Here is a 554,643-nt window from a genome sequence, read left to right on the forward strand (position 1 = left end):
GACCGTTTCCGAGAAAATGACTGTCAGAGTTATCAACGCGCTGTTGCTATCGTGTAGATACCTTTTGCGCCCGAGAATGCAATTGAAGCGGTGGCTCAGTGGCTACTGACGTTCCTTATTAACCTTGATTCTCGAGTTCGACACCATATTGTTCTTTTTTTTCTCCCTTTCTATCACAATTATCAACCAATGTTTCTTCCAATTTATGTTGAAATAATTTGTCGTTATTCGTCAGTTAACTTTCTGTGTAATTAATGAATTAAAAAATAATAAAGGAATGAGAAAATAATGTGAAATTCTTTGAACCTCCTTACAACCTGTAAGGTTACAAGGACATTCACAAATATTTCACATCATTTTCTCATTCGTTTATTTTTTAACTTCTTTCATTAGACAGTAACTTAATTGACAACATTGTTTCAACATAGGTTGGAATAAACACTAGTAGATAATTCACAGAGTGAGGGGGGGGGGGGGGGGGGGGGCGGGTTTCGAACTCGCAGCGCAAAGTTCTGAAGTCGCGACGATTGCCGCTGAGCTACCGCTTCACTTGAATCCTTACGTGCTAAAAGGTATCTACACAATAGCAACAGCGCATTGAAAACTTTGACCGTCGTTTTCTCAGAAGCGGCCGAGTGTATGCAGATAAGCCGAGACACGTGTTCGCTTATTTTGTCCCCTCTTTCACTGAGCGAAGTTTCAGCAAGATCGGAGTATGACACCTGTCGGGTCCACTCGTAAGTCGCGCGCGTTGCGATTCAGTAGACAGAATGCGTCCACTTTCCTCGACTACTCATTGAGATGTTTGGAAACTTTCGTTCTTGTAGTGGCAGTTTGCATTATGAGGGTTGGTTTTCCTGATAACGATCTACTAATCGACGTTGCTCCTAATTTACGTTACTGTATAGTGGACCTACTGCAACGATTTGAGCTGGACATGTTTGTTTATTTGGATAGTCTGCTTCTTAGTTGCCACATTTCGCTATAGTATTTTCCTTTGTTTCAAAACGGCAAGTTTAGATGACCACAGCAACTTGGTAAGATCAGTAACAATTTAATACTTTGAAACAGTTACGTGTGGCTTACGAGGAGTGTACTCTGTTGAATGGGGAATACATTAAACACGAAAGCTGCGTTCAGTAACAATAATTAACTTTCGGTTGCATGACAAAACACAAGTCGAAATACTGTCAGTTCATCTCAGTACCCAGTAAAACTTAAACTGGAACGATCGCAAATATACTTTTGTGGGGAAGGCAAACTAAAGACTGCGTTTTATTGGCCGCACACTAAGAATACGCAACAGGTGTACTGAAAACACTACCTATACTACGTTTGTCCATCCACTGCTACAGTATCACTGCGCGGTATGTGATCCTTCACAGACGTGATTGACGGTGCACGTCAAAAACGTCCAAGGAACGGTAGCGCGATTTGAAATGTCACGAAATAGGGGAGAGAGAGTCCCAGATTTGATAAGCGAGTTGGGATGACATTCATGAAAACAAAAGCTTTTTTCGTTGCCGCGAAATCTTTTCGCGAAATTTTAATCACCAACATCTGTTCTGAATGCCAAAACATCATTTCCTCGGGAACCGACACAGGAAGAAATGACCATAGTAATAATGTAATACAGTGCTTGTAAGAAAAGATTTTGAGTGGTCCTTTTTCCCGCACGCTGTTAAAGAGTGGGACGGTAGGGGAATAGTCCGAAGGTGGTCCGATGAACCCTCCGCCAGGCACGTAAGTCTGGATTGCAAAGAAATCCTGTATATGTAGTCATGTAGATGTAACAACGAAATTATGCTGTAATTGCGACATATGAGTTACATTTGATTTGAACATCGAAGTTGTTTGCTGTTTATTTATTTTTTGTTCATTATTTTCAGCCATAGACAAACACTTAGGTGCGTTAAATTGATACTGAAATAAAGTGTCATGCATGGACCAATAACAATAAATTCTTAACTACTTGTTATGGTATTGCAGTATGTGCCTGCGTCTTCAGAAGTGGATATCGCATACGACGTTCCTAGAGTGTTTATAAATGGATATTGCAGACGACTTCGAACAAAATTTGAAAGTACCTTCGTAAAAGTTTCGTGATCAAACTATCTGAGTTGTTGGCAAATACAGTTTATCCTCACTAGACAGCGTATATTATCATTATACAGGGCTATTACAAATGATTGAAGCGATTTCATAAATTCACTGTAGCTCCATTCATTGACATATGGTCACGACACACTACAGATACGTAGAAAAAGTCATAAAGTTTTGTTCGGCTGAAGCCGCACTTCAGGTTTCTGCCACCAGAGCGCTCGAGAGCGCAGTGAGACAAAATGGCGACAGGAGCTGAGAAAGCGTATGTCGTGCTTGAAATGCACTCACATCAGTCAGTCATAACAGTGCAACGACACTTCAGGACGAAGTTCAACAAAGATCCACCAACTGCTAACTCCATTCGGCGATGGTATGCGTAGTTTAAAGCTTCTGGATGCCTCTGTAAGGGGAAATCAACGGGTCGTCCTGCAGTGAGGGAAGAAATGGTTGAACGCGTGCGGGCAAGTTTCACGCCTAGCCCGCGGAAGTCGACGAATAAAGCAAGCAGGGAGCTAAACGTACCACAGCCGACGGTTTTGAAAATCTTATGGAAAAGGCTAAAGCAGAAGCCTTACTGTTTACAATTGCTACAAGTCCTGACACCCGATGACAAAGTCAAACGCTTTGAATTTTCGGCGCGGTTGCAACAGCTCATGGAAGAGGATGCGTTCAGTGCGAAACTTGTTTTCAGTGATGAAGCAACATTTTTTCTTAATGGTGAAGTGAACAGACACAATGTGCGAATCTGGGTGGTAGAGAATCCTCACACATTCGTGCAACAAATTCGCAATTCACCAAAAGTTAACGTGTTTTGTGCAATCTCACGGTTTAAAGTTTACGGCCCCTTTTTCTTCTGCGAAAAAAACGTTACAGGACACGTGTATCTGGACATGCTGGAAAATTGGCTCATGCCACAACTGGAGACCGACAGCGCCGACTCCATCTTTCAACAGGATGGTGCTCCACCGCACTTCCATCATGATGTTCGGCATTTCTTAAACAGGAGATTGGAAAACCGATGGATCGGTCGTGGTGGAGATCATGATCAGCAATTCATGTCATGGCCTCCACGCTCTCCCAACTTAACCCCATGCGATTCCTTTCTGTGTGGTTATGTGAAAGATTCGGTGTTTAAACCTCCTCTACCAAGAAACGTGCCAGAACTGCGAGCTCGCATCAACGATGCTTTCGAACTCATTGATGGGGACATGCTGCGCCGAGTGTGGGAGGAACTTGATTATCGGCTTGATGTCTGCCGAATCACTAAAGGGGCACATATCGAACATTTGTGAATGCCTAAAAAAACTTTTTGAGTTTTTGTATGTGTGTGCAAAGCATTGTGAAAATATCTCAAATAATAAAGTTATTGTAAAGATGTGAAATCGCTTCAACCATTTGTAATAACCCTGTACATGAGGTGAAAAGAGTATCGCCGGGTGCGGTGGCCAAGCGGTTCTAGGCGCTTCAGTCACGAACCGCGTGGCTGCTTCAGTCGCAGGTTGGAATCCTACATCGGGCATGGATGTGTGTTAGGTTAGGTAGGTTTAAGTACTTCTAGGTCTAGGGGACGGATGGCCTAAGCAGTTTGGTCGCATAGTTCTTACAGCCATTTTTTGACCTTTCGCGCAAATTTTCTTTACATAAACGGCCGTATCTTTAGATAGCGTTGACATAGAAGCTCACTTTTTTACACCACCAAGGGAGCGCATACCGCAGGAAGTGCGATACATTTCCGCTTATTACGTCTACCCGTACTCGAGGTAAACGGGTTTAAAGGGTTGGGTAGACAGATAGACGGTCAAGAAAGTGGGGCTAGCAGGGTTCCATTTTTACCGATTTAGGTGACGAAATTCTAACAACGAAAATAGCTACGACAGTTACTGAAGATGAGGGCCGCATAAGTAATTCCCCCTACTCTTCATTCGAAACGTTCTAGGTGCAGTCGATACATCAGCATATTAATCGTAGCTACGTTTTCGATCCAGTACACATTTACAGGAATGGGAATAAAATCTATTTGCCTATACACGTGGCAATTCTGATCCCAGTATTAATGCCACCGCGTTTTAGAAGTGCGAGCATTCACATTACTAGGTAGCTTAAGAGACACTTCGGCTAATGAACGTTTTCTGGCTGTGGCGAGTCTAATGGAGAATTCGAAACATTGTAGAATACGTTTGGCAGCTACTTCGCCGTTTATTTCCTGGGGTGGTGTAGAAGTATCCTACTAAATTACTCGCTAATAACAGTATTTTGTTATTTCGATTAACATCCCAAATGATTGTCACATAAGCGGTGTCATATAGGTAGAAAATTCATGTTTTTGAGTGCAGAAAGCTCTATGCAACAGAAACTGCAGATCATTTTGCCATTTTCATTGCGAAATTGCCGGCTTATTCATGTCTGGGGTAATAATAGAGGGCTGTTTGCCTGGGTTGTCTGCTAGTGTAGTGAAAGGTGTTTGCTACTGCAAGGGAGGTCTGGTTTGTTTTCGGTTCTAAACTCGATGGAGGCAGATAGACTATCAGTAAAGCAATTTTAAGAAATTCTCCTGCCATTACGTTTTATTGCTACCTTTATTCTGTACCGGCGCACCGTGGATGTCATTATGAAACTCTTGTAGAATTTCGTACAAGTTACTGCCTACTTTTTCCGTTTCTGACAATAACTGAATTGACTTAAGTGTGGCACTGAATGATTTTTAACTGAATTTCGTTATGGATCTTCATGTATTGCTAATTTGCACTCTTTCATGGTAGGTCAGCAACGGCAATCCAGTATGACTGGTCTGAACGTTGACACAGGCCGTTTCGCGGCCCAATGCGCATAATATTTTGCTAATTCGTAACGATCTGGGATACTTTTGTCTTACTAAAAGTTATGTTATCCCGTTAAGCTGAATTTCATTTTTATTAGTGCAGTTCATACTAATTAACGTTTCTTCTTTCATTTGTATCTTATATTACGTGTTGTGTTTAACACACTAATCAGCATTAATATAATCTTACACATGACTGAAAACAGTCTGAGAAAGTTCGGATATTTTTTCAATTTCACGCCTGTGCATGGTATGTCGGTAGTACTTCATCGCCTTACCTGTTATGCTATGTAGCAGACTTTAAAGCTGTGCGGATCAGCATAACGAAAAGGCGAGGGGTCTCGCTCGTTTTGTCCACGACTGTACATGGATGACTGGAGAGCCTTGGTACCAAATCGCAGACACTATTTCTACCAGAATGTGTAAACCTATAGACCTGAAAAGCCAGTGTATTGGTCATTGAATTTTGTACATTTCTTATGACTTCAATCTAGCGTTGCATTTTCTAACTGATTCATCACATAGCACACCATGTACTGTGTGTGATCATTCTCAATCAACCATCATCCTCCCTCGCCTCTAACCCCGTTGGTATATCGCAGGACCTCTCCATCGAGTAAATATCTCTGGAGTGAGCATTGTGTTCTGCGCATGTTGTCAGCATTGAACGAGGACAGTCACGTGTTTTCGGGACTTCGCTGTGCGTGTGTGCTTTCTGCAGCGTTTGAAGTTTGTAATATCAAGAGTTTTTGTTGTGTTTCACCGTTTGTTGGTAGTGTAATAGCGATGGTGAATTACTGTTGTTGCTACGGATGCAAAGAAAAATATGTGAATGGAGGGATAATGGTTCAAATGGCTCGGAGTACTATGGGACTTAATTTCTGAGGTCATCAGTCGCCTAGAACTTAGAACTAATTAAATCTAACTAACCTAAGGACATCACACACATCCATGCCCGAGGCAGGATTCGAACCTGCGACCGTAGCGGTCGCTCGGCTCCAGACTGTAGCGCCTAGAAATGCACGGCCACTCCGGCCGGCAATGGAGGGATAGTAACTTTTCATGGATACATACCATGTAGCGCTAATTATAGTTATCATATTAGTAAGAGACACTGTATATGCTTAAAAATTTCGAGACGCGTTATAATTAAGGCTTGATTCTGTAGACCTATTTTTCTACGGTTTTATTACTATATAATAGATATTACGGCTCGTACAAAAGCTTACAAACAATCGCTTCCTCACGTAAATTTGCTAGTGGAACAAGAATTGGAATGGCTAGTTGTTTCAGCAAATACTATCCTCCATGCATTTATCAGTGACTTTTCGATTATGTATATAGATTACTCAGTCTACTCTTTATTTAATAAACTGGGAGCAAGTACGAAAAATGTGATAAATAAATACTTCAAAGTGTCAGCAGTAAGAAAAATTGTGCTTTAGGTCGCAAAAACGACAAAATAAATACGCAGAAATAGCAGAAAAAAGGACGAATTAGCAGGGATATAATCGCTAATGTGTGGCAAATTCGGTGTTTTTCGGACACTTGCAAAAGTACTAGCGTAATGTCAAATCGTTTTGCAAGACTATCATTGCAAAAATGTACGTCAGGCTTTGTAATACTATAAAGTGCCCTATCATACCGAAAACTACCAAAAATCGAGTGCATCTGAACCGTGACACCTATCGCAAAGAACCAGGATGTAATACCACTTGCCCTTAAAAGTTATGTAGCTGGTTTATTTCCGGTATCAAATGGATACTGTTAAAATGTCTGCGCAACATTCTAAATAATCCACGACACGTACGAAAAGAATCCGTCTGTACTAGGGATGTAGTGACATCCTAATATACAGGGCGCTATACGGACAAACACACGACGTCCCGAGATTACGTGACCAGGCTGGCAATGTATGTTGACAACACAAAATCTGTTCTGCGCATGTGAATGCTGACTCCAGGGATATTTACTCTATGGACCCCTCTTACACTGTGTTCATGGTATCAAGACAGAATGCGTTACAAATACTGTATCTTAGCGTGGGAAATGTCTAGCGGCGGCACGAGGGAGATGCAAATGTTAGTATAATATCATGTTTTTAGTCGAATTACTTTCTAAGTAAGATGATAAGTGTAATTATATTATGAGCTTATACCGCTGGCGAAATGCACTTGTACCTTCGGTCTGTTAACACACACTCCGGGTCTATATTCAATGTCACGGTATTTCTGTGGAAGACCTCTTCACTCAGAAGCAATACTACACCTAGATTTATAAGGCATGTACAGATTTTAAGATAGATATTGCTAACGATACTTGTGTGTCCCTGTAGAACCAAGACTAATTTTTAGTTTCGGCATGTGTAAAGCAAATGACTAGGCCTACGTCTGATTGGGGGGGGGGGGAGGAGTATGGATTTTACGTGGGAAACTGTAATTTTAGCTCACCGCTAGCCTTGACGGGGATGAAGGATTTTACATTGAAAATTGTATCCAGTCATAAGAAGGATATAGATATTGATATCTCCAGAGCCACAGCCATCAGGAGGAGGTATTTCTGATATTTCGCTCATTGTCAAATGTCACCAGATTGAGGCTACAATCGTAATATTTAACTGTAATTACAGTGATAAATATGTGGCTCGTCTTCTAGGACAACACCCTTTGGCATACTGGACATGTGGTGGAGGTAGCCTGTGGCCAGAACGAATAGGTATTTCCAGCTGAAGGCTCTCTTGAGTGGTGGGTTGTTGTTGTGGTCTTCAGTCCTGAGACTGGTTTGATGCAGCTCCCCATGCTACTCTATCCTGTGCAAGCTTTTTCATCTCCCAGTACCTACTGCAACCTACATCCTTCTGAATCTGCTTAGTGTATTCATCTCTTGGTCTCCCTCTAAGATTTTTACCCTCCACGCTGCCCTCCAATACTAAATTGGTGATCCCTTGATGCCTCAGAACATGTCCTACCAACCGATCCCTTCTTCTGGTCAAGTTGTGCCACAAACTTCTCTTCTCCCCAATCCTATTCAATACTTCCTCATTAGTTATGTGATCTACCCATCTAATCTTCAGCATTCTTCTGTAGCACCACATTTCGAAAGCTTCTATTCTCTTCTTGTTCAAACTATTTATCGTCCATGTTTCACTTCCATACATGGCTACACTCCATACGAATACTTTCAGAAATGACTTCCTGACACTTAAATCAATACTGGATGTTAACAAATTTCTCTTCTTGAGAAACGCTTTCCTTGCCATTGCCAGCCTGCATTTTATATCCTCTCTACTTCGACCATCATCAGTTATTTTGCTCCCCAAATAGCAAAACTCCTTTACTACTTTAAGTGCCTCATTTCCTAATCTAATTCCCTCAGCATCACCCGACTTAATTAGACTACATTCCATTATCCTCGTTTTGCTTTTGTTGATGTTCATCTGTCAAACTCTTCACGCAGTATCATATCTCTCGTTTCATCTTCATCTACATCCTCTTCCATTTCTATACATTGTCCTCAAGTACATCGCCCTTGTATAGACCCTCTATATACTCCTTCCACCTTTCTGCTTTCCCTTCTTTGCTTAGAACTGGGTTTCCATCTGAGCTCTTGATATTCATACAAGTCGTTCTCTTATCTCCAAAGGTCTCTTTAATTTTCCTGTAGGCAGTATCTATCTTACCCCTAGTGAGATAGGCCTCTACATCCTTACATTTGTCCTCTAGCCATCCCTGCTTAGCCATTTTGCACTTCCTGTCGATCTCATTTTTGAGACGTTTGTATTCCTTTTTGCGTGCTTCATTTACTGCATTTTTATATTTTCTCCTTTTATCAATTAAATTCAATATTTCTTCTGTTACCCAAGGATTTCTACTAGCCCTCGTCTTTTTACCTACTTGATCCTCTGCTGCCTTCGCTACTTCATCCCTCAAAGTTACCCATTCTTCTTCTACTCTATATCTTTCCCCCATTCCTGTCAATTGTTCCCTAATGCTCTTTCTGAAACTCTGTACAACCTCTGGTTCTTTCAGTTTATCCAGGTCCCATCTCCTTAAATTCCCACCTTTTTGCAGTTTCTTCAGTTTTAATCTACAGGTCATAACCAATAGATTGTGGTCAGAGTCCACATCTGCCCCTGGAAATATCTTACAATTTAAAACCTGGTTCCTAAATCTCTGTCTTACCATTATATAATCTATCTGATACCTTTTAGTATCTCCAGGGTTCTTCCATGTATACAACCTTCTTTCATGATTCTTAAACCAAGTGTTAGTTATGATTATGTTGTGCTCTGTGCAAAACTCTACCAGGCGGCTTCGTCTTTCATTTCTTAGCCCCAATCCATATTCACCTACTATGTTTCCTGTAGTGACGTAACAAAACTGTTACGCCACTTGAAGTAGCCGAAAGAAAGGCACGCGTACACACACGCCGACGGGCGTCAAGTCTGGAACAGGATAACTATTGAATGGTAGCAAGAAAAGTACGTAGCTGCTTTATACTTAACTTTATTGATCCTTGTGATACATCTCTCTTGACTATACAAATGCGACTCGCAAGATACATGCACTGTTACAATTGGCGCCTTGCTAGGTCGTAGCCATGGACTTAGCAGAAGGCTATTATAACTGTCTCTCGGCAAATGAGAGGAAGGCTTCGTCCGTATTGTCGCTAGCAATGTCGTCGTACAACCGGGGCGAATGCTCGTTCGTATATCAAGACCTGCCTTGTGGTGGCGCTAGGTCTGCAATCACACAGTGGCGACACGCGGGTCCGACATGTACTAAATGGACCGCGGCCGATTTAAACTACCACCTAGCAAGTGTGGTGTCTGGCGGTGACACCACATTCCTCCCCCGCAAATCGGCGAACGGTCGTGAGATAAGGCTTCCGCCCACCGTGGGGAGGACCCCATGTTGACGTATGCGATGAGGTGGGCAGCCTAACAACAGGCGAAGCTGTACCACCCGCACCCGGCCATTCGGTCCGAGGGGAGCTAGGAAACGCCTGAAAACCTAGTCCAGGGTGCACGTCAACATGCGGTGTATGCGCCCGTAAAGAGACAGGAGGGGCCGAAGGATCGACCTCCATGGCGTCGGGGTAGCCGACGCGCGATGACGTCCTGTGGTCCGGAGCGGGCGGGAATTCCATGGCGGAGGGCAGCTGGTCACGGGAAGCGATCGGCGGCGCGTGACCCTGGGAGGCGCTTGGCGGCCGCAGCGAAGCGTCGAATGCGGGCGGCGCCGGCGGGAGAACAGGCGGCGGCGGCGGCGGCGGCTGCTGCGGCGACTGCTGCGGCGGCGCGTCGCCATGGGGCAAAATGGAAGGCATCGTCGGCAACACCTGGGGATGAGGCGAGCCAGTAGATGGGTCCCCAGGGCGCTGACCGGACGGCACCGTCGCTGAAAGCAGACGGGGAGCGGCAGAACCCGTGCGACGACAGAGGCGCAGCTGATTGAGATGCATATCCCATCCTCGTCGCCAATCTGTAGTGACGTAACAAGACTGTTACACCACTTGAAGTAGCCGAAAGAAAGGCACGCGTACACACACGCCGATGGGCGTCAAGTCTGGAACAGGATAACTATTGAATGGTAGCAAGAAAAGTACGTAGCTGCTTTATACTTAACTTTAATGATCCTTGTGATACATCTCTCTTGACTATACAAATGTGACTCGTAAGATACATGCACTGTTACAATTGGCGCCTTGCTAGGTAGTAGCCATGGACTTAGCAGAAGGCTATTATAACTGTCTCTCGGCAAATGAGAGGAAGGCTTCGTCCGTATTGTCGCTAGCAATGTCGTCGTACAACCGGGGCGAGTGCTCGTTCGTATATCAAGACCTGCCTTGTGGTGGCGCTAGGTCTGCGATCACACAGTGGCGACACGCGAGTCCGACATGTACTAAATGGACCGCGGCCGATTTAAACTACCACCTAGCAAGTGTGGTGTCTGGCGGTGACACCACATTTCCCTCTCTCCCTTTTCCTACACTCGAATTCCAGTCACCCATGACTATTAAATTTTCGTCTCCCTTTACAATCTGAATAATTTCTTTTATTTCATCATACAAAGAAAAATATACATACAAAGAAAGATTCCAGCCAGCCGGCTATTCAGTTCTTGCCCACAACTGCAGGGGCAACACCCAGTGATGGCGCCCTCTGGGTAGCTGAACACTGCACTAATACTGAATATGAGTTGCACCACTCTCACGTTTGCCTGTGTTTTGTGGATATTTGAGAATATTCAATACCGATAACTCACATTGAGGCTGGAGGTATTGATAACATCCGAATTACTACCACTCCAATCATCCCTGGACGCCCTCCACGGGCTGGCGGTCCTCTCCGGCGTGTCGAGTGCGATTGCTGACCTGGCGTGATCCCTGAGACAAGCATGCAGTGTGGCAAGTAGTGCTGTCTGAGTTTGTGGCCTGGGAAACTGTGTGTGGACATCAGGGAATGAGTGCATGGGATGTATGAGTGTTTCAGCCATCTCCAACATCAAGCCATGCCATCAATTATTACAGATTGGAACGACGTTTAGGAGTGTGGTGGTTACTGCTTCTCAATACAGTTTAGTGGATTCTATCTTGCAGTGGAAAGGTGGCAGTGGTATTCGTTGTTGTTATAGTCCAATCATGATAGACCCTTCCTCCTGCTCCTCCTTTTCATTCCTCCTCCAGGTCTAGCCAAGAGATTCAACTTAGGAGTTACATAGTACTTCAATAAACTCAATCGAAACATCAAATTCCTGATTGATCAATTTATCGTTTCTAATAGTCGTATATCGAGCACACACACCAGTCCAAACCCTTTGCAGATGTTTTAATGACATAGTATACAACGGAGCTGAAATTTGAAATTTTCAACTACTTCCAGTTTAATGGACTTCCTTCCAAATGACCTAACTGTGTCAGTATCCACCGATAGGAGGCAAGGGAAAAAAAGAATCGAGTGGGGTTTGGAAACTGGGCTGTTTGCGGGGTCGAATCCCACCAAATATTTCAATCCTAGTATCCACCAATAGGAAGCAAGGGAAAACTGTCCCACACAGAGGGTATCAATTCAATTAATTAGTTAAAGAATCTGATAGAGTGAGGGAATATTTCTAAGATATCCATAGCTGGGGGTTCGCCAGTTAAACACTTTTTTGTTTGCAGTTCGTTCAGGCCCAGCAGCGGAATGTGACTGGATGTAGAATCTTGAAAGAGAGAGAGAGAGAGAGAGAGAGAGAGAGAGAGAGGGAGGGAGGGAGAGAGAGAGAGAGAGAGAGAGAGAGAGAAAGAGAGCATGTGTTTTGACAGAAACTTCGCAATATCAAAGTGTTGCCACCACTTGGTGCTTTACTCAGGGAATAGTGCAACTTCAACCGACAGCCATTGTGGGGCCTGAATGGGCATAGTATGGTCTTTCAGACACCAGCACATGGTGTGTCCTGGTGAAGCAATCAGGGAGTGAACGCAATGCCCTTGCGATTAGTGTGAATGGTTTTTAACAGTGTAATTATGTGTGGTGATTTACATAGACAGTATTTCTTGTATGACTGGAATAAAAAAAAACAATTGAATTGTATAGATAAACAATATACCCTCTGCAATATAATTCAATTTTCTATCATGAGATCCTTCCTCTACAGCACAGACCTGTCAATTTCCAGACAGGGGAGGGGAGGGAGGGGAGAGCTGTGTCATTTACCAGAGAGGGAGAGGTTAATTAATTGATCAATTTGATTAATTAGTCAATCATTTTGGTATTGTGGGAGGGGGCTAGTCGAATAAATCAGGCCTGAAAGTGTACTTGTATCGGCGAGGTGGTGGGGTGTGAGGTGTGGGAGCTTTCTCTGAAGTATGGATTATCTCCAGGGGGTCATAAATCAATTAGCAGAGCAATAGGAAGGGGTATTGGGTCATAAATCAGTCAAGTTTGCCCTTGAATGTGTGCAACCTGCACCAACAAAGTGTGGTGATACTGGCTTTAGCCTGCTACTAACGATTGTAGACCACGTTTCGTGTTATGTTGTGATGATTGTCATTCCAAATCGGCAAGTAACTATAGTAGTAGAAGCAATGGCGAATAATTATGTAAACACCAGAGTGACTCCGACATTTGTCTTCTTGTGTTTGGATGCATATTATTCAAAAGTGCATGGCAGTGTTGAGTGTTCACCACATGTAGTGATGTATGGTAGGAAGATGCCATCAGCCTTTGAAGATATTAAACCTCAAATTTGGAGAAATGGAGAGCCAGTACGAAGTTTTGTGAAAACATTAACAGATGTGTGGAAGTCACTTGGGCGATGAAAGGAAATGGGATGATAAGAGAACCACCGTTGTTATTGTGGGATGCAGCAGTCCTTTTAACCCTTTGTTGCCTGACGGTACTTAAAAGTACCAGTAAGTTTTGACTCTAATTATTTTCTCGTGGCGCAGTTTCGTGATCTGAGAGCCCGTCGGTACGTAACAGTAACTCTGCTCTACTGTTTCATAGATGTTATTGTGCAATACATAGACCTCTCTGGCGGTCAGAGCTTGAAATTGTTTTTCGCGCGCTGCTGTGAAAACAGAAGATCGTATGTGCTTGTTTCCATGGTGTTGCCTGAATTTGTGCGCAATTTATTGAAACTTCTGTTGAGTTTTCCATTGTACGTACTTACCTTCTTTGTTTTTTTATAATAGTTTGAAGCATTACGTTACAAGTGAATGAGATAAAGTGGAAAATATAAAGCGGACTTATTAGTACCGTCAGGTTGTGCGAACACTTTATTGTAGCAACAGTGCGTCACCTCTCACTAGTTGTTCTGTCCACTTTTTCTCACACAGAAATCGGTAAATACATTTGCCTGTGGAACAATTAGAACAAACAGGAAAGGTTTGCCAGGGAATTTACCTAAAGAAAAATGTCTAAATCAAATCACAGAGAGTCATCTTTAGACCTAACAGTATTTCAATGGAAGGAAAATAAAGTAGTGTATTTTGCATCAAACTTCCATGGCATTGAACAGAGGGTAGTGACAAGAAAACAGAAAGATGGAACTAGTATGACTATACCATGTCCAGATATTGTGATTACAATAAAAACATGGGTGGTGTGGATCATGCAGACAGATTACATTCAACTTATGGTCTTGACAAGCGATCAAAGAAATGGTGGTACCGTCTCTTCTGGGGAGCAATAGAAATTGCTTCTGTCAATGCTTACGTCATTTTCAGTTATCTACATGGGGCACTGCCACTGCTGGAATTCAGGTGTGCTGTGGCACTAGGGCTAATGAATGAACAGCAAGTGCCAAATCTCAAAAAGAGAAACTCTGGTAAAGATGAAATAACTCTCCCAAAGAGAAGGAAGGATAACTTTTCTGTTCCGAAGGATGTACGTCTTGGCAACCGAGGAAACCATTTTGTAGTGTTCAGTTGTAAAAGAGGACGATGCGAAATGTGTGCGAAAAATAAAATTCAGTCGAGACCACATTCACAATGTAGTACATGTAAAGTGTATTTGTGCTGCAATGAGAAAAAGAACTGTTTCCTACAATTTCATGAGGTATCAGTAAATATGTGATATGTATATACTGTCAAAAATGTATAGCTAAGTTACTATGTATTGTGAAGTTGCTCTAGAATAAATTTATGCGAAATTAAAAAAAAAAAATTCAGAAATATCATATTTCGATTAATTAATTTTCTAATGTAAAAATATTTAATATTTATGTGGAATAAGGTACAAGTTATAAAAATTGGAGCATTTTTCTGCACATGTTGTGATTCTGTACATGGAGTCTGACGGTACTTCTAAGTACCAGGAGAGAAAAAAGTTGTGAAAAATAAAATAAAATTTTACAAAAAATCCTACCGTCCTTTGAGGCCACAATAGCATAAATTCTGCAAAGAAAATGTTAAAAAGTAAATTTTTTCTTATGTCAGGAAACAAAGGGTTAAGGGTGCCCCAGATACTTTACCACACGTACCAGTACTGCTACATGCGAAAGAGGTAAAGGGCGAGAAGGAAAGGATGAAAATAGAAATGTGTAAGATTCACGTGAGGTGTCTTATGAGCTCATGTCGTACCAATAAAGGATGAGACTTTCGGAAAGTCTATAGAAGTTTTTTTTAAAAATTGTTTCATGTTTATATTATCGTCTTTTATTTGTGAGGTTATTGCAAAGTGTAATTTATCGAGTTTCGTGTTTTTATTTGGTAATATGTTTTGGTAATGCTCATGGTAGACAATGTAATGTTAGTGGACAATGTGAATGCAGGCTTTCGAGAGTGACACTGATTCCTCTGCTTGAGCTGGCGTTACTCCTGAGGTAAAGGAGGGTAGCTCTGGACAGTTACTTGCAAGTAAGGGTGCAAGAGGTAATGTTGGTCTATAAGGAGGGGGGACGGGGTATGTGATAATATCGATGGATGTGTCTCGTCAATGCCAGAGGGAGAGTATACTTAATGAGGATAGTCTAGACAAAGCATGTGAGATACAGTGTAGGCGAAATAGCTGCAGAAGAATGTCAAAGAGATATTTTCGTGCTGCACTCTTACTTCCAGAGGGTCCGTATGCGTTGAATTTTCGCTGTGTTCACATCAGAAGTAGTGATTCTAAATCGTTATGTACAGAGGCAACCCAAGGAAATGACAAGGATGGATTAGCAAGGTAGTGGCCTATTGATTAATGTTGCCACCTGTGATACAGCAGGAGCCACCTTTTGTCTCACAACTACTATCACTGTGACCACTACAATGAATTTAAAACAGACCTCGTAGTATTGGATGGAAAAACAAATGGATGTTTTGCCAACATAAAACCTGACCTACCTAAATACTAGCTAAAATCTAGTTTTCTCCATTTGATGATTGAACTTACAGCCACGGGACATTGTCGTATCACTGCTGAACATGTGCTTTAGTATGTATTGTAGTACCACAATCAACAAAACTATAAGATCATGGCCATGGGTGTATTGGTTTCGGGTACCGTTCTGGTTCTGACTCTTCTTTGTGTAACAGATATCTACTTTAAACAGGAAACTGCTCGACCTGTTGAGTTTTCACTGCACAGTTCCCTAAAGATTGAAATTATTTTCAGGAATTAGCCTTAGGATGTATATATGCAGACTGAAGTGACAAATGAAAATCTGTAAAAGGCCTGGGATTTAAACCCAGCTCTCCTGGTCACTAAGAAAATGCGGTAACTACTACACCACCATTACACAACTGCACAGACAACCCTAGCATGCCTCCCACTCAATCCAAATTCCTACTCATGACCCAACCCACCTGCTATTCCCCCTCAACTTGACCGCCATTGCAGAGGCTCACTAAATCGCTTCATGCAAATGCTGGGATGGTTCCTCTGAAAGGGCGTGGCTGACTTCCTTCCCCACCCTTCACTAATCCAATGGGACCGATGACCTTGCTGTTTGGACCCCTCCCTAACTCAATTAACCAACTAGCAGAGGATCTCCAATTATCTGGAATAGCACCTCAGTATCGAATTAAACGGGAGTTCCTGTCTGAAACCGAAGCGTAGGAGTTTAGGGGGAATACCAAGTGGACTGAGGCTTGAATGAGAATTTTCATTAATTTCAACAGTCTGCATAATACACATAATACACATTTAAGACTTGAAAGGTCTCTGAAACCATATGGTTTCATTTCATTAGAAGCATTTAGATTAAAATACAGGCAATGAATTTAGAATAAGGAAAAATGGAGAACATTTTATTTTTATGTGAACCTGTTAAAAGTGTCAAGATTCTTTTGTTCAAGAATGTAAACAGGTCACAATTTGCGGACCAGATTTTCAAATGAGGGAGGAATGTTGCACTTCGTGTCCAGTGGCGTGATGAACTGACCTTGTCAATCAGCAGAATGATGTCATAGAGAGGGAAGTGGTCGCCAATCTGAAATCAAGGCACCACTACGCAAGGAGGTATATTCAGAGTGTAAATTACTCATTTAGGTCACTGATGAACACATTAGCTAAGGGACAGAGACCACGTACAGCACAGAATGATGCAACCATCCACAGACTCTGCTGCCAGTAGCTAACCTGATCAGAGGTCTGCATACGGTCAACCTGTTAACTACATTACACTGAGTTACCTGTTGGATGATTACTTTCCATTGCCAGGCACTTCCCTTGTGGGCCATGAGTTCGAGCCTGGACCCGCTTGCTGCCCAGTTACACTATCACTGTCACTTGGCCTGTATGTGCCTACATAGTTGATGACCATCGTAAAGTGTAGGCAAGTGCCATCACCTTCAGGTATGCAAGGCTTCATGGTTTGAACGCAATCTAGCTCATGATGTTAACGCTGCAGCCACGAGGCAGACGACCAATGAGCGACGACCACTGTCATCCAGCACTGATGATGTGGTACTAGCATCAGGCTTCTGACCACCTGCATCACCAGGTGGGTGAAATGCTGACACCAGCGTGCCATTCACTCACGACCATCTATATCAATGAGTCACCGACGCCAATAATCTCTCCAGCTATGACTCTAGCTTTTTAACTAACATGAATAAAGAACTGTTACAAGCAGTGATATTTTACTGATGATTCGTTACAGGACTCCAGTCACCACTATACCAGCAGCCCAGCGCACCATCCTCGTATTTCATCTGCCGATCGTGCAGGTCATGTCCCGATCTCGACAGCAGTTTATTATATCCTACTGACATTCTCATCAAACTACATTTACCTCTCCATATTCTTAATACATGTTCCAAATAAATTTTAAACAATGGATAATCCGCTATATTCCATAGTGTTGTTGTTATGTTCTTCAGTGGGAAAACTGATTCGATGCAGCTCTCCACGCAACACTAGTCTGTGCACATCTGTTCTTCTCTTCGTAATTACCATTACCTACATGCATTTGAGGCTGCTTACTGTATTCATGCCTTATGTCCGCCCCTGGTAGCTGAGTAGTCAGTACGACGAAATGTCGTACCTAACGGCCTGGGTTCGATTCCCGGCTGGGTGTTGTGTTGCCCTTATCGTCATCATTTCATCCCAATCGCCACACAAGCCGCAGAAGTGGCGTCAACTCGAAAGACTTGCACCAGCCGAACGGTCTACCCGACGGGAGGCCCTAGCCGTATGGAATTTCCATCCTCCCTATCCCTCACACTTCCTTTCATTATCAAATTGACAGTTCCTTGTTGCTTCAGGACGTGTCCAATCAACCTATATCGTCTTTTACTGACGTTGTGCCATTAATGTCTACTTTCCTCAGTTCGATTGAGTATCTCCGCATTTGTTGCTCGACCCACACAAGAATTTACAGCGATGTTCTGTAGCACCACATTTCAAAGCTTCTGTTCTTTTCTTATCTGTGCTGTTGTTATTGCCAGTCTCCTTTTTATATCCTTTCTACTTTGGCTGATATTTCGGTAGCATTCATACCTGTCAGCACCTGCCTTTTTTTGGGGTTGGCATATCACATTCACTCACTATTTACTAATATTTATTAATAGTGCACATTTCGATAGCTTGCTGCCATCTTCAGGTGCATTAAGTTATAAGGAGCAGTCAAAGTAAAACGAGACAGCTGCAAAGAAAGTTAAGTAAATTGTTTATTATTTCAAAAGTAATCGCCATAACTGTTAATAGTTTTATCCCACTGTGAGACAAGAGAGTCAGTGCCTTCATGGGAAAATGAGTGAGATTACTTACGGTACCATGATTGTACCCAGGTGCGCAGCTCTTCATCCAAAGTAAATCGATGGGCACGAATGTCTTTCTTCAAGACTTCAAAAGTACCCAGTTCTCGTCTGGAGAGATCAGGACTGTATGGAGTATGTGTAAAGACGTCACAGTCACACTTCTACAGCGTAGTTGAAACAACCTTGGCAACATATGGGGCCGCTCCATACATGCTCTCCTTATTATAGGTGTGAAATGATGGACCCAGTCTCATCGTCCCTAACTATGCGGCTTACGAAATGATTGCCTTCCACAGAGTAATGCTCAAGGACGCCCAGAGACGTCATAAACCTTGTTTCATTGTGTACAACTAACAGTGGCCGCGTAACCCAGCCTGAGCACAATGTTCGATACTACGAGGTATGTTTTTTTAAGTAATTACCATTTTGAAACTAAAAAAAGAAGTGCTAAGATATCTCAATAATTTCAATTTTACTTGAAAGCCGTGTACCTTAATCTACTTTTCTACATAATTTCCATCAATATTGAGGCAATTGTCATAACGTTGTACCAGTTTTTGAATACCCTCCTCATGGAAGTCTGCTGCCTGACTTGTTAACCACTGCATCACCACTGTTTTGACTTCGTCAACGTCTTGAAGATGCTGACCGCTCATGTGTTTCTTCAAGTGCAGGAACAGATGGTAGTCACTGGGCGCAAGATTGGGGCTGTACGGAGGATGATCTAGAGTTTCCCATCCAAAAGATGTGACGAGATCTTTCGTCACGTGCGGACGGGCATTGTCTTGCAGCAAAACGATGCCCTTGCTCAACTTCCTACGTCTTTTGTTCTGAATTGAACAGCGCAGATTGTGCAATGTCTTACAGTAAGCTGCTGTATTGATTGTCTCATTATGAGGCAGAAATTCCACAAGCAATACTCCTTTTCTGTCCCAAAAAACTGTGCACATGATTTTCCGGGCAGAAATTATTTGTTTCAACTTCACTTTTCTGGGTGAATCTGAGTGTCGCCATTCCATGGACTGTTGCTTTTATTCTGGTGTGACATAGGCCACCCATGTTTCATCGTCCGTAACAATTTGGCTTAAGAAATCATCACCGTCGTTGTGGTACCGCTCAAGAAAAGTCAATGCACTGTCTAAACATTCGGTTTTGTGCACATCCGTCAACATTTTCGGTACCCAACGTGCGCACAATTTTCGGTAATTCAAGTGCTCGGTCACAATGCCATACAAAACACTACGAGAAACATTAGGAAAGTCATCCAGCAATGAGGAAATCGTAAAGCGTCCGCTTTCTCTCGCCTTATTTGTCCACTTCCTGCACCAAACTTTCATTAACGACAGAAGGACGCCCACTCCATTGTTCATCATGCACATTTGTGCGGCCATTTTTAAATGCTCTCACCCACTTTCTTACCATCCCATCACTCGTAATGTTTTCTCCGTAAACTGCACAGATCTCACGACGAATATCGATCGCTTTTAGGCCTTTAGCACTAAGAAATCTTATAACGGCCCGTACTTCACAGTCGGCGGGACTCACGATTATCGGAGGCATCTTAAACACTCAGTACACAACGTAAACAAGAAAGAATCATATTCTAATGGCATCAGTGCATAGACAACAGATGTAGGTACCCAGTGAGCATGTGCAGAACGCCGACCTCAGCGATGCGGCCGCTGTGTGGCAAAACGGTACTAACTTAAAAAACACGCCTCGTACATACGATCTCGGACGATGGAATGAGCATCCCTGGAGATGTGCATCTGCTGAACAATGTCTGCGACGATCGCTCAGTGATTGCTGTGAATCAGTTTCTCGACTGTCATTTATGATCGAAGTCGGTGGATTTCCTTCCCGGTAACCATCCACCACGTCTTTGCAGCCTTGGTCAAGTTGTTGGCAAACATTTCACTGTGGTTGCACATTGCATTTGATCCATATACCGCCAGAATTTCATTGTGAATATGTGTGCAGTTTGGACGTTTTGTCCACATGAGTCGTACCGTCCCGCGTACTTCAACTTTTGAGTACGTTTTCAATTTCCGCGCGGTTTCATTAGGTACGGAACGGAAACCGGTTAAAACCGGTATCGGAATTTTAATTCTGAATAACCGTAATTTTTAGGTATGTGTTTGGTATCGGTTATAACAAGTGTCTTTTTATTTTGAGTAATAAGCAAGTAAAAGACCGAAATATCAATTAGTTACAGCAGCAGAGCCGAAAATTTTCTGTTTTTAAATAAACCTTTTTTTGAAAAAGGTCTGCGGCTCGGGGTCTTGCGGTAGCGTTCTCGCTTCCCGCGCACGGGATCCGGATTCGATTCCCGGTGGGGTCAGGGATTTTCTCTGCCTCGTGATGACTGGGTGTTGTGTGTCCTTCATCATCATTTCATCATCACTGAGTCGCAACTCACCGAAGTAGCGTCAAGGACTTGCAATACGGCGGCCGAACTTCCCCGCATGGGGCCTCCCGGCCAGCAATGCCATACGATCATTTCATTTTTCTTTAAAAAAATAATTGTTTTTATTCGTAAACTCTGCATTGCTTTGAAACATCGCGTTATTATAGAATATGGAAAAAGTGATCAGTGCTATTGTAACGAAATTGCCGACGGAAACTTGCAACAAACACATGGCGTAAGAATTGATGCAGCACTGCTGAGGCAATTGTGTCCCTGTTGCCGGTGTCGTGGCTTAAGGTACGCGTGCATTTGCAATGTGTGACTTATTCCACCTGATCTATGCGGTAGTTTCTAGCTGTCTTCGCCGGACATCCGTTGCACTGCAGAATGGCACCAATCCACTTTTACAAAGTGACATAACAATAAAGTGTAATGCTTTATTGGCTGTAAACAATTGAAGATTTGTCTGCCATTTATATGAAATAATAAAAGAGAATGGAAACTATGGTAACAGTAATTAGTTATTAATAATTCATGCATAGTATACAAGAAAAACAGAAAGTAGCTGATCTGGGGTCTGTGTCTATACAATATGCCTTTATCTGCTTATAGGCCTTGAAAACAGACACATTAACACGAAACTCAGTGTTCTTCAAGCTCAGTTTTCACCCTTCAGCACTGAATATTCGTAATGCCCAAAAGTGGAATCATCCCCGCTTACAACAAAATTTTTGAGCACAATTAAAAAAAAAATTAGAGTCAGTAGGAGAATACTGCTTATTTTGCGTGGTATTCAATCACTTATCACTTTTCGAGAAAAGCAGCGAGCGGTGCAAGGACTAAATTTTCTTTTATTTGCCTATTTAATTTAATATTTTGGTTCTATGTATCTTGAAACAGAGAGAGTAAAAATTTTTCAATCTTTGTTCGAGTTCTGCGTTTATATAAGAAATAATAGGAGTACAAAACCGAAACTTGGTTATTTCAGAATCCGATTATTCTGAGTGGTTTTGACAATCGGGTTAAATTGGTGTGGTAAAAAATCGATATAACCGAAAAAACGATTGTTTCAGCGGTAACCACCATCCCTACATTTCACTCGCACGCTCTGGTGCACGTCTTTCCCGTACCGCAGTAGAATCGCGGGTGCAGAAAACCTGGAACGTGTTCTTTCTTCTGATAACGCGCTACCCTTGTTGGGCAATGACTTAGCGTGGGACGACATATGTAACTTAGTTTCCAAAGTTTCTGTGTTTCTTGGCTACGATAATTCTTTCGAGGATGCAGGGTTAATTTTACTTTGGACGTCGCTACCGCAAATTCTGGTAGTGGTTAGTTTACACTGGCCATTGTCCGTCGTGAAAATGCATCACTTCCTGGACTGGAATCATTCGCCGATAGAGATGTCATCGCCTACAAAACCTGGCATTGTGGTATCGACCCAAAGACCCAGAGTCTAGTTATGTGTATAGCAATATGCCTTTTACATTGTATAAACGCTCTTGTAGAAAAGTTAGTAATGATGAAAAAGTACATGTATGGATGAAAGGACTTGGCATACTTGCAGAAAATGTAACTGTAGCTGGAGATGTTACTTTGTACAATAATTATTAATAAAGTGTGATCCTAGACTTCTGTAACCTTACGCGCATTCGCCCCCCCCCCCCTCTCTCTCAAACACACACACACACACACACACACACACACACACACACAAACACACACACACACACACACACACACACACACACACACATTCTCTCTCCTTTTTTAAAAACAATTCAGTATTAAGCCTACTCCTGCTTGACCCTAGTTGATTTTGTGTTGATAACACCGTACTGACCTGACCAGAAATCCTGTTCCTCCTGCCACCGCTCTTTCGCTAATTCCCAGTATATCAATCTTCAGTCTGTCCATTTCCCTACAATGTGTTTTGTTTTCCCTGAGGAAATTCTCATGATTAGTCCCCTTTATCAGATCCGAATGGGATAGAGCGAGACCAATACTACAGTCACTACGTCAGCGGTTTGACTGCGCAGGCGCTCTGTCTGTCCCTGGATTAATGTGCTCAACACCCTTAGATGTGTCGCCGCGCCTCGCCGAATGTAGCGCAGAGCGTGGTCGATATTTTTAAGCGTGGTAATTCAGCCCACTGCGGTTCGCAACGTCTGCCAGGGAGATAAGCATCACCTGTCGCAGATAGCCTATTACCCGTGTCCAACAAACCAGCGATAAAAGTAATTGCCTACTCGCTTTCATGTAGGATCTTTCCCGAATACACATACATAGAAAAACCCCTGTTGTAAACGGTATCACCTTTACTATGAATAAATGGCATCCCATGTCGGGCAAGAGCATGTAGTCAAATTGGACATCATTCCAAGTTGTTGCAAAACTATTCAAGCCATACAACTCCATGTGTTGTGTAGTTATGAGAAAAACTGTTATACAGGGTGCTCCAAACCTTTAATTACGTGTTATATCAACAACTTACGCTCGCTGCCCGTCCAAATGTACGCGTTACAATGTAGTTCACTGAGAGAACTGAAATCTTTGTTCAAAATCTTTTGGCCTGCACATGTTTTAACACAAACCGCTGATCCATCAGTACTTTGTGTGCATGTTCGAAGTGTGCATGTCACGAGCGAATTAATGGGTGCACTGTTGACGCGGGGGTCCGTAGAAATACGAGTATATTCACCCGAGGTCACAACATTCTACAACTACCATTTCTTTATATAACTGATTCGGTGAGTTTGAGAATTTTACATGTCCGAAGGACTAAGTCTGACAGGAGATACCCAAATCTTGTTGTACCTCTAACGTTTTATAATTATAGACTCAATGTTTTTTTAAGGTAAATTACATTGATACCTAAAAGGTAACAATATTTCATTAGTAAATACAAATTTTATATTCGATGCTATTAATCTAAATATGGATGCCACTTTTTTTATTTAACGATCTAAAATCACATCATCCTATTGTTAAATCTAGTGTATCGAACGTGTTAGCAAATAAAACAAGTAAATATTCAATAAGGATATAAATATTAATACATGAATAATATTAGGTTGATAATGAAAGTTAAAAACCTGAAATAGAAGAAAAAAATCAGGTCTATTGAAGACATTCTGTTATATGTGAAAAAAAAAAAAAAAAAATCCGCCGACTGATCCTGCTCAAAGGGGAGAACAGGAAATAACCTATAATTAACAATTGCCTACTCAACATTTAATCCATATATAACAATTTTTTGTCATTTGTAACACTTCACATTAGATCATCTTCATGGATTTACTGCACTATTTACTGTTTCATACCTTCTGCTTTTTATTATTGAATGACACAATAAACGTTGAACAAAATACGCTTTGTTAACTACATTTTTTATATTGATTGGTTAACGAGTAAACCAGAACCAGAATTTGACCATCTGAAAGTAGGAAACCTTCCGAAGCAATACTCAAATATAGCGGTAGAACCTAATTTTTGATAGCCTACGAGTGAACCAAACAATCCTCGTCTCAAAGGTATGGTGCATTTTAGTGCACCATTCCAACCCCACTATAAAATTCGTCACTCAGTGACTACGTGTTGCACTGTGTTGCACCCCAAACAATTGGAGAACGTGTCAACTCCTAGAAATCACATCTTTTCGACCTTGGAATTTACCACTTTTTTACTCTTTTCTGGTGCGGTAAATGTTGTTTTCTTACTTTCGGCTGATGTAGTTCGGTCCATTGATAAATGCAGTTTCAGCAGACGTTGACAGGTCTTCTTTGTCTGCAGATAAGTAGTAAACTATTGTTGTGATTGAGTTGTGCTGCAAGGGAAGGGGCTGTCTGTTTTGGAATGACGGACAGATGTCGAACAGATATGCTGCTGCCACGTTTACTTTGCGCTCGGCATTGGAACTGTTCCTTTCTGCAGCTTGGTAAGGGCTAGACGAGAAAGCGACCGAGGAAATATTGGGGACTTTACCTTAATATTCTGCAAATGTTCGGGTCCGCCGTGACTACATAACCATGAAGAAACAGCAGCCGCTTTGAGGAACCAGTTCAGTTCACCGTGGACAGCACGCCAACGAAAAATGACTCAGATACAGGAGGTGGACAGAAATACTGAAACACTAAAAACACAACGCATTACCGTGACTAATACGGTGTGGTAAACCCGCTGATATTCAAAACAGTTTCCAGTCGTCTCAGAGCAGATAAATACAGATCCTATACGGTTTTGAAGGGAAATTTGTACGATTATTCCTGCAAAATAATGGCTAGTTTTTGTGAGGAGGTGGATTTGAGATCAGGTAACTATAGTGGCCAAGGGAGATGCACCAATCCATCCTCGTGCTCACAAAACCAGAAGTGGGCGATGCGAGCTGTATGAATTGAGGCCCTGTCGTCTTGGAACACAGCAATACCATTGGAGAACAAAACTGTACAATGGGATCGACCAGATCAGCTAAAATGATAACATAATCCTTGACAGTAATGCGACCTTGCTGAGTAACCATGGCGTCCATGGAAAACCACGATATGGCTAAAACTTCCTGGCAGATTAAAACTGTGTGCAGGACCGAGACTCGAACTCCGGACTTTGCCCGCCAAAGGCAGAGGTCCCAAGTTCGAGTCTCGGTCCAACACACAGTTTTAATCTGCCAGGAAGTTTCATAACAGCGCACACTCCGTTGCATAGTGAAAATCTCATTCACGATATGGCTGCTCAAATGATCACCGAACCCTCGCCATGTTTCACTCTTGGACGTAAACTCGGCCAGAAGTTGGAAACAGGTGATAACAAGAGTTGCTGTCACATCTTCGAATGAAGCAATTGTATAACGATTAAATTCACGACATTCAGTGAATTACGGCGCTATACGACAAGTTCGTTTATTTAGATAGAAGCGTATGGGGCCTGAAGATGGCATAATGAAATGCCGAAACTCGTTGTCTTCAGGATAAAATAAAATAATATCTTATAAGTACACGACTGTTGGTGAATTTATTGACATTGACAATAAAAAAGTAATCAGACAAGGCACAAAAATCTATGTAATGGAAAAGGTAGACAATAAAATTATAACCAAACGAATATAATAAGAATTGGATTTAAATCAAGCAAAGTAACATGGTGGCATTGGAAGAGTATGTAGCGCTATGGAGTATTTGTATGCGGTAAGCAAGGAATATGATTTGTGCCTAGGCTATAGAGAAATTATTTGGTAGACCATATTTCCAGACAACCGAGAAACTGCTGTACTACTAAATTTTTCCGAAGGACTAATTGTGATGTCCCAGGAGGGAAACAGCACTACTTACGCAATGTCAGGTGATGTAGTCATTACTTGCTATCGTAACTGGACGAATGTCAGAGAAGGCAATAGAACATAGTAAGATGCTGAATGTCCACACCATTTTTGAGAACGTGGACGTTAAAGGCTTCGACTCTTTGCAAAGCTAAATAAATTACTAACTGCGGTGCGATTTCAACGGAGTGCATTATCGAGAAAGGAGCCAGTGTTCCGGAACATTTTATTTATCACATGTTGATGCTACCTAGCATGATCCATAAAAGAAATCATTGTTGACACAATGACAACGTCAGTTACGATTGCGGCGGCAACATTTCTATATTTGTACTGTGAACAGTTGCAAACCGATAGAAACAAAGTGCGTGGCCAGTTTTATTCGTGTTCCCAGTTACATCGCATCCATGGCCGAGAAACCCTTCTTGCAGAAGAACTTACAACAATTGCAACATTCGTAGGCGAATAATGGAATATTATGATGTAAGGGATATTCAGATTGACAACACTGACGTCACCGAGAAGGCTGTCCTCCGAGTTATTTTACGAATATTACTGAGCATTCGTATCCTTTTACAATTTTCCTCATGACGTTTAACGCTAGCACAATTATTCCTGTTACAAAACCAGAGTTATAGGGAGCATAGTGGATAAATGAGATTCATGTTTCTGTACCCCCTTTCCTTGGTAGAAATTCCATGGAACACATCAGGGATATCGCCAAGCTGCCGCTTAGTGTTCAGAAACCACTTCCTCGTAATCTACACGAATTGTATGATCAGTGAGTGGACTCCAGGTGGTAACGACACCTGACCGTGTGACACAATTCACGACGAACTGGTGGGTCAAAGTGAAACGTCCCCTTAGAAAAATTAATGAATTACTGTGCTGATAAACCTCTTACATTATTTGATTTTCAAACAGCTGAGCAGAACTGAACGTACTCAAAAAAATGGTTCAAATGGCTCTGAGCACTATGGGACTCAACTGCTGAAGTCATTAGTCTCCTAGAACTTAGAACTAGTTAAACCTATCTAACCTAAGGACATCACAAACATCCATGCCCGAGGCAGGATTCGAACCTGCGACCGTAGCGGTCTTGCGTTTCCAGACTGCAGCGCCTTTAACCGAACGGCCACTTCGGCCGGCGTGAACGTACTCAGGCATTTCGCTCTTTACCTATTCTGATCAACACTAAACTGACAGCCAATATTTTTAGCGCAACGCAATCTGACTTTCAATAATCCCTACAAGAGAATGGCCCTGACTAACATTAACCTATACGTTTCACAAATCACTTACCTCACAAAAATCTTCGTTACTCGAACTACTGCAATACAGCGAGCGTCCCTACTGCCAGCTAAATAAAAGATTCAAACTACTGAAGGCACTAACTACTGCCGGCCGCGGTGGTCTCGCGGTTCTAGGCGCGCAGTCCGGAACCGTGCGACTGCTACGGTCGCAGGTTCGAATCCTGCCTCGGGCATGGATGTGTGTGATGTCCTTAGGTTAGTTAGGTTTAAGTAGTTCTAAGTTCTAGGGGACTAATGACCACAGCAGTTGAGTCCCATAGTGCTCAGAGCCATTTGAACCATTTGAGAGCACTAACTACTGATGGGCATAGTTAGCAAATGAAAGATTTTGATAGAGAACAAACAATGTATTTACCTTAATACTGTTCAAAAGTCAATATATATATATATGAGTCCATGATATTCAATATTACAAATTTACTCTTTCTGATGGACACACGACCAGATCGTCCGCTCTCAAAATTCCGCTATCTCTCTCCCCACATCCACCACTGCTGGCGGTTCACCTCCAACTGCGAACGCTACGCGCTGTTAACAGCCAACTGCCCAACACTACAACAGCGAATATTACAATGCAAACCAACCACAGCCTTCACACAGCACAGTCAGTGATTTTCATATAGAGCGCTACGTGGCGTTACCAACATAAAAACCTAAACAGCCGACTTACAAAACTACTGTTACTTTTATAAAGGTGGTCATAATGTTATTGCAGATCAGTACATGGGCAGCGAACCGTTATAATATTGTCTTGTGGTCCATAACGGCTCATTCAGGTTTGCAGTTTTGTGAACTGAAACCTGAATTTTGACTCAAATTCCCGACTTAGCTTGAGAAGTGAGTCTGTGAACATTTTGGAAAATAAGTCAAATTCATGATAACATGAAAAAATTTTCTGAAGTTTTGATCCCTGCAATGAACATAGGAATATATAAATACATTCACTGAAAATTTACGCTGTTGTTTGAATAAAAGTCATGTCAATAAAGCGCAAATTTTAAATAAAGTTGCTAATATTGGCAAGATAGCCGGAAAAGTAAGGTAAGAAGTTAGGTTTAACTGTCCCGTCGATAATGAGGTTATTAGACCATACCTTCATATTGGGCATTGGAGGGGAATAAAACTAGCCTTGATCTTCACAAAGCAATCATACTGGAATTTGCCCTAATCAGTTTTAGAGAAACCACAGCAAATTTAAATTTGGACGGGAATTGGATTGCAATCGTCTAATACGCGAATCCAGTGTTTTCACTAAAGATAAGTTGTTAAAAGCTGTACCAAAGGCTGCATTAGTATGCAGGGTGTTTCAGAAGTGATGGTCAATACGCAGGGATATGACAGGAATGATTATTCGAAACAAAAAAGTCAAGCAATCATGGGTTCTAAAACGCATACCTTAGGAGCTATGAGCAATTCTTGACCTTCGATACCGTGAAACAAATCGCTTCAACTGCAAGCTCTTTGCTTTCCATATTTTGGGAAGTTGTAGTATGGGCCAAAACGAGAAAAAAAGTCCAGTAAACATGTGCTCTAAAATTCTCAACTTAAGAGCTTCACTACTTTGAAACACAGCTCTTCTAATGAACAAGTGCTCATAACTTTTAAGGTATGCATTTCAGAGCACATGTTTACTGGACTTTTTTCCTTAGTTTGGTCCTTTCTACCACTTCCCAAAATACGGAAAACAAAGAGCTTGCAGTAGAAGAGATTTGTTTCACAGTATCGAAGATCAAAAATTGCTCATAACTCTTAAGGTATGCTTTTTAGAGTTCATGTTTACTTGGCTTTTTTTTCGAATGATCATTCCTGTCTTATCCCTGAATATTGAGCATCACTTCTGAAACATCCTGTACATTACAGAGCATTAAACTGTTATGTTGATAATAAATAACTGAAATGATATAAAAAAGTAAAGAGATGCTCAAACTATAGATGATAATACGTAGGTTATTGAAATTCGTCAGGTTAACACACTTAACCTCGCTATATCAGCAAGTGATGGATGTAGACGGATCGTCGGTTATTAGTGCCGAGTGAATAAAAGCCACAAAAGAACATCAATTGCAACTGTCATGTAGATTATGATACTCAGTTGCCTTTTCGGGAGAAAAAGAGAAACAAACCGACCTGTAACCCATCAGGCTAAGCAGGGATGGCTAGAGGACAAATGTAAGGATGTAGAGGCTTATCTCACTAGGGGTAAGATAGATACTGCCTACAGGAAAATTAAAGAGACCTTTGGAGAAAAGAGAACCACTTGTATGAATATCAAGAGCTCAGATGGAAACCCAGTTCTAAGCAAAGAAGGGAAAGTAGAAAGATGGAAGGAGTATATAGAGGGTCTATACAAGGGCGATGTACTTGAGGACAGTATTATGGAAATGGAAGAGGATGTAGATAAAGATGAAATGGGAGATGCGATACTGCGTGAAGAGTTTGACAGAGCACTGAAAGACCTGAGTCGAAACAAGGCCCCGGGAGTAGACAACATTCCATTGGAACTACTGACGGCCTTGGGAGAGCCAGTCCGCACAAAACTCTACCATCTGGTGAGCAAGATGTATGAAACAGGCGAAATACCCTCAGACTTCAAGAAGAATATAATAATTCCAATCCCAAAGAAAGCAGGTGTTGACAGATGTGAAAATTACCGAACTATCAGTTTAATAAGTCACAGCTGCAAAATACTAACGCGAATTCTTTACAGACGAATTGAAAAACTGGTAGAAGCAGACCTCGGCGAAGATCAGTTTGGATTCCGCAGAAATGTTGGAACACGTGAGGCAATACTGACCCTACGACTTATCTTATAAAATAGATTAAGGAAAGGCAAACCTACATTTCTAGCATTTGTAGACTTAGAGAAAGCTTTTGATAATGTTGACTGGAATACTCTCTTTCAAATTCTAAAGGTGGCAGGGGTGAAATACAGGGAGCGAAAGGCTATTTACAATTTGTACAGAAACCAGATGGCAGTTGTAAGAGTCGAGGGACATGAAAGGGAAGCAGTGGTTGGGAAGGGAGTAAGACAGGGTTGTAGCCTCTCCCCGATGTTGTTCAATCTGTATATTGAGCAAGCAGTAAAGGAAACAAAAGAAAAATTCGGAGTAGGTATTAAAGTCCATGGAGAAGAAATAAAAACATTGAGGTTCGCTGATGACATTGTAATTCTGTCAGAGACAGCAAAGGACTTGGAAGAGCTGTTGAACGGAATGGACAGTGTCTTGAAAGGAGGATATAAGATGAACTTCAACAAAAGCAAAACGAGGATAATGGAATGTAGTCGAATTAAGTCGGGTGATGCTGAGGGGATTAGATTAGGAAATGAGGCGCTTAAAGTGGTAAAGGAGTGTTGCTAATTGGGGAGCAAAATAATTGATGATGGTCGAAGTAGAGAGGGTATAAAATTTAGACTGGCAATGGCAAGGAAATCGTTTCTGAAGAAGAGAAATTTGTTTACATCGAGTATTAATTTAAGTGTCAGGAAGTCATTTCCGAAAGTATTTGTATGGAGTGTAGCTATGTATGGAAGTGAAACATGGACGATAAATAGTTTGGACAAGAAGAGAATAGAATCTTTCGAAATGTGGTGCTACAGAAGGATGCTGAAGATTAGTTGGGTAGATCACATAACTAATGAGAAGGTATTGAATATAATTGGGGAGAAGAGGAGTTTGTGGCACAACTTGACAAGAAGAAGGGACCGGTTGGTAGGACATGTTCTGAGGCATCAAGGGATCACAAATTTAGCATTGGAGGGCAGCGTGGGGGGTAAAAATCGTAGAGGGAGACCAAGAGATAAATACACTAAACAGATTCAGAAGCATGTAGGTTGCAGTAAGTACTGGGAGATGAAGAAGCCTGCACAGGATAGAGTAGCATGGAGAGCTGCATCAAACCAGTCTCAGGACTGAGGACAACAACAACAACAACAACCCATCAGTCTGACGTTTTTCTATGGGGCCTTTGCACTGGTTCACGAAGATACACACAAATGGTTCAAATGGCTCTGAGCACTATGGGACTTAACTTCTGAGGTCATCAGTCCCCTAGAACGTAGAACTACTTAAATCTAACTAACCTAAGAACATCACACACATCTTTGCTCGAGGCAGGATTCGAACCTGCGACCGTAGCGGTTGCACGTTCCAGATCATAGCGCCTAGAACCGGTCGGCCACACCGGCCAGCTGGATACAGACAGATCATCATTATGCCAGTAATCTGGCCATACAATCATCTTTGGCTGTCTATTTTGTCGTGATTAATTAATTCCCAAATACAATGAAGTGATCGTGACAAAAGTTTTAAGGAACTGGAGACGCAGTGTGTCCTGTGAAGGAATCCCGATTTCAAAATTAAGTATCTTGAAAACTAATATCGACAGATGAGTACAACTAAAGATATGTTTATTGTGAAAGGTGTAACAATTTTATGCGAAGTTTCGAAATAATTCGAAAAGGTGTTAACGTATGGCACTGTACGCTGTGCAGCTCGAACAGTATCAGCGTTGCATAATCAAACTCTTACTCTGCAAATAGTCTTTGCAGTCACATCACAGTCTTTTCGAAACATACACCACTCACAGTATGGAGGTGGCGCAAACGAACAATGAAATTTGTCATCACATCCTTTAGTGTCTCAACGTAAATGGATTCAGATGCCACACAGATCGCTGATTCAAGGTCGTCCTATTTAGTGGGACGCGTAGACAGTGTCTTTCTATGTATTGCACAGAAATTAGTCACAAGGAATCGGACCAGGCGAATATGGAAATCAATCCATACCTGCCCATGGAAATTTGTAATAATCCAACAAAATGATTTTATTCCCGATGCAGTCTTCAAAAAAGCGAAACACCTGGAAGTGTTAGTAGTACTGGAAGTACGAGCCATGGCGCACAGTAAGGTGACTCGCGGATTATAGGTGTAGATGTAGATGTTAATGTTAAGTGTAGTGATGGACAATAGGTCAGAGGATCCTGTACCAATACTGTATAATTTTCAAATTCCCTTGATAGCTATGAGAGACATACACTATCTATACATGATGCTCACCCAAAGCAGGACTGACTTACATCACTGCTGAATATATGTGAATGCGCATTTGATGCACAAGTGATATATAGCTGTGAGGGTAATGGTGCAGTTTGCCTTGTTGCCACATTTCTGCCCTCCCCCTCCCTCGCCCTTATGACGACATCGACGATGCCATGTTTGTTGCCATATTTCCTCTGTCCCCACTACTATAAGCTTGTAAGCCAATTACCCCTTGTATAAAATTGTAGGACATGAAGAAAGTGGCTGGAAATTGAAAATAGCAAAATTGTAGTAACTGTAAACTGAGGGAAACAGAAAAGTGAAAGTTGGGAAATTGCCTAAGTGTAAAATCAAAATGGCTAAACTGAGACCAGCCACTATGACATCAGAATCCAAGACAGGCATTGCAAAAAATCCAAGACGGTGATCCAAGATGGTGGATTTGGACATACAGTGCAGCCCTATGACATCACTATCCAAGACGGCGATCCTAGATGGAGAACCTTACAATGTGCCTGCAGCCTGCATGGCTGTCAGATTTCCTGGTTTTTCCCTAGCCCTATGATATCAGAGTCGAATATGGTGCCGGCCCGTTGACCGTGCGGTTCTAGGCGCTTCAGTCTGGAACCGTGTGACCGCTACGGTCGCAGGTTCGAATCCTGCCTCGGGCATGGATGTGTGTGATGTCCTTAGGTTAGTTAGGTTTAAGTAATTCTAAGTTCTAGGGGACTGATGACCATAGATGTTAAGTCCCATAGTGCTCAGAGCCATTTGAACCATCCAATATGGTGGACAAGATGTAATACATAGATGCATGCTCCATGGTTTCAGCTTGTTGCGTTTTACCTTTAGAAATCTGTCCTAAGTGTAAAATGGTGGGAATGTAAGTAATGACAACTTACGCAATCCATTCTTTGGACATATCGATACCTTCAGTAGCAGCAGCAGTGCATCCATTGCCAACATACTTGGGGCTGATATGTCGAAGTCGACATCTCAAGATGCAATACAGTGTGTATATTTAATAAAATAAGATTCAGTTTCTATGTTTTTAAAATTCACCACAAAAAATTGTTGTGTTGGATGAGTGGCAGCTAAACAAGCTGAGATCGTCAATAACTGGCGGCCAGCTCTGTCAAAACAAACACCAAAAAAATGCATGGAGCTATATACACCATATTTGATAACGAAACATGTTATACTTATTTACAATTCATTTCGTCACTGTTAACATAATGGCAAATGTGGATGACAAAACAAGGCTTGTTATGTAAGAAGTTTGCAAGAGCATTCTTGTATCCAGCATTCTGAAGCAACGACTACAGCACCTCAAGGCTCCACGCCTGCCTCATGCATACAGGTCCAGCGACCATTAAATATCGCCAGCATCACATACTGGCCGAGGCTGGTGGTTCAGTGTGGCAGCCGATGTATTGTTATAGGTAAGGTAAGTGGCGCACTGAAACTATGACTGCTACGTCAAGCTGTACTGCGTGAGGGTCGTTGTGGTATACCTACGTAAGAACCTGTTTGAGTCTATAGTACGAACCAACTACTACTACTACTTTTACTCCTGCATCTAGTTGGGAATCTATTTTTAATCTATGGTATGAATCAAGTGCTATTCCATAACCCAGTTCGTTATGGGACCTTGTTGTTGTTATTGTGGTCTTCAGTCCAGAGACTGGTTTGATGCAGCTCTCCATGCTACTCTATCCTGTGCAAGGTTCTTCGTCTCCCAGTACCTACTGCAACCTACATCCTTCTGAATCTGTTTAGTGTATTCATCTCTTGGTCTCTCTATACGATTTTATCTCTCCATGCTGCCTTCCAATACTAAATTGGTGATCCCTTGATTCCTCAGAATATTTCCTACCAACCGATCCCTTCTTCTAGTCAAGTTGTGCCACAAATTTCTCTTCTCTCCAATTCTATTCAGTACCTCCTCATTGGTTACCTAATGGTTGAATTTATTGAATGGGTGTACTACTACAACAACAACCACTTATATTCTACGAACAGCACAGCACCAACCCCATGCCTTCATGAACTTTCATAACATGTTTTCTCGAACTAGCATCCTTATAATTGTCTGCGGTTGTTTGGGAGCACTCACGTTGATGTCTTAGCCAATAAATTAGTTTGATCTGAATACATTTGGGATGGTACTGGGTGTCAGTACGGTACCCGTAATGTACGGGCATTGTGCGAAAATGTGTGGAAACCTGGAAGAATCTGCTGTAGCACTGTTTCGCTAGAATGTTTGATCTACCGACTATCCTCAAGCCATGATGAAGAGCTGCATCCCTCCCCTCTCCCGCCGTGTTAAAAGAGATAATAATAGTCTTAACTAGTTGCCTACCTATATCTCTGCCCAAAGAACCAAGCTGATCACATTGTTTACAATGGAATTAATAAACGCTAATTATTGGCCAGCAATTAATCAATAGGTGGAGGGGAATTACAAACTTTCATTAAATATGCAAAGGGCTGACTAACTATAAAATGAAATGTCGAAATAAAATAAATACTGGAGTTTATTAACAATAACTGATTTTCTTTAAATATCGTAAAATAATTCAATGAAAAACTTACTCCAGATGTAACAAGCACTAAAAAAAAAAAAAAAAAATCTTAAACTGGAATGACCCGTTGCCGACAAAGTTTAAGAAACGGAAGCACGTGAAGATAAGTTCAGCTCTCTAACATATTAAAAGTTAACTGACCAAAATCCACGACTCGACAACAATGATTGCTTATCATGCCCGGAGTAGAAGTGAAGTTTTTGTGCAGCTGTGTCTGCCCGAATGAACAAGTTGAACCTAACCATGAAATTATGGAGGGTTCTTAAATTCATTGTGACCGTATACTGCCGGTGCTGCCCGTAAATCTGTCATTGAAGCGTGACTCTAAGGCGCTGCAGTCATGCACTGTGCGGCTGGTCCCGGCGAAGGTTCGAGTCCTCCCCTAGCCATGGGTGTGTGTGTTTGTCCTTAGGATACTTGAGGTTAAGTAGTGTGTAAGCTTAGGGACTCATTACCTTAGCAGTTAAGTTCCATAAGATTTCATACAAATTGATGCGTGAATGTGGTGGTTGCTGGTTGCTGGTGGTATCGATGGCCAGCTAAGTGCGCCTGTATGCGCATAGCTGCTGCATCGTCCTCAGACGAAGCATGTACCAGAGGTCTGCTGGGCAAAGGTTCCACCTGAGGCGAGTTATAAGCACTTAAACCAAACCAGAAATGTCTGACCTCGTTGATTTTTGAATAATTTGCAATTCATATCGACAGCTAAAGTGTTGCAAATTAATTCTTACAGAAGTCACTAGCAAAGGAAAGAAAATCAAGGCCGCGTACGCATTACGTTACCGACAACTTTCATCAATCGGAACTTTAATTTTTTGACATTAAAAATTTTATAACAACAGCAATAACACAGCTCTTATGATAATTTTTGAATAGTGTGTATTTTGCTAACAATGTAACAGTTCCTTGTTTATTCTACATGTAGATGAATGTAACAGTTCCATATTTATTCCCTGTAGTTGTCACAAAAATGCAAAGTGTCTGTTGGTTGTAGAACACAAATATTTTCCTCACACCATGCGCGTTTGATAAAACAAAAATTAATGCATTGAGGCACTTCACAGTAATAATTAGTTTTATTTAGAAAGAACTGGAATGGAGTAAGAAATGGTCGTGCCCGTTTTTCTGCATATTGTGTTGTGCACTAGGCACACTTGATCAAATTTGTAAAATGTGGTAACTCAAACTGTCAATGCAGAAATGATTGAAGTTTAACTATGTCTGATCTGCTGATAAACCTAAGATGACATAGAGCTAACGAAAATAATATTGCCAAACAATTTTCTGAAAAATGATTTAGACTGTTGAAAAATATTTTTATCGAGAGGCTGAATCACACTGTTAGTTCTTAAAGAGGAAAGGTGAGAGGTTAGGGAACTAGGTGGGTTTTTGGGTTAGAGGGTCTCAGGAAACTACAGAAAGGGCGTCAGTCCAAAAGGATGCAGGGCAAACACAGGACGAGGGCAGGCCTAGTAACAATCGATATTGTAATTGTGAATTGTTGTAGCTGTATTAGGAAAGAACCAGCGCTCCAAGCCCTAATAGAAAGCGTTGAAGCTCGAATCATTTTAATGTATTTAATCTACGTTTTCTGAACATGGTTAAGTTCTTCGTAAAAATTTTGGCTGAACTTATCTCCGGCTTTAGCCAGCTTCCAGTATCCATTTAAATCCCAGTACTCCTTTTTTGGATCTTTTACACAAGTTAATTTTCACACTTCATTAATGATGTCGATGCAACATAGATTGAGATACTGTATGTATGCATTGTAAACTAAGGCGACAAATGTTCTTGGATACCTCCTAGTTAGGGTGACCATACGTCCCGACTAATCGGGATTGTCCAGTTTTTTGAGGCTCAAAAATTTGTCCCGACTTTTTTTAAAAAACAAGCAATTTGACCCGATTTTAAAGGATTATTTTCAGACACTTACAAAGTGGTTAAAATATTTTATGAGTGTCGATTTTATAAACTATCAATTGAAACTGACATTCCGTACGTTGGTACCCCCTGATAATGTACAGCTTGTTGTTGTTGTTGTTGTTGTGGTCTTCAGTCCTGAGACTGGTTTGATGCAGCTCTCCATGCTACTCTATCCTGTGCAACCTTCATCATCTCCCAGTACCTACTGCAACCTACATCCTTCTGAATCTGCTTAGTGTATTCATCTCTTGGTCTCCCTCTACGATTTTTACCCTCCACGCTGCCCTCCAATGCTAAATTTGTGATCCCTTGATGCCTCAAAACATGTCCTACCAACCGATCCCTTCTTCTGGTCAAGTTGTGCCACAAACTTCTCCTCTCCCCAATCCTACTCAATACCTCCTCATTAGTTACGTGATCTACCCACCTTATCTTCAGCATTCTTCTCTAACACCACATTTCGAAAGCTTCTATTCTCTTCTTGTCCAAACTAGTTATCGTCCATGTTTCACTTCCACACATGGCTACACTCCATACAAATACTTTCAGAAACGACTTCCTGACACTTAAATCTATACTCGATGTTAACAAATTTCTCTTCTTGAGAAATGCTTTCCTTGCCATTGCCAGTCTACATTTTATATCCTCTCTACTTCGATCATCATCAGTTATTTTACTCCCTAAATAGCAGAACTCCTTTACTACTTTAAGTGCCTCATTTCCTAATCTAATTCCCTCAGCATCACCCGACTTAATTAGACTACATTCCATTATCCTCGTTTTGCTTTTGTTGATGTTCATCTTATATCCTCCTTTCAAGACACTGTCCATTCCTTTCAACTGCTCTTCCAAGTCCTTTGCTGTCTCTGACAGAATTACAATGTCATCGGCGAACTTCAAAGTTTTTACTTCTTCTCCATGAATTTTAATACCTACTCCGAATTTTTCTTTTGTTTCCTTTACTGCTTGCTCAATATACAGATTGAATAACATCGGGGAGAGGCTACAACCCTGTCTCACTCCTTTCCCAACCACTGCTTCCCTTTCATGCCCCTCGACTCTTATAACTGCCATCTCGTTTCTGTACAAATTGTAAATAGCCTTTCGCTCCCTGTATTTTCCCATGCCACCTTCAGAATTTGAAAGAGAGTATTCCAGATAACATTGTCAAAAGCTTTCTCTAAGTCTACAAATGCTAGAAACGTAGGTTTGCCTTTTCTTAATCTTACTTCTAAGAAAGCTCTAACAAGCTTAAGCACTATAATTGTTGCGTACTCTTATTTTCTTTGCTTTTGCTTGCTATTGTTGTCAGCACTCATCATCAGTTTCGTGAAGTGCTAGCACGTCGTGGCGATGCCGAAACGAAAATCAAAGTTTTCGGAAGAGCTTCAGAGAAAAATTTCCTTGCCTCGCTGCTACAGACAATGACTGTTCAGCAAAATGCAACGTATGTAACTGTGCTGTATCCGTGTCTCATAGTGGTGCTGCAGATCTCAAGCATCATATGGAATCAGAGAAACACAGGAAAAATCTTCGATCGGCAGGTTCCTCGCAAAAAATGACGAGATATTTTGTAACTTCAAATGCACAGGAACAGAAAGAAGTAGCAGCAGCAGAAGGAACCCTGTCATTCCATGTTGTTAAACACCACCAAAGCTATCGTCCTAATGACTGCAGTGTTCAACTAAACAAAAAAAAATTTCCTGGTTCTAAGATTGCAGAAAATGTTTCGTGTGGAAGAACAAAGTGCGATGCAATTATCAACAATGTTATAGCTCCGCATTCCCAGAAACAGGTAATAGCTGCTGTAAACAATGCAAAATACTTTTCAATATCTACTGATGCTAGCAACCATGGGCATCAGAAAATTTTTCCTGTGATAGTTCAGTATTTTTCTGTAAGTGAGGTTGGACTGCAGACGAAATTGCTTGATCTTGATGAATTGCGGAACGAAAAGTCCGAAACAATTTCCAATTATATTTCTCATGTTATACAGTCATTCAGTATCATCTCAAAGTGTGTTGCATTTGGTGCAGATGATACTAACTGTAATTTTTTGGGGGGGGGGGGTGTTAATGAAGAAAGAGGGTAATGATGTTTTCACACATCTGAAAGAAAAATTAAAAAGCTCTAACATTGTTGGCATAGGTTGCCCAGCACATGTTGTTCATAACACACTTCAAAGTGCTTGTGATGTTTTACCTGTTGACATTGACTGCATTGTCATGAAGTTGTAAAACCATTTTCATATTTTTCTATTCGTGTTGCAGAACTCACTGAATTCTGTGAATTTGTTGGTGTCACTTACAAAAATTTACTTTCCTTTTCCAAAACAAGGTGGCTTTCATTGTTGCCAGCCATAGAAAGGATCTTGAAAACGTATGAACCTTTGAAATCTTACTTTTTGTCACAGTCTAACTTAAAGTGCGCTGCAATCTTAAAGAGTTTTTTCAGTGATCCTATAAATGAATGTTATTTACTTTTTGTACATTCACAAATGAGTGTTTTCCAACAATCCATTCTGAGCATTGAGAAACAGAATAATTCCATATGTGAAGTATTAGCAGTCTTAAATAAAGCTTTAACAAGTCTAAATTCAAGGAAACATGAACATTTTGTACCACTAAGTGTAAAAAAAAAACTGCTGAATGATTGTGATGACCAGTCTGTTAAGAAAATTGACATAGCAGTATCAACGTTTTATGATGCTTCAGTAGACTATTTATCCTCATGGTTACAAGTAATAGCTGAGTTTTCTGTATTCTCATGGATGATGCTCACAGAACCACCAGAATGGTCAGTAGTTGAAAATACTTTAATGTGGCTAAATGAAAAGGGCATTCTAGTAAATGACAGCCTCTTATTTGATGAAATAGTTCATATACAGTCATTTGTAAAACAAGAAGTGGAAACAGACAGTGAACAATGGAATCAGTTGATGGCACATGAAAAATGATGTAGGTTTTTCAGATCTTGCCAGTGTAATGAACAGTTCAGAGAATCGCTTAATATAGCGCAGTACTTCTTTTCACTCCCTGTCCACAATGCAAATGTAGAAAGAGTTTTCAGCTTACTATCGTCACACTGCACAGATGAGCGATTTACGGTGAGGGGCGTTAAGTGTATTTTACTGGCCTGTTTAAATTTCAGCAAATACAGTTGCACTGACTTCTATTCATACCTATCAGGCAAACCTGAGTTGCTGAATGAAATTTCATCTTCGAAGAAATATGATTGCAGTGTGGAATCCACAAAACCATAAATTCCTTATGTTCACTAAGAACTTTTTTTGTAGTAATTGTTACTGTATGTCTTTCTACATTCTGTGTTATAAATGTTACATTTCTTAATAAGTAAATTTCTGAAAACTTGCCATGTACTTCTTTCCAGTCTTTCCATTCTTTGTTTGGTTTTGTACACACGCGCACGCACACACACAAACACACACACACACACACACACACACACACACACACAAATATCAGTGAAGGCTATATTTGCAGAGGAAGAAGAAATGTTAGCATTAAAAGTTATATTTAACGAGAAATAAAAATTGTCCCACTTTTTGGCCAAGAAAATGTATGAATGTCTCACTTTTGTCCGAAGGAAATATGGTCACCCTACTCCTAATATCGTGTCGGACCTCCTTTTGCCCGACGTGGTGCAGCAACTCGACGTGATGTGGACTCAACAAGCCGCCAGAAATCCCCTGGACTGAGTCACGCTGTCTCTATAGCCATCCATAATTGCGAAAGCGTTACTGGTGCACGAACTGATCTCTCAGGTATGTCCTATAAATGTTCGATGGGACTCATATCGGCCTATCTGGGTGGCCAAATCCTTCGCTCGAATTCTCCAGAATGTTCTTCAAACCAATCGAGATCAGTTGCGGCCGGTGTCATGGAACATGAAGTCCATAAATGACTGCAAATGCTCTACAAGTATCCGAACATAACAACTTACTGTCAATGATCGGTTCAGCTAGACCAGAAGACCCAGCCCATTCCATGTAAACACAACCTATACCGTTATGGAGCCTCCACCAGTATCCGCAGTGCCTTGTTGACAAATTGGGTCAACGGCTTCGTGGGGTCTGCACCGCTCTCAAACTCTAGCATCAGCTTTTACCCACTGAAATCGAGGCTCATGTGACAAGGCAACCGTTTTCCAGTCGTCTAGGGTTTTGTCTGTACCCTCCCCCAATGCCCCCATCGGTTAATATCAACTATTATCCTTGCAATATTCAGGTCCATTACAGTCCGTTAGGGCCTTGCGTCACCAGCAGGGCTAGCAACGCGCTTTACAAATAATTTAGATGGGGCCATTGGGGGAGGGTACACAGAAAACAGGTTCGGAATCTAGTAGTTGCAGTAGAACGAAACAATTCGCGTCCACAATGTACAAATGGCTTCTTTAAAAGCTGACAATGAAAACGATTATACTTTCATTTTCGTATTCGTAGTACGTGACTGCAAAAGATTTGTAGAAGACCCACTGTAATCGCTGTATGACGATTAAGACCCCATATACCGTACCATGCAGCCTGCTTTTAGCAAATAAAAACGAATATGCCTCGACCCAGAATCGTATCATCGCCTTTCTGCATGCCAACCCAAAACACTATCCACTACACCAACTGCACAACACTACCAGACCGGCTGACAGGGGTAGCTACCGTATATGTGATCACAGTGCTCCCAGATTGCCAATATGTAACGTCCATTTACTGCCCGAAATACGAGCAGGGCGAAATTTTGTGACAGACATTTTTGTATTGCTAGTATGTGAAGAATCGCGCTGCGAAGTCCGAGTGCGCGAATTTTTCTTCGACCTCTAAGTGCATATCTCTATCCCATGACTGTCGTTTCCTCAGTGTAGAGTGTATGTCCATTTTCTCTTCTTTTGTTTTGGATAGTTGTTTTTCTTCGTTTCGGTTGATCCCAGCCTGATGTTTGCATACCTTCATTCCAAATCTTTCTGCCTCGCTTTTCATTTTGCTAACCAAATGTTTTCCGAACACTGTGTGGTCATTGTTTGCACGGAGATGGTTTTAGAGGAACACGTCTCAGCGTCAGAAGCAGTTTCTTTTTCATCTCAGTACAAACGATAAAATGCCCTGACCTGTGGTCTTAGTTCTCCTCCTTCCTAGCACAGTCGTTGTCTGGCGTTGTTGCGTCGTTAGAGCCTGTGTAAAACATATCAAACCATCGAGTAACGATACCTTAGTGAAAGGAAAAATAGTACATGCTTCTGTAAGAACTCCGATTTCTCTTGTTTTTGAGGTCTTTACGTGAGAAACTCGTATATGTTCATGGCTGAAAATCGTTCTGTAGTCACAAATGTAAGTTCTCTATGTTTTTCAATATTTTTTTACGAAAAGAACTCCTGCAAGCCTCTTAATTGTCTTGGTGTCTTCCTTTTGTCAGAGTGACTCGCTCAGAATCCATTGCTTTATATTTACATTACAGTAACTGTAGAAGATGCTGCCTTGGGCGTTACGTTGCGTCATTTTACACCTTTTCTTTTTCTTTCTTTTTTTTTGTTAACATTTGAAGCCATATACCTAAAGATACCTACCAAGGGCTTGTGTCACGAAGATTCAACGATGTATTGTGTGTAAAAGGTAAGTATGGCAAAAATTTGTGTCATCAGCCGGCCAAGAGGGCTACTAGACGTTAGTTACACCATGTGTGTGTGGTTTGAGGTTTTCGGGCGCTAAACAACATGGTCATCAGCGCCCAAACGCATAGAAACAGGAACACATGCGATGAAGGGACGAAGTCGAACAGCGAACAAGGAGAACGGCTAAAAGACACAGGCCTGACGCGCAGGCAGCACAGAGAAGCGTGTGGCCCTATGGCAGTACAGCTTGAGGTGACGTGGCGCTCGCTGTCTCAGCGCCTCAGCCGGCCGCTGTGACCGAGCGGTTCTAGGCGCTTCAGTCCGGAACCGTGCTGCTGCTACGGTCGTAGCTTCGAATCCTGCCTGGGCCATGCATGTGTTTGATGTCATTAAGTTATTTAGGTTTAAGTAGTTCTAGGTCTAGGGGACTGATGACCTCAGATGTTGTCCCTTAGTGCTTAGAGCCATTTGAACCATTTGTCTCAGCGCACCGGATGCCTACAACAGCACATTGACTGACGCACTGGGCCACTAGCCTCAATCAATCTGCAATGCTGGTGGTATCTAGCGGTCGCTGGACCTGTAGGCATGAGGCAGGCGTGGAGCCTTGAGCTGCCATAGTATTCGTCGCAAAATGCTAGATACAAGAACCCTCTTGCAAACTTCTTTCATAATATGCATTGTTTTCAAATGTTCAAATGTCTCTAAGCACTATTGGACTTAACATCTGAGGTAATCAGTCCCTTGACTTAGAACTACTTAAACCTAACGACATCACACACATCCATGCCCGAGGCAGGATTCGAACCTGCGACCGTAGCAGCAGCGCGATTCCAGACTGAAGCGCCTAGAACCTCTCGGCCACAGCCGCCGGCATGCATTGTTTTCCCGTCATCCTCATTTACCAGTACTTTGTTGACGGTCGTGACTTGATTGTAAATAGGTATAAGCGTGTTTTGCTCTCAAACGTGGTGTATATATAACTTTAAGCATTTTTGATGGCGGGGGCCAGCGGTTATCACTGAGCTCAGCTTGTTTAGCTGTCACTAATCCCACATAACAACTTCTTTGTGATGAATTTTAAAGACATGGACTCAGATCTTTTTTTCTTGCCTCATAAGTCATCGCACATGTTTCAGCATACTAACTGTGCAGCATCTCAGTTATTGGATTCCTTAAATACATACACTGCGTTGGGCTTTGGGATGTTAGGTTCAACATATCACCCCAAAATAAGTTGACAATGTATCCATTGCTACTGCACTGCTGAAGGTGTCGATGTGTTGCGGCACAGTTCAAAATGGTTCAAATGGCTCTGAGCACTATGGGACTTAACATCTGAGGTCATCAGTCCCCTAGAAATTAGAACTACTTAAACCTAACTAACCTAAAGACATCACACACATCCATGCCCGAGGCAGGATTCGAACCTGCGACCGTAGCAGCAGCACGGTTCCAGACTGTAGGGCCTAGTACCGCTCTGCCACTCCGGCCGGCACGGGAGGGATTGAGTCAGTTACCATAACTAATGTTGAATTTCCCGCTATTTTGCCGTTAGGTTAGGTTTCTAAAATTATGAGAAGAACACAAGAAACTGACAACCATGAAGCATGCATTATATACATCCAGCCCACCATATTGGATTCTGAATCCGAGTTGGCTATTTGTTAATAAATCCTTTTCTTCGACGTATTTCATACTGCTCGAAAACAGTATATGTTCCGAAATCCTACTGCAAATCGAAGTTTGTGATATGGGTACGTAATTCATGTGTTGCTCCTGTTTCCTCTCTTGAGTATTGGTGTGATCCAAGCAACTTTCCAGTCTTGAGGTACGGATCTTTCGACGAACGAGTGGTTGTGTTTATTGCTTAGTATGGAGCAACTATGTTACATACTCTGAACAGAACTTAACTGGTGTACGATCTAGATCGGAGACCTTGCCTTGATTAAGTCATATAAGCTGCTTCGTTATATCGAGAATATCTACATCTGAGGTAGTTGATCTTGGTTCCAATTATGGAATATTTACTTCATCTTCTTTCGTGATGGAATTGCGGAAAACTGTGTTTAGTAACTCTGCCTTCGTGGCACTGTCATCAGTAACATTACCATTGCTATCGTGCAGTGAAGGTATTGATTGCGCCTTGCCACTGGTGTAGTTTACATACAACCAGAATCTCTTTGAACTTTCTGCCGGATTTCAGAACAGAGTTTCGTTGTGGAAACTATTAGGAGCAACTCGCATTGAAGTTCATGCTAAGTTTCGAGCTTCTGTGAAACTTCGCCAATCTTGGGGTTTTTTCTTTCTTTTAAATCTGGCTTGCTTTTTTCGTTGCTTCTGAAATAGTGTTCCGACCTGTACTGTATACTGTGGAGATCAATGCCATCTCTTATTAATATATTTGGTATACAGCTCTCACTTTCCGTCGATACTATTTCTCTGAATTTAAACCGCTTCTGGTGGACGCTTACGCAGTCACACTGGAAGGAGTGCAGACTCTCTTAGGAAAGCGCCAAGCAAACATTTATCCACTTTTTAAAATAGATATATTTTGCGTTTATATTTGGTGGATTTAGATGTTCCGGTATTTAGTCTTGTTACCACGACCTTGGGGTCACTAACCCCCGTATCCGTCATGATGCTCCCTACCTGCTTAGGATTATTTGTTGCTAAGAGGTCAAATATGTTTTCGCAACAATTTACAAATCGAGTAAGGATGTGAACTAAATATTCTAAATAATTTCTGTATGATTTCGGACAACGTTTTATGTCTAGCACCGATTTTAAACTATTTTCCTCAACATATAGATAGAAGTCGTGTTTTGTGTGAGTGGTGTATTTATTTGAAATGAGACTAAAGTTCTCTTTGAGCTGTTCAGCAACTGCATCATCTGAGTCAGGGGTCGGTAAACGGAAGCACTTAATAATTTACTCCGGTTGCTAAGTATAACCTCTACCCATACTAACTCACAGGAACTATCTATTTCAGTTTCACTACAAGGTAAACTACTTCTGACAGCAATAAACGCTCCAACACCAGCTGTATTTAATCTGTCCTTTCTGAACACGGTTAGGGTCTATGTAAAAATTTCGGCTGAACTTATCTCCGATGTTAACCAGCTTTCAGTACCTGTAACGATTTGAGCTTAGGCGCTTTCTATTAGCATTTCGAGATCTGGTTCTTTCCGAACACAGCTATGACAGTTTACAGTTACAATATCGGCTGTTGCAAGGTCTATCCTCGTCCTGTCTATATTCTGCACCCTTTTAGACACCTTTCCTCTTTAAGAGTCGTCTGTTAATGACACTACTTAGGACAAATTCCTCTATCTTACGCTAACTATCTATCATATTCACGTGGTATATTCGATACTAAGTATTTAAAATGTGTTTCTTGATCTACAGTGCCTGACAAAAGAAGTGAAGCATTCAGAAGAAATGGTCGATGTCAGTTTAACTTTGTGATCTTACACTCCATAGATGGGTTGTTAGTGTTCAGAGCTGCAATTTTCTATGACAGGTAAAACAGCCACCAGAATGCATGAGAGTTGTTCGTGTATAGCGTTTTTGCCAGGCCTGGTAGGGCATATAAGGGGCGTGAATGCAGTGTTGAGTGCTCACTGTCAAGGGCACTGGGATTCCGCGTACGCGTTGAGACAGCGTTTCCATCGACTAACAGTGTTTCAAAGGGGCCTGCTTGTGCCTCTCCATTTGACCGAGTGGTCGAATCTTGCAATATCGAGATCTATGGTGTGACAATGTCCCAGTGCTGGACTACCCGCCAGGTTAGCCGAGAGCGCTAACGCGCTGCTTCCTGGACTCGGGTAGGCGCGCCGGCCCTGGATCGAATCTGCCCGGCGGCTTAACGACAGAGGCCGGTGTGCCGGCCAGCCTGGATGTGGTTTTTAGGCGGTTTTCCACATCCCACTAGGTGAATACCGGGCTGGTCCCCACGTCCCGCCTCAGTTACACGGATCACAGACATCTGAACACATTCACACTATTCAATGGATTACACTAGAGGCTAATTGGGGTACACTAATTCCGTCCCGGGGTGGCAGCAGGAAGGGCATCCGGCCACCCCTTAAGTTAACCCTGCGAAATCCGATTAACCATGCCAACCCTGCGTCATTGCGGGAAAAAGGCACAAGCAACAGAAGCGTCCCAGTGCTGGACTGCATGGGAACGTGAGGGCATGAAAACTCGTCGTCAAGGTTCTGGTCGACCACGTCTGACCAACACAGGAGAAGGTCGCCATGTTGTGCACCAAGTGCATCGCAGCCCTTTCACATTCGAGAAAAAGTAATAGACTTCCTACAACGTTCTGTGTGATTCTGCACCTTTGGTCATAGACTAATAACAACCCACACGTAGGCTGCCATTAATACCACAACACAGACGGCTGCATTATGAGTGTGCTATGACCAGGAAGCAGGGCTGCTGATGAATGGCGTCGAATTGTGTTCGGCGTTGGATCGCGGGTTTACACTACACAGGTTGGATATGATTTTATGTCATGGCTGTTAGTGATGGAGGCAAGTAACGGCGCAACGATATGTCACGAGCATCTTGCGACCTCACACGTCATATCTTAGGCAACAGCACTGTGGTGCCATATTTCAACAGGAGAATCCTCGACCACACATGGTAGTTATCTCTATGAACTGTCTGCGTGATGTTGAGGTAGTGCCGTGGATAGCGGAGGAGCAGTTACGAGCAATAGTTGTGTGCCAATTTGGCTCAGGAGAGGAAACAACGACCTTTGACACACTTGCCAACCAAATCAGTCCATGCATGCAGGCTAGACGGATGCAACTTCATACTGAAGTGAGCGCATCCTGCCAACTTCCTTACAAATTTGATTCGATTTTGTAATCACTGAAATAACATTATATACCTTCTCAACTCGTGAGGTTTCATCTCGTCTGCCCCTCCCCTTGTGGGTGATTCACTTTTTTGTCAGACAGTGGATTACGAGCAGCCGCGTGTAACGGAAAGAAGATGGTAGTTCGTCCATCAAGCTTTTAAGTGGTTATACCGTGCGGAAACGTATTGACAGAAACGAGGTAAAGTAGCCATTTTACTGTGAAGTGCACATTATGATTAAACTTCCTGCCAGATGAGAGCTCTATGGCGGACAAAACCTCAAAATCACTTCCTTGCCTCTCGAGGACAATGCTCTCACTGACTGTACTTTCCAAGGAAGAAACAGGAATCACCTCATAGCCTGCCAATACCGGCCATTGTTGGGGGGAAGGTTTAGAGAAACCGGCATTTGCGGCTGACTGCCCAGCGATTGTGCTGCCGCCAAAATACAATTCGCGTAAGGACTATTGAAGAACAGATGAGAGGAATTAGGGCTCGTACGGAAGCATATAGACAGTCGTTCTTCCATCGCCATGCAGCGTATGGTGGCTTGCGCAGTATTGATGTAGATGTAAGAATATATATTTCGTTTAGTCCATGGCTAAGCAATTCTTCGTCGGATGATTTTTTTCAGGAATGCTAGTCTAACAACATATAATGGAGAAAGTATGAAAAAACTTGGAAAGTAGCAGAAACACTGAGAGATTAATCTGTAACGGTATAGGCAGCGGAAACCAGGATCTGTGTTTGGGATCTACTTCGGCCCACAGTTTTAAACTGTCACGTACACTAATATCACCTAACAATGAAACTTCTTGCAGTTCGCGTATGCCAAAGCTGAATACTTATCCAATTATTTTAAATCTTCTTGATGAGTAAAAAAATTGAAGTTTGTAGCATAGACACAGATGTAGAGTTTTTACAGCTCTCGTGGAAGTATGACTGCGGAAATAGGTTTCTGGAAATTAGAAAAGATACCCCTTTTGTCGCACTAGCCCTTCGCTTATTTGTGCTAATGGGGACGGATTTTCGTCCGTTATTATTTTTCACTGCTCAAGCCATGCCATGAATATTGAGTGTTGTGACCTTGAAAACTGTTTGCTCTCGAGCCACTTAGCACACTGGCAATTTTTATTGTGCTTACTCCTCAAATCTTCCCTAACAGAAAGCCAGAGATGTTTCCTATTTCGCATCACATGCTTCTGGCCAATTGAATGAACGAATATTTTAAACCTCAAGCAGTGTGTTGAACACAAATTTCCATCTCTCCAGTAATAAATAATAGTTTCAGAATGTGAATGAATAGGATCCTCACTCTATAATGATATGTTGAAATTTGTTTTCACAGACTTGATTAACCAACGCAGTTCTCTTGGCTCGATGACATACTAATTAAAGAACTAGGAATTCATGGGTTACAGTTGCTATCCCAAACTTCGTTTGCATAAGGTTCGACTGTTGTAGCAAATTGATCAAAACGGTAACGACAGGAAAAAACATACAAATATACCTTTGGATACGTGTACCATTATCTGTTCACATATCTTTTAAGACTGGACAATTTTTATTCAAAGTTTTTGTTGTGTACTGTTTCGTCAGTATAGTGTTTCCAAAGGAACAGCTCAGCTTACTGTCGACGTCGCATTACTGAACAGTTTATAAAATTCACAGAATGAATTCTTTGAATATTTGACAGTCAACATCTCTTCGCAAAAATGGGACGCTGTCACCATTGCAAATAAAACGAGAGAGCTGTTCACTGTTTTCTGTGTGATAACAGCTCAGATATGTCCTCAGACGGTATTGCGAAATATTGTTCTCGATTAGTTTTGTATGAAGCAACTGCAGCATCAGTGACCTTCTCACTCTGAAATTAACAGGACACTCAGAACTTTTTGTGGCTTTAGAACAGGTTTATTCACGAATGACGAATATATTAAATAACATATAATTTTACAATGATAATTTTTTTGATGTTTAAGTGCTATATGTATTATGAATCATGATAAATGGCATAAATGAATGTCATGATGTATAGGCTCATCAACAAATGAAAGATGATTGGAAGAACAAAGAAAATGACGGAGAAAAGTACAGGGAAGATGAGGATGTAGAAAGTGACTAAAGGAAAAAATATGGTCATTAGTTCAACAAATCAAAATATCGAGCACCTGAAACGTTTGTAATGTCTCTATAAACCTTTAAAGCCATTCTGCTTTAACAGTGTCTTTGTTCTCATGTCGACTGGCAGTGACAATTTTACACAGAGTTCTATCGTTCTTATAATCCGTGCAAGATATAAATTTAGGAAACAAAGTAAGCTCAATACAATATGTATCTTCCTACAAAATAACAAGATAGTTATTTTCACAGATTTTTTTATTAAATTTGTTCCTTTAAAATCACCCGAATACAAAGATGTTGATTGGACAAGGTTTTCAGTAGTCGAGTGTTGACAGGTACATTTTCCATGAAGTCCTCATCTGAGGGGAAAAAGGAAATGTTTGCACCTGCTGGAAATACATTTAGTTTATGCTCATATTTAATATGGAACATTTCTTACGATGCAGAGGCTGCATCTAGCTTGAACTGAGGAGAATGAGCGCGAATAGTGGTCTGTGCTCCTTCGATGAGTTTCTGCGTGAGTGATGTATTTAAGCGGCTTCTCCCTCCTCTTCCTCCTCAGCGCTGGCGGTAAGCATGGTGATCAGCTTCTGGGTGTTGATGAAGCCCTTCTCGTCGATCTCCATCTGCTCGTAGGCGTCGTCTACCTCATCCGCGCTAAACTTGTCTCCGAAGGTCATCAGGAGTTGTCTCAGTCTGTGGAGCAACCAAGAGTAATCATGCGTGTGTCTCGGTAAACAAATTCGGCTTGTAAGAGCGTCAATCAATGGGAAAGAATAGCTGCTTGGAACATGTTAGCAGCTACAAGAAATAATAGCTTTCTAACGTGTTAACTGCACAATATCGGTCCTTATTAGTTAGCAACAGAAGCTGATACTCGAAAAATGGAAATGAAGGAACAGCATGTTGAATGGAAAGATAATTGTTGTACACTGCTGGCCATTAAAATTGCTACACCACGAAGATGACGTGCTACAGACGCGAAATTTAACCGACAGGATGAAGATGCTGTGATATGCAACTTTTCAGAGCATTCATACAAGGTTGGCGCCGGTGGCGACACCTACAACGTGCTGACATGATGAAAGTTTCCAACCGAATTCTCATACACAAACAGCAGTTGATCGGCGTTGCCTGGTGAAACGTTGTTGTGATGCCTCGTGTAAGGAGGAGAAATGCGTACCATCACTTTGATAAAGGTCGGATTGTAGCCTATCGCGATTGCGGTTTATCGTATCGCGACATTGCTGCTCGCGTTGGTCGAGATCCAATGACTGTTAGCAGAATATGGAATCGGTGGGTTCAGGAGGGTAATACGGAACGCCGTGCTGGATCCCAACGGCCTCGTATCACTAGCAGTCGAAATGACAGGCATCTTATCCGCATGGCTGTAACGGATCGTGCAGCCACGTCTCGATCCCTGAGTCAACAGATGGGAACGTTTCAACACAACAACCATCTGCACGAACAGTTCGACGACGTTTGCAACAGCATGGACTATCAGCTCGGAGACCATGGCTGCGGTTACCCTTGACGCTGCATCGTAGACAGGAGCGCCTGCGATGGTGTACTCAACGACGAACCTGGATGCACGAATTGCAAAACGTCATTTTTTCGGATGAATCCAGGTTCTGTTTACAGCATCATGATGGTCGCATCCGTTTTTGGCGAAATCGCGGTGAATGCACATTGGAAGCGTGTATTCGTCATCGCCATACTGACGTATCACCCAGCGTGATGGTATGGGGTGCCATTGTTACACGTCTCGGACGCATCTTTTTCGCATTGACGGCACTTTGAACAGTGGACGTTACATTTCAGATCTGTTACGACCCGTGGCTCTATCCTTCATTCGATCCCTGCAAAATCCTACATTTGAGCAGGATAATGCCCGACCGCATATTGCAGGTCCTGTACGGGCCTTTGTGGATACAGAAAATGTTCGACTGCTGCCCTGGCCAGCACATTCTCCAGATCTCTCACCAATTGAAAACGTCTGGTCAATGGTGGCCGAGCAACTGGCTCGTCACAATACGCCAGTCACTCCTCTTGATGAACTGTGGTATCGTGTTGAAGCTGCATGGGCATCTGTACCTGTACACGTCATCCAAACTCTGTTTGACTCAATGCCCAGGCGTATCAAGACAGTTATTACGGCCAGAGGTGGTTGTTCTGGGTACTGATTTCTTAGGATCTATGCACCCAAATTGCGTGAAAATGTAATCACATGTCAGTTCTAGTATAATATATTTGTCCAATGAATACCCTTTTATCATCTGCATTTCTTCTTGGTGTAGCAATTTTAGTGGCCAGTAGTGTATTTAGACGACATTAAATGCCCATTGCTAAAGATTTTGTTCCTTTGTCAAAGACAAGAAAAGTTTGGAGCAAGTTCTTATTTAGTGACATAACTGAAGATACGAAGTCTGTTTGAACACCACTTTCAGAAAAGCGTTGTAAGGCCCTCGTTTTTTGGTGACAGTTAACTTTTTTATGAGGAAGAATGGTTGTTTCACTTTTATCAGATGTTAAGGAAATGCAAGTAGCCGGCTATTCGTGAAAGTATTAAATAATAAAGAAATAATAGTGTACAAATCCTTAAGATCACTGTGATTTACGTATGCGAAAGAAAATGGAAATACTGTAGGTCTACAGAAACTATACGACTCTACGTGCATTTCATTAATTATTTCAGAACACAGAAAGAACTTTTTAATACAAACTTGACTTCGTAAGTCAGTTAAAAAAACTAGTTATAATGGCACACAATTTGTTTGACCTCGGCTGGAAAGTACTGGAATAGGCCTATAGATAAGGAAATGGAAGAAACAGAAAGCACTAGAGCCTCCGTTAAAAGATAAAATATTTTAAAAGTGGTATTAATTTTTTTCATTTTTAAGTTATTAATTATTAGTTCTTCTCTCGTGCGTGAAAATGAACCTCCAGTTTATTTAACAGAAAAAAGTGCTAATTTTACGTGGATCTCAAAAGTACATTCACTGACAAAAACGTTAAGTCTCTGGAGGGAATGTTCCAAGGTATACGCAGCTTCGTACATGTGCGTACCCCCAGCGTGCATGCAGGTCTCTAGAGTTGTACCACTCTTAAGGCTAGAACGCCCACTAGAGTGCCTTAGTCCCTCCACCATGTGGTCGTGTTATCAGACCTTAAAGAGTACGCCAGATAGTTAGTTATCATTGTGCAGAGCCACGAAGAATATTGCGCATTTGGGTGAGATAACGTCACTAGCACAGTGTTAGAAAGGGTCGACTCTGTGGGACTGAATCTGGCCTGCCGATCGAAGGATACGATGCACCGGCATGTGGAGAGTCTGGACGTGACACTGGTTGGTCCACTATTGAACTGAATGGTTTTATACGAAAACCAAATGCCTCGTCACAGTTTTGGTCGGCCATGACTGACGACACCAGGAGGGAGGAAGGGGGGGGGGGGGGGGATCGTCGTATCGTGTGCCAAGCGCATCGTAATTCCTTCACATCTGCGCCTGCTGTCCGGGTAGAAGCAAAGGACTTACAACACCCCGTCTTACCCCGCAACATTGCTTGGAGACCAGCAGAAGCTGGGCTACTGAATCGCCGTCTCATTGGTAGACTGCAGTTAACACCATCAGTTGGACTGCCGTCGGGTGGCTACACATTATTTTCATCGATGGATCTGAAACCTCGTCTCTTCATTGTCTGTGCCTATGGTGACACTGAGCCGAGACGATACATTCTGCTGATGTTGTGGACAGACTACCTGTGTTATTCCCAGTGTTGTGATGTGAGGAATAAAAAAAATGGTTCAAATGGCTCTGAGCACTATGGGACTTAACAGCTGTGGCCATCAGTCCCCTAGAACTTAGAACTACTTAAACCTAACTAACCTAAGGACATCACACACATCCATGTCCGAGGCAGGATTCGAACCTGTGAGGAATCATCGGGTATGATTCCAGGTGTCCTCTGATAGTGATTCAGGCAAAACTGACGGCATAGCGAAACGTTACCGAAGTCTTGCATCCTCATATGTAGACACCATCCTTGTGCCATCTTTAAAACAGGACAACTTTCGTTCCACATGATGTTGAATGCTGACGTGCTCCTTTGGCCAGGAAAATCCCTCGACATGTACCGCGCTCGCCCCCTGCCCTCCGACCTCACTTCAAACCATGATGTCAACTCCGTCCCGGTGCCAATATCCAGAACGCAGAGGGCTCATTACAACTGCGAGTCTAATTACCACAGGAGAGGATACAATAACAGTATGACACCTGTCCCAAGAGGATCAGTGCACGTATTCATGACAGATTGCAACATTCTACTGACAAGAGGCCAGTAGTGTACTCGTATTTCCGATTTCGTTGTTCATTGAACTTTATTCTGTAATCAATGAAATAAAATCACGTAGCTTCTCAACGTGAGAAGTTTATTTTAATTTCCTTCTAGGTGTTTACCGTTTTTTGTCAGTGAGACTATGAGCTCCAATTTTTGTCGGTGATACATTTTTCAGAATAAAATTAATCCTCCGCTTTTAAGTAAGGAAAACAGGAGGCTCTCCTTGGTTGTGAGAAATTATGGAACTGGAAGTGCTCTCCCAAATATTCCCAGCTCGGAACACCTTCACTCCACTTCAAGGTGGCTGGGTTTTCGATGAAAGTAACCGAGCTCTACTATCCGCACGCCAATAAATCCGGGAATAAAATGTTTCAAAACATGTGAGGCATCAGTACAAATGTATAAACGAAACCTTACGTTTACATCCGTCTACAGATAAAACATAATCAGGAACCATACGTTAAGAACAATGCTGTGTGTATAGGGGTAAAGTCGTGCAACACGAGATACACAACATGTAAAACTTTACCTAATAAGTGAAAATTAACTATTCACTTAAAATAATTATTTGTTCCAGTTGAATATCAGGTTATGGTTCCATGAGTTCAGCATCTTATTATCAGACTTAGATCGTACAATAGTCATCATATTTCGCACTATTCTCTCCCACTACGCTACGAGTGTTAAATGTAAGAGTGAAACTTACTTTTCACTGTCAATCTTGCCGTCGATGTCAAAGGTCTTGAAGGCGGCGATAACAACTTCATCATCATCAGAGCCTGGAATAAAGAAAGACAAATATTAACAAACAGTTGAGCTAACCGTTCTTGATAAATTTCTAATTCCACGAATATTTTTCCAGTCTGAGATTGATCATTTTCTGTTTGAAGCCCTGCAAGCCCCTGTGCCTCAAAAGATTCAACATCTACGAGACTTATACCAGCCTTCATGCTGAACGGAGAGCTATTTTGTTATCCTAAAGGTGCCAATTTGGTCTGTGAGTGTTTTGTGCTGTGACACCACACACTATCAAAGGTTGTTAGTCTGTACGGAGAATTGCACGCACACAGCAGAACATCTAAAAGTATCAGTCTACACTAGCAACGACTTTAGTCAAGATTACTCCCGTTGAAGAAACCAAAGCTAGTATTTTGTAGCTGTTCAGTGGTGCAGAATGCACGCCGTATTTCCTTTCCTTTATTTAATTAAATAAGTTGTCTAACTGCTGTACAATGGAGTTATTTATCTGAAGTAAGTAGCTTCAAGTGGATTGTCAAAGCTTTTTAGGAACATCTTGAAATTGGTTGACCACCTGTTATACAGAAAACAAGTTTTCATAGAAACTATTTAGTGCAGGCCTCCAGAGAGAGGTGGGTGGATTAAAAACAAGTCTGCAAGTAAACCGTGTGCTAGAACTAAACATTATGCAGCTCACAATACGAAAATTGTTTGGAAACAGTTGAAACATGACTCTTAAGTTGCAGATATGTCACACCGTGGAATGCTAACAAAGAGCTAACAGGTATCTTTCTTTTTTGTCTTTTCTAAACTAAAATAATACATTTAGAAGTAAATGTTTGTTCTGAAATCAGAAAACAGCTCACGCTGTTCACTATGTACCAAAAGTGGAATAGTAACACCAGAATAGCTGAGAATCACAAAACCTCCCGCCGTGGGTGAGTCTGACTTATACTCTAAACTCCGCAGAGGTGAATAAAAATTACTTCTACTCTCTTGTTAACGATTTAACGTCTCAGTCAGATGAGATGGAACGAATTTTACTCGCCAACAAACAGGCTGTCTCCCGCTTTACCCTTTCCTGGAGACCATGTGATAGCGTTTCGCATTCACATGTTATTTGCGTATCTCCAACGGACAAAGATGGCCGGGAAATAGCCATATTCAAATAATCACTCAAAGATTCGTATTAAGAGATTTCGGAAACATCGGTAAACTTATACCTATACCGTGGGGCAGAGATCTGAATCCCTCTCCTCCGCGAGACGTGTACCTTAACCACTGTGCCATCTCGTTCGGCTTTACTTAAATAATAGAAAAAGAAAGATACACTGAATATTTACAACTAATTACTCCATGGAAGCGCATAATTCAAACTTTGATTAAGTAGAATCCCTTAAAAGGCTTGCATCTACAGCTGATTTTCTAGGTATTTGAATTTGTTGTGTCAGATAACGACTTCACGGGAGTTTAATGTGGCATGTTGGGAAGTTTTGCAGCATCGTGACACTGTATCAAAGCCAAATCCAATGGGTGAAAATGATGGGTTGTTATTGGCTCCTTATCTGAAAATAATCCTGGAGAATGCTGCGTTTCAGAACAAATGTGTCACTATTGGGCTAACATAACGAGCCTCAGAGAAGGTTGTCAGGGGAGTTGTTTCTGGCGCCGTGCTTGAAAATAATCCTGGAGAATGCTGCGTTTCAGAAATGCCGTGTCACTATTAGGCTAGCGTAAGGAGTCTCAGAATAGGTTGTCAGCGGGAAAAGCCGCGTACCTCCCGACATCCTTGCGGCGAAGAGGGACAGGAGCTGGGTGAAGTTGATGGGGCCGGGCGCCTCGTTCACCATCTCGTCGAGCTCCTTGTCGGAGGCGAGACGGCCCAAGCTGTCAAACGTGGCCCGCAGGTCGTTCTTGCTGATGATGCCGTCCTTGTCTTGGTCCATCAGCTGGAATGCCTGCGAAATAGAGTGAAAGCGTCCCATTAGTAGTGAAGCTGATAGTCTAACAGATAACTGCTGCAGTCTGGAAACATGTGCTGATTTAAAAGACACACTGCATTTTCTGTACAGAACCCATTTCCCCTCACTAGTTTTCCTGATTTGTTTTTCGTACACTAGAAGTTTCAGGATAAGACAGGCATAGGAGCCGATATTATGAACTTTTAGGCGTAGAAAACAACATGCAAATATACAGTACACATGTTTTGTCCTCAGTGGTTTCCTACACATAGCTATTTGAAACTATCAAGAAAGGAGGGAATGCTGCACGTTGTAGAATACTGATATGTCGTTATCTGACGTGATTTTTATTGACAATTTTTCTTTACTACGCATGCTGCTATATGCGCGTAAGCACTAAAAACACGACGGAGGAATATCTGCCTTGTTCAAATACCTTGTTGTGTACTTCGTCATTTCACAAACCGTACAAACAATTATCTACTGCGAAAGGATTCAGTGAGGATCGGATCCAAACAACCAAAATAGCAAATGTCATGTATTTCAAATATAAATACCTGCGAAGCCGCTGGGAACAAAGCGTATGTTTATTTGATTTTTTTTATATGCAGAACAGTCGATACTGTTCCACATAGCGTACTTGCGTTTCCTTTAGATTGATAGGTAAAAGGGGTTTCCACAAACATGGATATGTAGGCTATGAAGCCGTTTGTATTGTTTATGGTACTGTGAACTGGGCGACGAGGGGCTGTCGCGAGTATTTTCTGTAACAGTGATAGATGTAGGACCATACGACGCAGACAGATTCTCCGGGGTTATTACTGGAAACATTCAGTTTGGATTACTTTTCAATGTGGTTGTGTCAATCTGCTGGGATGGCTCATACCCCTAGTGACCATCTCTGGTTTTGTTTGAACACCTAGATCCATACGATGACCAAGCATAGCTGTAAATAGCGGTAGCAAAAATATTAGTGCTGTGGGTATCAGAAATTATTTCTTGTAACAAGAGCCTCGTTCGATTGAAGAAGAAATATTTTTATTATTTGATCCGTGGTCTCTTGAGAACTCTGGGACTGTACTGAAACGTAACAACGAGGAAAAGACTGCAACTTGTTCAACTTTCGTTGAATGAAAGCATTCCTTTTTATCCAATTTTACATCTCTTCCCATTTTAAAAAATGAAGAAATATCACAGAATACATAGCCATACCTGTATTCAAATCTTGACCTCCGTTAAACCCGATCGGAAGTCTTAGTTAACAAAGTTTCAAAAGTTTACGTACCTGCAACGTTGTACTCTGTCTATATTATGGAGTAAAAATAGCGTTCATAAAGCCATTTGGTATGATGTTTTAGAGAAAGAATGTTTATTCTTCCTATTAATATTATAGCCCTCCGCTCAATTTAAATAATGTTTATGGATGCTACAAAGCAATTTTATCTACTAGTTATAAGAAATGTGCAGAACAGTGTAAGAAATGGATGCCGCCATCTGAAGATCGGCCCGAAGCAATTTACGGATTACGTCCACCCGAGAAAATTGTGAATGATCGGATTATTTTTTACAGTGCTATTAAATTATGTAAAACTGAAAACAGAAAACGTGTGGCTAACCTGTAATTATGAGTAAAAGACTGTGACGAGTTCTTCATCAATAAGAAAAAGTCTGTAGGTGTGTATTACTTAATGTGTAGTGGACGGCTTTGACAAGTCTGTCGTAATGACTAAGTGACGAGTACAGGGTAAAGTACTTCATATGAAAGAAGGTAAGCTACTGGCGTATACTTCCACGAAGCACAGAGATGCATTTTGAATCTACTTGGAGAACAGTAAGCTGAAGGCACATTTTTTCTTCCTTGTTTCAGATTCCTCATTCTGGGCGGCAACGAAATGTAAAAGTGTATACTTAGTGATCAGTTTTTCGTCGAATGAGCGATACATTTCGCCGCACATAGTATCGGGCATAAGTCTATCCTTAGATGGCGATATGTACTTGTTTGCCATTCAGCATATTTCTGCTGTACTGCGTATGGACAAAGGTGCTTCATAATATCTATAAACCTGATTTAAAAGAATTGGAGGGCTATAATATCGGCGGGAAGGAAAGGTGTTCTTTTTTCTAAAATATCAGAGTAAATTACTTCTGTAAGTCATGTTGATTCCATGACACAGACAAGGCAAAATATTGCAGACGGTTGAACGTATTCTGCCTGCCGTTATAGTCATATTAGCTAAAGCTTGAATTGGTGGTGATGATGGATTAAAAATATAAGTTCAAAGAAAAATTATCAAAACAGTAGGTAACGATACGCTGATATTCAGTCGCAATTACCATTTCATTTCTTGATAGTTTCAAAAAGCCATTAAGAAGAAAGTTTATATTTACATGTTGTTTTCTATTCCAAATAGTCCTGAACCACCTTGTGTACAAAAATATCCTGCGAGCTAGTGACAAATGTTTCCTTACATAAGTCGGTACTGTGTCTTTTAAATTGGCATATATCACTCTGTAAAGTGCTAACCTCAATCTAAGGCGCACAATTTGCTCGTTCTAGCTACGTATAAGGGGAAAAGTGCGAAGGTGTGCTGACCTCCTTGAACTCGGCGACCTGCTTCTGGGAGAACATGGAGAAGACATTGCTGCCGGTCCTCTTGGCCTTCTTGGAGCCGCGCGAGCTGCGGTCGGGGGCGGCGGCGGCGGGGGCGGCGGCGGGGGCGGGGGCTTCTGCTGGCGCCTCCTCCTTGACAGACTTCTTCTTCTTCTTCTTTTCCTTGTCCGCCTGTAACACGACACCAACGTCAACAAAAATGACTCTGAGCACTATGGGACTTAACTTCTGAGGTCATCAGTCCCCTAGAACTTAGAACTACTTAAACCTAACTAACCTAAGGACATCACACACATCCACGCCCGAGGCAGGATTCGAACCTGCGACTGTAGCGGTCGCGCGGTTCCAGACTGTAGCGCCTAGAACCGATCGGCCACTCCGGCCGGTCCAACGTCAAAAACTTCCTACTTTTATCAGTCACTTGGCTCTAAAAAAAGCCGCAATCTGTGTCAGAGCAATGAAAGGGAAATTCCACATCAGGCCCTATGCAAAACAGCCTAGAGGCACAAGATGAGGTCTTATCTACGATCACGGTACATCCTGGTTCGCGAAACTAGACTTGCAAAGGTAAAGGAAGAAGGGACGAAGGCAGGTTGGAAGTAAACCTTTTATCGAGAATGAGGTCATCAGACAAAATTCACGAGGTCGACTAGGAGATGGAAGCGACACCGGTCGTCCTGAAGCGACTATTTCCACAGTTAATTCACGAAATTCACGGCAACCACGGAAAATCTAAACCGGGACGATTGAGACAAGATGTGAAACCTGCTGCCCCTACAAAGAAACGAGTTCGTTTCTTAGTCCCAGCGCTGCCTCATTCGAAGATAACTTCCCTAGCGCCCTCCATCGAAAGATTTACACAGAAAACTGGTCTCCCTATAATTTCGTACCCATAACAAACCGATATGAAAGAGAGGCGCGACACTACGACTCGTCAATAGGAACCGTGCTATAAATCCGAATAATTCCTGGAACCATTTCGCAAGAACATTTGAACTGCAAATTTGTATGTGCATCTCGCATAAACGCATGCATCACAATGTCTGTTGTTGTACCGGAGGATGAAAACTGAATATTCAATGTTTTTTAGGTAAAGGGCACAGAAAATTTATTTATATTTGCCTGTTGACGGGTCTAGTACTATTAGCAAATTTGAACTGGCTGCAGGGTTCATCATAACTTTTTCTGCAGCCATGCATATTTTACTCCTCAAACCAGAAGGACAAATATGAAAAACTACCAACGCACTAAGTCTATGGATACAACAAAAGGTCACGTACTGACGTGGACAGACTTCGACTCACTTGAGAGCTACTGTTAGTCTTCAGTATAAATTAAATGAGGAGGAGATTCCAAGCAACTATAGTCTTGTAAAAGCACTTTGGGTAATGAAGTCTATTGATGGAGTAGAGTTAAATATATTTTGATTTGAGTAAATAACTCGAGGTTCTTTCCGAATGAAATTTAGTACGAGAACTCAACTGTTATTTCGAAAGAAGTCCTCGTGGGTGTGGCTTTACCGGCAGTCGAATCCAGAACTCTAGTATGAAAGGCATGCAACATAGCACCAAATTTTAGCTTCATCAATTAAGCCAACTTGCTTCGTTACTTGGACTGGATGGTCATCTTGTTTCCTGCCTTTTGCGAGATAAGAAAAGTATAGAGGACTCTTCATAGGCACTAGCCTACCGCCAACGCACATGTTCTGATCAGAGATGTGACACGGGACGAACTAATTTTATTTATTCCTGTCCTGTACCAGTCAAAAATTACCATAAAACCAAGTGAAAAGAACAATAGAATACCAGACAGCAGTTCTTACCCAGACATTTCGTCATAAATCAATGGAAACACACAATGCGAAGTCTGCGATGGTGAGCGGGTGTGAAGCATAAAATCGGTTACCACTGTCTTTACCATTCACTCAGCATCGAATTACTCTATTACACACACAACCCATGTAAACAAAGAGCTTAGAACGAACGCCATTGTTAATAATGCACATAACGCAAGAACTGGTGAATTAGACCAAGAACCTGCCCGATCTCCACTGTATATCTCTACGTAGAGACAGGGACGTCATCTAATTTACCGGTGTCACCCCTTGTTGTGACCACTCCTGAAATGATTAAGTCCGCAGCATGTTCCGACTGGGACTTCGCTCTCCTCGTAGAGGGTTGTTCCGACCAGAATTCCAACACTTGGGAACTGTTAGAACCAGCTGATGGAAGCCTTCAGGACTCCCTCACGTGCCTGCACGAAGCGGTTAATGACATTCCCTTCTCAAACGGAGTTTTTTTTTCATGTCATACATAACTACTGAAGCCCTTAGGCTATGATTTCGATACTGTGTTCCGTGAAACCTCAATGTCCTTTAAAACAGCTTCAGATGTACCAAACACAAGATGTTATTTAAAAATTATTTCAATGAATATAAATGAAGCAATAAACATCGACCTTTCTGGTACCGTGCACTGAGATGTTCGCAAGTTCGCAACGGAGGTACTACGACATTAAACAAATATGATGCACGTTGGCAACGATAATTAGAAGAGTAGGATATTGCGACTGTGCTCCAAAGCATAACTGATTATTTCACTGGTCTGTTACCAAAAGTTCGGAGGACGGCTGCGCTAGACTACGGAGACTATTAACGTAGATATGCTTATTGTAAGTGACATTCGTATCAGTTTCTGCACAAAGGGTTCTGCCAATTTTCGTCCTACTTATTGTTGTCAGTTGCTGTCCACGTAACTACCAACACTAGTGGAATGCGGACCACAGGTTTGCTGAAAATAGCAGCAAAGCCACGAGTTTACACAGTTTCCAGGACAGCGGGGTCGGGCCACTAGCCAAGTGTCTAAGAATACTGGAACGGTAGCTGTCCAATGGAGTCAATACTTGTATACCACTCTTTCAATGGGGCGCCGAAGTGGTTACGTGCCACCTGATGGACGTGTACAGTTTATCCCGTTCGCATACGTGTCAAAATCTGCGCCAGCAGTGCATATTTTTACGGCCGCTTATTTTCAGACCCTCTCCCGAGTTCCTCCTCTCCTTCCCTCCTCCTTCACTCCCCACCGATCCTCCCCCCCCTCCCCCCCCCCCCCCAATTCCCCGTCATCGCCCCACCCACCCGACTTTGGACTCCAGCCGCCCTCTACCCGGTCAGGAAACGCGAGAGGGCGTCGTTAAAAATAGACAGCGCCCGCGGACGCAGTGACGCGAACTCTCTTAAAATTACGCACTCAGCCCGGCGGCGGTGGCTTCCAGTTACGAAGCCGTGGATACCTCCAGGAATGGCTATGGCCGCATCAGGATGTAGTATCGTGCTCTGAATATGAAATGACATCAGGGGAAACGATCCAAAAGAAGCGAAAGCACGAAAATAATCTGTGGCCACTAGCCTGTTAAACAGTCGTGAAAACCGCTACGAATGGAGCCAGCGGCGACCTTTAATGTTGCAGCATGTCTGGGATACGAAGCAAACGCTCGGGTAGCGTTTCAAAGGCGAGTGTTGAGACGAAAAGTAGCTGCGATCACTAACCCCAGCGTTGGTGATCAGTTTCTGGTCTCTGTGACAATTGAAACCGGATTCGGTATAGACGTAGCTTGGTTTTTCGCAGTTAACGGGAAATAACACGTGGTGACACGAAAGAAACGCGTGACACCAATATTTCTCTCGTTCGTAGGCAACAGTCCGAGGATTTTTAGATGTCACTTAGCATTTCTTTTACCTCTGGCAACGTTAGGGTGAAAAGTGATGAGTTGCACCATAGTTCGGAATCCCCCTGTAATAAATTGGGTAATTCAGTCAAAAGTCGGACGAAGGCAACGGCGTACCACCTCCACAACAACCATGCATAGTAACGCACTGCGGTGTTCAAAGCAACCTTCGGGTTGATGACTGATTTACTTTAAGTAAGCTAATGATCTTCGACAGTGTATGTAGGCTGATTGATTGTACTTACTGTCGTAAAGAAACTAATTTTCATGAGGTTTATCGCCCGGATTTGCTGGCGGAAACGAACGAAACAATATTTATGAAATTTGGAAAGAAAGGTTTCAGCCCCACCGTAGTACAAGGGTTCTGAGGTGTCATATCCACGTTTTGTGTGGTAAGTGGCATAGGGCCTCACACTGGTTTCTGAGACGTCATATTCACGTTCTGTGTGGTGTGTGGCTATGGCAGCCGTTCAAGGTTTTGTACTTTTACTCACATTCTTATCTGCAAAACAATAAGAATAGAAGCTCGTTACACTGCACTGTTGTCGACTGTCAGAGGGCACAAGATGGATGCAATGCTTAATGTATTCTGGTTTCTCACTCTTAGGGTAAATAAAACAGCAATATTTTAGAACCTGACATTTATAAATAAGGCAATCTTCTAGCCATGTGGCTGTTACTGACATTTATTCGGGAGATCACAAACATATACTTTAAGTATAGAGCTGAACCTATGCTTGGACTTGCGTCTTATACTATGACGTGAAGTTACTAGCCCCAATGTGTTTTTGAAATTACCTAACGACCTACTCGCAGTATGTCAACCATCTCAGTTATCTACATTAGCTTTCGTATATATTTTCTCTGCCTCGTGATGACTGGGTGTTGTATGCTGTCCTTAGGTTAGTTAGGTTTAAGTAGTTCTAAGTTCTAGGGGACTGATGACCTTTGATGTTAAGTCCCATAGTGCTCAGAGCCAGAGCCTTTCGTATATATGCGTAAACAGTAACTTTCTCTTTAGGTTGGCACATTTATTTTTTATTTTGGTGAAGTGCATCTGGCTTTTTATTCGTCGTTCAGGGTACTGCAGGATTTAGAGAAGCTGGCGTCCACATCGATATGAGTGAGGATTCAGATCGTCGTCTGATCATCCTGCGTAAAGCGTTCGAAAGTCGCTGGAGGCGAATAACGCTGTGATTCCGTTTCCTACCAATCTCCATCAAAGATAAGTGTTCCTACTCTTGAGGTATCAAAGTCAGGGAGACGTTATGCCTTAATCCTTTTTCCTACTACAAGTCGGTGAATAACTGTGGGAAATATTTTACTCCTTTCTAAGAATTCAAGGAATACTTACCAGTTCTTGTGGAAAGTCGTTAATTTCGTATTTTGCCGAAAACTATGATTTGTAAAAGCAGGATAACTTCAACAATATAATAAACATTGTTGTGTTTCTATCGGAAGGCACCATTGATCCAGCCTGTCTGAATATTTATTCATTGTGGTATTTTTGAACAAATAATCAAACGCGCTAAGATGACGGCTTACAGTAAGCACGAGACATGTTTTGGGAAAACTGAGAAGTGGATAGAATCAGACGTTCAGGTTGCAATGTTCCGATGGCAGCGAACGATTGACTCCCTCTCTCCTTCAGCAACAAAACCGGAGTAGACGTTGTGTAGAAATGAAATGAAAGATTTTCATTTGGTGGAAGATGATTAGTTGCGAGTCAACCAACATACATCCCAAGTATGCTCAAAACTTTCGCTTTTTATAGGCGATAAAAACTAGTATGATTTCATTAACAACCGTAGATGCAACAAATCTGCGATTCATCTCTTCGCAACAACCGAGCCACATTGCGTGTTTGTCTAGCTTCATACGTACACAACACTAATGGCATTTTAATCAAATGTCTTGGGCGTGCATTATGTGATAACCACGTCGTATGCACCCACATTGTTACCTTAACCCTCACTGGTGACTGGTTCCCAGTCGCGATCACACCTATAAAAGACGCTCCGCCACGTCACTACTCCACAGAAAAATGTTCACATTTGGCATCAAGCTTTATTAAAAATTCAGCGAAATATAACTGATACGGAGAGATCAAAGAACGTATCGTATGGTCAAAAGGGATAACAGTACACTGCATCTGCAGACACATGTTGCAGAGACGAGCTCAGAAGAGCTAGCCATTCAATGTCCTGGATCATTCAGATGTCATCTTCCGTTAAGCTCCACTATATAGCTTTGCTAGAGGCGCATCTAATAAACATAACAATATATGAACATTACGTTACGGGAAATCCAGCGGAAGAAAGCGGAACAATATAAGGGCGTCTATGTCTTCATTGCCGAGTTGTTTCTCAAGTGGCATTACAGAATTACACGTCTGAAATCATTGGCTTGCACTTTTCAACCACGTATCCTATATTAGTCGTACTTCATTCTGTGTAACGTTGATATTCTCAATAAGGAAGATAATACACATTTAAACTCAGTCATTTTGTACTGTCGTCAAAACAGCAATAAATGATTTGTTGTGATCCTGTGTTCTTATACACAGTAGTTTCTTCGTGGCACATGCCTTTGCCACGCGGGGTAGCCGAACAGTCTGATGCGTCTTGGCACGCACGGTCCGCGCGGCTAACCCCGTCGGAGATTCGAGTCCTTCCTCGGGCATGGGTGTGCGTGTCGTCCTTAGGGTAAATTAGTTTAAGTTAGATTAAGTAGTGTGTAAGCTTAGGGACCGATGACCTCTGCAGTTTGGTCCCATAAGACCTTACCACAAATTTCCAAATTTCCAATTGCATATGCCTTGCAGTATGCTCTCGGCGTCATCACACAGTCATACAATCAGATAATGACAGTTTATTCGCTGACATTGCGACTCAAAGTGACAAACTTGCTGAGTAAATGCGAGTAAAGAGGGTGGATCTTTCTTTCGGAACAGCATTCTTTCGTCGCCCCATTCTATCTTTATTTACAACTCACCGTCAGTCATAATGAGTAGACGTGGCCACTGAGGTTTCCCTTCATAGATGCGAATGTCAAGCTCAGTGTCGGTCCCTTCTCACACTGTTGAAAAAATTCAAGTAAGTTGTAGCATCGTTAAGAGCTTCCTTTCGCAGAAGGAGGTACACTTCTGAACACACTGTATTCGTAAACGTGAGAATCGGAGTTCGAATCCCCGTGCAGCCGTCTGGATTCAGTCTTATTTTGATTTCACGAAATCAGTTTAGGTGCATTCTGATACTATTCGTTTAAGAAGACCTCCGTCAGTCTCCTCCACAATCCGTCTCACACTAAGAGAGTGCATCGTTCGCAGTGCCCTGTATGCAGCAGTGTAGTTATTTTGAAAACTTTCCTTTCTGCTGCAAGTTCGCAGCCAACTAAACAGTAAACGTAACGAAAAGAATCACTATGTTAAGCCATGTACACTACATTTATTCTACGAGCACCTATTCGAGACAGGGTTCCTCAGATTTTGACCAGTACTCCTCTCTGATAAATAAATGTAAGCCCTGCGTGGTTTTCTGAATTACTTCACATTGACCGTACTCAAAAATGGTTGTGATTTATTCGTGCCGTTTGATTTCTGCAGCTACCAGTAAAATAGTGCTATGTTGCCTAACCAAAACATTAAAATCGCGAACTCTTCTAGCGGTCGTAGAGAAATTGGTCTTTTGAACACCCACTGCTAATATACACGTAATCGCCTTTGGAAGTTTGGTGATCTAAGCAGAAGCACATCTGCAATGAAACATAGTAGAAGCAAGTGCCACTCTGCTGGACACAGATCAAAAAGAAAGAAAGAAAAAAAAAAAATAAACTGTCACACGCTGTCAGCTGTAACTAAGTGCGGAGAACGGAAATAAAAGCAAAGTCCTAAATGTGCCGGGCACTTGTCGTAGCTGCACACGAGTCCGTTTCGCGAGTTCCACCTGCCACACATTAGCTTAGCTGACGCCGAGAGGACTCGGCCGGCCGACGCGCACACTTACCATTGTGTATTGAGCCGAAGAAGAAAGGCCTTCCTAGAGGTGTTGTCTGCCGGAGAAGGCTCAGGCCACTGTCTTCCGAAAGTCTTTTCACTTGTCTCGGCACCTCGCCCCCCACCCCGCGCGCTACCCGTCGGCCCGTGCGCGCGCCTGGGGGCGTACCTCTCCTTATTTAGAGCTGGCGTCGGAAATAGTCAGCGCCGGAGCCCCCAGCGTCCGATCGCGATCGGGCCGGCTCCTCGGGCGCTCGAAGGCGCCCCACCCTGGCGCCCCTCATTGTTCTCCGTCGCCTTCCTTGTCCTTATCTGCAATGCCGGGGGTGACACGGCTGCCCGGTCAGTCTCTGTGACAACTCCGCCCCGTTGACCTGTCCCGGCAGTGTGCTATTGTAAACGCGGCTCCCTCCGCGCGACCTACTTTTCACCGCGTGTCGCATTGTCGCTCTGTGAACGGTGCTGCGAAAAGTACACTCTGGGACATTCCACCAGCGGCACTGTCAACGATCTTCCGGGAATCGTATAGAGTGGCTACGAAACAAGACGGCTGAAATTTACACATTGATACAATTACACTACTGGCCATTAAAATTGCTTACCCAAGACGAAATGCAGATGATAAACGGACAAATACATTATACTAGAACTGACATGTGATTACATTTTCACGCAATTTGGGTTCATAGATACTGAGAAATCAGTACCCAGAACAACCACCTCTGGCCGTAATAACGGCCTTGATACACCTGGGCATTGAGTCAAACAGAGCTTGGATGGCGTGTACACGTACAGCTGCCCATGCAGCTTCAACACGGTACCACAGTTCATTAAGAGTAGTGACTGGCATATTGTGAACAGCCAGTTGCTCGGCCACCATTGACCAGACGTTTTCAATGGGTGAGAGATCTGGAGAATGTGCTGGCCAGAGCAGCAGTCGAACATTTTCTGTATCCAGAAAGGCCCGTACAGGACCTGCAACACGCAGTCGTGCATTATCTTGCTGAAATGTAGGGTTTCGCAGGGATCGATTGAAGGGCAGAGCCACGGGTCGTAACACGTCTGAAATGTAACGTCCACTGTTCTAAGTCCCGTTAATGCGAACAAGAGGTGACCGAGACGTGTAACCAATGGCACCCCATACCATCACGCCGGGTGATATGCCAGTTTGGCGATGGCGAATACGCGCTTCCAATGTGCGTTCACCGCGATGTCGCCAAACACGGATGCGACCATCATGATGCTGTAAACAGAACCTGGATTCATCCGAAAAAATGACGTTTTGCCATTCGTGCACCCAGGTTCTTCGTCGAGTACACCATCACAGGCGCTCCTGTCTACGATGAAGCGTCAAGGGTAACCGCAGCCATGGTCTCCGAGATCACAGTCCATGCTGCTGCAAATGTCGTCGAACTGTTCGTGCAGATGGTTGTTGTCTTGCAAACGTCCCCATCTGTTGACTCAGGGATCGAGACGTGGCTGCACGATCCGTTACAGCCATGCGGATAAGATGCCTGTCATCTCGACTGCTAGTGATACGCGGCCGTTGGGATCCAGCACGGCGTTCCGTGTTACACTCCTGATCCACCGATTCCATATTCTGCTAACAGCCATTGGATCTCGACCGACGCTAGCAGCAATGTCGCGATACGATAAACCGCAATCGCGATAGGCTACAATCCGACCTTTATTAAAGTCGGAAACGTGATGGTACGCATTTCTCCTCCTTACACGAGGCATCATAACAACGTTTCACCAGGCAACGCCGGTCAACTGCTGTTTGTGTATGAGAAATCGGTTCTAAACTTGCCACAAATCAGCACGTTGTAGGTGCCACCACCGGCGCCAACCTTGTGTGAATGCTCCGCAAAGCTAATCATTTGCATATCACAGCATCTTCATCCTGTCGGTTAAATTTCGCGTCTGTAGCACGTCATCTTCGTGGTGTAGCAATTTTAATGGCCACTAGTGTAAACTATTGTCGAAAGCTCGTGTTTTACAACACTACACAGACCTGCCTGTAAGGCCCTCTTAATGTTAAGGCATCAAAGGAGAATAGTTGATGATAAATGAATGTGAGGTAAAGCTGTCACTAGTGTGAAGGTTGTTTTGAAAACCGTGGTGCTCTACTAGGCGCTATCTTACTAGAGACAGGCCCTTGCCCTCTGTCGACGCTTGACCTTACTTACACAGCAGTTATAGAGGGACCTACAAATTAATGTGTAACTCGGCAATTTCATGGTGACAAACGTTGCCAGACTCGGAAGAAATGATAAGTGGTAAAAGTCCCGAGGCTTTTGGATTTTTACCGCTAAGCCACCGACGCAGGAAGATGTCTTCTAATGTGGTTTCACTGTAAAAGATCGCACTTCGCCAGCCTTCGTGGCCGTGGGACAGCATTGCTGTCAAATAAAACAGAGGTCGTCAGATGGAGTAACTGCTCGGTCATGAAAGTGGGTTTTAAAATTTCCATTACAACGTATGACCTCGATATCCAATCATAAATTAATATTTATTTTGGGGGTGAACTTAATGCAACATGTAGAATACAATAATATTTTTGGCCTTACTGTGGAGCCACAGCGATCGTATATATAAATTTAATAAAAAAAAAACAGACCAAATCCCAATAACTTATTTATTTTTGATTCTGGTAACTGCTTCCAGTCTACAGGGTGTCCTGGAAATGTTACGACAAACTTCGAGGAGTTGTAGAGGGTGTCTTGAGGAACAAATCGAGGATAGGAACTCTTGTCTGGAAACGTCATCTAACGACGCTACAGACTGTCGAAGTTGTAGGCGTTGGTGCTTGCCATTAAGCCACCTCTTCCGCAGAAAAAACTGCGGTTTATTTTTCTCCTGTATACCGATAAACACTGCGAATTTTAGAGGGTTTCAGAAGAAAAAGAAACTGCGGATGGAAACCGTCATCAACCAAGGCAACAGAACATCACATTCATAGGGAACAAGGCCTATCTACTCAGCAACAAGCTCCATATTCTCCACTGGTGCTGGCCGGTGTGGCCGAGCGGTTCTAGGCGCTTCAACCTGGAACCGCGCGACCGCTACGGTCGCAGGTTCGAATCCTGCCTCGGGCATGGATATGTGTGATGTCCTTAGGTTAGTTAGGTTTAAGTAGTTCTAAGTTCTAGGGGACTGATGACCTCAGATGTTAAGTCGCATAGTGCTCAGAGCCATTTCTCCACTGGCGATCGTGGCAATCACTCGTCATCACACTCATCACTGAATAACAAACAACATCGCAAGACGTTCCACTTACGTTCCGTCAGCGCGCATTTGCTGCCGAATGGGGCCTCCCGGTTAACAGTGCCATACGATCATTTCCATTTTTTGCTGCCGAAGAGTTGGCTAGTAGCAGGTGCTGGCGTCTGTAACTTCAACGCTCTGTAGCGTCGTTGGATGACGTTATCGGACACTGGTTCCTATCTTCGATTTGTTCCTTAAGACATCCTCTACAAGCCCTCGAAGTTTATCTCAACATTTCTGGGACACCCTGTATAACACCATCTTCAGACAAGAGAGTCCAGATGATTTATTTTTTTTGCTGCAGTTAGTATTCCCACAAGCATCCTTACACTGACGTAACAAAAGTCATGGGATGGCGATATGCACATGTACAGATGGCGGTAGTACCGCGTACACAAGGTATAAAAGGATGGTGCGTCGGCTTTCCGACATGGTTATGGCCACACGATTTTGAATGTGAAATGATAGTTGGAGCTAGCCGTATGGGAAATTCCATTTCAGGAATCGTTAGGGAATTCAGTATTCCGAGATCCAGAGTGTCAACAGTGCCGAGAATACCAAATTTCAGGCATTACCTCTCACCGCGGTCAACACAGTGGCCGACGGCCTTCACTTAACGATCGAAGAGGAGGGGGAAATTAGTGTTTAGCGTCCATCGACAGCGAAATCATTACCGTCAACGATCGTGAGCAGCGCCGTTTCCGTAAAGTTGTCAGTACTAATAGACAGGTAACACTGCGTTAAAAAACCGCAGAAATCAATGTGGGACGTACGACGACCGTATCCAATAGGACAGCGCGGCGAATTTTGGCATTAATGGGCTATGGCAGTAGACGATCGATGCGAGTGCCTTTGCTAACAGCACGACATCGCCTGCAGGCCTCCCAGGGAGTCATGACTATATCGGTTGGACACTGGACGACTGAAAAACCGTCACCTTGTCAGATGGGTCCCGATTTCAGTTGGTGAGAGCTGATGGTAGGGTTCGAATGTCGCGCAAACCCCACGAAGCCATGGATCAAGTTGTCGACAAGGCACTGTGCAAGCTGATAGTGGTTCCATAATGGTGTGGACTGGTTCTTCTGGTCCAACTGAAACGATTATTGACCGTAAATGGTTACGTTCTGCTTCTTGGAGACCATCTGAAGCCATTCAAGGACTTCATGTTCCGAAATAACGATGGACTTTTGTGGATGGCAATGCGCCATGTCACTGGGTTAAAACTGCTCGCTGTCCGCCTCTGGTAGCTGAGTGGTCAGCGTGACAGAACGTCGGTCCTAAGGGTTCGGGTTCGATTCCAGGCTGGGTCGGAGATTTTCTCCGCTCAGGGACTGGGTGTTGTGTTGCCCTAATCATCATCATTTCATGCCCATCAACGCGCAAGTCGCCGAAGTGGCGTCAAATCGAAAGACTTGCACCCGGCGAACAGTCTACCCGACGGGAGGCCCTAGTCACACGACAATTGCTCGCTGTTGGTTTGAAGAACATTTTGGACAATTCGAGTGAATGATGTGGCCACTCAAATCACCAGACATGAATGCCATCGAACATTTGTGGGGACGTAATCGAAAGGCCAGTTCGTGCGCAAAATCCTGCACCGGTAACACTTTCACAATAATGGACGGCTGCAGAGGCAGCATGACTCAATATTTCCGCAGGAGACTGCAACGACTTGTTGAATCCATGCCACGTTGAGTTGCTTCGCTATACCGTGCAAAGGGAGGTCCGACACGGTGTCACAACAAGGTATCCCATGACTTTTGTCACCACAGTGTACATAGGAATGCAGATGAGTTGACGCGGCCCGTCCCGTCGGAGGTTCGAGTCCTCCCTCGGGCATGGGTGTGTGTGGTGTTCTGAGAATAAGTTAGTGTAAGTAGTGTGTAAGTCTAGGGACCGATGACATCAGCAGTTTGATCTCTTAGAAATTCATTTAAAATTTTTTTTTTTGCAGATGAGTCGGCGTGGGTCTCGCGGAAGAGTAGTGTGGAAAGCTATCACGGATGGTATCATTTGAGCAAAATTGCTTACTAGGTGTTTACTTGGCGGCGGCGACAGATTGAGCCAATTAGTTCTTACAGTGAGCTCAACTAATATGGACCTTGCTTTCTCATTGCCCTGTACTCTTGGTTCCGGTCATTTGCGCTGGTCGCGTTTTGTGCTTTTCTCCATGCCAGTCTGTATTCTGTGTTCAGGCTCTCTGCTCCCTCGTAGACTGAACCGCACATCGAGGTTTTCCTCTTACAGGGTCCAGCTCCCTGGCTTCCTGTTAGGACATGACCGTAGATTACAGTAGTGACATTTGTGCCGACAGGATGATTTCACAGCCTCTTCACGCCTGTGAAGATACGAAAGTGATCAATATACAGGTAGACCGTCCAGTGTGACTGGTGTATCACTCGCAGCTACGTATTATAGCGTAATAATAGTGGTCCTAACCGACAGGGACCGGAGACAAGTGTACGCCTTGTCATTGACAAGTGGTTTCAAATCCGACAGGAGTTGCTGCTGTTAATGAATGCAGACAGGTTATCGAGGGAGCACTGCGAAGAAAGTAGCGTGCAATGGACATGTGGGGTAGGGAACCTTGCAAGGCACAATAGCTCACAGCGATATAAAAGGCTACACGTCTTCAAAATGGTTCAAATGGCACTGAGCACTATTGGACTTAACTTCTGTGATCATCAGTCCCCTAGAACTTAGAACTACTTAAACCTAACTATCCTAAGGACATCACACACATCCATGCCCGAGGCAGGATTCGAACCTGCGACCGTAGCGGTCGCGCAGCTCCAGACTGTAGCGCCTAGAACCGCTCGGCCACCACGGCCGGTCTGCACGTCTTCAGTTGGAGAAACGAAACAAAAACTAGGTAACGAGTGATCGAGTAAAACAGAAGTGACATCCAGCGTACCCCAAGGAAGCGTTATAGGTCCTCTGCCGCTTCTGATCTACATGTGGCTCTGAGCACTAAGGGACTTAACATCTGTGGTCATCAGTCCCCTAGAACTTAGAACTACTTAAACCAAACTAACCTAAGGACATCACACACACCCATGCCCGAGGCAGGATTCGAACCTGCGACCGTAGCAGTCGCGCGGTTCCGGACTGAGCGCCTAGAAGCGCTAGACCTCCGCGTCCGGCTCTGATCTACATAAACGATTTAGGAGACAATCTGAGCAGCCCTCTTAGATTGTTTGCAGATGATGCTGTCATTTAGCGTCTTGTAAAGTCATCAGAAGATCAAAACAAATTACGAAATTACTTATACCCGATATCTGTGTGGTGCGAAAAGTAGCAGTCGTCTCTCATTAAGAAAACGTGTCAGATCATCCACGTGAGTACAAAAAGAAATCCCTTAAATTTCGTTTCACGATAAATCACACAATTTTAAAGGCTGCCAAATCGATTAAATGCTTAGTAATTAGGAAAAAGTTTGCTGGAAACATCACGTAGACAATGTTGTGGCGAATGAAAGCCAAAGAGTACGTTTTTTTGGCAGAACGCAAAGGAGATGCAGCAGGTCTACTGAAAAACCTGCCTACAACACTCTTGTTCGTTCTGTGCTTAAGTACTGCTGTGCTGTATGGGATCCTTACTACATAGGATCGGCGTAGGACATCGAAAAAGTTCAGAGAAGGGCAACTCGTTTTGTATTATCACGAAATAGGGCCGAGAGTGTCACGGATATGATAAGCGAGTTGGGATGGCATTCATTAAAACGAAGCCATTTTTCGCTGCGGCGAGATCTTTTCACGAAATCTCAATCACCAACTTTCTCCTCTCAATGAAAAAATATTATATTGTTTCCAACCTACATATGAAGAAATGATCATCATAATAAAATAAGAGAAACTAGAGCTCGGAGGGAAATATCTAAGTGTTCATTTTTCGCACGCGCTGTTGGAGAGTGGAACGGTGGAGAAATACTCTGAAGGTGGTTCCAAAAACCCTCTGCCAGGCACGTAAGTGTGAACTGTACTGTAGATGTAGTTCGTAGGCGCTTAGCCTGGCTGAACTGTGTTGCTAGGTTAGTCATTTGGCTATAGAGGTGTAATACACACTATGCATTGTACACAGTGATCGGATTGGAGAACTACGTAATTCATGAGCAGCAAGACTCTCTGCTCAAAAGAATGATTGTCGTCATTGTAGGTGCCGGAATGGTTCATTGCAGATTGATTGGACCACACATTCATCCTATTCGTCATAACGGAGAGAAATGACACGTATTTGTCAAAGGTGTGTTACCAGAATGCCGTCCGCCCCCGGTAGCTGACGGATTGTCAGTCCTCTGGGCCCGTTTTCGATTCCCGGCTGGGTCGGGGAATTTTCTCCGCCCAGAGACTGGGTGTTGTGCCGTACTCATCATCATCCTGTCATCCTCATCGACTGCAGGTCGCCCATGTGGCGTCAAATTGAAAGACCAGCACCCGGCGAACGGTCTGCCCGACGGGGGGACCTAGCCATACGATTATGTAAATACCGGAATGCCTTTGGATATTTAACGAACACGATCAGTCACTAACACATTTCAATATTGTTGTAAGGGGTCATTTATCGGCAACGTACGGAAGTTAATGGATAGGCGTCGATGAATCCGTGGCGTAAAACATGAGATCACCTAACCTAACATGAATAGATTTCTTCCTCTGAAGACATATCACACAGCTCATGTATAGAACGGTCACGCGGTTCCAGACTGTAGCGCCTAGAACCGCTCGGCCACTACGGTCGGCTATAGAACAGTACTTGATTCAAAAGAGTATCCTGTCGCAACAATTATCACCGAAAGTGGGGTATTAAAGGCATTCAAAGATTATAAAGAAATGAATTCGCATTTTGCGAACCTGGATTGACGTCAGTTATTTGCGACACATGAAGATTCGTGCCGGACAGGGAATCGAAACCGGATTTCCCGCTTATCGCGAGCGGTCGCCTCAACCACTTTTTTTTTTCTTCATTATGTTCGTCACGGTTTTCGTCATTCGGTCTGGGCGGACGACACATGGCACCCCTCGAAGTTCATCGTAGAATACTTCACTCAGTTTCTTTTCTTTTTTTTTTATTGCAGACGGCAGCCAGTCCTCTGACCGAAAACCACTTCGGCTATCCGAGCACGCCTCCCGGTTCGACACAAACTTCCGTATGCCATGGAGTCCACATCCCTGACGTTCGCATATTTCTTGACCACTGCACAGTGAGAGACAAATATTTTATCGACACTTTAGCCCGTCGAGGCATGGATACATTATTGATGGTTACAATTTCTGTATTTATTCCCTGTCTGTACCTTACATTACGATGTCATTGAGACATACATGCATGTCTGATGGACATTGTAATGATAAGAGACAGACACTGTGTAAACACAGACATTGTAACTATCAAAACTGAATTCAAAAATTAGTCGAACTCCTATGACGTTCAGTGCTCCGGCAATATGTTCTAGACGTTGAACCTGATAGTCGCATTTGTGCACCTGTAAATTTTACAGTTTTCGATTATTCTTACACAATCTTCTCCAATATCTTGGTACACGATTCCTTTCATCACAAGCTGACATTATTTAATATACACTGAAGCGCCAAAGAAACTGGTATAGGCATGCGTATTCAAATACCGAGATATGTAAACAGGTAGAATACGGCACTGCAGTTGGCAACGCCTGTATAAGACAACAAGTGTTCGGTGCAGTTGTTGGATCGGTTACTGCTGCTACAATGGCAGATTATCAAGGTTTAAGTTAGTTTGGACGTGGTGTGCTAGTTGGCGCACGAACGATGGGACACAACATAACCGAGGTAGCGACGAAGTGGGGATTTTCCCGTACGACCATTTCACGAGTGTACTGTGAATATCAGGAATCCGGTAAAAGATCAAATCTCCGACATCGCTGCGGCCGGAAAAAATACTGCAAGAACAGAACCACCGACGTTTGAAGAGAATCGTTCAACGTGACAGAATGCAACTCTCCCGCAAATTGCTGCAGATTTCAATGCTGGGCCACCAACAAGTGTCAGAGTGCGAACCATTCAACGAAACATCATCGATATGGGCTTTCGGAGCCGAAGGTCCACTCGTGTACCCTTGATAACTGCACGACACAAAGCTTTACGTCTCGCCTCGGCCTGTCAACACTGATTGTTGATGACTTGAAACATATTGCCTGGTCAGACGAGTCTCGTTTCAAATTGTATCGAGCGAATGGACGAGTACGGGTATGGAGACAACCCCATGAATCCATGGACCCTGCACATCAACAGGGAAATGTTCAGGCTGGTGGAGGCTCTGTACTGGTATGGGGCGTGTGCAGCTGGAGTGATATTGGACCACTGATACTTCTAGATACGACTCTGACAGGTGCCACGTACGTAAGCATCGTGTCTGATCACCTGCATCCATTCATATCCATTGCGCATTCCGACGGACTTGGGCAGTTACAGCAGAACAATACGACACCCCACACGTTCAGAATTGCTACAGAGTGACTCCAGGAACACTCTCCTGAGTTTAAACACTTCCACTGGCCACCAAACTTCCCAGACATGAACATTTTGAGCGTATCTGGGATGCCTTGCAACGAGCTGTCCAGAAGAGCCCATGCCAGTTCGTGTTGCGGCACTTCTGCATGCTAGCGAAGCTCTACACGATATTAGGCGAGTGTATGAGTTTCTTTGGCTCTTTAATGTATATTGCTAATCCTAACATGTTTTCTAACTCATGTTCCACCTGGTGTTGTAAGCAGTACCAGACATTTTCTGTCTCATTATTAACCTAAACGTCTCTCGGTAGAGACCATTAGACCTGACTGGGTGCGCGCATCTCGTGGTCGTGCGGTAGCGTTCTCGCTTCCCACGCCCGGGTTCCCGGGTTCGATTCCCGGCGGGGTCAGGGATTTTCTCTGCCTCGTGATGGCTGGGTGTTGTGTGATGTCCTTAGGTTAGTTAGGTTTAAGTAGTTCTAAGTTCTAGGGGGCTGTTGACCATAGATGTTAAGTCCCATAGTGCTCAGAGCCATTTGAACCATTTTTGAATCTGACTGGGTACGTTATAGATTACACACAAATGATACGAATGGAGTGGGCTCTCTTATAACAGCAGTTAGTATAAATAAGCACAAGTTACTTCAGGTTTCAAGAAGAGATGGGAGGAAGAGCCCAGGACTAAACCTCAATATCACTGACGTCAGCTTGTTGTACAATTTTGGAATATGTTTTGTACATGCGTCCATCCATTTCGATGGCTTGTTTCGTGAGTTTCGGAAATCCGTTCATATAGATTCGTACTATCATCTAGTAAACTAAATTCATACGTAAGAGATATCGAACCCGGTTTACGGATGGACTGAAGACTTCTTTACAACCAGAACGCAGTGCGTCTTCCTCAATGATGGAACGTCGTGAGAAGCGAGAGCATTGTCAGGCGTGCCTCAGGGTAGCTATTTACGGTTGGTGCGGCTATATAAGTGGAGATGACAGAGCAGAAAAAATGTTGCAAAGAGCAAGAAGAAGTACAACGATCAGCTAGTGGCTCACTCTCAACCCCATTAAACACATTGTAACGTAACTGTCCAAAATACCTTTTACAGGCAGTGCTCCACAACCCTCGAATGATTTAGAAATATCGTCTTCATACCATCAAAAGGCGCTGTATTTATATATTTTTATTTACCGTTGGTTTCGATCGTAGATCATCATCAGGTTGACCTGTGCTTTCATATCTATCGTTGCGTAGCGCGATCTGTTGATGACATACTGTAGAAAATAATCGAGAATAAAAATTTATTGATGTCGCATTTTTTGGTGCCATGCCTGTACTGTAAGTGACTACTCTATAGGTGATCAATCAGTTAATCAATGGCAACAGTCAAATATCCAAGAGTATCCATTCGGTAAGAGTTAAGATTGCGTGATTACGTAAATCTATTGGTGCGAAAAGTAGATGTCAAATTGAGAGTCTGATTCATAAAAGAAGGATGGCGCTTCGTAAACCCTCGTTCGGCCTAACTTATTGCTCGTCATCTTGATAACCTTAACAAATGGTATTAACAAAGGTCTGGAGAAGATTCAGATAGATGCACGAATTTCCATATGTTTGTTTAATCAACGCGGGATGACCATGAAAGGCACAACAAACGAGGGATGTGCTGTACATCTTAGGAAGGTTTACTCTGAAATCTTCAAAAAAGAGTCCAAGATGGACAAAGAAACACGTTACCTTCTCACATACTCAAGTTATACAAATACTATAACAGTAAAATTAGCGTAATTATATGTGATAGCGCATTAATCATATTACTTTGAGGCACTCATCATTTACTTCTATCACTGTTAGTAATTTGTGGTACGATACTTACTTCTTTGGCATTGTGACTACGTTGCTTTGTTTAGTCCAAATAGTACAGTGAATATTCCGATAGAAAAAGTGCCGCAGTGAAGATCCAATGGGATTTAGCTCTGTCTCTCCTGCTCCCGGAAAAAAGTGGAACAGTGGCTGTTATATACCTTTTTCTGCCGATGAAAGAAAGACTAAATTAAGAACTGTAAATTCAGATATCCAGTCCAAAGTGGGACTTCAAAATCTTCTGCGTAGTGTGGCCCTGCATATATTTCTCGTGCTTCTGTGTTTGCGAGAACCTTAAATACATTCTAACACAAATAACTTAGCTGAAGTTTCAGACCGCTACAGCCATATCACTTAATGTTAGATCAAAACTTCGCGAAGTTGGTACGAAGATTCTATAGGTAGTGGACATCACGTCAGGAAGACAATAGATGTGTTGTCTAGAATCCACTTCACATCTCGTCGTCACGAGTGCTTGATCCAGTGCCCAATTTGTAACATCGACGATAAATGACGACATCAAGGTCTCCGCTTATCAAGAAGTCTTCTGTTCGCCTAGCATTACATTCCTTATGCACTGCTGAACTTGAGATTAACCACTGTATATTGTTAACTTTTACAGGGTCGTAGTAACGGTGAAAGTCTAAGCGGAAAGTGTACAAAGGCCCGAACCTTCTGCCAATGAACTGAGTACTCATGCGAGCGTCATAGCATTGAATGGTACTGAAGTAAGAGTCCTCTTCTCCGACTTTGTTTGCTTTTCAGCACCGTATAACAAACGAGCGCACACCAGCGACGGATGTCTTGGAGCAGCAAGTACTTTAAATGCCACGAATTATTCTCTAAATGAAGTGCAAGCCAGTGGAAGTGACCACAGTGCTGAATGGCCCCCTATTTCGTCCTCATATCTGTAATGGGCCAAACTACTTCGGCGACAATGTTAACTCGCTGCTGGATCACTGTAACGAGTGTGCACCTGGGGGCTGGACTGGTGGTTCGTATTCCATTGGGTCGCTTTCTGTTGTCCAGAAATCATAAGCGCCTTAAAACTATAGTGGCGCGTAAACAACATCCTAGCCTTGACTAGAGGAAAACGGATGTGCTTTCACTCTGACTGTGATCACCTTGTCCTACGTTGATGGATGTATACGTGAATAGTGATAGCAACTGAAATAGCGTACATTGCTGAGAAGCGTATTTGGGAAACACCACATGGGATTTTTGGATATAATAGTAGATAAGAACGAAGGATTCCACAGTTTCCAAGGGTGCATTTTCGCCATTCGATCCTGTGGAGAAAAGTTTTATCGATAATATGTTTGTCACCATAGAGATACACAACATACTAAATTCTCAAATGCAGAGGTCATACACAGTTCCGTAATCCTAATCGTTTATATATTGTCATGTACCAAATCTATAGTTCACGTTTCACTTCAGCTCCACGTGTTCCGCCTTGGTTTTGAAGTTTTCGCAAACGTTAGTATATTATAATTCTTAACATGTAATCTTCTAGATGTTTCATTAATCGTAGTAGCTCACTTGTAAAAGATTGAGGAAGCAAATGGGTCATGGCCTATTTGAAACACGTATTCTGGCATCTGGTTGGTGTGATTTACGGGAACCACAGATAGGAAGAGAGAAGCTAATTAAATTCGTTTTGCTTTCAGAATGACAATATATGAAGCCTTCAACGGTTACCGTAGCAGAATCTTATCGAAAGACTTCTCAAAAAACCCAAACAAATTCTGGTCATACGTTAGGGCTGATAGTGGCACCAAAATTAATACCTAGACACTCGTGATTGTCACATGGGAACCGACTGTGAGGGTAGCAAAGCGAAAGTATAAATGCTGAACTTATTTTTTGAAAGATTCTTTTACAATTAAAGCTATAAAATCTCTGCCACAGGTTAAATTTTCACGCCACTCTAAAGTTGAGCGGTATCGATATTAGCGATAGTGGCGATGAGAGAAAGCTGAAATCACTAAATTTAACGAGGCCAGATTGGCCCGATGGAACTCCTGCATGATCACATATAGAATTTGTGACTAAGAGAACCCCTCTGTTAATTGTGACACATCGCAGTTCCCTCGGACAAAGAGTTGTGGTCTTTTGGTGGAAAAAAGCACAGATCACATTCGTCTGCATGAGAAGGCTGTCAGACTATATTAGTAGTAATTTCAGAATTTGCAGTTAATGCAAAAAGCTGCACAAATATCCTGTCAGATATTGGTAAAATAAATAAATATTGACAAGTTTTCTAAATGTCCATAAATGTACACCGAGGAGCCAAAACATTATGACCACCTGTTTAATAACGTGTTGGTCCACTTTTCAAACACAGTACAACAGCGATTCTGCTTGGCATTGATTTAACAAGTCCTTGATAGGTTTCCAGAAGTTGTGGCACCAGATGTCTACTGACAGGTCATTAAATTCCTGCAAATTACGGGACGGTGGTTTGTGGGCACAAAACTGACGTGAGATATATGTTCCAACGGGTGCAGGTCAGGGGCATTCGGTGGCTAAGAAATCAATGTAAGTTCACTATCACGCTCCTCAAACCACTGCAGCACGATTCTGGCCTTGCGTCTCATAGTGTTATGCTACTGGTAAAGCTCATCGCCATCACAGAAGACTTCAAACATGAAGGCAGGCAGGTGCTGCGCAATAATGTTCTCGTAGTTCACTGACGTTATGGTGTCTTCCCGTACCACCATAGGTCCCATAGAAGCCCAATTCAATGTATTCCATACCATAATTCTGTTCTCATCGGCCTGCATCTGTGGCGCGTTGCATGTGTCAAGCAGCAATTCGCTTGCATGACGGCGTGTAAGCACACAACCCTCGACCTGGTGTAACAAGAAAAGCGATTCATTTGACAGGCGACACGTTTCTATTGATCCACACTGAAAACTCAGTGATGCTGAGCCCAGTGCGATCGTAGCTGACGATGTCGTTGGTCAACACAGTGGGTCGTGTGATGTGGATCTCCATGTTCAACAATGGCCTTTGAACAATGTGCTCCAAAACACTTGAACCTGCACCAGCATTGTACTCTGCCGTCAGATCTGCCACAGATCGCTGCCTATCCCGGATTACAGGGTGGGGGATCCTCCGACGTCTACGTTATGTGATGAGACGAAAACGTCCAGTACCACACGACCTGTGCGTTATTCCACCATTCTTCAGCCACTTACCACGACAGCAGTACGGAAACACTCGAGCAGCTTTCCCGTTTCAGAGGTTCTCGTTTCCAGCCGCAGCACCACGACAATATGCCCTTTGTCAAAATTGCTTTCATCAGTGGGTTTCCGGATTTGCGGCCCGTGTCTTCGCTATAATGTCTTCCCATTCGTCTCTCTTCCGTCTTCCCATTCGTCTCTCTTCCGCTTACATTCTTTCCTTACTGCGACATCTGCCCGCAATATCACCAGGAGGCATTCAATCTCCATATCAAGAAGGCGAGACCCGCAGTCACATTTTATGTTCTTCAATGTAGAGAATGCAGACTTCCACAAGTAGGTCGCTGAGTAAAGAAAATATTGCTTTACTCGCGATATCCGGATATTCACTTTTGATTGAAATCCGAAAAACATCAGGAACATTTTTTTTAAAATTTCGAACTCAGGACTGCATTCGATGATATTTCGATAAGTCGTTCTTTTTCGGAGCTGTTTAATCCTGCTCTGGATACGTTTCCTCGTTACGTGCATTCAGCCTCTCCCAGCCAGTAGCCGAGATAGTGGGAAACTATTTGGTCAGTCCTTCTTGCGTGTCAGATAAGTGGCCTTTTATGCACTCCTTTATCTGATTATTTTATTCTGTATTCAACTAACTTGATACGGTAGCCGTAACTGCAAAGCAGTTACAGCGTTCTTTCCTGTGGCCGACATCCAGACGACGAGTTTCCTCGAAAAGCTTGATTTTATCACTTCGTGATATGTCCATTTCATACTGTCCCTGCGTATTTGAATTGAAAGCGTTAAGTTTGCTGAAAATATTGGTAACGTACGCCAGCTCAGCACACCAAACGAGATTTTAAGACGTCCACAGTAAACAAACTTATTATTATTACTAGCTTCAAAAAAAGCAAGTAGGTCGTCTTTAAGTTCTGGAGCTCTTGTAAGTATTTTTCCTCCGGAAATCCAACGGATGATCTGCATCCATTTCTTTACACACCTTCTCTAATACTCGCAATTTGATAGGAAGAGGTTTTACATAGCTCATCATTGAAACAAAAGTTTGGATGCCGTCCCCCAAACGATTTCCGTCCGTAATCTTCACCACTACAGCAAGTCTATGTGAAATGCAATGAGTAGTTATTTGTGATAGGTTCTTATTCCACACAAAAATTAGGATCCCTTTTATATTTCTTTAAACTGCAGCAGCGCCATCAGTACATATAACAAACAATGCAATCCGTCCGTTTGGAGTCCGTTATCTTGATGCAAACTCTCAACGGCAGCAAATAGATTAGCTCCAGTGGTGGTTGTTTCCAGTTCTCCATGAAACAAATGTTCCTCGGTAATTTCTGATCTGCAAACAAATCTCACAAAAATTAATAATAGAGCGTTTCCAGAAATGTCACTGCTTTTGTCTAACTGTACTGCAACTTGTGTTTATGTTAAGTTTTCTGTAACATTATTTTGAATCCTATCTGACATGTCCACAATACACCGGTGACCTGCGTACTTTTGACAGAGTCATTTTTGAAATCTGTTCGACTGCTTCCGGTCCCAACATAGTAGCAATAATTTGTGTACGTGCCAGTAAAATAAGCTGTTCGCCGATGTTATGGGATTTCTGTTTCTAGTAAATCATTTCATAAATTCTGAATGATGCCAAAAGGGCTTTTTCTGCCAAGGAACACCTTGAGTGCAAGGTCGCAAGTTCCATCTTTAGTAAGGCTCGTTTGAAAACGTTATGGTAACAATTATTACAGGAAAAATATTAGCTACTAATGACTCACGATGTCTATCAGGAGGGTGAACCTTCTGTGGGATGTATGTATTACACATCACAAATGGTTCAAATGGCTCTGAGCACTATGGGACTTAACAGCTGTGGTCATCAGTCCCCTAGAACTTAGAACTACTTAAACCTACCTAACCTAAGGACATCACACACATCCATGCCCGAGGCAGGATTCGAACCTGCGACCGTAGCAGTCGCGCGGTTCCGGACTGCGCGCCTAGAACCGCGAGACCACCGCGGCCGGCTACACAACACAAAATGGACATCGTCGACATTCAAGAAATGATCAGAACAGACCATTGACATTCACCATGAGTACCGAATGAAAAATGGCGTGCCACAGTGATCACAAAAGTTCGCACCATCAAGATCCAAGACGAACTCCTAGGGAGTTACAAACCGTGCAGGACGTTCAGCTAGGTATTCACTTTTAGAGAATGCATATAGATCATGTTGGTGTAACAGAGTGATGAGAACTGATGGTATGTGATGGCGTGCAACCGAATGCGAAACTGTCTGTCGTGGTGCCTATCGTGAAAGTGGTTATCCTTTAATGTGTAGCTGCAGGCAGAACGATAATATGTTTTACAGGTACAGAGAAAATAAACATCCAGAGGATGAATTTGTGAAGTAATTTCAGGTGGTATAAATTGCAATGCCACATACTTTTCAGGGGTAATAGTTTGCTCTGAAGTAGTGTGATTTTTACACGCAGACCAGGCATCAAGCAAAAGCAAGTTACTTTGACAGCAAAAGCAGTGCTCATACCATTACATCCATTTTCCCACTCTTGCTTGGTGTGACGTAAATATTCTCTACCACCCTTGCAAGATCACGCACATGAGAAAGAATCGTAGGGGGCAGAGCAACCCCAACTTCTCGCAGCACAATAAATAACTTTCCAGCCAATTTAGCATCTAGATTAACAGTTGGCGTAATTGTATACGAATGCATTAAGGCATTGATGTTAGCTGATCCTGACACAACTCTCTCAGTACCTCCAATTTCCAGGGTTCCTTTCCCATGCATTTCCTCTTCTAATCACGATTGGCGGGATTCGAAAACAAATTCCTTTCTGAACGATGGAATAAGTTTGTTTATCTCATCTACAAATTTTCGGGCTGATTTTGCAGTTTGCTGTGCATCGTCAAGTCGACGATTTGTAGGAAATTTCGCTATCTTATACGTCTTCCAATTCTGTAACACTGTTTGAATTTATGCAGTCATTCACTGCTTCCCTTGAAATCATTGTAATCTATGTCTCACGCAGTTTGATGTACATAACGTAGTAGGTCACTGTCGTACACACCCTCTAAATTGTAGAGAGAATCATCTAAACGCGCAAACACCGGTTTTTGTAACAAGTGCACCTCGTCCTCCCATGATATCCGTTGTGTTTCTTATGCACTATACGGTCATATTGCTGCACACTTATTTGACACCTGTTCATAATTGTTTCTGTGCTATGCATCGGATGATCCTCCATGTACGTAATTGTGTTCATTACCTGCTCGTTGGAGAACGATCCTTTAGAATGCGGCCCTCTGTCCGACAATGATGATTACCTACACGGCCCGACACCTGTTTGAGTATTACTTTCGCTTGTTACGCACGTATTGTCACCATTGTTCTCCTCATGTATATCGTCTACGCAGTCGAGCGTTTACAACACCACATATTTCACTGACTCGTCTTGCAGAAATGCTGATATTTCTTCTGCCACTTCTTTCTCACTCTGCGAAATTCCTTGCGTTCCTTTCTGACGAAATGTCACCTTCGGCCATTGTTGCAGATACAATCCGCCGGCCGGAGTAGCCGCGCGGTTCTGGGCGCTACAGCCTGGAGCCGAGCGACCGTAACGGTCGCAGGTTCGAATCCTGCCTCGGGCATGGATGTGTGTGATGTCCTTAGGTTAGTTAGGTTTAATTAGTTCTAAGTTCTAGGCGACTGATGACCTTGGAAGTTAAGTCGCATAGTGCTCAGAGCCATTTGAACCATTTAGATACAATCCAATGTTTGCTTTTTTTACCGTTGCCATTGCTGTGCTTTGTATCAACACCATTAGCATTGTAGCATTTTTGTGAGTCGACTAAGCCGTTCAACGACGCTCCGTAGCTTCAGGCTGTGCTCACCATTGGATACCTCCAGTCCAACCAATATTGTGGTTGCGTGGTAGACAGTATGTGGGGCGCCGAATGTCGCAAACATCATTGGCCTTTTGCGAACTCCACTCAAGGGGTTCCTTATGAGACCTTCATTCGTTTTTCCATCATGGCAGAGAATGCTTAAATCGAAGTGTACAGACGAAACAGCTCTCACGCTTAGAGATGATGATGATTTCGTTCCAAGTGCTTATTCAGCTTTTTAGATTCCACACACTCGCATGACAACACTGTGCCGCTCACCAAACATTTCGGTGCGGGATTGCCCCCCTCGCCTGTCCACGTGAATCAGAAATTCATATATTCTTCACTATGGTGGCGGTTATGTTGGACCTTGCTTGATCCTGGTTTTATGTTTTTCTGGTTAGTAGAGGACGCAGACGATGCTATTTTTGTTCTATTTCGAATATTGCTATATCCATCTCTACTCTTCTCAGATGTAGAAGAGCTGTGAGCATTAAGTCTTTCTTTTCTCTTATTAAAAATCTGTCGCATCAGCGAACTAGTAAACGCACGAAACTATTGAAATGAGTATAAAATTGTACCGAGCAGCGAAACATTTATTTATTTCATCCTATGATTCCAAAGAACAATATTAAATATAATACAAACAATAACACATGTAATTTACAAACAGGCATCTAAATTTGTAGTATAATCAACTGCGTCGTTCGTTGCCATCAGGAAATCGACGAAAGTATCACCATAGGTCATGTTGGGACATTTTGTAACCATACAACGAACGACTTGCCTGGCTGCTTCACAGCGTCATCTTAGAGATGGAGCCTTACTCCATCCATGAAGTGAGTCCACGCGCCTGTCTTTTTTTTTTTGCGTATTCTGTTAAACGTGGACAGCGTTTTGTGCGATTGCTCAAAAAAAAAAATGGTTCAAATGGCTCTAAGCACTATGGGACTTAACATCTAAGGTCATCAGTCCCGTAGAACTTAGAACTACTTAAACCTAACTAACCTAAGGACATCACACACATCCATGCCCGAGGCAGGATTCGAACCTGCGACCGTAGCTGTTGCGCGGTTCCAGACTGAAGCGCCTAGAACCGCTCGGCCACACCGGCCGGCGTGATTGGTCAAAGACATGATATTTCTTCTCAGGACACGTTATGGCATGTAGAGGACAAGCCTCTGTCCACTATCATTCCTATGAGTCTGTTGAATTGAACTGAGACGGTTGCTCTTCCATGGCTCTTTTCGTGGATGGTTTTCTTTATCGCAGCCGGTTTCTTTCTAGCGTAGTAACATCTTGATGCATAGGGAGTTGCGGGTTGTCTTGTATACGTTTACATTCAAGGAGTGGAGCTACTTTTCATCTAAGTGCAGGAGGTGGAATGAGGTTCAGTATGGACAGCCTTTCGACGGGGGGTGATCTCAGTGTACCACTGGTAATTCTCATTGTGTTGTACAGATGTGCATCGAGAGATTGTGCGTGTGCATTATTGAGCCGTTTAGGAACACCAAATTCTGCAGCAGAGTAGACAAGCCCAAATGTTTAAATGCACAGAATGTCAGCGGCAGATGCCAATGGCTCTAAGCACTATGGGACTTACCATCTGAGGTCAGCAGTCCCCTAGACTTAGAACTACTTAAACCTAACTAAGCTAAGGACATCACACACATCCATGCCCGAGTCAGGATTCGAACCTGCGACCGTAGCAGGTGCGCGGTTCCGGAATGAAGCGCCTAGAACCGCTCGCCACAGCGGCCGGCTTCAGCGGCAGAGTTGCAAGTTGTTCCGCACCGCCTATGTAGGATGGTGTTTCTACCTTGTATCTTAGCAGCGGTGTTTTCCAGGTGTTTCGTGTAGGGTAGTGTTCTGTCCAGTGAAACCGGTCCAGTGTGGGGGCCCCTAGGCAAAGCACGTCTCAGGGTCCCTTTACCCTTTTCTAACTTCCTAAAATATATTTTTTCTACCAGAATTTTATTGATAATTATTTGTTTTTCTCTTCGTTACGAAGGTATGTCATCACCATATCCAATAAAAAATTGAAATAAATGAATGGAAAATATATGAATTTTTATTAAATTGTATGGTAAAGTACAATATGTTTAAGTATTAACATTTCGAAGTTTTTTACGAGCAAAATTGTTGAAATTATCTTGAAAGTTGATCCTTACCGATACATCATATTCAATCGCCATTATCGCCAATGAATCTAAACGGTTCTGAGTTTACTTTTGATTAGTTTTAATTTTGAAACGCTATGTTTACCCGTGGCGTTTGTAATCATCAGACTTCTATAAATCGGCAATATTGTCATTACACTCGGGAAAGTTGAGTGTGCCACATTTCCAAAAATAATTTTATACAATTTCATGTCTTGCCTATAAATTCAGGCTGAATGTCTTCGGAATAATGTTCCGTAAACTTTTTACAAGCCGCTCCAGTTTCATCGTTGGACTTTGTTAAGAAATCTGATAGAAGTCCAAACAGAGAAATAATTTCCCGGTAAGCTTCTAGCGGCCTCGACAGACCTGTACAGAGCATGTCTAGCACAGGCACATAAGTTTCGATTTCTAACTTCCCTTTTCCTCTGTGCACAACGTCTTCTGCAGATCCGTCGTCGTAATGCCTTTTCTTTATTCGCACACCCTCATTCTCATCACTGTACTGGGGATCACTTCCCTCATTTTCCTTTATCTTGTAATTGTCAAATAATTTTCGCTGTGAAAGTAAAAAATGTAATAGAGATTTTAAAAGACTGACTGCCGTTCGAAGTTCAGTAGTTGTTTTCTGTACACATGAACTGATACCATTGATTCGATCTAGTATGGCAGCACAGAATACTGTCATTACAGGATTTTTTGCCATGTCCTTCAATAGCCATCTGGCCTCGTGAATCACTTGTGATATCTGAGTCTCATCGTCAGCAATAGACAGCAAAGCTTTCTAAAACTGTTGTAACCTTTTGACAAAGCCTTAGTCTCATCGTAACTTGCACGCCACCTTGTCTCGGATACTCTTTTCAGAACTATTGACGGGTATGGCTTACGTTCATACCCTTTTTCAAGATGTTTGAGCATAATTGCGCAGCGATGACCTGATGCCGAAAAAAGTTGTATAGTGCCTGTACAAATTCGGGAATGAAACTGCTCCAACGCAGCTCTCCATGGCACTACTCCAACCGAATACAGTGAGAGCGCTGCACATGGAACGTAATGTGAGATGCGATTTACTTTCTTAACATGCGCCTGTAGGTCATTGTAAAAACCAGAAATATTTGACGCATTGTTGTAAGACGGGTTTTCAGTTTTTTTATGTCAATGTTATATTGGTTAAAAAATTTCAAATTTTGGTTGTTTGTTCTTCCCCTTTGTGACTTTTTCAGCAATAAATGTAAGAAAACGTTGTGCTACTTTTTCATTTGACGTAACATATCTCAGCAGTACAATCAACTGATCTGTATGAGATATGTCTGGTGTCGAATCGATGCTTATTGAGAAATATTTGGCTTCAATGATTTCATTAAGAATGAATTTTAGTATCTTCTTTTCCAACATATCAATAAGTCCCTCACAAATCGCTGAAGACAAATATGATTGTTTTCCTTTGCCTACATTACCATACTTGGCTAAATGTGGACTAAAGAACGGGTCGCGATTAACTCTAAAATTCCCAAATAGTTGCCATTGCGTTAGGAACCAAGAACTGCGTCATCACCACGTAATACCAATACACGGAATAATAAAAAATTGATCATTGAGACCACTCTTAGTAAAACTTACAACCAATATCCTTTCTCTTTGCTGAAAGCAATTTCCAATGAGGTATCGATTCGTTCATGAATAAGTCGTCTACTAATAAGTATCTATTCACATACTCGGTGCATTGCATTATTCCCGTGCGATGGAATTCGGCGCGACGCATTTTTCCAATCAGGAAATCCAGTTAGAAATTGTGAGTGGCTTTGGACCTCACCCAAAAGAACACGTGGAAGACAATATACTTTTCTTGTAAGCGGGGTATGCATGAGCCACTCTCGTTTAATTTCACCATCTCTTAAATGTTTCCGAAAAAACATAGATCGAGAAAAAAATCTTTCGCTATCGTCGTATTGTCGGCTTGAAGCAAAATAATTACACTCAGAGTGTTGACATTCGTTAAGATCTCTAGAGCACAAAAAAATCTTGTATTTAGTTGGTAATATTTTGGCATAAGCTAATGTCATTCTGGTACTATAATCGTAGATGGACTACGTTATGATGTAGTAATTGGACCTCGCGTCGGCCTCAGTTTCCTATGCACCCACTAAAGCAGCTGTTTCTTGATCCTCGCCAGTCTGTTCAGAACACTCGCGGGGAATCTTCTACTGGGTCCACCAGCATTGTGTGGCAGGCAGACGTATTTGGAGATGCGTAAGGTTGATTTTCTGTTGATTGGCGGACAAAGTCCTAGTTGAATAAGGTTTTACGTCTTTTTTAATATTTCATCACGCTTCTTTCTTTGTTCTAGCCGATTTTTACGTTTTTCCGAAACGGTATGGTGATTTTCCGTTACTGGAACCTCCGACATTTTGTTCGCGGGAGAAAAGGTAATTAATCTTGTGATTAGACTGTGGATTTGAAGTGTACTAATAATATTTGACAAGTAAGCACTTGCTTATCTATTTAATACAATTAACTGAAACTAAATGCTTACCTATCCTCTATCTTTTGGTCATTCCACCATTTAGTATTTTTCTACCTCCGGCACTTCACACTCGTCAAATTTTATAATATTAGACGAAATAAGTATGTGAAACAGAAATGAAATCATTCTTACGTGGTGTGGTAAATATAACTCGTAGTCTCGCCGATTTTCTCGATGCACATGCAGTCCCCAACTCCGAAAGTATGTTCCTATTACCGTGAGATCAGATGTTAAGATGGCTTCTGTTTCTTCAAAATTTCAATGTCCCGCTGCCAGCACCCAGTCATTGGCGTATCCACATTTACGAGATCTAGTTTCAGACACATCGGAGATGTGCAGATTAAACGGGAGTGGGGAGCAGACAGATCCCTACAGGTAGTCCATCAGTCCAGAAGTGCCTGCTGTACGGGCTACCAGCGAGACCTGCTGCCCGCCTGACAGCGTGTTTATGTGAATGGTCGCTGCCGGGGCAACATCTTCCGAAGATTGCTGAGACAGTGTCAGCACGTTCTGAGGCTGGGCACTTCACCTGCTCTGGTTGGGCGCTGCCACATAGAAGAATACACGATTGTAAACTTTAATGTAATAAATCCTTGTTCCACTAATGTCCGCTAATGATACCAGCGGACTGATTAGCCTGCTCCATTGCGCTCCACTCTCAGTATCCCGACAATGGTAGGGGTCTCAACACAGGCCCCTACAGTATGTCGAAAACAAATGAAGTGTGTGTGACATCTGTGTGCTTTTTTCCTATGAAAAACCAAATATACTACTGCAGCCGTGAACAGTAGTCAGACACAGTGAGCAGAATGGATCGCTACTGCTGGGCAGCATAAGATCGATAGTTGTCGGGCCGTCTGACTGTGGGAAGACGGACTTCTCATGCCTCGGTAATTATGCATCCAGGCAGTGTTTGCTTCGAGAATATATATATATATATTAAGTAACACTACTCTCGATCAAATATCAACTACTTGAGGAAATATTTTCAGGCATTTATGGTATTACATATAAGGGTTTCGCCCAAAATGTCATGTTCCACCACTTGAAGGTTTCGAGAACGTCACGGTGGAAAATCGTGATAAACGTAGAAAAATTCAGTTTTGGGGGCCATAAATGTGTTTGTATCTTCTATCTAAGTCAGACGTGTTCTAGGATCCTGAAGCCACTGACAATATGAAGCTGTTATCTGTACAGATATCAATGGTGATCTTGCAGCTCTAGAAGAATTAATGGATAATGCAAATTTTATTATTACCTACAGACAGGATAATATTAATTTCAGACATATTTACCAGGTACATGTAGCAACTGACATGACATTCGACGAATTTATAATTTTATGGAGGAACTGCTTGGAATCATTCACACTAAAGTTTGTTGGTTATCGATGAAACAAGGCAGTTGAATGATGGTCGATACCGACAGAACTTCCAGGACTTTTTTAAAAGATATAGTGAAACAAAAGTGTAATAACATCATTATACTGTACACTGTGGAGAAGTCCATGTGCACATCCATGCACAGTACATTTTTCTCTACGTTGACGCGAGAATCCAGGTCCTTGATGGTGGTATTAACTGTCATAATATTAGGTTCAAAGCACTCAAGAAAAGTATCAAGGAATTGTACATTTTTTCTCAGACTACTTTGAGGTTAATCAGTGAGTTAACTGCAAGGGCTTATATAACAGAAAAGAAGGCAAACAGGTTAACTTGAGGGTTGATGCAATTTAAAAGAAGGCAAACGAGAGTTAATGTAAGTTGAATACTGTTCCAAAGTCTTTCATTGAAGTGCGTAAGGCTGTTCAAGAAAGACTATGACTGCTGAGGTTAGGGCATTGGAAAGAGACCAGTTACTCAGAGACACGTTTAAGTCTGTCAGAGTATGTCTCTAACAGCTCTTGAAGGCTTAAGATGATGATGAAGAAGACGCTATTGGCGATATCATTAAAAATTGCAGCTGTAGTTTGATAGATATAACAAACAGAGTAAGCAGGGAAAACCATATTGCTAGGTACTCAACCTATAATTAATCAAGATTCCAATACAGGTCAGTGATAGAGAATTTGAAAGAACACTTGGCTTACCGAATCTAATATTCTTAGAAACTACAAAAATCAACGGCTGTTTACCGAAAGATACAGACATTTATGGTCAGATATTGTAGAGTGTATGACACAAATATATAAGAAAGCCAAAGGAGCAGAAGCAAAAAGTCGCAACAGTTGCAAATACAAAAGCATTGCTAAACCAGACTATGAAAATTAACACACCGATCACCCCAATAAATCTACTACGACTAACCCAACAAAACAGTTGAATGATTAACACTGCTCACAACGTACAAGACATTCAAATAAAGGCAGGTTGTAATTCAAGGTTTAGGCGATTTATGCCAGGCTGGTCTGTGCCAATATTTGTGGGAGAGTAAAGATTTCAAATATATTTTGATGGCTATTGATACGCAATCGAAATTTGCCTGGACCTTACCTGTAAAAACAAAGATGGCGAAGGCAGCTGCACTGGTATTTCATCAGCTGCTGCAGACGGGAACTAATCACGTCCCAGGAAATCTACAAACAGAACACGGTGGCGAGTTCTATGATAGATATTTCAAAATGGTAATGGGATGGAATATTCCTCTACCAGAAGATCTCTCAGATCAAAGCAGATATCGTGGACGGTTTGAACTGAACAATAAAAGTGTGAAAGTGGATACATGTTAACCTTTGCTGTTAGAAAAGGACTGATATCCTCCAGCAAATCATTGAGATGTATAAATGGACTGTCCACTGGACAATAAAAATGAAACGAATTGACGTTTGTGATAATGATCTCCTAAGTACAGCTTACAGTTGTATTAGAATGGTAGATCTTCACAAACAGCAATTTAATATAGGTGATTTAGTATGTATTTCAAAGTACAAGATAGCATTTGAGAAATTGTGCCTACCAAACTGTTCGACAGATATATTTACAGTTTCCAAAGGGCGACAAACTAGATGTCTTTCTCCTAGATTCTAGAACGTGTCGTAAGGAGACAGTGGAAGATGGCTCTTGTTAAGTGGTTCACCTCCCCTTCAACACATAACAGTTGGGGGGGATGATAATGATTTGATATGATATGTGCAATGTGTGCAAATGTGTGTAAAGCTTCAGTTACTTATGAGGCTACATTTCTGTCGAGTTAAGAACAACACCCATTGGCCGCAGAAGAATAAGAAGGGGGCGGTCCCTTCGGGATGTTTAAAAATGCAATCAGGTATCTGTGATAGCAGCTGAAACGTCATCAAAAGAAATGTTGATCAAAATGTCTAGAGTCTTACCAATGATTAGCACATTTCAATTATAAATCCAGCCTTGCCCGAACTTTCAGTGATGGTTCCTTAGACAACAACACGGCAGTTATCATCAGAAGAGTAAAAAATGCAGAAAACGCACAGCAGCCGCTTCACGAAACGAAGAGACACAACAGATTTATGACATCTGTCGCTGTTGCGAAAGAACTGCATTTAAAATCGCATAGTAAAGTGTTAGATTACCAAAAAAGAAAAGGCTTCTAGCTATGCGGCCCGACAGACTGTTTACAAATACTGACCTGTTTAAATTCACCAAAAAGTTCGAAATTCCAAGATTTTATGAGAATTAATTTGTAATACTCGATCCAAGACTACGTGGGAATCTAGTTAATGTGGAATTGTAAATTTAGACGTTGCAGGAAAATCTGAAAGTCCCTGGGTGTCATACACTGTGTGATCACAAATATCCGGAGACCCCAAAAACATACGTTTTTCATATTAGGTGTTGTGCGTTGCCACTTACTGCCACGTACTCTATATCAGCAACCTCAGTAGTCGTTAGACATCGTGAGAGAACAGAATGGGGCACTCCGCGGAACTCACGGACTTCGAACGTGGGCAGGTGATTGGGTGTCACTTGTGTCATACGTCTGCACGCGAGGTTTACACACTCCTAAACATCCCTAGGTTCACTGTTCCCGATGTGATAGTGAAGTGGAAACGTGAAGGGACACGTACAGCACAAAAGCGTACAGGCCGACCTCGTCTGTTGATTGACACAGGCCGCCGACATTTGAAGAGGGTCGTAATGTGTAACAGGCAGACATCTATCCAGACTATCACACAGGAATTCGAAACTGCATCAGGATCCATTGCAAGTATTATGACAGTTATGCGGGATGCGATAAATCTTGAATTTCATGGTCGGGCGGCAGCTCGTAAGCCACACGTCACGCCGGTAAATACCAAACGACGCCTCGCTTGGTGTAAGGAGCATAAACATTGGACGACTGAACAGTGGAAAAACGTTGCGTGGAGAGACGAATCACGGTACACAATGTGGGTATGCCGAATGCCCGGTGAACGCCATCTGCCAGTGTGTGTAATGCCAACGGTAAAATTCTGAGGCGGTGGTGTTATTGTGTGGTCGTGTTTTTCATGGAGGTGGCTTGCACCCCTTAATGTTTTGCGTGGCACTGTCACAGCACAGCCCTACATTGATGTTTTAAGCACCCTCTTGCCTCCCACTGTTGGAGAGTAGTTCGGGGATGGCGATAGCATCTTTCAACACGATGGAGCACCTATTCATAATGCACGGCCTGTGGCGGGGTGGTTACATGACAATAACATCCCTGTGATGGACTGGCTGCACAGAGTCCTGACCTGAAACCAATAGTACACCTTTGGGATGTTTTGAAACGGCGGCTTTGTGCCAGGCCTCACCGCCGACATTGATACCTCTCCTCAGTGCAACACTCCGTGAAGACTGAGCTGCCATTCTCCAAGAAACCTTCCAGCACCTAACTGAACGTATGTCTGCCAGAGTGGAAAACAAAATATATGTAATGATTGCATGGGATTTTGCCTATCGTGCTGCACTGTGTAGGTTTTTGGGAACAGGCAGCGCGTGATCGTGTCCGGTTGCAAAGACATATATAGCAAACGTGGCTCAAGTTATATCTCCTGTGCTTGAACAAAGCCACAGACATAGGATCTGGGCAAAGCTACATACTATATAAGTAGGAGCTAGGTAGAGAGAAAGAGAAACACAGAATGTGAGGTAAGAAATTCATTTATTTTCATTAATCCAACTTACAAACAATTTTACATTTTCGTAAGCAGACACAACAATATTTTCACACATCTTCTTCTTGTTGAGCTTATGGATAACAGGACACCCGCAGAATTCCAGGTATTGAACAGACGCAAACTTGAAGATTCACTGCATCCATGTGATGTTCTCCTCACCTTTGACGTGGATGATGGTCTCAGGATGATCGAATATTCGAAGTGACGTCATCATTTCTTTATCAAGTATACCAGGATAGCCCCACTGGGGTCCATGAAAGAAACGTGTTAGCCACTTTGCACTCGTCTGTGTTTTAGCACGGTTCACATCCTTGAAAGGCCTCCATGACGCAGTCCTTGCTGAGAATGTCTCTATTATACCAGCATGTTCTGTGTATGCTATGAGTGCAAAGTCTTTAAATATGAATTGTCTACACTCATCATCACAGAAACCTTGAATGTCGCCAACGACGTTCACACTGCAAGTTGTCATTGTGAAATACTCTCGGTTTGCCACAACACTTGGCCATTTATACGGCACGCTGCACAACACCAGTAAGTGGGCAATAGTTAATCACAAGGTCATGTAGTACTAGAGCATACGCTGCAGTGTGTCCTGGGAAATTTCATGAGGATTCAAAACCGATTCGTACATCTATGGGTCCTGATTTAATTATCTCATTCTGCTTAGAACGACAGTCTATCACGATGACTGGTGCCAGGCTCTTTGAATTTCCGTGGACTGAATAGTCATCCTTCCTCTTCAACACCTTCATAATAAGAAGCACGGAACCTTGCACACATGTCAAATGCTAGACTGTATACGTTCTTGTCCGACTGTAGCAGTAAATTGTCATACGGGTAGAATTCGGAATTCTTCGATGTTTCCAGCCGCACTGAGGTTTTAATAGTCCATGTTTGTCTGCTGTCAGTAGCATCGGGTACTGAAAATCCTCCCATGAGCGGAAAGTTAATGGTGGATATGTACCGGTATTCAGAATTTTTAAAAGCTTCATACCTCCTCGTCTTCCACAGTCATGTGTGGCATTTTCCATAAAATTTTATTGATGATGATCTGATTCTCCTCTTGAGCTCCTTGAATGTATGAGTTGCTATCCGTTGCACTCCGTACCGGAATAAGCTCCTGTTTAGCATTCATAATAATTCGCTGCATGTCCTCAGAGTACCCCATAAGCATTGTTAGAGGTATGCACGCAGGAAGGGCATCCGGCCACCCCTTTCCACTGACCTTGCCAAATCCATTCCTAACAATGCCGACCCTGCGTCAGCGCGCGACATTGCACCAGTGGAAGAAAGAAAGAACGAAAGAGGTATGCATGCAGTAAATCGGCGGTACTCTTCTGCTGTTCTGCCCTCAGCCTCGTCTATGAAGCATCCTACATTTGCTAAACCATTCAAATCCGAGCGTGATAATGACACGTTTTAAGGGTCGATGCTGTGCCAACATTAGGTGTACGATCAATCTCTACCCCGATAAGTTCGTATCGCATTTCCTGGTACAGGAATGCCAAAGCATGACGTGTAAGGTTTGATCCCACTGTATGACTACAATCCTTTTTCTTAAATGATTCATCCAAATATATGAAACTCTTGCATGGAAGAGTGAAAGCGTCTTGGTGCTGGATGACAATCCTAATTTCATCATTCTTGTTAAATGTTGTTGAAGCACAAGGTTTATGCGAGAAATATTCCTGGCGTATGATTCGCTATCATAGTTCAGTTCAAGAGAAGCCTAAAGGATTTATTGGTGGCCAACTCCCTATACTCCATTGATGAATTTCTCAGTAGAACCAACTTATATATATATATATATATATATATATAACTTCTGCACCCTTTCAGTACAGTAATGTGTTCATTGTAAATAAATATGTGTGTGTGTGTGTGTGTGTGTGTGTGTGTGTGTGTGTGTAAGTACAATCTAACTTCTGCACCGTTTCAGTGCAGTAATGTGTTCATTGTAAATAAGTATTGTAGTAGTTTTCTGTTATATGCTTATTACCTTATAAATAATAAAAGAAATTTTTTATTTTAAATTCAGTGCATTAATGCGACTTAGTAAATGAGTGTTTGTAAAATGATTCTTTCATATAGTGTTCATTAGAAAAATGACGATCATTCCATTTGGGACCTGTGGAAGGTACATTAGCTTATTTGTTTCAGTTGTAAATATTTGTCATGTATTATTGTTTATCTGACATGTTCTACATCCTGGAGGACCTCCTCACTATTGGAATGAAAGTAAAACTAATCTAATGTAATCATATTTCTGTGGGTGAGATATATTGAGCGACGACGTCATTGCGAGGTTTCAAGCCTACTGATTAAACAAATCCGCTGCGAATTGCAGTGCTGTGCGCTGGTTTTATGCGTCTTGTCTTAGATGTAGTCGTACAATGATTTCCTCATCACGAAAGTCAACAAGTTGGTTATTCTGATCCACAATATGCACCCCCAGATAGACCAATGTCTGAACTCTCACTGGAAGCTATACAGCGTTGGTTGCAGTCTCAAAATCTTATACCCTGTTCCAACTGATGGAAAGAATCCGTAAATTCAACGAATCAATCTACCGTTGAGATAAGAGTTCGTTGTAATGTTACACTCAACACGGATTGTACTGACAGGGAGAATATTCACTGTCTGATCATATTTGTAAAATTTACTGGAAACCATCTTCAAAACCTGACCCTTTGTGAAACCCAGTAGTTGGCATATTGAACCTTCCCGCTTAAAGTCAATCGATGCAGTCATCGTCCGTATTTCAAATGTAGTGTGCTGATGTGAGCACAGAGCTCAATCCCTTTTCCACACTGTTTTAAAACTTCAATTAAATAGTCAGTATCGTATGCATCAGGTTCAACTTGCATAATTTCGTTTTTACCATTAATTTCCAGATGCAGTTTATTGTTAGCCTCTGTGATATTTGGGATAGTTTTATATACCTCTAGTCCAATCAGCACTACGCTCCAATCTCCAATGCTTAAATCAATTAATGGGAAGCAATTCGCACGTAGTACAGACGATCGTTCCTTTAAAGTCAGGGTGTACGACATTGCATATAAACACCGACTGGTGAATGGATGCTTGGTACCCGTCCTTATATTTCAGTCGTAAACGTCAGGAGGAACATGATGCATAGATGATCACACGGAAATGTATTAATGTCTTGGTAGCGTCGGCAACTGTAGAACACATGTTTTCTGCCTGTGAAGTATCGTTGCAGCTCGCCGAATGAGTCGAAATAGTAGACGTCTTTTTTATTTCTTTTTTTAACATATGCTACCCAGATCCTCCTACATCCAGATTCACAGTTCCGCATTCTCCTGATTTCCACATAGTCTTCGCTAATGTAGTCCGCATAAACACAACCCGGAATTTCGGAATTTTGAATTTCTTCGTAACAAACTTAAGCAGATCTGTATTTGTAAGCACCCTGACTGATAGGACTGCTGGGGGGCTTTTTTTTTGTTTATAGAGAGACCTAGTCCTTTCTTGTATGGTTTCAAGTATAGCCCTTTTCCGATGGCTGCTGCCTCCATCACGCAGCTATGTCATAATGCCTCCTGCAGATGCTCCTGAGACTTTCGTGCATTCTTTTCTGTCCTGGCAAGAGCCGCAGCACCTCCAGCCAGTGAACCCACCGCTGAGAGACTGGCTATGGCAAGAATGAGGAAGGGAATAATTCCACTCGACGTCTTGAGTATTGGTTGAACCGTGGGTGGTTTAGTCGATTTTTTTTCTCGCTCCTTTTCTGCTTCAGAGCGCTTTTAGCTGCATACAACGCTGTCAGGATAGTTTTTCATGCACCCTTTGGTTTTCAACTTCTTCCTTAGCGCCCTACGTGCAGCGCTCATAACTTAGCTGAACTTCTTCACACCCAAGTCCACCTTAACTTTACCACGCATAGTTTTTTCAGCTGAAAAATGCGGCAGTGCGTTGACCTATATCCCTTCTCGCACGTATTGCCTTAGCTTTAACAGCTAAAATTTGATCGGATGTCTGACGATCTTTTTTTGCTGCGTAAGAGATGTCGTGTTCCATACACGCTTCGTCGAGTAGATTTATCCCCTTATCACCGCGTGCCAATAGATTTTGGAGTTTTGTTCCAGGTCCGCAGTCCAGGAACGCGTCTCCAATCACTCATGTTATGCTACTGAGGTGGTTGTGACATGTGCACCCTGTTATGTAACAGTCAGCGTCGATCCAGCTTTATGGGGAAAACCAAGCCATTTAACTAGCGCTCTGTTCCCTTGACCCGTAAGACCCTCTCTACGAGATGCACATCTGGTTCCGAGTTGTTCTGTAATTCTTGTGTGTAAAAGCATCCTGCAATATCAGTACCACTGCTGTCCTTTAAGAGGTAGGTTCTAGGATTCGTTCTCTGCGCTTTGGAGACTAAATATCTTGGTTGACCAGCTTGGCATGTATGACTTCTCCAATGCTGTCTTGTGTTATGAAATACGTACTAAATCATCTACATTAAATACCGGTTTGAGCGGATTTAACATTGTAATAGGATTGTATACTGCATCGAGAAGTCTATTGCCACGAATATCGATTGATCTAATTTTTATTGTGCGATGTTTGGTTCAATTATACTGTGCAATTATTTGTGGAGGATATAAATCAATTTGTGTGAATGAATTGAATTGCATCCACATTTGGGTTTTCACTGTTCTGTTCGGACGTTCCACGATATTCGCCTTCGGGTGGGTGAACGTCGAGTAGCAATGCATTCCACACCGCCCCATCACAATCGTGAAATATCTATTGTAAAACTCACCACCGTAATCTGTTTAGAGGTTGTCTGGGCTTCGATTCGTCCCAGTCTGCAGCAATCCATCAAACATATGGGCGATGTCCTCCCCTGCTTTCGCTTTCACGTGTAAGTCCAGGCATATTTAGAATAAGTATCGATGACCATTAAAATACAGGGTGATTCAAAAAGAATACCACAACTTTAAAAATGTGTATTTAATGAAAGAAACATAATATAACCTTCTGTTATACATCATTACAAAGAGTATTTAAAAAAGTTTTTTTTCACTCAAAAACAAGTTCAGAGATGTTCAATATGGTCCCGTCCAGACACACGAGCAATATCAACCCGATACTCCAACTCGTTCCACACTCTCTGTAGCATATCAGGCGTAACAGTTTGGATAGCTGCTGTTATTTCTCGTTTCAAATCATCAATGGTGGCTGGGAGAGGTGGCCGAAACACTATATCCTTAACATACCCCCATAAGAAAAAATCGCAGGGGGTAAGATCAGGGCTTCTTGGAGGCCGGTGATGAAGTGCTCTGTCACGGGCTGCCTGGCGGCCGATTCATCGCCTCGGGTAGTTGACGTTCAAGTAGTTACGGACAGATAAGTGCCAATGTGGTGGCGCTCCATATTGCTGAAATATGAATTGTTGTGCTTCTTGTTCGAGCTGAGGGAACAGCCAATTCTCTAACATCTCCAGATACTGTAGTCCAGTTACAGTAGCACCTTCGAAGAAAAAGGGACCAAATACTTTATTGGCTGAAATGGCGAACAAATGTACAACTAAATGAAACTTTATAGCTCCCTTAATTCGCCGACAGATAGTGCTTAGCTCTGCCGTTTGTCGTTGCAGAGTTTTAAATTCCTAAAGTTGTGGTATTCTTTTTGAATCACCCTGTACATTTGAATCCGTTATTCACACGTGAATATTCCCTCATGTCGTCAAGATCCGCCTGCCACACGTCGTACAAACCTTCTTTAATCCTAACATATCTTCGAGGGTATGTTTTCGGGCTGATCTGTGCCGTTCTCGAACTACATACTTATTCGATGATACTTCTCTCTCTAAGCTAAGAAATTACTGAAACAACTTCATTCCAAAGAGCTGTATTACCAGCGGCAGCTAATGCCATGAGCAGTAGTAGCCGGTTTATTAGCTAATTGGTGTCATCGTAATGTATGTAATGTGGCAGTCGATTGCTCATTCTTTTATGCTGAATGTCAGCACCATCACGGTTGCTATTTTTTTCACCATCCAATATAGGTTTTACAATGGATTTGTATTTCACACTGCTTCGGCGTTTTGCATCCTTATGCAGATCAGTCAAAAGCAATATTTCACGATACATTTCCAGATTTTTAGGCCAATCATTTACAGTTTTTATTGGTCTTAGGAAAATAAGGTTCAGTAGACCGGGTATTCTTTGAAACTGTTTATCGCCGGTCTGTATCGTTTTTTCATTTAAGGTTATAGGCTGTGTGCCCAACATGTATGGTTTCTCACCACTAACACCGAATGTTTTGTCTATCCTAGCGTCGCTGTGCCGGTTAATGAAATCCGCAATAGCGTCTTCGTCGTCATCGTGGAATTTCGCTGAAAGTTCATCGACAGATTCAGCAACTGGTTTAAAGATTTCTCGCAGTGTCTACTCCCGCTCCAAATGCCCTAACCTCAGCAACTGTAACTTCTCGCGAACAGCCTTCCGTGCCTCGATGTGTTTATGCTTAGTTGACATCTTGTTGCATACTAATCAGACTTCTGTGCAGCGTAAGGTTTTATATACCCCTCTTCTTCTTCTTATACTGCTCCCCTTCTCGGCAACAGCTATTTTCCCTTCAATTAAGTCGCCTACTTTCTTTTCAATTCCATTAACCCGTTCATACAATGTCCCCTTCTCAATAACAGCTGTTTCCCCTTCAGTCAAGTGGTTTACTTTCTTCTCTATTGCACTAACCCAATCATTCAGTGTATTCTTCAGTCTCAGAAGGGCATGGCATCTCTAGCTCCTTGCGTACGTCTCCAACGTTATGTTCGAAAGTACCGTACAAGCGAATGTTTTGTCTATGCACACCCGTTCTTTCAAACTGAGCTCCCGGCATGCGTGCGAACTTATCCATGGTGATGCGTATGCTGATGTATTCATCTCTTTGCATGACTATATATGTAGGAACTCGTGAAAGTTACGTCTATACCTGCCATCATTCAGTTTTCTTGTTTTATCAATAACGAGGAACCTGTACTGCATGTGATTCCAGCAATCTGCACGTATCTTTACAAAAGCATTGAAAGACATATCGGTTCTGCATAAGCCTGTTAAATGTGTTTTAAAAGATTGTCCTGTTTGAATGCTATAATTAGGTTTGCATTATCCCTCACCAGCTGTTTTGGGAGTCTGGAATTTGTCTGACTCAGATAAAACACACCAACAACCATATGGCGACCGAACCAGAAATATTGCCGAATTTGATCTTGGTTTTCCACAACAACATCGTCAAATATGAACACTGTGTTTGTCTGTACTTTTTCCGGTGGAGGGATATCAATGCTCTCACTGAATGTCGTTTATGTCACACCATCTACACTCTGCAGTATTTCCTCTAATAGTTGGTACTTGGGCTGAAACAGTGTTTTTGAAAATACACATACATGCTCCAAGCGGCCTCCATCCGAATGCGTTAGCAGCGACATGAGAACATTTGTCTTGCCGTAATGGTATGGACCTACGATTATTGCTCGTATGTTGTCGGGAAGAAGTACACCATTCTTCTGCTTCCGGTCTGCTTGCACACCGTCACAGCTCCAGTGGCTTACAACAAAGTCTTTGTGCTTCACCCACCCCGCCGTGATACCTATTACGTCAGGTCTGGCGTGCAATGGGTTTTTATAGAAAATAATGAAAACTATGCCCTTTCCATGATACCGACCATTTCAGGCACTGGCGTTTAATGGGCTTTTAAGGTGAATTTAGTTAAAAAATATAACTTTCTACTGTTGCCAGTTTCCAGCGAAAATACTGGGGCAATAGCTTTAGTACCTGCAGTATAATAAAAGGTAAGAAATAAGAAACACATATATGGTTATATACATTTTTTAAAATTCAGTAATCATACACAGGATGTACTACAGCAACTGGTTCTTTCTTTATGTTAACGCCAGTACACAATATAGAACATAAAGCCTTCTTGTAAGCACTGAATTCAGCATGTAATTCTCTCAGACTTATTGGCAGTCCATTAGTTTTCACCAGCACCATACTGACCCACTGTTCAAAGTCGTCTACATACACACTGTTCACACTGCAAAAATGGTAATCTTACTGAGCAATTCTGGTCCTAAGATCCTGTCCAAAACTGATATAAATACGCCTGCGCCAATGTTTAAGCCAAAGGGTAGAACTTGAAATTCTTTACTCCTGCCATTGCAGACAAATGCTATGTATTTTCTACTCTCCACATGTATTTTGCGAGTAAGATTTTTTAAGGTCATGGGTGCTGAAATATTTGGTGTTATGAAATTTTAGCAATTGCTCATGTAAATTATCTGGTTTTGTTCTTACTGGTACTAGGATTTGTTTATGCCTCTAGCGTCTAAAAGTAGTCGTACTGATCCATCAGATTTGCTAACTGGTAATACTGGGCTGCAAGATGAAGAAAATGATGGCTGTATGATTCCCCATTCGCACATTCTATTGATTTCCTGCTTAACTGCTTCACGCTTTGCCCACGCTATAGGGTAAGACATAACACAAAATGTTTGGTGAGGACAGACATTAAGTTTATGTTCATAATCTTTGACTACTCCTGGATTCTTATTAAAAACACTTGCATATTTAAAAAGTAAGTCAGAAAGCTCTTGTCGTTGTGTAGCATATAGAATATTTCATTCGTTCAATTTTTGTTGTACTAATTCCTGGTTAACTTCAGTGTCGGTCTCGTGTTCGTTATCACATTTGTTCACAAAATACAGGATGGGATACGAATACTGAACAGTGACATGGGGTTCTGGGTTTACTTTGTCATACCTCTCCGGTGTGGTAATCAGGCTGACAGAAAATCTTTGGCCCTTCACAAAGAAATTGCACTCACCATTACCTATGTGTATTTGAGTTTTGTAGGTTCTAAATGTGTCCATACCTATCAAGCAGTTGACTATAAGTTTCTCTACTATTAAAAAATACACTGCACAGAAAATTGTTCAATGTTCACGGTGATAAGAGTTTGGTGTTTTACTAATTTGGTTTTGCCGCCTGTAGCAGTTTGTATTTGCTGTTTTGCACTGGCAGAACAGGAAATTTATTCCATCTTTTTAATTCAGTGAAGAATGCTTCAGACATTAAATTAGTCGTGGACCCTGTATCAAGTATTAACTGTGTGTCTATACCAAAAACTTTCACTCTGATTACTGCTTGCACCTTTTCCTCTACTGTATTTTTCGCCGATTTTAGTTCCTGTTGGTATCATTGTCTTTTATGTCTCCTTGCTCATCGAATCGTACTAAACATGTTTGCAAATCTGGTTTGCCTCCATCGCTTATAAGGTCTGTAGTATGGGCCTCAACTACGACCGATTCGGGTTTTCCTGCGGTGAAGTCTGATCTACTTCGGTAACGGGACAACTTCTGTCAGTTGCACTGTGTGATTGTTTCTCCAGTGTGTATCATTTCCAGTTCGCAACATGCTTTCTCGTATGTTCATATGGCTGTTGTGACATGTTGCCGTATTTTGATTTTGCTGCGCAAATGTTGGCTGCGGTACGGTGTGTTGTATGTTATTGTTGTTGCCGCGCGCTGGCCACCGATGCGGCTGACTGTTTTCAGGCGGTGCATAATTTTGAGAGGAGGGACTGAAATTAGCTTGTGGATGGTAATCGTTCCTGTTATACGCAAAGTTTTGTTTAAATCTCTTGTTCCTACCATTTCCATTCCCTTATCCATTACCACGGTTAATGTATCCTTGCGGTTGCGCCTACCAGCTTTGCTGTGTGTTCGTGTTTGGCTTTTTGTATTGACCATTCAAGTTACGTTGTTGTGATGTTTGGCTGTCTGACGCCCTATTTGTTACTACTTTCTCTTCATATATTAGGTCGATTGAATCTAAAATGGATAGAAAATATTCTGTGTCGTGCTCAGGTGTAATAATTAATTTTTCACGAATGTGTGATGGCAAAGGACTTTTTAAAGTTTTTAAAACATCCACATGAGAAATAGGATTCGTCCAATAACGTGGTTTGTTGAGATACTTCTCAAAATATCTTCGCAAGCTACCATATTTACTAGTAAAAGGGGCGGGGTTAAAAAACTCTCGCCTAAGTCTCTCCTGAACGGCTTCTGACCAGTATTTGTCAAGAAATGCCCGTTCAAATTGTAAATATGAAGTACAACGTTCAGCTACCTCGGTCGCCCACAAAAGTACATCGCCATGTGTGTACCCAACAACAAACCCGATCTTTTGTGCTTCCATCCAATTTCTAGGAAAAACATGTCGAAAAGCACTAATAAACACAACAGGATTCATCTTCTTACCTTCACTCGTAAATGTTGGAAATTGACGGTGTCTTAATAGACCTTCGTCAGCAAATATAGTGGACAAGCTGTTTGCATTTTGTGCTGTGTTTACATAGCTGTCATAATTATTTACACTTCTCGTAGGTACTGGTTCTGGTGTTATGCCATGTAAACTTACACTCTGCGTTCTGTCATTACTGCTGGCATTGTTTGTAGGTTTTGCAATGACCTGTGTGCATACAATACTTTGTTTTTCTGTGGCTGGCACTTTATGTGCGCAGCTTGTCTCTGTATCAGTTTCACACAAGTAGTTGCGTATCCTACGTGCCCTGTAGCTTGCAAATTGGTGTTTACTTTGTTGATAATGTCATTTTCCTTTTGTTGAATAACCCTTTCAACTACATCATTGACTAATTTACATTCCTTCACAACCTTTTCCGCTGCAGTACTGGTTCTGTCTAAAGTACCTGCTTCAGCTTGTGAAATTACGTCATATAAATTTTCATTAATTTTGTATCTCTCCTTTTTGGCACAGACTGATTCGATTTCAAGCGATGCTACTTTTAAAGTGAGTTCATCTGTTGCTGTTGGTATATTTTCGTAATCCTTGTGCAGTTTGTTTACTACGGTAGAGATGTTCTTTACTGTGGAAGTTAATTGTGTTTGCGTAGCTTCCAGGTTCGTATGTGTGTCTTTCATCGCTTTTATTTGCTGCTCTACTGTATCATTCTGCTCGTTAAGAGTGTCTAATTTCTGTTTTATACCCGTAATATCATTATTTACTTCGGAAAGCACATCTTGTTTTAGCTGTTTTTCCATGTCTTTAAATTTTACATTCATCTCCTCGCGAAAATTCTTTGTCAAATCACTGATCTGCTGTGTGACTGTTTCCTGAAAATCTCTTAAAACTTGTTTTTGCTCTTGTTTTATGTGGTTTATGTCTTGTGTGACTATGTATGGTAAGGTTTTGCGACAAACTATCAAATTTTATATTTATGTCCGTTCGCAAATTGGTGTTTATATTTTTTATTTCTGCACGCAAACTGGTGTTTGTATTTTGTATGTGTGCACACAAATTGGTGTAATTGGTGTTCATACTATCCAGTTTTTGCAGTATTGCGGCAAGTGCGCTATTTAATGTACTTTGGTTGTTGAAAACTGTACTCTGCAAATCAACATTTGAATTTCGTGTGATGGGTGACGGTAAAGTGTCGTCAAAAATCATGTTATCTGCGCTTTCTATGTTTTCCTGTGCGAACAGAATGTTGCTCGCGGAGATACGTGATGTAGTTTCATCTATTGTCATCAACGTATCATCAAAGTTAGAGCTCTGTCAAAGCTACTAGCACTTGCCATTTCGGCCATGTTAATCTCTGAAGTATTTAATACTTAATACGTCTAATTGTGGAAGACATGGTGCTGGTACTTCAGATGTTCTGTCCTGCAATTGTACGCCATTTTGGCTCATTGCGTTTTCGCCATTGTCAACAATAATTAAAACTGATTTTTGTGCCATTTTGCATGAATATTAAAATTAAAATATTGAAATATATTATTTTTGTGAATTTAAACTTACGATTTACGTGTCGTCAAGCGTTATATAGCTACTTTTACGACGCACAAAATGTTATGACACAGAAACTTTAAACTTTTCTCTCGCTACTCATTACGTAAAACTTCTGAAAAATTCACTACAATACATTTAGGAAAGGAAATTAAGGAAAGGTACTTCTAATGCGCAGAAGATAACTGAATAGCTTCTTGGTTTTGTTCCAATAATAATTATTATTCAGACAACACAAATGGCTATCACACACATCTTACAAAAAATACCTCTTCTCCACTCGAGAACTAAAGACAGAATCTCTCTACTGATTGACAAAAAAATTTAAAGGAGTTTTTTTTTATCATTTGTTATTCGCCTTCCGGCGTAGCAAAATATAACTTCATCGACGCTTACAGCGGCCGTGCTAATAATTATTATCATTGGTTTTAAATTTTTGTCATAGCTTGTTGGGGCTTTTCCTTATGTACCTATACACATCCCCATTCGTAGAATCGCTCACTCCTGTGCGATGAGAATTGCCGAGCAGGTACAGTGTCGAGGCAGGCTGTGTTTTGAAAGGAAGCTACCCTGGCACCAACCGTGCGAAGTCAAAAATGCAGATTATATCTCCAGATAGTGCGGGATGACAGAAAAGCTGTGTCGTCACTAGAGGCATACAGCTAAATGACAGGGTCCCAGAAGAACTACCATTGAGGACAGAAACTGTGTGCAATCAAAATTCGCCGAAAAACACGACCTGTTGAAACTGGGACGGGGACAGACAGCGTAGGGTTCCTTTGAAGATCGTGGGATGCTGACATCTTGTACGTGTGTTACCTTTGGTTCACGTGAATAATTTAGAAGTGGGAGTAAGGAACGTGACCGTATTTACAGAGGTCCTTCAGAAATGGCCAGCGTTCAAAAGTAGGCATGAAGAGGGAGAAATCGGAAACATTTGCCAAGTCTAACATGATTTTTAACTGGCTAGTTACCTGAAACGCTTGTAAGAAAGGGAGACCAGAGTCTTGTTAGATAATTTCTTACTAGTCAGCACTCACAAGAACTATTATTCAGCCAATCAAAATTACATGACGCTGAAACACGCGGAGCACAGAGTTTTTCTTGTGAGAACTGCTCTGCAGTTAGCTACTTGACGGGCGGGCATCTTCTGTGGCAGACTTCCCTTCTAGACTATGTCTCCAGGCACGTCTGGGACGATAGGTTCTCATTCACCTGAGCCGAATTTAAATGCAGACAGAGAGGAGCTGTTGGTATCTGGTCGATGACTGATTTTTGCAGACACGTCAGCCGCCATTTGCAGATTATGGGTATGATGAGATTCAGCCGCAACAAAAAGGAACGGGGAGGGAAAGACGAAGTACTTGAAACAATGTTCAGTAATTTCAGTCTTCATTCTGAAGACTTGTTTGCAGTTGGTGCTTTAACATGCTTTCATCTTCGTCAATAGGTGCACATGCATACCCTTCTGTGCGTGATCTATCTTTGTGCACGAACATTTCGACAATCGCTGTGCGACTCCTGCGAATGTAAATGTTTTGTCCAGATATGCGTTCACTTAAACCACATTTCAGATCCCATAGTCAAATTTCTAAGGCCTTAGTCTATTCATTCCATTATTTTATCGTGAATTTAAGTATGTACATCTGTAATAAACCGGGTTCACTAAGATCTTTGTCGAATTTCGTAGTTAGATGAATTCCTTTATCACTAGTTTGGTGGGTGAAGATTTCCTTATGACAGATAGAGAGGGTGAAATCAAGATATTTAATTAAAGATTTCAAATGAGACACACCACCTACAAGTCACACAATTGAGTGTAAGCTTGCACCAGTACTGGAGGCAGAATGCTGTTTGTGGTATTCGATGACGAGACAACGGTTTGTGTTCGTGGAGGCTTGCGGTGATGGAATCCAACAGCATGAAGCTCTCTACGGAAAGCTATCACACTCAGTGGCAGATCGAAGTTAAATGATTCGATCTTCGTCCCTAACAGTTGCTTTAGAACTTCCACTTTTTTGGTGAGTACGAAACTCTTCGGCTTCCTTTTTATATCTTCTTATCCACTTTTTCTCTGAGACGCCTGGGACGTCTATTGCTTACGGAATGCGAGCTACCGTGTGACAGCGTTCGCACAAATTGACAAGTAGCTTCTAGTTACCTCAGATAAGCATAATTCGACAAAAATTCCTATTGGTATTCACTTCCTCGTCTTTATATAACTTTTGACGAGGCAGATACGTTATACCTCAGGAGATCTTCGTTACAATACCGGATACTGAGATCGCGTTTAATGACAAATCTGAGTTGGAAGAAAGTCTGATCACAGTTAAGATCCCAATCCTTTGCTGCGGAAAGATGCTCTTGATAGTCACTGTACAAAGATTTCTTGGTTTTCTGGAACTGGCTGGCGATCATTCGATACTCAGTTTTAGAAATTGAGAGGGATAATACTGATTACATAAAGTGCTCAAAAAGTTTTACATTACCCTCATAGCTTGTGCAGCATGTGGTTTTTTGATCGAAACCGTCTTCCTGAGTAATCGACAGGAAAACGCTACGTACAACCATCTATGGCATAGAAGTAGCAATAAATCTACGCTCTACGTGCAGTTCAGTAATGTGCTGTGTCTCTAGTCGTGAACGGAATGATGAAGCTTGTGTGCAGCGTTCAGTCTGTCAGATTAGGGGTGACTTTACGGGAAGTTGTCAGCCGAATTGACGAGCACCACAGTGACGTCATTCGAACATTACGTCGGTAGCATAAGACTCAAAACATTGAATACCTGTCTCACAGTGATCACCCGTGGTCAACAGCACCTGCTGATGACCGCTACCTATCTATTATGACTCGCAGGAAGTAGGATCAAAATGCAAATTGTTAATGTTTCAAGTTTAACTTCACCTCTCCATTGACGAAATGGATGGAATGCTAAACCGGTCGACAAAAGGGGGGGGGGGGGGGGGAGGCGGAAACGAATCGATACTTGACTGGATGAGAAAGTATGTGACGATAGTTCAATGCAGTATGAGCTCACTTATCAGTACGACGTTGCACCCTTCTGGCCTGGGTGCGTGCGCTGATGCGGTTAGGAGGGCTGTCATAAAGCCATTGTAGCCTGTCCTAAGCAAAGTGAACAACAACTGTTGTAACTGGTCCTTGATATACTGGTGACTGACACTGGGACGGTGTGCTAACTGGTCCCCCATGTGTACTATCGGGGACAGACTTGGCCGCGGGAGTATCTCAGCATCACGCAGACAGCTCATAGCGATATCAGCCGTGCGTCGACGAACATCGTCTTGCTGTAAAATGACACCCCGACAGTAACACGTGAGAAGTAACGTAAGGAAGCAGGATGTCGGTGACGTTCCGTAGTGTTGTCAGAATTCCCTAAGTCACTACCAGTCCTGACATGAAGTCATAGCCGAGAGCCAGACGTACCGTGACGGCGGGAGTAACACTCTTGTGCCTCTGCAAAAGCAGTGCATGCTTCACGGTGACGGCACCACTCAAAAGGGAGCCTGTTGTGTTGTGTTGTTAACGGCAGCCTACGCATGTGACGGTAATTACCTTGTCTGGCTGCTGCTGGTCTCTGACCATCGGTGCAGGGAGTCAGTTACTTGTTCTCGGATGGCAGGCGTGATGCCGTTACACTGTGTGTGGTGCACAGTAGGACGATCCTCCCTTGTAGCGGTCAGACGTTGTCGATCGGAAACCTAACGACGAGTATGACTGGCCCTCACGTTTTCGTGTAGTCCATCATGGATCACTGTCACATCTGAATGTCCCAAAATCGGATACTGCACGAATCGACCAGCCGGCCAAATGGACAGCCACAAAGAGATTCCTTTCAAATTCGCTCAGGTGTTTATAACGCTATCTCACACGAGTATTCGACATATCCTCGCCCCTCGCAGTGATCACTGTCTGGCGCTATTCATGCCCCTTATGTGCCCCAACAGGCCTGGCAATGGAACAAAATACGAACAACACTAATGTAGTCTCATCGCTGTACTGCGTGTCAAGGAGAATTGAAATTCTAAGCATTAATATACCCGCCGATGTGTGTTCGTTTACGAAGTTACATTGACATCTGACCACGTATTCCGCGTGCTTTACTTTTTTTTGTCAGGCATTGTAATTGTTACCACTGCATCACAAACCATGTTAAGGTGTCATTGTTTTTTTTATTTTTTGTTTCTGTGGGAAGTGGATTAGGATGTAAAGTGCCCTTTATAGTGACATGATACGGCGTTACGGGTTTTATCCATAACAGGGTCCATTTTAAAATTCTCACGATTTCCACAGCAACATCCCTGCACTGAAATGAAATGTGCGTTTGGTTAGGATCTTCTGTCGGGCAGATCGGTTGCCAGGTGCAAGTCTTTTTAGTTCACGCCACTCTGGCGACTTGCGCGTCCATGAGGATGAGAAGATGACGAGGACAGCACTCCACCCAGCCCCCAAGCGGAAAAAATCTCCGATCGAACCAGGAATCCAATCCGGGCCCGTGGCATGCCGTTCTGGCGCACTGACCACTATGGAGAGTAAACAACTTTCTATCCACAACCAAACGTGCTAATGAGAGCAAATGTTCTTCACCTGACAGTTCAAGGATATGCTGAAGTCTATTTTGTTGAAAGAAATTTATGAGGTGCACTCAAATGAAAAGTGAATATGCACTACAATGGGGTCATGGAATGGTTGCATTGAAAAGTAATCAACAAACGCATTGAGACATTTATCCCACTGGGAGACGAGACGATCAATTCCTGATTGGTAAAACGTGGTCGGCCACTGACGTATCCACAGCTGCACCCAATCCTGCACGCCCTCGTCCAACTGAAACCGAGGCTCACACGAGTCTTTCTTCCGATCGCTAAGATATGAAAATCATGAGAATCACGCGGTGTAAGTTGCGCGCTGTGCGGTGGATGTTCTAGTGTTTCCCAACCAAATCACTGAAGCGTAGCCTTCGTCCGATTGGCAGTGTGGGGGGCGGGCGTTATCGTACTAGAGGATGTTTGCGTCCGACAACATTCCTGTGCGTTTTGACTTTATAGTGCGTCGCAGTTTCTGCAAAATGTCTTCATAGCGCTGCGCATGGATTGTGGTTCCACGCTCGAGGAAGTCGACGAGCAGAGGAAGCATCCTGTCGCACGACAACGCCTGCTCCCACACTACCAATAGGACGAACGCCAGGCTCTGGCGATTTGCTCGGGGAAGACTGCAGCAACCTCTGTACAGCCCGGATCTTGCATCTTGTGATTTTCACGTCATAGGCGGCCTGAAGAATTCCTTATTATATTTACATCAGCACATGAACAAACACAAATTATAAAAATAAAACTTGACAGAAATATCAAAGAGTGAACCAACTATCAACAATTATTTAGCACAAACAAGGAGGGATGGAACAATAGTTATAAATAAATACACCACTGGCCATTAAAATTGCTACACCACGAAGATGAAGTGCTACAGACGCGAAATTTAACCGACAGGAAGAAGATGCGATGATATGCAAATGATTAGCTTTTCAGAGCATTCACACGGGGTTGGCGCCGGTGGCGACATCTACAACGTGCTGACATGAAGAAAGTTTCCAACCGATTTCTCATACACAAACAGCAGTCGACCGGCGTTACCTGGTGAAACGTTGTTGTGATGCCTCGTGTAAGGAGGAGAAATGCGTACCATCACGTTTCCGACTTTGATAAAGGTCGGATTGTAGCCTATCACGATTGCGGTTTATCGTATCGTGACATTGCTGCTCACGTTGGTCGAGATCCAATTACTGTTAGCAGAATATGAAATCGGTGGATCAGGAGGGAAATACGGAACGCCGTGCTGGATCCCAACGACATCGTATCACTAGCAGTCGAAATGACAGGCATCTCATCCGCGCGGCTGTAACGGATCGTGCAGCCACGTCTCGATCCCTGAGTCAACAGATGGGGACGTTTGCAAGACAACAACCATCTGCACGAACAGTTCGACGACGTTTGCAGCAGCATGGACTATCAGCTTGGAGACCATGGCTGTGGTTACCCTTGACGCTGCATCACAGGCAGGGAGCGCCTGCGATGGTGTAATCAACGACGAAACTTGGTGCACGAATGGCAAAACGTCATTTTTTCGGATGAATCCAGGTTCCGTTTACAGCAACATGATGGTCGCATCCGTGTTTGGTGACATCGCGGTGAACGCACATTGGAAGCGTGTATTCGTCATCGCCATACTGGTGTATCACTCGGCGTGATAGTATGGGGTGCCATTGGTTACACGTCTCGGTCACCTCTTGTTCGCACTGACGGCACTTTGAACAGTGGACGTTACGTTTCAGATGTGTTACGACCCGTGGCTCTACCCTTCATTCGATGCCTGCGAAACCATACATTTCAGCAAGATAATGCACGACCGCATGTTGCAGGTCCTGTACGGGCCTTTCTGAATACAGAAAATGTTCGACTGCTGCACTGGCCAGCACATTCTCCAGATCTCTCAGCAATTGAAAACGTTTGTTCAATGGCGGCCGAGCAACTGGCTCGTCACAATACGCCAGTCACTACTCCTGATGAACTGTGGTATCGTGTTGAAGCTGCATGGGCAGCTGTACCTGTACACGCCATCCAAGCTCTGTTTGACTCAATGCCCAGGCGTATCAAGGCGGTTATTACGGCCAGAGGTGGTTGTTCTGGGTACTGATTTCTCAGGATCTATGCACCCAAATTGCGTGAAAATGTAATCACATGTCAGTTCTAGTATAATACATTTGTCCAATGAATATCCGTTTGTCATCTGCTTTTCTTCTTGGTGTAGCAATTTTAATCGCCAGTAGTGTATTTTAGCATAAAGATAATCCAAGAGAATTAAAGAAATCTTTGTCATGAGAACGAATTATTGAAACTAAAGTAGAAAAACCTAAAGCATCTTCACAAACAGAAAAATCTAAACAAATAACAGGAAAAATAATTATAATCAAATTCAGTAAATAAAATAACAATTAATGTAAACAAAGAAAGAACAGTATATTCTAATCTCGCGTGGACGTCGGTTTCAGCTACACGAGGAAGTCCAAGAATGGATGCGGTTGTGGATGCGTCAGTGGCCGACCGCGTTCTACGTATCAGCAACTGATTGTCTCGTCTCGCAGAGGAATAAGTGTCTTAACGTGTGTGGTGATTACTTTTGAATGGAACCATTCCGTGGTCCCGTTGTGGCGGGTGTTCGGTTTTCATTTTACAGCTTCTTATATTTCGTGTGAAATGATTTTCTCTACCAACTGGTATGGGACTTCACAGCTGAAGACTGTTAGTCACGCTGTGTGAAACAGAAGCTTAAGCCATACGCCTATTCACATGTGGGGTAATAATACGAAAATCCAGCGTTCACCCCCATAACCGAAAGTGTGCGCCGACGGAATCCGCAGCTGGGCAGGCACGCGGTGAGCTGGGCCGCCGCACGTGGCCTCGATACTAATACCAGCGGCGCGGCTAATACGGCCCGGCTGCCAGGCCCTCCCTGGACGCCCGCCAGCTCCTCGCCGCAGAGTTCACCGAATTTGCTCTCAAAGTCAACTTCTTGTTCTCACTGCAAACGTTGCAGTTATTACCATTTCCTAACACAAAAGTGTTCAAACATCACATAATATTTTCTTTTTTTTTCAATTTTATAAGCATGAAAAGAAAATTTGTTGCCAAGATTAAAATATTCCAGAATTTTCAGCGACATTCAGTGGACGTACCGTTTACCAGAATGAAACCTCCCAGCAGAAAGCCATCATCTACAGATAGTTATTAAAAAAAAAGTCAAAGAGGGAGATGGATTCAGAATGAGATTTTCACTCTGCAGCGGAGTGTGCGCTGATATGAAACTTCCTGGAAAATTAAAATTGTGTGCCGAACCGAGACTCGAACTCGGGACCTTTGCCTTTCGCGGGTAGGTGCTTTACCATCTTTTTTTTTTCCTTTGCATCTGCTCGGCGCGGATGTCGCAAGACACCCGTTTCAGTTCGACGTTGATCCAGAAACTCAGTTTTTTTTATTACAGAGGGCAGCTACCCATCTGACCGAACACGCTGAGCTACCGTGCCGGCTATCATCTCAGCTACCCAAGCACGACTGACGAGCGGTCCTCACAGCCTCAATTCTGGCTGTACCTCGTCTCCTACCTTCGAAACTTCACAGAAGCTCTTCTGCATACCTTCCAGTTCTGCAAGGTATGCTGAAGAGCTTCTGTGAAGTTTCGAAGATAGGAGACGAGGTACTGCCAGAACTGAAGCTGTGAGGACGGGTCGTGAGTCGTGCTTGGGTAGCTCAGATCGTAGAGCACTTGCCGCTAAAGGTAAAGGTCCCGAGTTCGAGTCTCGGTTCGGCGCACAGTTTTAATCTGCCAGGAAGCTTCAGGGAGATGGATTGTCACCAGTTTCTTCGACACAGCACTGAACGAACAATGAACAAGAAAATGGGAATACCGAAGACATTGGTGGGAGACAAAAAGGACAAAAGATCCCAAGTGGTTCAAATGATTCAAATAGCTCTAAGCAGTATGGGACTTAACATCTGAGGTCATCAGTCCTATAGACTTAGAACTACTTGAAACTAACTAACCTAAGGACATCACACACATCCATGCCCGAGGCAGGATTCGAACTTGCGACCGTAGCGTTCGCGCGGTTCCAGACTGAAGCGCCTAGAACTGCTCGTCCACAGCCGCCGGCCGGTCCCAAGTGGACTGGCTAGTATTTGCGGACGTCGTATTGATAGGAAGTAAGAAAGAAGAAAATTTAAAGAAACAACCCAACAGCCTAAAGCAAGATAGAGAAAAGCATGCGAGTGAGAATCGGCTGCAACAGTACAAAGTCACTGAATACTACCAGAGACTGGAAAATACCAGAAGGCGCCTTGCAAAAGGTGGACAAATTTAAATACCTGGGGCAATATAAAACAGGAAGAAAAGGGAGCTGTGAGGAAATAATAAAGAGGGTGAAAAGAATGAGCTCATCTTTCTGCATAAGCAGAGATATATACGACAGAAGGAATATGTCTACAAACTCAAAGTTCAGACACTACAAGGCAACGGTGGCAAATGCGTTACTACGTATGGCTGAGACGATATTTCCGAACCAGTTATTGGTAGGCCAGTTTCCTGGATAATGTTGGCTAAATTTTTTGAACTGCATAACTCTTGATGTTCTCGTATTGAGTTTTTACGGTTTTGGTTGCTAAGTTGTTGCTAGACATGTAATTTCAAATGAGTTTTAGAACCCTACTATTTCATGCTCATTCATTTACAATTTTTATTTGTTTTTGTGCTGTTTGTATGCCCCCGACATAGAATCACCGGGTCGTCTGTACAATCTAAGCATGAAGTCTTAATATTGGTTCTTCCTAATTTGATTGCTTCATCAGTTACTCTTGAAAAGCTTTTTCTAAGACGCTGCTGAAAAGAAATGGAGAGAGTCTCACTCTTGTTTTGACTTCAAAATATTCCGAAATTTCTCCCCTCAATTTTACTCCCTATTTACTACCACTTTTATTTTGCTACTAATCCCAGTGATTTTGAAGCTCAGACGGTGTTCTTCCCGAATTTGGAAGACATATATACGATCCACTGCGTCATAAGCTTTTTTGAAATCTGTAAATGTACAAAGTACTTTCTTATTATAAATTTTTTGATTCTGAGAATTAATCTCAGAACTAAAATTTGTTTTCAGCCTGAATCCTGTTTGTTATTGCCAGTTTTGCATTGCTGCAATTGCTGTGCCAGGCCCAGAAGACACTGAGATTGAAATTTTATTGTTATCATTGCTAAAAAAGTAGGCTTGTGTTGTACGATAGAACTGAGCTTGACCATTATTTATAGTTGTTGGGAGGAAATAACGAACGATACCCCCCCCCCCCCTACCGAATCCTCGATCAACAGCTAATTTCATACAAATTGGATTAATGTATCGTCAAATAGTCGTTATACGCACATAAAAAAAAGTTTTGCATCACCCCAGTTCCCAGAACTCCTGAAGATAGCCGTTGACTGTGGATATTGTAACGCAGACACAGTCCCTTTCACTGTTCAGAGACGTCACTAAACTAGCCCAGAGATGAAAACAACTATGCATGAGCAGTGCCTATAAGACGGAGGGGGTCCGACAGCCGAAGAGTTCCAGTCATTCCACCAGGAAGGAGGAACACGGCTCTTGTTGTCTGTAATTCAACCATGCCTAGAAGGTCAATATCGCGGTTCTATCGCGTCCGCGTTGTTACTTTGTGCCAGGAAGGGCTCTCAACAAGCGAAGTGTTCAGGCGTTTCGGAGTGAACCAAAACGATGTTGTTCGGACATGGAGGAGATACAGAGAGACAGAAATTGTCGATGACACGCCTCGCTCAGGTCGCCCAAGGGCTACTAATGCAGTGGATGACGGCTACCTACGGATTATGGCTCGGAGGAACCCTGACAGCAGCGCCACCATGTTGAATAATGCTTTTCATGCAGCCACAGGACGTCGTGTTACGACTCAAACTGTGCCCAGTAAGCTGCATGATGCGCAACTTCACTCCCGACATCCATGGCGAGGTCTATCTTTGCAACCACGACACCATGCAGCGCGGTACAGATGGGTCGAGCAACTTGCCGAATGGACCGCTCAGGACTGGCGTCACGTTCTCTTCACCGCTGAGTGTCGCAGATGCCTTCAACCAGACCATCGTCAGAGACGTGTTTGGAGGCAATCCGGTCCGGCTGAACGCCTTAGACACACTGTCTAGCGAGTGCAGCAAGGTGGAGGTTCCCAGCTGTTTTGGGGTGGCATTATGTGAGGCCAACGTACGCCGCTGGTGGTCTTGGAAGGCACCGTAACGGCTGTACGATACATGAATACCATGCTCCGACCTACATTGCAACATATCAACAGCATATTGGTGAGGCATTCGTCTTCGTGGGCGACAATTCGCGCCCCCATCGTGCACATCTTGTGAATGACTTCCTTCAGAACAACGACATCGCTCGACTAGAGTGGCCAGCATGTTCTCTAGACATGAACCCTATCGAACATGCCTGGGATGGATTGAAAAGGGCTGTTTATGGACGAAGTGGCCCACCAACCATTCTGAAGGATCTACGCCGAATCGCCGTTGAGGAGTTGGACCATCTGGACCAACAGCGCCTTGATGAACTTGTGGGAAGTATGCCACGACCAATATAGGCATGCATCAATGCAAGAGGACGTGCTACTGGGTATTAGAGGTACCAGTGTGTACAGCAATCTGGACCACCACCTCTGAAGGTCTCGCTGTATGGTGGTACAACATGCAATGTGTGGTTTTCATGAGCAATAAAGAGGGCGGAAATGACGTTTTTGTTGATCTCTATTCCAATTTTCTGTACAGGTTCTGGAACTCTCGGAACCGAGGTGATGCAAATCTTTTTTTGATGTGTATATAAGATGGACATCAACAAAAAAAAGTAATGGAATGTGGTCGAATTAAATCAGGCGATGCTGAGGGAATTAGATTAGGAAACGAGATATTGAAAATGGTAGATGAATTTTACTATTCGGGCAGTAGAATAGCTGATATGGCCGAACTAGAGAGAATTTGAAATGTACAGTTGGAATAGCACTAAAAGCGTTTCTGAAGAAGAGAAATTTGCTAACATCGAGTATACATTTAAGAGTTAGGATACCTTTTGTGAAGGTATTTGTCTGGAGTGTAGCCTTGTATAGAAGTGAAAAGTGGACAACAAGAAGAGAACAGAAGGTTTTAAAATGCGGTGCTGCAGAAAAATAACGAAGATAAGATGGTTAGATCACGTAACTAATAAGGAAGTACAGAACAGAGTTGGCGGGACAAGAAATTTGTGGAATAATTTGACAAAACAGAGGGATCGGTTGCTAGGCCACATTCTGAGATATCAATCAGTCATCAGTTTGGTATTGGAGGGAAGTGATGGATGGTAAGATTTGTAGAGGGAGACAAGAAACGAACACAGGAAGTGGGTTAAAAGGATGAGTGTTGCAATGGTTATTTGGATATGAAGATGCTTGCACGAGATAGAGTAGTATGGAGAGCTAGTCAAACCAGTCTTCAGACTGTAGACAACAACAACAATTATCGTTGCATTTCATATCGTTTCGTAGTATTACTGTTAAATACTTGAAGGAAGTGATAAGCGTAAGATGTTCGCTACTAATCTCGTATTCGGATACTATCGGGTTCTTTCTCCTTTTTATGGGAATTACCTTACTTTTATAAATATTTAAAGAGAGTTGTCATTCATTACACTGAATGGTAATTTTGTCTAAGTCTTTCTGTTTCTTCCTGTGATCGTTCAACACTCTTTCCTGTAGACTGCAGGATCGTTAGCAAACCGTCTGATAGTACGTCTGATCCTATTTGATAAACAGTTAATATACACTGATCACCCAGAACATTATGACCAGCTACCTAATAGGCAACTGCATAAGTCACCTAATTCCCGCAAATTCCGGGGAGAGGGGCCATGAGCTCTGACGCCACGTTCAATCACACTTCAGATGTGTTCGAACAGATTAAGATCTGGTGACCTGGGGGGCCAGCACATCAATTGGAACTCAACACTGTGTTCCTCGAACCACTCCATCTCACTTCTCTCCTCGTGACATGGCGCATTGTCTTTTTGAAAACTGCCACTGCCATTGGGAAACACGATCGTCATGATGGGGTGTATGTAGTCTGCAACCAGTGTACGATACTCCTTGGCCATCATGGTGCCTTGTACGAGCTCCACTGGACCCACGGATTCCCACATGAATATTTCCCAGAGTATAATGCAACTGTCGCTAGCTTGTCTCTGTCCCACAGTACAGGTGTCAAGGAGCTATTCCCCTGGAGGACGACGGATTCGCGCCCTCCCATCGGCATGATGAAGAAGGTATCGGAATTCATCAGACAATGCAACGCTCTGCCACTGCCTCAACGTCCACGATCATGTGGCCATTTCAGTCGTAGTTGCCGATGTCGTGGCGTTAAAACTGGTACATGTACGCGTCGTCAGCTGTGGAGTCTCATTATTAAGAATGCTCGGTGCACTAAGTGTTCAAACATACTCCGCCCAACATTAAAGTCTGTTGTTAGTTCGGTCAGAGTTCGTTAGTTCCGTCAGAGTTCGTTAGTTACGTCAGAGTTCTTCGCTGTCTGCGCTATTTTACCAGTCTGCTCAGCCTACGACGTCTGACATCTGTAATGAGGGATGGCTACCGCCCCCCCCCCCCCCCCAAATTACTTCTGGCCGTGATTTCACCCTGGTTTTTTCATATTTTAAGACACTCACCACAGAACTCCTCGAACACCCGACGAGTTGTGCCTCTTACCCATTCACGTAGGCCTGTTCTCAGCACAAGAGATTTTCTAGGAAAATGGCGAATTCCTCAGCTTATTCTATGTAAAATCAAACAGGATTTCCGTAAAAACCCACCACCTTTTTCGCTTTGAGTATTTTTTACTGTTTTTCAGTTACAGTGGTGCTTATATCAATATCTCTCATTTGTGAATCTGTGCTGCAGTCGTACATCGGAGTATGCAATCGCTTAAATACAGACACAACAAAAGTTTTGTATCACCCCTCCATTTCGAAATTAATGGCACAGAAGACTAAAATTGGCTCTCAGGCATGCGTTTGTATTCATCTGCAACATGTCCAGATCACCAAATAAAAAAAATTGTACGACCACAAAATCCTCTGATATTACAGCACTCGTGTGCAACGTCATTGAGTAATGGGATGTCATCTTGCTCGATGCAGGCTTGAATACGTTGCGGCATCCCATCTATGAAATCATAAAGCCAGCCCTGGTTGAAATTGTTCCACTCTTCAATAGCGTCTCTGTGTATGTTCCGCAGAGTACGTTGTCAATGTCGATGTCCAAAAACAGCTTGTTTCAGACGATAGCACACATTTTCGATTGGGTTCAAGTCCGGAGAACAGGCAGTCCACTCCGTCCATGTGATTCCAACATGTTGAATGAGCGTGTTCACGAGAACAGCACGATGAGCACACGGAGTTATCGTCCATCAAGATGAAATTGCCACAAAAATTTTGGCGATACGATCCCACTGTTGGTTGCAGAACTCGCCTCTTTATTGTAAAGCACTGACGTTGCCCTCAACAGCCACAAGAGTTACACGGTGGCCCCATGTAAAGCCACCCTAGAACATCAGTCCACACCCACCTTCTTGCACATGTGGGGCACGGTACTGGAGGCGTTCGATAATACTATTTTCTAGATTGTCTCCAGACAAATAGTCTGCTGTTATCACGGTGCAAACAGATCCGAGTTTCGTTCGTAAACAATATCCGACGCCCATCCTGCATGATTTCTTGCCCATTTGTAACAGAGTCCATGGTGTTATGGTGTACGACGTGGTGTTCGCCATGGCTTTCGCGAATGGAGATTCACAACGTGCAATCGTCTCTTAAGAGTTTGGTGTGGTACAAGACGATCTGTAGCCTCTTCAAACGCCGAATTCAGTTTTGGAGCACTCAATCCACGGTTCTTTTGACTTAAATGTCAAAGATATCTATCATCTTGTGCATCTGTCGAACGTAGACGGCCTGTGCGGTGTCAGTCCTTAACACTACCTGTCTACTGGGACCAATTACATGTCTGCATCACATCACTTCAGTTCTAGAGCATACGTCAAGCAGTTTCTCTGGTTGACAAGCCTTCTACGAGTAACGTGATCATGGGTACCCGGTCATTGGTCGAACTGTCCTTCGCGGCATGATGGATGTTCACTAGTGTTCCACAGACGTCTCTAATGTTAGGGCTTTACCGTCAGCCGAAATGCTGCAGTCCATTCGAGTGCGGTGTTTTGCCAGTAGGTAGTGATCACGGTAAAATAGTGTGTATGTCAACAGACAACGTCAGGAATGACCTACCGGCCTGTACAGGAACATTCAGGATAGCAACACACCTGCAGGACACATTGATGTGATGTAACACTTTTGTTGGTGTGTGTATATCTTTATATGCGAAACGTAACAATTACGCTTTTTGTATGTTTTGAATTCCAGTTCCAGACTAAAACAAGAGAGACTAGGTCGAAGGTTTGGATCCGTCTATTGGCCTTACCTGAGATTTACCTGTTTTCTAATAGACTTTTGCCAGATCTGACTGTGGATATTATTGCAAAGCTCAGCGCGCAACCTTTCTTTCGAATGCACGAGTTGCTCTTAAATTTTCTATGGAGTTGAGTCTTTCGTAACGAGTGTGTTGGAGTGCGGTCTTCGCAACATTCTCTGAATGGTATCATTAAACCAAGGTTTGTCAGTGCCGTCTTTTATTGCCTTACTTGATAGGCATTTATGTAGGCTGTAGTTTCTAATGTCTTCCACCTTTAACCACCAGTGTTTTGTGTTCACCAGATCCAGTCCAAATGCTTTCAGTTCGTCTTATACGTGGGTTGTTAGTGACTGTGTATCAGTAGATTAAACGCAAATACTCTTCTAGTTTTCTTAATGTCTTTCTTCCTTTGGTGACCATACTTTCTGTAACGTCCGCCTCTCATTGGTGTCACTCTCGAAAAGATTGATTCTGTTTGTAGCCAGGAAGTCCAACATTTTTCTTTCGCGTGTTTGTTGTCTGACTAGTTGTTCATGGCAACTGGCTGATAATATTTTCAGCATTAAGTTTCAAGACTGTTTGTCCTTACGGCGGGTAACGTAGCCGCAGTTTTTCTCCGTTTAAGGTAACCACCGACTCCAGTGTAAGCTCGGGGTGTTTCCGTGCTATCATTTGGGTTACCTTCGAATAATTCTAAGACGATATGCTTGAATCTCAGAGTCGGCAGAAACGTCCGATTTTTAATCTAAGTCGTCCTACCCCTCCTGCCCTCTGTTAGTTCGCAATCGGATTCATTTTAGAACTCGTCGCATCAAATACTAGTATTTCTGCTTGTCGCTATACACACTCTTCCTCCTGGGGAGTCTAATCGATTTTTCCGATATGCATTCCACGTGTTGTCGAAAATGTCTTTATTTTGCAATGCGTGAAATAAAAAAACCTAATATCAGTGATACAGAAACATCTCACGTAAACAATACCAAGCAGATTACCATTTCAGATACAAATAAACAAGACGATTCAGATTGGAGAACAGTTTTGAAATGTGGTAGTGGAAAAGCTGTGGCCCAGAAAAACAAAACGGAGACTTGGTCAATAAACAATTCTTTTGAGCCAATGTCAGATTTATAAGAAGCAGAATAATCTGACATGGTGTGCCCATTGTTTAACAGCCAACCTAGGCCTGACCCGTGCAATAACAAGAAAGTGCGTATAATATATATGCAGACAGCCATGGAAGAAATATTTCTCGAGTGATGAGAGAAAAGTACCTACAAGACATCACTAGTACAATTAAGCCAAATGCTTGTTTCCAGGATGTGGGAGCAAGAAACGCTGAAATGGATGATCTGGATTCTGAATGTGTTGCAGTGTTCCTGGCTGGCACAAACGATGTGGCTAGGAATGAAACAAGAAGACTTCAGCTTTCCTTTAACGAAACAATACATCTTTTAAGAAACACTAATGTCCTAGTTTTCTCAGTGCCTCACCGCCATGATCTACCCATGTGGTCCTGCGTCAATTTAGAAGTAAGAAAAGCAAATGAAATTGTGTTTAATATTTGTAATAAATATACAAATGTATTATTTGTGGACATCAGTAGGATTTCATACATTACATGGACTTCATCTGAACAGTCTTGGTAAAAAATATGTAAGTGAAAGAATTCTCGAATTTTCCAAAAAAGTAGTATTAGACTTTGGCACTAAATTAAGTGAGAGTAGTTCTACATCAATCCAATATAGTAAAATGAAAGCAGGTTTAAAGAACCAGGGAAACGTGAGTCACTGACCAAGCCTAGTTGAGACCAGGCTTGGTCACTTCCTGTTGAGCAGGGCCTAACCCATACTAAAAAACAGCAAATAAATAGTTCAGCAGGCAGTATCTCCAAATCTAATAACATTGTACCTAACTATACTGCCAAGATTATGTTTCTTAACATACAGGGCTTATTAGATAAAACAGATGCATTGCATGTTCTGATCGAGGAAAAGCAAATAGAAGTCCTTGGTTTAGCTGAACATTGGATGAACCGTGATGGCATCAAAAGACAGACATTCCAGATTTTAAAGTAGCGTCTTATTTTTGCCGTAAAGATAAGAAACGAGGTGGATCTGCCATTTAAATTAAGAACCACCTTGTTTTTGAGCCACTACCTAGTGTAACAAATTTATCTGTGGAGGAAACTTTTGAAATATCTGCCTGTTACATTGTGACTTATGGAACAGCCTTTATCTGTATTTACAGAAACCCAGTGTTGGAAAATAAGAGAGAATTTTTTGAAAGGTTGGACATCTTATTAAACACATTGTTTTTAATGAAAGTTAATGAAATTCTAATGGCCGATTTTAATATTAATTTCAACTCCAGTACTTCTGACAACTTGGAAATAAATAGCTTAGTTAAAAGCTATGGGATGAAGATCATGCTGAAGAATGTAATCACCAGACCTGGTAATGTAAACATGGGTGCTTGTATAGACAATATTGTTACAACTTTTCATTCTTCAAAATACGATACAAATGTGATTGACACTCTTATTTCTGATCATCATGAAATTATTATTCATGTAAACATGGGTGCAATGATTTTTAATGTCACCAAGCCTTCTGTGATTTGTAAGACACAATGTACAATTAGTGCCTGTAATGTATCTGTTTTTCTAAAATGTCTCAGAGAAATTAATTGGTTGTGTGTGTATGGTAATATTGGAGCAGAAAACCAGTTCAACAACTTTCTTGAATTGAGTGGGCAGTTAACATTGGCCTGCCACTAAAGAACAAATGTGTTAAAATGAGCAGGGTATCGACTATCAATAAAAATAAGTGGTACACACAGGAACTACGAAAACTTAAAGATCAATGCAACAATTTTTACTACCTAGCAAAGAATTCATCTTGCCTGCATACCAAAGTAAGATATAAAGAATGCAAATATCAGTCAGAATGGGTATTAAAAAAGCTAAATTAGAATATTATTGCAAATTGGTTGCTCAAGCTATTAATAAACCAAAAGAAATGTGGAAAATCATTAATGAGAATCTAGCATTGGGTAGCAAAGAATTTGTATCTAGGTCCAAAATTAGTGCTGATAGTTTTAATAATTATTTTGTAAACAGTGCAGGTAGTGTAGTTACTAAGATACCTGATAGTAAACATGGATCTAGCTACTATTTGGATGTTGCCTATAAAAACCAAAATGCTATGGAAAATTTGTTTAATTTGAACACATTTGTATAGAAGATGTACACTCTGTCATTCTTTCTCTTAGCAAAAGTGATTCACTGGATATTTACAATATCAGCTCTAAAATATTGAAACCTAGTAGTCACAATATAGCAGAGGTTCTCTGTCACATCATAAACTACTGCTTTCATGAAAGTTGTTTCCCTGAAAAATTAAAAGTAGCTAAAGAAATCCCAGTCCACAAAAAAGGTGACAATAATTTGCCTAGCAATTATAGGCCAGTTTCTCTTGTAGCACTTTTATCCAAGGTCATTGAGAAACTAATGAGTATTCAAATAGTCAATTTTCTAGATTCTCATCAGTTACTTTCAAATAGCCAGTTTGGGTTTAGGAAAAATCTATCAACATCTGATGCTGTTATGAGCTACATATGTAACTGTCTTGAAGCAAAAGAAGAAAAATTTATTGTAAGTACAAAGTTTTTGATTTATCAAAAGCATTTGACACTGTGTGCCACAACACTCTGCTGTTAGGTTTCTCAGTCTCTGCTGTTTAAATTATTCAGTCATACTTATCTAATAGATCTCAAACTGTTTACTTCAATAACCAATATTCTAGTTTCTGACCAGTTAACCATGGTGTTCCTCAAAGGTCAATCTTGGGCCCTCTCTTGTTCATATTATATATGAATGACCTACTTAGCAATGTAATAGATGATACTACAAACTGTTACTTCTATGCAGATGATATCAGTTTAAGTGTTACAGTGCCTACAAACAATAACATAAGTAACTCTACCTCACTCAAGGTAAATATACTTTCTGACTGGTGCAATGCCAATAGCCTGTCTATAAACATAAATAAAACACAGGAATTAAACATTTCTTATAACCTTAGAGACAGTTCCTGTACAGTTTCTTGGCATTGTTTTGCAAAATAATTTAGGCTGGTGGCACATGATTTCTAAAGGAATATTTATGCTCAGAAAATTTCAAGCAACAGTAGATGAGAAAATTTTGCTTTCTGTCTATGATAGTTATATTCACTCTCATTTGACATATGGGACAATCTTGTGGGGAAATAATTGCTACTCAAAATGCTTATTTACAGCCCAGAAAAAAGCTGTCAGATTGATATGTAAAGTACCACCTAGAACTCACTGTAGAGAATTATTTATTAAACTTAGTATTATGACCTTGCCATGTATATACATATTTCAATGTCTCTTGTACATTAAAAAGAACTTGTCTAGTTTTGATCTGAATTCTGATGTACATAGTTGTAACACACGACACTGTAATGATGTAAGAAAAGACTACTGCTCATATACCAAAACTCTAAACAGCTTCAAACACACGTCTGTAAAGGTATTTAATAAACTACCAGAGTCAGTTAAGAGTCTGGAGCTGATAAAATTTAAGATATTTGCAAGAACTTTATTAATTCAAAATTGTTTTTATACAATGGAAGATTTCTGTGAACATAATTTCTAACATAGGTTAATTATTTGTATATTTATTGTCATTGTTGTTTGTACATTTATTGACGTTGCTTATACAAGCTTTACATCCCTGTAAATGTTTTGTTTTTGGGCAACAAAAATAAATCAATCAATCAGTCAATCATTCTACTTTGGATTTTAACCAGTTCTCACTTCCTAGTACAGTGCGAGTGATTGTTATCTATAACAGAGTTAGGTTCATGGAATATCTGTCGAATAGTCTATTAGTTAACAATTAACAATTGCCCGCAAAAGGCAAAGGTCTCGAGTTCGAGTCTCGGTCGGGCACACAGTTTTAATCTGCCAGGAAGTTTCATATCAGCGCACACTCCGCTGCAGAGTGAAAATCTCATTCTGGAATTAACAATTTATCACTCCCTGTATATGTTTATTGTTTAACTGATGTTGATTTTTCCAATTCGAGTCTCGAGTTTCGCCTAACTTAAAGAAACCATGTGTATTCGGCATGTACTTTGCCCTTCGGCATGTACTCCAGTGCACAGTGGAGTCCTGACCTAGTCAGGGCGACTTTTACAAGTTTTCACTGTGCAGCGACAGTCGAGGAATCTTCAGGTGATCTCGTGAGAGAGCAGACCAAGCCCCTAATCAGTATTCGGAACGATACTGCAAACTGACAGCTTTGCTGAGACCTCACGACAGAGGCTACCTATCTTCACCACTCCCTCCCGTCTACGGAAAGAAGTGAGAACGATCTCAGAACAGAGGTGACAGACATTGTCGGTGCCGATGTAAGCGACGATCTGCTAACTGCAACTTGTGCTCACAATTGCTCTCCAGAATAATCTCTTTTACAAACCACTCACCTACTCCTGGGATACACACTGAGTGCACAGTTGGTTCATTTCTCTTCCGTGATGCTATTTGCCTAAGACATTGTAACTCCCTATTACCAACAGTCCCCTGTTACCCGACTCTGGATACTCGAATAAGTGTGTTTATATGCTAATTTACACATTTAATTAAATATTTATCGGCGCATACGGCTCATTTGTAGATGAATGTGTACAAAACTGAAAAATCTTTAATTTGTTTCAAAAAGTATATTTTTCTTTTCATTGTTATGTGTTCCCGTAAAAAACTTGGCTAATAAATATATTAAAAGTTATTAGATTCCACTGAGTAGAGCAAAACAAAAATATATGTATCAGTTGACTTAATCACTTGTACAGCCATGACATGGGAATGGGCTTTGATGTTTATGCATTTGTAATTACAGATGTGCAGAAAGGAGACCTGTAAAAGGGAATACTTCAGTTTAACCCTCCTACTGCCACTGGGGTCATATGGCCCCATAAGCACTCTGGAAACATATGTGTCCCTTGTTTCCAAAACTGATGTTTTCAAAATATATGACTTTCTCCCTGTTCATCAATTGTATCAAATGATGCTTCATCCGTTTTTTATATTTACAACACATTAAAATTTATTAGCTATTTTTTTGCAGGGACTGCCACTGGGGTCAATATGACCTCAACTTTGTTTCCTGAGTATAACATTCATGAAAATGAAATTATTACTGTTACATTGAACAGCTGTTATACGAAACTCCTGCTATAATGAAAGTATTATTTCCTGATTACCTTTGTACCCATTGTTTAGGTTCCTTGCCTCTGCTGTTTTTGTACCCTTCCTAGTACCACCAGGGTCATCTACATCTATATTTATACTCCGCAAGCCACCCAACGGTGTGTGGCGGAGGGCACTTTACGTGCCACTGTCATTACTTCCCTTTCCTGTTCCAGTTGCGTATGGTTCGCGGGAAGAACGACTGTCTGAAAGCCTCCGTGCGCGCTCGAATCTCTCTAATTTTACATTCGTGATCTCCTCGGGAGGTATAAGTAGGGGGAAGCAATATATTCGATACCTCATCCAGAAACGCACCCTCTCGAAACCTGGACAGCAAGCTACACCGCGATGCAGAGCGCCTCTCTTGCAGAGTCTGCCACTTGAGTTTGTTAAACATCTCCGTAACGCTATCACGGTTACCAAATAACCCTGTGACGAAACGCGCCGCTCTTCTTTGGATCTTCTCTACCTCCTCCGTCAACCCGATCTGGTACGGATCCCACACTGATGAGCAATACTCAAGTATAGGTCGAACGAGTGTTTTGTAAGCCACCTCCTTTGTTGATGGACTACATTTTCTAAGGACTCTCCCAATGAATCTCAACCTGGTACCCGCCTTACCAATAATTAATTTTATATGATCATTCCACTTCCAATCGTTCCGCACGCATACTCAGATATATTTTACAGAAGTAACTGCTACCAGTGTTTGTTCCGCTATCATATAATCATACAATAAAGGATCCTTCTTTCTATGTATTCGCAATACATTGTCTATGTTAAGGGTCAGTTGCCACTCCCTGCAGCAAGTGCCTATCCGCTGCAGATCTTCCTGCATTTCGCTACAATTTTCTAATGCTGCAACTTCTCTGTATACTACAGCATCATCCGCGAAAAGTCGCATGGGACTTCCGACACTATCTGCTAGGTCATTTATATATATTGTGAAAAGCAATGGTCCCATAACACTCCCCTGTGGCACGCCAGAGGTTACTTTAAAGTCTGTAGACGTCTCTCCATTGATAACAACATGCTGTGTTCTGTTTGCTAAAAACTCTTCAATCCAGCCACACAGCTGGTCTGATATTCCGTAGGCTCTTACTTTGTTTATCAGGCGACAGTAAGGAACTATATCGAACGCCTTCCGGAAGTCAAGAAAAATAGCATCTACCTGGGAGCCTGTATCTAATATTTTCTGGGTCTCATGAACAAATAAACCGAGTTGGGTCTTACACGATCGCTGTTTCCGGAATCCATGTTGATTCCTACACAGTAGATTCTGGGTTTCCAAAAACGACATGATACTCGAGCAAAAAACATGTTCTAAAATTCTACAACAGATCGACGTCAGAGATATAGGTCTATAGTTTTGCGCATCTGCTCGACGACCCTTCTTGGAGACTGGGACTATCTGTGCTCTTTTCCAATCATTTGGAACCTTCCGTTCCTCTAGGGACTTGCGGTACACGGCTGTTAGAAGGGGGGCAAGTTCTTTCGCGTACTCTGTGTAGAATCGAATTGGTATCCCATCAGGTCCAGTGGACTTTCCTCTGTTGAGTGGTTCCAGTTGCTTTTCTATTCCTTGGACACTTATTTCGATGTCAGCCATTTTTTCGTTTGTGCGAGGATTTAGAGAAGGAACTGCAGTGCGTTCTTCCTCTGTGAAACAGCTTTGGAAAAAGGTGTTTAGTATTTCAGCTTTACGCATGTCATCCTCTGTTTCAATGCCATCATCATCCCGGAGTGTCTGGATATGCTGTTTCGAGCCACTTACTGATTTAACGTAAGACAAGAACTTCCTAGGATTTTCTGTCAAGTCGGTACATAGATTTTTACTTTCGAATTCACTGAACGCTTCACGCATAGCCCTCCTTACGCTAACTTTAACATCGTTTAGCTTCTGTTTGTCTGAGAGGTTTTGGCTGCGTTTAAACTTGGAGTGAAGCTCTCTTTCCTTTCGCAGTAGTTTCCTAACTTTGTTGTTGTACCACGGTGGGTTTTTCCCGTCCCTCACAGTTTTACTCGGCACGTACCTGTCTAAAACGCATTTTACGATTGCCTTGAACTTTTTCCATAAACACTCAACATTGTCAGTGTCGGAACAGAACTTTTCGTTTTGATCTGTTAGGTAGTCTGAAATCTGCCTTCTATTACTCTTGCTAAACAGATAAACCTTCCTCCCTTGTTTTATATTCCTATTAACTTCCATATTCAGGGATGCTGCAACGGCCTTATGATCACTGATTCCCTGTTCTGTACATACAGAGTCGAAAAGTTCGGGTCTGTTTGTTATCAGTAGGTCCAAGATGTTATCTCCACGAGTCGGTTCTCTGTTTAATTGCTCGAGGTAATTTTCGGATAGTGCACTCAGTATAATGTCACTCGATGCTCTGTCCCTACCACCCGTCCTAAACATCTGAGTGTCCCAGTATATATCTGGTAAATTGAAATCTTCACCTAAGACTATAACATGCTGAGAAAATTTATGTGAAATGTATTCCAAATTTTCTCTCAGTTGTTCTGCCACTAATGCTGCTGAGTCGGGAGGTCGGTAAAAGGAGCCAATTATTAACCTAGCTCGGTTGTTGAGTGTAACCTCCACCCATAATAATTCACAGGAACTATCCACTTGTACTTCACTACAGGATAAGCTACTACTAACAGCGACGAACACTCTACCACCGGTTGCACGCAATCTATCCTTTCTAAACACCGTCTGTACCTTTGTAAAAATTTTGGCAGAATTTATCTCTGGCATCAGCCAGCTTTCTGTACCTATAACGATTTCAGCTTAGGTGCTTTCTATCAGCGCTTGAAGTTCCGGTACTTTACTAACGCAGCTTCGACAGTTTACAATTACAATACCGATTGCTGCTTGGTCCCCGCATGTCCTGACTTTGCCCTGCACCCGTTGAGGCTGTTGCCCTTTCTGTACTTGCCCAAGGCCATCTAACCTAAAAAACCGCCCAGCCCACACCACTCAACCCCTGCTACCCGTGTAGCCGCTTGTTGCGTGTAGTGGACTCCTGACCTATCCAGCGGAACCTGAAACCCCACCACCCTATGGCGCAAGTCGAGGAATCTGCAGCCCACACGGTCGCAGAACCGTCTCAGCCTCTGATTCAGACCCTCCACTCGGCTCTGTACCAAAGGTCCGCAGTCAGTCCTGTCGACGATGCTGCAGATGGAGAGCTCTGCTTTCATCCCGCTAGCGAGACTGGCAGTCTTCACCAAATCAGATAGCCGCCGGAAGCCAGAGAGGATTTCCTCGGATCCATAGCGACACACATCATTGGTGCCGACATGAGCGACCACCTGCACATGGGTGCACCCTGTACCCTTCATGGCATCCGGAAGGACCCTTTCCACATCTGGAATGCCTCCCCCCGGTATGCACATGGAGTGCACATTGGTTTTCTTCCCCTCTCTTGCTGCCATATCCCTAAGGGGCCCCATTACGCGCCTGACGTTGGAGCACCCAACTACCAGTAAGCCCACCCTCTGCGACCGCCCGGATCTTGCAGACTGAGGGGCAACCTCTGGAACAGGACAAGCAGCCATGTCAGGCCGAAGATCAGTATCAGCCTGAGACAGAGCCTGAAACCGGTTCGTCAGACAAACTGGAGAGGCCTTCCGTTCAGCCCTCCGGAATGTCTTTCGCCCCCTGCCACACCTTGAGACGACCTCCCACTCTACCACAGGTGAGGGATCAGCCTCAATGCGGGCAGTATCCCGGGCAACCACAGTCGTAGTCCGATCGGGGGATGCGTGGGACGAGCTGGCCGTCCCCGACAAACCCCCATCCGGAACCCCACAGTGATGCCCATTGGCAACAGCCTCGAGCTGTGTGACTGAAGCCAACACTGCCTGAAGCTGGGAGCGAAGGGATGCCAACTCAGCCTGCATCCGAACACAGCAGTTGCAGTCCCTATCCATGCTAAAAACTGTTGTGCAAAGAACGTCTGAACTAATCTACAGAGAGCGCAAACAAATCGACACAAAATTTAAACGGTTATTAAAATACAAGATTGCCTAGTAAATGCAGTAATGCTGCTACTTGCGCACTGCTGACACACTGCTCGGCGGCGGAAGGAGACTACGCGATTTTACACTATTCAGGTACTAAAACGCGATGCTACAACTCTCAAATACTATAATACGCCCGAAATTTATGAATTAGGCAATGCAAGTACCAAAAACACGCAAAGAAATTAAGAATTAAACTATGTAACAAATGAGTGACCTAGGAGTATACGACTTGCTGCTGCAGCTGCTTATCCAACGGCGGCAGGGAGCACACTGACTGTGACCAACCGACTCTGGCCGTTCAAAACAAAAACAGAAGACAAACGACTACGCGAATTTACACTATTCAGGTACTAAAACGCGATGCTACAACTCTCAAATACTATAATACGCCCGAAATTTATGAATTAGATAATGCAAGTACCAAAAACACGCAAAGAAATTAAGAATTAAACTATGTAACAAATGAGTGAGCTAGGATATACGACTTGCTGCTGCAGCTGCTTATCCAACGGTGGCAGGGAGCATACTCAATGTGACCCCATAAGAACGCTGGAAATTTATATCTCGCTTGTTTTCAAAGCTGCTATTTTCAAAATAGCTGACTTCCTCTGAGTCAATAGTATCCAGTGCGGTTTTGCTCAGTTTCATATTTACAACACATTGAAAATTATTCGTGGTTTTCTTTCCACTGACAATCACTCGGGTCAATATGACCCCATTATAAATTTCTTTTTACCCATGAATGTAACTCTTATGAAATTAGGGTGACGACTGTTACACTGCGTAACTGCATTACATGTTTTTACGTTACCTTATTAAAATACTGCCAGTTTATCCCGTGTACTTGGTGATCTATATGACCCCACTGGCATTCACTGGTAGTAGGAGGATTACATATGCCTAGTTATGGTTTAGATTAGCTATGTCCAAAATCTGTGAAGACTTGTCTTGTTAGCGTTTTACCAGTGGACTTTCAACACAAAATGAAGAGTAGATTAAATGAGAAGTTTTCTACGAGGGTCACTCCAAAATAAATGCACACTATTTTTTTTTAAATCCATCTTTTATTCTACATGTTTTAAAGTTTTACAGTGTGTAGATACATCCTTTAGGAACAATATTTTCATTTCTCCACATAATTCCCATCCCTCTCAACTGCCTTACGCCATCTTGGAACCAGCGCCTGTATACCCGCACGGTAAAATTCTGAACCAACCTGTTGGAGCCACTGTTTGGCAGCGTGCACAAGGGAGTCATCATCTTCGAACCTTGTTCCATGAAGAAAGTCTTTCAGTATCCTAAAGAGATGATAGTCACATAGAGCCAGGTCAGGACTGTAAGGCAGGTGTTTCAGTTTGTCCATCCGAGTTTTGTGATTGTTTCCATGGTTTTTTGACTGACATGTGGCCTTGCATTGTCATGCAACAGCAAAACATGATCGAACACGAATCAGTCGAGCTTGAAGTTTCGTCAGTGCCGTCACATATGCATCAGAATTTATGGTGTACTTGGTGATCTATATGACCCCACTGGCATTCACTGGTAGTAGGAGGATTACATATGCATAATTATGGTATAGATTAGCTATGTCCAAAATCTGTGAAGACTTGTCTTGTTAGCGTTTTACCAGTGGACTTTCAACACAAAATGAAGAGTAGATTAAATGAGAAGTTTTCTACGAGGGTCACTCCAAATTAAATGCACACTATTTTTTTTAAATCCATCTTTTATTCTACGTGTTTTAAAGTTTTACAGTTCCTTTAGGAACAATATTTTCATTTCTCCACATAATTCCCATCCCTCTCAACTGCCTTACGCCATCTTGGAACCAGCGCCTGTATACCCGCACGGTAAAATTCTGGACCAACCTGTTGGAGCCACTGTTTGGCAGCATGCACAAGGGAGTCATCATCTTCGAACCTGTTCCATGAAGAGAGTCTTTCAGTATCCCAAAGAGATGATAGTCACATAAAGCCAGGTCAGGACTGTAAGGCAGGTGTTTCAGTGTTGTCCATCCGAGTTTTGTGATTGTTTCCATGGTTTTTTGACTGACATGTGGCCAAGAGTCCTTCGGAATCGAAGAACACCGTAGCTATAACTTTTCCAGCAGAAGGTTTCGTTTTGAATTTTTTTTCTTGGGTGAATTTGCATGATGCCACTCAATTGACTGCCTCTTCGTCTCTGGTGAAAAATGATGGAGCCATGTTTTATCACCTGTCACAATTCTTCCAAGAAATTCATCTCCACCATTCTCGTACTGTTCCAAAAGTTCGCTGCATACCGTTTTTCTTGTTTCTTTGTGAGCCACTGTCAACATCCTGGGAATACACCTGGCACAAACCTTTTTTAACGCCAACACTTTCAGTATTCTGCAAACACTTCCTTCCCCTATCCCAACGTAGCGTGACAATTCGTTCACTGTCATGTGTCTGTCAGCAGTCACCAATTCGTTAACTCTCTGCACATTGTCTGGAGTGTGTGCAGTATGAGGCCTGCCGCTGTGAGGACAGTCCTCAATATTGCCGTGCCCGCTTTCATCGCGTAACCCGCTTGCCCACCGACTAACTGTACTGTGATCGACAGCAGCATCTCCACACTTTTTCAACCTCTTGTGGATGTTTCCCACTGTCTCGTTTTCACAGCACAGGAATTCTATGACAGCACGTTGCTTCTGACGAACGTAATTGTAGCAGCCATCTTGAAGACATGCTGTGACGGCGCCACTCACAGGAACAGGTTGAACTAAGTTTCAAAACAAGCGGGAAGGATGTACCTACACACTGTAACACTTTCACACGTGCAGAATGAAAACTGCATTTTTTACAAAAATTGTGTGCATTTCTTTTGGAGTGATCCTCGTATAACACTTGGGGGCGGGGAGGGGGGGGGGGGGGGTACTTTATGGAGGAAGAGTCGAGGCATAGATATAGCTCTACCTAAAGTTACACAAGGAAAAGAAAATCTACCGAATGTGTAATTTAAAAATTCTGCCATTGGTGTTGCAGAAATCAGTGACTCTCTCATTATGAAAGACCAATCGCTATCTTCGTAAAAAAAGAAAACTACAATAAAATTAACCTGACAATTTGAGCACAGATAGAGTACAAAAGTAATTGCTTTTCTGGCCTTGAAAACACGAAGAAGGATACAGACTAGTGAAAAGTCTAGGTAACTAGCTCCTCATAGTAAGACCACGATACAACTACAAATTATTGTACAGATCTAGAAAAATCAGGTCAGACAATAAAACTAATTTCAGCAAGTACTAAGGGACTGAACATCACTATATATACGAAAGGCAGACATGCAAGAAACCCAATTAAGAGAGCTATTAGCACTCCTTTCCTTCATTTTACAAATAAAGTCACACAATAACGGTATCTTGACTGCTGGTGACCACAAGACAACACAGTAAAAATACTTTCCTTCGTCATCAAGGTGATGCACAGAGACATCGGCGTGTGTCGGGTATGATTTACCGCAGACTACCAAGATTATTTCACTGAAGAGGCCGTGTGACTGGACTGCAAATCCAATACTGGAAAAATGTCAAGACGGTGCTACCCGTTCCTGAGCGGCGTGCGTTACACCCGAGCTATTTTTCACAGGCGTCTGCGCTGGCTGCCAGCCGCCGCTGCTACTGACTCACTCGTTCGTCTGTCGCTTCCAAGGCCTCGCGATTAAGAGATTCCGAAAAGTTTCAGTTTAAGTGAAACGAGGGATTCCTCACGTGTCAAAAGTACGTAGCGTTTACGTTCGAAGACTCACTTACTCAGCGCTTTCTTGAAGTGGGAACATTGTGTCGTAACAATGCTGTTTGCAGGTGTAGGATTCCAGAGCGAACTTAAGGTGTTTTGGTAACGGCATTCCAGCAACAGAGTTACACCCCAGGCTTGCGTCCCAAGCTAAGCGCAGAGACTCTTCTACTAGACAAGCAAGACCAGCACAAATGGTAGAAAAAATATACCATATACTATGTGACTGCTCTGAAATCTACTCTGAGAGGACTGGAAAGCGTTGCACCATGAAGACCGTGATCGAATGCTACCAATCTTTCCATGCCGTGGGATCTATTTCACCCTTACGTGAGCTGGGCAACGGCCTTGCCGCAGTAGATACACCGGTTCCCGTGAGATCACGGAAGTTAAGCGCTGGCGGGTGACCATCCAGGCCGCTATGCGCTGTTGCCATTTTTCGGGGTGCACTCAGCCTCGTGATGCCAATTGAGGAGCTACTCGACCGAATAGTAGCGGCTCCAGTCAAAGAAAACCATCGTAACGACCGGGAGAACGGTGTGCTGATCACACGCCCCTCCTATCCGCATCCTCAACTCCTGATGGGCCACTTGCGTCCTGAAGACGGAGTGCTTACGTGAGCTGTTTTCCATATTTTCAACAGATGAAGAATAGTTTGAGTACATGATGGCTATTAGGTGTGTAATCTATCGTTATTGCAACTTTTAACGTGGAGGTCGCAGCTTAGCATACCCAGAGAATACGTCCTGCCCGCACAGCTTGTCGCTATCTTTCGGATTTTGAGAAAGATTGAATCACTGGATGAAGGGTCATGACAGCGGAAGACTCATAACGAGATGTATCCAGGACAACAGTGTAATGACAAGTGTGGACACGGATCCTTCCAGAAAAACTAGAGCACGAGATGATCATCCGATTCTCCTACTGGCTCTCGCGAATAAATGCACGAAAACAGCTGAAATTCGCGCAGAGGTTACAGGCAGTGTGCCACCACGAACCGTGTGGAACAGAGTACTTGAAGCTGGATTGAGATCTGAATTGTCTTGCGCCATTTATTGCTGGCACCTCACCACAACCATGAGAGACTTGCATGGTGTATAGCCAAAATCAACTCAGACACTTAGTGATATTCTGTGGCGTTGAACAATGAGTCTCGTTCTTTGGCAATAGACTTTGAAAAAACACAATATATGCATTGTAGAAACCGTAAGAGTATGTGCCTAAATATTGTGACAAAAAGTAGGTAGTGTCGAATCCTTGGGACTGCAGCTTGATAATGAATTCTGCTGGAAGGAACATTCCATAGAACTGCTGAAGCGCCTAAACAAATCTCTGTTTGCAATCCGGATGTTGTCAGATGTAGGCGATATAAAAGCAAAAAAGCTAGCTTACTTTCATTACTTGATGTCAGACGTTATTAGTTTTTTCGTAACTCACGAAGCAAGCTGAAGTGTTACGAGTCCAAAAACGAGTTATAATATTCAGGGAGACCATTTTACATAACTTTTCAGGACACATATAAAGCTTAACTACTAATAAAATTCAGCTGAAGATGAGCGTACAGGATTTGTTGGTGGCCAACACCTTCCACTCTACTGACAAATTTCTAGTAGTTTCAACTGACGTGTATGTGCTCCTAATAATATCAAATAATCTATTACTTTTTTGCTACTAACAATATCAAATAATTTATTACTTTTTGGGGGGAGCGGAGGGAGGAGGGATTGCTAAGAGGAGGGGGGAGGGGGTGGAGGGGGGAAGTGGGCAGGGGTGACAACCCGAGATCTGGCCACGACGTTCCGTTCTACCCGTCAGAACTAAGAAGGATGGAGGGCATCCGATACACGAGGTCCAAAATGCATCAAAAAAAGTCACTGACAATACCGGGAACCGAACCCAGGTCCTCCTCCACAAATTCGGTGCAGTAATGCGATCATTGTAAATAAACGTTGAAAAATTATTTTTGTATTTGGTGATGTATGACTAAACAGCCTAAGAATTATCATATGCACCTTAGTGTATTGAAGATTTATATGTTTTGTGACCAGGTTGCTATTACCTTGTAAATCAAAATATGTTAAAATTTTTTTGATTTATTCCACATCCATGAGGACCACTTAACATGGAATCTATGGCAGGTACAAATTGGTTCAAATGGTGTGAGCACTATGGGACTTAACATCTATGGCCATCAGTCCCCTAGAACTTAGAACTACTTAAACCTAACTAACCTAAGGACATCACACAACACCCAGTCATCACGAGGCAGAGAAAATCCCTGACCCCGCCGGGAATCGAACCCGGGAACCCGGGCGCGGGAAGCGAGAACGCTACCGCACGACCACGAGCTGCGGACTATGGCAGGTACATTGCCATATAAGTTTTATTTGTACATATTTATTGTTTATTCTAATTTTCTAACATGTTCTACATCTTGGAGGTATCTACTGGGACGAAAAGTACATCACATCACATCCTTTTGTGGCGGTCAGATAGCCTATGGTACGTAATCACGCTAGTGAAAGGTCACAGAAAGCAGCGATTCTCAAGTTACACATTTCCAACTCCTGGGATCATGGTGTGGAACGCTATTGGATATGATAACAGGATTCATTTAGTAATCGTTGAAGATAGGCTGAAGGCTCGACAGTCTATAGAAAGGCTGGTAAATCATGTTGTCACTCGCTCTATGAGCAGTGTACGATACGGCATATTCCACCAGAATAATGCAATTCTCCACATTGATGTTCACAAACGCCTAGAAGTGTGCGGATCCTTGACTGGTCTGCCGGTACTCTGATTTGTCATCCGTACGATGGGACGACGTGTACATTCATTCCAATCCGTAGCCAACAACCTTCATGAACTGACACATTCGTGCCAGCAACCTTCATGCCTTCATGACCTGACACAGCACGTACTTCAGGAAGGGCAATAAATTCCTCAAGATGACATTCGCAGGTAGTTTGCTTCCATGCTAACAGAAGAGTGTACTCGCTCCTCTGGGGGTCATATCTCATACTGACGTTATTATGGACCTCTGTTACTAGTTCAATCAAAGTTTAACCAATGAAAACCTTTTATATCATGAACATCTCCACAAATATTGACAAATACGTAACTGGTGCTTCCGGAAAACTTTACAGTTATTGTATGTCAATGTAACAGTTGAATTCAGGATTATATTCTCACTTGTGGTGCGCTTACTGAAGTAGGAAGAGACGAAGGAAGGTTGGAGGAAAATTGTACTTGGTTGTCGTGGACGGATTGTTCAGATGACTGGTCAATACTGGCGCATGAATTGGTTGGAGCGATACTCCTGATAGTACTTTTCACCTGCCACAAAGATTAACTTCAGTGCACGCTCAGCCACTGAGTGGGAATTTCATCCGTGTCGATACTGGTTCCCCTTCCCCTACAGTTCGTAGAGTACTGGTAAAGACTGCGAACAAGATAGTGACACTTTAGGACGATGTAAGATGTTCAGAGAATGAATTTCTTTGGCACAAAGCCACGAAAATAATACTGTATATTGGACAGAAGCATTACATTGCTTTTTAGTAAATTTAGAAACTGAACACGCAACCGATTGTCTTTTAATATATCACTACAGACATAACAGCAGAGTACGTTAAAACGGGAAGCTGCAGTACTAGCCGAAACTGAATGGTCTTGTAACCTACCTATCTCATGACTGATGTGAGTGGTACACAATAACTGTTCAGATCTGATAGAAATATCGTTCCGCTGCTAGTGTCCATCCAAATGTTTTCAATGACGCAAGGATGTGCCTGCTAGGTGGATATTCTAAAGCTGTAAACACAACCAAAACACTATTACTAATATTCCGGGACAAGAGTCGTCGACAAAAGCAAGTACATTGCTTTTGTTTTTCCTACCACACGGTCAACGTACTCATAAAATACGTTAGCCTTTTGTGTTCGTCTTTAATTGATATGAAATATTAAATACTTTTTTCTTGTTTCGATGATCACTGATTTTAACTGAGCTTTTCCTTCCTTGAACTATTATTATGCCAACCGGTTTTGATCTGGCCACCTCTGACTGTTGTCTCGGTGTCAGTTCCCAACAACTGAATTTCTTGCTCGTCCTAGGAACACATTGAGATCAGTCTATCGCGTAATGGCGTTAGTTACTGCATCTGGCCACATTTTAGTCTACACATGCTGCGGAAATAAACTCTTGTTAACAACAGTTGCGTCACACTTCTTGCACACATCATTTGCAAACTAGTTCTTGTGGTCTGGATCACGTACTGCTCTGGAGCTTCGAGACCTCAAAGAAACGTTTCGGAAGAAGGAAGGAAGAAACTTTAACGCTCGTCGACTACGGACTGGTTACAGACGGCACTCATTTTCGGATTGTACAAGAATCCCGAAGGGAACTGGTCTGTCCTTTAGCCGGCCGTTGTGGCCGAGCGGTTCTAGGCGCTTCAGTCTGGAACCGTGCTGCCGCTACTGTCGCAGGTTCGAATCCTGCCTCGGGCATGGATGTATGTGATGTCCTTATGTTAGTTAGGTTTAAGTAGTTCTAAGTTCTAGGGGACTGATGACCTCAGATGTTAAGTCCCATAGTGCACAGAGCCATTTGAACCATTTTTCCTTGTCCTTAGCAAAGGAAAATCCTAGCTTTCCCCTTAATCTATCTAGTGAATGCAAGGAAAACCTCAGTCAGTGCGGCCACTTGGGGATATGAATCCCTCCACTGCAAGTCCAGTGCTCTAACCACTGCAGCACCTCGCTTGGTACAGAAATAAGATGAAGAAGAAGAAGAAGAAATAGTTTCTGTTGACCTAGAGATTAATATGCCAGTGAATGATAATTTCAACTCACAACACTCGTCCTCTACACTATTCTTGGATTTCCATTCGGTATGCCCTTATCACAACATTCATTAGTGTGTTTGGCAGTAAAGCCTCGGATGGCTTAGCGAACATGTAGTACGAACCACTGCTCATAGAAGTCATCTCCACAGAAAACTAGGATCGTTACATTGGTTGTCAGTGTCCCTTTCGTATTTGCACTAATCACAGCAGATGAGTCGCTTACTGTGGCATGCTACGACGTTCTGTGAGCAACAGGTAAAAGACTTTTTCTACCTCAAGCTCAACCGATCGGTTTCTTCCTGCCAATCACTCCTCACCATAAATAATAGTACGACTAAGGCACTGCCGAGTCGTTGCACCATCTTCATTCGTTTTGAACTCTACTAGCGAACACTTACAATTCGTGGAGACTTAAAACCCCACCAACAAATATTGTCGTCTGAGGCGAGAAAAATACTCTTTTTGTTTTCTTCAACTATTCTCTAAGCTGTCATAGGCCCAGCTTTCCCCCACGATTGTATCAGCATCTCTACGATTCATGCTGTGGACCACTGTATATACAGCAAATTTCGCACTTTCGTCGTGAGACTTTTTCATTACTTCAATATCTTTCATTTTTCAAGTGCCATTCATTGTACCCAAAAACTACGAATGTCTAGCATACGTTGTGTCCCACAGTATGTGACATGATGTGCAACCGATTTTGCAACTTAAACATAAACCGCTGAAGTGTCATGCTATGATGGGTGCATGAAGACAGACTATTCAATCGCGCTGGCAGCAAGTTGCGTTTCTGGAAAACCTATGATTACATGAAATTACAATGGGGGTAGCACAAGAATGTTCTCACAAACAGCCTCCACGTGTAGAAAGGTGTAAGAAAAACGAGCGCTCTGATGCCACTGAGTTCCAGTAAACAATGATTCCGAGACACCAAGAAATCTACATATCCTTAGCACTGCTTGTGTCGGTCCTCTTTGACCTGTTCGTTCCCCAGACATTGTCGCAGAGAAATGCGTGATAAAGTTACTTAAGAACTGGCGCAATAATCGGCATCATCGCCTTCACAATATAAGCTGTCAGACGAACTGATGGAAGACAGAAGAAGGAAGTCCTTTTGTTGTATTTTGTATAACAAACGCATAGGCAACGATCTAAGAGAAGATGAGAAGACAACTTCAGGAAACAAGACATGTATACAACTGTAGAACGTTAATGTGGAGGAATTTGGAAACAGCCTGTAACCAGGGTGGCGATGATGATTGATTAAAAACCTGATCTTTTATTTTTGGCACTATCGGGTACGGAATATAGTTGATACATGTGCCGCGCAATAATAATTAAGTCTGCGTGACATGGCAATATTTGTGTCTCACACTGCGCTTTTGGACAGACTTTGAGCATTCTAAGGACTTCGCAACGAACGTATTTTCGTAAAACTTGAAGATCGTCTTAGGCTTTAATTCCGGATTAGCATACTAGCCGATCCTTCAGGGCGCGCAGCTTTAAATGGCAATTAGAAAGGTCGCTAGCAAGTTTGCTATTTGCAGACTGTTAGGCACACACTGTCGCTCGTTCTTGCTGTGATCCGGGGCGGGATGGGAGTTAAGGAGGGGAAGCGGAGCTGACGCGAAGGTGGAGGGCGCGTGGCCCGCCGCGATATATTTAGAGCGAGGAGCTGGCCGTTCGCAGGTCCGGCCTCCTGCAAGAAATCCAATCCCAGCGGACCAGTCACGGCTACGTACCTAGGAGACCCGCGCAAGCTCACCGGACCGATGTTCGGTGCAGTGTATTTCAGGGCACGCGGCAGCGAAATTACGTGCAGCGCGAAGCCACATCTGCCCACATACTCCTCATGTAACACACCGGTGGCAGATGTTTTTTTCAATACCGGCATCTTTTCCACCCCATAAAGCCTGCAGAGAAGGACTGAGGGAATATGAGAACAGAAGCTCATGCAAGGAGTCTTATCTGGCGATTACGATCACTGAGTAGAAAAGGTGAAGCAAGATTGCTTCGAATCTACGTTGGATCTAGGAAGAAATATTTGCATTTTACGTCCCCTTGACAACGAGTTTATTTAAGACACAGCACAAGCTAGTAATGGGGAAAGACTGGAGGGGAAATCGACCTTGATTTTTTCAGAGGAGCCACACTGGCATTTGCCTTAAGGGGGGACTCCACACAGAAATTTAACTTTTATTCTACTTTGACGATTTCAATCGAATTTTAAGATCATGTCTACCACGTAAAGATGTAGTAATACCTAAGCTTTAAAGTCAAGAACTTCATTGATTTTCGAGATCTGAATTTTTAATATGATTTAAACAGTGCTTTTCAAAACCAACTTTTGGTACACAAACCTTAGTTTTCACATTCCAGATTTCTAGGTACATTCACAAGACGTTGTTCAATAGTTCAATGCATTCATATTATGAGAAATGTTATTAACTTAATTTTAGTTTTTTTTTCAAGTTTCAAACTTAAATTTTCTTTGATTATCAATACATAAACGTGGCAATAAAATAAACAAACTGCAGTCTCGATAACATTAGTGCATACGAGTATGTAAGTACCTCAGTACCACATTCTGCAAAAATTTCATTGAGAATGGTTAATATTTAGGATAAAAAAGTTGGCATCTTAAAACTTTCGTAAAAAATGAATGTCGGAATTACTGCTTTAAGTAGCCACATTCTACTTCTCCAGAGTCTGTCTTGAAGAATCAAAAGGAAGTTAAAGAAAATGCAGGTTGAAAGTAATGCCTTTGCGACCTCCAGGCTGTTAAATACGAAGTGCAAGCTCAAAACGAACAGGCGTAGTAGAAAGATGTTACTTGTTCAAAATAACATCGCTACATTCATTAACTTACACTGAAAAACTGAACAGTTTCGTCTGTTGTTAGTTAAAGACAAATTGAAAATCATGTAATAGTAGACTCCAAATACGTAGTGCCATTCAACATCAAGTAAAAATAGCAAGTAATGCAGCACCCATATTTATTAATAATTGAAGATTACAGTCAGCTACCACTTCAGTATCCACTGAACGACTGAGAAACCCACCGCCTGACAAGTATGTGAAGTACTTAGTAGCCCTCGACTAATCACAGTCTAACTTCGTAAAGGTACGCGCCAGACGCAACCTCTCCGTTTGCTATTAAAGAGAGTGAGACATGATGCTAGTTAGGTATCTATCTAGATCTCTCCCTCAAGGAACCATGTCAATTAAACTGAGCACAACGGAGTTGATAAACGCTAATATTTTACCCAGCAATGGATCGATGAGGGGGCAATCACATAGTTATGCACAGGGATGAGTAGCTATGAAATGAAATTCGAAGGTACGATCAATTTCTGAGTTTATTGGCACTAGTTGATTTCGTTGTCAAGTAATACAGCGAAAGTTACTCCAGATGTAACGAAAATAATAACAAAAACGAAAAAGATAAAGTTGGAATGGCTTAACGGTGGCAAAGTTCAGGAAGAGAAGCACGTATTACTAAGTTCAGCTCTCTGACATATGAAGTTTTAACTGACTCATATCCGCAACTCGACAATATTCAAAATCGTTGCTCAACTGTGACCAGGTGGAACCTAACCGAAAAATTATTGGGGGTAATTAAATTCATCATACGTATACTGTTGGTGCTGCCTGTAAATCTCACCATCGTTGGAGTATCCATGTTCTGGCTGTAGGAGGTGGCGGACCTGTGCGAGCGCCACTGCTGCGTCGCCCTGGGACGATGCTGGGCGAAGACTCCGCCTGGAGCGTACTGGCAGAAGATTTTCCTGGCTGTGTGCGGAACCCGAAGTGTCTCTGCTTAGTGTAAAGCGCAAAGTGTTTCTGCTGCAAACAGAGGCCAGAGCCTGAAGTCCGCTACTCAGAGCGGGATCCGAAGTGTCAAATGAGCGCAGTGTGCGTCAGATCTGCGGACGTTTCGCGTGTCTCACGCAGCAATTCCCAAAAAGAAAGTAATATTTTTGTCCCACCAATAAAAAAAAATTAAGCAGACGTCACTGTACTCCCACCACCATAGGAAAAAATGACCCTTCCAATCAAGTGCACAGAAAACCACTCTTCCAGAGATCTGTGTCTAAAAATTTTACGTCACGACTCTCCAGCCAATCCACATGTGTTATTTTTTTGGAGCCTTTCGAGCACTGTTTTCTAGGAACATGAAAAAGAAGAAAGAGAAAAACGTTGGGCTAGATGCCGAGCAGGCGCCCGAAGTGAGTGACTGTGATTTCCATGGACTGTCGCAATCTTTTAGAAAGCTTTCGAAGTCGGCATCTCTCCTAGAAAGTTTTCTCTTCAGAATGGCTCAAAAAACTGGTTGTGTTATTTACATAACCCTCCTTCCACCATGGAAACGTTTCTCAAATGTCCTTGGCAGAAAAATGTGCGTTTCCAGTAATATCTCTCCAGAAAGTGGGTAGAGCAGAATGACCAGCTATCTCCAACATCCGCCCTCCCCTTCCTGAGTCGAGAACCAGAGGCCGGCCCCTACGCTGCCTGCTAAACCAGCGAGGGTTTGGGACCTTTCTTTGTACTGCAAGGTTGCTCTGCAGCTGGCATAGCAGGCAAAAATCGTCTTATCCTGTACCCAGTACACGCAAAGAAATATCTAGAAGTGTCGAGATGGTAGAAAAGAAGAAAATCACCTGCGCAGTCGCTGTTATTGTACTGCTGTTGGAAATAAACACACATTTCTGCAGTCTCCCCGATTTCGGCTGGCTTTAATCTGAATGTAATTAATTTGCACATAAAACGGATTCTAATTTGCTTATAAAAAGTGGCATGTTCACATAAAGAAGTATTGCGGGACGAAAAAAAGACGAGGCCTGCTGCTTCTACACTTTTCATCACCTTCCGCTTCTATTCAAGAAATTTGTACATTCGACGATACACATTGTGAAACCTAAGGTGTCCCCGACATGTATATTTATTTCCAGTTGGTAGTTACCATGGTTGATGGAATCATTCTCCTTACAAACGAGCTGAAAAATTATGACAGCAAAGGAAGGTGCATCTTGCCGACTTATAGAGTACAAAACATTAAACAACGTGTGTCTTAATACATACATACCAGTGAGAACCACTACCTTACTCACACAGGATGGCACACGAATAAAAAATGGCTCTGAGCACTATGGGACTTAACTGCTGAGATCATCAGTCCCTTAGAACTTAGAACTACTTAAACCTAACTAACCTAAGGACATCACACACGTCCATGCCCAAGGCAGGATTCGAACCTGCGACCGTAGTGGTCGCGCGGTTCCAGACTGTAGCGCCTAGAACCGCTCGGCCACCCCGGAATAGTTGACACATTTTAACAGTGAATAAAAATTGTACCTCTAGTTATATTTCATTCACATTCGGCTCCAAGGTATTTTGTTTCATGGAAATGTCGGTAGAGGTCGTGTTGCTGCAATATCGCCAGTCCTTTCTTTCGCAATTAGTGTTTCGCCATGACCGAGCATGGATGTTTTTCTGTTCAGCAGAGTATTAAGGCAGCTCTCCTTTACGCTGTACTGAAAAGTGTGATAGCAACGCGAAGAAAATTTAGGACACTATTTCACACGCGATTCGCTCCATCAAGGAATATAATTCTCCAATTAACGAGAAAATCTGAAGAAGAAGGCAGTTTCTCGTAAGGAAACGACGTCGGACACCGACCGTTTGTTCTTCGGAAAACATAGCAGCACTATGGGTCACCATTCAACGAGTCTAAACAAGTCATTCTGCTAGACAGAAAGAGAAATTAGAATATCTCGGCGTTCTGTACAAAGAATTTTACAGGGTGATCACAAGTTTTTCTCTGACAAAACGACTCTGTTGCAGAAGCTGACTGAGCCGAATAAACAGAGAAGACTGGAGTGTTCATTATGGACAGAAAGAAAATATGAAATAATGTTCAACGTATTCTCGGAAGAAACTGATTTCCACCTCAGGGGAACAGTAAACAAACAAAATGTTCGATTTTGGTGTAGAGAAAAACCGCAAAATGTTCATGTTCCTGAAACAACGACGCATGGGGAAAATGTGACAGTGTGGGTAGATCTATCCAGTCATGGCCTAACTGGACCAGTGTTTTTCAAACCATCAGTGCCGACCGATACCGTACAATGTCGGGAAATGACTTAGTGCCACATCTTCTTGCCTACAATCTTCCAATCAATATACAATGGTTTTTTGCAAGATGGCACAACACCTAGATTTTCTACAGGAAGTATCTGGCAAAAGTGTGGTGTTCCATCGTTACCCACAACGTCACCATGTGGGATTCTTTTGGCTTCCTTAAAGCCCAAATTTAAACCCACATGATTTTTTTTTTTTTCGTTGGGATATTTGAAAGTGAAACTGTTTCCTTTGAGAGTACAGAATATTGTGTAAATACTTTTCCGGATGTGCAATTGTGCAGCGAGATAAATGAAGACTTGTGCCGCAAAGTTGTAAGGATATGTGTACACGCCTTCGCGAAGTTGTCTGTCGCAATGGAGCCCATAATGAACATATGATGAAGTAAAATGCATTTCCAGAGACCATACTGCATGTGTGTAAAATTTGAAAATTGTCATCTCTGAAATAAGACTGTTGAGCAATATTAAATGTGTCAACTATTTATGTGCCTCCTGTACTAAAGCTGATCATTTCGCAAAAGGTGTTTAATTATATGTTGCATTCAATGTACAGAATTATTAATTTGTGGCAAACAACTTCGAACATGAAAATAATTACAATAAAAATTTAGGTCGGCTCAGGAAACACGAAAGCTTGGGAAAGAGTGCACCTTTACAAATAATTACTAGGTAACCACTCTTCCTGGAAATCATGTGTGGTTCCCTTAATAAAAGTCTGCATGAAAGAAAAAACAAAACAAAAAAATAATCATTGATGTGAGGTCCACACATACGTATGCCACCCATATCAGAGCTCAATTTATGAGAGGAAAGGAAAATATGAGAAACTCATGAGTTATCGGCAAATGAAGCTGGAATATGAAACACTGCCAATGCATTTATAAACGCACAGGTGCGTATCAGTACAAGAAGAAGATCACATTACAGAAAATATCATTTGCACAGGAGGGAAAAATCCAACATTTACATTACATGAAGACAGACAAAATATTTAAACTAAAGAGAAAATAAAAACCTAAACTCTGTCTGAACAGGCCTCGAAGGCCCAACGGTACTGACCAACCGCCGTGTCATCCTTAGTCCACAGGCAGCAGCCGCTGTCAGTTTTCGGGACCGGAGCCGCTGCTTCCCAATCAAACAGCTTCTCAATTGGCGTCAGTACTGAGTGCACCACATTTGCTCAGCACTCGGCAGACTGAACAGTCACCCATCGAAGTGCCAGCCAAGCCCTACAATGCTTAACTTTGGTAATCTGATGGGAAACGGTGTTACCAATGTGGCAAGACCGTTGGTAAAGGAGAAAATAAACAGTCAGAAATAAGTTCTTATTTATCAGACCTAAGGTAATAATAATAAAAATAAAAAATAAGAATTTAGCAAATTGCAAGTCCAGATCACAACTGCAAGTAATTTAAGTGTCTGATTTGCGTGTATTTGTTTGCATTGTACACAGTGTAGATGTACGATAAAAAAAAGTCAACTCACTTAGTTAAAAAGGTGTACTCGTTAAATTTAAATGCCTTTAGATGCTGCTTCAGCTCAAGGAAGATACAAGTAACAATCAGAGCACACGAACAGAATAATAAACACTGACCAAAGTAATATCTTGCTCTAAATAAAATGTTGTAGGGATCACCATAATAGGCGTTTTCCTGATAGCAACAAAACCAATTTTGCTTCACACACTAAACATGTTGTTCACAGATGGCACAGTCACACTAAACAGGTATGCACTGTTTTTTGTCACCGTATTGCCGAGACAGGCAAGTGGTTCAGAACATGTACACTGTAACTCATTGGGTGCAGGAGTCGACAGGTTAGCATATTGGCATGCCGAGTGTTATGTTGGTGTCCCTCCATCTTGGGGTCCGCAGCTCGTGGTCTAGTGGCTAACGTTGCTGCCTCTCGATCACGGTGTCCCTGGTTCGATTGCCGGCTGGATCGGGAATTTTCTCTGCCCGGGGACTGGGTGTTTGTGTTGCCCTCACCATTTCTTCATCATCATCATCATAATTCGTGACAGTGGCTAGACTGGGCCGAGTGAAAAAACTGGATTGTGTAAAGATTGGGACTTTGTACGGGTGCTGATGACCGCGCAGTTGAGCGCCCCACAAACCAACCATCATCATCATCCAACTTGGTGGCTTCAACTGGAACGGGATGTCGTGGGCGTGCTCTGGGTCGTTGTCGAGAGGCGTGAACGTATTGGCATGACTCACACTGTTGTTCTTGCATCTGAGGTACGCTCCCTGTTGTCCTCAGACAGGTTAAGTCCTTCCCTACTGGTCCAGCCAAATGAGGTGGCTTGCAAAGCGACATAAAGCCCCGTCGTATTGCTGCTCAGTCTGCTGAAGTTATTGATGCAGAGAGGGTTTTTTCCAAGTTTCCTCTTCGCCACGTGTTGGGGAGTCTCAATAGGCGTATTGGTGCTAAGGATAGGTAAATGAGGACATGGCGTTTGATGCCGCTTACAAGGTACAGCAAGTAAGGCGTGAAAAAGACGAATGAGATTGGTATTCTGGATTGAACTTTTTATTTGCAGCTCTGCTTGCAATGCAGCCTCCCCCTGTTGCCACTTTCAAACCAGATACTGTATCAGCTCTCGTTGTTATTGGCTCTTTCTGCCGTTGTGTGCAGAGTCTAAAAAAGAAAATGTCCTTTCTCTGCCGTGGCGCAAGTCTCAAGCACCACTGTGACGTGCCATCTGCTTGGTAATACGTGGCACTTCTCGTCGTCAAGCTGTCGGGAATCTCCCGTTGGTTTGGCTGCACCCAGGTCTCACAGATGGTCCGCTTAGCCACGATCTCTGCTCGCCACTGTTGACTTCTGGTTCTGCGCCGCTGTGACACCCCCCCTGTCGCTGGTAAAAGTGGGTCAGGTCAGCTAGCCCATCGCTTAGACTTCCTTGCCCTCTGTGATGCTAGCGCTCCCCGCTGTTCACTCCTCCGTTCCTCCGCATGCCAATTTGCACAGAGCTCATAAATTCTATAATAACTTATATTAATAACATCTAATACTACTAATAAAATCTGTACCTGGAATTTATTTGCCTGCCGAGGTGGCCGAGCGGTTCTAGGCGCTACAGTCTGAACCACGCGACCGCTACGGTCACAGGTTCGAATCCTGCCTCGGACATGGACGTGTGTGATGTCCTTAGGTTAGTCAGGTTTAAGTAGTTCTAAGTTCTAGGGGACTAATGACCTCAGAAGTTAAGTCCCATAGTGCTCAGAGCCATTTGGTCCATTTTTTGGAATTTATTTCGTACATTACACGATTAGTTTTTCATGTACAGCAGCACAGCAGAAGAGCTCAGGACTATTTGCACTGATGAATTACAAAGTTTCGCAATGAGAGTACATTTCTTATAGTAAAAATCCATTCTGATAATTTTTGATGAAAATCATTGTTCAAATACTGAAGGTAACTTGTTATAATTCGTATCGGACTTGTTGTTGTTGTGGTCTTCAGTCCAGAGACTGGTTTGATGCAGCTCTCCATGCTACTCTATCCTGTGCAAGCTTCTTTATCTCCCAGTACCTACTACAACCTACATCCTTCTGAATCTGTTTAGTGTCTTCATTTCTTGGCCTCCCTCTACGATTTTTACCATCCACGCTGCCCTCCAATACTAAATTGGTGATCCCTTGATGCCTCAGAACACGTCCTACCAACCGATCCCTTCTTCTAGTCAAGTTGTTGTGCCACAAACTACCCTTCTCCCCAGTTCTATTCAATACCTCCTCATTAGTTATGTGATCTACCCACCTAATCTTCAGCATTATTCTGTAGCACCACATCTCGAAAGCTTCTATTCTCTTCTTGTTCAAACGTATCGGACTAACATAATATTAAATTAACAGACAAGTGACTTGGATTATTAGTAGTTAGTCTTATTTAGTTTGTTAGTAATCAACCATGTCATTTTTTTGTCATGTGATGTTTTAAGTTTATGTACTTACTTCACATCATACAACTCATGTCTTACACTTGTAATAAAACAGCCCCTTGCTCATCCTTTGCCACCCCCCTCCCTCCCCCTCCAAGAGACCACATATATTTCATAGTTCATTAACTGTTTAATGTGGAATGTTGAAAATGCACCTATACCAGTAATTAGTTTGTTTGAGGCCACTTATGTAAAATCTGGGTTTGCTATCATATTCTGCTCTCAATAACGAGTTTGTAAACATGCTAAGAATATTTTGTTTTCAATAATTACTAAGTAACTGATCTAAACTTCCTACGCTGATGAGTCCGCTGTTTATATTTATCAAAAGCCGTAATGACCAACGGAAAAAAATGCATTTTACAGATTAAAATGGCAGGGATACTTTCCGTTCTTTCTGTCTATTGTAATTAACTAAAATGTAATATGTATTGTCATTTTATGGAAATTTGTTGATTACTTCGGTATTCTTAACGAAATTATGTCCGTGTCCACACATAATTGTAAAGCTTGATTTCAGTTTATTTCTATAATATGTATGCGTATAACTGTCATTTCTTGAAATTTGTAAATTCCCTGATTGTCAATTATTGTTGTAAATCACATAAATACCAGCGGTTTGCGTACAGCAAGGAGGCAGTTTGTTACCACCATCAACAACACAGCATGTAGATCTTTGTTTACATATTTTTCGCCACCGAACACCTTGCGTGCGAGTAAAGCAATTTTGTGGAAAATCTGTACCTGGAGATTATTTCGTAGATTACACGTACAACAGCGCAGCAGAAGAGCTCATGAGTATTTGCAGCGAAGCTACAGCTCAAGAACGAAGATCTACAAGTTATCTAAATTTCACGAACATTTCTAGTTACAACATTTCATCTCTAAATTAATGAACAGTTCTGCATTTTTTCAGTTCAATCAATTTCCTGAGATACACTATTGGCCGTTAAATTGCTACACCACGAAGATGGCGTGATACAGACGCGACATTTAACCGACAGGAAGAAGATGCTGTGATATGCAAATGATCAGCTTTTCAGAGCATTCAAACAAGGTTGGCGCCGGTGGCGACACCTAAAACGTGCTGACACGAGGAAAGTTTCCAACCGATTTCTCATACACAGACAGCAGTTGACCGGCGTTGCCCGGTGACACGTTGTTGTGATGCCTCGTGTAAGGAGGAGAAATGCGTACCATCACGTTTCCGACTTTGATAAAGGTCGGATTGTAGCCTATCGCGATTGCGCTTTATAGTGTCGCGACATTGCTGCTCCCGTTGGTCGAGATCCAATGACTGTTAGCAGAATATGGTATCGGTGGGTTCAGGAGGGTAATACGGACCACCGTGCTGGATCCCAACGGGCTCGTATCACTAGCAGTCGAGATGACAGGCATCTTATACGCATGGCTGTAACGGATTATGCAGCCACGTCTCGATCCCTGAGTCAACAGATGGGGACATTTGCAAGACAACAACCATCTGCACGAACAGTTCGACGACGTTTGCAGCAGCATGGACTATCAGCTTGGAGACCATGGCTGCGATTATCCTTGACGCTGCATCACAGACAGGAGCGCCTGCGATGGTGTACCTCAACGACGAACCTTGGTGCACGAATGGCAAAACGTCATTTTTTCTGATGAATCCAGGTTCTGTTTACAGCATCATGATGGTCGCATCCGTGTTTGGCGAAATCGCGGTCACCGCACATTGGAAGCGTGTATTCGTCATCGCCATACTGGCGTATCACTCGACGTGATGGTATGGGGTCTCGGTCACCTCTTGTTCGCATTGACGGCGCTTTGAACAGTGGACGTTACATTTCAGAGTGTTAAGACCCGTGGCTCTACTCTTCATTCGATCCCTACGAAACCCAACATTTCAGGAGGATAATGCACGACCGCATGTTGCGGGTCCTGTACGGGCCTTTCTGGATACAGAAAATGTTCGACTGCTGCCCTCGCCAGCACATTCTTCAGATTTCTCACCAACTGATAACGACTGGTCACTGGTGACCGAGCAACTGGCTCGTCACAATACGCCAGTCACTATTCTTGATGAACTGTGGTATCGTGTTGAAGCTGTATGGGCAGCTGTACCTGTACATGCCATCCAAGCTCTGTTTGACTCAATGCCCAGGCGTATCAAGGCCGAGAGGTGGTTGTTCTGGGTACCGATTTCTCAGGATCTATGCCTCCAAATTGCGTGAAAATTTAATTACATGTCAGTTCCAGTATAATATATTTTTTCCAATGTATATCAGTTTATCATCTGCATTTCTTCTTGGTGTAGCAATTTTAATGGCCAGTAGTGTAAATGCAACTCAACTGGCGGAGGCACATTTTTTTAAAATTCTTGTGGTTCCCGCTGTTATTGTGGCCGCTAAACTCCGTGTAACTTTTGGCATAAGCTTTCAACTTTTATAGTAAGTCTGCAAATTTTTTTTCAGAAATCCATATTATACACATCCAACATCATGCTGACTTTTTAGATATCAGTAGTTTCATTTTATACTATAGTAATTATTGTTAATCTAATCAGTAGTACAAAAACAGGAAACCTTCTCTGTCACGTATGGACCATTTACTATGTATCTGTCCTTTTTTTCTCCTCTCATCTTATGTATAATCCTATTCTCATCAGTTGTACAACTGTAGTCCTGTAAATCATTCTTCTATCTTTTTCGGCTTTCTGATACATCTGAACATAGATCTCACCTGTGGACAGCCTTATAAAAAATAAATTAGTCAATTAATCAAAAAGCGAGAAAAGACATACATACTTTACTGGTGTAGTCATTGTTCCGTACCTATCTAACAAAATATATACTATCCTCAGATTGATACAAATTTTCATATCTTGTCCGTGCTCCTACATGATCATGTTTCATGCTTCGTTAGAATGATTTTGAATCCCTTCTTATAGTTTCCTTCTTGCTGTATCCTCTTTGTTGTGCTCATAGTATCCTTGAATTAGTTCTTTCTGTCTCATGCTACCATCATAACACCATATAAACAAACATTTAGTAAGGTAAGCTGCCCCTTGTATGTATTTTGTATGTTAACCGGGCACCTAGAAACGACGCAGAGGCTCCGTCCCCGTTCAGCCACAGTGGTCCACAACCCCACGACGACTACCAAAGTCCACTTCACCCCTCTGCCACCCCACAACGAACCCAGGTTGTGTGCGGTTCGGCCCACGGTGGAAACCCCTCCCCCCCTTCAGGGTACGTCTCACACCAGACGCGTGTAGCCCCTATGTTTGTGAGGTAGAGTAATGGTGGTGTACGCGTATGTGGAGAACTTGTTAGCACAGCAATCGCCGCCATAGTGTAGCTGAGGCGGAATAAGGGGAACCAGCCCACATTCGCCAACGCAGATGGAAAACCGCCTAAAAACCATCCACAGACTGGCCGGCTGACCGGACCTCGACACAAGTCCACCGGGCGGATTTCTGCCGGGGACCAACCAGTCCCTCCCGCTCCGGAAAGCAGTGTGTTAGAACGCTTGGCTAACCGGGCGGGCAGCTGCCCCTTACTTACATTAACTTTCCATGTATCTGAATTGTGGGGAGCTGTCAACAGGTGAACAACGAACTCTCAAATGTGCACCTTCCATCTCCTTAACCAAAAATACACATAAAATGTTGATGATGAGAGATCCCTGCCTTGAAATCCAGACTTATTTACATGTCTCCAGTGCCTACTGGTTTCACTAAAATCCAGTCCTAGTCACGTTGCTAAAATAACAAAATAAGAAACTTGGCCTGCCCTGCAGACAATTGCTCTACCAAACATTTTTTGTTGTTGATCTCATTTTGTTATTGTTTGTTGCATTTGTTCGGGATGGACGTTTCATGACAACCGTTCAAGTTCATCCTTGATCCGATCCGTTCACCCGGTTTTCTTTATTACAGAGGGCAGTTTACCCCCTGACCAAACACGCTGAGCTACCATGCCAGATAGATCTGGATGGCCGGACGCAGGTTTGAACCATGGTCCTCTCGAATGCGACTCTCTACCGACTGAGCTTTCCATAAGTTGCCTATCAGATGTCAAAAAGGGCAAGACATGAAAGGATTTTATTCACGTCTTATATATTTTATTTGTGACTATTATGTAATGTTCGCACAAATGTTATGTTATTGAAACTTCCTGGAAGAGTAAAACTGTGTGCCGGACCGAGACTCTGACTCAGGATTTTTACCTTTCACGAGGAAGTGCTCTACAGACTAAGCATCCAAGCACAAGATGAGGTATAGGCGGAAGTAAAGCTGTGAGAAGTGGTCGTCAATCGTGCTTGGATAGCTCAGTCGGTAGAATACTTGTCCACTAAAGCCAAGGGTCCAGTGTTCGAATCTCGCTCCAGCGTACAGTTTAAATCTGCCAGGAAGTTTCAATGAGAGAATAGCTGTGCGAACAGTGCATAATAGTCATCAATAAAACGCATAAGGCGTGTATAAAATTCTTTCATGTTCTGTCCTTTTTGACATCTGATAGAAAACTTATGAGGCAATCAACGGAATACTTTGCGTTTTGAGGTGCCACCAGAAGGCAGCAGTCTTTTACAACTTACGATTATATCTTCGAAATACAGTGTAAACAATTTTATATTTTTATAATCTTCATACCTATAAAAATATTATATACCAGCTTTTCCAAACGTATACATAAAAAAATTACTGTGTCTTATATTACTGTATCTTGTATTGGTGTTATGGTCATTTTTACCAGATACATAAAGGGGTGAACTATTAACGTCACAGTAATATACAGAGATTAAAAATATGAAAATGGTGTTGTGTGACTTTACCACATGTGAGTGTAGTCTCGTATAATAATGTGTCTTCAAAGATCAGTTGATGTGAGCTGAGTAATTCGATGTCTAGGTTATGCTCCAATTTATTAAGTTTGTTGCCTGAGCCATGGTCTACATTACGATACGTGTCACATATTGACTCACTATACAAGAAACATTAAACACAAAATGGGAGAGAGGGGCTGCAAGCTGGAACCATAAAAATACAAAAGGTGGCATATCTTTATTATTTAGAAACCACGATGGTGAGCTCTATTTTAATCTCTTGCAGCATCTTCCAGTGTAATATCACTTACAATTATGTAACACATAAGAAAATACTGTGCACTGTTCGCACAGCTATTCTCTTGTTGTGAGACAGTACTATGGAATATTGCCTTTATAATGTATGTTTACTGTGAATTTGTGTGCATTTGATGTTGGTTTGACGTTAGAATTTTCCATAAGTGTTCCTTTACATGCTTTACAGTTGTGTCTAATAGTTGTGAACAGTAGAAGAAATGGATTCGCCTTGTAAACAAAAAAAAAAAAAAACTGATCTGAAGATGGCAATTTAATTTTGCTGAACTTAGTAATCACTGTGTATATTTATGCTATCTGGGCGAATAAACTTCTATAATAAGAAGAAAAATCGTGTTTACATTCTGAGATCACCTCCAAAACAGCTGACAATATCAGGTAATCGTAGTAAAGTAACTCCCGTCATAGTAGCTGGCAAATGAAATGTGAGTTCCAAAATTTTCACATAGTCCTGTTGATCAACAAGCCATTGCCTAGTAATTCCAAACCTCTCGCCCCCATTAGTTTTCCCTGCTCATAACAATAGGAACCACCTCTACGTCATTGTACACCAAGTATATCCAATGTAGACCAGTCTTACGGCTCAGTCATATCTTTTTGGAAAAGACGGCCCTCTGTTTTATTCTTCGAGATTTTTATGATGCATGTACTACTACTGGTCACAGTTTAGATAGTCGGACATAAGGTGACTAGCTGCTCTGACAATGCTGGAGCTCATCCTCAGTCATTATGAAGTGTTGATCATCATCTTCCGCTGATAGCAGCACCCTTCTCCTTTCTTAAATGCACAAAGTTTCCAACTTCCGCCAAAACTAGCATTCTTCTTCTTCGGCCGTCCTCCCGTACGACAACCTAAGGACAGGGACCAATATCATTTCCCCTCCCCCGCGAAACTTGCTGTCTCCAAACAGCACGTCTCAATACACTTACGATAACACCTACCACAATAAACCATAAAGCTCTATCTAAAACGAAGTTAACACCCTGTACTATACACAGAAGAAAAATATTCCTGATTGAAAAACTCACACGACATACGAGTATTGATTAATTTCTTCGCCTTAATGCATAACGAGCCTGAGGTTTCTAGAGCACTCTCTCCTGTCGCTCATCCTTGCGTTTCTTCTTCTTTTCCTTTCTCCCCAATTTTCCCAATACCTCTCGTGGGGGTTGCCTCCAGCGTACCTTTAAATGGTCATAGATGCCCAACGTGATTGTTGTCCTCATCGGTAGCTGTAGTGTAACATTTGCTGGTGATATAGTTTCAATTACTTGGTACGTGCCCTGGTGCCATGTTACATATTTCTTCGCCTTTCCCTTCGGGGTATGTGGGCTGGACAACACCACCCATTGGCCCACTTTATGTTGAGGTAATACTCCTACTCGTTTCACCGCCTCTTTTTTCTTCTTCAACTCCTTAGAATTTGCTCACTGGACCATTCTCCATATTACCCTTGCCATTCTAGAAAACTCCCGCACTGCCTCTCTTTTCTGCCACCTTTCTGGTTAATTAGTTAATACAACTAGGCCTGGAAGATGGTGGATGGTAGCCTGTTGCAGTTTGATTTCTCCGACTGATCTTATACGGCAATATGGGATGACAAAACTCGTAACAAACATGGATATTCTCGAGAACAACATAGTTCTATGTGCCCACAAGACATGTCATCCCAAGTAACAGTTAGAGGTACGACCTGTCACACTTATTTCTTCAGAATCATTGCGAATCTATATTTACCGTCTGCAGGGAATATTGGCTTATCTTTGAAGAATAGGCCTGTCAGACTGCTCATGATTCCTGCAGCACCCTGTCGATGACCAAAAAGCCATCGGCAGTAGATATCAACACTGGAGTGTGTGATGAAGCAAGCTGGGATATTTTTACTTCCCATCTTGTTTTGCCATTTGCCTCCTTAAAATTCATTTTTCAATTTGTAATTAAGTACCATTAACATACTTGAATATAATCTGTATTTCTATAATAGAGAAAGGTTGACCCTCAGTTTTAAAGAATATAACACGAGATCTAATTTTGTGCTTAGTTTTATGTATGTAATTGATTTTCTAATTTGTTTTGACTGTTCCTAGTTAGTTTCTTTTGTTATCAGGTGAAATCAGTAAGTGAATCAGTGGTTTTGAAAAGGGCATGGCTCCACAAGAAGCAATTTTTGGGAAATCGATTAAAACTGCCTTTTTAAAATAAGTTTTTGATTTATATTTTTTTGAGAATTTTTCATTAATGTATATATTTAACATCTATTGTGTACCTAAATTACAAGTGATTATCTTTTTCTGTTTTTGCAAAATAATGTTTAAAGTAAGTGGACTTATGCCCTTTTCAAAAAAAAAAAAAAAAAAAAGAAAAGAAAAGAAAGAAAATTTGAATAGTAGTACTTTCTAAGAAAGTGTGTTTTCATTTAATATTGAATTTGAATATGTTAACATTGTATCAAAAAATCATTGCTTATTTGGATTATCAATAAAAAATGACAAAATATGTGCATTTTAAGGTTATATTTTATATTCAGTCATCATTGAGTTCTTTGTCTTGTGTCAGCCATTCACATATTTCTTCAAAAAAATGGAGATGCTCCTGTGGAATGTACTTTACCAACTTTTTAATTTGTTGAACTTTCTTATGGTTTATTGGGCACTTGTTATGGTAATCCTCCTCTGTTTGCAGCGAAATGTATCCTGCCTTAGTCAGAGTAAAGTGGTGTTCTTTTAACCCATCAATATGTTCATAAGCTTTTAACACACCGGAATTATATTTTGCACACTGCAACGTGAAATACTTCGATATATTAAAATCAGTTTTGTCCTTTTTTGGCACCTTATTTCCCAAACATTCAGCCGACTTGGTTGTCCTTTAGTAAAATTTGGCCAGCAACCCTTATAATCAATACCGAACGATTTTTCATGCAGTACTCTAGTAAATTTACATTTTGAACTTGATTCAGCTACTTTCATTGCACACTCTTTAGGTGAGTACACACGTTCACTCCACTTTGTACAGGGTGAAAAATATTTAAACCGACAAACTCTGGGAGGTTGTAGGGGACGTCAAAAAAAATATTTTTTCCTGATCTCATTTTTTCCTATGAGGAGTATGTAAACCTTTAGAGGAAGATTTCTCTGGCGGCTAATTTATTGAACCAACAAACACTTTTCCATTTTTTATGACCAAGAGACAACACATTAACACAACCCAATTTCAATTACAGTAGATTTTCAAAATGTCTCCATTGACATGTAAACAAAGGTTACACTGCCGGATCATGTTCTGTCTGACACGGGCAAAAACCCCAGGAGTAACCTGAATTGTTCCTGCTGCTGCTACTATCCAGGCAACCAGATCCTCTTCTGATGCAACAGGAGTTGCGTAAACAATGTTGCGCATCTCTCCCCACACAAAAAAGTCAGAGGGGACATGTCTGGGGATCGAGCAGGCCATGGTACAGGACCACCTCTGCCAATCCACGTTTCTGGAAACCGTCGGTCCAGTTAACGACGCACACGACGACTGAAATGTGCCGGCGCCCCGACATGTTGGAACCACATACGTTGTCTTGTAGAGAGCCGGATGTCTTCCAGCAATTCTGGCAATGCTCTGGCGAGATAATTGCAATAGTGCCTGCCATTTAATAGCCTAGGTAGCAGATACGGCCCATTTCAACAGTCCCCAACAACACCGACCCACACATTAACGAAGAACGGCACTTGATGAGCGCTAGTAACTGTGGCATGTGGGTTATCCTCACTCTAAACATGCGAGTTGTGCATGTTGAAGACTCCATCACGCCAGAACGTTGCTTCATCGGTAAACAACACAGAGGATATAAATGTAGGATGCATTTCGCACTGTTCCAGGTACCTCTGCGAAAACTGTGCTCTGGGTGGATAATCAACTGGTTCCAGATTGTGGACACGCTGTAAGTGAAATGGACGTAACAATTGCACTCGAAGGACTGTTCTTACATTCGTCTGATTCGTTCCCATGTTACGTGCACTTGCACGAGTGCTGATTGAAGGATCCCGCTCCACATGCTGCAAGACAGCTTCTCAAATTGCAGCGTTCTTACCGTGCGACGGTGTCCCTGTCCAGGTAATCTGCTAAATGACCGGGTCTCACGCAGACGTTGGTACACAGCAGCAAAGGTCGTATGATGCGGGATACGGCGATTAGGATATTGTTGTTGATAAACCGGCTGTGCAGCTCGTCCGCTGTGGTGCGCTACATACTTCGCACCAACCATATCAGTGTACTCATTCCAGGTGTATCGCTCCATTAGTAAACAGAGACAATGCACTACTACACTGGTGGACAGCAGTTGCTTACAACTGAATATCGTAATACGGCCTCTAACAACTGAAGAGCGTAATATGGCCTCCACCGGTTTAAATAATCCTCATAGGAAAAGATGACATTAGGGAAAAATATTTGTTTTGATGTCCCCTACAACCTCCCAGAGTTTGTCAGTTTAAATACTTTTCACCCTGCATATCTTTTAATTACCCCAAACTCATGGTCACAGGGGAGGAAAGAGTGCCCCCGTGTAGGATAATATTGTACAATTTTGTTGAATGTTCATGTTGCAACCAGACTCATGATAAAGTGTGTGACTGTGTGGTTTCGGTTTTGACTACCACAGGAATCTGAAAATAAATTAAGTTCCTTGGTGCTGCCAGGTATGTTATTACATATGTAATGATTAAGAAGTGAGTGCACCTCATTGGGTCCCTTTCTGCCCAAGCCCTCATGATATAAATGATATGCTGAGGTTTCCTGTTTCATATCAATGCAAAACAAGTACACCCATAGTTGTCTTATGTAAAATATCTCTTGCACTGGAGTGTGCGGCAAGGGTAAATTCGACATGTAATGAAAACAAATACATGCAATGTTACCTCGTTCAACACAATTTGCTGTTACTTCCTTCATTTTGTTGTAGAACTTTTGTGATCTACGCTTATGTACCAATAGCTCTGCGGCTGCAACACGCTTCGCGTTATCATTTAGTAAATTACTTATAAGTTTTTGAGCGAGCTGCTCACAAGTAGCACACACATCTTTTTGTGGCCTTCCACATGCATAGCCCAAGTTCTCCTTGTAATACTTCAAATAAAATGAATAAGTAACTTTAATGTCTGGACACTTAATGCAAAAAAGTGCATGCATGATTCTTACTTTTATCTCAGAATTCAAATACTTGATATTTTGATTTGTATAATATGTTTCCTTTACTGGGAAAGAGGAAATATGATCATTTATTTTTTCACAAACTGCTCCTACTGCAGCTTTGTTTCTAGAGTTTTCTGATTTTCCTCGATTTTCTTTTGGATATTCCCTTGCAGCCAGCAAGTCAACAAGTCTTCTCACTCTCTTTACGGATATCCATACAAACAGATGAACGCTTTTTTGCAAATAGAATGACTGTTACCTGCAAGAGTAATGCTGTACAAAACATTGTGGAGTCTTGCCTTTGGAGCATCGTTCTGTGCTCTATGGCGATGAACATCAGATAATAGTCAGCTGGCCTTGTAGGAAACTATCTTGCTCCATTTTAGTTTCAATTCATGGAAATTTTTCAAAATTTTTATCTTGTCTAGGTCACTGAATTTTGTAAAACACTCATACTGCATCTGAAATCAAGCAAAAGCTACTAATTTTGGCATTAATGTTTGTAATGGGTATTTAGACAAACTGTGTTACCTGCATAAATCCATAGAAATACAAATTTAATACTGTAGTACTGAGAATGTATTTATGCTATGTCACTGAAGATTAATAATTCAGTGAAATTCATTGCTTGATCCCAGTAAACAGAATAAGCCTACATTAAAATTTTGATATATTTATTTTATAAGTTTTAATTTGTGAAGATGAAGGGAATGCAAAAGTGATTTTTGATTGCTCTCCTGACCATTGTGTTGACAGCTTATTTTGTATTACGTTATATTTTTAATAAGATGTAACCTACATAAAAGTTAGGTTAGAAACTCACCTGCAATCGGGTACTGTAGATCTGGCTGCAATAACTTTCCCTGAATACCTGATCTATTCATTTCCCTTTACCTTACACTCCTTAATCTTATTCTGTTTATATTCTCCTGGGTTTCATTGGACATTTTTGCGTTTTCGAGGTGTTTCATTAGTAACACTGTCTATGTTTGCATGTGTATCAACTATAAAATAACACTCAACCAGCTGCTTGAAGAGTTTATTGAAATGGTCTCAAGACAGCAGCAGCACAGTTGTTTTGAAAGGAGCATGAGTCAAGGACTAATGCCCTTTTCAAAACATTCAACAAACTCATTGCCTTCCCCTGCCTATGTTATGCATTAGACTGATGCCGTTTTCATACAGAATGATGTATCTATCTCTATAGATACCGAATCCAAACATAACTCAATATGGCAAAAAATGTGACTCGTGCCCTTTTCAAAATAACTGATTAAATTCTACTATTGATGTATAAACAAATATAAATTCTGTGGTAATTATAAACATCTGGAAGACGAAATACTAATAATCTTAAAGTATCTATTTGGCTATATTCTGAAACATGTTAACAAAGCCAGCCCTTAATTAAGTCCAAAGTAATTAACAGTTTTGTCAAAAGTATTGTTGGCATAACTATATACGTTACTTTCATGATTTAAACAAATAATTCGGCCTAACTCTTGCAGTGTATTCAGTTAACTGAATGAAGTAAGTTTTAATTGTAATTTCTGTAAATTTAACTTTAAACAATGTACTGCTAACTATTAATGAGGCTTATGGGAAGTTACAACAATAGTGCACTGGTCAAATATCTGTGTATTATTGGGGGGTTGTGAAAAGTGATAGTAAAAGACTGTGAAACGCTACTGTGCATCTGTCGGCTACATCATTTATAGTAAACAGTAATTGCCCATCCAACTCCTATTTTTTCAGCCAGTACGTCGACACTGAGGACAACAAACGATCAACGAAGAAAGAAATAAGCCAGACACAACCGCTACAAGTGGCAACAGCATCACGCCTATATTGACACGCTGAGCGCGTCCTCAGCCACGGAGGCTGGTTCATTACATTTAATAATTCAGAAATAATCATGGAGAAACTAAACCGTTATTTGTATTCAAAAGCAGTTGGTATCACATAAGCTATATGTGACGTGGTGATTTTGAAAAAGAATCATTTAAAAACCGATAGTTATAAAAGCAACCAGCTTTAACAGGAAATCTGTAAATGGCCACGCCATGTATTTTGTCTTCTTCCGACATCTACCGATCAGAACTAGGATGGCAGTGCATTTGAAACATTCTTTTCTTATACAATCATGAATTTACGGATTTCACAATGAATGCCTGCTGACACTGATCTCAGGCAAAAGATCAGCTATTACTGCAAGATTCTAGTACTGATCTACTCGTTGGGTGTCTTTTCACCTCATTATTTGCAAGTGATGCATAAGAGAAATAATATACGGAAATAAAACGCACTGCTGATCACCAACATAAATTATCAGTTACGTGAGCGATACCTAGAGGATAGTAACCTATTCGTTTATTTCAATTTCTTGCTAAAGCTACTGCTCGTCATATGGTTGTTCAGTATCGCGAACAAAACCTACGATTATATTATGCACATCATTAGATAAATATTAAAAACAAAATACTGCAGCTGCAAATCATTTCACGTTATCCCGCTGTTTCAAGTAACCCCATTTTTAGCCACTGGCTTTTACATTGTATTCAAAAGAAGGCAAACACCTATCATAATATTTGATCCTTTTGCAAAATCTCAAGTCATCTGTGAATTACCTGCGCATTTACACACGTAACTCCATTGGCTATCTTTGTATACAGACGCAACTTTCACAAGTAAATACGCAAAGCACTCACGTGACTTTTTTTTTTTTTTTTTTTTTACAGAACGAGCCAAAGTTCAAGCAGTTAATGCACATGATATGCTGTAATGTACTAATTCACGCATACATTCACCCAACAGGGCAATTCGACTTTGCTGGGGTTTTCACATCTTTTCTCATTACACCATTGGAACTCTGTGGACTTTTTGCGACAAAAAAAGCGATACAGATGCTTCGAGTAACGCTAAAATACCGCTGATTATACCACAATTCATAAAATGGAGCAAAATACACTTTTGTGCAAAAAGTTTCGTCACCTCATGACCCTATCTTATCAACAAATCATTTTCGATTCGATCTCTTGTCTCATGAGTGCACTTGGATATGGTCGTTCATGTGCAAACATGAACACGAGTTAGATTTGAACACGTCAACACTCATTAGCATGAACAAAAATTTCTTTCGTTAGGATGTCGATCGGTTCTGACAGACGATGGGGCGATGCGTTACCGCATCTTGGACCAAAGATGAATCATTTGATCGAAAAATCGCTAAAAAATCCCTTGGCAAACGTTGGCGCCCATTATTCTGGATTGACACGGAGGCAACCCCCTATAAATCCCTCGCTCACTCTTACTGCAAAACTGAGTCAAATATTTCATTCGGCATGAGTCGAATGTTGATATCTAAGGTTATCAGTGTTATATGGGCAATAACAATCAGATATAAGCTGTTTGCAGGAGAGGTCTGGCGACAAGAACGTTGCCCTACTCGCCGATATGACGCTTTCTTACGACAGAACCAGTAGGCACTCGCTTTTAAACAAAAAGAGTCATCTGTACTTAAAAGAGCAGTTTCACAGAAGTTGTTTTGAATGTTCACGCTGTGACTCTGTGGGAAAGATTAGAGTTCTGACAGATACTGATGATTATCAAAATTCTATTTCCAGCCTGAAGGTGCCTGCCCCCCCCCCCCCTTTCATGAGCAGTTTTGTTTAGGCCTATAACTATTCTGGCGCTCGATCGGTCTTCTATCAAAATTTGTGAAACCGTGAACCATTTTCATATGCTAAAAAAAGGATACCTACATTTATGAGGATGTATAACATAATTTGTGTTAGCCGTTTAATTTCAGACGACCTAATTTTACAATGATTCACAAACGTTAAAGAAAATAAAAGTATTACAAACTCGATATGACAACTGTTCTATAAGCACTTTTAGCTAGTTTAAATTTCGTCAATACGAGTGCAGACGGGCTGTATCAAATAAAACAGTAAAAGTTTGTAAATGAAAAGCAGGTTTATCAAAGCAAAAAACATTTTAAGTTAAGAAATTCAAACTAAAAAAAGACCTACCACAATTGATAAATCAAGAGGTATATGTGTATGCATATACAGGGTGAGTCACTGACTATTGCCACCAAGAATAACTCAGAAAGTATGATAGGAGCTGAAAAGTTTATGGGACAAAAGTTGTATGGGACAACGGAGGCCATAATATGACGTTGGTTTTTTGATGCTAGGTGGGGTAGCGTCAGAGATATGAAGATCAATTTTTTTTTAATGGGATGCTATAGTTTGGAACCTATTTTCTAATAGTGGCTATCGAGACGAATCCGATGATGTGTTACACTAAGGTCTTTGCAGGTCAATGAAGGCACAAAGCTGGCATGAATGTCCATTTACAGAAAGTGTTCGAAGCGATGACCATTGGTACCAATGCAGGGCTGCAATCTTCTTATCATGGATTGAGTGGTATTCCTTATCACATTGGCAATTATCGAAGCACATGCTCTTACAATTCTCTTTTGTATATATTCAGGTGTAGTTGGAACATCTTTAAAAACAAAGTCTTTCACGAATCCACAAGAAAATGTCCAGAGACATAAAGAATGACAAACTAGCTGGCCATGCCATATCTCCTCCGCATCCAATCCAACGATTTGGGAATTGTCTCTGCAACTCATTTCTAGCCATTAGCGAAAAATGTGCCAGACACCCATCGTGTTGATACCACATTCGGTTCCTTGTTCCTAAAGGTATTTCTTCCAATAACAGACCCAGTGTTTCTTGAAGGAATGTGGCGTACTTCCTACCCTTAAGATTTCCTTCGATGAAATGGGGGCCTATAATTCTGTCCTGCAGAATCCCACACCATACATTCACCGAACACGCTTTTTGATATGCAACTTGTTGCAGCCAACATGGATTTTCAGTTGCCTAACAATGCATGTTATGCAAAATGACATTTCCACGGTTCGTGAATGTAGCCTCATCAGAAAATAAAATCATATTAATTAATGTGTCATCCCTCTGAATCTGAAGTTGGGGCCATCGGCAGAATTCAACGTGATGCATACAATCGGTACCAGTTAATTCTTGGTGCAGACTGATATGGCAAGGCTGATTTTTATGGTGATGCAGAACACACAACTAACACAAGGATCTCGAACTACAGTGGCAAGAGTACCACTTTCCGTTTCCTCGTTAGTAAATTTCCTTTGCCGAATATGTTTCCAGTGCGCTAAAAATCCAGTTGTTCTCAATTTATCATACACATATTTAAAAGTACGACATGTAAGGTGAGTACATTGAGGATATCTTTCAGCATATAAGCCTCTAGCTCTCACTGAATTTCGTTGGCATTCTCCATAAATGAGAAGCATATCGACTTGTTCTTCGAATTTGCTTGATTCTACGATACTACTCTTACCATTCCTATTAGTGCTGTATTGCGAAACCGTCGAATGGTGTTTACAAGTCAATGGCACGTTAGATGGATACTCCGAATTCGGCGAATATTTACTATTTGCATGATATACGAGAGAGAGTTGTCAGAGCATGTGCTTCGATAAATGCCGAAGCGATAAGGAATACTATTCAATCCATGATAAGAAGATTGTAGCACTGCGTTGGTACCAATGGACATCACTTCGAACATCTTCTGTAAATGGACGTTCATGCTACCTTTTTGACCTTCGTCGGCCTTCAAAGACCTTACTGTTACACGTCAATGGATTCGTCTCAATAGCCGCTATCAGAAAATAAGTACCAAAGTATAGTGTCCCATTTAAAAAAACAAAGTTGATCTTCATATCTCTGACGCGACCCCACCTAGCAAGAAAAAACCAACAACATATTATGGACCCCATTGTCCCATGCAACATTAGTCCCACAAACTTTTCAGCTCCCATCATACTTTCAGAGTTATTCTTGGTAGCAATAGTTAGTGACTCACCCTGTATAACATTCAGTACTTGCATAGCTTTGTATGTAAAACAAAGCACGCCGTCTTCAGGCCATGACTGGCCTACCGGGACCATCCGACCGCCATGCCATCCTCAGTGGAGGATGCGGATAGGAGGGGCGAGGGGTCAGCACACCGCTCTCTCGGTTGTTATGGTGGTATTCTTGACCGAAGCCGCTACTATTCGGTCGAGTAGCTCCTCAATTGGCATCACGAGGCTGAGTGCACCCCGAAAAATGGCAACAGCGCATGGCGGTCTGGATGGTCACCCATCCAAGTGCTGACCACGCCCGACAGCGCTTAACTTCGGTGATCTCACGGGAACCGTTGTATCCACTGCGGCAAGGCCGTTGCCCTGTATTTAAAGCAAAGAGATTACTAATGAAATAATCGTAAGGTATGTATGTTTACAGCATATGTACATACAATCTGTAAATACAAAGGCCTTTTATGTGAATGTTCGTTTTCCAAAAGAACCATTTTGTCCAGCCCATGATTGTGATAACAATTTACATTTATTTGAAGTATCTTTCAGTTTTAATCGATTTTGACCCAAAAAACATGAGTTGAACCTTGTGTGAACAGCTGAATCCCCGAGAATCTGCCTTTTGTGCGTCAATCGTCTAGAGACCAGAACTCAATAACCCTGACAAAAAATAGAAAATAAATCAACTCAGAAATTAGTTTTTTCTTTTCATTCCATCGAGAGCTCAAATTTCCACGCTAGTCCTCTTATGGCATCCATGCTGCCTTTATAAATGGCAGTTCAATGTAATATTGCATCTTACATGAAACAACACCGTTTTGGAATAACTTGGACCCCATAATAACTTGATCATAAATTCATGGGCAGCAGCATTGACGAATACAGCGGTTTGAAGTGCCGGCTCAGACCTGCATAAATACTGGCTCAGAAGGTACAGGCTCTATCTCATCTACAAGTACAGAAATGATGATCGAATAGGATGCACATGTCATCAGATAGTGGCGGCATAGGGAGGGGGGGGGGGGGAGGACAAGTGATCGCCCTCATTAAAATCCATAGACCCTAAATTAAATCATCCAAGCCAAGTAGAACCCAACAACAAAAATAACACCAGAATTATAAAAGGCAGAATGAGAAGATGAAAAAGAGGTTAGGCCTCCATAAACAAATGTCAGGGTCCAAATATAAAGTAACAGACGCCTGCTCCTTCCAAGATTTCTGAAATATTTTATTTGCTAAATTGTTACAATATCACCTTAAACCTTGGAAGACAAACAAGCCAACAAAGTGCCCAGGCCAGTAGTGAACAGTTCCAACAAACGTAAATGCCTTGTCAAACAAGGTAACACGTTCTGGAAAATTATCCCCTAACACAGGAACGTCAGAAAAGAAGAATAATCCCCAAAAGTTCTCAATGCATACATGCTCTAACGCCATCACAAGAACAGGCTAGATTTGTGACTGGCTCTGTTTTATTTGAGGAAAGAAATTGTCGCATACATCTACATCAGGTTCCAGCCAATTTTTTTCAATGTTGCGTCCAAGTTGTGATCAAACCAACCACTTATCTGCTTATTGAATGATGTGGCCCCTCAGGAGCAGTATAGGTAGTACATACTTTTGCAACGAAAGTTTCCTCAAAATGGGAGAAAAAATTCGCATGCAGGTCTCCCCTTGCATCCCATAGACCATTAACAGGAACTTTCTTAGTGTAGCACGACCAGTAGTATTTAGTCTCAGCAAGCTGTCTCTGTCCAGCTAATAATAGTAGGTGCCCTAAAGCCCTAACTGGCAACTTGCCCTGAGTTTCGTAATGGCATTCTAGGCTAACACTGAATTCTAGATTCACAGCACGGGATGTTATTAAGTAATTTGGAAGCATATGTGTTTTTGGCAACTTTCCACCATTTAGAAAAGAGGAAACGGGAGTCAGATCTTGTTATCTCTGTCCGTAACTATGCGAGATGCAGACAACTGCCTTTTCTGTCGCGTTGCTCACATGTCCATGGGTGGTCTAGTATTGCCAAGTTGGATGGGACATTGGAAAATCGACATATTCAGAATGAAACCAGCCTTTACACAAGTCACAGTGACTCAACTGATGACACCCAATGTTTGGTTGTTTACACAGACAGTTCAGCCGTATGTCTACTGAAGCTACTGGTCGCACAGTACTAAAAATACTTGGAGCGCGTGGAAAATTAAGCATAATATCCAAATGTCTAAAACTACAGATAGTAAAGCACGCAGTTTTTTTACCAAACGCATATACCTTAGGGCTGGGATTCACTCCTCTCATCAAATCAACAGCATAGGCTAAAGTAGTCAGACCTTGCTCAGGAAGACTAGAAGACTGGCAGACCATTCAAGAAATTGCGTATCAGACGCAGCAGTCACACGCAACAACAACACGTCCTATCCAAATTATATAATCTGCACAACAGAAGCGTGAATTCGGAGAAACAATTCTACTTGGTGTGCTTTGCCAGGGTCTTGAGGATAAGCCCACCCAGAATTCAATCTGATCCACTCTACTGGTTTTTCCTTAATAGAGGGTAGCAAATAATCAACATTTCTTCTATTCTTTTCATCCTTATCAGAAAGCCTGAGATGAAACAGATCATTTTTTTTCGGCAATAAGACCTTTGCGAACTCCTTTTTCTCGTTCCGTGAGTTTCCAGTGCTTCTGAAAGACGTGCGGGTACACAGAGGGTTCACCCAAACACTCATGTAACTGGGAATCATTTCCAGAGGAAACGTCTACAGCTATAATCGATTTAACTTACCGACTTTATTTCCACTACATTTCGCACCGTTTAACGCTGCCGATTGAATTACACAACCTAAATCAGCCATCTTACCGTCGCGATTAACAACCAAGGAATTAAAAACTGCTGTGAAGCAGTACCGTCTTTCCAGACTCGCGTTCTCAAGTTGACCTAACTCCTGCCATTCACAAAACATGGGCTTCACTGACGCCATTTTTTAAATTGAAATCCGTGTAACTTAATTTGCTTTCCCAGTCATTCATGCTGTTACAATTTTTAGCATTTTAGAGTATTTTTCCGAACATGTCAGCGATGCTTCAGGCTTAGTAGTCCAAGCATTATCCAGAAGTGATTGCAAAAAGTATTACCTGAACGGAAAAAATATGAGAAATTACAAAATTAAATTTTAAATTGAGTTTCTTTTTAATGAAACTTGATCCAAGATGACAAACATGACCAAAAACATCCGCAAAGTTGTAAAAAGCGGTTTTTCTTAAAGAAGTAAAAAACGAACAAATCCGCAAATTTATAAGAAACTGTTTTCCTTAAGTAAGTAAAAAACTTAACATTTTTCGAGATATAGGCCTACCTGATTTTTTTCAGAAAAAAAGGGGCTCCCGATAATAAACTATATCTTCTCAGCAGAGGCCCCGACAGTAACAGTTATGGGCTTATGTTCCTTACAAAGAGTTGTGCTGCCATGTATTACATAACTTTTACGATTTTATTTTAACGATCGAAGAACGACTACGAGAAACATACATTTTTGTTTGCGTGTTTTTTAACTGTGTCAATTTTTATTTTATGAGAATAACTTTTAAAGAAAGATACTGCTGAATTTTTGCAGACTTTAAAAAAAAATGTTTCTGCGGCATTCTAGATCCTGGATAACTTCTTTTTTTGTAATATAGTGGATGCAGTTAACACATTACAATAACACGCTTGATGGAGGTTAATACTGAATACTTGCATTTTCAAGATAAAAATACTGGGATATGTTTTATTGATGTTTAGTGTTGTAAACTGGGTAAAAAAGTGAAGCGTGCAACAGCGGAGTGCATCAGCTGCAGCGGGGGGAGGAGAGGCGGAAATCGACATGGGTTCGCTCTGACACTGACCCTAAACGGCTCACGACTGCAAAATCATTGATGTCTCAGCTTCTGGACCACATACAAACATCCTATTGGATCTACTCTGGAGTAGCTTAACAACATAAACAAGAACGTTATAGTCAGTTTTGCATTAGAAGCAAAATAGTCATAGACATATTTAATTTTTATTTAATTTACACTTTGCTTATGTTAACACTGTTTTAGTAATTTTTGTATTATTACAACCGTATTTTTCGGGTAATACCTTAAATCTATCTATATCTATCTACATCCGAATCCCACTCCAGCAACTGCCGGGTCTGGGTGCTGATGAGTCCTCTCCATTTGGCTCGGTCCTCCCACCACTTTTCTTCCACCACTTGCTGCCAGGTCACATCTCTCCTTTCTACTGATATTCTCACTCCCATTTTCCACCGTGTTCTTGGGCGCCCTCTAGGTCTTTTCCCATCCATCTTTAGTTATTCCATAATTTTGGGGAGTCTCTGCCCATGCATCCTCTTAACATGCCCATACCATCTTAATCTCTTTCTTTCAATTTCTTCTCTCATATTTTCTTGTTTAAGGTCCTTTCTAATCTCTACATTCCTTACTCTGTCCATTCTTGTTTTTCCCTTAACTGCTCTGAGAAATTTCATTTCCCCTGCTTGCAGTCTGCTCCAGTCCCTTTCTGTCATTGTCCATGTTTCTCCACCATAGGTGACAATAGGGATGTAATAACTCTTATACAAAAGGAGTTTTGCTCTTTCTGAAACTTCATTATTCCAAATCAGGTGTTTTATTGTTTGGTAAAAATTGCCTCCCTTCTGTAACCTCCTATTAATTTCGTTAGTTATTCCTCCACCCCTAGATATTTCACTCCCTAAATAAGTGAAACTTTCTACCACTTTGAGGGGTTCTTCATTCAAGGTAATATTTCCGTTGATCCCTTTCTCTCTTCCAAATACCATTACTTCACTCTTATCTTTATTTATTTTTAATCCATACCTTTTCATTATTTCCTTCCACGCATCAAGCTGTAACTGTACATCTACCTCTTTATCACCCCATATTACCATATCATCCGCAAAAATCATCTTTTTGTCTTTTTCTTTTACTATATCTTTAACTACCTTTTTCATTCCCTCCATCACAACATTAAAAAGTGCAGGATATAGAATACTTCCTTGCTTAAGTTCTTGTCTTATTTCGAAGTATTCAGAGTTCCCCAATGGTGTTCTAATTCTACAATTGTGTCATCTGTACATTGTCTTTATAACATTAATGTATCCATCTCCTATATCTATCTTCTTCATTTCTTTCCAGAGTCTTTCTCTGTCAACTGAGTCATATGCCTTTCCTATGTCTATAAAAACTATTATCATCCTTTTGTTATACTCCTAACTTTTTTCCATCAGTTGATGGATAGAAAATATCAGGTCGATCGTGCTTCTTCCTTTCCTAAACCCGTGCTGTTCTTCACTCAGCTCCTTTTCTATCTTTTCATGTATTCGATTTAGTAAAATTCTTTCAAAAATCTTGGCTGTATGGCTCATAAGGGTTATTCCTCTGTAGTTTTTAAAAAGTCTTTTATTGCCTTTCTTGAAGATGGGAACAATGTCTCCTGTTCTCCAGTCATCAGGTATTGTACCATTTCTCCACACGCTTGATAGTACTCTATATAGCCACTGCATTCCCACTGGATCTGCTGCTCTTATCATGTCCACTGATACTTCATCAGGTCCTGGGGGCTTTCCCCCCATTCATCTTCTTCACAGCTTTTTCCATTACTTCCCGTGTAATTTGTTCTAATTCTGCTTCCCAGCTTCTCTCAATTTCTCCATTATTTGTTGTTTCCTCGTGTATCTGCTCCTCAGCGCTTAACAGCTTCTTAAAATGTTCTTTCCAGAGATCTTTTATATTCCCTGGATCTTCAATAATGGTACCGTCCTCTGTTTCCATCTTTACTGGTGTTTCAGAAGCCTTCCTTTTATTTTTCATCATTTTATAGAACATTTTCTTATTGCTCTTCACATCTTCTTCAAGTTTTTTTGTAAACTCTTCCCATGCCTTTTTCTTTGCTGTTTCCACTATTTCTTTGCACGTCTTCTTTTCCTCTACATATCTTTTATGGTCTTCATCATTTTTAGTTTTCCACCACTTTCTCCATGCTCCATGTTTTCTTCTAACTGCTTGGATTGTGGTGTCATCCTACCAACTCGTCTGTCTTACTTTTTCCCTTCCAGATGTTCTGACACATACTTTTTGTACTGCTTCGACTAAAGTGTCTTTGAATAAACTCCATTCTTTTTCTACATCGCAGAAAACTTCTTTTGGACATTTTTGTGTGATTAATTCTCTGTACTTCTCAGCACATCCACTCTCCTTCAGTTTCAAATACCGTATCCTCATCACTTTCTTCTGTTTTCTATTTTTCACACACTGATTCATTTTCCATAGTTCCGCCAGTAATCTATGGTCTCCATCTGCACTCACACTTGAAATTACCTTCACATTTGTTACTTTCTCTCCCCATTCCCTATCTACTAGAATATAATCAATTCCACTCTTGGTTCTTCCATCCCAACTGTATCTGGTGATAACATGACTTTCTCTCTTCATAAACCAGCTGTTTGCTATTTTCATTCCATTCCTCTGGCACAAATCCTTAATACCTTAAATATTTTGCTTAATTAATAATACTTACGTTATCCTGATGCTGGTTTAACACTTATTTCATTATCTGATTATTTTTAGTATAAAATTACATAAATGCAACGCATCAGTTACTAATACCAGAAACCAATAAAACACATCCTGTTAGTTGTTACTTGAAAATATAAGTATTCAATTTAACCTCCATCAAACACATGGCTGTAAATGTTAACTGCATCCACTAGAGTTTCTAAAAAGTTTCTCGATTACACAAGGTTGTTGCGACATTTTTTTGTAAATTCGTGAAAAAGTCACCAACTTATTACTTTAAAAGTTATTTTAGCAACTACAAAAATTGAGATAGCTAAATAAACTGGCCTCAAAATTGCAATTTTTTCGAAGTCGTTTTTTAATCCTCACATCTAGCAATATCGTAAAAATTATTTAATAACGTGATAGAGCAAATCTTTGTGAAGAAAAAAAGCCTAAAACTGTTACTGCAGGGCCATCTGCTGACAAGATGTAGGGAACGCCTTTTTTTTTTCAAACAACAGATACACCTCGAGGATAATACTTTTTAATTCTTCAAACAAGTACTTTTTGAACTTACAACAGGCTATATTTACAGTTATATAGTAAGTATGGGAAAGTGAATGTTAACGTTTTAAAGAGAATCCAGTTTTCAACGGTTTTTTCCGTTGTACCACTAAGTGTGATAAAGCAATCGATACTTACAAAAAGCAAGCCCTACAACTTTCCCTTTTTACGTTTTTCAATCATAGCTATAGTTTTTTACTCATTTAAGAAAAACTGTTTTTGTAGCTTTGCGGATTTTTTGTCATGTTCGCCATATTGGATCGAATTTCATGAAAAAGAAACTCTACTTAAAATTTAATGTCCTAATCACTCATATTCTTTGTTTTCAGGTAATAAATTTAGCAAATTTAGCATGTGCCTGTCACTGAGTATTTGGACTACAGGCACTGGGACAGTCATAACAACAGCATGATCATTGTCCAAAGTACAATTTTTTTGCCGTAACACTGCTTTGCCTATTAAACCACTCAGTTATCACATGCCAATCTACTAAAGGTAAGTCTGAAGACTGATTTGCAGCGGATATGAGTAGTGAGGCAAGGCTGTTTCAGGGCGTCTTGTTAGCCTGGGTTGCCTACATTCAGGGGCACGTATAGATTCAGAGGCAAATCTATAGTTCTCTTTTGATTGAAATGTCCTTAACCTATTGTTCTGCTGAGAGGATTATGACCCTGTGGGGATAATCCGTCCTGAGAAACCTCCCCCCTCCTCATTTTGCTCCCCCCCCCCCAAACCCCTTAGGAAACCTCCAACCCTCCCCCTCTTGATACAGATACACCTTCATGCCTTAGGTATTCGAATAGCCCCCTCTCACTTTATCAATTTGATTGATTGCGTAATTAAATTGATCAATTAATTAACCTCACTCTCTCTGGTAAACCCGCAACCTGCCTCACCTACCTGGAAACTGGAGGCTCTGTGCTGGAGAGTGTAATATTAGTAATTTTCGCCTCACAAACATTAATATACGCTCAATAGCAAACGCCTGATGCCCTAAAGGAATCGAACAATTGTAAAGTAAAAGAAATGAACCATCGCATAACAGCGACAGAATCTATTATTCTTTATCTTTGCTGTTCTTGCGCGGTGCCTGTAAATCTCTATGTACATGTATCGATTAATGGTATAAAAAAGAATTCTGTTGTTTCATGACAAATGAGACTTTTGGCGCCTCACCTTTTACTGTTTGTATTCTATGAAAGGCGGACACGGACTTGCTGCATTCCGCAACTGTATTTTATATTCTATGTGAAAATATTGAGTGAATATGCTAAATGTTATTTTTTCCAATCAGAAAACATGTAGTTTCTTGTAACTGATTACGAACAGACAGCATCAAGAGGACATTTTGACTGTTATGTATAAAGTATTTAATTTGAAATTTAATATTGTAATATTATAATTTAATATGAAAAGGTACGTAGCATAAAAAAGGTGTGTTACAGATAAGTGTGCTTATTTTAGTAAATTAACCTTGATGAAGTCCATCTCCTTATTTACCTGAATAATAATTATTTTGTGTTACTTCATCACCAGAAATTACGATCATGCTGATGGGCCGAACGCAGCATGAGGCAGAAGGAACATATCGTTTTCCTATTATTTCTGAACCAACTTTTTGGTGTAGTGTTGCATTTCTTTTAAAGTCTATAAATCTTCTGGTCCCTTAGTGTTGATCCGGGTATGACTACATCGCGACTATAAAAACGCACAGAAATGATAATGTTTTTTTCCGAACGATCTCAGATATATATATCAATATGCTGCTCTTATTCAGGTATTTAATGCTCAACGTATGTTATTATAATAGTGTAATCAATCCCTGATTCTGTTGCCAAGTGGCCCCCCCCCCCCAAAATATTCACTTTTTCGACATTTAAAAAAAGATAAATAAAATAACAATTCTTTTTCTTTTCGTCCCCCAAGAGCAACGCTACACTTGGCGCCCGAACAGGGACTTGATCAAAAAATCATTTCATGTATGTGTTTAAAAATTTTTCAGTGCTTGTTCTAATAATTGTTTCATTTTTTCATGTGGATGCAATGCAACCGTGAAAGAGAAGTGGGAAAACCTCTTAAATAATTCAGAAGAACGATTGATGAAATTACCAAAAAACGCGAGTATCCAGCCGTATCACCATCAAGACAGCCATAGTAAGTCAAATTCTTATACGCCACAGCCAAGCTTTCGTAGTGACGTAGCATCTTTCGAGTTGATCAGAACGTAAACCTATCTTTCCTTGCCTTGAAACAGCTTTATTTCAATTTTTCCATAGTCCATTCTTATGTAGTTAATTCAGTGAAAGTGTACCATCGGTGTCAGTGCATAAAAAAAATTACGATATGGCGGATAACTACGCTCAAAACAGGTAAAACGTGTGATACTTCATTTGTTTGTAATTAGTAGGAACTATCTTGTCTTCTTGGCGTACATGAACGTCAGTTGTTACTCAGAGTTAAAATTTCATCTTAGGTCTTCGACCATAGATACTTGTTCGAAGTCTTAGGTCCCAGTAAGCCATAGCACTACGTCACAGACAAACGACTGACGGCAGTGACAAACAATATCTGTAGCATTTTGACGTAAACAGCGGACACAAACAAAACCAGACGACAGCAGTGATGCGAGTGGACCTCACTATCCATTACGATCACGCGCGATAGGTACACCAGCGGAGGCAGAAGCAGCCTCGACCGAAGTTTTAGAAGCTGGTCCTAGTGTGCAAACTATTCCCGCTTTTGAAAAAAATGACTTGGCTGCAATGATCGAAGCAATCATGGAACATAAGTTCGAAAGCCAAAAACAGGAAAGATTAGATGAAAAGGCCCGCGAAGAAAAAGAGAAGGTCGAAAGACGGCATAATAAAAATCAGGTCCTTACAAATCTGCGCAATTCAGTAAAAACAGAAATTAATTCAGTAAAAGCAGACATAAATTCAATAAAAACAGATCTGCAAACGGAGATAAATGACCTAAATACGTGGTTAAATTCGATAAAGGCCGAACTAAAGGCAGACATAACAGCTGATTTAAATACCCTGTGGGTAATGTGCAAAGCCAAATCAGTAGTCAGATCACGACCATGAGGCTAGAAATTGACACACAAGTAGAGTCAAAAGTAGAGGATATTTCAAAACGGTTAGATGAAAAAATCGAAGCAGCCAAGGGAGAGAGAAATTCAAAAGTGATGGAATATCAAAAACAAGCTGCGACCTTAAAAGAAGATTATACTGCAATCTCTGAAGAGGTCAAGGGAGTTAAAACCGCAGTAGACACGATCGAGAATGTAGTTGATGATCTTTCCAAACAGATTGAGACTCTTAATGTAGAGGATCAAATAAAGAATACTGTTAAGGCACATGCTGAAGCATTGTCCGACCACTACCAAGAGTGGATTAAAAACAAAGACGGATTCATAGAAAACAAGGTCAAGAACGAACTCAGGGAAACTGTCAAAAACGTGACCTTTGAAATATTGGCAGCCCCTGGAAAAACAGGAGACACGGTCATGACAGAATTAGGCCAGATAAGACGAACGTTAGCTCAAGATTTACCTGAATGGCGTCAACAGATAGTTGATGAAGTTCGTACACTAAAATATCAAGTTGAAAATTCCCCACCTCCCGTGTCAGGAGAGTGGAATAATTCACCACGATGTAATGAACAACAGCAGGTACATTACTGTTCACCATTTGATAACGTTCAAACTCATAGTTCTATAGAAGCACAATTTAACCAGAGTACCAGCCCACCCACTTTTGTCAGTTCGATGCAGGAGGAAAGCGTGATCAAACATCGTGTTTTTCCGAATTTATCGTAGGCGATGCTGCCTTATGGGGAAACGAAATGGTCGACTCTTGTAAAAGTTACAAAGAGTTTGAACAGATATTTTTAGCTAAATGCTGGAGTTCTGGTGTGCAGCAGCGCCTGAGAAAGAGGTTTACAACGCCGAAGTGTTTAACAGTAAGCGCGGTAGTTTGAGAAGATATTTTGAAAAGTATTTAGCGAAAATCAAGTTCTGGGATTCGCCGATCACCGCCAAAGACGTTATTATGATTCTAAAAACTAAGCTACCGATTGCGATCAGAGAAAAGTTAGTAAACGTGTCTGAGGACGATACGGACACTTTCCTATCTGTGTTAAGACTCGTTAGATCTGATTTACGAGGACGCTAGAGTTGACGTTGGCAACGCCCACTTCAGTGCAGGCGGCCAGCACAATACAGCAAAATACGCAGGCAACAATGGTGGCCGAGCGAAAGCGCGTCACAGCGACGGCCAGTACCAACCCCACAACGGTTTCAAAAATAAACACACTACGTACTCCAACAGTAAATACAAAAATAAGTACAATAGCGGCCAGAGATAAAATCCAATATATAATTCGTCACCACCTCAGTACGGAAATGCACTTTATAATACACAGCCCCAGCAATATGGAAACACGCAAACGATCAACGGTAATTATCAAAACGATCAGTCTTACGATTAAAATCGTCAGTGGAAAGGAAATAAATGGCATAATCAAGGTGGAGACCAACGTACACCTTTTAGTAACGGTTACAGTCAACACAAGAAACAGCAAAATACCTTTCAGCCACAAAATATACACTTCACGCAACAAGCGAACGGACCTTCGGGATGTCTGAGGCCTAAACGCCCGCATAATACGCAAATTTATTATGCGCAAGCGAATACGCCAGGACAACAAGATCCATTTCCAACCGAGTTCGTACCACAAAACCAACACCAGTTCCAGACGGAAGAAACTTTAAGAAATATAAATCAGCAGGAAAGTAAGCGTCGAGCGGAAAATTAAAAGCAGCACCTTTGAGCCTCCTAGAGGATGCTGCAGGTTTGAATGGGGCACCCTGTCCCTTAGTCCACACAAAATTAAAGCAATTAGGTATGACAAAGAGACAAACTTACGGGATGATCTAGTAGCAGACACTGAGACGAAAGACAGTGATGACGTATGGGACGAACAAGTTCAAGCTTCCATAAGAGTATCAATTGCCTACATACCAGTAACAGCCATTGTAGATACAGGAGCTAATATAAATGTCTTTATCTTTATGTTTATTTAAGCAAATATCCTCTGTATGCAAAGTTTTATCACTTCCAATTCAAGGTTGCACCGTATCGGGAGCAATTGGTCCACTAACACAACGTGTAAATCTTCAGACTCATCTTCAAATCCAGATAGAGTCTATTTCAGTAACGTGCATTTTTCTTATTGTTAAAAACCTATCAGTGCCATATATCCTGAGTATGGAATTCTTGAGGCAGACGAAAGCTAAAATTGACATCGAGTGTGGAATCTGTACTCTAGTAGCGAGCCAGCAACAAGTAACTGTAAATTTGTTAAGAAGTAAGGTGAAGACAAACTTTGGGGTGCTTCAAATAGCAGTACGGCCATGGACTTAAAGACAACAGTACAGTCAGACAGAAGACGTGACAGATCCTGAAAGTGTTAATGACGATGAGTATAAATACCTAATTCCCGGTCAGAATGAATTATACGGTAAAGCTAGTGAGTCCACTGAATTACCCAAACAACAGAAGAATGAGCTTTATAATTTGTTAACAGATTACGTTCAAGTATTTTCTAAGAAGCCTGGACTAATAAAAGGCTTTGAATATCGAATGGATGTCCTGCCCCATTCAACCTACTGTAGAACAAGCTATTCCATTCCATATGCGAGACGCGAAGCTGTCAAGTGCGAGATCAGGAAAATGTTACGCTGGAATCTGATAGAAGTATCTCATTCACCTTATTCGAGTCCTTTATTGTCTGTACTAAAATCAGATGGTAGCGTATGGCTAGTCTTAGATGCAAGATTATTTCATATCATTGACAACGTATGCTAACCTCCGAAAAAAGGCATTTGACAAGAAGGTAAACAGAGTTATAGATTTCAAAGAAGGAGAAAAGGTATTAGTCAGGACTCACTTTAAACCATTCCTGTTGTTAAAGAAGAATCGTAAGTGGTAACACATTTATGAAGGTCCCTTTGTGATAATGAGGAAACCACACATTGGTAGCTATTTGTTATCTGACCCTGCCACGAATAAAATCAAAGGATTGTTCCACCATCATGATTTAAGAAAATTTTATAACGCCAGGAATTAAGTTAATTTAAGCTGTAAGAAAATTCTAAGGTATTGGAGATCAGGATTAACCAATGAGTAACAAGAACTGAACTGAACTGACTACAGACGTTAACCGGTGCTAAAAGGAAACCTCATGTATTAAAAGAACGTGTCTGGAAAATAAAATACAGAATAAGTTGTAGACAAATATTACATGAATAGTCTTTATGTAAACAGGAGGACATGTCCTAGAGGCGATTTTCAATTTTAGTTATAAGTTAGTATGTAAGAAAAATGATGTACTCGAGAGGTATTAATTAGCCCCGAGGTACTAAAATGAGGAAAGATGAAGGAGCGAATAATGCACTACTCTCGCTAAATAGTAATTTGAGAATGATCAGGAAGGAGAGAATAATGCACTTCTCTCGCTAAATAGTAATATGAAAATGATAATTATATGTGCTTAGTATTAGTAAGTGAAATTTAATCGAAGACAAATTAATGACCTGTTTTAAAAGGAAATACTTAAACGTCCAGACAAAAGAGGAAAGTTGTGTGAAAAGATTCGATTCCATGAGGTTATTCCCTATTTTCAAACGTGACGTAAATAAGGCACCACCTGTTAGCGCAAAACAGTCGGTAGATTTAACTTGTAAGTTCCAGCACAGTGCTGTGCCAGCGATGAAATAACATCTCTTTGAAGTAAACAGATACCTAGGATTAAGCATGAACAGATTGATAACGCAGTGCAATTGTTCTAAAAAGGCCTGACGTTAACCTTAAGTAAAAGCGTGATGGAATAAAAAGGAAGTTTATTATATAACGCAAAGTAAGATGAGTCCAGACTATAAACAAGCTGAGTAAAAGAACATATGAGTAACATGGTTTATTATGCCAACTTCACGGTACTATTGAGCATTAGCGATACTGCAAATTCACAAGCTAGCAGCAAATAGAATAAGAATCTCGCCCAAGCTTCACAGGTCGCGACAGCAGCAAACAACAACACTCTAGTTAGAGGCTTATATATACAAATGATAATTAATACCCAAATGCGTAATGCATAAACTTGACTTACTCTAAGTAACGAGCAAAGAGTAGTAAGCAAGCTGCAGCAAGACACATATTAGATATACATGCTTGAAGTGATAGATTTTATTTGAAGTGCACACTGCAATATTTATTGTTTTCTCTGTGATTATGTGATTATTGAAACCCTTTCCTAAGTGCAAATCCTTTAAGATCCTTGATCCTATCCACTCCTCAGGATCAACTTGTAAAGATGCACGTGTGCTTAGGAAGTGAGGCACTACACATAGAAATGAGTAGGTTCGCGACGCGCAAATTGCTTTTGTAATGCGTAATGTAAATCAAATTTTCGACCTGGTTGAGGAGTAATTTAAATTCTGTCGACGATCTGTGAGTAGGCCCGCTTTGCCCACTTTTCTTTTTGGACTGTTTGTATTTCTACACGAAATCCCGAGGCGGAATTGCTATTTTCAAATCTGTCCTCGAACTTTTTTTTAGAGACAAGCACATATGAGAAAAACTTTGACATAAATGAAGCTCCCCTCACTAGTCACTAAATAAGATGAGCACTAAAAAAAATGTATTGGGCCTACAAAATGAATAAGCAAGCGTGATAAAGATTACTATGAATGAAATTAATTTGTAAAGGAGATTGGAATGAATTTGGTCAAAGAAAAATGACTTATAATAGCTTACCTGTGACCGTAGGCATAAATAAAAAAGAGACTAATTAAGAAACAATTGTTCTGATTCAAAGTGGTCAATTAGATTATTTCTCGATTTAAATGAACTCTTGTAAATATTAGTATGTAAATCAACTTGTAAACACCGTGTGATGTTATGAAGCGAGAATTTCTTTTAATACACCGTTCACGCAGACACTCACCACAGTACAAGTGAAGTTTTAAAGTTCGACGATTTTCAGTGGCAGTATTCTACTGCACCATATGTGTGAAAAATTCATTGATGTGTGCAGTGTGTAATAATCAGTGTCATTCCACACATGCAGTTGCAGCGGTAGCTACCACTTACCTGTGAATCCGTAATTGGATAGTGGACAGGAAGTGATGTGAGGCAGTTTCGGTGGCAGAAGCTCCCTCCAGCAATCTAAAAAGCACAAAGCCACGATCCGCCGAACAAAAGCGACGCACGGCACCTCAAGCGCGAAATCAACGCTCTGCAAGAAAGCTCTGGTCACGTGCGCACGCACAGACTGAATTCCAAGATTGCTCGCAACAGTGGAGGCGGACAGCCACCACGTGACGAAATAATGTAAACGTTCAACCGCCAACACAGTTGCTGTGCGCTACATTCTGTAGCAAAAACATTCACACCCAGTACTGAAAACATTTTTGTGTGTATCATAAACCTTCCGAGAGACTCTAAGATAGAGAAGTTAGCGTAATTATTATAATGACTGATTGTACACAGAGACAAGTCACAAGGTCACCTCTGAACACTGTTTAAATGTAAACTTTAACGAGAGGTCACTATACGAATGAAAATAAGCACACGAAAATACGTCAAAGGATCCCATCCTCCTATATCCCATCCCACATGTATATAAAATTAGTTTTGTAAGCTATTCTAATATAAGATATTTTATGTGTTTCATATTTGAAATAATTCGGAGAGCCACACTCGAGCCCTGAAAGTTTAAGATATGGACTTCCTTGTCGAAGCCATCACCAGTGGCCGCTCTACAATCCAAGTCCATCATAAATAGTGTATGTGCGACGAAAATAAATGTATAATTAAGTGCGACAACGGACAAGGCAATCAATCGACAAGACGATGACAATATAATGAATACAGTCAAAACAGAAAGTTGTGTACCAGTTGTGATAGTCAAATTACTTTTGCAACGATGAAAAATGAAGTGTGACTCTATTTCCTTATAAATTTTGTAAATATGTGTGCTTATAGCCTTAATTTTAAGAATCATCAAGAAAGACTGAATCCATGCAAACACTGATAGAAAAACAGAGCAAATTCACAATGATCCACCGTCAGTAATTACAAATTGAAACGTTAATTCTTTTATTATGGAATGAATGTGAAATGAAACTTTTAATAACCTGTATGTTACACCCGAAAATTACAAATATTCCAATGGGCATTAGGATGAAAGTAATAACTTCGGTATTCCTTCCCTCCTCATGGGAGGCAGTGTAATATTAGTAATTTTCGCCTCACAAACATTAATATACGCTCAATAGTAAACGCCTGATGGCCTAAAGTTATCGAACAATTGTAAAGTAAAAGAAATGAACCATCGCATAGCAGCGACAGAATCTATTATTCTTTATCTTTGCCGTTCTTGCGCGGTGCCTGTAAACCTCTATGTACATGTATCGATTAATGGTATAAAAAAGAATTCTGTTGTTTCAAGACAAATGAGGCTTTTGGCGCCTCACCTTTTACTATTTGTATTCTATGAAAGGCGGACGCGGACTTGCTGCGTTCCGCAACTGTATTTTATATTCTAAGTGAAAATATTGAGTGAATATGCTAAATGTTATTTTTTCCAATCAGAAAACATGTAGTTTCTTGTAACTGATTACGAACAGACAGCATCAAGAGGACATTTTGACTGTTATGTATAAAGTATTTAACCACAATGGTCATCTATTGTAATTTAATATGAAAAGGTCCGTAGCATAAAAAAAGGTGTGTTACAGATAAGTGTGCTTATTTTAGTAAATTAACCTTGATGAATTCCATCTCCTTATTTACCTGAATGATAATTATTTTGTGTTACTTCATCACCAGAAATTACGATCACGCTGATGGGCCGAACGCAGCATGGGGCAGAAGGAACATTATCGTTTTCCTATTATTTCTGAACCAGCTTTTTGGTGTAGTGTTGCATTTCTTTTAAAGTCTATAAATCTTCTGATCCCTTAGTGTTGCTCCGGGTATGACTACATCGCGACTATAAAAATGCACAGAAATGATAATGTTTCTTCCGAACGATCTCAAATATATATATATCAATATGCTGCTCTTATTCAGGTATTTAATGCTCAACGTATGTTATTATAATAGTGTAATCAATCCCTGATTCTGTTGCCAAGTGGCCCACCAAAATATTCACTTTTTCGACATTTTTCAAAAAAAATAAAATAACATAACAATTCTTTTTCTTTTCGTCCCCCAAGAGCAACGCTACAAGAGGAAGGGTCTCATCACAGGAAATTCAATTACATAGCGGAGGGTACGTTGTTTATATATAAAAAATTCATTTGGCAGAGATTACATCTCTTTTACTCATCATTCTGTGCTGTTTGGGAAGGTGTAGGTCTTGTAAAATACATCGAAATGAAGTAATTGAATCGATCGCTTTTTTTTATTCCAGTCACAAAGAAATACCATCATGAAACCCCCATCACGCTTAATTACAGTGTTAAAAATCATTTGATCACTAAGCATGCACAGTCCACTGGTCTGCAACCAGTGCCAGCTAGTGCCACCCGTGCAGGCTGCCTGGAGTTAGGGTGCTGGGGGAGCCCCGTGAATCAATGTGTCCCTTAGCGGCCATACCACACGCCTGTGTCCAAGAACTGTCCACTTGGGCCCCGTGACTGATAGACTGAATGTTATGCTAATCCCCAAGCAAAAGCGTCAGGTGGTGGTAACCCTTTGATACTTGATATCTGAGAAATTCCTGTCAAAACACGAACTCTCTCACTTTCTCCTCCTGTAGCATGCAAACACTGGGCCTGCATGCGCCACTGGTCATGGTTAGACTGAACCGCAAACAAAACAGCGTTTGCCTGGAAAACTACTGCAGAATACTGACACACACGAGAACTGCTTCGAAGCAAATGCCTGACTGAAAATGGATTCTGTCTTGGGGTCTAAGCTACTGTCTGTGCTGGATCTTACTTTTATTTGGTGGGAAAAACTCACATCCAGCAGCTACATATCCTAATTACGCAATTACACTGCAGCAGGTTCAAGCTGTAGTCTTATTGGAAAATTTTCATGTATGCACTCAGCTTGATATGCAGGGTTCGACTGAGCTAGTGCACAGTGACATCACTAGAGGATGTCCCATCCCTCTACCCCTCACTCCCTCCCTCCTGACCCTTCCCAAAAAAATAGGTTGGAAAAAACTCACTCTGTGCTTCACAGGAAGGCTCTCACGACACGAAATTCAAATCAAAGTAAATAATATATTGATACACATTCTTTATTTAATCAGTTTGCAGGAGACAGGTTCCCCCCACTTCGATAAACATCATGACTGTACCCTCCATCCTTGCTCTCTATAACATAATAACTGTAATCACCAGAGAATGTAATGAAGTGCAGTATAGCAGTCACCATTTGGGGTCTCCCATGCTTGTATCCATCGTCAGGACGCCTCCACGAAGATGAAAACAGTCCATTGTCCCGATTACAGATCACGTTACTAAACACCATCAACCATGGACCTGATATCGGCCTCCTTTGATCTCACAGTTCGCAAACGAAGCATCAAGTGGTGGTATTCTGTTGATCAGCAAATTAGAGACTCAATTCCTGTCTCTATCTCTCTCAGGAGGCCACTCCCTGATTGTCTGTGTGAACCAACGTCTCCAAACACGAAGACGGGGTTATCATCTCTCCTCAGAATCCCGTATTCCTATTGGTTAATGCTGGAGACAAATGGAAAGCTCACGCAATTTCGATATCAAACAATAGAGTGAATTAATCCATTTGCACTGCCCCATGAAATTAATTGTTTAACAATTTACAAGAGTCAAATAAGTCACTTAAAACATACACTTCCAACTTACGATGACCCTTCTTCATAACGAAACATATTACTGATGTGATGTATTGAGAAGTACTAAACATCCCCGGCCATGGAGGCCATCTGGAGATGACTGGAGTGGTAGGAATTCAGATGTTATCAATAAGTCCAGCGCAAACATCCATCATTATGAATCTTATCTCACACAACACACTCACGTCCGCCTCTGTCACGCTCACCCAACACATTGGTCGCTTCGCCAGCCCTTGCTGCTAAGGACAATATCAGACAGGTGGGCGCAATTTTTGTACTCAGCCCTGGCTGAGCTAATCTGTTACTTCCGGTCCCCAACTCCTCGTGACTGCCACTGCAGCTAACCGCAGTGTGCTGTGAAACAAGCAGCTGCAGCTTGGACGTATACAGCAGTTATAAACAATTCCACCCCAACGTAACCCACCAGTTTAAAAATCTTCTTCGCCCAATCCGAGGCAGTGATGTTATGAACCATACACCTCGAATGTCTCATGAGAAATGTAGATGTATCACTTTTAGACGAGTTATTTTCGAAGATTGAAGAAATGGGACAATACAAGCGTTTTCATATCACTGAAGCATCGTTACTTATTGTGAAAATCCTGTACAGGACTATAGCATAGGCTATATTCCGGCTAAGTATCCTCTCATCATGTAGAAAAACGTCTTTTCTTATTTGTCATGTCCTGCATCACAGGACTAGAATATTAAGCTCATTTTTGGCTCATGATGGACTGCCAAGATCTGCCACTGTTGCAGGACACCTCCTCACTTTCCGACTCTCTTTTCTTTTTTCAGTAGTCGGATTACACTCATCACGTAGTTGACATTGGAATCCCTGGAGGGAAGACAATGTTCTTTTCGAGGAACAGTATTGAGAACTGACATTTGAAACTGGCCATAGAACGATTCCACCGCCGGCAACATACATCTCATACAAGAACCACGCTATTAAAAACACTATCACAACGACTATGTTACTGTCACCGTGCAAAAAAAGCGATCTTGGTTCTACAGGCACACACAAGAGTCGCTGATAGCGTTACGCTTTCTGTTAGAAATGCTTTCTGCGATTTGGAATCAAGTCTCTCCATTCAACCACATACCTGTGTTGGATCCTGTGGAGATGTCTTTTAATGATAACAACCACTGGTGAATCATATTCATGTCACTCTCATATCCCAAAACAAGTCACCTTTTTCGAACCTCTCTACTACAGCAAAACTCCAATATGGTATTTTAGTCAGTCCTTCTCCATCTTGCAACTGTTCCTCAGTCTCTGCCCTATCCTCCCTACAGCTTAGTCAGTGTAATTGTCCCAATGTATGTTGGAACTGAGCAGAAGTTGGAGAGCACTATATCTGCCACCTTCTACAACCTGTGTAGAAAGAGTTTGAGCTGAGCTAATGCGACAGGACTGTCTTTTTTGGCTACTCAGTGGAAATGGTGCCGTGTTGTTATAGCTCTGCCAATGGTGTACAGTGCGTAAGGTCAGCACTAAACGAAACTTTCTTCTGCAACACGAGTTAGTAGTAGAAATAGACAGTACAGGAACTATAAGTAGGATGAGGATTTTGCTACTGCATTGTGGTGCATCTGCAAACTATATACAGGTACTGCAGTCCAAAGGAGTTCTGTGTCCCTCACGGGTGGATTCACGTCTTTCACCAAAACATTCTCTGTACCATCCAACAGAGAAAAACTACGAACTACAAATGCTCCACTAACATCATCCGACAGAGAACTCGATAAGATTTTGCTGTGTCTCTGTCTTCTGATATATACATATATATCTAAAATAAATACTGTCTGCATGCTGGCATCGAGAATATTTGGCGATCCTATTAAGTATGCAGGTATTGATCCATTGGAGCACATGGGCAGTGATCAAAGTCACTTACATAGTCCAGTGTAAAGTTCCATTGCCAGTACTGTAGAAGGGCCATATCTCATAGACTACCAGTCGCAAAAGAGGGTCCTTTCTTGTTGTTTGATACACTGTTTTTTTCTGCTGTAATGCATCCAAGAATTGCACTACTACAGCTTTGCAAACAGCCATACATGTTGTTTCTTCCACCACGACTTTAAGGTACAGAATGTGTCAGGTTCTAAACTGATATTAACATGTTTTGATCAGTTGGCTCTCACATAAAACTGGACATCGCACACTGAAAATTACTTTGCTGTGCTCCAACAACACATACACACTAGATGACTGAAATAAAAAACAGCCATAACATAAGGAAACTGGAAGAGTTTTCTGGCATTGTGGAGCATTCCAAACAGCTGTCCGAAGGTGACTGATGACCACTACATTTAGATTAGATTAGATTAGATTAGATTAATACTAGTTCCATGGATCATGAATACGATATTTCGTAATGATGTGGAACGAGTCGAATTTTCTAATACAGGACATAATTAGGTTAATTTAACAACATACTTAAGTTAATATAACAACTTTATTTTTTGTGTTTTTTGTTTTTCTTTATTTTTTATTTTTATTTTTTTTATTTTTTAAATATTTTTTCTTTTTTTTCTTAATTTATATCTAAAAATTCCTCTATGGAGTAGAAGGAGTTGTCATTCAGAAATTCTTTTAATTTCTTCTTAAATACTTTCACAGTGATGGGGTAGCAGATGGCTCAGTGTCCTGTTTCGATCGATTTTTCCTATTTTGGTCACGTATGAGATCACTGTTTCAGATCTAGCCATCCCCAGAAGGTGTTGTCCCTCTACCAAAGCTCTTTTCCCATCTCCAACAAGTGATGTCGTTCAATCACTAGGTGGTAATCAGCAGCATACCAGTGAGCAGATGGAATGGAAAAGACACCATCAATGTACTGTAATGAGCATCACAGTTTAGTGTGATCAATTTTAGCAGTTTTACCATTTTTTAATGCCAACCAGTGACACAGCAACATGCTTCCCAGATTCTGTATCGTCACTAAATCACCCCCACCACTACCTTGCAATTACCATACATATATATATAAACCAGAGAATGATCTACGTGTTTCTAGCACCTCGATCATAGGGCGTAATTTTTGATCATGATTGCCAATCTTTCCCTATGGGCAGTCACAGAGCATTCTCGCATTCTTAGGACAATCGCAGATTTAATTTGCAGCTGACCAGAAGTAGACTGCTACATTCCATGTATCGTGAAGGAGCAGAGTGAGCCGAGTCCATAACTGCTGTTCTGCACCAATCTTACTCATGGTACAAGATCTCTCCAGATGCATGCATATCAAGGAGGTTGGCACACCCTATTCGGTGTGTAGTAGATATGAAAGTGTTGTGATGATAGAACAGATGGTTATGAAGAAGAAACGTGTGGTTTATGCATGATGAAGCACCAAACAGATGTAGTCTGAAGCATTTTACATAAATCTACTGTGCTATCAATTCAGAAATATTATTCTAGTGTCAGAGGTCAGTACAAAGGTGATATTGGTGAGAGAGAATATAAACACATGCATTCCTAAGATTACACAGTTCTGCGCTTAAAACACACAATAACACTAGAGTGATGTGGCTTCCGACTGATTAATCGTATGGAATGCAATACTGTTAATACTACAATGTAAGAAATATATCCCCAGCGCATGACATATATTATCCATGCAAGTTTCTCTACGATAAACTATGGCAACAATCCGTATAATGATAAAACTACTACCTTGCACACCAAAGAAAATTTCGATTCCTTACAACACAGACACTAGATAGGTTTCCAGATGTTCATGACTTGCCCCCTCCCCAATGATCCACTTGCATGCATTTAGGATAGGACGAACATATCTTTGAAAGATATTTGAATCTCTCGCTACACAGGGAGAGACGAGCATAGTAGTAAAATCAGATGTATTGCCGAGTTTACAAAGTGATATGCAGTACAAACCTTATGTTTACAACTTCTCTATGCTGTTACCTTAAGAGAGAGTCTGAAAGTGAGGAGGTGTCCTGTGACAGTGGTAGGTCTTGGCATTCCATCATGAGCCAAAAATGAGTTTAATATTCTAGTCCTATGATGCGGGACTTGACAGATAAGAGAAGACGCTTTTCTACCTGATGAGAGGACACTTAGCCGGAATATAGCCTATGCTATAGTCATGTACAGGATTTTCACAACAAGTAACGATACTTTAGTGATGTGAAAACGCTTGTATTGTCCCATTTCATCAATCTACGAAAATAACTCGTGTAGAAGGGGTAAATATACATTTCTCGTGAGAAATTAGGTGTATGGTCATCACTGCCTCAGATTGGATGAAGAAAATTTTTAAACTGGTGGGTCTATGTTGGGATGGAATTGCTTAGAACTGCTGTATGTGTCCAAGCTGCAGCTGCTTGTTTTGGAGCACACTGTGGGTGGCTGCAGCAGCGGTCATAAGGAGTCGGGGACTGGAAGTAACGGATTAGCTCAGCCTGGGCTGGGTTCAAAGATTGTGCTGACCTGTCTGATCTTGTCCATGGCAGCAAGGGCTGGCAAAGCGACCAGTGTGCTGGGTGAGCGCGACAGAGATGGACGTGAGTGTTTTGTGAGAGAGAAGATTTAAAATGATGGATGTTTGCGCTGGACTTATTGATAAAAACTGAATTCCTACCACTCCAATCATCCCTGGATGCCCTCCATGGCCAGGGGCAGTGCACTCTGACATACACGCCAACCACAGCTGGGGCTGTGGCCATGGTTGTAGTTTCCTCTGGTCCCTGAATGTTGGCGGTGTACGAGTGCACAGGCACACTGTGTGTAGACGTCTGGGAGGTGAGTGCATGGATAGTGCAAGTCTTTCAGCATTCTCCGACATCTACCCATAGCATCTACTGTTAGGGTAGTGAGAGTATCACGTTTAGTGCTTCTCAATACATCGCAGTGGATTCTGTCTTGCAGTGGTATTGTAACGCCGGAAATGCATATCATTCTATTTCCATCTATTGTACTATAATTTTTTTTCTTATTTTGTCACATGAAGATATAACATTTCTGTGTCTTTGTATATTGTAATTGGTTTACTATTTGTGTATATTTATGCATTTATGTCGATTTATAATTTGTTTGTTTTGTGAATGTTATTTGTATTTATACGCTGGGTCTGGCCTAGGGAAAACTATGCTATCGAACGAATACATCGATAGGTCGTGTGGAGAACCCAAGTGTTTAGGATCTTTGGTAGTGTTAACTCTACCGCGTGGAGCGCGGGCAGAGCAGAGAGAGTTTGGCAGTGGAGCAGGTGTGTTGTGTGACGCTCCCGCGAGTTGCCGCGCTCTCGGGGTTGAGCAGCATGTAATTGTGCTCGACTTGCTATGATAGTTTCTGACACGGTGTCGCGGACGGGAAACATTAGCTGGCGCACATCAAGAGCCCGTTTCGCCTGGTGACCGTGTCGAGAAGAAGGAGCGCCAACATCCAGCTTCTGCAACAGCGACGGCGGACAATGAGTGACTGTCGCCACCTCCTCGATCGACGGCTTCAAACCTTCAATCAACCAACAAGGAAGACTGGAAGCACGTAAAGTTTTAGAACTGTATGGCAGACCTCAGCTTTTCAAACTGATCCATTTTCATAACTAAACCAACAGGAACGTAGCATGAACCTTTATTGCTCATTGTCCCAATTGCATTACCAAGCAGGGTACCTTCCTTTTCCGTAATGAACACGAGTGTCGTTGAAATTCTAACGCCAGCATCATTCGATTTCACTGCTTTAATTTCAAAGTTCAGCTAAGGTATTCATAGCTGGCCACAATATTTAGATTACACAAGCACAAATTAAGAATGCGAGTTTTGTTACCGTATTTTAGCTTTCCTGTGACTGCAGCTCAGCTTGGTACATACTAAATTTTACTATTGTTAATTGTTCAGAATCATTTAATTCAAGTTCAAAGTTAAATCTCTTATTTCTAAATTGTGTAGATTTGAGTAGCTTTTGAAATTATTGTTGAGGTAATCCAAGACTAACCGTATTTTACTGAATTTCGATGTGCTTCAGAAAGAAAGCTCACTATTAACTTCAGTCACTAAATTAACTTTCGATTTTCCGGTTTTATTAATTCTTTTGCTAAATTAAGTCAGAGTGTAGCGAAATTTATTACTTCTGACAAACTTTCAGTTTTCACACTACACGCGTCAACCTTCAGTTGCCACGCTTCTAGTGCTAATTATATGTGTAATAACCTTTCTTTTTCAGTTACTATAGTAATTGTCCTTAGGACTGGCGACCGTAATTTCCCCCAAATCTCAAATATCTAATTACCACTAGTTAATTGTAACATAACGGCCGCACATTTACTTTCTTTATTAACTTTACCCCTTTTCAAAATTAATTTCCACCCGTTTCATTTGCATTTTTCCTTTCATTTAGATGTAACCCTTTCCTCCCTCTTTACCGACAGATAAACTTAAGTGACGATTGCTTTTCCCAAATTTCCATTAGGTACACGCGGTTCAATTTTTCACTGTCATTAAGGTCGATAAGTGAGGGGGAGGTTACAGTATTTGCTGTTGTCTCTATCCTATCACGCAGCAGAGCCTTCCTTCTTCCGAATGTGGTGGAGAGAACCAATTAGGGATTCTGTAGTGCTTAAAAAACCCAATTGCGACATCAAATTCCCAACTGATGGCGATCTCTGACATCTAGCTATGACAACTTATTGCTATGGACTGGATCATTGTTTAAGTGTTTTGTGTTTAGTGCTTCTCAATACATTGCAGTGGACTCTATGTTGTAGTGCTATTTGCTGTTGTCTCTATACTATCATGCAGTAGAACCATGCTCCCTCCTTCCGAATGTAGCGGAGAGAACCAATTTAGGAAGTCTATAGTACTTTTGAAAACCCAATCGTGACATCAAATTCCTGATTGATCAATTTGCTGCTTCCAATATTCATACTGCACGCAGGCATACTTTTGGTATGGGTTGGCATGGTCAGCATGGGTGTGGGTCCATGCCATCTCTCCCAGTTGGCATGGACGGGGAAACCCTGCAGTCGACGGATGGCATGCTTCATGATCGCGAGTTTATGTGATAGTCAGGATCCTTTTTTCCACCAGATATGCTTAGTGGAAACGTTGTGGTGGAGGATAGTGTTTATGCTCTCAAACGTTGATGCATACAAGACATCAGATGTACAGGGTGTACATACGTAAAGTCTGGGAACACTTTCAATTATTTATTGCACAAGGACCAAATATTGTACAGGTATCATACATATGTCATTTTGAAAAGAAACCCGGAAAGTTTTTTTTTCATGTATACCGCCACAGCGTAGTTTGGTAATTTGCCGATAGTCAGCACTGGTCGCAAACATGGCGAGTTCAGGTGCGGAGCGAGCTTTCTGTGTGTTGGAGTTCGACAAAAACAAGTGTGCTACAGCTGATCAACGGATGTTTAGAACCAAGTACAGTAAGAAGCCACCAAAAAGAAAGGCATTTATCACTGGCACAACAAATTCATTACAACGGGTTGCTTGTGCCCGGAAAAGAGAAGAGGATGTCCCAGTGTGAGTGAAGTGAATGTGGAGCGCATATGAGAGATATTCATAAGGAGTCCAAAAAAATCGGTGTGTCGTGCATCCCGTGTACTTGAAATTACTCCAATAACAGTCTGGAAAGTCCTGTGACAGAAGCTGTCTATGAAACCATTCAAATTGGAGCTAGTGCAGGAGCTCAATGACGATGACAAAGACAAGCGTTTTGAATTTTGTTCGCAGTTGCAACAATTGAATGAGGGTGGGGATGGCATTGTTGATCGCTTAATTTTTAGTGACGACGCTACGTTTCACATTGATGGGAAAGTGAACAGGCATAATTGTCGAATTTGGAGTACAGAGCATCCACACAAATGAATTGAATTTGAGTGTGATTCCCCAAAGGTAAAAGTTTTTTGTGCCTTGTCACATCGAAAACTGTAAGGGGCATTCTTCTTTGCTGAGAGCACTGTCACTGGATATTCCTCCTTGGACATGTTGCAGCAATTGCTGATGCCTCAAATGCAATTGGACTCTCCATTCATCTTTCAGCAGGATGGGGCTCCACCCCATTTTCATCATGAAGTTCGTGGGTACCTAAACATGGAGCTGCCGCTACAGAAAGGGACAGCTGTTTCATGAAATGGCCTCCCCGATCACCAGATCTCACTCCATGTGATTTTTTTTCTGTGGGGACACATTAAAGATCTGGTGTGTGTACTGCCTCTACCACGTGATGTAGCTGAGCTCCGGGAGGGAATACGGGAAGCGACTGCCACAGTCGACAATGACGTGCTGGGATGGGTATGGCAGTAATTCAGTCACCATATTGACAACTGCCAGGTCACTCATGGTTCACATATCGAATTTAAAAAAAAAAAAAAACTTTCAGGTTTTCTCTTCAAATTTCTATATGTATTAGATCTGTACAATGTTTAGTTCTTCAATAAATAATTGAAAATGTTCCCAGACTTTATGTATACCCTGTATGTAGTACTACATCCTATTTGTGACGGAAATTTCATTACTTGATTTGCAGAATGTTTGCAAGTAATACTCAAATGTTGGAAACATGTTTAGTTATGAAGAAGGGTCATCATAAGTTGGAAGTGAATCTTTTAAGTTAGTTATTTGACTCTTGTAAATTGTTAAACAATTAATTTCATAGTGTAGTGCACATGGATTATTTCACTCTATTTTTTGTTATCGAATTTGCATCAGCTCTACCTTTGTCTCCAGCATTAGCCAATAGGAATATAGTATTCTGAGGAAAAATGATCATCCCCATCTTCATGTTTGGAGACATTTGTTCACAGTCAAGAAGAGAGTGGCCTCTTGAGAGAGACAGAGACAGGAATAGGAATTGGGATAAGCAGTTGCTGGATGTGAGCTTTTCTGACCAAATGAACATGAGATCCAGCACTTGCGAATTGAATTTTATAGATAAACAGTATATCCTATGCTAAATAAATGAATTTCCTGTCATGAAATCCTTCCTCTCCATCACAGACAGTAGCTTAGAGCCCACGATAGAATTCATTCTCAGTCAGGCATTTGCCTTGGAAGCAGTTCTCATGAGTGTCGGTATTCCACAGTGATTTACCGGGTAAATGCTGTTTTGTTTGCAGATTGGTCTGACCACGACTGAAGCTGCATGCAAGCCCAGCAGTGGCATCCTACAGGAGGGGAAAGGGAGACAGAGAGCACATGTTTAGACAGGAATTTGTCGGATATCAAGCATCAGTGGGTTATTGCCACTTGATGCTTTTGTTCAGGGATTAGCTTGTCATCCAGTCTGTCAGTTGTGGGGCCTGAGTGGACATCTCTTGAACGTAGGCACATAGTGTGGCCACTAACAGACACATTGGTTCATGCAGCTGCCATGGCACCCCAACTCAGGGCAGCCTATGTGGGTGGCTCTAGGTGGTACAGGGTGTGGTCCAGCAGATGGTGCGTGCTTTGCAATTGAATGATTTATAACAGTGTAATTATGTGTGATTGGTGTTTCTGGATGGTATTCTTTGCACAATTGGAATGCTGAGCAAGAGAGATCCCACCTCTGTGAAATGAATTTTTTATAAGTAAACAATATACCCGCTGCTACTTAATTGAATTTTCTGTCATGAGATCCCTCCTCTCCAGGTAGAGGCGAGAGGGCAGGGGAGCTAGGGGTTTACTAGAGAGGGATGGATTAACTAGTGATCAATTTAATTAAGTAGTCAGTCAATTTGATAGAGTGAGAGGGGCTCCTTGAATAACTCAGGCCTGAAAGTGTACCTGTATGAGTTAGGGGGAGGGTGTAGGGTGGGAGGTTTCCTGAGAGGTTGGGGAGGAGGGGTAGGGGTATGGGAGGTTTCTCAGGTGGACAGATTATCCACAGCGGGTCATAATACTCTTAGCAGAACAATAGGTTAAGGGCTTGTCAGTCAAAACAGAACAATAGATTTGCCCCTGAACATATACTTGCCCTGAATGTAGACAGGCTGCACTAACAAAACACCCTGAAAGCAGCCTTTCCCCACATCTGATATGTACTTTCATGGCAGATCAAGGTGACAGATAAAATCGCAAGTGCAGGTACAATATGGTTCATCGGCCACAGTGTGGTCTATACTAGTGAAATGCACTATTTGAGCCTTTTCCTCAAGGTTTATCTTCAATTTTGATTCATTTGCCAGAGAAAGTCCATATTGTTGTAAAACTTTTTCTGTGCTGTAGTCAGATAGCTGTTTTTTCGCCTCGTTTAGGAAAGGCTCAGGATTAACATCTAAAGGAGTTTTACTGTTTACGATAGTCAGCTTTAAATTTATGAACATTGCAAAAAAAAAAAAAAAAAAAAAAAAAAAAAAAAAAAAAGAAAAAGAAAAAACACAAGACCTTCATACATTCCAGCATATATGAATATCTGTTTCTTGCTTTTATAGTGTTTGTTCTGAGTTTCTACGTCTGAAAGACAATGAGTCAACCAAGCTTGTCGCAAAATCACTGACAAAATGAACGCAAGCGTGTCGTGAATGTTAATGCCTTCCAATTTGCTCTACATCGCTTAATGGCGACACTTTCAGTTTTTTACAAGCAAAATTGACAACATTACACGAAGTCGCTTTCAACCCAAATACTGTCCTGACGTGATTGGCAACAAGTTTCTGATTAGCACGCAGCTCAGTCGTGCTGTTACAAATTCAGCTGCTTCTTCAGTTAACATTCTCTGCATAGGATAAAGCTTAAACAATACTGCTACTATTACTACGTGATCAGGCCCAGTGGACCGCACGCACCTACAAGTTTCCTCCTCCACTGTATTCTGTCCATTTCTGCTATCCGCCATCTGTTCACATCTATTGACACTTGGTTTAAATCTTCATGGAATCCATCCCTCCAACGCTTCTTGGGTCTCCCTGGCGGTCTCTTTCCTGTAGGTATGAAGTCCAGGAGCTTCCGAGGCCCTCTGTGATCCTCCATCCGGGCCACATGGCTGGCCCACTGCATTCGTTTGGCTTTGACAGTTCCTGCTATGTTGGGCTGCTGGTATAGTTCCTCAAGCTCTTGGTTGTATCTGATCCTCCATTCCCCTGTATCTGCATCCAGAACCGGACCGAAGATCTTCCGAAGCACTTTTCTCTCAAAAACAAGGAGCTTATGGAAGTCCTGTTTCCGGATACTCCATGTCTCACAGCCATATAGAACAACAGGCTGGATCAGGGTTTTGCACAGTCGAATCTTGAACTGACTGGAAAGATATCTGGACCGAAGCAGTTGTGCTAGGCTGTGGTAAGATCGGTTTCCTGCTTGTATTCTGGCATTGATCTCTGCTTCACATGACGAGTTCTCAGTGAAAAGTGCCCCTAGGTATTTGAATTCTTGCACTCTCTTGTAGGAATGGTCCCCAACGTGCAGTGATTGTAGATGATCAGCAGTCTGACAATGACCACTGACCACGCGTCATAACGAGGTACTCTGTCTTGGCTTCGTTTATGTTTAGCCCAAATTTGCTGGCAGCCTCCTTTAGTGCTTTGGTCATTTGCTTCAGCTCCTCTTCCGACCCAGAGAGTAAACAGATGTCGTCTGCATAAGCTAAGTATGCCACTCTCTTTCCTTCGATTTCAATCCCTTCGTTCTCTTGGAAGGTCTCGCGTACGATCTTCTCGAGGACAAAGTTGAACAGGATAGGGGACAACCCATCTCCTTGCCTGAGTCCTGTCACAATTTCAAACTCCTCAGTTACGCGATCTCCCATCTTCACCTTTGCACGTGTTTCGTTCAGACAGATCTTTATCAGATTGATGAGTTTCTCTGCTATGCCAAACTCCCTTAAACAGTTGAGCAGGCTCTTGCGATGTATGCAATCATAGGCCTTCTTAAAATCAACGAATAAAATATGCAAATCTTTACCATATTCACCCAGTTTCTCAGTGAGCTGCTGGAGACTAAAGATGTGATCTACTGTTGACCGTCCTGGCCGGAAACCTCCCTGGTACTCCCCAATCACCGATTCTGCCACTGGCTGAATTCTATGTATGAGGCAATTGGATAGGATCTTATAGCAGACGTTAAGTAGGGCGATTCCTCGATAGTTGTCACATTTCAGTTCGTCGCCCTTCTTATGTATTGGACAAATCAGAGTTGTTTTCCATTCTCCTGGTAGTTCTTCTTTAGTCCATATTGCCCGTATCAGTCGGTGTATTTTTTGTGCAAGTTTCTCTCCTCCTGCCAGGATCATTTCAGCCTGTATTCCATCTTCACCTGAACTCTTATCCTGTTTAAGGTGTCTGATTCTGGTTTTTATCTCATCCAGGGTAGGTGGGGGATAGTCTGCATCGGCTGTAACTGGCTACTGGAAATCAAACTGCAGTTCGGGTTCATCACAATTTAGCAGCTGTCGAAATTACTCTTTCCATCTCTCAGCTATGTTCCTATAGTTCGTCAGGATCTTATCACGGGAATCTTTGACAAATTTCTGCTTGGCCTGGTGACCTTTGCAGAAACATTTCCCGTCTTCTGTCCTATGAAGTCTGTTTCTGCTTGAATGATGATATTCCTTATGTATTTCCTCTTTGCTCTTCTCAGAATTGCTTGTGTAGTCTTTCGGACCTCCTCAAATTGTGCTTCGGCCTGTGCCAGATTTGTCACCTTCAGCCACTTGTTCCTGGCTTCCTTTCTCCTTTCCAGGGCATCTGCACATTCCTTTCCAAACCAGATCTTCTTGCCCACTGGGTTTCCCATGAGTGTTTCCTTTGCTGTATCCCTAACTGAGCTCTGGATGTTTCCCCACATTAGTTCAAGGTCTGATTCGCGTCCATTTCACTGAGTGCTTCAAAGCGGTTACTTAGTTGCAACTGGTATCCGGTCTTCGTTGCCTCATCTTTCAGCTTCTCCACATGGTACCTTTCCACTCTTTTTAACTTAGGCCCCGTTCTTCCTTTACACTGTATGTTTAAATGGCCTCTGATCAGGAAATGATCACTCCCACCTTCGGTACCTCGTGCTGTCTTAACGTCAGACACCCATCTCTTGGCTCTGAGATCAATGGGAACTTGGTCTATTTGATTTACAGTTCTCCCATCTGGTGACACCCAGGTTCCTTTATGTATGTTTTTCCGCTGGAAGTTTGTGCTGGAGATGAACAACCCTAATGATGTAGCGAAGCTGATGAACCTAACCCCATTGTCATTGCTTAGGTTGTGTAGACTGTGCCTTCCTGTTGTGTCTTGGAATATTTGTTCTTTCCCAACCTTGGCATTCATATCACCAAGGAGGAGCGTCAGGTGTCCATTTGGTATAGCGTCCATCACTGCCTCTAGTTGTGCACAGAACTCGTCTTTCACTTCACACTCGCTCTCCTCCGTGGGAGCATGACAGTTCACAAAAGTCGCCTTAATATGCTTTACGTCCAATGTTAGAACAGATATTCTTGGGTTGACTGAAAAGAATTCTGAAACATTAGTGGCCAACGTCTTACTGACGCAGTAACCAGTGCCTAACAGATGACCTCGTTCACAGGCTCTATACAGAATTGTACGGTTTTCAACATCATGCTCCCAGCATCGTCCCACCGGATTTCTTGCAGTGGAACTAGGTCTAGTTTGTACCTCTGAATTTCCTTGACCACACTGATTGCAGCTCCTGTCTTGTACAGACTCCTTACATTCCACATTCCAAATCGTATACCGTTTCTTTGCCATTGACGTCGTCTATTTTTGTCAGTAATGTTCCAAGGCTTACTTGTAGTCTTGAAAGCATGTTTAATTTTTTACGAAGAGAGGGTGCTGGCCTCCCGTCCAACCTGCGGTGTTACCCTCACAGCTCACAGGACTACTGGCTTTTCTTAAGGGGTGGGCTCCCCTCAGGAGTTGGGTTATAAGTAGGAATAAGAAAATTGGAAAGACGCCCTCGGGCCTCGAAACCTAATACCGTTGGGGTCGAAAAAGCAAGAGTTGGCCAAGGGAGGCCGACAGGGAAGGAGAAAGAAGGATTCTGACACAAGTAAGTGGAAGCAATGTCAGACTCAGCTCGGGTCGCCACCCACGTACTTCTAGCGGAAGTCCCCTGGGGGACTTAAACAGTGCATTAGAAATTTCATGATGATTCTCAAAACACGGTTTTATAGCCAAGAGCATATCTATGTGCTGGTCGTATGCAATCACAATCTGATTTTCACAACCGAGTCTAAAATTCTGCTGGTTAGGTCTTAATACTAGAAGAACCGAGGGGCCCTTTTCGACCCTTTCATTTGTTTTCTGTGAAAATCGTAAACTGGACTGGCTTGGTATTTTGTGCTTTTTCATCAGTTACATGAAACATTTACCAACATTTTTTCGAGTTTCCTACTTTTTTTTTGAGGTTATAAAATGTGAAGCTTGCTACCTAGAAGGAGGGCAGGGCCAATATCGCCGCTCTCACAACATTTCTCTGTGTTTTTAGGCTATGTCTTTGCAATCATGCATATGAAAACACACCAACTGTTGTCCCTTTTTTGTTAAAATCTGCAACAACAATGTCATTCAATCCAGCGCTGGTTGTTGGTTAGTTGAAGCAAGGTTTTCAGTTATTGTGTGTTATGACTGAACGTAATACTCGTCCTCGCAATCACGAGTTATGAATACAGGAAGCGTCCAACAGACGCTGAAATACTACAAGAACTGAGGAAAGGTAAGAATTTGAATTTTCTGACAGCGAGCGGGACAATGAAGAAAGTGTCATAGGAGCGGAGTCTGCAGATGAAGAAAGTGATTCGTGCAACGAAAGAGTTGATATAAACACGGTCCAAGATACTTTTCCGCCAAGTTTATGGAAAAATTAAGCTTCTCCATCCAGTATGACTTCTGATGTTTCAAGTTCTAGCTCTGTAAAATTAACAACCCGGACAAAGTTGCTTCCGGGCGAAGTCAGTCAAAATCTGATAGTGGGCACTGTGTGGGAAATTATACCAGTGGGTTCTAATGCAGGTCAGAAATATTTTTTCCCTTCGTGTACAGTTTTGATTTGTAAAATTACAACAAAAGCTAATGCAATTAAAAGCTTTTATAGTAAATAGTAGTCATAATAACTTAGTGTGCTGTTGTGTAACGAAATAGGATATCATACAATATAAGAACTGATGTACTCATCTAATATCAGTACATTATACATTATAAAAATACAGTCATTTTTTTCAATTCGCCTGCAAAGTCATAACATTTTGCGGGACAGCCTAGGACCAATCTCATATTCTAAAAGGAAAATTCAAAGTGGGAAATTTCTTAATGTTTAGTGGCTAGTTTTCAGTGCTTCCATGATGCGCTACATTAGCGCTGCACTGAAGCTGAGGCTCGTCGTTGACTACAAGACGATTTCTGGACAGTAGATATTGAAGAATTGTATGCTTTTGTCTCCATAATAACACATACGGAATGGATTGCCATACACTGGTGCTGATCCTCCTCGACCACATGACCAAGAAGGTGCCTCCTACTGCAAAGACAGTACAAACGATCATTCCACTCGACTATTATGTATACAAATGATGATGTGACAATCCTAATAGTTTATCAAAGGAAAACAAATAAGAATGTTTTGTTAGTGAGTTCACGTCACTCTCATGTATCTATGTCCGAAAGTCAGAGGAAGACTCCTGAAACAGTTCGATTTTACAATGAAACAAAATTTACGGTCGACGTCGTGGATAAAATGGCAAGGATGTACTCCATAAAAGTCGGTACAAGACGTTGGCCAGTTCACGTGTTTTAAAACGTTCTTGATTTGGCTGCCATAAATTCCTAGGAATTGTATAAGGAAGTGACTGGTGAGCAACTTGGCAGATGGAAGTATAATTTTGATTTGTGCGAAGAGCTTCGTGCACAGTATGTATCAGCAAGAAATAGAGAGCCGGCCACGGTGGCCGAGCGGTTCTAGGCGCTTCAGTCCGGAACCGCGCGACTGCTACGGTCGCAGGTTCGAATCCTGCCTTGGGCATGGATGTGTGTGATGTCCTTAGGTTATTTAGGTTTAAGTAGTTCTCAGTCTAGGGGACTGATGACCTCAGAAGTTAAGTCCCATAGTGCTCAGAGCCATTTGAGAGCCGGACCAGGCTCGTGCACACACTAAAGACGCGCCACAGCGGACAACAAAGGTGAGAGAAGTGTAAAATTCTTACCTCATGCACAGGAAATTACGCTACTGTTGTTCAGGGTATGAGCAAGCATTATGTGGCAAATGTGAGACTACAGTGGAGTGAATATATATCTCAACAAAAACTATATGTGTGTGTTACATTTCATTATCTGTCACAATCTGATATTTCACACATCCTTGTGAGTTGAAGTCGACTCTTCTGAGTATCGTCCTATTGGATGTGTGCCAGAAATCTGGCATTGTTGTTGCAATTTGTTCCTTATTTTTAGTCCTTGAGAGGTCTCACAGACGTACCATAGTGCTTGCGTGTCGTTTTTTTGTTGAACGTTACCATTTTTCCGTGGTGAGGAATGGTAGACCTTCCACGCAACGTTTTCTATGCGAGACACCTTAGTGATTTCTCAGATGAAACTTTGGTGACAGTGATAATGACCCTGATTTCGAGAATTTAGTGATTACGATACTAATATTCGGAGAAGAAGACTGAAAGTGACCAAGATGTGACAGATGATGATGGAGAAGCGTACTTCTTTGGTAAGAGCAGAAAGATGTTTTCGATGGAGAAAACAGAAGCCGATAAGTAACGTAAGAACAAAGCAACTCAACGTTGCATCGCAGCTGCCTGGACTGCAACAGATTCGAAAAAGCCTCGTCGTAAACTTGCTGTTTTGGAGATTACGAGCCTCAAATACAGAAATAATTTTTTGAAAAACGAATAACACCAATCTTTTGTTGTCCTTGTTTGAAGTGGGAAACAAGCTGTCTGTTCAACAGGGTGCTGTTCCGATTTGTTTGGAAAATTGTAGGAGGGTCTGCGTGAAATGCATGCTGACTATAATCAAAATTTTATTCAGGGCCTCAGGAGAATACATAGGCTGTCTTCTTGATTTTTAAAATAAAAATTTGGCGAAATTTCTCGCTTGATAGAATTATAGGGTGGAATAATCGCTTTAAGGCTGAAACGATGAATAGTAAACTCAAAGCTGATTCCAAACACAATTTGTCATAGATGAAATGTTTTTCAGTACAGTTAAGTTCCGAATCTGTAATATTATCTCCCTGATGATAATCTTTGAGTGACTAGAGAGGTAACTACGTGCTGTTATTTTAGTAATACTTAAAATAATTTTTTTATGTTTTAGTTTTCAAAGTGTTTTAAATTCTACATTGTTTAAAAAATGCAAATTTCCAAAAAGTGTAACGAGTAACTGGAAGTCATAAAAATATATATTCACCAAAACAATGGTTTTATTGACATAAAATAAAAAGGCGATCTGGGAGACCCCACCATAGTAATGGTGTTCCTGCCAACATCTGTGGTAGCTAAGTCTCCAGCGCAGATTGCCAGATAAAGATTTTACTAAGGTTACGTACAATAAAAAATTGAAAACCCAAAATCGTTTTTGTATGGGAGTACCGAAGGCAAAGCCTAACAACCAAAATCAAAGAAAAAGCTTAACATCAACCAATATCTTATCAAAGCGAAGCATAAAGCGCTAAACGTGAACACCTTATCGAGACCGGAGGGCAATTGCTCCCGCTCCTTCACCTTCAACAGAAGTAAAAATAACAATGAGGCGTTAATGGAAATGCCGTGTGGTTACGGCCTCCGTCTGGTGCAAGTCTTTCTAGTTGACGTCACTTTGGCGACTTGCGTGTCGATGGGGCAGAAATGATGCTGATAAGGACAATACAACACCCAGTCCCTGCGCGGAGAAAATTTCCGAACCCACTGGGAATCGAACCCGGCTCGTTAGGTATGACATTGCGTCGCGCTGACAACTTGTTTTTTCGTTATGGTTCGTTGTATTTCGTCGTAGCGGACGTCACATGACATCCTTTGAAGTTCGTTGTTGATCTTGTCACTCTGTTATTTTTATTGCAAAGGCCAGCCAGCTCTCTGACCTTACACGCTGAGCTACCGTGCCGGCGTCCACTCAGCTATGAGGGGCGGACACAATGTGGCTGTAGTAACCGTTTTAACAATGTAGCGGTATTGCTACTTGAGTTTCAATAACCAGTGCCAAAGCCGTCTGCAGGTTTATCGAATCATGATTTTAATTTTCATCATAGCAGCATACAAGTAAATCACCTTGATCTCGGTGCAAGTTTAAATCTCTTGCGTCTCGTACCGCTGACGGAATCCACATAAATCACAGTTCCTTTGTACTGGTAATAAGTCACTTTAAGTCCCTCAACACTTTATTTTGTTCGGGAGTCAAAATCCATAGAGCTTTTATGAATGACAACATATTTTCCAAAAGAAAAAAAAGGTCTCTTCAAAATATAGGACTACACTGTCGTCAAGCTTCATAAAAAAATCAGTTACATTAAGGAGAACAGAAAGTAAATTGCTTATTGGTACATAAAAACTGCAAAGGAGCGCTCCTCCAGTAATTTTAAATATATTTTATACAAGTAACAACTGATTTCCAAGCATTCTTTAACTAACTTGAATGGGTAGCGTCTTAATCACAGTCCAGTTTCGCGACTGTAATGTTCGTTCGGTTATGATTTCCATTTGATTTAGAATATGTCGAGTAACTTTGATGATTTGAGACGTGCCCTGATCATACTACAAAACTACTTCCTTCCTGAGCACGTGTTTCACAACCTGCTGGTAGGAGAGCTGCCGGAAATAAAACTCTTAGCTTAGGCTATACGAACAATAGGAAAACATTCAGGGCGCGATGTACCGCAGCAAAATAATGTACAACAGTCCGCATTCGAATACAAACTGTTCGGAAAATGAGAGGGAGTGAAAGAAGGTGTGCTCTCCGTTGGTCTGCGAGTTTAACTTTCACTTCATTTCGCTCTAGAGATGACAATAACACACTTGGGTTAAGCACAAACTGTTTATTCGTACACTGCGCGTAGTTGAAATTCATATAAAGTATAAACTAGACTTTCGGAACTGTGCACCACAACATGGCCTAGATACTGTACGTCTGCTGCGACCTTGCTGTGACGTTAGAAAGTTCCGTTGCAACAGCTGATCGAGAATGTCGTAGGTTTTTGGCTGCGTTTAATAACAGGACAGCGTGTTGTAATGGTGGAGTGGGGTATCTATTGTTTTACTTTTTCCACAAGTAAGTAATATTTATTGAAAAAATCCTTAACGACTTGCGTCGCTGTGTAAGCTGCTCGTCATGTATGTGTGTCTGTACTACTCACGTATTGAAATCTCCAACAAAGCGTAGGTAGCAGCACTTGGCGAGCGTAGAAACAATAACCAGCACGTCTTGCTTCAAAGAATGTAACTGCTAAGCTGTTTATTTGTAGAAAAGAAAAACAGATTTGACTTTTATACGCTTTGTGTCCGGTTCACTTATTTTAAGTACTATCGTAAAGACCAGAGCAACATGTACCCATGTGACGGCACATACTTGAGCTGTACCTTAAATTTCTGTGCCTGCTGCAGTATATTCTGTCGGCACGAACGCTTTAGCAAAGTAGACCCACCCAAATCAACAACCCTGATATTCGAGGAAAAATTGCCTAATTACACTTGTAACACGAATAAATAAATAGACTAAGCACATTGATAAGAGGAATAAATAATTTTTTACTGATGGACTCATAGAGAGGACGTTCGCCCATATTTAAACTTATTTGTGTTTGACATTAAAAGAAACCAGATACCCTAATCATTCCACTGATGTGTAGCGAGGAAATAATTCCTAAGGAAGTGAAACACACACACACACACACACCAAAAAACTGATGTACTAATTTTCCTTTCACGGACCCTAATTTAGATAGTGCTCAAATATGTGGAAAAAGTCCAAAATTATATGTATTAGTTTACATAATCAAAAAGTTTAGGCTAAAAACAAACATGTGAGTGCCTGTTTACAGGAGAGATAATGTGTACATATGCTATTGCAGCCAAGCTATGCCAAAATAAGAATAGTTTACAGGGATGGCTTAAGCAGATCACATTATTACACTGCTTCTGTCCCAAAGTCAGGTATTCATTAATTTATCATTTCTGTAGGTTCCACCAACCTTAAGGGATGTTAATGAGTTAAGGTATACATTGGAAAAACGCAAATTGAGGAAAGTTAATCAGTATACCACACCATTAGTAAAATACGCATGTTCTAATGCTATTCATATGAGTCAAGTGGAAAATTCGATACTAGTTGTCGGCTTTGACATGTGACATAATGTTAATGGCTGTTCTGACATGACCTTTCAGTTTTTTTTTCCACAGTTTGGTTGTTAGTCCATGAAATCAATGAATGTGAAAGCAAAAGAACCTGGTTGTGGTTGTAGACTGATCTGTGGCTTAGCCCAAGGCCTAGGTTAGGTTGGAATGTGACATTATGGATGTGTTTTGGTGGAGCCAACAAATGTAAAAGCAAAAAACCTAGTTGTGACAGACGTTATCATGCTGCTTTACACCTACTGCCTTGAAGCCAACATAATTGTTAAATCCCTAAGTCTAGATATACACATAATTTGTAGAAGAAGTAGCTAATAAGGTATGTTTTAATTTTGTTTTGAACTGGTTGAGATTCCCAGTTCCTTATTTTGCTAGGTAGGGGTTTATTTATAACTATCCACCAGTGCATAATTTCACTATGAACTCTTGAGAAGGAGACAAAGTCGAAATGGAAATTGTTTTTTGTGATTGTAAACATCACAGTTCAGCTTAAACCATTTTTTGTCATTAACAAAAATCATTAAGATGCAAACGCATAAGCAAGTGAGTGTAAGTGTTCCAATACCCTTAAAAAGGATTAGGCCTATGCAAAATGTAATACTGCCTATACAATATTCCTATTGGCTGCTTCTGCTGAATAAACATTTTATGTGCACTGCCCAAGAAGATAATTTCAAAGGGCAACAGGGAATGATAAGCCATCACAATGGGAGGTGCTTCTAAGGACAAAACATGGTCTACTGAGTTTCTTGATTAACCTGTTATCCAGCTGGAGCCCAAGTAATTTTACACAGGGTATTTCATTTAGATTTTTGGTATAGGGATCTGGCGACCCCATCTGGCGACCACTGACTGCAGTCAGCCACATGAGAATTTGTGGGAAAACCATACGTAAATGGTTAAGAGGAAATGTCTTGCCTAAACCATGACTACTGGGCATATACTGTTCAATTGAACAATGGGGAAGGTGCCCCATCAAAACACTCTCCATTGGCCTAATAACCAAATGTATAGGTAAAAGTGATTCGGAGAAGGAAGAGAAGCTCTGGCTGCACTGATGCTTCCAAGCACATGAGAGTTGAAGACAAAGAAGAAAAAGTTTTTCATTTAGTGTATGGTCAGTAATCTTAGCTTCTGGTGCTAGAAAGACATTTTTTAATGTTTAAGATAGCATAAAATGGATCATTGTGAGATTACCAGTAAGACTTAAACTTTTAACTGAGAACCAGTTTTAAGCCTTTTCAGCTATCATCTAAGTTTTATCTGCTGAAGTTGTATGCGGATTCTTGTGTAAACTGCAAAGGGCAGTGAATTATTATGTATGTAAGCTAAGAACAACAGCGGTCCCAGCACTGAACCATATCAGATGCCTCATTTTGAGCTTATTGGACAAAATTCTAACTAGACATCTTTGTAAAAGGGTACACAGGTTGCTTTGGAGTACTACAGATAATGTAGAAACTGTACCAGGTAATTGTGTGACACTCCACATCTGACACAAGCCATGACAGTGAAGTTTTATGTATGTGCCAGTCTGGAATCAATGCAGTAAGATCGGTTGACCTGGAAACATAACAGAATGCCAAAAATGGAGCTATCTTGTTTGGACTTGCTCGTGACCACACAATGAGTGAAGCTGCCTGATTTGTTGTTGTCTCAACACAAACTGTAAATTGTTCAACATGACTACAAGGAATGGTGTATGACTGACAGCCATATAACATGGAGTAAGCACAGTGGTCATTAAAAGCTCCTAACGAACAAGTACTAGAGAAGAGTGTTACTGCTTGTCAATGAAAATTAGTTTCAAAATTATAGGAACTGCTGCTTTCAGTGAATGCAGTGCAACCTCAACTATTGCCAAGTGAACAGTATGGAGGCAACTGTAAGCAGTTGACATTTGGAGGTGGATACCTTACAGAAGGCCATTGCTTGCAGTGGCACATAAAGCTACATGCCTTCAATGTGCTATACAACACACAAACTTGACAGTAGCGAAATTGAGGCATGTAGTGTAGTGTAACAAGTTGTGATTTTGCCTCTGTTTCTGAAGATGCAAGAAGTCAAGTTTGACAATGGGCCAGTGAGTTGTTTTAACTAGCTGTTTGTAAAGAGTGTAGTACAGGCAGAGAGTAGTTCTGTAATGTTAGGGGGATTTGTTTTGTACCCTGACCTGGGCCCACTCATTCAAGTTACCAAGAATGTGCACCCAGATGTTTATTTCAACATTCTGTCTGTGACCAAATGCTGCCCTTTCTTCGACGTTTTCATGGTGAGTATGCTGTGGACACTCCCATCTTCCAAGGTGACAACAGTGGTGTTCACAAGGCTGCGTACATTCTGGGTTTAACAAACTTCAGGCACCCAAATACACTTCAACTAGCCTGTGAAATTGCATAGAAAATGTCTAGAATTATTTGGAATTGTGTCCAATGTGGCAATCAGATGCTCTACAGTTTGATAACTCTGCCAGATTTAATCACCAATGAGTGGCTTCAATTGGATATGTCATACCTGAACAAACTAGTGAACCCTCTTCCTTGCCAAAATGACACCATTATCAAGTCTAGAAGTGGTGTTATGTGGTTTTAGCATGGTGTTTGCTAGGGCGATCAATAAGATTCCTTTGTTTTCTATAATGAAGGTAAGGCTTCACCCATGCAAGAGGAATGCTATTAATGTTGTAGCAGTTTAGTTGGCCAAGTTGAATTTCATGACCCACGCGATCAAAGACCTGACCAAGTACTAGAGTGTATCTACATCTACATCTACATGACTACTCTGCAATTCACATTTAAGTGCTTGGCAGAGGGTTCATCGAACCACAATCATACTATCTCTCTACCATTCCACTCCCGAACAGCACGTGGGAAAAACGAACACCTAAACCTTTCTGTTCGAGCTCTGATTTCACTTATTTTATTTTGATGATCATTCCTACATATGTAGGTTGGGCTCAACAAAATATTTTCGCATTCGGAAGAGAAAGTTGGTGACTGACATTTCGTAAATAGATCTCGCCGCGACGAAAAACGTCTTTGCTTTAATGACTTCTATCCAAACACGCGTATAATATTTGCCACACTCTCTCCCCTATTACGTGATAATACAAAACGAGCTGCCCTTTTTTGCACCCTTTCAATGTCCTCCGTCAATCCCACCTGGTAAGGATCCCACACCGCGCAGCAATATTCTAACAGAGGACAAACGAGTGTAGTGTAAGCTGTCTCTTTAGTGGACTTGTTGCCTCTTCTAAGTGTCCTGCCACTGAAACGCAACCTTTGGCACGCCTTCCCCATAATATTATCTATGTGGTCTTTCCAACTGAAGTTGTTCATAATTTTAACACCCAGGTACTTAGTTGAATTGACAGCCTTGAGAACTGTACTATTTATTGAGTAATCGAATTCTAACAGATTTCTTTTGGAACTCATATGGTTCACCTCACACTTTTTGTTATTTAGCGTCAACTGCCACCTGCCACACCATATAGCAATCTTTTCTAAATCGCTTTGCAACTGATACTGATCTTCGGATGACCTTACTAGATGGTAAATTACAGCTTCATCTGCGAACAACCTAAGAGAACTGCTCAGATTGCCACCCAGGTCATTTATATAGATCAGGAACAGCAGAGGTCCCAGGACACTTCCCTGGGGAACACCTGATATCACTTCAGTTTTACTCGATGATTTGCCGTCTATTACTATGAACTGCGACCTTCCTGACAGGAAATCACGAATCCAGTCGCAAAACTGAGACGATACCCCATATGCCCGCAGCTTGATTAGAAGTCGCTTGTGAGGAACGGTGTCAAAAGCTTTCCGGAAATCCAGAAATACGGAATCAACCTGAGATATGTTACAGGATATAGTTAATGATACATTACTGGTCATTAAAATTGCAAGACCAGAGATAATAACAAAATTTTACTTATTTCACATATAAAGTGTAGTAGGAAGAAGACATAATTAAATTTGCGGGTGATCTGCTGGAAGACAGGGTGTGAATTTTGTATAGAACTGTCTAGCTGCAGCAGTGACAATAATTCGGTCAGGTATTAACTCGAACTGAGGTTGGGTTAGAAATACGGATATGTCATTCCGTGCTGCTTCAACCAGAATTGATCAGTTGTAGTGGCTGGCACCAGCACACTAGTCTCTGCTGCAGCATCAGGGGAAACTGCAATAATGATGACAGTACATGATTCTACAAATATTGTTTCACTGATGTATGGACATTTGTCTTGCGGCAAAGAAGCCAATTTCCTGACTCGCTGTATGTTCTTGTACAGCTGAGCGAACAATATGTCCATCTTCTTAGGCACTAGTCGCACAGGGCCACTCCAATCCCCTGTGGTTTGAGTATTGTTCTCCTGAACCATCAATTCAAAATAACATGACAGTTAGGTGGTGGTGAACTACACGTGCAGCAGTGTCCAGAACAATAAACCACAACCTTTAAAGACACTGATCGAGCAGCCTTCAAATTCTGTCATATGCTGTTAGATGTTTCTTTTTCTTACATAAGACAAAACACTATACTGTCACAAACAACTGTATATTCAAATGTGATTTCTGAATGAGAAAACCACCCTATAGACTTCCCTTATATACAGAATGTACAGGGCATCACTTCTGTCTACTATGTGTGGTGGCACTGAAATGCTAATCATTTATGTGTTCAAGCATGTAGTACACTTCTAGGCTCCTCCATATTACTTTATAAGTAACTAAACATTTCGTAGTTGTTGGCAGATTATTGAAAACAGGCAGACATCTGTGTGGACCAAAATAAATGACTAAATCGATGGGAATAGCATTGTTCTTATTCTAAGTATTGATTCTGTAAACAAAGCTGATGATTTGAAAGAGACAAAATTGTGAAATAGAAGAAGTATTAATTCAAGACACTTGAATTGTTGTCACAGTTTCTTTCTATCACTAGTTGATACTGTTGATTACGGTAAGCTAAGGTGCTGATACTTAAGATAAACATGAGTTTGAGTACCTATTTATGTACACTCCTGGAAATTGAAATAAGAACACCGTGAATTCATTGTCCCAGGAAGGGGAAACTTTATTGACACATTCCTGGGGTCAGATACATCACATGATCACACTGACAGAACCACAGGCACATAGACACAGGCAACAGAGCATGCACAATGTCGGCACTAGTACAGTGTATATCCACCTTTCGCAGCAATGCAGGCTGCTATTCTCCCATGGAGACGATCGTAGAGATGCTGGATGTAGTCCTGTGGAACGGCTTGCCATGCCATTTCCACCTGGCGCTTCAGTTGGACCAGCGTTCGTGCTGGACGTGCAGACCGCGTGAGACGACGCTTCATCCAGTCCCAAACATGCTCAATGGGGGACAGATCCGGAGATCTTGCTGGCCAGGGTAGTTGACTTACACCTTCTAGAGCACGTTGGGTGGCACGGGATACATGCGGACGTGCATTGTCCTGTTGGAACAGCAAGTTCCCTTGCCGGTCTAGGAATGGTAGAACGATGGGTTCGATGACGGTTTGGATGTACCGTGCACTATTCAGTGTCCCCTCGACGATCACCAGTGGTGTACGGCCAGTGGAGGAGATCGCTCCCCACACCATGATGCCGGGTGTTGGCCCTGTGTGCCTCGGTCGTATGCAGTCCTGATTGTGGCGCTCATCTGCACGGCGCCAAACACGCATACGACCATCATTAGCACCAAGGCAGAAGCGACTCTCATCGCTGAAGACGACACGTCTCCATTCGTCCCTCCATTCACGCCTGTCGCGACACCACTGGAGGCGGGCTGCACGATATTGGGGCGTGAGCGGAAGACGGCCTAACGGTGTGCGGGACCGTAGCCCAGCTTCATGGAGACGGTTGCGAATGGTCCTCGCCGATACCCCAGGAGCAACAGTGTCCCTAATTTGCTGGGAAGTGGTGGTGCGGTCCCCTACGGCACTGCGTAGGATCCTATGGTCTTGGCGTGCATCCGTGCGTCGCTGCGGTCCGGTCCCAGGTCGACGGGCACGTGCACCTTCCGCCGACCACTGGCGACAACATCGATGTACTGTGGAGACCTCACGCCCCACATGTTGAGCAATTCGGCGGTACGTCCACCCGACCTCCCGCATGCCCACTATACGCCCTCGCTCAAAGTCTGTCAACTGCACATACGGTTCATGTCCACGCTGTCGCGGCATGCTACCAGTGTTAAAGACTGCGATGGAGCTCCGTATGCCACGGCAAACTGGCTGACACTGACGGCGGCGGTGCACAAATGCTGCGCAGCTAGCGCCATTCGACGGCCAGCACTGCGGTTCCTGGTGTGTCCGCTGTGCCGTGCGTGTGATCATTGCTTGTACAGCCCTCTCGCAGTGTCCGGAGCAAGTATGGTGGGTCTGACACACCGGTGTCAATGTGTTCTTTTTTCCGTTTCCAGGAGTGTATAAATTTAAAAATATCGATATTGTCAAGCACTCATACAAAGTGTTTTGATTTTTAGGTAACTGGATCTGCAGATGTCCAGCAGTGCCTTCATGTAAAACTCGCTATTAAATACAGGCTAGAAAAATGTATAGAACAAACCTTTAAATAATAATAATAAGAAGAAGAAGAAAGTTGATGAGTGGGTGCCAAGTTGAACTTAATTTTGAATTTCTCGTTGCAATACAGGTCCTCTTGTAATTGGCTAGATAAGTCGGTTATCAAGTTGGAGGAGAGCCAGGTTGTACTACATCCATTGGGATCATCCCTCTGTGGAGTTATAATCTTCAGGTTGCAGACAGCTTTGCATCAGCACTACTTTGATATTGCCATATGATCATGGACATGCTTTTACATGAAGGAGGAAGATAAAAAAAAGAAACCTCATGTTCAGACCTCACAGACCATGCTATTGCATGCGCTGCCTCATAAGTCATTGGGTACTGGTATGAAGAGATATGTTCTTAGCATCCCACTCTTCTGGCCATTAATATCAACTTACCCAAACTGGAACCACTACTTTTCCAAGTACAATAGTTCCATTGTTGGCCTCATGATGCTGAGTGTACCACATTCCAGTCTTCTCTCCAACACCAAATCCTTTACATTACCAGAAATTGAATAAAGTCCTCCAAATAGCAATAATAATTAAATACCCTGGATGATAGTAATAATGTAGCAATGAAAATGTTAATTTTGAGTTGATAAAAATACAATACTATGAATGGGTCACCAATTTCTCCTTCTGAAATTAAGATTCCTGTCTGTTCGGAAAATTTAGAAAGCTCTGAAAAGATAGACATCCTGTGCCTATCTGACCACCACAGCGTTAGTTAACTTACATATAAAAGATTACACTTCAGGAGCTTACTCATGCAGAACTAATAGGGGAAAGAGGGGTTGTTACATATATCAAGATGGAATACAAGTTCAAAAACATTGATACAAGTAGATATTGTAGTGATCAGCATATAGAAGTGTATACTTGTGAATTTATACTGAAAAAAAGTTCACTTTTAATTGTAAATGTGTATAGATCCCCACTGGGAATCTGAACTATTTGTGAGATATCTGGATTTCTTACCGTGCTATCCATCAGACAGCAGCTAGCGGTTAATAGCGTGCAGTGAATTCAGTATAGATTTTGTAAAGGATTCTGATGGGAAAAATTATCTGGAAATCTTGTTTTGATCCTCCAGTTTGATCTCAGTAATTAACTTTCCAACACAGATGGAGAAAGACACAAGGACCCTAATTTGTAATGTTTTCTTTGTTGAAACTCAAACCAAGAAAATAACTATTTACCCTGTAGAAAATGCTCTCTGATCATGATGCACTGTTTGTGCCTTACAGCATGGATACTTCTCACTGCAAATCAATTAGAATAATTAAAGACTCCTGGACAAATGTTTTTAAGAACAGAGTACAAGTGAATATCCGACATGAAATTTATAATGAACCAAATGTGAACACAAAATTGAATGTGTTCCATGATAAATTTTTGTCATTATTTCAAAACACCATTTCCACATAAATTAATTAGAAAGGACGTTAAACAGCCATGAAAAAAAGCATGGATCAAGCGATGGATTACAGTACTGTAGAAGCCCGATGTACTGCGATCCAGTATACTGTGGATTCAGATATGACACTGTATAAAATGTTACCCAAAATAAACCATCATTTATGAATGATTTTTACACTCTCAGTGTAATTTTTTAAAAAAGGAAAAAACTTTTGTACAATCTGCATGTAGGCTTTCTACAGTATAATTTATTACTGTAACCTCCAAGCTCTTTAAAAAAATAACCAAAATAGATGGGTGTAATTAAACTCAACCTTTATTTTGTCATATCGACATATGGTTGTTGCTGGACAGAAACTTGAATACACATCTCACAGTTAACATTGTGACACAGTCAACAAAGTAACTCTGCAACAGCACTTGGCAATAAACGAAATGAGCACAACCATCATGTGGGTCATGTATTATTCATTCATTCATTGTCTAGATTTCTGTGTACTTGTTATGACATCAAAAAACAGAAAGCTTATTCTGTGGGTGATAAACTAAAAATTATTGATTGGTACAAAATTGTGAAACTAAAGTAATTTTATCACATGAATGTGGTGTACCTGAAGAAACAACTGGGATGGGTAAAAGAAGAGAAAAGACTTACAAGCTTTGTAAACACAGTTGAAAGTGATCTAGAAATGGAGAAAAGGGGATTAAATTAGAAAAAAAAAACAATGATCTTAACAAATGTGTTTATTGTGAAACTTCCTGGCAGATTAAAACTGTGTGCCCGACCGAGACTCGAACTCGGGACCTTTGCCTTTTGCGGGCAAGTGCTCTACCAACTGAGCTACCGAAGCACGACTCACGCCCAGTACTCACAGCTCTACTTCTGCCAGTATCTCGTCTCCTACCTTCCAAACTTTACAGAAGCTCTCCTGCGAACCTTGCAGAACTAGCACTCCTGAAAGAAAGGATATAGCAGAGACATGGCTTAGCCATATCAGCGCACACTCCGCTGCAGAGTGAAAATCTCATTCTGTGTTTATTGTGGTTAGGTGGTGAAGTGAAGGTGTGCCACTTCTGAGACCAGTTATTAAAACCTAAGCTGAAAAATTTCACTTTGATTTACATGCCAGGAAAGATTTTATAGCTTCCGACAGATGGTTTTCAAAATGGAGATGTCACAATGAAATTCACGAAATGACCATTGAAGCAGAAATGAGATCCAGTGACAGTGAATCAGATTCACAGTTTCTTGAAATTCTACACAAAGAAATGGTAGATAAAAATTTAAATCATCATCAAGTGTATGATTGTGATGAAATGGCACTTTATTATCAATTGCTTCCAACCAGAACTCTTGATACAAAAAGATCGAGAAGTAAGATGGGCTTAAAAATGAATAAAGACAGAATAACCTTCCTCTTTGTCACAAATAAATCAGGTAGCCATAAGCTGAAAACTATTTGTGGAAGTAAAAGTAAAAGCCTGTTTCAAGCATGTAAATGGTCATCATTACAAATCATTTACAGGGATTCAAAGAATGCTTGGATGACATGACATTTTCACCAGTTGGTTTCAGGAAGAGTTGTTCTGTCAATGAGAGAGCACCTAAGGTCACTTAAGCTGAGAGAAGAAGCTCTACTAATCCATGCAACCAGAAGATAGTAAAATAAAAGGTTTGTTTTTGCCAAAACACATGACTGCATTAATTCACCTGATGGATCAGGGCATCATACACACATTTAAGGCTCATTATCACTGTAAACTGCTCACTTCAATAGTAAATTCAGTGTAGCAAAAGATATGTTCTTGAATCTTAACTGTGTTGCATGTTCAGTAGGCCTGGCATGGCAAAGCATCAGTCCGACCACTATTAGAAAATGCTGGAACAAGTGTTCCATTGAAGAAAATGCAACAGATGAACAGTGTAGTGACACAGATTTCAGCAGCAGTGACATTCAGTCTGCATGTGATGTTCTGCAGTGCAACATTGATCTTGAAAAATTGAACTGCTGGGTAGTCGTCAGCAATGAAGTACCAATTTCTGAAGTCATAGATGACAAGGACATTACTGTCGCTGTTTGAAATGGGACTAGTAAAGCAGTCAAGGATGAAGATGATGAAGCTGAGGAAAAAAATATAGATGATGCATGAAATATTGGATAATATAAACAAAGCAATTACATGGATGGAGCAACAAAGAGAACCAAATTGAGTTTTTGCACCTGATGAGCATAAAACAAAAAATGCACTAAAGAAACAGTATGAAATGATCCACCATAGAAAGCTAACTGACTCCTTTAAAACAGTAGAATACTGACATACTGTAGCTCACAGGCAGTGTTGTAAATTATCATACTTTATTTGATTGAATACTTTATATACCATTTTGAAGCTCATGTTATTGTTGTACATTGTGAAAGGAAAAGAACAATACCTGCAGAAAACAAATTACTGAGAAAAGTTATTAAAAATCAAAGAACATGCACATAATGTCAGAAATCAGTAATTCTGTCACCAGACTAAAGGCTATATAAAATGTAGTGCAATGAGAGATAGGACAACAAGGCACAGAGCATGATGTGACTGCTGAACTAAACGGAAGGGCTATGAATTGTTAGTTACAAGTAGCAAATATATTTAATAAACATATCTTAAATATAGTAGAAAGTATAGGAATAAACAGTTCAAGAGAAAAGTCACAGCAGTGTGTTGAAAAAGTAACTCTTATAAAATTTAATCATATGAATGTATCACTACAACTTCTTCTTCTGAAATTAATAAAATTGTACATTCTCTCAAACATAAAAACTCACCTGGTTTAATGGTATTTCCAATAGAGCACTAAAGATTTGTTCCCATATAATAAGCTCTTTCTTATCTGAAATATGCAATGCATCACTAACTCAAGGCATGTTTCCAGAGAGAGTGAAATATGCCATTGTGTAACCAGTTTAAGAAATGTGATAGGAGAAATGTCAATAATTACTGACCTTTTCACTGCTGCCATCATTTCCCAAATTTTTTGGGGAGCTGATGTATTCCAGAATATTATCTGACCTGAGCAGCAGTAATATTTTCAGAAAATCACAGTTTGGATTTCAGAGGAGATGCTGAACTGAGAATGCCATTTACATGTTCACTCACCAAATTTTACAAATATTAAATAATAAAATAGCATGGATTGGTATCATCCATGACCTGTCTAAGGCATTTGACTGTGTGAATCACATTATTCTCATAGATAAATTGAAATTGTATGTGATTGGTGCTATAGGCATCCAATGGACAATGCCATATATAATCAAGAAGTTGTATTTGGTACACTGTTGTTCTTCATGTATGTAAACGATCTCCCATCTAATATATAACAAGCAGAATTAGTTCTTTATGCAGATGACACTAGTTTTGTAATCAGTCCAAGCTAGACATACAGAAACAGAAGAAATGGTAAACAATGTGTCCTTAATAGTATCTTTGACTAGTTTTCTGTGAATGGTCTCGCCCTCAACTTTAAAAAGACTCAGCGTATTCAGTTCTGCACATCTAGGGGTACTACTCCACTGATAAATGTAACACATGATGGGAAAAAATACATAGGGTAGAAACTCCAAAATACTTAGGTGTCTGTATTCATGAGAATTTAAATTGGAAAAAGAACATTTTTGAACTCCTAAAACAACTTAATTCAGCCACATTTGGACTTAGAATCATTACAGATCTTGGAGAGAGACAAACCAGTAACATGATATATTTTCCATCTTTTGATGCAGTAATGTCATATGGAATAATGTTCTGGGGTCACTCATATTTAAGAAAGAAAGTGTTCAGTACTTTTCTCAAAAATGTGGTGTAAGAATAATATGTGGTACTCACCCATGATCATCTTGTAGACATCTCTTTAAGGAGATGGGTATACTGATTAGTGATTTACAGTATATATGTTCCTTCAAGATATTTGTTGTAAACAATCCATTGCAGTTCAAAATAACAATGATGCATTTAACTACACTATTAGAAGGAAATATGACATTCATTACTCCACATTACGGTTTATTTAGCAAAAAAAAGAGGTGCACAGTGCCGCAACTAAAAGCTTTGATCACTTACGCAGTGGTATAAAGTGTCTGACAGATAGAAAAGTAAAATATGGAAAGAAACTGAAAAAGTACTCCTTACAATGCCTTCAATTACATAGAAGAATTTCTATTATTGTAATCTGTAAAAGGTGATGGTAGGAATTACTAACTCATTTCTGTACAGTTAAGAAAATCTTATAAATGTTCAGCATGTACCCATACCTACAAATTAATTTGTGATGTGAATATAAAATGACTCGTTCCACATTATTATTGTGTATTACGCAAATGATCTGTGGAACATGAAACTAACTAACTAACTATATGTTCTCTCATGAATAAAAGCTCATCTGGATTTGTTGGTGTTTCCAACAGAGTAATAAAAATCTGTTACCATATAATATGCCTTGCATTATCAGAAATATGTAACACATCAGTAAGTTAAGGCATTATTCCAGAAATATATGCCATTTTTAAATCTCTCTATAAGAAAGATGATAGGAGAGATGACAATAAGTACACACCTTTTCCATTAATTACATAATTTTCCAAAATTTTTGAGAAGGTCATGTGTTCTAGAATAGTATTCCAACTGAACAATAATAACACCCTCAGTAAATCGCAGTTTGAATTTCAGAAGAGATGGTCAACTAAGAATACCATGTACACGTCCACTCATCAATTTTTAAAATGTCTGAATAACAATATTCTCCTAGGTAAATAGAGGTATTATGGAATTTATGTTACAGCCAAACAGTGGATGATGTCATATCTAACCAAATGAATGCAGAAGGTTGTACTTGTAATTAAACCCATGTAGGAAGATTCTGCTGACAGAGGAGAAACCACATATGGTGTTCTCCAAGTTAGGTCTGCTATTGTTCTTCAAATATGTAAATAATCTTCCATTTAATATACAACAAGAAGAATTAGTTCTTTTTATGAATGATGCTATTATTGCAATCAATCCAAAAATAAATACAGTAATAGGAGAAATGGTAAATGATGTTCTTAAAACTACCTTTGACTGGTTTTTTGCAAATGGTCTCACTCTCAATTTCAAATAGACACAATATTCAGTTCTGCACTCCTAGAGGTACTACATTAATGATAATCAAACAATGGAAAATCCAGGATGGAATGTAACAATATTATGAGAAGAAAAGTTGCTACTCACCATACAGCGGAGATGCTGAGTCGCAGATAGGCACAACAAAAGGACTGGGTGTTTTGTTGTCCTAATCATCATCATTTCATCCCCTTTAACGCGCAAGTCGCCAAAGTGGCATCAAATCGAAAGACCTGCACTCGGCGAACGGTCTACCTGACGGGAGGCCCTAGTCACACGACATTTATTTTAGCCAATGGCTGAAAGTTTTAATTGTGAAAGTATTTTTGTTGTGCCTATCACCAGCTCAGCATCTCCGCTATATGGTAACAACTTTCCTTCCCATAATATTGTTACACTAGTGATAAGTGTAACACATAATGAGGAAATAATAAATAGGGTGAACAAATTAAAAGTTCCACTTTCTGGTCACAGACGAGACAACTGGGCCTGACTGACTACCGTGTCATCCTCTGCCATGCAAAGGCTTGTAGTCAGCACACTGCTGTCCCAGCCTTTGTCAGATTTCTTGACCTTAGAAGTACCACTAATTGGTCAAGTAGTTCCTCAGATGGCCTCATGGGGCCATTCACACCCAGTATTAGTCCTCCAACCAAGGAAAAAGTCTTTGGCAGTGACGGGAATCAAACTTGGATATCCCACATGGCAGTCAATCACACTGACCACTTAGCTGTTTAGAGGCAGACAATAAATAAGGTGGAAACATCAAAAAATTTAGGTGGCCATACTGAGAAGAATTTAAACTAGGAAAAGTACATTTTTGAATTCCACAAACAACTTAGTCGAGCGACATTTGCAATTCAAGGCATGGAAAATCTTGGGGAATGACAATCAATTACATGAATTTTGTGATGTGTGAAAATTGTTGTAGATGATCAGTATGTAGCCATATTTACATATGAATGTGAATATAAAGTGACTCATTCCACATCATTATGATTAATCATACAAATGATCCACAGACCATGAAACTAACTAACCAGCTTTGTTTTGTTGATGACATGGTTTTGTACTGATTGCCTGTAGTGCAGGTAAACTTCAATATTGAGTTTAAGAACTTAGGAGAACAAGTTTGAAGATATGCAGACTGAAAGAATGTGTTCATTGAAGAGAAAATTGGACAGATTTGCAATGAAATCATAGAATCATTGACAAGTACTTTTTTGTGTGATTGTGGTGCACACAGGGGGGGGGGGGGGGGATAGTTGAAGATAATTCCTTTGATCGATCTAATGACATCACTATAAACAAGATGTCCCTTTAATTATAGAAAAGTGACACACTTAACTCATAGCTGTCTACAACCATAACCAGTTCACAATAGTTCTGTTGGAGTTGGTATTCTCAGGCCTTCTTCTGAAATTCGGACTGACTTACCCAGCCAGTTATAGGGGAACCTACAGTTTTACATGGAATCCAAACCATGATGCACATGGCATTTTTCACATTAACAAATAACTGGCAGGGGTGAAAGAATCTACAAGTGGTAGAAAAATTCTGGGGTCTTTTTATTTATAGCCTTGAACTTTTCCATGGAGCTACACGGCCACTAAACCACTGATACATTTGTTGAAAAATAGTTTTTGATTATTTGTGCAAACAGAAACTTTCATCTGTATAGAATTTAGAAAGCACAGTCTATCTGCTTATAATCTGTCAATTATTGTCAAAGTGGCAAACTAGTTTCAAGTTTTTAATAATACAATTCAAGTAAAACATCATTATTGCATTTGTGCTGTTTTGTTAGTATTGATTTTGTTCTGTGGAGTTTTTCACCCTGCAGTATGTATGAAGAGGGGAAGATCTAATAATCATTAGAGCCTTTGCTTCTCAAAACAGGTTTGCAGTGTTAACTATCTGCATTGTAACATTTTTTCTTTCAGTTTTAGGATGCTGCGGTGGTCTAGAACTGACTGCCTACATATCACAAGGTGGACTACATGGCCACATAACTTTTCGGAGGTATCATGCAGACAACAGAAAAATTCATGTCCACACATCACTCCAGACTGTCAACGAAGTTTCCAAATGGTCTTGGAGAATACATAAATTTCCAGTTTATTATAGTACACTACAGGATCGGTGCAATGATGAGAAACTTGGGCCAGTGTAAGTTAGTGTTTTCTGTTATATAATGCATTGTTTGGAGTAAAATAGAAAATTCATATTTGTAGTTTTGACTGATTCATCTCCTCTCCTTGCCAGTCCTCCCTCATTCTTTTATGTACAGCTTCCAAAGAAAGATTCTCTATTCCAGAATGATGAACAGCTGATGTGTGCTTTTAGGTGTTTAGGCCTGCTGCAGGCATGAATCCACCTCTGTCATCTAAAGAGGGGCAAAAATAAGATTTATTATTGTGTCTATTAAAAGTAAGAGGGAATGTCAATTCTCCTTTTGAAGCCAGAGGGCAAATCTGTTTTTTTCTCTATTGCCGAAGAAGTGAAAACTTGTGATCATTTAGTATTGATAACTAGAGCACAGATTTTTAGGTCGTAAAAAAGTGTGTTTTAGGCACCTAAAATAGGCTCCTTCAGTAGTTCATTTAGGCTATATAAAACCTAAAATAGGCTCTAATAAAAATGATGCAGAGAAAATAAAAATAAATTAAAATACAGTGTTGACAGTATGAACATCTTATTAGTCATTAAAACAAGGAGAATGAATATTTAGACAGTTACAGAGCACAGCAATCTACAATATTAATGTTGAACATAACTCCAAATATTTTTGAGCTCTTTCAAGATAAAAATCTCTGTAAAAAAGATGTGGCAATGGTTTAATTAATACACTCGTAGAGTTTCACATATTCTGACCATAGTTGGCTTCACAATAAATAACCAAAATCTTTTCTAGGTTTTCTAGTGAAAAACTGTGGCGCTTGTCAGTCAGAATCAATTTATACGCTGAAAAAGAACATTCTACGTCAACAAATGTGACAGGGGCGTACTTCATTTTTGGCAGAAATGCTGCAGTCAGAAGTGCTGGATTTTCTACTAAGTATGTCGGCAGCTGCACACAACTCCTTCAGGCCAGTGTTCTTCTGCAAAACCGTTTGCATTTTTGCCCGTACTTTTTCCCCTACTTTACCTGGCGCTTCATTAATTTTCATTTTGACTTCTTCAAGCAAAGAAATATTCTCATAGATAGGTCTCCTTGAGCCTTCTAATTGTGAAGTTAATTCTTGCCATAAATGTGTAGTGGGCCCCAAATGTAAGATAAGTCCCGTTTTAAAGAAGAATCTTTGAGTAACTCCATTGGTGCAGTTACGGATGCAGCATCCTCCGGTATATTTTCAACCACCCTCTGGACAGTTAAGAGATGCGTACTATAGTATTCTGCTGCTATCAGCCATGTGCCCCAGCGGGTGACAACAGGCTCTGGCGGCAATGGGACATCTGGAAGCTGTTCTTTGAATACCTGTATTCTGGATGGAGCTTTAGCAAAAATTTTCTTCACCATAGACATTACTTTATTTACTTTAGGAAATTGTAGCCTTACTTGCTCTGCTATGCGGTTGATCCCATGCACTACACAAGTTACGTGCAGCATCAATGGGTAGAATATTTTTAATAGTTGAAACGCTGCTATCATATATGCAGCAGCATCAGTGACGGCCAGAAGCACCTTATTCTCATACACTACGTTTGGATATGGCACCTTAAGCCCATTGTTCATAAACTGTGCTATTGTTTGTTGGTTAGTTTTTGCAAGCTGTTTTGAGTAAATCAAATGAGCCCTGGCTGGAGCATCTGGATCTAGCTTGACAATAATCAGGTTTGCAATGTAACGGCCAAGACTGTCAGTAGTTTCATCCACAGAAATCCATATACAAGATTCTCCAACATCTTCACGAATTATGTGCAATGCAGCATTGTAAGCTGAATCCACATAATTCTTACGTAAAGTTGACTCTGCAGGAATAGACTGATGGCGGTACTTCTCAAGAAAACCTCTGAAAATAGGGTTTTCTAGTTTCCGAAAGGGGATGTTTGCTGCCACAAGTGCGTGACACAAATCACTGCAGAAGTTGTTTTTTTTCGGAGGATTCACCAGATTTATTGGTTAAAAGAGTTTGCTTCAATTTTGACTTTCGTTCAACATTAGCCTTATGTGTGATTCCATCTGCATGCGGAGTTAAGTGAGATTTCTTAACACTCGAAACCTAATACGAGAGAAAAGGGAAATGCAGTTTAGAATCGCATAGAAAGAATATTTCATATTACTAAAGGATAGCGATAAAAAAGAATCCTAAGTGACAGGAAAATAAGAAGTCTAAGAAAAACATCAACTAACCTCCTTGTTGCAAGCTTGGAAGAAAATAATTTTCCCATCTGTTGTATAATGCGGAAAATCTTGCAGCCACTGCCTTATATGAGTAGACTTTGAACTAGCTGTTTTCGGCATGGCGTAGTATTCTCACACAGAAACTAGAATTTATTTTGCACTTAGAACGTCAGTAACACTTAACATGTCGGTCGCTACACAATGTACTGTTGTTTTTTTTTTTTGTTTTTTTTTTTTGCGGTGCATGGGAGTGGTAGGGGAAGTACCGTACTCGTTGCTGGGCATATGGCACCTGACAGATGGCCACCCCTTCTGAACAAGCGAATTGAATCTACCGGTGCTTCAGATGAAAACATCTCACTACTGGCAAATTATTTTTTGAACCGGAAAATTCACGTATAATACTTTTCACGAAACAGAGTAGTTTGATAGGACTGCCTGTAGACAGCAGCAAGAAAATGCTCGAAGGGCAGTAATTTAGCTATAGAGGGCGTCTACGATTAACATTGTGATTTTTTAATCCGTGCGCAGCTTAAGGCCTATGAAACCGTTTCTTTGCGAAAATACACAGCTGGCCAGAATCCTATGAACGAAATATTTTCAAATATATCATTTAGTACTCCACGTTCGATTTTAATGTGTAACTCAAATCTTTGATCGGTTCCCATTCGCTCGGCGCGTACTTGGATGGATGACCATTCAACCATGCCGAGTGCTGTTGGTAGTAAGGCAAGCAAAGGAATTGTAAAGAGTCTCTAATGACATTCGCCTTCGACGAGACATAAAACCCTAAGTTAACTTCCTTTTTCTAATCTTTGAAAACACAAGAACTCTGTCAGATTAACGAAATAGGTACTTTTTAGGATTTTGATGCCGAAATAGGCAAAATTAGGCATCAATGTCGAAATACGCAATTTTAGGTCCTATAGAACTAACGGTATTCAGTTTAGTTAGTCATGAAATGCATAAGTACCAATTTATATGCAAATTGGAGATTAGGAAAAAAAATAGGTGTTAACCTAAAGATCCGTGATCTATTTTTTACATATGAATAATAAAACACCTATAAAGAGTATTTGGTATTAACAGGGATAGCGGTATAAAAGAATAAAAAAAGACCGAAGTGTTAGGCAAATACGAAGCATGAGCACATATCAACTAGCCACCTTCCTGCACGCTGGGCAGAAAATATTTTTTCCATCTGTCGTATAGTGTGGAAAAACTTGGAGCCACTGTCTTATATGATGAAATAGGCACTTTTTAGGATATTAAATCCAAAATTGGCAAAAATAGTCACTAACGTCGAAATAGGCTTTTTTAGGTCCTATAGAATTAACACTATTAAGTGTAGATAGTCATGAAACGCATAAGTACACATTTTTATGCAAATAGGAACTCAGGAACAAAATAGGCTTTTACCTAAAATCCATGGTCTATTGATAACTAATTTCCCTGGTTAAGTAACTCAACATAGTAATACTCTGACATATGAAATCTTAATTTGTATCTTTAAACCATGGGAAGTCCGTTCTTGTCTTAGTAGCTGTCATAGTATTGAATTTACTGGATGTGCCAGGAAACCGTGAAGATGAATGCCTTGAAGTGGGTGTGTAGTATTCTAGTCTTGACAACTTAGAAGATGATAGATGTAAATAAATATAATTAATAGGAACAATAAAAGATTAAAAACAAATAAATAAATTAAGAAAATGCAATCGCTACACACTTGAGTATACATAGATTTGAGAATTGCTGGGCATGCAGTAAAGACGATGTAGCATGGTGTAGTTACAATATGTCTAGATGTATTTATAGTTGTATCTGGCATCAAACCTTGAGTTCTTCCAAGACTGCCAGTAATAGCTCCATTAATGTAAGCTGGAAGTTATTCACTTAGAGCTGTACTTAAATTCCTGTAGTTTTGTATTTATTTGACTATATCTTTAACGTTCCATTATATTTCTACATTAATAGTAATAGTTATGAAAGGGATAGATTGGTACTCACTGTAAATGTGGCACATTGATTTGAAAACAAAGTGAAAAGACTGTTACACAGTGAGCTTTTGGCCAAAGCCTTGTTCAGAAAAGAAAGAAAATTCACACACATGTTCTCTGATAGGCCTCAGAGGCCGGACCAACTGTGAAAGCAGCCATTTCATATACCAGCTCTGCTGCAATCATTGCACAGCTTTTTAAACTTATATAACTACAAACCAGCTGTCCACCAGGATGAATGCAAAGTGGATCACCCTGTGGCACAACAGGCAGCTGCACATTGTTGTTGTTGTTGTGGTCTTCAGTCCTGAGACTGGTTTGATGCAGCTCTCCATGCTACTCTATTCTGTGCAAGCGTCTTCATCTCCCAGTACCTACTGCAGCCTACATCCTTCCGAATCTGCTTGGTGTATTCATCTCTTGGTCTCCCTCTACAATTTTTACCCTCCATGCTGCCCTCCAATACTAAATTGGTTATCCCTTGATGCCTCAGAAAATGTCCTACCAACCGATCCCTTCTTCTAGTCAAGTTGCGCCACAAACTTCTCTTCTCCCCAATCCTATTCAACACCTCCTCATTAGTTATGTGATCTACCCATCTAATCTTCAGCATTCTTCTGTAGCACCACATTTCGAAAGCTTCTATTCTCTTCTTGTCTAAACTATTTATCGTCCATGTTTCACTTCCATACATGGCTACACTCCACACAAATACTTTCAGAAACGACTTCCTAACACTTAAATCAATACTCGATGTTAACAAATTTCTCTTCTTCAGAAACGCTTTCCTTCCCATTGCCAGTCTACATTTTATATCATCTCTACTTCGACCATCATCAGTTATTTTATTCCCCAAATAGCAAAGCTCCTTTACTATTTTAAGCATCTCATTTCCTAATATACACTCCTGGAAATTGAAATAAGAACACCGTGAATTCATTGTCCCAGGAAGGGGAAACTTTATTGACACATTCCCGGGGTCAGATACATCACATGATCACACTGACAGAACCACAGGCACATAGACACAGGCAACAGAGCATGCACAATGTCGGCACTAGTACAGTGTATATCCACCTTTCGCAGCAATGCAGGCTGCTATTCTCCCATGGAGACGATCGTAGAGATGCTGGATGAAGTCCTGTGGAACGGCTTGCCATGCCATTTCCACCTGGCGCCTCAGTTGGACCAGCGTTCGTGCTGGACGTGCAGACAACGTGAGACGACGCTTCATCCAGTCCCAAACATGCTCAATGGGGGACAGATCCGGAGATCTTGCTGGCCAGGGTAGTTGACTTACACCTACTAGAGCACGTTGGGTGGCACGGGATACATGCGGACGTGCATTGTCCTGTTGGAACAGCAAGTTCCCTTGCCGGTCTAGGAATGGTAGAACGATGGGTTCGATGACGGTTTGGATGTACCGTGCACTATTCAGTGTCCCCTCGACGATCACCAGTGGTGTACGGCCAGTGTAGGAGATCGCTCCCCACACCATGATGCCGGGTGTTGGCCCTGTGTGCCTCGGTCGTATGCAGCCCTGACTGCGGCGCTCACCTGCACGGCGCCAAACACGCATACGACCATCATTGGCACCAAGGCAGAAGCGACTCTCATCGCTGAAGACGACACGTCTCCATTCGTCCCTCCATTCACGCCTGTCGCGACACCACTGGAGGCGGGCTGCACGATGTTGGGGTGTGAGCGGAAGACGGCCTAACGATGTGCGGGACCGTAGCCCAGCTTCATGGAGACGGTTGCGAATGGTCCTCGCCGATACCCCAGGAGCAACAGTGTCCCTAATTTGCTGGGAAGTGGCGGTGCGGTCCCCTACGGCACTGCGTAGGATCCTACGGTCTTGGCGTGCATCCGTGCGTCGCTGAGGTCCGGTCCCAGGTTGATGGGCACGTGCACCTTCCGCCGACCACTGGCGACAACATCGATGTACTGTGGAGACCTCACGCCCCACGTGTTGAGCAATTCGGCGGTACGTCCACCCGGCCTCCCGCATACCCACTATACGCCCTCGCTCAAAGGCCGTCAACTGCACATACGGTTCACGTCGACGCTGTCGCAGCATGCTACCAGTGTTAAAGACTGCGATGGAGCTCCGTATGCCACGGCAAACTGGCTGACACTGACGGCGGCGGTGCACAAATGCTGCGCAGCTAGCGCCATTCGACGGCCAACACCGCGGTTCCTGGTGTGTCCGCTGTGCCGTGCGTGTGATCATTGCTTGTACAGCCCTCTCTCAGTGTCCGGAGCAAGTATGGTGGGTCTGACACACCGGTGTCAATGTGTTCTTTTTTCCATTTCCAGGAGTGTAATACCCTCAACATCACCCGACTTAATTCGACTACATTCCATTAGCCTCGTTTTGCTTTTGTTGATGTACATCTTATATCCTCCTTTCAAGACACCATCTATTCTGTTCAACTGCTCTTCCAAGTCCTTTGCTGTCTCTGACAGAATTACAATGTCATCAGCGAACCTCAAAGTTTTTATTTCTTCTCCCTGGATTTTAATACCTACTCCGAATTTTTCTTTTGTTTCCTTCACTGCTTGCTCAATATACAGATTGAATAACATTGGGGAGACGCTACAACCCTGTCTCACTCCCTTCCCAACCACTGCTTCCCTTTCATGCCCCTCAACTCTTATAACTGCCCTTTGGTTTCTATACAAATTGTAAATAGCCTTTTGCTCCCTATATTTTGCCCCTGCCACCTTCAGAATTTGAAAGAGAGTATTCCAGTCAACATTGTCAAAAGCTTTCTCTAAGTCTACAAATGCTAGAAACGTAGGTTTGCCTTTCCTTAATCTAGCTTCTAAGATAAGCCATAGGGTCAGTATTGCCTCACGTGTTCCAATATTTCTACGGAATCCAAACTGATCTTCCCCAAGGTCGGCTTCTACTAGTTTTTCCATTCATCTGTAAAGAATTGGCGTTAGTATTTTGCAGCCATGACTTATTAAACTGATAGTTCGGTAATTTTCCCATCTGTCAACACCTGTTTTATTTGGGATTGGGATTATTATATTCTTCTTGAAGTCTGAGGGTATTTCGCCTGTCTCATACATCTTGCTCACCAGATTGTAGAGTTTTGTCAGGACTGCCCCTCCCAAGGTCGTCAGTAGTTCTAATGGAATGTTGTCTACTCCCGGGGCCTTTTTTCGACTCAGGTCTTTCAGTGCTCTGTCGAACTCTTCATGCAGTATCATATCTCCCATTTCATCTTCATCTACAGCCTCCTCCATTTCCATAATATTGTCCTCAAGTACATCGCCCTTGTATAGACCCTCTATATACTCCTTCCACCTTTCTGCTTTCCCTTCTTTGGTTAGAACTGGGTTTCCATCTGAGCTCTTGATATTCATACAAGTGGTTCTCTTTTCTCCAAAGGTCTCTTTAATTTTCCTGTAGGCAGTATCTATCTTACCCCTAGTGAGATAAGCCTCTACATCCTTACATTTATCCTCTAGCCATCCTTGCTTAGCCATTTTGCACTTCCTGTCGATTTCATTTTTGAGACGTTTGTATTCCTTTTTGCCTGCTTCATTTACTGCATTTTTATATTTTCTCCTTTCATCAATTAAATTCAATATTTCTTCTGTTACCCAAGGATTTCTACTAGCCCTCGTCTTTTTACCTACTTGATCTTCTGCTGCCTTCACTATTTCATCCCTCAAAGCTACCCATTCTTCTTCTACTGTATTTCTTTCCCCCATTCCTGCCATTTGTTCCCTTATGCTCTCCCAGAAACTCTGTACAACCTCTGGTTTAGTTAGTTTATCCAGGTCCCATCTCCTTAAATTCCCACCTTTTTGCAATTTCTTCAGTTTTAATTTACAGTTCATAACCAATAGATTGTGGTCAGTCCTCATCTGCCCCTGGAAATGTCTTACAATTTATAGCCTGGTTCCTAAATCTCTGTCTTACCATTATATTATCTATCTGATACCTTTTAGTATCTCCAGGGTTCTTCCATGTATACAACCTTCTTTTATGATTCTTGAACCAAGTGTTAGCTATGATAAAGTTATGCTCTGCACAAAATTCTACCAGGCGGCTTCCTCTTTCATTTCTTACCCCCAATCCATATTCACCTACTATGTTTCCTTCTCTCCCTTTTCCTACTACCAAATTCCAGTCACCCATGACTATTAAATTTTCATCTCCCTTCACTATCTGAATAACTTCTTTTATTTCATCATACATTTCTTCAATTTCTTGGTCATCTGCAGAGCTAGTTGGCATACAGACTTGTACTACTGTAGTCGGTGTTGGCTTCGTGTCTATCTTGGCCACAATAATGCGTTCACTATGCTGTTTGTAGTAGCTTACCCACATTCCTATTTTTTTATTCATTATTAAACCTACTCTTGCATTACCCCTATTTGACTTTGTATTTACAACCCTGTATTCGCCTGACCAAAAGTCTTGTTCCTCCTGCCACTGAACTTCACTAATTCCCACTATATCTAACTTTAACCTATCAATTTCCCTTTTTAAATTTTCTAACCTACCTGTCCAATTAAGGGATCTGACATTCCACGCTCCAATCCGTAGAACGCCAGTTTTCTTTCTCCTGATAACGACATCCCCTTGAGTAGTCCCCGTCCGGAGATCCGAATGGGGGACTATTTTTCCTCTGGAATATTTTACCCAAGAGGACGCCATCATCATTAACCATACAGTAAAGCTGCATGCCCTCGGGAAAAATTACGGCTGTAGTTTCCCCTTGCTTTCAACCATTCGCAGTACCAGCACAGCAAGACCGTTTTGGTTAGTGTTACAAGGCCAGATCAGTCAATCATCCAGACTGTTGCTCCTGTAACTACTGAAAAGGCTGCTGCCCCTCTTCAGGAACCATGCGTGTGTCCGGCCTCTCAACGGCAAGGTCCATGGTTCATGGGGGGGGGGGGGGGCAGCTGCACATAACATTCTTGATTTCAATGGCTGCTTCATAACCCGAGCCATCTGAATTTTCCCCTCCACTACCAGATTTTCTGAACTGTGCAGATGGGTATTATCCATACAACACATTCTCTGGTCCCAGAAAGATTGTGTCCTCAACTTACAATAACCTACTGTCACCACCGCTTTCTGGAGGAATAATCCAATTCTTGCAGTACAATTTAACAACCATTATTTCAGGAACAACAGGTTTGTTACTGTCTTGGAAAGTTATGTCTGCAAAAGACAACTGGTAGATGATAATATTGTGAAAAGGATAGTTGCTTCTCACCATATAGTGGAGATGCTGAGTTGCAGTGAGACACAGCAAAAAGACTGTCACTCAAAGCTTTCATCAAACAGGCCTTCATCAGAATAGACAAAACACACACACACACACACACACACACACCACACACACACACACACACACACACACACACACACAAAGTGCAACTCATTCACACACACGTGTGTGTGTGTGTGTGTGTGTGTGTGTGTGTGTGTGTGTGTGTGTGTGTGTGGGAAAGAGAGAGAGAGAGAGAGATAAGCATTTGCATGAGTGTTTGTATGTGTGTATGTTGACTATTTCGATGAAGACCTGTGTGGCCGTAAGCCTTGTTGGACAGTCTTTTTGTTGTGCATATCTGTGACTCAGCATCTCCACAATATGGTGTGTAGCAACTATCCTTTTCTTAATATTATCATTATTCCATCCTGGATTTTTCATTACAAGTGGTAGATGGTTGTTTACAATGATAGACATTTTCCATTGTTTCATCTAGGACAAATCTGTTAGTCTGGCCATTGAAAGTGCTTTCTTTCAAGCTACTACTTATCTGCTTGAGCATTGTCTAGAGCATAATAAATGCGTATTTAATAGAGTTCTTTTAATGAACTGCATGTAATAATCACATTCTCACTTTTAATTTTCTTTTGCTAAAAAACTATTTATTAACTACATGTTTCTACATACTGAACTGTACAAAATATAGTTATTTCTTTATTTGTGAATTTATGTTCACTTCAGTATCTATATTATACCTATAGCCACAGAAGGAACAGAAGAAAATGCAACTAGATAATGACAATAATTAATATTCCTTACATTCCTTACCTGAAATGTATGATGGAGGCAGCAGAATTATTTTACAGACTGTATAAAATGCAAATTCTGTATTAGCCCTGTAAATGATAATAATAATAATAATAATAATGAAGTCAAATGTTTTGTGAAAAATATACAAGTAAGAAATAAAACAGATCATGGAAATGTTTGATACCTGTGAATGATGCTTGAAATCAAGCACAGCAAATGGGATGCTAATTGAGAATGTGCATACCTTCTGCTGATTTTTGAAGGTTTTTCTATTGAAAAGATTTTGAGACTGAAAAATTGTTGGTAATTTTTACACATGCAGGCATAGATGACAAGAATGTCAAGGTCGCACAACAATAGACTGCACAGGCTGTATAATCCACCAGATAACTATCCTCTAGTACTCTTTAAAATTCTAAGATTCCAAGTTGAACATTGAATTTAAGATCTTAATCGGCACCTCATTTGCTGTTAGTGATTTTGAGCATCATTCAATGAGCGAGTCAAATGTTTCTATAATCTTTTTTTGTCGCCTCATTTGCCTTCCTAGTGTTTTCTGTTCTTGAAATGCCACATGATATGGGATGCTTACCGGATTGGATTGACAGAGGGCATTGAAAAAGTTCAAAGATGGACAACTTGTTTTATATCATTTTGAAGTATGGGAGAGAGTGTCACAGATATGGTACTAAAAGTGAAGGCATTTTTCTTTGCGGCGAGATTGTTTCACAGAATTTCAATTACCAACTCCCTCCTGCAAATGTGAAAATATTTGTTGACACCCACCTACACAGGTAGAAATGATCATTGTCATAAAATAAGAGAAATTGGAACTCACACAGTTCATTTAAGTGTTCATTTTTTCTGTGTGCTGGTTGAGAGTGGAATGGTAGAGACATAATCCGATGGTTGTTTGATGACCCTACATGAGGTATTTAAGTGTGAATCACAGAGTAATTATGTCAACGTAGGCGTCAAAGTGCCGTAAATTTAGTACATGATTCAAATGAAGCATTTGACAGTTAAATATCTCACCATTGCAACTTTTTTTGCCAAATAGCAAGGCCTTGAAGACTTTAACTTTTTAACACTTCATTTACCTAGCTAGTGGGAGCTGCTCAGGAATATTTCAGTTTTCTCTTAAGTCACTAAGTAGGTTTTTCTTGATCACACTAATTACTTTCAAGCAATTAAATACTAGATCTTGTTTTGGTCAGGTTGGTGACCCATTTGTACATTTCTCTTTCTCTCTCTCTCTCTCTCTCTCTCTCTCTCTCTCTCTCTCTCTCTCTCTCACACACACACACACACACACACACACACACACACACACACACACAGCCACCCACCCACACACACACACACACACACACACACACACACACACACACACACACACACACACACAGGCACGCACACACACACACACACACACACACTCTCTGCTCAAATGTTAAACCAATAATGTAAAGATAATCCTCCTTCCCAAGTACCCTAAACCACTCCATAACTCTCTCTTGCTGACTGTGGTAATAACCGTCAGAATGTGCCTCTGGGTTTGTTCATCAAGTTTGCATAGTGAGAATCTCAGATAACTGAACAGTACTTGAAATTATAGATAGTACCGGAGTATTGTTTGTGGTCTGTGTTACATGTGTAGGTGCACTAAACATTCCTACAGTTGATACAGTAAATCAATCTTTCATTTTGTCTCCCTTTAAATTAGTTTATACATTTATTCAATAACATATCACTTCTTAAAGTTACACCTCATATTTAACTGGTGTGAAACAATCTTTCAAAGTAATCTATTGTTCACTTAACTGAGTAGTATTTTGGTATATATATTATGACTTTCACTAGCAATTTGGGATTTTCTCACTTTATGAAGGTGCAAAAATAAGATAAGAAACAGAGATGCTATAAACTTAATCCTAGCTTTTCCAAAAAATATTATCACACCTTCTTACAGTACTTTACATGAAGCAAATGCATCTCTTAAACTTTTTGGTGAAGCTTCTGTGTTATGCATTCTTTAGGAGCTTGTTTAGAAATATTTCATAACTAGACCAAGACACTTTTTTACAAATTAAAATCAAAATACAGTCAAAAATAGAAAATTAAAAAAGAATAGGTTCAATAAGAATTTTGTACTGAGTATCCTTTTTAGTTGCACTATCCTGTCCTAGAATTCCTCCAGTAATTCTATCACTATATCCCACCTGCAACTGACCCACCTTTCAATGACTTGATATTTTGATTTTACTAACACAGAATATGTGAACTGATAATACTTATTCTGTCATGTGTAAGTTTCAGCTACATTATTCTGAGAAAGGAAAGATAATTTGAAGTAAATTGTGAGCAAACAGTTTTTCCTGAAGAAAGTAGAATGGAATGGCACTGGTGATGATCAGATCCAGGTGTAGGAAGGCAGGTTGAGCTAATGAGGGAGAAAACATTTCATTATAACCACCTGTGAGTGGAGGATACTAGATCTAAAGTTATAAATTATGTATTAAACCAGTACAGCAGTACAGTCAGTACAGCATATAAATTTCAAAAATTGGTGAGGAGAAGTACAAAAAATTGGTGCCATGCCTAGTAATGGCTGTATGCTGTGGGCATAAGCAATTCAGCAAACAACTGTAGTGTGCCAGTTCCTTTCCAATGTTCCAATGGGAGACAGTTACATTGAAATCTTGCAAAATGTGAAAACCACAATGGCCTTTATTGTGCAGGTCACCTCAGTTGGATCTTATCTCCACTCCTACAAGACACCATGCCAATGCCTGAAGCCTCACCATGCTCATAGACACCCGTGGAGACATCACCTGTGGTTATCACCCTTGTCCAGCAGCTACACTATTGCTGCATCCAGTAGCTGCGCTGGTGCTGTGGCCAGCAGTCTGCACAATAGCTGGATAGCAAATAAAGTTTCACTTTCCTTACGTTACAAGTACTCCACTATGTAGGAGAGGAGAGGCTCCTTGGGAGCAATTGATCCAGCAGCTGACTGTAATGTGTGTTACCTCTGATACAAAGGTTATTTTTGAAGTTTATATCAATGTTGGGTTACCTGTGTTTCTTTATTCCACACATGTATGGAAAGCAGATGAGTAATAATAGAATAATTCAGTACAAGCTTAAGTTAAAGTTATGCACAGATTGGACTAAAAAAGAAGGAAAAACAAGTGATATTAATACTTAGTATGAAAAATTACATATTTAGGTCAAAGTAAGACTGCACATATTACTTCCACATTACTGGCAATAACTAATATGTATAGCATGACTCTTATTCCTGGGCACATTATGCATACCATCAGTAGTGAGGTAAAGTGTATGCCTTTTATCATATTTTACACCTAATTTTAGGTGTTATATTATGTAAGAGCTTTAGCTTTTTGTTACAGGTTGTTGAATCTAGATGACACTATTGGACTTCTTGAATTTCCTGTGAAAAACACCAGTGATTTACTGATACCCACAGATTTGATATCATTAACTGGTGAAAAAGGCTTATGGGGCCGATCTCTGTTGATCTTTGAAGAGGGCTATAGAATCCATGCTGCTTGTGGTACAATTAGTGTAAGTCCAAGATGTGAAGAAGATGTTGTAGTACTTTTGAAATTATTTCTTACATGAATATTGTTAAAGAGAAAGTATTATTTATTTACATACAGTGATTCATTACAGGTGAAAATCACCAGAAATTAATTATAATGATAAGCTGGACTGTGCTCATGTGACATTTGTTATGCTTCTCAAAAGATAATATCAAATTTTTCAGTTAATTTTTGTAATGCTTCTGTATGTCATCAGCCAACGTAAGAAACTATATTCCACAATCATCTGTACATGTGTAATGCAGTGGGTTGTGGTGGTGGAGGAGTGTGTATGATTATGTGTGTGTTTTCTGTACTAGTTATCTCTGAACAAAACTATCATCAGAAAGCTTAGGAACATTTACAGTCTTGTTTATGTTCCTATTGACAACTCTATGCCTCAACTATATGGAGTTGTTCCCTTTACTCCTTCAATTATATGACTACCACAAAATAAAAGTTTGATAATCTAAAAATTGAGGCCTCACTGTATTGCTTGGCAAACAGCTCCTGTGTGGCAGTGGTGTATCCTCCATGAGATTGTGTGTGTGTGTGGGTGTGTGTGTGTGTGTGTGTGTGTGTGTGTGTGTGTGTGTGTGTGTGTGTGTGCTCTGTTTGGTGCATGGCCTTCACATTTTGATGACAGACCCACCAGTTTCTGAAAACTGATCAACTTTAAGAGATGTGTTATAACTTCTGTTATTATAAGAAAGCTATATCATTTGTCTAATCCACAGAGCTATACCTTTAATTACAAATTCAATGGAATGATAAGATACACTTGGACATTTAATTTTGAGATATACACAGTTTGCCTCTGAAGCCATCCCAAAGTTGCAAAAACAATATGATCTGAGTCAACAAGGAAGCATACAGTTACAAGGTGATAGCATGTTGTATCTGTGTGCATTTCTGGTGCAGCAGAGTTTCTATACATTATGAGGTAGTCATAGGTGGAGTCCTAAGTGACTGCATGCATGCATTGCATGCTGGTAGTAAACGGGAGGTGTGGCTCACCATGGATGTGTGGGAGTGTTGTGAAAACATAAGTGGATACTCGTGCCAATGACGGGACTCAAAATGGGCATCAGCCCTCAAAATATGAAACATGAGTTTTTCTCAGCAAATAAAATGTTCAAACAACTTATGAGACTGCTGCTGGGTGAAGTCTGTGACTACTGTCGATATTTCAACAGGTGAACACCCTGTCATTTTCAGGGCTGAAATGCAGTGAGAGAGCATTGTACAAGGAAATTGAATTCCTCAATAGGCTGATTAAGAACCATAATACAGCAAATGCAGAAAGAACACACACACACACTTAACAACTACTACTACCACCACCACAAAATCAATGATGACGAAAGTCAGAAGTTATTGGTAGTGTACCACAAACCATTGCTGACCAAAGTCAGAAGTTATTGATAGCGAATATTAATTACCAGTTAGTGAGTATGTACCATGAACTCTATCCATCTATTGTTTGATCACAGAGATAGCAGAATTCTTAGCAACATTTAATCAGAAACCTTCACCTCTATTTATAAGGTCATTTTCTAATTTAGTCTCAACAGCTTTCTCAATTATCATATTACAATAGCTGGAATTTCACAATAGAATGTCTACAATGTGGGAAAAGACAGATTACTACTTACAGTAAAGAAGAAACATTAAGTTACAGACAGACACAATTAAAAGACACTTACATAAAGCTTTAGGCCACAGCCTTCGTCAGCACACATCATTCATACTCCCAAGCAAGCGCTCCTCATGCATATATGATTGGCAGCTTCAACATGATGGGCCTTTTTGCCTTATGCAGGTAGCATTTCCAACATGACTGATCATATTCTGTGCAAAAACAGTGTCAAGTGTGTTTTTTGATGACCATCTAAGATTAGGGTCCTTTTAGTGTCCATAATGGCTGAGCTTGTTTTGCCTAAGTCAGATGTCTACCTTATCTTTTGCAGTTGTGGCATGTCATACTTTGATCAAATCATTAGGACTGCAGAGAACTGATGTACAGAATGTAAGAGTCATACATGCTTACAACAGCCAAGTAAACCTGCTGTTGCAGAATGTTGCCTTGATACTGTTCATCCCATGATATACAGCAACATAGAGATTCTGGTGTGCCCTTCAGTGACTGAGATAATGTTATTAAGGAAGCAATGGAGATTACATTAGCAAGTGACCTTATAAATAAATATAAAGGTTTTTGCTTAAATTCTGCTCTGTCCCTAGTCAAACAATAGAGGGCAGAGTTAATGCTACTTGCTTACCCACTGGTAATTACTATTCACTATCAATAATTGTGATGTCGGTGATCTTTGGTTGTGTGGTGGTATCAGTTATTTACTGTGTGTGTATGTGTGTGTGTGTGTGTGTGTGTGTGTTTGTTTGTTCTGTTTTTCTGCATATGCTGTATTATGCTTCTTGGTTAATGTGACCCACCCCCCAAGGGTTTAAATTTTCTTTTACAACACTCCCTCATTGCATTTGAGCCTCGAAAATGATGGGAGTTCAGCTGTCAGAATAACAGCAATTGTCAAAAATGTCAGCCAGCTACATTTCTGTAAGTTGTTTGGGGAAACAAAATATCTTTCTGCCAAATATATAATAATTATCAGTGATTTTGGTAGACAAATGGCATGTGAATGTGTTGCAGGCAGGTATTAAAACAGCTGTAGCCCACTTGTTGATCAGTAAAATTCTAGTGATATGTGAAGATATCCAGCTCCTTCTCACGGAGTGAGAAATTCCTCACACTTTTGCTTATTCTTAGAATTTCAAACAATCTCACTTTAATGGGAAATGAAGTAGGCAGTGCAGTATATGAAGATACAACCAGAAAGCCTTATACAGCCAAACAACTCAGGCAGTTAACATGGTGAGTGTGTTTCTGATTTTGATGTACATACATGCTGCGTAATGCAGTCACCTTTACTTAATGGAAGAGAGATTCACTTTGTGTCAGTCACTATTGAGTCTCTTCTCGACCACAATGGCTGATAACATTTGATTCATGTGTGCATTTCTTATGCACGTGACACATTCCACATCATAATGGTTACCATGAGATTGATCAATGGAACACATAACTAACTAACAAAATTTTTGGACACATCACCATATCTGGGTGAAAACTGCACAATCTCACATATATCACACACTTATCCTCCGCCTGACCCAATTTCACCCCCCCCCCCCCACTCCCCCCCCCCCTCTCCCCCCACCACCCACTCTCCACTCACACAGCTTATTTTCATATAGATACACACTGGAATGCATTGCAGCAGCGATTTTGTGTAGCCTGAATTTGACGAGTCATTGGAATGCTTCCAGTTATATGTAACAACAGATGTCTACACACAGGATAATCAACTCCTGTAAATTAGGGGCTGATGGTTTATAAGTGCTGAACTAGTACCTGATAGTATACCAGATGAGTTACTTCAGGTTCTGATCATGCACATTTGGTGGCCAAGATGTCAACATGAGTTCATCATCATACTCCTCAAACCACTGTTGCACGAGTCTGGCATTGCAAGACAGACACTTACTGTGTTGGAAGATTCTATCGCCATGAGGGAGACTTCTAGCATGAAGGGATGTAACTGGTGTACAATAATGTTCATGTAGTCCACAACTGTCATTGTGTCTTCGATTACTACTACAGAAGCTCAGGATACAGCTGCCACTGGGCTGCATGCATGGCATAGTGCATGTTTGAAGCAGACATTTGATGTATTCGGACACACCCATTGACCTTGAGTAATCTAACTAGGCAACAATTTTCTAGTGGTCCACAGTCCAATCACAAGGATCCTATTGCCTTCAAAATCATAATTGATAATGTCACTGTGTCAACATGGGAACACAAAGGTGTCATGTGCTGTGGAGCCCCGTGTTCAACAATGTGTACTGAACAGTGTGCTCTGAAACACTTCTAACTGCACAAGCATTGTACTCTGTTGCCAGATCTGTCACAGAACACTGCCTATCCTGTTTTAAAGAGAGGGTAAACCTTTGGCCTCCACATTCTGTGATGAGGTGTAGACATCCAACATCTTATCATCTATTCATGGTTCCTCCATCCTTCTACCACTTTCCATAAAAGTTCACAGCAGTAGCAGGTGAGCAGATGACCAAATTCATCATTACCAAGATGCTTGTTACCATGCACAAGGCCACAACAATTTGCCCTTTGTCAAAACTGCATGAACTTCACCATTTGTGGCATCTCATTATTACAACAATTCCCATTTGTCTCTGCTCAGTTTATGTACATTATTTAGCACAGTATTTGCCTGTAACACGACCAAGCAGAATTCAGTTTAGCAGCAGGTAGTGATTGTAATGTTTTGGCTCATCAGTGTACAATAGTTGTGGTTCTGTTGAGACTTTAGTTGCCAAACAAAAGTACTATTTTTCCCGTTTCCAGATGACATACACATCTTAATTCTATGGTGCTTGTTTTTGAAGTTTCAAAAACAAACACCATAAAATTAAGATGTTTGTTCCACTACGAAGTGGTACAAATGGTCCCCTCTTTTAGATATATACAGGCTCAATAGATTCACACCTATACATAGTTGCTCTACAGAATAAAATCTATGAATAGTAAAAAAATGAAGAGTCACATTAAAAAAAAGTTCATCTTAAAGGCTTACTGTAACACATCTCACCAAAATACCTGAAACATTCCTCTTACACAACGTCATGTAAGGTTTGTTTAGTATCTGTTCAGGTGGGACAATGCTGCTGTAGTACACGGTCAGCACAAATACTTTATGAACAGACGATGACTCAATAAAAGTTGAGGAACAGAACCCCACAAGAGGAAAATGAACTCTCCATGTGAGTCAATCTGCAGTAAGCAGAGAGTCCAAACCCACATAGAGATGGAGATGGAATGACTCAACACACGACCAACGTGGACAGTTAATGGCTAAGTACTCAGCAACAAGCATGAAGTTGTAAGCCAAGATCAGCAGTAGTTGAACTCCATGCAAGCACTGGCCAGTCCGGCCAACTACCATTCTCAGATGACCACCTCAGCCAGCATATCTGCTGATATTACACATTGTGTGTGCCCCCTCCATGACAGATTTCTGCACTATCCTACTGTGCAGCCCATGCCAGCTCTTCCGCCTCCATCACGATACCCGTTGGTGGGAGTACTGAAGTTTGTTCTTTTAGCATTTTGTTCAGTTAGCAATTGTAACCTAGAGTACACATGATTTTTTTAAATTAGAATATGCATCTGTGTAATACTACATGTCGTGAAAGAATGAACCTGCTTGTGTCTGTATGTGTGGATGGATATGTGCGTGTGTGCGAGTGTATACCTGTCCTTTTTTCCCCCTAAGGTAAATCTTTCCGCTCCCGGGATTGGAATGACTCCTTACCCTCTCCCTTAAAACCCACTTCCTTTCGTCTTCCCCTCTCCTCCCCTCTTTCCTGATGAGGCAACAGTTTGTTGCGAAAGCTTGAATTTTGTGTGTATGTTTGTGTTTGTTTGTGTGTCTATCGACCTGCCAGCGCTTTTGTTCGGTAAGTCACCTCATCTTTGTTTTTATATATAATTTTTCCCACGTGGAATGTTTCCTTCCATTATATATATATATATATGCGCTGGCATTCCCACGTGGAATGTTTCCTTCCATTATATATATATATGAGATGATGTGACTTACCATACGAAAGTGCTGGCAGGTCGATAGAAACACAAACAGACACATACATACACACAAAATTCAAGCTTTCGCAACAAACTGTTGCCTCATCAGGAAAGAGGGAAAGACGAAAGGAAGTGGGTTTTAAGGGAGAGGGTAAGGAGTCATTCCAATCCCGGGAGTGGAAAGACTTACCTTAGGGGGAAAAAAGGACGGGTATACACTCGCACACACACACATATCCATCCACACATATACAGACACGAGCAGACATATGACATGTGACTTCCGCCTCGACTGACATCTCTGCCCAAACTCTTTGTCTTTAAATATGTCTGCTTGTGTCTGTATATGTGTGGATGGGTATGTGTATGTGTGCGAGTGTGCGAGTGTATACCCGTCCTTTTTTCCCCCTAAGGTAAGTCTTTCCGCTCCCGGGATTGGAATGACTCCTTACCCTCTCCCTTAAAACCCTAATCCTTCCGTCTTTCCCTCTCCTTCCCTCTTTCCTGACGAGGCAACCGTTGGTTGCGAAAGCTAGAATTTTGTGTGTATGTATGTGTCTGTTTGTCTTTCTATCGACCTGCCAGCGCTTTCGTATGGTAAGTCACATCATCATTGTTTTTAAATATATTTTTCCCACGTGGAATGTTTCCCTCTATTATATTGATATCATTAATTTGAATCCAACAATTATGTTTGTTATTGTCACTGTTGCATTTCGAAATCTTTTCTGTCATCTTATTTTCTCTTTCTGTTTTTGCCAGTAGTTTCACTTTGTATTCACCTTCTCCTTTTTACCGTAATCTGCTGTACAATTATATCCCGCCTATATATACTCAATAATACGTAACCCACTTCCAAACCATAACCAAAAAATTTTTTTGCCACTTTCAACACTGCCGCCGCTATAAAATCCACCATTTCTAGTTCACAAACAGTTCCTTTCACCTTTTAAACAACCATTTCGGCTAGTTCTAATAACTTTCGCTTTATTTCCATTTCCGTTTTTTCACACATCACTGATAATTTTTAGCTGCTTCTCACAGGTTAAGTTATAACGTGAATTCCGCCTCGACTGACATCTCTGCCCAAACTCTTTGTCTTTAAATATGTCTGCTTGTGTCTGTATATGTGTGGAGGGATATGTGTGTTTGTGTGTGTGTGCGAGTGTATACCCGTCCTTTTTTCCCCCTAAGGTAAGTCTTTCCGCTCCCGGGATTGGAATGACTCCTTACCCTCTCCCTTAAAACCCTAATCCTTCCGTCTTTCCCTCTCCTTCCCTCTTTCCTGACGAGGCAACCGTTGGTTGCGAAAGCTAGAATTTTGTGTGTACCTGTATGTATGTGTTTGTTTGTGTTTCTATCGACCTGCCAGCGCTTTCGTTCGGTAATATACAGGGTGATTCAAAAAGAATACCACAACTTTAAAAATGTGTATTTAATAAAAGAAACATAATATAACCTTCTGTTATACATCATTACAAAGAGTATTTAAAAAGGTTTTTTTTTCACTCAAAAACAAGTTCAGAGATGTTCAATATGACCCCCTCCAGACACACGAGCAATATCAAGCCGATACTCCAACTCGTTCCACACTCTCTGTAGCATATCAGGCGTAACAGTTTGGATAACTGCTGTTATTTCTCGTTTCAAATCATCAATTTTGGCTGGGAGAGGTGGCCGAAACACCATATCCTTAACATACCCCCATAAGAAAAAATCGCTGGGGGTAAGATCAGGGCTTCTTGGAGGCCAGTGATGAAGTGCTCTGTCACGGGCTGCCTGGTGGCCGATCCATCGCCTCGGGTAGTTGATGTTCAGGTAGTTACGGACAGATAAGTGCCAATGTGGTGGCGCTCGTAGGACTCTCCATACAGTTGATTGTGGAATTTGCAGCTTGCTGCTAGCTCTGCGAGTTGATTTTCCTGGGCTGTGAACAAATGCTTGCTGGATGCGTGCTACAATTTCATCACTCATTCTCGGCCGTCCAGAACTTTTCCCTTTGCACAAACACCCATTCTCTGTAAACTGTTTATACCAACGTTTAATACACCACCTATCAGGAGGTTTAACACCATACTTCGTTCGAAATGCACGCTGAACAACTGTCGTCGATTCACTTCTGCCGTACTCAATAACACAAAAAGCTTTCTGTTGAGCGGTCTTGTTTAGCCATCTTTTTGTTGTGCCTGTCTGCACTCGGCATCTCTATGATATGGTGAGTCATAATCTATCGTTTCCATAATATTACCATTAACTGGCAAAAATGGCATTGTAGAGAAGTTTTTTGAAATAAAACCCTACGACACAGTATTTAAGGTCCATCATTTAAGTGTATAAGGCTTAATTAACTAGATTTTAATGAACTGAAAAAATTAAAAACGGTATTTAATGCAATTTATTAACATTACTATGAACAACATTTTGTAGTATGAAGAGTTGAGATTCATGTCTATGCAGAAATCAGTACCCTGGTTTTTCAGTTTTGCGAATAACGTATTGCACCTCAAAAATATGTTTGTTAGATGAATGGTAAATAACAAAAGGAGTGAAACAGCCAAGAAAATTTTACTTGTATTTAATTCAAATACAATACTTTCTGAAAAGAAACAGCCTATAAATGAAGGTCTCATATTATCTCATTGGCCAAATGATTTGTGCCAGCACTTCATACTAGTGAGGCTACTTGTAATACCTACATTGGATAGTTGTCTTAAAATGCTACTTTCATTACTGAAGAAACCCAAATAATTGATATTGTTTTCTACATGGAGGTGGTCAACTTCAATTTTGAAAATGCCTGTGACCATTGTTGCTTATGACCATCAGTGGCAGGTACATTATTAGCATGACCTCTCTTAACTAAGTACTTTTTAATTTTTCTCGTAGTCTAGGTGAAGCTTGTAAAAGTCTTTGAAATGAAATAGTTCATTGCCCAGTTGATCATCCAAGTTATCATTGTAAGTCTTAAATACAATTTGAGCTGCTGTAATTATCTCTTCATTGGTAAGTGTATGCAACTTGCTGAGTAACCTAAAATGGGAATCACCTATTTTGTTTGCTTCAAGCCTCTAACACAATGTAGATTTAAACTGATGTATGATAGGATGGAAACTCTAGGTTTGTAATTTTTCTGATGTGGTTAGCTTGACTTCTGGTCCTTCAGCACAGTCAAGAGGTGCCAAACATACACTTATTTTACAGTTTTGCTGCTTTCACTTTCATAGTCAGTGCAGTCAGCTACCTCAACAGCTTTCACCACATATTCTTCAAAGCTACTCCTTTTCATTTCTGTTAAGATTGTCAGTTCTGATGAAGTTGTTTTCACATCCAGATCAGGGTTATCAAGAATTTTACTGTACTTTTTCCTAGGCACTACTACAAAATACTGCGCAGATACCTATTTCCTTCATTGACATTATGTTGTGGAAACCTAGAAGAACAATGCCTGGTTCTTCCTGACTCTTCTTTGTCATCTGAAATTTCAAAAAGTGCCTTCTTTATTCCTGTATACCCTTGCAAGATTGATCTTGTTGCATCAGTGTCATATGACTAAGTGTTATCTTTACTGGGATGAGAATGAGTTTGAGAGTATCTGCTGTTTTCAAGCAATGGTTAGAAAGCTATGCCTGTTAGTTGAGGATGCAAAAATATGTTAACATCCCCATACAACTCTATAAATTTTTGTGTGTCGATGAAAGGAGCTTGTGTGACCACTTCCACAGTGTGCATGGTTTTTTATGAGCTGTCCATCCTATGCACAATGATCACCCAGTGACGTGCATCAACCAGCATCAACAAACTGTAAACCTGAATAAGACAATGGAGGATAAAATAAAACCTGGGAAAGACACAAACATCTTCTACCCACACCAAAATCTGACCAAAAAGTAATAGTAAACTAAAAAGACATAAGACAAAAGACTAATAATTTACAATACAGCCGAATACCTGGGTGTACATATTGACCAAATCTTAAACTGAGAGACATACATAAGATGGATATTAAAAGTGATACAACAGAAACACAGACTGATAAAACTATTCCAAGGCAGACGCTGAGACTGCACATGGAAAATCTCTGTATGCGCATCCAAGACATTTGAGAGACCAATACTAGAACATGGTAGAGTACCTCTAGCATGCATGACAAGACCTGCCACAGAAAGAAACTACAACACAAAATGATGAACACTCCACTCCATCATAAGAGTACTCTAGACAACTTAAAACAACAATTATATAACATATTTAGGTAATGCCACTTCAAAATCGACATAGCAAACTACAAGCAAATTACAGAAAACACTTCTTGCATATTAGATCAGACTTGATTAAGCTAGTGACACAGAAATGCCATGGGTGACAAGTACAGGGTGTTCCATTTATATGATGACTGGCTGCCTGGAGTATTGCAGGCCGGCCAAGGAAGCCACACCTACCAGCTGAATGAGTCCCACGTGACTGCAATATGCTCTCTCATTCTTTTAAAATTTTTTATTTATTTATTTATTTATTTTAAATTAATATATATGCCTGAAGGCCATACAGACATATGTGCCTTGTTGGCCTGTGTCATTCAAGAGTTGAACAGGCATCACGAGTATAACAATGAAGTTTGCAAATGCAAAAATGGCAAGAGTGAATTGTTCAATTCCATAACGAATGTTTATTTATGATTCATATGTGCATACAGAGTCTGCTTGTACTGTTTGGATATTGTTTGAACAGAAATTTCCAGGTGTTCAAGTTCCAAGTTGTGATCAAGATCACAAGTTAATGAATAAATTTCATGAAAAGGGAAGCGTTCAAGACAAGAAACATAAATGACGGCATACAGTGCTCACAGAAGCTCATCTCGATGACAGTGCATACCGCCTGGAAAATTTTGCTAAAAAGTCTCTTGGACGTCTTTCACAGAAAACAAAAATATTGTGCACATCTGTACAAAGAGGTGCTAAGCTGCTTTAACGAAGGCCCTATAAAGTTATCAGTAGTACAAGAACTTTGACCTAATGATCCTGCACAGAGGGGTTAAGTTTTGAAAATAGTTTTAAAACAAGTGCATGGCAGTGAAATGCATCCTTATCTCATTCTGTTTTCAGACAAGGCTTGGTTCCATTTGCATGGGTATGTTAATTCCTAAAACTGTCAACATTGGGGCGCAGATAGACGTGTTGTGTTCCATGAAGATAATCATAAAATAGGGGTGTGGTGCGCATTTAGTGGTGACAGAATAATTTTTTTAATGACACGGTTACAAGTGAAAGATATGTGCAAATTATTTGTGACCATTTTTTAATGAATTGAGTGAAAGAGAATGGAGCTTCACAGTTTTTCAACAAGATTCGACAAGGGCTCATACGGCCCATGCTTCTTTGCATGCAATTCATGATGTATTCAATGAAAGAGTGATTAGTTACAATATCTGGCCCGCTAGAAGCCCTGATTTAAATCTGTGAAATTTTTATTTGTGGGGTGCACTGAAGGACAAAGTGTACACAATGAATGTTTGCCCAATAGAGGAACTCAAGGGTAATATCCGTGAATCAATTAATTCAATATCTCAGAGAGAATTACATGGTGTGATTAACAATTTCTTGAGTAGATGTCAAAATGTATGGAAAATAATGGCAGGCAGTTCCAGCATCCCCTTGCATGACATGGGGGAGTATAAAATTTATTTGCTATTTTAAATGTAGTCACATTGCACTGCGGCAGTAGACGGGCGACACTGCATCTGATCACTGGGCAACAGAGTGCTCACTGACCGGCATCTATGCGCTGCACAGGCAATCATCAGATAGATGGAACACCCTGTACTTAAATGTGAGTTGAACAGTTACTATGTAGATGTGTATGTAGGTATTAAACATACAACTTCACTATTTTCAAAGTTGTAATTGTGGCTTTGGATGGCAGATGAAAGCATATCAATATTATAATTCTTCATGCTTTGCCGGCGATCTGTTGACATCTTGGATATTCGGGAATCCAGCTGGATGTTCACGTCGTTCTCGCACGATATTTCAACAGCATGCCTCGCTGTCTTCTTCAGGTGCTACCTGAGACTGGTCCTTGGGTCGATCAAGTCCAGTATTTATGCCTGCGAGGAGCTGGGCGTTCCCTAATCGGTCCGCACCGGCGCGGACCGATTAGGGAACGCCCAGCTCCTCGCAGGCATAAATACTGGACTTGATCGACCCAAGGACCAGTCTCAGGTAGCACCTGAAGAAGACAGCGAGGCATGCTGTTGAAATATCGTGCGAGAACGACGTGAACATCTGGCTGAATTCCCGAATATCCAAGATGTCATATCAATTTTTTTTTTTTTTTTTTTTTTTTTTTAGCACCACATGGACTTGATTAAAGTTTATTAAAGTTTATATAATCTGTCATATGACATAACTTAACTACTTAACTATAACTTCTTCATTCTTCTTTTCTTTTTCTGTTGTAATCTTACATTTGGCACTATTGCTTTTAAATTCCTCTTCATGCTCAGTAGTTTGTATTTACATAGGCTCATAATTATAAATTACAAGAAACAACACAAAAATATCGTATTACAATGATAGCTTCACTTTGCAGTTATGATGTTGTTATTTGTCTACAATGATGCATACTGCTATCACATCAGTGTCTCGTGTATTGTGCTACAGTGATGGGTACAACCATTATAATGCTGTAATATAGATTTGACACGTTTTTGGAGTTGTTTCCAGTTGGTAGTAAGTACAATAATTATTATGATCAAAACATTTTTTTTTTTTTAAATACATTCGTATTTTTCGTTGACTTTATAATTTAAAAAAGAAAAGAATTTGTTTCTTTGACTCTTTAATTACAGCTAAAACAATTCTCAAAGTGGTTGTCTTACTTTGCTATGATATTAAGTAAATAACCTATGTGTCAGATGTTATGGACCTTAAGATATCTTTCCTGTAATATCTCGTTGTTGAATTAAGTTACCTGATATTGATTTTCCGCAGCTTCAGTTGCACAAGCTTCTGCATAAAAAATTTTGTGTTTCTGTTTTGGTTGAAACAAGATACATAAGAAATCAACCTTCTGTGAAATCGAATTCACTTCAGCTGCCAAAAATCTGTTAACTATTATTTGAAAAGTCTTAGCAATTTTGCCAAGTGAAATGACGTGCTTTTGGCCAGGTGCATGTAGGAATTTGATGTGTGGGTTAAGTGGTCAATGTTGATTAAATTTGTATTAGCTGCCCACTGCAAAACTACACTGATCAAGCCCATATAAAATAATTAGATATAAATAATATGATATAAAGGGCAATTCAAAATGAATATAGTTATCACAAGCAGATGAAACTGCACTACCTGAAAAAAAGTGAAGCACCTGAAGGAGTGGAGGGAACCAAATGAAACTTTGTGATCTTTTTTCAGTGATAACAAAATTGAGGCTAATTTACAAAGAATGTGACAGTAGGAGTCCACTTATCAGAATACATAGCATCCACTCTGGCCTAAATGTGTGCTCTGATTTTGTTGGAAACGATGACTTACAGGCTTTGTATGCTCTCCTGAGGCAAGCTGATCCATAACTGTTGTAACCATTGCTTGATATTCTGAATACTGACGCTGGGACAGAGTTGACATCTGAGCTGATCTCATGCATGTTCTGTCAGAGACAGATCTGGAGAATTTGCTTGCCATGGAAGTGCCTCAACATGAAGTATATGTGGAAAAATATTGTCTTGTTGAAAAATGTCACCATGCTGCTGTCACTTGAGAAGTAACACGCATATTCTGAATGTCCTCAACTCACCATTGTGCCATCAGTCTGTCTATCACTAACAGCTGTGACCTGAAATCATGCCTGATGGCTCTCTACACTATGACACAAGGAGTAATACTACAGTGCCTCTCCAAAATGGTGGAAAAATGAGACCTCTGCCTAGACTGCTGCCATGCGCACCGATGATGGTCATCCAGAGTAGTACAGAACCATGATTCATCACTGAACACAGTGCATGGCAGCACTTCTAAAATCAGTCATTTGTGTTGTGATGTGAACAGCAGTCTGTGCGTGGGATGGTAATTCCCTTGTCTGCCTACCAACAGTCTCTGACCACTGGCATGAGATAGCACAGAATGTTACAGGGATTTCATTACTTGTTCTTGGGTGGCAGGTGCAGATGTGAAGGAGTTACAATGTGGTTGGTGCACATTACTGCGATCCTCTCTTGTGGTGGTCAGACATGGGTGACCAGAATCATGTACATCTACATACGAGGTGCGGCTAGAAAAAAACCGGACTGATGCTGGAAAAAACATTTATTTACAATTATTTACAATTTCATGTTATCTCCTTCAATGTACTCTCCTCCTCGGTCTCTACACCGCTCCATACGAATTTTCCACTGTTCATAGCAATGCTGCAGATCATTTTCGGTAAGTCCATACATTACTTCCGTCGCTTTTTCTTTTACTGCTTCAGCAGTCTCAAATCTAGTTCCTTTCAAAGCTGACTTGACTTTAGGGAAAAGAAAAGTCACAGGGGGCCAAATCAGGTGAGTAGGGTGGATGATCTAAGATGGGAATGTTGTGTTTTGCCAAAAACGTCTTCACTGACAACGCACTGTGAGCTGGGGCATTGTCTTGGTGAAGGATCCATGACTTTTTTCTCCACAAATCGTTCCGTTTGCTCCGTACTCGCTCATGTAGGGCAGCCAGGACGCTAATGTAGTAATGCTGATTCACTGTTTGTCCTTCTGGTACCCAATCAATGTGCACAATCCCTTTGATGTCAAAAAAAACAATCATCATTGCCTTGAATTTCGATTTTGACATTCGTGCTTTTTTTTGTCGTGGAGAACCAGGAGTTTTCCAATGCATCGATTGGCGTTTAGTTTCGGGATCGTGAGTAAAACACCATGATTCATCGCAAGTAATAACATTTTGTAAGAAGGTGGGATCACTTTCAATGTTTTCCAGGATGTCAGAACAAATCATTCTTTGGCGTTCCTTCTGTTCAATTGTGAGACACTTTGGAACCATTTTTGAGCACACTTTGTTCATGTTGAAACTTTCATGAAGAATCTGCCTAACACTTTCCTTGTCAACTCCTGTTAACTCAGACACTGCTCTGATTGTTAAACGGCGATCTTGTCGAACAAGTTTGCCGATTTTTTCAATGTTTGTATCAGTTTTTGCTGACAATGGTCTGCCAGTGCGAGTGTCATCACTGGTGTCTTTGCGGCCATCTTTAAATCGTTTAAACCACTCAAACACTTGTGTTCGCGATAAACAATCATCGCCGTACACTTGTTATAACATTACAAACGTTTCAGTTGCAGATTTTCCTAGTTTGAAACAAAATTTGATGTTAACACGCTGTTCTTTCTGTACACTCAACATTTTCCGACGCACAGACAAACGTCAACTACTTAAAACAGACGCCACGGGCAGACTGAGTGCAGGAGGCAGATGAAACTGGAGCAGTAGGCGGAGCGAGAGTCACGTGACAGGCCACGCGACTTTCAGCCTTATTGCATTCGTTTTATTGTTTCACCAGTACTAGTCCGGTTTTTTTCTAGCCACACCTCGTACATATACAACAGGCCACCATATGATTTACAGGGGAAGATACATTGTACCACTACTGGTCATTTCCTTTCCTATTCCACTTGCAAATGGGACAAGGGAAAGGGAATGTCTGTATGCCTCCGTATGAGCCTTAATTTCTTCTATGTCATCTTTACAGTCCTTACGTGAAATGTATGTTGACAGCAACAGAATCGTTCTGCAGCTAGCTGCAAATGCTAATCAGCGCTTCATGAAAAAAATGTCCTCTTCTCTCAGGGATTGGCATTTAAGTTCTCTTCATCCCTGGTTTGCAGGCTATCGTGTGAGGAAAGAGCAAGCTGATTTCAAACTAGTGATACTTTCTACATCCATGCCGATTTGTGGCCAAAAGCTTTTCTGTTTCAAGGTAATATATTATTTTCAAAGAAACTATATGTTCATAATTCTGCAGCAAACCAGTGTTAAGGACATTGGTCTGTAATTTTGTGTGTCTGATCTTTTACCCTTCTTATATACAGAGTCGCCTGTGCTTTTTTCCAGTCACTTGTGACTTTGCACTGGGCAAAAGATTTATTATAAATGCAAGCTGTGTAAGGGGACAGTGCTGTAGACTACTCTTTATAAAACTGAATTAGGATATTGTCTGGGCCTGGTGATTTACTTGTTTTCAACTCTTTCATTTGTTTCTCAACACCAGAAATATCTGTACTTATGTCCTTCAAACGGGAGCCTGTCCAGTGGTTAAACGATGGTACATGATGTGATCAAAACTATCCAGACACCCCCAAAAACATACGTTTTTCATATTAAGTGTATTGTACTGCCACTTACTGCCAGGTAGTCCAAATCAGCAACCTCAGTAGTCATTGACATTGTGAGAGAGCAGAATGTGGCACTCCGCAGAACTCACGGACTTCGAACATGGTCAGGTTATAGGGTGTCATTCATGTCATATGTCTGTACGTGAGATTTTCACACTCCTAAACATCCCCAGGTCCACTTTTTCCAATGGGACAGTGAAGTGGAAATGTGAAGGGACCTGCACAGCACAAAAGCATACAGGCTGACCTCGTCTGTTAACTGACAGAGACCGCCGACAGTTGAAGAGGATCATAATGTGTAATAGGCAGACATCTCTCCAGACCATCACACAGGAATTCCAAACAGCATCAGGGTCCACTGCAAATACTATGACAGTTAGGCTGGAGGTGAGGAAACTTGGATTTAATGGTCGAGCAGCTGCTCATAAGCCACACATGATGCCGGTAAATGCCAAACGACACCTCGCTTGGTGTAAGGAGTATAAACATCAGATGATTGAACAGAGGAAAAACATTATATGGAGTGACAAATCACAGGGTGTGGGTATGGCGAATGCCCGGTGAACATCATCTGCCAGTGTGTGTAATGCCAACAGTAAAATTCAGAGGCGGTGGTGTTATGGAGTGGTCATGTTTTTCATGGAGGGGGCTTGCGCTCCTTGGTGTTTTGCGTGGCACTATCACGGCACAGGCTTACATTTACATTGATGTTTTAAGTACCTTCTTGCTTCCCACTGATGAAGAGCAATTCGGGGATGGCGATTGCATCTTTCAACACTGAGCACCTGTTCATAATGCACGGCCTGTGGCAGAGTAGTTACACGGCAAGAACATCCCCGTAATGAAATTGCCTGCACAGAGTCCTGACTTCACTCCTATAGATCACCTTTGGGATGTTTTGGAACGCCGACTTCATGCCAGGCCTCACCAACCGACATCAATACCTCTCCTCAGTGCAGCACTCCATGAAGAGTGGGCTGCCATTCCACAAGAAACCTTCCAGCACCTGATTGAATGTATGCCTGTGAGAGGGTAAGCTGTCATCAGGGCTAAGGGTGGTCCAACACAATATTGAATTGCAGCATTACCAATGGAGAACACCACAAACTTAAAAGTCATTTTCAGCCAAGTGTCCAGATACTTTGCATCACATAGTGTATGTCTGTACAATTATCCTGTGTGAATGATTCTTTTTTTAACATGAAATTTAAAACTTCAGCTTTGATTTCACTGTCTTCTAATGCCAAACCAGACTAGTTGAAGAGTTACTAGATAGAAACCTTTAATCAGCTCAATAATTACATATATGAGGCAGATCGTAAAATCAGATTTTTGTGAAGTTCATGGCAATATCATTTGCTAAGCTGTTGTATGCTTCACACTTCAATCTTTTTACTGATGCACGAATTTATAGTAACTTTACCATATCAACATTTCCATGTTCTTTTTTGATCTGAGTGTCAAGGATAACCGCAGCCATGGTCTCCGAGCTGATAGTCCAGGCTGCTGCAAACGTCGTAGAACTGTACGTGCAGATGTTTGTTGTCTTGCAAACGTCCCCATCTGTTAACTCAGGGATCGAGACGTGGCTGCACGATCCGTTACAGCCATTCAGATAAGATGCCTGTCATCTCGACTGCTAGTGATACGAGGCCATTGGGATCCAGCATGGCGTTCTGTATTACCCTCCTGAACCCACCGATTCCATATTCTGCTAACAGTCATTGGATCTCAACCAACTCGAGCAGCAATGTCACAATACGATAAACTGCAATCGCAATAGGCTACAGTCTGACCTTTATCAAAGTGAGAAACATGATGGTACGCATTTCTCCTCCTTACATGAGGCATCACAACAACATTTCACCAGGCAACGCCGGTCAACTTCTGTTTGTGTATGAGAAATCGGTTGGAAACTTTCGTCACGTCAGCACGTTGTGGGTGTCCCCACATGCGCCAACCTTGTGTGAATGCTCTGAAAAGCTAATCATTTGCATATCACAGCATCTTCTTCCTGTCAGTTAAATTTCATGTCTGTAGCACGTCATCTTCGTGGTGTAGCAATTTTAATGGTCAGTAGTGTACTTGTTTGTAAATCATATATAGTTTATACTTTGGCACTGCATAGTGTCATACTGACCACATCAACATGGTGTGGTGTTGAAAATTTGTATCTTTCTATGACAACCAGCAACCTTTTATCAATCTGCTTATGATCATTACTACTACTACATGTAATTTTCTTTCTATGTGCAACATGACATTCCAGGGTATGTGTCTTCTGATGGTTTGTAATATTTTTATGTGTATGATTATCTTAGTTTTGTAAATCATATATTTTTTAACAATATTATGAAAACAAAAGTTGCCTTTCACCTTATAGAGGAGATGCCGATCTCTGCTATATGGTAAGTGGCAACTTCGTAATATTGTTACATTCCATCCTGGATTTTCCATTATTTGAGTTTTTTATTTTTTATATAGCTATGTATTTTTATCTTGTTTTACACAGGTATCTGCGATGGCTATGTCCAAAATGTGTACTAATGGATTAATAAAGTCAGCTTGACCTATTCAGCATTTTGCAAATTGCACATACATTTCAATATGGTCACACACCCCCTTCATGACTTCATGTCGCAACTATGTAAACAGTGGTTATTTCTTTCACGTTGACTGCTTGCATGAAACAAAATATTTTCTAAAAAGTTGCAATGACAATGGTTTGATCATTTTCTTTGATCTTGTGTTCACAGTTACTATGAATGTTTTAATGACTCTGTGATGTCTACATATTTTAATATTTCTTTCATTTACTTGCCTATTTTTTCCCAAAATATCAGCTACAATGCATTTTTGATTTGATTGCTCAATTAATATACTGACAATAATGTAAGAATAAATTCTTAGAAAAAGAAATATAGCTATAAGAATATACCTACATAACATGTGTAATAACAAAAGGTGCCAAAAAATGAGGATTGGACGAAATAAGCCACTCCTGGATGAAATGTAAATGTCACTTATGTCCCTGTTTCAAGAGAGGACAGTTCCTGTTTGTCTCCATAGAGGCAGCCACTGGATTACTTTACACAAAATTTATAAACAGTCTGGTTTCTGTACTGTTTTCCTCTCCTGTGTTGGATGAAGGAACACCTTGTTCCAAAAGGTAATATTTGTGTCATTTTATGTATGTACCTGTGCATAATAATGGACACAGTCACCAGAGATCTTCAGAAATTAGGGCCCTGGAAATTGCTTTATGCTGATGACGATCTTCTGACTGCTGAAGACAACAACAAGTTCAAGCATGGAAGAACCACTTTGAACATCCAGACTGAGGCTCAGTACAAACATGACTTAATACCTATCAAAAGGTGCAAATAATAACAGTATAGATCTCACAAAGAGAAATATCTTCGTGTAACGTTGCTCAAAAATCAATGCTGGCTGTCCATTTGTCCCAAAATCATAGACTACATTCAGCAATGCATGACCTGCAATGACTAATGAGCTTTGTAATAAGAAGATCCCAGACTGACTTAAGTGAAAAATGTACTGCTCTGCTATCTGCCCAGGTACCTTGAACAGTGAATAATGTTGGCTCACTACAGAAGAAGCAGAGCAGTGTCGTGCTGTAATGGAAACCAAAATGCTCCTGTGGACACTTGGTATGACTATTCATGACCATATGATCAATGACAAAATTCATAGGCTGTACAGATCAACACCTCTTATTGAGAAGATGAGAGAAAACTGTCTATGGTGTTATGGACGTGTACTTCCATCAGATCAAAAATTTAACCCTATGCACAAGATTGTGACAAGTGGAGACAAAGAGCTAAAAAGCTGAAAGGTTTTTCAGACTTGTTACATGGTAGATGTATGCAAATATGTGTTTTAGTACTTAGTTTTTAGCTCAATAGCCATGAAAATATCTCATTGGATTTTTAATTTTAAGGTTTCAGATCAAACAGATGAAAAACTGGCTGAAGCAAAATTCTATTCTCCAGTTGCTGGGTCTGTTTTCATGCGGTGGATTGGAAGCCTACATTCTGATTCCATAGATGCACTCATTCACACCAATCTTTACTGGGTAACTAAAGAGAAAGGAAGTCCAGAAAAAGATACAAAACACCACTGGAAGATCTATGCAACAGATATTTTAGATGCAGAAGCAGGTAGACATGATAAAATTTCTGTATTACATTTAAGCCAGTGAAACATTCAAGACAGCTCTGCTTACAATATGATGGGATGTACAAACTAGTTTTCTTGTAATTATCACAACTGTTCTTTACTTGTAAGTGGCTATATAAATTTTGAACCCCAATATGTTATTGAATTGCATCAACATCATAATCTACTAAGACAGTAATATAACTCTTGGTTAGTTGAGTTATGCTGCCTTAATCACTGTTGTCAGTTTATGTACACAGACAAGCCATATCATCAGCATTTGTGTAGAAATATTTTAAACCTGATGTATTTATTAAATTTACCTCAAATAAGGATGTTCAAATAGAAGCATAAAAACTATTGAACTCAATCTTGAAGAAGTATTTCCATCACTTGGGCGCTCAGATTACTGCAATCTGTGTAATGATGACTGCAGTATGAGTTTAACTATGATCTGTTTGTTCAGTTCCACATAGTAATTCACTTACTAGATCAATAAGTACTCCACATTCTAAACAGTGTCATTTCAAACTGACAAGCAATACTTTGAAGCAGCCAGGAATCTTTTTAAATCAAGTAAGCGTAATGCAGGTACACCTCTTTCACCTTCCCCCCTCCCACTTCCCTCCCCTCTCTCCCAGCATCATCTACATGTTCAGGCTGAGAACCTGAAGTGCCTAACACTTTGATGATTTGCTTCGTCACTGTGAGGAATGCTGGTACTTCAGTAGACATGACCAGAATCATTGTCTACACAGCCAATCTATAAGCACATGTTATAGAAAATAAGCTGACCTTCATAGCTCCCACAGGCTTCAACAGGAGTCTGCTTATGTTTATTGCAATAAACATGATAGCAACCATACAAACTTAACCACCATCCATATTATAAACAATTTTTATTGTACATAAATCAACAAGGTACAGGTAGATCCATGTGCTCCTGTTTTCTTAAAAATGTTAAAACTTGACAGCTAGGCTCCTTGCCTCCAGAACAGACAATATCAGGCATCTACTCAGTTGTAGTAACGAATTATCATTTGAAAAGGAAAGACGAAAATAGATGCTTCCTACAGACGGGGCAGCCAGACATTAACTGTTCTAGTGATTGATTTTCAGTTGCCAGAAACGTTTTTGGTCTAGGTTTGTTCACTGCTTTTGGTTTCTTCATTTGTCAAGTTCACTTTTTAATGACCTGTATAAGGTGTGTAGTGAGTATCATTCATTTTTTTTTCTCCTGGGTTGGTATGTGCATACAGTGTCATGGCACACATAACATTAAAGTAGCCAGTGCTATTGCAGTTCTGTAGTGTTCAGGCAGTAAAATTTTTGCTACAGGAATAGTTACAAATAAGAGCTCAACTCACAATTAACAATAAGTTTACACTCAGTGTGTCTAATGATAGAATTTATTTATTTTTATTTTATTTATTTATTTGGTCCTGTTGATTACATATTATACAGCCAGTGTACAAGTTATATAGGACAAGTCAATTGATGCAATTACAGTAGTACATTAACATTTATCCATCACATTGCACAGACATTGGTTTATTTTACAAGAACAATTACTTGCATGCAGTATTAAAGCCTGCATTATGCCAAAAACAGTTTAAGTGATTGTTTAAAATAGTAGAATAAGTGACAGTGCATATTTTTATGCTACTGACATATATAAGGAAGTAAATTTTCTTCATGGTCATGGTTTGAATGAATACAAGTTTTAACTGCATTCCTTAAGAAGAATGCTCAAGAGAGCGGGATACATGTGAGTTCACATTTTCTCATAATGAAACAGATAAATTTACATTTTATCACCACAATTTTAGTTAAACTACAAGTAACAGCATCACACTTTATCTTTAAGGGAGTGCTTTTCTTATGCAGTTTCCCCCACTCTTGTACATCATAACTCTAAGTATTCACTCATTTTATAGAAAGTTTGTTCAATGAGAAATAATTGTAGTTTTCTTTCTAAAACCTGTACATTATTTATTTCCTTTTTTATATTGATGGGGAGCTTATTGAAGACCTTTATACCTGACTCAGTAACTCCCCTATGTACTTTAGTGAGAGATACAGAGCCTTGATGAAAATTTTTCACCTGTCTTGTGTCATGGTTGTGGATGTCACAATTTTTCTGAAACAGTTCCCTGTTGTTGGCTACAAATAACATCAGTGAGTATATATACTGACCTGTGGTGGTGAGTATCCTGAGAGATTTGAAGAGACCTCTGCAAAATGTCCCATTATGGACCCCACATATTAGCCTCACTGCTCGTTTTTGTATTCTGAAGACTTTTTCAACACCTGCAGCATTTCCCCAGAAGATTATGCCATAGGAGAGAACAGAATGGAAATATGCAAAGTATGACAGCAACATTATTTCTCTGTCTACTAACTGATGGAGAGCTCTTAGTGCAAAGCACGATGAGCTAAGTTTCTTGACCAACTGATCAATTTGTTCTTTCCATCTTAGGTGACTGTCTATCTGGATGCCTAGAAATTTTGTATGTGTGGTTTCATTAATTTTGTGATTGTTAACATGTATTTCAGGAGCTTTAATTTTTTTATTTTTTGTCAGAAACTGTATCACATTGGTTTTTGAAATATTTAAGGTTATGCTATTTGCAGTGAACCATTTGTGTACTTGAGTAGAGACTGTCATGGCTGTATCCTGCATTGTTGAGTTGGGTCCTTTTACGAGGATACTTGTATCGTCAGCAAACATTACTATTTTTGCTCTGTTGTTAATTGTAATTGGTAGATCATTATTGTATATCAGGAAAATTAATGGCTCAAGAATTAAGCCCTGTGGGACTCCATACTTTATATTTCCCCAGTCTGATGTTAATGCTGTACCTGTCCCCCTTAAGACAACCCTTTGCTTCCTGTTCTGAAAGTATGATTCTAACCAAGTCAAAGATTTGTCTTTAATGCCATAATGTGGAAGCTTTTTTAAGAGTGTGTTGTGATCTACACAATCAAATGCCTTGGCATGATCACAAAATATCCCCACTGGATACCTTTTGTAATTTAGTTCATCTAAAATTTCATGTGTTAAGTTAAATATAGCTCTGTCAGTGGAGGAGCCCTTACGAAAGCCGAACTGTGTAGGAGCCAGTAAGCCATTTTGTGTCGTGTGACTATAAATCCTATCATACACTATTCTCTCAAATACCTTTGAGAATACTGGCAGCAGAGAGATGGGCTGATAGATGGATATTTCATCCCTTGCTCCACTTTTGTGGATTGGCATCACTACTGCATGTTTTAATCTATCTGGGAACACACGAGTTTCCATAGATTGGTTACACAAATAGCACAATATATAACTGATTAAGTCTGCACATGATTTTAGGATCCTACTTGATATGCCATCGTATCCACAGGAATCTGAGTTTTTGAGTAATTTTATGATTTTTTCAATTTCTTTAGGGGTTGTACTTCTGAAATGAAGTGCTAATTAGATGTTATTTGCATGTGGTTAAGTAGTTCAATAGCTTCTGTGTGAGCCTGTTTATTATGGTTCACTGTTTTTCAGCTACAGAGAGAAAAAAAATTGTTCAAATCTGAGGCTGCAGCTTTGTGTTTATTATTGTCAGGTTTTATGTTCCTATATGTCTCACTTTTTATGATGTGCCATATGGTTTTTATTTTATTGTTTGAATTGCTAATTTTTTGTGCATAGTGCAACTGTTTGGCCTTCTTGATTACACTTGTTAGAATTTAATAGTATTTCTTGTAACGTAACTTTACTGCTGGGTCTGTACTAGTCCTCTGTTGTACATACAGATCTCTCTTTTTGTTACATGATATTTTTATGCCAGTAGTTAGCCACTCTTTCCTTTTACTACAGGTTGGTTTGATTTTAATCTATCTTTGGGGAAAGAAGCTTCAAAATGTTTAAGGAATAAGTTCAGGAATGAGTTGAACTTCCCATTCACTGTGTCAGCCTGGTCCTCCCATTGTTCATGGCATAAACTATTTCTGAACAAGCAAGTAGATTCAGCATTTATTGATCTAACATGTTTAACTTGGTTACAATGGCCATGTGTTGTTTCTCTGCTGGCGAGTTTTAGGGTTGTCATTTGACCGTCGTGATCAGACAGACCATTTGTTACTGCCCGTGTCATCACTTCATTGTAATTTGTGGGATCTAGCAACAGATTATCAATCAGGGTCTTGCTGTGCCCATATACTCTTGTTGGGAATGAGATCATGGGGAGCAGATTGAAGGTTGACAGTAGTGATTCTAATAATTTCTGGTTGTTATTTTTTGTGAGTAAGTTTATGTTAAAGTCACCAGATACAATGACATTACTATTGTTTCTATAAAGTTTAGTAAGAACTGTTTCTAGCTGAGAGAGAAATTTTTGAATGTCTCCCATAGGTGACCTGTAAACTGTTACTATGACCAGGAACTGTGTTTCAAGCTCTAATTTGACTGCACAACATTCAAAGTGCTGTTCAATACAATATTTAGATACATCTGTAACTTGTGATCTAATAGTATTGTGTGTGTAAATTGCCACACCACCTTGTCTTAAATTGCTCCGACAGTAGGAAGAATCAATTTTATAACCATTTAAATGTAGCTGATTAGTTTCTGTGGCTTCCAAGTGATGTTCAGTTAGGCAGAGCACATCAGGAATAATTCCATCTGTGTCAACTGTTTCTTGCAGTGAAAGCATCAGCTCTTCTTTTTTATTCAAAAGACTTCTTATATTCTGATGAAATATTTTTAAACACTATAGCTTATCAATTATATTTTTAACCGGTTCCTTAATGTTAGTTTTCACACAAGTTAAATTATCAAAAGGTACAACATTTACACTGTGCTCTCTTCTGTTCTTTAGCCTAAAAAAGATCTTATTTGAATGTTGACTAATACTGGAATGTGCTGCTGTGGAAAAAAATCACTATTTTTCTTTTCTGTGGTTGGCGATGAAACAAATTTTGTCATTACTGTTGAATTTGTAGTAAAACTGTTGCCTGTGCTTATTTCTATTAGTATTTGTGCTAGGAACCTTTTCCCAAGACTGTTCAAATGAAGCCCATGTGAGGTATGGAATCTTCGACCAACACCACTTACATCTAGAACATTTACATTTTTAAACTGTTTACATACATTTGAGAGCTGTTCATTTGCAAGATTGATCTCTCTGTTCACACAAGATGAGTGAGGTAAGTCGTACCCCTGTGGAATGTTTACATATATTACATTTGTGTGTCCTAGATAACACAAGCACTTCGTTAGTTCTTGCTACAGGAACTAGCAGGAGCTCAATATTCCTCCAAGATAAGCCTTTCCCATGTGTACTTCATTACCATTATGTAAGCAATTACATAACTCAATATTAATCAACACATATTTTAACCTATATAAACATGAATGATTTCCATTTAGCATTGCCAGTCCTCTTACCACCTGATAGTCTTTGCAAAAACCCCTGGATTGTCATCCTATGTTTTCTGTTACCTGGCTAAGACTATTCTTTGATTTCCCAAAATATGTGATCTGCTACACCAAACCCATTTTTTTCTACAGCTGAGCTAAGTCCCCCCCACCTCCCCACGAGCGCTACCCAGAAGCATAACTCATCTCTTCTTATTCTGTTTTGCTCCCAACTTATCAGTAAGGTTTCTAGCATTGTTTTGCTACATTCTATATTCATGTATGCCTGTATAAAACTTTCTTTTTCTCTGCAAAATCTGTTGGTTAACCTTTTATACCTGCACAGGCATGACAATGCCACAAAACTCTCCTGTCAGTACAAATGTCAGTACTCTAGTCTGCAGTGATTATTTGAGCCAGAAGCTGTGGAGCTACATTCCAGAAGAGGAAATATTTGATGTGTGGATCAATCTGCATGGAAGCAGATAGTTTGAACACCACACAGAGACTGGCATGGAGAAAAGCACAAAACACAACCAGCGCTTACAACTGAAACAACTGGCAAGCAGAACCAAGAGCTTGATGTGATGCGAAAGCTAGGTTCTCAGTAGCCCTCAGTAGCAAAAATTAGTAACAGCACACAAATAGTTGCTGTGGACATCATGGAGGGCAGTTTGGCTACATACAGAAAACTGAACAACACATCCATCACCAGTTGCCACATGATTTTTTTAAAAAAGGCCTGTAAAGCTGATGTGCACCCATAACCAAGGGTGTTCCGGGACTGGCCAAGGAAAAAACAGACATGGTGGCACAGCCTGGTCCTGTGCATAGGCTGTGCAAGCTCACACAAAATGTTCAATGTTATGATTTGTCACTGGTCAGTAAGTATGTTGTCATCCCAGTGCTATGCATGCATGCAGTACACGAGCAGATAATGCCAGAGGGACAGATTGTCAATTTTTCTCCTCTGTAGCAATGAAAAGGACCCCCTGGGCAACATTGAGTCAATTGCGCAATAGGGAAAATGTATGCCCCGGTGAATCTGCTCCTAAAGGAGTGCACTCATGCTGTCCGGTATGGACTGCTGAGATGATTTTCCAGAAAAACAGGTCAGCAGATATGGCAATTACAACCTTCTGCTCTGTCACGGAAAAATCCAGCAATGTTTACTGCAAGGTATCATCATTGAAAGAATGAGAACCTCCTGTCAATCAAACTCAGAACTGGGTTTCACTGGCAACAGCAATAGGACATCTACATTAGCATGCTAGATGGTGGACTGGTAACAGATGTCATAGCAATAATTAATGAGAAAAAGTGCCCACATCTCCAAGTAGTGGGCAATCCTGTATGGTAGCATAGAATGAGGGCCGAATAATGAAATCAGTGGCTTGCAATCAGTGATTAGGAGGAACTTGCTACGCACAAAAGCCATGAAACTTTTTAATGTCAAAAATGATAGTTGATGCTTCCTTTCCCACCAGCAAAAATTTACTTTACACTGCTGAAAACATCTTTCATGCATAAGTGCTCGGCTGCTCAGTGCCATGCCATCTGTGTTCTGATATGATAGGACTGTACCAATACCATACTGGCACACACTGGTGGCCAGAGTTAACGGCTTACCTGGGATGAAAGAAGCCTTACAGAGAGTGGAGCCCAAACATCGCTTGAGGGAGTGGAAAGCCCATTAAGAAGATGGCAGATGTGCAAGGCCTGGTCAATGAATGGTAGGTACTCTTGTCAAAATTGACTGGAGCTCCTTCAGATTCTTGGGTGCCAGCATGTTGACAGTGGCATTAGTGTGATCATCCACAGGGATGAAATGATCTTTGCTAAGCACATGTTTCAGAAAATAAACTTTTGAGGAAAAAAATACATGCTCCAATTGCAATGAAGGGCACTCTCCAGAAGGCATTGTACAACTGCCAACAGATTTCATAAATGCTCGTCTCCTGTGAAGCCTGTGATCCAGATGTCATTGAAGTAATTGACACATCAGGGAATATCCTTAATCAATTGTTCCAAATACCTTTGATAAAATCCTTGGACAGATGAAATTCCAAAGGATAAGTGACTAAACTGGTATTGCCGAAAGGCTGTGTGGACAGTATTAATAGTAACCTCAGACTATTCGCAGATGATGCAGTTATCTAGAATGGAGTACATTCTGAACAAAACTATACAATTATTCAGTGAGACCTTGATAAGATTTCAAAGTGGTGCAATGATTGTCGTTTTAAACGTTCTAAAGTGTAAAATTGTGCAATCTACAAAATGAAACAATAAAGTATCCTATGAATACAATATTACTGAGTCACAGTTGGAATATGCAAACTCATTCAAATATTGGGTGTTAACACTTAGTAGGGACATGAAGTGGAATGATGATAAAGGCTCAGTTGTGAGTAAAACAGATAACGTACTTTAGTTTATTGGTAGAATACTAGGAAAGTGCAATCATTCTACAAAGGAGATTGCTTACAAATCACTTGTGTGATGCATCCTAGAATATTGCCTGAGTATGTGGGACCAGTACCAAATAGGAGTAGCAAGGGATGTTGAACTTATACAGAGAAAGAGGGGTATGAATGGTCACAAGTTTATTTGACCTGTGGGAAAGTGTCACTGACATGTTGAAAGAATTGGACTGGCAGTCTCTTGAAGATAGACAGAAACTATCCTAAGATATCTACTGACACAGTTTCAAGCACCAGCTACAAATGATGAGTCTAGTAATATATTAGATCCCCCTATATATTGCTCCCACATCGCTTGTGGGGATAAGATTAAATTAATTACAGAAGCATTTAAACAATCACTTTTCCCCACACTCCATATGTGTGAATGAGAAATAGCCGTAATAACTGTTACGGTGGGATGTACCTTCTGACATGCACTTCACAGTGGTTTACAGAATGTAGATGTAGGTGTAGGACATGTTGAGCACAGAAATGCTGAGAAGCAGAATTCAGTGGCAACTGCAGATACACGTTGTCCAAGTCAGTGTGGGAAAAATGCTGGTCCACTAACAACTTCAGCAACAGCTGCTCCAGATGCAGAAAGGGTGATGAGTCTGTTTAAAATTGCCACAAAAGTGCACAGCACCATCTGGCTTCTGAATCACAACCAGAGGGGTAGCCCAACGACTAGATGAAGTAGAGAAAACAATGCCAAGTTGTTGCCAACACTACATCTCAGACTTGATCTTGTCGCAAATGGTGAAGGGAATGGAATGTGGATGACAAAAATTAATGTTCTACCCGACCAAAGGTGTTCTGAAACAGCTCATCATAAACCTTAATAAAAAAACCAAATCTTGAAGGGTTCTGAATGGGACATTAATTAAACTTAGTCAATGATCTTGAATCCAAAAACAGAATAGGTGTCTAGCTTAAAAATATTTTGTGGCAATGTTGAATTTGCCACTGACAATGTAAGTTTTCATTCTACATTCTTATAACATGCTGAGATGGAGAAGTGCCCACACAATGAAATATGCTGTTTACTATAATACACTTCTTTACACAGCTGTCATTGCAGCACAGGGCAGCTCAAAAGTTTGCACGTCTGTAAGTTAATTTTGTCAGCAGAACACATCGGGGTACTGCTTGTGGGGCTTCAGAGACATCCACTGAGTCCAGCAAAAACACTAGCATCTCCGACAACCACCTTGCATCTCACAAACTGAGGCAAACTGCATACTTTTCAGCTGACATTACACATGGTATCTAGGTATGGGCAGTTGTGCCTAATGTGCACCAAAGATGATTGGAGGAGGACCACTGACTTGCCTGATTAGTGGAAAAAGATGCGGAAGGAAAAAAATGCCAAGAGCCTGCAAAATGTCATGAGCAGGGAGCTTCACTCTTTGACTTACTTATACCTACAAAGCTCGCCATGTGCAAAGATGGGCAGTGTCATGAGGTCATTGCACTCAAATCATCATTGCATCCTCACAGAGTGGCGCAGCAGAAGGCAAATTTGCCTGGCCAACCCCTCTGGGCACCAGAGCTGTTCACCATGCATATCTGATTTTGCCACGTGCCAGTTATCATAAAGTTTGTTGTTTGTTGCTGCTGTAAGTTCAGCAATCTGGGCAGCTTTGGCTAAAAAATGGTTGGACAAGGCCAAGTGTCCTAGTTTGGACTGCAGGATCAGGTACTAATTAGATAATTATGTTGCTAATTAGCAAGTTCTTATACAAGATACCACATTGGGAACACTGAAACTGACACTTGGCAAGAGACCTCACAGTCTAGGCAGTATATGACTGCCCACAGTAATGATGCTGATTGCACGGCAGCTTTGCCACCACCACATGGGTTTGATGCCCAAAATACTGTCTGAGCAGCTGACAGGTTTCCACAAAGTTAAGTTTCTGGATTAGAAAAGGGCTGAGAATTTATATGATGTTGTACCACCCTGCACCATTGAACAATAACAAGGCAATGTTATCAGCTGGATCAATGATATGCCTTATTGGCAGTGCAGCAAGAACTGGTGCAGGTAATTCTCCCACCTTTCCGTAGCCTTGTCAAAACTAGTGAAAAGCGTGGGGGGCAGGTGGGAGAAAGCATCTCTGCAGGCCCCTAGCCCATCACCATTGCTGTGTGAGAGCAGATCAGTTCCGTGCTGTGTTGGAGCCATTCCTGCAGTTGCTCCTGCTACAGCTGTTATTGTTGCTTCTGGAGATGCAACTGTTCCTACCATCATTGCAAAATGCTGGGTTCACAGTGGCCACAAATTAAAACCATCAAAAAATAAAAGTGTCATATGTATAAGAACATCGGTCACTACTTTTGTACCTGCACAGGCATGGTGATGCTGTGAAACCATACTGCCAGCACAAATGCTATAAGAGAAAAAACTTGATCTTCAGGTCAGTCTGCAGGGGAACGGAGAGTCCGAATATTACATAGAGACTGGTACAGAGAAAAGCACAAAATGTGATCAGCGCGAATGACTGAAACAACTAACATGCAGAATTGAGAGCATGGCATGATATGAAAGCCAGATCCGTGTTAGTCAATCTCAGCATAAAGACTGACTGGCCCAGCCAATCGCTACTGGCAAGTAAGCAACATGGATCAGTGGTTCTGTCCATACATCACTCTGTGCACGCAGTCTGTGATAGCACTACTCTGCTATGAGACTCATGCCAGCTCACCTGAGTCCATATATGTGTCTGCTGGCAGGGGTACTGGATAAACAAATTTCAAATTTGCTTCTAAAATGTTGCATATCCACCTTTCGCTTGCCACCTTTGCGCCCATCAACTATTGTTATTCAGATTTGATTAACTTTCATGATTGAGATTTCATGTCTTCTAACACTGTATTGATCATGCTGTTCTGTTCTGTAGCTCCATAGTTCAAGTAAGAACTTCATTGAGTATACCATTCTTTTCTCCATTGCTAATTCTCCAGTGGAATTAAAAGCTACAATTTTTGTGGAACTCTCCCAGTTTGTCTAATCTATGGCAACATCCTCCCTTGTCACACAAGCTGAAAAGAAGTACACACTTTTTGCACAGTTTTACCTTTTTTATCCCAGCTCTATCACGTCCCTCAGTGGTACTACACTTAAATTGTATTCATATTAACAAGAAATATTGGAAAGTAGCTTTTAATCTCATATTTATTTAATTGCTTATAAATGTAAATTCATATTGATCCTATGGGCATAGTGTCAACACAAGACAACCAGAAGATATTGGATGGTTCCCCTAGAGTGGCCAACACATTGCAAAACATGGGGTCATCGTCTTGATAAAGAGAATGTTCATTCTCCAGATTCTCAGGCAAAATGTCTCCATCACCTACTTAGGAACGATGTGGGGAAGATCCACATGAGAAATTAGCCCATACGCATATCTACTGAATAGACAGTGTAGCCTGTATTGAAAAATAGTACAGAAATGCCCAGGATGACCTCATCACCAGGCAACAGTATCAAAAACATTTGCCTCCCAGCCAAAACCTCAGGAACCATGTGAGTGGGTAGGATCTGCACATTGCCCAGTCCTGCGATCTATGTGACTTGTCTTGGTAGACACATTTTTAAATTTCCTCTAAGTTGTTAAGATTGTTCCCATTAGCACAGAGGTTGCCATAAAAGTCAACACTAATAATAATAATAAATATTTTATTGTCTTTAGGCCATTACAGCAATTGACAATGTCAAATGAAGTTACAATTTATAATACAGGTATTGACTACTGAAATATTTTAGCTTATATTACAATAAATGTACAGTTGTGAAACAAATACTAACAAAGAGATAGAGGGGCTGGCCAGTACTTACCTCAGCTCAGTACAGCCGATAGATACACATAAAACAGAACTGAAAATTTACATTCCTAGCTTTCGGAACAAATGTTCCTTCATCGGGGAGGAGGGAGGGGAAAGAAAGGGAAGAAGGGAAAGGAGATTCAGTTACTCACAACCCAGGTTATGAAGCAACAGAGAAAGGAAAATAGGGAGGGTAGCAAGGATGGAGGCATGGTTGTCAGAGGGAAGCCAAAGATATTCTACTGTAAGTACTGTGCCAGCTTCAAACCAAAGAGGATGCATACAGAAGTAAAGAGGTATATAGTATAAAGATAAACACAACTATGTAGGATGAAAAGATGCGTGAATGGCTAAAGAGGAAAGGGAAAGAGGAGAAGACTGAAGAGTGAATGGGAGGGAGGTTGTTTAACGTAGGTTCAGTCCAGGAGGATGGCGGGATGAAAGGATGTGTTGGAGTGCAAGTTCCCATCTCCGCAGTTCAGAGGGACTGGTGTTGGGTGGGAGAAGCCAAATGGCACATACGGTGTAGCAGGTTCCTAGGTCCCTAGAATTATGCTGGAGGGCATGCTCCGCTACTGGGTATTGGGCATCTCCTAGGCGGACAGTTCGTCTGTGTCCGTTCATGCGCTCAGCCAGTTTAGTTGTTGTCATGCCGATGTAAAAGGCTGTGCAGTGCAGGCATGTCAGTTGGTAAATGACATGTGTAGTTTCACACGTAGCCCTGCCTTGAATTGTGTATGTTTTACCAGTAGCGGGGCTGGAGTAGGTGGTTGTGGGGGGATGCATGGGGCAGGTTTTGCAGCGGGGTCGGTTACAGGGGTAGGAACCGCTGGGTAGAGAAGGTAGTCTGGGAATATTGTAGGGTTTAACAAGGATGTTACAGAGGTTAGGGGGGCGACGAAAGGCAACTCTGGGTGGTGTGGGGAGAATTTTGTCAAGGGATGATCTCATTTCAGGGGTTGACTTGAGAAAGTCATATCCCTGACGGAGTAATTTGTTGATGTTTTCGAGGCCAGGGTAATATTGGGTGACAAGGGGGATGCTTCTGTGTGGTCTGGGGGTAGGAACATTGTTGTTGGATGGGGAGGAATGTATTGCTCGGGAAATCTGTCTGTGGACAAGGTCTGCAGGATAGTTGTGGGAGAGGAAAGCACTGGTCAGGTTATTGGTGTAATTGTTGAGGGATTCGTCACTGGAGCAGATACGTTTGCCACGAATACCTAGGCTGTAGAGAAGGGAGCGTTTGATGTGGAAAGGATGGCAGCTATCAAAGTGAAGGTACTGTTGTTTGTTTGTGGGTTTGATATGGACAGAGGTGTGGATGTGAGCTTCAACAAGATGAAGGTCAACATCCAGGAAGGTGGCTTGGGTTTTGGAGAAGGACCAGGTGAAATTCAGATTCGAAAAGGAGTTGAGGTTATGAAGGAAATTAAGGAGTGTTTCTTCACCATGAGTCCAGACCACAAAGATGTCATCTATAAACCTATACCAGGCCAGGGGAAGCAGCTGTTGGGTCTTCAGGAAAGCCTCCTCCATGCGGCCCATGAAGAGGTTGGCATAGGAGGGAGCCATCCTGGTTCCCATGGCCGTTCCCGGGAGAGGAAAGCACTGGTCAGGTTATTGGTGTAATTGTTGAGGGATTCGTCACTGGAGCAGATACGTTTGCCATGAATACCTAGGCTGTAGGGAAGGGAGCGTTTGATGTGGAAAGGATGGCAGCTATCAAAGTGAAGGTACTGTTGTTTGTTTGTGGGTTTGATATGGACAGAGGTGTGGATGTGAGCTTCAACAAGATGAAGGTCAACATCCAGGAAGGTGGCTTGGGTTTTGGAGAAGGACCAGGTGAAATTCAGAAATGTACAGAAATGTACAGTGGGTCATCTTTTGGATTACTGCATTTTACAGTTGAAGAATTCATTGATATCATAGAACGGGTGGACAATAAACCATTCATGCAGTCTTTCTTTGAATGTATGTTCAGGAAGATCCTGTATAGCATGTGGCAGCTTATTAGATAGTTTGTGCCCTGTGACTTCATAGCTTTTTATTGATTTTGACAGTCTGTGGTAAGGCATGTATATGTGTTTGATGCTTCTTGTGTTGTAACAATGTACATTTTCTCTACGTTTCACGTCTTGTAGGTTCTTCTTCGTAAAGAATAAGACATTGTATGTATAGAGGTTTATTAGTGTCATAATTTTTTGTTTAGTAAATAAGGGTCTGCAGTGAGCCTTATGTGAAGAATTTGTAATTATCCTAATGGCTTTCTTCTGCAATAATAGGATGTCATGTATATGACTACAGTTACCCCCACAAGATAATGCCATAGGATATTATACTTTGGAAAAAGGCAAAATAAGTTGATCTGATGTATGTTTCAGGTACACAATTTCTGAGTTGTCTTAATAAATAAATTACTCTAGATAGCTTACTACTAACATAGTTTACATGCTGGCCCCAGGATAACTTTTCGTCTAAATAAACTCCCAGGAATTTAACAGAACTAGGGTCATCAGATAGTGGCTTGTCTCTTAGAGTGAAGATTATCTGCTGAGTTTTATTTTCATTTAGCAGGAAACCATTTGCTCTGAACCAATATGCTGCATGAGTGAGTGTATTTTCAGCACAGGTTTTAAGATCATTAAGATTGTTACTGCTATGAAGAAAAGTCGTGTCATCTGCATACAATACAGTGGTGGATCTAATGAACGAGGGGAGGTCATTGATCATTATCAGAAACAGGAAGGGCCCCAGTACAGATCCCTGAGGCACACGTACTTTAACATTTTCTATGTTTGACATTTCCTTACCAACACAAACTACCTGTTTACGGTTGTTGAGATAAGCTTTTAATAGTCTGAGACTGTTTCCTTTGATGCCGTAGAATTCTAGTTTCTCTAGTAGTGGTGTGTGCTCAACAAAGTCGAAGGCCTTGCTTAGGTCACAGAATGAGACCTGAGCAAAGCCTTTGTTCTCAAAAACTTTGAGGATGTCACTGACTACTGTGTTGATTGTATCAATGGTTGGCAGATTCTTCCTAAACTCGTATTGTGTAGCATTAATTATTCCTAGATTCTCAAAGCGAGATGATAATTGTTGGTACATGATGCATTCTATTACCTTTGAGAATGCGGGTACTATTGAAATAGGCCTGTAACTACACTCCTGGAAATTGAAATAAGAACACCGTGAATTCATTGTCCCAGGAAGGGGAAACTTTATTGACACATTCCTGGGGTCAGATACATCACATGATCACACTGACAGAACCACAGGCACATAGACACAGGCAACAGAGCATGCACAATGTCGGCACTAGTACAGTGTATATCCACCTTTCGCAGCAATGCAGGCTGCTATTCTCCCATGGAGACGATCGTAGAGATGCTGGATGTAGTCCTGTGGAATGGCTTGCCATGCCATTTCCACCTCGCGCCTCAGTTGGACCAGCGTTCGTGCTGGACGTGCAGACCGCGTGAGACGACGCTTCATCCAGTCCCAAACATGCTCAATGGGGGACAGATCCGGAGATCTTGCTGGCCAGGGTAGTTGACTTACACCTTCTAGAGCACGTTGGGTGGCACGGGATACATGCGGACGTGCATTGTCCTGTTGGAACAGCAAGTTCCCTTGCCGGTCTAGGAATGGTAGAACGATGGGTTCGATGACGGTTTGGATGTACCGTGCACTATTCAGTGTCCCCTCGACGATCACCAGTGGTGTACGGCCAGTGTAGGAGATCGCTCCCCACACCATGATGCCGGGTGTTGGCCCTGTGTGCCTCGGTTGTATGCAGTCCTGATTGTGGCGCTCACCTGCACGGCGCCAAACACGCATACGACCATCATTGGCACCAAGGCAGAAGCGACTCTCATCGCTGTAGACGACACGTCTCCATTCGTCCCTCCATTCACGCCTGTCGCGACACCACTGGAGTCGGGCTGCACGATGTGGGGGCGTGAGCGGAAGACGGCCTAACGGTGTGCGGGGCCGTAGCCCAGCTTCATGGAGACGGTTGCGAATGGTCCTCGCCGATACCCCAGGAGCAACAGTGTCCCTAATTTGCTGGGAAGTGGCGGTGCGGTCCCCTACGGCACTGCGTAGGATCCTACGGTCTTGGCGTGCATCCGTGCGTTGCTGCGGTCCGGTCCCAGGTAGACGGGCACGTGCACCTTCCGCCGACCACTGGCGACAACATCGATGTACTGTGGAGACCTCACACCCCACGTGTTGAGCAATTCGGCGGTACGTCCACCCGGCCTCCCGCATACCCACTATACGCCCTCGCTCAAAGTCCGTCAACTGCACATACGGTTCACGTCCACGCTGTCGCGGCATGCTACCAGTGTTAAAGACTGCGATGGAGCTCCGTATGCCACGGCAAACTGGCTGACACTGACGGCGGCGGTGCACAAATGCTGCGCAGCTAGCGCCATTCGACGGCCAACACCGCGGTTCCTGGTGTGTACGCTGTGCCGTGCGTGTGATCATTGCTTGTACAGCCCTCTCGCAGTGTCCGGAGCAAGTATGGTGGGTCTGACACACCGGTGTCAATGTGTTCTTTTTTCCATTTCCAGGAGTGTATAAAGAGCACATGAAGAAGACCATTGGGGATTGGTTAATGTAAACAGTTGTGACATTATTCCTAAACACATAGTGGTCAATCTAGTAAGTGAGGAATATCCACTGAAAATGCTGAACAGGTGATAACAGTCACATGTTGCTGTACATGCTTTACCTAATGTTGTGTTCCCATCTCGGCAAAGCCTTAGCAAGTACAGTACTACGTCAGTGCCAATGGTTGCGTCTGATATCTGGACATCAACCATGATATGTTCCTGTCGATGATGTACACAGTTGCCCCTTTGGGAAAAATTTTCAGCCATCATGTGTACTGGCTGCAGCTGCGATGACTTTAGCAACATAAGCCACAGGTTCCTCCAATGCAGTCTTTTCAACTGTATAGAACATATAATGACCATATCCGTGGATTGCTACAGCTTTGCCCATACAGACTCTGCCTTTCTTTGGAGGGGTGCACCAATCTGTCATCGCCCTGCATGACAATGAGTCATATGAGCTGGAAACTTCTATCAGCATATACTATTCCAGAAGCCCATTTGGCATACTTCTAGTGTCGAGTGTGTGTGTGTGTGTGTGTGTGTGTGTGTGTGTGTGTGTGTGTGTGTGTGTGTGTGTGTGTGTGTGTGTGTGTGTGGGCGGGGGGGGGGGGGGAGGTGTACTTATCTCTGAACGTTGACCCATAGCAGATGTCTTGGGCAGAACAGTGCTAACTGAAACACTTGCTCACCACCATCTCATCCCCACCACAACTGAGTCGGTGCAGGGTTGGGCATGTTTATCCTTCTGTGCCAACTACATGGGGGAATTTTGGGGGGGGGGGGGGGGGGGTAAATCATTTATATCAGTTGAAAGAAGGTATAGGTTTAGATTCCCTGCCAGAAATAAACATCATCTGCATCCTGGAGTTGCATCCACAGCATGACAGCAGTACTCAGAAAATCATCCACTGTAGTATCACAGTGGATAATCTCACGGTATAGATTGCCTCAAAGCAATGGCCATATCACAATTCACTTCATTTGTAAACTACACTGTGTTGAGTTTCTTCGATGTTTTTTCCATGTCTTTACCGGTTATTGGACCTTGGATTATGTGGCTGGCTACTGATGGAAAATTGCATGTGTCATGATTATGATGTTGACACCTTTGGGACTTGTTGCTCACTGCATAAACCAATTTGGCTTGAAAATGAAACCAATATTTGGCTGTATGTGTGCTGAGACTACCTGCAATAAACTTGACATACGTTCCATCCCTAAATCATGTAATTACTTATGCTGATGGATTTGCGAGAAGGTCAAAAAAAGAAAACATGAGCTAAAGAACTCTTTTGACAAAGTATCAGAAAGCAAATATGAATGTAGGGCTAGTTTTAACAAAAGATCAAACCTATTTACTTCATGATGCTGCCATTTTGCAGAATGCATAAAGCTGTGGATGCAACTTACTTGGTGTGGGATTGTGAGATGAAAGATTAGCTGCAATGGTATGTGATTATTACTGAAGTAGTGCTTTTATATACCAGATAAATGCAGCCTGCTTATGTTAATAAATCACTGCTGTGCACTTTTGAGTGATATAAAATCACACCTGAAAGTGTAAGAGCAGACTCACAAATGCAATAAATTTCTAAATTTTGGACTAATTTTACTATTTACACATCAATTAACATCACATATACATCACCCTACATGAGTAGCTGAAGACTGAAGACACAGTGGTGAGAAAATTTAGTGAAATGGAACTCTTTCACACCTGATTCTGGAATAAGGAAAACAAAGTTCTTCAAATTAAAAATTTGTGTAGTTGCTTAAAATATTTTCGACGAGGCCCGAACTCTTGTTACACAATAGCATGTAATATTATTTTTCATATGGGTAGTGCATTAAATATATACATGTACTGGTACTGCACTCTACTTCTGTAAGGTATAGCAAACAGCTAGATCTAGTGCTAATCTATAAAAGTGTATAATTATGAAAATTTTTCTACATTATGGAATTAAAAGAAAAGCACCTACTTTGAAAAAAAAAATCCATTGCACTTCCTCTTACACTGCTCAGCTGCTGTTTTTATCAGTTTTTACAATACTAAGAACATATCTAATTTAACTAATTTGATAGAACACCATCAGCTATATACATGCTAGAAAAGTTAACATCTGTTTGATATGAACATTGGTGTCAACTGTAATTTCCATCACAAAGTCAAAATATTCTGAGAAGTCATAGGAATATCTAATCATATGTATATAAGAGAGGGAAACATTCCACATGGGAAAAATATATCTAAAAACAAAGATGATGTGACTTACCAAACGAAAGTGCTGGCAGGTCGATAGACACACAAACAAACACAAACATACACACAAAATTCAAGCTTTCGCAACAAATGGTTGCTTCATCAGGAAAGAGGGAAGGAGAGGGAAAGACGAAAGGATGAGGGTTTTAAGGGAGAGGGTAAGGAGTCATTCCAATCCCGGGAGCGGAAAGACTTACCTTAGGGGGAAAAAAGGACAGGTATACACTCGCACGCACACACACACACACACACACACACACACACACACACACACACATATCCATCCACACATACACAGACACAAGCAGACATTTGTAATAGATTTTGAATATCTGGAGATTTCCAGTTTCCTGCATGATGTCTGCAAAATATAGAAACCTATTCTGAACACTTGAACATGGAAATCATACAGGATGGGGCAAATAAAAGTGGCCTAAATAAGTGGATGCAAATGGACATGAATGTATGCATATAATCACACCCCAACAGGGTGGAGCAGCTGCTCTTATTGCCAGGTGAACCTTCAAGCACATTTACATAGTCTTCAAGCCTGACAGAGTTGTTAGCAGAGATCAGTGTGGTCATTGTCGTGGCTGGCCACCCGGGTCACCTGATATGTCAGTGTGTGATTACTTTGTGTGGGGAACCCTCAAATCTAAGGTGTACTGCAACAACCCTCATAGTCTTCCAGAACTGCAGCAAAACATTTCAGGTGAGACTGCAGCAGTCCAGCTTTGAACTGCCTTCAGCAACTTGCTGACGAGGGTCCAAAAGTGCCAAGAGAAGAATGATGGCCACTTTCAGCATCTGCTTTAGTCAGATTAGTATTGTATTTCCTTTCCTCTACTGTGTTTCTTTGTACCCTGGAACTCTGTTCTCTGCATTATTTTTATTTGCCCAGCTCTGTATGTATTTCTAGTATTGTGCTTGTGAACTCCAGTTTATCCTAAATTCTGTCTTATTGATCACAACAAATTTCATTAGGGAGGAAATGGATTGCTACACAATTCTAAGAGCAAGATGTTCAGATATGGACTTAACATAACGTTTTTATTATACTCTTCTGTAGAGTAAATACCTTTGCTGTTTCAGAGTTAACACCATTCAAAGTAGTGTCTGAAAGAAAGAAATATGTTCCCATTTTAAACTAAACTAAACTCTGCCCGAACAGGCCATGAGGCCCAACAGTACTGACCAGCCACTGTGTTATACTTAGCCTACAGGCGTCACTGGATGAGGATATGGAGGGGCATGTGGTCAGCACACTGCTCTCCTGGCTGTATGTCAGGTTACGAGACTGGAGCCGCTACTTGTCAATCAAGTAGGTCCTCAGTTCATAGGTTGCCTCACAAGGGCTGAGTGCACCCCACTTGCCAACAACACTCGGCAGGTTGGATGGTCATCCATCCAAGTGTTAGCCCACCTCGACCGCGCTTAACTTCAGTCATCTTACTTGAACCAGCGTTACCATTGCGGCAAGGCCATTGGCTTCCATTTTATACAGCATTCTTATTTACTAATTTTCCTGAAATAAACACTTTAATTGACTTAATACTCGTCTCCATCTATGAATATTAATCCATGCCTCTTGGCAAGTTAGTCATCCTGGCCTACATAAGAGTTGTTGCATGAAACTCAACATTCACTACATGTGGCTTCACTTAGGAATATGTAGGCATAGAAATGAGAAATAACACTGTGATGTTCAGGATTTAAACTTGTCTTCTACAGAATGTCCGCACTCACAGGAAATGGAATATAGAAAGGCTGTATTGAGGTATATATAGTGCTATAACTTTGGTGCCAAGAGAATTGTGAGACTGAGAGATATATTGTAGAGATTTCCCACCTACCCAATTCAGGGATGTTATTTGGGGAAATGTGATTGGGAACCAGATGACACAGGCTGTGATGCAATACTGAAACAGACCTTGTTAACATATGGGTGGTGGTCAATTTTGCTGCTGGCAACAGTTAGTGGTGGTCATTTATACAGATAGTCAACTTGTTGTGGTCAGGCCAAAATAAAAAACTGTGTAGTATTGTTGGAGCAGATTTGCCCAATAAAATTTGCTCTTTGGCAACCTATCCATGAAAAAAAATTGTCTGGCAGACAGTAATAATGTCTTTAAATGCAGATTAAAGTTATTTCTTATTGATAACTCCATCCGAGCCATAGAGGCCTTCTTGAATTGAAAAGGCCGGTATGGTCTCATATAAATATATATGTTTTTAAGAGACATATACAACTTTTGGTAGTGTAACACATTCCTCATAATATTGTTTTTCATGCATACTGATTTATGATACATATATTGTCACGTCTGCTACTAGTGATATAAGAAGAAACTGCTGCAGTTGAAGCTTGAATGGGGAGGACTCATTAACCACAATGATTATTTGTGTGACTTGTTGCTATACATTTTTTTTTTTTTTCATTTTGTTTATACAGGAAAGACAAGAAGCAACTGCAACTTTCTTCAATTTGTGTTTAATCCTGCATCCATTAACCACAATGATTATTTATATGACTTTGTTGCTATACCTTTTTTTTCATTTTGTTTATACAGGAAAGACAAGAAGCAACTGCAACTTTCTTCAGTTTGTGTTTAATCCTGCATCTGCAAAAGAAGGACAAACTGTTGGTGACATTGATAAACGGTTGGGTAAAGTGCAGATTTCAGGCAGTCCAGACTCCAATGTTATAAACACCTACCATGACTCAGAGTTAACATCTGTACCATTTGACTTAACAACAGGGCAACGGAGCCTGTACATTGTAATATTTGACTCAAAACACCCAGACAGTTTTTTAGCATGTGCAAGAATTAGGCAAATAACTCCTTACACACAGAAGTAAGTAATTATCCCAGTTAATGTCAAAAGCCATAAAATTTGTAATAATTTGTTAACGAATATACTTAGAATATAATCTTACAGTAGCAGCAGATTATTGCATCTAATTTCACTTAGTAATTTGCTTCCTGTTTTGTAGCCATAAAGAAGAAATGTTAATGTTTGACCATGAACTATAATAGTAATTCAATGCACACAGAATTGGTGTGCTGTATGGTATACAGGAGATGCTCTGCAGAAATTTTTAGTGCCCCAGTAAGACACTTCTAATTCAAAGGGTGAAAAGGTGAGCCAGAACTGAAGGTTCTCTTGTCTAAAGGTGCACTCTTACCACCAGCGATGCCACAGCTATCTGGGATGTATCAGACAAGGAAGCCTGCTCTCTTTAATTAGTTTGGAGGAAATGCGTTCATCAGCATATGCATTTAAAGTAATTCAGGCCATCGTCTACTAGTTACAGCCTCCTGTGGAAGCAGCACAAGTACATGCCTAGCAACATGTACACTGATTTTTTTTTTTCAGGACTTTCATCCTCCTCCTACTGAGTCTTGTCTATAGCTTCATTTGTTGACAAAGATGTTACCCTCCATTCCAAAATTGTTTAATCATGATAAATCTTGTTGCCCTATTGTTTAGATAAGTATATGAAATGTCATAAATAAGGTCACAATACAGCAGTGTAACTGCAGAGCCAACCAAACTCCCATCCACCATGCTCTTCCAGGAGAATGGAGATCAGCAATGTTACTCTGCAGCCAACAGGCCCAGATATGACACTTCTGCATTTATAGTGTTCTCTGGATAGGTGCACAGGATCAACTAGCCACCATAGCTCCAAACACTCTTAATAATCCAGAGCTATACAATTAGCTTTGTTCATCTGCATTATCTAGTGTCCCATACATGTTAATCAGCCTTAAAAATCATTTAATCCCAATGAAAGAATTAAAATGTCTTCATGGCTTTTGGTTTTACATTTTATGAGATGGTTAAACACATTTTGAAAATGGTTCCTTTCCAGTCTCTTGATAGTTGCCGCCAGGAATTCAGTGTCAGTGCCTTTTTACACAGGGTTTGTATTGTGTGACAAATCAGATAATACAGGGTGAAACCAGATAAAACAGGATGTTTCAAAATGAAAATACAGCTTTAAGGCTTTGTAGCATTTATTACATTTAACTTACAATTATAAATAATACAGCAAATGAAAGAGCAACTATAATAGTTTATCTTAAAAGTGTTCAATGTGAGCACCATCTTCATACATCAAGTCCATAGGTGAGTTTTTCCAAAGCTTTTATCACTATGTCTATAATAATTGTTGCAACAGTGCTGTTTCTGAAGTCGGATAGATCACCTGGTACCAGAGACCTATACACATCATCCTTTATGAACTCCCAAAGGCAAAAATCGCATGGGGTCAGATCGTATGTGAACATGAAGATCATATAAAACCAGCTCTATTGTCCAGCGCCATGCGACCAATCCAGCGGTCGGGTACAATGTCTTGTAACCACTCGCATGCTGAGTTATGCCAGTGATATGGTGCACCATTTTGCTGCTGAGGAATACCAGTTACAGTTGCTTCACCAAAAAAGTCAAGAGGAGTCTCGTTGCAACTGTACCATCATGTGGAGATTTGCTTACCCCCAGATACACACGTTACATGCGTTCACATTTCCATTTAGGTGAAAATTGTCATCTCATGCAGCAAAATTTTGTTTGCGAAGCTGGTACATAAACCATAGTTTGCAGGCTTTAGAGCTTGTAACAAATGCGAATAACAAGGATGAACTGATTTTTTGGGACTACCCATGATAGACTCTCACTTGTTCAAGATGTTTTTCATTCATCTTTGTTGTTCCGTACTCTTCCCTTTTACACACAGGTATAAAAACAAATCTGTTTGAGTTGCTCTGTCATTTGATGTGTTATTTATAATTATAAGTTGAATGTAATAAATTCCACCAAGCCGTTAAACGCTTATATTCCTTTTCTTAAACATGCTGTATACACAAGGAGCCAGTGAACCAGTCATGCCAGTAAAATTAGTAATGCCAATGTTATTTGTCATCAAGTAACCTATTGCCAAATTAATACCTCAGTAGTGACTAAAGTAAACAAGGGTTAAGAATGTTTTTCCACCAAATGTTACTTTAGCTATAAACCAATGTTTGTTACAGCATTTGTAGTGTGTTGATTTACCAAACCCTTTGTGGAAACCATGCATTACTATCAATAAATTTATGGCTGTGGTATAATATGTGAAGAAGATGTTCAAACATCTGTTTACATCCAGTCAGCATTTATACTTATTCCACTGCTCAGCCTGAGAAAATTTGCTCCAAACTCATCAAGCAGAAGCTTCTAGATTGATCTGCTTGAAGCATGCTTGGAAGTGCCACTTAAGAACATCCATTATGTTAAACAGTAATCAAGCGACCATTCATGCTATACAAAAAACTACCAGTCAGTATTGCTAATACATTCTTTCAACATTAACTTATGCTTATTTGATCTTTCCTCTTATGTTTCAACTACCTGGATGACAATGCTACCAGATTCAAGCAGTGAAAACACCTCAGGTCTCTTTGTATGATATTCCAGAAATTGCAGGACTCTAACCTATGGTATAACCTTTGTGAGTGAGTGTTTTTCCAAATAAATGTAAGATATGTTGACTACATTCTAAGCAAAGAAGGCATATGCCCCAAAGTAGCTGAGAGTAGTTGCCATTAATAACTTTCCTTTGCTCTAGAACTAAAAAGATTTATAGACGTTCATAGACAAGATAAATTATGAAGCAAAATTCCTGCCATATGCTGTGGCAATGTGCCAATCACTTATCCCCAACATAAATTATGAACCAGAGGCATCCCATTTAACTGGACATGTGCCTGTAACTAAAGATAAGTGAAATTGAATCAATACTTTTGTGTAATGTCCCACTCCGCAAAATATACACATAACAGGCTGGTGAGTTTGACAGCTGATAGTTCCCATTACGTAGTCAACAGCATTACATCACAGTGCAATCCCCATGATTATAAACAACCACAGTAGATATCTCTAAGACATGGCCCAAATAATCATTCACAGATTGAGAAAGAGAGAGTATCATTTATATAGAATGTTAACAAGTTCCATGCCTGATAAAGTGACACTCTGGTTTCTGTTATGAAGATAAGACTTGCTTCATGCGTAACATTGTAACTTGTCAAGTAGAATTGTGTGATATATGGTGTCACAGTCTTAGCACATATACCTGCAGGATAATTTTTTGAGAAACTCCATTTTTTTTTTTACTTATTCATTATTGAACAACTGATTTTGGTCAGTTTGGGACTGTCTTCAGGTCACCTGTATCGCAAAGAAAATGTCATTAAATACAGAGGAAACATAGTCAGTACATATGTATGCACTTTTTGTAATGACATTTTCTTTTTGATACAGATAACCTGGTGCTGCTCCTAAGGAGACCAAAATCAATTGTTTAATAAAAAAGAAGTGCAGCTGTGTAAACAAACAATGAGTTTTCTGAAGTACCTTAGAGCTGTCAGTGACCACTACACAACAGTTATAAGGATAATCTTTCTTGCTTAGCTCTGCCAAGAGTTCATTTGCGAAGACTTGTATGGCTTTCTGTCTGGATAATGCTGTGCAAAAACCAAACTAAGAGGCAGTTAACAAGTTTTGCTTGGAAGAATTAAACAGGACTCTGTTGTGACCACTTTCTTAAAAACTTTTGAAATGACATGGAGGAGTGAAATTGGTCTGTAGTTTGTCTGTCTCAAGTTTTGTATGTGAGTGTAACTACAGCGTATTTAACTCTGTGAAGAAAAATTTCCTGGGTCATTGGTTGACTATAAAAACAGTTTAAGGATAGACTCATAAACTCAGAACAAGATCTTAAGATTCTACTAGAAACACCAATATAGACAGCAGATTTATTACTCTTTCATGGCCTGGTGGAATCTCTGTAGGGGTTATACTTTTGGGATTTTTCTTTGTTAGTGGTGTGTGTCGTGTGTTGTGGTCATCAGTCCGGAGACTGGTTTGATGCAGCCCTCCATGCTGCTCTATCCTGCACAAGCTTCTTCATCTCCAAGTGACTATTGCAACCTACAGCCTTCTGAATCTGCTTAGTATCTTCATCTCTTGGTCTCCCTCTATGATTTTTAGCATCCACGCTTCCCTCCAATACTAAATTGGTGATCCCTTGATGCCTCAGAACCTGTCCTACCAACTGATCCGTTCTTCTAGTCAAGTTGTGCCACAAATTTCTCTTCTCCCCAATTCTGTTCAGTACCTCCTCATTAGTTACGTGATCTACCCATCTAATCTTCAGCATTCTTCTGTAGCACCACATTTTGAAAGCTTCTATTCTCATCTTGTCTGAACTAGTTATCATTCATGTTTCACTTCCATACATGGCTACACTCTGTACAATACTTTCAGAAAAGACTTCCTGACACTTAAATCTATACTCAATGTTAACAAATTTCTCTTCTTCAATAAAGCTTTTCTTGCCATTGCCAGTCTACATTTTATATCCTCTCTACTTCGACCGTCATCAGTTTTTTTGCTCCCCAAATAGCAAAAGTTATCTACTACTTTAAATGTCTCATTTCCTAATCTAATCCCACAGCATCACCTGATTTAATTAGACTACATTCCATTATCCTCATTTGTTGATGTTCATCTTATATCCTCCTTTCAAGATACTGTCCATTCTGTTTAACTGCTCTTCCAGGTCCTTTGCTGCCTCTGACAGAATTACAGTGTCATTGGCAAACCTCAAAGTTTTTATTTCTTCTCCCTGGAATTTAATTCCTACTCCAAATTTTTCTTTTATTTCTGCTACTGCTTGCTCAATATACAGATTCAATAACATCAGGGATAGGCTACAGCCCTGTCTCACTCCCTTCCAACCACTGCTTCCCTTTCATGCCCCTTGACTCTTATAACTGCCCTCTGGTTTCTGTACAAATTGTAAATAGCCTTTCACTCCCTGTATTTGATCCCTACCACCTTCAGAATTTCAAAGAGAGTATTCCAATCAACATTGTCAAAAGCCTTCTCTAAGTTTACAAATGCTAGAAATGTAGGTTTGCCTTTCCTTAATCTATCTTCTAAGATAAGCCATAGGGTCAGTATTGCCTCACATGTGCCAGCATTTCTGTGGTATCCAAACTGATGCCCCCCAAGGTCAGCTTCTACCTGTTTTCCATTCATCTGTAAAGAATTCATGTTAGTATTTTGCAGCCATGACTTATTAAACTGACAGTTCGCTAATTTTCACACTTGTCAACACGTGCTTTCTTTGGGATTGGAATTATTATATTCTTCTTGGAGTCTGAGAGTATTTTGCCTGTCTTATACATCTTGCTCACCAGATGGTAGAGTTTTGTCAGAGCTGGTTCTCCCAAGGCTATCAGTTAGTGGTGTATACTGAAGTAAATCAAATGCATAAGTATTTTAAATAACTATTCAGCATATTTTATTGTTAAGCATGGTCTGTCTTTTGGATGAACTTACTTTAATAAAGCCTATTGAACATATTAGAGATTACTGGTAGAGGATGAGTATTGCTTTGTTCAGTCTGGATGCTTCTACAGTTAGTGATCTGAGTAGCCTCTTACCAGAAGCATTCAGATGCAAGACATGATGTATATGGTGTGACGAAGTGTGGGACATTGCATCAGTCATACCCAAGTGTGAATGACCCTCTCTCCTAACTGGTTTTTCAAGCCCTGAATTGATACATTCCACAATATTCCTCATCTATGCTTATCGTACCACTTAAAGAATGAAAGTGGGGAATAGAGGTGAATAAGTCAGATTCTGCACCTCTGCAATTTGTATCATGTATTTGAGCTGCAAAATATATATATATATATACCTCCCATGCAGTACCATATGCTGCTGCTGCTATAACTCCTTCAAATTCCTTTCAGAAATTAATATTTAAGATTTTAAAACCATGTATCGAACAACTCTTCACATTATTCTTGTGATTGTTGATGTTAAATGTAAAGTTATGACTGTGACTGAGACGATAGGCCGTTACCAGTTTCTTAGACAAATAATGTAAACAAAACTTACCTCATTATCCCTCAAATACAATGGGTACTGTGAGAACAGAGCCTGTGGTACTTACATTGCTTGTTGAAGGAGATAAGCTAGACATGGGCTTCGTTGTTCTGGCAATGCACTTGACAGACTCTGTAAGATTTAATAAACTGTTAAAAACTCATAAAAGACATAGCCACCTATATGAAGAACATAAAAGAATATTATGAGAAAGAAAGTTGCTACTCACCATATAGCGGAGATGCTGAGTCGCAGATCGGCACAACAAAAAGACTCTCGCAGTTATAGGTTTAAGCCATTAAGGCCTTCATCACAACAGACAAACATACACACACTCACACTAATGCAGCACACACACACACAACTGCGTTCTCAGGCAACTGAAACCACACTGTAAGCAACAGCACCACTGCATGATGGGAGTGACAATTGGGTGGGGGTAAGGAGGAGGCTAGGGCGGGGAGTGGTTGGGATAGTGTGGTGGGGATAGCAGACAGTGAAGTGCTGCAGGTTAGGCAGAGGGTAGGGGAGAGGAGGAAAGGATCGGGGGGGGAGTAGCAGAAAAGGAGAGAAATAAAAAGACTGGGAGTGGTGATGGAATGACGGCTGTGTGGTGCTGCTGGAATGGGAACAGGGAAGGGGCTGGGTATGTGAGGACAGTGACTAACAAAGGTTGACGCCAGGAGGGTTACGGGAATGTAGGATGTATTGCAGGGAAAGTTCCCAACTGTGCAATTCAGAAAAGCTGGTGTTGGTGGGAATGATCCATATGGCACAGGCTGTGAAGCAGTCATTGAAATGAAGAATATCACGTTTGGCAATGTGTTCAGCAACAGGGTGATCCACTTGTTTCTTAGCCACAGTTTATCGGTGACCATTCATGCAGACAGACAGCTTGTTGGTTGTCATGCCTACATAGAATGCAGCACAGTGGTTGCAGCTTAGCTTGTAGAACACATGACTGGTTTCACAGGTAGCCCTGCCTTTATGGGATTGGTGATGTTAGTGATTGGACTGGAGTAGGTGTTGGTGGGAGGATGTATAGGACAGGTCTTGCATCTAGGTCTATTACAGGGGAATGAGCCATGAGGTAAGGGCTTGGGAGCAGGGGTTGCGTAAGGATGGACGAGTATATTGTGTAGGTTCTGTAGGTTCAGAGGATGGTGGAATATCACTGGTCGGAGGGGTGGGTGTCATTTTAGGGCATTATGAGAGGTTATCGTAAACCTGGCAGAGAATGTAATTCAGTTGCTCCAGTCCAGGGTGGTACTGAGTTACGAGGGGAATGCTCCTCTGTGGCCGGACAGTGGGACTTTGGGAGGTGGTGGGAGAGTGGAAAGATAAGGCACTGGAGATTTGTTTTTGTAAAATGCTGGGAGGATAATTATGGTCAGTGAAGGCTTCAGTGAGCCCCTCGGTATATTTCGAGAGGGACTGCTCGTCACTGCAGGTGCGACAACCACGGGTGGCTAGGCTGTACAGAAGGGACTTCTTGGTGTGGAACGGATGACAGCTGTTGAAGTGTAAGTATTGCTGGCAGTTAGTAGGTTTGATATGGATGGAGGTGCTGATGTAGCCATCTTTGAGGTGGAGGTCAACATCTAGGAAGGTGACTTGTTGGGTTGAGTAGGATCAGGTGAAGCAAATGGGGAAGTTGTTGAGGTTCTGGAGGAATGTGGATAAGGGTGTCCTCACCTTCAATCCAAATAGCGAAGATGTCATCAATGAATCTGAACCAGGTGAGGGGTTTAGGATTCTGGGTGTTTAGGAAGGATTCCTCTAGATGGCCCATGAATAGGTTGGCATAGGATGGTGCCATGCAGGTGCCCATAGCCACACCCTGTATTTGTTTGTAAGTAATGCCTTCAAAGGAGAAGTAATTGTGCGTGAGGATGTAGTTGTTCATGCAACTAGGAAGGAGGTTGTTGGTTTGGAATCTGTCGGGCATTGGGAAAGGTGGTGTTCAATAGTGGTAAGGCCATGAGATTAGGAATGTTAGTGTACAGGGGGGTGGCATCAATAGTGATGAGCAGGTCACTGTGCGGTAAAGGGACAAGAACTGAGGAGTCAGTGGAGGAAATGGTTGGTACCTTTTATATGGCGCATTCCTTGTTCCCATTCCAGCACTACACAGCCATCGTTCCACCACCACACCCAGTCTTTTTATTTCTCTCCTTTTGCACTACTCCCCCCCCCTTTCCCCACCTCTCCCCTACCCTCCATCTAACCTGCAGCACTTCTCTGTCCGCCACCCCCACCATACTACCCCTCCCCCTCCTCACCCCAGCCTCCTCCTTACCCCCATCCAGTCGCCACTCCCATCATGGACTGGTGGTGCTGCTCGCAGTGTGGTTTCAGTTGCCTGAGAATGCAATCGTGTGTGTGTGTGTGTGTGTGTGTGTGTGTGTGCGTGTGCATATGTGTGTCTATTGTTGACGAAGGCCCTAATGGCCAAAAGCTGTTATTGCGAGAGTCTTTTTTTTGTGCCTATCTGTGACTCAGCATCTCCTCTATACGGTGAGTAGCAACTTTACTTCTCATAATACTGTTACATTCCATCCTGGATTTTCCATTGTTTGAGCATAAAAGAATGTTATTTTGCAGGATTAAGATAAATTTACAAGACACCAAAATGCATAACACAAGAAATTCAAACCATTAGAAGATATAATGCAAACATTAAATTGGAACGTCCTTTTATGATGAACAACATAAAACTTATGGGATGCAACCAGAAATTTGCCAGTTCATTTTTAATAACTTTCAGTTCACAATTATTCTTGTATCTGGAACTGTAGTGGACAAAATAAATGAATTACTGCAGGTGAAAGAGGAGCACATTGTAATATCAGCAGAATAAAACGAAACCTTACTGAAATTCGAAATGAGCTTCTAGCAAAACAAATTTTATGCATGTTGTTTATGAAGGTATGATGATCTTGATACCCATGATCTTGATACCCAGACACATCCTGTCAGAATAAAAGATTACCAGCCTCTCATGTGCCTTCACATACCTACTGAACTACAGACTCACATATGTCTCATCTCACATCCTGGGTCAAAATCAGGCCATTGCAATTGTGGATGGATCAATGTTATACTCACACATTCTGTTCACTTAAGAATCTTGTTTATGTGACACGGGATTCACAGTTACAGTAGGTTTTGCCAATTTAGACTATGAGAATGGCATTCAACTGCTACAACAGGGATTCGTTAGTGAAGAAGGTGTTACTACAATACAGTCTCTCACCTTATTGGGTCTCTGCTTGAAAAAGATTGCGACAGTTGTCTATGTGTACAAAGGTGATGCGAGTGTCATTACTAACAAGCTACAAGACTTAACTACCTTTAAGAAGCTTATTCAACATTTAAGAGCAAAATACTTAAAACAGTGGGCACAAATGAAAATGAACAAATCAGTAGTAATAGAGTTGGGCAGAGATACCAATGACATCACCAGCAAGTGATTGTGTCATGTAACTGCCTGTTGGAAGGATAGAATGAATCTAGTTCTAGCAAAGGGAATCTGAGCCTACATGGCCATAGAGATCCACTGTAGAGCAATTTTTCTTATGTGAGCACACACACCTTATGTTAATTTCACAGTAAATGATCAAATATGTTTGAGATTTCACAAAAAATGGATCTGGGTACACTTGTTACTAGTCAGTATCCATTACATTCTTCTAGTTTTCTTCAAACTGAATCTGAACTAGTATTATATATGTGGTGTCTGTTCTTTCAAACATATCTGAAAGAACATACCATTTTTTAATCCTGCAGCCACTATGAATCCAGACACAAAGGTATTAAAGACATTGACTACCAGTGGGCATTGATTTATATCAAGGGGGCAAGTTGAAAATTTATGCTGGACTGAATTCGAACCCGTGTCTCCTACTCACTGGCCACTGGCCAGTACACCATACAAATACAGTGATTACCACAACCACATGGACTACCTTATCACTCTTCCACTCAGACCCAAATTCCCAACTTACACCACACGCAACTGATGCAGTGGGCTTGCTCATTAGCCTCATTACTTGTGGCATTTCGCTCATTCCCATAAGAATTTGAGCTTGATGTGTATCTGCACTGAATTATGTACGTGGTGTCTGGCACATATTTTCAACTTGCCCATTGACATAGCTCAGTGCCTACTGGCAGTTAATGTCATTAATTCCTTTGTGTCTTGATTCATAGTGGCTGCAGGATCAAAATGTTGTTTGGTTTTTTGGACATGTCTGAAGGAACAGAAACCACATAAAGTTTCAAGTTAATGATGTATTATTTTCAATGCTTTAAAAATGCTCCATAATCATCCATGCCCAGTACTAAACAGTATTATTACTTTCAGTTCAGAACTGCTGATAGTTAATTCTCTCACTAAAAACTGCGCAGTGTTTTGCAAGGGTCCTTTCAGTATGAGGCCTGTAACATGTGCCACATGGATAAATCACCTTTCATTTGAATCTGTATTACATGATTTTAATATTTCTGTCTTAGTCTAGATTTAAGCTGTTACTGGCCATTTGTAAGTTTGTTATGCTATACTGATGTCTTATTTCTCTGTTATTGCACAACTATTACCAGTGATTTCAACAATTCATTACCATCCTTGACTTTTTAACCACTACCTTCTCCTCCTGCATACACTAAGCTTTTCTTAGTTGGAGAGTATCATCCCATACCTGTTTTTCCTGTATTCCTGTCATATGTTGCTCCATAAGAGTGATTAGATTAAATATTATTTTACAAAGACAAGGTGACCATATCTCTTTCAGGAATAGTGATGGTGTTGATGTCAGTGGCATTTTGTATCTGTTTTTACATTTTGAGCAGTGCACTATCTGATCAAAAGTATCTGGACACCTATTAGCTGACATTAATGTGGGGTTTATCAGTCTCTCACCATAGTGGCAACTTGAACTTTCCTGGAGTCATTTTCATTGAGGTGTATGAATGTCTGTGGAGGAATGGCAACCCATTCTTCTTCAAGAGCTGAAAACAGAGAAGATAGTGATGTTGGTCAGTGGGATATGAAGCGAAGTCAATATTCTAAAGGCCGGTCCACACACAACACTGTGTCTGCACAGATATCTGTGCATGCATTATATTGCTGCAAGTCTGACGACACAGTTTTATCTACTGCTAGCCTGACGTACATTGGCATAGGAAACAACTTTGAGCAGCAGTGGGCTAGCCTCTTGCTAAAAATATAGGGAATTCTGCCTTGATCTGTTTTCAAAAGCAGACTTTGAAAAAGTTAATATAGGGTCTGAGGCAGAAAGAATGATCTAAATGGTCAAGACAGTGGTTCCAACTGAGGCCAGTTTTCACGTATTAATTTACTTCTTAACTTACATGACAAATCCAACAACTGGTAAAATTAATTGAAAATGGACATGAAGACATATAAATATCTATTGGCACTTATACCTCTTCATATAACAAGCCAAAATACTTGTATGAGGAGAGTAATTTCACACCACATGAATGGCTGATAGTGACATTATGATTCCTGGCAACAGAAAGAAGTTACAAAGATTTAGAATTTTCAACAGCAATGTCCAAAAAAGCATGAAGTGAAACAATACATGATACATATGAAGCTATGTAACTATCCTGAAGAAGGATTTCATGAAGACAAGCTAAGTATCTCAATTATGCATACAGCAATTGTGAAAAGTTACAAATTAAATTTTTGTAGTTCATCTTTGAACTTCATACATTGTAATAAATTATAGGAGTGGCCAGTGAGGTATCGTCTATTTTGTTTCTGAGTGGACGGGAATTGGCAATTTCCTACTTGAAATCCACCAGCACCTGGCTATAAGCTTTTGCACTAGAATATAGAACTCCATTCTGATCTGTAGATTGAGATTCTTAGACTGCATGAGAAGTTTCACTTTTAATATTGTGGTAACAAGTTCCTTAAGCAGCGTAACATAATGTTTTGACTGCACTCTTCTGTAGAATATAAAATCTTTTATTTTATCTACACTGCCACAAAAGATTATGGCATAGGACAGTACTGAGTGAAAACATGCTAGCAATGTTATATTCATGTCAATGTAATGAGAGATATTTTTAAGCACAATGTAGGCAGGCTGATATTTTTGGTTTAGTTGACAATGATTTTTTTCTTTTTTTCCAGTTTTCTTGTTTGCTGTAGGATCAACGGTTCTTCTTGTCTCTATTAAAGAATTTCAAGCAGATTCCTTCTTATCTCAGATGCTGTAATTCTTGGTCCTAACTTTCTGCACACATCTATGATTGGTATATATTTCAATGTCCATCTCTGTAGCTGACTGCCCAACATAGATGTATGTCATGCAGGTGACCCTGGCTTGATTCCCAGTACTGCCAAGGATTTTTCCTTGGTGGGGGGAAAGGTGAGGGGTGCACTCAGACTTGTGATGCCAATTGAGGAGATACTTGACTGAGTAGTAGTGGCTCCACAGTTTGGAAAGTTTGCAAAACAGTCAGGAGAGTGGTGCACTGACCATATGCTCCACAAGGTACAGTATGACACAGCAGACAGTAGACATCCCTCATGCTTTCACAGACTGGTGAGGAGCTCATTATATATTTCAATAAATTCAGCAGTGAACTCTCTAAAGCTCTGACATGTACTAACCTTCTTAGAATTCAATGTGTTCTAGTCCATGGTCGGAGTCACTGAGCTCTCCTCATCAACCCATTCTGCTGTTACTGCTTCTCTACTAACAACACAGTACTCTCCACCTGATTTATACTGGTGAGTCTGCCTCTTGTGATATGTAGTGATCAAGTCCACATGACTTGAGGATTTCCAGATATATGTCATCAGATAATGAAATTTAAGCCAGATGTCAACTTTACGTACAGAATAATTTTGATGGTATAACTTTTATACTACTCTTGCAGAGTGAGATTTATTTATATGGTTAAACTGGAACACAACATCACCATTAAATCCTTTGTTTTGAGTGGTTTGTTACCAGTGAGTATTTATCCTCAGCTAGAAATTTACTAGGAGCATGCACCTTTATTTTCAGTAGTTAAGAAATAGGCTGTTGAATTCAAACATGGTTGTTGTTCTTTTAAAGATGATATATGTTAAGAATATCCCAAAACTGCTGTCATCGATGAAAATTTCAAAGAAGTGCACAATATGGTTTGACACTTGGTGGTTACACGAGTATTTGTTATCTATTCAACTTATCATATGAAAAGAAAGGAAATGGTATACTTTACATGAGCAACATAGAGGAAACTTTCAGCTTTATTGATGTTGAGCTCAATGAATAACTTATTTTACTAAGCAAAACTTAGTGCACCAACAACTTGGGTGGTATTTCATACATGTTTCACTGTTATCTGAAAACCATATCAATAATTGTTGAAGAGGATGATGTTTGATTTTTTATGGAAACAAGTAGCTATTGTTGTGACAGTGCCACAACATTTAAGAGTGCCGCCACGTCAGTATGTGCAAACAGCGATAGAGGTGCTCCACAACTCGGCTGAGCGCGGGAGCGCCACCTAGCTACGAACGGCGCCGGCCGCATGTCACGGCACGGCAGTCGAATGACCGATACGGACTTGGTAGCCAGCTATTGTTTCTACATTTGTATATCCACGCAATTTATTAGTGATTAAAGGTTATAACACTTTTTGGTGATGAGGTTGGATATTTTTGTTCCTGTGTTGTGGATTTGTGTGTTCGTGCTGGGGCAGACATGGATCAGCTTATGCAAGTGCTCATTGAACAGCAAACACAGCTGACAGCTGCTATTCAGGCGTTGTCGACGTCGCTTACTCATCGTCTGTCTTCCTCTTCTCCGCCTCCGTTCCCTCCTTACGACGATGCCGCTGAAGACTGGGAGGATTATGAGAAGCATTTGCGGCAACACTTCTTGGCTTTCGGCGTTGTCGACGCTCCTATGTGTAAGTCGTTATTTCTATCTTGGATTTCCCCACAGATCTATCAGCTGCTATCTCAGTTAGCCCCGCTGCGGGAACCTGCCTCTCTGTCCTACCAAGAAATGTGTGACTTATTGTCTAACTATTACCGAAAAAACACCCACGTCGTTGCCACCCACGTGGCGTTCTACCGGTGTCGTAAACAGCCCCATCAATCTTACCGGGCTTGGGCTGCGGAACTACACGGTCTTAGTATGAACTGTCAGTTTGTCATGGACACTCATCATGAGTCTTATGCTGATTCAATGGTTAGGGATGCTATTCTACGGCTTGCTCCTGATAAAGAAGTTCGGCAACGTGCCTTACAACTGCCAAACCTGTCGTTGTCGGAAGTTCTAAGCATCGCTCAATCTTTTGAAGTGTCTCACGCTGCTGGTGAGCAAATAGATGCGTGGTGTGTTGTAGGCGCTATACAGACCACTTTCGACACGGACAATTTGCCTGTTTCCCAGGGGACCGAAGATGTGGCGGTGGTTCACTCGCGTCAACAACGTCGCGTTGGGCTGCCACGCTCGCAGCGAAAACAGCAACCACAGAAGCAGGTTCGTTCCGCACTTCCTTCTTGTCCATTTTGTTTCGTACAGCATGACAGGGCCGCGTGTCCAAAACGTTGGGCCACGTGTAATTCATGTAGGAAAAAAGGCCACATTGCTTCTGTGTGTCAGTCCCCTAAAGTTCCTGTCGATGAGGACGAGGCATCGGACATGGATGTTAACTGTGTGCTTTCTCAAACAAATAAGTTGTTTGTTACTGTTCGTGTTCTGGATAAAGACATTCGCATGCAAGTGGACACTGGCTCTGCAGTAACTCTCATTAATTCTCGCACGTATTTAGAGTTTGGTTCCCCTCCCTTGTCTCCAGTTACGCGAAATCTCAGAACTTATAATAAACAGAAAATTCCTATCGTTGGCCAGTTTGATGCTTCCACTGCCTACAAGTCTGTTGTTAGGCCCCTCGCGTTTTATGTGGTGGATCATGCGGGCACTGAAATCCTGGTCGGTTATGATGCTTTCCAGTTGTTCGGGTTCTCCATTGATGATGATGTGCACCTCATATCTGAGGATATTCCGTATCAACAGCTGGATGGATTGTGTTCTGAATTCTCGTCCGTGTTCTCTGCTGGTCTGGGTCGTGCCAAGGATTTTGAAGCCCACATTACTCTTAAACCTACAGCTCGCCCTAAGTTTTTCTGGGCACGCCCTATTCTGGTGGCGTTGCGTGCACCTGTCAAGGCTGAGATAGACAGGTTAACAGCTTCAGGGATTCTCCTTCCTGTTACCTCCAGCGAATGGGCATCGCCAATCGTGGTGGTTTCTAAACCAAATGGGAGTCTGCGATTGTGTGGTGATTTTAAAACCACTGTCAACGCTCAGAGCCTCATTGACACTTATCCTCTTCCCCGCCCTGAGGAGTTATTTACCAAGCTCGCTGGGGGCCAGTTCTTTTCCAAACTTGACTTACCAGAGGCGTACCATCAGTTGCTGTTGGATGCGTCTTCCAAGGAATTTCTCATCATCAACACTCCATGTGGGTTGTATCAGTACCAGCGGTTACCGTTTGGCGTTGCTAGCGCGCCGGCCATTTTTCAGCGGTTTTTGGAACAGCTCACGGCTTCCGTTCCCAGCTGCATAAACTATCTGGATGACATTGTTGTCATGGGGGCCTCCCCTGAGGAGCACCTTCGCAATTTGTGTTCACTGTTTCGGGTTCTGCATTCGACTGGGTTGAAGTGCAATCTGGACAAGTCACAGTTCTTCCAACCCTCCATCGTGTACCTTGGTTTCCACTTGTCCCGTGAGGGTATACGTCCTCTATGTCAGCATGTTGCGGCCATTACCACTCTACCCTGGCTGTCTATGGTAAAAGAACTTCAGGTGTTTCTAGGCAAGATTGCTTATTATCACAAATTCATTCCATCCGCGGTGGCAGTAGCTCATCCTCTGCATCAGCTGTTATGCAAAAACATTCCTTTCTGTTGGTCCGATGAGTGTGAGCAGGCTTTTGTCTGCCTGAAGGCTCATTTGCAGTCAGCGCCTTGTCTTGCCACATTCCGTCCGGGTCAGCACTTGATTCTGGCGACTGACGCGTCCCAGTATGGCCTAGGGGCTGTTCTCGCCCATCGGTATGAGGATTGGTCAGAACGACCCATCGCCTATGCTTCCAAGACCCTCAACGATGCGCAACGGCGTTATTCTCAAATCAAATAGGAGGCGCTCGCTATCATTTATGCTCTAAAAAAGTTCAGCGTTTTTTTTTGTATGGTTCTAAGTTTCACCTCATCACCGACCACAAGCCACTGGTCTCTCTGTTCAGCCCATCGGCGTCGCTTCCGGATAAGGCAGCTCACCGCCTGCAACTTTGGGCCTTATACTTGTCTTGTTTTCACTATGAGATTCACTATCGCCCCACGGCCCAGCACGCCAACGCTGACACGTTGTCGTGTTTGCCGATGGGCCCCGACCCGGTTTTCGATCGAGATGAACTACTCTGTTTCCACATTGATGAGGCAGAACGTTGTGCGGTCGAGGGTTTTCCGCTTACAGGGTCGCAGGTCGTGTTGGCTACAGCGCGGGACCCGGTCCTGCGTCAGCTGATCGGTTTCATTCAACGGGGTTGGCCGGACAGGACCAAGGGCCGGGCATCGGATCCCCTTCGCAACTACCATGCCTTGCGCCTTCGTCTGTCTGTTCGTGATGGTGTTGTTCTCCTGGCCACGGATGGCGCATCTTCACGGGTCGTGGTGCCAGCCTCTCTTCACAAAGATGTTCTCAAACTGTTGCATGAAGGCCATTGGGGGATTTCTCGGACTAAGTCCCTGGCCCGCAGGCATGTTTATTGGCCCGGTATTGATTCGGACATCGCCCACATGGTTGCTGCGTGTGGTCAGTGTGCTCAACAACTGGCTGCACCCCGTACAATGCCCTCTCCGTGGCCTGACCCGGTGCAGCCATGGGAACGGGTGCACGCTGACTTTGCCGGCCCCTTCCTCGACACTTATTGGCCGCTGTTGATTGACGCCTTCTCACATTTTCCATTTGTTGTTCGATGTCCGTCGCCCACCACTGCGGCGACGACGCTGGCTTTGTCCAAAATCTTTGCGCTAGAAGGTCTTCCATCCATGATCGTCACGGACAATGGCCCTCAGTTCTCTTCGCAGGCCTTCCGTGATTTTTGTACTGGACATGGGATTCATCATGTTACAGCACCGCCCTTCCATCTGCAATCGAATGGGGAGGTCGAGCGCCTTGTCCGCACTTTCAAAAGCCAGATGAAAAAATTCCTTAGTGATTTTTCCACAGATGACGCTCTGTTGCATTTTCTGAGTTCTTATCGCTTCACGCCTCTGGGTGATCGCAGCCCTGCCGAAATCTTGCATGGCCGCCAACCGCGCACTCTACTGCACCTGCTTCACCCTGTCAGGCCTTGTACTGTGTCCCCTCGTGCGGGAAAATACTCGGTGGGCGCCAATGTGTGGGCACGAGGATATGGATCTCGCCCTAAATGGATTCCAGGAGTGGTCAAGGCTCTTCGCGGCTGCCGGCTTTGTGAAATACGTACGGACGATGGCATGGTTGTTCGCCATTACGAACAGATGCGCCCACGAGTGGTGGCCACGCCGGTGCCACCACCCCTTCCCTCGCCTCCACCAGACCGAGAAGCCAGTCCTGTCACTGCTGCCAATCTCCCGTGCTTGTTGCTGCAGCCAATGTCGCTACCGCTTCTGAGTACGCCGGAACCGGCCCCAGTCGCGACGCCTCCTTCTCCGGGACCCATCTCGCTGGAGCACACCCCCAGGTCCACGACACCTGTGGATGCTGCTCCGGAGTTTTCACCCATCATCTCATCCAGGAGGCACGTTCCACGAACGGGCTTCCGTCCTGGACATTTTCAACCGTACTCTCTTGTTTCTCCGCGGGATCTTCTCAGGGCCTCGCAAGAGGCCATGGATGTCTCCGCACTGTCCGTGTCTTCCAGGAAGTGAGTGTTTTTTTTTTTTTTTTCAAGGGGGGAAAAGTGTTGTGACAGTGCCATGACAGTCAGTACACGCAAACGGCGATAGAGGCTCTCCGCAACTTGGCTGAGCGCAGGAGCGCCACCTAGCTACGAACGGCGCCGGCCGCATGTCACGGCAGTCGAATGACCGATACGGAATTGGTAGCATGTAACCAGCTATTGTTTCTACATTTGTATATCCATTCAATTTATTTGTGATTAAAGGTTATAACAGCTATATTTCCAACAAGAAAATTCATTGTATTTGTAAAGTGATAGACACATTCCACATAATAGGAGGTATTGTAAGTATGAATCATGATGTACTTTGTTGTGAGAGAGAGCTTTCTGATGGTTAGAACGGTGGATATAAATACTTGCCACAATTTCTTTCTTATCAGAGAAAATAAATATAAATTCAAGATGTGTGGGCCTTTTTAAGGTGACAAAATATGCTGGAGCCTAGTTTCTTTCCTCTAGGTAAAGTGAGAATTGAAGAAAGAGAACTTATTACATATAAAGCCAAAATGGTCTCAGTTGTAATGCCATAATAAGTTGCCATAATTTCCATTTTTTCATCTTCACAGGATTTTGTCTCCATATTCTGTGAAAAGATATTGTGTTCCTAAAAACTGAAGCTTTGTAATTTGTTATTTCCTCAGATGCTACGAAGTACAGGTTATCTCACAAAAGACCCTCAGGAGGGGCCTGCGGGTCTCACCATATGGCCACCAGCTGCTGCCACTGCATCCACCGGCCACTGCCGCACCTGACTCTTGGACACTAATTTGCCAATAGTTGGCTTCATGCGCACTTCCCCTCAGTTAAGCATAAACGATGATTGACTTAAGCTTACCTTTATTTACTTAGGTGTTCAAAATTATGTCCCTCTGTGGTAAGAGCAGCCTGACATCTGAACACATTAACAAGAACTTTGGGTGCCGAAATCTGGAAAATGACTAGCCAAACACTGTCTTCCAATTCTCCCACTGTGTGGGTATTGGTTGCATATACCTTGTTTTTTAACATTCTCCAGAGATAAAAATCACATGGCTTTAGATCTGCAGAACAAGGAGGCTAGTCAACTATCCTGTCATCAAAAACACTTTGTATTGCCATTATAGAAGCATTGGCATTGTGTGGTCTCACATTGTCCTGCATGAAATAATCATACATCTTTTCATTAGGTGTTGGTTCCTGAAAAATATAAAGCTGTGTATTGTCCACGTACCTGTCAGAATGTATTGTTTCATGGAAAAAGATTGTTCCAGTAATTCGTCTTGCACTAATTGCACACCACACTCCTGTTTCCACATCATGCACAAGTTGTTGATGTAATTCGTGAGGACTTTGGAGCTCAAACATCAATTGTTCTGAGAATTTATGTACCCTGACAAATGCAACCATGCTTTATCAGAAAAAAAGTACCTCAAGATCAACTTCGCCATTGTACACAGACAGTAACAGCCAGTTGCAATAATAATGTCGAGCAACTGTTTCTGAGTTCCTCAATTGATGGAGTATTGTTTTTTTGTATGGTTTCAATTTCAGTTTTTTCTGTGAGCAGATGATCTTGGCACACCAGTTTGCAGTGCCAAACAGTGCAGAGATTTTCTCGGACCTCTTTCCAAAGCCTCCCTTTTCAGTTAAAACTTGATGTTCTCTAGGCCTTCATTTGTGTAACATAGATTCAGTCTCTTGAAATTTCTTCAGTAATCTGCACATTGTCAAATCATTGGGAACATGCACACTGGGAAATTTTTGTATGAATTCAAGCTGCCATTCCGTGTACAATTCTGTTTTTGCATATTTCAATACAAGTAACTCTTGTTGAACCTTCGTGTGTACCGTACTGAATGTAAACTCCACAGGAAACTCAAAACAAAACACCTGAACACTCAGTCACACAGTATAAAGACATGTGCTTGGTGTTTCTGTCTGAGGACCAGGCCCAGTGACATACAGGCAGGGTAAGCCCCTGACTCACACAGTTGCATAATGACATATAGCAACAATATTTGAACCCATTAAACTTGACAAAAAAACTCAAAAGAAAACACCAGTACACCCAGTCGCAAAGTATTGGTGGTGTCTGAGAACTACGCATAGCAACAACTAATTGGGACACCCAGTGGCAACAGCAGGCAAATGTGCCGTGTGACCCGTGAATCCCTCCTGGGCGTCTTCTATGAGGCAGCCTGTATTTTATTATGTAAATACTTCTTGCAATATTATTTTTGATTGCGCTATTTGGGATAAAATTTTAAATTTTACAATTACATTATCATTGATTAAAATGAAAAAAAACTGGTTGAGTTACAACAATTTCTCTTTTATGTTTATGCTAGGGTTATCATGCAGTCTGAAGGAGTATCTGGAGAAGTGACATTCAGTCAGCGCTCACCATTTGACCTGACATGGCTACGTTTTAATTTATCATCATACAATGATAAATTTCTTGGGAGGCCTTTCCATTTGACAAAGTACAGGATACATGAACTGCCACCTCCATCCTTTTTTGCTGAAAAAAGTGGCAATAGATGTTTTCAAACAGGCAATGTGTACAATCCGACTGATATCAATCCAGATGATGGTAAGTGCATTTAGCATGATTTTGCTAAGAAAATAATTGATAAAGCACTCAAGAGAACTTTGCATCACCTGCATATCCACAAAGAGTGTGGGCATAGATTCAATGGGAGCATAGAATAAAATCAAAATCTGCTGCCGGATAACATCAGTACCATGTTGTTCCACCCTGTGCATTGTAATATTTTTGGATCATTTGTAAATCCTCGTCGCCAGTTTTGTAGAGGCCTCATCACTTCTGCTGTGGAAGACAAGTTGTCATTGTTGTTATTGTAGGCCGAGCTCGTGAGTTTTTGAAATGTCTTCTGGGGCAGTACACTGCTAAGACAATTTCTCCCTGCCACTATTACATGGCTATGCCCCCAGGGTCAGGTAACAGGCTAGGAGAAACAAGTGGTGAGTGTCTATGGCACTAGCAACAGCTTGCATCTTTGTGCCTATGGTGCATTTTGCCCTGGCTGTGTCTTGTTTGAATGATACAGCAGGATCCTCCTTGCCATGCTATCCACAAGGCATTTGAGGCATTGCTGCTCAATTTTGTCACATTCCTCGGCAGCAGTCCTTTTGTCATCAACTGGTCCCAAGCATTCTAAATCAGGTTCATGCCAGCAGATATTGAAGAAGATTCCATTAATTTGATTCTTGTCTCCGGAGGAAGACGCTCATGAGTGGACGTTATGTGCTTCTGTATTTCCATCCTGAAAGGTGCATCCATAACTGAAATATTAATTGTAGTGCTGGGCAGTAGGTTGGAGAATCCTCTCTGAATAATGTTTAACACTTAAATTACACTCAACAGCAATGAAAGGTGTCTGACATTGGTACATGATACACTCTCAAAACACTGCAGACCCATCTTTGTACTAAACCCATCACTCATCTGTGAACGGAAATGTGCCATTTCATGTGGTCCTTTACCCACCTTCTTTACACATAAGAGTTGGTGTTGGGGGTGTTTGTACCGCTGCTCAAAGTGGATGCCTAGAGACCACATTGATAATTTATAATTTGTATGTAGAGTCACCAGCTGGTGTTGTTGACCATGGGTGACCACTTGGAGGCAATCCTTTATTATTTTGTTATTAATAATGGAAGTAAACTTCCTAAGTGAGTATATGATCACTGTGAATATTTAGTGAATAAAACTGGCTACGTCACTTAATATAGCTCTCTATTTGTAATGGCATTTTGGCGATTGCCATCATCAGATAAAACAAGGTTCATTGTCAATCAAACCAATGTCTGATGGGAGAGTCAGCTCAATGCCAGATTCGGCATAGGTTTTTTGGACACTGAACCACATTTTAAAAGTTCTAAGTTTTGATCTGATAGGTGGCTGAAGCCAAAATGAAGTTATAAATAAAGACATGTATTAAGTGATCTAGATTATTTTATTTACTAAATACCCATTGTTTCATGTCTAATGATAACAATTAAATGTTTAAATGACATTGACATGGTTTATGATAATTTGGCAGGCAACATGAAAATGCAGACAACCATTCTTGTTGTAGAGTGACAGTGCACAGGAAATATAAGATCGAAATGTATCTTAAAGGCATGTTGATAGACTGAACAATGTGAATGGAGACACAGAGCACTTTACTGAGCTGTATTAGTAAGTCAAGTTTACATTTATCTCCATTACACAGGTAATGTGTTCGAAAGAATGTTCAGAAAGAGGTTTCTGATTAAAAACACAAAAACTTTGCAAATCATGAGGGGTGGTGTAAAACTTTTTCTCAGTAGTTTATAACATAGGACAAATGGGTATGACAGAAGAACTTTGAATTCACAGCTATAACAAAAAATTTAGTCTACACCAGTACACCTCTGACTCTTCAAAGAATTGAATTCGGTGGATAAAACAGCTTCAGACATGTATTTACTTTCCAATTGACTTAGTGTGGTGTGTTAAATATTTTATGTTAAAGCATATAAGCAAGAAAAAGTCTAGAAAATGTTTGAAGTTGTGCATAAAGTTTATTGGAAGTCATCAAGTGCTCTCATTATGAAACACTAGATGAATATAGCCTGGTAATTTGTGTTCCATTTAAGTGAAAGGAAGTTTTTCACACATCTCAACATTTATGAGTCTTATCTCCCAAACTGTGTCTTGTACAATAATTTGATTTTGCAGGTACATTCAGCTTTGTGTGGATACTGTCTGGAAACTGTGTTGCAAATAGAATTGTTAGTAGGGAAGTAATAAATTAAAATCTCATGTAAAGACTGTTGGATGTTGCTAAGTGCTCTCATTCTCATATACTGTATGAGTAAAGCCCAGATATTTGTGCACCATCAGTTATGCTGCCTCAAGACAAACACTCAGTTTCTAGCTGTAATACTTGTCTTACTGTGTTAACGTATACCTCTTAATGAGTATATTATGACAGTATTTTAAATTTTAATATTCAGCCAATAATTACGTGAAATATTGAAAATTAAATTTTTGTTGCCCCTGGAAGCCACTCAGTAGGCAACTTGCAGTATGTAGTGAGGTGTTGGTTAGTAGCTTAGTAATATAGATATCATATATTAAAAAACTTATAAGGTAATACAGCACAAAGACAATGTACACAGTTTTTCAAAGTGGCATGATTCTGTAATCTCAGTGATTTTCTTTCATCATTTCCACCTGCTTGTCTCTATACACATATGCTTCTAAATAATTCCAAGTTTTTGTTTTAGACAGAATTCGCAGTGTATGAAATGATCAGGAAGCAATGAAAAGGCCATTTAACTGCTTCTAATAATGTTTTTCTCCTTCCTCAGTTTATTATTATTGTTATTGCTCTTCTTGCCTCTCCCTTTGAATTATCCAGAAGCAAATATACAGTCCTTTTGAGCAAAAAATAGGGCTACATTCCAAGCACTAAGGCATATGAAAACATACCCAAGAGTTAAAAATGAATCCATCCTGATTTATTATCTTGTTTATTATTTCAGTTTTTCCCAGCCTAATTGTAATGCAAATTAAGAAAATTCTTCACCAGTACTATTTGGCTTTACAGCTGAAACATCATCAGTTGTGTGTGAGTGTAAACTGGCTTGGTGTAACATTGTTGGTAAAAGCTCTTATGGTTCTAGCTGGATGGCCATGTTGAAATACCATAACATTTCAATGAGTGTCATACTTATCATATTCTTATCAGGAGTCATAAATTTTCTTTTGAAATGCTAGAAGATTGTGAATGTCTCCCTGTTTGTATGAGAATGCAGGTATTGATACAAACAGGGATTTACAGCAGTCTCACCAATATGAAACATGACAATGGAAACAAATTTCCAAGTTTTTTCTTAATGTGTGGAGTACCATAATTCAAGATAAGTTCAAAGATCATGTTGTTGTGGAGGAAAGAAGTGCCAGTCACAACTACTTTCATTTTTCGAAAAGTACATTTGTTGAACAACTACTGGATTTTCTGTTGGCCACACAGAATGAAATATACTTCCAGCATCATATCCTGCTACCATCTCTCGAAGGCAACCTCTCGGCCTCACTTTCCTTAATTGGTAGTTTGGTTGGGTAGTACCATTACTTGGCTACCAAACTCTACAGACTTTAAATTCTTGAGTTTTTATTTATTGAGTTATCTGAATATAGGAGTTTACAGAAGAAAGATGAATAGGTTACATTTGGAGATGTTCTAAGACAAGCAACGTACCATGTTCTCATGAGGGTACATAACTACATTCCAGCTGATAGAACATCTTCGGAAAATTTATTCTGGCCTACTTAAAATTGATTGTGAAATGTAAATTTACTTTAACTGTTGAAAATGTATTATTACTAATCTACTTTTGTAACAGTACATGCCCGTATGAAGTTGCATCACATGATTATTTGTCTCACCTTCTGGAATATTTACTTTCCTGCTTGGTGCGTCAAACAATTGAAAGAAGATATTGCTAGCTCCAAAGTATTTTATATTTTTTTGTGACAAGGAAAGTTGCTACTCACTACATAGTGGAGATGCTGAGTCACAGATAGGCACAACAAAAAGACTCTCACAATTATAGCTTTCGGCCATTAAGGCCATCATCAACAATAGACACACGTACACAAACATACACACACACAAAAACACGCAAATGCAACTCACAAACGTGACTGCAGTCTCAGACTACTGAAAGTGTGGTTTCAGTTGCCTGAGACTGCAGTCGCGTGTGTGAGTTGCATTTTTGTGAGTGTGTGCGCGTGTGCGTATGTGTGTCTGTTGTTGATGAAGGCCTTAATTGCCGAAAGCCATAATTGTGAGAGTCCTATCTGCGACTCAGCATCTCTGCTATATGGTGAGTAGCAACTTTCCTTCTCATAATATTGTTACATTCTATCCTGGATTTTCCATCGTTTCATTATATTTTTTGTGTAAGAGTGAGTGAATTTTTATAATTTTCCTAGTAAAACATTTGGAGGAGTTGAATTAACTGTGCATTAACTTATTCTTGGACACAGACACAGTAATTTATACATTAGGAAACAAGAAATGTAAAATCTATTTCAGTCTTTCCTTCTCATTCTGTGCTGTAAGTCTCCACTGACCTGCGGTTCTGGGTGACTTGACCCAAAATCTACCTCTTTTCCTAGACCTCTCCAGTCCTTTTTCTTCACCCCTCTTCCTTCCCCTTCAACCCTTCTCCCTGAAGAAAGAAGGAAGCACTGGCTCTGAAAGTTTGTCTAATTACAACCATCTTTGTGTATGTGTTCTGCTGCCACTTTGTGAGTAGATTTTTTACCTAGCCAACTAAATCATTCTGTCAAAAATCTAATTCAGGTGTTTCCATGTTTTATTGTGCTTTACATAATTCAAAATTCATCTGTCTACACATATTAACCTGTCCATCTTATTTCCTAATACAGTGACCTTTTTCCTATGTTATCCATCTGTAGTGGCATAATCCATGTTGTCGTGAAATCTCTAATAATGGGACAAGAGTATCACACTAAGTCTCTTTCTGAGATGTGTACTGAGAGTATTACATCAAAGAAAATATTGGAGTATCCAAAACATTTAACACTTGTTTTCCAACATTAATCTCAAAACACACATGTATATAACAGATGGTTCTGGGTCCCAGTCATCCTGGGGTCCAAGTGACCTACTCCTCATAGTTATCCTTCCCTATCCTACACCTCACTATGCCTTGAGACAGGAACTAATATTTCCAAAAGTGCTAAAAGGTGTCTGTCAGCAGTACCAGCAATTCTGCATCATAATTTTTATACATGTATGTAATTGTCATTTTTCATTCTTCATAGCTACCACATGCAGACCAATAAATTGCCTTACTGCATGGAATTAGTTGTGAATATTTTTACCACTTGAATATCTCCTCATGAGAGAGCATTCATAATTTTTAAATCTCAGTTTTGATATGTTCTTCAAATTGAATGAAAGGGGCAGTTGTGTACAAACATACTTGCTCATCTATCTCTGTATACATATGTATTGCAATAAGCTTAATAACTAAATTAAAAAAAGGCTGTATGAAAAACAGAGGGCTGAAAAGTCTCAGGTTTGAAACAGTAATGATATTTTAAAGAATGCTTTTTTTGAGTAACATTTAAGCAGTTTGGTGCTGAGTGTAATGTTATCAGAAGAACCTAAATATTTGTTAGTATTTGCAGTAGAAAAAATTTTTGTCAAGAGGAAATTATTAACAATCAGTGCAGCACAATAGCACCTGATAATAGAGTGAACAGTTTACTTTTCGAGATGGTGCATGCCTTTGGTACATCATTTCATATTTTTTTGGTTAAACTTCTCCATGCTTCTATAAGGAGTATCATTACTTCAGTTTACTTACATTATAACTTATTTTAAAAAAATTCTAATTACAGTCAGTGGGTAAAACATGTCCCTCATAAAATATCACATTTTTACTATCAATCTGTTATAACATTTCCCTTTAGGTTCTGCAAGCCAAGATACATATGGTGTTGGAGATCTTAGTGGAAAACATAATATGTGGCGAGAAGAACAAACCTTTTCTGATTTGAATGGCAGGTACTGGGATATTTATCTACCACTTCAAGGTCCATACAGTGTTGCCCACAGATCCTTAGTGCTTTACAAGTAAGTTGGAATTTTTTGTTAGTGACCTTCATTGCGTCAATAACAAATAACAGCATGCATAGAAATGGTGCAATGGGACGAAACAGCTACGGGTAGACCTTTAAACAGCCAAAAGATGGCATGCTTGAAAATATGTTTCTTGGTGAAATGTATTGCTTGTTATGTACAAGAAAAATCTATAGTGAAATTTCTAGCACTTTTGGAAGAAAGGATATTGCAGTAAAATGGCTTAGCCACAGCCTAGTAGATTATTTCCAGAATGAATTTTTAGTCTGCAGCGGAGATTGCACTGATTTGAAATTTCCTGATAGATTAAAACTATGTGCCAGACCAGAAGCTAAACCTGAAACCTTTGCCTTTTAGGATCAAAACCTCTACCAACTGAGCTATAAAAGCATGAATCAAGACCTGCACTCACAGATTCACTTTTGCCCATACCTCTTCTCCCACCTTCCATTCCAGAAATTTTCTTAGTCTTGCTTGGATAGCTCAGTCAGTGGAGCACTTGCCTGTGAGTGGCAAAGGTCCCAGGTTTAGGTCCCAATCTGACACACAGTTTCAATCTGCCAGGGAGTTTCAAATCAGAGCACTCTCTGCTGCTGAGTGGAAATTCATTTGGGAAACATTCCTTTAGGCTGTGGCTAAGCCATTTAGGTGCAATAATTTTTGTACCTGAGATATAGTTTGATATTCTGGGATAGTTCTACAGCTGCCTTTAGCACTTTCAGAATCCAGAAGAGAGCTATAAGGATCATTAATGGAAGCAAAACTGGAGACTTCTGCAACCCTTTTTCAGAAAGCTGGAGATCCTAAAATGACACATAGTGCCAACCAAATACAGACTAAAATTCACAAAAATTACATTAAAATAAATTTGAACCCTACTTGTGTTACATGCTAATACACAACTTTGTCAAAAGGAAGCAACCCACATGGCACTTAGGCTGTTTAGTTTTTTTTTCCATCCTGTGTCATCAACCTCTGGCGGGTTGCAGAAGGTGTCCACCAGCTGTTTGTGATAATTAAGAATGAAGAAAGGACAGCCCTCATTGTCAGTGCTGAAATGTTTGGCGGCCTCATACACCGCCAGAAGCTCTCTATCAAAAGCAGAATTTTTCTTCTGTGCTGTAGGCAGTTTTTTGTAGAAGAAATGAAATGGTGAAACTGTGTCACCTTTGCTCTGTTGTAATACTGCCCCGACCATGATGCAGCTGGTGTCGTAGTGATGAACAAATCAGCAGACGGATCAGGGTGGGCGAGTACAGCTGCCTGAACTAAAGCTGTTTTAAGAGCCCTGAAAGTCTCTAGCATGTGTTCAGTCCAATGGACTGGTTTGATGCCCGGTTTGCCGGAGAGCGAGTCCGTCAGCGGGGCCTGCATGGCGGTGGCAGAAGGTAGATGACGGCGATAGTAATTTATAGTACCTAGGAAATGTCTAAGTTCTTTGTACATAGCTGGGAGTGGCAATGACGTGATAGCCTGCACACGGGATTTGGGAGGCTGTATTCCGTCTGCGGGGCCAGTGTAACCCAGAAATGTCACAGAAGACTGACGCAATTGGAATTTTTCTTTGTTGACCTTGACACCGTTGGATGCCAAAGTCTGGAGGACCTGGGGAAAATGATCTTCGTGGTCGTCAGTCGATTTGCTGAAAATGAGTATGTCATCCAAGTATGCGAATTGTCGTAAGACTGAGTCAATGAAATGTTGCCACATTTGTGCTGCATTCTTTAAACCGAATGGCATGAAGTTGTACTAGAACAAACCGAGTGGCGTGATGATCACAGTCCTTGGAATGTCTTCCGGCACCAAGTTGAATCTGGTGATAAGCATGTTTGCAGTGAATCACACTGAAGATTGTGGTGCCCGATAACATGTTCTTGTGTTTGGCACGGGGTAATTGTCTATGACAGTGCGAGCATTTAAAAGTCTGTAATCACCAAGCATTTGAAAAGAACTGTCATGTTTGGTGACGAGGTGAATTGGTGAAGACCAGTTGCTGTCCGATGGCTGTAGAATGCCTGCCTCCATAAATTCGTTAATTTGCTGCCAGGCCGCGCACAACTTAATGGGGTTGAGGCGTCTAACCTTGTGTCTAATAGGAGGGTGGGCAGTGGTATTTACCTTGTGTGTCATTCCGTCAGTGACGGAAGTGACTGAGAACTGCACGCGAGGCTGAGTAACGTTCTGACGTGGAGTTTTGGGACAAGTGGGGCACAATGAGGCGTAGCCATTAGTGCGAGTGGGAAAAGACAGTACGAAAGTCACATGCCTATTTCACGAGTGCGGCGTGTGCTTGTTTGTAGAGGTCAGCTGTGCACACAGCACAGAGTGGAGTGGGGCACACAGCGACTGTCTGTTGTTAACTTTGTCTTGGGTAATCGGCATGGGCGAGAGAGCTGCTGGCGTCGCACGACGGACAGTGATGGCTGCCGAGTTGCTTGGCTGGCGTGCAGGAGAGGGGGAATGTTTATCAACAAATGGGGCGGCTGCCTGCGTAGTGGGTGTGGTCATGCTGTGTGAGCAATTGTTATTAGAGACACTGTTTGAAACACGAAGCACTGTGTGTAGAGGGCGCTTGGGCAGTGCAGAGGTCACTGAACGCAAATTGTCACATGCAATGAATGTTTTTGAGCTAACCTGCTGAGTGTTTGAACTGATGCTTGGTGATGAAGTTCGATCCGGTGAAGGAACTATGGATTGTAGTTTCAACAGCGAGGTGCGGATCGCAACGAGCTTGCTGTAAGTGTGAGCAATGCATTGTTTCAGCTCATCGTTCTCCCAATGGAGGTACACCACTGAGTTGTATTCTGAAAGTAGGTTAGTGACGTAGGTCACAATCTTGCCTGCAAAGGCAGAACAGTTGTGAACTAAATCCCATGTTGCGGCGGAAACAGAACTAGGAGTAAGGGTGCCGGAGCACGGTATCTATTGTGCTAGACGGGTGGTGTAAAACTGAACACTGGACTACATTCAGGGAGAGCTTGTAATGGGACAAAAAATCCATAGTGAGAATTGGTTTGTCAATGTCGGCGATGTAGAAGGTCCATGGGAAACACAGAGAAGGCGATAGGTGCACCATCACTTTCACAGAACAGACAGTTTGTAATGTTGATGTGTTGACAGCTCGTAGGAGAGACTTCGTCGGTGAAAAGTCGGTAGGAGCCAACGATCGAGGTATGATAGACATGTCAGCGCCAGTGTCAATTAGGTAGACAAACTGTGATGAAATGTCTGTTACGTATAAACAACCGCTCAGCCAAGGGGAAGAGTGGACATAGTGCAATGTTAGGGGATGCCTGTGAAGTTCCTCGCAGGACTCGGCGTCACTTAGTTCCTGCAGTCAGCATTTGGGTGTTGGCAAGGTAACCTGCACTTCTTGGCCTCAGCCCCAAAAATCTTGTGGTACCAACAGTATGGATGTGGTGGTGGCAGTGACTGTGATAGTGGGGGAGGCTTCTCATTGATCTGTTCTGGGACATAAACCGGGATGTATGGAGCATGGGCAAGTCTTGAGTGCTCGGAAAGAGGAGAGAGCAAACAAGTACTGCCTGGCGGTGTAGAAAGCATGGAAGTGGAATGGGCCCTGCCCCTGCCTGCAGACGGCCAGTAAGCAGGAGGTGTAGTGTCACGCAGCGATGGGGAATAAGTTGGGTGTTTGTGGCACAGGAGCGCATACAGCTGATCTGCGATGCCTAGGCTAGAACCGATAGACTTGAAAAAGTGTGGCTGTAGGTGTATCTGTAGGTCAATAGGTAACTTGGCAGACCATACTGCCCACAGAGTGACATCTGGCATCATGTGTTCACTCATGAGTAACCTGAGGTGGTGCCAAAGTTGTGACGTAGTGTGGTCCCCCAGGTGCTACTCGTACAGAATCTTGATTATCAATTCCTGTGGCGAGTAGGAAAGTCAGTCCAGTATTGTTTTCTTGGCGAACTCGTACTTCGGTGGCAGTGGAGGCAAAAGTAGGAGATCACAATTAAATCCAAGTGGTCGTGAAGGTGTGTGACCAAACATAGGAACTTGGAGTTGTCATCAGTCACTTGGTGCAGCTCAAAGAGGTGCTCCACCAGTGCGAACCATGAAACTGGATTGTCCTCGTATAGGGGAGGTAGCTTGGGTAGGCAGTCTGGAGGTGGAGATGAAGGTGGCTTTGGCGTGTCTTGGAAGGCCTGCAGTCCCACTGCACAAGAGTTCATGCTGGGATCTGGCTTCACCGGAACAATGGCTGGTTGTAATGTCTCTGAAGACACCCGAAAACATGACGTGGCAAGCACGGTTGGTACCAAGGGAGTGATTGGGTGAGCTGCGCATAATGAGGGCTTGTAAACTGGACCGTAAATTTCAGGAATAACACTGACATTGTCCAACTTGAAAATGACGAGGAAGGCTGGCGCAGCAGATGCAGACAGTACTGCGGAAGGAGCGAGTGGTTGTATGGTCAGAATCGAGGCACCCCATTGGTGAGGGGGTTAGGGAGGGGGGGAGGGTGGCCTCGAGCTTAAAGTGGCAACAACAAGAGTTTTCCACACACACCGGCCACGCACCCTTCATGGTAGGACCAAAAAACACTGGTGAAACCTGTTGGCGGTCGCACTGTTGTAGTACAACATTGCTGGGTGAAGAGGCCATGTTGGGTGCACTCATACCCACGTGGTTGTGAAACTGGGCTGCCGATCCAGTGGTTTGTTCTGGTGAACTGGATGCATAAAAATGCCTGTTACTGATTTGTGAGGAAGGCGAAGCTGGCGTAGCTTGGTGATAGTTGAATGCTTGTGTGTTTTGCACAAATGGCAGTGTTGCATACGGCACTATTGTAACCGATGTCTTGGCGAGTAGAGGACCAAAGCACGTGTGTGAATTTCGGTCCCTTTGAACTTTGTACGAGTTATTGATCGTCACACTATTTAGTAGATCATCCACTTCACTTTTCACTTGTTGTTGTGCGTAATCCAGCGAAACAAAGCGTGAGTCCATTGAGATAACTGCATATCACTCAGTTGTTGTGGAGTTGCTAAAGTAGAGGTTATCCTCGTCGAAGATCGTAGATCACTGTCCATTAGTTGTGAAATAGCCGACAGCAGAGGGGTTGTATTGGCCTGTTCTTAAGAGCTGGGCCTCCAAATCTTTGTAAAGAATGTTCAGTGATGTAGCCATGGCACCAGACCTGAAACCTGTTGATTCTATATGACGGGCACGGAAGTCGTGGAAGACGTAGAACTTTTTGTCTGGGGTCACCAGTATGGGATTCTAGATAAGGATCGTAATATATGTCATAAACAGTTCCCAAGTTTTCTATACACACATGTATTTTATCATAAAGACTGACACACATGAACACCGCATGAAGTACAAAGGCAGACTGAATTAAACATGGCGGTTCATCAGAGCAGTTAATGTTCCAAAGATTGTAATTTGTGTGGTCAATGTGACCTATCGACACCACACACTCTTTCATGTTGACTTTTCTATATGCTGAGTCAATCCTTCCGCTGATCGTTTCTTTTTCAACTTCTTCACATTTTTCCTGCAACCATTTCGTCTTGGCCTCCCTACAGTTCCTGTTGAAGTAATGACAATTTCATAATTATGCTTTGACATCTTTTTATATGTGGTTTTCTCTGTGCTTTTTTTTCTTTCTTTTGTCTGTATCTTGTCTTCATAGTTGTATTGTGGTTGTAACTGTAATTGTGATAAGTAATTTACCTAAATGTCTGGTAATTTCTAGACTTAAAAACAGGCTATGGAACTAGGTGCTAGGTTTTACTGTACAAGAAATGAAACTGGAAAAACTAATTGATTAATTCAGTACATAATTCACATTCATGGATCAGGAGAGAGAGAAATACAGTATACCATTGTTTGATGACTCCGACATTAGGACTGAAACACTTTTAAGTGAGCTAGAATTATTGAGTTTTGTGGAAAAGCTCTACATGAAAATGGTAGATTCTGCTCCAGGATGGCACAACTGAACAACATGAACAGAAGAAAGCTCAGAAGGGAGAACGTAAAAAATATGATAAAAACCGCAAGTCATAAATAATCCAAAGAATTTTGGATAGTTACTTAGAGTATGCCAAGGACAAGAAAAGAGCCTAAGATCTGTGCAGTGCATGAACTCAAGCTTCTGAGCAGAGAGGTCATTCAGAAAGACTCTGTTGACCATAAAGTTTAGTGCAAATGATGATACTCTTGAAAAATCATTTTTTAAAGTTTGATAAGTTAATACTTGATTTGAAAGCATTGAGTGCTAATATTGAGGTAACTAATGCAGTGTCTAGTTTGTTACTAACAGTGCTTCGAGCAAACAAAGTTGTTTTTACTGCTCTGGAAACCTTATCAAGTAAGCAATCGAAATGGAGTTTTGGAAAGAAGAGACTATTAAATGAAGAAGCAAAATGTTATAATTCTACATGTCATTAAATGAACAGCTTTCTTCTACAGCATTTGTCTCACAGCAAGGTCAAAGGAGGTGCAAGTGACACCTAAGTCTCAAGGTATGAATGATGCAACAAAGCTCAGTGTAAATATATCTATTAGAAATGTTAGAAGCCAGTTCATATTAGGGCACAATGCAAAGTTAAATTGTCACAAAAGCATAAAAGTAACAGTTCTGCATATGTAGGAAAAAGTGCAAATTAGATGCAGGTGAAAATAATTTGTCATTCTCTGTTGTTACTGTAAGTTTTCCAGATGGCAAAGTAGACTGGTTTATAGGCTCAGAGTCAACATAACATTTAATTAATGAATCTCTTCCTTTGATGAATGTGAAGGAACTGGAAAATCCAATAAGAATAAAAGTTGCCAAAACAGATACATCTATGTTTGTCAGTAAGGTTGGAGATGTTGATGTTGAAAGCATGATCTGTGGAAAGAAACTTCAAACAAAAATAAAAGATCTTCTTGTGTCAGATTTGCTAATAATTTATAATCAGTGTGTAAACTAGAAATGGCTGGATATTGCATTGTTTTCACATATACCTTTCATTCATACGTACTACGAGTTCTGTGTGTTATGCTTGTGTTTCAGAATTGGATGTAGACTTGTGGCATAAACATGTAGGACATTTGAACCTTGAAAATATGAAGAAACATCATTATCTAGCAGAGGGACTGTACAAAGTAAAGTTTTTGAACCTGTAAAAAATGCTTGACCAGCATAGAGGTTAAACAGATACAATTACCACATATTCAGCCTCATGTTCGAGCCAAACTACCACTTGAAATGATACATATTATGTCCTTGTTCCTATAATGCCCACTTCTTTTGATGGAAAGGAATATATAGTGACTTTCACTGATGGTTATGATGGACCCACAATTCCATATTATTGTTTTTTTTTATGCAAACCCGGACCAATATAAGAGTTTCAGGATAAAATTATTGATGATTATACTCACTTTACAGGAGCTTATACTCTTCAATGAGAGTCTGAACTGTTTCATTATTTTAAAGTATACTGTGAAATGGCTACTGCTCATTTTAACATGAAAATCGGTAAATTTAGATGTGCCAATGGTCATGAACACATTTCAAATGAAATGATGAAATTCTTTGAAGAAAAGGGGATGCAATTCAAGTTTACCATGAGGTACACACCTCAGCAAAATTGAGTGGCAGAATAACTAAACAGTACTATCATTGAAAAGCCTCATTATATGATTCTTGGATGTGGACTTGGAAAGCAGTTTTGCTCAGAAGTGTTTTTATCCTTAATCATAGTACTAATTCGACTTTAGATGGAGAAATTCCAGAAATTCTGTGGCATGAAGGAAGTGAAATTAGGAGAAATTATCTGTATTTGGGTGTGTTGCATACTTGCACACAAAATGTTTCGTGACTGGATATTGTCTTATAGTTACAAATTATGGTGTTCCAAACAACACAAGATTCTATTGGAAAGAAATGGAATTTTGGAGAATATAAGTATCTATTTGTAGGTGAAAGCAATGATGACTGGATCTTGAAGCAGACTGTACAAATGTGCGACATAATGCAGAACATTGCAGAAGATCAAGAACATCAGAATGAAACTAACTTCAAAGAAACTGAACAAACTGTTGAGGATAACTAAGAGCCTGTGACTTCAGAAGAAGTGAAGGAAGCAGAACCTCTGCAGAAAAGTAACAGATTAACAAGAAAACCTAGGTACTTGGAGGATTATGCAGTGTTAGCCTAGAATGCAGAAGCATTTGAGGAAACCTTACCTCAGAATTTTGGAGATGTAAAAAGTCAGCATGATGAAGAAGAATGGACAAAAGCAATAAAGGAAGAAATGAACTCTCTCTCATCTGAAGGAATTTGGTCTTGTGCACCACTTCCAGCAAATAAGAGCCATTGACAGTAAGTGGATGTTCAAACTAAAAGAGATGTGTCTAGAAATATTGAGAGATATAAGGCATGCCCAGTTATTAAAGGTTGTGCTTAGATACAGGTTTATGACTATGAGGAGGCATATGTTTCAGTTACTCCACTCACAACATTTAGAACTTTTCATAGTTTGGTGAATGAACATGTGTTTATGAAACAAATGGTTGAACAAAATGCATTCCTGCATGGAGAACTGACTGAAAACAAAAAAGTGTGAAAGTTCCTCGAGGTGTAAGGCTTAAGGAAGAACTTGTATGCAAACTCAATATAGCATTATATGAGCTGAAGTGGGCACCAAGAATCTGGTACTCTACATTTGACAATTTTATGAAGAAAACTGGGTTTTGACAATCTGAAGTTGATATATGTCTCTATATTGAAAGCCATAATGATTATAACACTTATTTGCCACTGTATGTCGATGATATTCTAATTGCTGGGAATCTAAGAAGCAAAATTACTCGTATTAAGAAGAAGTTACAATTACAATTTTGAATGTGAGAACTTGGTGGACCAATATCATTCCTTGGAATAAATATACAGAGGACCAGTGGCAAAATGTTTCTTAATCAATGAGTTTATCTTGAAAATTTGTTGAAAAAATTCAGCATGGAAGACTGTACTGTGTAAAATACTGATGGAAGTCAAACCCAGTGAAGATGGTTGTGGTGGCATGGTTGTAAATAAACCATCCAGAAAATTAACAGGTTGTTTGATGTATGTAATGACAGCTATGAGACTAGACATAAGTGCATCAGTTACCTATTTTAGTAGACATCAAAATAAATCAACAGAATTCTACTGAAAAGGTTCAATATGAATCTTCAGTATGTTAACACTTGATGTTGCTCTGTGTTACAAAAAGCTTAATTCAAATGCTCTTCTCTGCTATGTTGATTTTGTCTGGAGAAGTGAAGAAGACAGAAGATCTATGACTGGATACATACTCCAGGTTTTGGGAAATACTGTTTGTTGCACTGCAAGGAGACAAACATGTGTTTCACTGTCTACAGCACACACCCTGTGACTGAAGAATCTTCTTGAAGAACTTTAAAATATTTGTGAAATCTCCAACAATTTATGAAGATGACTGAAGCATGTGGATATGAAATACAATTTCCTACAAACAGCTGTACAATGAAGGACATCTGAATGTTCAATACATTAGCTCCGAGAAGCTCATTGCAAATATTTTAACAAAAGCAACTGTGTGTGTACAGTTCAATAAACTGTGTCTGAAGATGAGAATACTGAAATTTGCAGATGCTTAATGAAATTATTAAATTGAAGAGGGGGGGAGGGTTGAAGTAATGACAATTTAATAGTTATGATTTGACTTAATTTCTCTTTGTTTTTATTATCTGTGTTTTTTCCTTTTTATATCTGTATCTGGTCCTCGTGGTTGTTTTGTGGTTGTAATTGTAATTTTGATAAGTAATAAACAGATATTACCTATTAAATACCTGTTAATTTTTACATTAACAACAGTTTCATTCCTGAGTGATTTATATTGCAGTACTCCTATCTTCCCCTGAACATATTTGTATCTCATTCACTTGTCTATCAATGAAATATTTCATGTTAACCCAAAGTCTTTTCACAGCTACTTTTCTAGCACCTTTGTTTACCTTTCCAACATCTGTGACAGCTCTTTCTAAAGCTGTCTGCACCTCTTCCATTGAACAACCTACTGTGGTATTCCTTATTGCAGTATCCACATCTTTACCGAACTTAAAATATGTCTCATCATTCATCAGTACTTCAGTACCCCACTTGCATCCTCATTCATTCCTCTGTATGATTCTCTTAAACTTCAACCTATTCTTCATCATTACTAAATAGTGATCTGGATCGATTCCTGCTGTGGGTACACCTTACAATCTAGTATCTGATTTAAGAATCTCTGTCTGATTATGATACAATTCAACTGGAATCTTCCCATGTTCTCCAGGCCTTTTCCAAATGTTTCTCCTCCTCTTGTGAACAGTGTATTTCCTATTACTAACTGAAATTTATTGCAGAATTCAATTAGACTTTCTCCTATACCATTTCTACTATCAAACCCATATTCCCCTAACTCTTTCTTCTATTCCTTCCCCTATAACCTCATTCCAATCTCCCATGATTATTAGGTTTTCATCTCCCTTTAAATACTGAATAGCCTATTCAATATCCTCATATACTTTCTCTATCTCTTCACCTTTCTGCTTTCAATATCGGCATATATATCTGAATTATTATTGTCAATTTTGTTTGCTGTCGAATCTGGTGAAAGCAACCTTATCACTGAACTGTTCACAGTAACACACTCTCTGTCATACCTTCCTATTCATATCAAATCCTACTAACTTTATATCATTTTCTTTTGCTGTTGGTATTACCCTATATTTGTCTGACCAGAACTACTTCTCTTCTTTACATTTCACTTCACTGATCCTCACTGTATCTATACTGAGATTTTGCATTTCCCTTCAGATTTTCTAGCTCCCCTACCATATTCAGACTTTTGACTTTTCACACTTTGACTCATAGACTATTTTTATTTCGATCACCTCCCCTTGGTGGCAGTCTTCTCCCAGAAATCTGAATGCCGGACTAATCCGGAATCTTTTGCCAATGGAAAGATCATCATGACACTTTTTTAAATTAGAGGCCACATGTCCTATGGATACACCTTACATGTCTTTAATGGAGTGGTTTCCATTGCCTTCCACATTGTCACGCCGTTGATGATTGCTGATTCTTCTGCTTTTTAGGGGCAGTTTCACAACCTAAGGGCAAGAGAATGCTTTGAACCTCTGCCCACCCCTCTGCCCTCTTTGACAAGGCCATTGGCAGAATGAGTTGACATCTTATGCCAGCAGTCTTCATCTGCCCTTAGTGATGATTTTTATTCAAAATTGAAGCAGTGGTTATGTTCAAATCTGAGACCCAGGATGTTCAGATTACTAGTAAAAGACACTATCGCTATTTATGTGTTTATTTGTTTTTAAATCCAAATAAACCTTGTGCAAACAGAGGTGTCCTTTCACTACACTTTCCCTCAAATGGCACATATATGAAACAATGATGAAAAAAGAGAGAAAGAGTGAGACTCAATTCAGCGATCCACCAACCATTGAGTCTCAGTACTAACCACTTTTCTTTTCTGTTAAACTGAAACTGCAACATCAAACAGCTAAAGAACGAAACATATCCCAAACAATTTTTTTCCTCACTGACTTACAACGGAGAACACAATCAACGAAACAGATTGCCGAAGATAGAAATGAGAAATGGTAAGGGCCATATACACCAGTAGGGTGTCTTGACATCTCTATCAGGAGAAGGCCATACCCACTGGCTACTTTAACAAACACCCTGTCTGGTAAATGTGAGATTTGTCATGTCAGCAAAATCGTCCTGATAATGGGGCAGTTGTGAGGCATCCCATTATCCCCAGTAAGCATGCGTTGCTGAAATGCCAAAAAGACATCTCCCCCCCCCCCCCCCCCTTTCACACACACACACACACACACACACACACACACACACACACACACACACACACACACACACACACACCAGAAACAACAAAATGCACAAAATGAACAATTAACCACATCACAGATTTAATCTTCCACTTCGGAAAGAAGAAGGCACCCGGCCGCAGAATAATGTTGGTGGTGTAAGCAGTGACAGAAGTCCTGGTGAAGAAAGCAAGTTGATTCTGCTGCCAGAGCCACTTCTCCAGGTGACCACTGCAAGAGAATATAGGCACAAGTGTCTCCAAGGATGTACATCAACAATGTGTAGCCATGTCACTAAATCCAATTTGGTATAGATGTCCATTAGTAGGTAATATGTTATTCATGACTCTGTACCAAGAGGAAGTAACTTCCATCGTGTGAATCGGGAGACTGATGTTGTCCATGCACCCTTCTGATAAACATGCAGTGTACACTAGACCACAGATCTTCTGTTTAAACCAATATCAAAGCCATCCATACATTTTAGGGACTCCTCTCTGCTCACCCATCCTAGATAAATTCCTGCTTTAATAGTTGGTTGATATTGTAAATCTGTGAAGTCTTATGTGCTGTGTCACTGTTTTTACGCTGTAAAACAATATCTAGATTAGTAAATATGCTGCTTCTGATTCAGTACAACACATGAACTATTGATGGAAACAAATCTTACATAAACCTGATGCAGTGTATTGTAAACCATAATCTACCTAAAGTGAATATTAACTTAATTTTGTTCAACATTTGTACCATACTATGTAATATCAGATAAATGGAAATGCCATGTGGCTAGGGCCTCCCGTCGGATAAACCATTCACCTGGTGCAAGTCTTTCGAGTTGAGACCACTTCAGCGACTTGCTTGTTGATCGGGATGAAATGATGATGATAAGGACAGCACAACACCCAGTCCCTGAGCAGAGAAAATCTACGACCCAGCTGGGAATCGAACCCGGGCCGTTAGGTGTGACATTCCATCGTGCTGACCACTCAGCTACCAGCTGCGAACGTGATACCAGATCACATGGACCATATAAATAACAGGAGTGTTAGTCCCCACAAGGTATGGAGGAGAACTTATGTGAAGTTTGGAATTTAGGGAAAGAGGTACTGACAGAATTGAAGTTGTGAGGACAGATCGTGAGTCGATAGCTCAGATCGTGAGTCGATAGCTCAGTTGTTAGAGCACATGCTCACAAAAGGAAAAGGCCTTAAGTGTGAGTCCTGGACTGACCTCATAGTTTTAATATGGTCACGTTGTTCCAGTCAGGGATGTTATTGGTTGATTGGGATGATCAGATGGTTAGGTGCATGTGTATAAATTGCTAATGTTGGGGGGGGGATCAGGATTTATGCCTGCCAGTATAGGACATTGTAAGTGTGGGGTCCCGCCCACTCGTCTTGTATAAGGTGCCTAAAGGATGCTGTGTTCTCAGAATGCTATACAACAATTCAAGCAAATCTTATTAATAGTTTTTATTACAAATAAGAAGACTGACAATACTTGACTTTAAATTTACAATGATGTCGCAAGCGATGGGCAACATGCAAACAATCAAAGTCCTTTGCTGTATACAAGGTCCATGTAAAAAATTGATATGGATCACTCATCACTGCTATCGTAGTGCTCTCCTAGTACTGTCTTAATACTGTCCAGCTGAGGCTACCAGGAGCAGTGCTAATATTCACTTCATCTAGATGCCGCTTCTATCGTGGTGTGGTCCTTGTCAGTGGGTTATTGGCTGACGTAGTCTCACAGCGTCCTTTGCTCTTGCTTTCGACGTTTTTGTGCTGGTACTAGTCAATATGCCAGAACATTCCCCACCCCCCACCCCCCAAAGTGGCGGACTGTCATTATCTAGGGAGTGCGCCCAGGACGGGGGAGGCGGAAGTGAGGGCTCATTGTGGGACCAGAAGCTTGGTTGTTGGCTGCAGGGAATGTCAAGATTCCGGCTGTACCCCGCCATCCAGCCTGTGCTCTGGTTGAAATGTGCCCCTGAAAATGACCAGAAGGGTACACGTCCACCTCCTGCTGCCATAAAGCAGATGAAGAAGGCAGCAACTGCTGTGGTGTGGGCAGGTCCAGCTTCATTGGCAGGATGAGAGGAGCCGGAGGAGGTGAAGGCTCTGTCTCCATGGGGTCATACCATGGTGCTGTGATGGCACCCTCTGGTGGCTGCTGTGGCCGGCTGCTGTGGCCATGCTGTCCTCTGGATCCATGAATCTGGGGGAAGAGAGACTGAAAGCTCATCATGTACATGACAGAGATCAAGTTGATTTTGATGGTGGGGCTGCAAGCCCTTGGGACCTGAAAGAAGATACATGCAAGCAGCAAGTTGACTGACGATCTCACCTCGTGCCTACCGTCTGCTGCTGCTAAAAACCCTGTAAAAGACAATATCACATGGCACGATGCAAAACCCGCGGCCTTCCTTTGGCGCCGGAAGCTGAGGAGGGTGGAGCAGTGTCCAATGGGGTGGCCGTGAAGCATTTCCACCAGTGATGGACCATCTCGTGCGTGCGAATGATATGAGGCAAGAAACAGTTACAATGCTTCATCCCTGGTGTGTGTGGAGTGAAGTTTGGCCATCTGCTGCTTGAAGGTTCTGACAGAATGTTCTGCTTCATCATTTGACTGTGAATGGAACGTTGCACTAGTTTGGTGCTGTATGCCATTGCGTTCACAGAATGTTTCAAATTCATTTGACATGATCTTAGTGCTGTTGTCTGACACTATTACTTCAGGTAAACCTTCAAAGCAAAAGATTGATGATGACACCTGAATTGTGGTACGTGAAGTTGTCGAGTTTATTGACACAGCAAAAGGAAACTTGCTAAGCGAGTCAACCACAATCAACCAGTGAGTGTTCCAAAAAGGTCCCACAAAGTCTATATGCACACATTACCATAGTAATATAATAGAGGGAAATATTCCACGTGGGAAAAATATATCTAAAAAGAAAGATGATGAAACTTACCAAACAAAAGCGCTGGCAGGTCGATAGACACACAAACAAACACAAACATACACACAAAATTCTAGCTTTCGCAACCAATGGTTGCCTCGTCAGGAAAGAGGGAAGGAGAAGGAAAGACAAAAGGATATGGGTTTTAAGGGAGAGGGTAAGGAGTCATTCCAATCCCGGGAGCGGAAAGACTTACCTTAGGGGGAAAAAAGGACAGGTATACACTCGCACACACACACACATATCCATCCACACATACACAGACACAAGCAGACATTTGTAAAGGCAAAGAGTTTGGGCAGAGATCTCTGCCCAAACTCTTTGCCTTTACAAATGTCTGCTTGTGTCTGTGTATGTGTGGATGGATATGTGTGTGTGTGTGCGAGTGTATACCTGTCCTTTTTTCCCCCTAAGGTAAGTCTTTCCGCTCCCGGGATTGGAATGACTCCTTACCCTCTCCCTTAAAACCCATATCCTTTTGTCTTTCCTTCTCCTTCCCTCTTTCCTGACGAGGCAACCATTGGTTGCGAAAGCTAGAATTTTGTGTGTATGTTTGTGTTTGTTTGTGTGTCTATCGACCTGCCAGCGCTTTTGTTTGGTAAGTTTCATCATCTTTCTTTTTAGATATACATTACCATAGTAATTGTGACTTACGCCAAGCAGATAATTTTTGTGGTGGAGCGGACTGATTCTCTGCACATGTGTGACACTGTGACATCATCTGTTCTGTTTGGGTGTCCATACCCTCCAAAGTACAGTGTCAATGCGCTAACTGTTTCGTATCAGCAATCACCCAGTGTCCTTGGTGAAGTGACTGCAACATTCTTTTTGCAAAGCTTTAGGTATCAACACAAGTGAGTGTCCACTGTCATTCTGAACAAGACTAACACCTTTCTGTACAGCAAGACTACGCTGATGTGGAAAGTATCAGTGCACTACAGAATTATTTATGCTGTGCAAGGAATGAGGCCTAGATGTGTGAGTGTATTCTAGTGAAATGTTCAAATCTAATAAGCTTCTGTGGCCTGTACAATTTTCCTGTAATTCAGCAGAAAAGATTGAAGCAGTTCAGAATCCTGAGCAGTGATGTGACAACAAGATGCAGAAGAAATGTCAAAGTCTGTATTAGGGAAGACATAAAAGTGCTTCCACATTACGGTGTTGAGCTGTCAGACAATACACAGCTCGTACTGGTATTGAGACAACAACGAAGCCCATGTTTGCAATTTTTGGGCAGTTCATACAGGAACCGATTTCATCAGATGACACAAGAACTGCATAGGCTTGTGATCTGTTACTAAGTAGAATTTTCTGCCATAAAAATAGTGGTGGAATTTGGTGACACCATACATAATAGCCAATGCCTCTTTCTAAATTTGTGAATAGTTACACTGAGCTTTGGATGACAATTTTGATGCGAAAGCAATAGGTCTGTCTTTACCACCAATTCTGTGCAAAAGCACTGCACTGATTCTACAAGAGGAAGTGTCAACTTGCAATACCACTGGTTTGTAAGGATCAAAGTGAAATAAGCATCAATCACTGAGCAATGTAGCTTTAAGTTTTTGAAAAACTACTTGGCACTCATCTGTCCAAAGAAAGGGGACATTCTTGCGACACAAGCAATGCGATGGGTGCAGCATTTGGTATGAACTGAATATAATAGTTCATTTGCCCGAAGACTGACTACAATTCTGTGATATTACAAGGAACTTTCAAATCTCATATGGCTAACAAATGTGATGGAAGAGGATGTACACCGTGACTGTTTATGACATGACCAGAATACTGCAACTCAGGTTTAAAAAACTCATAGTCGTCCAGTCTACACTTTAGTCCAGCATCAGACAATACACGAAACAAAGCACATATATTTGCAATATGTTCTTCAGGTGTACGGCCTGCTACTACAATGTCGTTCAAATAGTTTGAACAGTTTGGCACTTGTGCAGTCAGCTTTTCCAAATATCATTGGAAAATGGTGAGTGCGAAAGCACTGCCAAAAGGCAAACACAAATATTTGAACAAGCCCATATGAGTATTTACTACTTTTTGATATTCTTCATTGAGCAGTATTTGAAGATACATGGTGCACAAATTAATTTTTGACACCAGTCACATTGTACACGATCACATCACGCAACGTAACATCTGAATATAAAGCACTACAAGCACATTTGAATTTGCATTTCTTGTCATACCCTACGAATCTGTTACCCACTGACAATAAGTTTGTTCTGACTGTTTTCTGCAATTAAAGAATTGATGTCTAGCTGTTACCACATTCACTTGTTGGTCATAATAGTTTGTTAGCTTGTCCAACAGTTTGTCATAAGACAGTTCACTTCCAGTGGCATTAGGGAAGAGTTTTGTGATTGGGCAGAACACTGCACTTCCTACCTTTGATAATAGATAATGGCTTTTCACAGTATCTGGTATGTTGTGAACATGGAGATGTGCTTCAAACTGGGATAACCATTCGAGCTATTTCTCTTCTTGTTCAGCAAACTGTCGAAAATTTGGTATAGCAGTATTGTCGCTGTAGGTGGTGCTTGTTCTATCAGGCGCACAGCATTAGCCAGTAGCTGCTGCACCTTATTGAGTAACGTGGAGATCTGTTGCATCTGGAGCTGAAACATCTGCGTTAGCTGTGTGGCATCTAACACTTGCAGCTGTGGCACCTGGAGCCGTGGGTGGGACAGGTGGGGGTGGGGGTGGGGGGCATATTGAAAGATGCAGATGCAACAAACGGACAAGGTAAGCAAACAAAGAAATTTTCTGAAATGCCCACCTAAAAACACTGATTAGCAAAAACGATGATAAACTTTTAAAGCAAAGAAAAGCCTTTACAAAATAAAGAAAAGAAAGAATTATGGCATCAGCAAACAAAAAATTCCTTGGCCGTCAGGTGCAGGGTTTGTTTGTAAGTCTTCATTGCCAATGTGGGGTCCTGCCCACTTGTCTTGTATAGGGTTCTTAAAGGATGCTGCATTCTCAGAATGCTATACAACAATTCAAGCAAATCACATTAATAGTTTTTACTACAAAAGAAAATTGACAATACATAACTTTGAATTTACAACAGTGTTGCAAGCGATGAGTGCCATACAACAGTCAAAGTCCTTTGCTGTACATGAGATCCATGTAAGCAATCACATGTCACTGCTATCATAGTGCTCTCCTAGTACTGTGCTGATATTGTGGGAATACTGTCCGGCCAAGGCTGGCAGGAGCTGTGCTTATATTCTCTTCGGCTAGAGGGCACTTCTGTCGTGGTGTGGTCCTTGTCAGCAGGATATAGGCTGCTGATGTCTCACAGCCTTCTTTTGTCTTACTTTCTTCCTCTTCATGTCAGTGCTTGTTGATATGCCGGAACAAGCTGTATAATGGAATGACAATAATGAAAATTTGTGCCAGACTAGAACTCGAACCCGGATTTACTGTTTATCGTGAGCAGTCATGTTACCATTTGGCTATCAGAGCACAACACATGGCCAGACCCTAACTTCCATATGTTGTCAACCATGTGTCTGCAACTTGTACGTGCACATCCATTATGTATATTTCCACAGGGGAGACATTTTACTTGAAAGTCACTTGCCCAGTGTCAGCAGATAAATGCCTGCTTAGCTGGGTGATAATGTGCTCACCTCCCATGCAATTGGGCCCGGGTTCGATTCCTGGCCGGGCTGGAGAATTTCTCCACTCGGGAACTGGGTGTTGTGTTGTCCTCATCATCATTTCATCCTCATCACCAGTGCGCAAGTCGCCCAATGTAGCGTCGACTGAAATAAGACTTGCACTTGGCGGCCGAACCTCCCCGGATGGGGCCTCCCGGCCAACGATGCCACACGCTCATTTCATTTTTTAGCAGATAAATGTGATATTGCATTGCCTGTTTTATTCCAAATTACAATGTAATGTCCATCAGGCAAGTGATTTTCAAGTTAAATCTCTGCCCTAAGTGGGATTATACATAATGGATGTGCTAGTACAGGTTCCAAACACAGGGTTGATGACATATGGAAGTTTTGGTCTGTCTGTGAGTTGTGATCAGATACCAAATGGTAAGTTGACTGTTCATGATCGTTGGGAAATCCAGACTTGAGTCCCAGTCCGGCACAAATTTTCATAGTAGTCATACCATTATACAGCTGATGGTGGTCCATATTCGCAGCTGTGAATACATTTCATGTATTTCATGACAGCTGTGGTCACCACATGTCCGAAGGTACATTACATCATAATTCGGAATACCGTAAGGAATGCACAGCAATATCATATTGTGGATAGTCACTGTGCAGTTATTTTAGAGACTGCTTTCAATTCTTTCATTGGTATTCCATCCCACCTTGCTGAATTTTACGTTTGTTGTGATGGTATAGCATTTTCTATACCTTTTGCTGTAGATTTGTTAAATTTACAGAAAGTTCACCATCAGATTGCTCAGTACCAAAAAAATTACCTTATCTGAATAATTTTCTAATTAATGTTTGCTTTATTTACATGTATAAAGGATTAGTTAGTCAATTCCGATACTTGAGCATGATTTATAATAGTTTTCCCATGTATCTATATCCTCTGGAAATATCACGGCTGCTAGCTGTCAGCATGTGTTTCAGCCCTAATCGCTTAGGAAAATATTTTGCAATTTTTTACATAATTAACCAAGTCAGGATTTTTGTTGCATGTAAGTTGTCTGTGTAGCTGTGTTTTCCCAGCACTAGATATTTTTATTGGTTATTTTGTCAGTGAATTTTGTTGAGCTGTGTTTCACTAGCTAAATCTATGGTGGAATCAGCAGCTGTTATGACTCTTTTCTTAATGTGATGAAAATACTAAGTCACATATAATATTGTTAATTATATTATATTATACTGTATTGTATTATATATTAATATAATATTGGTAAATTCTATCTGGGATTTTCCATTGTTTGATCATATTTTAATTTCTTTTTTTAAGTTTTTGCAACAGGCACTGGAATTTCAGCAAAAATAGTTTCATTATTTCTGCAACTAGAATTCCATACACAGATAAAATTATGATATTTTGTTTTTTCTATACAGTAGATTTCAAACATACTTTCTGCATTAATTGAATCAAAATCATGTCTTGCTTTACATTCCTGCACGGGTTACATTATTCCTACAAAAACTACCTACAATGTGTAAATTTCCAAGGGTAATTAAGAGTTTGATACTGTCTTTTATAAATCAATGTTCATTCAAGCAAAACCACCTTGATGGTCAGCGTTTCTTACAGAATAATTTGCAAGTGATTAATTTTTATTTCTTTATTATTTTGATAGCTTGAAGTTAACACATTTATGTTCCAATGCATTAGGAAAGTATTTCAACATTTTTAAATATTCTTAAGGGCATCTATTTTGAAAGGTTGTTTGTAGTTTTTAAAATATGTTATAATTTCTGCATCTCTATTTCTGACTGCTAGTTTCCCTTATTACGTATGACCTTGAAAATAACACTGTACAGATTATGGAATCTAGTGAAGCCTAACTTGTGTAGATGTAGCTTATCTTGTCCTAAACATTTATTACTAATATATTTATTAGAGTGCACAAAAATTGCACCATGTCTGTTGCACTGCTGTCTGATATGGTTGTTTATTTTGTCATTGTATTTGTCATTCGCTGGCCTTCGGTGATTGTGGGTACAGTTTTTCTCCATTTTGATTGGATTTCATACTTCTTTCACGATCTCTTCTATAGTGCTGTTTCAAAGTGACATCATCCCCACATGATGAAAACAGCTTTATAGTTTTCATAGCGATTTACTTGTGGGAAAGTATTTTACTTTGTTGTCAGCATGTTTTTGATGTGATTATTTAGTAAAATGTAGAGAGAACACAATTTGTAGACAGATGTATTTTGTCTGGTGATACTTATACTTCTTTGACCTGTGTTTGTTGATTGACAATCATCATGTAGCTTGTTTCATCCTTGTAACACTAGACAGCAAGTCACTGCATTGAGGAATCATTGATGCATGATTGATAATAAACATACCTTCACAGTCCGCTTATATTTACATGAATTACTAGAAAAAGAAATCTTTTTAATTGTTTACATTATTCTTAAAATTGTACGAATCCAGCTGCTTTGTTTTCGGCAAAAATTTGATGACATATTGCACATATATTGATAAATGTCTTCTGTTAACAGGGACACTAAAAATGAGAGCAATCCTAATGAAATAATTTCATTGCCATGGATATGTGGGACACTCTCCCATTACCAGGAGGGAAAGAACAAATGGAAAGAGCCAATGTTTACTGCTGCAGTTATCTACAGGTATCCAATTGTAGGTCGTATTGTCTTCCGTCAGCCAAAAGACAAACCTTGGGCTGATACTACAGTGATAGTAGAATATTTAATACATGCAGATGGAACATCACAAAATAATACTGAGGAACATCGCTGGATGGTGCATGATTTGCCACCTGGAAAAGATTTCTATAACTGGACTGGTCGCTGCTTGAGTGCTGGTCACGTATACAATCCATTTGAGGCAAGTAGTAATTACTGATACACCCTCTTACTGTAACTTCCACTTATTTTTATTACTTTTTATTTTCATTGACTTGTACAGGTGAATCTTCAATCAAAAAATTCTGAATCACCATGCACATTAGAGAAATCTGGCTATTGTCGAGTAGGTGAACTATCAATACGTCATGACACACTAAGCATTGCTGGACGCAAATCTGAAAGTAATAAATTAACACGCCGTCTATATACTGACACTCATCTTCCTCTTTCTGGACCTGGAAGTATACTTGGAAGGTCTCTAGTAATTTATGATGACCATGGGCCAAAAGCTAGAGGAGAGCGTCTTGCATGTTCACCGTGAGTATTGTGAAATGTACAAATTTGTTGGCACAATTAACAAATCATTTTACCTCTCAAAGTTCTCTTTTTTTCTTTCACCAATATTACAAGTCAAGTTTTTTGTGGTGCAAACATTCTCTCTCTCTCTCTCTCTCTCTCTCTCTCTCTCTCTATGGATATCATCAGTGGTGATGAAGATAGCAACTTTCCCCATGGAAAATGGCCTTGAGATTAATCAAGAATATGTAAGATCCAATCCTATTAATTATAAGTAATGTGTTGGCAGTAAGTTTCTACAGTCAGGAAGTGATATTTATTCCACATTCACATAAGAGAATCTTAGAACTGACTCCCAAGTTTATCAACATATGTGAACTGAATCAGAATAAGCCTATACATTTTCAAATCAGTGGTGCAGGTTTGTTGCTTTTGGATACTATTTTCAGCTACTTTATCACTTGCTATGCTTATCTGAAGAGACATAAATGTTTTGTATTTTTCTTGCATAACTGAGAATGTGAATGTGCCACCAACTGTCATAAATTGACTTAGTTAACTGAACAACAAACAAAATGAGCATTAATACTGGTAGTGGGTTACTGAAATGACATGAAAATGTAAATATGGGTCCATAAAATTAAATAAGCTCTTTTTGAATACCCTTAACAATTAACAATCAAACAAAACTTGTGAGTCAGTAGAGCACTTCCCTGTTAAAGGCAGCCCAAAAATAAATAGCAACTACAAAACAAAATCCAGTGTTTCAACCAATTTGGAATAGTCTCCTTAGTGTAGGGAAACAGGGGAGGAGGGTGGGGGCCTATATTTTTTTTGGTGGTGGCATGTTCTATACAGTGCATCCTATGTCAGTTGCTATGTGACGATGTAACTGTTACTCTTCTAGAGTGTCACTGGGCAGCTCATAGTCAAGAGGCTTGGGGACTGGGACAGTCTAACAACATGTCAGAATAGTGGCATTGATTATAATATAATGACCAAAGCAGGACACAGTCTATAGGAAAGAATACCTTTTTTAACAAGAAATTTTGTCACTATTGTTTTGATCAGCTAGCTTGGTCCTCTTTGGGGTGACAAGAGAGGATTCCAAATGTTGGAAATTCTTAACTCAATCTGGAGCATAATAAAAAAAAATGATTGACAGCTAGTTACTTAAAGGGCAGTTGTTATAGCAAAAACTATGAGTGAACAGGCTCGACCGAACATTCTACTAGCCATTGCCATATCACTCAGTTACTTCAGGTGCTGAATGCAAGGTCAGTCTAGGGTTGCTCTTGCAGCTTTTAGTGTAATTAGTTGCACTTAGTTTCTGCTATGTACTTTCTTTATCCATGTGGAATGTTTATTTAACGTAACATAATCACTAAAACTCACAGAGAAAGTATGCAGCAGAGCAATAAGTCACTTACAACATTGCAAAGCAACTCTGTACTCCATGTTAAAAGTGAGCATCTGAATGTATCAGTACAGAACCACACAACTGTTCCAACCATGGCCACATTATGCCCACAGGTAACAATGAGCTGACAACATTGCCCAGTTTCGTAACAAACTTTCCATCACTTTCTTATTCCAATCCAGAACTACTAGTACTTTGATAAGGTTCCTGAAAATCATCAATGACTTGCAATGACCACAGTTCAGTATATTATATTGTGGAGCACTGTATTTGACTTGTAGTTGTATTAGCCATATTTTAAAAAAAATGTTCTTCTGCAAATCTGTAAAAGGAAGCCTCAAATACTTCTGGCAAACTGAGTACGATGTCACAGACAATGAGGCATAACCGTGAGTATCATCATACTAATACCAATGTACACTTATATAAAAATTAATAACTGACTAATCAGTATGTTTCATTTTCCAGGATAACGGCAGTTTACAGGCGCAAAGCTGTTGTGAAAGATTGGTTTGGCAATGGTTTGTTGCCATCTATAAAAGGAAAACTAGAATACTTCCAGCAAACTGAGTATGATATCACCGACATTGAGGCAAATATTGAAGGACTTGAAGACGCAAATGGTTTTCATATTCATGTTGTAAGTGATAAATATTTGACAACCTGCCTGTTGGCTTTTGTCTCAGGTTCTTCGGCTGACATTCATCTGAGGATTTTTCTGAAGTTTTGCCAGCACAAGTGGCTGGCACTGTCAAAGCTTTACCGTCCATTGCTGCTGGTAGACTGGAGCTGAGCTCGCAGCCATAGACTATGTGCAAGTGGCATGCCAGTGTCCAAGGGCTTCTCTCTGGTCATTTCTGGTGCTATTCTCCTCCTGCTACCTGCAACGGTCACTCATTGCAGCACAGGAATCCAGTATCTGTTTACCGTTAGGCTTTCTTCTTTCTTATTGAAGCTACTCTTGTGTTTGTGTATTTGTGTATCTGAAAAAGCACATGTGATAGCTCTTCTCTGCAGCGAGAACTTCCATGTCAGTGAATTTTACTATGTGGTTAGCCTCACTCAGTGCCTGCTCTGCTATGGCCGATTTCTCCACCTGCCTCAACTTGCAATGTCGCTCATGTTCTGTGAACTAGGTGTTGATTGATCGCCCAGTCATTCCCATATAAATTTGTGTGGAATACAAAACGGTTAATCAAGACATCTTCTCTGCCGGAGGACACACAGAATAACCTGGGCAACACAAAAGCCCTACCACCTCGACTGTACAGATTACCGAAGATCCATAAGAACAATGTTGCAGTAAGACCAATTTTTAATGCTCTTGGCTCACCAACACATAGACTGGCAAAACACGTGGCCTCTCTCCTCCAGCCACACATTCTGCAAGAGCCACTGGAATTTCAACAAAAATAGTTTCATTATTTCCACACTTATAGTTCTATACACAGATAAAATTACGATATTTTGTCCTTTCTATACAGTAGCTTTCAAACATACTTTCTGCATTAATTGGATCAAAATCATGTCTTGCTTTACATCCCATTTACCCTTACACAAATGAAAAAGATCCTGTACGGGTTACAGTATTCCTACAAAAACTACTTACAAAGTGTAAATTTCCAAAGGCAATTAAGATTTTGATACTGTCCTTTATAAACCAATGTTCATTCAAGCAAAACCACCTTGATGGTCAGCGTTTCTTACAGAATAATTTGCAAGTCATTAATTTTTATTTCTTTATTATTTTGATAGCTTGAAGTTAACACAATTATGTTCCAATGCATTAGGAAAGTATTTCAACATTTTTGAATATTCTTAAGGGCATCTATTTTGCAAGGTTGTTTGTAGTTTTTAAAATATGTTACTAATTTCTACATCCCTATTTCTGATTGCTAGTTTCCCTGACACATACATAAAGGACTCAGGACATATCATTGAGAAGCTGAAGAAACTATAACTTGCCTTAAATGAGATCCTGGTCAGCTTTGATGTTGTTTCTTTGTTTACAAAAGTGCCACTCAGTGAATCTATGGAGCACATTGGTTCCATATTCCTGCAAAACATCACCAAGTTCTTTCATGCATGTCTCACCATGATCTATTTCACATGGAATGACAACTTCTGTGAATAGCTGGAAGGCATCATCATGGGTAGTCCACTTTGTCCAGTGGTGACCAACTTCTTCATGGAACATTTTGGAGCATAGACACTGGACTGGGCACCTTGTAAACCTAAGGGGTGGTACAGATACATCAATGACACTCTAGTTGTGTGTAGCCATGGTGAGGAACAGCTCAGTGACTTCCTGAGACACTTGAATGGCCACCATGCCAAAGTAAAATTTACCATGAAAGTGGAAAACAACAAACAACTACCAATTCTATATGTGCTGATCACAAGGGATGGTGAAAGCCTGGGACATAGCATGTATTAAAAATCGACACACATGCACCAATACCTGCATAAACTGTCAAATCACCACCCGAGCCAGAAAAGAGGCTTGATTAATATGCTCGTAATGTGAGCAAGACAAATATGTTCGTCACAACATCTCTGGCACGAAATGTAACAACTGGAGTGTTTTCTGAGGAGCAGTGGGTACTCCACAAATTATATTAGAAGTATAGCTACACTCATAATGTGAGCAAGACAAATATGTGAGCCGCAGCACCTCAGGCATGAAATGCAAAATCTGGAAAGTGTTCTAAGGAGCAATGGGTATTGCACAAGCTATATTAGAAGTATAACAGAGTCACACACTCGGTGAAGTGACACAATGGGAAAAGAAATGTTGGGTGTGGTCTTCCTGTCATACATTCCCAGAGTGACAGAATTGGCTGTATATTTTGCAAACACAGCCCTAAGATTATTTACAAACTGACAAAAAAGATCAAAGAGTGTCTCAGATTGGCAAAGGAGAAAAGGGACCCAGTGGAAATGTCAGGACTATATCACATACCATGCATATGTGGAAAAGTTTATACTGGAATGACTAGTGACATTGCAATTTGCGACAAGTGAATAAATTGGTCGTGTCAGAGCAGGCGCTGAGTGAGGCAAAACACATAGTAAAATTCACCAACATGGAAGTTCTGGCTGTAGAGAAGAGCTATCACACCCGTTTTTTCAGAGAAGCTATACAAATACACAAACACAAGAATAGCTCCAACAAGAAAGAAGAAAGCCTCAAGGTAAACAGATCCTGGATTCCCATGCTGTGGCAAGTGACTATTGCAGGTAGCAGAACAGCACCACAAATGACCAGAGAAGAGCCCTTGGACGTTGGCAGCTGCAAGCTCAGCTTCCGTCCACCACTAGCAATGGAGGGTGAAGCTTTGACAATGCTAGCCACTCGTGGTAGCGAAACATCAGAAAAATCATCAGACAAATATCAGCCAAAGAACCCCAGACAGAAGCCAACAGGTAGTTTGTAAACAAGTGGAAACAAAAGCCTTAACGATTTTGTGATAAATATTTGTTTAATTTATGGTTTTTTATCTAGTAAGATTTAAATGAACATCTGTAAGCTAAGAAATCTATTTTATCAGTTAAATGAGAGGTTGATGGCAGTTAATTCCAGAACCCTATGTGAGTTGTGCTGAATCAGATAAACTGTAACTTCCTTAAGTGCCAAATAATGTATCAAAAGCTATCTCATCAACAGCTCTTGTGTGCTTCTAGGAGTAGTGAAGTGTGTCACTGAGTAACTGCAGTGAATAATATTGACTCAATACAGTTTCATATCTAAAAATTTATTTGATATTTTTCGCGAATGCAAGTTTAAAAGAAAGCAGAAACCATGCACTATGCACCAAACATACAAAATTTCAAGAACAGAGAAAACACAGATAGGTATGACAGGATTTAAGTTTGTTGGACAAATGATAGATCTCTGATGACCTTTAGCTGAAACACAGATTAAATTACATCCAAATCTTTGACCACTAAATTCAACAGTTTTTTATTACTAGCATCTGAAAACATACAGGCAAAAAATGAGCCACAGAGAACAGATTTATTAAATTTACTTAAAAAGACACTGCATTTTCCAACAGCAGATATCAATTTTGCCAGTTCGACTGTTAAAGAATTCTCAAACATTATTAGGTCACTGAATAGCAGTAACTTCTATGATGACACTTTGACCAATATACTAAAATCATCTACTGACCTTATACATTCGTATCGAATTACCTGTTTTGAGGTTTACTTCCTGAAAGAATAAATGTGCAGCTGTAATAGCCATTTGAAAGTGGAGAAAAGCATGTGACCTCTAATTATATACCCATCTCCCTCCTTCTCATTTCCACTTTTCTAACAATAAGCTCATAACAACTGCTTAATCTGGCTCCTGTAAAAGATTATCAACAGAAAAAGAAATATATCACCTCAAAAACTGCATTCTGTTAGAGCTAAACATGAAAAAATTATTCTGTTACTGTTTCCCGTGACCTTTCCAAAGCTTACAATTATGTAGGTCATAAAATTTTGCCACAGAAACAAATGTAATGATGTTAAAGCCCTCCCCCCCCCCCCCCCTCTACCTTTTTTTCTTGTAAGACTCATAACTCAACAACAGAAAACATAAAGACTACATTAATAAATGGTACCATGGGAATGGAACTAAGTTTGGACTGTGGAAACATTAAACAAGATGTCCCACAGTGATCAATACTTGGACAACTCCTACTCTTGACTTACACAAATTTTTTAGCAAAGACAATGGAAGACTCTTCAAAAAGGAAGTTTTAGCTGATGATACTGATGAAGGACCGAAACAAGTCCATTGAGCCTTAAGCTTAAAAAAATTATGTTTTGCTATTCCAAAGAAATAAAATTTACCTACTGGCACCACAAGTGGATATCAATGAGAACTTACTAAATGTGTGAAATTCTTAGGCGCCAAGATGAATAACAAACTGACTTGGCACTAGCACATTAATAAATTAAGCAAAAATTTCAGTAATACTTGCTTTTCTTTTAGAAATGTTATGTGCTGATCTGCAGATGGGATTGGTAGCATACTTTCACTCAGTACTGTCCTGTGGCAATACAGCCAAGGCAAAAATTATATGCCAGTGCATTTATACTCTAACAGTATTTGTGATTAATAACCATCTGGTTAGTCATGAATGTTAAAGCGCCACTTCTGGGATGAGGAGGTGTACTAGCTTCTTATCGAATATGCATAATGAATTAATGATGAATGTCAGATGTGCTGGCTTCTTATCAAATACGCATGATGGATTAATGATGAACGTCAGCATACTGGCTAGCTTGGACATGGTTTTTGGGCAGTTTCCTACACCCCATTACGTGAATGCCAGTCTGGTATCCACCTCATTTACACAATCTGCAAACATTTAGAAAATATTCACTCACTTAACATGAATGATATTACATTCAAACAATTGTGGTACACTTTTTCCATCCTGGGAGGTAATGGGTTGGCAGTAGGAAGGGAATCTGCCCATCCCTTAAATTAACCATGCCAAATCCATTTAGAATTGCCAAACCTGTGCTAATGTGGAACAAAGGCACAAGAAAAAAGAAGGTATTTGTGATTAGTAATCAGAGTGAATTTAGCATCAACTGTGGAACTTACAACAGTAATACTAGAAGTGAAAGTAATTCCCATATAGATTACGTGTACCTGTCAGGAGTTCAGAATGTAGTCTTTAAAGGTAGCCAGGAGACATCAGAAAAGAAATTGGAAATACTCACACATTAAAAAAGTGCAAGAGTCCTTATTACCCATTCCTGTATAACTTATCAGAATATCCTGACCTTAAGATGTGAGAGGAGGACGAAGAGCAACTTTTTTCAATGTAACTGCCTTCTTCTAAGATAGCAGTATTAATTATCAATATGAGACAGTTATTACTACACATAATTGCTTGTTAATAAACTTTACAGATCTTGCCTACAAAGACTACCTCTGCCTGTTGACGAATAACTTAACTCCTAACTTACAGAACACAATATGTGTGTGAATGAGTGAATGACTGAACTTCACTCTAAAGAGGAGTTGCTCACCATTTGGTGAAACAGGAATGTATATAGACATGAATAACAGTAATCATGTTATAACGGCATAGATTTCTGATTTGCAGTGAGGAGGCTCACAAAATTCAGGAATCAAGTCAGAAATAATAATGGAATGACTGAGATTTGGATGCAGATGATAACATGGAGCTTACTGATGGTTCACAAACAAAAACTAAAAAGAAATAAAATCTCAAGATGCAGATGGAAAATAAAGAAAACAAAAAGAAAGTGTGGGGTGCACACAAGGTTTTTTTTAGATTAGGGAAGTCTTCATCTATTCCAGATAATGATAACTGCAGGAAACTCAGAAGTATCAATGTGAGATTGAAAGAAATGCATCCCATAGATGAGAGTATTAAAATCCTGATGGTAAACTGCTGAAGCATTCACAACAAAGTGCCAGAGTTTGAAGCATACATGAAAAGCAATGAAGCTCACATAATACTAGGCACAGATAGCTATTGAAACCTGAAATTGATAGCAGTGAGATTTATGGGGAAAATTTAGGTATATATCAAAAGGATAGACAATTGGGAAATGGAGATGATGTATTTGCTGCTGTATAGAAGAAACTCAGATCCACCAAGATGGAAACTGAAGCTACATGTGAGGTCATTAGGGCAAGACTCAGTATTAGAGGTGGGCATAAAATTATAATTGGGTCCTTTTATCACCCAACAGACTCATCTCCTGTTGTAACTGAAAACTTTAGAAAAAATCTTAGTTCACTTTAATTGGGAAAATTACATCGAAACTGGTGTCAGTGATCATGACGTGATTGTGGTAACAATGATTACCAAAGTACAAAAGACAACTAAAACAAGCAGAAAGATATATATGTTCAGTAAACTAGACTTTTAAAAAATCAGTAGTGTCATATGTCACTGAGGAACTCGAAACTTTCAACACATGGCAGGAGCATGTAGAGATCTATGGCTCAAGTTTAAAAGAACAGTTGACCATGCATTGGACAGATATGTACCCTGTAGAACAGTTCATGATGGGAGGGAATCTCTGTGGTGTCAGTCACTGTAAAGAAACTTCTAAAGAAACAGAGATTACTGCATAATAAGTGCAGGGTTACAGATAGAGAGATGCTGAAAGAAATGCATTTGGCTGTCAAGTGAGCAATGCATGATGCCTTCAGTGACTACTGTAGCAAACTATTGTCAAGTGATGTTTCACAGAACCCAAAGAAATTCTGATCATATGTAAAGGCTGTTAGTGGAACCAAAGTTAGTTTCGAGTCCTTAGTGAACGAGACAGGAACTGAAACTGAGGGTAGCAATCAGAAGCTGAAATGCATAGTCATCTGTCTTCTGTTTTTGTTTTGAACAGCGAGTGTCTGTTGGTCACAGCCAGTGTGCTCCTGCCGCCATTGGATAAGCAGCTGCCAGCAGCAAGTCCTATACTCTTAGCTCACTTATTTGTTACATAGTTTAATTCTTTATTTATTTACATGTTTTTGGGTACTTGCATTGTTTAATTCATAAATTTTGGGCGTATTATAGTATTTGAGAGTTGTAGCATTGTGTTTTAGTACCTGAATAGTGTAAAATCACGTAGTCTCCTTCTGCCGCCGAGCAGTGTGTCAGCAGTGCGCAAGTAGCAGCATTACTGCATTTACTAGGCAATCTTGTATTTTAATAACCATTTAAATTTTGTGTCAAATTGTTTGTGCTCTCTGTAGATTAGTTCAGATGTTCTTTGCACAACAGTATTTAGCATGGATAGGGACTGCGACTGCTGTGTTTGGATGCAGGCTGAGTTGGCATCCCTTCGCTCCCAGCTTCAGGCAGTGTTGGCTTCGGTCACACAGCTTGAGGCTGTTGCCAATGGGCATCACTGTGTGGGTCCGGACGGGGGTTTGTCGGGGACGGCCAGCTCGTCCCAAGCTTCCCCCAATCAGACTATGGCTGTGGCTGCCCGGGATACTGCCCACATTGAGGCTGACCCCTCACCCGTGGTAGAGTGGGAGGTCATCTCGAGGTGTGGCAGGGGGCGAAAGACATTCCAGAGGGCTGAACGGAAGGCCTCTCCAGTTTGTCTGACGAACTAGTTTCAGGCTCTGTCTCCGGCTGATACTGATTTTTGGCCGGATATGGCTGCTTGTCCTGTTCCAGAGGTTGCCTCTCAATCTGCAAGATCCGGGCGGTCGCAGAGGGTGGGCTTACTGGTAGTTGGGAGCTCCAACGTCAGGCACGTAATGGGGCCCCTTAGGGATATGGCTGCAAGGCAGGGGAAGAAAACCAATGTGCACTCCTTGTGCATACTGGGGCAGGAAGGGGGGTGGGGGTGGTCATTCCAGATGTGGAAAGGGTCCTTCCAGATGCCATGAAGGGTACAGGGTGCACCCATCTGAAGGTGGTAGCTCATATCGGCACAAATGATGTGTGTCACTATGGATTGATGGATTGGAGGAAATCCTCTCTGGCTTCCAGCGGCTATTTGATTTGGTGAAGACTGCCAGTCTTGCTAGTGGGATGAAAGCAGAGCTCACCATCTGCAGCATCGTCGACAGGACTGACTGTGGACCTTTGGTACAGAGCCGAGTGGAGGGTCTAAATCAGAGGCTGAGACAGTTCTGCGACCATGTGGGCTGCAGATTCCTCGACTTGCGTCATAGGGTGGTGGGGTTTCGGGTTCCACTGGATAGGTCAGGAGTCCACTACACCCAGCAGTCAGCTACACGGGTAGCAGGGGCTGTGTGGCATGGACTGGGCGGTTTTTTAGGTTAGATGGCCTCGGGCAAGTCCAGAAAGGGCAACAGCCTCAAAGGGTGCGGGGAAAAGTCAGGACATGCAGGGACCAAGCAGCAATTGGTATTGTAATTGTAAACTGCTGAAGCTGCATTGGTAGAGTACCGGAACTTCAAGTGCTGATAGAAAGCACCGAAGCTGAAATTGTTATAGGTACAGAAAGCTGGCTGAAGCCAGAGATAAATTCTGCCAAAATTTTACAAAGGCACAGATGATATTTAGAAAGGATAGATCGCATGCAACCAGTGGTGGCGTGTTTGTCGCTGTCAGTAGTAGTTTATCCTGTAGTGAAATAGAGGTGGATAGTTCCTGTGAATTATTATGGGTGGAGGTTATACTCAACAACTGAGCTAGGTTAATAATTGGCTCCTTTTACCGACCTCCCGACTCAGCAGCATTAGTGGCAGAACAACTGAGAGAAAATCTGGAATACATTTCATATAAATTTCCTCAGCATGTTATAGTCTTAGGTGGAGATTTCAATTTACCAGATATAGACTGGGACACTCAGAAGTTTAGGACGGGTGGTATGGGTGGTAGGGACAGAGCATCGAGTGACATTATACTGAGTGCACTATCCCAACTTCTCGACTCTGTAAGCGCAGAACAGGGAATCAGTGATCATAAGGCCATTGCAGCATCCCTGAATATGGAAGTAAATAGGAATATAAAATAAGGGAGGAAAGTTTATCTGTTCAGCAAGAGTAATAGGAGGCAGATTTGAGACTACCTAACAGATCAAAATGAAAATTTCTGATCCGACACTGACAATGTTGAGTGTTTATGGAAAAAGTTCAAGGCAATCGTAAAATGCGTTTTAGACAGGTACATGCTGAGTAAAACTGTGAGGGATGGGAAAAACCCACCGTGGTTCAACAACAAAGTTAGGAAACTACTGTGAAAGCAAAGAGAGCTTCACTGCAAGTTTAAACGCAGCCAAAACCTTTCAGACAAACAGAAGCTAAACGATGTCAAAGTTAGCGTAAGGAGAAGGATCCTTTATTGTATGATTATCAATTTGTTGTATTATATATTGTGAGCTCAAACATAAAGAGGCAACTTGAAAAAATGACCTCCTCAGTGCCAACCAGCATGGATTTTGAAAACATCAATCATGTGAAACCCAACTCGCACTTTTCTCACATGACATAATGAAAACTTTAGGTCAAGGACACCAGGTAGATGAAGTGTTTCTTGAGTTCTGAAAAGCATTTGACTTAGTACCACACCTATGCTTATTGTCAAAAGTGTGATCATATGGGATATCAAGTGAAATTTGTGACTATATTGAGTATTTTTTGGTAGGGAGGACACAGCATGTTATCTTGAATGGAGAGTCATCGTCAGATGTAGAAGTAACTTCGGGTGTGCCCCAGAGAAGTGTGTTGTGATCCTTGCTGTTCATTTTGTATGTTAATGATCTCGGCAGACAATATTAATAATAAAATAGTGGTTTTTGTAGATGATTCCGTTATCTATAATGAAGTAATATCTGAAAGAAACTGCATAAATATTCATTCAGATCTTGATAAGATTTCAACATAGTGTAGAGATTGGCAACTTGCTCTAAATGTTCAGAAATGTCAAATTTTGCACTTCATGAAATGAAAAACCATAGTATTCTATGATTACAATATTAATGAGTCACTGTTGGAATCAGCCAACTCATACAAATACGTGGGTGTAAGGCTTTGTAGGGATATGAAATTGAATGATCACATATGTTCAGTCATGGGTAAATCAGGTTATAGACTTGAGATTGCTTACAAATCACTCTTGCAACCAGTTCTAGAACATTTCTCAAGCATGTGTGACCCGTAATGGATAGGACTTACAGAGGATATTGAAAGTGTGTAGAAAAGTGCAGCATGAATGGTCACAGGTTTGTTTAATGTGTGGGAGAGTGTCACAGAGATTCTGAAGGAACTGAAGAGAAAGACTCGTGAAGATGGATGTAAACTATCCCAAGAAAGTTTATTAACAAAGTTTCAAGAACAGGCTTTAAATGATTACTCTGGGAATATACAATCACCTACATATCGCTCCTGTAAGTATAGTAAGGCTAAGATTAGAATAATTACTGCATGCACAGAGGCATTCAATCATTCTTCCCATGCTCTATGCATGAATGGAACAGGAAGGAACCCTAATAACTGGTACAATGGGATGTACTTTCTGCCATGCACTTCAAGGTGGTTTTGCAGAGTATAAATGTAGACTACTGGCCATTAAAATTGCTACACCAAGAAGAAATGCAGATGATAAACAGGTATTCATTGGACAAATATATTATACTAGAATTGACATGTGATTACATTTTCATGGAATTTGGGTGCATAGATCCTGAGAAATCAGTACCCAGAACAACCACCTCTGGCCGTAATAACGGCCTTGATACACCTGGGCATTGAGTCAAACAGAGCTTGGATGGTGTGTACAGGTACAGCTGCCCATGCAGCTTCAACACGATACCACAGTTCATCAAGAGTTGTGACTGGCGTATTGTCACGAGCCAGTTGCTCGGCCACCATTGACCAGACGTTTTCAATTGGCGAGAGATCTGGAGAATGTGCTGGCCAGGGCAGCATTCGAACATTATCTGTATCCAGAAAGGCCCATACAGGACCTGCAACATGCAGTCGTGCATTATCCTGCTGAAATGTAGGGTTTCGCAGGGATTGAATGAAGGGTAGAGCCACAGGTTGTAACACATCTGAAATGTAACGACCACTGTTCAAAGTGCTGTCAATGCGAACAAGAGGTGACTGAGACGTGTAACCAATCACACCCCATACCATCACGCTGGGTGATATGCCAGTATGGCGATGACAAATACACGCTTCCAATGTGCATTCACCACGATGTCGCCAAACACAGATGCAACCATCATGATGCTGTAAACAGAACCTGGATTCATCCGAAAAAATTATGTTTTGCCATTCGTGCACCCAGGTTCATCATTGAGTACACCATCACCGGCACTCCTGTCTGTGACCACAGCCATGGTCTCCGAGCTGAAAGTCCATGCTGCTGCAAACGTCGTCGAACTGTTCGTGCAGATGGTTGTTGTCTTGCAAACGTCCCCATCTTTTGACTCAGGGATCGGGACGTGGCTGCATTATCCATTACAGGCATGTGGATAAGATGTCTGTCATCTTGAGTGCTAGTGATACAAGGCCGTTGGGATCGAGCACGGCGTTCCGTATTACACTCCTGAACCCACCGATTCCATATTCTGCTAACAGTCATTAGATCTCGACCTACCCAAGCAGCAATGTCCCGATACGATAAACCGCAATCACGATAGGCTACAATCCAACCTTTATCAAAGTCAGAAATGTGATGGTACGCATTTCTCCTCCTTACATGAGGCATCACAACAACGTTTCACCAGGCAACGCCAGTCAACTGCTGTTTGTGTATGAGAAATCGGTTGGAAACTTTCCTCATGTCAGCACGTTGTAGGTGTTGCCACTGGCACCAACCATGTGTGAATGCTCTGAAAAGCAAATAATTTGCATATCACAGCATCTTCTTCCTGTTGGTTAAATTACGCGTCCGTAGCAAGTCATCTTCATGGTGTAGCAATTTTAATGGCCAGTAGTGTAGATGTAGATAGTGAGGAAAGGTAACAAAGGAGAGGTAACTGGAAGTAAGAGAGTAGGAAAAATGCTTATAATGAAAAAGATAAAAATGTTTCAAAATGGGAATCGATTAGAGAGAATGAAGGATGTCAGTAGAAAAAGGTAATAAGAAAATTTTTGGAAAGCAAAAAGAGAATAATTCATCAATATAAAAACCATTCAAACTGTATGTGTTGTAGAATACCCAGAGATAAGGACACATTTTTTTACAAAACGAAATCCATGGTCTAAGCAGTGACACCAATTCCCATGTCTCTACTTCTGTACTCCATAGAATGACATGTTGCTTGTAGTGTAGGCACTTGAGCTGTGGCTATTCTATCTTTGTAAGAGGTCAACTGTAATTATGCAATATTCAATACTGCACAGAATTTACAGTTCAGTTGATAGGCCACGTGTGTCCTCATCCAAGTTGCCCTACATTTGATAAGGTGTGTTGTACTTCAATGAAGTTGACGTCTTTGCTCATCGGTCAAACAGAATATTTTACAGTTGGGCTGCTCCCAGTAGTAAAAATCACAGAATAGGGAAGCATGTGAGTGGTGTCATGTAGCCTTTTTATGGTTGTCAGAGCAGACCACAAGCAATATTTTATCATAATAATTAATTAGTGGCATCCAATCCAATGTGGTGCTGTGTTTGAAGTGATAAATCATATAATTTGTTGTGATTCTCGATGTCCTGATTGAGATGTAACCTCAACTGGAAAATTTTGTGGAGACAACCAGTCATCAGAATACCGTATATTAAGTAAAAAGAGTCTACATCATACGTGATCGATGTTTAATAAAGATCAGGACAGTAAGGGGGAAACATTAAATGCAGACCATGAGATCTTATGGATTTCTTGTACAGCAAAAACTGATCCACTCATATGGGAATTTATGTCTCAGTATTTGAACTGAGGCAGAAATTATAATATAGTAAAATGATGCTAGACACTTGAAGCAAGAACAATAGAGAGTTTTAGAATTACTTTGCGCTAAGGTGTCACCTTTTGTGTTGAGTAGAATAAGCTGCTAGATGTGAACCGTCAGTGCATGTGCCATTTCACAGCACCAGCCTTCAGCTTTGATAGGTTTTTTATGTGTAAAAGTCATTTAGAACAATTTTTGATTATGATCATGTAAAGTTCTTTTTGTGAGTCATGTGCTATTCTGTTACCATCACCCCGCAATGGCATATTGCTGCTCAGCTGAATTGCTTTTGGACTGCTTTTGAGGATTGCTGTTTGTAATAAAATACTCAGATCCCCCCACCTTTTGGACTGCTTTTGAGGATTGCTGTTCGTAATAAAATACTCAGATCCCCCACATCCTATTTCAGGAACTAAAATTGAAATACAGTTTAGTAAATTGCCCTTTATAGTGCCTAGAATGTGTGGTTGGACTTTACAACTAACTTTAATACTGTCTAGAGGTGTCAAAAAAATGTGCTGTCACTGTCACCGTAGAACTAATCCCACAAACATAATGCAAGCAGGAATTACTATGGTGAAGAAACCACAACTCAACTCCTAGCATTTGTAGTTTTAACAATAAATTGTGTTTATTCACTACGTAGAACACTATCACATTAGCTGATACATGCACTGTTTCAAATATCACCAAAGAATGAGGTCATAATTAACTTGGCAGCTATCCTATGTAAAATCAGTGAACTGTCCCAGAAAATTCCTCAGGAATCAAGTTTTAAATTCCACACAGGCAATTAATCTCAAAAATTGCAAGTCCAGATTGTGGCAACTAATTGTCAAATAAATTAAATATTCCAATTATTTCGCAGTATTGGATGTGATAAATACAAGTCCCAATCTTTATACTGGTTCGCAAACAATATTAAAGTTCAACTTACTTGAAAATATTTATGTCACAGCCAATGACACTGGCTGAAAATATTCTCAGTATTTCATGGTACTGAATGTGAAAAGTACAAGCCCCAGACTCAGTACTTACAAAAATTCCACACTGTAACTAAACACGATTCAATCATTACTCCTCACACATAACAAACCCAAACAACCATCCAGACTCCAGACAAAACTGCTCCAAAATCCCAAGTATCTTCATTCATAAAAATGGCCAACACCTATTAATGACATTGCTTAGTAACTAGTCAAATGAGTAATCCTCCATTGTTGCGAATATTTAAAATTACTAATTTCTGCTTTACAGACGTATATTGCACATCAATTTGGCCAAGAATTTTATCCATTTCTGTACTCAGATTTCCAATAGTTTGCTTAATATCAATGAATTTGTCCATATTGAGACTAGTTGGCCATGTTTCATAACTAAAAATTAATAATAAAATAGAAAGAACATAATACACTGAATAGCCAAAGAAACTGATACAGCTGCCTAATATCATGTAGGGCCCCCACGAGCACACAGAAGTGCCACAACACTGGAGGGAACTGACACCATAATTTCGTAACAGTATGAGGGGGTGGAGATCTCTTCTGAACAGCACATTGCAAGGCATCCTAGATATACTCAATAATGTTCATGCCTGGGTAGTTTAGTGCCAGCAGAAATGTTTAAGCTCAGAAGAGTGTTCATGGAGCCTCTCTGTAGCAATTATGGACATGTAGGGTGTTGCATTGTCCTGCTGGAATTGCCCAAGTCCGTTGGAATGCACAATGAAAATGAATGGCTGCAGGGGATCAGACAGGATGCTTACATAAGTGTCACCTGTCAGAGTCATATCTAGACATATCAGGGGTCCTGTATCACTCCAACTGCACATGCCCCATACAATTACAGAGCCTCCACCAGCTTGAACAGTCCCCTGGTGACATGCAGAGTCCATCGATTCATGAGGTTGTCTCCATACCCGTGCACATCCATCCGCTCGATACAATTTGAAATGAGAGTCGTCCGACCAGGCAACACATTTCCAGTCATCAACAGTCCAATTTTGGTGTTGATGAGTCCAGGTGAGGCGTGCAATCATCAAGGGTAAACGAGTGGACCTTCAGCTTTGAGAGCCCATATCAGTGATGTTTCATTGAATGATTCCCACACTGACACTTTCTGATGGCCCAGCATTGAACTCTGCAGCAATTTGTGGAAGGTTTGCACTTTTGTCATGTTGAAGGTCTTTTTTCAGTCAACGTAGGTCCCGTTCTTGCAGGATCTTTTTCTAGCTGTAGTGGTGTCAAGATTTGACATTTTACAGGATTCCTGATATTCACAGTACACTTGTGAAATGGTCGTATGGGAAAAATTCCCACTTCATCACTACCTCGGAGATGGTGTTCCCATCGCTCATGCACTAACTGTAACACCATATTCAAATTCACTTAAACCTTGATAACCTGCCAATGTAGCAGCAGTAACAAATCTAACAGCTGCACCAGACACTTGTTATCTTATATAGTCATTGCCGACTGCAGCACTGTTTCTGCCTGTTTACATATCTTCGTATTTGAATATGCGTGCCTATACCAGTTTCTTTGGCACTTAAATGTATATGCGTGTATAGTTTCTATTATCTGCTACCACTGCTTTTAATGTTTAAATAGTACTTTCAGTGAAACCCAGATGTCTGTGGCTCAGCATGCATTTTCCAGCTGGTAGTTCAAGTTGTATACAGTTTTAAGTGAAGTATAGTGTTTCACATGCAAGTGATTACTGTTGTGGTTGGCAGGAGAGCCAACACCGTGTTACTAGAGGAAGCCAAAAGGCACGTGTTTCAGCTCACGCAGGCTGGCGTGAGGTCTGAAACAGGACAAGGAAATTAGAATTTAGAAAAAACGGATGTAGCTGGTGGAATACTTAACTTTAATCCATTAATGGTGAACGTCGCTCTTGACGGTACATGATTCACAGTATCAATAGTAACTGGTAATGGCGCCTTGCTAGGTCGTAGCAAATGACGTAGCTGAAGGCTATGCTAACTATCGTCTCGGCAAATGAGAGCATATTTTGTCAGTGAACCATCGCTAGCAAAGTCGGTTGTATAACTGGGGCGAGTGCTAGGAAGTCTCTCTAGACCTGCCGTGTGGCGGCGCTCGGTCTGCAATCACTGATAGTGGCGACACGCGGGTCCGACGTATACTAACGGACCGCGGCCGATTTAAAGGCTACCACCTAGCAAGTGTGGTGTCTGGCGGTGACACCACATTCCTCCCCCGCAAATCGGCATACAATTGTGACATAAGGCTTCCGCCCGCCATGGGGAGGACCCCATGTTGACATATGCGACGAGGTGGGGAGCCTAACAACAGGCGAGGCTGTGCCACCCGCACCCTGCCATTCGGACCGTGGGGAGCTAGAAAACGCCTGAAAACCTGCTCCAGGATGCACACCAACATGCGGTGTATGCGCCCGCAGAGAGACAGGAGGGGCCGAAGGGTCGACCTCAATCGGGCCGGGGCACCCGACGGGCAAAGATGACATACGGTCCGGAGCGGGCAATAGTTCCATGTCGGAGGACAACTGGTCACGGGAAGCGATCGACGGTGCGTGACCCAGGGAGGCGCCCAGCGGTTGCAGCGACGTGTCCACTACAGGCGTCGCTGGCGGGAGAACAGGCGGCGGTGGCGCGTCACCATGGGGCAAAATGGAAGGCAGCGTCGGTAACACCTGGGGCCGAGGCGAGCCAGTAGATGGGTCCCCAGGGCGCTGACCGGACGGCACCGTCGCTGAAAGCAGACGGGGAGTGGCAGATCCCGTGCGACGACAGAGGCGCAGCTGATTGAGATGCCGACGCACCTCATCAGAGGTCCCCAAAACCAGATACATAGCGCGGCCGGGGCAGCGAAGAATGCGCCCTTCGAGCCAACGCCGTGAACCTCGATAGTGGCGGTAGTAGACAACGTCGCCTGGGGCAAAAGCAGGTGTCTGCCGCTGCACAGGAACCTGATGCGGCAGATGTAGCTAAGACATCAAGGTTTGATGAGGGTGACCGTGGAGCAACTCAGCCGGCGAGCGACCATCTCGGGGCTGAGAGCGATACGAGGACAAAAAGAGCAATAACGCGTCTTCCCGAGAATGCGACTCTTTCAACTTCAACATCTGTGACTTGAAAGTCCTGACCAATCGTTCAGTGGCACCGTTTGACTGTGGCGAAAATGGCGCAGACGTCAGATGTTGAATACCATTGGCCTTGCAGAATGACTTAAAATTCTGCGGACATGAATTGTGGGCCATTGTCGGAAACAATAGTCTGTGGAAGACCTTCAATGCAAAAGATAGCAGATAACGCTTGGATGGTGGCAGATGATGTCGTGGAAGACATCCAGACAACAAAAGGAAAATTACTGAATGAATCTACCACATCCAACCATCAAGCATTCCAGAATAGACCAGCAAAATCAATGTATAAGTGTTGCCAAGGGGAAGTGGCGTTTGGCCATGCAAAGAATCTCCGTGGTGATGCTGATTGTTGTTCGGCACACACCATGCAAGGAGAGCACATATTCGTAATCGCGGCATCGATTTCGAACCAAGTACAGTGCTGACGAGCGAGTTGTTTCGTTCTCACTATACCCCAATGTCATTGGTGGAGAAGCTGTAAGACAGAGGACTGTAACGAACACCACGACCCTGGACTGATCATTATCAGAACGCAACAGCAAAACACCACATCGTACAAAAAGTCTCTCCTGGTGAGCAAAAAATCGGCGAACCAACGGATCCCCGATCTGTGACTTTGACAAGGGCCATTGCGTAGCAACAAAATGGAGAACGGTAGTAAGGACAGGGCCGGCAGCTGTGGGTGTAGCTACACGACGAAAATCAATCGGATATGATTCGACCACGTCATCGGTTTCTGAATCAATGAACATGCAAGCAAGTTTGGAGGAATCGAATGCTCTATCCTCAGCAACAGGCTAACGGGACAATGCATCGGCGTTTCCGTGCTTAGCAGTGGACCGATACAAGATATCGTAGCGGTACTGCAAGAGGAAAATAGACCAGCGAATGAATTTCTGCGCTGTACATGGAGGTACAGGCTTGGTCAGATGAAAAAGCGATGTCAAAGGTTTGTGGTCTGTGATGATGGTAAAGTGATGACCATACAAGAAATCGTGAAACTTTGTAACACCAAATACGAGAGCCAATGCTTCTTTCTCAATCTGTGAATAATGTCTTTGCGCAGACGAGAGCAATTTGGACGCAAAGGCAATAGGGCGACTGTGCGATCCATCTTTGTGCGCAAGCACAGCACCGATCCCGAAATCCGATGCATCCACCATCAACAAAAGGGGCTTCCGGGGATCAAATGGTGTAAGGCAAGGATTGGAAAACAACGCCGATTTCAGCTGGCGAAAGGCGCGTTCTCATTCCTTCGTCCAGACGAACAGAACACCTTTACAGCATAAGCGATGAAACGGAGCTGAAATGGAAGAGGTGTGTGGAACATATCGGTGATAATAGTAGAGTTTTCCCAGCACACTCTGTAGCTGCTTCAAATTCTGTGGTGAAGGCAAGTCTTGTATGGCATAGAGGTGCTCGGGACTGGGATGTATGCCTTGGGCATTGAGTACATGTCCCAGGTAGGGCAAGTCACGAGCAAAAAACACACATTTGTCCTTCCGCAAGCAAAGACCATTTTGTCACAAGACCTGAAATAATGTTCTGAGATTGGCTAATGTTCTTCTTCCGTCTTTCCGGAGAGCACAATATCGTCCAGATAGTTTGCTGCAGTAGGGACCGACACACAAACAGTTTGTAGATATTGCTGAAACAATGCAGGGGCAGATGCACACCCGAATGGCAGTCGTTTGAATCGATACAAACCAAGATGCATGTTAATCACCAAAACGCGCTGGGATTCTTCGTCCACCGGTATTTGCAAGTACGCATCTGCTAGGTCCAACTTCGAAAAATATTTACCCGGGCACAGTTTGTCAAAAAGATCTTCCGGGCGGGGTAAAGGAAAAGTTTCAATCACTAGTTGTGGATTCACTGTCGCCTTGAAGTCCACACAAAGTCTCAATTTTCCCGAAGGTTTTGGCAAAATTACTAAGGGTGATGCCCAGAGAGAAGCCTGCACACGTTCAATTGCACCTTGTGATTCCAAATCGTGTAATGTTTTTGTAACCTCATCACGCAATGTGTGGGGAACATTGCGCGCTCTGAAAAATTTCGGCTGCGCGTTTACTTTCAGTTCCAAATGTGCTTTATAGTTCTTGGCGCAACCAAGGCCCGGTGCAAAAATATCTGCAAATTCTTCACATAGACGAGAAACACTATCTGAAGGCACAGTCTGGTTCACTGATACGACCTGATATACTATAGACAAGTTAAACAACTGAAATAAATCGAAACCAAACAAGTTCACTGCAGAAGAAGAACGAAGGACGTAAAATGACACAAGTTTTGTTTGTCCCTTGTATGTTGCAAGAAGGCTGCACTGTCCTAACACAGGGATCTCTTGACCTGAATAGCTAGTTAACTTAACAGTTGCAGCACACAGCGGAGGTGTGCCCAGCAATTTGTAAGTGTCTTGATTGATAAGTGAAACTGCAGCCCCGGTATCGAGCTGGAATGGTATCACTTTGCCGTTAATGTCCAAGTCCACAAAAAGTTTATTGCCCTGCTGACGACAAGAGCGACTGTCTCGTGCAACGTGAACTGACACTGGTACAAAATCACTTGCGACTTGACGGGAGTTCCGGCGATATCGACGCACACTATTTGTGGGACGAACACAGTCACTGTTAGAGAGAGCGACACTGGGTGGAGCCGAATGGACTATATGAATTTCCATGGGTGAAGTTTCGCGAGCCTGAGTATCCTTGGTTCGATTCCGATTCCGGCGCAAAGCAAAGGGCCTGGAATGATTTTGAGTTTCCGATCTGAGCTTTTTCTGGCAAACACTTTGAACATGTCCTTTTTTATTACAGTAATATCAAATAGCTTGGCGTGACGGGCAATTCTCACGTGAATGTCTAGTAGCACACCGCGGGCATGATTTTAGCACTGCATTTCCTTGCCGGCGCGGTACACGTGGCTGAGAGGCTGGCGGCAGCGGCGCGGCCAGGCACGAGGGCTGTTTACTGTTCCGTGCAGCTCGCCCGGCGGACCGGTTAACCTGACACACGGGTGGCAAAGTTGCAAATGATTCCTGAGCAAAGTCAAGTGTGTCCTGCCGATCCAATATGTCCATCACTTGTTGAAGGGAGGGATTGACTAGTTTCAAAATCTGTTCCCTGATACGAACATCAGAAACGTTCTGTGCAATTGCATCACGTACCATAGTATCAGAATAAGGGAGTCCACATTGACACTCAAAAGCACAATCCCTAATAAGGCCTTGCAAGGTTGCAACCCACTCCCGATTAGTCTAACCTGCTGTAAGATTTGTACAAAAGAAGGTATACTATTTGGCAACTACATTGACTGAATCTTTGAAATATGCATCTAATGCAGACAAAATTTCGTCATAGGACAGAGTTGCTATGTCGCGTCGGGGAAATAATTTGACTATCACACGGTACGTTTGTACGCCGACCAAAGACAACAAAAATGGCTGCCGCTCGTTACCTTGAATTCTGTAGGCGCTGAGATGGAATCCAAATTGGCGTGACCACTCCGTCCAGCTTTCCAGTGCGGCATCAAAAGGTCGAAAAGTTGGTGCAACAGCATGTTGTGGCTACGTTAGCGGTGGAGCGGCAGCTGCCGCATCGTTTTGCATAGCACGTTGACCCTGGACGAGCTGTCCAAGGGCATCCAGTAAGGCCTGCGTCTGCTGATTCCGTAAGCGATAAAATTCGGACAGTACATCTGGAGATGGTGGCGAAGCCATTACACAAGTAAATCAGGGCAGTATAGTTAAGAATGCAGTTTTGCCTCATCGCCAATGTTGTGGTTGGCAGGAGAGCCAACACCGTGTTACTAGAGGAAGCCGAAAGGCACGTGTTTTAGCTCACGCAGGCTGGCGTGAGGTCTGGAACAGGACAAGGAAATTAGAATTTAGAAAAAACGGACGTAGCTGGTGGAATACTTAACTTTAATCCATTAATGGTGAACGTTGCTCTTGACGGTACATGATTCACAGTATCAATAGAAACTGGTAATGGCCCCTTGCTAGGTCATAGCAAATGACGTAGCTGAAGGCTATGCTAACTATCGTCTCGGCAAATGAGAGCGTATTTTGTCAGTGAACCATCACTAGCAAAGTCGGCTGTACAACTGGGGCGAGTGCTAGGAAGTCTCTCTAGACCTGCCGTGTGGCGGCGCTCGGTCTGCAATCACTGATAGTGGCGACACGCGGGTCCGACGTATACTAACGGACCGCGGCCGATTTAAAGGCTACCACCTAGCAAGTGTGGTGTCTGGCAGTGACACCACAATTACTCCATGTAGCGATTATATTTGACTTAATCTTTCTTTGGTTTATGTTTGCTCTCTGTTTTGTAATTATTCTGTTATTTGATTCTCTGTCTAAAGGGCATTGAATGAGTTATGGAATAGTTTCAAATGTCGCAATAAAGTGGATTTATTAACCTCAACAGGATATTTAGTGGTAACTGATGCATTGTACTGTGTCATGTCCTAATTACCCTCCTCTCACAATCTGAGGCAAAGAGATTGGAGAAACTACTTCACATTGAAGAGCTAGGGGATTGCACTTCATTGCAGTTGCTACACTGCCTGCATATGTTAGTGACCAGTGCTGCTAATGAAGACATCCTGTGGAATATTTAGTTATCCCTATTTCCGCCTGACATGCAGGAGATATTAACAATGTGCACTAGTGATCTTGGTGCGCTTGTGCAAACCACAGATTGCATAGCGGGTATGACTCCATCCACAAGTGTCACCACAGTTTACACAAAGCCTCAGGCAGATAAAACCCTTGCTGCATTACAAGCACAGATTACTGAGGTCATCATGCAAGTTGCAGCCTTATGAACTCAGAGTACCAGTCACCATTTCCATCGCCATTGCCACTGGTAAAGTGCAGCCACTCACCCTTGTCAGCAAGAGTCTGTTGGCAGCACAGATGGTTCGACACCAAGGTGCTGAAGTGCATTCCATTGTCCGAGAAGGGAAACTTGACAGGAAGTCAGTGCTGATGGCCACTGACTCTCCAGACAGCAGCTGTTGACTGTTCGTGACAGAGCATTATACAAAGCTACAGTTCCTGGAAGAAAAGGGTACTGATGTGTCAGTTTATACATCTGTTGCACCACAACTATGATGATTGCCGCATTTTTGCCACCAATGGTTTCACAACTTGGCATATGGGCAAGTCATAAAACCTTAATCTTAGCACCCCGTACTTAGAGCTGACTTCCTATCATTCTAAGGATTCCCACCTGACCTGTCTGTGGCACATCCTTGATACCACTACCAACTTGGTAAGCCAAAGTTAAATATGTCGTGGATGACAATTCATTGTGGATGACAACTGATGACTCTATGTTCATAGAGCTCCTCAAAGCAGTTCCCTCAGATCACATACCAGGCACCCACACTAGCATCTGTGCAGCACTCAACATTACACTATATATTAACCACACCAGAACCATCACTTCAAGCTCATCTGTGCTGCCTGACACTGGAGAAACTGGAGGTAGCAGTGCAGAAATTCACATTCATGCTTGCTCAGGGAATCTGCCACCCATTGAGCAGTAGTTGGTCATCTCCACTACATGTTGTCCCAAAGAAGAACAACATATTGTGCCCATGTGGACATTACAGACAGCTTAATGTCAGAACCATCCCTGACCAGTATCTGATATCATGTGTTGAGTTCCATAACTCACTTGCCACTCCATCTGCCATGTAGCAGCATTTTGGAAGACAGACAGGTCAGTCTGTTCAGTACAATATAATCCCTGTTGGAAAATATTGTACCTGCAGCTTGCAGGCATACTGCATACATTTTTTGGGGCTCCAGGATAAAGTGGGCATGAGGAATAGTTATGTTCACGCGCATGTTTGTGCCAGTATTTGCAAACAATTAAAAAACCATGAGAAGCTAACCACGTGAGAGTTGCAGACATTCAGTGGACATGTGGAATAGTTAGTCTGTGAATGTGTGTGTTCCATTATTTGTGAACGTTTAAAAAACCTCAAGAAACTAACCACGTAAGAGTTGCATACATTCTCAGTTTCATAGATAAATGCTACTGAGTGTTCCGAGGCCTTTTAGGGACTTCAATGATAACAGCCTTATCACCATTGTTCAGAGACATTTCTCACTGATGTTTAATGTGTCTCATTGAACACAAACTACGGGGAGTTCAGATACAGACAGCACCAACCATCTCCTGTGAGATCATCTGCTCCTGCCAAAATATCACACCATTGGAGACTCCAGTCCCAGGTGTGGTCAGCTGCTAGTGTCTGATGTGTCACTGCTGTTCCACTTCTCCCTTACTGCAACCTGGTAAGATCAACTGTTGGCTTCCTGCTTCCTTCTGCCTATTCCCAAAATGGATTCTTCTTTGAGAACACTGTTAGTCAAAGAGGGAAGAGCTGCAAAGGCTGCTCTCACACTCTTAGGAAGTTTTCTGCAGACTGCAGGCAGTGATAGCACTAAAATATTGGAATCAAAATTAAGCAGACCGAAGCAGATTCAGTCTGATTATGAGTCATCTCAAGTTTGGCTGGAAATTGAAAATGAATCCATGAATCACAGTAAGGATAGGGAGGAATTTGAGGATTCCTGGGACTTCATTGAATACACAATCCAGGGTTTAATGAAGAGGTACACTCAGCTAGCACAGTATATGGAATCAAATTCAACAGACAATGTCAGCACTTTGAAACTACCTGCTGTTAACTTGCCAAATTTTGAATAGGAGTATCTTATGTGGTCGGCCTATAGAGATGCCTTTCTCAGTTTAATCATAAATGCTAATTCAGTTAATGATGTACAGAAGTTTCATTACCTCAATTCTTCTTTGCAAGGTGAACCAAAGAACCTATTGAAATATATACCTGTCATGTCAGGAAGGACTTTTTATGTAGAGGTATGATAATCCAAAAATAATTGCAGCCAGACATGCAGAGGCTTGTTTGGGCTTACCACCAGTTGGCAATGGCACAGTAACTGATTATAGACAATTGATTAACCATTTGTGTAGCAATTTGAAGGCTTTAGGGGCTCTTAAACCTGATGTCAACTATGTGAAGTCATTCTTGTGATAGCAATTCTGGCTGGTTATCATCCCGCAGATGGTCTTGAGTGGGAGGTAAAAATGTCTGGTCCACGTTCACCACAGTGAATCTACTGATAGATTTTTTTGGAAACAGAGTGCCAGGCTCTTGAACAGATCAGATTCAGGAGACATCAGCTCAAAGGATCTGTGTGGAAATGCCAACAACTCAAATCAAATGAGGCATGTAAGGAAGGCTCATCTGGCTAATGCTGATGCTGAGAGGGCATGTCAGTTTTGTAATGAATCTCACGCTATCAGCAAATGCTAGGGTTTTCAAGCATTAAGTATTGATGAGCATCTGGACTTTGTAAAAAAGAAAAAAATCTTTGTTTTTTGTGTATGTGCCCTGATCACTTCTTGAGTAAATGGAAAATTTCTCCTTGTAAGACCAGTGATGGAAGGCACAATATAGTGCCCCACAAATCAACTGATTCAAAGGATAGACAGAATGGTGAACCTGGAAGCCCCCCTTGGCCCACCAGGCTATGAAGGGGAGATCTAACATAAATTGTAATGCTTTGTTGGCAACTGCTGTAGTCAACACTAAAGACAGCATGGGTAGGCAGCAGTCTTATAGGGTGATGCTAGATAATGTGAGCCAGCTTCCTTTTACATCTAGTGGCATGGTAGATAAATTAAAATTGAAATGAAACAGATGGTCATTTCCTGTGAATGGCATAAACAATGCCTTTGCAGCCTCAATGCCTCATACTTGTAATGGTGAATGACCATATTAGAACCGCTTGTGCTATTGTGGACAGTGGCACCAGTGACTTATCAGCAAGGCATATAGACATAAGATGTTGGAATGTCCACTTGATGTATCATCTGCTGATCCTCAGTTCAACAAGCCTGCCACAGTAGACTTAATTTTGGGTGCTTAGATTTTATTCGATGTTGTATGTAGGGAAAGGCTGGCGGAACCAAATTGTCCATCACTAATTGAAACTAAATTTGGCTGGATTTTGTCTGGTAGTATTCCTTCGGCTTCTGTCAATATGCCTCGTTCTACAGTGACCTCATACTTTGTCAGAGGTGACAATTTAGATGCCAAACTGGAAAGGTTTTGTAAATTGGAGGAACTGTCTACCAAAGCTATCAGTAAACAGGGTAAAATGTGTGAGGCTCACTTTCAGCACCACACAGCTCAGGGTGAAAGTGGGAAATTTGTGGTTCAGCTGCCAGTGAAACTTGACTGTAAACCCTTAGATGAATCATGATAACAGGCCTCTCAAAGACTCGAGCACATTGAGAGAGATTAAAAGGCAACCAAATCTGAAAGAGGAATATAGTGCATTGATACATGAGTATATTGAAGTGGGACGGGACACGAGGAGGTCTCTGATTCTCAGGATTTTGTTGGTCCGAGGTTTCACCTTCTACACCATGCTGTCCTCAAGGAATGCAGATCCACCACTAAGTGAGGGTAGGGTTTGATGACTCTTCTGCCATTTCGAATGCAGTATCTCTCAATGATATCTTGTTAGTTAGTCCTACTATCCACCCAGATTTATTTTCCATTATTATAAAATTTCACTCCTTTAATATGGCTCTGTCAACTGACATAGCAAAAACGTATTTCCAAGTGTCTTCCCATCCTGAAGTTTGGAACTTTGAGAGACTTCTGTGACAGGAATCATTGTGTGAAACAATGCAATAATATATATTGTCTACAATCACACATGTGGAACTGCTCATGCTGCCTGTCTTGCAACTAGATGCCATCAACAGCTGGTCTTAGAAAATTAAGACAGGTTTCCAGTGGCATCACAAGCATTGTTGTCTAACTTCTATATGGATGACTTCTTAGTAGGTCAGCTACAGAAGCTGAAGCTCAGGAACTTCAAACCCAGCTGACTCAATTACTTGCTTCTGGGGGGTTTCCAGTGAGGAAATTGTGCACCAACAGCCACGAGGTTATGGAACAAATTCCAGGGCAGGGCAGAGAAATGTCTTTGCATGCAATCTCATTGGTGAAGAAGCAATAAAAATGTTAGGAAACTTCTGGCACTGTGACTCTGACATATGTCAGTGCCATGTGCAGCTGAAGAGTTATCAGTGCTCAAAGATTAGTAGGCGTATTTTCCGGCATATAGTATCATCTATTAAGCCTTCATTGGGATCAGGTTCTTCCATCCATGCTAATTCGTGAATGGGAATGCCCTTTATTTGCAACTTTGTTTCCTAAATGATATTTTTATTAGGAGGAAAATTGTTCGCTGTTCTTCGCACATTAAACTCGAAATTCATAGTTCTGTGCTGCTTCACAGATGGCAGATGTTGCTTGTGTATACATCAGATATGTTCTTCCCAACAACAAAGTTGTAGTTCCATTGGCTGCTGCCAAATCTCTTTTAACCACTGTCAAACATCAGACTCTTCCACAACTGTTATTATGTGGTGCTCTGCTTCTTGATCAACTCATTCATAAGGTGACCAGTGCCTTAGACATCACATTGTAAACAGTAATGATATCCGTCTGTGGATGGTCTCCACAATACTTCTCTGATGGCTGCAAAATAGTTCTAGTCACTGAAAATTTTTGTTGCCCACAGAGTGTCTGAAATTCAGGAACTGAGTTCAGTTTCCAACTGGAGACACATCAAATCAGGAGCCAATCCTGCTTATCATGTGGCATTAGTCCAGCACATTTGAGCTCACTTGTGCATTGGTGGTTTGGCCCTTCATGGCTCTCCAGCTATGACCTGGACTACAGCACTTGTCCTTCGCATGTGGTAGAAGATGCACCGGGAAGGAGGTGTGTGCAATTATCTTTTGTGTGTGCAGTTATCTTTGGTGTCTATTATTAAGCCTGATGAAGAATTGCTGTATAAATATTCCTCATTCAAGGAAACCTACGTGGCTTTGGCTTATGCATTGGGGTTTGTTAAAAACAGTATATTGCAACAAGCAGACAGTTTAACTGATCCACTCACTCCGCAAGAATGTCAAAATGCTTTCAAAATGGCCTTTGGCATAGTTCAACATGGTGAGTGTGATAGGGACATCGCTTTGTTAAAGGCCAATTCTTCTATTTCACATAATAGCAAATTAAGAGATTTGCACCCATTCATTGATGCAGAAGGTATTTTACGATTGGGAGTGAGGTTGATGGATGCTAACATACTGTATGATAGGCAACATCCTATTATCATACGACCTAAGCATCATCTGACAAAAATTCTCATATGTATGAACATGAAAATCTGTTGCATGCTGGGTCACAGCTATCTCTGTCTATGTTGCGTAGAAGGTTTCGCATTCCAAATTTGCGCAACACAGTCAAAGGAGTTACTGGGAAATGTTTGAAATGCTTTAGGTTCAAGTCCCATGCTGCAGTTCAACTCATGGGCCAACTATCAGCATCTATAGTAAACCAGTCTTGTCCTTTCCAGCACAGTGGAGTGGATTATGCAGGCCCCGCCACTGTGAAGCATGGTGGAAGACAGAGTAAGTTTACTACCAATGCCTATGTTGCTTTATTTATTTGCATGGCAATCAAAGCCATCCAACCACAGTGCCTTAGTAACCAGCTCATTTCTGTCTGCTTCAGGAGATTCATTGTGAGAAGAAGAAAACAATCTCACATATATAGTGACAATGGTACTACATTTGTAGGTGCATACAATGAACTTAAATATTTTTTCCATAATGATGCTACAGTAGATAGTGTGGTGAATGTTCCAACCACAGCAGGTATCTGATGGAATTTAATTCACCTCGTGCCCCTTGTTCTTGTGGACTGTGAGAAGCAGGAGTGAAATGTATGAAGTCACATCTCGAACATGTCATTGGCATGACTGACATTTGAAGAATGAACTACAGTGTTAACTCAGGTAGAAGCATGCCTAAATTCAAGGCCGTTGTGTGCACTCTCTGATGACATAGATACTCCATCTGCTCTCACTCCTGGGCATTTACTGATTGAACAGTGACTTTGTGCTCATCCTGAACCTTCCTTCCTTGAGATTCCTTTCAATAGGTTGCACAGGTGGCTACCTGTACAGCACCCACATCAGTTCTTTTGGAAGAGGTGGTCCACTGAGTATCTGCATCAGCAGCAGCTGCACAGTAGATGGATATTGGAAGGAACATGGCAGCCCCAGATCAGCAATTATGTTCTGGTCAAGGAGGATAACTTGCCTCCCTTGGTGTGGAGGCTTTGTGTTGTCAAGCAGCTGTTTTCCAGACCCGATAAGTGTGTGCATGCAGTTATGGTGAAAACTGCTAATGAGCAGATCAAATGCCTATAGCAAAATTGTGTCCCCTGCCTAAGCAATGAATCAGCGATTTGTTCTCTCTTATTTGTGTGAAGGTATACAGTAAAAGTCCATCGCCAAATTGCTATTTATAGGAGCAAAATTGTAATTCATAATATCAGCTTGAGGAGCTGTGTATGTTTTCTTGTGGACTGACTGACTGTTAGTATTGGTTTCCTAAGTTTCATATGCAGTGTGACAGGAATGTTTTTGTTGCTTTTGCATCTTAAATGTTGGTACCTTTAATGTCTCTTATGCAGTGTGACATCAATATTAATCATTTTTTTATCTTTTACATAGTAGTACCCTCCATGTTTCATTTGCAATGTGACAGTAATGTTTCGGCAGTTATGTGTATCCTAATTGTTAGTGTATTTCATTTTTATGTCCCTTGATATTGTTTGCAGTTAGATTTTTATTGTTTCCCTTGTTTGGAATTTATTATTTTCATTTTGTTACTTGTTCAATTCGTGTTTATATTGTAAAATGAGAAGACTCATTTTAGAGTGGGAGTTTGTTGAGTTCCATAACTCACTTGTCACTCCAAATGCCATCTAGCACTATTTTAAAAATTGGATAGGTCAGTTTGTCTAGAATAATCTGCTCCCTGTTGGGAGATATTGTAACTCTGAATGTGTGGATCTGGACTTTCAAGGTCCCTTGTTCAGGCAGGTACTGCTGAACATCAACTGAGAGTGGATGCCTCAGGTAGTTTGGAGACACTGAAGTGAGCAGATATGTGGCTCGACCAGCCAACGATCGCAGCTCTTTGGCAACTTGTAATGTATTACTGAGTATCAACTTGTGCTCTTGCAAGGTAGTACAGAATAAAGTATTTTCACATAAAGGCTGTGTTCCATCGCATCATTGGGGAGTGGAAATAAGGGGGTGGGGGCAGTGAGCTCTCTCGTACTACACACTTCAAATTTAAATGTACCAGTGCAGGACCAGAGGCCTGCAAGTGAACTACGTACACCATGTATCAAAACTTTTGCATTCAACATCCATGGTAAGTGCATTTTTACAATGATGGATTTCATATGTGCATACCACCCAATATCTGTGGCACCAGATGACATTGCTAAGACAACCATCTGCAGACTGTTCAAACTGTTTTAGTTCATGGGAATACTTTTTGGACTTTGTAATGCTGCCCAAACATTTCATCACATTATGGATGAAGTTACAAATGGCCGAGATTTTTGTTATGTGTACATTGACAGTGTTTTGATCATGTCAAGCTCTGAGGCAGAACACCTATTACACTTGTGGCAGATTTTCACTTATCATTGTGCTCACTGTCTGCTCATCAACCCATCAGAGTGCATCTTCGCAGCAGCTGAGGATCAATTCCAAGGCTACACTATCAGTGCTCAAGGTATATGGTTGCCACAGGACTATAGTTAATATTCCCCAGCGTGCAATAGTTAGAGAATAATGATGATTTCTTGACGTCACTAATTTCTATCATTGCTTAATTTGCAATCATGCCCTCCAGGCTGCACCATTAAATGAATTCTTGCATGGAGCACTGAGACCAAAAGACAAATTGCCTGGAATACCAAGGCCAAGTTGGCATTTACCAAAGTGAAGACTGTGAGCTAAAATCCCAAAGATGTTCGGGCTCACATGCAGTCAAAATATCGAAATGTCTTGGCTCATCAAACTCATCTAGGGCTTGAACCGCACGTGTCGCATTACACACCCTAAATTAGACATTTGTCACACTTTGGTTAAATTGTCGGGCTGACGGAAAGTTTGCAAAATACCAAGTTAACATAACAGTTATAATAATATCGGGAAATAAATTAATGACCCATAAATGATGTAGGCCACACAGTTGCGATTTAGTTACATTAATGTCTATTCAGAAAGCAAAATAATAGCGAAAGTGGTTGTATTTAGAATTACTATTACACTCGAGTGCATATCCATTTGACACAGTTCAGTCATTCACAATCTCATTGTGAAATACAAGTATAATATTCCACCTCGTTATCTTCACGAAAAGTCAGAGTTCACACCAGGCACACGGATGCTCACTGCTCAGAGACTAAGTCCCGTGATACCACACAATGTGAGATTGTCTAAGTCATTTCACTTCCTAGCTCCCTAATGACTGACCGTCCACTTTCACGGCGCCACCAGCACTGTTCACTTTCGTGTCTCCAGACGAACTGTCCGCTTTCACGTCTGCACCACATTTCCTGCACACTGAACATCTTTGCTCAACTGACTAGCACAGTTCCCTTTCCTGAAGCTGTCCATTTGATTGGCTAAGGCTTATTCTACATTACTTTACATTTTAACATATTTAAATAATCGAAGCTTGACCACTTTCACATTCTGAATAAAGTAACAACAATATCCATTACATAATAAACATTAAATTCTTTTACAGAAAACCAACACAATTTCCTTTTTAGCTTTGAATGCCATGGCCAGTAGCATTGCACCAATGTGCTTTCTGATAAATAAATAAAGTATAAAAGTAACTATTTGCACTAAACTTGCAACAAATATTCTATTACCTAATGATTCAGTAAGGTGTCATGCTGTCATCATTCAATGTATTTTGTGTGGAGGAAATGATGATCCAATACTTAACTGTAAATACAGATAATTGAAATTTACTATATATTTTAAACAAATGAAGTTAGAGAGTTGATATTTACAATGTTGTCGTTTTAATGATGCGCTTCTATATTAAATGCCGATCGTTAAGATAGACCAAAGCATTCAGACTTTAGCATGCAGGTCTTTGTTACAAAACTTGTTAATTTCACTTTAACAGCAAATCCTAAAATATTATAGATTTGATCAATATTCAAGTTTTATTGGGAGCAGCATGAAAATTTATTGAAGACGGCAGATTAAAATTACTGTGGCTTGATTCCCTGCATTACTACAGAATTAAATAGTTTTCATAGATGTTTCCCTTTAAGGCCGATCTTAGGCCCGCCATATTTAACACTGCTATGTTCCCTTGTCTCATTCACACACTACAGTGCTATGGCCTCAATAGACAATAGACGCCTGGGAGTTTCCCCATCTCGTGGTGAATCTTAGCTCTTTGTGGCACGTGGTCCTGGATGACATGGTTCGTTTCACAATTCCTGTAGGCTGACTCTTTCAGCCATATATTTAAATGAGAGCTCACTGCTCATTAACTCACACACCTCCACTTCATAACCTGTTGGTGTGCCATATATGTAATGAAGTAGCACCCAAATTTACAAGACACAAATTCATAATAGAATAACATAAATATCCTAAGCACCAGGTCAATGGTGTAATTATTTGTAGTGGTGTTGATGCAGCATGCTTTAAATTTAAGTAAACTTATATCTAACATAAATTATGAATTGTGACATATTAATTAAATACTGAATAAAACTGTACATTTATCTTTAAATATGTCTGCTTGTGTCTGTATATGTGTGGATGTATATGTGTGTGTGTGTGTGTGTGTGTGTGCGCGAGTGTATACCCGTCCTTTTTTCCCCCTAAGGTAAGTCTTTCCGCTCCCGGGATTGGAATGACTCCTTACCCTCTCCTTTCGTCTTTACCTCTCCTTCCCTCTTTCCTGATGAGGCAACAGTTTGTTGCGAAAGCTTGAATTTTGTGTGTATGTTTGTGTTTGTTTGTGTGTCTATCGACGTGCCAGCACTTTCATTTGGTAAGTCACATCATCTTTGTTTTTAGATATATTTTTCCCACGTGGAATGTTTCCCTCTATTATATTATACATTTATCAAAATCGACTGTCTATAGAAATGCCACAGAAATATCAGCACCACTGCACTCACTTTCACAGAACCTTTTCCTCACAATGAAGTCTCCAGCGGCACCCCACAGATTCAAAGCTGAGTACCTTGCTGAAATACTGTATGGCTCTGCATTCCATCGCCATCGTTTTGCGGTTCGAGGCACTCAGTCCGGAGCTGCGCGACTGCTACGGTCGCAGGTTCAAATCCTGCCTCGGGCATGGATGTGTGTGATGTCCTTAGATTAGTTAGGTTTAAGTAGTTCTAAGTTCTAGGGGACTGATGACCATAGATGTTAAGTCCCATAGTGCTCAGAGCCATTTGAGCCATCGTTTTGCGGGAACAAATCTGTTGAAATTCGAATCGGGTGTAGATACCAGAAAACAAACACTTTCTGAAACCTCCTGGGATCTGCAATGAACACATCCCCCCTGTGGAATCGATACAAACAGATCTAAACTACGCTGTAAACAATTGATTTACAGCTTTTGCAAGATGCTCATAAATTCTTCATTGATTCTGACACATTATTCAAGTCCCACTAGAGACATGCATCTCGTGACAGATTCCCAATCGACTTCATTGGTAAATTAATATCTTCTTTTAATTTAAGTATTTCCCATTAGACTCAAAACTAACAAAAGATATGAAAAAATCTCACCGCTTGTTTAATTCTGTGCATTGAAGCTGCGTACACAAATTGTGGCTCCACATAACAATAAATTATTCCCCCAAATATTCTCAGATAAGTTGATAAACATACATCTGTCATCCAAGGTAAGCATTATTAATTTTCATTTTTTCAGTTTTCTCAGACCTCCAAACACCAAAAAACGTAAACCTAACGCATACATACACATAAATAAATCCCTTATATACCCCCAAAAACCTAATTTATATGCATACTGTGCACTGATTTTTGACTTGATACCATTCACCAAATAATTGAGTTCTCTGACCTCCTCACACCCAAATGTGCATCTAAACTATCTATTTATAATTGCACAGACCTTGTACCAAAAACATCCTTATGCGACAAAACAACAAACAAGCTACAATAAATCCTGAAATGTAACATTGCAAATTACCCCTCCAAATTTGTCACACATATTGTTCTCTTCATCCCAACCATGTGTAATTATGGTGTGCGCAATCTTGTTGTCCCCTGTCAAAATATTCTTGAATTTTACTTTCCTATTTTCATCCTCCATTTCAAAATCCAAGCACCTTCCCATGCAGTGAAGCAAAGTTTTATATTCACATAGAAATCTGTTCCCAGCACCACATCTTTTACAAGTCCATTCACTACAAAGCATCCTGTACTAAAATGATTCTCCTCGTACTTGAATTCCAAGAGCACTTCTTGCCTAATCGGCTTACTAAAACCACCAACTGCCATTTTAATTTTTACACTATTTACTTCTTATTCTTTGTCCTATGTACAACACCTTCTGACACTGCTGACCCATTACTTCCAGAATCGAGTAGTGCCTCTACTTTCTTGTCATTTACTTTAATTTCAATGATAGGTTGAACATTAATCATTTCTTTTCATTCTTAACTCTGTTACCTCAATAAATCATTCTCTATGTCTTGTCCCCTCTCTTCCATCTCTAGAGCCCACATATCGTGTTCAATCCACCTCTCAATTTCGTACTCATCCAAAAATAATTCATCAGATGCTTCTTTCGCTCCAATTTCATTTTTTTCTCCCTTTTAGGCCTCTTGCTATCTTAAACTTCTCTAGAGTCCACAAATGAGGCAATAACGATCGTAATGTTCTACCATACCATCGCCAATCAGTTACAGTAAAATCACATTCCTCCTTAACATACCATTCTGTCCAAATATCATATTCTATATTAGAGTCAAACTCACAGTGTTCTCCCTTAAAATTACTGACATTAGTAGCTACAACATCATTATCATGAAATAAAGCATTACTTTTTACTTCCACATCATTACAAAAACTTTCACAAATAGCATTTTCAACAGTTGTTGATACATCATGCAACTTGCTACATTAAACCTCATTTACTTCCATCGACAAATCACCAATATAAGAAGTGTTCACAGTTTCATCATCCTCTGCCATTACATCACATAAATTATAACTACAGCGTCGTGCAATTTCAGAATCAACAGTAACATTAAATTCCACTGTGTTTTGATTTAAGCCTGAGCATAATACCTTTTCCTCTCCTACATGCTCCTGCACCACATTAGTTTCAGATCGCACATCAAATTCAGATCCACATTCATTCTCAAACAAACACTCAAGATCCATAGATCCATCCAGAATTTTGGGTTCACCTCCATTAGTAGAAAGATATGCACAGATTTCTTCCTCTGAAGTATCAAAACCAGCAGCTTCAACTTTAGTAACTTCAGCACATAAAACATCATTACTACCTTCCTTCAAAATTAATTCACCAATATCCGCCAATACACACACAAATTCATCAACAGCTGACGAGACTAATGCTATGCCGCCCTTATTAACCTCCTTAACTACTTTCGACATCACGATATCACCTGAAACATCATCACCTTCATCACTATAATCGTTACCGCTGGTTAGAATTTTCTGTACAATCTAACTCCAACAAATTCAGCTCCACCTCAGCCTCCTTTTGGCACATAGAATCTTTCATTGTATTAACATTCACACATTATTTTGTTTCACATTCATAAAATAAATCATTTAGGCCTAAATTGTCGTCATCACCTTTATCGTTATCTTTCATTATCTTAGGATTACACCTTTTACATAGGGTCTGATTTGAAAATTTACATATTTGATTCTCATCTCTTACTCATTTCATTTCAATATTCTGATGCCTCTGCCAATTTATTGACACCTGTCAAATTCCTGTTTACTCGTGTCCTATTCATCGCCGGCTTATTTTGCCATCTCCGGACCTGAGATGTGGCGAAACTCCCATTCCACTGGTTCATTTCACCAGGTGCCGATCCCTCAAATCTACGTTCTTGGTGTTGGTCCCTGTCACAAAAGTATCTGTTCCCATTACCCCTTTGAAATGTATCATTGGATCTGTTCCTGTTACCGTTTCCTTTATTAAAACTGCTGTTTGCATTCCATTGATAACTTACTCGGACTGTAGTTATGACCTCCACTCTGAAAACTATTTGTCTGCTTACTTTGTGGTTTAAATTTCAATGCCCGTTCTAATTTTCCTACAAAGTCCTAAAATTTGTCTATTGAGTTGCTAGGACTGTGCACTAGATCTCACTGCAAATTTTCCAGTAATTGCCTTTTCAAAGTTATAATTTCAGTCAGCACTTCCAATGAACATTTTTCATGTATTAATCTCGCAAGTTCATGTTTACAAAATTCTCACATCAACCCATTGCCATATTTAAATGTTGACCTGTTCAGAAACTCATTTTGGAGTCACATTTGCTGCGCTTCATTCCAGAACTTGTTCAGGAACCTGCTTTCAAATATTTCATAGGTAGTGAATGTATCAATGTGTATATTGCCCACAGTTGCAGCTCACCTTCCAAATGTCTTTTCATGAATTTTATCTTCGCCTCATCAGACATTCCCCTTATAAAACCATCCCTGCATGCTGCTAGAAAATTTACTGGGTGATATTTCCCATTGTCTGTAAAACATTTGACCAATCCCGAGTTATCCACAGAACACTGATCACTGTAGAGGTTTGATGTGCAGCTAAACAATTCAGTTCACTTTTTATTTCATTCATTTTCTTTTTAACTTCACTAATTTTTGCCATGGAGTGTAGCCATGTATGGAAGTGAAACATGGACGATAAATAGTTTGGACAAGAAGAGAATAGAAGCTTTCGAAATGTGGTGCTACAGAAGAATGCTGAAGATTAGATGGGTAGATCACATAACTAATGAGGAAGTATTGAATAGGATTGGGGAGAAGAGAAGTTTGTGGCACAACTTGACCAGAAGAAGGGATCGGTTGGTAGGACATGTTCTGAGGCATCAAGGGATCACCAATTTAGTATTGGAGGGCAGCGTGGAGGGTAAAAATCGTAGAGGGAGACCAAGAGATGAATACACTAAGCAGATTCAGAAGGATGTGGGTTGCAGTAGGTACTGGGAGATGAAAAGGCTTGCACAGGATAGAGTAGCATGGAGGGCTGCATCAAACCAGTCTCAGGACTGAAGACCACAACAACAACAACAACAACAACAACAATTTCAATTTTAATGCCAGATTCTACTTGTTCCTTTATTTTAACTACTTCTTTCTCCCCTTTCCCTATTTGAACGAGGTATCCCAACTTAATCAGAAATTTTGCCCATTTCATCCTGAATGGTTTTTAATTTTCCATCTATCAATTCTTTGATTACACTGGCAATATTACCTACTTCATCTTTCACAACCATAGCTATTTCGGATTGAACTGAGTCAATTTTTGAATTTATGGCACCCATATCGGTTTTAACAGAATCAATTTTTAAATTTACATCAACCATATCGGTATTAACAGAATCAATTTTCGATCCCAATCCTTGTATCATCTGCATTAATTGCGACATCTTGTCTCCCCCAAATTCATCTCCCTTGCCTGATTTCGGACTATCTGCCCTATTAAATTCACCACCGATCAGGCTCTCCCACTCCGACTTCGGGCTAAGCGGCTCGCTAGTATTTTTGTACCCACACAAACTGGCCGACTGCTTAATATTAGCAATGTCCATTATTGGTGACTAAACTACAGAATCATACATAATCTCGCTATCAGTGCAGGTACTTTGCTTTGTTCTGCAGGATCCTTCTGCCATGGTATTGCTGCCGATGTTGCAGTTGAAGCCAACGCTGAAGATCTCGTAGCCTCTGCTGTGGCATCACAACCACTGCTGCGCAATGAATTGCCATTGAAGGTGCTGCTGCTGGCTGGAACCACGTGCTTTCGATGTCGCCTCTTCTTCCGCGTTACTTTTTTATCTCTCCTAACCACTGCTAAACTTGGTGCACACAACTGTTGCAAAATTCACATCTCAGAGCCCCCAAGCAGACTGCCTAAACTGCCACAGACTTGGGACGTAGGTCACAGAATGTCGTGTGAGAATTACAATTGTAATTTCACAACTATTAAAGAAACCTAATATTCAGTCCTGAACTGGTCTCACATTTAACTTTTGTGAGAGGTCCTGCCTATCAAAGTTCAGATAATGTATTTGGAAACACTTTGCAGAGTTCAAATCCAATTCTAAACTTTCCAGAGTTCATATTCTGTAACTAACACTTTCCAAATCCCTATCCTGTTCCAACACTTTGCAAGATTCTTATCCCTCGACTAACACTTTCCAAGTTCCTATACCTGACAAGTCCCTAAATGCGAGCTAACATCCCAAAGATGTTGGGGCTCACATGCGGTTCTTCTTCGTCGAAATGTCTTGGCTCAAATTTGTCTAGGGATTGAACTGCACATGTCACATTACATGCCCTAAATTAGACATTTGTGACCCTCTGGTTAAATTGTCTGGCTGATGGCAAGTTTGTGAAATACCAATGTAGGCCACACAATTGTGATTTGGTTAGAATAATGTTTATTCAGAAAGCAAACTAATAGCGAAAGTGGTTGTATTTAGAATTACTATTACACTCGAGTGCATATCCATTTGACACAGTTCAATCATTCACAATCTCATTGCGAAGTACAAGTCTAATATTCCACGTTGTTATCTTCACAAAAAGGTAAGAGTTCACACCAGGCATACGGCTGCTCACCGCTCAGAGACTAAGTCCCACGATACCACACAACGCAAAATTTTCTGTCTCTTTCCTGAAGCTGTCCTTGGCTACAGCTTATTCTACATTACTTTACATTTTAACATATTTAAATAATCAAAGCTTGACCACTTTCACGTTCTAAATAAAGTAACAATAATATCCATTACATAATAAACATTAAATTCTTTTACAGAAAACCAATACAATTTCCTTTTTAGCTTTGAACAACACAGCCAGTAGCATTGCACCAGTGTGCTTTCTGATAAATAAATAAAGTATAAAAGTAACTATTATGCACCAACTTTGCAACAAATATTCTCTTACCTAATGATTCAATAAGGTGTCATGCTGTCATCGTTCAATATTTTTTGTGTGGAGGAATTGATGATCCAATACTTAACTGTAAATACAGATAATTGAAATTTACTATATATTTTAAACAAATAAAGTTAGAGAGTTGATATTTACAATGTTGTCGTTTTAATGATGCGCTTCTATATTAAATGCCAATCGTTAAGATCGACCAAAGCATTCAGACTTTAGCATGCAGGTCTTTGTTACAAAACTTGTTAATTTCACTTTAACAGTAAATCCTAAAGTATTATAGATTTGATCAATATTCAAGCTTTATTTGGATCACCATGAAAATTTATTGAGGATGGCAGATTAAAACTACTGTGGCTTGATTCCCTGCATTACTACAGAATTAAATAGTTTTCATAAATGTTTTCCTTTATGGCCAATCTTAGGCCCGCCATATTTAACACTGCTATGTTTCCTTGTCTCACTCACACATTACAGTGCTATGGCCTCAATAGACAATAGACGCCTGTGAGTTTCCCCATCTCATGGTGAATCTTATTGGATTGGATTGTTTGGGTGAAGAGACCAAACAGCGAGGTCATCGGTCTCATCGGATTAGGGAAGGATGGGGAAGGAAGTCGGCCGTGCCCTTTCAAAGGAACCATCCCGGCATTTGCCTGGAGCGATTTAGGGAATTCACGGAAAACCTAAATCAGGATGACCGGACACGGGATTGAACCGTTGTCCTCCTGAATGCGAGTCCAGTGTGCTAACCACTGCGCCACCTCGCTCGGTGTGAATCTTAGCTCATTGTGGCATGCGGTCCTGGATGACAGGGTTTTATTTCACAATTCCTGTAGGCTGACTCTTTCGGCCATATATTTAAATGAGAGTGCAATGCTCGTTAACGCACAAGACTGCCATTACAGAAGCTACTCTGTCAGCACACCCAGTTCCACAGGTGTCTCTCACCCTAATGTTTAATGTGTCTGCCACTGTGATTGGTGCTGCTCTGCAACTGTAAGTAGGTGAACACTGGCAGCCTTTGTCCTTTTCAGTCCAAAGTTACCACTGTCACAATTAAACTGGACCACATATGATCATCAATGCTTTGCTGCAGATGCCTCCATTAAGAAGTTTCGCCACTTGTTAGAGGGGCAGCAGTTCACCCTGACCGCAAGCAATTGAAGGTCGCTTTCCATTATCATCCAGAAAAAGCATCAACATGTCAGCTGCACCATCTAGACTGTATCAGACAGTTCACCACCTGTGTAGTCCATGTTGATGGAGACCTGACAGTGCCAGTGGATGCTCGCACTTGGATTGAAGCATTCACTGACACAGTTGACTTGAAAGCTCTTGCTGCAGTGCAGCAAGTGGACAGTGAGCTGCGAGACTTTTTGATGCAGCCATCAGGCCTACAGTTCCTTCATGTTACAGTACCACCATCGAACATGCTACTATACTCTGATGTTGCAACCATCAACCCACGACCGTTTGTCACTGTTGACTTTCAGTAGCTGGCAATTGTATCCTTTTGTGACCTGTCACACCATGGAGTATGGGCACTATGAACATGGTGAAGTGAGCTTTTGTGTGACCAAACATGGACAAAGATTGTAAGGAATATGTGTGCCATTGTGTGGCCTGCCAATGGAACAAACTTAGACGGCATGTCAGGGCACCTCTTGACATGTTAAGTCCACCAAACCAAGGATTTGGCATGTGCATCTGGACATCATTGAACCACTCTCACCATTAGAGGAGTATACCTGCTGTCTTACATCCATTGAGTGTTACACGTGCTCGCCAGAGGTGTTCCCTATGGTTGATATTACTGCCGAAACTGTCACTACCATGTTCTTCTGGGGATGGATTGCCCACTTCTGTGTACCAGTACAAATTAAAGTAGACCAAGGAAAGCAATTCACGTTATGCCTGTCCAAAGCACTCACTGTCCTACTGGGTATGATGTGTATTAAAAGCACAGCTTACCAGCTGGCAGCAAATGGGTTAGTTGAGCATGTACACCAGCAATTGAAAATGTCTCTTTGGTGTTGTGAATTGCAGCAGTGGGCAGAGACGTTGCCTGTCATCTTCCTTGGTCTCCTCATGTTGATGAAATAAGATCTGAAAGCCACGATCACAGAACTTGTGTATGGCCAGCCAAGATGACTGTCAGCATCATGTTAGAAGATCACATTGAACTATCAGACTTCATATAGAATCTACATGCCCAAATCTGGCAGCTACAACCCTTTGCTCCAAGGAACCAGCAGACCCATTGCTCCCTTTGTTTTTGATGAGCTGCAGAGATGTGATTCTGTTTTTTATTGCATGATGGGAGAGCACAGCCACTGCAGCCACCTTACAATGGACCTTATTGCGTTATCAGTAGGGAGGGAAAGGTGTTCAAGGTTGACATGATGGCTACACAAACCACCATCACCACCATCTTTCAGTATTCCTACACCAGTTCTGAGCAATCCACGGACACACGTATCACTGAGTCGACAAATACATCAGTCGATTTGCTGCCCACCACATATAAGTCGCAAGAGATGTCGAAGGCTACCTCTGAAGACCTTGTAGCAGCCTACATAAAACTGTGTAGTGCTAAACATGCAAGTGCTTACTCCGTGCAGTGATTATCTTTGACACAATCTCTCTTTGATTTATGTTTGCTCTCTGTTTTGTAATTATTCTGTTGTTTGATTCTAAGTCTAAAAATGTCAAATGAGTTGCAGGAGAATTTATTTATTAAATGTGCAACAAGTTTATCAAAATTATCTTGGTGTGACCCAATAGTGCTTGTTGTGCCCTATTCATAGACATTTTTTGAAAATTGAGCTTTTCATTCTTGAGATATTAATTTTTCAGTTATATTTTGTATGCAAGACTTTTAAAATTAATTATCTCAAACTGCAGCTCCAATTAAAGACACATAATAATAAATGAAATAGTCTTATTTTACTCTTTAAAATGATGCTGTTGGTTTTTGTGTAGCTAGTCTGAGCCCATTTTTATTGAATATTTACTTGTTTAAATCAAATTTCTTTCTATTCAAGTTGGCTATGGCTGCCGCCTCCTTTCGGCAGCCAGAATCCACTGGTTTTTCATATCCATTGAGTGTTACAACTGCTAGGAGCCAAGACACAGGTATTTCTCATATTGATTGTGTCCATCAGATGTGCAGCTGTCTGTTAGCATTGCCTGCAGACTCTTGTACCACAACCTTACTGAAGCTCATCCTTCTTTAGTTGCAAAATGGTCGAACTAGGCTAGCTGCACCAACTGTCATACAAACACAGAACGCACGCATACTGTTGCTTCTGCATTTATCAACTTCCAGTGTTTCATAGAGGGCTGTGCCCGCTCAACACCATCTCTTGTCCCAACTATGAGTGAAAATGATTTAAACATGCTTTATCAAAAGGAGAATTTACTTGAGAAAACTGTAAAATTACAAGGAGACAAAATACCTGGCCAGTACATATCTAAAGCAAATATAACTCCAGTATTGGTGATGCACATTTAAAAGTGAAAACAAATTTATGACTTTTGAAACTGTTTGTTTTCTCATCATGGAGGAAAGAAGAATAAATTTAGGAAATTTTGAAGGAGGAGCAGATCAATCAAACCCTCTGATTGAGACTGACTCAGTGACAAGTTTTTTAAGTTTTAAATGTGTCAACAGCAACACTGACACCGTAATTATGCTTATTGACCAGACGTTCTGTCTCCTTGCAATTTAACACAATTTGTGTGTGACACCCAGCTTTTACTTTTGCTTGAAAGTCTGAGTTCTGTTTTCATGTCACCTTTAAGTACAATATTGTGTAATTTTTTAAAAATCATGCCTGTATTAGTCCTCTACCACAATTCATGCATTTTTGCAGGTACCTGTTGATCCAAGTTTAGAATTTCCATGTGAAGCTTCATCTTTGTATGATTACTATAATCCATACAATGTAAGTCTTCATCTCTCTCCTGCACCTGCAACTGGAACAACAGACCAGTACCAGATGGGAGATTTAAGTGGAAAATTTGGAACACTGGATGGATTAACAAGTCTCAACTCAGCGTTCAATGACACACATCTCCCACTCTTTGGTCCATACAGTATCATAGGAAGATCAGTTGTTATCCATAAAAAGAACAAAAACCACAGGTGAGAGAATAGTTTTCAGTGGTTAGATCAAGCATGTATGAGGTTCATTCAAATGAAACCTGCTCAGTGTATCTATCTTTGCCTTACATGTAAGGTGGCACCACATAACTGCAGTTATGGTGGCACCACCTATTGGTAGAGAGACTGACGCATGCACACCAGTTGATGTTGCATAGCACCGTGTGGTTTCAAGCCACAGAGAAGGTGGTCACACAAGTTATCATCCACTACCAAACATGCAGGCAAGTAAGTAGGAACAACAAGAAGTGATTCGATTTTTGGCAGCAGAAGGAATTGGAGGCTGTGGAATGTATTGATGGATGAAGGCTGTGTACAGTGAGTACAGTCTGAGTCGTTCAACTGTCATCACACTGGAAATGGTTGCAGAAGTGACTGCTTTAGCCTTGGACAACCACAGAATCACTGTGGACAAGATCCATTGGTTGCTAGGTATTAGTGTGGGCACCACCCACACTATAATGCATGAAGACATGAACTCTTGAAAAATATGTGCACAGTGGGCTCCCCACCAATAGACCACTGAACAGCGCAATACTCGAATGGCGCTATCTTTGAGTCAACTGCAACATTATCATGAGGAGGGATATGGCTTTCTGTTGCATATTGCCACAGGTGATGAAACATGGTGTCACCATTTTGAACTGAAAAAGCAAGCTTCAGAGCAAGCAATGGAAACATGTGACTTCACCACCTCCAAAGAAATCAATGGCCATGCACACCAGTTCCGGTAAGGTCATGATGTCCTTCTTTGTGGCCACAAGCGCCCACTGTTTGTTGAGTTCCTCGAATGGGGAACCACCATCAATGTCCAGCATTATCAAGCCACCTCACAGAACCTTAGACAAGCCATCAAGTCGAAATGCCAAGGCATGTTGTCCAATGGCGTTATCCTCCTGCATGATAATGCCCGCCCACACACAGCCACTGCAGTGAAGACGACATTGCAGCAGTTTTGGTGGGAAATGCTGGAACATCCGCCGTACAGTCCCAATCTTTCACTGTGTGGCTTTAATGTGTTTGGACCTCTAAAACAAGCTAATTGCGGACATCAATTTGCAATGGAAGACGAAGTGTGCGGCTGGGTCCAGGCCTGGATCTGACAGCAGCCTACTAGCTTCTTCAAGGATGGAATTGACTGGCTAGTGTTGCAATGGGATAAATGTGCCAACAGTTTTGGCGACTATTTTTGAGTATGTGTACTGTGTATAATTACATTTTTGAATTAATAAAATCGTTACTATTACTTTACACTGGGTTTCATTTGAATGCCCCTTATAAAACAGTATATTGCAAATCAAAAGTGTGAAATATATTTCACATGTGTCTAAACTGTGTTTCATAGCAAAACAGTGATTTTTATATGCCCAGGAGTATTTTGTGAAGTTTCTGTGAACCACACAAGGAGATTATGGACTTTGTAGCATTGTATTAAATAGACAATAGATGTGCTCTAGTGGTTATGTTATCAGGCTAATTTGATTTGAACCAGTAGATTTGATACTGAATGCTGGATGATACAGATTAACCAGCAGTTGATAAAATTTAATACATTTTCAGCTAAAAGCATGTCTGGTTAGTGGATGGACCAGAAAAGATGACAAGCATCTGGAACTAGTTACTTTTTATAATACACAAATGTGATATCTGATATCTTTTATCTTGCAAAATTAGCAGCTGTAAGTGTGTATCACTTATAGGGCATCCTAAGAATCAAATATCTACTGATAGTTCGTCTGTCTGTTGTTGGTTTACATTTTCTCCTGGTGCCCCCTGCACTGCCATGCCTCTTTTGACTTGAGGTCATGAGTAACTTACTGAAAGTATCATTTCCTCCAGCTGTTCCCTCTCGTTTCCTTTTTGAAGGGATTTCTATTTGTCATGTATATTACACAGGCATGTCTGAAAGAACAGACTTAAAAATATACAGCACCTGACCGCTTATCAATCTTTCAGTGCAGATGCACAATAATTTCTGACCTCTCACAGGAATACAGGAAGATTGTGAGTGAAGGGGAATAATGGACAGAGGACACTGCTCTGTAGTGTGCAGCATGTGGAGCTCAGAACAGAGGCAAGCTCAGATAGCTGAAGCAGGAAATCTGGGTTCGAATCCCAATCTGGCACAAATTTTCATCAGTTGTCATTGAGTTATTTCAGTGCCGTGGTACAGTAAAAGCTTTCCAACATGCATGCCTGAAAGAACAGACACCACACCTATAATGAGTAATATATGCACCTGATGGCATATCGATCTTTCAGTGCAGAAGCACAATAATGTTCAACCTCTCATAGGAATAAAGTAGGACTGCAAGTAAAGAGAAATAATGGATACTGCACACCACATTATAGTGTGTGACTTATGGAGATTTGGAAAATCCAAGATGAAATGTAACAATATTATGAAAAGGAAAGTTGCTACTCACCATATAGCAGAGATGCTGAGTTGCAGATAGACACAATAAAAAGACTGTCACAACAGAGACGGCAGTCGTGTGTGTGTGTGTGTGTGTGCGTGCGTGTGTCGGTCGTCTATTTTTGACAAAGGCCTTGTTGGCCAAAAGCTTATTTGTGACTGTCTTTTTGTTGTACTTATCTGCGACTCAGCATCTCCGCTATATGGTGAGTAGCAAATTTTCTTTTCATAATATGGAGATTTGTGCCAGACAAGGGACATTTTTGGGTAACCTGTGTGCTTAAGGTTACAGCTTGTGTGGAGGAGAATGTCTAGGATAGTATCTAGGTCCACTACAAATTTTTCTTCTGTTGCCATTATTTCGGGGCCCTATTGCAGCAAAAGTCATAAATTTCTTTGTCACGTATAATTTGTACTTATTCAACAGGTTTTCCAGTTGTTCTTACTATTGAGTCATTAATCAGTCTAAATGCATGCAAATCACTTCCTCTTCCTGCCTGTCTCTCCCTTTACTATTTCCGGACTGCCTGTTAGTATTCTCATTCTCAGACACAGCTAGTTTTACTAAGTTTGTCTTTATATTCACATTCCAAATACTCTCAGTTTAAACTTTGTAAAGAAAACAGTTCCTGGAGATTTACTATGACTGTGAATTTGTAATCAGAAAATGTTTAAAGAAAAACTGCATGAAGTAAATTAATACCGTATAAACTCCAAGAACCCATTTTACTTCTGGAAACTTCAAAAGCAAACCTCTACAAGAGAAGTTTCCCAATCCTGTTAAAATTCTGATAATACAATCCAATGGTGAATAAGCTACATCTTTGTAATTGGTCGGTGTAAACAACTTCAATGGCAGATGCCTCAACTTCCATGTCTGGCCAAGTTTCACAGTACAACACATAAAATACACTGAAAAGCAAAAACAAATGAATGATATCAATAACTACTGTTAGTGGTGGGATCAACAATGACTGAAGGTGAACAGTCTTTACAATACACTGTTACACTTTTATTTTCAGAGAGAAACATTAAGAGATAGTCTATTACAGAGCAGAAAGAAATTAAATTGGTTACAATTGTGAGTTTCTCGAAGAGAGGAATGGTTTTGAATCTTACCTGTTCTGGGTTGGCGTGATGTGGCAAAGGCGGTAGAAGCAGTTTGAAGTTGCTGATATGAATCCTATACATTCATCCAGTTGTGTCCTTGGCATTAATATATCATTTTTCCTTACATCCTGTTTCAGCTGGCAATAGTAATAAGTTGCGTAGTACCCATTCATCATTGGCCGAAAGAAAGTAACTGTTTATGCAGCACTTGAAGTTCGCCTCAGGTGAGCTGCAACTTACACACATAATACTTTGGCACAGTCCATCCATTGTATTTAAATTAACATTCCATTTGCTACACTTTGCCAATTGTGAAGTTAGACAGTCCATCTACCGTTTACATTTGTGGTTCATGATAACACTGTTCCCATGAAAACAGTCACTTACATACAATGCAGTTCACATTTTCCACATTGGCTGTTAGTGTTTTAGCAAACGTCATATTTCGTAGTCAAGAAAATGAGCAATAGCAAATTCACAGTTTATGTAATGCAGATCAATTCTAAACTGACGACAATACTGTCTGTTCATGAGTGCATTGTCACTGTCACAAGCATCATTCTGCAAAAACCAATAGCATTTGCGTAATACAATGTCCATTTAGAATATCCATCATAAAGACAAATTTCAAACTGGCCTAACAAAAGTAAGTCCAGTATTAGTATAGCCTTAAACGCACACCATTACCACACACAGTACTTGCTTTCGTACTGGCACGCTCTTGCACCATCTGCGACTGTCTGCTACACCCTGTTCACCCGACAACTATTGATACCTCTCTCACTCCACAGTTCTTAGAAAACTTCTATCTACTGGGTTCCGTTTCACACAATACATTTAATAAAATTATTGTAAAGACCACCATAAAAAAATCCAAGTTTTTACATAAGGAACTCGTATAGAAAACAGTACAGTAAACATAGTCATACACACTTCATGTTCTACACTATAGAACCAAATGAAAAGTATTCTATGTCATCAGAAATACATCTATGGAGTACAAGGTAGTAAAAGAAAGGGGGAAAAAAATTATATCTCTTTATTAGCCATGGCATCACTACTTCCACCAGAAAATTAGTATGTATAATGAATTCTATATTCTTAGTAGTATCCCACCACTGAAGACTCATTTTCTGGCCATTCAGTGAAATGTTTAACTTATGGGCCATAAGCCAGTTTACACCCAACAAAATACCTAATTGTAAATTGTCTGCTTGTGTCTGTATGTGTGGATGGATATGTGCGTGTGTGCGAGTGTATACCTGTCCTTTTTTCCCCCTAAGGTGAGTCTTTCCGCTCCCGGGATTGGAATGACTCCTTACCCTCTCCCTTAAAACCCACTTCCTTTCGTCTTCCCCTCTCCTTCCCTCTTTCCTGATGAGGCAACAGTTTGTTGCGAAAGCTTGAATTTTGTGTGTATGTTTGTGTTTGTTTGTGTGTCTATCGACCTGCCAGCGCTTTTGTTCGGTAAGTCACCTCATCTTTGTTTTTGTATATAATTGTAAATTTGGTATCACAAACATTTTCTGTTGAAGCTGCATGTCCAGTATTTGAATTTAACTGCTACTTCTTTACAGATTTCCAGATTTCTTTGTATTGATTACCTGTACTCCCTTGCAAAATGACTCCCTCGATGGGAACCACATGCCTCACCATTTGCTGTTACTTCTTGTCACAGCTCTTGATTTATTAAACTTGTCTAGCTGCCTGTGTCAGTAAGCAATTGTACATTTCTGCTACTTATATTGCCCTCAACCATAGGTTGTAATTGTTTCCTGCTGTGTACTATTCTTGCAGCCAAGAGTGCATCCCTCAAATGTTTCCCAATTTGGCAACTTATGAATGCTGTTGTGCAAGTAGCCCCCTTTCAATGTGTAGCCTCAGTGGGATTCTCAGCTACATTACCCACACTGACTTGCGTGCTAGAGACAGCCCTTGATTTCTTTTGTCCAACAAGCCCTGTTGCACCACCCACATTTACTACACCAGTTTGTCTTATTATTCCTTTTGTTCCTTGCATCTTCCTGTCAAATTCTTACAGTTTTCCAACCTTATACTATTCTGTTCTAGTCTTATTGGGTTTGTAATGTTGTTGTCACTACATATTTTGATTTATGTAAGATGAATCATAAAAATCAGGCTGTAACCCTGCTCCCCCATAGCAGTACCATACTCCAATAATTTATTTAACTAATCAAATTAATGTAGCAACTCCAACAGTTGTTGCCTTCTTTCCCATGTATGATAAATAAGTAATTTCACCATTTTCAATTCACAAATTGATTCATCTAGATACCTAGACAGGTCAAGATGCCATTCTACAAAATTATGTAGTCCACTCCATGAATCATTATAAAACCTAAACCTCAGCCTCTGTTGTGCCCCACTTGACCAATATTTTGATTTGAATTCTCTTTCAAATTGGCAGTATGTAATAAATCTGTCTGCATTATGTAATCATCACTGGAGTGTATTCCCTTCTAGTTGATTCACTACAAAACATGGTTGCTTCTGGTCACTCCATGTACTGGATAATGTCCCATGGAATGCCTTTAAAAATAATATTGGATGTGTCTTCCCCTGTGGATCATATGCAGGAAACTTTTAACTCACTTCCCCAACTCAAAACCAAAATGTTCCCAAAATTATTTATTATCTACTAGTCATGAATTGGTTTGGTTTACTGGGTCCTTACTAAAGTTAGCTTTCCAATAACAATGTTCATGTTCTCCAAAATTCCAATCTACATTTGACCCTGATGCTTTACACATCCCATTGTTCTGTACACTCTCATCATGTTCCTGAAAGGTTGAGGATGACTACGGACATATATATGAATTTTTCTTTATATTACTCCATACATCTAAACTACCAACACTCTCACTTTCTACACTCAGATCACATTCACACAATTTCTCAATTGCACAAGTTCGAACATGTTTTTTGTTTTTCCAGTTTCTTATCTAAAGATTCTAGTTCTTGTGATTTTCCCTCATAATTTTCTCACTTTCACTTATCTGATGTGACACAACAGCTGTAATGTATTTTAAATTTATAGTAATATTAAGTAAGTGATTTTTTTTTTAATTCTACCTTTAGAGTAGTCATAGCCTCTTTCATGTTGTCATTAATTTTCTGTGTACTATGTGCCTGAACCTCTTCCTTAAAAAATGGTAGTTGCTGCTTGTAGCACTCCAAGTCCCCTTTTCTTTCTTTTGCCATCTGTTCCTTTTCTTTTAGCGCTCTTAGGTTCCACTCTTCCTTTCCTGTGATCACTGTCTTTATTATCAATTAATATCTGATTCAAAGTATTCTTAATTTCCTCTAATTCAGACATTTCTGTAAAACAAGTTAACACTAGAGTAAAACAATAAATATTGTCTATACAAAGAATAAAGTAGCTATAGTCAACTGCTGTGTAGTTTGGAATGTCTGGTAAAACAAAGATCTCTGCCCCCACAAACAACAGGTCACACACCTAAGGTATACTCACTAGGTCCCAGCACTGATGACAGTTATTTGTTTTGTCCAAAGAAGAGTTTCCACATGTATTTTCATTACAACACCTCTTATTCAGTCACCCTATCACTTGTAAGCAGTGTTCAAGCTCATTTTGTGTCAGCTGTTTGTTATTACAGTCTATCTACTTGTGTATGTGGTATATCCTGTGGAGCACACATACACAGCAATATTGGTTCCTCTCTGAAATCTTACAGTTTATGTTTATATATTCTTAAATTGAATAATCTGAATTCTATATTGAGAAATATCAGTATATTGTGACAATGTCTCAAAATTCGTGTATAGTATCCCCGAGTATAAATCTGTCAGTTGTTACAGTCACCACAGTATATGAGGTCTGTTAAAAAAATTCCAGAAATTTGTCAACAAACTTTTTCTACACTTACCATTCACTTATTTGGTATGGTCTCCTTCGAAATATTCTCCTACACAATTGATACACCCCTCCCAATGCCAGTTCTATGGAAACAGCCTCGGTATTCCTCTTGCTGGATCACATGAAGCACTGTCTCTAAATTTTATTTTATCTCATCTATCAATGCAAATTTTGTCTTTTCAACAAGGTTTTCAACTTTGGAAATAAAAAGTCCACAGGGGCCAGGTCTGGAGAGTACGGAGGATGAGACAGCCCAGTGATTTCGTTTTTTGTGCAATAGCTCAAATGAGCATTGTCAGTAGACATCTGAGGACATCCCGAATGAGGGTCATCTTTAACTTTCATCCAGCCATTCTTAAACTGTGTGAACCATTCGTAACACCGAGTATGGCTGAGCACTCATCATTGAATGCTTTCTGCGTCATTTTGTGTGTCTCTGTAAGGGTTGTCTTGAGTTTCTTGCAAAATTTAATGCACACACGTTGTTCCTCTAACTCTGCAATCTTGAAATTTGCAAACTGCGTGATACAATGTTATACTTAATACAGCAGTGAACAATAACGAACAGATATAAACATGTGCAAGGACACACACCATTGGTGCGAAATTACGAATGTCGTGGAATTTTTTTGAACAGACCTCCTATGTAAGAGTATTTGAGAAACCTTATACAATGCCTAGAATAATAAATTAAAAGAATAACTTGTGTCCTCACATTCATGCATCAAATTGGGTAAAGCAATTAAGAGAATATCACTACTGACATTCGTTGCCATGGCAACCAACGTATTAATGTGCCGACGTATTGTGATGAGGTCAACTTAAATATTAATTCAGGTAACAGGCAGACAAAGCATCTAATTTACGTAACACATTACAACAAGTTTTGTAGTGTTTTAGGTGGATGTTAGTAGAAGAGAATGCGAATTGCCTTAAGTAACCAGACGTCCTGATTTGGCTGGGACAGTTCCGATGTTCAAGAGTCCAGTCCCCTTGTCTCCATCAAACGTTATTGGGATGCCTAAATGTTCTGAGATTAAGGAATGAATACAGTATGTACACTCAAATGGGTGTTGGTTGCAGTAGTTATGCAGAAATGAAGAGGCTTGGAAACGATAGACTTGATTGGAGAGCTGCACCAAAGTAGTCTTCTGATTGAAGACCACAACAAAAACAACAAGATTAATAAACTTTGCTCTACAGCTCGTGGTCTTGCGGTAGCATTCTCCCTTCCTGAGCACAGGGTCCCGGGTTCGATTCCCAGTGGGGTCAGGGATTTTTCCTGCCTTCAGATGACTGAGTGTTATTGTGTCGTCTTCATCATCATCATTCATCCCCATTACAGTCGGAGGAAGGCAATGGCAAACAACTTCCACTAGGACCTTGCCTAGTAAGGCGGCGTGGGTCTCCCGGGTCGCTCCCCTACACTCTGTAAAAAAGTATGGGACTCATCATCATCATTAATAAACTTTGTCACCCTCTTGGGCTTTCCTTGCTCTTTGGTACTGCTATGTTCTGTTTATCACTGTCTCAACTGACATATCTGTGAATATTCTCATTTATGTACTTCCAGATTCGTTTAGAGATGTTAGAAATTCCTGGTTTTAGTTTTGGTAACTAGCTTTCACTTTCCTTATCATTGTAGTATATGCTTTTTTCATAGACCAAATGACTGGCCTGTCTTTCAACTTTTTAATACTTTTCAACAGTGGAAACCTGGGGATGGAATGCAACAAGTGTCTCTGCTATTTTTACTACTTTTCATACAGCTCTATGAGTTAATTTATGCCACCCCCCCCCCCTCACCCCCCCCTCCCCCACCACCACCACCACCAGTGTTGATCCATTTCTTATCTCCTGTATTTTTTTTGAAAGCTACATTCAATTGGTGTCTTAAAATATCGCAAAGATTCGTAGCTCTCTTCTACACTGTCCTTCACATAAACATCTCTCATTTCCTTGTGTTACTTTAGCAAGAATTGTAGCCTATTCAGATTTTCTAGTTTATATGGTCTATATTCAGCTATTGTGTTACCCTCATTGTACATTTCATTTTGCAGTTTAGCTGTTTGTCGAAAATGGCCTGCAAAAACAATTTTCACAACCTGAACTTGATTTATTCCACTAGTTTCATGTGCTTGATGTTGTCTGCTTAATTTAATGAAGTCATGCACTCACATGTCGACACGATACTGGTGGCTGTGCAGACTTGATGGTAGTCATCCTATGCTGTTGTCACACTGCATGACCTTGTACCTGCTTTTTGTTCTTCAAGGTGTAGTCATAAAGTTTTAGTTAACTTGCACAAAGAAATACTTTTACATAATTTTTCTTGTTTGCCTGCAGGGATATATCTACAGTCCTGGTACACATTGAAATATCCACATAACAATACTGTAATATGCCTTTTGATCAACCAAAAAAATGGTACTGCTCATTGATAAAGCGGAGTATCATGCAGTAATTAATTTCCTGCATTTTACGTGAACAATTGCAGCAATTGATTCACTTGTGTCAGGCTGATCCAGATGACTTCTTCATACATGTGCATCTGCAACCATTACCTGTAAAGCACTCAGAGACTATTTCCTGTTGTACCAGTTATTAGGGCTTCTTCCCATGACATTCATGTAAAGAGGGTTGGAAGAATAACTGTTTAAATATCTCTGTGTGCACTGTAATTAATCTAGTCATGTTCTCACAATCTCTACAGGACTGATATGTAGAGAGTTATCATATTTGTAGATTCAGCATTAAAATCTGGTTCTCAAAACCTTATAAGTAGGCTTTCTCGTGAGAGCCTCTATCTTCAAGTATCTGTCAGTCCAGTTTTCTCAGCACCTCTGTGGCAGTCTCGCAAGGTCAAAGAAACCTGTGCCTGTTCATGCTGCCCTTCTCTGTATATGTTCAGTATTCCCTCTTAGGTCTGTCTTGTAGGAGCCCCACGCACTTTAGAAGTATTCTAGATTGGGCCACACAAGTGATTTGTAAGAAATCTCTTTTGTATACTGACTGTTTGTCTGTAATATTGTACCAATCAACTTACGTCTGCCAGCTACTTTACCTACATGTGAGCCTAACTAATCATTCCATTTCATATTCCACAAAGAGTTACACCCAGGTATTTGTATGAGTTGGCTGATTCCACTTGTGACTTGTTGGTACTTTAGTGATAGGATACTATGTTTTTTTCATTTTGTGAAGTGCACAGTTTTGAAGCAAATTGCCGATCTTTGCACCACTTTGACATCCTATAAAGATCTGAATGAATATTTATTCCAATTTTCTTTAGATAGTACATCATTACACATAACAGCATCATCTGCAAAAAGTCTGAGGTCACTTTGTATATTGTCAGCAAGGTTAATAATATACAGCATGAACAACAAGGGTCCCAACACACATCCCTGGGACACATCTGAATTTACTGCTACATCTGTTGATGTTATACTATTCCTCAACACCACTGATACTAATTCTCATTTCTGAAGAAACAGTTGAAAACCAGCTTTAGCGTATCTGCTTTTGCTTTGCTACCGTCATTTGCAACCACTGTCTTGTCCATGAGTGTCTGAACACTAAATATGGGATCACCTATGACCTGTGTTTCTTTAGGCCTTTTGTTTTTTTGCTATGGTAATCACTGAAAGCTTCATACATTGCCCACTTGACAGCCAAATGCATTTCATTCAGAATCTCATAAAATATGGGAAAGGCAACCACTCACCTATAGTTAATCGATGTGTGGAGCACAGTATAACAGAAAACAGCATTCATACTAGCTTTTGAGCACTATCGTTTTTACCAGCAATAGTACACACATTCACACACAGCACCATACAGACACCTAAATGCACACTCCCATGGCATGGCAAGACTAATTATTGATACTATGCTTGATTATTGAAAGCAGCTGCCTGAGCTGGTGGAGGTGGGGAAGGGGGAGGGAAGGACGCAAGCAGGGGGTAGTGGGAAGGGCAGGTCTTTGGACAGATGACTTCCTGGCCACACAACAAGACAAAAAAGTACAGAGGCTACAACAAGAGATGTAGGAAGAGGGAGAAGGTGGAACTGAGGGGAAACAAAGTGAGGGGGAAAAGGAAAGAAAGGTGAAGAGGGAGGAAGGGAGGGGCGAGAGAAGGGAGAAGGGTTCAGAGGTGGAAGAGGGGGAGGGATGGAGACAGGGGGGGGGGGGGAGGGGGGGATGCATAGAAACCTTACAACCATGGTCCCATCACAGAAGTCCAACATGACCTCAAACAGATTCTCAAGGCCTCAAGTCCATCCTAAAACCTGGTCCCATGGTCTTATGTAAAATCACTAAGCGGGTCTAAGGTTCCCATCCAGTTCCTGTTGATCAATCTGACATGATGCTAGAAGATAGCAAACCAAAGCCAGTTTTAAATTTCACATTCAAGAAATTGTTCACTCAGGAGAATTGCACAAACATACTGTCATTTAAAGTGTCCTGTATGAATGATAAAGTAATAAGCATCTATGGCATAGAAAAATAACAGAAAGAGTTGAAAACAAATAAATAACCAGGTCTGGATGAAATCCAATTTCAGTACTCTATAGCATTGGCCCCTTACTTGGCTTGATTTTATTGCAAATATCCCACCAAGCACAAAGTCACAGGTGACTATAAAAAAAAGCACAGGTGACTCTTGTATACAAGAAGGACAAAAGAATAGACCCACAAAATTATGGACCAATGTCCTTAACATCTGTTTGCTGCAGAATTCTTGAACATATTCTGAGTTTGAATATCATATATTTGCGTGAGAGCAAAAATCTTATATCTACAAATCAGCATGGTTTTAGAAAGCATTGCTTGTGCAAAACTCAGTATGGCCTTTTCTCACATGGTGTATTGCAAACTATGGATGAAGGGCAACAGGCAGATACCATATTTCTAGATTTCTGAAAAGGATTTGACGATGTGCCCCACTGCAGACTGTTAATGACAGTACAAGCATATGAAAAAGGTTCCCAGATACATGAGTAGCTTGAGGACTTCTTGAGTAACACAACCCAGTATGTTGTCCTCAGAGGTGAGTGTGCCTCAGGAGTGCCCAATGAAGTGTGATGGGACTGCTGTTATTTTCTTTATGCATAAATGATCTGGTGGACATGGTGGGCAGCAATCTGCTGTTGTTTGCTGATGATGCTGTGATGTGCAGAAAGCTGTCAAAGTTGAATGATTGTAGGAAGATACAACATTTCTAATTGGTGTGATGAATGGCAGTTGGCATTAAATGTAGAATAGTGTGAGTTAATGTGAATAAAGAGGAAAGACAAACTCATAATGTTGGAATACAGCATTAATAGTGACCTGCTTGATCTAGTCATCTTATTTATATATCTGGGCCTGTTGTTGTTGTGGTCTTCAGTCCTGAGACTGGTTTGATGCAGCTCTCCATGCTACTCTATCCTGTACAAGCCTCTTCATCTCCCAGTACCTACTGCAATCTACATCCTTCTGAATTTGCTTAGTGCATTCATCTCGTGGTCTCCCTCTACGATTTTTACCCTCCACGCTGCCCTCCAATACTTAATTGGTGATCCCTTCATGCCTCAGAACATGTCCTACCAACCGGTCCCTTCTTCTTGTCAAGTTGTGCCACAAACTCTCTTCTCTCCAATCCTATTCAACACCTCCTCATTAGTTATATGATCTACCCATCTAATCTTCAGCATTCTTCTGTAGCACCACATTTCAAAAGCTTCTATTCTCTTCTTGTCCAAACTAGTTATCGTCCATGTTTCACTTCCATACATGGCTACACTCCATACAAATACTTTCAGAAACGACTTCCTGACACTTAAATCTATACTCAATGTTAACAAATTTCTCTTCTTCAGAAACACTTTTCTTGCCATTGCTAGTCTACATTTTATATCCTCTCTACTTTGGCCATCATCAGTTATTTTGCTCCCCAAATAGCAAAACTCCTTTACTACTTTAAGTGTCTCATTTCCTAATCTGATTCCCACAGCATCACCTGACTTAATTCTACTACATTCCATTATCCTTGTTTTGCTTTTGTTAATGTTCATCTTATATCCTCCTTTCAAGACACTATCCATTCCGTTCAACTGCTCTTCCAAGTCCTTTGCTGTCTCTGACGGAATTACAATGTCATCGGCGAACCTCAAAGTTTTTATTTCTTCTCCATGGATGTTAATACCTACTCTGAATTTTTCTTTTGTTTCCTTCACTTCTTGCTCAATATACAGATTGAACAGGATTGGGGAGAGGCTACAACCCTGTCTCACTCCCTTCCCAACCACTGCTTCCCTTTCATGTCCCTCAACTCTTATAACTGCCATCTGGTTTCTGTACAAATTGTAAATAGCCTTTCGCTCCCTGTATTTTACCCCTGCCGCCTTCAGAATTTGAAACAGAGTATTCCAGTCAACATTGTCAAAAGCTTTCCCTAAGTCTACAAATGCTAGAAACGTATGTTTGCTTTTCCGTAATCTCGCTCTAAGATAAGTCGTAGGGTCAGTATTGCCTCACGTGTTCCTATATTTCTACAGAATCCAAACTGATCTGCCCTGAGGTCGGCTTCTACCAGTTTTTCCATTCGTCTGTAAAGAATTTGTGTTAGTATTTTGCATCTGTGACTTATTAAACTGATTGTTCTGTAATTTTCACATCTGTCAGCACCTGCTTTCTTTGGGATTGGAATTATTATATTCTTCTTGAAGTCTGAGGGTATTTCGCCTGTCTCATACATCTTGCTTACCAGATGGTAGATTTTTGTCAGGACTGGCTCTCCCAAGGCTGTCAGTGGCTCCAATGGAATGTTGTCTACTCCTGGGGCCTTGTTTCGACTCGGGTCTTTCAGTACTCTGTCAAACTCTTCACGCAGTATCGTATCTCCTATCTCATGTTCATCTACATCCTCTTCCATTTCCATAATATTGTCCTCAAGTACATCACCCTTGTATAGACCCTCTATATACTCCTTCCACCTTTTTGCTTTCCCTTCTTTGGTTAGAACTGGGTTTCCATCTGAGCTCTTGATATTCATACAAGTGGTTCTCTTTTCTCCAAATGTCTCTTTAATTTTCCTGTAGGCAGTATGTATCTTACCCCTAGTGAGATAGGCCTCTACATCCTTACATTTGTCCTCCAGCCATCCCTGCTTAGCCATTTTGCACTTCCTGTTGATCTCATTTTTGAGACGTTTGTATTCCTTTTTGCCTGCTTCATTTACTGCATTTTTATATTTTCTCCTTTCATCAATTAAATTCAATATTTCTTCTGTTACCCAAGGATTTCTACTAGCTCTCGTCTTTTTACCAACATGATCCTCTGCAGCCTTCACTATTTCATTCCTCAAAGCTGCCCATTCTTCTTCTACTGTATTTCTTTCCCCCATTCCTGTCAATTGTTCCCTTATGCTCTCCCTGAAACTCTGTACAATCTCTGGTTTAGTCAGTTTATCCAGGTCCCATCTCCTTAAATTCGCGCCTTTTTGCAGTTTCTTCAGTTTTAATCTACAGTTCATAGCCAATAGATTGTGGTCAGAGTCCACATCTGCCCCTGGAAATGTCTTACAATTTAAAACCTAGTTCCTAAATCTCTATCTTACCATTATATAATCTATCTGAAACCTGTCAGTATCTCCAGGGTTCTTCCATGTGTACAACCCTCTTTCATGATTCTTGAACTGAGTATTAGTTATGATTAAGTTGTGTTCTGCGCAAAATTCTACCAGGCGGCTTCCTCTTTCATTTCTTACCCCCAATCCATATTCACCTACTACGTTTCCTTCTTTCCATTTTCCTACTACCGAATTCCAGTCACCCATAACTATTAAATTTTCATCTCCCTTCACTATCTGAATAATTTCTTTTATTTCATCATACATTTCTTCGTCATCTGCAGAGCAAGTTGGCATATAAACTTGTACTACTGTAGTAGGCATGGGCTTCGTGTCTATCTTGGCCACAATAATGCGTTCACTATGCTGTTTGTAGTAGCTTACCCACACTCCTATTTTTTTATTCATTATTAAACCGACTCCTGCATTACCCCTTTTTGATTTTGTATTTATAACCCTGTATTCTCCTGACCAAAAGTCTTGTTCCTCCTGCCAGCGAACTTCACTAATTCCTATTATATCTAACTTTAACCTATCCATTTCCCTTTTTAAATTTTCTAACCTTCCTGCTCGATTAAGGGATCTGACATTCCAGACTCCGATCCGTAGAACGCCAGTTTTCTTTCTCCTGATAACGACGCCCACCTGAGTAGTTCCCGCCCAGAGATCCAAATGGGGGACTATTTTACTTCCGGAATATTTTACCCAAGAGGACACCATCATCAGTTAACCATACAGTAAAGATGCATGCCCTCGGGAAAAATTACGGCTGTAGTTCCCCCTTGCTTTCAGCCATTCGCAGTACCAGCACAGCAAGGCGGTTTTGGCTAGTGTTACAAGGCCAGATCAGCCAATCATCCATACTGTTGCCCCTGCAACTACTGAAAAGGCTGCTGCCCCTCTTCAGGAACCACATATTTGTCTGGCCTCTCAACAGATACCCCTCCATTGTGGTTGCACCTACGGTACGGCTTTCTGTATCACTGAGGCACGCAAGCCTCTCCACCAACAGCAAAGTCCATGGTTCTTGGGGGCTTAATGTTTCAAAACAATATCAAGTGGAATGAGCATGTGAGGATTGTGGTAGGGAAGGTGAATGGTCATCTGGGAGAATTTTGGGAAAGTGTTGTTCATTCGTAAGGGAGGCTGCATATAGAATGCTAGAAAGATGTATTCTTCTATTCTGAGCATTTGGGATCCACACCAGGTCAGATTAAAGTATGACAGTGAAGCTATTCAGAGGCAGGCTGATAGATTTGTTACCAGTAGGTTCAAAAAACATGCAAGCATTACAGAGATGCTGCAGGAATTCAAATGGAAATCCCTGGAGACAAGGCTATGTTCTTTTTGAGGAACACTATTGAGAAAATTTAGAGAAATTGGATTTGAATCTGACTGCAGAATGATTCTATTGCCACCAACATACATTTTGCATATGTTTGGGAAAGTCACCCAGAATTGCAGCTCAGGGGAGACTTACTGTACAGGATGAGAAGGAAAGTCTTTCCTTCTCATCCTGTATGGTAACTCTGCCCTGACCTGCAGTTCTGATTTACTTTCCCAGAATTTACCTCTTTTCCTAGACCTCTCTAGTCCTTTTCCTTCACCCTTCTCCCTTCCCCTTCAACTCTTCTGCGTGAAGAAGGAGCCACTGGATTCAAATGCTTGCCTATCACAACAGTCTTTTATGTATGTGTTCTGCCGCTGCTTGGTGAGTAGATTTTTTATCCATCCAATTAAATGTTTAAATTGTATGAAGCACAATTGTCGAATACAATCATTCTGTAGCACAAAATACATTTTTCATGACACACATCATACAAAAAGACACAATATAATGTGACAAAAACCAACTTTTGATACATTCAACATGGAAAACCCTTTTAAATTTTACATTAAGTTTTTACATCCAAGTTTTTGAGGTGAATTCATCTGACATATGGGGTTTTTCTCAGACACAAAGAAAGTACCAGAAGTTTGCTTCCATATGTAAATATAAGTGAGTAAATATGCAGACTGGATAGATTTTGCACCTCACTGGTATCGTGTCACCTTTTACATTAATGTGTCAAAGATGAACACTGCAGTTTCAGTATATTTTGCAAAAATGGTGTAAAATGTAGAGCACAACAATGCATGTCTTCCCCCTTGGAGCAGCTAACAGTGCAATGTTTGGCTGCCTAATTACCATGGGCAAATGGTGATTTATCACTATGATCTAAAGACAAAGGAGCAAAAAAGACGAAGACATTGATTGATCCTCGAGCAAAGTGATCGTGAGTGTTTTTTGGGACTACCATGACATGGCAGTGATAGATTATGCTCATAAGGGGCTAACCATTACTGAGCATATAAATAAAAGTTACTGACAAGTTTACAGGAGACTAACAAAACAAAGCTTTATAGGAAGCTCTCCAAGGGGATATTTTGCTTCATGACAGTGTCCCATTTTACACAGGTTGCAGTCATATATGCTGCTGCTTTGGGCTATCAAATTTTACCTTACAAAATTTTGAGGTTTCATGGCCTATATAAAATCTTAAATATTGAATATTTCATTAAAGAAACTTGTTTCTATAAAGAATTTTTGCTTCATGGTTATTAACAGTATAATTCTACTCTAAACAATATGAATGACAAAAATAGAATTCGTAAAAGAATTTGGAAATATCCTGTCAGAGGAAGTCAGCATGCTCTGAATTTCTATGTTTTTGGTTCATAAATAATGGAAAGAGTAAAGCTAACAACTCAGTGAATAGTTCCAGTATTGAGTCAGTGATAGGCAAGTAAACAAGAATTGTCTGTGCACTTAAACAAGACATTTTATCAATGACTCAATGTCTCAGCAATGAGTATATGGCAGGTTCATTACCTTTACTCTTCCATTATTTATGTTCCCCTAAGTATTTTCACTACCTCATTTATGTTCAAGGTTCCAAGTCCACATCACTGTCATAACTGCATACCCTATACAATTTGAAATTTTATGGTATGGTAAACCAATTTCCCAGAGATGATCATTCTGCTCACATTTAAATTAACCCAGCTACTTATATTTCTCCCTGTGATATTTAAAATGCTTACTTATTAGTATGTCCTTTTATTGTGTAAACCCGTATTCAGCATTACCACTGCAGGTAGAATATCTTGTTCTTCTAATTCTCACTGTGTTTCGTTAGTGTGAAGCTGTATAAGAAATTGAAGTGGAAACATTATAAATTAAATATGTTCATTCCCTTATGTATTTCCAGTGTACATAATGTAGTACCCATCATTTATTTTATTTTAATTTGAATTGATCCCATTTTATGCTATTTTTTTCTAGGTGGGCATGTTCATCAATTGAACGTGGCTATTCCCCTTCAGAAGCTCGAGAACTAAGAGCCATTGCATCATTTCACCATCCCTTGGGATTTGCATATGGTTATATCAGAATGGTACCACCTCTGGTCTATATGTTATTTATCATAATTACTTTTCTAACATAATCAAACAAATTCTAACATAATCAAACAAATACTATTACCCAAGAAATAAATATTCATACATTGTGCTATTTTTAACAATTACAGTACTAAAACTTAAAAGATTGTGTCCGAAAATCATCTTTTTTCAATAAGGACTCTTTATCTCTTAATTAATGCCTTTATTGTATTTGAGTTCGTCTAGATGAAAAGGAATGCTTATAGAACAGCAGGAGACCTTTACATGCATGTCATTTATAGTACGGTTACACCTGGAAATTATGTGATAGCGTATTGCGAAACTGAAAGCATCATTGGCATAACCTGTCATTCTGATTGTAGAGTCTTGTACCAAGGAAGCAAGGGAGAGGATGTTGTTATGGGTGGTCGATATCCTTTTTCCACAACACAAATGCACATATGGATTAATATGATTCTTCATTTACATCAACTTAAAGTATTTACTTATCTTGAATAGAGTCCATGTGTTGTGGTACAAGCCTCAATTGTCCTCTTGCAGACAATATCGATAATCTTGCTACAGTTTTCTGTTCTGGTCACTATGTACTGTCATAACCTGTGATTTCAACTGATAGATGCCAACTGGAATATTGAGTTAGTGACTCAGGCCCTTTGGTGGAGGGTGTTGGCGGCATGTTGCTTGTTGGTATCTCTCTTGTGACAGGCGTGCTTGATCCAGCACCTTTTATCGAACTTCGCACTACATCTTTACCAACCGGTGTGCTGGCAACAGCTTATACCAGTATTCCTCCCCCCTGAAATGCCACATCATTGTCTTATAGAGAAGATGCGAATGATGATGGGAAAGGAGGAAAGTTGCTGGATGTAGAGATGAGCTGGGAGCCGTGACTGTGGAAGATAGCATACTCCTGAGAGTACCCCGCCATCTGACTTGTGAGGCAACAGCAACATCCTCCAGAAAACTGTTGCCAAGGCACACCTCCAGGCCTAAGGGCGTGCCCTGAGGTGATGACAGTGATGGTGACGGTGGGTCCATGTCCATCAGGTAGGCAAGCGAGGACGGCGGGGGCAAGGGCACGTCATCCTTCCACTCCTCCTGGGGTTCTCTGGTGGCACCAGCGGGCAACTGTGAAAGCTGTGCGGTCCCATGAGGCCGTGAATCTGGGGGAAGAAAAGCAAATAACATGCACAAATTTGGCTGTGGTGGTGGCATTGCAAACCATTGGGACCTGCAATTAAGTTCATGAAAGAGCCAATTCATTCCTAGATCACATCTCTTTCCCAGCAGCCATGGTTGCCATAAACCTCGAAAAGAACAAAAGTGTGCGGCACAAAGCAGTACTTGTGGACCATTGGCGATGACGGATGCTGCGGTGGGTGTACCAAGTGTAGCAGCGTCCGATGGCGGTGGCCATGCAGAAGTTCTGCTGGTGAGGGCAAGAAGGAGTTGCAGTGTCTGCTCCTGTGTGTGGGTGGTGTGAAGCTTGGCCATCTGTTGTTTAAAAGTGCATACAAAGTGTTCTCCTTCTCCATTGAACTGGGGTGAAATGAAGCACTTGTGAGAAGGCGAATGCCATTTCTTTCACAAAACTGTTCAAAATCACATGAAGTGAACTGTAGTCCGTTGTGCAACACATGTATTTTTGGAAAACATTCTATGCAAAATATGGAGGACAACGCTTGAATGGTGCTGCGTGATGCAGTAGAAGCCATAGGCACTTGAAATGGGAACTTGCTATAAGAATCTACCGCTATGAGTCAATGAGTGTTCCAAAATTGTCCTGCAAAGTCTATGTGCACTCGATGCCATAGTAATTGAGTCCTATTCCAATGTCAGAGGCGGAATAGACTGGTTTTCTGTGCAAGTGTGACACTTCGATGTCATCTTTTCAGCCTGGGTGTCCATGCCCACCAAGTACAGTGCCAGCGCACTAACTGTTTAGTGTCAACAATTCCCCAATATCCTCGGTGGAGCAATCGCAACACACACTTTTGTAACACTTCAGGGAATATGCACACGTTATTGTCCACAGTCATTTTGAACTAGCATCACACTCTGTTGCACTGAAAGGTTATGCCAATGTGCAAAATACATGCACACAACTGAGTTCTGAATATTGTTCAATGAACAAGGCCAAGGTGTGCGAATATAATGCAACAAAATCTTGAGATCAGGATCAGCTTCTGTGGCCTGTGCAATTTGTCTGTAGTGCAAGGGAAAAGATTCCAGAAATTCAGAGACCTGCTCTTCGATTTGGCAACAAGTTGTGGCAGATGTATCAGAATCAGAGTCGGGCCAATTGGAAGGCAAGATAGGGCGCCTGCATTGCCATGCTTTGCTGTAGATCTGCACACAATTTCATACTGATACTGCAAAAGCAACAAAGCCCAACGTTGCAATTTTTGGGCAGTGCATGTAGGAACCGGCTTTGATGGGTGAAACAAGGACTGATAAGGCTTGTGATCTGTCACTAAACAGAATTTGCAACTGTACAAATAGTGATGCAATTTGGTCACACCATACACAATAACAAGAGCTTCTTTTTCTCTTTGAGAATAATTGCACTGAGTTTGAGTGAGCAACTTTGAGGCAAAAGCAATGGGTCTGTCTTGTGCACCAATTCTGCGCGAAAGCACAATGCCGATTCCGTAGGAAGAAGCATCGATCTGTGAAACTACTGGCTTGGCAGGGTCAAAATGCACTAATCATCTGTCATTAAGCAAAACTACTGGCTTGGCAAGGTCAAAATGCACTAATCATCTTCATTAAGCAAAGCGTTTTTGAGTTCCTGAAATACATCTTGATAATCGTTAGTTCACACAAAAAGTACAAAATGGCTCTGAGCACTATGGGACTTTACTTCCAAAAAGTACATTTTTGTGATACAAGCGATACATGGCGCCACAATCTGAGCGGCATTCGGTACAAACCGAATGTAGTATGTCATGTTGCCTAGTACTGACTGCAGTTCAGACAAATTGTGAGGAACAGTCAGGTCACGGGTTGCAAACAAACGGTATTGGAGGGACTGCACACCCTGACTGTTTATCATATGACCTAAGTACTGTAGTTCAGTTTAAAAAATGTCACACTTTTTGAGACAACACTTGGGACCTGCTTCTGACAACACACAAACTGTTCGCAAATTGGCAATGTGTTCCTCTGGTGTATGATCTGAGATGACGCTATCCTCAAGGTAGTTTGAACAGAATGGAATTTTTGCAATCAGCTGTTCCAAGTAACATTGACAAATGGTGGATGCGGAAGCACTGCTGAAGGGCAAACACAAATATCTGAACAGTCCTAAGTGTCTATTTACAACAAACACTTTCTGTGATTCTTCATCCAATGGAATTTGCAAGCAGATGTCATGGAAACCTATCTTAGCCTGTCTACGAGTTCCTCATGGCAAGGTAATGGATAAGTGTCAACTACTGTCTGTGGTTTGACTGTGGACTTGAAGTCAACACAAATGCGAATGCAACCAGAAGGCTTAGTCAAAACATGCAAGGACTTGCCCATTGGCCTAGTGACTAGCTTGAACAGGAGCAATTATACCATTATGTAGCAATTCTTTCAATTTACTGACTACCTTGCCTCTTAAAGCAATTGGAATGGGGCAGGCCCAGAAAAACTTAGGCTGTGCAATGTCTTTCAGTATAACATGAGCTAAAAGGTATTAGCTTTTCCCATTCCTTCTGAAAGTAGTTCAAGAAATTCTTTAAGCAAGCTAGTTACAATGTTTTTTGGATTAAAAGCAGTCACTGAAAGTTCATTGTCATGGATTCCAAGACCAGTCAAGTCAAACGCATCTAAACTGAATATGTTCTCACTCTGTCTTGATTTCAGCATAGTAAAAATCACTGTCCTAGTGTGAGATTTGTAAGTGGCAGGCAAGCTACACTGTCCAGGCACTGGAATTTCTTGTCTGTTGTAAGCAGTGAGGTGCTTTCTAGATTTAGAAAGACATGGTGAGCCTAATTGTTCATATGTGACACAATTAAGCAAAGTTACTGAGGCATGTGTGTCTAATTGAAAGATCACTAGACAGCCAGCAATTCCTAATGATACAAATAGTTCATTAGAATGATGTTGCACAGAAGGTGTTTTAGGTTTTGAAAACACAGTGTTCACTGCATGTGCATGAGCCTAATTTTGGGTGGAGTTGGCAAAATTGGCATTTTTGTGACATTGCAAACAAACAATTTGGACATAGCCTTTTTTTTCCACGCGTGTAACATGTTGCATTATTCGATGGGCAATCCTGTCTTTTATGGCGAGAAAACATCAAGGCCAACACTTCACTACATTCACAGTCCTGTTTACATATCTACGTGGCTGTCTGCGTGGCTGTGCACACACTGTTTGTTGTGGCTGCTTGGGGTGGTCACGAGCAAGTGGCAACTCGACCCGACAAATGAGCCTGGTCAAAATTATCAGCTGCTGTGGCACCCAAATCATATCGCTCTAAGATTTGCAATACTTGGGGAAGTGATGGATCAGAGTATTTTAAGATCTGTTCCCGTACTCTACTATCTGGGACACTGAATGTTATTAAATTACTCTAAAGTTGCCACAACTACATTTAAATTTTACACTTCCTATTCATGCCCATTAATTCTGTGTACCACTGGCAGTATGTCTGTTCCAGCTTTCTCTGCAAGTGAAAGAACTGATATCTGGCTGCAGCTACTTGGACTTGCTGGTCATAGTATTGAATTAATGCAGAGATTACTTGGTCATAGCTGAGATTGTCAGGAGACACAGTTGGGAATAGTTTTTGTATGAATCTGAACTCCGGGGACCCTGCAATCAAAAGGAAGTATTGTAACTGTGTAGTATCTTGCACACAATGAACTTGACTATGTGCTTGGAGCTGAGTCACATAAGCAAGCCATTGTTCTTCTGTGCCTCTAAATTGCCAGAATGTCGGTATGCAGGTCAGCGGGCAATTGTTGGGTTGGTTGGTTGGTTGGTTGGTTGGGTAGCCGATGCAGCTCGTGCAGCAGTGGCTGTTGTACTGTCATCAGTAGGGCAGCAGTTTGTTGGTTTTGAAACTGACAAATTTATGTTAGATCCATCACATTGGCCATCTGTGGCTGAGGTGCAGAGGCAGGGGTTGGAGGGGGCAGGGAATTCATGGTTTACACAAATACATCATATCAAAAAGCAAGCAAAGCCTCTGAAAAGAGAAATGTGTTTAGCTCTGTGGCTCCCCTCCTGAAATACATGGAAAAACACAACAACAAATTGGGAATTACAAATGCTTGAACACAAACATCCCTGTAAGGTAACTGACAAATTTATGTTAGATCCATCACATTGGCCATCTGTGGCTGAGGTGCAGGGGCGGGGGTTGGAGGGGGCAGGGAATTCATGGTTTACACAAATACATCATATCAAAAACCAAGCAAAGCCTCTGAAAAGAGAAATGTGTTTAGCTCTGTGGCTCCCCTCCTGAAATACATGGAAAAACACAACAACAAATTAGGAATTACAAATGCTTGAACACAAACATCCCTGTAAGGTAACCCACAAGAAAAGCAAGCAAAATCTTCAGCCAAATGGATTAACTTCAGTTGCCACTGAATTATCCTCATCGGCACTGTGGTATCCTTTTCACCACTGTAGAGTCTTGTACAAAGGAAGCAAGGGTAAGGGTGCTGTTATGGGTGGCCAGTACCCTCTTTCTGCAACACAAATTCACATGTAGATTAATATGGTTCTTTATTTACATCAGCTTAAAGTATTTACTTATCTTGAATTGAGTCCATGTGTTGTGGTTCAAGCTCATCAGTAATAGTCCTTGTGCAGACAATATTGGTAATCTTTCCATAGTCACAATTCTGTTCTCTATGTACTATCATAACCTGCGATGTCAACGTACAGATGCCAACTGGAATATTACACTACTGGCCATTAAAACTGCTACACCAAGAAGAAATGCAGATGATAAATGGGTATTTATTGGACAAATATATTATACTATAACTCACATGTGATTACTATTTCATGCAGTTTGTGTGCATAGATCCTGAGAAATCAGTACCCAGAACAACCACTTCTGGCCATAATAATGGCCTTGATACGCCTGGGCATTGAGTCAAACAGAGCTTGGATGGCGTGTACAGGTACAGCTGCACATGCAGCTTCAACACGATACCACAGTTCATCAAGAGTAGTGAGGGCATATTGTGATGTGCCAGTTGCTCGGCCACCATTGACCAGACATTTTCAATTGGTGAGAGACCTGGAGAATGTGCTGTCAAGGGCAGCGGTTGAACATTTTCTGTATCCAGAAAGGCCCGTACAGGACCTGCAGCATGCGGTCGTGTTTTGCAGGGATCGAATGAAGGGTAGAGCCACGGGTTGTAACACACCTGAAATGTAACATCCACTGTTCAAAGTGCCGTCAACGTGAACAAGAGGTGACAGAGGCGTGTAACCAATGGCACCCCATACCATCACACTGGGTGATATACCAGTATGGCGATGATGAATACACACTTCCAATATGCATTCACTGTGAGTTGCCAAACACGGATGCGACCATCATGATGCTGTAAACAGAACCTGGATTCATCCGAAAAAATTACGTTTTGCCATTCGTGCACCCAGGTTCGTCATTGAGTACACCATCACAGGCGCTCCTGTCTGTGATGCAGTGTCAAGGGTAACCGCAGCCATGGTCTCCGAGCTGATAGTCCATGCTGCTGCAAACGTCATCGAACTGTCCGTGCAGATGGTTGTTGTCTTGCAATCGTCCACATCTGTTGACTTGGGGTTCGAGAACTGGCTGCACGATCCGTTACAGCCATGTGGATAAGATGCCTGTCATCTCGACTGCTAGTGATACAAGACCATTGGGATCCAGCACGGCATTCCGTATTACCCTCCTGAACCCACCGATTCCATATTCTGCTAACAGTCATTGGATCTCGACTAGCGCGCGCAGCAATGTCATGATACAATAAATCGCAATCGTGATAGGCTACAGTCTGACCTTTATCCAAGTCAGAAACGTGATGGTACGCATTTCTCCTCCTTACATGAGGCATCACAACAATGTTTCACTAGGCAACACCGGTCAACTGCTGTTCGTGTATGAGAAATCGGTTGGAAACTTTCCTCATGTCAGCATGTTGTAGGTGTCGCCACCGGTGCCAACCTTGTGTGAATGCTCTGGAAAGCTAATCATTTGCATATCACAGCATCTTCTTCGTGTCAGTTAAATTTCATGTCTGTAACATGTCATCTTCGTGGTGTAGCAATTTTAATGGCCAGTAGTGTAAGTCAGTGAGTTAGTGACTGAGGCCCTCCGGTCAGTGTCGGCAGCTTAAATACTTGCTGTCGAGAGGTGTTGGTGGCACATTGCTTGTTGGTGTCTCTCTGGCCTTTCTCATGATAGGCGTGCTTGATCCAGCACCTACTAATAATCTTGGAGCTACATCTTTGTCAACCAGTGTGCTGTCAACAGCTTATGCCAGTACACTGACTCCAGTACTGAATAATTAGTGGGATACCTTATTTCTGTAACACATACTGACAGACGGAAGTATAGTGCAGTTAAGACTGGTGATAAGCCATGGTGTAGGACCACTTCTCCCAAACAATTTTTCTGGAAATGTCTCGGTAAGGAGTCATATGGTGACATAATGTGAATGAGCACTAGAAACTGCCACAAATCCTTATGCTGTTTCAGAGCATATATTTTTCGCAAAAATTTTTGCTACTATGTATGTTCACCCTTCTTCAGATACAAAACACGTTCTCATTTGAAGAGTATATCACAGAAAAACTACTCCCAAAACATTGCAACATAATCCCAACAAATTGTTTCTCATAGGTGTGATCAACTAGCAGGATGTCAAGAAATACGAGGGCGGTTCAGAAAGTAACCTCCGATTGGTCACAGTGCGGGTTGTGGGGGGAGTAGCGACGCCATCTGTGCGTTCACGCATTCAACAGGTCAGTCGGCATCAAGCCGTGGTCGAGTGAACGTCGTACCTGCGCTAGTTTAGTTTTTGTGGCAGTTTGAAATGTGTGCTGCAATAGAAAACCCCGCCAAATGTGAAGTGCGTGCTGTCATAAGGTTTTTTACAGCCAAAGGATATTCTGCAGCAGCTATTCATCGTGAGCTTTGTGCCATGTACGGACCAAGAGTTATGAGTGAAGGAGTTGTCCATGAATGGGTACGTTTATTTAAAAGTGGACGAGAAAACGTTCATGATGAAGAGAGGAGTGGTAGACCATCATTGGTGACTGACGAACTCGTTCAGACAGTTGATGCAAAAGTTCGTGAAAATCGACGTTTCTCAATGTCGGAGTTGTCTACTGGTTTTCCACAGATTTCTAAGACTCTCTTGTACGAGATAGTGACAGCAAGATTGGGTTGCCGTAAGTTCTGTGCACGATGGGTGCCCAAAATTCTTACCAACCACCACAAAACTCAAAGAATGGCCTCTGCATTAGACTTTCTGTCACGATATAAGGACGAAGGAGAACCATTGTTAAACAGAATCGTGACTGGTGATGAAACCTGGATTAAGTACGTGAACCCTGAGACAAAAGAACAATCAAAGATGTGGGCACATTCAAATTCGCCTACCAAACCAAGAAAAGCCTCGCAAGATTTTTCTGCCAGAAAACTGATGGCAACGGTGTTTTAGGATGCCAAAGGGGTGTTGTTGGTTGAATTCATGGAACGTGGTACGACCATTAATCAAGACGTGTACTGTGAAACAATAAAAAAGTTACAACGGGCTATACAGAGCAAACGCCGTGGTATGCTGACTTCCGGTATCGTTTTTTCGCACGATAACGCCCGTCCTCACTCTGCTCGCAGAACAACGGCCCTTCTTGAGTCCTTCAAGTGGGACGTTATCAACCATCCACCTTACAGCCCAGACCTGGCGCCAAGTGATTATCACCTCTTCATGCATTTGAAGAAATGGCTCGGGTCACAGCGGTTTGATGACGACGAAGAGCTCAAAGATGCGGTCACAGGCTGGCCCCAGGCACAAGCGGGTGATTTTTATGCAGAAGGAATTTCAAAACTTGTGAAGAGATACGATAAGTGCCTCAATCGCTATGGAGACTATGTAGAAAAATAGTGCAAAGATGTAGTTGTAAGATGTATATATTAAAATATTTTTATTTAACTTGGTGTATTTTTTTAAATCAACCGGCGGTTACTTTCTGAACGGCCAAGGACAGTACCTCTAGTTATGGCGTGTATCAGTTAGAAAAATGCACTGATGATGACTGATATCAGTCGAAATCGATTTACAACAAGATAAATAAATTATGTTTCCACGACTGGTTGCTACATTCTTGATAATTTTATATTCCTTAGTCACTGCACAGAAAGGGAACCTTATGGAGCCCAACATTCAAAACTTTTTAAACTACTGAAAGTGTTGCTTCTAATCAGGATACGGTTAAAAGCAGGGAGCTCTATCACGATTAGTCTGAAAATGACAATAAATACATTTGACTACTTTCATTTTGGCCATCTACAATCAGCACTTTGGTTTCTCCTGAATGGAAAATATTCTCACTCTCTATATTTACTTATCTGAAGAAAACAGCCACATTCTTTGTTAGACTCATATGAATGTACGCTCATGAACATTTTTAGTTTCCCTTTTAATCTATATAAATGTTGCAACATAGCAAACAAAATAATTTCAAAAATGCAAGTCCTTGTTCGTTCAGAGATACCCTACAGTTTCCAAAAGAACATGTCATAACAATAAACTTTACTGTTCTTACTATATCACATTTTGAAACAATATATTTCTGTGTGTTTTTGTTTCAGACCCAACTGATATATAATGATGGCAGCAAAAGTGACACAGTGATCGAGGTGAATCTGAGACATCCTGGAAAAAATGATAGGAATGTTGTATGTAATATCACTTAAAATTCTAGATTTATTTTGAATTATTAATATCTGATAATGTGTAATATTAATGGAGATCTATTGTCCATAAAGATAGTATAAACTGTCATACAGTTCATATTCAAGGTTGTCAATCTATTTGTGTGTGTGTGTGTGTGTGTGTGTGTGTGTGTGTGTGTGTGTGTGTGTGTGTGTGTTTGTGTTTGTTTTAGACTGCTATTAAAAATGTTGATACTTTTACGACAAAAATATTTAATAAAAGACTTCCATACCACTTCAAGAGCTGTCTGAACTTATGGAAACTGTTGTTCCACTCAAAAACAAGTCATATCAATCCCCCTTTTGTTGAATGTGGCCCATTTATTATTTCTTTTTCTAGTCAGTCATTTCCATTCTCACATCTGCTTAGGTAGGTGGTTGGTTGGTTGATTCAGGGGAGGGGACCAAACAACCAGGTCATCGGTCACAAATCTGCTTAATATGTGGTTTCAGTTTTCAGTGATATGTGCAGACATTCTCCTATGACACTGAATCAGCTAAATAAAAATAATAGTAATTAAAAAAAGGTTTATTTGATGTGGGATGGTCCACAGCCTTTGTGTAATTATTAATGCAGTTTATTCCATTTAAGGCTGTCACATTTTTTTATTTATTGTCTTTGCATCAATCTATGTGTAACATACTGTTCTGTATTGTTGTATTCAAGATAAATTACATATGGGCTTCTGCACTGACTCTGCTCATACTATTTACTTATTTAGTGTACGATTTTCATGGGTTTGCTATAATATATATGAAAACACAAGGTATAAAACAACGTAATCACAAGGGTAAAATGGAACACACAAAGAGTGTACAGTGGGTCCTCGCTTAACGAGCACATCCCATAATGTACAATTCACTTAATGAGCAAAACAAATTGCAAAAAAAATTACTTGCTTAATGAGCATTGTTCCGCATGATGAGTGACAGCAATTCCGTGCGATATCACCAGCCGTTCACACATGGCGGGGGGAATCTTTCAACAGCATTGTCAGCAGTGGCATATGAACAATGTATTTAGTATATACTAAAGTCTGGGCTTAGCACTGTTTTTGCTGCCATCTTTGTGCAGCTTGTGATCACACATTTTTCTAAACTTTTGTTCACATAGCGTTTTTTTGTGTGCAAATTTTAATAACCTTCATAGAAATGTCCTTGAATATAAATCCTCAAGAAGATGACCATAAGAGAAAGAAAATGACCATAGAAATTAAATGTAAAATCACTGAAAAATGGAAATGTTGTGTGAGCATTGCTGATTTAGCACACACGTACAGTCGGTCCACATCAACTATTTGCACTATCCTCAAGAACAAGAACGAGATTTAAGAGATAGATGCTTCAAGGGAGTGACAAGAGTATCTAAAACAATAGTTTCTTTTTCTGGATGATGTTGAAAGGTTGCTCCTTATATGCCATTTGCAAGGCAACACTATTAACAAGAACATAATTTGTGAGAAGCCGAGAATGATTTTCACTGACCTCATTAAGAAGACGCCAGGATCATGAGCAACTGAAGAAGTGTTTAAGGGAAGTGGTGGGTGGTTGGAGAAATTTAGGAGAAGAACCGACATCCACAGTGTTGTGGGACACAGTGAAGCAGCCATCTCTGACACAAAGACAGAAGAGAACTTTATCAGCAACTTCAAGATGCTCGTATATTCTGACAAGACGGGTCTACTGTGGAAAAAGATTCTGAAGCATACATTTATAACAGCAAAGGAGAATCCATCGAATTCTCTTAGATTCTGACAAGACGGGTCTACTGTGGAAAAAGATTCTGAAGCATACATTTATAACAGCAAAGGAGAATCCATCGGACAGCCACAAGCCAATGAAAGACTGTCTCACACTGCTATTCTGTACCAATGCAAGTGGTGATTTGAAAATTAAACCACTGCTTGCTTACCATTAGCAATGCCATGAGCCTTCAAGAAGTGTAAAATCAAGAAGGTCAGGTTAAATGTGACTTGGAGGTCCAACAACAAGGCTTGGGTGACGTGATCTTGTTTGTGATTGGGCCAATGAAATGTTTGGTCCTTCAGTGAAAAAACTATTTGTATGAGTTTGATCTGACACTCCATGTCTTGCTTGTTATTGAAAACGCTCCTGCCCATTTCCAGGCCTACAAGACAACCTCTTTGAAGAATTTCAATTCATCAGTATCTAATTTCAACCTGCCAACACCACTCCATTACTCCAACCTATGGACCAGCAGATTATTTCTAGCTGTAAGAAGCTCTACATCAAAACGCTCTTTGAGCATTGCTTCGAGTTGATTGAAGCTACCATTCGCACTCTCAGAGAGTTGTGGAAATATCACTTCAACATTGTTGCCTGCATGAAGATGATAGAAAAGGCGTAGGAAGGGGTTACCAAGAGAACTCTCACTTCTTCTTAGAAGAAGCTTTGGTGGGAGTGCTTTGTCGAATGTGACTCTGAGGCATTTGAGTCAGTACCTGTGGAGCCTTTAGTCAATGAGATTGTGTCTTTGGCCAAGAGCAGTGGACTAGAAGTAGATAACAATGATACTGATGAGCTTGTGGGAGATCACACCAAGAAATGACCACTGAAGAGCTTATAGAGTTGCAGTATGTTTCAAAGCAGGAAGTTGTGGAGAGGAGTCCTTCAGAGGAGGAGGAGGAGGCAATAACAGCAAAGCAGCAATCTTCTGGTGCAAAAAGAGAAATCCTAAATGCATGGGAATCAGCTGCATTGTACTTGAAAATCATCACCCCAATAAAGCAGTAGCTTCTCACACTACAAATTTATTTGACGATAATGGTGTGTCACATTTTTGCCAAGTGAAGCATCAGCAGAGCCTATAGATAGCTTCCTAGTAAAAAAATAATTAGTTATGTATCATGAATAATAAAGTACATAATACTGTATGTATAATTTTCTTTGAATAAATGCTGTGAATAAGATAAAACTTTTAGTACTTTTTCTGCAGGGAATGCATTATCGTATTTTATGTTAATTGATGGGATAAGATGTATCACTTAACAAGTGTTTTGCACTACAAATAAGTTTCTGGAACAAATTATGCTCATTAAGCAAGGTTCGACTGTATATATAAATTTAAATTTTACAGTTGAGACCATTAATTCAGTTCAATCCAGAGTTTGAAACTTCAAAGAAATCACATTTTTCTCTTGAATAGGGGGCATTTGGTGACTGTGGTGAACAGCCTGACAAGGTACTCCACAGTCGCAGGTAGGTGATTCAGTTATTCCCTGCTGATAGAATGAATCACAACAGATGCCACATGAATTATTATTCTATTAAGGGTTTTCCGTATGTGGTAAGGCATTTCCATACCTGGTAGGGGTGAAAAAGGGTCAATAACAGGTGGAACTGGATCCGGTTTCAGGACTGCCCAATGTTCTCTTCACATGTCACTGATTTTGCAATTGCCCCTCAAAGGTAGTTATGCTAATGGTAATGGACGAGATGTAGACTTTAGCCTCTGCAGAGCAGCATCAGCCAGGTCACTGTGCATTAGAAGGTGGAGAGTGGCTAAAATTCTGTTGTATTCCTTAATTAATCTTTCCTGTCTGTGAATATGAGAAGGAGCTATAGGGTCAAGGTAGGGGAGTGGTTTTTAGATAGCCACTAATTGTTCTGGACTGCAGTATTTGGCAACCAGGTACCCAAGATTAAGTGCTGATGTTGTATGGATGGTTGCATTCACGTCTCAAGACACAATTTATGGATTATGTTGTTCCTGGCATTGAATTTTACTGTGGTGTTTTCTAGTTATTTTTTAAAAGATAATGTTAACAAAGAGATAGAGGGGCTGGCCAGTACTTACCTCAGCTCAGTACAGCCGATAGATACACATAAAACAGAACCGAAAATTTACGTTCCTAGCTTTCGGAACAAATGTTCCTTAATCGGGGAGGAGAGAGGGGAAAGAAAGGGAAGAAGGGAAAGGAGATTCAGTTACTCACAACCCAGGTTATGAAGCAACAGGGAAAGGAAAATAGGGAGGGTAGCAAGGATGGAGGCATGGTTGTCAGAGGGAAGCCAAAGATATTCTACTGTAAGTACTGTGCCAGCTTCAAACCAAAGAGGATGCATACAGAAGTAAAGAGGTATATAGTGTAAAGATAAACACAACTATGTAGGATGAAAAGATGCGTGAATGGCTAAAGTAGGAAAGGGAAAGAGAAGAAGACTGAAGAGTAAATGGGATTGAGGTTGTTTAACATAGGTTCAGTCCAGGGGGATGGCGGGATGAAAGGATGTGTTGGAGTGCAAGTTCCCATCTCCGCAGTTCAGAGGGACTGGTGTTGGGTGGGAGAAGCCAAATGGCACATACGGTGTAGCAGGTTCCTAGGTCCCTAGAATTATGCTGGAGGGCATGCTCCGCTACTGGGTATTGGGCATCCCCTAGGCAGACAGTTCGTCTGTGTCCGTTCATGCGCTCAGCCAGTTTAGTTGTTGTCATGCCGATGTAAAAGGCTGTGCAGTGCAGGCATGTCAGTTGATAAATGACATGTGTAGTTTCACATGTGGCCCTGCCTTGAATTGTGTATGTTTTACCAGTAGCGGGGCTGGAGTAGGTGGTTGTGAGGGGATGCATGGGGCAGGCTTTGCAGTGGGGTCGGTTACAGGGGTAGGAACCGCTGGGTAGAGAAGGTAGTCTGGGAATATTGTAGGGTTTAACAAGGATGTTACGGAGGTTAGAGGGGCGACGAAAGGCAACTCTGGGTGGTGTGGGGAGAATTTTGTCAAGGGATGATCTCATTTCAGGGGTTGACTTGAGAAAGTCATATCCCTGGCAGAGTAATTTGTTGATGTTTTCGAGGCCAGGATAATATTGGGTGACAAGGGGGATGCTTCTGTGTGGTCTGGGGGTAGGAACATTGCTGTTGGACGGGGAGGAATGTATTGCTCGGGAAATCTGTTTGTGGACAAGGTCTGCAGGATAGTTGCATGAGAGGAAAGCATTGGTCAGGTTATTGGTATAATTGTTGAGTGATTCATCACTGGAGCAGATACGTTTGCCACGAATACCTAGGCTGTAGGGAAGGGAGCATTTGATGTGGAAAGGATGGCAGCTATCAAAGTGAAGGTACTGTTGTTTGTTTGTGGGTTTGATATGGACAGAGGTGTGGATGTGAGCTTCAACAAGATGAAGGTCAACATCCAGGAAGGTGGCTTGGGCTTTGGATTCGAAAAGGAGTTGAGGTTATGGAGGAAATTAAGGAGTGTTTCTTCTCTTTTTTTATTTATTGATTTATTTATTCATCATTCCATAGTTTTAACGTTCGTTATCCGCTGTTTTCCAGCCAACAATCACTGCCAACAATCTCTTCCACACCTACCAGTATCATCCATTTCCGTCGATTTCTTGTTGCTGCCGATATTTTTGTGCCATTGTCTATCTTTCTCTGCCACAAGAAAATTTTTTGGGACTTTATTGCGGCATGCGCGATCTTTTTTGCGGCATGCGCGATCTTTTTTGCGACATGCGCGATCTTTTTTGCGGCACGCGCGATCTTTTTTGCGGCACGCGCGATCTCTTTTGCGGCACGCGCGATCTTTTTTTCGCCACTCGCTATCTCTGTTTTTAAGCAACGTTTGTTCTTTACCCCTGATCTGGACATACTTGCTTGGTCTGGTCAACTTTTTCCGTATTTTTCTTATTTAGTGGTCTTCCTTTGGTATTGAACGTTACCAACACAATTTCTTTCTTTCTCGTCCTTCCCTCCACGTTTTATTCCTTCTTATGATTACTATTTCAACTTTAGTTATTTAATTTCCCTACCCACCATTTACCCACTATGTACCCTAATCCTATACCACATTATTTATATTCATTCCGGAAACATGCATTCACCGTAGCCAAACTGCAATCCCACATACTTTTCCTCCGGTCCTGCTTAACCTTTGGAATTACCCCTAAAGGTCTTACCTTAAAAGTTCCCATCTCCGGGTGCAATTCCTCCTTCCACCAGTCTCTCCTGGACTTCCAGAACCTTCAATCCTTAGCCCGTACCCGACTTGTCCTGAATCTCTACACTACTTCATGTAACCACCACTTCCAACAGCTCCTGTCTCTCTTCAAAGTCCTCCACCTCTCAAACCCTTGATTGGAGAACACACTCAGGAACATCATCCTAGAAGCCAGCTGCAAACTTGAGTTCCATGCCACACACCACCTGAAAAAACTATCCACAGTGCTAGTGCAACACCTAAGAAGTGGGGTCCCTCTCCCTATCCCTCACAAACACCAACCACAACAGAACCTTCAACAAATCCCCCTCATAGCCAAACTCAATCTCCCCATCCCAGCACATACCCCACACAGACCAAATCTCAACTATAACCACAGTCAAATGCCACATATCACCAGTCCCAATTCAGTCCTAAACCTCTCATCCAGATCCCTCTCTCCTCCAGAGACATCTGTTCTATCAAAAGGCTTAACCTTTAGCCCCACGCCTAAATTCAACCTCACTGCCCTGGTTAAAGATCTCCTCTCATTCACCCGGAACCTCAACTGGAAATATCACTTCACTACCCAAACACAGCCCCCAAATAGTAGACCCAGTGTTGAACCCTGTCTAGAACAGTTCCGACTGCCTTCTCAAAGGGATCCTCCTCCCCTCCCCCAAAACCATCCCTTGCAGACATTTCAGGAATTCCTCACATCCAGTGTTGCCTCCCAGTACTTCTTGAAGATCATCCCGACAACCCCCAACATCACTCCAGCTGAATCCCGTGCCATTAAGGAGCTGATAATAGACCGCTCTATTGTCATCCTCCCGGTGGATAAAGGCTCCACAACTGTGGTACTTGACCATATGGAGTTTGTGGCAGAAGGACTGCATCAACTCTCTGACACCTCAACCTACAAAGCTGTTACCCAGGATCCCATTCCCTCCATCCAGACTGAGCTGCAAAAAATCCTAAAAATCCAAGGTCCCTCACAAGGCCTCACAATGGCTTCCATAGACTTACTCACTCCACCTGAGCCACGTACCCCTACCTTCTACCTATTACCCAAAATCCACAAAGAGAACCATCCTGGCCGTCCCATTGTAGCAGGCTTCAAAGCCCCAACCGAACGTATCTCAGCTCTGGTAGACCAGCACCTCCAACCTATCACCCGCAGACTCCCATCCTACATCAAAGACACAAACCACTTCCTAGAATGCCTCAAATCCATTTCCACTCCTCTCCCGCCTGAAACCTTTCTTGTCACCATAGATGCTACATCCCTTTACACAAACATCCCACACACCCATGGTCTCTCTACCCTTGAGCACTACCTCTCCCAACACCCACCTGAAGGTCTTCCAAAAACCTCGTTCCTTATCACACTTAACAACTTCATCCTCACCCATAATTACTTCACTTTTGAAGGCCAGACCTACAAACAAATCAGGGGAACGGCCATGGGAACCAGGATGGCTCCGTCCTATGCCAACCTCTTCATGGGCCGCATGGAGGAGGCTTTCCTGAAGACCCAACAGCTGCTTCCCCTGGCCTGGTATAGGTTTATAGATGACATCTTTGTGGTCTGGACTCATGGTGAAGAAACACTCCTTAATTTCCTCCATAACCTCAACTCCTTTTCGAATCTGAATTTCACCTGGTCCTTCTCCAAAACCCAAGCCACCTTCCTGGATGTTGACCTTCATCTTGTTGAAGCTCACATCCACACCTCTGTCCATATCAAACCCGCAAACAAACAACAGTACCTTCACTTTGATAGCTGCCATCCTTTCCACATCAAATGCTCCCTTCCCTACAGCCTAGGTATTCGTGGCAAACGTATCTGCTCCAGTGATGAATCACTCAACAATTATACCAATAACCTGACCAATGCTTTCCTCTCATGCAACTATCCTGCAGACCTAGTCCACAAACAGATTTCCCGAGCAATACATTCCTCCCCGTCCAACAACAATGTTCCTACCCCCAGACCACGCAGAAGCATCCCCCTTGTCACCCAATATTATCCTGGCCTCGAAAACATCAACAAATTACTCCGCCAGGGATATGACTTTCTCAAGTCAACCCCTGAAATGAGATCATCCCTTGACAAAATTCTCCCCACACCACCCAGAGTTGCCTTTCGTCGCCCCCCTAACCTCCGTAACATCCTTGTTAAACCCTACAATATTCCCAGACTACCTTCTCTACCCAGCGGTTCCTACCCCTGTAACCGACCCCGCTGCAAAACCTGCCCCATGCATCCCCTCACAACCACCTACTCCAGCCCTGCTACTGGTAAAACATACACAATTCAAGGCAGGGCCACGTGTGAAACTACACATGTCATTTATCAACTGACATGCCTGCACTGCACAGCCTTTTACATCGGCATGACAACAACTGAACTGGTTGAGCGCATGAACGGACACAGATGAACTGTCTGCCTAGGAGATGCCCAATACCCAGTAGCGGAGCATGCCCTCCAGCATAATTCTAGGGACCTAGGAACCTGCTACACCGTATGTGCCATTTGGCTTCTCCCACCCAACACCAGTCCCTCTGAACTGCGGAGATGGGAACTTGCACTCCAACACATCCTTTCATCCCGCCATCCCCCTGGACTGAACCTATGTTAAACAACCTCAATCCCATTTACTCTTCAGTCTTCTTCTCTTTCCCTTTCCTACTTTAGCCATTCACGCATCTTTTCATCCTACATAGTTGTGTTTATCTTTACACTATATACCTCTTTACTTCTGTATGCATCCTCTTTGGTTTGAAGCTGGCACAGTACTTACAGTAGAATATCTTTGGCTTCCCTCTGACAACCATGCCTCCATCCTTGCTACCCTCCCTATTTTCCTTTCCCTGTTGCTTCATAACCTGGGTTGTGAGTAACTGAATCTCCTTTCCCTTCTTCCCTTTCTTTCCCCTCTCTCCTCCCCGATTAAGGAACATTTGTTCCGAAAGCTAGGAACGTAAATTTTCGGTTCTGTTTTATGTGTATCTATCGGCTGTACTGAGCTGAGGTAAGTACTGGCCAGCCCCTCTATCTCTTTGTTAGTATTTGTTTCACATCTCATATGAGATTTTCCATTAATCAAAAGATAATGTTAGTCTGTTGTTATCCCTAAATATTTTGAGAAAAGATTATAGCAAACTGAGTTGTTGCTGAAATATGCTTGGGACCCTAGTTATGCTTGTTTTTATTATTGAGACAAAAACATGACACCTCAGTTTTGGTCTTGTATTGAATTAGTCTCTAGTTGGCAAAGTATCTCCCTATCACAGTAAGGTCTTCCGATAGAATGTTGTTGCCTTCCTCTAAGTAGTTACTGTGGGTGTTAAAGGACAAGATAAATTTTGTAGATGTATTATTTGGCATATCTGAAATATACAGGTTAAACAGGACAGCCCTGAGCCAGCTCATTATTTATATGTCTCATTTTACTCTAAGTATTTCCTGTTATTAATTGGAAAGGCCTTTCACAGAGCATATTATTTAATAAAAATTATATTTGGCCACATTGTACTACACTGAGAAGTTTATAAAGAAGACCTTCCCTCCAAACCATGTTGAATGCCACAGTCAAGTCATTATACACCACTAAGGTCTCAACCATTTCTCAAACACAGCCTCAGTGTATGTTGTTAGGTTGAATACATGGTTGACACAGTTGTGATGCGGTCTGAATTCAGCTGTCCTTTGGTAATGTGTTCTGGTATTAATAGGCAAATTCACTCTAAAATTGTTCTTTCTAGGAGTTTGTAAGGTAGCTTTCAGGTAGATTCTCTGATTTGTATTGCGATGGCCCTGGGAGTATATCCTGTTAGCAAGATGTCAGAGAAAAATGGCATAGTCATTTTCTTGTATGTTTTCCAGAGTGTTTAAGGAATGTGGGGCAGATTCCATCAAATCCAAGAGCTCTGCCAGGCTTAGTGTTTTCTAAGGCTTTATTTACATTATCAACAGTAAATATCCCTGAGTATACAGGATGAGCAGTTGTTGCTTGGTGGTGTATTTTCAGTTGTTTTTTAATGGTTAGAGAGCATTGCAACTCATGCTGCAATTTGGGTTGCTGATATTTCTTAAGGGTGTATACAGGTGAGTTAGAGCCACCTAGTTTCTTATGGAGGTTACAAGTTTTTCTACTTGAATTTTTAAGTACATGTTATTGGTTGTTTGTTCCCATTTTTTATGATGTTATGCACCTAGACAGTTGAGGAGCTCATCAACTATTTCAGTCTCTGCCATTCTGAAACTCATGGCAAAGCCTCTCTGTATCATCATTACACTCCAGAAAATATTCTCTTTAGAAATGAAGGAGTATATGAATTTCAGCTTTTGTTGTAATGCCTTTGACAAATCTGTGGTAACTGCTGCCTTTTGGAGGGATCCATCAGATGACTGTATCTAGCTGTGGAACAACTTTATCCCACTGGGCCTTTCCAAAATTCCACTTAGGGTTTGGTGTAGAATGGATGATGGGGATTTGAATTCCAATTTTGATCATAATGGGATGGTTTTGACTGTGCCGAAAATTGTCCATAACTCTCCTTGAAACTGCAGTTGGTGAGTTTTGAGAGTCCTCAGGCAAAGCACAGGTCTGGATTCAATTCTATATTCTAAACAGCTGATCTGAAAGAATTACATTCTTTGGCCTCAAAAATGAAATTAAGGTTATTAGAATAGGTCATCATTTTTGTCCACAGTTTGATATTTCCAGGTAGTGTGGTGGCTATTAAAATCACCTGCGTGTATTGCAGGGTGTGGGTGTACTTCTAACATATTGTCAGTCCAAGGTATTTGAGGTGGTTTATAAACATTGACAATGATGATACCTGCTATTTTTGTTGTTATTTGTTAGACATTTGAAATTATATGGGAAATTAATTCAGAATTATTGATGTCATTCCAGATGTAGGTTTCAATTCCACATGAGCAATGGTAGGTGGCTCCAAGTAGGTCATATCGATGTACAGAGGTGTTGAAAATGAAAGCAGCAAATCACTGTTTTCCCGTCCTGTGTCAAATTCGTGATATAATCATACAAACTATCAACAGATGTTTGGACGATCGTATTCTAAACGGAAGATGACATTCCAGTCAATGGCCAACCACGCCAACAGTGATGTCAGGGCACCTATAAAACAGCGTAGTGTTTGCTGGGTAGTTCCACATTCACAATTGCTGTGCATACAATCACAGATGGTTCAGTATAGACAGAGAAGTTGCCTAGCAGACTCTCTGCAACGGTGTGCCATAGAAAAAATGGAAGCGGGACAGTCACAAACTGATGTGACTTGGTGGCTTAGTGTGAACCGTTCTGTTGTTTCTTGAATGTGGCGACAGGGTAAAGAGACCAAAAGTGTATCCCAAAGACCATGGCAAGGCTAAACACGTGTGGCATCACAAAGAGAAAACCATTGTTGTAAGACAGTACCGCCTCAATACCACATGGCACCTGGCATCTAATCTCGCAGCATCCACTGGGCATGTTCTATTGAGGCAAACGGTGTACAGAAAGCTTTGGCAGAATGGCTGTTATTGTCGGAGACCTGCTGCATACATATGATTTGTCTTCATGGAAGGAAATGTCTACAGTGGAGTTGTCAAAATGCCACCTGGATGGTCGAATAGTGGGCCAATGTTCTTTTCACAGATTTGGCCTGGAGATTGATTCTCAACAGATTCCCATCTGGAGGTAATGTGGAACATGATTTCGGGACCCAGAAATTGTGGACAAAAACTGATATTGAGGAGGACCCTAATAGCACAGGCAATGATTATGTTGACCATTCAAACACCTCTTTATGAAATTAAACAAGTGTATCTGCAAGTTTTAACTGCTGTCAGGTATCATGAGGAGATCTTTGGATCTCATGTGCAGTTGTTACGAGGTACTGTGGGCCTAGACTTGGTACTCATGGATGATAATGCTTGACCTCATAGTGCACCAGTGGTTGATGCTTCCTTGGAAATGGTAGATATTACATGCAAAACATGGCCTGCTTGCTCTCCAAATTTGAATTCCGTAGAGCTTGTCTGGGATGCACTAGGGAGACAAACTGCATCATGTCAGCATCCATCAATCACTCTCCAAGACTTCTGAGCAGCTCTGCCAGACAAATGGGCACTATTGGCTCAGCATGAGATTGATGACATCATTCACAGCAAGTCCCATCATCGTGAGGCCTGCACTGCTGCCAGATATGGTCACACCCCATACTAAGCACATTAACCAGTTGTCGGAATGTGGATGAAAATCTTTTAAGTTGAAAAAAACGAACAACATTTTTGTCTACCGTTTTCCATGTAGCATTTATTTACATTCTATATTATTTAAATTGTTTCTGCTTTATTATCAACTGTTTAAACTGCTTTGTGGCAAAATAAGTGCAATCTTGAAAAATTTCCATATATTCCTTAAATTTTGGACACCAGTGTATTTTGCCTCTTTGCTGTTGTTTGTCTTCATCTGCTATGTGGCTTTCTGGGATAATGGTCTTCTATGTTTCTAGCAAGAGCTTTGATATGCAGTCACTCTTAGCTCTGCTAAGACCTTCAGCATGTAATTGGAAGAATCAGAAAATTATCTGAGATTTTTTACATTTAGCCCTGAGACGGGCTACTGCGAGAATCCATGTACGTAATAAAGCCATGAGATCTGAAGATATTATCTGACTGCTGAAGGTTGTTCATACTATCTTTGTACTGCTAGGGTCACACTTTCCTTGAAGTTGTCTTTATAATATCCTGTTGTGGTTTTGGCACGATTTTATGTAATGATGTATCTGTTTGTTATGTGATCTTGACGCTTTGATCTGAACAATGCGCTTGGTTGAAGTTTGGAATGGTTATACTTTTTTGCTTTTCTGATGTTTTAGTAATGCTCTCCTACTGTTTCAGATATTTAGTATAGAACACGTTTCTTTTTATGAAATTCTGTACACAACTGATGTATAGTATGCATCTAATTGCTTGAAATGGAATGGAAAATACTCTAAATTGCAATTGAATGTAAAAAAATAGATTGTTATAAATGGAACTTGCCATGATTAATGGTTACTTGATGATGGTTGACATAGTTACTATGAAGGCAACAGTGTTCCAACATTATGAAATATCTACAATGACAGTCTCTGATTGCAAATATTTGTTTATTCAGTTACTGGTTTCAGTTATTATAATCATCTTCAAATCGATCTATCTGCCATTTATGGCTATAAACTTTATTTGCTTCCTCTTTTAACTTCATGAAAACAGACCAATGCAAAGGTGATCATAATGATTGGAAGCAGTAACTGAATAAAAAAGTATTTGCAATCAGAGACTGTCATATTTACAAAAACTTTTAATAGTTACTACAAGTCCTTAAGTTGGGCAAGAGAAACTCTTGAACAGACACGCAAAAACCTACAGAAATAGCCCATAAGGAAATGATGGTGCACTGTGCTAGCAATAGTGTTGGTAAAACTACATTTGTTTTGCAAATACTTTCTATGTATGGAGCAACATTCTTCATGAGTATAAGACAGATATCTGTGGAATAAACAATCAACTGTCTTACCATTATAATTTGGAGAAAACAGTCTAAGCAGTGAGGATGTTAAGTAGCTCAGAACGCTGATTCTAAGGGAACGGAAGATGATATCTTGTGCAATGCTTAAATATGTACAGTACAAACTGAGTGAAACTGAAGGATTAGTGTCTGTGCTGTTAAAAACTGTCTGTGAGCAGAAATCATTTAGTTTTTAGATTCTTTTCAGAAAACATTTAATCAAACTGATTAAACAGCACCAACGTTCAAATGACATGCTTTAAGCAAATTTCTTCCTTGAATGTATGAATATTACTTTTTACTACCTGACTTGCTTAATTATTTTGAATGATTTTGTAGTACACTCAGTGATAAAATGACTGATTTATGTGTTGAATACAGTGTGTTTTGTTGTATAATTGTGTTTCTTAAATGGTATGCAAATATCCCTTTTGCAGACAAGGAATCACAACTGGGCAATATATGTAAACCCTGTGGGTGTGGATGCTTCGGTTAAAGTTCTTAACACTAGATGTGTAGCAGGAGGATATATGTGGAATCCATATTATACCCAGCTTGCCGATCCTTTGAATGTGAGTTGATTGTGAAATTTTCTTGTGCACCTTACCTAGTCACATGACTGTGCAAACTACTATTGTACTGTACATAAAATTTTTATGAAATGTAAAAAGAGTTGTTTTCATGTTGTCATTTTGGTGTAGCATTTTACGCATACACTAAATGTAATAATGTATTAATTATACATATTTCTTGTGGCTATGTAGTTAAAATAGAAATGAAGAACTGTACAATCTGGTACATAGTGCACATATGATTTCATTTAGAAATATGTGTGTTACTAGAGGTATTTATGCTATACTAAAACTGAAATCATAATTGTATTCCTTTATAGATTTAGTAACAGGTAACGTATCTTTGCAAATTTCATTTATGATGAATCTTTAACAACATTAATGATAAATGTTTTTGATAAAAAGTGTACATTCACTTTTAGACTTATATAGATAGAAAACAAAGTAAGTAAACAAAATTTACTTTTTGAAGCAATGTAACAACTAATTTTACTTAGTGGATCTTTAATTGCAGAGTAGTAGGTATTGTGTGGGACAATTTGATGTAAAAGTTTTAGGTTTGGAGTGGGGGGGGGGGGGGGGGTGTTAATATTTGGTTGTGTAAGATACCAGTAGAGCTGGGGCCTGTGCTACTGCATTTACAATACTGCCCACCTCAGTAAACAATTGTGCTGTTGCTGTTACAGAATGCTTTGTGTATTCTGCTTTGCTTTATTTTTTACATTGCTTGTTGTTTCCTTTTCTTATTTTGAAACAAACAAAGAGACTATCGTGCCCCATTGTAAGGTTCAAATTTGGCTCTCACAACATGGGACAGATTGACACTCCATATGGCTATTATGTCACTTCTGCTTTCACAGAAACACAGGACACTGGCATAAGCTCACAGTCCTATGAGAAGGATACAGGGCTTGTTGCCCCACACTCCTGCTATCCTCCCAGGTAATCTATGTTCTCATTTGTTTACACTGACAGCCAAATAGCATGATCAAGTGTCTGCATGACACTTAATAACTCAGTGTGTGGATTCCATGAAAGTAATTCTGAGAGGGACAAACCATGTACAGCTAAAAGAAGGGGCTAAAAAATTGGAAGAAGAAGTAGAGAGACAGAGGTTTAAAGAAAGGAAAAGAACTTGAATACTAGAATAGAAGAGCTCAGTGAATGAAGAGAGCTAGACATGGTATGGACAGTGGTGGTGTGGATAGTTTTCATGAAGAGAGAACAGGAGGAAATCTGTCGAAAAGATTTCATCTAGAGTTATAAGAAATGTTATTTCTAGGAGTGAAAAATTATGGAGCAGAGATAGTGAACAAATACATGCAAGTAAGTGGAATAGTGAGAGATTGGAGGGGAAAAACAGAGGGTTTAAAAGAGTTTGAGGGAGACTGCAACCATTCCAAATACTTTTAATTTTTTTTTTTTTTTTTTTTTTTTTCATTGCTATTACCAGTTTCAGACAACTATGCACTTCTTATGATGACTACTATTGTTTCACTACATTGTCAGTGTCTTCATGTTATCCGCCTCTCCACTATAGGAGAATATTTATGCAGTTAGCACTATTTTATATCATATATTGATGAGTTACATAAATTTTCCAAAATATCTTTTGCACCACCCTCATGATTTGCACAGTTTGTGTTTCTTCTATCAGAAACATCCTTCTCAGTAGCACTCTTTGTGACTACAGGAAAAATCTATACGCAGCCATCTGTCTAATGGAAGAGAAAATAAACCCACATTCTTAGCACAGTTGAGTAGAGCACAACATGTCCACAGCTGTGAATGATACACTGTCCACTTCCCTCAAAGGGTGAAATCAAGCTTAGAGCTTTACACATTGTCACTTCATAGAAGAAAGATGTTATCAGAATGGGAAATTGCCTGCTGTATTGGTGTACACAACAGTGATGTCATTCAAACTTTCAGCCACTATTGTACCACACAAAACATTGAAGACTTGCCTTGTAGTGGTTGCCTGTGGTGAGCAGCTTCACCTGATGACAGTTACTTACAAATTATAGCTTACAGGTACCCTGTACTTAAAAGAAGTGAACAAGGGAACACCTGGAATAGAACCTGGCTCAGTGGCTTCAGCTTGTCTGTATCAGTGATGTAGAATTTTTCTGGTATGTAATGGGACATGTGTCAGTGACATTTTGGGCCAGTATCAGTTACAGATATCAGACACCTCACATGACTGCTCAGAGTAATTTAAAGGATATGCAATATCGGTATAGGATTGTCCACTACTTTATGCAGCATTATAGCCAACGTTTTTGAGACAATAATGCATGATCACACTGTACCAACCACATAAACAAATTTCTACAGGAGGCAGGAATAAACTGAATTGAATGGCCTTCAGCACCTGCTAAGATGAGTCTGTTTGAGCATGCTTGGGACTAACTGAAGAAAAAGACCTTTGTTATCCTCATTCTCACTCAGCTCCTGCGTTTACTCTTGAAGTGTATAGGTTTGGGTGGATGACTTATAATATTGTTACTTTTATATGGTTGCAAACCTCATACATGACATTTTGTCTTATTTAAATTACTAGTATTGATTGTATTTATAACTAAAGAAATTTCTCTGTAAACCTTTAATTGTTAAATCTGGTTTCTTGCCATATGACATTTCTAATTTTGGAACATTTTACAGGTGACTTGCAATTTGCTTTTATCCAGACTATGTTGCTGTTCACATACAAACCTACAACAATTTTTGCCTCAAGATCTTTCTCAGCCCAAAACTTTCCTTCTTGTTCAATTTCTCTTCCAGACATTTTAACTTAAACTGTCCAGTTGCTATTCAATATAGCACATTTACTTTGACTTTAATGTTAGGTCTGATTTAAATCAGCAAGAGACATAATTAAAATTTCTGTATGAGTCCTCTGACAAAAACTCAATAGTGATTTAATGGAATCCATCAATAATATACAAAAATTTCTTATTAATGAACATAACAACGTTTAACTCCTTCCACAGGTGTGAGGCCATACACTGGTGAAAATTTTTGATGTTCCCAAGAAAGATCACTTGCAGAGTTTTAACATGGGCAGTGGCCTTGTTTAACTTTAATGATAAGTTTTGCACAATATCCAACAAAGAACACTTAAATTGAGTACATATTCATGTAGCATACTTAATAAGACTGATAAAGAGTGGCTATTACAACACTATGGTATCATGGAAAGACAAAGAAACAAGGAACATACATATGAATATGATTCACAATATATAATAACAAAACAGAAATAAAGACACAAATAATTAACTCACAACAAAATTTCATGTCCTTAGCAAGAATTGAAGTTATTGATGTATCTATTTCCGCCCCAGTTAAATTCACAACATTACCAGGAAGCAGCAATTTCTTGGCACTTGTTTCACTTGATACAATTGCAGGCTGAACACTGGTTAATGGAAGAATACACATTTGATTTCAATAAGATGTCGGTTACTCATCTAGCAGTGGGATGCAATCAAAATATGTTGGGCATAAAAAAAATCAGTAGTTTCATCCTCAGCACAGTTTGACAACCTGCTTAGCAATAAGGAGGAAATGACAACATGCTCCATTTGTGTTTGTGAGGATGCAGTGGACAGCAAGTGCGAGGTGCAAGCAGTAGTTTAATGCTTATGGAGTAGATGCTGAATGAGATTCAGTGACTGCTGGTGACTGTATAAGGAGCCAGACTGCCAGACACTGACACTTCATCAGAAAATAGAGATGTACTTAGAGAAACAGTGCAGATATGCAGTAAACTGACATGCCAAGAAACCTAGAAGTAATTTGTTCCATTGACACTTCACAAACACCTTCAGTTGCATAAGGAGGAGGATTGACACACTTAGAAATTAAGAAATGTTGAATTATTAGCTTTTGTAACTTTATCAAATTTCTTCTCCTTCATTACCATCAGCAACTGTAACAGCCATTTGACCTCAAATGCTGGAAAAATGCCTTCCCTACACTTTTCCATGCATTACAGTCTTCGGCTACGTACATCCCTGTTGCACCTGCATATTTTCTGATGTCATCTACCCACCTTTCATTATGTCATTGTCTTGTTCTGTTCTCATCTCTTGGAATCCAGAGCTAACTTCCTTAGTATAATTACATTTATGTATCCATTTTATTGAAAATAAATATCATAACTACCTCATAAAATTGTTTCCTGGTTTTATGTATCTTAGTGGTTATATCCATTCAGTTACTTATGTATAATATTGTGCTTTTTCAGGAAGAGCTGTACCGTCAAGAGTGTGGTCCTGACAACCCATTACGTTGCTATGTAGGTGATATTTCAGGACGCTTGGGTACAATAGATTTAGGCGATAAAAGAAAAGTTTTTTCTGATGTCAACTTTCCACTAGGTAAATTAATAACAATCTTTGTGCATAACTAATTAGATTTTACTACACACATATATTTCACATATCATTAGTTTCAAGATATAACTGTTTCACCATTATTGAAAGTATTCTGTTATCAGCTTACTATTGTGTAAACTAGTTCATTTAAGACAATATTATAGTTCTGTGACCTACGACTGCATTTTGCAGCTCATTACTAATCATCACTGCCTGACAAAAATACTGAACACCCAGAAGGGGAGGCGAAAATGAAATGAAACTTCATTGGTTGATTGGGTTTGTGATGTTATTCCATTAATTACATTAATGAGTCAAATGTTCAGAGAACTTGACAGTACAGGCCCATGTATCAATCTTTGGCCATGTTGCATGCCATGATTTGGTTGGAAAGGATTTCAAAAAGCTGTTGTATCTCCTTCTGAGGCAAGGTAGCCCACAACTGTTGTAACTGGACCCTGATAACTTGAATATTGGTATTGGATCGGAGTAGATGTACAAGCTGATCCCACACATGTTCTATTGAGGACTGATCTGTGGATTTTGCTGGCAATGGGAGTACTGCAACATCAGGTAGACACACATGCCTTATGCAGACAAGCTGTTCCCTGTTGAAAAATGGCACAGTGATAATTGTCACATGAGCAGTAATGCATGAGGATGCAAGACAGGGACAGCCACGGTGTGCCAAACTGCACGCACGTACAGATGTGCTGCATGTGTGCCGTCCAGGGCTCGGTCCGCCTCGCCACCACTCGGCTTTCCTCGGTCTTTCGCGGCACTGCTCGGCACGGCACGACATTAGGCTAGCTGTGCGATACGACATGTTTTCATCCGGCATAGGGTGCATTAGTTGATTTGTAGTGGCAGCCATGTTTATTCCTTGCTATTTGTTAGCGATTCGAAGGAAGTTTATAAGTACTGTACAGTGGTTGTTGCAATGGAACACACACTCACGAAGAGGTGGGGTAGTGACACAATGTCACGAGCCTTCAGAGCTGAATGGTAATTGCAATATTTTTTCGAAGAGAAGGATGAAAATTTTCAATGTCTGTTATGCAGTCACATACTCACCGGGCACCACAAATTTGCAATAGAACAGCATTTTAACACCACACACAAAGGACTTAATGATTTAGTTGAGTTGATAGATCAAACAAGTTGGCAGAATTAAGAAGACGTAGTGTTATGCAGCGATACGGACCAAACGCGAGTACCACTTACAAATCTTGGTGTTTCTGATGTTTGTATTTGTACACATTTGTCGTTAGAATTCAAATTTAGAGTTCACTCAATTTTTGTTTCCTATTTTTAGCCTGGAACCGAATGTAGCAACCTGTCTTTAAGAGCAAGCTACAAAATAGTGCTCAAAATTGCAAGAGCGTATAAGCCTTTCAGTGATGGTGATTTCATCAAGGAGTGTATTGTTGAGGAGGCAGAACTCTTGACGCCACTGGAAGTAAAGAAGTTTAGTGAAATTGGTCTTTCCTGACAGACAATAGCTCGCTGCATAGCTGGTATGGCAGCGGATGTCTACAGGCAGTTAATTGATAGTGCCTGCAAGTTTATTGCATTCTTGATTGCTTTGGATGAGTCGACTGACATTTCGGACACAGCACAACTAGCGATTTATGTTGGTGGAGTCGACACAAATTTGCACGTGACGGAAGAACTGTTAGATTTAGTACCAATGAAACACACAACGAGGGGTACTGACTTGCTAAAAGCAGTTGAAGAGGCAGTTGAAGCCGTTGGCCTGAATTGGAAAATGTCAGTTTCAGTCACCACGGATGGAGCGCCAGCAATTCGAGGTGCTCAAAATGGGCTTGTAGCATTGTTGCGTAAATAACTAGGACGATCGACAGAAGATTTGTACGGAATTCATTGTTTTGTACACCAAGAAGCTCTTTGTGCTAAGTATGCAAATTTGGAGCATGTGATGAAGTTGGTAGTCACCATAGTACATTTTTTAAAGTCGCATGGCTTAGTACACCATCAGTTTCAACAGTTTCTCATGGAAATGAACGAAGAGTATGGAGATGTTATTTACTACTGGGAAATACGCTGGTTAAGTCGAGGATCACGCTCTGAAAGATTTTTCAATTTGAGATTCGCTATTGTTGAGTTCCTGAAGGAAAAAGGAAAGGCAGAGCCAAAATTAGAAGATCCAAAATGGATTGCAGACCTCGCCTTTTTAGTTGATCTGACTGCACACTTGAACACTCTCAATAAGACTTTGCAAGGTGAGTAGCAGCTTATTTCTGATCTGATGAAAAAAGTGGATGCATTTAATAAGAAACTCGCATTGTGGAAGGAACAACTCATGAAAATGAATACTGCCCATTGCCCTACGCTCTCTAAAGTCAGAGAGAACACAACTTCTGATGAATTCGTTTCTGTGTTGGAGGAACTACAGGCACAATTTTCTAAACGTTTTCAGGACACTGCAAGTCTGACATCTGTTTTTGAACAATTTTCTAGACCCTTTGCCATTTCAGTTGAAAGTACTCCAGTGCATTTGCAAATGGAATTGATCGATCTGCAGTGTAATTCCCGTTAAAAGGACAAAATTTTTACGTAAAAACTGTCCAGGAATTTTATGAAGGTTTCCTCGGGAAGAGTTTCCCCATCTCCACAATGAGGCTGCAAAAGCTATATCAGTGTTTGGATCGACATACGTGTGCGAAAGGTTTATTTTGATTATGAAACTAAATAAGTCAGGATTACGTGGCAATCTGAGTGACAGAAATATGAGAAACTGTCTGCGTTTGTCTGTGTACCCTCAGTTTGTGCCGGATATGTACTTTATTATGTCTACAGTGAGCCAAAAATAATTAAATTAATGGTGATAATTTTGTTGTATTTGTCATATGTTTTGTTGAGAATTGTAGTCATTGCAAATTTTGTACAGTAGTTCCAGAATATAAAATTTGCTTGTTTCACATGTAGTTGGAATCACTTATTCCACATCATACTGCATTCTGTAGACTACTTTCAAGTCTGTTTCTATATCTCAGCTTAAATGCTGTAAGAATTTTATGAGTGACAATGTGAGAAGCACGATATTGTTGTTATAATGCAGTTTCAAACCCAGTGTTATTGCTATTTTTCTGATGGTGTACGAACAGCCAACAAAGATTCAGTATTGCTCAACATGATGTGATGTACAGAGTTTAATATTATCAAATGATGTTATATGAAACTAAGCCACATGCGAGCAGGGCGGTGTTCCTTACATGAATGCACTGTCGCGTGTGGCGCGTTCGTAGTTCCGCGCATGCACGCGCAATCAGCTGGTATGGTAGTGGGGGATATGTGACGTCAGAAGGGAGCGATCCACATGCTTGTGAAACCTCGGCACGCATGCCACGTTCTTGGCTGGCCCTGATGTAAGAAGTCCATGATGTACTGTTGTGGCATCAGTGTTCCCACAATCACTACCTGATGACATAACCTGAGAAGTCATACCCATTGGCTCGGCACACAACAACACCAGGAGAAACAGCACTGTGTCTCTTCAAAACATTGAAAAAATGGCATCTCTCCCCATATTGCCACTATACTCACTGACAATGACCATTCAGTGTAGTGCAGAGCCGTGATTTATTGCTGAACACAATGTGATGCCATTCGTCAGTAGCCCACTCCAAATGTAATTGTTTGTGTTGTGGTGTTAATGCCAGCCTTTGCATCTGATGGTCTAGTTACTGCTAGTCTCTGACTAGTGGTGTAGGATAACACAAAATGTTGCAGGGAGTTCATTACTTGTTCTTAGATGTGAAGGGGTTGTAATGTGCTTGGTGCACAAAACATAGTGGTGGTCAGACATGGTCAACTAGAACCTTGATGATGAGTATGCCTGGACTAACATTTCAATGCATTCCAGCATTGAGCCACTATCATATCCAAATAGCCTACAAATCTATATCTCACACACTTCAATGAACTGGCCAAATGGAGACCCACAATGTGCTCCTTTCAAACTCTGTCAGGTGCCAATAATACTATATCACAGGGGTATAGCCCATGTAAAATACAGTGGCCAATGTGGAGTGACCAATTTTTATTCAAAGCACTGGGCAAGTTCGTTCATTTGTTCAGAAGAGAAGACTGACAGTGTCTGAAACCTTCCAACTGGTCGGGCAATGACAGAATCGAGGCACACACTTTGCAGTCTTTCTCATATAATTTTACGGGAAGTATTCAGTAAAAAAATCATTTTTGCTTTACTTATAGCTTTGTATGTCAGGTTCATCATGGCGTGCCCATCATTTCGTTAATTGCCATACTTATTGTGGTATTAATGTTAAAGTAAGACACTGCGCAAAATTCAAAAAAGTTTGTAATGAATATAAATGTCACTGTGATTTTGCATTTTCTGCATATTACATACTATGTTGCAGCATACGAAATTTAGCTGACATATTGAATTTTTCTTTAGACTTGGCTGGAGGTCTCCATCTGTCACCAGTCTCGAGAAAATTGATATAACATAGCACCCTCATTTTCGGTGTGCCAGTGATAAAGCCAGGGTGAAATATCCACAACATTCCTCATATTTCATAAAAGGGTTGGATGTTTCAAAATGAGATTTTGGCAAATAATAGGACACAAAGAGGAGAGTATTTTGCAATATGGTTATTATGCAAAACTTCATTATCTACCGTGTTATTCCACCAACTACAGACTTTTTTGATGAAAGAATGCAATTTTTAAGGACCATCAAAAGCTGGTGAAATGAGAAATGCTATAGGTTTTGGAACAACATAAGTGAAGACATTACACATTTATTTTGTACTGAGAATGTGCTTTTTCATAAGTTCCCCACTTAATAAACTGCTTTTTCAGAATTCTTTTGCAACTGCAGCTGACGAACGACATGCTAGTGTGGTGAGACTGTGTAAACTCCACTGTGTTTTGGCAAAATAAGCAAATTTTAACATGGCAACCACAGAAATATGTAGGTTTTACTCAAAATTCTCCACGCATGATGCTTCTCTGAAAGTTACAAATGGTTAACAAGCCAGGCAAAAATAAATTGCTGCTTTTTTGGCGAAATTCTAACCAAAGCAGAGGTGACAGTAGATGCTTTTGAATGGCCACAATGCATGTTTGGATGTTGAGGGGCCTTTCTTAGTATTTACAGAAAATGTGAGCATAGGCTTCAGTTTAGAATGGCAGTTCCCCTCCAGCAGTTGGCATTTCCCTTACAGCACTTGACTGTAACCCCCACCACTACCGCTCTCCCCATGTGTGCCGTGCTGTCTGTGCATTCTGCTTGCACTATGCATGGTGTTTGTGTGTCCTTCACAGTGATCATTCATTAACATTTGATGCTATTCACACCCCTTATATACACTACCAGGTCTTCTAACAACTCTAAACACGAACATCTGTAGTGCACTCTGGTGGCTGTTCTGTCAAGAGAATTGCATCTCTTTATCATTAGATAGCTGCCGATCATGTGTACGTGTATGAAGTTGCACTGATATCTGACCATGTCTTGTGGGTGCTTTAGCTTTTTTCATGTACAAATACAATTATGCATATGACTTACTAAAGCAGCTTTTTAATTTTGTTTGTTACAGTGCTCACACTAATTTTCACTTTAATATTTTTTCTTGCTGGAAGTACCAATAACAATAATTTTATGCAAAAAATACAACAACAAGCAATTGTATTTTTATTTTACCTGTTGCTCTCTGACACAAAACGGGATTTTCTGGGAAGTGAGTGTGTTTTAACAAATAGTCTTTCAATAAATTTACCAGCAATCTTGTAAATGTATTTCCATCCCAAAACTTCCTTAACGAAGTTGTATGGAAATAAATGTCCTTGGACTATTGTAACACAATCTTAACATAATTATTACTAGCAGTAGAAGAAATAAAAGTAACTATCACTATTCAACACTTCAACTATATGGTGAGTACTTATGTGTCCTCCTTACATTGTTTGTATTCCACTGAGAACTGTCCACTGTTATATTATGCAGAATGATTGTTTCTCAAAACAACAATACAGATGTTATCCTTTCTCGTTGCAATACAACCCAAAACTCTCACCTATAAATCAGCTTATAAGAGAGAAATATGCGCTAAAATGAGATGAGTGCCTCTTAAAATATTCCCAGTGACCTCCAGGGTCATCTTCAGCCATTCACTCAACATTTGACTGTGCCAAAACTAGCCCATGGCTCATACGTGAGTCACCCCATTGTGAAATGTGCCCTGCGTACTCTGCCAGTATCAGATGTTCCAACCTTTACACTGGAAAACACAAGCAGCTAGCATAACTTTTGGAAACACACTGTATAGATGAGCTCTACCTACAGAACAGGCAAGGTGGTTATGGCTAGGAACCCACATTTAGAAACAGTGGGATTCAAATAAACCATCAGGTCACCCAGATTTAGGTTTTCCATAGTTTTCCTCAATTTCTTAAGCAGATTTTCGGAAGATTCCTTTGAATAGGACATTCCAGTTTCATTCTACATTTTTCTTCAGTCCTAAATGCTTCCATATTTCTAATGAACTCACTGTCAACAAGCTGTTAATCCCTTATCTTCCTTCCTTCCTTCCTTTTAGCAGTAAGTACAGAATTTTATAGGACATAACTAATATCAAGCAGTGAATCAGGATAAATTTCTGAACACAAAATATTTACATTTGCAACACTAGGTGTTCTATTGTGGAGCATGCTGCAAACATAAAACTAAAGACTTTGGTACTTGTTACACTCTGTTTGTCATTGGCTCTCATGGACATCTGGTTTTATTTTACACTAGTTACTTTGTTCTCGGTTCCTCACAGCATTTCACTTGTAGTTGAACCTTGCATTTCTTTCCTGTTTCTTATATATTCTTTTTCATGTATTTCCCTCTAGTTGATTCTCCTTATCCACTTTCTTTGTCACTATTTATTTTCTTTAAAATTCGACTTTTTGATCACTTGTAGTTATCTAACAGAAGTGCTTTTTACTTTGTAATCACTACATGTATCTTGCATCTCTTGTATTCCAGATTTTGGAGTGTTTATTTATTTCACATCAAACACACTTTTCCTGTTGCCCCTTTTCAAGCTGTTGCTGTTTCTCCAGTAACACACACACACACACACACACACACACACACACACACACACACACACACACACAATATGCACACACCTATGACTGTGGTAACCGTGATTATGAGCTGTTGCCCTAGGTAGAGGTTGGGGAGGGGGATGGAGGAATTTTTGAAAACTGTGACAAGGGAGCAATGAGTTGATATGAAGTTATTAGAGTTAAAAAGAGAAAAGGGCACATGGCTCTCAGTAACAGTGGCAAAGTAAGGATTAATTATGATAACAATCACAAAGCCACAATGGTCGAACATGAGAGATGAAGAAAAAATGAGAGAAAAAGGGGGGGGGGAGAAAATTTGGGAGAAATGGGTGTACAAAGTCAGCAAAAGAAGTAAAATAATAGAACAAGCTGGATTTAGAAGCGGAAATAGTAAAATGAAACTGTTGCAAGGCATGAAAATAATTATAAAACTTAATAAAATAATGAAGCAGAATTGCTGGCCTGCAGTTCAGCCTCATAGTTTTCTCATATTAACATTCATTTGATATAATTATAGAATCAAGTGGAGAATATGGCTTATCACTTTGTGTTTTTCACTTTCACACAAGAGAAAATTAGGCAAACCACTTTAAGACTGAAAAAGAGAGAATTTCCAGGACTGTGTGGAATCCCTGCAGAAGTAATACAAGCCTTGATTGATCATTAGATATCCAACTGCATGAACTGTGCAATGAGTGTCTCTTACAGGGAAGGTCCCTGTACTGTGTAACAATGCTGTAGTGGTGACTCAAGAATAATTACAGAAGATAAGTATAATGCTCTAATTCAGGAACTTTAAGGAATGTGCCAAGGTGTCAAATTGTAGCCAGCATCTCACAAAATTACATACCACCTGCTGAAAGAGAACCTACCAAGAAATCCTGAAAAACAATTAAATAATGTAAGGATTAGAAGAAGCGTAATAAAGAGATATAAAGGGATATTCCATGTGAATGTCATAATTTCACACATCACATAGAGGAGACAGACATAAAAGGTACAAATGTGATGCACAAAATTATAAACTTCACAAATCACAAATTGAGCTTCCATAGAAAACAGTCAGGAAATACCACGAATCTATATGAAATCAGCTTCAGCAGTCAGAAGAGTGCAATGAAGTGTGCTACTGAGATTAATGGGCATGTACTATATGATCCCAGATGATGCAGTACTGGTAATTGTAGGAATATGGCTGTTGTATTAGCTAAAGACAGGCAGTCAAACATAAGCCTGAAGGCTACTTGTAACTGAGTTCCATATGAAAAAATTAATGCAAGATCACATTCTGTGATTGGCCAAATGAGTGCAACACTTCAGATGCAGAAAACATATGAACTTCTTCCTAATATCAACGCAGACTGAGATTGAGATTGCTTCACCTGTTGGACAGTCATGCATTATCTGTTCAGTGATGGCTTCTATACTATGTATCTTAATTCAAAAGACAGGCAAATGATAATTGCACCTATGGCAGTAGGGGTACTGTGGAGCATACGTTGTGGAACTTTACATTGTGGATGCAGAAGATAATGTCACCAGGCATTAAGGACACTGGATCCCAGGGCACCACTTAGGAACGAGTTGATCTGGTGTGTCTTTGGAGGTACTGCACCTACAATATCCAGGAAGGTCAAGGAGGACTTCATGAAGCTTTGTGCCAGGATAGTGCCATCCCTGCAAATCAACATTCTATACAGTCAGAGAGGAAACAACTGAGTCTTACAACCATGGAAGGAAATGGTTTTCAGGACTTTCCATCAGATTACCGTAAGTGATTACAGAAAACTGGATTCTACAAAGTTACAGTGAATTGTGGAATGAGATGTCACAGTGTAAATGCTGCAGGCACATTAACATATGCCGAAAGAATCCAGCACTGTTGTCCAGGATAGTTTGAGGGTGGACAGTAGCAAGAAATAACCTTCTATAGATTAGATACCTTAGTTATGCAAGAAAATGATGGCCCTAATGAATGAATGAAGAGAATCTTAGTCACAAATGCAGAAGTACTAACAGTACTTGATTAGAGGATCAGTAGTAGTTCTGTAGCAGAAGAAAGCAGTTTTCTCATTTTTCTGTAAAAATATTTTTTTTTTTTTTTTTTTTTTTTTTTTTTTTTTTTTTTTTTTTTTTTTACTGTTAGGTAATTTTTATTTGTAGTATTAACTTTTTAGGATTTGCAGGTAACGATAGTTTTAGATAAACTTTTTATCACACCAAAAAGTGGGCTGTATGTCCTCTTTTAGCTTTTCATATTATGAGGTTATGGGTAAGCGTTGTAGGGTTTCCGAATCCAATGATGCACGCTACACCACATGTAATAAACACTATTTTTATTTCTCGTAAGCACACATATACAGTTGTTTACATTCTGAATTCTCGGTACACGTCCGTACACTTTCGCGCGCGACCACAGACTGGGGCAAAGAGCTTGCCAAAAACAAAGATATTAACCGCGACTTGGTCGATAGTCGCCACATTAGCCCCCCCCTAGAGTGTGGAGCACAAACATAAATATTGGGGCATACATGTAAAGGGAACACCCAGGGGGGGAGGGAGAGGGTGTTTAATCAGAAACCATACCTTACATTACATTACATTAGTAATTGAAGTCTTCGAGCCAGCGAGGGGGGCGGATGGTCCTGCCTGACCGGGTGAATCCTCGTACAGCAGTTGAGGGATCTGGGGAGGGGATGGTGGGTTGTGAGGGGCCAGGATAGCGGATCTGAATGCCTGTGGCGGTACGTAGGACTTTGACCGTTGATGGGTCAGTACCAACAGGCAAGGGGACAGACTGGAGGAGATGAATGTGAGTTAAGTTGTCACTGGGGAAGCTGGCTTGTTCGTAGAAGATGTACACATTACCCGGCTGCATAACAAAAAACACATTAGAGCTGCAAATAAGATCTGTGTTGACATTCACTACCACTTCCTGATACGGGTTGACAGAATCTCCACACGAGTCGTCATCGGTGACATCACACGCTCTGAGGCTGGTCCCTGATACATCACTGAATCCTAACAGGGGAGAGGCGAGGGGCTGCCTGTAGGAGGGTAAGTCATCACACGCATCACTCTGCCTAGGAATGTCACACGCACCTGTAGCACTGTCACACGACTGGGAGTGGGGAACGTCACACGTGTGGGAATGGGCGTCGCTCATCCATGGACTGTCGGTAGATGCCTCATGCGAGGTGGGTGCAGCAGGGGATGGGGTCTGTCTGGGAGGGGTATCGGGCAGTTCTCCCAGAGTCCATGCAGGTTTGAGGCGGCAGACGGATACCGTTTGAGGCGTGCTGTTAATGAGCACTTCGAACGTGTTGGTACGCCGTGATATGACTCTGTGCGGGCCCGTATATGGAGGTCTGAGTGCCGGTCAGATGGTGTCATCACGCACCATGACGTGAGTGCACGATGCCAAGTCCTTATGCAGAAATACGGGAGGGGGCGTGTGTGGTCAAGGAGGCGGCACGCGGATGTTAGCAATTAGCTCCTTGACCTGCCCGACGAATGTCGAGTCGCAGATTTGATCTGGAGGAAGTGAAGGCTCAACTAACTCTGCTGGGAGTGTGAGGGGTTCTCCATACAGTACCTCTGCCAGGGATGCGCCAAGGTCCTCTTTGTACGCGGCCCGAACGCCTAACATTACCCATGGTAAGGCATCGGCCCACTCACCTCCGTGGCACATCAGGGAAGCTTTAAGCGTTCGGTGCCAGCGTTCCACAAGCCCATTGCTCTGGGGGTGGTATGCTGTAGTCCTAAATCGTTTCACCCCACACAGTTCACAAAGCTGTCGGAAGAGGGCAGACTCGAACTGGCGGCCCTGGTCGGTGGTGACAGAGACTGGGCAGCCGAAGCGCGAGATCCACATTAACAGCAGGGCTCGGGCCACTGCATCGGCTGTGATAGTAGTGAGAGGAATTACCTCTACCCAGCGGGTAAACCTGTCAATTGCGGACAGTATGTAACGGAAGGGGCCTGAGGGGGGTAAGGGCCCGACGATATCGATGTGTATGTGCTGGAATCTTCTTTTTGCCACATCGAACGTACCCATGGGGGGCTGTGCATGACGTCCTACTTTTGCGCGCTGACAAGCCACACATGCTCGTGCCCAACTGCGACACTGTTTTATCACCCCGGGCCAAACAAAACGTTCAGATACCAGACGTGCGGAGGCGCGAATGCCAGGGTGTGCCAAGTCGTGGATACTATTAAATATGTCCCGGCGGAGAGGTGCAGGAATCACCGGGCGTATGCGTCCTGTTGAAATGTCGCACCAGATGGGTGATGAAAACCCAGGAAGTGTCCATAACTCTAGTTTGAGTCCTGTTTTGATATCGGAACGCAATGCTGCGAGTTCAGTATCCTCTGTCTGCAATTTAGGGAGCTCACTGAGGTCCAGTTGTGAAGATAAAACCGACACCCGACACAGAAAATCAGCGACGACATTGTCTGCGCCTCTGACGTAACGTATGTCATTCATAAACTGGCATATAAGGTCCATATGCCTAAAACGTCTTGGGGATGAGTCCTTACCTGGGTTACGGAAAGCGTAAACCAATGGCTCGTGGTCGGTAAATACCACGAGATGGCGACCTTCGATATCGTCTTGGAAATATTTGATAGCAGCGTAAATAGCAAACAGTTCCCGGTCGAAGGTCGACCATTTACGTTGGGAAGCGGTCAGTTTGTGGGAGAAAAATCTGAGCGGCTGTACAACAGAACCCACGGATTGCTGAAGTACTGCCCCCACTGCTGTATCACTTGCGTCTGTAGTAAGCGAGATGGGAGCATCAGGAATGGGGTGAGCAAGCGTAACAGCTGTCTGTAAGGCTGACTTTAGATTATCAAATGCGTGACGCATATCTGGAGTCCACGTGACCGCCCGAGACCCTGATGTGTTTTTTCCTGCGAGGGCATCCGTCAGTGGGGCTTGTATGTCGGCGGCGCGGGGAATATGTTTACGGTAGTAATTTACCGTTCCAAGGAAGCGGCGGAGGCCCTGAAAATCTTTGGGCAAAGGCACCGTACTAATGGCCTCCACCCGTTCAGTTAGGGGGCGGATGCCGTCGCCCAAAACTCTGTGGCCCAGAAAAGTGACACTGGTGCGGCGGAGTTGTGACTTAGTATTGTTCACTGCGATACCGTTTGCTTTTAATAGTTGGAGCACTGTATTTAAATGTTGTTCATGTTCCTCGAGGGAGGAAGAAAAAATTAACAAGTCGTCCAGGTACGCATATGCAAAGTCCAGTTTTCCAACCAGCGAGTCGATGAACCGTTGCCACGTCTGTGCAGCATTTTTACGGCCGAATGGCATAAACAAATACTCGAACAACCCGAACGGGGTGATGATAGCGGTCTTTTCAACGTCCTCAGGTGCCATTGGCAGTTGGTGGTACGCCTTATGACAATCGACTACACTGAAAATTTGTGCCCCATGCAGCTGGGAAGCAAAGTCTTGAATATTTGGGACGGGATAATTATCTAAAATTGTTCTGGCGTTAAGCGCCCGATAGTCACCGCAGAGGCGGAAAGTGTCATCTTTCTTAGGCACCAAATGAATGGGTGACGACCAACAACTAGAAGAAGGGCGGATAGTCTTATTATCTAAAAGTTCCTGAACAATAGCTTTGGCGTGTTTAAGTTTTTCCGGATTTAAACGCCTAGCCTTTGCACGTACCGGTGGGCCTTCTGTGGTATTTATTCTGTGGACAGTACCGTTATTGATCGCGAACACCGATGGGGATGCTGGACCAGCACCCGTTGCACTGTGACTAACCTGTAATGCACACGTGTGTGTGTCCAAGGCCGGCAGTTCAGCAGCAGTGGCGGTGATCCACTGGTAGTCCTTGTCGAAGAGCTCGGTGGGGTACCTGGTAGCGTCGCGGGTACAGCTTCCGTCCGGCAGTAGAAATGTCACGCGGCGTCGGCTGCAGGTGCGAGGAAGTGGTGCGGGGGTTGGGGGCGTGGCCGTGTGCGACAGCTGGGCGGTCTGCTTACGCGCGTCCGTGAGCTTGGCTTGCACAGCGGCGATGCGTAAGCGGAGGGCCCCATTGCTGTCCCGAAGATCGTCGTTGTGTGATCTAAGAGAAAGCACTGCAACAGCAGTTTCCGCTAGCTCACACAGCAGAATGGCGCTTTCGGATGAGAGGGGTAAGATATCTGAACCGGTGGTACGGTCTCCCGAGTTAAAGGTTAGTGTACCTCGTTGTAGGTCGGGTGACAGTGCGTGGGCTAAGAGAAAATCTACCCCAAGCACGGGTTCATCCACATCCGCAATAACGAAAGTCCACTGTAAGGGCGTATTAATGTCCTGCAGTTTAAGGCTTAAATTTGTTATTCCATGAGAGCGGATCAGGGAATTATTGGCGGCTCGAAGCGGGGGGCAAGGCTGAAGCTCGAATTTAATACCTGCGGACAAAGGTATCACACTAACCTCGGCCCCCGTGTCGACTAGAAATGAAAGGCAAGACACTGCATCTTTCACGTACAAGCGTCCTGGCGCGTGAGGAGAAGAAGTATTTAGTGATAGGCGTCTGTGCGGTTCAACACGGCCCGTAGCGCCTGAATTGGGTCGCGTTATTAGTTTGGGAACGCGCATGGAGAACGACAGTTCTTAGCCGCGTCGCCAAAGTGGGAGTGGAAATAACACCAAGCGGGGCGGCGCGTGGCGTCGCCCGTCGTGCTGGTTGAGGTCGAAGCGGCAGTGGAGGGGGACTTGTTTGTAGTTCCCTCCGATGGCGACGCTGCAGTAGTGCTGGTAGGAGAGGAGTTACTGCGGCGGTTGCCAGGCGGCGTTGGCTCCGCGCGCATGCGTGGAGCGAGTCGTGCGCACTCTGTACTGCAGGATGGGAACTGCCGCGCAGGTGTGCCAACACCTGAGGCCTGAGGGCACCCTGGGGGGGCATGCGGGGGGGGCAGAATGTTGTAAACCTGGTCTGCGATCTTCAGTTTGGCATCTAGTGGGGCCGAAGTTACATGTAGAAGGTGAAGTTGAACTTGCGGGGGAAGTTTCAGCAACCAGATGGTCCAAAGTGTAATGTCCGGCATGTGATGCGTGTCAATCATAGCGCGGAGATGACGCCAGAGTTGCGACGGGGACCTGGATCCCAGCGATTGCTGACTGATGAGGTGGATAGCTTCCTCTGTTGATGTGGATAGTCGCTCGAGGATGGTGCGTCGGGCGAACGCATATTTGTCCGTAGCGGGGGGCGAAGCCACAATGTCGCAGATCAGATCCAGTTCGTCATGGAGGTGACACAGTAAGTATAGGAACTTCGAATTGTCGTCGGCGACGCCGTGTAGCTGCAGGACGTGGTCGACCAAGGTAAACCATGTGCGTGGGTGATCCTTGCGAAGGGGTGGTAGCTTCGGCCAACGGGTGGGAAAGTCTTGACATAAATGTTTATCAGAAACTGTCTCTCCCTGTCCATAGTTCTGCAACATAATTGTCTCGGGTGCAGTAGCGGTGCACCAGCTTCCGCCACTGTCAGTGGCACGCGGCACGGTAGGCGCGGCTGGCTCGACCTTGGTCGAGAAATCAACGAATCGAGCGGTCGACGGAGTAACGCCGACGGGCGTAGAATGGACCGCTGCGGTAGAATTGACCGTAGTCGACCGATGTGCGGCGAACGACGGAATACAGTTTCCGGGCCCCTCCCCTACAGGTGCATTAAAATAGTTAAAATCACCTAATGTTTGTGGAACACACGCGGCAGGAACGGCGTGTGCCGTCGGAAACACTCGTAAAGCGGACGCTGGTGGTGTAGGGGGGGTTGGTGCAAAATCCGGAGTTCCGGCAGAAATATGAACTCTCCTGTCTTGAGCGTCCGGCTCGATTTGTACAGTCACTGATTCGGGTGGAAAATTCACACTTGCACTTGGGAAACCTGTAAACATAGTCACTGGGGTTTGAGCACATTGTGTCGGCTGTTGAGCACTCGGAACACGTGGCTGTGGAATTGTATAAACACTGTCCTGTTGAGTACAGCTAATCGATGTGTTCGGAAACTGCGTAGAGCTATTGCGGACGCCCGGTGGATAATTGTAAAACCATGCCGAAGCGTCCGTTGGAACACTTAGTTGGCACGTGGTCGGTGTAGCAGGCGGCAAGCGCTCCATTGTGTACTGTTCGACGGTATAAGATTTCGTTGTAGCACTCGCGAACAAAATTCGGGGTCACCAGTATGGGTAAGCGTTGTAGGGTTGCCGAATCCAATGATGCACGCTACACCACATGTAATAAACACTATTTTTATTTCTCGTAAGCACACATATACAGTTGTTTACATTCTGAATTCTCGGTACACGTCCATACACTTTCGCGCGCGACCACAGACTGGGGCAAAGAGCTTGCCAAAAACAAAGATATTAACCGCGACTTGGTCGATAGTCGCCACAAGGTGTATTTGTGAAGAGTCCATACCTATTATAAAAAGGGATGTACATACGTATTTATGTATGTATGTTCCACTTGTACAAATGGACCAATTTCAACCAGACTTGGTAGACATATCACATACTGTCTGGAAAGAATTGCTATGGGAATAGGAACCACTGCCATACTGCACAAACACCCATACTTTATTCATCCAGTATATGAGAATGAGAGCACTTTCTGACTTGCAGCTAACTTTCAAAATAATTTCAAACATTTATGAAACTTTTTCTCACTGAGAACCCCCACAAAGTGATGAAAGGGAAAAAATGTTTGTTTACACTTTCATTGCCAGTGCAGTGAAGTTGCCACAGGAAGCATGACATTTTAATTTATTGCTTCTTTGCTATTAAGTCTGTTTATAAAATGTTTTACAGGAATTATTCACATATACCACTGAATGTACCAGCAAAATTATATCACTGTATGACATATAGTTCAGGATATGAAACATCATAAACACTGAGATGCACGGGAAACTGCCATATCATGCATAAAGTTTTAATTTATTACATTTTTACTATTAACTCTATTCACAGCAAGTTTTGCAGACAATATCTACATATACTACTACTAAATTATATCATCACACAACACATAGTTCGGGAGATATGATGGCTTAAATATTGAGTTGTGTGAAAATGAAACTCGCTAGAGATACAGGAGAAATAAGTGTACAAATACATATGCAACGTGTTAATATATCACATCCCATCAAGGACAGTGACACAACTCAAAAATGCAATACCTTAGAAAATTTGGGTTGAAGAATCCCTACATATTGTAAAGTGGATGTACCAGGGTGTTAAAACAAGAAGAGGGAGGGGGGCAGCTACAATTTATTTTTTCATGAAGTTTCCCACTTGAGAAATATATTTTTCCCAGTGAGAAGAATATTTTTTATCACAGCATTGCAGAATGAAACTGGTTGCGTCAAGAGCCACGTGTGGATGAATTTATTCACGCCTTTGTCATCTTCAAATTGGTGCTCTCCTAGAGCTTCTTTAACTGGTCCAAACAAATGGAGACCATCAGAGCTGCATTATGGGACCTGGCACTGCCATGGAGGAGGGTGACCTATTTAATGTTGGTTGGTCTCATTTTTCACTGTAGTATGCACCCCTCCCCTTATTCATCAGCTTGCAGTAGTATCCAGTGTACATCGCTCCTGCAAAAAATTAGTGAGCAAAATCCTCCACCAGTTAAAAAAATGGTTGAACTACCTAGTCAACTAACAGTCAAGTCTTGGCTTTCACTTGGGCTTCCTTCCCTTTCCTCTGCCACTCATTACTTCATTACTAGCTCGTTTGACTTGGAGAGTGTATTTGTGGACACACCTTTTGTTGCAGGTGACAGTCCAACTCAAAAATGCATCACCTTCTTTCACAAACCTTGTTGTAAGCCTCTGACAGACCTCCAAACATCTCAACTTCTGATTTTCGAGATGAGGAACCTATTTAGAACAGACTTTGTGGAGCAGCAGTTCATTTATGATGATTGCTTGAAAGCTCCCATAACTTATTTTGACATGTTCTGCAATTTCTGATACTCTCACCCACCAATAGCCTTCAAGAATGCCTCGAACTGCACAAATGTTTTAATCTGCATTGCAAGTGTGGGGATGTCAGTTGTGTTGCTGATTTTACACACAACCTCATCTTTTCTTGAACTCTTTTTGCCAGACAAACACATGCATCCTTTACAATATTTGATCACTGAACTGCACAGTCAATCTCTAAAAAATTTCCATCACTTGAAGTTCTTCACGAACAAGAAAGTTTATAATTATGCATTGTGCAATGGAGGGCTGCACAGCTGTCTGGCATCAGTGGCCAGAGGCAGAGGTTGTGTGTGTGTGTGTGTGTGTGTGTGTGTGTGTGTGTGTGTGTGTGTGTGAGAGAGAGAGAGAGACAGAGAGAGAGAGAGAGAGAGAGAGAGAGAGACAGACAGACAGACAGACAGACAGACAGAGTTGTGCTTGAGTGAATATGTTTGTGTAGTCTGCTTTAGAAGAAGGCCTTTTGGCCAAAAGCTCACATGTGTGGCAGTCTTTTAGTCATGCCTGTCTGTGACTCAACACCTCCATTACATGGTGAATAACAATATATCATTTTCATGTTGTCTAACATGTTCCAAGTAGCTCCAAAAGTGGTTTGCAGTTGTAGTTTAGTGGTTTAGCTGGTATGCTAAAAGAAAATAGTAAGGATCACCAGTGGAAACACAGAACTAGTTGAATTGTCTTTAGAGCGGTTGTAGATAAAACTGCATGGACAGCAAAAGAAATAAACAGAGTAGCAAACATGCTAACTTGACCTGCAGTGCTTCTGGTAAACAATATAGTGTTTCCACAAGTAAGTGGCTGCTCTGTTTGGAAAGGAAAGCTTACAGTCAGTGTTTGTTACCAGTTTTGACTGCAGTGGAATATGCAATACAGGCCATAATGAAAATGAAATGGACGTGGGTAGGACATGTAACTAGGATAAGGAACAGCAAATGTACCACAAAAGTTTTCTGTTAGATGGTGGATAGGTGTCATTAAAAGCATGCAGGAGCTATGTTGAGGTATATAATTGAAGATTGTAAAGCTTATAAAAGACAAGAGGGTGCATTTATAATTTTGTGGATACCAAGTGGCTGATGATGATGAGCAACAGTGGTGTCCGAAGCAGAACTAGGACCAGTGGCATAGAGTGTACAGATGGTGGCATCACACCCTTGTGGGACTCACCAGTGATGGCTGGCATGGTCTGGAGTTCAAAGGTGACAGATAGTAGGGATGTGTGTCAGACTTGTGGTACGGAAATTGCACCTGTTTGATTAACAGGGCTTGTGCTTCCACTATTGGGGAGGAGCTTTTTAAGTGTTCTCCACTTATCACTGCCAATGTTAACCTCAGCAGCATGGGCTCATTATGTCTGAGGCACTATTGAAGTACCTACAGTTGCTGGACCTAAGACAAGGAATCCAAATTATCATTCTTTATTGAGAGAAGGTATTGTATCCTTAGATTGGCTGTGGTTCAACACACACACACACACACACACACACACACACACACACACACACACACACTACTGTCTTCTCATATTTTCTTTCTTCAGAGGCAACAGTTTGAATTTTAATGTTCAATATTATTTTTTCAGGACATAATAATTTAATTTTGGGAATCTACTGCAAATGCAAGATTGGCTGTTTCCGCATGCAAACAGCTGTAGAACTTCCAGGAAAGATTGTAATTGATGAATTTGACATTTACTTTCATGTAATTGCACTTGGCTCATAAACTATTTTTTATGATATGTTTTTTACGTTCTCTGTGTGATGAAATTTTTTTGCCTTTTTGATAAGTGCAAAGTGTCTTTGCATTTTTTGTCAGTGCAACCTTTCAGTACAAGGGTGCTAGGTGGAACTGCACTTAGGCGACACAAGCAAGCCCATTTTTTACATTGTTAGTACATTTTTTCCCAACACCAAGAATAATATTGGTAATATAATATTTAAACATATATTCTATCTTTTGCAGTTTCCATTTTGTGTAGCAAGATTCATAGAGTTCTCTAACCATGTAATGTGTTAAAAAGGGATCTTCTTGTCCACATCATTAAGAAAGCTTCAGAGCCCTGTATATTATACACTCCTGGAAATGGAAAAAAGAACATATTGACACCAGTGTGTCAGACCCACCATACTTGCTCCGGACACTGTGAGAGGGCTGTACAAGCAATGATCACACGCACGGCACAGCGGACACACCAGGAACCGCGGTGTTGGCCGTCGAATGGCGCTAGCTGCGCAGCATTTGTGCACCGCCGCCGTCAGTGTCAGCCAGTTTGCCGTGGCATACGGAGCTCCATCGCAGTCTTTAACACTGGTAGCATGCCGCGACAGCGTGGACGTGAACCATATGTGCAGTTGACGGGCTTTGAGCGAGGGTGTATAGTGGGCATGCGGGAGGCCGGGTGGACGTACCGCCGAATTGCTCAACACGTGGGGCGTGAGGTCTCCACAGTACATCGATGTTGTCGCCAGTGGTCGGCGGAAGGTGCACGTGCCCGTCGACCTGGGACCGGACCGCAGCGACGCACGGATGCACGCTAAGACCGTAGGATCCTACGCAGTGCCGTAGGGGACCGCACCGCCATTTCCCAGCAAATTAGGGACACTGTTGCTCCTGGGGTATCGGCGAGGACCATTCGCAACCGTCTCCATGAAGCTGGGCTACGGTCCCGCACACCGTTAGGCCGTCTTCTGCTCACGCCCCAACATCGTGCAGCCCGCCTCCAGTGGTGTCGCGACAGGCGGGAATGGAGGGACGAATGGAGACGTGTCGTCTTCAGCGATGAGAGTCGCTTCTCCCTTGGTGCCAATGATGGTCGTATGCGTGTTTGGCGCCGTGCAGGTGAGCGCCACAATCAGGACTGCATACGACCGAGGCACACAGGGCCAACACCCGGCATCATGGTGTGGGGAGCGATCTCCTACATTGGCCGTACACCACTGGTGATCGTCGAGGGGACACTGAATAGTGCACGGTACATCCAAACCGTCATCGAACCCATCGTTCTACCATTCCTAGACCGGCAAGGGAACTTGCTGTTCCAACAGGACAATGCACGTCCGCATGTATCCCGTGCCACCCAACGTGCTCTAGAAGGTGTAAGTCAACTACCCTGGCCAGCAAGATCTCCGGATCTGTCCCCCATTGAGCATGTTTGGGACTGGATGAAGCGTCGTCTCACGCGGTCTGCACGTCCAGCACGAACGCTGGTCCAACTGAGGCGCCAGGTGGAAATGGCATGGCAAGCCGTTCCACAGGACTACATCCAGCATCTCTACGATCGTCTCCATGGGAGAATAGCAGCCTGCATTGCTGCGAAAGGTGGATATACACTGTACTAGTGGCGACATTGTGCATGCTCTGTTGCCTGTGTCTATGTGCCTGTGGTTCTGTCAGTGTGATCATGTGATGTATCTGACCCCAGGAATGTGTCAATAAAGTTTCCCCTTCCTGGGACAATGAATTCACGGTGTTCTTATTTCAATTTCCAGGAGTGTATAAATGAAAACCAAACCTTTTTTAACTTGTAGTAATGCTACACTACCTAGATTTCCAGTTTTCACATGGTACAACTATGTCCAATTCTTGATATTGATGGTGTCTACAATATTTCAGATATCCAGAGTGTTTAAGTGATTAAGATACTGCAGCCAAAAGCAAGTCTTTATATCTTATGCATTTTTCTAATAATGCAGCTTTATGCTAGACCCCAGAATTTTTAATATTGTAATGTAATTTATACGGAAATTAAATGTGTTTATAGAAGTAGAATAGGTTATCAATATATCTGTTGTATTTTGCAGAAGGTGATGTATCAGCCATAGGAAGATCAATTGTAATTATGAACAAGGATCGTGGCTCAGAAAGATTTGCATGTGCAAATATAGAACCAGATAAGGACATCATAAAATATGCCAACATACAAAAACCACCAAAATTTGTTTTGTAGGTATCGAAAAGCAAACATATTTTGCTAAAAAGAGAGAGAACTTCTCGATGTATAATCTTTTCCACTCACTAAAAATTACAGTTTTAGAATGATATTCTAGTTTTCATTTAACTTTTTATCATGAAATATATTTATTTATTTGCTGTGTTTCCATTTTGGCTACATTCATTTACATTCTTTCAAAGTATGACTTCAAGTCTTTCAAAATAAGTTACATTCTTTTTGTTCCTGATATATATGTATTTATTTCAGGGCACAGTTCATTGAGGATGTTCGAGAAGTAATGGGAGTTCCAGAATGGATGTTAAATGTAGATAGTCGTAGGACTAAAATACTGCACTCAGGTGCATGCATTCAGTTTCTACTTCACTTTAAAGGTAACTAAATACATGTTAAATGGCTGCTGAGTGAATTATACAATTTAAATTACTACTGTTTAAAGTGCTGATCCACCATCTGCTAAACAACTGACTGTCAGTAGATTTCAGACTGTTAGAGACTGATATAGACTGATCAGCCAGAACATTGTTACTACCCACCTACTATCAATATAAACCCATCCAGGTGGTAGTAGCATCACCTGGCGAGGAATGACTGCTAGTCAGACACGTGCTTGACGCATGTAGTGTCAGTGAGAGCATGACTTGTCAGTGAGTGCATGATTTGTCAGGTGTTTGAGGAGTGCTGTGGTGAGTGTCTTAACACATGGCGAAACCGAGCTGAAACCGTGTCCAGGTGTCGTAGGATTGGGCGGTCACCCCTCATTACAGATCTCGGACGTCATAGATTGGGCAAACTGATAAAACAGGACAGGTGGTGAACTGTGACAGAACTAACATCAGACTGTAATGGTGGGCAGAGTACAAGTGTGTCTGAACACACAGTGCACCAAACACTCCTAACAATGGACTTTCACAGGTGACAATACATTCATGTGCCAATGTTAACACTATGACATTGGCAACTATGACTGAAATGGGCATGTGACCATTGGCACTGGGTGTTGGCACAGTGACAGAGTGTTGCAGTGTCTGATGAATCCTGACACCTTCTTCATCATGCTGATGTGAGGGTACGAATCCATCGTCTTCCAGGGGAACAGCTCCTTGACACTTATACTGTGCGACAGATACAAGCTGGTGGCAGCTCCATTATGCTATGGGGAGCAGTCACGTAGGCTTCCATGGGTCCATTGGAGGTCGTGCTAGGCACCATGATGGCCAAGGAGTATCATGCACTGGTTTCAGACCACGTACACCCCTTCATGATGATGATATTTCCTGATGGCAGTGGCATTTTTCAACAAGATAATGCACCAGATCATGAGGTCAGGATAGTGATTGAGTGGTTCAAGGAACACAGTGGCGAGTTCTAATTGATGTGCTGGTCCCCCAATTCGTCATATCTGAGCCTGATCAAACACATCTGGGATGAGACTGAATGTCGCATCAGAGCTCATCACCCCTCCCCCCCCCCCCCCCCCCCCGCCCCCTTGCCAAAATTTATGGGAATTAGGAGACTTGTATGTGCAGATGTGATACCAACTCCCTCCAGCATCATACCAAGGCCTCAATGCTCCTTTGCCATGATGGCCACTGCTGTTATCAGTGCCAAAAGGTATATAATATATTTATTTCAATAAAATATTTCACTTCTAAGAAAGATGTCAATCAAGGAAAAAATAAAAAAAATAATTTACAAAAAAAAAAGTGGAAAGTGGCCATGTAGCGTACTATTTAGCGCAACATAGTTGACTTCAGTGAGTGGTTCGCAACTCCGGCTTTACACTAATTATGCACCTTTGATTTTAGTTAAATTTCTTGGCATCTGTACCCATTCCAAACTGTCTTCTATATTCTGCCTTCCACGGCATCATGAAGTGCCATAGCAAACATCCTACTTGACCTGAGACTGTCTATGTCCCTGTGATTATCTTATTTTACTGTGCTCTCATTCTGATTTTCTAAAACACCTTCATTTCTTCTACCACTCATATCTTCTATGTTTACCTCACCTGATCTGTGGATTGTTGTTTTCTGTTTCTGCACAATATTTTGACAGGTGGCACAGGTGACTTCTTTAGATGCTGTGAGTTTTGCTGCTGTGTGTGCTTGTTGCTTGTACTTCAACCAAACTGTGAAATATTGTTGGCCTCACACTACTTTTTATAGCTGTTTTTTATTCCTGATGCTCACTATGTCTTTATGCTCCTTCGTTTGTAAGAGATTCTGTGAAATGCAAATTCTCTCAGCTCTTTCTAACTCTGGTGTATGTGATGGTCAGCATAATTTTAATAACTTGAGTGCCAGATCTTAAGCATTACTTAAATTGAAATGTCTTTCCCTTTTATTAGGTTCTCTAACATCTTTGTTTCAGTAGCCTCCTTAATTACGCTTTCCCAGAAACTTGGTGTTTTTATCATTATGCTGGTGCAATTGTATTTCATTTCATGATTATATTTGAATCAGTGCTCAGTGACAGCTGATTTGCTTGGTTGGTTGAGTCAGGTGTGTTGCTGATGTTCCTTGCATCTCTCCTCAACTTTTCTAATAGTCTGGCCCACATAAGACATGCCACATTTGCGTGGAATATGTTATGTACTATTCTTTCAGAGATGTTGATCATCTTTAATATTACAAACAAGACTTTTTATCTTAGTTGAGGGTACATAAGATGAAGATTGTCAAATGGTACAAAACCTTTGATGCTATGTCATTATACCATAACCAATGTATATTCCACAGTTGACATGGAAATATAAACTTTAGTGTTTGTCATTGGATAATAAACAGATGTGAAATAAGTTTATTAGCCCACTTTGACACATAAATTACTGAATAAAACCTTGTTATGGACCATGAGATATCTAACATCTTATTATAAAGAGACTGAGGTCACTTTTAATTTTAAAACATACCATACACCAACCTGAACTATTGTTGGCTTAGCACACAATCCTCATGACATAGCAATCTACATGTACACTTACGCAAATGCTGACAGAACAGAGAAGTCACATCATTTGTTTTTGTGCTTTTGGTTTTCTTGACTGGGTGTTAACATACTGTTGTGTTCTTTTGCTTGTATAGAGTTTGAATTCAGTTAGAATTATCTGTGCTTTGACAGCACACATTACATTTGACATGGAGCTTTGTATTGCCTGATGGTGGCACAATAGAATGCACAAACCAGTTGTCTCTGGAATAAATCAGATAGGAAAATACAAATGTTGATTTATTTATTGCTGCTTATATAAATATTGGCTGTCATCCTATCATCCTTTCTAGCAAGGATGAATAAAGTGAAATTTGAGAAAATGTAGTTAGCCTTATTTTTCAAATTCCATCATGAATTTTATATTGCAATGGATAAAATTTACATGTTCCAGGAACTCTTGAAGCTTTTCTGCACCATGTGACCAAACCACAAATTGTTGCCAGAAAGACATTGGTTTCAACTTTGGCTCAAAGTGTTCCATGTATAGGTTCACCATGACAGGCGATATTAGACTACGCATTTCCACACCATAGGATTGTTCATAATACTTTCTCTAAAACAGGAAATAAGTTGACGTCAGAATGTGCCTAAAAATTCTGTGAACTATTGTTGAACTTTTCTGTGATTAGTTCCAACAAATCAGAAAGTGGAGCTCTCATAATGAAGGAGATTACATAAAAACTGATGCACTTCCCCACATAATCTTGTAGAATGAGTTTCAGTTACATTGCCAGCTGCTATGTAAGTGTGCCATTGTTACTCTTATGGGTGTTAAGAAGAATTTCTTTCTTGTGTACCTTAAGAAGTCCATATGCTTGAGTTGGCACTGTTGCTCATGTGTTGAGAACCTCAGTGAGAAGTGTCATCATCTTCCTCTTGATTTTGTTCATAGGATTGACATCTATCTGTCTGTAACCACGGTCATTCAAAAAATTTAAAGTCTTCTTATTGTAGTCCACATGTAACATTAGGTCAGTAGCATTACCCTTGTCAGCTGGTAAAACTACAGTTTCCTTGTACCCACACAGATTTCTCGGTGCTACTCATTCTCTCTTGGACATGTTGGAGCTTAACATTGGCACCTTGGAAAGTGCTGTATAGGCTTCATGGCAGACCTCATCTGCTGCTTCCGAGAGAAGTTACCATATGCTCCATGTAGTTGATGTAATCTGCTATTGGTAGGATTTTTTGAGTAGGTTTAAAGTTTAGCCCTTTGGCAAGAAACTTTGCTGTTTCTTTGTCCAGATGTTTGTTAGTGAGATTAATTATTAATTACTGTACAGCTGTCTGTATCTTTTAGCTTTTTGTGCAAGTGATCGAATTTTGCTTTTTGGCACACAGACATTTTCAGCTGCATTGATTCTGCTCATGACCAGGTAATATTGTCACCCCACTCAAAAGAATCTGCAGAGAGTGTACCTGACATGTAAGGATGGAAATGAAACAACTCAGTCCCTTGTTTCATGTGGCTATTGTCTGCTCAATGTTTTACCTGTATTGCGTGTTGCCGTCTTTGTCATAAGGCTGTTTAAATGTAAGAGTATTCTCTTACATTACTCTTAATCTTATAAATCATCCACTGAATACATAACTAAATAAATTAAATTTAATTAAAATATTACTGTGTAGACTGAGTGAGACTTTCCTTCTCAGGACTTTAGTACCATCAAATTATTTTGCCATACAAATACGTGACCACCTGCTCAGTACATTAAAGTCGTAGGTAGACCATTGAAGCAACAGTATTTTCTTTTCTATGGAGAGATAAACTTAGGTCAGAGTTAGTACACACTGAAGGAAGAAATAATTGCAACAGCAAGGATGAGTTGTGCAACATAAATGAAAGTTGGTAGGCATGCTTTTACATCTGAAAGATGATGTCTATTCAAATTCCATGCCAGTCACATAACAGTGGAACCAGTAGTACCACTATGAAGATGAAAATCAGATTTGTTTTAAAAATGTGTTGTAACAGTCATGAGCATTAGTTCCCTTCGAGATTGGACGTGGTGAGTGGATGTTATTCAAGAGTGCCTTTAAGGCAATAAAGATGCCTTTGTCAACATCTCATTGAGCTTGAATGAGGTCATATAATATGGCTACAATAAGCTGGATATTCTTTCTGTAATATTGCAGATAGAGTTGGCAGGAATGTAGCCACTGTATATGATTACTGGCAACAGGTATCACGAGAATGTATGGTCGCAAAAGGACCGGTCTCTGGATGGTCACATGACATTACCAACAGGGAAGACTATCGTGTTCAGTGTATAGCTCTGGCACATCATGCCTGTTTCTGCAGCAGGAATTTGAGCAGCAGCTGGCATCACAGTGGCACAATGAACCGTTACAAGTCAATTACTTCAAGGACAGCTCAAAGCCAAGTGCCCTGTAGCATGCATTCCATTGACCCAAAACCACTGTCATTTGCAGCTCCAGTGGTGTTAAGCGATAACTCATTGGAGGACAAGGTGGAGGTCTGTTGTGTTTTCTAGTGAAAGGTGGTTGTGCCTTGGTACCATTGAAGGCCTTTTGATGGTTAGAAGGAGACCACTTTAGGTTCTATAACCAATCTGTCTGTGGGCTAAGCTCTCTGGACTAACACCTAGAGTTATGATTTAAGATGCAACTTCGTATGACAGCAGGAGCACTCTTGTTATCCCACACATCCTGAATGCAAATTAGTACATCAGTCTGGTGATGTGACCTATGGTGATGCCATTCATGAACAGCATTGCAGGGAGTGTTTTCCGACAGGATAACACTCCACCACGTACCGCCGCTGTAACCCAACATGCTCTACAGAGTGTCAAAATGCTGCCTTGGCCTGCTTGATCACCAGATTTGTCTCCATATGGGAGACATAAGGGATGTTATTGGATGACATCCACAAACAGCATTAACTGACGCTGTTTTGGCCAAGCAAGTGCAACAGACATGGACCTCCATCCCACAAACTGACTTTCAGCACCTGCAAGACATAATCCATGCAGGTTTGCATTCAACATTGTCGTGGTTACACAAGTTATTAATGTACCAGCATTTCACATTTGCAGTGGCTTATCTTGCACTAATATTAACCTGTGATCTTGCAATGTTAATCATTTAAATATGATTCTGAAGCAGTATTGTAAATATTGTATCCTATTACTACAAATGGTCAAGACAGACCCATTCCTTCCTCATTCTTGTTTGTCCAATTTTATGCTGTTTACATTTGTTGGACTCCTCCTTGTATAGTGATTCCCAGTCTTACTATCAGATTGAAAGCCTTTCCTTTCATCAGTCATCAATTGGGAGTGGCATACTGGTTGGTGCAATAGACTCACATTCTGGAGAATGATGGTTCAAATCCATAACTGACCATCCAGATTTAGATTTCCCAAGATTTCCTTAAATTGATCCCTGAAAATACTGGAATATTTCCTTTGAAAGGTCACAGCTGATTTCCTTCTTCATCCTTAAAAAATAACCTGAGCTTGTGTTCTGTCTCTAATGGCCTCATTGTCAATGGGACATTAAGCCCTAATCATCAGGTCACATATCATTTTTTTGTAGCTTCCATAAGAATGTGGCAAAGAAAAACTGGAATAAGATACACCACAAATTTTTGGTTGAAGACCACAGGAATGCTAGAGAATAACCAGCTGAGGCAATATAAAAAACAGAAAGAGGAGGCTGCTACTAGGGAGAGTAAACATCAGTTTCAGCTTCAGGATATCTGATGACAATACGTTATGAAAAAATTTATAAGGTCACTGAAATCACAGGCTTCAAGCCAACAAGAAAATAAAGTATGAAATGAAGGGCCTTACATTTGATAATTTCAGTCATTAGCCCTTTACATTTCTCATTTAGTGGTAGTACAAAACTTTCTTAGTGTATTTATTCTGTAACAAAAAGAAAAAAATACATAAATTATTGTATACAAATTTTCAGGTCCTATTGCAAATCAATTAGAGCAGGATTTCAGCAGGCTTTTGGGCACTGGAAGACTCGCTGCACCTAGTCTTTACATTCCTGGTTATGTACCAAGTTCGAAAAGGAAAACACAGCTATCATACCGCCAATGTGGAGCAAGTGATCCATTAGATAAAACAAGTATGTTATGTTAAAATATTATAGTATCTATAGATTGCTCTTTGTCTAATGGAGTATATATGCATTTGTTGTCATTGTTTATAACTCCATTGTCCTATCTTTTCCAGGATCAAAGAGCAGTGGAGTGACTCACAAGGATACAATATGTATTACTTTTCTACTTTTATTTGTATCATTGAGTTTATTTTAGCTTATCATACAGATTGTTTTTATTGGCTGTGTATATCTGAAATTACTGTATATTAATATTTTATTAACTGCTGGTGTAAAGGAAGACGAAAGCAAATAGAACTAAGAGAAATGAAGTGCTGTAAAAGATAAAAGTATGTACAGTTCCCTTATCAACTGTTTATGTATAAACAGTTGGCTTTGGCTATATGTGCCAAGTGCAAAATCATCACACTACTTAATGCATTTCTTGTATACAATTAACTTATAAATTGCAGAAGAGATGTGGATATTTAGTAAATGTTGCACATGCCTATTGTATATCTGTTTTCTTATAGCGCCAACCAAATAAGAACTTCAAAACATCACTTCATTATTTATTTTAAAATACAATAACATTAGTGAAAATCTCTGGATAAAAATTTGTAGAAAAACCAGACCTATACTTACCTTGAAATTGTAACTGTCAACCAAGACCATAATATAATTATTAAAACTGATTGGTTCTTCAGTTTTGAACTTAATCAATTGTTTTTCAACATCATAAGACATATTCTGATGATATGGAAGGCTGTGAAGGAGGGTGTAGAACATACACAGGTGCATATGAGCAACTGAGATAATTAATGAGCTTTCATCTACATAGTACTAACAACTGTGGGCAAAAACAACAGTCATCTGCATAGCTGCATCAGTGCTGAGGCATTAAAAATAGTGACATTTAAAAAATCATGGGATGTGATTGGTTGAGGTGGGCGCGTAAAGCTGGCGTGGCTATCGGGATTCTCTTATGACAGCTTGACTATAGTTTGTGCAGAAAGTGCAGAACTGTGCAGATACCATTTAATCCACAAAATAAAATACACTGAAATACTGGAGCTGTGCAGAACAAGTCATGTCCAGTGGTTGTAGTGTCAAAACATGTCGTGTCCCTAGCAGCAAATGAAATGTAAAACTGATTGACATAATCATAATCAAATGACATACATAGTAATACATCAGTTTAATTGGACAACTGTTGCAAACTCATTTCACTCACTATTCATGAATATTTTGTTTAAATTCTCTTTTTTAATGACTGTGTAGCTATTCTACGGAACATGGTAGAATTTTGATTTCTTTGAGTGTTGCAGTCCTTTTCCAAGCTGCTGTATGAAATACCTGTTAACATTGATACATATTATGATTTCTATTGCACATGTCTTCTAGTAGAACAAATGTGATAAAAAGTGTTCAGATGTATTCAAGTATGTTCTGAATCTATTCCAAGAACTTGAATTGCATTTCTGTTGCAGCAAATGTGTAACCATTCAGTAACGTCTGCATCTACGTCTACTTAAATATCCTGCAATTCACAATTAAGTGCCTGGCGTGCCTGTCGAGCCACCTTCAAGCTGTTTCTGTACTGTACCACTCTGAAAGAGCTTGTGGGAAAAATGAACATTAAATTTTTCTGTCCAAGCTCTGATTTTTCTTATTTTATTATGATGATCATTTTTCTTTATGTAGATGGTCACCAAAAAAATATTTTCACATTTGGAGGAGAAAGTTGGTGATTGAAATTTCATGCGAAGATTCTGCCACAACAAAAAACACCTTTGTTTTGATGATTGCCACCCCAATTCACATACCATATCCGTGGCACTCTGTCCACTATTTCACGACAATACAAAACGAGCTACCTTCCTTTGAATTTTTTTAATGTCCTCTGTCAAAGTGTATCTCACATCATACACCAACACTACGGAAGAGGACAGACAAGCGTAGTGTAGGCAGTCTCTTTAGAAGACCTGTTGCATTTTCTAAGTGTTCTGCCAATAAATCACAGTCTTTGGTTTGCTGTCCCTTCAACATTATCTATGTGATAATTCCAGTTTAAGGTATTCATAATTATAATCCCTAAATATTTAGATGAATTTATTGTGTAGCTGGAATGTTGTGGATTCCTTTTAGTACTCATGTGGATGATTTCACACTTTTCAATATTTAAAGTCAATTGTCTTTGTTTTGCGTAAATCATTTTGTAATGGGTTTTGATCATCTGATGACAGCACCATATGCAAAAAATCTAAGAGGACTGCTTGGATTGTCTCCTAAATAATTCATATAGTTCAGAAACATCAGAGGGCCCATAACACTTCTTGGAAGAACATCATAATTACTTCTGTTTTACTTGATGAGTTTCTGTCAGTTGCTATGATCTGTGACCTTTCTGATAAGAAACCATGAATCCAGTTGCATAACTGAGACGATACACCATATGCACACAATTAGAATAGAAGTTGCTTGTGAAGAAAAGTGTCAAAAGCCTTCTGGAAATTTAAAAATGTGGAATCAGATTGACATTCCCTGTCAATGGCGCTCATTACTCCATGTAATAGATGTTATTTTGATTTAGCCATGAAGCATTTAATAAGTATCAGAATGCTATGTGAACTGAAGATGCAATATAAACATGTGAATGCCAAAAAGAGGGATATATGAGAGGAAAAATGAACATATTTCTATATTCATATGTTTCTTCCCCCCCCCCCCCCCCCCCCATGAACCATGGACCTTGCCGTTGGTGGGGAGGCTTGCATGCCTCAGCGATACAGATAGCCGTACCGTAGGTACAACCACAATGGAGGGGTATCTGTTGAGAGGCCAGACAAACGTGTGGTTCCTGAAGAGGGGCAGCAGCCTTTTCAGTAGTTGCAAGGGCAACAGTCTGGATGATTGACTGATCTGGCCTTGTAACAATAACCAAAATGGCCTTGCTGTGCTGGTACTGCGAACGGCTGAAAGCAAGGGGAAACTACGGCTGTAATTTTTCCCGAGGGCATGCAGCTTTACTGTATGATTAAATGATGATGGCGTCCTCTTGGGTAAAATATTCCGGAGGTAAAATAGTCCCCCATTTCGATCTCCAGGTGGGGACTACTCAAGAGGATGTCGTTATCAGGAGAAAGAAAACTGGCGTTCTACGGATCGGAGCGTGGAATGTCAGATCCCTTAATCGGGCAGGTAGGTTAGAAAATTTAAAAAGGGAAATGGATAGGTTAAAGTTAGATATAGTGGGAATTAGTGACGTTCGGTGGCAGGAGGAACAAGACTTCTGGTCAGGTGACTACAGGGTTATAAACACAAAGTCAAATAGGGGTAATGCTGGAGTAGGTTTAATAATGAATAGGAAAATAGGAATGCGGGTAAGCTACTACAAACAGCATAGTGAACGCATTATTGTGGCGAAGATAGATACGAAGCCCACACCTACTACAGTAGTACAAGTTTATATGCCAACTAGCTCTGCAGATGACGAAGAAATTGAAGAAATGTATGATGAAATAAAAGAAATTATTCAGATAGTGAAGGGAGATGAAAATTTAATAGTTATGGGTGACTGGAATTCGGTAGTAGGAAAATGGAAAGAAGGAAACGTAGTAGGTGAATATGGATTGGGGGTAAGAAATGAAAGAGGAAGCCGCCTGGTAGAATTTTGCGCAGAACACAACTTAATCATAACTAATACTTGGTTCAAGAATCATGAAAGAAGGTTGTATACATGGAAGAACCCTGGAGATACTGACAGGTTTCAGATAGATTATATAATGGTAAGATAGAGATTTAGGAACTAGGTTTTAAATTGTAAAACATTTCCAGGGGCAGATGTGGACTCTGACCACAATCTATTGGTTATGAACAGTAGATTAAAACTGAAGAAACTGCAAAAAGGCGCGAATTTAAGGAGATGGGACCTGGATAAACTGACTAAACCAGAGATTGTACAGAGTTTCAGGGAGAGCCTAAGGGAACAATTGACAGGAATGGGGGAAAGAAATACAGTAGAAGAAGAATGGGCAGCTTTGAGGAATGAAATAGTGAAGGCTGCAGAGGATCATGTTGGTAAAAAGACGAGAGCTAGTAGAAATCCTTGGGTAACAGAAGAAATATTGAATTTAATTGATGAAAGGAGAAAATATAAAAATGCAGTAAATGAAGCAGGCAAAAAGGAATACAAACATCTCAAAAATGAGATCGACAGGAAGTGCAAAATGGCTAAGCAGGGATGGCTAGAGGACAAATGTAAGGATGTAGAGGCTTATCTCACTAGGGGTAAGATAGATACTGCCTACAGGAAAATTAAAGAGACCTTCGGAGATAAGAGAACCACATGTATGAACATCAAGAGCTCAGATGGAAACCCAGTTCTAAGCAAAGAAGGGAAAGCAGAAAGGTGGAAGGAGTATATAGAGGGTCTATACAAGGGCGATGCACCTGAGGACAATATTATGGAAATGGAAGAGGATGTAGATGAAGATGAAATGGGAGATACGATACTGCGTGAAGAGTTTGACAGAGCACTGAAGGACCTGAGTCGAAACAAGGCCCCCAGAGTAGACAACATTCCATTGGAACTACTGACGGCCTTGGGAGAGCCAGTCCTGACAAAACTCTACCATCTGGTGAGCAAGATGTATGAAACAGGCGAAATACCCTCAGACTTCAAGAAGAATATGATAATTTCAATCCCAAAGAAAGCAGGTGTTGACAGATGTGAAAATTACCGAACAATCAGTTTAATAAGCCACAGCTGCAAAGTACTAACACGAATTCTTTAAAACAAATGGAAATACTAGTAGAAGCCGACCTCGGGGAAGATCAGTTTGGATTCCGTAGAAATACTGGAACATGTGAGGCAATACTGACCTTACGACTTATCTTAGAAGAAAGATTAAGGAAAGGCAAAGCTACGTTCCTAGCATTTGTAGACTTAGAGAAAGCTTTTGACAATGTTGACTGGAATACTCTGTTTCAAATTCTAAAGGTGGCAGGGGTAAAATACAGGGAGCGAAAGGCTATTTACAACTTGTACAGAAACCAGATGGCAGTTATAAGAGTTGAGGGACATGAAAGGGAAGCAGTGGTTGGGAAGGGAGTAAGACAGGGTTGTAGCCTCTCCCCAATGTTATTCAATCTCTATATTGAGCAAGCAGTAAAGGAAACAAAAGAAAAATTTGGAGTAGGTATTAAAATCCATGGAGAAGAAATAAAAACTTTGAGGTTCGCCGATGACATTGTAATTCTGTCAGAGACAGCAATGGAGTTGGAAGAGCAGTTGAACGGAATGGATGGTGTCTTGAAGGGAGGATATAAGATGAACATCAACAAAAGCAAAACGAGGATAATGGAATGTAGTCGAGTTAAGTCGGGTGATGCTGGGGGTATTAGATTAGGAAATGAGACACTTAAAGTAGTAAAGGAGTTTTGCTATTTGGGGAGCAAAATAACTGATGATGGACGAAGTAGAGAGGATATAAAATGTAGACTGGCAATGGCAAGGAAAGCGTTTCTGAAGAAGAGAAATTTGTTAACATCGAGTATAGATTTAAGTGTCAGGAAGTTATTTCTGAAAGTATTTGTATGGAGTGTAGCCATGTATGGAAGTGAAACATGGACGGTAAATAGTTTGGACAAGAAGAGAATAGAAGCTTTTGAAATGTGGTGCTACAGAAGAATGCTGAAGATTAGATGGGTAAATCACATAACTAATGAGGAAGTATTGAATAGGATTGGGGAGAAGAGACATTTGTGGCACAACTTGACCAGAAGAAGGGATCGGTTGGTAGGACATGTTCTGAGGCATGAAGGGATCACCAATTTAGTATTGGAGGGCAGCGTGGAGTGTAAAATCATAGGGGGAGACCAAGAGATGAATACACTAAGCAGATTCAGAAGGATGTAGGTTGCAGTAGGTACTGGGAGATGAAGAAGCTTGCACAGGATAGAGTAGCATGGAGAGCTGCATCAAACCAGTCTCAGGACTGAAGACCACAACAACAACAACAACATGTTTCTTTCAGCTGATATCAGATTTTCAGTCTACAACTATCTGTCTTCCCATCTATGATTCTGGGTTGCCATGTTGTGTGTGTGTCGAACAGCCATGTGTATTTGTGTAAAAGTTTCTACAGTATATCTTCTGGAAAGGGAGGCAGTTTCTTTCATTTTAAATTATTCATCCTGAAAATGATACTTGGATGAACCACAGCCTGCAATCACCAGCCACGCACCTCAAAATAATCCACATTATTTGTACCTTCCTTACAGCACCAGTATATTCAGAAGAATGAAGAGCTATTAGTGTTTCACAAGAACAATATTTTATGAAGCCTTGTTGGCTATTTGTCAATAAATCAATTTGTTCAAGGTAATTCCTGATGTTCCAAAATCCCACTGCAAATCAAGGTTAGTGATATGGGTCTGTATTGCTCCTACTTCATTTCTTGAGTATTAGTGTGACCTGTACAACTTTCCAGTCTTTAGGAATAGATCTTTCAATGAGCAAGCAGTTGTTTGTGATTGCTAAGTATGGGGCTATCGTATCAGCATATTCTGAAAAGAACCTTATTTGTACACTATCTGGACAGGTAGACTTGACTGTATTAAGTGGTTTAGCTGCTATGGAATACTGAGGATATCTGCTTCTACATTACTCATGTTGGTGGCTGTTCTTTACTTGAATTCTGGAATATTTACTTTGTCTTCTTTGGTGAATGCGTTTTGGAAAACTGTGTTTAATAACTCTGCTTTAATGGCTCTGTCATCAGTAACATTACCATTACTATTGCACAGTGGAGGTATTGATTGCATCTTACTGCTGACGTACTTAACATTGCACCAGAATGTCTTTGGGTTTTCTGCTAGGTTTCAAGCCAAAATTTCACTGTGGGAGCTATTAAAAGCGTCTTGGCTTGAAGATCACACTAAATTTCAAACATCTGTAACTCTTTGCCAATCTTGGGAATTTTTTGTTCTTTTAAATTAGGCCTGCTTATTTCATTGCTTCAACAGTGTTCTAACCTATTTTGTGCACCATAAGGTATCAGTACCATCTCTTATTAATTTATATATATCAACTGCCAATACTATTTCTTTAAATTTACACCATGTGTGGTCTACCATTGCATAGTCAGGTTGGAAGGAATGGATACTGCCTCTTAGGAACACATCAAGCAAATTTCTAGTTGCTTTTTTAAATAGATATATTTTATGTTTATTTTTGAAGGATTTATCATAATGTTCCCTATTTGATCATGATTACTTGTTACTAAGAGGTCAAGTATGTTTTCACTATTATTTACCCTTTGAGTGGGTTCCTGGACTAATTGTTCAAAATAATTTTCTGAGAAAAAATTCAGTACAATTTAAGATGACATTTTATACCTACCACCAGCTTTCAACATGTATTTTTGCTACCATATTGAGGGTATACTGAAGTCACCACCAACTAGAATGTATGAGTGGAGTACCTATTTGAGGTGCTACTCAAGTTTTCTTTGAACTGTTCAGCCACTGTATCATCTGAGGCGGGGAGACCAGTAAAAGGAACCAATTATTAATTTATTCGGGTTGTCAACTATACCCTCTGCCCATATTAACACACAGGAACTATTTACTTCAGCTGAACTTATCTCCAGCTTTCCATACCTATAACTATTTAAGTGTCAGTGATTTGATTTGTACTTCCTATTAGTACTTGGAGCTCTGGTTCTTTCCCAGCAGAGTAACAACAATTTACAATACTGTTTGTTGCTAGGTCTACGCTTGTCCAGTATTTGCCATACACCCCTTTAGACTGACGCCCTTTACGAAGTTTCCCAAGACTCTCTAACCTGAAAAACCGCCCAGTCCACTCCACATAGCCCCCACTAGCCACATAGCCACTTTCTGTGTGTAGTGGGCATCTGACTTATCAAGTGGAACCCAAAAACCCACTACCCTACATCGCAGGTAAAGGAATAAGCAGCCTACACCATCACAGAACCATCTGAGGCTCTGATTCACACCCTTCACTTCCCTCTGTGCTGAATGTCTGCAGTCGGTCCTGCTGATGCTGCTACAGATTGTGAGCTCTGCCTTCAACTCGCAAGTAAGACTGGCCATCTTTACTGCTTCAGCTAGTGACTAGAAACCAGAGAGAATCTCTGGTTTCTAGTAAACTGCCTCATTGAGTGTTTCATGCCTTCCCAGTCTCACGATCACGTCATACTCCAGTGGAATTGCAGCGGTTTTTTCCACCACCTGGCTGAGCTACAGTAACTGTTAAGCTTTACACCTGCTTTCTGCATTGCCCTCCAGGAAACCTGGTTCCCAGCAATGCAGACCCCTGCTTTTTGCGGCTGCAGGGGATATTACAAGAACCGTAGCGAATATAATAGAGTGACAGGTGGAGTTTGTGTTTATGTCCTGAACTCAGTATGTAGTGAACATGTGCCCCTTCAAACTCCCTTGAAGCTGTGGCTGTCAGGATATGGACGACGCAGGAAATAACTGTCTGCAATGTATATCCCCCTCCAGATGGTGCAGTACCCCTGAATGGATTAGCTGCACTGATTGATGAACTCCCTAAACCTTCCCTACTTTTGGGAGATTTTAATGCCCATAACCACTTGTGGGGTGGCACTGTGCTTACTGGCTGAGGCAGAGATGTCAAAACTTTACTGTCCCAACTTTACCTCTGCCTCTTAAATACTTGGGCTGCCACACATTTCATTGTGGTTCATGGTAGTTACTCAGCCATTGATTTATCAATTTGCAGCCCCGGCCTCCTCCCATCTATCCACTGGAGAGCACATGACGCCTTGTGTGGTAGTGACCACTTTCCCATCTTCCTGTCACTTGTCCTGCATCACGCCCACGGCTGCCTACCCAGAGGGGCTTTAAACAAGGCAGACTGGGTAGCCTTCACCCCTGCTATCACACTGAATCTCCCCTACGTGGTGCCATAGATGTTGTGATTGAGTAGGTCACTACAACGATAATTTCTGCGTCAGAAAGCGCTATTCCCCATTCTCTAAGGTGCCCCCGGCAAAAGACAGTCCCTTGGTGGTTGGAGGAAGTCACTGAGGCAACTAAAGAGTGTTGGTAAGCTCTACAGCAAGATAAATGGTACCCTTCCCTAGAGTGCCTAATAGCCTTTAAGCAGCTCCGTGCCCATGTTCGCCTGCTTATGAAACAAGGGAAAGAGGAGTGTTGGGAGAGGTATGTGTCGACCATTGGGTGCGATACATCACCTTCCCTAGTCTGGACAAAGATAAGACATCTTTTTGGGTACCAGACCCCAACAGGTGTCCCTAACATTAACATTAATGGCGTGCTCTCTACCGATGCAATCGCGACTGCCGAGCACTTTGCTGAGCACTATGCTCAAGGCTCTGCGTTAGAGAACTACCCCTCAGCCTTTTGCACCCTCAAATGGCGGATGGAAAGGAAAGTCCTCCCGTTCACTACACGCCACAGTGAACCCTATAACGCCCCATTTACAGAGTGGCAACTCTTTAGCACCCTTGCACATTGATGCGACACAGCTCCTGGGCCAGACCAGATCCACAGTCAGATGATTAAACATCTCTCATCTGACTACAAGCAACATATCCTCATCATCTTCAACTAAATCTGATACGATGGCATCTGTCCATTGCAATGGCAGGAGAGCATTATCATTCCAGTGCTAAAACTCAGCAAAAATCCGCTTGATGTGGATATCTATCAGCCCGTCACCCTCACCAAAATTCTCTGTAAGCTGCTGGAACGTATGGTGTGTCGGTAGTTGGGTTGGGTCCTGAATCATGTGGCTTACTGGTTCCATGTCAGGGTGGCTTCCGCCAGGGTTGCTCTACCATTGACACTCTTGTGTCCCTCGAGTCTGCCATCCAAACAGCCTCTTCCAGACGTCAGCATCTGGCTGCCATCTTTTTTGACTTACGTACAGCATACGACACGACCTGGCAACATCATATCCTTGCCACATTGTATGAGTGGGGTCTCTGGGACCTTCTTCCAATTTTTATCAAAAGCTTCCTGTCACTGTTTTTTCTGTGTCCAAGTCGGTGCCTCCCATAGTTCCCCCCATATTCAGGAGAATGGTGTTCTGGAGGGCTCTGTATTGAGTGTATCTGTATTTTTAGTGGCCATTAACGGTCTAGCAGCAGCTGTAGGGCCATCAGTCTCCCCTTCTCTGTATGCGGATGACTTCTGCATTTTGTATTGCTCCACCAGTACTGGTGTTGCTGAGCGGCGCCTACAGGGAGTCATTCACAAGGCGCAGTCATGGACTCTAACCCACCGCTTCCAGTTTTCAGCTGCGAAGTCATGTGTCATGCACTTCTGTCGACATCGTACCATACATTCGGAACCTGAACTTTATCTTAATGACGATCCACTCACTATAGTGGAGATGTATCGATTCGTAGGACTGGGTTTTGATGCCTGATTGACTTGGCTACCTCACCTTCATCAGCTTAAGTGGGAGTGCTGGCAACACCTCAATGCTCGCTGCTGCCTGAGCAATACCAACTGCGGTGCAGATCGCTCTAGACTGCTGCAGCTCTACAGAGCCCTTGTTCAATCCCACCTTGATTATGGGAGTCTGGTTTACAGTTCAGCGGCACCCTCAGCATTGTGTTTACTTGACCCAGTGCACCACTGTGGCATTCACCTAGTGACGGGAGCTTTTAGAATGAGTCCGATGACCAGTGTCCTGGTGGAGGCCGGAGTCTCTCCATTGCAGATCCGATGTGCACAACTGCTCACCAGTTATGTTGCACACATTTGTAGTTCTCCTGAGTATCTGAATTACCATCTCCTTTTCCCACCCACAGCAGTTCATCTCCCACATCAGTGGCCCAGGTTAGGGCTCACGATTGCAGTTTGTGTGCAGTCTCTTCTCTCTGAACTGGAGTCCTTTCCTTTACCACCTCTACTTGAGGACCATTCACATACACCTCCATGTTGTATACCGCGGCCAAAACTATATCTGGACCTTTTGCAAGGCCCTAAGGACTCCATTAACACTGCTGTTCTCTGCTGTCACTTCCTCTGGATTGTTGTCATGTTATGGGGCTCTGAAGTTCTTTACACCGATGGCCCGACGGCTGATGGTAATGTTGCCATCGTCTATGTCCACAGAGGCCATATTGAACAGCAGCCCTTGCCCGCTGGCTGCAGTGTATTCACTGTAGAACGTGTGGCCATCTCTCGAGGAACTTCAGTACATCCGTTCCTGTTCTGGTGAGTTGTTTGTTCTCTGTTCTGACACCCTGAGCAGCTTACAAGCTATCGTCCAGTGCTACTCTCACCATCCTTTGGTAGTGAACATCCAGGATTTCATGTCTGCTTTAGAATGGTCCAGTCGTTCATTGGTGTTTGTGTGCACCCCAGGACACTTTGGAATCCCAGGCAACGAACTTGCTGACAGACTGGTCAAACGGGCTACGCAGAAACCACTCCCGGAGATGGAAGCCTCTGCTTTCTGTTTTATGCCACCAGGTTTTTCAGCTTTGGGAGACAGAGTGGCATAACAGTATGCACAACAAACTGTGTGTCATTAAGGAGGCTGCAAATGTGTGGGAGTCTTCCCTGCAGGCTGTTCACAGGGAATCAGTTGTCCTTTGTCGGCTCTGCATTGGTCATACATGGCTCTCACATGGTTACCTCCTCCATTGCGAGGATCCACCTCAGTGTCGCTGTGGCTCCCAGATGACAGTCGTCCACCTCTTGCTGGACTGCCCACTTTCAGCCGCTCTGCAATGGACTTTTAACTTTACCAGCACCCTCCGTTCGATGTTGGGCTACAGTGCTTGAACAGCAGCTTTAGTTTTACGTTTTATTCGTGAGCGACCATGGGTGGGGAGGGGGGGGGGGGGGGGGGGCAAAGTCAGTGTGGGTAGTACCTAGGGTAGCAAAACTTCAAAATGAGCTAAGCATTAAAACAATTGGTTACAGTATTAAGAATGGGAAGTTGAAAACTTGCACTATAAATGTGATTATCTTCACAACATTTTTTGGTGATGATCACATCAGAGTAGATCCTATAGTGACACAGAACTGAAGCAAAACCTACAGACTGATCTAAATATTCATAAAAGAATAGCTGAAGCATTCTGTGAGCATGTATGATTGATAGAGAAATAACAGTAAGATGTGACTGGTGGAAGAATCATCCAATTCCAAAAATTCCTGAACAAGCAGGGAACAGACAAAAATGTATGCTTATGTATGAGTTGGGAATATGTATAAGAAATGTGCTTACCAAATGGCATTGGTGCACTGTTCCACAGGTTCACAAACACACATCTGTGAAACTATGATTCTGGCAAGCCTATTGCCAATTGCAGCAGCTAGGACAGGAATACAACAATCATCACCATGCTCTGCTAGTTTTTGATTCAATACCCTCTGCATTAGTTACATAAAACAATACTATTATTTTCTGCAGTAGGGAATGCATTCATCACACCTGATAGTTTTCAACAAACTGAATCTGAGAAAAAAAGGCTGCAACTCTGTTTCTTGATAAGGTATACTATAGTGTCACAAAAAGGTGGTGTGGTGGGTAAAAGAACTGTCAAGGAATGAACTAGGAGGAAGTATTTTACAGATTACTGAAACAGTCTGGTAACTGGTCCTTCAAAACTTCAGCATTACAAATGAACCATGATAATAGGAACAAACTCTGGAAATTGTATTATTAGAAGTGAGGTGAACTATAACAGGGATTACAGTGATAAATGCCTAGTAAAACTGGTAAACATTCGACTTTAATTATTTCACTATCACTAGTGCCAGAAGGAATGACTTTAAATATGTAACTTGCAATTAACTACACATTTCAATTGGAGGTTGTAAAATGAGAGTAATTTTTGTGTGTGTGTGTGTGTGTGTGTGTGTGTGTGTGTGTGTGTGTGTGTGTGTGTGTGTAAGAAAAGAATACTTGTACAGTTTATACATTTACTCATTCATAATGTACTTCATGTTATGTCATAATTTATAAATATAGAAGGTATCATTAGTCTACTTTCCTATGTCAACAGATAATTACTGCTCAAAATTTATTATGCTTAATAATTTCTTCTTAGTAATTCAAAAATGAAAAAAAATATTTTATTTTGAAAAATCTGTAGTATGGAGAACATCTTGAACAATAGCTTTTGAATACATTTAACTTATATATTAAGCTACCGTTCATTGGCAGATGTAACTGTGCAGTTTACTGTGTCCATATTTTAAACTCTTTGTCTGAAGCTTCAGGCATCTCAGAACATTTATGACACTCAAACTTTGAAGCAATGCAGTTGACACCAAATTTTAATTGAACTGTTTCATATATTCAGAAAATTAAATTTTATACTTTTCAGCTATATACATTAATAACATCTTTTGCAACTGTAATAAGAGTCTTATTAAAACCAAACATATTTCACTTTTTTTCAAAGCATTTTCAGTGATCGCTGTAACATTGCCTTTTGGATTTGAAAGTTCTCTTGTACAGTTAGGAAATGTTTCTTGTTACAGAATCTGAGGTGGTGGTTTGCTTGTTTGAGGTATTCTGGAACTGTTGAATGGCTGGTGTTGTATTTCCATGGCCTTTTATATTCTTTATATCTTATTTCATATGCTCTGGTGGTCTCCCTTAAGTGTAGAGCATCAGAACTGTTATACTGGGGTTCATAAATGTCAGTTTTTTAAATAATACTTATATCACTGTCATCTTTCTTCTTTATACATTTCTGTATTGGGTTATCGCTTTGGTATGCAATTTTTATTCCTTGTTACCTGAGGATATTCCCAATTCTATGTCTTAGTTTGTTTCCATATGTGAGTGTGTACCAGCTTGGCCAGTGAATTTTGGTGTTGTGTCCTTGTTGTGTAATTGTGTGTACTTTGTAGTGTGTGTTGTGTGTCTTTTAACTTGCATGGCGTTGTATTTTTTTTTTTTTTTTTTTATTTTTATGTTTTTCTGAATTTCTCTATTCAGTTTTGTAACTAGAGATTCTTGATATCTTTATTTTTTGCTTTCTGAATTATTATGTCCAGCTCCTTATTATAGTTGTTTGTCCAGTGGTACGGTGTTTAGTGTGTGGGGTGTATATGTGAGCATTGCTTCTTTTTGGGACAAGGGTTGGTTAGATGATTGGTGTAGCACTGCGTCTGTCATGATGTTTTTCATGTAAATTCTGAATGAGTGTTGGTTACTTTCCATTATGATGAATGTACCTAAGACACAAAAAAACTGTGAGTAGTGATAATAACTTAATACTGTTTAAAATAGTAAGTTTAAAGCATGAGAACTGTTCATGATCCTAACAAGCAAAATTGTAACAAAAGCTATATTGTTGCAGTGGACACTGAAGATACTTTAAAATAGAGCAAATGCATTTGATCTAAATCAGACTTTTGTTATGTTGTGAAATATGGTATTAACCTCTATAACATGTATAGCTGCGACTGGAGAAAAAAAATGAGGGCCAAAAACTCTTGGTTGTACATGTATGTACATTGTTGTACAGAGTTAGTGTCAAAAAAGTGTGGTAACAACAGACTTTTCATGGCCCCTGTCTCATCCCTAATATAATTTTCCAGTAACGTGTAACATATTTATATACTTGTATTGTTGCAAGTACGACTTTTACAAAATTACAATTAAAACTTCATGACTTTCATAGATTTCAGAATGACAAGATATTCATTTGTTGCAACATTCTAACCTTGCTAATAATTTTACTAGAGCATTCAGGATGTTATGCAGAATTACATAAAGTTGACCTCATTAACCATGTTATTTATTTATATTCAAATTATTACAAAATCACTGAGTCAGATTATGCTAATATAGTTTAAGTATTCTTGAATTAAATGTTTTTCATTGAGTTAATTACTTTTACAGGGCAAAATTACAATGTCTTGATTCTAGGAAAACTTGCATTTTGAAAGTTACCAGATTGTTTTTGTAATAAAGCAATTTCATAATTAAACTGGCTGTGTGATAAAAAATTATCCAAGTATAGCATATCAAGTGAATTAGTCAATACAGTCTCAGTTACACATACAAAAAAAGTTAGTTGGTGCTCACCGTGAGTTAGTATAATACACAGTACGAGTGTCAAGTATTCCACTATCAAATCATCTGGTATCATTAGATATAGAATGTATGGTCCCATTCTGCTGTATGATGTACGTCCCCTCTTCCATCCACCGCCACTACCAGAGTACTCCACATAAAACTCTTCTCCTCCTTCTAACTTCTCAGTACAGCATGATAGTTAATTTAGCACTGAATGTGACTCTGTTTCTTGCACCATATGGTGTGGTATTTTTCTTCTGTTTGGCATAAGTGTAGTGGCATTTGGTGGTGCTATAAAGGACATTTGAAGGTCCAATGGCTGTTGCTCAGAAAGGGTAACTAGCGATCTATCGTCACAAGTCTTTAAATATGAATAGGGATCACAGTCATTTTTAAAGAGACAGTTGAGAATTTTTAACATCTATTGAGCAATCACATAATCAGAAGTACTGCAGATTTACTATGGAATGTCATTACAACACCATGTACAAAGAATTTAAAGATTTACCAGACACTGAAATGGTAAAAAATTACAATGGTCAACAGATGATTTGTATGGGATTCAGTGTTTTGTACATGAATAGATGCATGCATTATTACACTGCCAATTTCAATAGTTTTTGATGAAACTGAACAAAGAATATGGAGACATTATAAATTACAGTGGAGTGCCTTCATTAAGTTAAGGGACATACCTGGAACAATTTTTTTTTTTTTTTTTTTTTTTTTTTTTTTTTTTTTTTTAAAAAAAAAAAAAAAAAGACCTGATATTGTTGAATTTCTGAAGGAAAAGGGAAAGCAGGAACCACAATTAGAAGATACGTAATGGATTGCAGACCTTGCATTTTCAATGGACTTAACTGTGCATGTGAGTGCCCTCAGTAAGACACTGTAAGGCGAGAAACGACTTATTTATGATTTAGTGGGGACAGTTGATGCATTTAAAAAGAAAATTGGGTTATGGAAGGGATAGCTTCTGACAAACAACAGCACCCTTTTCCCTTGGTTCTCTGGTGTTAAAGTAAATGCAAATCTGGAAGAATTCATTTTGACATTGAAAGAATTTCAGGAACAATTTTCTAAATATTGTAAGGACACTTCCAGTGTCACATGTGTTTCTGACCTATTTTCTAGACCATTTGCCACTTCAATTGATAGCACCCCTGTGCGTGTGCAGATGGAACTGATCAATGTACAATGTAATAACCATCTGAAAGACAAATTCTCTTTTGTTAAAACTGCCCACATCACCATATTGGGGCTGCAAATGTGATCCCAATGTTCTGATAGACATGTATGTGAAGGTTTTTTTTTTTTTTATTAGTATGAAACTAAATAAGAAACAGTTGTGAGGTAACTTGAGGGACACAAATTTGTAGAACTGTCTGTGTTTGTGTGCCAGTTGTTTCTGCCAGTTATGAATGTTATTATGTGTTCAGTGAACCAAAAATTATTAAAAAATAGGGAAAATTGGTTTTGTTTGTGATGTATGTTGTTGATAAAAATGAAATCACACCACATGCAAGCTGTTCCATGTCCCTTGTAAGAATGAGCTGCCAGCTTATGCAGTGCATTTGCAATTTCCTCATCTTTCTGCTCACATCAGACAGTGTGGCCTCATAGTGGAGGAGTGTGCAGTAAGGGAGAGAGATCCACACAAATGCAGAAGCTCTGCATGGGTCCAGAGTCCTTGGCTATTCCTGAACTAAGTCATTCAAAAATCCACACTATGAGGGCACTGGTGACAACAGTTTGTATTGAAAAGTGACATGTGGGAATTGCTTGGAAACTTTTTTACTCCCAGTACACACTTTGCACATCTGCATATGGTTCACATTAGCCTGCTACCTGTTTCTCACAACTTCTGCTACTGCCAGATAGCAATTAACATATTCAAGAGGTGGCCAAAGTTTTACCATGACAAGATCAAGCAGAAGAGGGCGTTGCCCACACCTTTACCTTCACTCTGATATTGCATTTCATATGTTCATAACAGGTGACATCTGACCAAAGTTGTCAATTGGAGGCAGAGATCTTCCATACCATGGCATGACTGTACAGTATTCACCTCATCAGAATGACACCATGTCACATAGTTGCCAATGACAGAGTAGAATGCCTATACTGTTTGTCAAAGGCTGCCATTACGTAACAGCATGGCACGAGCAGGTCTTCGGTGACACTCCTGCTGGCACTGCTCAGACTGTGTAGTGTGCTGAAGGGGACTGTCACATGTCTGTGAGAGCTGATTTATGGTGAGCCTCTACGTTTGCTTGGTGAGTTCTTCCTTCCATCTGCTACACCTGCCTGCCAAGCCTGAACTTGTACAGAATCAGGAACTATAACTAACACCTGTCTCACACCATAGCAAATAAACCATGGTTATTTCCACAGACCTGGCCATTACAAAACATTGCTTCTTGCGCCCATTACAGAAAGCTATGAAGCCATCTTACCAAATGGCCTACCGGTCTTAAAATGGGATGCTCATTTTCCAGGTAAAAGAGCACAAGAAAGTCGTTATATAAGGTTTGGTAGCAAGCTGTCAGTGTTTTTGGAGTTCTTTAGATTATGTTTATAGTTGAGTCAGGACTAGTGTATTGCATTTTGGGGGTGCCAAGGAAGTGATTTTTCTGAATGACTAATGCTCCTGAGGTTGTATCAGTAATGCATGTGGCATCAGTATCTCACACTTACCAATCTGGCTCAAAGTTAATTTTTGTCTGTTCTAGGATCATAATGATGGATTCCAATAAGTGGTTTGTGGAGAAGCCATTCACATGCTTGACTTACTCAGAACTGATTTCAAAATGATGCATACATGTCCAGCACCACATTTTGAGGAAGCTGAGCATGGAAGTGCCACCAGATTCTCCCAATAGTGAGCAGACCCTTGAAAATTGCAGACAGGAGCTAATTATTTCATGAGCAACAATTTAAGTTGTGGTCGTAGGTTGCTGCCTCAGCACATTTTTGGGAATTGCAACATATGCAAAAATAAACAGCAAAATATTTTTGACAAGTAAGGAAAATAAATGTCATTGCTTCTCATTTCACTCACAGCAATTTAAGCTGCGCTCTTAGATTCCTGCTTAACCACACTCTTGGAAATCGGAATATATTCAGAAAAGTGGCCAAATAATTGTGGTGAATAAGAATGTGATGTCATTGCTATTTATTTCACTCACAGAAATGTCATCCTCTGTTTTCTAATCAGATGTAAGTCACAAAATCAAAGAAACTGATTCCTCAGTGCTCTCTTGCATGTAAATAATATCAAATGTGGCAGAACATACTCATTTTATTTTCATAAGAAAGCTCCCAAATGTGTTAAAAATGTTAATGTTAATGAAAGATATTAGCATATAGTAAGTAGGGTGTGAACAAACTTCCCTTGACACCATAATCCATGTCCTCAACCTTTATGCTACACTGAAGACTTTAACTTCAATATTGTTAATCTTAGTTTCTCTAGAAGGCATTTACCATCAATGTATCATTAACTGACATATAATTATAAGAAATCATATAAGAAAACACATGTCTGTGATAAATCGTCAATGCATCATGACCTTGAAACAATGTACTGCAAGTTATAACACAAAAGTGAAATACAATGAAATCAATATTGCATCTATCACATCGAGTTCCACAACATTTTAACATCAATTCCCAGTAAACCAAGCTTGTCGCAAGCTTCTCCCATGGTTTGTGTGCAACAAAGAATTTCAGCTAAAGATACTTTATACACATTAGGAAAACTTTTGAAGTAATAGCCTAATACAGAAAATAAGTTTAAATACCCAAAGGGTGACTGCAGCTTTCCGTTCAGTATTTTGGCTAGTTTGAAAGCACATAAGCAGGAAGAGCACATGGTTGCAACAGGTAAAGGAAAACTTGTAATCTAGTCTTTGGACAGTAAGTAACTTCATATAATAATTAGTTTATGATACACAAGGAATGTAGCAATAAGTTTCTGGTAAAACTATTGAGTGTCACTCTTTGTGACTACAGCATTCTGATGCAAAGTTACAATGATAATTTCTTTCAATGCATCTATAAAGATTCTTAGTGCTAACGACCTGTTTTCAGATGAACTGACTTCAACATTGAAGTCACAGTCAAACTAATGTATGATGGTTAATATATGCTTTATTCATGTTGACCACAAATTATGTACTAACTATATTATAGATTTCAGTACTGCTCAAATTTTGTTTCCAGTAACACTTTTCCATACACATGAAATCTTTTGAATGTTCAAAATTGCGACAGTGATTAGTCAGCATTTGTTACTGGCAAACAGTATAATTTGATACTGTCCATGAATAATTTACTGTGGCAGAAACCAGACTATAATCTATTTCTCTAAGGGATATTCAGTCCAAAGAAGAGACGGGAATAAGATCTATCTTTGGGCAGTGTAGTAGTACTAAGCTTATGAAAGGTGGCACCAAAAACATACATCTGTGCCACAGAACTGGAATATTCAAATCCCGTTGAAAAGCAAGAGGGAGCTGAAGTCACAAAGCAGGAAAAAGATGACACACAATTGTACTTCTGCCATAGAGTTCAACCAGAATTAAAGTGGAACATGTACTGTTGTATATTTCAGGAGACACTTTGCCCACATACTGAATATTGGTTTTCTGTGTCTCAGTAAATCTGAAGGTGAAGTCATTGTTGGTGAGTTTTAGCTGGACATTAAAATATTACCACATGCCAACAGTGAAGATCATGCGTTCTGCAGCGCGATCAGCTGATTGCCAAGTTACGCCAAAGAAGTTGATGTGCTCACCGCCTGTGAAGCTGATGTGCACATATTCCACACCTAAGAAGAGGCACTATTTAACTCTGTAGTTTTAGTTTTTAATATTATTATTCCGTTGTTATCTGTCATAGTGGCAAGTTTATGTATCCTTTTCATTTCCCATAAATGTTCCTGTTCTCAACATACATGACTTTCCTTTACGTAGTTGAAAGTTGAGAATGTTTTAAATATGGATAAAAGAATAATGGTCCCACGTGCTGCGTATCACACACAATTTAGTGGCTGTCTTATAGCCCTTTAAGATAAGCTTCGTTGGCGGCCCCGATGTTATCATGGCTCAGACGAACAGTTCGCAATGAGAAAGCATCAATTTGCAGTAATAAAATGCCGAAAGAAGAAATGCATAATACGTCAAGACTGGTTGCACAACTTCTTCTGTTCTGGCCTACCAATCTGACTCTCTGGTTTCCTCAAGTGGAAGCAAATTTTTTTTTATGTTCTGATGTAATGATGGATGCCACAAAAGTCACCCTGGCTGTAAGTCAACTTGACCACAGAGTTGCAGCAGAAGTACAAGATATAATAACAAAACTGCTGGACACAGGTGCATATTCTAAACTGAAGTCAGAACTAATATCCCAAGTGTCTATTCCTCAAAAGGAAAGAGTACGGCAGCTACTCACGCAAGACGATGTCAGTGATGAGAAACCCTCACAATACTTGCATCACTTAAGAAGCAAGTTGGACACTCACACCAAGCAAGACTGCCAGCACATGTGAAAGTGATAATTGTGTCTCAAAGCGAGATGTCCTTAGATGAAGTGACTGCGCTGGCTGACAAGATACAAGATGTGCCCACTTCTGAATTTGATGATACTATTATTTGCAACAGCACCCCAACAGATGCAAAACCCAATTATGACAGGCTTTCAAAAAAAGTGACGGCAATGGAGCAAAAACTAAATGATAAATGACTGCTTGATGAGCAAAAGTGATGCTTCGTCTAATCAACTGAGTAAACTCCTCACTGAGCACAACACTAAAAGTAATTAATGACAGTCATCACAGAGTCACTCCATTCACGATGTGTCCTGTTTTGGTGGTGCTCCGTCTAAGCAACTGAGTAAACTCCTCACTGAGCACAACACTAAAAGTAATTACTGACGGCAATCACAGAGTCACTCCATTTATTATGTGTCCTGTCTAGGTGATGCCCAAGTCATAAATATATGGTGGTATCATCAATGATTCAGGGATTAAGACCATAAGTGCAACACACCATGTGGATACAGAAATGTTAAGCACCAAGCAGAAGACGACACGTTTGTCTGTCCCTCTGTCCACCTGTATCTCACCGACCGTAAGTCGAGGTACAAATTCTAGATAGATACCAGCTCAGATTTAAGTCATGAGATAATGCACATAAATATTGCTCAATCAGCACCTTCTAGCTGACAGTGGAAAACAATTCCAATATTCAAACATAAGGCACACAGCATGTGGAATTCGACCTGGGACTGTGTCATGCAATAACATGGAAATTCATATCACCAAGGTTGTGGAACTGATTATTGGGGCAGACCTACTTGCCTACTACCACCTGCTGCCCAATGTTGTATGGCCAACTGAGGTGTCAAGCTCGTCCAGGCAGTGCCAGGTGAGTTCACTAAGCTACTCAACCAGTTCTCAACACTTACCAGGCCTCCAGGGGCTCACAATAGGTATGCCACAATACTACTCATTATATTAATACCACTGCAGGTCCCCCGCCCCCCTTTTGTGTAGGCCAGGCACTTGGCCTGAGTCAGATATGCCATAGCGATACCTGAGTTTGAAGCTAGCTGGCAGGAAGGATAATAAGTCCATCCAATGCTGCATGGTCAAGTCCGCTACACCTGGTCCCTAGAAAGAATGATGCATGGCAGCCATGCGGGGACTACTGCACTTTGAACACCAAGACTATACCATATCATTACCCAGTGCCACATGTGAAAGATTAAAACCATGCATTGAGTGGAAAACAAGTGTTCAGTGTCCTTGACTGTGCCAAAGTGTGTACGTAGATTCCTGTGGCCGAGAAAGACATTCCCAAGACAGCAATAATTACACTTTTTGCTTTATATCAGAGCCTGTTTATGATACTTGACCGTAGTAATGTGGAACGTATCTGGCAGAGATTTCTTGCTTCTGTTCTATGAGGATTGCCACATTGTTTCGCTTACCTCGATGATGTCCTCATCGTTTCAGAATTGCCAGAATTGGACAAGCAGCACCTTACTCAGGTTTTTGAATGTCTCGCTACTTATAGCATTGTCCTGAACATGCTGAACTCTGTGTTTGGTCAACCAGAGGTGACTCTTGGGACATCACATTCTACCACAGATGTGCACCTAACCAATCCAAAAGCAATCAGAGAGGCGCTTCAGCAACATGTTGGCGATACTTGGCAAACACTTGCCTTCTTTTCACGTAAACTGATGCCAGTGAAACGAAGGTGGAGTGCATACAATCATGAGTTGTTGGCCTTGTGTGCAGCAATAAAGTACTTCCACACCCAAATGGAAGCGAGAACCCTTACCATATTTACCGATCACAAGCTGCTCACATATGCCTTCTGGCAAAACAACGACAAGTGTTCACCAAGGTAATTTGGCCAGCTGGAATACATAGCACAATTCTCAACCAACATACAACATGTCTCAGACCTCAATAATGTGGTGGCTGATTTATTGTCTCATGTTAGCACACTCACGAAGACTTTCGATCTTTCTCACCTATGTGATGTGTAACAGACTGATCAGGAGCCCCATGTCTTTCTGCATGATACACAAAGTGGCCCACAGCTCAATCTTGTCAATGTATCTGAAGCAAACATGTAACTCTATTGCAACACTTCCATGGGAAGAGACCACCCATACATGCCAGCGGGACTACGCAAGTTGATTTTCCATAGGCTACATGACTTCTGCCTCATAGGCATCAGAACATTGGTGAAACTCATTGCCTCCTGTTATGTTTGATCAGGTATCCAAAAGGATCATTGTCATTGGGTCCACTCTTGCATAGCAGCCAACAAAGCAAGGTTACAGGGCACGTGTGTGCACATTGGCAACTATCCAGAGGTCACTGAGAGATTCGCCCACATTCAGCTGGATGTCATGCGATCCCTGCCACCATCAGAACAGGGCTACCTATTAACAATTATCAATAGGTTCACGCATTCACCTGAACCAATCCCAGTTGACAATATCTCTGCTGAGACACTGGAAACAGCATTTATGGTGCTGTAGGTCATGTGATTTGGTTGCCCGCTACATATAACAACTGATAAATAAAATGTCGTGTGATTAAGGCCTCCCACCCCGTATACCGTTCACCGGGTGCAAGTCTTTCGATTTGATGCCACTTCAGTGACTTGCGCGTCAATGGGGATGAAATGATGATGATTAGGACAACACAACACCCAGACCCTGAGCGGAGAAAATCTCTGACCAAGCCAGGAATCGAACCCAGGCCCTTAGGATTGACGGTCTGTCGCACTGACCCTCAGACTACCAGGGGCAGACGACAACTGATAGAGGATGCCAGTTTCAATTTAAAGTTTTTGCACAGATAGGCAAATTATGTGGCACAACACACCATCTGACCACAAGCTACCACCCATGATGGAGCACTGGCACCGCTTCTTTTAAGGTGACCTCATGTGCTGCAAATTGAATTGGTCCATGGTCTTACCACTCATACTTCTCGCCTATGAACAGTGCACAAGCCAGTCCTTGAAGTGCCACCAGTGGAGCTCGTTTGTGGAAAGGCATTTTGTCTACCAGGGGAAATTGTTGAGTGAAGAATGTTGTCGTGAGACATTGTATGTCAACCAGAATTAATAACTCAACTCAGAGAATACATTGCTCAAATACAACCACAACCAGTGTCACGACACAGTTCACACCCTTCATTTGTGCATAAAGCATTAACAAACAGCACTCATGTCACGCTTTGATGAGGTGCAGTTAAAGCACCTCTCACACTGCCATATACACTAGACCTTATTGTGTCCTTACCCGTATGGATAAAACAATGGACATCCTGCTAATGGGCAAACACAGCACTGTCTCCATCAGTCCTGTCAAGCCCGCATTTGTGTTTGATGACTCTTTTCATGCAACCTCACCTTCTATTACCAGGGAACTGCCTTCCCAACCTTCTACAATAAAACATCATCTGTTGAACTGCTGATGCCTCAGCTGCCACACCAAACATGGTTGGGCTGGCATGTCCATTTTATGTCAAGATTTCTTGATGTCATCAGGACTGATGGAAGCAGAGAGTGCTCCACTTCTCTGTGGGGGACTGTTGTGGCGGCAGTGGAGATCATGCATTCTGCAGCAAGACCAGCCGATCGCCAAGTTACATCAAAGAAGTTCACGCACCTGCACCCTGGGGTGCTGATGTGTGTGTATATTCCATGCCTAAGAACAGACACTATAAAACACTGTGGTTTTAGTTTTTAATATTATTATTCCTTTGTTACTTGTCATAGTGACAAGGTCACTTATCCTTTTCATTTGCCATAAATGTTCCTGTTCTCAACATACATGACTGTCCTTCACATAGTTCGCAGTGGAGAATGTTTTAAATAGAAGTGAAAGAATAGCACATTTGCCACATGCTGTACACTCCCATATCACATGCAACTTAGTGGCTCTTTGACCATTTTTCATGATTACATTTCAACTATTTAGCTTACTGATGGTCAGCAATTTGATTGAGGTGTGTAACTCAGACTTGCTGATGTTCCTCCTTCTGAAATAACATCTTGGTCCACCTTAACATAAGTCGGGTAATTTTTGTCAAGTAAAGAAAACAATTGGACAAAATATTTTTAAAATATGTTTATTGTTTCAGAACACAAACTGACACAGGTTTTGTGCCTAAAAGATGACGTAAGACTGACATTCTATGGCTACTGCCCAAGCTGCTTGCACAGACCCCAACAATTACAGAGCTACAGTACATATTATTTCGGTGAAACTTATTTGAATGTTAAGTTCTTGCAAAACTGGTGATGGAATTTCACTTTACAAAAAATTACAATGTTTCTGAAACAGTTAGCATGTCAAAATATTACAGTTCTCACATTAATGTTCTGTAGAATGTACACCAATAACAATTTTGTGATTATTTCTTTTAATTGCTTTACAAATGCAATGTGATTTTCGTTCTTAACTTAAATCCTGTGTTTTTACAGTTGATAATATTGTAATTATTGTCACTATTCTATGTATGAATTCAACAAATGTTTTGTTCACGTTGTTTTTGACGTATTTTGTAATATCTCTATAAATTAATCAAAATCCATCTTAATTGATCACAGTACATCTTAAGTGAACTTATTATCATCACTACAGTAATTCAACAATGTTACAATTGAAGCATTTGCATATCTGTAACTTAGAATAAACATTTTAAATATTGTCCTATTCTGCTACATTATATACTCCTCCCCCCCCCCTCACAAAAAGAGAGAGAGAAAATTTCACATAAGACTTTATCATGGCATAGATGCACAAGAATAGGAAGTTTGTTGCAAAAAATGATTGTGGTGTTCACGAAACAAAGTATTAACAAATTCTGTTCTATTACTTTCATTACATATGAGGGTAATCCCAAAAGTAAAGTTGCCTACTTTTTTATAAGTACAGAACTCTGTTTGTGTGGCAGCTGGTCACACTGTTTTGAAGAGTGCTTCATGCACTGTGTGTAAACATGCGCACGCCGCTCTAAGGCGCTCAGTCTTGGCTTGGCAGAATGGAGCTCCCGTTGGATGTTACCGCCAAGTGCAAATTGTGCGCAGTTATTCAGTTTTTGAACACAAAGGGCACTATGCTGATTTAAATCCATCGCCAATTGACCGAAGTATATGGTGAGTCGTGCATGGATATCAAAAATGTTCATCAGTGGTGTAGAGACTTTGGAGCTGGTCAGACTGAAATTCACGATGAACAAAGGAGTGGGAGACCATCAATTTCTGAGGAGACAGTGTTGAAGGTTGAGCAAAGCATGTTATGTTATGTTATGTGGTTTATTCATCTCATTACATACAATTTTCAAATCATTTGATTTGATGTACAGGAGACATGTCAAGGTTTACAAAAGAAACTTTTTTTCACTTTTTTAAGAGAATTACAAAAGTTTACATTATATTTTACATTTCTAAGTTACAGCTACACATGTACATAAAATAATAAATGTATTACAATCCCTGTGTTCAGATTGTGAAGCTGTCCTCAATGAATTCATCGACAGAATAATAACACTTTTCCACCAGGAGAGTAAAGAGCAATCTTTTCAGTGAACCAATCTCCATTTTAAATATATTACTGCCTTTTATTTTATTGAAAATTTTTAACCCCATATACTCTGGCGTTTGGGCATAAAGTTTTAAACGATGTGTTGGAAGTTTGAAGTTATCTCTGTGGCGAGTGCTGTAGTTGTGGTCAAAACGGAAATTGTCTAGTGGATGTTGATTTCTATATAGGAACACCACCATCTCATATATGTAAAGTGAGGGGATAGATAGTACTTTTAAATTTTTTAACAGTGGTCGACAGGATTCCCGTTTTTTTGCAACACACATGTTTCTAATTACTTTCTTTTGTAATACTAGGAGCCTAGTGACATTTGCTGAATTTCCCCAGAAGATTATGCCATAACGAATAACTGACTCAAAGTAGCAGTGATAAACTATCTTTCTGGTATCTATGTTTGTGGCACCTGACAAAATACACATTGCAAATGCTAAGTTGTTCAGTTGATTTGCTAAGTAATCTATGTGTACCTTCCAATTTAAATTTTTGTCAAGATTTAGGCCTAAGAACTTCACGTGGTTTGCTTCTGTGATATCCTGATCATTACAAGTTATCTTTATTTCACTCCTTTCTACTGATTTAGCTTCAAATTGCATCATTTTGGTTTTAGTTACATTTAGTTTTAGTCCATTTTGATAGAACCAAGATTCAAGTTTTTCTGAAGTGTTTTTGGCTTTTTCTGGAATATTTTCAGATACCTCACTTTCACTTAGAACTGATGTATCATCAGCAAATAAGACTGAATGAACATCAATAGCAAGTGGTAGGTCATTTACGTAAAAAAGAAACAGATAGGGACCCAATATCGAACCTTGTGGGACTCCTTGGGGAACTGTTTTCCAGTCTGATGAATAATTGGTTCCATTTGAAGTTAAAATTACTCTTTGTTTCCTACCTGACAGGTAAGAGCTAAACCATTTTAAAGCAGTGTCTCTGATTCCATACATCTGTAATTTGTGGAGGAGTAATGCATGGTTCACTGAATCAAAAGCTTTAGTCAGATCACAGAATATACCTGTGACCTTTCTAGCTTTATGTAACGTGGAGCATATTTTTTGGATAAACTCATTTATAGCGTTCGCAGTGCTTTTACCCTGTTGGAATCCGAACTGGTTTTTAAAAATTATATCATTTACAGTAAGAAAGTTATTAATTTGTTTTGCTGCAATCTTTTCAAACACTTTAGAGAAGACCGGCAAGAGAGAGATAGGGCGGTAATTCCCCATATCTTCTGTCGATCCTTTCTTGAATAGAGGTTTGATCTCACCATATTTCAATACCTCAGGAAAGCATCCCTGTTCATAAGATTGATTTATAATAGTTGACAGTGGTTGGGAAATAATATCATACACATACTTGATTACAGATGTTGTTATTTCATCCCACCCAAGCGAGGTTTTGTTTTTTAGAGACAATATTTCCTTTTCCACATCCCTTTGGGTTATTTTTTCAAATTGTTTAAAAGATGTGTTCTGGCTGTTTTCCAAATTTGTGATGCCCTGATAGAATGTCATATCCACATCCGATCTTACTACGTTTAGGAAGAATTCATTGAAACAACTTGACATCTGAACAGGGTTTACTATAATTTCATTTTCATGTCTAATTTTCAAAATCTCATGAATTTTTACTTTGGCTCCTAGTTCAGACTGAACAACTGACCACACTGCTTTTGTCTTATTTCTGTGTTCTCGTATGAATTTATTATTTGCCATTTTTTTAACTGCCGCTACAACTTTCCTAAATACAGCTTTATACTGTTTGACATAAATGACAAAATCTGGATTTCTGTTTGATTTTAACTCATTGTGGAGCTCTCTCTTTCTGGCACTAGAGATCTTTATTCCTGTTGTAATCCATTTGAGTTTACCATTAACCTTCTTTTGCTTATATCTACGAGGAAATGATTCATTAAATACCTCTAAGAAACAATTTAAGAATTTGCCATAGTTAACCGAGCTTGAACTATTGTAGTCTACAGGCCAGCTTATTATACTTAATTTACTGCGGAATAAATCCATTTTACTTTTACTGAGATCCCTTTTTATACACACTTCTGGAGACTTTAGGTTATTTGCTTTTGGGAGCTCAATAAACAGAGCTGAGTGATCTGAAATACCCAAGTCTAAGCAGTATTTGTGCTTATTTCCACTGTCAAATATGTAGTTAGTAATAATATTATCAATGCAGGTCACTGATCTGCTGTTTTCCCTAGTGCCTTCAGAAAAATTTAGCTTGAAACCAGATTTCTGAATTAAGTCACGAAATTTTGTGGAATCATTGCTTTCAACTAAGACATTTAAGTTGAAGTCTGCTGCTATAACAACATTTTTCTTACTTTCTTTCTGGAGTTTTTCCAGGAGGCATTCGAATTTGGTTAAAAACACTTTTGTTACCGCACATCCAGGAATTCTGTAGATTGCTATAACCAATGTATTCAGATCACTCAGCTCTACAGAGCAACTTTCAAACACGCTCTCTTCATTTAAATAATTAAAACTATCTCTTACTGTATAACTTATGGAAGAATTGACAAGAATGCAGGAGCCTCCACGAGATTTGCTTATTCTACAAAAGCTAGCAGCTACCTTAAAATTATTAATACTATTTAGTACTTTTATACTATCTTCTGTTAACCAGTGTTCATTTAGGCAGATTATTTTAATATTTACGGATTCTGAAAGCAGAATTTTTAGTTCGTCGATTTTTGAGAATTTACGATTTGGTAGTTCTGCCCCTAAGCCATTTATATTCAAGTGCATCAATAGATCATTTTTTCTTTTAGTTATTTCGCGTGCATCCTTTGTTTGGTACCTAAACTTTTTATTTTCAATTTGAATTTTTTCTTTGTCACCCCTATCACAATGAATTAGTTTCCCTTGCTCCTTAGGACTTTACACACGTCTATGAACATGCGTGAAGATCAGCGGATCACCCTGGATGATCTCTGCACGTTGGTTCCTGAGGTTTCCCGAAGCACTGCTCACAGAATTTTAACGGAAACATTGAACTACCGGAAGGTGTGCGCAAGATGGGCGCCACACATGCCAACTGAGGACCACATGCGGCAACAAGTTGATGCTTCCCACACATTTCTTCACCGCCTTGCGGCTGAGCAGGACAAATTTCTGGACTTTAATTTTTATTACGTAAAATGAATGGATGAAAATGGGGAAGAAATGGCTTTAAATATTTTTGATATTTACTCTTTCAGTACGAACTTTGTTATAGAACCCCTTTTTTTTACATGTGGTAGTAAAAATTCATTTAGACAGAATTAAGCTCATTTAAAATTACGTGAACTTTAGCAACCCTCTCATGCTGATAAATTCAAACTAACTGATTAATAACATTTATGACTTTGAAAATTATTTAAATTAAATTTTTTACGTATTTCGGCCTTGGCACACATTTTCTAGATGCAGTGGGTTTTTAAATATTTACTGAATTCTTTCCCGGAGTTAGCTGTGGAAAACAAGACTGTCCCTGTTAGCATAAAATGGTTAAATATTGCCAAGCCGACCTGAACGTTTAATCATCATTGACAAAACACTCTTCACTATACGTTTAAGTTATTTGCTTTAGAAACTGAAAGAACCAACAGATTAACAACTTCAACGTTAATTATCCGCCTATGAATGCACAAATGCAAAACCAGTAATAAATTCAGTCATCCTCAGGATCACTGTAAAAGAAAAATATTTCGTAATTCACTGCTAATTTTACCTGCTCCCGATTTACAGGTTTGGTTAATTTTATAGCGGAACAATTTTTTTAAATGTGCCGCCGCTGCAAATCGTTCGGTCGCGGCACAGCCCAGCAACACCAACGATAATCGCTAAAAGTGCTGAAAATTCTTTAAAGAAATATTATAGATGACATGGACAAGCTAATTTACATTAGTAATACACAATTTTGATAAATTATAATGTATTTAGACCATAACAATAATTAAAATTACACACCTTTATAATTTCTCCTCTAATGGCGGCTAAAGATAGATACAGACAAAAGAAGTCTACTCATTCATATACTGCTACGTCACAGGTTCCTCTCTCTCTCAGCTCTCGAAGAAGACGACAAAGAATGCACATTATGTAGCGCTTTTTATACTACTGCTGATTTTGAATATCTCTTTGTAATCTTACAACATTATTTTCCTCTGTGGCTATATTTTACATTTTTTCATCGCAGACATTAACATATTTCGTAATTACATTATGAGTATAGAAATATTACAATCATAAATACATCGAGAATATTATTACAGAAAATATTACAATAATAACCAACGTCCTTTATACAAAATTAAATAATATTTTTTGTTAAACAATTACAGTATATACGAATTGCTTCATAGCGGCGTACATAGTACAATTAACTGTCATTTTAGTTTATTAATAGTGTGTGTGCTGCCAGGGAACGTTAAATTGCCCTCTGGCAGCATTTGGCAAAGAGTTTCTATACTTTGACACAATGGTGCTAATAACGTTCTGTTTTTTTTTATGGAATGGCTCTTTTAATTTGTCCCAGGGTTATATATGTTCATGGCTCCCCCATTTTGGCGAAGGCAGACAGGAAACCTGGGCAAAACTGTGCCGGAGCCCAGCCATCCCAGTTGGTTCATGATTAATCTTATCTCTTTAACAGTAATTGTTTTGAAATGATTTAGCAGTTTGTCATCAACGATTACATAATATCACAGCCACATACAGTTCAACGAAAGTTTGTTGTGTGAGTTTAACAACTCGTAATTATCATTTTGCGATATACTGCAAGGTCACTTGTCCTAGGATATATCACTTAGTTTTTTGAAATCATTTAGTACAACGTCACTTTCATAATGTTCTCACTACCTACGTGTTACAAATCCATCTCCTACACTTGTTAGTGTTCATTTTCTCTCGTCAATTTACGGGTATACATAGTAAGTGTTCAATGTTTGTCAAAAATCGAGTTCATTGACATGTTATGCAGTTTGTGTAAATATTTTGGAATATGTCAATAATGCTGTAGTTGGTGAGCGGTGCGGAGTGATTGTTGAGCGGCGTTCGGCGCGGCGCGTTTGCTCCGTGTAGGTCACCGCCCCCGGTGTTGACAGCTACGGCGCGGAGAGGCGTGTGGCTGTCTGGTCTGCTACGGGTTGCTGCGGCCGCTGCATGGCTGAAGTAGCCGGATGCGCGTTGTATATCAGCTCGCCCGTGTGACATCTTCTTGCAGTGCTCCAGCAAACATGCAATAAGTTCACAAACAGTGTACTATCCTCATGGGCATTTTTCCTGCTGTGGGAAAGAACGCACACAGTTATTGGCAGTTATTATTCAGTAGGCCTTCACTAGTCTGGTTTGCACAATGTTTCGTTGTCAAAGTAACGCGTTTTAAGGGCACACAATATTTTTTCACCATGTCATGACTTGTCATTAGTCACACGCAAGTTTTCACCTTAGAACAAAATGTATCTCTGTAGTCAATGCACTTTCCTGGCGTCCCTTGACACACAGCGAATATTTTTTTTTTACACACGCACAGTACTAGTTATAGTTTGACACTAGCTTGGTCCACCGTCTATTATCGGCTGACTGTTCGTGTCGTGTTAGTTCCTTGTCAACTTGCACACACGGCGATGATACAGTTTCTTATTGCTTGTTCAAAACAACCTTGTGACGTATTGCTGCAGTTTTAACGGTCACTGTCTGTCTCTGCCACACAATACTGCACTTTTATTTAAGTTTTTTCAGTTACAATGTCCGTTGTGCAATTTTTTTGTAACAGTACATTCGTAACTTCTTTGTTTGCTCTTTACCAAAGTGTGTGATAACTGCGTACATGGTAACAAATATTAAAATTTCGTATTAGTTTGCCCAAAACTCATCTATATTTATGTTCGAGTAGATTTTATTTGTGCATTCCAGCCGGATTCAGGCATATTGTTCAATAACTCCTTTGAAATTATGTCTCACTTTACTTGCAAGGTCCTACGTAACTACAGTGTAGTCTCTGTAGGCTAAAATTGACTTGGACTGTATCAGGCTAGCTCTTTTTACTGATTCGATCTGCACATGCTTCAATTGAAGCTTCTTTGTGCGTAACTTTGCGTTACTTAAATTTGCAATAAGTTTGCCTCCCATGGTGCCCTCGGGTCACTACTGGGTGCATTACTCTCTTTGATAATACTGGTTTGAAAATAAAGTTCTCAGGGTCTCATAATATTAATATTATTCCGGGTTCGAACCTGTCAGTCTGACAGCTACACACACATATATATACATGTAATAGAAAAGACTGTACCAAGTAATATTTCAAGTTTGACACACATATAGAATATTATGCAGTACACAAACTAATCACTACTAAAATGTTCCTCCTGACTGATCTCTGTCACAATTTAACACTACAAATAACTGCACTAATCAGGTTATCTGTGCAGACATTTAGAGCATGTTTAAGCTAACACTAATCAAAAAGAAGACATAACACAAATAATCATAAACAAAAGAGAGAGTCAGTCATAATCTTATAACTAAATACTTCTACACTAGTACATTATCTCTTCAGATCACACATCATTAATGTTCATTCATTTCCAAAAGAATGGTGTACCTTTTTACACATAACGCAAAGGACTACTATAACGGAACAAAGACGGTTCTATTATTCCCCACTCGATCAGCTTTCTAATTTCTTTAGCTACTATTTCCTTCTTGGACCTAGGAATGGAGTATGAGACTCGACAGTAGGTTTTGTGAGGCTTCACCTCGATATCGTATTGATATCCCTTAACAATTCCTGGTCGATCTGAAAATACATCTGCATAGCCAGATAATAACTGTACCAAATCCTGCTGTTGTATTGAGTTCAAATTTTCGGACTGTGATACTTTGTTCACAAGTGCGTCCACATTTGCTTTTAATTGATCACCTTGTACGTCTGGATAATAGAGATTTTGTCCTAGAGAATGATTGTCTAAATGTAGTGTCCACTGATTCATGTTAATAGCATTACAATTAGGCACAGGTACCTCTTCAGATCTGAGCATGGACAATTCTATCCTCCTACCCGTGTTCATCAAACTTAATTTTTCCCGAGAAAGGTCGATCACTGCGTCCCTTTCTCTCAAAAAATCTACCCCCAAAATGCAGGCTACCTTTAAACCCTTTACTACCAGGAACGAGCATGCTATGGCTTCTCCCCCTATATACATCTCTACCCGCACTTGCAGTTTAATTATTTGTCGCTGTGCACTGATGGCTCCAGTGACTTTGCAATTGTTCACAGGAAAAGTCAGCATACGCTTTTCTTTCCCCAGTACTCTGAATAGGTCCATACTCATGACACTGACAGTAGCACCTGTATCTACGATTGCTTGCACATCAATATTGTTAATTTTGATCTCTATTATCGCTTGTACTTTGTCTTTGTGCACGTGGGTGGTTCAGTTATTAATTCGTGTCCCATCTTTACCCCGTCATTATACCTGAGGATACAGATTTCCGATGTTTTGTTCTGTGTCGGGCTGCTCTCACTCCAAACCTCAGCCGACGATGGAGAGCGTATCTCGGCTGAATCTGGATTATTACTGGTGGATGGGTGTGGCTGCTTTGTGTCGCTGACCTCCACTATGTGTAAGTTGTGTTGCGTCGGGCGCCACGGTTGCGCAACTGGCGCATTTTGTGATGGCGGTCGGTTATTGTCATATATTTCACTGTTTTCCCGGTCCGGACTGGGCCTCTGGTTCTGTGGCCAAGATCGGTTTGCATCGTTATAGGTATTGGTGTTCCACGGCCCCCTGGCATTTTTCCATCTACTATTGCTTGGTGGGCCTGTTTCATATCGGTCATCGAGCCTCCTTTTCCGGTCATTGTTCACCGGCGGACTATTGCCGTTCCGGTCTCTACCTCTATTCCCATTTTGTACATAATCTTGTCTCCTATTGTTACCTCCGCCGTTTCCATTATTTGGTGGAGGCGTGTTATTTCGACCATTTCTGTAACCGTTTCCGTTACTTCTAGCCTGTTCAGAGGCTGCCTTAACATCCTCCTGAATCAGGTCAATTGAGTCCAGAACAGACAAGAAATGTTCCATGTCGTTCTCCGGTACGTGTTGCGTTTTTCCTTTACGTGTATCGGCAAGTGTGATTTCAAAAGTCTGATCAAATCCCGGGATGAAATCTGCTCGTCCCAGTAACGGGTCTTATTAATGTACTTCTCAAAATATTTTCGCAAATTGCCTAATCGTGGAGAATACGGCTCTGGATTATATACCTCTTTCCGTAATCTCTCCTGAATACATGTTGACCAATATTTGGCCAAGAATGCCTTTTCAAATTGCTCATATGTGTCGCATCTGTGAGCTACTTCGGTTGCCCATAATGCAGCATCTCCTTGTATGTAAGACATAACGAACTGTATTTTCTGTGTATGACTCCAAACACGAGGCAAAATGTTTCTAAATCCCTTGATAAATACTACAGGGTGAACAGATTTCTTCTCCATTGTAAAGATCTGAAACTGTCGGTTTTTAATCAGGCTTTCTTCAATCACTATTTTGGAGTGACATTTGTTTGTTTCGCTAACATTGGTTGCCTGTTCTGTCTCGCAGTCGCAATTTTTCACTGCTGTATTTATATGCCTATCATTGTTGGACCTGGCTGGCGTCACACATGCCTGTGCGTCGCCGTGCAACAAGCTGTTTTCCAGCTCCGCAAGACGACGGTTGACTTTATTGTCGTGGGTGACTAAACCTGGGCATACCACTTTACACCTGAGACCAAGCAACAATCACACCAGTGGCGGAATCCTTCTTTCCAAAGTCGCTGAAATTCAAACAAACACATGCCTGTGCGTCGCCGTGCAACAAGCTGTTTTCCAGCTCCGCAAAACGACGGTTGACTTTATTGTCGTGGGTGACTAAACCTGGGCATACCACTTTACACCTGAGACCAAGCAACAATCACACCAGTGGCGGAATCCTTCTTTCCAAAGTCGCTGAAATTCAAACAAACACAGTGTGCCGGTAAAGTCATGACAACCGTTTTCTGAGATCGGAAAGGGGTATTGTTGGTTGACTTTATGCCTACTGGGACCACAATTAACACTGACAGGTACTGTGAGACTCTGAAAAAACTCAAACGGGCAATTCAGAACCGGAGAAGAGGAATGTTGAGCAAGGGCGTACACATTCTCCATGACAACGTTCGCCCACACATCACTTGGCAAACCGTTGCTTTCCTGCAACAGTTTCGGTGGAACATAATCACCCACCCACCCTATAGTCATGACTTGGCGCCCAGTGACTATCACCTGTTCTCTATGTTAAAAGAACATTTGGCCAGAAAGCGATTCAGCTCCGACGACGAGGTGAAAGAACAGGTTCATAACTTTCTGAAGAGCATGGCGGTGAGCTGGTATGACATGGGCATACAAAAACTGCCACAGCGTCTACAAAAATGCATCAACAGAAATTGTGATTACGTCGAAAAATAGCTAAATGTTCAAGCTGTAAACTGATGTAAACCATTGTAGAAATAAACAGGTCTATAGGAGAGCTTACTTTTGGGATTACCTTTGTAGATATGTGATACAAAGAATTGCTTTAACATATGTAAATATCATTACAGTGATTATTAACACATACTTCTTTTCATAAATGCCTTCTCATTGACCTTCCTCTGCTCCATGAACTCACAAGGACTGTCAATGCCTTCTCATTGACCTTCCTCTACTACATGAGCTCACAAGGACTGTCAAAACCTGTATTTGAAGCATCACCTCTCAGGTCCCACTTCTCCCAAATTTCATTCAGATGCTTTGTCTTTCTCTTAAATAACACGCAGTTGCCATTACTAACAGTTCAATCAGAGCACAACTACAAAAAATATGCGTAGTTCTGAATGAATGAATGATGGTTAAACTGTACAGTTTCTAACACTACACAATTAAGTGTCAGATGTCTCAGGTAACTGTATTATTAAATAGCAGCTCTAATGTATGGTTAAATGATGATGGCACCCTGTTGTGTAAAGTATTCTGCAGGTAAAATAGTCCCCCATTCGGGATCTCCAGGTGGGGACTATTCAGGAGGACGTCGTTATCAGGAGAAACAAAACTGGCATTCTATGGATCAGAGCGTGGCATGCAAGATTCATTAATCGGACAGATAGGTTAGAAAATTTAAAAATGGAAATGAATAGGTTACAATTAGATATAATGGGAATTAGTGAAGTTTAGTGGCAGGAAGGACAGGACTTCTGGACAGGCAAATACAAGATTATAAATCAGGGTGTCTACGTGGACAAAAAAAAAAATTCCCGGTTAAAAACACAATTTCTCCCGGATGAAATTACGTATAAAAAGGGTGAAAATACATCCGTGTTAAGTAACAGTATACTTTCCCTCGGAGCTGTAAAACCCATCAGTCCTTTGAATCGTAAAGGTCTTATACCGGTGGAGGACGCCCCAGCACTTTAGGAAATGAAATCCAGGAAAAACAATGCATTTGAAAAGTTGTTTGATGCGAGACAATATACATAGAGTTTATTTTCGTATTGCGAAAGTATATACACAAATTCCACAAATTACAGCACGGTACCTTCCGAAACTCTAAAATAGAGATTGTGTTGAGCGATGCACTTTTGTCAGCCAGTCATAGCTCATGTCACGTGATCTCGCTAGCGAATGACGGCAGTTATTCAGAGCACGAGGCATACGAGAAAGACAGGCCGCGGCGCGTACGTGACGAAGGTAGGCCGAGCTCGCTCAACACAGCAAAGTGCGTTTCTACACCAGTTAACTCGTAAGTAGATGTGTATGTATGAACGAGAATTGCATCGTCTATTGGCATCCACTGTTATTAGTCTTACAATGATAGGAAGTCCGTAGGCCTACTAACAGGCTCTAATTTGGCAATTAAAATCGTGCCAAAATGATTATCAGTTGCGTAGAAAAGTCGAAGTGTTCTGGCATGAAGAGACTTGTGACATTGCTCAGTAACACATTATGCACACTTTTTGAAGGTCACTTACACTTTTTGCCATCGATTGCATAATTTTTTATCTATGAAAGAACAACATTAAATATGAAAACTAACTTGAAGCTCGGTCTTTTTTTAACATGTGTTACACGTTAAGTCATATCAAATACAAATGTGCCGGTAAAATTTTAAATAATGGCATAAATGACTTATCTTCTGGGCCCAACATTTTTCAAATGGCTGATCCTCAAAGTGCTACGTTTTCAATGAGAGTTATAACGCCCTGTGATTTAAGAAATTCACTGCACATTCTCACACGTAACATAAATCATCTAGCGTGGAAATTTACTTTGAAGGTAACGCATCTCAAGCCACTATTCGTAATATTTTCTGGTGATCTGTTAGAAATATAAACAATTGTGACGTCACGCACATCGAATGCACGTTAGTTGTTGCAGACGTACTGCACAATCTTCGACCTAAAGCCTTTGACACTTTTCGGTGTCGGCAAACTGGCCTGTGCATTGTGTAAATTACCCATTTTCTATGCAACTAAACTTTTATTTTGGTGTTATTCTCTTATATATGTTTCATTGCTGCAGTATTATTCAGCAATAGTGGACTAAAGTTCTTTGCCAGCGTATCAGATCTTACACGTCAAACCTACCAAACTTTAACTGAAATCTAAAACAATGAAAAATCCCGGAATTCTAAAAAATTCCCGGATTTGTCCCGGATGAAAAAATTACCGGGTTTTTCCCGGATCTCCCAGATGTCCTGGGCCGTATACACCCTGTAAATACAAAATCAAATAGGGGTAATGCAAGAGTAGGTTTAATAATGAATGGAAAAATAGGAATGTGGATAAGCTACTATGAACAGCATAGTGAACGTATTATTGTAGCCAAGCCCACACCCACCACAATAGTACAAGTCTATATGTCAACTAGCTCGGCAGATGAGGATGAGATTGAGGAAATGTAAGACGAGACAAAAGAAATTTCTGAGATAGTTAAGGGAAATGGAAATTTAATAGTCATGGGGGACTGAAATTCAGTATTGGGAAAAGGAGAGGAACAAAAAGTAGTAGGTGAATATGGACTGCGGGAAAGGAATGAAAGAGCATAATTTAATCATAACTAACACTTGGTTTAAGAATTGTGAAAAAAGGTTGTATAAGTGGAAGAGACGTGGAGACACCGGAAGGTTTCAGATTGATTATATAATGGTAAGACAGAGATTTAGGAATTAGGTTTCAAATTGTAAGACATTTCCAGGGGCAGATGTGGTCTCTGACCACAGTTTATTGATTACGACCTGCAGACTATAATGGAAGAAACTACAAAAAGGCAGGATTTTAAGGGAGATGGCACCTGGGTAAACTGAAAGAGCCAGAGGTTGTAGAGAGTTTCAGAGGGAGCATTAGGGAACGATTGATAAGAGCAGGGGAAAGGAATACAGTAGAAGAAAAATGGCTAGTTTTGAGAGATGAAATAGTGAAGGCAACAGAGGATAATTAGGTACAAAAAAATGGCTGGTTCAAATTCTTGGTAACACAAAAGACACTGAATTTAATCAATGAAAGGAGAAAATATAAAAGTGCAATAAATGAAGCAGTCAAAATGGAATAAAAATGAGATCGACAGGTAGTGCAGAATCGATAAGCTGGAATGGCTATAGGACAAATGTAAAGATGTAGAAGCAAATATCACTAGGGGTAAGATAGATGCTGCCTACCAGAAAATTAAAGAGACCTTCGGAGAAAAAAGAACCACCTGTATGAATATCAAGAGCTCAGATGGAAAACCAGTCCTAAGCAAAGAAGGAAAATCAGAAATGTGGAAGGAGTATAAAGAGGGTCTATACAAGTGAGATGTACCAGAGGGCAGTATTATGGAAATGGAAGAAGACATAGATGAAGATAAATGGGAGATGTGATACTGTGTGAAGAATTTAACAGAGCACTGAAAGACCTAAGTCGAAACAAGGCCCCGAGAGTAGACAACATTCCCTTAGGACTACTAATAGCCTTGGGAGAGCCAACCATGACAAACCTCTTCCATATGGTAAGAGGTATGAGACAGGCAAAATACCCTCAGATTTCAAGAAGAATATAGTAATCTCAAAGAAAGCAGGTGTAGACGGGTGTGAAAATTACTGAACTATCAGTTTAATAAATCACAGCAAAATACTAACATGAATTCTTTACAGGTGAATGGAGAAACTGGTAGAAGCCAACCTCAGAGAAGATCAGTTTGGATTCCTTACAAATGTGGAAACACACAAGGCAATACCGACCCAACGACTTACCTTAGAAAATAGATTCTACATCCCTAGCATTTGTAGACTTAGAGAAAGCTTTTGACAATGTTGACTGAAATACTCTCTTTCAAATTCTAAAGGTGTCAGGGATAAAATACAGGAAGCGAAAGGCTATTTGCAATTTGTACAGAAACCAGATCACAGTTATAAGAGTCAAGGAGCACAAAAGGGAAACGGTAGTTGAGAAGGGAGTGAGACAGGGTTGTAGCCTACTCCTGATGTTATTCAATCTGTATATTGAGCAAGCAGTAAAGGAAATAAAAGAGAAATTTGAAGGAGGAATTAAAATCCATGAAGAAGAAATAAAAAGTTTGAGGTTTGTGGATGACATTGTAGTTCTGTCAGGAAGCAGGACCTGGAAGAGTAGTGGAATGAAATGGACAGTTTTTGAGAGGAGGATATAAGATGAACATCAACAAAAGCAAAATGAGGGTAATGTAATGTAGTCGAATTAAATCAGATCATGCTGAGGGAATTAGATTAGGAAATGAGACACTTAAAGTAGTAGATGAGTTTAACTATTTGGGAAGCAAAATAACTGATGATGGTCAAAGTAGGGAGGATACAAAGAGTAGACTGGCTATGGCAAGGAAAGCATCTCTGAAGAAGAGAAATTTCTTAACATCGAGTACAGACTTAAGCGTCAGGAAGACCTTTCTGAAAGTATTTGTATGGTATGCAGCTCTGTATGGAAGTGAAACATTGATGATAAACACTTTAGACAAGAAAAGAATAGACGCTTTTGAAATGTGGTGCTACAGAGGAATGCTCAAGGTTAGATCGATAGATCATGTAACAAATGACGAGGTACCAAACAGAATTGGGGAGAGAAGAAATTTGTGGCACAACCTGGCTAGAAGAAGGGATTAGTGCGTAGGACACATTCTGAGGCATCAAGGAATCACTAGTTTAGTACTGGAGGGAAGTGTGTCGGAGGAGAGTTAAAAACCATAGAGGGAGGCCAAGAGATGAATACAGTAAGCAAATTCAGAAGTATGTAGGTTGCAGTAGTTTCTCAGAGATGAAGAGGCTTGCACAGGGTAGAGCAGTGTTGAGAGCTGCTCAAACCCATCTTTGGACTGAAGGTGACAACAACAACAAATAGTAGAAATATATAGTTTAATCATTCGTGTCTCAGGTACCTAAACTCAATCATTTATATTGATTCTTAGTAGCTAGAATATTTTTTTCTAACATTGGGGATGCATGTAGCATACGTGAAGTCAAAATTTATGATATAAAATGATAATTAAATGTATTACTTGTGGTGTCAATAGGTCACATCGACTACACAAATTACAATCTTTGGAATATTAACTGCTCTATGAGCCACCATGTTTAATTCAGTCTGCCTTTGTACTTCAACCAGTGTTCATGTGTATCAGTCTTTATGGTAAAATATATATGTATATAGAAAACTTGGGAACTGTTTATTACGTATATTATGATCCATATCCAGAATCCAATATACTAATTATAATGGGTTCAGTTGCTTTGTTAACTCATAAAATAGCATTCACAGTATAAAAGCATATGCATCAAAAGCAATATAAATTCATTTTGTTCTTTCAATTTCAAGCATACTCCTTCATTGTAAAACCTTCAGTGGAAATAGTGCACACGAGTGTTTGTTATTTGTATAGGAGACGGAAACGTTATGCTTATCATGGCAACAATTGGACTATTGTCGATGTCATAGACAATAACTGGCGAATAGTATAAATATTTTCCACAATATTATAATGCTCCAGTAAAGTGGATTCATAGACTATCAATTATAGGATGACAATTATTGAACCAAATTAAATAAAGTCTTCATAACTTCTGAACGGTTTGCATTAGGACATTCAAGCTGCAGGGTTGGTCATGGGGCATGATGGGTATTAGGATGTGCAAGCATGGTTTGGTTTAGAGATGAAGCCCACTTTCATTTGGATGGCAAATAAGCAAAACTGGTACATTTAGGAGACTGAGAATCCACATTTCATGATCGAGTACTCTCTTCACCCTCAGTGGATGACTGTGTGGTGTGCAATGTCCACTCACAGAATAATCAGTGCGATATTCCTTGAGCGCATGGTGACTACCGAACAGGGTTTTGGAGGATGATCTCATCCCCATTATCTGAAGTGACTCTGATTTTGACAAGATGCGGTCCATGCAAGACGGAGCTCAACTCCATCAAAGCAGGAGAGTGTTTGATGTCCTGGAGAAAAACTTTAGGGACTGCATTCTGGCTCGGGGATATCCAGAGGCCACTGGCATGAGTCTCGATTGGCCACCATATTCTCCAGAACTGAACACATGCGACTCCTTTTTGTGGGGCCATATTAAAGATAAGATGTACAGCAATAACCCCAAAACCATTGCTGAGCTGGAAACAGCCACTTAGAAGGTCATTGACAGCATCAGTGTTCCGACACTTCAGCGAGTCATGCTGAATTTCACTATTCATCTGTGCCACATCGTCGCCAATTATGGCAGGTGTATCAAACATGTCATACCCTAAACCCAAATATCTACAGTGATTTTTACATGTTGAATAAAGTGTGTGCATGCCATAGTTTGTAACAAAATTTTTTTTTTCATATAGTTCAATAACTGTCAACATTTTTAAGTAAGATCTACATTAGCTGTGGGCGCTGTGTTTTCCAGTCACATAATATATAAATGGGCATATACTCCTGAAGAGCGTTCTTTCAAAAAAAATTTTATATGTACATTTGCTATTCCTCACATCTGCTTAACCATTTTCTTTTTATTTCCTTTTTTTACTTCTGTTTCTGTTAACATTTGTAGCGCCATCAGTATCCATTTAATTAATTTTGACAAACACTGTTTCAGGAAAGCTATAACTGTATTACCAAAAGGCTAAATCAATTCAATTCAATCAATTAAAAAACAAAGAAACACAAATATAACAAAGAATAAACAACAGTCTCTGTTTTCTTTCAAGGAATAAACAACAACATGCAGTGTTTGCTCAATTTGGTGACAGCAATTCCCAGCAAAGCTTCAGGGATGTAGGGATACTTGCATGCTATGCGTCCACCAGCTTTAGAACGTCTCAGAAACATCTGTGGCTCCCTCTCCAAGGCTGTTGAATTCATTGAGGGTAATGGGCTCCTTACCCATGTCATCTCTCCTTCCTGCCAATCCATCAGTACAGGGGCCATCTCTGTCTGTCATTGCTGTCCTGCCTCTCCCTCGGGCAACAGCTTGTGGGAACGTTTCACTTGGTCTATGGAGACAGTTTGCTGATTTTCATGAAACTCTATCTTCATTGTATGGCTCTCTCTTGTTTATACCTTGTATGGCCCAGAGCAAGGTGGTTTCAGGGGTTGTCATATTGCATTTGTCCATCCACTTCCCAGGTCTTTGTGTACAAACTGGGTGCCTTCCCCATACTGAGAACCCGATGCAGGACATAGTTTGGAAATGTGTTTTCACATTCACTGCAGAACATAGGGCATGCCTCTCACTGTTGCTTCCAAAGGTGCAATAAAAAATTTTGCTGGCAGAAATAGGTCTTCCCCATAAACCACTTCTCATGTGAAAGTTCCTAAATCTGGTTTTCTAGTGGTCTGTAATCCCAACTACACCACTGGTAAGGTTGAAGTCCAGATCTAGACATGGCACATCAAGGCAGCCTTAAGGTCCTGTGCCAATGCTCAAGCATGCCATTACTTTCAGGTGAAAGACTGTCATGTGGTTGTGCCAGAATCCACATAACTTTGCCAGCTCTAAAAATAAGATTGATTCAAATTGGTAGTCCTGGTGTGTGGTCACATGTAGGGGGCAACTGAAATGACCAATCCAAGTCGCCAGAAACACTTGTGCCACTGTCTCCACTGATATGTCAGCCAATGGCAATGCTTCTGCCTATCGCATGAATCAGTCCACAGCAGTAAATAAATAACACTACCCTTCTGAGGGTGGCAGCAGTCCTACAATGTCTAGATGAATTTGTACAAACTGCTCTGTAGATGGTGGAAATTCTCCTACTGGTTTGTGCACATATCATCTGGCCTTGCATTTTTGGCATGCCATGCACATTTTTGCCCACCTATGACAATCTTTCTTAATGCTTGGGCACACAAAAAGTTCTATGACCAGTTTTACAATACTGTTCAAACTGGGGTGCACCAGCCCATGGTTGCTATTGGAGGTCACCTTCTGTAGCTTTTCAGGAACAAAAGATTGAGGTTTTGGCTCACAAAATGTCACACCAAGTGATAACCTTCTTCCCCAACAGCCTCACTTTCTTAAGTTTCAGTCCAGTAGTGATGTCCTGCCTATACTCTTGCAGTTGAGGATCTGTGGCCTGTGTAGTTGCCAAATGTTCATAATCGGTTGTCTGCGAGATGGTATTGACCCTGCTCCCTTAATATGATGCAACTCTGTCATGAACTGGCCAGTGAACTTTAGTTGTCAGACTTGTTGTGGAGAGCAGTCATCATTAGATTTACTGAATGTGAATGTAATAGGTAGGTAGACAGCAAATGCTATGGCTTCAATGTAGGGATGAAAATACCTTACAGCTTCATACAATGCAAGAAGATCTCTGTTGTACACATTCCATTTGACCTGCACTGCTGTGAGTTTGTGTGAAAAGAAACCCAGAGGCTACCAGTGGTTTTCTGCAAATTGATGGAGGGCTGCACCTATTGCCTGTTGATTTACATTGACCACTAATATTTAACAGTTCATGCAGTGCCGGGTGTGCCAAGAGAACCACTTTCTTCAGATCTGCTTTCACTTGATGAAATGCCTTTTGCAGGTTTGGGATTCACTCTGGGAACCGCTTGCCAGTTCATATTTTTCCCTCCAGTGCAGCTGTCTATGGTGCCTGAATGTTGACTGCCCACGGCAGGTGTTGACAGTAGAAATTTAGTACCCCTAAAAATCTTCTAATTTCTTGCTAATCTGTTGGTTAAGGTATTTCTTTCATAACGGCTATTTTATCCATCAGGGGTCTTATTCCGCCTGCCGACACCTTGTGACCAAAAAGTGTTACCTGCTGCTGTCGGAAGGTATGTTTCTTCTCATTGATGTAGGAGACGAGGTACTGGCAGAAGTAAAGCTGTGAGGACGGGGCGTGAGTCGTGCTTGGGTAGCTCAGTCGGTAGAGCATTTGCCTGCGAAAGGCAAAGGTCCCGAGTTCGAGTCTCGGTCTGGCACACAGTTTTAATCTGCCAGGAAGTTTCATATCAGCGCACACTCCGCTGCAGAGTGAAAATCTCATTCTGGAAATATTCCATACTGCTTGATTCTTTCGAAAATGGACCTGAGGCGTTCTTCATGCAACTCTTTTATCTCTGAGTACACCAATGTATCATCTAGATACTTGAAACAGCACTTTAAACATTGTCCACAAACCTCTGCCACGTCTGCCAAAAGGCATTTGGATGTACTTGAACAACCCGAAAGGCGTTGTGACTGCTGTCTTTGGTATATCTACCTCTGCAACTGGTATCTGATGGTATGCCTTCTTACAGTCAATCCTGCTTAAGACTGCTGATCCTACAAGGGCAGTAGTATAATTCCAGACGTCGGGCTTCAGGTAATGGTCTGGAAGTGTGCAGGCGTTCAAGTTACAATAGTCATCACAACGTCTCCAAGTACCATCCTCCTTTTTTACTAATTGTAACAATGATGCCCATGGGCTATCAGAACTACATAGCACATCTACTTTTAACAAACCCTCGAATTTGGCCTTTGCCGCTCTAAAGTGATCTGGGACTAATTTTCTTGCTCATTGTGATACTGGGTGTGATTCTAATGTGGTGCACTGTGTTATGTTACACCATAGGCTGAAGTGTGTTTATGCTGAAATTTCCACCTCGTGCCACCTCTTTGTGCATGCAGCCTATAGCGAGACATATGTCTCGTCCAAGCATACCTATGATGACTTCATCATCTCTTTTAAAATGTGCAGCACTGATATTTGTCTTGATTCTCATATTGCACAGGAAGTTGGTGCCTAATATATCCTCTGACACCTCTGTTACCACAAAGTTCCAATGACAGCTCTGTCTAAATCCTAAATCCACCTCCATTTCATAGGTGCATAGTTCGTTATCAGTGATGCATTTGCCACCATGAGGTGCACCTGTGAGGCCATGGTGGCAGTGTGATAATCCTAAAATTGCACTACACTGACATCTGACCCCAAATCAGTCAGACAGTAATGACACGACCTATATAACCTCTGTTAATGGGTGGATAACTTTGACAAATTACACACTATCCTGGGTGCCTCATTGTGCTCACCTCCCTGCTGAAAGCACTTCTGTTGGCTCTCAAGGACTGTCATACCTTCTGCCAGCCACTGTCACTGTTTGGGCATGCATTCAGTCATTGGTGGTACCAACTCATCTTCTCCTGCATGCTACCACTGCTAGTCCTGTTATTATTTTCGTTTGACCAGGAGAACTCTTCCTGTATTGTAACAACAGCAACACTTGTCATCATAATGCATCAGCTTGACATGTAAGTTCATGCAGCCGTTTGGCCAAATCCTCATGCTGGCTCTTCTGTACAGCTGTGGTCTTTTGTTGCGCATTATCTTCCACAACCAGTGTCATATATGGCGTATGCGAATTGTCCATTGTCATGTAAACTTTGTCTGCTGTCATTAACAGTGTCTGGACATTGTCTTTTGTGCAAGTAACTACCACTGCCTTGACTGCACTGAGCATCTGTGCCAGCCAAATGTGCTGTAGTGCCATGTCTGGTAAGTGTCCTTCTCTGATGGTACCCTGTAGATGTCAGCAATGCTTGGAGGGGTTCATGTCACCCACCTGTTCATTCTTCAAAACCTGTTGTATGTGTTGCTCAAGTGGTTTAGACGTTCTGTTGATCAATAACTTCTTTAAAAATGTATATTGCTGTTCTGTTGTGTGCTGAAGTATACATCCATGGCTATAGTAGCAGCTTTGAGATTTAATGTGTTTACAACCACAGCAAACCACATGTGTACATCAGTTATTTCAGTTCGCTTGAATGCCAGTTCAAGCATTGCAAACCAAACTTCTGATTTTTCCAGCAGCAACTGTGATGCTCATACTAAAAATACTGAAATGTTAGTTAAAATCAAATTTGTTCTTAGTTCTGATAAAAAAGATGTATACCCCAGTACTGAAAGTCAGTTTTGCATACTTTCTCTCTGTACTTGTCAACTGCCGTTTTTATGTGCATGTTTAAACCCTGGAATTTAGTTTCATATGAAAATTTAGTTACTGCTGAGGTACCAGTACTATAATTTTACAGTTAATTTATGTATACTATTTTTAAAAAAAGAAACCCACAAAATTATGTGATTGTCTGTAGTAAAAAGTAATATGCTGCAAGTGTTATTTAGTACAACAAAATAAAAAAGGAGTATTTAAACGACACTTAAATAATTCTAAAAATAAAGGTTCAAATGTTTTACACCTGAAATCTCAGTTTAAACATAAAGATCCCAGAGACCTCACCTTGCAGTATATGTTACAAAAAAGTCACCTTAGAAAATCCAACAGTCTTTTCGTTGTACCTGTCGGCAACTCAACATCTTTGCTGTATGGTGAGCAGCAGTCTATCCTTTCAAAAACTGTCAAAAAAGTCGCCTTAGGAAACCCAACAGTCTTTTTGTTATACCTGTCTGCAACTCAACATCTTTGCTGTATGGTGAGCAGCAGTCTATCCTTTCAAAAAGTGTCAAAAAATTCTCCTTGTGAACTAAAGGTTAACTCGCATTCTCCTAGGTGGCATGATAAATACATATTTCATGTAATTAATGTGGTAGCAGTTTTGTATTTCTCTTCTTTATCAGCAGGTTAACATGTAAAAGTGGTGACACATATTTATCCTGCAATTGACTGCATTTTGTTGTGAACAAACCACATCCCCTACACCAAAGCTGATTTGGGATGTAGTGCACACTACTGCCACTAGAGGGTGCAGTCGTCCCATGTCGATCAGGGGGCCCATAAATGATGGGAAAAGGACTCAGACTGTGCTGGGCTGCTGGAGAGAAAGAAGTGTACTTGATTTCATTAGAAGCAATTTATTTAGCGATGGATTTCACATAGCTTATTTATTTATTACACTGATACAAAACACTCGCCCTGACGTGCTTGGGGTCACAATACACAGCCTACAGACCTGCAAACTACTCGTAAATCGCCGAAATAATGTAGTACACTTATATGCAGACATGAATACAGCCCGTAAATTGTCAAAAGTATGCATGTATAACAAACTGCAAACATGGTCATTAATTGTAAACTGTTGAAATAATGTATTGCATAGCCTGCAGACCTGCAAACTACTGGTAAATTACCGAAATAATGTAGTACACTAATGTACAGACATGTAAACAACTCGTAAATTGTCAAAATAATGCATGTAAAACGCTCTGAAAAAATGCTCACTAATTGTAAACTGTCGAAATTATGCACTGCACATCATACAGACCTGCAAATACTCATAAATAACCGAAATAATGCAGTACATTGATGTACAGACAGGCCAGCAACTCGTAAATTGTCAAAATAAGCTGTGTAAAAGGCTGCGATATTGAAAATAGATGGTGAACACCGCAGTGTATGTTAATAGACCTAAAGTGCGGTTACACGTCGCCGACGGCGTAAGTTCGTAATAAAATCGCCAAATTGAGAAAGTGATTCGGCTAAGGAACGTGGTATGAAGGTGGTATTTGCAGCTCCCTAATGCAGCTGCTAGATTTTCCTCCAGTAATTGTAATGCATTCTGTCTCGCTGCCACGCCAGAGTATCTGTGATATATCGACTGGGTTATAAACGATGGTTGATTGAGAATGATCACAATGGTGTCAAAAGAAATGTACACAGGATTTTCAGATCACTAGTGCTACGCTTTCTGGTAGAAATGCTGTGTGCCATTTGAAATCGAGTCTTTCCATTCAGCCACATATCTGTGTTGGATCCTATAGAGAAGTCTTTTAATTCTTACAGCCACTAGTGAATCATATTTCTGGTACTCTCATATGTCTAAACGAGACACCAATACTTTAGAATTGATAGCTTATATGATTTACATAAAATCCTTCGAACTCCATCTGTCTGGAGCTCCGTCATGCACAAAAACCACCTGTTTCTTGTTCTTCTTAACCATCTACCATTACATTCCAACACTTTCAAATCTACAACTATACACCAATAAGAGGTGCTAACCTCCTCGACATGCACCCATCTGGAGAAATCTTGTTCACTTGTATGGGTGCGGCCAGCTCCATTCACTCACAAGGCGGTCTACTTCTGATTAGCTGCAGTGTAAATTGGTAATGGTGCTGCAAGGCAGGTTGGTCAAGGACAGTGTGAAGGGGGTCTTTAAGTCTCTAACTTTGTCCTAAGAATGCGAGAATATCCTGTGACTACCATCCGCATAGAGAAAGACTGTAAATTATGCACTAGTCTCGAGGTGCTAGAAATATATAGCTCGCTGTCTGGTATACTTTGATGATGTGTATGTTCGATAGTTAAAAGTGAATAGACATACTGCACAGTCATCTATCCACATTCACAATGGTACTCGCAAAGTACAGGAGGGGGTGGCTTAGCAATGATACTGGAACTGGGAAGCATGCTGATGAATCATTGGTCAGTGTTGAAATTACTGTAAAATTGCTATAATTATTTGTACTTTCAGTGTCTTTTCCATTCCATCCGTCCACTGGTACACTGTTGGTTACCACATAATGATTGACTGACATCGCTTGTTTAAGATGGAGAAATAGTTTTGGTGGAGGGACAACACCTGCTGGGGATGGCTAGAACCGAAATACTGAATGCATACATGACTGCAATATGAGGAATCAATAGAAACGGAACACAGAGTAATCAGCTATCACATCACTTTGACAGATGAGTTTAAATGTAGAGGTCGGTAAACACCTTTGGAGATCAGTTTGGAAACGCTCCTCAACGCCACAAAACTCTTCCAGTTTCCTTATATTGTGACTGTCTTTTATTTAAACTCATTGGGGCAGTGTGTGTGTGTGTGTGTGTGTGTGTGTGTGTGTGTCATGGTAACAGCAGCAACAACATGATTTACACCATGCGACGTCTAGTTTCCTGTGAGAGGCAATGGATCAGGATGTGTTAATGGTAGTTTAGAACCAGACAAAGACCTTGAAGTCGTGACGGAAAAAAACAAATTGTATGGCAGTGTACAAAGCGTGTTACAGCTGAAGAAAAAACGACGACACAGGGAGCATCTCGTGTGACCGATAGTATAGTCTGTGGGATACGATTATCCTGCTACAGTACAGGCAATAAAACTTTACCCTGGTCTGTGCAATGGATCGGTACCTGTATATTTAATAGGATTGCCACATGTGGTCGATGCCGGCACACAGACGGTATTTGTTTTCGATATGTGGGAATATGGAGATGCAGTAAAAATATTGTCGAGTTCTCATAGAGATGTAATTAGCGGAGCTTGTAAAGATTGTAATTTTTCTCTGTTGGATGGTACTGAATAACGATGATAGAATGTTGGGGTGATAGATGTGAGTGGACCCTGTGGGACATGGATACATGGATCTGGTTTGGACTGCAGTACCTGTGTACTGTTGAGTCTTTCTAATTTTCCCAATAAGAAACAACACCGTAACTGTTTCTACTGGCTTTATACTACCTTGTGTTGCAGGAGCAGGCTTCTTTCTGCGCTGACATTACACATCATGCATGTTTGGTGGCACTATAACAACATGTTCTTATTTCCATTGAATGGTCAAAACATGGTCCTGTCACACTAATTCAGTTTAGCCTGTTTCTATATGGACTGCAGAATGTGGTACATGTAGCTTTCTCCGACTTCTACTCAGTTCTGACTAAAATTGGAACGATTAAGTGCGCAAAGCTGTAGGGATGGTAGCGCAGAGACTGAGGGGACTACCTAACACAACCTTGGAAGTTTACTGTAGCAGATAGGTTTTAGAAAGGTGTCTCGTTTAGACATATGAGAGTGCCACCAGAAATATGATTCACTAGTGGCTGTAATCATTAAAAGACTTCTCTATAGGATCCAACACATATGTGGCTGAATGGAAAGACTTGATTCCAAATCGCAGACAGCATTTCTACCAGAATGCATAGCGCAAGCGATCTTAAAATCCTGTGTACATTTCTTTTGACCTCAATCAGCACACTATTGTGATAAATCTCAATGAATCATCATCTGTAACGCAGTCGATACATTGCAGAACCTCTGACGTGGCATTGAGGCAGAAGGCATCACAAATACTGGCTGCAGGATGGAGCTGCAAATACCAGCATCATAGCATATTCCTTAGCCGAATCACTTTCTAAATTCGGTGATTTTATTACGACTTTACACCGTCGGCGACGAGTACCCGTACTTTAGGTCTGTTAATACACACTCCGGCGATGACCATTTATATGCAGTGTCGCGGTATTTGTGTGGAAAAACCACTTCATTTGGAGGATTTGCCTTACCACGATTTATTAACCGTGTATAGTTTATAACAAGGATATCGTAGAGATACATGTGAGCACCTGTAGAGCCAAGACCGCTTGTGAGAGTAACATAGTCGTTCCGATCGTATTTTCAACATCTGGCTGCTTGTAAGACGATTACGTCTTTCTTTCTAAGACGCTATTGTTCCACTCAGAAGAAAAACTCATGAGACATGTGCACTCATCGCTGATTTTCGCTCAGTATTTTTTCATATCGCCAGCAATCACTTACTGGCGAAGTATTATACTTAGTAGTAGGAGATGCATGATAGGTTCGCATTGAGCATCAAGCTTATAAAATGTGTGTGTGTGTGTGTGTGTGTGTGTGTGTGTGCGTTCCGACATCAGCAAAGAAAATGTCGTAAGAGAATGTATGGATTTGATGTGGAATGCTGCAATAGCCGCAATAGGGAATGAAAGATTTTTCTTTTTAAATGGAAAAATATGTGAAGTCATAAGAATGGTATAGAATTTCTATTTTCAGAGCCACTGCCGTCAGTACGGGGTATTCCAATACTTCGCTGATTGTCGAATATCGTCCAAATGACACCGCAATCGTAATATTTAATTGTAAGTATAGCGATCAAATACACTACTGGCCATTAATATTGCTACACCAAGAAGAAATGCAGAAGATAAACAGGTATTCATTGGACAAATATATTATACTAGAACTGACATGTGATTACATTTTCATGCAATTTGGGTGCATAGATCCTGAGAAATCAGTACCCAGAACAACCACCTCTGGCCGTAATAACGGCCTTGATACACCTGGGCATTGAGTCAAACAGAGCTTGGATGGCGTGTACAGGTACATCTCAGCTGTCCATGCAGCTTCAACACGATACCACAGTTCATCAAGAGTAGTGACTGGCGTATTGTGACGAACCAGTTGCTCGGCCACCATTGACCAGACGTTTTCAATAGGTGAGAGATCTGGAGAATGTGATGGCAAGGGCAGCAGTTGAACATTTTCTGTATCCAGAAAGGCCCGTACAGGACCTGCAACATGCGGTCGTGCATTAGCCTGCTGAAATGTAGGGTTTCACAGGGATCGAATGAAGGGTAGAGCCACGGGTCATAATACGTCTGAAATGTAACGTCCACTGTTCAAAGAGCCGTCAATGCGAACAAGAGGTGACCGAGACGTGTAATGAATGGCACCTCAAACCATCACGCCGGGTGATACGCCAGTATGGCGATGTGGCGATGACGAATACACGCTTCCAATGTGCGTTCACCGCGATGTCGCCAAACGCGGATGCGACCATCACGATGCTGTAAACAGAACCTGTATTCATCCGAAAAAATGACGTTTTGCCATTCGTGCAACGAGGTTCGTCGTTGATTACACCATCGCAGGCGCTCCTGTCTGTGATGCAGCGTCAAGGGTAACCAAAGCCATGGTCTCCGAGCTGATAGTCCATGCTGCTGCAAACGTCGTCGAACTGTTCGTGCAGATGGTTGTTGTCTTGCAAAAGTCCCCATCTGTTGACTCAGGGATCGAGACGTGGCTGCACGATCCGCTACAGCCATGCAGATAAGATGCCTGTCATCTCGACTGTTAGTGATACGAGGCCGCTGGGATACAGCACGGCGTTCCGTATTACCCTCCTGAACCCACCGATTCCATATTCTGCTAACAGTCATTGGATCTCGACCAACGCGAGCAGCAATGTCGCGATACGATGAACCGCAAGCGCGATAGGCTACAATCCGACCTCTATCAAAATCAGAAATATGATTGTACGCATTTCTCCTGCTTACACGAGGCATCACAACAACGTTTCGCCAGGCAACACTGGTCAACTGCTGTTTGTGTAGGAGAAATCGCTTGGAAACTTTCCTCAAGTCAGCACGTTGTAGGTGTCGCCACCGGCGCCAACCTTGTGTGAATGCTCTGAAAAGCTAATCATTTGCATATCACAGCATCTTCTTCCTGTCGGTTAAATTTCGCGTCTGTAGCACGTCATCTTCGTGGTGTAGCAATTTTAATGGCCAGTAGTGTAGTGTCTGTATGTGGCTTGTTTTCCAGGGTGATTCTGTCTGGGGGTGTGAGGCACGCAGCGGCGGTGGCCTGTGGCGGGATTCATTCACGTTTCTGGCTAACAGCAGGAGCTGTCCGAATGGAGAGGCCTGTTGGGGTATAGGAATGTACCTGACCTAACAGTGTCGTCCCCTAGACGGCTGGATGGAGAACTAAAACTCAGTATCTGCTGGGCAGCCTTTGTGATTAGGTGTTTTCTCCATAGAAATTTGAGAAGAATCAATATGGACGTGCGTTTGCGCTGGGCCACTATTCCCTCAAATGTAAATTGTCCAGTTGACTGCTTCTTCACATTTTATATCTTTATTTAGTTGAGAGAACATCGATTGTGATGTGCACATCTAGCAGGTGAAAGGTGGGTCGAAAACACGTTTGCTGGTTCTCTAGGCATGAGTAACATCTTAGTTGACTTTGTAAATTATAAGGTTTTGGAATCTGTTATATCATCGACATTGGTATTCATAGGTGGAAATATCAGTTTCCTCTATTTTTTTCGAGTTTTCACGTAAACATCTTCACAGATGGGATATGTTTCTAGTCACTCAGTGGTTTACAGCATGCTGCATCTCGCAAAAGTTTCGGGTTTCTAGAGAAATAATTTCCAGTCTATATCTTCAGAAATATACTGTGCAAGCGATCGATAGCGCACTGCTTGATATCGAAAAGTATCGCGGAAATGGTATGATATTCTGGTAATCCATGTGAAAATACATATGTTCTTGTAATCCCAGAGTCCATAGAGGGGTGTAGCAAGCATGCAGGTAGGGGCCAGAAACACTAACGCCTTTGTGTCAAGGGGAACCGACCCAGCCTTTTTACAACAGTCTTCGCGTAATATGTACGAGTGTCTGATGGTCGATAGCCATATGCAGGACGCAGAAGTGGTGATTTTGTATGGCGCAATATATGAATTGTGTGTTTACTATATCGATATGGTACAGGGAGATCGGTTTCGCACTGAAATATTCAAGCTTCCGTCGTCAGTGGTAGACCAGTGTTATCGAGGAAGTGTCTTTCTGTATTTGACGATCTGCATGTCAGTTATTCAGGTTTTAACTGTGTGTGCAATATGGCCATCTTTACAATATAGCTTTGCCACTGAAAGTCTCTTCTGCAGAGGAAAACGGCGGACAGTGCTTCGACACCGGCAGCATTAGTAATTTGGTGGGTAAATCCAGTAAGAGCCAATCAGAATGCTCCACTCATTCACAAGACATCCTTTGTGCTGGGACATAGGAGCCTCTACATAGTGGTGAGAATGTTTGCTGTTTGTTCAAAGCAAGACTTCACGATTTCCAGGAAGGATAACGCATGATGGAAGGGGTGCCTCGTTGGGACCACCAGGAAGAATGCAATCGGTTTTATTCTGGGCTATTTTTGTGAACAGATCCTGTTAGAACAAGAATTTAGATGCAGGGGCGTCTCATGTATGTGACCACCATACTCGTGCCACCTGGCATGCGTGCCTTGGGACCTCGGTAAGGAAGTTCGCTGATACGTTACGGCCGAATTCCTTGACGATAGTTCGAAAGCATTTTTACATGCAATGAGTGTTTATGCACTGCATCATTTTCGGATATTTAAGCGTTGTGAGTTTGTTTGCATAGCGTTACACATGCATTGTTTTTTGACAGTTTATAATGGACGAAAAATTACTTTCACCCGTTTTAAAAGTGACGAAAACTGCAGGTCATCACAATGCAGTGTCTATGTACGTGTAACTAATGTATTTTAAAATGTTACCTTCTTTAACTTGTCAATGACTTGCTGAATTTCGGTTCATTCTTGTGATCGGTACATGTCGGTTTAGGTCCAGTTGGCATAACTTGGAAGGTTTTTCTTGGCTGTTTCACACCTCCTCTCCCTGCCGTCACACCCACTCTCCCTCATCCCTCTTGTCGATAGAAATCTGAAGCCGTCGTGTCGTGTCATTACTACAAATAAGCAACGCACTTGAACACGGATGTCTCTATAATGCGCTTTCCCAAAACATTGTTACACCCGCACCCAATGTTTTCACTGGAGAGTTTGTGTGATTGAGGACTAACAAGAGAGAAACAAACGAGATCCTCGGCACCGAGTGAACCAAAATTAATACAAATAGCAAAGTCAGCTGGCAGTGGTGTTACAATTATTGTGTTGCTGCTTTCCGAGTATATAAACAACGTGCATCAATTGGAGTGCCTGGCGCCAAGTTACTGTAGTTTATAAATGGTGCGTTGTCGACCTACACAACATTAGTAATTTTGGTTCCCACTGGCATCAGCTATCCAGGGTTAATATTTCGTGACACAATTTTTCTCCACATTGTGTAACCGCAAGTCTTTCCCAGTGACTGTTAGACATGGTAATTATTAGAGCTTGCACCTACCACCTCTAGCGTTGGCTTCCCTAGCAAGACTAAAATCAGAACTGAACTTTTAAATCCCAAAAACCATACGGAACCAATTTAGACAATTACTTCACAATTCCATTGCTTTTAATAATTAAATGTAAGTTCGTCAGTGGCCTTCGTCTGGTTGAACAGTGGCTAGCTAGGTGTGATGATATCTCTGGCTCAGACAGATGATGTCTGCTGCTGAGTAATTGCCACAACTTGCTTGATCTGTCAAATGCGACCGAAAGCTCGCTTTCCTACACTAGTTGCACGCATAGATACTTTAGCTAGAGAACGTACATGCATTTGTAACCATTTATCACGTATTTAATAATTGCCAACCGCTAAGTTAACACGTTGAAGCAAATCAATTCGTGAATTTTCTTTTCGAAGTACCAAAGTGAAGTGTATAATATGCTTGAACATTTTTAATTAAAGGAGTTTAGATGTGATGGAGGTAAAGAATTTGATAACAACAGAGTTAAGGGATTGCTCATAAATAAGGGAAAAGAAGTGCCAATTACTCCACCCTATACTACACAACAAAATGGTGTGACCGACCTTGAAAATAGAGCAATTGTTAAAGCTCATGTTCGAAGATGAATGAAAGCAAACCACAAAGAGAATCGTGGGGAGAAAATTGCAATACGGGCAATGTAGAACTCTATATTTTAAATCACACTGGAAGATATTCGGTTCAAGACAAATTTCCATATGAACTATGGCACAATGGAACAGTGGGAAAACTTGATCTTCTCAGAATTCATCTTGCTGGGAATGTCATAGACAAACATCGGCTTAGAGTCTGGATTTCTTGCAAAAAGAAAGTGGTCTTGAGTAATTCAAGTCAGAAGTAATCTGTAGTTTCCCTAATGATCATATTAAATTTGACCTTCCTACACCCAAGGAAGTGATATTGAAGTAAAATTTAACACTCTTCACTGTAGAGGAAGTCAAGTATCAGATGACAATGACACAGAGTCAATGGAATTCCTCGAGGCCAAAGCCTCTGAATTTTCTGATGAACATGAATTCGTGAGCAGAAGACAACTAAGAAAACCAGCCTGGACAGAAAGTGGCGAGTTCTCGATGCCAACGAATGATCCAAGCTGTTTTTCTGGTGTGTTGCAGTCAAATGGAAAGTAAAAACGGATGAAAGATATTAGTGAAGAAATAGAAGCCTAAAGAGAAAAATTTGAGGGTGTTAGTTGAACATCCTGTGAATGCCAAAGTATTGTAGCATCGCTGGGTTCTGTTAAAGTAAATAAATCAGAACTGTGTTTCCTCTCTGCTCCTACGGTGGTGATTTGTTTTGTGTTGTGAATTTCTTTGCTCCTAAGAGTTTCTTTTATTTTCCATACTTTTAATCTATGAAGTTTTTTGTTGCTATAAGTAATCTTTCAGATATTAAAAGAAGAAGATCACTATTCCTAAAAGCGTTTTGTTCTTGCTATAAAATTAAATCCTAAGTTCATCCACAACAGGTTATGGACCCAGGCTTGAACACTTCAGGTTCTGAGAATTCTTTCCCAGACTATTTTTTCATTTTCTAGGATATTAATGGGACTGCAAAATTTTTCAAATGGCAGACACAGCGCTTCAGTTGAGTGATGGCAATAGTCGTTTAAACATTCGCAAATCGTCAAGTGAAGATCGGTGGGAAACATGGAATACACGTCAGTGTCTGTCATTAGCAGAAGGAGACGAACCGTCCGACACATATTGGCGCTACCAAAGGGACAATGCTCAGACAGCTCATATCATTTGAATGGCGCTTGATGAGGAACCTGCTATTCATGTAAGAAAGAAGGCGGATGCCATAGAAATTTGGGATACCATTACATCAGTATATTAACAATCTTCATTGCAGCGACAATATGCGTTATTCGACTGTTTCTTTTAAATGTCAAAAGATGACATCAAGTCTGTAACAAGACACATGCCACTACTTGCGAACATTTTCCATGACTTGTGCAATGAACTTAGCAAAATTAATCCAAAAGCAACTGAGCACTTTCGCTGCTCCACCATTATATTTGCAAAACATTAGGACACGAATGTCAGTTTTACGGGTCGCCCTGGTATCGTGTTCCTGAAACTGAGCAGACGACAAAGCTTCTTATTGAGAATTCGTTAGCTACACTGTCAGTAGTAGAGCAACCTATGTATGGCCCCACTCTGCATTGTTGCCAAATTTATTTAAGATGGCGGATCCAAGATGACGCCGATAGAAGTGGCGACATTGCAATGATGTCATAGTGGCAAGTTCAAATTTGGGTGGGAAAATAGGTCAATTGGGCTACCTCCGCTAACCTAACCCCCTCCCCACCTCCCCAAGGAAATGATCGAAAGTTCATATTTTGGTGGGCAAATAGGTCAATTGGGCCAACTCCACTAGCCTGACCCCCATCCCTCCCTAAGAAAATGGCGGGAAGTTCAAATTTTTGTGGGAAAAAAGGTCACTTGGACCACCTCAACTAACCTAAGACGTGGCAGGAAAACAGGTCAGTTGGCCTACATCCACTAATCTAAGTCATCCAAGTAAATAAATCAGAACTGTGTTTCCTCTCCTCTCCTATGGTGGTGATTTGTTTTGTGTTGTGAATTTCTTTGCTCCTAAGAGTTTCTCTTATTTTCCATACTTTTAATCCTTCTTGGAATTGGTAGGAAAAGGACTCAGCCTGTGCTGGGCTGCTGGATAGGATGGATGTAGCTCTTTATTTTGCATGCATTCTTTATTTAAACAATTTGAGTTCTCATAGCCGGTGCCTCCATCCTAGTCTTACTTAAACATCGATACCTGCCACATCCAATTTTATCAGTAGTATTATTAAAAACTACAGATTTATCGATTAACCATCGATTGTTTTGTACAGGCATTTCAAATGGAAAATAGTTTTCTAAAAATTTTTATTGCTTAAAATACAACAATGCAATATATGGACATTTTGTTTTATAAAAGTAAGAGATTTAAATTCTTGTCCTTTTAGTCTGTTCTTTAAAATGCAACATTAACAGATATAAGTAAGCTGTTTAAATTCTTCTCCTTTAGTCTGTTGCATTTATCCTGTCTTGGAGAAAACCCTCTCTGCAGAAGCTGAAGGCACTGGACACCACAAAAATTAGTGGCCATTACACATAACGTACCATTACATTTTGCACAATATCGTAATATACAAGGATGCTTGTCTGTCACAGATTTTGAAAATATTGATGTAGGTCAATTATGGAATGACTGACTAGTATAACGACATCGATGTTATGCTGTTGCTTATTGGGCAATCAAAAGTATATCACCAGATTTCAAACTGTTAGACATATCAGTAGACATATTAGCACTGCTCATGGATGCTTCTGTTTCAAGTATTATACTTGTAGTTGATACAATGATAGGAGCATACTCCTTCTGAAGTACTGTTGCAGCATTCTCTGTCTCTTCAAATGTCCTGAAACAAGTTTTTTAAACCTAGGATCTAACAATCCCACAAGCATATTAACAGTCAATGTGTTAAATGGTTTCACTCGTTCATTGACTGATTTAGCAAAGGAATCCACAACACTTCATCCTTCATCAGTTGTTAAGGTGCTATCCAGCAATACCTAGTATAAGAGGTATAATTAAGGAAGCAGTGATGTATGACTCCCCTGAGATTGTTGTTGTTGCTACTTCAAAAGGTTCAAAATTATCTATTATCTTTTGTACAGCTAACTAATTTTCTACTGTGAAGGTAGGCAGTGCTTTTGAACTTTAATTAATCCCAATCTCAAGCTCACTTCGTACTTCCAAAATTCTTCTGGGTATGTGGCATGAGCTGTTGCATTGGCACCTTTAGTATCAGTCTCAGTTTTTTTGTTTGCTCTTTTTTGAACATTGTGCAGTTTGTTACTGTCTAGTGTAGAGCTATGAAAGGAATTCACAATAACATTTGTTTTCAATAAAATTTTGGATAATGTTTCTGGTTTAAACAATCTTGTACTGTTAGTTGGTATCAGCCAGCCAGGGTTAAAATTTTTCCTGCACCCAGTAGGTGAGATTTCGACTAATAAATTTTGTGAGAATATCATCAAGAATTTTTATTGAATTATTAAGTTAGTATTCAGTCTGTGTTGTAGATCAGATCTTAGTGTGATCGAGATGTTAGACTTGATTAGTCGTGTAGCTTCTTCAATTTACATTGTTCCACGAGAGAAAGTAGAGTACATTAAAGTAACTTATTTGAGTTTATTTTGGGTTGCAGTGGTGGAGAGATTTTTGCTATGATTATATATGTGGAGGAATTGGTTAACTGACGCTGCAGTAGCGTGGATAAAGTTTATTAGTGATTACATTGTGTGGGAGTAACGGACTTGCATGTTGTTATAAAATTACTCCCTAATTTCGGTGAAACTTTGTTCCAGATTTGGAGAAGTTGACTTAGGGTGCGATTCATGATACTCCTGGTGGGCACAAGTTTCTAGAAGTCATTTTGGTTTAAGTTGGTGCATTTTGTATTCACGCATGCTCTAAGTAATCGAGCAGTTGCGGTATTTGTGTGATTTGTGTGATTTTGTGACCCTAATATTTGAAGATAGAGTTCGCACCTGGGCGAAATCAATTATTATTATTCGATGACATTCAATTCCATTGCTCGGTAGAGTGACGAGTTGCAAATATAATTTAGGGACTGTTAGAGGGAACATGACTGCCAACACCTAAAGTGGACGAGCCTTGATTGCTGTGTTAAAGTTAGTATAAAAGTTGTGGTGGCATGTAAGATTTTTGTTTGTGTTTTTGTTTTGTCTGTCCTATCAAGATTTGTGTGGGGGCTTAGATTTTTTAAATGTCACTCGTTTGCACGAAAGTTGTATGTGAGATAGTACTTAGATTGTAATAAACAAAAGTCAGACTTAATTCTGAGCTCAGAAATAAATTTTACAGTGGAAAGGCTCGAATCCCCACTGAAAGATAAGCAAGTGGCGTAAATAATGAACAGATACATTGATGCAAAGTAGTTTAAAGTCACTTTTCCAAAGATAAGACAGTTATTCCAGTTTTCAAAGAGCTACTCAAAGAATTAATGTCTTATTGAGATTTTATCACGATTTAAAATCAATAATTATAGAAAAAGGATTTAATTAGATTTCACTTCAGAAAAAGATAATGGTATTAAGTTCTTTATTCACTTAACGGTTATTTCATGGGTTTAAAGAGATATAAATAAGGAAATGGGCAATAAGAAATTACGTTTACAGATCGTAAGAGAATTAATAGTATCGCAGCGATAGCTGTCACTATGTAGCTGGTTTACAATCAAATTATAGCTTTGGTTGCAACATTTTGAATTATAGTAGTAAGAAAGGGTTTATTAAATTTAACTGACAAGGGTGTACGAAATTGAGATTTACTGTACATAAGTCAAATGTTGAGCATAGTAAATATTTATTACTCGTTTTAGGTGATTTTGTTTTACAGTAGTGAGTAAAATATTTTCGCATAGTAAACTATGGCAATAGTTAGTGTGAATAACGTAAATAATCATCAATAGTTATACAGGGTGGGTCACTAACTATTGCCACCTAGAATAACTCAGAAACTATGATTATAGCTGAAATGTTTGTGGGACAAATTTTGGATGTGACAATGGGGGCCATAATATGAGTTGGTTTTTTGTTGCTAGGTGTTGTTGCGTCAGAGATAAAAAGATCAACTTTGTTTTTTTAAAGTAGGATTCTTTAGCTTGATACTTATTTTCTGATAGCGGCTATCGAGACGAATCCAATGATGTGTAACAGTAAGGTCTTTGAAGGTCAACAAAGGTCAAAAAGGTGACATGAACGTCCGTTTACAGAAGTTGTTCGTTGTTATGACCATTGGTATAATGCAGCGCTGCAATCTTCTTAGCATGGATTGAGTGGTATTCCTTTTCACTTCAGCACTTATTGAAGCACGTGCTCTGACAATTCTCTCTCGTATGTAGTGCAAATAGTAAATATTCGCCGAATATCCATCTAACGTGCCATTGACATGTAAACACCATTCCACGGTTTCGCAATGCAACACTAACAGGAACAGTAAGAGTAGTATTGTCGAATCAAGTGAATGTGAATGAGGTACTCCTTCGAAGAACAAGTCGATATGCTTCTCATTTATGGAGAATGCCAACGGAATTCAGTGAGAGCTACAGACTTATACGCATAAAGATAACCTCAATGTACTTACCCTACATGTCGTACACTTAGATATGTGTATGATAAATTGAGAACAACTGGATCTTTAATGCATCGGCAACGTGTTCGGTAAAGGAAAGTTACTAACGAAGAACCGGAAAATGGTACTGTTATCACTGTGGTTGGAGATCCTTGTGTTAGTTCGCGTCAGATCTCAAGGGAATCAGGCATGAGCCAGAGTAGTGTTGTTCGCGTTCTGCATCACCATAAATATCATCCTTACCATATCAGTCTCCACCAAGAATTACCAGTCAGCTTGCGGATTTTCTCTGCCCAGGGACTGGGTGTTTGTGTTGTCATCATCATCATCATCGTCATCATCATCATCATGTGCTGTGTAAAAAGAAATAGGGCTGTGGAAAAATTAGGACTTTGTATGGACGCTGATGACCACACAGTTGAGCGCCCCACAAACCAAACATCATCATCAACACCAAGAATTAACTGGTACAGATTGTACACATTGCATTAAATTCTGCCAATGGGCTGAACTTCAGATTCAGGGGGATAACATATTTGTTAATTTGATTTTATTTACTGACAAGGCTACACTCATGAACCATGGAAATGTTAATTTGCATAACATCCATTATTGGGCAACTGAAAATCCACCCTGGCTGGTCGGTGAATGTATGGTGTAGGTTTCTTGAGGAGAGAATTATTGGCCACTATTTCATCGAAGTCAATCTTAATGGTAGGAAGAACACTACACTCCTGCAAGAAATGTTAGGTCTGTTATTGGAAGAAATACCTTTACGAACAAGGAACTTTATGTGGTATCAACACAATGGGTGTCCGGCACATTTTTCGCTAATTGCTAGAAATGAGTTGCGGAGACAATTCCCAAATCGGGATTGGACGTGGAGATGTGTCGTGGTCAGTTCGTTCGACAGACTTGATGCCTCTTGATTTTCTATTGAGGGAATTCTAAAAGACATTGTTTATAAAGACATTCAAACTATACCTGAAGATATTCGAGAGAGAATTGTCAAAGCATGTGCTTCGATAAGTGCTGATGTGATAAAGAATACCACTCAGTCTATGATAAGAAGATTGCAACACTGCATTGATACCAATTGTCATCACTTTGAACACCTTCTGTAAATGGACGTTCATGCCACCTTTGTGAAATTCGTTGACCTTCAAAGACCTACCTGTTACACATCATTGGATTCGTGTCGATAGCTGCTATTAGAAAATAAGTACCAAATTATAGCATCCAATGTAAAAAAAACTAAAAAAATTGACCTTAATATCTCTGAAGCGACAACATCTAGCAACGAAAACCCAACGTCATATTGTGGCACCCGTTGTCCCATGCAACTTTTGTCCTACAAACTTTCCAGCTCCTATGATACTTTCGGAGTTATTCAAGGTGACGATAGTTAGTGACTCACCCTGTAGATACTTTGGGTTATAAAGCTGTTTGTTGTCATTAAGAGGTTTTAATCACTGAAATTATGAATAAGAACATCATAAAGGCGCAAGTTATGGGTTTGGTCTCTTCCCCCAAACAACCCAACCTCCTAATTACTATAACGAGAAGGACCGATCCTGAAGTATGTTAACCATTCACCACTTCAATGCATTACAATACTATTGACGAGTGTAGTTGTACTGACAGAGAGTGTATGATGTAATAGGGGCATGTATCTATGTACTTCTGTTTTAGTCAGATGTGTAATTTATGCACAGTTCCTATTATATTCACATGATTAAACACCTTGGACAGTAATTTAACGATTTGTATTAGGACTGGGACGAGGTATGTCATATCTTGAAGGTAGGGGTATTGTCGCTATACAGGTTAGAGTCACGTCTTGCCACACCACTCTTGATAGATCAAAGTGGTATAACATAGTACACCTGTCATGACGATATCGCCACTGCCTTTTTCCCGAATTCTATCACTTCTACAGTCAGACTTTATATTGTAGTCGCTACATGAGGCCTCTCTGGCTGAATACAAAGAGCACTTGCATCAGGCATGTATAAAACATTTTCCATTCTTGCACTGTAGCGTTCACTGTTTCGCCTTATTTCTGTATAGACTGTTCTTTGATCACATTTACGGATATTAGTATCTTGTTTTTCTAGTGAAACCACGTGAACATCAAATTCACTGCAAAAAGGGAAATACTGTTTATTTAGAGTGATATGGTTCGTAGCACCACTATTATCATATCATTCATTTACATTAGTATATTTTCTAATAGATAATTCTGCTGCCCAGTGAACTACTTGTTTACATTTATTACATGGAAATTTTTGTTTTGCTCGCTATTTCGACATCTTTTCTTTCAGTGCGTTACAAATGACAAATGCAGTCACGTTCATTGCATTTTGTTCACACAATTCAGTGGCACAAAGTTTTTCAGAAAGTAATTTTAAACTCTGATTTTCCACTAGTATTGTGTCTGAGAGATCTTTAGGATTATCAAATATATTCGACCATCTAATATTCTGTCGGACAGCATATTTTCTTTGTGTTTTATTAATTCATCATTTTGATCTACACATAACTTTAGCAGCTCAGCAAAAGGCGTGAAAGGCAAAGGTCCCAAGTTCGATTCTCAGTCCGGCACACAGTTTTTATCTTCAGGAAGTTTCAGCTTAGCAACATGTGTGCTAATAACATTACATCACATTACATTAATATTTGTTTCATTGATCATAAATACAAGATTTTGTAATGATGTGGAACATGTCAGTTTAACGTAAGTTTTCATTAAATAATACTTTCTTTTACAATTACTACTTTGTATCTAAAAATTCATCTATTTCCTGTTTCATCGCATTTGACCCAAGAAAAGATTTTAATTAAAATGTTCAAGTGTTGCAGGCTACTACATTCCAATGGCTTACATAATTTGTCCCATAGTTCCTTAGCGTTTTAGCATGTGAAAACAAGCACAGAAACTGGTTTGCTTAGTGCACTTGCTATCAGACTTGCTGCTTTCATGTCATTCTTTTGTATTTCTGCATACACTGCCTTCTGTTCACTAGAACTTTGCACATACTGATCATAATGTGTTCCAAGTTCATATCAATGGAGCACCATAGAAATCTGCCACATCTATTTTGTTCAATAGACATGCCCTTCAAATTTATCAACATTCGCTTTACAATCTACATTTGTAGCCATATTCATGCTGTACAACTCATTTCGACAAAAAATTCTTGCACCAGCTCAGATTGGATTGAATCTGTTTTTTTTAAATCTGTATTTTCTCATTTATACGTGGCCTGGCCCCATAATCTGACATAAATTATTAAATCTGAACAGAATAGTTTCATTTTTTCTAACTTTACATAATAACTAAAAAGAAATTGAAAGAGATGATATATAACAATAATATTTAAAAAAACACCAAGAAATAACAATGTACAGTGAACACAAAAACATTTTTCCTTTTATTACAACAATTTTCAATACACTGAGGTGTATTGGTGTGTGTCAGTTGTTCGCAGTTGGTTTATTCTCGACAATTCGAGCAAATGATTTGGCCACCCAGACAGCCCAACATGAACCCCATCGAACATTTATGGGGCATAATTGAGTGGTCAGTCCTGCACCGTTGACACTTTCGCAGTTATGGACAGCTGTAGAGGCAGCACGGCTCAATATTTCTGGAGGGGATTTCCAACGACTTGTTGAATATGTGCCACATCGAATTGCTGCACTGTGGTAGACAGAAGAACGTCCAACACCTTCACCCAGTCTGACATGTTCAGGGTATCTCCTTCAAAGTTGCTTGTTTCCTTTCCCTGAGTTTAGTCATGAAATGAAGATGTGACTCTTCCTGTATCTGCACAAGAAGAAGTCAGGAGGTGACCATGGGTGACCATGGGTGACCATGCTAACCAATGAATGTTTCCAAATCTCGAAACTGATTTAGCAGGAAAATAATGCTGCAAGGCATTCATGGACTGTTGAGTAGTATGAGCTGTAGCTTTGTCTTTTTGGAACACATTCACAGTGCAGGGATTTCTCATGCTGCTGATGAAGGTTACCCTGGATATATGGCTCCCAGTAACTGTAATTCTGTTTATGTACATCACGGTCTACACGAAAGTGGGCTTCATCCGAGATTAGTATGTTGTTTCACATCTGTGAGTCACCTACTAAAAGTTCAAGTAAGGGCAAGGCGAAGTTTTACCTGGTAACTTTATTTTGTTCATTTAGTTTCTAAATGATCTGCATTTTGTACAGATGGAAGTGCAGATTATCATGGATGATGCACCGCAGGGAACGATCTGACACTGTTAGCGGTAAGGCAAGTTTGGCAGCATAACGGTGAGAGCTTTGGATGAGCGTCGCCTCACCCTCTCCACGCGCTCTGTGATCCACAGTATTATTCGTCGCTTTTCTTCTTTGCACAAAATGCAATGGTGTCAAATATTGTTTCACCCACTGTACTATTGTCTAATGATTTGGGACTTTATCATGTCTTACGAAATCGAAATGGGGACGAAAGAGTGGTTACTCGTGAAATACGCCTTGACAGTGAATGTTCGATGCTTTGAACTCCATGAAGCCAAAATTACATCGTTCCTCAATGGAGGGCCTCCATACTTCTTTTGCATAGGCACAACAGTGATGCTGTACTACGTGACTCAAATCCTACTATTCATTCTGTCAGTCTCTGTACCTGCTAAACTCTCACGTTTCAATATTTCTTCAAGTGCTGTACAACAGTTCCATTCATACCTTATGTGGTGTCACCGCCAGACACCACACTTGCTAGGTGGTAGCTTTAAATCGGCCGCGGTCCCCTTGTATACATCGGACCCGCATGTCGCCACTATCAGTGATTGCAGACCGAGCGCCGCCACACGGCAGGTCTAGAGAGGCTTACTAGCACTCGCCCCAGTTGTACAGCCGACGTTGCTAGCCATGGTTCACTGGGAATTACGCTCTCAATTGCCGAGAAGATAGTTAGCATAGCCTTCAGCTAAGTCAATTGCTACGACCTAGCAAGGCGCCATTTATCCTATGCTATGTATCTAATGAAGCATGTACAGTAACAAGACCAATGTTCACCAATTGTGGATTAAAGTTAAGTATTTCAGCAGCTACGTAATTTTCTTGATAGCATTCATTACGTATCCTGTTTCAGACCTCACGCCAGCCTGCGTGAGTTAAACGCGTGCCTTTCAGTTACCCGTCACTGTGGATTGGCTGTCTTGCCAGTCCACAACACCTTACATCATGTCAATAGTTTGTTACGATCGGAACGAAACTGTCACAGTGGAGGGATGTAGAGTTAGGAAAACCACAATGAACGATTTTGGATCCATTACTTTTCTCATTATATGTCAGTGATGTTCTGACTACTATTTCCCATTGCAAATAAAGTTTATATGCAAAACCAAGAAACCCGTGCACAGTTATCCAGTATGTAAATGATTACTTAGTAGCCTTGTCATAATAGGCAAAAAACACAGCTTTGAAACTTAACCCTTCTGAAATGCAAGCAGTCTCAGTTTTCACAAAAGAATAATAACTCCAATTCAGTGTATCTATTCCACCTTTAATCCTAAATACACACATCAAAAAAGTTTTGCATCACCCTGGTTCCCAGAACTCCTGAAGATAGATGTCGACTGTGGATATAGTATCAGAGACACAGTCTCATTGACTGTTCAGAGATGTCACTAACCCCGCCCAAAGATGTAAACAGTCATGCATGAGTAGCGCCTATTAGGCGGTGGGGTCTGACATGCGATCAGTTCCAGTCATTCCACCAGGAAGGAGGCACACGGCTCATGTTGTCTGTAGTTCGACCATGACTAGACGGCCAATACGGTTCGATCGCGTCCGCCTTGTTACTTTGTGCCAGGATGGGCTCTCAACAAGGAAAGTGTCCAGGCGTCTCGGAGTGAACCACAGCGATTTTGTTCGGACATGGAGGAGATACAGAGAGAGACAGGAACTGTCGATGACATGCCTCGCTCAGCCGCCCAAGGGCTACTACTGCAGTGGATAACCGCTACCTACGGATTGTGGCTCAGAGGAACCCTGACAGCAACGCCATCATGTTGAATAATGCTTTTCGTGCAGCCACAGGACGTCATGTGCAATAGGCTGCATGATGCACAACTTCATTCCCTCATTCCCGACGTCCATGGCGAGGTCCATCTTCGCAACCACTACACCATGCAGTGCGGTACAGATGGGCCCAACAACATGCCGAATGGACTGCTCAGGATTGGCATCACGTTCTCTTCACCGATGAGTGTCACATATGCCTTCAACCAGACAGTCATCGGAGACGTGTTTGGAGCCAACCCAGTCAGGCTGAGCTCCTTAGACACACTGTCCAGCGAGTACAGCAGGGTAGAGGTTCCCTGATGTTTTGGGATGGCATTTTTTGGGGCCAACATACACCACTGGTGGTCACACAGGCACAGTAACGGCTGTATGACACGTGAATGCCATCCTCCGACTGATAGTGCAACCATATCAGCAGCATATTGGCGAAGCATTCGTTTTAATTGACGACAATTCGCGTCCCCATCGTGCACATCTTGTGATGACTTCCCTCAGGATAACACCATCACTCGACTAGAGTCTCCAGCATGTTCTCCAGACATGAACCCTATTGAACATGCCTGGGATAGATTGAAGAGGGCTTTTATGGACGATGTGACCCACCAACCACTCTGAGGGATCTACACCGAATCGCCGTTGAGGAGTGGGACAATCTGGACCAACAGTGCCTTGATGAACTTGTGGCTAATATGCCACGACGAATATAGGCATGCATCAGCGCAAGAGGACGTGCTACTGGATATTAGAGGTATCGGTGTGTACAGAAATCTAGACCACCACCTCTGAAAGTCTCGCTGTATGGTGGTACAACATGTAATGTGTGGTTTTCATGAGCAATAAAAGGGCAGAAATGATGTTTATTTTGATCTTTATTCCAATTTTCTGTACAGGTTCCGGAATTCTCGGAACCGAAGTGATGCAAAACTTTTTTGATGTATGTAGTACAAAAATAACATTTTTTCTTTTTGTGATAAGAACTTTGGGATAATTTTGAACTAGAATTTAAATTTGACTGAACTCACAACTGCAGTCTGCAAGAGGTAATTAGTGTAACTTTATTTACTGCAGCAATATAAAAAAGTATTTCCTCTTGAGTTTATGAAGGAACTTATAGGAATACTGAAGTAGTTATAAACTGAGGTGACAGAAGTCGTGGAATAGCGATATGCACATTTATGGATGGCGGTAGTATTGCATAGACTAGTTATAAAAGTGCAATAAATTGGCCAAGCTATCATTTGTACTCAGTTGATTCATGTGGAAAGGTTTCCATCGTGATTATAACCACTGGACGGGAATTAACATACTTGGAACGTTGAATGGTAGTTGGAGCTAGAAGCATGGGATATTCCATTTCGGAAATCGTTAGGGAATCCAATATTCCAATATCTACAGTGTCAAGAGTGTGTGAGAGAGTGACGCAGACCCCACGAAGCCGTGGATCCAAGTTGTCAACAAGGCACTGTGCAAACCTATGGTGGCTGCCCCTCCTGACTATCTTAGGGCGCATAACCCGCATGTTGCCGTGCACCCTGGACTAGGTTTTCAGGCGTTTCCTAGCTCCCCTCGGACCGAATGGCCGGGTGCGGGTGGCACAGCCTCGCCTGTTGTTAGTTCTTCGCAATTGTCACAGTTGTTCGCAATTGGTTTGGAGAGTTTTCTGGACGTTTCGAGCAAATGGTTTGGCCACCCAGATCACCTGACATGAATCCCAATGGACATTTAGGGTACATAATCGAGAGGTCAGTTCATGCTCAAAATACCGCACGGACAACATTTTCGCAATTACGAACATCTGTAGGTGCAGCATGGCTCAGTATTTTTGAAGGGGACTTCCAACGACTTGTTGAGTGGATGCCACATTGAGATGATACGCTATGCTGGCAAAAGGAGGTCTGATACGATATTGGGGGGTATCTCATGACTTTTGTCAGCTCAGTGTACTCATCGATGTATTCACTGATGACGTAATCGATGAGTCATGGGACTTTCCAATCACTATCCCTCCCCCATCCGACAAAGGTCAAGTGCCCTGTGTATAAAAGGCAGAAAATTATTTTGACAATAAGTTCAAAAACTAGTCCATTTGTGGTAGTGTGTTACCTATGGAAGGAGAGTTGTTGTCCTAAGTATAAATTGCTGGCAAACTCAAAAATGCAAGATGGCGACCAGGACATACTGGGACAAGGTCTATGATGTCAGAATCCAAGACTTGGAATATTGGGACAGGTTCTGTGATGTCACAATCCAGCCCAGACCTATCAAGCTATTTGTAACAGCATAGAATACCAGTATATTGCTCCAGAGCTAGAATATGAGGACAGTCCAATTACAACACAACAGTCCAGCTCAGACCTGTCTAACTAATTTTATAACAGTTTGGACTTCTTGCATACTGCCACATTCTTGGGATATGGGGATGGGCTCTATGACATAATAATCCACATTCTGGAATACTGGCACTACGATGTCTGAGACAAAGGATATATGTGCAGGTCAGAGGATGTCTGCTGGCCTACTTGACATGTTTTTCCCTCCAAGCTACTATTCACTCGCAGATGTATGACCACTGCTGACTCTAAGTTTGGATCTTTCCACTTGCATTTTTATTTAAAAAAAAAAAACACTGGTGAGGTAAGGGGAAAGGCTTTATAGCCCCGTCATGTCCGTATTGCCACCACTGATGCTGCTGCCCCACTGTCACTGATGTGTCCATGCTGGGCTACCACCACCCTGTGGTCAGCATCAAATTTTTACATAATACACAATAAACGAAGTACAAATACTGTATGCAATATTTACAAAAGCAACTCAACAATTTACATGACTATATACCCAAAAAATGTGTCTCAGTGGCTGCATTTACAAACAGCTTCCACAGTTTACAAAGAGCTGATAGACTTCTATTCTTCCAACAGCATGGAATACTCATGACACAGTTGAAAGACATATACATTTTAACCACACTTGACATAATTGGAATACTCATGGCATACTTGATAGACTGTTACATTTTACCTACACTTTTGTATGGATTATTTATTTATAGCTCTACCCTGTAAGACATATCACTGAACTGAACATAGCAGCAGTAGAAATTAACCCACTGTACAGATAATACCCCCATGGTGCACACAGAACAATGCATCTCTCAAAAAACGATATAACATGCACACATTGTGTGCAGAAAAACAAAGTACCCTCTCTCCCCTATATACACTATGGCAGGCAAGTCATACTATTTCACAAATGCACACACATTTCTTCACATATATACAATGCACACACACACACACACACACACACACACACACACACACACACACACACACGCAAACACACGCACACACACACACACACACACACACACACACACACACACACACACACACACACAAACTGTTGCCCAAGTGAACAGTGTGCATACAGTACGGTTTTGAACTTGTCAGCACAAATGATCTGCTTGTCGTCATGCTAAGACAGATCAAGTCTCAGTTGGAATACCGTGTGCTCCTTATGTCTTTGCAACTGAATGCTGAACTGTGATGCCATGTCTGAAGCAGGTGATAGAACTCTGTCAAGCAGGTGTTTCAAGTAGTCTTCAGCCGTGAAAGACAATGATGCCACATGCTGTAAATCCTTAACTCGTCTGAGGGTTGCGCCTGTGTCTGTACAGTATGTGCAGATTTTGACTGGACACCTATAAGCTCCACAATCAGCAACCTATTTCTCTCGTCTTTAATTAGATCTATAACCATATTGTTGGCATGGGGTTACACCATAAGGATTATTCGCTGCATAACCAGACATGTCGAATATTTCTGGGTGGCACCTTATTCTTTTATACGGATCACCCAGTAGATGAAGCTGTCAGTATTTACATAAAATAAATTTGAATTTGTGGAGTGAAGTTCTGCAAAATAGTAAAGGAACTGGTACATGTGAAATTTGCATAGGTCCAACAAACAGATACTGACTTACACAGGTTTCGTGAACTCTACCAAAACCTTATCCACCTGCAGAGTAACGAAATCTTTGTTGAATATTGTAGCCTGTTTAAAATTTGGCCTGGCAATATAATCTGCTGCGCCATAACGCCCCGTCAAATAGGTAATTATGTTCACTTCGCGATATTCTTTAAGATTTTGCACAGTTTTGTCGAAAATTGCGTTGCTTATAGATTTGTAAAAATCTTTCTCCAATGTAAACGTCGCGAGAGCCCTATTTACGGTGTTTAAATCAATGAATTCTTTAAGCCAGAGACTCTACTTGATAGAAATAGAGTGGATGACTCTATCCAGTTGCAACCTCAACCTGAGACACTACTGGAGATTATGATAATGTGGTATGTACCATGTTTTCCCCTCCAGCATAGTCATTAGCTTGGGGTGGGAACAGTTTTCTGGATCTCAGTGCTTTGGGCACAGTGGTAAACCACTGGGCTCATCATGCAGACTTATAGGGAGCTTCAAATCTACGTCTAGAATGTACAGTTTCACGATCGGTCCACACACGTTCAATTTTTCTTATGCAGTCTGATGCATTCCTTGTCATACAGCCATTTAAACTGGTAGAAGTTATTGCATGGCTTGCCCATTTAAGTTGTTTACACCCAAGTACATGATGTAGATTAAATCACCAGAACCATTAAACTGTTCACACATTCATGGGGTGTTTGGATTGGCGTACAAATGAGCACACTGATGAAGTCCACTACACCATGAATCCCTCATATGGAAAACAACAGTATGTCAGCATCAGTCAAGAGTTCAAAGTTGACAAGTGCCCTTTTCAACATAGTGTATATGAGAGCCTTGGTGCAGTTTGGCAGTAGGCAGGATTCAGTTCCTATGTGTCCATACATCCACTCCAGAATCATTGGAAAATATCTGCAAGTAAGTGGACATCTGTATCCATATAAAGTCTCGCATATGCCTTTCAATTAAGAATATCGAACTCCTGTGATACACTTAGCAACTGCCTGTAAACTGCATCTGATGCAACAGGGACAGAGTTGGGGGGTGGGGGGGGCGTAGCACTATGGTTAACACACTGGAGTCGCATTCAGGAGGACGATGGTTCTTCAAACCTGCGTTCAACCACCCTGATTTAGGTTTTCCCAGATTTCCCTAAATTGTGTAAGGCAAATGCCAGAACGATTCCTTCAAAATGAAAGAGCCACTTTCCTTCTCCATTCTTCCCTATTCTGAGCTTGTGCTCCATCTCTAATTACCTCATTGTAGACAATATATTAAACTCTAATCTCTTCCTCTTTCTTCTGCAACCAATGCAGCAGTTCATGAAAATTTGCTGGAGAATACAGTAAGGTCAGGCAGTGTGGTTTTGTTGAGCTGCTTTTTTTTCCTTTATTGTTATTTTGAAACCTATATTACAGGCAGGCCTGCAGCAGCATACGACGCCGCTGTTTCGCCGCAGAGAAACACAGATATACAAATGAAGACATTTAGAGAAAAAACATGGTGGACATACACTCCTGGAAATTGAAATAAGAACACCGTGAATTCATTGTCCCAGGAAGGGGAAACTTTATTGACACATTCCTCGGGTCAGATACATCACGTGATCACACTGACAGAACCACAGGCACATAGACACAGGCAACAGAGCATGCACAATGTCGGCACTAGTACAGTGTCTATCCACCTTTCGCAGCAATGCAGGATGCTATTCTCCCATGGAGACGATCGTAGAGATGCTGGATGTAGTCCTGTGGAACGGCTTGCCATGCCATTTCCACCTGGCGCCTCAGTTGGACCAGCGTTCGTGCTGGACGTGCAGACCGCGTGAGATGACGCTTCATCCAGTCCCAAACATGCTCAATGGGGGACAGGTCCGGAGATCTTGCTGGCCAGGGTAGTTGACTTACACCTTCTAGAGCACGTTGGGTGGCACGGGATACATGCGGACGTGCATTGTCCTGTTGGAACAGCAAGTTCCCTTGCCGGTCTAGGAATGGTAGAACGATGGGTTCGATGACGGTTTGGATGTACCGTGCACTATTCAGTGTCCCCTCGACGATGACCAGTGGTGTACGGCCAGTGTAGGAGATCGCTTCCCACACCATGATGCCGGGTGTTGGCCCTGTGTGCCTCGGTCGTATGCAGTCCTGATTGTGGCGCTCACCTGCACGGCGCCAAACACGCATACGACCATCATTGGCACCAAGGCAGAAGCGACTCTCATCGCTGAAGACGACACGTCTCCATTCGTCCCTCCATTCACGCCTGTCGCGACACCACTGGAGGCGGGCTGCACGATGTTGGGGCGTGAGTGGAAGACGGCCTAACGGTGTGCGGGACCGTAGCCCAGCTTCATGGAGACGGTTGCGAATGGTCCTCGCCGATACCCCAGGAGCAACAGTGTCCCTAATTTGCTGGGAAGTGGCGGTGCGGTCCCCTACGGCACTGCGTAGGATCCTACGGTCTTGGTGTGCATCCGTGCGTCGCTGCGGTCCGGTCCCAGGTCGATGGGCATGTGCACCTTCCGCCGACCACTGGCGACAACATCGATGTACTGTGGAGACCTCACGCCCCACGTGTTGAGCAATTCGGCGGTACGTCCACCCGGCCTCCTGCATGCCCACTATACGCCCTCGCTCAAAGTCCATCAACTGCACATACGGTTCACGTCCATGCTGTCGCGGCATGCTACCAGTGTTAAAGACTGCGATGGAGCTCCGTATGCCACGGCAAACTGGCTGACACTGACGGCGGCGGTGCACAAATGCTGCGCAGCTAGCGCCATTCGACGGCCAACACCGCGGTTCCTGGTGTGTCCGCTGTGCCGTGCGTGTGATCATTGCTTGTACAGCCCTCTCGCAGTGTCCGGAGAAAGTATGGTGGGTCTGACACACCGGTGTCAATGTGTTCTTTTTTCCATTTCCAGGAGTGTATAAACGGAGACAAACACTTTTTAAAATACAAGGTGCCGTTCACGGGCGTAGAGTCCAAGATAAAATTGTTCAGACACTTGGACACAGACAGAGACGAAAATTGTCACACGTGAACGTAGGTGCACAAAATGAATAACACTGAATCACTTAAGCACAAAACGACGGCACACACAGAACACGAGGCGTTGATCTCCGGCGCGCGAGAGCTGCTTCCAAGAATCCAGATATTCGTAAGGGAAAACCGCCATCTTCATTATGAGTTGAAACTATGCATAGTCGAGAAATGCAGTTCGATATGAGATGTAAGTGCTCATAACGCATCGCTTCAGCAAATTTCTGTATTGGTGCCTGCTTGAATTTAAGTGAGTTAAGGAACCTCAATGTAACTTTCTTGCTAATTCTTTTTGAAAACGAAATGTACTCGTATCCCAGTGGTGTCAGGTAGGATGTCTGCTCATTCTGCAATCAGTAAATTGTGGATGAAAACGGGTATGTGTCCTGGGAGTTGGCGATTCAAGTTGCATGCATTGTGTGCACCTCTGCAGAATTTGTCAGATTGCTATGATCCATTCGTGGTATTTCCACTTCTTTATCTAACGGCTGCCCACAAATATAGCAGTCAACTGCATTCTTGTACAGAAATTTATCCTCCTGCATTTCGATCATAGGAATGATATTGTCATAAATACCATCAGCTTTCCTTGCTAGGTTTTCAGGCTCAGAGAGCAACCAATCTGCAGGTTCATCCCCAAGGTATGAACCAAAATTATTAAGACTTGAATCGTATGAGCATAATTGACAGGTAGTTGCAAAAGGTATGTGTCGTTCTGTGAGAGTGGTGTGAAAGGCAGTAGGATCACTCTCAGAGCCTGTCACAGGAGCGAGAAGACATTCAAAGGTAGCTTATATAGCAAAGGGTTCTCACTCCTTCTAGAGAAAATTCTCGAACTTTGAGACTTTATTCTCCTCTGTAGGCATTACAAGAGAGTCCAGGTCCTTGATTGAGCGGTTTACCTAATACTTTGTTAAGTACTCATTCATTTTAAATGAGTTCAAGCACCTAGGGCAAAAATGCTTCTTATGACTGTTTTTCCTCATTTGGGAGGAGAGAAGGCGGTACATGCTTCTGATACAGCAGTAATTTTGTCTGTCACACTCAGAGATTAACAACAAATCCGCATGTTTCACTCGCCGACCAGCAGCTTTAGAAATTTACATAGACCCAACGACAATGTGTGTAGCAAAAACGTCATCTGACTTGCATTCCGTCGGCGCATATACATGAATAGATATTGTGATCCTATACTATAAGTATCCAAAAAATGCACCCACGCTCCAAACATTGGCATCTTATAGACTACGTTATTACGCGACAGCGTGACAAGAAAGACATTCTCATCACAAAAGCAGCACTAAACATCGATGAGTGCTGGACGGACCATAGACTTTTAGTCAGCCGTTTGAGAGTACCAAAGTATCGCAAGCCACGATCCCACTTTTCAAACCCACCACGCAGAAAATTCAACATAAGCAACCTGAACAACAAAAACGTTCGCTCACACTTCCAAGACATACTGTCTGAACAACTTAACAAAGCTCCAGCAACCACAGATGAGGTCGAACAAGAATGGACCACATTAAAGAACATCATCAAAGAAACTGCTGAGAATGTTGTTGGTTGTAGTGCACGGAAAAGAAGTGACTGGTTTGATGACAACCACGGAGAAATCCAAGCCATCATCAATGCAAAGCGGGATGCTTGCTCAAGATCCATCCTGCGCAGAAAAGAAAGCACACTTTCAAGAACTCAAACAGAAATGTCAAAGTGAAATACGAGTAATCAAGAACAAATGGTGGCAACAGAAATCCACAGAACTCCAAAATCTTTCTGATGCAAGGAACCTGCGTGGGTTTTACGCTGGTATTAAAGAGCTGTATGGACCTATCCGCTCCTCATCAGGAGCACTGAAAGCTGCTGACAACTCCACCATTCTTACTGAAAGTCAGGACATCTTAAATCGTTGGAAAGAGCACTTCAGCTCACTGTTAAACAGCCCTTCTACTGCCGCTGGAGATTTTCTCAAAAATGTCCCACAGCACCCTCCAAAACCCTGGCTGGCTGATCCTCCAACTTTTCAAGAATTTTGCAAGGCACTCAAGAGTGTGAAACCTGGTAAGGCTCCTGGACCTGACAGCATCCCGATGGAGCTTATTGAGGGTGGCGGCTTGCCTCTAAAAACTAGACTCTTCTCACTTATTATATTAATGTGGGAAACCCGCAAGGTACCAGCTGACTTGAAGAACTCCACAATTGTCACCATCTTCAAAAAGGGCGACAGAAGCGTCTGTGGTAACTACTGGGGAATATCTCTACTCTCTGTCACTGGAAAAATTTTTGCAAGAATCCTTTTAAATCGCCTCCAGACACTTTCAGAGACTATACTACCTGAGTCTCAATACGGGTTTCGACCTTCAAGAGTGACAGTTGACATGATCTTCTGTGCACGACAACTACAGGAGAAGTGCAGAGAACAGCAAAAGCCTTTACTACTTGTTTTCTACGATCTAGAAAAGGCCTTTGATACAGTTCCCAGAGAAGCCATGTGGATGGTCTTAAAACGCTTCGGCTGCCCTGAACATTTTGTTGACCTGATTGAAGCTCTCCACGTTGATATGACTGGACAGGTCCTCTGCCAGAATGAAATGACTGGTGAATTCCCAATAACAAGTGGGCTTAAACAAGGATGCGTTCTTGCACCAACATTATTTGCATTGTCTCTGGCAGCTATGCTTTACGAGACAACCGTAAACAATGCAGGAATAGAACTAAAGTACAGGTTTGATGGAGGATTATTCAACCAGTCCAGACTCCATTCAAAAAGGTTCACCAGTACCACTCGTGTGACAGAACTGCAGTATGCTGATGACAATGCCTCTCCAGCTCATTCACCTGCAGAGTTGCAGCTGTCAGTTGATTCTTTCAGCAGGGCGTACGAACGATTTGGTCTCTCCATCAATATTCCAAAGACAAAGGTGATGGCGCAGCCAACTCCTGGCTCCTCCGTTCCTGACTTCAGCATATCCATCTATGATACACCCTTGGAACAAGTGGACCATTTCCTCTACCTGGGAAGCATACTGTCATCCAACTGCTCATCTGGAAAAGATGTGGAGAATAGATTACGTGCTGCACATGTAGCATTTGGTCGTCTTACAAAGCGTGTCTTCCTGAATAAAGACCTAACACTGTACACCAAACTGATGGTGTACAAAGCTGTAGTCATTTCCACCCTGCTATATGGTTGCGAAACCTGGACGTTATATCGCTGCGATCCGAAGAAACTAGAACGCTTCAACCAACAGAAGCTAAGATATATCATGAACCTGAAATGGGATGACTTCATATCCAACACGGCTGTTCTAGAGAAAGCAAAAATGCATAGCATAGAAGCTCTTATCATTGGGCATCAACTCAGATGGGTCGGACATGTCCAGCGGATGAAAAATGACAGACTTCCACGCCAAATGCTGTACAGCGAAGTGAGCACAGGTAAAAGGCCACGAGGTGCTCCTCTCAAACGTTATAAGGATCAGTACAAGAAAAATCTGAAAAACTTGAACATCGATCCGAGTAACTGGTCCACAATAGCAGAAGACCGAAGTCGCTGGCGCTCAGTTACCTCAAATGCTCTTCAAAACTTTGAGCTGGAACGTCGAAGAATGGAGAATGACAAACGCCAGAGACGTAAACTCCTCCAGGCTCAGCCACGTCCTCCACCTTCCATCAGCTGTAATGTCTGTTCCGCCTGTTCCACGCTAGGATTGGATTGCTAAGCCATCAACGACACTTCCACGCCTGAACCGTGACAAAGGAAATCTCAGGAGAGAAATGAAAACTCGGATACGAGTATCAGCCGACGACGACTATAAGTATCCAAAAAATTTACACACACACACACACACACACACACACACACACACACACACACACACAGAAGTAAAAGAAATACTTACATAAAAATTCAATATCCAAGTATTTTTAAAAGTTTCAAGCGTTCTTCATAGGTTACAGAGACATGAAGCACCCCCCAAATTAATTTCTCGAGCCCAATCTTGGTCTCTTCTCCATTGGCGCCTTGGATACATGCGTTACCATCTGTTTCACTTCTTATTAATATAAGATCCTGCATCACACTAACTAGAATCCTTTTTATAACCTCAAACTACCCCATAAGCATTTTGAGAGATATACATGCACTAAATCTCTTGTATCCATTCTCTGATGGTGGTTTATTCATGAACCATCTTGCATTTTCTAAACCATTCAAATTCGATTTTGACATGAAACGAATGTTTTTGAGGTTGGTTTCATATCTATATTCCTACTGTGGTCAATTTCTTCACCACATCACTTGAACCAGGAATGTGAATGTGTTACTTGTAAGAGGAGATGCTGTCATGGGAGTCCCATACTTTTCAGCGGATTCACCTTCCAAGTACAATAAACTCCTGCTTGAAATGGTCAAAGTATCATTGTGTTGGATCACAATGTGGATCTTACAATTGCCCTCGAAAGTTGCTGATACAAATGGTTTGTGCGAGAAGTGTCCTTGATGAATGATTCGTTCTTTATACTCCACTGGAGTGGTTATGTTAAGTGATGGTATTGTTCTTGCGCACTTTAAAGCCTAGCAAGTTAAGGAATTGGCGGCTCTTCGGCGTTAAGACGTTATGTTTTGGTTGTAAAGTGAAATACTGCTGACTGTATGCCAGTTTGTAACATACGCCCATTCCGTTTCAAATGAAAGCGTATCACTATCTTTTCACCCCGAAAATTGACGAGACACTCGCTGTAGTCCACAGTCATCAACCCACGATGGTCTAATGTCTGAACGGTCACTGGTAGGTAAACTGCCCTACTTAGTGCCTCCACAGTTTTATATCCCAGATCTGCTCAAGGGAAGAACGCGTCGTAGATGCTATGAATCAGTTTGTCGCTGAGAAGTGAATTAGTGGCAACATTGCACTAGACTCGAATTGTGCTAACTGGTAGTATATCTACTGAATGAGCTGACATAACATTTTTTAAAAATCTTTTTGCATAATTTAATCCTTAGAGAAACGTAGTAACGATCCAATTGAATTTTCCTTTGTAAAGTTTATCATGTGCTCAGTCGTTCTTATTTCTTATTTAAGTGTGCTCGAAACCTGGTATTTCCTGCTTTAAATAGTCGTTTAAATCATCACTATCGTATGCATCGTGATATACACTGGTGTCCAAAATTAAAGTAACAAACGGATATCTTACAAGTTTGCGTTTATTTTGCTACAAAACAGTATAAACAGGTGATAGTGAAGAGAAACAATATGAAGAATACAGAACAAAATCAACTGCAACATACATAATGGCAGAAAAAGACGTTTTTCATTTTTTTCCAGCTTAACAGATTTGCACGCGTAGTCTGGCAACTCGTTAATGTGCTCAGTATGGGTGTGACCATCTCTGGAACCAATACAGGCGTGACAACGATGGGACATGCTGTGAATGATGTCATCAATCTCATGTTGAGGCAATAACGCCCATTTTTCCTACAGAGATGCTCACAAGTCTTGGAGAGTTGGTGATGGTCTCCCTAGTGCATCCCAGACATGCTCTATGGGATTCAAATAGGCAGAGTGAGCATGAAACGCCATGCGTGCAATACTTTCCATTTCCAAAGAAACATTAACCACCTATGCTCTATGAAGTCGAAAGCATTATCGTCCATCAGTGCGAAGTCAGGGCCCACAGCACCTCGCAACAAGCGCACACGACACCCCAGGATCTCCACACGGTACCAGACATTCTGTTTCCACAATGTTTCGGCCCGAAATCGTGTTCCACGCGCCCTCCAGATGCGAATCCGTCCACAATTACTCTCCAGACCAAAACAGGACTCATCTGTGAAAAGAACATTGGCCCACTGTTCAACTGTCCAGGTGGCATGTTGACTGTTCCCCTCTAGACGTTCCCTTCTGCAAAGACATGGCAGAGGTAAGCAGACAGCAGGTCTCCAACAATAAAGGCCAGTCTGCTGAAGCCTTGTGTACATCGTTTGCTTCGATGCAATACGTCCAGGGGATGCTGTGAGGTCAGATGCCAGTTGCAGTGTAGTAATAAGGCGGTACTGTCGTGTCCTTACAGCCAAATAACAATCCTCTCTTTCTGATGTCACACATGCTCAGCTCTGCCTTGATCTCCAGGATACAGTTTTGGCTTCTCGCCTCATCCGAGAAGCAACAGAATGATTTACATTAAGCCGTTGGACCACATCGGTTTGCGACTGTCCTGCTTTTATTCTTCCTATGGCCCTCCAAAGCAGAGAATACCATCCTCCGTACCCTACTGCACCATCTCCGACTGTGTACACAGCGACTGTGGATGTGGGTCTACCGCTTGATAGGTGCCCTTATTTCATTGTTGGCGTGGTTGTCCATTGATTGGAATGCCATCTTCCGTGCAGAACACGATCTTAACAACATCTATTGACAATTTGTATGATTATATCGTGAATTAGACACAGGACGGAGAACTAGCAGTTTGTTGCTATAGTTTTTGACACTAGTGTACTTGCCAGCTTCACTACTGCCCAGATGTAGGTTGCAGTTTGATACAGTGATATTTGGAATTGTGTTGTACGTTTCTAAACCTATGAGCACACTATTGCAACATACTTTGGTTTGTTTGTTTGTAGGATGTAATTTGCGCTTAGTACTGGCGATCAGACATTTAAAGGCAAAGTGTATAACATCGCTTCTCAAGATCAACTGACGAACAAACGTAAGTGATTACCGTTTTTATATCTTCCCTGTAGCTGTAAGAGTGAACATGAGACGTAGTTGTCCATAGAGATACGTATTGAAAGTTTGGTAGCGCTGAAAATCGTAAAATGTATGGTTACCGGCAAAGTAACGGCGTAATTATTCTGGGGGCTGCAAATCACCTAATGAGTCGAAATAATAAACACTATTTTGAGTTCTTTTTCTAACATATGCAACCCAATGAGTTTCAGGCCCTCCCACGACATTTAAATTTAGAATTACACACCCACCAGTTTTTGTTGTGGTCTTCAGTCAAAAGACTGGTTTGATGCAGCTCTCCATGCTACTCTATCCTGTGCAAGCCTCTTCACCTCTGAGTAACTACTGCATCCTACATCCTTCTGAATCTTCGTAATGCAATCATCTCTTGGTCTCCCTCTACGATTTTTACTCCCCACACTTCCCTCCAGTACTAAATTGGTGATCTTTGATGCCTGAGAATGTGTCCAACCAACTGATTCCTTCTTCTAGTCAGGTTGTGCCACAAAGTCTCTTCTCTCCAGTTCTATTCAGTACCTCCTCATTAGTTAAGCGCTCTACCCATCTAATCTTTGCACTATTCTGTAGCACCATGTTTCAAAGCTTCTGTTCTCTTCTTGCCTAAACTATTTATCATCCATGTTTCACTCTGATACATGGCTAAACTCTGCACAAATACTATCAGAAAGGACTTTGTGACACTTAAATCTATACTCGATGTTGACAAATTTCTCTTCTTCAAAAACACTTTTCTTGCCATTGCTAGTCCACATTTTGTATCCTCTCTACTTCGACCATCTTCAGTTATTTTGCTTCCCAAATAGCAAGACTTATCTACTACTTGAAATGTCTCATTTCCTAATCTAATTCCCTCAGCATTACCTGATTTAATTCGACTACATACCATTATGCTCGTTTTGATTTTGCTGATGTTTATCTTATATCCTCCTTTCAAGGCACTGTCCATTCACTTTGACTGCTCTTTGTTGTCTCTCACAAAATTACAGTACCATCAGCAAATATCAGAGTTTTTATTTCTTCTCCCTCCCTGAACTTTAATTCCTACTCCAAATTTTCCTATTGTTTCCTTTACTGCTTCCTCAATATACAGATTGAATAACATTGGGGATAGGCTACAATGCTGTCTCACTCTCTTCTCAACCACTGCTTCCCTTTCATGCCCCTCGACTCTTATAACTGCCATCTGGTTTCTGTACAAATTGTAAATAGCCTTTCGCTCCCAGTATTTTACCCCTGCCACCTTCAGAATTTGAAAGAGAATATTCCAGTCAACATTGTCAAAAGCTTTTTCCGAGTCTACAAATGCTATAAATTCAGGTTTGTATTTCCTTAATCTATCTTCTATGAGAGGTCGTAGGGTCAGTATTGGTTTGCATATTCCTACATTTCTCTGGAACTGAAACTGATCTTCTCTGAGGTCGGCTTCTACCAGGTTTTCCATTCTTCTGTAAAGGATTCATGTTAAATATATGTTGTGTTACCCAGGGTTTTCTACAAGCCCTTGTCTTTTTACGTACTTGATCTGCTGCCTTCATTATTTCATCTCTCAAAGCTACCCATTCTTCTTCTATGTATTCCTTTCCCCTGTTCTTGTGAATCGTTCCCTAATGATCCCTCTGAAACTCTCTACAACCTCCGGTTCTCTCAGTGCATCCAGGCCCCATCTCCTTAAATTCCTGCCTTTTTCAGTTTCTTCAGTTTTAACCTGCAGTTCATAATCAATAAATTTTGGTCAGAGTCCACATCTACCCCTGGAAACATCTTAAAATTTAAAATCTGGTTTTGAAATCTCCGTGTTATCATTATATAATCGACCTGAAACCTTCTGCTGTCTCCAGGTCTCTTCCTTGTATACAACCTTCTTTCATGATTCTTAAAGCAAGTGTTAGCTATGATCAAATTATGCACTGTCCAAAATTCTACCAGTTGGCTTCCTCTTTCATTCCTTCCCCCCAGTCCATACTCACCTACTACTTTTCCTTTTCTTCCTACTATCGAATTCCAGTCCCCCATGACTATTGAGTTTTCGTTTCCCATAAGTATCTGAATAATTCCTTTTATCTCTTCATACATTTCCTCAACCTCTTCCTCATCTACAGAGCTAGTTGGAATATGAACGTCATTAGATTTTCACATATTCTAAGATAGTATATTCCACATCAATATTCCACAAAATTTTGGGATAGTGAACATTTTGACGAATTTAAGTAGATCGATACTTGTAAGTGGTCTGTCTGGCAGTTTGCAGTTTTTCACTGTTCTGCCGATAGCTGCCGCACTGCCAGCCATGGAACCAACAATTGATAACCCGGCCAGGACTGGAATTAAGAACGGAAGGAATCTCCCTGATGAGCTTGGCAGTGGTAGAACTCTGGACGTTTAAATCAGCTGTCCTTTTGAGGATCTTTTAGTTGAAGCCAGTGATAACTGAATACGTTTTTAGAACACCCTTGACTTGCCCTTCTTCTTACTCTTCAGCAGAGGATGAGCGGCATTCATAACATAACTAAAATTTAACCCCATATCAAATTAACTTTCGTGCTTTGCTTTATCTACTTTAAAGTGTGGTGATAAGCTGGCCAGTAATAATATCTCTTCTTGAGTGTATTTCCTTGGCTCAGTCGGCTAATATTCTGTATGCAGTGTGACGTCTTGGGAGTTCCTTATTTACCACATATGCGATATTGTGAAATCTCTAAAAGACAGATCTCCATATCACTACATGTGAGTCATTTGTCAAGCTTAGTGCTAGGTCCATAATAGTTATTTGTGGGGCTATGAAGTGCAATTCGCAGATTATCAAGGTTACCACTACCTCTGGTGATGTGTTTTCTATCATGCACGTTATGCTAAAGTGCTGATTGAGATTTTCGCGCCTTGTTATATAGCAAATCAGCGTCATCTGCCCAACTGCTATACCATGAAGGGAATCCTGACCATTTAACAAGAGCCTATTCCTTCTGTCGCCTTATGATGATCATTGCTTTGTATACCTGTGGAGCCTTTCGCTGCACTTCTTCCTTGTCTTTACTTTTATCAGCCAAAACCAGTAATTTCTGCACCTAAATCTACCCTGGCAGAGTGTACTTTTCATCGCACAAATTATTGGGCTTTTCCCATTCCATCTACATTTTGAAAGTGGAAAGAATGATTGCTCAAATGCATCCCTAAGGAGCTATACATGGGGATTGTAGGATATTCCCACATTCTGCATCTGGTTCTTGAAACTTTGTAAGTACACTTTCACACTGTCTTCAAGAGTCTGCCAGTTCAGTTTTTCTACAGCTCCGCGATGCACAACCATGGGTTAAACAAACCTCTGACTCTTTGTTGTAAACGCTCAACGGTGCCAGTCCCACATACTTGGGCAACATTTTAGCTGGCTTGCATGAATGTTTTGTAAACAGTCTCCTTTGTATGCTGACTGCATTTTGCTAGTATCCTACCAAGTAACTGAAGACTGCTTTTTTGCGATGGAGCCGATTTGATTGTTCCATTTGACATCCCTGCCTAGATATTTGTATGAGTTGATATTGTAGTCATATGATACTACGTTTTGGAATTTTGTGAAGTACACAGATTTATATTTCTCAACATTTAAAGCAAAATGCCGACATTTGCACTATTTTTAACTCTTGTCATGATATGACTGAATATTTGTGCAGCTTTTTGCAGCCAGTACATTAGTGTGGATAACTTCATCATCTGTGAAATGTCTGTGGCTGCTATTAATATTGTCTGCAAGGTCATTAATATAGAGAAAAGGTTCCAACACAGTTCGTTGGGGCACACATGAAGTTGCTTCCACATATGTCCATGACTCGCCACCCACGACAATTTGCTGCACCCTCCCTACCAAGAAATATTTAATACAGTCACTGATTTCGCTTGATACACCTTTAGATCGGACTTCCGATAGTAAGTGTAGGTGTTGTGAGTCAAATGCTTTTCGAAAGTGAAGAAATACTTCTTCTACCGGATTGTCTGACCCACGACTTTCAAGATGTCACATGCGAAAAACGGGAGTTAAGTTTCGCTTGATCGGTGTTTTCGGAATCCTTGTTCATTGGCACAGAGAAAGCCCGTCTGTTCAAGGTACCTCATTAAGTTTAAAACCAGAATAAACTCGCAGTAGTACTTAAGGCCAAATCACACTCGCAGTCACGTCATGTCATATCAGGATGTATCCAAATTGTCCGTCACTTCACGTCTGTTCGTTTAGCTTAGTACCGATCGATGAAAGTAAGGGTATGACAAGTTAGAATATGGTGTCGGAATTGAAGAATTACTAACGATAATTTTTATTAATGGGCAAAGCAAAGTTATGTTCTTGATTATTTGCACATTACAGAATGCTGTCATATGAGGCTTAAGTAAAATTAAAGTGATTAGTTCAGAAATTATGCGGGTTTTATTTATCAATCTAGTATATGATCGATTAAAATTTTTGGATTGTCTTTGATACCACGAATAAGATCTTTGTATTCAATGTCGGGCACTTTGATGTGTACGTATGTGTTATAGATGGAGGGCGGCATTTTAAATTTGTTTTGCTGAATAGGGAAACGTCATGGAAAACGAAGTTACTATTGTTGTGAAATGGAGTGGGAAGGAGTACAGTATCAATAATCTTTCGGAGAGTGACACTGTTCAGACTTTAAAGAATGCAATACAAAAGGAAACGGGAGTTCGCCCCGAAAGGCAGAAACTCCTTAATTTGAAATTAAAAGGTAGGAACTGTTTTGTGTGTTTCCATGAGCTTGTATAAGTTTTCATTTTCTTGTATAGAGATTCACTGTACTGGTTGTGGTACTTTGGGTGAAGAGAATGTATATATGTATGTGAACTCGCCTAACATTGGATTTCTCCAGGAAAAATTCCTGGCGATGATTGCCAAATAGGGACACTGAAGCTGAAACCAGGTTTTAAAGTAATGATGATGGGTTCGCTTGAAGAAGATATTGCCGATGCTAGTGTTCCTCCTGAAGACATACCAGAAGTCATTAACGATCTTGACATTGAAGAGGAAGAAGTAGCCATTGAGAATAAAGAGGTATGTAGTTAACAAATATAGTTACGTAATTTTGTGCTATATTGTTATAAGCGAAATATTATTCGTATCGTGATAATTATGTGAAAAGAATTATTCCGAAGACAACCGCTATTGATATTTTGCATTAATTTATATAGATGAGTGCCAGACGTTTAATTTTTTAGATATTGCACAGCATAGTTCAAATATTTAGTGAAGCATTATACTTAGTGAAGCATTACAATATAATTAGCAAACGAGTTACGGGGGACTATGTGATAAAAATTCTGACTGTACTTTGTTTCCTGCAAATATTGAATTATTACTGCCCTCCTTAAAGGATAAAATCATAGCATACTTGATTATATTGAATGACTTATTCATGGTTTGTACTTATGTATGTAAAAAATATTAACAGGTGTACCTAGCCAAAATTGACAGACGTATCCGTGAATACAAAGTTAATATTCTCAACTCACCAAGGGCTGGGAAAAAGCTACTTGTCCTAGATATTGACTACACTTTGTTTGATCACCGGTCAACTGCAGAAACTGGATATGAATTGATGAGGCCATTTTTGCATGAATTCCTAACATCAGCGTATCAAGTGAGTAGTCAAAATAGTTTGAAGCTCAATTACCTTAAAACTTGTGTGGAAAGTAAATGTATTAATGATGCGTTGGAGTTTGTTGTAGTTACGTGTTGCCTGTCTGTCTGAAATCATAGTGTTAAAATTCATTGAAGAGAGAGAACTTTTCATTTGTACAACTTAGCGTCCATCAAAGTTACAGTCACATTACATCTAAAAGTTGTTTGTCTGTCTACTACTCATGTCCTGGTTCACCCTGTACTTGACATATAAAATCAGCGGTCAATTTCTGCCAGCATAAATGTCGCACTCGTAATGAGATGTTCTCATTTTGAGCAATCAGGGAATTACTGACAGTTGTGATTTCAACTGTGTACAATATGGCAACCATGATGTCACTCATTGCACAGGCAAACAAATGTAAATAACAAATGGAATATTTATATTGAGCATCAGAATTAAACTAATGTGGGTACAAAATACATAAGCAGCAGTTAGAATCACAACATTCCAAAACAAATATTAACCAAAAATTAAAGCACATGAAATCCTAAACAATCAACTCAACCAAAAAAAACATTTGAAGCTCACAGTACCAGGAACCCACACACAACTCAGGAACCAGGTACTGTCAGTTTCACTTGACGTATGTAGCTCAAATGAAACCAGTGATACCAGAAAACAACACACAGTTCGAGAATCAGAACCACAAATTTCACTTTACCCATATAGCTCAAATGAAGACAGCTGTACGAGAAACAAATTGGAAACCCAGTACCACGATATTTCATTCGACCTATATATCTGCATTACAATGAACCCACATATAGCTCGTAACATCCTGTAATTGGAATTTCACTTGACCTATATATCCCAGTCAAAATCCATGATACCACCAACCCCACACACCTAAAACATCAGACCACACTCAATGATGATAATACCTACTAATGTAAACTAATAAACATGAATATCTCTCTCTCTCTCTCTCTCTCTCTCTCTCTTTCTCTCTCTCTCTCTCTCTCACACACACACACACACACACACACACACACACACACACACACACACACACCAAAATAACCATTTCTAAAACACTCACCTGTCTAACCATATTCCCTAAACACCACCCATCGCAACTGATATCCTTTCCCAAGAAATCCAGAAATCCCCCCCCCCCCCAAAAGAAAAGAAAGGAAAAGAAAAAAAACTTCCACCTTCCTATAACAGACTTCACAGCTGCCCAATAACCCAGTATTGTACAAGCCCCCACTGAATGATTTTTAAACTGTACGTTATTATATGCCATTAAATGCTGAAAACCCCTGATACTCAAAATCCCTGTATGAAGAAAGAAAGTCAGAAACTATATGACTCCTCTTCAATACACTCTTCTGTTAACTCGATGAAAACTGTTTAGTACACCTCCAAACATCACCCTAAAAACCACATCAGGATACCCACCCCTGGAATCAACAGTCCCCTCATACCCATGTTTCCTCAGGATGATCATGCCTCCCATGCTTAGCCTTCCACAACTATGATTCATCAAACCCCCTGTACTTAATAAATTTAATATACACCACCAGGGGAGGAGGGGGGGGATAATAATAATAAAACCAATTCAAGGCACACTTATCGCATGGACACAAAAAATTAACAATGGTATGCTAGCAGAACAATGTCCTACATGGCCTGACTAGATTGCTCGAACCAGAAACTCCTCCTAGTAGACCTCCAAACATTATCCCAATGCCACCTCCACAATTTCATGTTCCCAGTTTGAAAGACAGGCGTGGTCACCAATTCACAACACACTCCTCTACTAGACCACATTACTGTAAAAACACAGCCATATCCTTACCCATCACAGCCACTAACAAATGGTTATTACATTTAATCATTAGAACTATAACTATATTCCCAACAGAAAGATCACTGTAGTGTCCCAGTCCTACAGTACAAGGTCAGAGTATGAATATTACACATTTCCTCCTGCTTAGGCAGATAAAACAAATTGTTTGATTCTTCTTTGCATTTGACGTGGTTTAATGTGGGCCTTAAGGGGCTTATGGAAGCACAAGAAGTTCATGGACATTTCCTTAGAAAAACCCCAAAAAAGTTGTTTTCTTAACCATGTTTTCGCACAAACACCAAGCCACAGACTCCAAGACAGTTATGAACAGCAAATGACTGAAATTTTTACAATATATTCCTAAGATCCCCAACTTGGGAAAAACATTGAAAATTATCTTGATATCTTTATCCATTTCCGAGGTACAGAAGTTCAAAGTTACCCATGTTATCCACATAAAGTCCAGTGTGAGGCAAAAACATAGTTGGTAAAAATGATGTACCATGTAGAAATGTACTGTAAAGTTTCTCTATCAGAAGGTTTATGGGAACCCCATGTAAAATCCAGTGTGAGGTGTAAAATTAGTTTTGTGGTATTTCAGAGTCGCCAAAAAACTTTAAAAATTTTACTAGCCCATATTGTCTTTTTCCTTGTGAGTGAAATGCAGGGAAAAAATGGGAAGCCATGGAAAAATGCTCCTATCAAAGCATGAAAAAGGTGAATACACTCCTGTTTAAAGTACTCAGAATATATCCTCTTATAAGTGTCATTCTTCCTTCCTTAGCAACTTCAAAAATTTTGGTGAGGTAAAACACACACACACACACACACAAATCCTCTATGTTGACAGAGAAGGAGACAGTGCCAGTGGGAAAGAGATGGAAAAGTAACTAAATCCTGGAAGATAGTAGAAGGCGGTTGTGGTATAGAAAGTGAGGAGGAGGCAATGGTAGTGTGAGAGTAAGATAGGGACACAGTGGCAGTGAAACATAGTTGAAGTGCTAGGAAAAGAGTGAAGGAGACAGTGCTGTTTGGAGAGGAAGAAAGAGGAGAAAGTGGAATAGAGTGAGAGCCAGTGATAATGAGGGACAAGAGTCTATGACAGGGACGATGATGAAGAGATAGATGTGGCTGTGAGAAGAGACAGCAGTTGTGGGAGTGAATAAATGAGATAGTAGCAGTACGAGAGAGCAAGAGGGAGACAGTGACATTGAGAGGAGACAGTAGTACTAGTAGGACAGGATAAAGGAGACTGACAGTGTCTGTGAGACAGGAGACAGTGACAAGAGTGACACAAAGACAATGAGCTAGGCTGAATGAGTGAGAGAGGGCAAGTGGGAGTGGATGGGTGTGAACGAGTTACAGGTAGCAGAGCTTGTGGGAGTGAGAGGTGAGTTGCATGTCGAAAAGAGCACAAATATGTTTGCATGCCACAATTTTTTGTAAAATTTTTAAAGTTGCTGAGGAAAGTAGACTTAGGCAGTTTATATCCCACTGTTCAGCCAGTCTTTTAAACAAGAGTATATTTGCCTTTTGTGCTCCAAGAGGAGCATTTTTCCACTGACCTGAATTGTTTCTGTGCTGTTTGTAATTGTTAGGTAGCGGGAACTATGGAAAAGGTGTTAGTTTTGAAATGGTTACAAAAATACTTTCTGCTGCCGCAGTGCATAGATATAAACAGCTTTGCTTTGAATTTGGACTGAAAAGTAGCTAATTATTCAAATTTAATTACAGGACTATGATATTGTTATATGGTCAGCAACAAGTATGAAGTGGATAGAAGAAAAAATGAAGCTTCTTGGTGTGTCAACTCACCCTGATTACAAAATTGCTTTCTATTTAGATAGTTTAGCAATGATATCAGTACACACTCCAAAATATGGAGTTGTGCAGGTAAGTGAACTATCTTGTGTAACTGTATCCTTTTCTTGTCATTGAATTGATAATTTTATTTGGTGCAATTTTTTGTGATTCTAGGTGAAACCACTTGGTGTTATTTGGGGAAAGTTTGATCAGTACTCTTCTAAAAATACTATAATGTTTGATGATATACGACGAAATTTTTTAATGAATCCTCATAATGGATTAAAAATACGGCCGTTCAAGCAAGCTCATTTGAATAGAGATAAGGATCGAGAACTCCTCCGGCTTGCAAAATACCTGCAAGACATAGCACACGAGGAAGATTTATCAAGTTTGGAACATAAACACTGGGAAAAATATAAACGTAGGAAACACAAAGGCGTAACAGCTAAAAAAGATGAATCCTTGGGAAGTGGAGACAGTGCTGATACCAGCTAGCAGTGTCTGTTAGTGGTGTAGATTTTGAGAGGCACAATTCAACAATGACCATTGGAATATTGTGCGAAGAAAAGTAGAACTGGACAACAATTCTTAGTAACTGCATAGATTTTAAGTTGTTTCTGTGATGGAATATTGTAATTTTAGTGCAAATGCCAGATGTATATGAAAACAGAGTACACTCAGTCACTGGTTTTTCATACATGCTGTCAGTTTTGTGGAAGAAAAAACCCTAGCCATACTTGCACTTTAATTTATTTTCTGAGGCAGTTTTCAGTGTGTGTTATTATGATGATCAGTTTATTTAAGCTGGATGTAGACTGTCACAATTTGAACCTTGGCAAGAAATGAATTGTAAAAATGCTTCTGCCTTTTTAACTTCCCGACAAAACATTTGTGCCTAAGTAATCTTGAATGGTGTTTGTAAGTGAACTTTAATTTCTTTTTGTGCTTGTTTCTCTGAATTGGAATTTGTGTATCTCATTCCGTGCAAATATAATTAAAAAAAAAAAATTTCTAGGGCAGGACACTTTAAGACACTGAATGGATAATGTGCAAATATTAGCTTTGGATGATAGAGATAAATTTGTTATGAATAGTATAAATAAACATCAAAGGAAGTGGGAGTTGTACTTCTACATGGTTGATTTTTGTATAATAATGCAAACCTCTTTTGAAAAGATATTCTTGGGTCAGATTTTTAAGCGCTTTGTGTATACCTTGCTTTCATAATATGTTGCCTTTCCACGTAGACGGGTTGTTATACAAAGAAGAATCCAGTCCTTAGTCTACCTGCAAAAGATTTGTACTGCATGGGGAAAAGTCTCTAAGGATAAGCTCCACAAGAGGCATATTAAGACTGTTCCAGATGCGTTTATTACATTTGTCATGTTCAGTTTGACTTGTCACCAGAATTCAAACTGCCAAAAGTTCTTGAATGAAGAACTATATTTGTATAAGCAGTTGATGGCAAAAATCCAAAATCACAAAGGTATAATACGACATGGAAAGAATATTGTTTTAGCTGATGGCATGGGACCAATTCACAATACAGTAAATATTTCCTGGCTTTATAGTTAAAAATTAAGGATGTTAAAAGAGTTTCGTTAGCAGTGTTACTGTTACTTAATTTTAATTGTTGATTAATTTTACAGCTGTCCAGATTTTCTAAGTTTATTTTGTAAAGATACTGAATGAATGTGAAGAGGTGAAATAAATTCAAAAAAGTAACAAAAATGCATATTATTTCTTTCAGGTATGATTAAAAGTTTGGAAGAAGTGTTAGACATTAGAGAAGTTCAGCGAGAGCCTTGGTAAAATACATGTCAGTAGGCTGGTTTATTAATTTACTTAAATATAAACCAGTCTTCCATTTCGTGATTCCTATTCATTACTGTTACCCTGGAATTCTTTTATTTCAGTTTTAATGAGAGTGAAAGTAACTCTGCCAACTTTGAGGTGCTGGGGAAACCTTGAAATACAAGTATATGTTTGGGTGTGACATTCAGCTTCAATGTTGATGTTCTTTTAATGCATTTAATTAAAACTTTCAATTACGAGGTTTGTTTTTCTTCGGAGAACTGATTAGTGTTTTTATGCAGAAGTGTCACTTGACCCATTCAGTGGATCCGTACATAATTGTATTTTTCCAGCCTTGAGCAACGAACAAGGTGTGAGTGACATTACCACACATTAATCGCCCCTCTCAGAAAAAAATCCCCTATGCCCACAATTCTATAACTTCATCTTTCAATAATAATTGAGTGCTGGTCGTATACGCTAGTTTTCTTTTATTGGAAATAGAGACTGCTCTGTGCACGCCCATGAGGCACTGAGAGGTGCCTCCCTGCAGGTCCAGGGGTAAGAATAGACCCGAGGTATTCCTGCCTATCATCAGAGGCGACTAAAAGGAGTCACACATTTCGGCCTTTATGTGACTGTCCCCTGTAGGGTTTGACCTCCATCCTTCAAAATTTTTCCGAAGAGTGAGCCAATTGGGGAAGGGCGCCTGAACATGGTGCATGGTGTCCATCATGCCTAGGGATCTGTAACCTGCTTTCTCATCTCGCATTGCAGTCCCACTCATTCCCCATCTCTTAGGTGAGTCAGCACACTGGACTCGCATTCGGGAGGACGACGGTTCAATCCCGTCTCCGGCCATCCTGATTTAGGTTTTCCGTGATTTCCCTAAATCGCTTCAGGCAAATGCCGGGATGGTTCCTTTGAAAGGGCACGGCCGATTTCCTTCCCCATCCTTCCCTCACCCGAGCTTGCGCTCCGTCTCTAATGACCTCGTTGTCGACGGGACGTTAAACACTGGTCTCCTCCTCCTCTTAGGCGAGGACACCTTCCTGGGTGCATTTTCCACCATGCACTATGCAGTATCGCTTTCTGTGCCGACAATGACCATGGACTTGTTTGCACCTGATATCCAGCACAGTAGCCAGTCCATTGTGGTGGGCCCGCCATCTACCCTGTTGGTTGTAGCCCCCTGACAACACAGGGATCGCTCTGCTGTTGCCTGCGCTGTTAACTCCACACATATGCCAAAGAGTAGTCTGTCACCCTTGGGCATCGGGACTCCCGGCAATGGCCATCCTGCCACGTGGCCTTTGCTGCGGCTGGGTGGCGCTCATGGGGAGGGCCCCTTGTCGGATGACGTGCAATGAAGCATACCACGTCATCACTTGCTGGTGATTAAACAACAGCGGTCTCTAAGTGTTCTAAGTCTCAGTACAATGCCAGGAAGTACAACCCTAAATCATTCCTCTCCCTGGCCACACCATGGGAGGAACACAAAGCTAAGGATGGCAGCGAACCTTATTCATCCCGGTACCTCATATGTACTGATGGAGACTCCTTTGTTTCGATGAAGTCACAGTTTTTTTTGCAGACCATTTAGAGGACAAGTTTGGGGAGGTGGAGGGCTTGTCCAAAATGCGGTCAGGGTAAGTCTTGATAAAACAGCATCCTCTGCCGTCACGGGCATTACTTGCTTGTGACATGCTGGGGGATGTTCCCGTTACCATTACACCCCATAAGAGCTTAATTATGGTCCAGGGTATTGTGTTCCACAGGGGCCTTCTTTTGCAGTCCGACAACGAGCTGCACGCCAACTTAGAGCGACGAGGTGTTTATTTTGTCTGGCACGTCCATCAGGGTCTGAGGGATAATCGGGTTTCTACTGGTGCCTTCATCTTGGCCTTCGAGGGTGGCACATTGCCCGAGGTCAAGGTGATGGTCTACTGCTGTGATGTAAAGCCATATATCCCTCCTCCTATGCAGTGCTGGAAGTTCGGCCATATGTCTTCCTGCTGTACTTCCAGCGTCACATTTCGAGATTGTGGACGTCCATCACATCCCAATACTCCATGTGCCCTGCCTCCCATCTGTGTCAACTGCAGAGAGCCTCTTTCCCCTTGCTCGCCATACTGCAGAATTTTATAGTGCCATAGGAAAATCAGGGAATACGAGACCCAGGACTGACTGACCTACACTGGGGCTAGGAGGAAATTTGAGTGTCTACATCCTGTGGCTATGACCTCCTCTTACGCTGCTGCTATGAGGACAGTTGTAGCCCTATCCGTTCTGCGAATTCCGGTTGGCTCTCCGAGCTGGAATACTACACCTGCCCCCTTGATGGTGGGGGGCACACTTCCCTCCCTGTTGCTCCCACACGACCTACCTTGGGAGCACTGCCCCCCCCCCCCCCCAACCATGGGGGACACCAGTCCCCACTTCACAGCTGGAGAAGCGTAAGTCTTCTTCGGCACCTCTTGCTAGGACCACCACTACATACAAGCTTTGCTTCTGATGATGAGGTGGAGATTCTCGCATCCACTGAGGACCTAGATCTCGCCGGACCCTCAGACACCATGGATACAGACTGCTCAGGACATAAATCAGTGGCAGCAGGTGACCCTGAGGCGTAAACTGCCTAATTGAATGTTCCATGCCTTCCCAGCGTCACAATCATGTCATCCTCCAGTGGAACTGAGGCGGTTTTTTCCCATCGCGTGGCTGAGCTATGGCAACTGTTATGCTTTACACCTGCTTTCTGCATTGGCCTCCAGGAAACCCTGTTCCCAGCAATGCCGAACCCTGCCCTCCGCGGCTATAAAGGATATTACAGGAACCGTAACGACTATAATTGAGTGTCAGGTGGAGTTTGCATCTATGTCCTCAACTCGGTATGAAGTGAACCTGTGCCCCTTCAAACCCCTCTCGAAGCTGTGGCTGTCAGGATAAGGACGATGCAGGAAATAACTGTCTGCAACATATATCTTCCTCCAGATGGTGCAGTACCCCTGAACACATTGGCTGCACCAATTGATCAACTCCCTAAATGCTCATAACCCCTTGGGGGTGGCACTGTGCATACTGGCCGAGGCAGAGATGTCGAAAATTTACTGTCACAACTGACCTCTGCCTCTTAATGGAGCCACAACACATTTCAGTGTGGCACATGGCACATATTCAGCCATTGATATCTCAGTTTGCAGTTCTGGCCTTCTCCTATCTATACACTGGAGAGCACATGACAACCTGTGTGGTAGTGACCACGTCCCCATCTTCCTGTCACTTCCTGGCCCGGTGTCAGGCCCACGGACGCCTGCCCAGCTGGGCTTTAAACAAGGCGAACTGGGAAACTTTCACGTCTGCTGTCACCGTTGGATTTCCCCCATACGGTAACATCGATTTGATGGTTCCGCAGGTGACTACAACTATCATTTCTGCGGCAGAAAACGCAAACCCTTGCTCTTTAGGGTGCCTGCGACGAAAGGCAGTTCCTTGAAGGTCGCTGGACGTCACTGAAGCAATTAAGGAGTGTCGGCGAGCTCTACAGCACCATAAGCAGCACCCTTCCCTGGAGCACCTCATAGCCTTTAAATGGCTCCGTGCCCACATTCGCCATCTTATCAAACAATGGAAGCAGGAGTATTGGCAGAGATATGTCTGAACCATTGGGTGCCATAAGTCACCTTCCCTAAGTCTTGGCAAAGATTTTCGGGTACCAGACCCCAATAGATGTTCCCCGTGTTAACATAAATCGCGTGTTATCTACTGACACAAACGCGACTGCTGAGCACTACGCTCGAGCCTCTGCGTCAGAGAATTATCCCCCAGCTTTCCGCACTCTCAATCGGCGGCTAGAAGGGAAAGTGATTTTGTTCACTACACACCACAATGAATCCTACAACATCCCATTTACAGAGTGGGAGCTCAGTGCGCTGGCACATTGCCCCGACACATCTCCTGGGCCAGATTGGATCCAAGTCAGATGTTAAACATCTTTCCGTCTGACTTCAAGCGACATCTCCTTGTCGTCTACAACCGGATCTGGTGCGATGGTGTCTTTCCATCGCAGTGGCGGGAGAGCACCATCGTTCTGGTGCTCAAATCCTGTAAAAACCCACTTTATGTGGATAGCTACCAGCCCGTCAGCCTCATCAACTTTCTTTGTAAGCTGCTGGAACGTATGGTGTGTCGGCGATTGGGTCGGGTCCTGGAGTTGCGATTGGGTTGGGTCCTGGAGTCTCGTGGCTCTACTGGCTTCATGTCAGCGCAGCTTCCACCAGGGTCCCTCGAGTATGCCATCCAAACAGCCTTTTTCAGATGCCAACACCTGGTTGCCATCCTTTTGATTTACAAAAAGTGTTTGACATGACCTGGTGACATCATTTCCTCGCCACATTACACGAGAAGGGTCTCCGGGGCCCATTCCCAATTTTTATCCAAAATATCCTGTTGCTTCGTAGTTTCCGTGTGCAAATTGGTGCCTCCCATAGTTCCATCCATATCTAGGAGAATGGAGTCCCGCAGGGCTCTGTATTGAGTGTGTCTCTATTTTCAGTGGGCATTAATGGTCTGGCGGCAGCTGTAGGGCCATCCATCTCGCCTTCTCTGTATGTGGATGACTTCTACATTTCTTATAGCTCCTCCAGTACTGGTGTTGCTGAGCGACACCTTCAGGGAGCCATTCACAAGGTGGAGTCATGGGCTCTAGCCCATGGCTTCCAGTTTTCAACCATGAAGTCATGGTCAGACAATTCTGTCGGTGTTGTACCGTTCATCTGGAACCAGAACTTTATCTTACTGACAATCCACTCACTGTAGTGGAGGCGTATCGGTTCTTAGGACTGGTTTTCGATGCCCGATTGACTTGGCTACCTCACCTTTGTCAGCTTAAGTGGAAATGCTGGCAGCACCTCAATGCCCTCCGCTGCCTAGCAACACCAACTGGGGTGCAGATCGCTGTACACTGCAGCAGCTCTACAGAGTCCTTGTTCAATCACACCTTGACTATGGGAGTGTGGTTTATGGTTCAATGGCGCACTCAGTGTTGCATTTACTCATCCAAGTGCACCACTGTGGCGTTCGCCTAATGACAGGTTCTTTTAGAACGAGTCCGGTGACCAGTGTCCTGGTGGAGGCCGGAGTCCCTCCATTGAAGGTTAGGCAGGCACAACTGCTCACAAGTTACGTTGCACACGTTCATAGTTCTGCATATCCGTATTACCATCTCCTTTTCCCACCCACAGCAGCCCGTGTCCCGCATTGGCAGCCCAGGTCAGGGCTAACGATTGCGGTTCGCATGCAATCCCTTCTGTTTGAACTGGAGTCCTTCCCTTTACCATCTATACTTGAGGTCTATTCACGTACACCTCCATGGTGTACGCCGCGGCTGTGCATGGACCTTTCAAATGGCCCTAAGGACTCAGTTAACCCTGCGACTCTCCTCTGTCCTTTCCTCTCGATTCTCAACATGTACATGGGCCATGAAGTGGTTTACACTGATGGCTCGATGGTCATGTTGGCTTTGCCTATGTTCATGCAGGATATATAGAACAGCAGTCCTTGCCTGATGACTGCAGTGTTTTCACTGCAGAGCTGGCAGCCATATTTAGTGCTCTTGAGCACATCCGTTCATGCCCAGGCGAGTCATTCCTCCTGTGTACTGACTCCTTGAGCAGCCTACAAGCTATTGACCAGTGCTACCCTCATCATCCTCTGGCAGCGACCATCCAGGAGCCCGTTTATGCCCTGGAATAGTCCAGTCGTTCAGTGGTGTTTGCCTGGACCACAGGTAACATAGGAATCCCACGCAATGAACTTGCCGACAGGCTGGCCAAACAGGCTACATGGAAACCACTTCTGGAGATGGGCATCTCTGAACCTGACCTGCGTTCTGACTTACGCCGCAGGGTTTTTCGACTTTGAGAGATGGAATGGCATAACAGTACAAACGACAAACTGTTCATGCCCAGGCGAGTCATTCCTCCTGTGTACTGACCCCTTGAGCAGCCTACAAGCTATTGACCAGTGCTACCCTCATCATCCTCTGGTAGCGACCATCCAGGAGTCCATCTATGCCCTGGAATAGTCCATTTGTTCAGTGGTGTTTGTCTGGACCACAGGTCACATAGGAATCCCACGCAATGAACTTGCCGACAGGCTGGCCAAACAGGCTACATGGAAACCACTTCTGGAGATGGGCATCTCTGAACCTGACCTGCGTTCTGACTTACGCCGCAGGGTTTTTCGGCTTTGAGAGATGGAATGGCATAACAGTACAAACGACAAACTGTGTGTCATTAAGGAGACTACGAATGTGTGGAAGTCTTCCATGCGGACCTCTCGCAGGGAATCAAGTGTTCTCTGCCGGCTCCCCATCGGCCATGCTTGGGCAACCCACAGTTACCTCTTGTGCCGTGGAGGCCTGCCCCAGTATCGGTGTGGCGCACGGTTGACAGTGGCCCATCTTCTGGTGCACTGTCCCACTTTCACTGTCCAGTGTCGGAATCTTGGGTTACCGGACTCGTTGCCGCTAATTTTGTCTGACAATGGCTCATTGGCTGATTTAGTTTTACATTTTATTCATGAGGGTGGGTTTTATCATACTATATAAGTTTTAGCGCATGTCCTTTGTCCCTCTATGTCCTCCACCCTAGTGATTTTAGGGTGGAGGTTTTGACGTGTTACAGAGCAGCTGGCCAGCCAGTCATGGTCATTTGCTTTCTTGTTTTACTCTTTTCATCCCCTTTCTTGCGTTTCTGTGGTTTTCCTGTCCCCCTTTTGTCCATTTACGTGTTTTTTGCCCTTCATCATTCTTGAAATTTTTCCGTTCATTTCATTTTGTGTTGTCAGTCTTATGTGTTTTACTCTCACACTTGTGGCATTATTTTATTCAGAACAAAGGACTGATGACCTCGTAGTTTGGTCCCTCCCCCCTCTTTTAATCCAACCAACCACTGAGAAGTGGCATATCTGTAACAAATGAAGAATAAGACTCAATAGCAAGCTGCATTTATGATAATGTTTATTGATAGGACGACGTAGGAAACATTTAAAAATAGTTTCTGCATATGTTCAGAAACTCACTGCCAATTGAAGTACATAAAATCATAGGAAGTGTCCTAAGGCATTGTTCAACACAGGAAATAGAGATAACATTTCTATAGCTCGTATTCACAATAAATACCATGATGTGGAATAAGTCAAACAAAAGTTGCATAGGCTACTTGTTAAAAAAAAACATGCTTTTGTATGAAATTTGAGTTCTGTTTGATAATCCTAGTTTCTGCTTGGTGATACTGTTCCAGTTAATTGAGGGAGTGTCTTCCATTATATTATTTTTGTTGTTCTTTTCTTCATCCTTGTCTCTTTCAGAACTACCAGGAAATTAATTAATATTTAATTACCATTGTATTGACGAGACAACATCTCCCGTCAGATTAGCAACCCATTCACATATTTTAGCACACTAAAGGCACATATGTGGCCATTGCTCAGGATACATTCTCCATAATTTGAATTTTCTTCTGATGCCAAAGATTCTTCCATCTCTTACACTCTTTTATACACTTTAATCTGTACAGACAGCATTATATTTCAGACTTCTTTCCTCACTTTCAACTGTGCAGGAATTTAACAGCATGCTACTTTCAATTTCATTGTGTTTAGTTGCTATTCGGAGACTCATAGTGTTTATCTTAATTACCAACAATTTAAAATTATAGAATTTACTTTGCATCCCCAGTCATGGAGATGATGAGCAACAGGAGTCTCTAAATATCATTGGGGACAACAGTGTAGCCTAAATAAAAAGTGAAAGGTAGATGATAAACAGTACAGACCCAAAAAGATAGGGTTTTGAAATGTGGTTGTACAGAAGACTAGACTGCTGTTGATTATATGGGTATATAGAGTAACTAATGAAGAGGTACTGAACTGAATTGGAAAGACAAGAATTTTATGGCACAACTTGTCGAAGAAGAAGAAGAAGAAGAAAAGGGATTGGTTGGCACATTCTGAGGCATCAAGAAATAATTATCTTTTAATAGAGGAAGAAAGCAAGTGAGCGCATGTGCTTTGTGTCTGTGGTGGGGATTATAGAGAGAGACCAAGGCTCGAATACAATAAGCAAATTCAAATGGATGTAGGTTGCAATTTATGTTTCCGTTAGTCAGTTGCAACAATACAGCAGACTTTTTGGTGATGCATGCTGTTAATAATAAGTCTTTCCATAGAGTGAGCAGAACATTGTTGCCATACATTGATTTAGGGAAACTACAGGAAATCTAAATGCAGATAGCTAGACAGGAGAGGTCAACCCCAGTTTTCCACCACATCCACATTTGTGTCTCAACTATGAAAACATGGCAACTAGCAGAAATAAATTCAAGTATCAATAATGTAGAAAAGATAGATTGCTACTTAAGTTGCAGACAGGCACAATTAAAAGCCACTTACACAAAGCATTTGGCCAAAGCCTTCATCAGCAAAAGAGAAAAGCACACCTGACCGGCAGCTCGGGCCAGCTGTTGGAGTTGGTGGTCTTGTGTGCATGAGGTGTGCTTGCAGGGGTGTGTTTCTCTTTTGCTGATGAAGGCGGTGGCTGAAAGCTTTGTGCAAGTGTCTTTTAAATTTGCTTGTCTGCAACTTAATGTGTCGTCTTTGGAGTAAGTAGCAGTCTATCTTTTCCTACAGTGTTTCAATTTTTGAAATACAAATGTCTGTTACACTGACTCTAAAATAAAAAAATTATATACAAATAGACTTCACACAAAAATCACCACCTTTTATTATAAGAGAAAAAATTTAAAGGAAGTTATCCAGAAAACTGCATCATGAGCTATATGGAGGGCTTTAAGGTCACCTAAGTGCCTTCTTTTCAAGTCAGTCAAAAACAATGTGATCGGCTGTCTGCACAGCATCATATTTTAATAGCTTATTCTCCTAGGCCCCACTTGTGCTTGCTGTGGTGCACAGGTATTGCTTTAATGGTGCCTCAGTAGTCAGTCAAGAACACCACCAGGTTTCATATAATTTGTTGATTATGGGTTATTTCCTCTCTCGACCAAACCCATCTTTTTACAGTTTCACAGCCTTGTCATACAGTGGTCCTCTTGACCTCAATTACTGGCCAATATCAGCACTTTCCAGCCATTATTTCTTATTCTTAACATTTACTATTCAGAGCTATTACTGTGTGGAACATGGGAACTAACTAAACAGGCTAAGTGTAACTCAACATAGCTATCACAACTACCGTACATGAAAGCATGCAGACTATTGTGAAGTCAACTGTTGACATTGTTTTGTAAGAGATTTCACCACATAAGGGAAAGATGACCCATGTTGTCCACTGCCAAAAAAGGATGGATTCATTATAAAAAAGTGATATTCTTCTGCTTGGAAGAGAGAGCCAGAAAAACTTAATATGTAACATTTGTCACAAGCAACAGTCACTACTGCAGTCCAATTCAAGAACAATGGAGGTTTGTACAGGTCCAGGCACTGACAGGGATTGCATTGTTGCCAGGTTCAAGCAACGCTTGTGGTATAAGCATGCACATGTTTTGCGCTTGAAGAAAGTGTGTGTCCAGGTAGTTATGTCTCCCACTCACTCACGTATAAGTTTCGCATACCACCACCATCAGTGATATCAACTTGCAACAAATGAAATATACACTATATAACTCATACTGCAAAATACTAACGCGAATTCTTTACAGACAAATGGAAAAACTGGTAGAAGATGACCTTGGGGAAGATCAGTTTGGATTCCGTAGAAATATTGGAACATGTGAGGCAATACTGACTCTACGACTTATCTTAGAAGAAAGATTAAGGAAAGGCAAACCTATGTTTCTAGCATTTGTAGACTTAGAGAAAGCTTTTGACAATGTTGACTGGAATACTCTCAAATTCTAAAGGCGGCAGGGGTAAAATACAGGGATCGAAAGGCTATTTACAATTTGTACAGAAACCAGATGGCAGCTGTAATAATCGAGGGGTATGAAAGGGAAGCGGTGGTTGGGAAGGGAGTGAGACAGGGTTGTAGCCTCTCCCCGATGTTATTCAATCTGTATATTGAGCAAGCAGTAAAGGAAACAAAAGAAAAATTCGGAATAGGTATTAAAATCCATGGAGAAGAAATAAAAACTTTGAGGTTCGCCGATGACATTGTAATTCTGTCAGAGACAGCAATGGAGTTGGAAGAGCAGTTGAACGGAATGGACAGTGTCTTGAAAGGAGGACATAAGATGAACATCAACAAAAGCAAAATGAGGATAACGGAATGTAGTCAAATTAACTGATGCTGAGGGAATTAGATTAGGAAATGAGATACTTAAAGTAGTAAAGGAGTTTTGCTATTTGGGGAGCAAACTAACTGATGACGGTCGAAGTAGAGAGGATATAAAATGTAGACTGGCAATGGCAAGGAAAGTGTTTCTGAAGAAGAGAAATTTGTTAACATTGAGTGTAGATTTAAGTGTCAGGAAGTTGTTTCTGAAAGTATAACCATGTATGGAAGTGAAACATGGACGATAAATAGTTTAGACAAGAAGAGAATAGAATCTTTCGAATTGTGGTGCTGAAGATTAGATGGGTAGATCACATAACTAATGAGGAGGTATTGAATAGAATTGGGGAGAAGAGGAGTTTGTGGCACAACTTGACAAGAAGAAGGGACCGGTTGGTAGGACATGTTCTGAGGCATCAAGGGATCACAAAGTTAGCATTGGAGGGCAGCGTGGAGGGTAAAAATCATAGAGGGAGACCAAGAGATGAATACACTAAGTAGATTCAGAAGGATGTAGGTTGCAGTAAGAACTGGGAGATGAAGAAGCTTGCACAAGATAGAGTAGCATGGAAAGCTGCATCAAACCAGGACTGAAGACCACAACAACAACATAACTCATTGCAAGGACATTTAATTATCACATTGGCTACGACATTCACACTCAGAATACAACTGGATACACATTGGCTGTTGGAGAATGCATGACGTAGGTGCACAGAATATGCCTAAACTTGTCCGCCATCATTCGTGGCTCCAATTATAAACATATGCATTCTTTCATGACTGGGGCATATCTCTTTTACTGTTTATTGACTGGCAATACTATGTATTTTTAATAAAACATAAAAACCTCAAAAGGCAGCCCTTCAGCAAGAAACAGTGGTTTATTTCTACAAATGTTGAAGCTTCCCCACCAGTTCACAACCATTAGCACAAGTACAGAAATTGTTAGTTGTCATTGGAACACCATAAGCAGTATAACATTATTAATTACTGTGTAAGCTGAAACGGTGTGTGCCCCTGTCTGCACTCTTGTATCACCCTACAATTTTCCTTTTTTCTTCCACTCTATTTCAAAATAATCTGTATGATGTTGAATTATTGTAGGCAACATATTTTCCTGGAGAATTATCAAGTTACAAGGATAACACTTAATCTTGCCAAGTGCAGACCAAATTTTGGTGCTAAGTTTTTCCCACTATAGAAATTAGGTGGCAGCTGAAAGTTATATTGGGGAAAACAAGAATTTATTTTGATTTCTCCAAATTTGTATAAAAATTCTTTTCTTGCAATATCTGAATCAATAAAAGTATGTGCAACATGTCAAGTTTTCATCTGCTTTGTATGAACTCGTGCATTGGATTATAATGATTTTAATCCTGTAACTAAGGTCGACTACTGTAAAAGTCCACTGTAATTGGTCACACAGACAGTGGACTGCTGTAGAAGTCAGGTGGAAAGATGTTCCCTCTGGTGAACTGCTATCGCACTCCAGCCTACCTTGCTTGTTTACCATTTTGCTAAGCTTAACTGTTGTGGAGCAATGTCCTTGATGTTATCTAGCAGGCTCCCCGGAACCTTGTAGTGCAGTGTATTGCCATTATATTTCTTGGGCATTCACCTAGCACCGTGGTTGATGCAAAGGATCTTGGGGATTCAGTTAGCAGTGTAGTGTCAGCAGAGGCGCTTTGATTGTCGAAATAAACAATCTGTGTTGCCTCCTTCCTAGGCTGTTGACAGATTATTGTTGTGTAAAATTTTATTTTGAAAATTAACAGACGAAGAAACTTTGAATCTGCTATTAGACACTGAATTTGTGATCAGCAGTGAAAGTGAACCTTGCACTGATTCACTACCACAACAAAGTGCTTTAGCCAATCAATGACTTCAGATATACCAATGGCTTCAGGCACATCAGAATTTTTTGGCCCTTCAACAGTACCAGACCCAGGAACATTGACAACTCATCAGAAGAAGATGAAAATGAAGAAGGAACCATGCATCAGCATATAAAACAGAATGTGTGTGGTCAAGTAAAATTCTTAACACCATAAGAACACCAGTTTTTGTCCACCGTATCTGGACTGAAAAGTGCAGTTGATACAAGAAGTTTCTTTAGCTTTTTCGCCCTCTTTGTAGCTGATCAAATTGTGGCTCATATTTGTAACGAAACATGTAGATATTTTACTCGAAGTTCTTAACATCTGACCAACAGAGCGAAGAAAGAGTCGACATACCTGACACCAAATAAATTATTTGCATTTATAGCTATGTCTTAAATTATGACAAAGGAGAAAGAAATTATCAGTATCGAAATACCGGTCAAAATGTCCACTTTGGGGAACTCTGATTTTTTTCACAATTTCTTCCACGAGACAGGATATTTTTCTGTCGTATGATTTTTTACTCTTCAGTGATAATAGCATAAAAACAATAGACTACTTGTTCAAACTTCGTTCCATTATGGATCTACATGGATGAGCCACTCCTTCTGTTCAAAGGGAGACAAAAGTAAAACAGTTTATCCCAACAAAGCAAAATCATTTTGGAATCAAATGTTTTTGATTTGAGATGTTCTTTGGATTTCTAACATTTGTTGCGGAAGTGACACAGATGTCGCCAAACACAATCTCAGAGTCTCTGGATAAGTCATCGCAACTCTAAGGGAGCCATATTTTCAGAAGGGGCATACATTATTTTGTGATAATTGGTGCATGAGCCCAACATTCTTCTGTTGACTGTATGATGGGGCAATTGACATGTGCAGCACATTGCGGGACAACAAAAAGGCATGCCAAAAATGACAGACAAATTGCAAAAAGGAGAAATTACATTCAGGAATGTTTCAAAGCAAATGTTGGCAATTAAATAGTGTGACAAAAGGTATGTCTACATGCTGTCAAGTTTCCATTCAGCAGACTAAAACTGTGGAAAGAGTCAAGAAAAGCACCAACTTGTACTGAAAAATTTTCTTCGGTCTAAATGCATTTTGTCTACAAATTGGTCATCTGGTAAACTGCCTTACGCAAATTTCCAGTTGGGCTTGATTCAGGAAATATTGGAAAAACACAGTTAATGAAATAAGTCCAAGTGGAGGTTGCAGCCGAATTGTTGTCCTGCAACAGGCTGACAGTTGGACTTCATCTCCCTGGATAATTGCCCAAGTACGAAATCAGACAAAAATTTGTTGTAGAGACTGCAAGCAAACAGTGTGAGTTCCATGTTCAGCTATGTGTAATGAAGTCAAAAACATATCCCTGGTACTGACGCGTAAGTCATATCACCATTGTGTATAAAAATATTATGCCTATATATGCATATAAAAATCAAAGATAAGCAGCAGACACTGTGTTTCACATTGACAAGTAATACATAATTTTGTGAACATTGTGCATAATGTTACTGCAGAAACAGTTCTTTTCTACCATGTCAATTCATGGATAATGTAAATAATTTACCTATTCTTTGTTTGAAATTGAAACATAAAGAAAACAAAGTTCATTTCTGCAAGTGGCAAGATTTCTTATACAGTATTTTGTACAATGTGGAAATTATGTTACCTGATGTTGACCCAGCAATAATGATCTGTGTATGGCTTGTAATGTAATTGTTGATAGTTTTCAAACAGAAAGCATACAATTAACATAGAATTATGTTTATTTCTGCGATATCAATGGTTTCATGACCAAACTGAGTGTCATTTCACTACCTTTTTTTCTCTTCAACATTTCTGCAGCACTAATGTAGGTAAAAAAAAAAAAAAATAAATAAATAAAACCAGTGTGTGTCATTATAATTCAGCACTTACAATGGTGAATGTAGAGTATAATTCAAATATTAAATGTCAACAAAGTAAAATACTAAAGAATTAGCAAATAGTTAAAACAGTATCAGCATTTATGATGCTCTTAACTGGGCAAAATCAAATTGGGGCACATGCAGCTATGAACTGCTCGATCAAGTGGCCCAGCCAGCCAGTAGCATCTGCTGTCCGCTAGTTACCAGTTACATGCAAGGTTCCAATCATGAAGGGTTAACAACCGCAATGAAAAATAAGATTGAAGTTCAGAATGAATTTCAGAATTTATTTGAAGACAATAGTTCTAATGTAGTTCAAATTAATGGTTTGGTTCCAAGTGTTCTGCTGAGTTCTTGTTTCCACTTTATGCACAATATTTTGATGACTGACACAGCTGTCTTCTTCAGGTGCTGCAAGTTTTGTTGGTATGTGTACCTGCTGCCTGGCTCCAAACAAACTGTAAACTATTGTGCAATTTATAGCCCCGTTTGATTCCTGTTGCCCACTACACCCTTTGATGTTCTTTTGTTTCTCAGAATCCACACTGATATTCTGTGAAATGCAAATTCTTTCGGCATTTTCCAGCTCTGGTGGATGTGGTGGCCAATACAATCTTAGTAAATTGATTGCCAGACCCCAAGCCTTGTGTGTAACGTCTGTCCCTGTTTATTAGGTTTTCTGACATCTTTATTTCGATAGACTCCTTAATTATGTTATCCCAGAAAATTGGCGTTTGTTCCACAATAATAGTTTCATAATATTTCATTTCACAATTATATTCTAGGCGATACTAGGCAACAGCTGATCTGTTTGGCTTTTTAGTTGAGTTCCTTGCATCTCACCTTGATTGTTCTGGTTATCTACCCCACATTAGACACTCCACATGTGCAAGGAATGTGATACACATACAGCTTTTGAAGACATAGATTGTCTTTAACATGACTTTCTCAAACAATGAACATTCTTGCTAAAGGGCTAATTTTGTGCCCATTCCAAAAATATTACCAATAGCAGATTACATCAGCTTCACGGAACATGTTGCAGCTTCTCTAGTGTTGTGTTTAGAATATTGATTTCCTTCTTAACCTCATCCTGCATCACCTTTACCATTTCAGTACTTGCAAATGCTACTTAGTTTTTATCCTTGACAAATTTGGCAGGATACTTGGAACCACACCATTTATCGTTCATGCCGAGAAAACCTGAGATAGTATATAGTTCAAATTAATTTCATCTGCCAGATCAGAAAGCTAATTCTACCTTCCTAAAAACAATTTTTCCTTAGTGCTGTTGCCACGGAAGACTCCTTGTAGAGGTGAACTTCAGCAGTGTATGTTTTACTGAGTGATTCAAAAAGAAATAATATATTTCAGTTGTTAATTACAGACAAACTATAAAAGATAGAAACACACTGCGCATGTCACTGGATAAAGGAAGGTTCAAAGTTTGGACACAGCTATGTTGTAGTTTGTTTGTAACAACAAGGTGACTATACCACAACAGAAATCATTTTGTATGTTGGACTTTGAATGAAGTCGATCCATTGTTCATGTGCAACATGTATTCTGCTGTCAATTCAACAAGAAGCCACCCCTGCAGAAGCGGATTTATGGCTGGTATACAAAATTCTTGGAATTTGGTTGCATGAGCAAAGGGAAGAGCACTGTTCAGCCACATACATCTGATGAAAGTGTTGAGTATATCTGAGATGCGTTCACATGGACACCTCGGAAGTCCAGTGGGCAGGCCAGGAACTTCAACTTCCTCGACCAACAGTGTGGTGTTTTCTGAAAAGGCACATCTATATGAAGCCTTACAAATTGCAGTTACTGCAGCAATTGTATCCTGGCAAGCGTAAAAAGGCATGAATTTTGCTTTTCAGTTCCCCAGGATATGGCAGACAATACTTTTTCCAAATGACTCATCTTTTTGGATGATTCAACTTTTTCATCTATCAGATAAAGTAAACTGCCATAATTTTAATGTAAGAATTTGGGAGGTCACAAAATCCTAGCATCATTGTTGAACATGAGAGGGACTCACTGAAACTGAATGTGTTTTGTGCCATTTTTGTTCACAAAGTTCACGGAGCTTTCTTTTTTGTGGAGGAGACTGTGACAGGTATGTCATGTCTGAACATTCTACAAAATTGCTTGTTTCCTCAACTTCATAAAAATTCCAATTAGCTCATTTTTACATATGTTAATGCCCCACTTCACTTGCACCTTGAGGTACAGCATTATTTTAACACCACCATCCCACAACGTAGGATTAGAAGAGGTGGACCGGGTCACCGGATCTCACACCTTGTGATTTTGTACTGTGTGTACATAAAAGACCATCTTTGTCCCAAGAGTCGAGAAACATAAACGTTGACGCTGTCAATTCAATAAAAAGGGA

At 41.0% G+C, this 554,643-nt stretch overlaps 3 protein-coding genes, 1 non-coding gene and 1 pseudogene across 6 annotated transcripts; 2 read left to right on the top strand and 3 right to left on the bottom strand.

Moving 5' to 3' along the window:
- Nucleotides 1-50,021: 50,021 nt before the first annotated feature.
- Nucleotides 50,022-67,179, bottom strand: LOC124788287 (myosin regulatory light chain 2). Its single transcript, XM_047255519.1, has 5 exons — nucleotides 67,162-67,179; nucleotides 59,414-59,602; nucleotides 56,637-56,817; nucleotides 54,828-54,900; nucleotides 50,022-50,480 (listed from the first exon to the last, which is right to left on the bottom strand). The coding sequence occupies exons 1-5, from the start codon at nucleotides 67,162-67,164 to the stop codon at nucleotides 50,315-50,317; spliced, it is 612 nt and encodes a 203-aa protein (XP_047111475.1). The 5' UTR covers nucleotides 67,165-67,179; the 3' UTR covers nucleotides 50,022-50,314.
- Nucleotides 67,180-168,061: 100,882 nt separating this feature from the next.
- On the bottom strand, nucleotides 168,062-168,179 carry LOC124790845 (annotated as a pseudogene).
- A 37,540-nt stretch (nucleotides 168,180-205,719) lies between these two features.
- On the top strand, nucleotides 205,720-463,891 carry LOC124787741. Of its 3 annotated transcripts, none has more exons than XM_047254603.1 (19): nucleotides 205,720-205,984; nucleotides 222,159-222,384; nucleotides 236,030-236,204; nucleotides 256,238-256,457; nucleotides 277,605-277,890; nucleotides 298,302-298,546; nucleotides 304,460-304,622; nucleotides 325,655-326,000; nucleotides 326,082-326,338; nucleotides 328,206-328,377; nucleotides 370,287-370,558; nucleotides 388,942-389,053; nucleotides 398,884-398,970; nucleotides 412,961-413,095; nucleotides 417,348-417,480; nucleotides 438,386-438,527; nucleotides 438,784-438,908; nucleotides 445,468-445,629; nucleotides 463,414-463,891. In XM_047254603.1, exons 1-19 carry the CDS (start codon nucleotides 205,945-205,947, stop codon nucleotides 463,419-463,421), a joined length of 3,306 nt encoding a protein of 1,101 aa, XP_047110559.1. In that variant the 5' UTR covers nucleotides 205,720-205,944; the 3' UTR covers nucleotides 463,422-463,891. The 3 variants fall into 3 exon arrangements, with proteins under 3 accessions (XP_047110559.1, XP_047110560.1, XP_047110558.1); XM_047254602.1 differs by lacking the exon at nucleotides 463,414-463,891 and adding an exon at nucleotides 445,737-446,043 and having other exon boundaries at nucleotides 205,724-205,984; XM_047254604.1 differs by lacking the exons at nucleotides 370,287-370,558; nucleotides 388,942-389,053; nucleotides 463,414-463,891 and adding an exon at nucleotides 445,737-446,043.
- Trnal-caa lies at nucleotides 215,848-215,922 on the bottom strand. Its single transcript has one exon. It is a non-coding gene; the product is annotated as a tRNA-Leu (tRNA).
- A 67,683-nt stretch (nucleotides 463,892-531,574) lies between the features above and the next one.
- On the top strand, nucleotides 531,575-538,066 carry LOC124788274 (ubiquitin-like domain-containing CTD phosphatase 1). The gene is made up of 5 exons (XM_047255487.1): nucleotides 531,575-531,807; nucleotides 531,949-532,130; nucleotides 532,528-532,716; nucleotides 536,288-536,446; nucleotides 536,531-538,066. Exons 1-5 carry the CDS (start codon nucleotides 531,648-531,650, stop codon nucleotides 536,852-536,854), a joined length of 1,014 nt encoding a protein of 337 aa, XP_047111443.1. The 5' UTR covers nucleotides 531,575-531,647; the 3' UTR covers nucleotides 536,855-538,066.
- Nucleotides 538,067-554,643: the final 16,577 nt, after the last annotated feature.

This window comes from Schistocerca piceifrons, chromosome 3, assembly GCF_021461385.2.
Source record: "Schistocerca piceifrons isolate TAMUIC-IGC-003096 chromosome 3, iqSchPice1.1, whole genome shotgun sequence".
NCBI lineage: Eukaryota > Metazoa > Arthropoda > Insecta > Orthoptera > Acrididae > Schistocerca > Schistocerca piceifrons.

Bases quoted from the DNA above. Each gene is read 5' to 3' on its own strand.
- LOC124788274 (XM_047255487.1), top strand. From the start codon at position 531,648: ATGGAAAACGAAGTTACTATTGTTGTGAAATGGAGTGGGAAGGAGTAC. The intron at 531,808-531,948 runs GTAGGAACTGTT...GGATTTCTCCAG, and splicing joins CCTTAATTTGAAATTAAAAG to GAAAAATTCCTGGCGATGAT. The intron at 536,447-536,530 runs GTAAGTGAACTA...TTGTGATTCTAG, and splicing joins CAAAATATGGAGTTGTGCAG to GTGAAACCACTTGGTGTTAT.
- LOC124788287 (XM_047255519.1), bottom strand. The intron at 56,818-59,413 runs GTCAGCACACCT...TCTATTTCGCAG, and splicing joins AGGTCGCCGAGTTCAAGGAG to GCATTCCAGCTGATGGACCA. The intron at 54,901-56,636 runs GTACGCGGCTTT...TCTTTATTCCAG, and splicing joins CGCCGCAAGGATGTCGGGAG to GCTCTGATGATGATGAAGTT.
- LOC124787741 (XM_047254602.1), top strand. From the start codon at position 205,945: ATGGTGGAGTGGGGTATCTATTGTTTTACTTTTTCCACAA. The intron at 326,001-326,081 runs GCAAGTAGTAAT...TGACTTGTACAG, and splicing joins ACGTATACAATCCATTTGAG to GTGAATCTTCAATCAAAAAA. The intron at 438,528-438,783 runs GTAGGTATCGAA...TATTTATTTCAG, and splicing joins AAACCACCAAAATTTGTTTT to GGCACAGTTCATTGAGGATG.